The sequence below is a fragment of the Canis aureus genome, chromosome 20, assembly GCF_053574225.1.
Source record: "Canis aureus isolate CA01 chromosome 20, VMU_Caureus_v.1.0, whole genome shotgun sequence".
NCBI lineage: Eukaryota > Metazoa > Chordata > Mammalia > Carnivora > Canidae > Canis > Canis aureus.
The window spans coordinates 34,988,930-35,565,645 of record NC_135630.1 but is presented as its reverse complement, the minus strand read 5'-3'; the positions used below and the strand labels follow the sequence as shown (position 1 = coordinate 35,565,645).

The 576,716-nt window shown below is 43.4% G+C and overlaps 5 protein-coding genes, 5 long non-coding RNA genes, 1 other non-coding gene and 3 pseudogenes across 34 annotated transcripts; 8 read left to right on the top strand and 6 right to left on the bottom strand.

Moving 5' to 3' along the window:
- Nucleotides 1-20,289: 20,289 nt before the first annotated feature.
- Nucleotides 20,290-22,111, bottom strand: LOC144291674 (uncharacterized). Of its 2 annotated transcripts, none has more exons than XR_013359061.1 (3): nucleotides 21,978-22,111; nucleotides 21,027-21,133; nucleotides 20,290-20,598 (listed from the first exon to the last, which is right to left on the bottom strand). It is a non-coding gene; the product is annotated as an uncharacterized LOC144291674 (long non-coding RNA). The 2 variants fall into 2 exon arrangements; XR_013359060.1 differs by lacking the exon at nucleotides 21,978-22,111 and adding an exon at nucleotides 21,500-21,511.
- Nucleotides 21,467-24,138, top strand: LOC144291673 (uncharacterized). The gene is made up of 2 exons (XR_013359059.1): nucleotides 21,467-21,788; nucleotides 23,467-24,138. It is a non-coding gene; the product is annotated as an uncharacterized LOC144291673 (long non-coding RNA).
- Nucleotides 24,139-24,206: 68 nt separating this feature from the next.
- TFCP2L1 (transcription factor CP2 like 1) lies at nucleotides 24,207-84,373 on the bottom strand. 2 transcript variants are annotated; one of them, XM_077861353.1, is made up of 16 exons: nucleotides 84,221-84,373; nucleotides 83,729-83,758; nucleotides 80,762-80,913; nucleotides 52,775-52,851; nucleotides 52,125-52,230; nucleotides 51,336-51,442; nucleotides 50,073-50,225; nucleotides 48,880-48,990; nucleotides 45,861-45,952; nucleotides 44,134-44,182; nucleotides 43,949-44,042; nucleotides 41,648-41,738; nucleotides 40,493-40,593; nucleotides 37,038-37,180; nucleotides 33,024-33,075; nucleotides 24,207-32,074 (listed from the first exon to the last, which is right to left on the bottom strand). In XM_077861353.1, exons 1-16 carry the CDS (start codon nucleotides 84,280-84,282, stop codon nucleotides 32,028-32,030), a joined length of 1,467 nt encoding a protein of 488 aa, XP_077717479.1. In that variant the 5' UTR covers nucleotides 84,283-84,373; the 3' UTR covers nucleotides 24,207-32,027. The 2 variants fall into 2 exon arrangements, with proteins under 2 accessions (XP_077717479.1, XP_077717480.1); XM_077861354.1 differs by lacking the exon at nucleotides 83,729-83,758.
- A 38,882-nt stretch (nucleotides 84,374-123,255) lies between these two features.
- CLASP1 (cytoplasmic linker associated protein 1) lies at nucleotides 123,256-389,553 on the bottom strand. 12 transcript variants are annotated; one of them, XM_077861340.1, is made up of 43 exons: nucleotides 389,417-389,553; nucleotides 357,507-357,986; nucleotides 299,792-299,870; nucleotides 298,302-298,405; nucleotides 296,830-296,921; nucleotides 294,935-295,010; nucleotides 290,117-290,214; nucleotides 275,079-275,146; nucleotides 244,241-244,393; nucleotides 241,109-241,182; nucleotides 239,861-239,953; nucleotides 238,813-238,958; nucleotides 237,590-237,725; nucleotides 236,492-236,562; nucleotides 233,173-233,232; nucleotides 227,092-227,169; nucleotides 225,143-225,310; nucleotides 224,568-224,617; nucleotides 223,545-223,715; nucleotides 221,647-221,694; nucleotides 221,154-221,177; nucleotides 209,217-209,321; nucleotides 206,878-206,904; nucleotides 204,744-204,911; nucleotides 198,914-199,021; nucleotides 191,014-191,117; nucleotides 189,017-189,040; nucleotides 187,360-187,604; nucleotides 185,454-185,517; nucleotides 183,808-183,899; nucleotides 182,761-182,916; nucleotides 178,667-178,745; nucleotides 177,499-177,642; nucleotides 169,043-169,186; nucleotides 168,149-168,255; nucleotides 164,174-164,290; nucleotides 159,208-159,358; nucleotides 155,383-155,629; nucleotides 153,742-153,932; nucleotides 151,902-152,030; nucleotides 137,352-137,558; nucleotides 135,637-135,753; nucleotides 123,256-126,406 (listed from the first exon to the last, which is right to left on the bottom strand). In XM_077861340.1, exons 2-43 carry the CDS (start codon nucleotides 357,699-357,701, stop codon nucleotides 126,320-126,322), a joined length of 4,797 nt encoding a protein of 1,598 aa, XP_077717466.1. In that variant the 5' UTR covers nucleotides 357,702-357,986; nucleotides 389,417-389,553; the 3' UTR covers nucleotides 123,256-126,319. The 12 variants fall into 12 exon arrangements, with proteins under 12 accessions (XP_077717466.1, XP_077717471.1, XP_077717467.1 ...); XM_077861345.1 differs by lacking the exons at nucleotides 164,174-164,290; nucleotides 183,808-183,899; nucleotides 198,914-199,021; nucleotides 221,647-221,694 and having other exon boundaries at nucleotides 182,761-182,924; XM_077861341.1 differs by lacking the exons at nucleotides 164,174-164,290; nucleotides 183,808-183,899; nucleotides 221,154-221,177; nucleotides 221,647-221,694 and having other exon boundaries at nucleotides 182,761-182,924.
- LOC144291670 (uncharacterized) lies at nucleotides 298,543-318,959 on the top strand. Its single transcript, XR_013359058.1, has 3 exons — nucleotides 298,543-298,698; nucleotides 308,980-309,202; nucleotides 318,470-318,959. It is a non-coding gene; the product is annotated as an uncharacterized LOC144291670 (long non-coding RNA).
- LOC144292007 (U4atac minor spliceosomal RNA) lies at nucleotides 300,447-300,571 on the top strand. The gene has a single exon (XR_013359554.1). It is a non-coding gene; the product is annotated as a U4atac minor spliceosomal RNA (small nuclear RNA).
- A 120-nt stretch (nucleotides 389,554-389,673) lies between the features above and the next one.
- Nucleotides 389,674-436,813, top strand: LOC144291669 (uncharacterized). 8 transcript variants are annotated; one of them, XR_013359052.1, is made up of 4 exons: nucleotides 389,674-390,401; nucleotides 430,795-431,029; nucleotides 434,082-434,218; nucleotides 436,094-436,808. XR_013359052.1 is itself a non-coding variant. In XM_077861352.1 (2 exons), exons 1-2 carry the CDS (start codon nucleotides 390,048-390,050, stop codon nucleotides 433,997-433,999), a joined length of 378 nt encoding a protein of 125 aa, XP_077717478.1. In that variant the 5' UTR covers nucleotides 389,674-390,047; the 3' UTR covers nucleotides 434,000-434,076. The 8 variants fall into 8 exon arrangements, 1 of the variants encoding a protein (XP_077717478.1); XR_013359056.1 differs by lacking the exons at nucleotides 434,082-434,218; nucleotides 436,094-436,808 and adding exons at nucleotides 431,185-431,329; nucleotides 433,976-434,076 and having other exon boundaries at nucleotides 430,864-431,029; XR_013359050.1 differs by lacking the exons at nucleotides 434,082-434,218; nucleotides 436,094-436,808 and adding exons at nucleotides 431,185-431,329; nucleotides 433,976-434,076.
- Nucleotides 405,265-405,364, top strand: LOC144292044 (U6 spliceosomal RNA; annotated as a pseudogene).
- Nucleotides 436,814-450,609: 13,796 nt separating the features above from the next.
- LOC144291871 (large ribosomal subunit protein eL24 pseudogene) lies at nucleotides 450,610-453,539 on the bottom strand (annotated as a pseudogene). Its single transcript, XR_013359434.1, has 2 exons — nucleotides 451,829-453,539; nucleotides 450,610-451,061 (listed from the first exon to the last, which is right to left on the bottom strand). The product of XR_013359434.1 is annotated as a large ribosomal subunit protein eL24 pseudogene (transcript).
- A 137-nt stretch (nucleotides 453,540-453,676) lies between these two features.
- On the bottom strand, nucleotides 453,677-466,569 carry NIFK (nucleolar protein interacting with the FHA domain of MKI67). The gene is made up of 7 exons (XM_077861339.1): nucleotides 466,387-466,569; nucleotides 465,755-465,892; nucleotides 460,379-460,487; nucleotides 458,143-458,354; nucleotides 456,926-456,988; nucleotides 456,022-456,099; nucleotides 453,677-454,448 (listed from the first exon to the last, which is right to left on the bottom strand). The coding sequence occupies exons 1-7, from the start codon at nucleotides 466,489-466,491 to the stop codon at nucleotides 454,260-454,262; spliced, it is 894 nt and encodes a 297-aa protein (XP_077717465.1). The 5' UTR covers nucleotides 466,492-466,569; the 3' UTR covers nucleotides 453,677-454,259.
- A 56-nt stretch (nucleotides 466,570-466,625) lies between these two features.
- LOC144291665 (uncharacterized) lies at nucleotides 466,626-468,364 on the top strand. Its single transcript, XR_013359046.1, has 2 exons — nucleotides 466,626-467,068; nucleotides 467,239-468,364. It is a non-coding gene; the product is annotated as an uncharacterized LOC144291665 (long non-coding RNA).
- Nucleotides 468,365-475,896: 7,532 nt separating this feature from the next.
- Nucleotides 475,897-485,029, top strand: TSN (translin). Its single transcript, XM_077861338.1, has 6 exons — nucleotides 475,897-476,098; nucleotides 477,288-477,381; nucleotides 478,328-478,424; nucleotides 480,375-480,490; nucleotides 481,361-481,440; nucleotides 482,849-485,029. The coding sequence occupies exons 1-6, from the start codon at nucleotides 476,033-476,035 to the stop codon at nucleotides 483,080-483,082; spliced, it is 687 nt and encodes a 228-aa protein (XP_077717464.1). The 5' UTR covers nucleotides 475,897-476,032; the 3' UTR covers nucleotides 483,083-485,029.
- A 41,897-nt stretch (nucleotides 485,030-526,926) lies between these two features.
- Nucleotides 526,927-533,124, bottom strand: LOC144291662 (small EDRK-rich factor 1 pseudogene; annotated as a pseudogene).
- Nucleotides 533,125-533,729: 605 nt separating this feature from the next.
- Nucleotides 533,730-536,822, top strand: LOC144291663 (uncharacterized). 3 transcript variants are annotated; one of them, XR_013359043.1, is made up of 3 exons: nucleotides 533,730-533,939; nucleotides 534,238-534,362; nucleotides 536,631-536,822. It is a non-coding gene; the product is annotated as an uncharacterized LOC144291663 (long non-coding RNA). The 3 variants fall into 3 exon arrangements; XR_013359044.1 differs by having other exon boundaries at nucleotides 535,088-536,822; XR_013359045.1 differs by having other exon boundaries at nucleotides 534,202-534,362.
- Nucleotides 536,823-576,716: the final 39,894 nt, after the last annotated feature.

The following is a 576,716-nucleotide window of genomic DNA, read 5'->3' as shown; positions in this document are numbered from 1 at the left end:
CCGGCCCATGACCAGGGATAGGTACTAATCTTTCTAGGTTCCCAGTTTCTTCTTCTATGAAAAGAAATAATTGGCTTACTCACCTCATACAGTTATTGTGAGACAAAATCAGATTATACATGTAACACACCTACTACAGGCTCCTACAGGTGATATGTATCGTAGGACACAGCCGACATTGGTTTTACCCTCACTCTGAGGCAAATGGAAGGCCAGAGATGTTAAGTAACTTGCCAAGGACATACAGCTAGAAGGTGGCCATGCCCATGCTTCCAACATTTCTCTCTCCATCTTGTCCACAGGACACCATGAGTGATTTTACAAGTCTTAGTATGGTTCACATATGCCTGGTCTCTTCCATTTCCTTGCTCACCAATATTTAAAGCCTGTCCTGAGAAAGACACGCCGACAAGGAAATTAAGGAGTGTCAGAGAACTTTCCTTCCTGGTTATTCGTCCTTTTTCTTCACCTAGCCTAGGAGACCTGGATGTCAGAACAGAAGAATGACCAGAAACAAGATGGGGTCATAAATACGGAGCAAGTGAGGACAGCAAATAAATGGATAGGTGAATAAATGAAGAATTCATCTGAACACTGCAAAGTTGTCCAAAGTCCAGACCCTTGATGATGTGGGCTGTGGCCTGGCATCATGACAGCTCTCATTGCTAGGGATATCCTAGGGAATTTTGTCCTCTGCTCCTTAGGCAGTTTGCTATTCCTGTGACACATGGGGACGTTTCCAGTGTTAGAAACCATAACCAGCCGTAAAACATTTTGAAAGTCCAATCCACAACCCTCTCTGCTGTATGTAAACATGCCAGGAAGGAATATGACTGCCTCGGGACCCTGGCTATAAAAGGTAGGGCTACACCCAGCCTCCTCCCCGAACGCCCGCCCCAGCGCCTGTGAAGGCCCCTGGCTCTGTCATGCACTGAGACTTTATGGGAATGACTCAGATTCCCATCCCTTGCCGAGAACCATCATTGCTGAAAGATTTAAGTCCTCACACTTGATTGAACCCAACTGTGCCAAACTGCAAGTAGTTAATCGACCTACCTGCTACTGGAGAAATCCAAACCAGTGAGTTCCTTCGGCTTTTTTGCCCCCAGTCAGGGTGTGGAAATCTAAAGATAGGAAACAATCATCTCTGTAGTAAGTAACTCAGCTCCCAAGGCTTCCCCACTCCAGCCCGGCCTCTCCCCACACTGCTCTGGTCACACTTGACACTCCAGAGACCTGCTAGCTATGGGTGCCCCAAGGTGCCACACAGCTGGACCACCCTGGGCTCCACCAGGTGTCTCTCCCTACACTCTGCCTCATTTCTTAAAGATTTAGCTCATATTTTCTTTACTTCTGTGAGTGTTTGAAAATGTCCATTAAAAAGTTGGGTTTGGGGGCATCTGGGTGGCTCAGCTGGTTAAGCGTCTGACTCTTGATTTTGGCTTACGTCATGACCTCAGGGTCATGGGATGGAGCCCCAAGTTGGGTTTCATGCTCAGTGGGGAACCTGCTTAAGATTCTCTCTCTCTCCCTCTCCTTCTGCCTCCCCCAACTTGTGTGCTCGCTCTATCTTAAAAAAAAAAAAAGTTGGTTTTCCAAAAAAATTCAGTTCAAGCATCACCTCTTCCAGGAAGTGTTCCCTGTCTTCTCTGGCCAATTTAGATGTCATGACCCTCCCTTGAGATTCCACTGCATCCAGAGTTGTTCTCTATCAAAACAGCACAAAACAGTGGTTAAAGCTGTTCCACTGTTTATTTGCTACATGACCTTGGGCAGGTCCGTAAGCCCCAGATTCTGCTTCTATAAAATCAGGTTGATAGGGCAGCCTGGGTGGCTCAGTGGTTTAACGCCGCCTTCAGCCCAGGTCGTGATCCTGGAGACCCGGGATCAAGTCCCATGTCGGGCTCCCTGCATGGAGCCTGCTTCTCCCTCTGCCTGTGTCTCTGCCTCTCTCTCAATCCTCTCTGTGTGTTCTCATGAATAAATAAATAAAATCTTAAAAAAAAAAATCTTTCTCAAAAAAAAAAAAATCCGGTTGATAAAATGCATACCTCCTAAGAGTTTTACAACAATTAGATAACACATTTAGAGCACTTAGTGTAATACCTGGTATAAAGAATGTGCTGAGCAAATAATAATATGCATTTAAAAATTATTATCTTAACACAGGTGATTCTGTAATGAGACTAAATACCCATCTGTCTCCCCACTGGACTGTGGGCTCAATTTTATTTCCAACTCTTAGCAGAGGCACACAAGGGAACTGGATTTTTCTAGCGTTTACATCTTCCGAAGCCCATCTGATGTCACATGCTCTTTCTGAAAAGTCCAAGCAGCATGAAGCCTATGAAACCTGCAGAACTAGAGTCTAATTAGCAAGTACTTACCAAGTAACTGCTATGTGCTGGACAATGTGAGGGATTAAAAAAAATTATAAAACACAGAGTCTTATTCCTCAAGGAACTCATGTTTTGTTTTAGGAGAGGAAGTGCTTGCCTGTGGAAACATCAATCTAAAAATAAGATTTAAATAACAAAGGTGGTAAAGAGAAATACAGAAATAATTAGTGGGTGTCCTGCCTCTGTTCACCATTGCTCCTCACAGCTGGGTTCCCAATTCCCATAAACCTCACCCCTGACCCCTTTGCCCTTTTCCCTGCATGAGGAACTCATCTGTGAGCAGCCTAAGGTCCATTTCTCCCTCCATCTGGGTAGGGGTCAAGCCTACTCCGAGACTCTGGGGAGTATGTATCTTTATGCCTGTTTTATAGGTGAGAAACGAAAGACTCATGGGAATTAAGTAACTACTCAGAGCCCCAAATTTCATTAAGTGGCAGAACTTGGATCTTATTCCCTCCCCAACACCTGCCCCAGGAGGCTTTGGGTGGGAGATACACCAAAGTGGAAGACAACCTTCCTGTCTCCTGAGGGGTATAGTCCAAAAGAGGGGAAAACTTTTTGCTTGCCTGGAACACTTGGTATCATGCAAGGGAAAATGTGTGTGTGTTGAGTGCAAACAGAGCTCTGCCTGGTGGGGATCCCAGAGTCAACAGAAAGATGGGAGAACCAGGCTCAAGAAATGGCAGGAGCCAAGGGAGGCCGGGAGCAAAAAGTTTTGCTAAGCCATGGCCCTGGGTCCTCTGGGTGAGGTCTACCCCCACCATGGCAGGATCCTAGAACCACTGCTTCCACCTCTGGACACTGCTGTGGGGAATGGAGCCCAGCTCTCTATCTGCGTGATGCTACCACTTAAGATTCTGAGCCCTGGGTGGGAGCGTCCTTTGGGTCAAGCCTGGGCCCATCTGCCCAGGACTGGGGTGAGGGAATGCCTGCCCCTCCTGCTTCTGCAGGGAGTGGATTATCTCCTGCCAATACTCATGCAACAGGGGCCTTCCTGTCAGCTAAGGAGGGGGTAAATATTTGGGACAGTGTCCTCTTAGCCCAATAACAAATACCCCCTGCAGGGTTTAAGAGCTAAAAGAGCATGGTTTGGGGTCTAGAGGACTCGACTAGGAGCGCGTCCACAATGAGGGCTGGAAAAGCTCCAGAGGGCTTCATGGAAGAAGTGTGTCTTGATGTTGGCCTCTCAGCCAGAGAAGATAAGGCCCCTCTTCTGTCCGTGGAGCTCGGCCTGACCTGGCCACCGCCTTGCAGGTGCTCCTGGGAGACCAACCAGAGCCTGTGTCTCTACATCACTGTGTCACCCCCACAGCCCCCAGCGCCCTGCCGAGAGCTAGGCGTGCGCATCCTGCAGCTCTCCAGGTTATCTTGCTGCCTCGCTTTACTGGCTCCACTCTACACATGGGGAAGCTGAAGCCGAGAGACAGCCTGCCCTGCACGGGGGCGGCCGGTGCGGAAGCCCAGGCCCATCGGACCTGAGGCCGCACTCCCTACCCCTGCCCCTGCCCCTGCCCTAGGCCTGAAGCCTCCCAGCAGCCTGGAGCAGCAGCAGGAGCAGCAGCAGGAACACTTGGCTTTTCAGTCCCGCTGGATTCTGTTCCAGGAATTTTTGTATCCCTCACGCCACCCCTAGGAGACCGCGTGGGCCACTCTAATCACACTCTTGAGCAGTCGAGGAACCCAAGGCCAAGGTCAGCCAGCTTTCAAGGACTGGGGTTTGGGTAGGTCTGGGGCCGGCGCTCCACCAAGAGCCAGCCTGGCAGCTGCCGGGCCTCCGGGCCTCCGCTGGGGGAGGCCGGGGGCGGAGGCCGCCGGGCCAGACCCCATTAAGCAGCGTCCCTCCGTCCCTCCGCGCGGTGTAAGCCCGCACCTAGCCATTCCCCGGGGTGCAGTGGTCGAAAGTGCAGGCAGGACACGGGTCGGGATGAACAATGCGAATTGATTACTCTGGCAAGTGCAGCTGGCACTCTCCGAGGCGGTTTGGTCTGGGGTTTGGGGTGGTTTTTCTTGGATGCTGAGCCCGGTTATTCATCATTCTTGCTCCACCTGGGCCCCTGGCCTGCCCCGGTGGGAATGGCTCCACGGCGCAGGACATGTGCCGCTGCACGTCCCCTCTCCTCCTGGGAGTGACTGGTGTTACTGCGGGGGCTGGGCTGAGGTTGGCCTGATGGCCCTCCGAAGACTAGCACCGGGGCCTGGGCACCCCGAGCTGGAACATCCCAGCCCTGGAGATGGGGAGGTGGGAAGGGGTATCCTATTTTACATTGGAGCGGGCATACCTGAGAACATTCTAGAGAGGGCTGTGTCCATCCTCTGTTGCCTGCCACCTACATGTCACGCCACACACACAGACTCTACATATACACACAGGGCCAGGCCACCCCTGTCACCACTGTGATCACTTCAGTGCCTGGGGAGTCAGGAGATCTCAAGCAAGTCCTGCTTCGGCCCCTACTGTGCAACCCTTCACACCCCTCTCTAGGACTTGGTGTCCCCAACTGTCCGGTGAGGAGACTGGACACATTGACCAATTTTGCATCCTTTGCATCAACTTTGCAGAGGACCCTCTGGACCTCACCCGCCTTCTGCTCCAGTCACCTGTATACACCTGCAGGGACCAGCTCTGTGTTCTTGCCCACCCACACGCCTTGCCTGGGGGCCACACCATCACAACCTGAAAGGGTGGAACGCAGGAGCATGTGCGTAAATTCTCCTTCTCTCTCTCCGCAGGGATGAGGTCGTGAGCTGCTCAGAGCTAGGCCCCGGAACCTGCTCTCAACCACAAGTGGCTTCCATTCTCCGTCCCTTCCGCTTCATGCCCCTGTCCCTCATGCCATCTCCCTGACACTCTGCTTGGACAGGTCAAGACAGTGGGTTTGAGAATGTCTTAGGCCTCTATTCTGCGATCTGGGCAGGCTGTTCTTCCAGGAAAAACTGCCAATGCCTGGCCCTTCCTCCTCTCGAAACTGGTTTGCATGCTTGTCTCCTTTACTCACTGGGTAGCCGATTCTCACCAACCCTTCATTCCTTTTTCTGTAAAATGGGCTGAGCCCTTATAGAATTTCTCCAAGGATCGAATGTAACAATGCTCATAACGCACTCTGCACGATGCCTGGCGTCCCGTAGGTGCTCAGTAAATGAAACACAAGCAAACAGAAACAACCCTAGGCTTGAACAGAGCCCAGAGAGGCACAAGTGTGGCTGCAAGCAGGGTCCCTGAGAAGTTTCCAGCTGTCCCTCAGGAGGCGGTGACCCACTGGCTGGCTGTGAGGGCAGAGGGACCCACGTCCACCCAGATCTCACACCCACCCCAGCCTCGTCGCCCTCCTCCGCAAACCCCCAGAGCCAGTGTTTGCAGGCTGGATACTGCACACCCTGGGTAGAGAGCCCGGAATCGGGGCCAAGATTCCGGCAGGCGCTCAAGATCAACAAACTTCGGGTTTCCTGGTTGAGGTCATGCACGTACAACATGTTCCTTCTTTCCCGAGGAGGGGAGCAGCCCCAGCACCCAGATGTCATGCTTCTCTGTCATTCCGACCCCCTTGCACCTCCAAGCCCTCAGTTTCCCCTCCGCTGCCCAGCTGGCTGAGAGACAGTCCTGAGCTCCAGAGCTCGAAGACCAGCTCCGGGGACAACTGTCTGCTGGCCTCCACTCCGTGCCCTGAACCAGCTGCGGATCCTGGGGGCGGGGGGGGGAGGTGTCCACACAGCACCCACTCACGTCCAGCCACTGGAGGCGAAGCGAGAGGCTGGCAGCAAAGAAGCACGGGGAGCGCCAGCCCATCCAGAGCAGACCAGCACACACGACCAGGTAGTCACACGCCCAGGAGGTCACCCAACACAACCGTCTCGAGCCCACAAGGATCCCCGACTCAGCTACAAATTTAGCGCTGTCTGTCCATGTGCCCCCCACAATCTCCCCACCCTCCAGGCTCTCCCCCGCCCCCGTCACCCCCTGGCCTGCCCAGCCCTTGTCAGGGCCGCGGAGCTGGCACTGCTGTCCACCACGTGCCCGGTGGCACCCTCCTCTTTTGCAACCGCTCCACAGGAATGCTGACCACAAGCTTGCCCACCCTCCACAAGTCTCTGGGACGGTGGTGGTTCCAGAGCACAATTCACATCAGGGTGATCCTTTGCTCAAAATCCTCCCATGGCTCCTGAGACTTTCACGGTAAAGTCCTCCAAGACCTCTCATCTTCCCACAGCTTAGCCTCCTCCCCTACCTGGCCTTGCCTGTGCTCGCTCTGTACCATGCTCTCTGGCCATGGGCCTCAGCACATCCTGTTTCTTCTCATCAGGATGCTCTTCTCTTCCTCTTTGACAAAGGATCCCCTACTATCTTTCGAGACTGGGCCTTCTTCTTTAGGAAACCTTCCTAGATGCCTCCAGGCTGGGCTGGGTATCTTCCTCTGGGCCCCCCAGAACTTGGGCTCTTTACTGCCCTTCTATCCCCATACCTGCTCGCTGTTCTGATTCCCCTTATTGTCTGACTTCTCTGAAGACAACCTCAATGTCTTCTTCATCTTTTGCAGGCTCAGCAAAGTTCCAGAATATAGTAGACCTCAAAAAATGTTTATGAGGGGTGCCTGAGTGGCTCAGCGGTTGAGTGTCTTTGGCTCGGGTCACGATCCTGGTGTCCTGGGATCAAGTCCCACATTGGGCTCTGCCTGTGTCTCTGCCTTTCTGTGTCTCATGAATAAATAAAATCTTTTAAAAAAATGTTTATGAGATGGATGGATGGATGAATAGATGGATATATGGATAGATGAAGGATGAATACCTATAAAGCAGCAAAAGATCCAAAATGTCCTTACATCCTCCACTGTCAATAAAACCGTGGAAAATAATTCGATTAAACTGACTTGAAAAGTTGCCACTAGGGGCACCTGGGTGGCTCAGTGGTTAAGGGTCTGCCTTTGGTCAGGGCGTGATCCTAGGGTCTGGGGATCGAGTCCCACATTGGGCTCCCCATAGGGAGCCTGCTTCTCCTTCTGTGTCTCTGCCTCTCTCATGAAGAAATAAAATCTTAAAAAAAGAAAAAGAAAAATTTGCACCCAAGTGAGTGTTTTGCCCTTGGGATACAGACTTCATTTCCAGTGTCCATCCAGTCAGCGTTTACTGCAAGCCTCCTGGGGACCCAAAGGAGGAAGAAGACGCAGCAAGTAGAAGGCCAGGGCACTGCCCACAGGAAGCTGGCACCATCACTAGACCCATCTGGGAGTAAGCCCAGGGGCCTGTCCACCCCCTACTGAATGGGGGCACCAGGTACGGGGAGGGGTTTGGAGGGGCCCAGGGGGGGCCCAGAGAGGGTGACCCCAGGCTTGCTCCACAATGAGCACTCAAGCTCTGCAAAACTCGGAACCCAACCTCCACATCTCTTGAGATAGACAAAAACATGACCCAAAAACACCCTCGAGCTCTGGCCCTGCTAATAACCTCAATTTAGGCTTCACCCTTCTCTGGGAGGCAAATGTGGCCCTAATCCAAACTTGGATCAAACCCTACCTGGGTCAGGTGGGAATCCAGACCTCAATCTTTACTCACACGGAAGGTTCCAGCAGCCCTTGTGCAACAAGTAACCAAATCGAACTCGGATACCCTCGGGGAGAAAGACTCTGGCAAAAGCAAAGTGAATTCGGAGAGCAGCTGCACTGTGGAAAGCCCACCTGCCCCCCTGGCCACAGCCTGGGGCCCTGTGCCAGGGACTCGGGTCTCTGGGGTGAGAGACACGGCCTTCAGCAGAGGGCCCCCCGGACCTGGGGTCAGTTGAGGTGTCCGGGAGCTGCAGAGAACAATCAGACTCTGTCCTCTGGATCAGGCCCCGAACTGGACCCTCAGGGGTGAAGCACTCCCAGACCGTGCCCTCGGGAGCCCAGCTCCTGTTGGGAAGGTGGCGTTTATTCCTTCCTTCATTCCACATCTGTCGCACATCTTCTGTAGTCCACAAGCTCACGAGGTAAGTGTCCCACAGTCCAGGGGTCTGGGGGCCACTCCAGGTGCACCTCTGAGAACAGAGTCACATGTGGAAACGCCCGGGCTGCCGCGTGGCGTGGGCGCTGCTGGCCTTCGCCTCTGTGTCACCCCCTTTCTGAGTGGCGGTGAGAGAGACGTTTCTTCTTTAGATGGAACAGGTGGGAAGATACCTGGCTTCAAATACTTTGAGAGCCTTTCCCTTCCTCCTGGTTGACTCATGGCGCGAGGTGGCTGCTGCCGCTCAAGCCTCACAGCCACATTCCAGTCAGAAAGGATAAGGAAGGGCCAAGGAGCCAAAGGACCCTTCCAGGCAAAACCTTGCCCTTCCCGAGGGACGTTCACCAGCTGCTGCTGCCCGGAACCACGTCACGTGTACACCCCGAGCCCCAGGGGAGACTGGACCAGCGGTTTTGTTTTCATAAAGGGCAGCAAGGAGAAGTGGTGGAGCCCGGAGGCTGGGCAGACACCCAGCACCCAGCACCCAGCACCCAGCACCCAGCACCCAGCACCCAGCACCGTCTGCGGTAGGCGGGCGGGCCGGCGGCACAGCTGGCCGCTCTGGGAGCTCGTCGCGGCCTGGGCTCCCCTCCCTGATCTCTGCCGTCCAGCCCACAGTTGCCCCCTCACAGGCCTCTGCCCCCAGATGCCCCTCCCCGGTGCAGCGCAGGCGGCGGCCCCCTCCGTCCCTCAGAGCTGGTCCTGGGGCTCTCCAGAGGTGGCCTTCCAGTCCAGATGCTTGGTCTCTCGGTCTGCAGGGCCCCCGCCCCTGCTGGGCCTTGGCCCCGCCAGGCCCTCCTCCTCCACGAAGCCTCCCGGGTAGCTCCTGTCCCAAACTCATCCTCGGGCCCCTCACGCTCCCCCCCGCCCCCCCGCCAGTCTCCAGGTGTCAGGTGTCATCCGCACTAACTGGCTAGCGTTTCCTTCAACGTCCCCACAGGAACACTCCTGGGACCAGCCCCTGGTGCTGTCCCCACACAGCCTGTGTCCTCACCTCAGGGTGATGGCAAAAAGCCCAGGTCTTCAGCTCTCTCTCTCCCTCCCTCGCCACGAGAGAGGCCCCTGTCACAGCAGATTGCCACTGTGTCCTCAACACGCCCCTCAGAAGCCCCCAGCCGGCGCCCCCTGCCCACCGACCGGCATCCCCGGCCCAAGGCCAGTCTAGTTCCTTGCGGCCTGGCCTCTCCCCCAGCTGGAGCTGATCCCACTTCCTCTCTCTCCAAGCAGATGTCTGACTTCCCTGGGAGGACGGCCTCTGATTCGGATTCTCAGATGGGAGCGGCGGTCCCCAACATTCTCCATGACCCACTGGTGGCTGTGAGTTGCCAGTCGGGGGAGAGTACATTTGGCAACTGTCAGATAACACAAGGCGAGTTTCTTCACTGCAGACCTTCTCAGAGCCTTAACGTGCTGTGGTGTGGGGTGACCCTGGGATGGGAAGATCCCATGTGCACCGTTCCCCACACTCATTTTAAACACTAAGGACCATGCTTGCTTCAGCAGCACATATACTAAACACTAAAGACCTCTGTGGACTACGGTTTGGAGAACTCCTTCATTCTCTCATCCATCCACCTGGTGTGTCCTTGGCCTGCTGGGCCCTGGGATGGGCAGCAAACACATGGGCAGCAGGTGTGGCCCTGCCCTCGCAGGGTTTGCATTCCAATGGGGACAGATCTAATTGCACTCCTTTCATTCACCCACTCCATGCCCACTGGATACCCCTCAGTCCTGAGTGCCAAACCCTGGAGTGGAAACGGATCAGCCGGGATGCAAACCCTCGGAGTCCTGTAGTTGGCTGATCTAAGAGACTGTCCCTGGGGTGAGGCGTAGGAGGCACGGTATTTTTGCAAAGGAGGTTTCAAGTCTTTTCCTCTCATCCAAGCCACCCCTGCATCCTTCCCCTTCCATTACTGAGTAAATCCACCCTCACACCCTATGTGAGCCCCTCCAGCAGGTGCTGATGGAACCCCACTAGTCGGGGGACTGCATAGCAGAGATCTCGTGTCCGGCCCAGGGCCCCAACCACAGGGGCGAGGGACTATTTGCCCACAGCATTCTGGGTAGCCTGGTAGTGATTCCTGCTGTGTAGCTCTCAAGCCTGGCCCTCCACACTCTGGGGAGCCCCCAAATCCCTATAACCAGGATTTTGGTGCTTATAACAAGACCCTGCTGCAGGCTGGGCTCCTGGAGGCAGATTCTGGTTGGGCGATTAGCACACAGGACATTTATTAGGGAGCGCTCTGGGGAGCAGTATGGGCCGAAGGAGGGGGCACTGGAGCTGAGCGGTGAGGGAAGTGGAGGGCAGGGAGCGGCTTCCCCGCTGTGGGAAAAGCTGCTCCTGGCAGAGGAGGTTCCCTGCAGTGGCCAGAGGCCTCAGCGAGCTCAGGGAAGCCCAAGTGGCTCACTGTGGCTGCTCCAGAGGGAGGGGGAGGATAGAGGAGGCTGGACAGTGGATCGGGGCTGCGCATAGACAGCTGGAGGGTCAGCTGAGGTGAGGCTGGCCTTACACCACCCCTAGACTGGGGGTGACTGTACACCCTCCCATGTTTACACAGCATTCACATGTTCGGGCTGCTCTGAACAGTTCCCCTGTATTAGCTCATGAAACCTCCACAGCACTGCTCAGAGGCAAGGCCTGTTACCACCCCCATTTTGCAGATGAGAAAACCGAGACACAGAGAGGCCAAGTCAATCATCCAAGGTCACAGGGCTAGGAAGCAGCACCAGGCTGTCTGGCCCCAGAGCACATGCTCTTCACCTCCACACCGCTCATCACAGAAGCATCTTTGAGTGGCTGGGGCCAGAGCTCTGTCCTCTGACCTCCTTGATGCTGCCTGAATCCCAGGCAAGCACCTCCCCGCTGCCAGCCAGGTGGAGACGCCACTGGCCTGGCCCTCTAAACCTAAGCCCTCAAAACACCAAACCCTCAAAGGCAGCTTGTCTTCCAGGGACAGTGTAGCTGATGCCAAGCCCCAGGGGATGGGCCGCAGGCCAGGGACATGGTTTGGCTCCAGAACATCATAGAGCAATTTGCAACACCTTCAAACCTCCTCAAGCAGCCAAGAGAGGCAGGTGATGTGCAATCTGCAGAAGGGTGGCCGGTGTCAGGTTACCGTGGGTGGCACAGAAAGGGCCTGGTGGGAGCGAGGCCTGCAGCCGCCGACCCCTCCTGCCAGCACACCCACATTCCCCCAGCGTGCAGTGCATTGCCTGGGACCCCTACAGCCAGGTGCCCAGGGCCTCTGCCATCCTTCGTCGAGCTCCTGCAGGACCACACCTCGGTCCCCTGGCCACAGCTTCCCACACTCCCCTCCTCTGCCTCAGCCCCATAGGCAGGAGGCTTCTTGGCCTGATGGGAGCAGGTGCTGGGGAGGGGAGGCTGGCGGCCACCTGGCCTGCTGTTAGCACCCATCCACTTCTGCACTGCGGCCTCATTGGCAGGGGCACCTGCCTCTGAGCAGATGCTACAGGTCATGCCTGTGGATGATGTAAAGGTCTCCTGCAAGACAGCTGGTCCTCCCCAGGGCACCTGTTGCGTGCCAGGCACTACCTCAGGGGTTTCTCTCCCTCCTGGCTTCCACAGGCGGCTACTCAACCCCTCCACGTACCCGGCAGGAGTGCCCAGGTGAATCAGAGGTGGGCCTGCCCTCGGGGCTCCCCCTGGCAAGCTGGAGCCACCTTACCAATGGGGAAGACAGGTGTGTGGGAGCCGTGGGGCCTCGAACTCCAAGAGACCCACAGGGCCCCCGGGGACCAGCCGGGCCTGCCTGGAGCCTGCTTTGTGCAGAACAGTCCCCACTGCTACCACAACCTACGAGGTGTGGACTGCCATTCCTGCTCTCAAGACATACAGCTGAGGCCCAGCGAGGCCGAGCAACGTGCCCAGGCTACACAGCGGCCACGCTGGGATCCGAACCTGCGTCGAATAACACCAAGTGCGCGGGCCCAGCCAGGGGACCGGGCAGGCCGAGAGGGGACGGTGCCGGTGGCCAGAAGGGAGGCGACACGGAAGGAAGGCCGTGTGTGTGTGTGTGTGTGTGTGTGTGTGTGTGTGTGTGTGAGCAGAGTGGTGACTCACCGGGAGACGTTGTCCCGGTGACAAAACAGACTGCGCTGTGCCAGACGCACACTTTCACTCACTTTTCCCCTTTCCTTCCTGCCCTTCCACTCCCTGATCCCTGAGCTCCTAGAGTACATTCTGTTCTTTTGAACTTCCTACTAACAGGGCAAACTGAGCCCTCTCCAGGGGACTGAGGGCCTCGGGCGACAGGGATCATCAGCTCCAGGCCCGGCCTCCCCGCAGGACAGGGACGGCTGGAGTAGCGTGGAGCCCGGATCCGCCCGGCGGCCCGGCTTTCCCGGCAGCTTCAACCTACCCTTAGTCTCGTCCCGGGGCCTGCGCGATGGAGCCCTCCCTGGGCTGCCGCCCTGCGGTCCCCCCCCCCCCCCCCCCCCCCGCCAGGTGCTCGACTCCTACACATGCCACCCGGCTCCGCGTCCCCGCCTTGATCTCTGTACTGTGGGCAGGTCCAAGAACGTGATGGCCTTTAGGAAGGCTGAAGTACTTAGAGGCCAAGGGACATCACATCTGCAACAGGATTGCACTGAAACATTTCAGAAAAAATTTATTGAGAGAGTAGATGATCGACAGATTAGATAGATCGATAGACCATAGGCAGGTGGTAAATAGATGGGGGAAGGGAGACTGGGAAAATACGAACATTTTAAGGAATCTGAGGGAAGGATATTGAAAATGCCATGTATCAATTTTGCATCTTTTCTGTAAGCTTAAAATTGTTGCTTTAAAAATGCAGAAAATTGGGGCATCTGTGTGGCTCTGTGGTTGAGCATCTGCCTTCGGCTCAGGGTGTGCTCCCAGGGTTGGGATCGAGTCCCCACTTTGGGCCCCCCATGGGGAGTCTGCTTCTGTCTCTGCCTATGTCTCTGCCTCCCTCTCTGTGTCTCTCATAAATAGATAAAATCTTTTTTTTATGCAGAAAATAAGTAAAAAACACACTAACCTTATCCTCATCTCCATAAAACAGCCCCAACTCTGGAGGGTGGGTACAGGGACCCCTTCCCGGCCCCCACCCAGACCCAGTTCTTCCACTGTCTCTTCGTGTTCCCTGTCACATGCCACCGTGATGGTCTGTTTCCCACTTCAGACGGCAAGTGCCTGGGGGACAGGGGCGGTGATGAACTCACATCTGTGACCCACCTGATGTGTGTGCGCGTGCCCGGCTCTAGGCTTAGGGCTCTGAAAATACTGGAGCAAGATGGGACGTGCCCATCTTCGGGAGCTCCTAGTTGTGCAGGGCACGGGGAGGAGAGTGCGAGCCACATTGCTGCTCGCCCTGGCTAGGGCCACTGTCCTGGGCCACCGGGCCACTCGTCCTCTGCCACCTGACCCATTGTTAGCTGACTCCCATGAGCTCAATGTCTCTCCAGGAAAGCTGGAAGGGTACAAGAAAGAATCTGAGAGGTCAGGCAGCTGAGGGCCAGGACCTGAGGGTGGGAGGTCAGGCAGGGCCATCAGGGTCTCTGTAAATGGTGTCACAGAAGCAAGGGGGAGTATGTGATGCACTTGGAGGGCTCAGACTTGTCACCCGGTCACTCGGTCCTTGCTCGCTCTTCATAGAGCACCTGCCTGTGTGAGCTCTGCTCCAAGTAAAGGCGATAATGGCAGTGAGTGGAACACAGCTCATCCCCCATGGATCCTCCCCCGTCCCACGTCCTGCTGCAGGGGACAGTAGCCCCACACAACTACAGGGGTCTCTAATGTATCTATCCCTCTTTGGTATGATAAGGCAAGAGTGAGGGATGCTGTGGGGAAGGGGGTGTCCCTGCATGAAGTGATGGAGCCGCTGGGCCACCTGCAGGGGGCACCATTCCCATGGGCCCAGCCTGTGTACAGCAGAGCTGGGCAGATCCTGGAAGGAAGATCTTCCAAGCTGGGAACAGCAAGTGCAAAGGCCCTGAGGCCAAACAGCATTCCAGAAACAGCCCAAGAAGGTCAGTGAGGCTGGTAGTAGAAGGGGAGGATGCTGATGTTAGAGAGCCCATGAGCCTCTTGAGTGATCAGACTTAGAGTTTTAGAAGGATCATTCTGGCTGCTTCGTGGAAGACAGACCACAGTCCGGGGCAGGGCCAGGGAGACCCGTCAGGAGGTGACTGCAGCATCCCAGGGCAGGATGATGCTGTTGGTCAGGGCCACACAGAACCTCTAGACCGCCGAGAGCCATTCTCATTCCTGCAGGATTTGTTGCAGTGTTTGGGGTTTGGGGGTTGATGGTTTTCCATCTTTATCTCCCACTAGTCCAGGAGTCCCTTGAGCCAGGGCTGATGTGTCACTTTGCCCGGGCCCCCAGTGCCAAGCACGCTCCTGCCCAAGTCTGCTACGTGGATGTCCTTAAAGCCATGTCCTCCAGCAAAGCAGCACTTGCATGGGGCAGTTTCCAGCGGAGCCCAGCTCTGTCTGTCTGACCTCGGGCTATAACAGCGTTTCCTTGGCTCTGCTCTGGACCCCTTGCTGAGCCCTGGACCCCAGCGGTCAGCCTGGAAGGGTCTCACCCCAGAGGCTCTCGTTCACCGGGAGCACGCTTGAATGCCTGTGGATGAGGCATGGAGGCAGGTGCATGGTGAGGCAGGATGCAGCTTCCTGACAGGCTACAGGCCTGCAGCCCATCCCAGAGCAAGATGGGAGCGTGAGGGAGATAGGGAGCCGGCTAGGAGGGTGGGAGTGCAGTACCAACAGTCTCCTTGATAACTTACCTTTTCCTCCTCTACTTTCCCATCTGGAAAATGGGTATAATAACCCTTACATTAAAAAGCCATCACAAGAGTGACGTACAGAGCCTAGCACCTAGAAGGGGTTTGGCTGGGGATATAGAGGTCTGGCTGCCTCCCTATGTGGAGGCAGCTCTGCAATGTGGGCCAGCTGGAGCTGCCCGAGCTGCCCATGGAGGACCCCAGTGAGACTACATACAGCTCAGCTTCTCTCCTCCCTTCCTCTCCCGGGGCTGACCTCAAGAACATTCCTGTTAAATGTCTTACATACAAATCACTGCCCCAGAATCTGCTTCCCAGGGAACCCAGACCCTCCAAAATCCAAAATCTGAATTCATATAAGGGAAAAAGAATTTTTTTTCTTTTGAAGGTGGAGGTGAGCTTTGCTATGTTACAAAAGGATCCTTTACTCCCCCAAAGAACTACCTTAACCCATCATAAGCTTCCCTTAAATACTGAGTCTTGTTGGCGCATTGAACCAGCACTTGATTGACCGGCATTCCATTTGAGCTCAGCAATGTGGCTACGGTTGGAAGTGAGAGGTATCCAGATTAATCTGCAGAACCAGAGGCATGGAACGGAGCGTGGGGGATTGCTCTAGCCAGCTGGTCAGCTGCCTTCACTCACTGAGGCTTCTGGGCCTCAGGCTCCATTATTGAGAGAGACCCACGAGTCGTTCTCCTGCCGTGTCCAGGCCCTGGGTTGGTGCAAGAGCATCTGGAACGTGGAGCTGAATAAGACAGGTCCCTGTGCTCCAGGGGCTCTCTGCACAGTGGGAGGACAGGGCAGGCCCCAGGGGGCCGTGGGAGCTGGAGGAGGGGCGTCTGACCCCACCTGGGTTTGGGGGAGGTCAGGAGGCCTCCCTGCGGCCAGCGAGGGGACTGGAGATGTTAAGCAAGAGAGCAGCACGGTCAGGTGGGGGTTCGGACCCTTTCTAAGCCTGCGGACAGGAGCGGCGGTCCTGAGCAAGGACGCCGCGCAGCTGGGCCCTCTCCATGCAAACATGCTGCCACCGCTTTTGCGAAGGCGTCACAAAGAATCCAAGCAACCGGCCCTGGGAGGTAGGTGCGATCCTCTTTATTCTATGGACTCGGAAGCCGAGGCCTGCCGGAAAAGTCAGGGCCAGATCTGGATCCTGTCTGTGTCCTCCGGACTCCCCGCCGCCTCAGAGCCAGGGGGTCCACTGACAACCTTATGAACCCTTCATGCTCTGCAAGCTTTGCCATTTCAGCCAACCCTGCAGGCTCAGAAAGGGCATCTCTTTGTAAGCAAAGGCACCAGTGTTAGAAAGACAGACAGACAGAAGGCAACATGCCCCAGACGAGGCTGGCACACCAGCAACTGTGGGCAGCAGGTGGCTATGGCATGTGGGGTGGGAACCTTGAGTCTCTCAGGCTTCCCCCAGGTGACCTCCTTTCCCTACTAGGCTGCCCTGCCAAGACCAAGGCACCTTTTTAAAAAATACTTTTATTTTTTCTTAAGTAGGCTCCACACCCAACATGGGGCTGGAACTCACACCCCCAGTGTCTAGAGTCACATGCTCCACCACCTATGCCAGCCAGGCATCCCCAAGGCACCTCCTAATTTTGATGCTAGGCCACCCTGAAAATGGCTATGTCCTGGTTCCCTGACCTAACCATGACCGCCAAACCTGTCCTGGCCGCAATGCTCCTTTGAAGTCAACATGTCAAAAACCCTGGCCAGGTTGAAATCAATTTTAAAATACAGAGAACAGGGCTGCCTGGGTGGCTCAGTGCAGTATGCATCTGCCTTTGGCTCAGGTCATGATCCTGGGGTCCTGGGATCGAGGCCCAACTCGGGCTCCCTGCTCAGCGGCAAGTCTGCTTCTCTCTCTCCCTCTACTCCTCCCCCCCTGCTCATGTTCTCTCTCTCTCTCAAATAAATAAATAAAATCTTTAAAAATAAGTAATAAATAAATAGAACAAAATGCAGAGAACAGTAGAGGGGGGCCTGGTGGCACAGTCAATTGCGCGTCTGACTCTTGGTCCTGTGTCACTGCTGGACCCCACCAGGTCTTCCGTGCCAGAGACAGAGGGAACCGCAGCAAGCCCGGAGTCGCGGCCCGCCTCACAGTGGGCCCTGTGTGCCACCGCCCTGCCCCGCCACCCCGGGGCCAGCCTCTGTTTTGTACACAAACACCCAGGATGGGACATTGGAAACCTGTAGGCTGATTTCACCTTTCCAATAACAATGCCCTTTTTTTCTTAAAGGCACCGCAGAAACCTCTCAGGGTTGGAGAGGCACGGAGAGGCCGGACGGGGGGCCTGGAGGAGATGGGGTTCCTCTCAGCCCCTGCGTCTCCCTGACTGCCTCCACCGCATCCAACAGAGGGCCTGGCACACGGCACCAGGGGCTCAGAAGGACTGTTGGATAAGAAAAAAAAAAAAAAAAAAAAGAATGAATGATGAATGAATGAATGTTGATGCAGCCTACTTTGGCCTTTATATTTTTTTTTTAAGCCTGTTTCTCTGCTAAGGCAGAATCAAATAGTGGTTGAGCACAGACTTGAATCAAAATACCTGAGTTCAAAGTCTTTCCTGGGCAAGTCACTGCGCCCCCCGCCCCCGACCTCAATCTCTTCCTTCCTGCAACAGCATCGATGAGGCCCCGGAGCAGGGCTGTGGGCCCATTGCTATTACAGACGCCAAACAGGGCCCGACACCGCACTGCTGGCAATTTCTTTTTTCATTCATTCTGGGGTTTTAATTTGCTTATTTATTAAATGCCGTGGTGGCAGAGGATGCCAGACCTATGGCTAGACTACACTTCCCGACCACCCTGTGACAAGGCTGGCTGGGGCCGCGGGGCCTTGATCTGCCGCTGTCACGCGAGGGGAAGCTGCTGGGCACTGGCAGCCTGGTCCCTAAAACCTCTCCCTCCACTCTCTAGGGTGTCTTCCCTCCTCTGCCTGGAGTGAAGGGTCAAGGGAAGCCTCTGAGGCCCTAGAACATGGCAAGACCACCAGATGGAAGGCACGCGGGTCCCCAGATGACCATGTAGGACGCAGCCTGGTGAGCCAGAGCCACCTGACACACAAAGAAGAAATAAGCCTTTATTGTGTTGAGCCACTCAGGTTTAGGGGTTGTTTTCACAGCATCTAGCGTTACTTACCTAACAATATGGCCATAATATGAGACTCTTTTAATTAGTTCTTCTTGGATATTTCCAACTTGATTTGTTTCCTAACAGCTATTACCATAGTGGTGCTGTTTTATATTCTTGGCAGTCTTCTTTTTAATGTTATCTTTTGGATACTTTACAGACAGTTCAATTAGTCAATTAGTTTACAGACCAACCCATTCTTTGAACTCTTAAGTCACTAGCAGCCAAAAAAAAGACAAAAAAAGAAAAAAGGCACTCAAGACTTTGACACATGGTTCCACCCGGGCACTAATGACTCCTTTCCTACAGTCAGATTAATTTCAGAACAACAACAAAAAAAAAGGACACCTGGGTGGCTCTGGTTGAGCGTCTGCCTTCGGCTCAGGGTGTGAGTGACTGGGGTCCTGGGATCGAGTCCCATGTCGGGCTCCCTGTATGGAGCCTGCTTCTCCCTCTGCCTGTGTCTCTGCCTCTCTCTGTGTGTCTCTCATGAATAAATAAAATCTTAAAAAAAAAAAAAAAAACCTTTTCAGAACATAGAGGCTGGTCTCATAAGGGCACTGGGGACATCAGGCCATGGGGAGATGGAAGCTTCCCAAATGGACAATTTGGTCAAAGGCCAAAAGACCAAGATGAAGCCTTCAGAACCCCTGGCAGAGCTTCAGACCAGCAAGTGGGAGTTGGGCCCTCCACTCCCTTGGCTACAACACATCTGGGGGGCTCTTACAGCCCAAAGGAAAGAGCAAAATTCTCCCTGAAGCTCATCTCTGGCAAGCTAGCAGCAGTGCTTTTCCCGAGTGACAGGCATGCTGAGCCCAAAGGCTCCTAATGCAGATTTTCAGCCTGACTCGAACACCCTCCAGTCCTGCCAGCTTAGGTGAACACGGAAACGATTTCGCGAGCACATCAGCGATGTAGGATCTAGGAGGTCAGCAGGTGTCCTCCCTGAAGCTCAGGGCTCAGCAGAAGGCACTCTGGGGAGCTGTGGGTGCAGAGTGAATTCTGGAGATCAGGAGCCTGTGGCAGGGAAGGGCTGCAAACGCAGGGATCTGGGGACAGGCCTCTTTTCTGGGGGCACACATTCCAGATACCAGCAGCAGAGTGACCGAGGGACATGCAGTTGTGGGGAAGATGCCCAGGCAGTGATCATGAGGGGGTCTGGGAGCCAGGGTCCTCTAGCTGGGGCCAGGCTCTGAGCTGAAGACTTGCTAGAGTCAGCCCCCTTGCTGAGCAACACCCCACCCGCCACCTTCGCTGCCCCCCGGGGAGGCAGGTGGGAGGTGGAGACTCTGATGTAGGAGGTGGTCCTGGCTCACCCCATCACATGGCCCCAAGGACAAAACTAGGACACAGTGGAGACAAGGAAGGGATGCCCATGGTACCACCCTGTCCCAAAGGCGCACTCCCGCCACTCCTGAACATATGGAGAATTGGAGGAGGGACATCCCACAACCAACCTAGACCATCCTGGATTCCCCCTCCGAGCTCAGGGCAGCACCCAGGCTAGGATGCCTCCCTCCCTAGCTCACCACCTCCCCCAGAGCCACCTGGCACGGTCCTCTGGGTCCACGGCAGTCCCAGGAAGTGACAGACCCAGGTCAGAAGCCCACTCTGCCCCATGAGTGTCCTTGAGTCAACTACCCAGCCTCTCTGAGCCTCAGTTTCCCCAAGGGCAATGCAGAGGCTTTTTTTTTTTTTTAAGATTTTATTATTTATTCATGAGAGACACACAGAGAGAGAGGCAGACACAGGCAGAGGGAGAAGCAGGCTCCATGCAGGGAGCCCAACGTGGGACTCGATCCCAGGACCCAGGGTCACGCCCTGAGCCGAAAGCAGATGCTCAACCACTGAGCCACCCAGGGGCCCCCACAATGTGGAGACTTTAACACCTGCCTCCTAAGGGGGTGTGAGCACCGGGTGAGATCATGAAACGTCAAGGAGGAAAGAGTCTTCCTCCACCCCCTTCCATCCAGTGCTTGGGGTGGGGGAATGAAATGGATAGAAGACAGTAAGAGAAAGATATTTATTCTCATATGTACACAGTTGCGCACACAAATACGTGAGTGAAAGAGGCAGTCAGAACTGGGGGCTCACGTACCATCTTTCCGGGAGGGGGGGAGTGTAGGGGAGAGGCTGGGAGCACATCTCCCTCTTAGGAAAGAGAAATGGGCCCGTAGGAGAACAGATGGCACGCATGTGGGAGCTCATCTCTTATTCCAGTCAAGGCTTCTCAGCTTCTCGTGGCTGAGAGGAGTCAGTCTCCTCTGGTTGCAAAACCCCCAGGGAGATTTATGGCAGTTGAATTCTTTGGGAGGCTCTGCTTTGGGGCAGATAAGGAGAGTTCATAAAGAACACACACCAAGTAAAAATCCCAAACCTCTTCACAGCGGTATATTCTGGTTCCTTTCAGCAGCCTGTAAGACCCTTGGCACTCGGCAGATACCCAACTGGAGGGCCCCTGTCAGGCCCTGTCCATGCCAACACGGCCAGGGGCTCTTTGCCCCACATTTGGTACTTTGCCCAATTCCCTACTCTCCCATCCAAACTCACCTGTCCCAGTCCCCTGCCACCATACCGTGTCCTCAGTGTGCTAAGCTAATACACTAATCTGCAGTCTGGTTAAGAAGACACACCAGCTGGCTCCCTGCCTGGTACGGGCCCCTCTCGTGGGGGCCTCCGGTCCCTCTCCCTCGCTGGCCAATCAGCACCACACTGATTTACTCACATTTACTCACATTTACTCACATTTACTCACTCAACAAACACTGCTGGAGAGGCTTCTCCCTGCCAGGCCCTGGGCTGGACTTCTGAGTGGCATTGGTGGAGCAAACCAATCTCTGTCCCCGAGAGTTCTGCTCAGTGAGAGAAGCAGACAGACAGACAGACAGACAGTTGAGCCTCTGCACAGGAGCCCACGAGAGCTCAAGGGAAGAGTGGGGCTGGCGAGCGCTGTGACTTGGGAGCCAGGAAAGAGCCGAGTCCCCAGAGGAATGGAGGAAGTGGGGAGGGAGGGTGGGAACGAAGGAAGGATGGGGGGGAAGGAGGGAGGGGGAGAGGAGGGGAGGAAAGAAGGATGGGGGAGAGAGGGAAAGAGGGAGAGGGGGTGGGGAGGGAGGGAGGAAGGAAAGGCGGACAGGCAAGTGGAAGCCGGCTGGTTTCCCTCCGTCCACGTTTCCCCAGTGGACGAGTCTGAAGCCCAGGCCCCAGCCCAGCCTCACCACTGATCAGAGAGCCCAACAGCTGCCTCTTGCCCGATAAGCTCTTTCCAGATAACCCCTTTCCCTTATAATTGAGTTTAAATATTGATCCACCCAATCAAGGCAGGTTAATATTCAACCGAGCAGAGCTCTGCAGGCCTCCTGGCCCCCAGGATCCGGTCCCTGGAAGGCAGGTGCCCCGGGCGACTAGGCCGGCTCGGGCCGGAGGGCCTCGGTCTCCGGGCGGGCCCCGAGCGCCCCGCAAGGCCGCCTCCACGCGTGTGCCCGCGGCGCAGCAGCCCAGGACCAGGTGAGGACGGAGGACGCGGCGCTGGGGGAGCTGAAGCGACCCGGGAAAGGACAGAGGGAGAGCCCGTCCTGCTCGTCCGCGCTCGCCCGGAGCACACGGCGCACCTCCCCGGGATTCTGCGTCAGGCCCTCGGCTCCTGCAAGCGGGGTGCTCGGGAGTCGTCTCCCAGGGCCCGCCCTTCCCACTCACTCGGTCAATCTCCAGCCTGCGGGACAGAGGCCCGGACACTGGGTGCCCCCCACCCAGCGCGGGCGCTGTCGGTCTCCCGTGGGGACTGCCACAGTCGGGGACGTGGGGACAGCTGTGGCCCAGGACTTCCTGGACGCGGGTGGGGGGGCAGGGGTGGTGGCGCTGGAGGTGGCTGCCCCCCGGAGGCCCCGCTGCCTCCCCTGGAGGCCCAGTCACTGGGTTTCAGAACTGGAGTCCGCTTCCCTTACAGCGAGGATGGGAGGAGAGTCCCACAGGTGGCCCCACACCCCAGGTTCTGGGGGACATCAGGGGACTGTAACATTCCGTAGTCCCCGCCACCGCCACCCCCACCCTTAGCTCACACCCACGTCTGCATCTTGGATGACTCATTTCCCGTCTTGGATGCTTCTACAAGCAAGCGAGCTCCTCTGGCCAGTAAATAGCACCCACTGGGAACCAGTTAGAAATACATTCTCAAGTCCCAACTCAAACCTGCTGAGTTGGAAGCGGCCGTGAGACCCAGCAGTGTGTTAAAGAAGCCTCCTGGGTGATTCTGATGCCCTCTGAGGGCCACAACACCCCACCGTGCTGTGCTGCCTAAAAATGGGGCATCGAGGAGAAATCATCCTGGGAGCTTCATGCCCACAGCAGGGCCAGCGGAGTGTGCGGGAAGCAGACGGGCTTCCAGTGTGGCTCTGCTCCAGCCCGGGGAAGGCAGCTGGGCCGCAGGCCGGGCCTGAGCACATAATGTAGCTGGTCCCCGTCTACCTACTCCGAGCCCCCACATTGTCACTCTCCTTTGGATCCTGGAAAACACCAAGCCATTTCCCACTTCAGAGCAACCCCCTTCCCCCCACCCCCAGAAAGCCGCTCCTGAGCTTTGTGGGGAACCTCCTCCTGTGACCAGGCTCATGCTCACTGCTTCACATGCAGTCTCAAGGCAGGTGACATTCCCAGTTCACAGACGGAGAAGACAGGTTCGGGGAGGTCAAGGAGCTTGCTCTACATGAGGTGGTTCCAGGATTCCAGCGCTCACCAGGCACATCCCACGCACAGGCCAGAAGGGAGGAGAAGGGGTCTTTACTGGAGTGTGGTGGGGAGGGGAGCCATGACCCCTGGGCCTGGGAGGGCAGGGAGAGCACAGGCAGCAGGCACACGGGAGCCGCAGCCCTGGGTGGGCAGCACAGACGTTCCATTGCAACGGAGAGCTGGAGGCAGGTGAGCTTGGAAGAGGGGTGTGGTCTGGGGAGACAGGTGTCTGAGCAGGTAGGGGCTGGGAGAGAGCAGAGAAGCTGGTGGGTGGCTCCAGAGATTGCACCCTCGGTCCCTGAAGGTGACAAGGGGATATGTGCATATGTGCCCACCCCGGCGTCCAGCATAGCTCACCCAGCTTCAGGGACTCAGGGCCTGTGGCAAGGGTGGCTACTAGCGAAAGGAGAAAGTTAGTGTCAGCAGAGCGTGGAAGAATTTGAACCCTCATTTGCTGCAGGTGGGACCAGTGTGACCAGGTGACCCAGCAGCTCCACCTCTGCTGTATACCCCAAAGCCAGGGCAAAGGCCCCAGTGGACATCTGCTCACCCGTGTTCACAGCAGCACTATTCACAACGGCCAAAAGGTGGAAGCACCCCAAGCGCCGCAGAGGATGACGGATAAACAAAACGTGGTGTCTACATACAACGGAGTATTATCCAGCCTGAGAGAGGAGGGGCAGCCTGTCACATGCTGCGACGCGGAGGAGCCTGGAGGACACTATGTGGAGTGAAATAAGCCAGTCACAAAGGACAGATCCTGCGTGACTCTACTCATATGCGGTGCCCAGAACAGTCATATCCTAGAGACAGAGAACTGCAGTTATAGGAGCTGGGTGCCGAGGGGGGGGATGGGTGGAGTTTCGGTTGATGAAGATGAAAGAGGCCTTGGAGATGGTGAGGATGGTTGCACAATATGAGTGTCCTTGATGCCACTGGACGATGGTGGGGGCACCTGGGTGGCTCAGGGGTTGAGCAGACACTTGGCCTTTGGCTCAGGTCGTGATCCCCGGGTCCTGGGATCGAGTCCCGCATCAGGTTCCCCACGCAGAGCCTGCTTCTCCCTCTGCCCGTGTCTCTCTGCCTCTGTCTGTGTGTCTCATGAATAAATAAATAAAATCTTAAAAAAATAGTTATGATGGTAAATTTCATGGTATTATGTATTTTACAATTTTTAAAAAGAGGCCTGAGCCACGGGGGTTTCTTACAAATGAGTTTTATTTGCATTCTGACCCAAGCACAGATCCCACATACAGATTTCTCATCTGCACAATGGTACAGTAACAAGTGCAAAATATGCTTTATTTCAGGTACAAAAACAATGTGGCAGTATGACAACTTCCCTCTTGATGCCCACCTCCCATGGCCCACCCGTCACACCCTCCTGACCCATCCAGGGCCCATACCACCCAGTAGTAGACTCCCACCACCTTTTGAGTCACCCAATCTAGAGAAAGCTGGGGAAGTTACAATTTAGGAAAGAATCACATTACATACATGAACATTAGAGGACACAGAAAACCAAGCTTTTACCTTACCCAGCAGGGGGAGGGCTGGGGGGAGAGGCACACAAAACAATCCCCTACTCTCTCTCTCTCACTCTTTTTTTAAAGATGTATTTATTTGAGAGAGAACACGTGAGCTGGGAAAGAGGATGAGAGAAGAGGGTGAAGCAGACTCCCCACTGAGCATGGAGACTGACACAAACTGGGTCCCAGGACCCTGAGATCATGACCTGAGCCAAAATAGAGTCACCAGCTTCACCAGCTTCGCCTTCACCAGGCGGCCCTCCCCTTCTCTGGTCTTTAACAATCAAGTCCCACAAATGTTTTCCCACCGGGGTGCACCAGGCCCAGGGATGGAACCTCAGGATGAAAGCTAGCACGGCACAGGGAGCTTACCCCCCAAGTCTGGTATGCGAGAGTGTGGGGTGGATGCCCTGCCACAGCGACCTCACGGCACAGAGGGAGGGAAAGGGGCAACAGCAAAAGCGCTGAGCTCAAAGCCCGACCTGGGAGAGGCCAGCCCGCAGCATCCGCCGTGGCTGCTGCTGGTGGTGGTGTTACTAATGGAAGCTTGGGTGCAGCATCCCGCCACCTGCACCTGGAGGGGAGAAGCGGGGTGCCCACAAAGCCCACACCACCCCAGGAGGAAGGTGGACCTCGTCATGCAGGACTCAGCCCCAAAGGCCGGCAGTTGGCCTTATTTCCGCTTCTCCCAAGGGCAGAACCGGAAGCCCAGGCCCAGAGAACCCTTACTTGGGGCCAGGCAGGGGCCCCTCTCTATCACCAAATGAGGCCAGCACAAGCGGTTCCCTCTGTGTGAGGAAGAGCCCAGCAGAACGTGGAGGGGGAAGCTTGTGGGACCCCAGAGAAGCCATGACGTCCAGAAGGACCAGGAGGAGGTGAAGGTTGGGCTGTGACCTCCAGGAGAGGAAAGTTCCAGTGACCTAAGTTAGAAGGCCAGGGCCCACCAGCTTGGCGGCCTGGTAACACCCACACAGAACCCTTCCCCGCACATGGCCCTCGGACACCGCCCCTGGCACCTGGCCCGCGCTGGGGTCCAGGCCAGCCTGGTCTCCGGGAGCAGGTCAGCCCCGGGAAGAGGAAGGAAAGCCCACAGAGCAGCCAGGGTGGAGAGACCACAGGCAGGGGAGGCTCCAGGCTGCTCGGCTCAACACTTCTCTTGCTTCAAAGCTCAGAACTAAAATTATTTGAGTTCTTATTTAATGGGATTTCCACTGGGGACAGAAAACAGCCCAAAGCTTTATCTTGGTGGTTGGCAAAGCTTTTCTGGAAAGAGCTAGATAGTACATATTTTCAGCTTTGAGGGCAATGAGGCAAATCAATATGATGTCAGAAAAAAACAAGTTTCCACAACTTTTTTTTTTTTGATAGAATTCAAAATATATCAACTGAATACTTTTTTCTTTCTTTCTTTCTTTCTTTTTTTGTAATACAGGTCTACTAATGAGAAAAATGGAACTGGGACAGGGGATGTGGGGTAATATTTCACTTGGGTTCAGAGATCATGCTCCCTGTCATCAAACCCCACACAACCTGGCAGAGGGCTGGATCTGGCCCAAGGTTTGCCAACCCCCACGAGTGCAGGTGTGTGTTGACGGTGGTGGGAGCCGGGAGACAGGGCCTGGGGTTAATTATACTGTTCTCTCCTTGATGAAGCTTTGAAAACTTCTTTTGATAAAAAGCCTTTCCACTCCTTGCTAGTTCCCTGCAGCCCACCCGCCGGGGTTCCTCAAGATGAAGGGCACGAAGACAGGCTCACACACGATGCTCCTGTGGAGGGGGAATAGTTTGGCTGCTCGGGGGTAAGGGCTGGTCACTCCAAGATTGGGCACTGACCCCATCTCTCCATCTCATCCCATGAGCTACCCTGCACAGAGCAGCAAACCCACTTCTCAGAGCCACTGTTTGGGAACATTGCTCCTAGAAGGCCCCTACAAGCAAGTGGGGGATGGCAGGTCCAGCCCTGGGCCATCGGCACAGGGAACCACCAGAGCCACCACTTGGAACTACTGGCTATTCCCTGCAGGAGTAAGGGGGAGGACACCGGGGAGGTCTGGTGAGCTCAGGAGGCTCCAAAGAGCTCCCAGGGTGCCCTAGGGTGGCCTGACCAGCACTTTACTGCCCCCCAGATCCCAGAGCCCAGCCCCCACAGAGCAAAGCAAAGGGTGTACAATCATTTCTTAATAGCCAGGCTGACTGATGGTCTCACACACAGAGCAAGTATCTCGAGGAGAGAAAGAGCATGTAAGGCAGCTGTGTGGAAGACTGACTCCATGGGCCCTGTTTCTGGGGTTCTTGTCAGATGTCAGCTGCTAACACTGCTTCTCCCGCCTCAGAAGAGGTGGTCTTAGGGTGTGAATTACACCACCCCCCAAACTAGGGCAACTTTACCCAGACCAGTTTCATCAACAGGGCCTGAACGAGTGTCACACAAGATCTAAAAAGAAGAGCATTAATCACCACATCTGGCTGAGCTGTCCTGCCAGATAGAGGAGGACAGAAAGGGGCCCACGTGCACCCATAAACACAAGCACCCACCTGTAATGCAGACACGGAACTGGCAACGTGGAGTCTGGGCTCTGGCGGCCAGGCAACACCTGGTGGCCACTCTAAGGGTGCTGGGCTAGACACACTTCCTGAGACATGACCCCAGTGCCAGGCCTCAGGTTGGGGTGCACCTCATGGGGTGCCCACCAGCCTGAGCAGGGGCATTTGTGGTGTTACATACAACTAAGACCCAAGCATCTATGCCTCACCTGCCGCTGTAGGACTCCATGGAGGGAAAAGTGAGAAAGCCCCACCGCCCCTCACATTCACCTCCTGGCTGAGCAAAGGTCTGGGGGCCCTGGCTCCTGCCCCCCTCCTTCCACTGCCTCCTGCACCTCGGTCAATGCCACGTTTGGCACCCCCCCCTTCCACTTTCTGAGAACCTCTGGGCTTGCTCCCTTTGCTCCACTGACACCAGCAAGAGAAGTTTTCCATTTTTCTCATCAGCTCGTTAATGATTTTCAAGCTTAAGTTACTCAGGCCAGGCCCCGAAGCCACTCTGGACTCGGAAACTTGTGACCCACAGCTCAGCCAGCTCTAGTCTGCTCCCGGGGGAAGCCCCCTTGAGGTTAACAGTTCTCCCCAAGGGGCCCGAGGCTGCCCGGGCAGGAGGTCAGCGGGGAAGTTGGCTGGCCTTTGCTTGAGACCCTAAGCCCTGACTTCCAACTCCCTACCCCATCCTGCTCTTCTCATCCATCCCTTCCCCCAGCAAATCCTATTGTCCCCTCATTCAAAAGCCTCTGTGTCTTCATTGTAAGGTGCAACCTGGCAAACTGATAAGGTTTATCACAACCTTGCCGGCAGAAAAAGAAACATGATGGCCTGAGAATAAGGAGCTCAGCTTGAGGCTTATGGTTCACAAGACGGTAGCCTGAGCACATGAGGAGACCGTCTTTCTCTCTGCGGATCACACCTTTAAAAACAGCTGCTGCCAAAGAGAAACCACAGCCTAGATCCCATGGGGGTGGAGGCTGCAGTTCTGGGAAGGGTTGCCCCAGCCCCCAGCCCCAAACTCTGGTCTCAGCACTCATGGGAAAGACAGTGGACAGGAGTGGGAAGTGCTCTGGCTTTTCTGTCCTTCTACATGAAAAAGATAAAATCTACAGCCAGCTTTTCTGACTCCTGTTCAATAAGGACAAGCTGCTGAAACAAAGCAGCTAAAACATTTTGGTATCAAATTATAATGTGTACTTATTTTCTACTTCGTAAACTACAATACTCATCTAGAACCATTAGGAGAATGTGAAAGAGGCAGTTGGCTGGCTCAGCCAGTAGAGCTTGTGACTCCTCGTCTCAGGATTGTGAGTTCAAGCCCCAAGTTGGGGAGAGACATTACTTAAAAACAATTTTTTTTTAAAAAAGAAACTATTAAAACAAACAAACAAAAACAGACAGCAGTGCAGGTTCCAGAAAATCGAAGACCCCACTAACTGTGAACTTAAGGTAATAGGTCTTTATTAGACCCTCATTTGGAATTAAGAAATAAAAATATTACCCCACTAAATTTTTATAATTAAAATCGAGCCTGTCATCACTTGGCCCGGGGGAGTCACTTAGGTCTAGTGACTGACTGACAAAACACCCTGAAGGCTGGTAGTTAGGAGACCAAAGGTCTAGTCCTGACCGTGTGTGACCCTGGGCAAATGATTCCATTTCCTTGAGACTAAGTTTCCTCAAAAAAGGAAATGACTGGTCCTGACTTCCCCTAGGACTAATGTGTGGAGTGAGACCATGCACCAAGAAAGGCTGCAGAACAGCAGAGCATGACATGACCCAGTACTTGTGAGAAGGTTAAGGCAGAGATGGTAGGAGGAGTATAAAAATGGTGGAGATGGACATAGGCTGGGCTTTAAAAAGAACAAGAAAGAGGAATAAGAAGGAAGACGAAGGAAGAAGAAAGAAGAAGAGGAGGAAGAGGAAGAAGAGGAAGGAGACGCAGAAGCAGAAGAAAAGTTTTCCCAGTGACAGCCCCATGTCTCAGAAAAAAAGATCCAGTAGGAATCAGGGGCCTTTTAGCCAGGGTCAAATGGGCACCCACATGCAAAAGAACGAGGTTGGACCTCCACCTCATACCATATACAAAAGTTAACCTGAAATGAATCAAAGGCCACTGGAGAGCTAAAGCTGTAAAAATTCTTAGAAGGAAACAGAAGCATAAGTCTTGACCTTGGATTACACGATGGTTTTTGAGATATGACACGAAAAGCACAAGCAACAAAAGCATGTATCTTAGGTGTAATCAAAATTAAAAACTTTTGTGCGCCAAAGGATGTCTTAACAAAGTGAAGACAATCCACAGAATGGGAGAAAATTTTTACAGATCATGTATCTGATAAAGCACTGACATCTAGAATATACAAAGAACTCATGCAACTCAGTAATAAAAAAAGACAAATGACCCAAACATAAATGGGCAAAGGATCTAAATAGGTTATTTCTCCAAAGAAGACATACGAATAGCCAATAAGCACATGAAAAAATGCTCAACATCATTAGCTATCAGGGAAATGCAAATCAAAACCACAAGGAGATACGACTTCACATCCACTAGTATATTCTAATAAAAAAGACAGAGAATTAGCAAGTGTTGGTGAAGATATGAGGAAACTGGAGCCCTTGTGCACAACTGGTGGGAATGCCTTGGAAAAGTATGGCAGTTCCTCAAAAAGTTAAACACAGAGTTCCATATGACCCAGGAATTCCACTCCTAGGTATACACCCAAAAGAAATGAAAACATATGTGTATGTAAAAACTTGTACAACTATGTTCATAGCAGCATCAGTCATACTAGCCAAGAAGTAGAAACAACTCATACGTCAATCAACTGGTGAGTGGTTAAACAAAATATGGTACGTATAGCCATAGAATGAAACATTATTCGGCTATAAAAAGAATTGAAGTGTGGACACATGTTCAACATGGAAGACCCTAGAAAACATTACGCTAGTAAAAAAACAAAGCCAGCAACAAAAGGCCACTGTGATTCCATTTACGTGATAGGTCCAGAATAGGTAAATCAATATGGAGGGACGCCTGGGTGGCTTAGTGGTTGAGCATCTGCCTTTGGCTCAGGGCATGGTCCCAGGGTCCCGGGATTGAGTCCCACATTGGGCTCCACTAGAGGAGGTTGCCTCTCCCTCGGCCTGTGTCTCTGCCTTTCTCTCTGTATCTCTCATGAATAAGTAAATAAAATCTTAAAAAAAAAAAATCAGTATGGAAAAGAGGATCATGGTTGCCTAAGACAAGCTAGTTGTGAGGAGAGAGGGAAGATGATCACTAAAAGGAGTAGGGTTTCTTTTTGGGGGTGGGGGGAAGGAAAATGTTCTCAAACTGAATGTGCTGATTCTGTGAATTCACTAAAAACCACAGAGTAGTATACTATAGATGGGTACACTGAATGCTATGTGAATTTTACCTCAATAAAGCTATTACCTGCTCCCCCACCCTCCCCCAAGACAGAAAAGGAATCAGGAGGCTGCTTTACTCCGGAGAAACACCACACCTGTTGTCCCAACATCATCATTACGAAAGCACCCTTTTTGCCCTCTGAAGTGATTTATATGATAAATATCTATCACTGCCCTATCACTACGTGGTATCGGGCAGGTGGCTCTGCCCCTCTCGGCTTTCAGTTTCATCTGTAAAACAAGGTCTACCCAGTTCTGATCATCTTTGACCCTAACACTATATTCCCCAAAAGCTCCACTTTAGAAGTTGTAAAATCCTGCTCAGCTGATCATACAGCTTCCCAGTGCTTTCGAAGATAAACCTAAGTTAGCTAAGAGTATATAGATCACTGGGTCCCAGGAAACAGACACAAGACAAAGACAAATACCTGAGTTTACCCGTACTCAAGTTTCCCCATAGTCAAGCCAAGAGAGGCGATCCAACCATCCCAGTGCAAGCAAAATGCCCTAACACTCCCTCTATAAAATGAAAAAAGATAAACATTTAAATGGGGACCCTCACAGTAGAGACAAAGTTTGGCAGTGTTAATCAAGGTCTTCTCTAAATGAGACTTAGTTGGTTAAGTCCACGCACAAGAGCCCGCTACCATGACTGTCAAGGTCATCTGACTGCACAGTGGGATGCTCATTTCTTAGTCCTCCTTACCCATGATTGCTGAGGAAATAAAATCATATAAAAGGAGCTCAAGAAAAAAAAATCATTTTGTTCTCATCCCTTGTACACTTGTGAGAATGTACCAGAAAATAGTTACTCCATCCTCTCCCTCTCCCTCTCCCTCCCAAGGGCGTAGACCTAGGTATGTGTGGCAGGTCCTACACATGCGTTGTGGTGTCTACATGACCAACGCAGAGACAGGTGAGCCCATCTCTGGGCATTATGGCAACAGGTCCTTAGAAATAAGAGTCAAGGTGGAAGAAGCAGAAGGCACAGAATAAACCCCATTCCCATCGATCCATCCAAGAACCAGAAAGACCCTCATGAGGGCCGCTGAGAAGGAAAACCAACGTGAAGGTAGAATGGTGGCAAGTTACCCAGTCAACAGTCCTGGTCACGGAGCTGGTCACCAGAGAAGATGAAGGCTGACGGGAGGCAGGGCTTTCCCTGGAGGCAGGGGAGTAGTCAGAAGGATACAGTGGCACCAAGATACCCAGTGAACCAGCCTCCAACAAGGGACCGAGGGGTTTCAGAGAAGATGCCCCTGCCATTTGCCTCTTTAGGATAGCAGGCAAAGAACAAGGAACCGCTCAAAAGCTGGAGGTCAAGAGGAAGGAGAGAGGAGCCATTGGCTTTCTGCGTGCCAGAGACCGCATCCACAGGTTCCCGCCGGTTACTGGTCCATGGCTTCCACAGACTGGGCCAAGTCCCTCCCAGTCACAGCTTGCCAGGTGAGGCCGAAGCTTACGGAGGTGCAGGTTCTACATCCAAAGGAATCCACGGGGCTGGGAGTGGGAGGCTCTGGCTTACACACTCTACTTCTGCTCAGAGGCCACACTTCAGGATGATGTGGTAGCCATCGTTGCTCTCGGCTGCCAAGGGAGACAAGGGCATTTTACAGGAAGAAAGGCCCGACGCCATAACCTTGGGGTGTTAGGGAGCGCATGGCCTTAGAGTACCAGCGGAAGCCCTGCCACCGGTACTGGCTCCAAATACAACTGCGGAGAGCGCTAACAAACACAGGTATTTCAGCACATGCCTTCACATGCCTTCTGCCTTATTGAGTTTCTTTTTGGCAATGGGCCTTTCTACCGTAGCCCCAGGCCCAAGAACTAAAGGCTCTATAATATCCAAGAAGGCTTTGGAACCACACTGACTGAGGTTCTCAGGGTATTACGGTCCCCAGCTCTCTGAAGGCAGTTACTGGCTAGATCCAGAACAAGGAGGACAGGAATGACCCTGCCATCGTTCAGGGTCTCTGACCCAATCATACAGGGTTTTCATTCTGATATACCCCATACATTCACCTGCCCTGGCCCTAAGGAAGGCTACAGCTAGTCTTTCCTTTCTCCTGGCACATGAGTTCCTTCTGAGACCTGTCCTCAGGTGGAAGCTTCATGTCCCGCCCCTCGCCCCATATCCCTGACACCCCACTAGGCCTGCAGGCTCAGCTGTTCTATTCCACACTTGCTCCTCCTGGAGACCTTCATTGTAGAAAAACCCAAACGCATCTTACGTCTACTCAAGCACCGAGTTACGTCTACTCAAGCACCAGGAAAATCACATTGCCTGGCCAGGGTTTCCCTTTCAGAACTGACGTTGGAGCAGATCTCAATAGTCCTCACATTTCCAGGACAACGTTTCACCTTTTCCCCAGAGGATGTCCTCAGATAACGTTCTCTCAAGGGACCCACCGTGCAGGCAGGGAGGCCGGCCCCACTCACCAGTTTGGGTGTCTCCTCACTCTACTACCCAGGGATGGGGCAGGAGGCACAGCCAACATACTTTAATTAAACAAGATAAAAAGGAGGGGGGCTTTACCTTTTAAGGTACTGAGGATAAAACAAGACTCATCTTGGAAATTCTGCACCATCTGAAAGGCAAAAGAGAGACCACGTCCCTTTGACAATGAGTTCATAATATGGAAAGCCTTGACGACACAGATCCCAGCCACTGTGTTTGTACAGATGCAGGAAAAGGGTTACACTTAACACTCACTAAGGAAACACAAAACAAGATAAATATATGAACTGATTATAGTTGTAAGTAACAAAAACTGAACATAAACGACAGAAAGGAGCCAGGAAGGGAAGCAAAATGTTAATATTTACCACGGGACTCCATGTTTCCTTTCGTTTTCATTTTTCCTACTTTACTGGGTCCTCCTATCCCTATAATGGACACATTACAGGAGCATGTATGTGTATAACGGCAACAAATTAAAAACTGAAGTGCTTTGAAAAAGGAAAAAAAAAACATCTTGGGAGTTAGCGGCCTCTGCATATCAGAGTCCTACGAGGACCAATATAAACAGAGCGCCACTCCCTCCATCTACCAAGTGGCAGGAATGGAAGGATTACCCAGCCGCCTCTCTGCAGTTTTCATTTTGATGAACTACCGGGTGACTTTATACAAGTCGACCTTTTCCCTTCTGGTCTCCATGCCCCATCTATAAAATGGGGCTGCTTCCGTGACAAAAGAACAGAACCAGGATACAGAATGTTAGGAATTGGCACCAGAACATCAGGAATCGGCACCCACGGCTAGTGGAGTGTTAATCTATACAACCACTTTACAAAACTGTCCACAGGACCCACTACATTACTCCTCCAGCCCAGTGTTCTAGATAAACCCCTGCAAGTGCCTAACTCAAAGCACACCTAAGAATGTTTACAGCAACACTGTTAGGAATGGTACCTGGAGAGGCGCCTGGCTGGCTCAGTGTGAAGAGCATGCGACTCTTGATCTTGGGGCTAAGTCTGAGCCCATCAGGTACAGAGATTACTTACATAAAAACTTGAAAAAAAAATAGTAACTGGAAACAGCCCCATGTCAATCAGTAATAATAGGAGCATGAATAAACTGTGACCTAATTCAGCATGCCAGTGGCCTCCGGCAGCATTTCAACATGTGTGACTCTCAAAAATATAAAGGGAAATGGAAGTCACAGAAAAACATGCTATTATTCCACCTTCATGAAATTTTAAATTAGGCAAAATTAAACGATATATTGAGGAGGAAAAGGGTACAATGAATACAACATTCAGAGCAGCAGGTGGAGGTGGTGTGGAAAAGGAAATTAGGGCACAAAGAGGCTCCTAACATAATACTTCATTAACCTGAGCGAAAAAATTGGGTACTTACCTCTTCCTTAAACTGTAAAAATAAGTTTTATAATTCTCCTTGCACACACATGCCATATTTCACAATATAAATGGAAAGAGTATTTCAAAAATACTTAAAGACATACCCACAACACACACGCTAGCTACCACAAAGCAAAACTCCTTTGCAAATTAAAAAAATGCAATCCACATTTATTGCCGCCTCTGGATTACTGCCCCAAATCCTGCCAATCTATGTACCTGAGGACCCCTGCCCCTCCCTGCCAGGCCTAATGATGCGTGAAGTACATTTATTCTATACTGCTGGCCTGCTCCCTCCTGGACTCTTGGCAGCCCAGCCACTTGGGCATGCAAAGCCCTACATGGAGCCCACACGGGCTTAATCAGTAACTCTCTTGTTTAATTAAGTGCCCTTGCACCTCAGGGGCCGGCTTTGCGGCTGGCCAGGCTGCCTCCACCGCTCCGGGCAATTAAGAACCAAAGGTTTCCAATTGATTCAGGGTTAAGAGGCAAGGAGACTTCGGAGAATAAGAATCGCCTACTTAGCTGAGGTAGCATTTCGGTTCTGTTCTCTGCTTCACTTGCTTAACTGCCCACTCTGGAGGGCCCAGGGCAAGCCGGGGAAGGGACTTCCTGCAGGGACCCGTGACATTGCAAGGGTTCCGCACATTCTTGGCTTTCATCTTCACAAAAGAAATTCATGCCCAAGTGCAAACTGACAACTTTCCTGTGCCATGCAGCAGCCCATTGTGCCGGTGTCTTAACCTCCCTGGCTATTCCCAAGGCAGTGCTTAGGTCAAGAACTCTGGGCATCATTTTGTCTGTGAGGTGGGGGTTGGAAAAACAGCTGTCTGAGATCTCAATGCAAGGACACAGAAGAAATTCTGAACTGGTGACAAAAACTAACAAGTGGCAGATGAAATGTACAGCTGGAACTCTGATGTGTTTTGAGAATCCACACCTACACAGTGCTCAGGCACACGACGGATGCCAGCAAGCGTCCTCTGACAAAATCACATCAAAGCTAATATACACTCCTCCAGGAAAAGAGTAAGGAAGAGAAGTGCCTTTCACATTTGCCTTCAGCTGTTTTATACTTCTTGACTTACACTAACTGAATTACTGAATTTTTTAAAGATTTTTTTTATTTTTTATTTTTAGGTAATCTCTGCACCCAACATGGGGCTCGAACTCACAACCCCAAGATCAAGAGTCTCATGCTCCACCGACTGAACCAGTCAAGCACCTGGTGAATTACTTTTTAATTCAAGAAGAAGGAAACCACCACCGCTTTGCCAACTTTTAGGACCAAACTCCCATGAAATGGGGGACTTCCATTTAAGGGGCTCGGGCAATTGTAATGACAAGTGGCAATAGGATTATCACCAATAATGACAATATATGAAAATACAGAGACTGTTAGAAGCCTTACGTTTTATACACTGTCAAATTTAAAGATCTCTACAACACTTGCTCCCAAAAGTCAAAAGCACCTAGCACCGTCAGTTACCACCATCACACCGTTATCTGGTGTCTCTCGGTGCCTGAGGCTGTTTTCTCTTTTCTCATTTTATCCTAACTACAACCTGTTCAGTGGGTTAATTATCCATTTTATAGATGCGGAAACTGAGGTTCAAAAGGGTTAAGTAAATCTGCCCAGGGTCACTCTACCCCTAGGAGCAAGGTCTGGGTGGGGACACATGTGATTCCAGAGCCACATCTTCTCTACTTCCCTAGACGCCATTCATGTCCCACTTCATCTACGGTCCTCTATACAGATGCTCTCAGAGTTCCCACAATGGGCTTGCTGGGGTCTCCTGGGGGCTCAGGGGGCCACCCCTGTTCCCATCAGCCCAGCTGTTTTCCTGAGGCCTCATTTCAGGGGAGGTGGACTAGCCTGGCAGCTAGAGGCATGGGCTCTGGGCTCCCCCAGGGCTCCCCCCTACCTCCACCCCTTACGAGGTGTGCAACCTGGGGCAATTACTCAGCCTCTCTGCATCTCAGTTTCCTATCTGTGAAATGAGATTTCACCCAGTTCAGAGTGAGGCTGTCAGGATTACAAGAGTCACTACATGTGCATTTAGGACAGGAAGCAGTGGATAAATGCTGCCACTCCTGGCTATTATCAGCAAGAGGAAGATTCCAGGATAAAAGAAGCTTAAGAGACTCTGCTCTACAATGAGCAGGAATGCCTAAACGCAGCTGCAAACCCTCCCTACCAGGAGTGGGATCGGATCACTCTGCCCTCTGCCATTGGCTGCTGGTGTCCTGCACAGGTCTGTGCAGGCAAGGGCAGACCCAGGAAGGCTGTGGTACCTTCAGTGGTCAGCAGAGGAGGGCTCTGTCCTCCCATGTGACCTGTGTCCTCTCCATCATCCAGTCCATGGTCCATTCCACTGCCCCGGGACCTGCAACCTTACACCCTGAGGGCAGGGGTGTAGTTTGCGCCATGGTTCCTACATGGCGCCTGGCCGGGGATGGGGTATGGAGTATGGAGTGGATACTAGACAGCCTCTCAGAGCCTCAGAACTCTCTCCACCTGCACTCAAGGGCAGCCAAGAGCATGTGGCACACAGCTGAAACCCGTTTGCCATCTTGGGGCATAAGTCCTCCTCCCCAAGCCCCAGAGGGGGCATTTCTGGCACCTGTTGCCGTGCCTCCCTACAGCCCGGAGCCCGGGGCCAGGAGCAAGGGTGGGGACAGCGCTCACCTCGTTGCTCACCACCACGTGGATTCCTGTGGGGCCCTGCCGGTAGACTCGGTGGATGTGCTGCGGGGAGATGCTGTACAGGCTGGCGATCTTCTCAACCAGCTCCAAGGTGGTCAGCTCTTCCAAAAAGATGGCATGGTACACTGGAGGGCAAGGGACAGGGCCTTCTGTAGAACACACTCCTGCTCCTAAGGAGCCTGCCTACCCCTCATACCCAACTCCCAAATCAGTCACTCTGCTGTAAGGATGCTCGTGCCCAGACTCATTCGATGGGATCTGGCTGTAACTGGCACAAAGCCTCTGCAGAGCCCAACCACAGGGGCAAAGCAGCCAGGCTATGGTTCTTCATTCCTGTACCAGTCTCTCTTGGGGGAATCTTACATAAAATCGGGAATTCTTGCATCCACCCCACACCCAATGACACCCGTGGAGGAGTGGAAGCTGGAGGAAGAACTGCTGGCAGAGCTCTGTATTTCTTTTCTAATAAGCTTCTAGTGATTCTGATGTGTGGCCAGACGCACACCCTTGCAGGAGAGAGGAGAGACTCTGCATCCTTTCCGTGGCTTAGTGGGGACGCTGGATGGCTCCTGGGGGCAAAGCGCAGGATTTAAGGATAACTGCTACTTCTTTTTAAATTTATTTAAAATAAATTAACACATAGTATATTATTAGTGTCAGAAGTAGAGTTCAATGATTGATCAGTTGTAGTAACACCCAGTGCTCATTACATCACATGTCCTCCTTAATGCCCATCACCCCATCCCCCCAACCCCTCCCTTCCAGCAACTCTCAGTTTAACTGTTTCCTAGAGTTCAGAGTCTCTTATGGTTTGTCTCCTTCTCTGATTTTGTCTTATTTTATTTTTCTCTCTTCCCCTACATTCATCAGCTCTGTTTCTTAAATTCCACATGAGTTAAATCACATAATTCTTTCTGATTGACTTATTTCACCCAGCATAATAACCCTCTGCTCCATCCACATCATTGCAAATGGCAAGATTTCATTCTTTTTGATGGCTGAGTAATATTCCAGAGTGTGTGCATGTGTGTTTACAAAACACATCATCTTTATCCATTCCTCTGTTGATGAACATCTGGACTCTTTCCATAGTTTGGCTATTATGGACATCGCTGCTATAAACACTGGGGTGCAGGTGCCCCTTTGAATCACTATGTTTGTATCCTTCGGATAAATACCTAATAGTACAATTGCGGGTCGTAGGGTAGCTCTATTTTTAACTTTCTGAGGAAACCCCATACTGTTTTTCAGAATAGCTGCCCCAGCTTGCATTCCCACCAACAGTGTAGGGAGGGTTCCCTTCTCTGCAAGGGGTAACTGCTACTTGATGGCACATGTGTCTCATCCTTGCTCTTCTCTGCAGCACAAATACTCCTCCGCTCCAGTACTGTGACCACAAAGGGCAGAGGGGCGCTGGGAGCATCGCCCGCCTGGTGGAAGATAACAGTGACCCCAAGGATGGAAATGCTTCCTTACAGGAAACCCAAACTAGCTGGGTAGGAGTCAGCTCTGTGGGCACCCCAGGGAGGAGGATTACTCGACCCTTGGGGGGCCCCAAATCCCTCAAAGGCAAAGCATCTGGATTAAACTAGAAATTCCCAAACTCCTACCTCAACTGAGGAACCTTCGGTTGCAGTGGCTGATGAGAGGCCCCGTACTTCAGAAGCACACATGCATGCACACGCGCACTTCCCAACACAGACTCCCTCCCAAAAGGGTTGGCAGAGGCCATCGCCTTCCAGCCACGCGGCCAACCCGCCATCCCACGACTTCAGGCAGGCTGGCCCGCTGTCAGATACTGGGCAGAGGACGTGGCCACTGCACCCTGCCCCTCCCATAGGAACCCCCCGTTAGAACACCAGGGCTCTTTTCCAAGATCCCTTTCTATGACAGATTCAAATGAACTTTTGTGTCTTTTAATGTTTCAGAGCCACTTCCACTTCTGAGTTCACTCCTCCAACAAATCAGGCCAGCCCAAAAGACCTACACAACTTGCAGGCAGCGCATTTCGTCGTACCCTTCTGTCACCAGCCCTTCCCGCCCCCAGCTCAAAGTGGGTGCTGCCAGGAATGCGTGGAGCAGCTGAAGGCTCAGACACTCCTCTGAACCCCTCCCTGGCCACCTCTCCTCCAGGATCATGTGGGTGGCAGTTTGGGGGAACGCGAGGCTCCAGAGGAGGCAGTCCCAGGCTCCAGTCCCAACTCAGCCACACTAGAACCAAGACCAAGACCTGTCCTGGGACCTCGGGGTGTGTGCAGGGGCAGCACCAGCGTTGCAGCGTGAATCACATGCTGTGCATGGACAGCTCCTGCTCTAAGCAGGTGCCGTGCACGAGGCTGTCCTTTCTGCATGATCAGGAAACCCTGGGGTTCAGGATGTGTCCTTCACAGGTTAACAGCTGAGAAGCAGGGGGAGGACCTAGACATTCTCCAGGAATGTACAGGGGCCAGACACGAGGGCTCAGAAGCCAGCAACTAGGGTCTAAAAGTTTGGGTCTCGGCTCTGCCACGTACAACACTGTCCCCTGGGGGCAGTTACCCAGCCTGCGCCTCAGTGTACCCTACAGTGAAACAACACTGCCAGCGGTCCCTGCCAGGAGAAGCGAGTGGGTGAGCACGCAGGAAGCCCTGGGGATGGCGACCTGGCGAGCCCCTATCTCCTCTGGCGGGAGCTGCAGAAGCACGCGGGGCACTCCCTCACTCTCTGCAGACACGGAGCACGGGCTCTGCGGCCTGAGGTGGGCAGTGGTCAGACCCTCGGCACTCACAGCCAAAAGCAAGGCACTTCGCTTTACATGCCTTGTCTCGCCAAAACCTCATCCCCCTGGGCAGAGCATTGTTCTCTGTATTTTGTACGTGCAGAAGCTGATGTACAGGCCCCAGAGCCCTGCCTGAGGCCACATGGCCAACAGGTGCACAGCCTGCACTGGTGTTCAGGCTCAGTTGACCTCAAGGCTTGTGTCCTCTCACCAAAATGTCTCCAAACTACCAACCCAAAAGAGTCACGTGCCCTAGGTGCCCTGGCCCCTGCAGCTCTACTCCTTAGCCCCCGTGCAGCCGCCACACCAAACGGGAAAGCCTTGTCCAGCTCATGGAAAACCCCAGGAACTATGGCCATGGGGCGGCACTTGTCACCAGCCTGGGAGTCAGAAGGCCAGACTCTTGGTTCTCCCGTGAGTGGCTAAGCAGCTGTGGGGAACACATCCTCTCTCTGGGCCTGCTCCCCAGGGAGGAAACAAGGAAGCTGGATCATGTGTTCTGGCAGAGAGTTTCCACCTTAAACATTTCAATCCCAGGAGAAAGTTGACCAAAACTCATTCTGCATGAATGGAGGTGGATCAGTGGAAATGTCCTCAGCAAGAGAACTCGTGTTGGTGCTAGGTCTTCCTGTTACCTGGCCACCCAATAACCAGCCCTGGGCTGCTCCCCACAACTCACCACACAGACTGCTGTCCCCACCATCCCGCTTCTGCTGCAGGGGTGCTCTGTTCTGCTCCAGCTCCTGACAGACGTAAATGGTCATCTTTGGCCTCACATTCCTGGCAGGAGGAGAAGAAATAAATAGGTATTGTTTTTGTGTGTGTGTGGGGGGGGGGGGCACAAGGGAATGGGACAAAGCTCTGTTGTTCCAGAATGTTCCAAAACACAGGGTGGAACTAGCACAGTGAAGGAATCAGAAGAAAAGAGGCCACAGGGATGCACAAGGCCTTTCGCTGGGCTTCTATGGCTTCTTGCAGTCTTGCCCAGAGACAGAGGGATGACAACCCCTCCAGGTCCTGCAAGCTGCCATGACGGCGCTCTGCTCAGAACTCACATCTCAAGACATAGGTGTTTTTCAGGGTGGTAACAAGAGCAAACACTTTCTCTAGCTTACTCTGCCCCGGAAACTGTTTCCAGAACTTCACATGCCTACATCATCTCATCCTCACACCACCTACGGAGACTGGAACCATGGCCCTCATTTTATAGAGAAGGGAACCGAGGCTCACAGAGGTTAGGCGCTTTCGTCTAGTGTAAAAATCCTAAGAGGCAGACCCAAGAGTCACACCCAGGCTCTCTCTTTCACTCTAGAACTGTGCTGTCCATCTGTGAAAGGTAAATGAGATTTGCAGCTCACTTGGCCAGTCAAACCAACCTGAGATCAAGGGCTCCACAGCCACACGTGGCCGGGGCTGCTGGACTGCACAGCATGGCCCCAAACACATCCACCACAGCAGGAAGCCCCCTCAGACCTGGCCCTGCTCTCCAGTCTGCCTGGAGAACCGAGAACTGCCACACAGTCCCACACCTTCCTCTGGGAGGAGAGAGATGGAAACCTAGGACCATGCAAGCAGCTGAGGAGAGGCTGAGGGGCTGGGATCCAGGGCCAAGGATCCTGCCAAACCAAGAAGGGGGAGGGGCTCCCGGCAGGGTGAACTGTGGCGGGCTCAGCCCCGCCCACCCGCATGGCCCTGGTCCCCTCTCACAGGGCCTCCGCTTGCACCTGCTCCCAGAGGAGCCCTGACCCCACCAGCCGGCCCATACAGCAGCATCGAAGAGGCTGCGTCGGGGCTTCCTGCCATACCCGGCCTCCAGCTGGAAACTGACACCCACCGGCCTTTGATGGCATTGAAGAGCCGGATCCCATCTGCAGGGCCACAGATCTGGACCAAATCGTCTCGAGACATCTTCAGCAAGTCAGCACCTAGGCAAGTAAATGGGGCCACCCATTAGTGGGACACACGGTTCCATCCTCAGGCACCTGCAGATGTTGCACTGTGTGGGCAGGGGACAGGGATGCGTCCGCCTCATCCTCAGAGGGCACCGGACGGTCCACGGAGAGAACAAAAAGCTAAACATCAGAAAATCACAGCCCAAGAGATGAATAGTATCCTCAAAGCTCAGGAGAACAGACAGGCATTTACAAAAGCCAACAGCCCCTCACCACCTCCGCCTGCCTGTCCCTCCCCCTGCTGTTCACTGGCACTAACAAGTGCATGTAACCTAGCCCAGGACGCCAGTTACACATGCACCTGCTACATGCAGAAGAGCACGACCCACAGGCTGCAGCCACGGTGAAGGCACCCATACTCCCCACACACAGAACAAGGGGCAGAGCAACCCCCCCCGCCACACACAGGCCCCTCATGCCGGCCACTCCCCCTCCCCTCTGGGGAACCACTGTCCTGACTCCTCACATGTCTCCATATTGCTTGCTTCTTTGACATTTACATAAGTGGAATGGAATAGGATACGCTTTCCTATGTTTGGCTCCCTCCCTCCAAGTTGTTTCAGGGCTCACTCATGCTGGCTGTGGTCAGAGATCATTCGTGCCCGTTATTAGACATTATTCATTGCATGAATATACCACAGTCACGTGTCTACTCCGCCAATGGGCACTAGAGTTGCTCCCAGAGTGATTATGAACAAAGGCCTATGAACATCCTTGTCCGTGGATGCAGTCCTTTCCACAAAGCCTAAGGAATCCCCCAGAACCTTGTGCCCATATGGACTCTCCAAGGGATAAGTATGAGATGAGCCTTCTGCTGAAACTCACCAGCAGCCACATGGCCAGGAGTGAAAATATCCAACCCCTTTTTCCCGCCATAGTTAAGACACAGTTTCAGTGGGATGCCTGGGTGGCTCAGTCGGTTAAGCAGCTGCCTTCAGCTCAGGTCACGATCCCAGGGTCCTGATATCGAACCCCATGTCAGGCTCCCTGCTCCACAGGGAGTCTGCTTCTCCCTCTGCCTCTCCTCCTTACTCTCTAAATTTAAATTTAAAAAAGATACACTTTCAGGCATAATTTTGTAAGCACAGGGGCTCCCCCTAAGTAACAAGCAAAAGCCAAAATCCCTCCACTGTTCTCTCAGGCCCCCAGGACCTCTGTGACTTCACCTCCTTTTCCAGTCCACCTGGCCTCGCTCACCTGGGTGCTCTGCTCTGTGGCCACACCAGGCAGGCCCCACCTTGTGGCCTTTGCACATAACCCTGCTCGGACATCTCACAGTTCCCCCATCCCTACTTGGCTCACTTCCTCCCCTCAGCCCAGCCTCTGCTTAAGGCCACCTTCTCAGGAAGGCGCACACTGAGCAACCCCCCTAAAAGGGCAGCCTCCCTCCCAGCTCCTCCCTGACCCAAGCCAGGCCCCTCCTCTGAGCCCGCCCGCCACCCAAGGGTCATACTGCATGGAAATGTGTGGTTCACACATCTGTGTGGACTCAAAGCTGCAAACTGCCGGAGGACAGGGTCCCTGTCCGACCCTCCTCCTACTGGCCACCACCAACACAAGTTCTTACAAAAGCTGAGCTGAAAGAAGACCATGTACGGTATTCTTCCCACTGTCACAGATGCCCTAGTTCTGGTCAAAATGTCACTCCCTGTCATCCTGGATTAACTTGACTTGGTCGCAAAGTTCATCGCTCAGTATACCCTTCTACCACACAGCCCTGGTTCCGGGTCTCTGTGTGACAGCCCCACCAGTAAGGGCTTGAAGAACCTTTCAGAGAAGGAAGAACCAGCTTCTCCTTCTCCCCTGTGGCTTCACCACCTTCTCAAAGGTCGTGGCTCCAGAGACAATGTGACCAATGGGCAGCACTGTGGTAGAAGTGCCAGGAAGGCGGAGTATGCCCCGGCCCCCTGGCTAAAGGGCTCCTTCCTGGGCAGTTGAGGGTACCCCCCACAGGACCCAGATGGCCTCCTGAAAGCCATCCTCGACTGGAAACTCCCAGCAGCAGCACTTCATATCTTAGCACTTGGCACAGGGTCAGCAAAGGTGAGTGACCCATACTACACCGGGTCCCCAGGGCAAAACCACGGAACTGCAGGCACTGCGGCAAATCCTGAAAAGCGAGTGGCTTTGTTACGTGTTTTTAAGATCCCTGTGGGTTTGAAAAACAACACAAAGATGCTCACCTGAGAAACTGGCGAACAGCCGACAGAACTGTGAGAACCTGTTTCGGTGGAGCCACTGCTGGGCGTCCTGGATGGAGGCTGATGGGAGCAGGTGCTGCAGGCAGAGAGAGAGGAAGGGTCCTGAAACGACCGCGCCGGGTCTGCCTGGGGATGTGCAGCCAGACAGCCCGGCTGCAGACACTTACATCGTTGCTCAGGGGCAGGGTCTCCACCGGGTGGGTCGGAGAGCTGTTCCTGCAAAGGAAAAGAACAGGCCATCAGACGCGGGGACACCTTCAGGGACGTGGGGACGGGCCCCTCACCCAGCCCGGTGCTCCCCCCGCCCCTCAGGCATGGCACTTGGAAACACAGCAGGGCCTCAAGAATTGCTCAGGTCAGAGAAATGTAGGCGGGACCGTCTGCACAATCCCTCTAAATCTCTGACCAACCCTTCAGGACAGACATGACTCAGTGGCAACACAGCATGACCAATGATCAGCACTCCACTCTGAGCTCAGCATTTGTTTGCACCTGATTCCTTCCCAGGCAGAGCTTCCCCACAGCCTCGGCCCCAGGGGAGGGCAGGCCGCCCCAGGAGCTCCACACGGCCACGTGGGGCCCAGGCAGCAGCAGCCAACACCTCTCTGCGGAGATGGGAGAAGGCTGTGGGCTCCTTGAGGAGGGAACAAGAAGCCTCGGTGTGACATCCATCCATGAGAACATTCTAACAGTTGGAGGCCCACTGACCTCCCTCCAGGGCTCACTCGTGGGGAAGGCACAGACCTGAACACCTGGATTCTCCAATTAAAAGAAAAAATACATTTTTAAATGACCCTCCCCGACAGACAGTGGGGCAGGTACGACATGAATGGACATAGGTGTCTCTGCGTTTAACATGATAACGAGGTAAGTTTTACTCTGCGAGTACCTTACCACAGTGACAATAAAAGCAAGGCCCTCACCGGGCTGACCCTCACACCGTCATCGGTAACAAGATGCACCTCGCCCAGCGCCTGTAAGGCGCCAGGCACCTTGCACACCCACCCCTACCCCCGACCCTGCATGGAATCCTCACTCCTTTGGTAGTGGAGAAAGTGGGGCTGAGGGAGGTTAAGGAACTCACCCCCAGAAAGGTGGGACTTAACACTCAATCTGAATGTGACACCTTGGCTATGCCACCCCACTTCTCAAGGAGGCCCCTCCTCACCTTGTGAAACCAAGTTCATGGACACTCACTCTCATCAGTGGCTTCTCTGTATGCCACGCACGGGCTGTGAGGAGCCCACAGGTTCCACGCCTACCTGCTGGGTCTGCCTGGTGTCTCCCTGCTGCCCGCCAGAACAGGATCAGGACGTACATGGCCACCACAGTGGTGCCGTGAGCCCTTCCTGTGCCACAAAGCTTAGGACAGGTTGGACCGATGCCTGCCAGTCCCCACACTACTGTCACCTTTGAGTCAGTGTGGCCCATCATGCATCTGCAGAGCTGGGTGACCATGTGTGAGGCTGCTCCTTGTTACAAGCCCTGAACCCTAGGGCAGGGAGCATCCTGAGCTGTCCTATGCTACCCAGAGAATGCGCACAGGGACCACAGAAAGAGCCAGGATGGCCCCTCACAGCCACTGGAGCCCCCTAAACAGCTGCCTCCTTAGGCCCCATCTGCCTAGGAGGCCATTCTGCCCTGAAGGGCAACCCGCAGGCCAACCTGCTTCTGCGGGTAGCCGGGGTGGGAAGGTGGGTTCTGGGCTGCTGCCCCAGCAGATGATGTTTACAGAAGCACATCCAAGCACAGAAAGCTGTGCAAATATTTCAAGTGCCACTCCAAAGCCCAAACCGATGCCAGTGCACCAAACAGAGGAAGACACAAAGACCAAGAAAGGAGACTACACCCATCATCACTCCAGGGGCTCTCAAGGGAAAGAAGACAGACATACCCTTCACCAAGGCCAAAGCTATTTGGAGAGCCGTTGTAGCTTGGAGATGGGGCGCTGTTCACCTGGTAGGCCATGTCAGGCCACGGGGAGCACTGTGGAAAGAGCACAGGACAGTAGTGACTCGAGAGCCATGGTGGTCAGGAACAACTCAGGCCACAGAGCTGCAGACCCAGCTCCTATCCCTCCCATGCCAGCATCCATCAAGGCCAGCACGGGAAGCCCCTGACCCCTCAACACTTAGCCCACATCCTCCCAGGGCCCACGTGAGCCAGCGAAGCATGGGTACTAGGGCCATGCCCAAGAAACTGAGCGCAGCAGAGAAGACCTAAAATTCAGTCATTCCCAGAGCAAGCAAAAGCAGGCATGTGTCTCTGTGGGCTTCCTAGGGAAAGAAACATCGTCGGTCATCTGGGTCCCTAAGAAAAGAGAACTAACAAAACAGGCCAACTGCCCAGAGGCAGGTTTTACCAGGTGTAGACAAGTGGTGTAAAAGCAAAGGAGGGAGCACTGGACACAGATAACTTCCAAACAAAAATCATCCGTGAGGTTCAGTAGTGGGGTGCCCGTGTGGCTCAGTGACTTAAGCGTCCAACTTGTGGTTTTGGCTCAGGTCGTGATCTCAGGATCGTGAGATAGAGCCTTGCATCAGGCTCCACGCTCAGCGGGGAGTCTGCTTATCCCTCTCCCTCTGCTTGTTCCTCTGCTCTCTCTCTCTCTCCCCCTAAAATGAATAAATAAATATAAATCTAAAACAAAAATGTTCAGTACTAAAACCTGCACTACTTGAAACATTCCAGGAGCAGCCAGCCCTCTTAGGCATCAGTCGATGCGTGTTTACTATACCTCAGCCGTCCTGCTAGGAGCTAAGGGATACACAAAAAACACGGAGGATGTGATCCTTGACCTCAAGGAACTTCTTGAGCAGAAGCCAAGGATGAACATAGGAGAGAATCGCCCAAAGAAAGCAAAGATGTACAGGTTTTGCCTGTTGGGGAAGCCAGGGGACAAAGTATTCATTTCTCCCCTTCCCTGTGATGACACCTCTTTGGAGAGGGCCAATTTGAAGCATTCCTGAAGATTTACTATCACCCACCGAACCACAGGTTGGTAAATATTTAACTCGGTTGTGCATGTGGGCTGGAATTTCTTGGTGGTAAATCCGGGAGCTGAGGAGGAAGAGCTGACAGTCACCTTACAAGGTCATGGGCCAGGCGGGGGTATTGACCAACTGTACCACGCTCTGACAAGGGCGTAGACAGACGCTGTCTAAAGCACCCCCGGACCTCTCCTCCACCAGGGGGAAGACAGAAGAGAGGCAGGAGCAGAGAGGCTGAGGCTTGGCCTGGAAGGGAAAGGTGTCCGTAGGCAGAGGGCAGTGGGAGCGTGGAGGGCACCCTGGAGGGCCTGCACGCAAGGGGACTGGGGCCTGGGGAAAACTAACTGGTCTGAGCTCTGATTCATAACTGCAGGTCCTCGTACTGCTTTGCTGCTGAGAGTTAGACAGGCTCTTCCTGCACCAGGGCTCTCTGGTCACTATTATCCTGTGTCAGATAAAACACTGGTAACATATCTATGCCGCCGCAAAATTATCTTCCATACTGTATCTTGTTGCAAATACCTTTCTGCATATGGCTTCTCTCTCTCTCTCTCTCTCTCTCTCTCTCTCTCTCACACACACACACACACACACACACACACACACACACCAGCCAGGACCAGCCACTATTCTCTTAGATGCTCTGTGCCCTGGGCCTCACCTTTAACACAGCCTTAACTCTACCACAGCTGAGGCTGGGCCTCCTGCATCTGTGGAGGGCCTTCTGAGCAAGTCAAATTATTCAATGAACACCCACTAGCTGGGCTGATTGCAGAACACACTGGGGAACAGCTGCTTTAAAAATAACAACAGAAGAGCGCCTGGGTGGCTCAGTGGTTGTGTCTGCCTTTGGCTCAAGTCGTGATCCCGGGGTCCTGGGACTGAGTCCCACGTTGGGCTCCCTGCATGGAGCCTGCTTCTCCCTCTGCCGAGGTCTCTGCCTCTCTGTGTCTCTCATAAATAAATAAAATTGTAAAAAAGAAAAAAAAAAAAAACACAACAGACCCCAGTAAGATGTGGCACCAGCAGTGACCAGTGACAGGGGGAAGAAGAGCCTGTGACAGTGAGGGTCTCAGAAGTACGCTGGACACAAGGAGGTTTAGAGCAGGTGCTGTCAGTGTCCAGGTTAGGAGGAGACGCGTTCCAGTCTCTATTCAAACAACAAAGCGGCAAGTAGTCAACACCCCCGACCTGTAAGCCTGCTCTGAGAATGAAGCCTGCAGAGCTTTCTACCATATGCAGAACTTCACATGCACAGGGTCATTCCCTGCACCATGTGTGAAACGGCAAGAGCCCCGAGAGCACCAATGTCCACCAGCAGGCCATCTATCTATACAACGAAGACCACGCCTCTGGGTAAAGAACTAGAAAGCTTTTTATGAACAGATGGAGAACAGACTCCAAGACAGGCTATTAAATAAAGCAATCAAGTTACAGAACAGTATGTCTATGTACACTGTTGGTATAAAAAAAAGTGGGCGTGGGGCAAACATGTATGAATTGGCTTCATCGGCAGAGAAAGCTAGGCCAGATACATGGGGACCCAAGAGATGCCAGCTGCCCTGGGAAGAGACAGCTTGAGGCTAGGACAGTTTGGGGAGAGGCATTTTCTAGTGTATATATACTCTCTTCTACCTTTTGAATTTTGGACCTTTATTTAAAAAAAAAAAATCACCTGATTCTGGAAAGTACAAATGGCAGCACAGAACCGGAAGAGATTTCTGAAACACCTTCCTGGCCCCCTGGCCTTATCATGTGAACACAGCTCCGGACCCAGGAATCTGCCACAATTTTATAGGCACTTTCCAAAGCAGCATTCACCCAAGGTGGGCAATTTCCCAAGAACCTAAACCAAGAGCACGCAGTCATCCTGCTCCGTGAAGAAGGCCCCAGGAGGCGCACCCCAGCACCAGGCCGGCTCACCTCTGTGAGAATGGTGGTCTCGTAGGATGGCTGGTACTTCTCTTTTTCTTGGGCAGTTCTTTTCTCCATCTTTTCCCGGTCGGTCTTCTGTTTCCGGTCAGCTCCCTTTGGCTACAAGTACAGAGCACAGGGGTTCCGATTAGTCCAAAGTGAGCAGAAGCAGCTATCAGAGAAAGAACCAGGACTTAGAGACAGGTCCCAAGATTTGCACTCTCCCCAGGCCCCAGGAGTCCAGGCAGGATCTCCGGACAGGTCGGCATCTCTCTCACCTCCCAGGCGTCAAGCACATGATCCTCCTCCTGGAGCCCCTCCCCTTCCTCACCTGGGAAAGCCGAGGCACTCTGCGGGGCGGGGCGGGGGGGGCGTCATACAGACACTATCCCTCCCTCCTGCTGCCAGTCTGCATCTGAGCCCCAGATATCCACAGGGTGCCACTGGACCCGAGGACCACAGATGTGGTCTGTATATGATGAGGACAGAGGTGCGACCAGGACCAGGCAAAGACATCCGGCCACACAGCTGTGGGTCTGTCCACGGGAAATCAGACCCACGAGACCCTGTAGCAGGCAGCACCTAAGACCACAGGCCACGGTGCCCGCTGCACAGGGGCTCCTCAAACACGGCCACATCCTAATCCCCAGAACCCGAGGCTGTCACTTCACAAGGCAAAGGAAGTAAAGCTGCAGGTGGAATTAGGATTGCTAGCTGTGTGATGTGGAAACAGGAAGATTATCCTGAGTCATCCCAGGGGGTCCAGCACAATCACAGGGTCCATAAAAGTGGACAAGGGAGGGAGGAGAGGAGGCTGGAGCAATGTGACCAGAGAAGAGCCCAGCCACTCTTGCTAGCTCCTAGGACAAGTGGATGTGGCCTGGGGAATGCAGAGGCCTCTAGAAGGCAGCAAAGGGAAGGAGAGGGATCCTCCAGAAAAGAATGCAGCCCTCCTCCTCAACGCTTGACTTTAGTCCAGTGAGACCATCAGACTTCTGACCCCGGGGCCTGAAAGGTAGTAAGTGCATGTGGTTTGACCCCCTCAGGGGTCCAGGTAGAAGCCCCAGGCCAACAGGATGCCGAGCTCCCTGCCGGGCCTCCAGCGGGAATCCCAAAGGTCTATGCACTGCTGTCACCGTCCAGCACAGGCAGGGACCCGTGGGTTCGGCGGCCACAGGTGGAACGTGGCAAGGATGTCCTACCTTAAACACCTTGATCTGGCAGCTGGCCGAGTGCAAGTGTTCTGTGTACTCCCCATTCTCGTTCTGCTTAAATGTATCGATCTGCACTCGGAAAGGCACTCCCTTCTCACCCCCGTGCTTCCTGGGGGTGAACTCCGTGCTGATGCAGTGCACCTGGAAGGGGAAATGTGGGCCAGAGCCAAGGAGAGGAGTGGGGACAGGCCCTGGACTCCCCAAGGGCCCCTCACCAAATGGAGGTTTCCATCCTGCACCATCAGGTCCACAGCTGCCTCGGCCTCCCCACTCCCCACGCACACTCCACCAGGGTGATGGCCTCTCTGTCCCCTCCACCCTCCCCTGTTATAAAGGGCACGGCCTCTCCCCTTTGTCCCTCGACCTCAGAGGCCCTGCCTGACCAGCTACGTCCTCGCCATCGCTCAGGCCCACGGACCCTCACTCCCTCCTCTCCCCTGGCAGATCCCACAGACTGCACAGCAGGGATCCCCGCCTGGTGCCCAATGGCCCTCGTGTCCGAGTTACTCGGGCCAGGCCAGGAGCAGGAGCAGAAAGTTGGAGCCATTTCTATGTTTCTAAGTAAGTACGTGTTACAGAAAAAGGCACTGGGTAACATATTTATTATCAGAATACTATAAATACTCCAATAATATATATTATTGTGCTAATACAATACAATACAAAGTATTATAATAACTTTAAAGTACAGTAAGAATATTATAATCATGTTAAAAAAAAGATCACTAACTTTTACTGAGCAATTACTATGGACCAGGCACTGCAGTAATGACTTTATGTTCATTATCTGATTTGTAAGACAAGTGAAAAAACTAAGAGGTTCAGAAAGGGACATAGAGAGAGAACGAGAGAGTGCGTGTCAGCCCAGAAGCACGGCGGCCCCGCCAGGCTCCTGGACCCATGCCAGGTGCTTGATCATGAAACAATTAATTTAATCATAGAAACTATCATGGAAAAAAAATTTATTACCTATTATATACGCGAGGGCATACTTATTTTGTAACAAGCTTACATATTGTTAAGCAAAACCCACACAGTATTCTACAACATGCCACGTCCTTTCCTAGCTCTGGGGACCAACTAGCTCCACGACTGAGCCACACTCCTGTAGCCTCCTCCCCTTCAACGTACATCCCCGTAACATAGAACAGGAGCCCGTTGGGGCCCTGCAGGTGGACTGTTTTGAGGAACAACATGCATGCAGGCCCCAAAACTCTGGCTTCCCCCAAGAACACCCTCCCTCCCACTTACCTGAATGAATGCAGAGGCTCTCTTTGAAGGGTCCCACAAAAATTCGACTGCATTCAGCTGTGTCGGGCTGGCCCTGGGGTCCAAGATACCAACAGACAGTGGAATATCTGCACACACATACACATACACAAAAGTGCAATTGTCAGCCACTCCCAGAGGCTTAGGGAAGGACTCTCATTACAGGTCCAAATTCCTTAACCACAATTTGAAATGCCGAAAGTTCTGAAAACTAAGTTTTGCATAACTCATTTGGCAGAAAGCCCAACGTGAACTGCCACAAAGCTATTGGGAGTTCTTTGTCCCATTTTGGGTGAACAGACATTTTACCCTGCTGCAGAAATATTAGTGTACTGGATGGCCTGCCAGAGGCATTACCTGGAGCTAGGGATCGACACACCCTGTTGCCATTCTAAAACTTCTAAATTCCAAGACACACCTGGCTCCCAGAGTTACAGGTAAAAGACTATGGATCAGCGCCTAAGACCTCAAAGCTCAATTTCTGTTGCCCATCGCTGTGATGCCCATGCTTCCCTTCGTCACAGATCAGAATCCTTTAGGGCAGGGCCTTCTGCAATGCTTTCCCTGCAATCCCTGATGGCAGAGCTCTGAGTTAGAAATCCCCGAGGGCAGGCTTGGTGCCAGCTCGCACAGCGTTTTACCTGAGGCAAGGGTACACTAAAGTGTCCTAGCGAGGCATGCATCCGACAGCATCCAAGAAGAACCCCAATGTTCTTGGGGTTCCCAATGAACTTGGAGTGCCTTGGGCCCCGCGTGGCCCAGCAGACTCACCAATGTCCAGGATTCGGTCCCCGGGCCGGCTCCACCGCCATCCCTCCAGCTGCTGGTGCTCTGTGTACTGCAGTCGGCGGTCGTGGAAAACCACCCGGATGATGCTCTAGGGAGGAGAAGCCAGTAGGAGACAGCTAAGTGTGGGGCTGACAAGGACCCAAGAGAACTTCCCACCGGGGCAAATCTCCCACCTTTCAAGACTAAGACCTCTCCTGCCAGAGCCTTCCTTCCCAGCTCTCAAGCTCTGCATGCTTCTCCCCCCTAAGAACCCCAATCATAGGACAGTAAGAATGAGGACTATCCCCCTTTTCCAGAATTACTAAGTGCTTTACATACACAGCTAACCTATATATCTTTTTGTGCCAATGAGCCAACTGAAAGCTCAGGAAGATTCAGTAAGTGGCAAAGCCAGGCTCAAACCTGAGTTCATCCAGCCCAGAGCCCACTCCATTAGCCCACGCCCCTCCAGCTGTTAGCACTGCCAGCTTGCCCTCAACTGCCTGGACAACACGCTCCAGGGACCAGGAACCCCTCCCACTCCAGGGCTCTCCCCAAACCTCCGAGGCACTCCTGACCCCCACCACCAGCAAGCCCAGACCCCTCAGACCCCCAAGACCTCCTGGGGAGGGAGGGCGGCCCCACAGCCTTGCCTTGACATATTTTGTGTTCAGATCTTGAAAGTCTCCCAACTTCCGATTCTCCAGCAGTCGGATTTCATAAGATTGGCCTAGGAGGGGGTTAACAGTACATTTTCCATTTCTGATGGGTTTCAAACGTGGAGTTCACCCAGAGGGAGGCCTTCTTGACCTCCTGAGTGACCACCCAAGCCTCACGGCCCCAGGGGACAGAGCAGTCAGTCCATGGCCAACTCAGATGGCTCTCTGGACTGCACACCCCCATTTGTCCCCCAAGCCTGGTTGTGCCTAAGACACCCTAGGTAGCACACCATGTGTCCCCCAAAACACAGCACCTCTACAGTTTTCAAAGAAAGAGAATTCAACAAAATGGAGTTAATGTTAAGAACAGAACTTCATGTTTCTTTAGAAAGGCTGCCCCTGCACCCCCCCTCCCCGGGTCACTTGGATGGAGAACACAGCCACCCACTCAGATCCATGTTACAGTAAATAACTGACCATACCCTTCCCAAGAGCAGGTTAAAGGAACGAGTAAAAGCCTGTTAAACATTGTCTCTAATTGCAGAATGAAAAGCATTTTCCCAACTTAAAAGAATTTCATGTATTTAAGGGGTGTGGGGATTCTATTTGGTGATATATAACCAGCACAAGCTAGTCAAAGAATACGCATGGAGAAAAGACTCATCCTTAGTAACAGGGAGAACCTGAATCTATGAATTACAACCATGAACAACCTGGATGAAACTAAACGCTTTATGAGGAAATAAAATACAGTCTGAATAAATAGGATACGCCATGTTCCTAGACAGGAAGACCACTTACTGAACGATGTCAGTTTTTCCCAAATTAAGTGTTAACCACAGCTCTAAAACGCCCGTACACATTTCACAACTTAATAAAGGATGTTTTACAAATTAAGAGAAAATGATTTAGTGGTGGTATTGGTAAATCTGATTGCCTGCTGGAAATTTTTTTTTAATTTTTAGGTAAGGATAGACTCACAAGAAGTAACAAAAATAGTACAAAGGGGTCCTGAATACTTGTCCCCCAGTGTCGCCAGTGGTGGCATCTGAGGTAAGTATGATACATCATTGAAACCAGGAGCCTAGGGATGCCTGGGTAGCTCAGTGGTTGATTGGAATGGGTTGTGATCCTGAGGTCCGGAATCAAGTCCTGCATTGGGCTTCTCGCAGAGAGCCTGCTTCTCCCTCTATGTCTCTGCCTCTCTTTCTGTCTCTCTCATGAATAAACAAATAAAATCTTAAAAAAAAAAAAAAAAAGAAAGGAAGGAAGGAAGGAAGGAAGGGAAGGAGGGAGGGAGGGAGGGAGGGAGGGACAAACGAATGAACCAGGAGCCTGACCATGGTTCAATGCAATTCAACTAAAAGTCTCACATAGATCTCCCTTGGTTTTGAGGTTTTACTCAACTCATAGCAAACAGCAAAACAAGTTATCACTGGACTAAAGTCAACTATCTTAAGGTTTTATGTGAACATGAATCATACCAGACACTCAATAGAGAAGGATTTTCGGAAACTAAAATTGGGCAAAAGGGAAATCTACCTATACTAAAATCTCCCTCTCTCTCTCTCTCTCTATATATATATGTATATATGTGTGTGTGTGTCTACACACACACACATATATACACATATATACACACACGTGTATTTATATGTATATGTATAGACACATGCATATATATGAATGAAACTTAAATGCAAACAACAAATTAGGAACAGCACAAACCCAGTGGCAAGCAGTTTTAAAATAGCTAAAACAGCCATTAAAAAAAATACTAAGACCCCCTGTGTCAGGTGGAATGCTGCTCCCTCCCAGAGAAGATATATCCAGATCCTCATCTCCAGAACCTATGAATGTTACCTTGTATTTGGAAAAACAGTCTTTGCAGATGCAATTAAATTAAGGATACTGAGATAAAGAGATATTCCTGGATTATCTGGAGGTCCCTAAATCTAATGGCAAGTGTCCTTGTAAGAGACACACAGAGAAGACAAAGAGAAGAGGAGGTAACGTGACCAGCAGAGATTGGAGGAACACAAGCCAAGGGACACCTGGAGCACCCAGAAGCTGGAAGATACAGAGAATGGATTCTCTCCTCAAACTCCAAAAAGGACCACGGCCCTACCAGATTTCCAACTTCTAGCCTCAGGAACTATGGGAAAATAAACTTGTGGTGTTTCATGTTAAGCCAACATGTTTGTAGTAATTTGTTAAAGCAACCACAGAAGCTAATATACTACTCCTTGCAATGAATAATAGAACCAAAGAACATGCAATTAAATCACTCATTCCAAATATCTACCAACAACTACTATGAAATGCCACATGAATCCTAGGGACTTGGAGATGAGCAGAATGGACATAGGGCTGTGTGTCACAGAGCTCGTCCCCATGGCTCCCTCCAGGCCTGGAGATGAGGCTGACCACGCAGAGAAACACCCACTCGGCAAGCGCCCTTCTCAGCTTCAACCAGCCCTTGGGACAGGACCAGCAGACATAGCGATGCACCAAGCCCCCATCCCCCTCAGGACGATGTGCTGGGGGCCCTTCCCATCAGAGGGAGGAGGCACAAACCCCAAACTCTTGTCCTGCCCACTTGCCAGTTCAGGAGATGCAACTCATAGAAGGGTCTTGCTGACCTAACCAACACATCTAGCTTTCTGAAAAAGCCAGATTTTTACATACATTTCCGGGCTCCTGAGCCAACACTCCATTAACAGCAACATAAAATGGAACCTCACACACCCTAACTGGTTTTTCCAGTGTCCTCCACCTTCTCCAAAGAAAAAAACGTAGCCAGCTCTGGCATGAGGCCTGAGGCCCAAGTGGTCATCACCACAGGTTTACAGGCGCCCCAGGGCTCAATTAATACCGACCCTGGGCTCTGCAGGGCAGCCCCAGCTCATGCACACCGGAGGCCCCGCCTGCCCCATCCCAGGCTGAACACAGAGATTGGAATCCACGCTAGCGGGTCCCTAGGCCCGGGGCTACGGCCTCCTCCACCTGCTGCAGAGACCTGACTCATGCGCTTCCCCACCACCTCTCCCATCTCCAGTCCCTGTCCCTTCCTCCCATGCACACCCATTCTGGAGCCCCTCCCTCACATGCCTGCCTCGATGCCAACACCCGGGGCCAGGCCGTCCTCCCCAAGCCCAATCTCACACACAATGCAGTGCCATCAGAATGCCATGGTTCATGGTAACACACACTGAGGAGCAAGGTCACAAAAGTGGAACCGACCCAGGGCACGGGGCACCTCTCTGTTTCATCAGCATCATTTTGGGACGTGGGTGGGAGCCACGGAAAGAGGGCTCTGTGAAGGCACAACGTGTGTCTCCTTTGCTCACCACTGCACTGTGTAACGCACAAGTAGGTACTCAGCAAGTGATTAAATGTGACTTCCTACGCTTTATACTGCTGTTCTCTGCTACAATTATAGGGTTTGCAAAACTAAGACACACTCTTGCCCTCAAAGGTAGGCAGCCTGGGGCATACCATACCACACAGGAGAAGCTCTTATATAAGGCAGAATTTGAAACACCTCCAGAAGAGGCAACAAAGATCCAAAGTTGGGCAACACTCACAGAGAATGGGGAAGGGGGGGGAGGGTGAAAAAAGGTCTGAATCAGGAGATAACATTTAAGATGGACTTTGAAGAGTGTGCAGGATTTCTATAGGGGAGGAGATGAATGAACGAGCAATCCCAAGCAAAACTGGGGCAAGGTGGTAGGAGGGGGAGGCATACCTCTGGGAAACAAGAACTAGCAGCTTCCATTCACTGGGTGCTTACCTAATGGCAAAGTCCTGCTCGGGTATTAACTCACCTGAAGCTCAGCGCAAGTCAACAGTTTGTGACAGGGGCAGCTGAGGACCCTGAGCCCCGCTGAGAAGAGGAGGTAGGGTCGGAGAGGTTACCTGACTTGGGCAAGCATGCACAACTAAGAAGTGGCAGAGCGAGGAGCAGAACCTAAATCTGTTTCCAGAACCTACCACATCCCACCTGGTGGGTGCTATTTGCTGGACAGAGGACATCTGTAGTTCTAAATGATACTCAACTTCCCTCTTCTGGAAGGCATCAGATTCCACCTTGCACACTGACTAAAATTTACCTACAGTGTCTCATGGCATATAAACCATCCCCAACCCAAGTTAAGATGGGTTTTTCTCTTTCTTTCTTCTCTCTAGGATTAGTAATACAGATGATTCCTAGGAAGACCAAATCAACTTGATGGGCAATCCTGGATGTGGCATGTTAGCTCCATTTCCTGATCTGTAAAATATGCTATCTCCCAGGGTGTCTGGGTGGCTTAGTTGGCTAACTGTCTGCCTTTGGCTCAGGTCATGATCCCAGGGTCCTGGGATCAAGCCCCACATCAGGAACCCTGCTCAGCAGGTAATCTGCTTCTCCTTCTCCCTCTACCCCACCCCCACTCATGCACACACGCTCTCTCACTCTCTCTCTCAAATAAATAAATACAATCTTAAAAAAAAATCCTATAAAAATATTCTGCTTCCCAAATTCTAAACAGTGATCTGGGAAGAAAAACAAGTACTACAGGAAATAACAGTAAAGCCTGTTCTAATTTCAGAATTGTAAAATGTGGCAAAAGAAGAAGCTGGCCCTAGAATCAAGCAAATAGGGTACTAAGTAACTATCATTTAATTTCTGTACAGCTATATGCCAGGACATTGCCAAGCCCGTTATGTACACTATCTGATTTAGTCCTCTCAGGAGTCCTATGAGGAAAACTCATTATTACCCCCATTTTATAGATGAAGAAATTAAAATTATGATCCAGAGAGGTTAAGAATCTTGGTGAAGATCAAACCTGGGTCTGTGAGGCTCCAAAGACTGATCACTTAGCCGAACTACTCCATACAGTCTCCAATAGCTTCAAAAGTCCCTTGTGGTTCTAACATTTAAGGAGTCCCTCTATTATATTTCCTCCTGAATGTCTATATTTATCTTATTTTATGACCCTCTCCCACATATTTAAGCCCTCTCCTTCCCTCAAGGCTCAAATCCCTAATCCCCTCTAACCTCAGTTCCCAGAACCAAGATGCACCTTCGAAATCTGATGAACACGTAACCACACTGTGGCATAAGGCCTGATACTTGTTTTCCCATGATAAACTTGTCTCCCTGAAACACATAATCCTACTCCATTTAGAATACTCCGAAGACAAAGGTTATAGCACCTAAAACCATGTCATTTTCAGCATGCAAACAAATAGACTAAAAGAAAAGAATAAAGTACCCAGAAAAAGACTTTTAGATACTTGGAAACTTGATCTATGACAATGAGAGAAAACACAGACTTTCAGAGAGTGTGTGATAACTGGTTATCAAAGATGGAAAAAATACTTCCCTACCTCACACCATACATAATAATTCTAGGGGAAAGAAAACCATAAAATAAAAGCAAAACCTTAGTATTTCTAAAGAAAATAGGAGACTCTTTCATGACTGTGGGGTAGAAAAGGATTTTTTTACGTAGACACAAATACACAAAGGAAAAACTAGGTTCCTTACGTTATACAGGAAAATGATGTTAAAATTTATATTGAGACATTTTTGAAAATGGCAGGGGTGGGGTGCCTGAATGCCTCAGTCGATTGAGCATACAACTCTTGGTTTCAGCTAAGGTCATGATCCCAGAGTCGTGAGATCAAGTCCTGCATCAGGCTCATGCTCAACACAGAGCCTGCTTGTCCCTCTCTCCCTCTGTTCCTCCCCCAACTCGTACGCTCTCTCCCTCAAATAAATAAATAAAATCTTAAAAAAAGAAAATGCCAAGTGTGCTATTAATAATTACACAGTCTGTATAAGTGGGGACTGACCTGGAAAACTGGGCCATAATGATCACCCTATGGAAAGAGAAAATGATCCGCACGTGAAAATATGCTGATCTCTACAAGTATGCAGGATAATGCAAAGTAAGGGTAAGATACCATCTTACATCCATCAGAGGGGCAAAAATTATAGTCTGATAATATCAAGTGTTGATTACCATATAGAGAATGGGTACTCTGGGGCACTGCTGATAGATTATATTGATATAACCATTTTGGAGAAGTCTGGCAAAAAAAAAAAAAAAAAAGGTTTCATTAAGGATGTACAAACCCTTCAGTCAGGCAAATCCTATTCTAGGGGCATATCCTAAAGAAGCACTTGATGTATGTTAGGAAACAGACAAAAATTGCTCACTGTGGCATCATTCATTAAGGGGAAAAATTGTCAACAACCTATATATCCAGCACTAGCAAAAGAGATACATTAATTCTTTCATTTGACTTAGAATGAGTGTCATTCTAACTGCACACAGAACTTAAAATGAGCACTCTAGAGACACACACCAACATAGAGAAATCTTCATAATATTAAGCAAAAAAGGTACATGGTAAGGACGCTTGGCTGGTTCAGTCTGGAGCATGCTACTCTTGATCTCAGGGTTGTAAGCTCAAGCCCCATACTGGATATAGAGATCACTTAAAAATAAATAAATTTTTAAGAAAAGGTTAATGGTGACACATAAGAAACATATATAAAGTTTAAAGACAAAGAAAATGATGGTGTTAGTTTCTAGGGTTAACTATACAAGGAAGTAAAAAAAAAAAATTAAGAATCTGAGTGGAGATTCAAACAAATGCCAACACCAACACAAGTGGTTTTGCTTCTGAGGAGGGAGGAAAGGCAATAGCTGTAGAGAGAGGTAAAATCAGAAGCAAATTTGGCAAGGCTGACACTGTGTTGGGCACATGAGTATTTGTTCTCTTATTCTCTGTAGTATTCAATCAATCTGAAATTAAAACATTTATCTCTCTCTCTCTTACACACACACACACACACACACACACACACACAAAACATGACTGAGTGGAGGAAGAACACTTGGAGCCAGCTGTCATTTGCACTGCACTACAGCTGTGTGTTCTGACTCCCCACTCCCACCTCAGAGGGAGGATCCCTTGGACTCCATTATTCAACAGTCACCATGTACCCCCATGCCACCCACTTTGTGCCAGTGACATACTGGGCGCAGGGCGTTCCAAGACACTAGCAGGGATAGCCTTCACCACACTCATTTACACACCACCCCACAATTTTGGCACTCAAATAAACTGCCTGTAAGTGAGGAGCCTTTTTATTTAATCAACTCACTTTTTAAACTTAGTTTTTAAAAGTGTATAGCAGGGGCACCTGGTTAAGCATCTGCCTCCAGCTCAGGCCACAATCCCGAAATCCAGGGATCAAGCCCTACGTTGGGCTCCCTGCTCAGTGTGGAGTCTCCCTCTCCCTCTGCCTCTCCCCACTGCTCATGCTCCCTCTCTCTCTCTCAAATAAATAAATAAAACCTTAAAAAAAAAAGTGTATACCATACCTGCATACAGAAAATCATAATTGCTTATAAACAGTAACTGAAAAATTATAGAGATACGTACCTACCAGTGCTCTCCTGCATATTCCCAAAACTACCATGGGAAGCTGATTAGCACTCAGGTTTAGAGTCTGGGCTGATAGCTGCACCCACCACTCACTGGTAAATCACTCCATTTGTGAGCATCAGTTTCCACATCTCCAAAATGTGGACAATCCTGGTGCTTGAGGCAGAGGGGCTGTTGGAGGATCGAAGGCACACCAGCAGAGAGTGGTCCACAGATGTTCGGCTGGATCTCAAAACTCCCAGTGGTGAGGACACTGGCACACAGTGGACCACACTGGTGCCTACAGGCCAGTGGTGGTCATTCTACAGCCTCCCCCAAAGCCTTCGGGGCAATTCCCTCCAACATCCCTGGCCACATCCTCTGTGTTGGAGCTGTTAAAGGCGTTCTGAAGGGAAGGAGCCCAAGGGTCAGCATCTGATGATGTAAACTAGCCCTCAGCAGGTGGCCACTAGGCCAACCCAGCCGGGAGCTGCTGAGCCGCCAGGAGAGGCATGAGCCAGAGGAGGGGCGGTCACAAGCTCCACATCCACCTTCCCACCTTGACCAGCAGAACCCTGGTTACCCCGACCCTCCCATCTTGGCACTCCAGCCTTTAGTCCTCAGGGTATAGTGGGGACCCCTCAGCTGAGCTGGGACTCAGTTGGCAGCTGGGCCACATCCCAAAGAATGGTTTGGACCCTGCCAACAGGCCCTGATGCCATTCCCAAAGGTGTAGACTCTTCTCTCTACGCCAACCTTAAGACTGTGCCCAGGCTCCACCCCTCTGCCCTTCCTCACTTCCACCTCACCTCTTGGTAGCAGAAAGGGAGGAAGGAGGGCAAGGATCATATGGCATATAGAAGAAATACTTCTTTTCCAAGGAGGATAGGTTTGGCACTTTACCTTGCACCCAGTCCAGACAAGTACTCAGCAGACCTTGGTTTTCTCCCTCTTCCCTCACAAGCCCTAATATCTAATACCTTCTAACCCAGACATCAGCCAACTCTCTCCCTAAATGGTCAGACAGTGACTATGTTCCGCCTTGTGGGCCATAAAATACCTGTCATAACTACCTGACTCTGTCACTGTAACAAGGAAGCAGCCATAAACATGTGAATGAATGGGTGTGGCTTTGTTCCAATAAAACTTTATTTATAGACATTGAAATCTGAATTTTTATATAACGTTCACCCTTTCCCCTGACCTCTTCCTCCCTCTCAACTTCTTTTGATGCTTTGCAGCTTTGCCCTTGGCTTTCTTGCATGATGCCTAAGTCAGAGCACCTCAACTGGACTGGAAGCTCTGAGGGACAGGCCTGCTACTGAACCAGAGGTTTGTGTACACACACATACCACCCCCTTGTACAGTACTGGCATGTGACAGGCTTGTAATTAATGATAGCAGAATTTGATATTAAATTCCCTAAAGCAAATAACAGAGCTAGAACTAGTCACCAAAGCAAGAAGGACATGATGAAATGCTCAGCCTCCCTAATGGTCAAAGAAATGCCAAGTGGCAATAACGCAATGCCAGTTTCAGCTATCAGTCTGGCAAAAACTTAACTGATTGCTAGCATCCCCAAAGGGCAAAATATGGGGCTGGATGTGGGAGATGTTACATCACAACCTACTAGATATTTTGACAATTACCCATCAATATTGAAGATACACACAGTCTATGATACAAATACCCCATAAAGAAGTTGCTGAATAATATGTACACAGATGATTTTGTACTTTTATTTTAAAATGTTCTACACATCCCCTTATATTTGTGAACCTAATATAATGCATCTAAAATTAGATCCTAATATAATACTAGAGAAGGACCTTCCCCTCTTAAATTATATACATCTTTAGTATTAACTTTGTTAAGACTAGGAATACATTACACATGAATTTGAGAAAAAACACAAAATAAGGAGTAGGGGATGTAACAGATGTCCACAGTGACAACGATTGGTATTTTTTCTTCTAGTGTCAGGCCAGTACCAAAACCCAACCAGACAGGTGGGCATCTGGGGGAAAACAATCTTCATCCAATAAACACAACACCAAACACATGCAGAAGAGGGCAGACATAGGAAGGTCCCTTCAACCCAGCGTCTCTCTGGGAGACACCCCAAGAACCCACAGTATGATAAGACTGTGCACATTTTAGAGGTGAGGATACCAAGGCCCTGAGAGGTACTGATGTGCCCCAGGTGACACTGCAAGTTAATGGCAAAGACTCCGCAGCCTGTGGAGACAGGACAAGAGAAGGGAAGGAGGCTAGGGTCAGGTCAGAGGCACTGAAGTTGAGCTCAGACCCTCTCGTGTCCTTGCAAGTCCTGAACCTCTCTGCATCTCCCCCTCTACATCTGCAAAATATTCTTTTGCAGAATGGTTGTGAGATTAAATGAGGTAATGTACTTCCAGCCTGGCAGGTAGTAAGTACTCAACAAGTACCAGTCACAATTAGCACTTAAAATGAGTATTTTATGCTCTCAGGTACTCACCCCCATCCGTGCACTCACCACTGTACTCAGTGCTGCACAGATGGACTCCTCCGGCCTTCACAACAGCTCCGTACACCAGTGACCCAGCCACCCAAGGCCACTCAAGGTCACAAAGTCAAGAGGCAACCAAACTGGGACTGGTCCTGGGATGACTCGACCAGGGCTACCTGAGTCTCTTCTTGACTGTCTGGGGGAGAGAGGGTGGGGAGCACGGCTCTTGTGACCAGGGTGCTGCCCGGAGCAGGCCCAGCCCTGCTTGCCTCCCCCAGGCCATGCCTACCAGGTGCTCCTGCAGAGCCGCTCTGCCCAGGGAGCAGAACCCAGCACAGGGCCTCCTGCCCAGATCACAGTGTTCCCAAGAACAGAAGGCAATTGCCCAGGCTGGCCAAGATTTAAAGGTTGTTTACTTTCCAACAGTTACTGCTTTGGGTAATTAATGCCACATAAAACATAATGGAGGCCATCATTACCCCAGAGACGGGAGTGCAGGACGCCAACAAGTGCTGCAATAATGGCAGGTGAAGGAAGCATAACAGTGCATGCCCTGTGTCCAGCATGTGGAGTTTGTCTTGTCACCTGCATGTGTGCAATATCATGCAAGGGTGTCGACACAGAGAACCCAACACAAGGCAGGCTTCTGCGGAAAGGCTGTGCCATCAACACACCCAAGCCTTGATCATGATGACCTGTCGCCTGTGTGACCTTGGGCCCGGCACTTAACTTCCTCACAGTCACTTAAGTCAGGGACGAGGCACCAAGCCTGGTACACAATGGATCCCTTACATACATAAAGTAAGTGTGTGTGTGTGTGTGTGTGTGTGTACGAAAGTAAAGGTCTCCATGTCCTAGAAACTTTTTAGAGAAGGGATTATTACCAGGGCTGCAGTAGGGAAAATGCAAGATTCTCATCTTGTCTTCGGCATCTTGGGAGTGCCAAAAATGAGGACAGGCTCAGAGTAAGGACAGAGGTACGTCAAAGCACCAGAGAACCCAATCCAAGGAGCCCCCTCTAGGCACAGTTAGAACAAACTGGGCAAGAACAGAGGAACCACGATGTTGAATTTTAATGCCGAAAATAAATTAAATATCCACAAATCCATACTGATGTAATAAATAAGTGAATGTGTAAATCAGTGGTAAAGAAGAAAAAGCTCCTTCTTACAATAGCATTCCAATTACTCAATGTAATTGAAAAGAGGGAAATAGAAAATCACCATTTAGCAAATGCTACAGTAAAAACTGGTGCAGAAATGATCAACTTGGATCATGGATGCTACACTATCTGGCAGAAGTTGAGGACAATTAAGTTTGAGGATAATTAAGACATCAGCATAGTCTCCAATTATCTCCCCCAAGATATTTATTAACTACAAAGGGAAAAAATATCAACGTTGCAGTAGAGAAACCTAGCAGACACCCCTAACTCATCAAGGTTACCACCACCAGCAATGAAACAAATCAGCATGGTAAGTCCAATATGATGCACTAGTCTGGGCACAATGTCATTTCTGTGACATTCTTGCCAAAAATGTAAAAACATCAATCTCGTTATTTAAAAACATCAGACAAACCAAAATTGAGGGCATTCTACCAAATAACTAAGCAGTGAACACTCTTTCAGTCTGAAGGTCATACAAGACAAGAGAAGACCAAGGGACTGTAGCCAATTGCAGGGGACTAAGGAGACAACAAAATGCCATGTGAGGGACACCTGGGTGGCTCAATCATTTAAGTGACTCTTGATTTGGCTCAGGTGGTGATCTCAGGCTCATGAGATCGAGCCAGTGATGTTGGAACTTGTGCTTAGCAGGGAGTCTGCTTCTCTCCCTCTCCCCTGCCTTCCTCACCCCCATGCTCTCTCAAATTAATAAATAAATCTTAAAAAAAAATGCCAGTGAGATCCTGGCTTGGATCCTGAAGCAGAAGAGGGACTGCAATGGAGACACTGGTAAAATGCAAGTCTTAGTATAGGTAAGAGCATCACCAATGTAAGCACCTGGTTTCAATCATGGTACCATGTTCACGTACGACGTTAATAAAAGGTATATAAGAATCTTGGCACTACTTTTGATACTTTGTACTTCTTAATCCCCTTTGACATTTTAAGTCTAAAATTATTCTCTTCTCCCTCCCCAAAATGCTCCGGATGCCCAAGTTCCACTTATAAATGTGTACAGTAGACCTAGGTGGGACCCAGGAATGGTCTTGCCTTCATAAGCACTGCCAGCTGATTCTAAACCAGGGGCCTCTGAGCCCCGGGACATTTGCTAAGCAATTTTTTAAACTGTCTGATATGCTCTCAGTACTGAGAATGGTATCTCTTTTTCCTATTCGGTTACTGTTGGTGCATAAGAAATTCACTAATTTTTGTATGTTGAGCTTATACCCAGCCACACTGCCAAACTGAATCGTTATCTATTCAAATGAACAATATGTAACTGCAGATTGTAAACCCATTTTGATTTAACTAGTAAATTTGACAGTAAGGTATATTAAATGGTAACTGCATAATGGTTCAACTTAATACAAGGTTCTTACAGGTCAATATGCTTTAAAAGGGCAAAAGAAAAATGAGCAATGGATATAAACAGCCAGTTTTTCGTATAAGAAATGTAAAGGTAAACATTAAAAAAAGATGTTCAATTACACTCATAACACTTATTAGAAATTAGGTAAATACAAATTAAAATAAGGAGCTTGGGGTGCCTAGGTGGCTCAGCTGGTAAACGTCGAACTCTTGATCTCAGGGTCAGGAGTTCAAGCCCCATGTTAAGCTTCATGCTGGGCTTGGTGCTTAGTTAGAAAAATTAAAAATAAAAATAAAATAAAAAATAAGGAGCCCACTTTCCATGTGTACATTAGAAAGGTTTAAAAGGCCGACAACGTAGAGCTCAGGCATGGATGTGGAGAAATATGTACCCTCCTACTTAAATTACTAGGACAAAGGACAGTAAAGAGTAGAAAAACCAAATCTCTAAGATAAGGTCAGAACTGTGACTCACTGGAGTACCTCCCCTCTGAGCCCTGCCCTGCACCACATCCTGGGCTGAGGTGTTCATGTGACCTTTATTGGCCAAGATTTTGGAAGTAGGAGCCAGACTTCCTGGTCATTCACATCCCAACCCCTGACATCTGGCCCTGGGCAGCCCCATTTTCTGTCTCAGCCTCTTGATAAGATGAAGGACTTTGTAGTTCCTGTCCATGCAGCCCCAAGACAACCTAAGCCTCTTCTTTCCCCTCACCCTTAGGCCTTCCAGAAGAGCAGGCATCTAGGGCCAATCTCCAGGAACTGGTCTATCTCAGCCTCTGCTTAGAGGGTGGAGAAAGGGAGAGGGTGGGAGTAGCCATGCTTACAGAAGGCCCAACTCTTGGGCCACATCCCAGCCAGGAGACATGGGATCTGGACAGGCCAATTGTTTCCTCCCTGGGAATGCTAAACCAGAGGCAGGGAATGAGAGCACCAGCCCCTCTAGGAGCTGGGCTGAGGATCTATGCTCTCAGGAGCTCTTGGTGGTCTTACCACCTTCCCTCTGCCTATGGAAGCTGGGACAGGCAGAGATAGCATAAGGCAGGTTCCCAGAGAGTAACAGAGAAGACAGTAGGATAATTCTCATGGTGTTCAAGCCTATGGCTTCAGTTTGCTCCTATGGCCCTGCTGCAGCCATGCCTTGAGGTTCCCTGCTCTGTGTGATGCCAGGAGACAGCCAACAGCGGCCACCAGAAGAAGAGGCCTCCACCCTCCTATCCTTATACCATCAAAAAGATGGACAATAACAAACGCTGGATGGGAAGAAACTGGAATCCTCCTGCTAGCAATGCAATAGGTGCAACTGCTCTGGCAAACAGTCTGGCCGTTCCTCAAAAAATTAAAAGGAAAAAAACAAATTAAAAGGAGTCCCCATATGACCCAGAAATTCTACTACTAAATATATTCACAAGAGAAATGAAAATACAGGTCCACACAAAAACTTGTACACAAATATTCATAGCAGCATATTCATAATACGACAAGAGGCAGAAACAACCCAAATGGCCGACTAACTAAAGAATGGATAAATAAAATGAGGCCCAAACAATGGAGTATTATTCAGCAATAAAAAAGAATGAAGTTCTGATTCATGCTACAACACAGTTGGCCCTTGAAAACATTACGTGAGGGGCACCTGGCTGGCTCACTGGTTGAGCATCTGTCTTTGGCTCAGGATGTGATCCCGGATCCTGGGATCGAGTCTCCCATCAGATTCCCCACAAGGGGCCTGCTTCTCCCTCTGCCTATGTCCCTGTCCCTCTCTCTCTCTGTGTCTCTCATGAGTAAATAAATAAAATCTTAAAAAAAAAAAAAAAAAAAAGATAAGATTATGCTAGGGGCACCTGGCTGGCTCAGTCAGTGAAGCCTGTGACTCTTGATCTCCGGGTCGTGAGTTTGGGCCCCACAGTGGGTGTAGAGAGGACTTAAATATATAAAATCTTTAAAAAACAAAATATTATGCTAAGTGAAGGAAGTCAGTCACAAAAGACCACCATTTGTACAATGCCACTTACATGAAATATCCTGAACAGGCAACTTTTTAGAGAAAGCAGAGAGTGGTTGCCCAAGGCTGGGGGTTGCCTAGGGTTGTGGTGCAGGGCAGTCTTCATTCAATGAAGACTGCTTCATTCGCTCCCTGCTTGTTAATAGGTGTAGAACTTCTTTTAAGAGGAACAAAGTGTTCTGAAATTAGTGGTGGTAGTGGTGTAATATGTTTAGTTGAACATATTAAAAAAAAACATGGATTGTGTACTTTAAATGGGTGGATTATATGGTATGTGAATTGCATCCCAATAAAACTGTGTAAAAACAGAGACCAGATTGAAGTACGGCTCTGTGACATGGTACAAGTCACACAGCCTCTCTGGGCCTCAGTTTAGTCACCTATAATATGGGGGGGAATAGGGTGGGAAGGGTATAGTCTAGATCAGCACTTTTCAAACTTTAATATGTTCGTAAATCACTTGTTAACTCATTGAGATACAGGTTCTAATTTTGTCCTGCAGCAGACCCAAGATTCTTCATTTCTAGCAAGATTCCAGATGATGCTGGTTCATGGACCACGTTTTCAGTAGCAAGGCAGAGATGAGATCCTAGGCCTATCCAGCCCTACTCCTTTAGAAGTCTACTTTTGCCCACCTCTGTGAATTCCCAGGGTATGTGTCATCCTTCCCATTCAAGATTCACAGGATCCTCTGACCACCCACATGGAAGCTTCTGTGCCATGAACACCAGCTAGAGTGGCAGAGAAAGATCAAGAACCTCCCAAGTTTGCTTAAGCACAGAGCCCTCAGCTGGGCATAGGTGAGGTCTTCAAGCTACAAAGAGCGAAGAGTGGGGCAGGGTTCACATTTGCCTTCCAAGGTCCAGTCCTCTGTTTCTGGAAAGGAGGAGGTAGAGAACACCAATGCCCTCAACACAGTGGCTAACAAACCTTTGCACGCCTAAGCATCAATCACTGGGGGTACTTAGTGAAAAGACATTCCTGCCCTACCCAGCTCTATCACAGCAGGAACCACAAATTCCAAGAGACTCTGATGCTAATGGTCCAAGGACCAAATAACCGTGGACCATCAACTCCTGGGAGAAGACAGGCTTGAACTCCCAGAGAATGTCAAGAACACACTACACATGCTGACAAGTTGATTCCTCCCTCCAGACTTCAGTTTCCCCATCAGTAAGAGGGGGTTGGATAAGATATCCCTCAAGGCACCCAAAGGACATTCCTGTATAAGACAAGGTGATTGGCAAAGTAGAAGGTAGAAAGAAAGGCCTGCTGGCCATCTCTGGCCTCCAACCAAAATAACACCAACCCACCTAAGCAATGTGCCTCTTTGCTAGAGAGCTCAGCAAGAAGAGTATCCCATAGGGACCTGTTGGAGGGACATAGAGTCCTAAGAAAAATGAGGTGGGAACACCAGTTTCTAACTAACACCGAGAAGCATTTTTCCATCTCCTGGTGAGCTCTATAGATTCAAGCTGTCAAGCTCAGGGCCTGGGAGCTGAGAGTTCCGGGCTCATACCTGGCCCTGCCCTTAGCAGGAGGATGGCCCAGAAACATTCCATCTTTACTTGGCTTCCTTCCTTCTCTGGTGAAATGAAGGGATTGGAACAATCAGAGTGGCTCCTTTAAAACAAAACAAATGCAAAACACCTCCCTCATTCAGAGCAGAGACTCTATATACATTCTTCTAAGTCGAAATTCTAACCATACATAGTTGTGTGGCCTCTGAAACTGAAACCTGATTCAGGAGCCACTTTACAAAACATAAAGTGCGTCTTTCTACCTGACCTACCCTTCCTTTAAAAAAAAAAAATTTATTTATTTATTCATGAGAGACGCAGAGAGAGGAACAGAGACACAGGCAGTGGGAGAAGCAGGATCCCTGTGGGGCTCCCGATGTGGCACTCAATCCCAGGACCCCAACCTGAGCCAAAGGCAGACACTCAACCACTGGTAGCCACCCAATCGTCCCCTGACCTACCTTCCTGCTCCCTCCCCCTTCCAAACAGCCAAGGGGAAACAGCCAAACTTGGTACCAGAGGGAATTAACATTTACTGAGACCCAGTGATATGCCTGGCATTTAAATATGATTATCTTCCTACAATGGTACCATGCAAATGATAACCTTTCCCACTTTTGCAGTGGCCAGAGCAAAATTTATTAAATCTGGTACCTTGTCCCTCAGCCTCACCGATGATCTGTCCTGTTCATCAGGCACTTGTTTGGTTTAGGGGTAGCCCACAAGCTACTGGTCAGGGGCAGGGTACAGTGTTCTTGGGGCCAGGGAGAACTTGCTCATCACCACATAAATGTCCCTGGCTGCTGACCATGTGGCAGCCGTGCAACGCCCTGATGAGGCTGCCTTAATTATAGGCACAAGGATCAAGCCTATCTGGGTATCTCCTGGAAATTTTGGTATGCGCAGCTTTAATTGCTTTTGCAGTAAAAAGCCAAGGTACGATGCAGGAAAACAAGCTAGCCAAAAGATGTTCTGCCCAAGTTAAAGAATCTGTCAAGTAGGTGAGCAGATGAATGGCATTACAGTGGGAACACAACGCGGGGACTCAATCCCAGGACCCCAGGATCACGCCCTGAGCTGAAGGCAGACACTCAACTACTGAGCCACCAGGCGTCCCTGCTAGGGATTCTCTCTCACCCTCCCCTCTGCCCATCTCCTTCCCCTATCCCTACCCCCCATCGTCATGCACTTGCTCTGTCTCAAATAAATAAATAAATCTTAAAAAAAAAAAAAAAAAAGAGGGGCACATCATCCAAACTTTGGCTCCTGCGGGATGATGGTCAAAAACCTGGAGAAATCTACAGTGGATCAGGTCCTGTGAGGAAACTGCTCAGTGTGCTGGTAGTTGTGCAGACTGAGAGGAAGCTCAGTCATGGAAGATAAGTGGCTGAATTCAGGGTGGAAAAGTAGCTTTTTCCAAGTAGCTCCTTTGTCCACTTGCAGCCCAGAGCAGCACCCAAGCTCATGTATTAAATTACTATAAATTAACTTTGTTTCTGATGCTTTAGCATCTGGGGCCTCAACGACCCCAGAGGCTGCCCTCCAACGCTAGATTATCAATGACTAGCCTTCGTGTGTGCCATTCATAAGCAAACCAACCAATCCAGAGATCGTGCCCCCAACCACTTCCTCCCAGGGCTTCTGCTCTCAGGCCACTATTCCCCTGCATGAACCACTCCAGGGCCACGTACCAGAGTAGGGTCGGCCCCTAGGCCCCAGGACCACTCCTGAGCCTGTTTGCTCAGCCCTCGCCCATTCCTTCCCCTGGACACCATAAGGCTCCTGTCCAGGTTTTCCCCTCAATCTCTCTGCCTCCTGACCGGCTCCGGTGCTTCCCCACATAGCCGCCCCTGGTGGGGTGTGCCCTCTTCCTCTTGAGAACAGTGACCAACACGCTATCTTTCAATGGTAATTGTCTGCTTATCTGGTGGCCTCACAATGCCTGAAAAACAAGAAAACCTACATTTTAAATAGATCTGCACAGTCCCTGCATCATCAGACCCCCTTGGGAGCTGGAGGGGTTGGCTGTGAGGGAGGGACACAGGGGCAGATCAGATGCAGATTCACAGGAGCCATCTTCTAAACATCTGCAAGCACAGCGGGACATCTGAGGTGTCTTCTCTCTTTAAATTCATTCTGACTGAGGCCTATTTCATGTAAAGTGTTACTGAACTGATGCTGCACTGTTCTCATTTCTAAAACAGTGCTTCCAGAATATAGATGGTATTAACATAATTCTCTCCTTAAGATTTTATTCATTTATTTGAGAGAGAGACAGAGAGAAAAGAGAGAGGGAAAAGAGTGGGGGGGGGGGCGTGCACAGAGGGAGAAGTAGACTCCCTGATGAGCAGAGAGCCCAATATGGGGCTCCAAACCAGGACCCTGGGATCATGACCAGAGCCCAACGCAGACGCTTAACCGACTGAGCCACCCAGGTGCCCCTAAGTATATTCTTTTTTTGTTTCCTAAGTATATTCTTATTAATATACCAATCCCAGTAAGTTGGATGCTCTGGAATTAGATTGTGTGTTATATGTTAACTTAATTAATTGGTCCACTCAAGTTTTATATAACTAGGAGACCTCTGAAGCATTAAAAACCATTTCTATATGCTGTGAGCTGAGATATACAATCTGTACAACTAACCTCATGTTCATTTCTAAATGTTCGTTGGTTTTAAAAACAAAGCAACAACAAAAACCAACATCCACACCCCCAGCTAACTTATTAGTATTTTATTAGTTTATTAATTCATAGATTAATCATGGGGAACTGACATCTGAGAAAACATTTCTTCCTTATTTTGTCTTTCTCTTTTTAACCTTTGCAACAAAGTTTATAAAATTCTTTGCTGAGAAAACATTTCTAAATTTTATGCACCCAAAATAAAGTATCCCTGCACAGCAAAAACAAATAAAAAACAGCAATAAATATTTCATTTAATTCTCAAAACCACACCCGAAGTGGGTGTTAGTCTTCCACAGAAAACACTGGCTGACAACAGGTTCAGTAAGCTGGGATATAGAGTAGAGAGAGCCAGAATCCGAACCTGGGTGTATCTAAATCAAAGATTCCTGGCTTTTTATCTGTCACCCAGTTTCTAAGAAAGGATAATTAATAGTGTCATCCAAACTGGTGTTGCCAAGAAGGGGAGACTTTTTTAAATTTAACACATGCTGGATATCTTTCATGGATAAACACAAGGATCTGCCCCATGCTTTTTCTGGCTGCATAGTGTTCTCCTATATGAATGTTCCATATTCAATCAGTTACTGTGGGACAATTATGATCTCTGCCCTAAAAGTAATAGAGGTGGATTCCTCCTTCATTTCTTACACACCAAAATGAATGCCAAAGTGCCAAAGACTTGGGAAAAAATATTTTTTAGAAACAGGTGTATAAATTAAAATCCTGAAGTAGAGAAGGCCTCTCCTATATGGGACCTGAAGTGACACACAAAAAGAATCAAGGCAAAATCCAAAAGTCTGATCCCATAAATATTTATGAAAACCTATACTGTGTAAGAGAAAAAGAACAAGCAAACAAATGAAAAAGGAATGAAATAAATGAAAACAGGGAAAAATAGTTTAAGATTTATTTATCTAGGGGGTGCCTGGGTGGCTCAGTCCATTTGTTTAAGCATCTGCCTTTGGCTCAAATCATGATCACAGATCCTGGAATCGAGCCCCATAAGTCAGGATCCCCACTCAGCAGAAAGTCTGCTTCTCCCTCCCCTCCCCTTCTCATGCACACACACACACACTCTCTCTCTCTCTCTAATGATTAAATAAAATCTTTTAAAAAAAGATTTATTTGAGAGGCCATGTGTGCACACAGGGGGAGGGGCAAAGGAAGAGGAAGAGAGAGAACCTCAAGCAGACTCTCTGCTGAGTGCAAAGCCCTACAAGGGGCTGGATCCTAGAACCCTGAGATCATGACCTGAGCTGAAATCAAGAGCTGGCTGCTTCTTACTGAACCACCAAGGCGTCCTTGGAAAAATATTTCTAACACATTATCCCAAATATGAAAAGAGCCTATACAACTAAATAAGGATAAAAATCCCACTCGAAAAGTGGGTATGGGCACCTGGGTGGCTCAGTGGTTGAGCATCTACCTTTGGCTTCAGGGCGTGATCCTGGGATTGAGTCCCACATTGGGGTCCCCATAGGGAGCCTGCTTCTCCCTCTGCCTATGTCTCTGCCTCTCTGTGTCTCTCATGAAGAAAGAAAAGAAAAAGAAAAAGAAAAAGAAAAAGAAAAAGAAAAAGAAAAAGAAAAAGAAAAAGAAAAAAAGAAAAGAAAAGTAAAGAAAAGAAAGGTATATCACATGAAAAGCAAACAGAATATTAATAACCAAATAACATAAAAATTATATATATTCAGGGGCGTCTGGCTGGCTCAGTTGGTGGAGCAAGCAACTCTTGATCTTGGGGTTGTCAGTCTGAGCCCCATATTGGGTACAGAGATTACTTAAAAATAAAATCTTTTAAAAATATATGCATACATATATTCAATATCATCAGTGCAATAAAAATTATGAGAATACCTTATACTTTCCCCACTACTTTAAGGTTCTTAAGGTTAAAAGGTTTTGGCAAAGGTATAGAAAAACAGACATCATTCATTCATTCAAATAAGTCATGTGGGCAGCCCAGGTGGCTCAGCGGTTTAGCAGCGCCTCAGCCCAGGGTGTGATCCTGGGGACTCAGGATCTAGTCCCAGGTCAGGCTCCCTGCATGGAGCCTGTTTCTCCCTCTGCCTGTGTCTCTGCCTCTCTCTCTGTGTCTCTCATGAATAAATAAATAAAATCTTAAAAAATTAAAAATTAAAAAAACAAAGAAGTCATGTATGCCAGGCACTGAGCTGGGAATAGCAGAGAACAAAGTCTCTGCTTCAAGGACTTTATATTTCAGGTGTAGTAGAGAGAAGAAAGAGAAGAAAAGGCAGGAGGAAATAAATTATTTGATACTTATTTTTTGTAGAATTACAAATAAGTACACCTTCATCACAGGGCAACATGGTAATACCTATCAAAATGTTGTACTGGCAATTGTATTTCTCAGTATTTATCCCGCAGATATTCTCACTCTTGCTTAAGCCTAAGGTATGTGCACATGCAAGCTCACTGCAGTGCTGGGTATAATTCTGATAAGGAAAAAAAGAAAAAGACAAAGAGAAGAAAGGAGGAAACAAGCCTGATGTTCCTCAACAGAACAAATTATGGGACATCCACACAATGGATCATAATGTAACAAGTAAGGATCAACTTTTGTTTTTTTTATTTTTGTAATGTACCCACATGGAAAGACTGAATATTTTTGTTTGAGGGGAAAAGAGAGCAAATGGCTGAAAATAAGAATACGATCCCATTTCTCTTGAAAAGAAAGGGGCAGGGAGCACCTGGGTGGCTCAGTTGATTAAGCACCTGACTTCTGATTTCAGCTCAGATCACGATCTCAGTCATGAGATAGAGGCTGATGCAAGGCTCTGGGCTGAGCTTGGAGCCTGCTTAATATTCTCTCTCCCAGGTGCCTGGGTGGCTCAGTTGGTTAAGTGGCTGCCTTAGGATCAGGTCATGATCCCAGGGTCCTGGGATGGAGCCCTGAGTTGGGGGGGGGGGGGGTCCCTGCTCAGCAGGGAGTCGGCTTCTCCCTCTTCCTCTGCCCCTTCCCCACCCCCCACCCGCACCGAGTCACTCATATGGGCATGCGCACCCTAAAAAAAGGGGGGGGAGGCACACATTTCTATTAAGTATGTATGCATGTATGTCTATATAATTAGACAGATGTAGGTTAATGTAGGAGTAAGAAAAATCTGTAAAAGTAGTTGCCAGACACTTGGGACTCACTTAATTCTCAAGGCAACACACCAATGAAACCATCCCGAATCTGAGGCTTCTGGAGTTTAAGTGACTTCCCTAGAGTAGAAGCTGGTAAAAAGGCAGCTGTTATTCTGTTCTGGTCTAGGAGCAGGAAGACAGGACTTCCCCACCCTCAGTTCTTATCTCTCTGGCCATTCCCTCAGGTCACCGTGGGTGGAGAGCAGGGGGGGTGGGGAGGAGGGCAACGGATTATGGTTTTGTTTTTTTTTTAATTTTTATTTATTTATGATAGTCACACAGAGAGAGAGAGAGAGAGAGAGAGAGAGGCAGAGACACAGGCAGAGGGAGAAGCAGGCTCCATGCACCAGGAGCCCGATGTGGGATTCGATCCTGGGTCTCCAGGATCGCGCCCTGGGCCAAAGGCAGGCGCTAAACCGCTGCGCCACCCAGGAATCCCGGATTATGGTTTTCTGTTCAAGGAGGCATTGTCTACCCCTCCATTCCTTCAGTGGTCTCCCTGACTATCCTCAGAGCTGCACTGGGAGTAACAGGTGGCAGGCACCGCTCCCAGAAACGCCCAGCCAGCCGAGAATACTGCCTCCTCATTATTACATCACACCACTCAACCACTCCCCAGGCTTGCCTAATTGCATGACACAGGAAAGTGGATTTCGCCTCTCTCAGCCTATCTGTAAAATGGGAATACCTTTTGAGAAAAGTATTCAAAGGGGTAGCAGAAAGTATTCGTAAATTCTACAGTGCAGAACAAAGGATCTCACTAAAGGCAGAGGTCCTTGCGCAAAGTTTTACTTCGCTCAGGATTCAAGCAAAGTAATCCTCAATAAAACAGCCCACCTCATTTAGGGAGGGGTCGGGTGACTTTTGTAATCAAAGTTAAAGATAGCATTTTAACAGCCTGTGTAGGAAATGTCTCCTCCAGGTTATGTCTATTATCTGGTTGTACAGTAAATGAAGAATAGAAATGTCCAGCAGGCCTTCTTGGCTTTAATCTGTCCACAGCTTGGACACCTTGTAGTTCTAAGAGATGCAGGTTATAGTTCTAGCACCAACCTTGTATTAATCTTTGAATTAGGAAAAGGATCAAAACAGTAAAAAAAAAAAAAAAAAAAACCTGAAAGTCCCAATTTGATAAACCTCGTTAACCTCCAAAATAGAATTGGGGTAAGAGTAGGGCAAAAAATAATAATAACATGAAGGTAAACAAGAATACCCTTTATTATTAATAATGGCCAATATGTGAGTGCTTTCTATGTGCCAGAACCATTTTCAGTGCTCTACAGGCATTAACTTATTTTATCCACATGGTAGCATTTACTTTACAGAAATGTTATTTCCTCTATCTTACAAATGAGGAATGGAAGGTAAGAGGGTAAGGACTTGCCCAGGTGGCTGCCCAACAGTTCAGCCTCCTTAAGGCAGCTGGAGAACTTGGCAATCTGGTCTACCACTCCAGCCATAGCATTCACACTTTCCTTTGTATTCCCCAAACCTTAGTCATCCTAAACCACTCAGGGTTCTTCGGACAGGCAGTGTGCTTAACTGCAGCCCCATCCCACCCCTACACACACACACACACACACACACACACACACACACACTTCATTCTTGCCTTTGTTGGTGGCTTTTCTTTCTTCTCACTAAACCACCCTCTCCTTCCAAAGGACAGGAAGTTTCATTCCATGAATAAATGAAAAAGTAAGATTCCTGTAAGAATCCATTACTATATTTAAGATCCAAGTTCTTTGGAAGGAAATACTAAAAGGTACCTCTGTAACAAGCCATTCTTGCAAAGCTAAAGCTGTTCCTTAAGCTCCAAGCCAAAATTCCCCACACTGATTGCCTGGGGTTTTCTTTCCTCTCTTTTCCCTGAATCCTCCTCCCCCACTACACCCCTTCCTTCTGGCTCCAGCCTTCAAGAAAGATCCGGCCACTGACAAAAACGTTGATCTGGACTTTGCAGACCTCCATGTAATAGCTGTCCACCTATTCCTTAGGACTCCATGTCAGAGGAAGAGGACATACTTTGTTTTACAAATAATATTCACCATATATAAAATTAGCCATTGGTGATAAGACACCCATATGTAACACACTGGCTTGACACTGCTCTGAGAAATGAATATCCAATGGTTTAAATGTCTTTCAGACACAGCATCCCCCACCCCCACCCCATGTTTTCAGAGAACTTTAAAAACACCATTACAAGGAAAAAGATATGGCGTGGCCTCATAGAAATAGTACAACAGACATCATAGAAATGTAATAAACATCAAATACTATTAGCTAACTCTTCAATTAATCAAAAAGGTTTTAATAGATGTGTCAAAACTATTGTTTTTAACTGAATCAATGACCATTTGTCATATGACAGAGAAGTAGAGACTACTTTAAATAAGACATGTTGGACACCTGGGTGGCTCAGTAGCTGAGCATCTGCCTTCGGCTCAGGGCGTGATCCCAGGGTCCTGGGATCAAGTCCCACATCAGGCTCCCTGTGGGGAGCCTGCTTCTCCCTCTGCTTCTCTCTGTGTCTCTCATGAATATATAAATAAAATCTTTTTTAAAAAATAATAAATAAGAGATGCTGAAAAAGATATTCAGTTCAGCATTATTAATAACAGCAACAAAAAGGGAGGAAAAAAATAAAATGAAAAAATAAGTCATGCCCACTGTTCAATTTTCTGAATATCTATAGAACACCTACTTCAGTGTCAAGGCACTACGCTTAATGCTGGGGATACAATGTTTAAAGAAAAACAGACATGGCTCTGCCCTCATAGAGTTTCCACTCTATTACGGGAGACAGACATTACAATAATTACATTGCGTATTTTCTTCCAGCATTTATGCCATTATACTCTCCTAAATAACAAAAATAGTGAGATAATATGCAGACATTTTAAATGACAGTAAAGAGGCTCTAATAATGACAGAAAACGTTACTACAAGAATAGTATTTAATAAAACCAAGAAACAGTTTCATGAAGTATATAATCTCATCAATGTAAAAGGAAAGATATACAAAAGAGATTTAATGATAATAAAATCCATCTATAATAATATATGATAGAATAGCTAAGAAAAATGATGAAAAGAACTTTTACACTCAAATAGGGAAACCATTTCCAAGCCACAATGAGTAGCTCAATGTGAACTGGAGCAAGAACCAATGAATATCAGGGCAACAGGACAAATACCTGTATTTCTGGACTAATGCTCTAGAATACAGCTTAAATGTTTCAAAGCCACATTTTAATCCAGTGAGAGAAAGATCAGCTAGGCAATAACCAGTAAGTTAACTACTTAGAAAAATACATAAAGTTAGACCTTTAAAACATCAAAAATTCCAAATGCAATGTGACAGTATAAATCTCACTGGTAAAGCTAATATATATATATATATATATATATATATATATATATATATATTAATAATAATTCAAAATATCACTAAATACTTAATTATTTAGTTCCCAAAAAATATTCCAAATGCATTGCAAGGTTGAAATTTAGAAACCATGAAATGAAATTTAGTGATCTCTATGTGATTTCAGGGTGAGCAGGCATTCTTAGAATCGAAGAAAAACTATTTCAAAAGACCGAGTTTACAATAAACATTTCAAATATATTCTCTCTCTCTCTCACACACACACACACACACACACAAAGACATAGATCCCACAGCATAAATACAGGTATCACACAATAAATATAGGTAAATGGCCAGCAACCAACATGGAAAAATGTTTGCAACAGATAGCAACTTAAAGATTGACAGTCTTCACATATGGTGTGCTCTTATAATCAATAAGATATAAGCATCCCAATAGAAAAATGTGTGAAGAACATGAACATAACTGATGGAGAAATTTAAAAGATCAAGAAACCTATTTTACAATATACAACCGCATGGCTATATACATGCTAGCTTATCATAACCACAATGACAAAAGTGCTGCTTTAAGTTCTAAGTTTCACTACTCAGATGAAGAGCCACAATGTCCACTATCAGAAAAGAAACAGTAAACTGTGCCCTGCTGGCTAGAGTATAAGCTGGGGCATTCTGCTGAGAAGGCAATTTGGCAAAAATGCATAGGAAGCCTTATGGTAACTCTCCATCCAATAATCCTACTTCAAAGGTAATTTATTATGTTTTTTAAACATCTCACACAAAGACAACAATTCAAAGCTAGGTGTCCATCCCATGAAACTGGTTAAAGCCATAGCCCTATTAACATGTGATACTATGTAACCATTACAAAAATTTAAGTTCTCAAAGCTTCTCGATGAAATACGAAAAGCTCATATTTCTAATAAATGAACGGGATCACAATTTTAAAAGACACATACACAAATATATGTGGAAATCGGGTTAGCAGTGGTCTTCAGGTGAAATCAGAAGAGATTTTCCTTTTCACTTTCTTCCTCATACGTGTCTAAATCATCCGAATTTTCTATAATGAGCATGTGCTATTTTAATAACCAGGAAAATGCAATTCAAAAAATATCTAAAGTAAATACACCAAACTGACACAGGATGGTAACGACCACAAGGCAACTCTTTTCCCCTCTGTTTTAACTTTTCTATACTGATCAAAGGAGACATGAAAAAGCCTAGTATGCCGATTGCCAAACGTGGTGCAAAGCTGGCTGACTGCAGGGGGCAGTGGTGGAGGGGAGGAGGAGGCGAGGCAGGCGGGAGGGCAGGGGCACCCCGGGGCCCCACACATCATTCACTCCTCAGCACCGCAGGACGGGGCAGGACGGACGGGGCGGGAACAAGACCAGCCTTGGGGCTCCGTGCTCTGTGCACGTCAGCCCGTTTCTTCAGGCTACCTTTAGGCAAAGAAGCAGAGGCCCAGGGAGGAAAGCAGAGCTACAGGGGTTGGAAGCACTTGATATTGTCTGAAAGAGAAAGAAAAACGGCCAGAGCCACGCCACAGACTAGCGCAGAGGCACGGAGGTATTCCTCCCACAGGCCACATCACCCGCTGTCAGGGCCTGAGTCGGGCGCCCCCTAACCCTGGCTTCGGCCCGGCACCCAGCTGAGCCACAAGAGCTCCCCTCGGAGAGCATCATGCCCTTCCACTGGGCCATGTCAACCAGGGGGTACGGGGCGGCTTCCATCCGCAGGTGGACGTAGGGCCACTGCTAACTCTGAGCCGGTGCCCCAGCCCAGAAGCTGGCAAGCCGGCAGAGGACGGCCTGATGATCAGGCTGGATTTCCACCCTCCGTGGGCTCTCCAAATTAAGGCCTCTCGGGTTCTACAGAAAGGAGGCAGCCCACGTAAGGCGAACTGCCACCACGTTGCAGCTCCCCCGCAATTCAGTGCAGCCCTACAGAAACCACCGTGCTCCCCCTGCCGCTCTGCTCTGCCCGTTTAAAAACACAGGGTCAATTAATCCCCTTGATGCCAGGGTGTCTACGAGGTGACCCAGGAAGGAAGTGCAATAAACACTTACACATGATCATACAGAAACCACGAAAACGCCATCAGTTAGGACACTGATCCACGTGTCCTGATAAAGGGAATCAGCAACCCAACAGCCATTATCATACCAGGCACTTTAAACAGCTGCATTCTTTTAAATGTCACAAAATTACACTTCTCAGTTTACGCAGGGAAACACCAACAGCCAGGCACAGAAAGGAAAGGCAGCTCCAAGTCGGTGTGAGGGAGTGCTAGCGTGGAGATGCAAAGTGCAAGGCCCTCCGCCCCACCCTGTGCCACAGCTCAGGGCTCAGGACAGGGTGGGCGGGCCTGTCGCCAGCGCCAGCGCCACCCCCATCCGGGGCTCCTGTCAGGCGCATGTGGAGCCCAGCCCCGGTGCTGCGTGGGGATGGGGACAGCAGACCTAGTATACATGAGGAGCCCCATCTCCGTCCAGGAAAGGCCGCCGGTCACGGTCACGGTCACGGTCACTAGTCACTCTAACCACGGCCAAGCACCGAGCCTCCGCCCCGTGGGGGGCCTGCACCAGAAACACGACCTCCGACCTCCGCTACCCACGGCCGGTGTGGGTAACCCGCTTTCCAGATGAAGATGCGGAGGCTCGGGGAGGGCACAGGGCAAGGAAGTGGACAGAACAGTCTGGGTCCCCGCCAACCCCACGGTGACCAGGTAAGGCGGCCCCGCTGCGGCCCCCGCGCTCCGGCCACTACCTTGGTTGAGATAGGTCAGAGTCTCCTCGTGCAGCTTCACGGCCGGGGACGTGGCGGCACACAACACGTACTGCAGCGGCGGCAGGCGGGCCTCGTTCTCGGGGGACAGCTGGGGCTCCTCTTGCTTGAAGATGGGCAGGGCGAGCACATCACTGCAACACAGGGGGGGGCGGTCAGGAGCAGAGCCCCGGGGAGCCCGCGGGCAGAGACAGAGCCAAGACGGGGACAGGGACCCTGACTCGCGGGGGGCCTCCAGGGCAACGCCGCATAGCACGCGACCTCACCTCCCAGTCACCCCCATACGCCCAGATGCTGATTTCAAACGGAGTCAACCAATCCTCCACGATTCTATCTTTCACTCAACGGCCCTCCAGAGAGTAAATCAAAGGAGGTAAAAATGCAAAGTTATCTAATATCTACAAATTACAGAGAAGAGAAATCTTCTCTGTGACAAGGGGACTGGCAGCAGGGGAGTGAACTTTAAATGTCACCTGGTTTCCAGCCCCAAGAGACTGCTCATTATGGGGTCTTGCTCTCAGCAGAAGAACCTGACCAAAACTTTTTCATTTTTTAAGTAAACCCTTCTTTCTATTCCTTGGTGGATTCTCAAACCAATTCAACCCTGTCCTCAGGCTCCGTAAACTATGCAAATGAAACTACATTTCACTCATCCAGGCCGAGACCACCCCAATCATCCAAAAGGGCCAGATGGCCCATAATCCTTATTTTAAGGATCATACTAAGATCTCCTAAATGCAAAAGGAGGAGAGAAGAAAACTTTGGTGTTTTTTGTTTTTTTTTTAAGACTTCGGTTTTAATTCCGTTTTCTTATCCAAATGCAAAATAATCAAGATGCTCAGGGATTCGTTTCCTCCACCTCTGAACAAAACTCGCTTCCACCTCCAAAAACAATCAGCCTCATATCAGCCTAGGACTGGTCTCTAGATGTACTTTAAAAATGCCCTTACAAGGGAAAAAGAAATTCTTGAGAACATAAAGCGCCTGTGAGCAGGAGAGGTTCATTTAAGAACTCTGAATCCTAAGCAGCGTAGAGGCAGGTGCCCCAAAAATGCTAGTGCCCTTATCTTGATAATTTCCTCCCTGAAGATCCCAGGTTATGAGTCAGATCCACCGACCCCACTTCAGTGTATAAACAGCAGTCACTGGTACAATCTGTTCCTCATACAACACAATAAACGAGTAGTCTAAAACACAAACCAGGAACACACCCCAGTAATCCCAAACAATTCTTAGACGTTAAAGTCTGGTGGTATGGAGCACACCTGGAAACTCTCCTGTGTGGGGGCCTCCCTGGCCACTGTCCCCAGCCCAAAGACAAGAGGCACAGTGCTCTCTTGGTCCCCCCCCCCCCGCCCCACACCCACACCTCACCTTCCTTTCACCACACCAACCCACACTCCCAGCCCAAATGGTTATCTAGGAACACAGGAGAAGCAGGCAGGTCTGCTCACCTGGGGATTGCATAATTCCATGTTTGCCCAGACTGTGTTAAGTTAATAATCCATGGGCTGCCTTTAAATTAAAATAAGAATGAAAGAAAGAGAGAGAAAAAGCAGGGGTGGTAAAAACCATCACTCAGCAGTAACTTGTGTCAAGCCTGGCATCCTTATTTGCCAAGAATAAAAGTCACAAGAACATCAAACAGAAAGGGGGAAGAAAGGAGTATAGGTTACTACCCTGGTAAGGTCAGACAGCTTGCAGAGGTTCTGTAGCATAAGGAGATGATGGAAAAGAAAATATAAAAACCAAGGAAAAGGAGAAGACTCTCACTCTGGAGTTGGGGGAGCCAGTAGCATATTCACTGACCCTCCACTTTGGCCTTCACTGAGGTCAGCTTCTAAAAGGGTGAAACCCCCAGCTTTCAAGATGTGAAAAAGAAAAGAAAAAAAAATGTTTTTTTTAAAATAGCGTGGACTAAATGCTTCCTTATCCATGGTCCCTAAATGACCCCAGAAACCAATCTGGCTTTATGGCACCTTTCACCTCAATTTCCTCCCCACATCCCAAAACAATACCAAAATCCTAAAAAACTGTACCTGAGGAATTCCATAGACCAATTTCCATTTCAGAAGCAGGAGCACCTCCCATACAAGGAGTAAATTATCCCCTAATGGGATGACATTTTAAGTATCCAGGAAGTTTTAAAAACCCTCACATTCCACTCAAGGTCACCTTCAAACTCATTTTTAAGATAGGGCAACATATTTAACAGCCACAAGCTAAAATTTAGGCAAAACCCCAACCATAACCCCTCACACAGTACAATCTAAATGGACTCCAAAAAATAAAAAATAAATAAATAAATAAATGGGCTCCACTGTAGCATTTCACACAGGTAAGTGGGTAAATTTTCTGCAGAGACTAACATCTGCCCGGTGGACTTCTGACATCTCCCAGAGCAACGTCCCTCTGGTGACATTTCCATGGTCTGCAGGGAGGGCTACCGTGAGACTTCCTTGCAACACCTCCTACTACTCAGGCCCATGAATAAAAAACAGAAGCCACACCGGTTAAACCCAATCATTTCTTTGCTTCAGGCACGGTGATGTCTTCAGAGGATCAGTGGACACGCAGCGATCAGAAGCCGGGATTTCCAGATAACGCGCTGCTAAATCCGAGTGGGAACCTGGGGGGGGGGGGGGGGGCTCGGGCCGGCTCAGCTTCAGGGTTATCAGGGCCAGCGAGCCCCTCCGCCCCACGATTCACTTTCTCTGAGCCCATACAAATGCCCTTTGGGTTAAATTAGGCACATTTCATCAACTGTGACTGGGATGGAAGTACAGACAGGCTAGAGCTGGTTCGGGCGGGTTCGGTGAAGGACAGGACCGCCCGTTAGCGCCCGGCCGGCTGCGGGACAGGGAGAAGCTCCTCCAGCAGCCGAAGCTAACGGGGCTCCCGCTTCCTCGGGGGGACGGGAATGAACTTTGAAAAACAAGCAGGACTTACTTTTCCCTTTGAAGAGCACTAGTCAAGTCCCTGCAGAGGAAGAAAGAGTCCATCAAGGGAGTCAACGTGCGCGCCCCAGGGTCCACGCCAGACCCCCGGAGGGCCGGGTGGGGGCCGCGCGTCCTCTCCGCGCCCCGCCCGCCCCGCCCCCGCTCTCCCCTCGCCCGAGGCCGCCCAAGGGCGCGGGGTCGGGGCCGCGGGCCAGACCCCCCCGCCCCCGCCCACGCAGGCGGACGGACGGACGGACGGACGCCGAGGCTGCGGCCAGCAGGTGCGCGCTCTCCGTCCGTCCGTCCGTCAATCCCGGGGCGGGACCCTGCGCGACGTCGCTCCCGGGCCCCGAGAGCCGCTCGCCAGGAGCCGGGGGGGGGCGGGGGCGCTGGGGCCGGGGTCCTGCGGCCTCCGCCCGGCCCGGGAGCCCCGACGGCGCCCCGCCCGCCCGCCCGGCCGGCGCAGCCTCACCGCAGCCCTCCTCACCGCAGCCCTCCTCACCGCAGGTAGCTGCCGGAGCTGTGCTGGTTGTAGTGCTCGGGCTGCGTGTGCCAGAACAGCATGGCTGCAGCTCCCCGCCCGCACCGCGCCCGCACCGCACCGCGCCCGCGACCCAGCGGCAGGCGCGCTACCCTCCCGCCCGCCGCCCGCCGCCCGCCGCCCGCCGCGCTCCGAGCCCCGCGCCCCGCGCCCCGCGCCTTTATGGACGGCTCCGGGGCGGGGGCGGGGGCGGGGCCACGGCCGGGACCGCCCCAGAGCGCGGCGCGGCGGGGCCTCCGGGGGCGCGCACCTGGCCGAGCCGCGCGGGTGCGCCCTTCCCGGGAGCGAGCGCGCCTCGGGGCCGCGGGGCCGCGGGGCTGCGGGGCGGGCGGCGGGCGGCGGACCCGGCCCGGCCCGACCCCCTCCCTCCCCCGAGGGCGGGCCCGGGTGACCCTCGGCGCCTCCCCGACGGCCTCCGGCGCCCGGTCCGCGGCCCCGGGCGTGCACGTTAGGGACCCCGGGCCGGACGCTCTCCGCCCCTCTTACTTTGCTCTCGTTTTTCTCATCGCACTTTACACTCTCGGAAATCACAGTACTTTTTAGTTGTGTTTATTGATGGTCTTTTCCCCCAGAATGTAAGCTGCAACAGGGCAAGGCCTGGACTCTCAACTCACCGTGTTTTCCCACTGCCTAGAAAAGTGCTTGGGACCTAGTAAACGCTCCGTAAATATTCGCTGAATAAATATGAAAAAAAAAAAAAAGAATGCATCGAGTGGGTAATCCGAGAAGGCTTCCTGGAGGAGGCGACATTGAGCCGACGCTTTACAGACTGGGAGGAAGCATCTCTGAACATCTGGAGGGAAAGTGGCCCCAGCGATTGCCAAGGCAGACCGACTTAGCATGGCTGGGGCTGGGTGACCGAGGAGATCCAGGAAATAAGGCGAGAGAGGCGGGCAGGGCAGAGCACAGAGGGCCTGGCAGGCCCCGGCTCCTAGCTGGGATTTCTAAGTGCGCTTTAAGGAGAGGAGTCGAATATGTGATTTACCTTTTGGAAAGATCAGTCTGCAAGAAGTGTAGACAGTGGGTTGCGGTCAGTAGGGAGACAGCGGAGGCCATCGAGCCAGGACTCACCCCCAGCACATGGCACAGCGCCTGGCACAGAAGGGCTAGCTGTTCTGTCTCTGAGTGTCGATGGAATGGAATGAAGACCCATGAAGATCCAGTCCTGAAACTCCCAGCTCCCCCAAGCATGGATGTGGGTAAGACCCCCCTCACACTGCGCTCACAGCAACTCTTCCTCCAGCACAGGCCTCAGCTGGCGAGGCACTTCCTCTTGGCACTCTCAGGAACTACTACCTCCCCACTGCTCCTCTATCCCATGAGGGAAACAAAAGTGTGTCATTCCGATCCCGCTGCTGCGAGGATGAGGACGGACTTTCTGTGTGAGCCACAGGGAGTGCTGTAAGCAGGTAGCTCTCAGCCATCAACCGGGTCAGGGACAGCCTTCGCTGTGAGAGCCTCTTCGCCCAAGGCCACACCCAGGTAGGGACGTCCACATCCAAATGGCTATTGAGACAGGAGAGTGAAAGTCTGGCCATCTCTGCGGATTGGCTATTTCAGCCCCAGGACTCCCTCGAGGGGCCAAACATGCTGTGGGTTCCTCCCATGGGACCTCCCTCGGTCCACTCTGGCTTCCTTCCTATGCCTTACACAGGTGTTAATCTCAGGGAAACATCCTAATAAACATCCTGAACACTGAGCTCTGTCTCAGAGCCCATGACCAGCACCGCATCGAAACGGGAGACTCTCGGGGGCAGTGCGCAAAGAGCACACCCTTCACTGGACAAATACCCCAGAGCACCTGCCCTGTGCCAAGCATGGCACAGGGTGTGGGCTTGTGCTCCAACTGGGAAGGCTGGTAGGAAAGCAGCAGTAGAGGCTGCTCTGGGGGTACGAGGGAGGCTTGCAGAGCTCTGGAAAGACAATGATGTCTCCTGATGGATGGGTAAGTGGAAGTTAGGCCAATCTGTGAAGCGGGGGGGTTGGAGGAGGGTCTCCAGCTGAGCACACATGCAAAAGCCCAGAGGAGGGGCACCGGACATGGGAAACAGATTACAGTGGCCTAGACCTGGGTTTTCCACCTGATGCTGTCAGGATCTGTGACCCTGGGTGGAGTAAACTGACTGCCTGCTGCTTCTCCCGTCAGGAGGGCCCTGTGACTTGCTTTGACCATAGGATGTGGTGGAAATGATGCTGGCCCTGTTCCAGGCTGGCCCCTATGAGGCCAGGCAGCTTCTGCCTCTGCTTTTCCCCACTGTGTAGAGTGGGGACCAAAGCCCTGCCAGCAACCAACCATTCTGGCCTCTAGCAGAAGCCATCTCAGATTTGGCAATGGATCTGCTCCAGCAGACGCCACATAGAACAAGTGTGAGCCCTGCCACCGAGCCCTACCCAAACTGCAGACTTGAGAGCCCATGCTCTTTGGCCACCATCAATTCCTATCCAAAAGGCCCTGCATTCCTTTCTTGGAACAAGGTTGGGCAAACGTGCTGGGATCCAGATGTATATCTGCTCCTGAGTGCGCCCAGGGCCCCACAGAGTCCTCAAAGGACAACACCCTCTTGGCAGCTGGGGTTCCAGCTGCCCTTGGAGGAGGTCACCATGAAGGATCTGGGCCTGATGCCAGAAAGGATGGTTTTGACAAATGAATAGGAGTTTAAGGATGGCCAAGGTAGTGGGGTGAGGGGCAGGTATGCTAGCCAGAGGGAAAAGCTGTGTAATTATGTTTATCCCAGTATTGTTTATAATAGTAAAAACTGGACATAAGCTAAATGTCCATCACTAAGAGGCAACATACATCATCTGTGGCCTGTTGACATGAAATACTCTACAAACTTGAAAATGAATTAGAGCTCCATGGATGGCGCTCACAAACATAAGGTAGGGCAAAGAGAAGCAAGAGGTAGGTTACATATTGTATAATACGCTTTATTGGGTTTAGAAACATGCAGAATAACAGTCGCTCTTGTACAGGAGTCTACCTACATGGCTAGGAAGTAGTGGCTAGGAAGTAATAAACACAATTCTCAGAGCAGGGCTTACCCTGGGGAGGAGGGCTCATGTAGAGGCTCGCCCAGGAGCCTTCAACTGTAGACCATTACTATAAGTAGCCATTAGAACCTTCTTTATATATGCTGGCAATCTGAAATATTTCATTACTAGATCTATTTTATTCTTTCAAAGGTCTTATTTATTTGAGAAAGAGAGAGCATGAGCAGGGGGAGGGATAGAAGGAGAGGGAGCAGCAGACTCCCTGCTGAGCAGGGAGCCCAAAGTGGGGCTCAGTCCCAGGACCCTGAGATCATGACCTGAGCCGAAGGCAGACATTCAACCGACAGAGCCATCCAGGCGCCCCTCATTAATAGATTTATTTTTGAGTATATGCAAAGGCCAGAAGCATCGGCAGCCCAAGGTGTGGCATAGGAAAGAAAAGGATTGTATTTGCCCAGCACCAGAAATCATGAGTTTCACATGCTTTGCCTGTGGGAGGTAGGGCACAGGTATTGATGCCCCCAGGTATTTGCAGGGAGCAAGTGGCTCGCATCTGCCCAGACTCCATGACCTTTTCCCGGATGGCCTGTGCCCCGTGTCCTGATGTCAGCCCCTCAGAGAGGAGAGCCTGCTTGTTTGGGGGGGAGTGTGGGAAGGAGGCATCCACGCCCGCTGTCCACATCCCGGGAGGGCAGGGTTAGTGGTTAGTTAACCATGTCGGATGATAAAAAGCCATTGCTTTTCCTGACTTGGGCTCCCTGAAAGGGAGAAGAACTGAGATGTCCGCTGTTATTTTGGGAATATCTACTCTGGGTGGGATGCTTTCCCCAGTAGCCCTGGGAGGGAGAGGCTGTGTGCCCTTTTGCAGATGGGGAAGGAGAGCCTCAATAGAGCAAGAGAGCAGCCAGAGTGTGTAAGGTCACAGGTGGAAGGAAAAGACCAGAGGGCCAAGAGGAGGTACGGATTGCGGTGCCTGCCTATCCACCCCTCCCTAGGGGGACACCTCATCTGCCCCTTGGCAATTCTTCTGGCAGGTTCCCCTGGGTAGGCTGCCTCTGCAGAGCTCATGAGCAGAGGTTTCCTCTCGGGGAGAGCCTCTCCCATGGGTGCCGTTATGCCCACAGGCTTGGTAGATAGTGTGTGGCCAAAACACAGAGCGTGCAGCTCTCACTGCTGTGCACATAGCCCAACGGGAAAATTGGATGGGCCCGGGGCTGGCAGGAGGGAGGCCTCCTAGCCCTGGTCTTTGGGCTGTTGGGCCCTCAGACTCTGACTCCTGCTGAGAGGCAGCGCCCTAGGCAGGGGGTGCAGGGGATAGGGAGGAAGCTCCCACCTGCTGAGCGCTGGCTCTGCACAGGTGTAAATTTAATTCGTTTGATCCCTACTGCATCTCTGCCAGGAGGGGAAACAGGCACCAAAGGCGGCAGTGACTTGCCTAAGGCAAGGTGCCTAAGATTCAAGGTTTGAACCCAGGCCATCTGACTCTGGACCTCTGCACTCAGTCCTCTTTTTGGCACAGCCCCTTGACCCTCAGCTTAGGCCAGGATATGGGAGAGACAGCTGTGCCCAACTCAGGCCACGCCCAACCTGCACCCAACAGCTGGGGAAGGCTAGGGTGTCAGAGGCCCTCAGGAGCTGACGGCCCTACTGGGAAGACACAGTCTTCCTTGAGTCTGTGCCCCCGTCAGGCTCTGGAATCTCCCAGGCAGGGGCCGTGTCCTCTTCCAAAATGTATGCCCTGCCTGACATGGGGTCATCACAGAGGGGCTACTGGATTAATCTGATTGACATAAACTACCATGAGACACCCTGGTGGATGCTTCAAATAGGAAACTCACTAGTATAGTCTATTACATAATTAACTAATCTTCTAGGAATAACATAGAAATGTGCCCAAAATTCAAAGGGTGGTATTCAGAAAGGACAATCTCTTCCCTACCCCCGCCCCCCAATTCTCCCCTCATTCACCTTTTCAGGGTGAGCAGGTTCCATGGGCTCTTCCCAAATATGTGTGTCCACAGATTATGGGAGGCACACTCGGCATTTCGAGCTATCTAGAGATTTTAGAGCTAGGCAACCCAGACAGGCTTCCTGGAGGTGGGGGGGGGGGGGACAAGAGGAGGGGCAATTTGAGCTGGGCCCGCCCCTCCCCCCCCAAGGGAGGTAGGATTTCTGCAGTGAAAGAACAGAAGGGATTCTCCAGGCATGAGGAACAGTGTGTGCAAAGGTCCAGAGGGAGCAAACAGTGTGCTTCCCTAGGGTACAATAATGGGGGCAGCCCCCTGGAGTAAGAAAGGGCCAAGTGACAGTAAGCCTCAGTGACCTCTGACTTCTGGGGAGGGGACTGGTTATGTCACCTTAGGCAAGTCATTTAACTTCTCTGTTGTTGAGTGCATGATGGATGTTTGCTGAGGAGTGCTCTTGGGATCAGCACTGTCGGGGAGTGAGTGAGGGTAGAGGAGTGAATTAAGCTGTGAGGTCTTAGTGGATCCTATGGAAGCTCTGGGGCTGGGATTGTCCTCAGAATGGTCCAAAATTTGAGCAAAGGATATACCCACACTCAGCAATGACAGGCACAGGCTGCCCCCAGGGACATGACCTTAAGCAAAGTGACTCAGCTGGAGGCAAGTCCTGGAGAGGGACCCAGTCAATGGTAAGAATGGCCAGTGGGGGCCTGAGTGCCTCAGCCGGTGGGGACCTCAGCTGGGCACAGCACCCACCAGGCTCTCCGAGCTGAGTCTCATTCGTGAAATGAAGATGATGACACCTGCATCTCTCAGCTGTTGGGAGGACTAAGGGGAGACAATGTCTAAAAAAATCTTCCTCCAGGATTCAAATAGTCAAGTTGATACATTTCCTCGTGAGAGGTTTGGTTTTATTAAAGCAAGGCGCATCCCCACCACTAACATTTATCATTCACCAAACAGCCCAGAAAGGGTGGATATATTCTAATAACCAGTGTACATCCAGCCCTTAGTATGTCCCAAGAGTTGTACGGGAGCATTAGGTTTATGAGCTAGCCTGGTTCTCACAAGTGGCCTTAGGAGGCAGCTTCTATGCCCATTTTACAGATGAGGCTATGGAGATCTGAAAGGTTAGGCAACCTTCACAGGAGCACATGGCTAACAAGTGGAGGAGCTGGGATTTGAGCCCCAGTCCCTCTCACTCCAAAGATTCTGCTACTGCCTTCTACTGACTCTTCCCGCTCTATTTAGATTCTCTCATCAGTCTTTTGGGCAGTCAAGTATCCTCATTCTGATGAGAACTGCCCTACGCCCCACACAGCCAAGTGTCCTGGGCAGAGACAGCCACACGCACTTTGGCACAGTGCCTTCTGTCCAGGGGCCAGACAAGGGCCCTGTTACCTGCTTTAAGCCTCCTTCCACAAACTTCCCCAGTTACAAGCGCCGGCCTCTGCAGGGAGGCCTGATTTGGCACCTCTTCCCCAGGGGGCTGCTACTCTAGAGAAATGGGGAAAGCAGGGGCACCTGGGTGGCTCAGTGGTTGAGTGTCTGTCTTTGGATCAGGTCGTGATCCTAGAGTTCTGGGATCAAGTCCCACCTCAGGGTCCCCACAGAGCCTGCTTCTCCCTCTGCCTAGGTCTCTGCCTCTCTCCTTGTGTCTCTCATGAATAAATAAATACAATCTTAAAAAAAATAAAATAAAATAGCCCACCCAAAATATCTTTTCTTTCCTTCTTTGTTAACGAAACCCTGATTTTGTTGGGTCTTAGCAATTTGTGCCGGGCTAACAACTACATTTCCCAGGCTCCTTCAAAGAGAGGGCTAACCACATGACTAGGTTCTGGCCAATGAGATGTAAGATGAAGTTGGTGGGCGGAGGTTTTGGAGAAATTCCGCAGAAGGTGAGCTGGCTTCAGGGTGTCCCGCAAGGTCATGTCTCTCCCGTAGGTTGGGTTGGTATGGGTCAACTCTTCAAAGCTAGAGTTTCATTTATTATTGTTAATTGTGGTCATAGGGCACCTATTCAAGAGGAATGTCTTCAAAACTAACCACACCTCAAAACGCGTGTTTGGAATTACCCTAAGACAACAAAGATAGGGAACCTTAGGTCACTTGCTGTCTATTGAAAACCCCCATAGCTGGCGAAGAATGATCTTTTGGCTCTATACGAATGTTTAGGCTTAGTGCCTTGTGTCTGAACCACAGTCAGCTGCGGAAGGAGTCACTTGGCACAAATTGGCAAAGTGCTTCTGTAGATAATGTCAGTGCAGGAAATATGGGACAGGCTAGAATCTGAGTTTATTGCCTTGCCTTTTTTCTAGGTACATTATTAATTACCCAACCACAGATTTGAGTTTTATTTTGTAGTTGCAGGATTTGTCATTGAATGATAATTAACATCCTCAACTAAGTGAGGTGATGGATGTGTTAATTATATTTGGGTAATCATTCCACAGTGTATATGTATATCGAATTATCACTTTGTACTCTTTAAACATATACAATTATGTTTGTCAATTATTCCTCAATAACGTTGAGGGGAAAATTAATGTCTGTCTTTTGGAAAAAACCCATATTTAAATTTGACAAATACTAATTTTCCACCTAGTTTGTTCTACATCTCTTTGGTACCTCCAGAAGTTGATTTTGTTTTCCTAATGGACCTATTTCTTAGTGCTCCAAATTGAAATAATACTACTTGATGAAGTTTTAAATTGTTATTATAAGGTTTTGCAGATTAAGTGTTCTTCCACATTTGTTTCAGTGTGCCACCACCGATTCCACGCTGGATATAGCATTTTTCCACAGTATATTCTGTTGAACTTAGTAGTGAAATCTGAATATCATCTTTCCCACCTAAGAGTGACTCAGTGCTCATATAAGTAAATTTTTATAGTAAAGAACAAGAGGAGGGAGAGCTTAACCTTTTGCCCTTGCCTTTTCCTCCTCCCTATTGCCTTGAATGCAGATATGAAGGCTGGAGCTCAAGCTGCCATCTTGTGAAGGCTATATGCCCATTTTAACATTGTCTTAACAAAAATACAAAAGCAGCCCACCTCCCTAAAAACCTCATGAAGACACCATTTCAGCTCTGGATTGCTCATCAAATCTTCACTGACATTAATTGACCCTCATCTGATACCTCAGAGTGGGGGCTGCAAGGTACAGAATCTAAAGTTTTGGAATTGGCTGAAAGGAAATGGTCAAGTTTGGGGCTAGAAGGTACAGATGTGAGAGGCCAGGAGGCCGGAAACTTGTTACCTTTGGTTATATGATAGTGAAATATTTGGTCAGATTGTTGCCTTTGATGCTTTGGAAACTGGCCTCTGTGCCAACCAAGGCAGTAGGTCAGGGCACATGGTTGGAAAGGGAACAGAATATTCACATAGGCTGGCTCAGCTCATTCGAATCCAACAAGAATGAGAAACCCAGGCAAGAGCCAGCTGATCAGTGCTGAAGGAACTACCACTCTGCCTACAGCCTGAATTCTAAATTGATCAGGGGTCCTGTAATCTGGAACCTTACAGAGTTGAATTCAGTTGCTCCTGTTCCACATGCTGTGAAATGAATGTGAAGGGACTTTAGCAGAGGGCAAGAAAATTCACCTTCAGGCTTTTTCAGTTTCCTTCCAGTGAAACCGGGTAGATTTCTGCCAGAGGACAAGGGAAAATCCACCAGGAAAATCAGACTAGGAGGGAGCCTTCCCACCTCAATTTGTTTTAAATGACCTCAAGGCATGGGCAGAGGGGGCTGGGCCAGGGAGAGGGGCCAAAGGGGAAGGGCTGATCAAGTGCAGAGCTCAGCAGTTACAGGACCCAAAATTTTCAGATGTTTTTTAAAAAGGGTCATTGATGGGGCAGCCCTGGTGGCTCAGCGGTTTAGCACCGTCTTCAGCCCAGGGTGTGATCCTGGAGTTCTGGGATCGAATCCCACGAGTCCCACGTTGAGCTCCCTGCATGGAGCCTGCTTCTCCCTCTTCCTGTGTCTCTGCCCCTCTTTCTCTCTCTGTGTCTCTTGTGAATAAATAAATAAAATCTTTAAATAAAAATAAAAAGAGTCATTGAAGCAAGTATAATTATGGGACTTAGTGACCAGAATATCTTAAGAAATCCCATAAATCAGGGTGCCGAGGTGGCTCACTCAGTTAAGCATCTGACTTTGGCTCAGGTCATGATCCTAGGATCTGGAATCAAGTCCCCCATCAGGCTTCCTACTCCCTCTTCCTCTGCCTTGCAAGAGTCACCAAAGGGAAGTGGGGTTTGTTTTAGTTGATTTTTTTTTTTTTTAGATATTTTATTTTATTTTAGACAGTACACACAAGCTGGGGAGGGGCTGAGGAAGAGGGAGAGAGAGAATCTTAAGCAATCTCCACACAGAGCACATAGACCAATGTAGGGCTCAATCTCACAACCCTGAGATCATGACCTGAGCTGAAACCAAGAGTCAGATGCTTAACTGACTTGGATACCCAGGCACTCCTGTTTTAGTTTTTAAATGTCTGTGATATTATATGCACTCTCTTATGTATGACATATTTCACACTAAAAACAAAACTAAAGGCCATAGGGAGGTAAGTTGCTGGATTAAGGTTACTCACACATAGATTTGACCAGAGGAATAATAGCCTCCAAGTAGAGTAAGTTACTATATTACCAAAAATTAGATAATGAAAGTCTCACCACAGGCTCTGGCCCTGAACTCATGTCAACAGCAAGCAGGCTGCTAGACCCCTAATTATGGTTTCTGGGAAGGACATCTCCTCAACGCCCACACCAGCTATGAGAATGGAGGATAATAGATCCTGAAGATCACGGAAGTCAGAACCAGGATGGCCAGGTAGGCCAGGTAGGCTGACCAAGGCACTCACTCCATTGCCCAGACAGCAAGTCTTCAGGATCTGACCATGTGATTATACTGTGTTCCTCACAGTCTCTTTTTTGAATGAGTTTTTGCTGTGGACACCTCATTCTTCCTCTACATTCATTACATGTTTAGCACATTTAGGACAGATGACTTGTCTTTCAGTTTCTAGGTCCCTGAAAAGCTACATCTGCCCCTGTTGAAGAAGACACCATCCAGGGCACCTGGACTTTGAGGTGGATGCAGTCATTGCATGAGACATAGGGCAAGGTAAATGTGTTCTATGAAGAGGAAGAGAGTGCGATGGGTGGTAGGTGGCCCAAGGAGGAGATTAGAGTGAAGACTGTTAGTTGCTCACCCATATAAACATCCCCTTTCTTCCTTAATAATCAAACCCTAATTCTATTGGGGGAACAATGCACTTTGTCATGCTTGAGGATAGAAGCTATTAGACACCAAAATGTCTATGTTTCCTCAAAATTTATATGTGGAAGCCCTAACCTCTGGTGTGGCTGCATTTGGAATAAGGAAGTAACTAAAGTTAAATGAGGTCTTAAGAGTGACTAGGGTTAGTGTCTTATAAGAAGACACTGGAGGGCACTTTATAAGTATAGAGAGACATAAAAAAGGCCATGGCATCTGCAAACCAGGAATAGAGCTCTCACTAGAAACTGAACTCTGGGGACACTTGGGTGGCTCAGTGGTTGAGTGTCTGCCTTCAGCTCAGGGTGTGATCCAGTCCGGGGAGCCTGCTTCTCCATCTATGTCTCTGCCTCTCTCTGTGTCTCTCATGAATAAATAAATAAAATCTTAAAAAAAAAAAGAAAGAAAGAAACTGAACTCTGCTAGAAACTTGATCTTAGACTTTTCAGTCTCCAGAACTGTGAGAAAATAAATTTCTGTTGTTTAAACCTCTCAGTCTAGGTATGTTATTATGACAGCCCAAGCTGACTAATACAGAAGCCATGTGCTAATGATGGTAGAAAGAAAAGATTAAAAAATTGAAGAACTGTAAGATGAATCAAGGAGCCAAGAAATAGATAATCCAGGGACACCTGGGTGGCTCAGTGGTTGAACCTCTGCCTTCAGCTCAGGGAATGATCCCAGAGTCCCAGGATTGGGTCCCACATTGGGCTACTCGCAGGAAGCCTGCATCTTCCTCCTCTGCCTCTCTCTCTGTGTCTCTCATGAATAAATAAAATCTTTTAAAAAAGAAATAGGTAATCCAATAATGATAAATGGAGACTCCAACCCCACTTTCAATAATAGAAAAAACTAGGCAAGTAGAAGGTGGGAACAGCACTGTAAACCAACTAGACCCAAGAGACATCTATCAAACACTCCACCTGACCACAGCAGAATACATATTTTCTTTTCTTTTTTTTTAAGATTTTTATTTATTTATTCATGAGAGACACAGACTGAGAGAGAAGGCAGAGACACAGGCAGAGGGAGAAGCAGGCCCCATGCAGGGAGCCTGATGCAGGACTGGATCCCAGGTCTCCAGGATCACACTCTGGGCCCAAGGTGGCGCTAAACCGCTGAGCCACCCAGGCTGCCCAGAATACATGTTTTCTCAATCACACATGGAACATTCTCTGGTTAAACCACATGCTAGGCCATTGAACAAGCCTGGAATTAAATTAAAAGCAGGAAATATGGGAAATTCACCAAAATATAGAGATTAAACAGCATATGCATAAGTGGGTCAAATGAAGAAAGGGTCAAAGAAGAAGTCACAAAGGAAATTAGAAAAGACTTCGAAATGAATGAAAATGAAAGTTCAACAAATCAAAACTTATGGATGCAAGGGACCAGCAAGATGGTAGACAAGGAGTCTCCAGGCCCTTATTCTCCATTGAAATGTTAAATAAGCAACTAGGTACTGGATAACCTAATTTTATAGGGGCTCTTGAAATCAGTCAAGATCTATAGCAAACAAGTGAATGCCCAACCAAGAAAAACCATGTTCAAAACAGTAGAAGGGGTGCCTGGCTGACTCAGTCAGTAGAGCATGCAACTCTTAATCTCAGCATCATGAGTTCAAGCCCCATATTGGGTGCAAAGCCTAGTTAAAATGAAAAACAAAAGCAAAAACAAAAACAAGCAAAAATAAAATAGGAAATTTTATGGTGTTTTTACTTGTCTTTCTTCCAACTACTCCCTGGCATAGCATATGTTGGGAAAAGTGGTAGCCTGGTCCCCAGTTCCCTCTGTACGACAGAACAAAATCATCAAAATTTGCAATGTTCTAACCTCTCCTGGGGCTGCCTAAGGGATTGGTCTCTGTGTCATCTAATATGGAGCTCAGATGACCAAAAACAGCACAGCTTGGAACTCAGGCTGGAGGAACCAAAGAAAGCAGCTGGAATATTCATGAAAACTGTTAGGCAACCATAGAGCTGCAGACCCTTGAGATAAAAGATTATTGATTGAGGAATTACAATAAAACAGCTAAGGGCCTAAGAGAAAGCCAAGCAGAATTCTTAGGGAAATTAAGATATTCAAAAGCAGTCATGAGTATGGAGGGATTGGAAAAAACACCACACAGGCCAGGGAAAACACATACCCATAAAAGGCTTAAGCCTTCACGCCAGGTTGATTAGTGAAGACCTTCCCTTGCTCAGAATCAGTCTGCAAAGACTGAGAGAAGATAAAGAAAGATAAAGAAGATAAGAGAGACTTTTTTTTCAAATGCCTGATTTTTTTTTTTTTTAAGATTTAAAAAATGTATTTAGCTGTTAGAGAGAGGAAGCACAAGCAGGGGGAGCAGCAAGCAGGAGAGGGAGAAGCAGACTCCCCACTGAGCAGGGAGCCCAACAAGGGGCTCCATTCCAGGACCCTGGGAATATGACCTGAGCCAAAGGCAGATGATTAACCAACTGAGCCACCCAGGTGCCCCATCGAATGCTCAATTTTCAACAATATATCACGAGACACACCAAGGAACAGGAAAAATATGGTCCATTCAAAGGAATAAGATAAATCTCCCGAAACTGTCCATGAAAAACCACAGGCTGTGGACTTGCTATACAAAAACTTTAAAACAATTGTCTTAAGTATGCCCCAAGAGCAGAAGGAAAACACAGATAGAGAACTAAAGGAAAGCAGGAAAATGATTCCTGAACAAAATGAAAATTTTGACAAGATACATACCATTAAAAAAACAGGGATCCCTGGGTGGCGCAGTGGTTTAGCGCCTGCTTTTGGCCCAGGGCGCAATCCTGGAGACCCGGGATCGAATCCCACGTCGGGATCCCGGTGCATGGAGCCTGCTTCTCCCTCTGCCTATGTCTCTGCTTCTCTCTCTCTCTCTCTGTGTGACTATCATAAAAAAAAAATTCTAGGGCTAAACATATAATAATGAATTTTAAAAAATTACTAGAGGTGTGTGGTATAATGAAGTCTATATTTGGTCATTCAGATGACCAAATATATTTTTCCCAGATAGATTTGGTCTTCATCCACAGTTCCTGAAAATGTTGCAGAGCCATAAAGGTGACATGAATGTCTTATTACTAATGAAGGTGACTTTTGGACCCCACCCAAGGGCAGGGGCTGATTGCCAGGAGGACTAATCATGAGATTAAAAAGTTGGGATTCTCACTCCTGACCCCTGACCTGTGTGGGGAGGGGAAAGGGGCTTAAGGTTGAATCAGCCAATGGCCAATGACACTCAGTCATGACTATCTAATGCCTCCATAAAAACCCAAGAGAAGTCAGCTCAGAGAGCTTCCAGATTGGTGAAAACATGGATATTGAAAGAGTGGTGTACCTGGAGAAAGCCTGGAAACTCTGTGCCCTTTACCCATACCTCACCCCATACATCTCATCTGGCTGTTGTTTCATATCCTTCATCATATCCCTTAATAAACTGGTAAATATAAATAAGTCTTTCTCTGAGTTCTGTGACCCACTCTAACAAATTAAAAGAACCCGAAGAGGAGGTTGTTGGAGCCTCCAATCTATAATCAGTCACCTCAGGTAATAGCCTGGAGCTTATGACTAGTGTCTAAAGTTGGAGGTGGAGGGAACTCTTTAAAAAAAAAAGTTTATTTATTTAAAAGAAAGAGAGAGATCAAGCAGAAGGAGGGGCAGAGGGAGAGGGAGACAAGCAGACCCCACACTGAACGGGAAGCCTAATGACACAGGGTTTGATCCCAGGACCCTGAGATTGTGACATGAGCTGAAATCAAGAGTTAGGGATCCCTGGGTGGCGCAGCGGTTTTGCGCCTGCCTTTGGCCCAGGGCGCGATCCTGGAGACCCAGGATCAAATCCCACGTCAGGCTCCTGGTGCATGGAGCCTGCTTCTCCCTCTGCCTGTGTCTCTGCCTCTCTCTCTCTCACTGTGTGCCTATCATAAATAAATAAAAATTAAAAAAAAATTTTAAAAAATTGAAATCAAGAGTTAGACACTTAACTAACTGAGCCACCTTGGTGCCCTGGTGGGCAGTCTTGTAGGCCTGAGCTCTTATCTGTGGAATTTGGTACTATCTCTGGGTAGCTTCTGTCAGAATTGAGTTGAATTCTTGGATACCTCATGTCCAAGAAAAGCTCATGTCCCAGAATTGTTTGGTGTTGGGGTGGGGAAGGATATACTTCCCCACATTGGAATTGGGTGTAGGCCAAAAAGATTTCGCCTCAGTGTAAGGGGTTCAATAACAGACTTCAACAGGCAGAGGAAAGAATCATCAGACTAGAAAACAAATCATTTGAAATTGTCAAGTGTACAGAGCAGCAAAGAAAAAAGTGAACAGAGCTAAAAGACTTATGTGGACATCATCTAGAAGATTCATATACACATCATGGGAACCCAGGAAGAGGAAAAAGAAAAGGGGACAGAGAGATCATTTGAAGGAATAATAGCCCAAAACTTCCCAAATTTGAAGAAAGATATTTATATAAAAATTCAAGCTCAAAAAAAAAACAACAACAACAAAAAAAAATTCAAGCTCAGCAAGCTCCAACTAAGATGAGCTTAAAGAAACCCATACTGAGACACATCAAAATCAGACTGTCAATGACAGAGAGGGAACCTTTAAACCAGCAAGAATAAATCAACTCATTATGTAAAAGGGAACCTCAATAAGACTATCAACAGATTTTCCAGTAGAAATCTTGCAGACTGAAAAGAAGTAGGATGGTATATTTAAATGGTTAGAAGACAACAAAACAAAACAAAAAACCCAAACCCTATCAATGGAGAATTCTATATCCAGCAAAACTGTCCTACAAAAAAAATGAGAGAAATTAAGACAGTTCCAGATAAACAAAAGGTGATACTAGACCTGCTCTGCAGAAGTGCTAAAGGGAATCCTTCCAAATGAATTGAAAGGATGCCAGACAGTAATTTGAAACTACATGAAAATATAAAGTTCTCTAATAAAGGTAAATATATGGACACATATAAAAACCAGTAGTACTATAATTTTGGTGACAAAAGCATTAAAATCATCATAAATCTATGTTAATGGATACACAATATTTGAAGATGTGATTTGTGTTATAAAGTAGAAGGTAGTCGACCTGCAAAAGAGAAAAGATTTTGTATTCAACTGAAGCAAAGTTGTATGAGTTTAAAATAAATTGGTATAACTTTATGGGTGCATAGGTAGCTCAGTTGGTTGGGCATCCTACTCTTGATTTTAGCCTGGGTCATGATCTCAGGGTCATGAGTTCGAGCCTGAGTCTGGCCCTGCGCTCAGCATGGTGTCTGCTTGGGGTTCTCTCTTTCTCTCTCTCCTTCCCTATGCCCCTCCTGCTGCTCATGTACTCTCTTTCTCTCTAGATAAATAAAAGCTTTAAAAAAAATCATTATAATTCAAGATGCTATATGCAATCTCCATGGTAACCACAAAGAAAACAGCAATAGAGTATACACAAAAATAAATGAGAAGGGAATCAACTATATCACTACAAAGATGAAAAAGAAGGTAGTAATGGAGCAAATGATAGACAAAAAAACCAGAACACATACAGAAAACGAATCATGAAATAGCAATAGTAAGTTCTTTCCTATGATTAATTACTTTAAATGTAAATGGTTTAAACTTGCCAATCAAAAGACATTGGCAAAATGGTTTAAAAACAACAGTTTCAGCTATAAGTTGAATAATGTCTAAGGATCTAATGAATAATATGGTAACTATAGTTGATAACACTGTGCTGCATGATTTTTTTTAATAAAATAATTTTTATTGGTGTTCAATTTACCAACATACAGAATAACACCCAGTGCTCATCCCGTCAAGTATCCCCCTCAGTGCCCGTCACCCACTCACCCCCACCCCCCGCCCTCCTCCCCTTCCACCACTCCTAGTTCGTTTCCCAGAGTTAGGAGTCTTCATGTTCTGTCTCCCTTTCCGATATTTCCCACTTATTTTTTCTCCTTTCGCCTTTATTCCCTTTCACTATTATTTATATTCCCCAAATGAATGAGAACATACACTGTTTGTCCTTCTCCGATTGACTTACTTCACTCAGCATAATACCCTCCAGTTCCATCCACGTTGAAGCAAATGGTGGGTATTTGTCGTTTCTAATGGCTGAGTAATATTCCATTGTATACATAGACCACATCTTCTTTATCCATTCATCTTTCGTTGGACACCGAGGCTCCTTCCACAGTTTGGCTATAGTGGCCATTGCTGCTAGAAACATCAGGGTGCAGGTGTCCCGGCGTTTCATTGCATCTGTATCTTTGGGGTAAATCCCCAATAGTGCAATTGCTGGGTCATAGGGCAGGTCTATTTTTAACTCTTTGAGGAACCTCCACACAGTTTTCCAGAGTGGCTGCACCAGTTCACATTCCCACCAACAGTGTAAGAGGGTTCCCTTTTCTCCGCATCCTCTCCAACATTTGTTGTTTCCTGCCTTGTTAATTTTCCCCATTCTCACTGGTGTGAGGTGGGATCTCATTGTGGTTTTGATTTGTATTTCCCTGATGGCAAGTGATGCCGAGCATTTTCTCATGTGCGTGTTGGCCATGTCTATGTCTTCCTCTGTGAGATTTCTGTTCATGTCTTTTGCCCATTTCATGATTGGATTGTTTGTTTCTTTGGTGTTGAGTTTAATAAGTTCTTTATAGATCTTGGAAACTAGCCCTTTATCTGATACGTCATTTGCAAATATCTTCTCCCATTCTGTAGGTTGTCTTTGAGTTTTGTTGACTGTATCCTTTGCTGTGCAAAAGCTTCTTATCTTGATGAAGTCCCAATAGTTCATTTTTGCTTTTGTTTCTTTTGCCTTCGTGGATGTATCTTGCAAGAAGTTACTGTGGCTGAGTTCAAAAAGGGTGTTGCCTGTGTTCTCCTCTAGGATTTTGATGGAATCTTGTCTCACATTTAGATCTTTCATCCATTTTGAGTTTATCTTTGTGTATGGTGCAAGAGAGTGGTCGAGTTTCATTCTTCTGCATGTGGATGTCCAATTTTCCCAGCACCATTTATTGAAGAGACTGTCTTTCTTCCAATGGATAGTCTTTCCTCCTTTATCGAATATTAGTTGACCATAAAGCTCAGGGTCCACTTCTGGGTTCTCTATTCTGTTCCATTGATCTATGTGTCTGTTTTTGTGCCAGTACCACACTGTCTTGATGACCACAGCTTTGTAGTACAACCTGAAATCTGGCATTGTGATGCCCCCAGATATGGTTTTCTTTTTTAAAATTCCCCTGGCTATTTGGGGTATTTTCTGATTCCACACAAATCATAAAATAATTTGTTCTAACTCTCTGAAGAAGGTCCATGGTATTTTGATAGGGATTGCATTAAACGTGTATATTGCCCTGGGTAACATTGACATTTTCACAATATTAATTCTGCCAATCCATGAGCATGGAATATTTTTCCATCTCTTTGTGTCTTCCTCAATTTCTTTCAGAAGTGCTCTATAGTTTTTAGGGTATAGATCCTTTACCTCTTTGGTGAGGTTTATTCCTAGGTATCTTATGCTTTTGACTGCAATTGTAAATGGGATTGACTCCTTAATTTCTCTTTCTTCAGTCTCATTGTTAGTGTATAGAAATGCCATTGATTTCTGGGCATTGATTTTGTATCCTGCCATGCTACCAGATTGCTGTACGAGTTCTAGCAATCTTGGGGTGGAGGCTTTTGGGTTTTCCATGTAGAGTATCATGTCATCGGCGAAGAGAGAGAGTTTGACTTCTTCTTTGCCAATTTGAATGCCTTTAATGTCTTTTTGTTGTCCGATTGCTGAGGCTAGGACTTCCAGTACTATGTTGAACAGCAGTGGTGAGAGTGGACATCCCTGTCTTGTTCCTGATCTTAGGGGAAAGGCTCCCGGTGCTTCCCCATTGAGAATGATATTTGCTGTGGGCTTTTCGTAGATGGCTTTTAAGATGTCGAGGAAAGTTCCCTCTATCCCTACACTCTGAAGAGTTTTGATCAGGAATGGATGCTGTATTTTGTCAAATGCTTTCTCTGCATCTAATGAGAGGATCATATGGTTCTTGTTTTTTCTCTTGCTGATATGATGAATCACATTGATTGTTTTACGAGTGTTGAACCAGCCTTGTGTCCCGGGGTGTGCTGCATAATTTAAATTTGCTAAGAGAGTAGAACTTAAATATTCTCCCACACACAACACATAAATTTGTGAGGCAATGGATATGTTAATTACCTAGATTCAGACGATGCTTTTCACAGTGTTTATGTATAGCAGATCACCATGATGAATACTTTATCTTACAATTATATTTGTCAGTTATTCCTTAATAAAGCTGAGAAACAAACAAGATCTAACCATATGCTGTCTACAGGATACAGGATACTTACCCTAAATTTAAGGACATATACAGGTTGAAAGTGAAAAGATAGAAGTGCCTGCCTGGCTCAGTTGGAAGAGCATGTGACTCTTGATCTCAGGGTCATGAGTGTGAGCTCCATATTGGATGTAGAGATTACTAAAAATAAATTTAAAAAGAAAGGGAAAGATAGAAAAAGATACTCCTTGAAAACAGTAACCAAAAGAGCAAAGTGGCTATACTAATGTTAGATAAAATACACTAAATCAAAAAAGGTTACAAGAGACAAAGAAAGACATTATATATTAATAAAGTACAAAGCAAGATAGAACACTTGTAAATACATATGTACCAAGCATTAAAGATCCTAAACACATGAAGGAAACATTGACAGAACTGAAGGCAGAAATAGCTCTAAAATAGTAGTAGGCCACCAAAATTCCACTTTCAATAATAGATAGAGCAGCCAGACAGAAGATAAACAATAAATAAGGGGTTTTAGATAACACCTTAGACTAATTGAACCTATAGACATATACAGAACATCCATTCAAACACACAATACACAATTTTCTTAAATGCACAGAGAATATTCTCCAGTAGGGACAATATGTCAGGCCACAAAACAAGTCTTAAAAATGTAAAAGACTGAAATCATATGAAGCATTGTCTGAATAGGTGTTTTTCATAAAAAGACATACAAATGGTCAAGAGGTATATAAGGAGGTGCTCAACATCACTAATCATCAGAGAAATGCAACTCAAACCACAATGAGATATTATCCAGGCCTGTTAGAATGGCTGTGTTAAAAAAGACAAGAAATAAGTGTTAGCAAGGATGTAGAGAAAAGAGAACCCTTATGCACTGTTGGTGGGAATGAAAATTGGTGCAGCCATTATAAAAAACAGCATGGAGTTTGTTCAAAAATTTTTTTTTCCAAAAATTTTTAAAAATGGAATTACTATATCATTCTGGGCATTTATTTGAAGGAAATGAAATCACTATTTTTAAAAGGTACCTTCACTCCCTTGTGCACTGTAGCATTATTTACAATAGCTAAGACGTGGAAACAACCTGAGTGTCTGTTCGTGGATGAATGGATAAAGAAAGTGTGATGTATATACATTTATGCAACGGAATGTTATTCAGTCATTAAAAAAGAAAGAAATCCTGACATTTGTGACAATAAGAATGGAACTTGAGGGCATTATGTTAAGTGAAATAAATCACTCAGAAAAAGACAGTGTGATAACACTTATATATAAAATCTAAAAATGAAAACAAAAAACAAAACCTCCAAACAAAAAAACTGAACTCACAAAAAAATCCCATAAACCTGAACTCATAGCAGATTGGTGGTTGCCAGAGATTGAGACTTGGAGGAAAGTGGCTGAAATGGGTGAAGGTAGTCAAAAGGTATAATCTTCTGGTTTTAAGATAAATAAATCCTGGAGATATAATATGCATAATTGGGACTATAATAAAAAAAATAAGGCTATCCCACATTCCTGGTGAAAGACTAATATCACCATCAAAGACATCAGAGATACACAGTGGTAATCAAAGCCTATCATAGTTTCATGTGGTTCACATATCTATCCTGTAGACAAGAGAGCTGATTCACAGGGATTGGAAAGCTCAATAATGTGGTGAATTTCGACCACCTTATTAGGAGCGGAAGAGCATGTGACTCTTGATCTTGGGGTAGTAAGTTTGAGCCCCATGTTGGGTGTAAAGATTACTTAAAAATTGTTTTTAAATCTTAAAAAAAGGGGGGGTGGTGAATTTAAATACAGATCTTTCATGTGTCTTTTCTTTACTGGTACAAATTATCATAGATCCTGGTGCTTTGTATTCAGTTATTGATATGGCAAAGAAATGGGGAATGCCAGTTTTCTTTTAAATCAATGTATGATTTGCATATCATAAAACTCACCCATTTAGAGTATAAAATTCAGTAATTTTTACTCTATTCTCAAAGTTGTGCAATTAGTTTTTCTAATTTCAGAATATTTTTGCAAGCCTACAAGGATCCAGAAGGAGCTTACTTGTACCTGACAAGGATTTTTTTTTTTTTTTTTTGACAAGGATTTAGACATTTAGCACCATGCCTCAAAACCTTCCTGTTCTGGATTCAGTGGTATTCAATGTGTCTGTGGCAATTTTAGAACAAAGCCATACTCTCTTCTGCAAGTAAGTATTTTCTTGAGAACAGCTTTGGCTCTGCTTGCGAGTGAATATCTATAGGGCACCAAATGCTGAAGGGGAGGTTGTCTGACAATTCTGGTGTCAAATGGATCAGATCAGGCTTATGCAAGTCCTGGAAGCACAAGCAAGCTGCCTGAGCAGGCGGCTTCCCCACTCAGCGTGCTTGCTCCTAGCATACCTCCTTCCTCAACCTACCCTATGACCAGTTGACTGGGGAGGAAAGCATTGCTTGAAGCCTGGTGTTCAGATGGCTCTGAACGGCAAGTTCCCACCAGCTTTGTGCATACACCCTACTTAGTGGTGCACGGAAGGACAGTGGAGATGGGAAGTCCTCCAAAGTGGACTCCAGGCAACACACCATTGTGGGATCCTCTTTGCCCAGAGGAAAGAGGATGTGAGATGAGACTGTCTTCTGATTTATGTGTAATAGCTAAAGTCACTGGTCAGGAATTTGGAAGTAACAAAATTAAAAAAACTGATAACGAGGAGGTTAGAGAAAGAGGTAGAATGGGTCCTGAATATGGAGATATTTGTGTCTCGTGAATGGTCCCCACAAAGGTCACCTTTTGCAGGGGAAATTTTCAATAATCAATCTCTTTCCCCGACCAGTAGCCTCTCATTGACAAAGTGGAACAGTGGCAGGATGGAGGTTATATATTGGCTCAACGGCATGAATTGACCACAAAACCAATTTGGCTACTTAAAACTACCAAGAGCACTCAATATGGCACCATATTGAAGGGGGAGACCAGTCTGCCACCTGGTGGAGATTGACTGCATTGGACCTCCTTCATCATGGGGTGGCAGTGATTTTTAATCTTTGGGGTAGACGTTAATTCTGCAAGTGAATTTTCCTGTCCTAGCTGCCATGTTTTCGCTGGGAGCACCATCTATGGACTTAATGGAGGCGAGGCCTCCAACTCTCAACATCGCTATTGATTAAGAAATTTATTTTAAAAAGTCAAAGAGACGTATTTTATAGCATAAAGAAAAGCTAAAATACCCATGGGACTCGCAGGTTTTACCAAGTACCTGATCACTCAGAAGTAGCTGGTCTTTTAGAACAACAGAATGGCCAAAGACTGCAACAGCACCAGATAAGAGACAACGACTCACAGAACTGGATTTCTATTCTACACAACACATTATATGTCCTAATCAATACGTGGCCCTGTTTTTTCCTCTTAGGCAGAATATTTGGGTTCTGGGATTGAAGGGCTAATCACGTCCCTCACTATACAACTAATGACCAACTCACAAGACGTTTTCTTAAAGATTTATTTATTATTTTATTTTATTTTTAAAAATATTTATTTATTCATGAGAGACAGAGAGAGAGAGAGATGATAGATATAGATAGATAGATAGATAGATAGATAGATGATAGATAGATAGATAGATAGATAGATAGATAGATAGATAGATGATAGGTAGGCAGAGACAGGCAGAGGGAGAAGCAGGCTCCATGCAGGGAGCCTGACGTGGGACTTGATCCCTGGTCTCCAGGATCACACCCCGGGCCAAAAGTGGCACTAAACCACTGAGCCACCCGGACTGCCCTTTATTTATTATTTCAAAGAGAGAGCATGCCAGGGGAAGGGGCATAGGGAGAGGGAGAGAGAGAGAGAGAATCCCAAGCAAACTCCCTGCTGAGCACAGAGCCTGATGTGGGGCTCGATCTTACCACCCTGAGATCACCACCTGAGCCAAAATCAAGAGTTGGACACTCATCTGACTGAGCCACTTGGGTGCCCCAAGACATTTGTTTGTATATCCCTACAATTTGGGGCTCTATTATTTGAGTAGCCTAGGTTACTCAAGGCAATTCTTCACTAGAAGAATTTAGTTAATTTAAATTAAGTTAGACTTTGAGACCCTTACTTGGTCCATTTGGGGCTCCAGTGAACAAATAAGAATACAGGGAGTTATCACGTTAACTAGTGTGACTGACCCTAATTTTCAAAAGGAGATATCATTACTGCTACACGATGAGGGGCAGGAAATCCTCAGGGGCTGTTCCTAACATGGATATGTCTAATGGTAAAATTAATGGAAGACAAAAGTCATCCAACATAAACAGAATCACTAAGAGCTCAGATCCCTCAGGATTAGTTTTGAGTCTCCTCATTAAGTAAAGAACCTTTAAGGGTGAGAATAAGATTAAGATGTGGTGTGTGGCAGAGTGTCTGCTTTGGAGTCAGACGTGAGGGAAGGAGAGAAGGTTATCACTCCTCTCTGTATTCCCCACATTGTCCTTGCCTTCCTCCCTCTCCTCACGCCAGGCTGGATGGAGTTCCCTCCTCTGGGCTCCCATAGCCCCGGGCACCTCTGGCCTTATATCCCTAATGCCGAGGACAAGCCCATGTTTTCTCATCTCAGAGGACAGGAGGTTTTGACCTACTTCTGGTGCCTGGTGCCTGCATAACAAATTGCTCCAAAATTTACCAGATTAAAATAATAAACATTTAGGGTGTTTATTACCCCACCCCAACCTGGGTGGCTCAGCGTCTTCCTTTGGCTTGGGTCATGATCCTGGGGTCCTGGGATCGAGTCCCACATCAAGCCCTCCACGGGGAGCCTGTTTCTCCCTCTGCCTGCCTCTACTGTTCTTTTTGTCTCTCAGGAATAAATAAATAGAATCTTAAAAAAATAAAAAACCATTAAAAAATCTCACACACACATGTCTGCGTGGTTCTGGCTCAGAATCTCTCATGATGCTGCAGTCAGCTTGTCGGCGCAGCTCTGGACACATGAAGGCTTGACCCGGGCTGGAGATGATGCTTCCACGGTGACTCATTCAGGTGGCTGTTAGTGGGACACCTCAGGTCCTCACCACATGGCCTCTCCACAGGGTTATCTGAGCGTCTTTTCAAGATGGTGGGTGGCTCCCCCAGAATGAGTGACCCAAGAGAAAGCGAGGAGGAAGCCTTAGTGCTTTTTGTGACCTGGCCTCAGAAATCACACACAATCATTTTCCCTTTATTCACTAGAAGTGAGTCACTAAGTCCAGTCCATATACAAGGGAAGAGGAATTAGGTTCCATCTCTTAAGGGGAGGAATATCAAATACCAAATATTTTAAAACCACAACTTAGGGATGAGACCAAATATATTTGTGTTTCTTTATTTCTTTCTTTTTTTAAAGATTAACATATTTGAAAGAGCAGGAGTGTGGGTGAACATGACCTAATTACATGAGTCCTTTATTTTTTATTTATTTATTACTTTTTAAAAGATTTTATTTATTTATTCATGAGAGACATAAAGAGATAGAGGCAGAGACATAGATAGAGGAAGAAGCAGGCTCCCAGCAAGGAGCCTGATGTGGGACTTGATCCTGGACCCCAGGATGACACCCTGAACCAAAGGCAGACACTCAACTGCTGAACCACCCAAATATGAGCCCTTTATTTATTTTTATTTATTTTATTTTATTTATAGATTTTATTTATTTATTTATTTATTTATTTATTTATTTATTTATTTATTTATGAGAAAGAGAGAGAGAGAGAGATTGAGAGACAGGCAGAGGGAGAGGCAGAGACACAGGCAGAGGGAGAAGCAGGCTCCATGCAGGGAGCCTGACATGGGACTTGATCCTGGGTCTCCAGTATCAGGCCCTGGGCTGAAGGCAGCGCTAAACCGCTGAGCCACCCAGGCTGCCCCAAATATGAGCCCTTTAAATCTGTGTCTACAAGTCAGAGGAAGAGAAAATCAGAGAGATTTGAAGCTGCAGCAGATGTGCTTTCCTGTTGGCCTTGGGTAAGCAAACTACTGTGTTGTTGGAGAGCTCTACAGGGCAGGACATGTGGCAGGAAAGGGCAGCCCCCAGGGCCGAGAGCAGGGATGTTAGTCCGACAACCACAAGGACGTGAACTCTGCCAACAGTTATGTGAGCGTGGAATAGGACCTGGTTCCAGAAAGGAGTGCGGCCCAGCTGACACCTTGACTTCAGCCTTATTAGACCTTGAGCAGAGGACTCAGACAACCTAAGACTGGACTCCTGATCATGGCAACTGAAATCATACATCTGTGTTGTTCTGAGCTGCTTGTCCATGGTACTTTGTTATGCAGCACTAGAGAGCTATTACAGTAAGCATGATAACATTTTAATATATTTACTTCCTATATGAACATACACAAAATAAACTTGGGTTCATATAATGCATACTCTTTTGCAAATGGCTTTTGTCATTTAATATGACATAAGCATTTTCCTGTATCATTAGATATTTATCTAGAACTGAACTCCACTAACCACACATAGAGTATGGACAGTCTATATTACATTCTTGTATATGCATCTGTATACACTCACCTGTGATTTTGTTGGGGGATGGTCTTGGAAGTAGTATTGGTTTTTATTTTATAAGATTTTATTTATCTATTTGAGAAAGAGAGAGAGAGCATGAGCAGGGGGAGGGGCAGAGGGAGAGGGAGAAGAGGACCCCCCACTGAGCAGGGAGCCCTGGGGCTTGACCCTAGGATCATGACCTGGGCTAAAGGCAGATGCTTAATCAACTGAGCCACCCAAGTTCCCTTAGAGGTTGAATTCTTAAGTCACAAGGTTTGCAATTCAAGATTTTTCATTCATCAAGCTGAATTGCCCCTCAGAAATGCTGTACCAGTTTACACTCCCATAAGCAGGGTGTAAGGGTGCCCCCTTACACACTCACTCACTCATAGCCCTTCCCACTGGCTACTATTTTGATAGTTTAGGGGTTTTTTTTAAAGACAACTATTGTGTGTGTTTATGTCTCATGTGTGTTTATCTCGTGTGTGTGTGTGTGTGTGTGTGTGCAATGGGATATGTCTGGATTCTACAGTGAGGTTAACCCCTTCAAAAAGGAGGATTTGCCATTAGGAACTAGAATGTCATTCTCTTTTTGTGGGAACATGGAAATTATTTCACCCAATAGAGGAAAATGTCCTTTTCCTCTCCTTAATAAAATCATAAACTCTTTGAAGGTAAAATTCATACTTTTGTTCCTTTTGATTCTTTTTGGGAATGAATTCGGGACTGAATTCCCTTAATAAAGTTGTGGTGTGTTGATGATAAGGAAAATGTCCTGTGTGTGTGTGTTGAAGTGTCTCCTTGTGGTTTTAATTCGTTTTCCCTGATTAATAATGAGACTGAGCACCTTTTCTTAGCTCCCATTTGGATATTTAGTTTTGTAATCCACTAACCTATGACCTACTTGTCTTCTAGTGTTTTTATTGTTTTACAAGGTTTTTCTCATATATTTTGATATTAAGCCCTTTGGTGGCTAAATATTTTGTGAATATATTTTCCCATTCTCTGACTTTTTCACTGTTTTTTTAAAGATTTTATTCTTAAATGATCTCTACACCCAGTATGGGGCTCAAACCCACAACCCTGCGATCAAGAGTCACACATGCTCTACCTACTGAGTCAGCCAGGTGCTCCACTTTTTCAGTTTTAGTGATTCTTTTTTTTTTTTAAGATTTTATTTATTTATTCATGAGAGACAGAGAGAGAGACAGAGAGAGAGAGGCAGAGACACAGGCAGAGAGAGAAGCAGGCTCCATGCAGGGAGCCTGACATGGGACTTGATCCCGGGTCTCCAGGATCCCACCCTGGGCCGAAGGTGGCGCTAAACCACTGAGCCACCAAAGCTGCCCTTAGTGATTCTTTTGATGAGTAAAAATTATTTTTGAATCAATTTATCAGTCCATTTCTTTATGACAAGTTCCCTTTGTGTCTTATTTAAGAAATCTTAAGATCATGAAGATATTCTCAATGATCTTCTCAAGATATATTGTTTTGCCTTTCATGTTTAAGCCTAACCCCCCTAGAATTCATTTTTGTGTATGGTGTGAGGTAGGGGTCAAGTATCTCTTCTTTTTCTCCACATGTAATTCTGGTGGACCCAGTCCATTTATTGAAAATACTTCCTTTTCCCACTGCTTTGCAATGCCACTTTTGCCAAGGATTAAACGTCCACCTATGCATGGGTCTATTTCTGGGGTCTTTATTTGTTCCCTTCATATTTTTCTATTATTGCAGGATACCACACTACCTTAATTATTGTGATCATTCTAAAAATTCTTGACTTATGGTAGAACAAATTCTCCTACCTTTTTCTCTCAAGTCTCTTGGCTATTTTTGTCTCTTTGCATTTCCACATAGAATTTGAAATCAGCTTTTCAAGATACATAAAAACACTTGGAAATTTTGTTAGAATTTCATTAAATATTAGATTATTTGGGGGAGAATTGACAACTTTATAATGCTATGTCTTTCAATGAATGTATCTCTCCATTTAGTTAGATTTTCATTTTCTCTCAAGAATGTTCTTATTATTTTCTTCAAAGAAGTCTTGTTCATTTTTTTGTTAGATTTGTTTCTAGGTAGGAGCACTTGGGTGGCTCAGTGGTTGAGCATCTGCCTTTGACTCAGGTCATGATCCCAGGGTCCTGGGATGGAGTCCTGCATCAGGCTCCCCATGGGGAAACTGCTTCTCCCCCTCTATGTCTCTGCCTCCTTCTCTGTGTCTCTCATGAATAAATAAATAAAAATGATTTTTTTCTAGGTACTAAAGTTTTTCATTCTGTTGTAAATAGTATCTATATAATATTTTCATTTTCTATTTGTTGTTCACATATAGAGTGGTTTATTTCTACTGAGTTTTGTCCAGTAACTTTGCTGAACTTATTAATTCAAATCATTTATCTGTAAAGTCTTTGGATTTCCTATTTACATAGTCATTTCATCCACAAATTGTGACAGTTTTATTTTTTCCCTTCCCATCTTCATGACTTTAATCTCTTTTTTCTTGACTTTCTACATTTAGATCTTTTCAGGGGCTGCAGCACAGCATTCAACAGAGGTAGCAATAATATGCATCCTTGCTTTGTACCAGATCTCAAAGAGAAAGCTGTCAGCATCTCATCATTAAGTATGATATTTGTCCTATGTTTTTACAGGCAAACTTGATCTGATTAAGAAAGTTTCCTTCTATTCTGAGTTTTCTAAAAGTATGTTTAACCTCATGAATGGATGTTGAGTTTTGTCAAATCCTGTTTCTATATCTACTAAAACAATCATAAGCTTTCCTCATACTCTGCTCATGTGATGAATTTCATTAATTGATTTTCTAATATTAAACCAGCCTTGGGGTAAACAGTGCTTGAAGATTCGGTTTGGTAATATTTTGTCTGGGAGTTTTGTGTCTATGTTAATGAGTAAGATTGGCCTGTAACTTTCCTTTCTCATAATGTCTTATCAGGTTTGGTATCAAGGTTATGCTGACCTGATCAGGTAATGTTCCCTCTCATTCTATTTTCTGGAAGGGTTTGTGTGCAATTGGCACTTCTTTCTTCCTATGTGTTTGGTAAAATGCACCAATGCAGCCCTCTGGCCTTTTCTTTGTGTGAAGTTTTAAAGTCATGTATTCAATTTCTTTAATAGTTATTAAGACTATTCATTTCTTTTTTGCTGTGTCAGTTTTGGACTATTGTATTTTTCTACAATTTGTCTATTTTGTCTACATTTTAGCAGAATATTGTTATTGTTACATTGTATAGACTCACCTGGTTTATTTACTTTTATATTTAGGAGTGAAATACCGTTTTTAATGCATCCACATAGACTATTTAATTCCAGAATATTTTAATTATCCCAAAAAGAAACTTTCTGTCCACTAGCAGCCTTTCCTTCCTCTGGCCTTGGCAACTACTAGTCTATTTTCTGACTCTACAGATTTGCCTCTTTGGACATTTCATATAAATGGAATCGCAGAGTATGTAGCCTTTGTAAGTGCTTTCTCTCACTTAGCATATTTTCAAGTTCCATCCATGTTGTAGTATGTAGCCATACATTGTTCATTTTCATGGCCAAATAATAGTTCATTGTATGGATATACTACCTTTTGTTGATCTGTTCATCAACTGATGGACATTTGTGCTTCCACTTTGGTGCTGTTATGGATAATGTTGCTATAAACAGTCTTAAAAGTTATTGTGTGGACATATATTCCCTTGGGTAAGTATCTAGGTTTGAACTTTCTAGGTCATATGGTAACTCTATATCTAACTTGCCAGACTGTTTTCCAACGTGATTGTACCATTTTATAGTCCCACCAACAACATATGAAGGTTCCAGTTTATCCACATCTTTGCCAAATTTGTAATTGTCTGCCTCTTTGACTCTAGCTTTTCTAGTGAGTGTGAAGTGATATCTCATTGTGGTTTTGATTTGCATTCCTTTAATGACTATGGATGATCATACTTCATATTTTAATTTTTTTCCTGGAAAGGTCTATTCAGATCCTTTATTTTAAAATCTGGTCGTCTTTTATTGTTGACTTTTAAGGGTTCTTTATATATTCTGGATATAAGTTCCTTATCAGATACATGATTTGCAAGTGGTTTGTTTTCATTCTGCAGGTGTTTTTTTCTCTTTCTTGATGTTGATGCTTTTTTGTTTTTCAAGATTTATTTATCTTAGAGAGAGAGAAAGAGAGAGAAAGAGCATGAGCACAGAAAGGGGCAGGAGAGGGAAAAACTTTCTCACTGAGCTCAGAGCTCCATCTGGCACTTCATGTAAAGACCCTGAAATTGTAATCTGAGCTGAAACCAAGAGTCAGTTGCTCAACCAACTGCACCAACCAGAGGCCCCCCCTTTTTTTTTTTTTTTTTTAAGTAGGCTCCATGCCCAGCATGGGGTCCACTGCAGAGCTTGAACTCACCACCCTGAGATCAAGACCTGAGCTGAGATCAAGAGGCTCAGACTTAACTGACTGAGCAACCCAGACACCCCCTTGATGATGTTTTTTGAAGCATAAAAAAAAAAAAAAAAAAAAACACTTTTCAAGTTTTTCATTTTGGTGAAGTCCAATTTGTCTACTTTTTCTTTTGTTGCTTGTACTTTTGGTGTCATATTGCCTAATACACGGTTGCAAAGATTTGACGTGTTTTCTTCTAAGAGTTTTAAAGTTTTAGCCTACATTAAATTTTATTTCTAATTAATTTTTGTATATGATAATAGGTAGAGATCTAAATGTAGTCTTTTCTTTTGCATGTGTTTTCCAGTTGTTCCTGATTATCTTTTTGACATCTATAGGATCTCTGACGATGCTTCTTTTTTCATTCCTGATATTGATAATTTGTGACTTTTTAAAATCTCAGTTAATCTTCCCAAGTATTTATTGATTTGGGGACTTTGTTAATTGTATTAGTCTTTCCAAATAATTAGCTTGGTGCTTATTGATCTTCCCTATTACATGTTTTTTATTTAATTCCTTTCTGGATTATATTATTTACCTTCTTCTACTTTGTACTTATCTTGCTATTGTCTTTCTAATTTCTTGAGATAAATGGTTAAATTATAAGTGTTCAGCTTTTCCTTTTAACTAATGTATGCATCCAAGGCTAAAATTTTCCTCTAAACTTGACTTTAGCTGCACTCCGTAAATTTTGATATGTGATATTCTCATTATCATCCAGTTAAAATATTTTCTAATTCCCATTGTAATTTCTTCCTTGTCCATTGGATTATTTGGAAGAGTATTTTTAAATATAATACTTGTGTGGTATATCTTTTTTCAACTTGTTATCAACTTACCTATATACTTATGTTTAGATGTACCTCTTGGAAACAGTATATAGCTGAGTGTTTTTAAAACCAGTCTAATTATTTCCCCCATTTTATTGGTGTATTCTGTCCATTTGTATCTAATGCAATTGGTAAGATGTTGGCTTAAATCTAACATGTTGCTATGTGCCTTCTATTTGTTCCATCAGCAATATTTCCTTTTTAAAACCTTCTTTGGGATTATTTTTTATTTTACAGTTTCACCCTTTTATGAGTTTGAAAGTTAAACCTCATTTTGCTTTAATTTTATTTTTAGGTTTTCTCTACAGTTTCAAAATGCATCATTGGCTTTTCAAATCCTAATGTTGATCAGTACTTCTATTCTCTTCCTTAGAACACTTGAACCTCAGTTGGGTACCTTTTTACTTACAAACATTGTTATAATTTAACTTCTATATACATTTAAAATTCCACAGGACAGTACTATTGTCATTTTACATAGGCAGAATCATTTAGATTTGCCTTCATAATTATCATTTCAATTGATCTTCCTTTCTGCAACAACTACCTGTTATCTGGGATCATTTCTTTTTGCCTGGAGAAGCCCATTTAATACTTATTTTTATTTTTATGTTTTTACATTTTTTTTGTTTTTACATTTTTTATTAATGTTTTATTTTTTTAAGTAGCCTCCATGTCCAACGTGGGGCTTGAAATCACGACCCTGAGACTGAGAGTCTCCTGCTTTACCAATTGAGCCAGCCAGGTACCCCCATTTAATACTTTTTAAATTCAGGTCTATTTATGAAAAATATTACTGTTTTTGTTTGTCTGATACTTATTTATTTATTTATTTATTTATTATTTATTTATTTATTTATTTATTTATTATTTCACCTTCTGTCTGACAGGATTTTTTGTTGGTATAGAATTCTATTATCTTCTATTTTCAATTATTTCTGCTGAGAGTAAGCTCATCACTGCTTCTTTGAAAGTGCTTTTTGGCTTTTTTCTGGCTGCCTTCATGATTTTCTCTTTGGCTTGTTTTTGAGGAGTTTCATATGATGTACCTACATTTGAGTACTTTCTTTACCCTTATTGGCAGGAGGGACTAGAGGGAAGTAATGAATTGCTTTGAGCACAAAATTTAAGGATGGATTCAATCTCAGGGTCATGCAAGTGCACCTTTATCCCAGTCTTGCTTACTTCACTGATTTTTTCATTTGCAGTTTGATATCTTTAGTCTTCTTTTTTTTTTTTAACAATTTTACTCTTAAGAAGTCTCTATACCCAATCCGGGTTTTGAACCTACAACCCTGAGATCAAGGGTCACATACTCCACTGACTGAGCCAGCCAGGTGCCCCATTTTGAAAAGTCCTTGGCCATTATCTTCTAGTGATTTTGAAAAGTCCTTGGCCAATATCTTTTAACATATCACCTCTAATGCATTCTCTTTTCCTCCACTCTGGAATTTCCACTGCATAGATTTTGTATCTTCTTACGGCTTTTTTTTTTTTTTTTTTAAGATTTTATTTATTTATTCATGAGAGACAGAGAGAGGCAGAGACACAGGCAGAGGGAGAAGCAGGCTTCCTGCAGGGAGCCCAACACAGGACTCAATCCTGGGACTCTGGGATCATGCCCTGAGCTGAAGGCAGACGCTCAACTGCTGAACCACCCAGGCATCCCTCTTCTTATGGTTTCTATGCTTCTTACCATTGCTTTTGTATTTTCCATCCTTTTGTGTCTCTGTGTTTCATTCCTAATATTGTCTTCTGGACTGCCTTCCAGGTCCCTGATCATCTTTTCAGCTATGTCTAATCAGCCATTAAATTTACCTCCTGAGTTCTTAATTATAGTTAGTTGTATTTTTCAGTTCTAAAAGTTTTTCTTTTAATTCAACCATATCCTTTATTTTTTTTTAAAGATTTTATTTATTTATTCATAAGAGACATAGTGAGAGAGGCAGAGACACAGGCAGAGGGAGAAGCAGGCTCCATGCAAGGAGCCTGATGTGGAACTTGATCTCAGGACCCCAGGATCATGCCCTGGTCTGAAGGCAGGCGCTTAACTGCTGAACCACCCAGGGATCCCCTCAACCATACCCTTAAAAAATATGACATGGTGAATTTTAAAAGTTTCCAATCCTTGGGGTGTTTGGGTGGTGCAATTGGTTAAGTGTCCAACTCAGTTTCAGCTCAAGTCATGATCTCAGGATCATAGGATTGAGCCCCATGTCAGGCTTCATGCTCAGTGGGGAGATTACTTCAGATTCTCTCTCCCTCTCCTCTGTCCCTTCCACTCATGCTCTCTCTCTCTCTAAAACAAATAAATAATAAATAAAACAAATAAATCTAAATCAATCTTTAAAAAAGCTTCCAGTCCTCTGCAGATTTTTGAGCATACACTCTTACGTACTGGATAGTATTCCTTCAGGAGACTAAGCCATGATTTATCTAGCTGTTTTGTCTTCAGTTGGATGTTTTGGGTTGTCTGTATTTCTGTTGCTTGGGGTTATTCATTACAAATGATAGAATCCCCTTCAGTGAGTTTCAGCATGAAGGGATTTCTTATAGAGAGTTTGGTAATGGACATTGTCTTTGAGAGAGCTAGAAAACCAGGTGGGATAATACTTAGCCAGGAACAACAGCAGACAAGGAGATTCCTTTCCAGATAATGGGACAAACTTTCATGGTCCACCTACTATTTGGTACCTATGATACTACAGACAAGCTAGAACCTGCACCTGAGCTGTCCCCCAAGAACTAAATGTCACCACCTTTGTGTACATCCTCAACAAAAGTTGCTTTCCACCATGTGAGGCACATTCCTTGACAGAACCTAGCCACACATGGAACCCAGTACCAACGGAATTGGCTCAGCAGGAGGGGAAAGCATGCTAGAAAGACTGGGAAAGGTGTGAAACCAGCCAATCCTCCTCAGTCTCGACATCTCTGCTTTGCACCCTATGTTTTCAAGAGCAGCCATGTTCTTGAGCACTTCCTTCTGGGTGTGTCTTTCTGGGGCTCTCTTTCCCATCCTTTGGAGGACGTCTCACACCCAGTATAAGGGACCTCAGATATGACTGAAAAAGCAGGATCCTCTGTAATCAATACCAATGTGGATACCGTCAGAACCATTTTCCCTTTGGGCCTTTATTAGGAAGCAAAATGAGGTGAGAGAGGAGTGAGAAGAGCAGGAAAAAAGAACCAAAAGAGACAAAGTCCTTTTAAGGTTTAGGGGCCCAAGGGGCTATGGGAAACTGATACTGGAAAGAAGGAGATCTTCTATCTCCCTCTCCATTGCCATGTACAGAAAAGGTTGTTCTAGAGTTGTCCTATACTCGGGTGTCCCCTCAGACACAGGGCTGTTAGGACACTGGATGGAATATGATATTCCCTGAATGGTGGCCACGAATGTATTCTCAGGGGTCGGTGACTGCCCTACGAAAACTAAATATTTGAGAATTTCTAGGTCTATCATAATCAAAAGAAATAGGAGACATCTAAATCACCTTATAGCTTAGTATTCTCACAATTATTCTGTTTTTAGATAATGAAATATTTGATTATACAAATATATATGTGTATATATATATATATATATATATATATATAGCATACATGTTAGTAATGAGCTATAAAAATAAAATGAACACCTATGAGCCTACCACCCAAATTATGAGCCAGAACATCATCAGCATCATTTACTTAGCTGCCCGCTTCTCCTTGTCTTGTTATCCTGTGTTAAAGCAAAATACACAATGGAGACCAAGCTTGAAAATACCCTGGGCAGACACAATTGTGTAAGCCACGTAGGCAAAACTAGACCTAGCTCATTTCATGAAGGAGCATAAGTGCAAAACCGTGTTATCCTTGTAAGTGTCTCTGATAATCATAAAAGGACACTTAAGCCCATGCAATGGTATGCAATAATCAGTTTGAACCAATCCTTTGTCATCTAGAAACCCCATCATGATTGCCAATCATTGTCAAGGTCAAACAAGTTCCTCATGTTCACTTTGCTAAACTCTCACTAAATATTATTTTACTCTTTTTTTTTTTTTAAAGATTTTATTTATTTATTCATGAGAGACATAGAAAGAGGCAGAGACACAGCAGAGAGAGAAGCAGGCTCCCTGCAGGGAGCCTGATGCAGAAGTTGATCTCAGGACCCCGGGATCACGATTGGAACCAAAGGCAGATGCTCAACTGCTGAGCCACCCAGGTGCCCCACTGAGCTGGTTTTAATTGTTGCTCTCCTGGATTGTTGACACGTGCCTCCCCCAACCAACCAACCATTCTCCCCCAATTTTTTTCAGATCTACTTACCTGGTAAAGTTTAACCACAACCTATGTCTCTCTAAAAGACAAATGGTTATTTAGTTTTGGTTATTTTCACCTTTAAAAACTTTAAAAAGTGGTAAGGTACTCTACACATTCTTCTGGGGCTTTCTTTCACCTTGAAGTGGTGTTCCTAAGATTTATCCATGTAAATAAACTGTAGCTGTAGTGTTTTCATTTGCCCTTCAGTGTCAGACCCCATCATGTGACAAAAGCCTTTACAAAATCTTTGTCCTCCCTCCTGGAAAGACCAGTTTGAGCTGTGTCTTGTCTTGCTATTAGGAATCAGGCTACCTCCAACACTCACATTCGTCTCTACAACTATCATGTCTAGGTTTTTCTAGGGCATGCCTCATGAGCGGGATGGATGGGTGGAAGGTACATGAATGTTCAACTTTACAAGAAAATGCCAAACTTTTCCAGAATGGTCAGACTGCTTCTCTTCATTTTCTGGCTAGTAGAAGTTGAAAGACTCGCCAGAGTTTGCAAAGATGAAAAATGAAGGAAACCAGCATCAGGACCCAGAACTGACCCCTAAGGCCAAGCTCACTCCTTCACTTAACTGGTTTCATTGACCACCGGACAAAAAGTAGTGGCCAATACAACCTGCTGGGCTGGGGCCAGGGCACTTTTAATTTTTAAGTGACTTGCAGTTATACCACGAGGTAGACACCACTGGCACTCTGCCCATTCAGAGAAGCAGCAGAGAGGAAGAGTTTATGCCCTTGACCCCAGGGACACGAGCTAGGACTGGGACCCAGGCAGCGTAGCAGCAGCAGCTGTGTTCTTATGTGTCATGGAAGGGCCTGTGAAGTCCTAGAAAGAGCTCTAGGTCATTGGGCACGCCCTTGCAATCACATGCTACTCAAGGAACTGCAAACTAGTCATTCATTCATTCATTCATTCATTCATTCATTCATTCATTCATTCATTCCTCATCATGAACCAGCACATGGGCTGTATTTGGAATACAGATGTAAATGAGACAGGCCCAGTTCCTTCCCACAGGTATGGGTGAAGCAGACAAATAACCATACTAACAGATATAAACATCAGGTAAGAGAAGTAAAGGGACTAACTTAGATTCTTCTCCAAAGAAGTAATGACCTGGCATTTAAGCTGAGACATAAGGTACCTGTTAAAGTTACCCAAGGGAAGTGTGTGTATAAGTGTATGTTGCTTGTGTGTGTGTGTGTGTGCATGCAGGGGTGGTGGGCCTTATAGGCCACATTCAGGATTTTCCAATGTTATCCGTGTGTGTTTGTGTGTGCGAGTGTGTAGCTACTGCAAGGTCTGAAAGCAAAATAACACATCAAATGAACGTTCTTAAGAATACCAAGTGAGGGGGCCCCTGGGTGGCTTAGCGGTTAAGCATCTGTCTTTGGCCCAGGGTGTGATCCCGGGGTCCCGGGATCGAGTCCCACGTCAGGCTCCCTGCACGGAGCCTGCCTCTCTCTCTGCGTCTCTCATAAATAAATAAAATCTTTAAAAAATAAAAAGGAAAAAAAATAGCAAGCGGTGTAGCTTTAGGAGGGAGGACAGAAGGCAGGAGGGGAGGGGAGGAGAGGATGGAGCAGCCCCTCTGTGGCTGTGCAGGGGGAGAAGAGGCGGTGGTCCCCGGGAGGGGAAGGAGGTGGGAGCTTCAAGACCCACTGTGGACATGGGGCTCGCTGTACCTGGGAGCTGGGGCAGGATGAGGGAAGGGCCTGGCGTCAGCATCCGTGTAGGCGGAAGCCACCGAAACGGAGAGCAGCAGGTTTGGGAGACCAGCTGGAAAGTCCGACCGTACTCCTCCACCCGCCCTCAGGACACGGCAGGCGTGGGCGGGGCGGGGGGCGGCAGGTGGAGGAGTACCCCGGGGAGAGGCCGCCTGAGACGCTGTGGGGGCTCAGGGGCAGCGGGGCCCCCACCCCCCCAACCCTTCACTCCTCTGCTCCTTTTACAGATTAAGAAATTGAGGTCATCCTAGGCTGGAGTCATTTGGGTCAAGTTCCAGACCCTGAAACACCCGAGTTGGGTTCAAGATCCAGACTTCCAGACTTCCTGCTCCCAGGTGGGCCCCTTCCCCCTCCCAGGCCCGGGGAGCAGCGCGGGGGTGGGGGGGTGGGGGGGTGTAGGCACAGTGCAGACGCCGCAGGCCGCAGACGGGGAGGTGGGAGGCCAGAGGGGGGGTGCTGATGGGTGCTGGAGCTGGGACACCTGGTGCCCCCAAGCCTCGAAGGCAAAGGTGGCCAGGGCGGCCAGCAGGCCGGGGACAGAGGCAGGGGTCCCCCAGCTGCTGGGATCGTGCCTGCAGAGGGGCCCAGCGCCCCAGTCCACCCCCGGCCCCGCACTGGCAGCAGGCCCCCGCCTGAGGAGGGCACTGGTGTGGAAGCATTTTAATGTTTTTTAAATACATAATCTGGGACTAGATGCCCGTTCACATGACCTTTGTCCGTTCTTGCCTGGAGCCACTGAAGTAGGAGTTAATAAATACTGGAGGGAGCCGAGAGGCCAGGGGGTGCGGGCGAAGGCTCTGCGGGGACAGCTGTCCCCTGAGCTGGGGGAGCTTTGGTCTGGCGGTGGGGGGGGTTGTTTGCCCCGGACACTCCTGGCTCCCCCGCGCTAACAGCACCCCGCGCCCCTCCCAAAGTCCTAGGCAAGAGGCTAAGCTGGACAGTCACCTCATTACCTGTAAGGCCGGCGACGGCCCGGCCAGCACGCCGAAGCCCCGTGCTGTTCGCCGCCATCCCGGACCAGCAGCAGCAGCATCACCTGGGAGCTTGTTAGAGATGCACGTCTCGGGCCTCCCCCTGCCCCCGCCCCGTAACCCTCCCAGAACCCGCTTCTCTGGGGTGGCGCCCAGCAGGCTCCTCACAAGCCCCCTGGGGGACTCCAGGAAAACCGTGGTCAGGGTGGGAGGCAAGGGAGGCTGGGAAGACACCTGCTAGACAAGGGCAGGGCCTGGAGTCTTGCCCTGACATTTGTCACCATCTCGTTGAGGCTTTTCCTCCTGACTCAGTCCCCCTGTCCTGGCCATTGAGCATGACAGCACGTCCCTTATCTGCATCACGAACTGGTGGAAAAACCAGGACGATGCTACGTGGGAGAATTCTCCCAAGTTGAAACGCCAGACTAGTAGTGTTCCTGCTGCGTGTCTGCTCCACGTCCCACACCCTCGCTAGTGACCTGAGGAGGTCAAGGGCACATGCGGTGTTCAAATCAGGTTTCCATCTCGGGAGCCTTGGATGGGATCAGGGAATCCCGGACCCTTCCATGATTGAGTATAAAACTCAGTGAGTGCAAAGGTGCGTGCTGCGGGACAGAAGAGCCGTCAGGCCCCGGCAGCCACGAGCGTGGACCCCAGTGGGCCTGGAACCCGCCGCCCCCAGCCATGGCCCGTGAGCCTCCCACAGATGGCAGCCGGCGAGAGGCCGGGCAGTGGCGCGGGGTCAGAGACCGGACCCGGAGAGCTGCCCCCTGCCTCGCCGGACCGTCTGTCCCCCTGGGGGTTTTCCACATTCGCCATCGAACGGTGGCGCGTGCAGGCAGCTGGCGGGTGGCCTCACCCGCCCCGATCTCCCTCTGCGCCCCTACCCCACGCTGTACCGGCAGCTCCCCTGACCTCATCGCCACGAAGCCGCACGGTCCCACCCGGAGGCAGTTCTCGTTCCACCTTAAAAATGGATCCACTGGGGGGCAGCCCCGGTGGCTCAGCGGTTTAGCACCTGCCTGGGATCGAGTCCCTCGTCGGGTTCACTGCATGGAGCCTGCTTCTCCCGCTCCTTCTGCCTGTGTCGCTGCCTCTCTCTGTGTCTCTCATGAATAAATAAATTAAAAAAAAAATGGAACCACTGGGGCGGCGGAGCGGAGACTGGCCTGTGTGGGTGGGTGGGTGGGGGGCTCAGAGTCATGGGTGGTGGTACTTGAGGGGCGTCATGGGACACAATGGGAAACTCCCCATCTTTTTTTTAGTAGAAAGCTTCAAATAAGTGGATCGGTGCCCTTGGGTGCCCTGCACGCGTTCCTCCCAAGCCCATGGGCCCCCTCCTTCCCAGCCCTTCCCCGAGGCCCAGACCTGCCCCCACCCGAGCCAATGTCTGAGGTCCCGGAAGCTGGCATTGCCCGTCTCAGCCAAGCCCACCTGGGGTCTTTCTGCTCAATCCTTCCACTCCACAAGGTGGCAGCTCCCGAACACACCAGGGCAGGTGGGACGTTCTTCCCAGAGACTGACTTGTTGGCACCGAGGAGAAAGCTCCCGTGATGGAGCCTCAGGGAGACGGGATAAGCCGTCTACAGGGAGGAAATAGACTGCTCCGACGCAAGAAACTGAATTAAGTTTCATTTATTCTAGGGCAAACTCAAAAGGGTTTTTTTTTTGTTGTTTTCTTTTTTAGCAAATCCTAGCACATTATTAACAAAAAAAAAAATCTGTACATTTGCCATGATACACTTGAAAGTGAAACAAATAAGATATAAATACAGATATGGATGTAACATGAAAAGCCCCCAAAAAACAAAAACAAAACCCAAAAACCCAACCTGGGGGTATGGGGACCATGCGTGTGAACACAGTGCTGACAAAACTATTTTGGTGGCTGATAGTTTTCAGAGCGTTTTTTTCTCATTTCCAAACATCATTGTTAGCAAAGTCCTGGTGGGATTCTACAAAGTCCTTATTTGCTGTTAACGTGTAGTATTATGCTTGATAAATAAAGGGCGGCAGGGAAAGAAAAGGACTGATGAGACCAGAATCAGCTGCATCACCTGCACAGGGGAGGGTAAGCCAGTGGGAGCCACAGGGAGGCAGTCCCGGGCTGCCCAGTAAGGCGCACGCAGCCTGCATACTCCAAGGAGCTGCGTGCCCACCCTGGGCCTTAGCCCGCCGGCCTGTGCCACAGCCAGAGAAGCAGGAGCCAGGCACACGGGCCCCAGCGGGAGGGCCGCGTGGGTCCCTTGGGGGTCCTGGATGGGCGGGTGAAGAGGGAGGCAAACAAAGTTTTGCAGTTTTGGGGTTTTGCTCTTTTGTGGTGTTTCGGCTCAATGGGAGGCCTGCAGGGAGGCGGCGGCAAGGCGAGGCAGCGGCTGCTGTCCGGATTCGGAGGGCGGCAGCGGCGTTGGGTGCGGCTCCCTCCCCGTGAGGTGGTGGTGGCATGCGAGTCTCCCCGGTGAGGGCAGCGGTTTTGATTGAGGCCAAGAGACCTGTCAGTGATTGTATCTCTCTCTAGGTCGGGAGGTTGAAGGTTGGGGGAGTGACATTCAAGGCTAGCCCTTTGTGAGTACTATGAGGACATTCAGCAATGTTCGAGATTCTTCCCAACTGCAGGCAGTGGGGGGACCGTGAGGCCACGGAGTCCGAGAGGTCAAGGAGAAAGGTCTTTCCAAACGGGTCAGGTTTTGTAAAAGAACTCATAAATAACCTAGCCAGAGTGCACGTTTCTACAACAGAGGAGGAATCAAAAGGTGCCCTGACTCACTTGTTGAGTGTAAAAATGAAATCTCATTAGTGAAATATTAACAAACGGTATTTATCAATGAAAGTAAGGCCTGGTCCTGCTATGTTCTGAGCCAAAAATAAGTCAATAATATTCAACCACTTAAAATGCACCCCTGAAGTTCCTTTGACAGCAGCAGTGGGGTACTTCCCTCCATGTGCAAGATACCCCGATACACACACACACACACACACACACACACACTCACTCTCTCAGTGAAGGCACCCTAGCTTCACTGTTCCTGAACCTTCAATTTCAGTGCCTAGTTCCAAATAAAGTATCGAAACTAAATTCCGAAGGAAACTGAGCGATGCGCGCTAGTGTTACAACTTCCAATACACGCTGGAGGCTGGAGGCAGAGGGCTCCACGGAGGTCAGCGGACGCCGTCCCAGCCTCTGCCGCTGTGCTGCGGGCTGCAGAGATTCTGCATCAGGACAGCAAAGACCTTCTTAAAAAATACCACCAGGAGAGGCATTTCCCTGAGGGAAAAACCAGTTCCAGGGAGAGAGAGGATAGAAGGCTTTGTGATGGCATCAAGGATTTCCATTTGGCTTTAAGAATTTTGTTCAAAATGTATTTAACCAGATTCCAAATCTATAGTTCCTTTTACTGGAACAATCAAACCCTTGAGAAAAATTTTTGAGAAGGGTAGTTTCTCTGGTACTTTCTCATTGGAGAAAAGGAAACAGATTTTAAAACTGGATTCCAGGTCCTGCTTCTCTGCAATTTGCCGGCTGCCAAATTACTTTTATCTTAAAGACTATTTCAACCAATGAGCCAGGAAGTACTTCTGTCCATACAATTAAAAAAAAAAAAAAAAAAAAAAGACTCTGATACCTGGTCTCTCTGGACTTTTCTTTGATCTTAATCCCAAATGAAACCGAGAAGTCAAGACCAGGATGGCAGAGCTGCCACTGACCAGACTGACTAAGAACACTCCAGAATGGAGCAGCTTAGGCAGAGGCTGGGGGTGGGAGAAAGACAGATGGTGCTAAATCTGAAAATCCAAACCACCAAGCGCTGGGGGGTGGCAGAGGCCCTGTCTGCATAGTGTCTGCCCAAGATCTGACTAGTGCAACACGCGCGCGTGAACACACACACATACACACACACCTCCTCTCGTACCTTCCATGCTTCATTAAGGGCCATGTTAGGCACCCATGAGTGGACGCTACAGATTTACCTTGATTTTTTGTGTTTGGGTTTAAATGAAAGAATTCTTTCAACTGGAAGCTGCAGGTGGGGCCAGCACGAGCGGAGCGTTCGGAGGGGTGGGGAGCCCGTCCTGGAAGGAGCCTGCAGAGGGTGCCCCGGGCCTCCAGTCTACATAGTGTACAAGCAAAATCCCATGCGGCTGTTACAAAACCATCTCCAGGCTTTTCTCTTCTTGCCAAGACTTGACTCCTGTTCTTAGTAGGTCTCACGATACAACTGAAAGACGGATGATCCTTTCCTGGCATCATAAGCCAAATCCAGGAGGAAGTAAGCGAAGACGAGAGAGAAGCACAAATTAACAGACCGTCCTCAAATGTGATGAACTAAGAGAAAATGCTACTTTCTACCAAGTATTGGCTAGAGAGCTCTGATTTTTTAAAACTGCACCCCACACACATGGTTTTATGGTCTCAGCAGGCTGTACAAAGACGTGTTTAAGTATGGCTCTTTTCTTTTTCCATTCGTTTTGTATGAAGACTGCAATACAGGCCTTGCTTCCTTTACATTCAATACCAGTAAGATTCTACACAAAAGCTGGAAGGGACCAAAATACTGATTGTAATAAATATTTGCGGGCCTCCTTGTACTGACTGGGCAGCCGATGAGGGGGAAGGTGGGGGAAGGTCTCTGAGAGGCACCACCGATTGCTTCTAGGGCTACACGAAGAGACTCTGGCGCGCCATTAGCTGTGTGTGGACACATCAGAGGAGGAGCTACTGTTGCTGTTCGTGGTTTGGGCCCTCTTTATATATAAGTTTAGTAGCTTCATCTGCAAAGAGAAGACACAAACACATTAGCAAGAGGAAAGCAATCAGAAAGTAGACAAAAAAAAAACAAGCCCAGGTGACAGTAAGAAAACAGCACATCCCTTAGTTGAGAAATTCATTATACGAAGATTTTCTGAGGGCCTACTACTCGTGCAGCATACACCTGCCAGGGCCAGGGCCACAGCGGCGGGAGGAGGTCAGAGTCTAGAGGAGACGAGTGGCACCAGGTTCTCATGAACAGAATGAAAAGTGTTACTATAAATGGGTGAGCCACAAGGGCTCCCGGGAAGGAGGTATGTGACGGGCAGAGGCACATCTTTGAGGGGCGACTGTGGCCAGTGGCTCCATGAAGCTGGTGGGGAGCAGGGTGCAGGCCCATGCTCCACAGGCATCAGGTAAAGCTGAGCAAGGCTACCAGGTCAAGCCTTCTGAGCTTCACATCTTTGCTGAAGCTGCTCCTTCTGCGTGGCACACCTCTCTCCACCCCCATTTCAGCCGCCTAAAGCCTGCCGCAGTGTGCTCATCTGGACACACGCATTCCTTTCTCTTGCCTCCTGTGGCATGGGTGGGCACCTCACTGCACCTCAGCTTGTGCTGCTTTATGCTGTAGTTAGCAGTGCCCCCGTGTGCTCCTTCCAGCACGATGAGCCCTCCTTGAGGCCAACACCATGTCACGGAATCACATCACCTCGGACAGGCACGGTGCTTCACAAGGAAAGGGGTTTTCCTTTTTTTTTTTTAAAGATTTATTTATTTATTTATGATAGAGAGGAGAGAGAGAGAGAGAGGCAGAGACACAGGAGGAGGGAGAAGCAGGCTCCATGCCGGGAGCCCGACGCGGGACTCGATCCCGGGACTCCAGGATCACGCCCTTGGGCCAAAGGCAGGCGCTAAACCGCTGAGCCACCCAGGGATCCCTGAAAGGGGCTTTCCTATCCGAGATCTCATCTGTTTTCAGCATAAGCCCCCAGGACCCTCCGAATACATAAAAAAGTGCATAATGTGGTAGGTTTTCAAATGCTTCTTGAATGCTACCACGTTAGTATGTCATGTGGACAATCTACCTAATCCTATTAAGAAAAAGAAGCAAGTGTTTGTAGAAGTGGAACACCCATAAGAATCCCACATAACACACGACTTACACGATTGAGGGGATCACAACGTATTTCCTATCCACAGCTCTTTGCCTGCCTTGCTCTGAACAGGCCATGAGGCTGCGACAAATATAAGCCAGCCTGGGGGGAGGAGAGGTGGCATCCAGGGGCACCCAGGAAGAGAGGCTCGGTGTGGTGCATGAGAAATGGGGCCCCTCAACGACAACGGGAAGCAGAACAGCAACTGTATGGGGTTCCCAGGAGAGACTAAGTCTCCCTGACATATTACTCAAAGGTGTATGTAGAGAAAGAACTAAACCACTGTGTTGTGTGTTTTCCCACAAAGGGAGTCAGCAGTAAGCATCTGAGGCTCACTGGTTCTGCTCCACAGTCCAGGGCAGCGATCTCCTCATGTGAGTACCTGTACTGCTGCCTTGGTCTTTTTTAACTGAGTGGAGTATGGCTCAGTTTGCTTTTCCTTCCTCATTGTTTAAAATCTTAAACCTTTTATTTTATTTAAAAATCTTTATTTTTTTTATTTGGAGAGAGAGAGAGAGAGCACGTGCACGAGTGGGGAAGGGGCAGAGAGAGAGAGGGGGAGAGAGTGAAAATCTCAAGCCGACTCCCTGCTGAGGAGAGAGCCAGACCCAGCACTTGAACCTGTGACCCTGAGATCATGACCTGAGCTGACACCAAAAACTGGATGCTCAACCGACTGAGCCACAGAGGTGCCTCTGAGGGGAGTGCCATTATTTTACATGGGGATTCTAATGTTCTAAGGGTAAACCAGGTTCAAGGGAAACCCTATTCATCAGACAAAGTGCCAGCCTGAGGCATACCAGATCCGGCAGTTCTAGAACCAACTCCACCATGAACTAGTTGTGTGACTTCAGGCAAAACCCTTTATCAGCCTCAAACTCCCCTCCTGCAAAATGAAGAAGAGTAAGAACATGTCCACATACCTCCAGTAGCTCCTTAATCAGAAAACAAGTCCTCCGAACACCCCTCTCCCGTTCCTCCCCGAGCTATTCCCGAAATGCCCTCCTGCAGTCTACTCCTGCCTCTCCCTCTGCAGCTCAGCCCCATGCTGCCAAGCACCACAGTTTATTTTTTACTTCCAATGAAGATGGTGAGACTCCAGTCAAAAGACAGAACTTGGGAGGATGAGTTAGGAAAACATGGCCCCACTCTAGGCTGTCTATAAGAGACTCACTTTAGGGAAGATACAATGAGGCTGAAAGTGAAAGGCTGGAAAAAGACACCTCATGTGAACCATAATGGAGAGCACAGGAGTGGCTGGGTAAAATACACTTTAAATCAAAAAACTATAGGAGACCAAGAAAGTCCTTCTATATTCATAAATGGTCAATATACCAAGAAGATACAAGTACAGACATTTAAGCATATAGTATCGCGCCAGCAGAATATAAAAAGAAAACACCTCCTGCCTCCTCCAGGAGGCCTTTGCCTTTCTTCCTGCTCCACCGGGCCTGTGACCCAGCCCCTGGGTCAGCTACATGCTGGTCACTCCTGGGCTGCTCTGCCGGTGGTTCCTCTGTGTCAGTCCTGTCCCCAGATGCATTTTATGCTACCCTGCGGCAGGACAAGATTTTGCTTTTCCCACATGCCTTAGTGGTATAGTGAAGAGAGCAGCTCCCTAACCCATACTTGTTGAATCAGCATTTGTAAAGAAGAAAAAAATGTTCTAGAAGCCAAGACAGTTCTATTTCTGTGAAAGGCTGGTTAAAGAGGAGTTACTAAACACTGTTGTACTTATTTGAAGCCAAAACCACTGAAGTATCTGCTAGCAAAGTCCAGAAAATAAGTGCAAGTATAAGAAAAAGATGTTCATAGAGTTAATGACACATATGTATTCTGTAGCTCACAAGGAGCTTTCGTGGATTCTCATATTTGAGCCTCATAAAGATCCTTTGAGGGAGGCAGCACATGTTCTCCTATCTTATAAATGAAATCGCTGGCATTCACTTGCTCTGTAAATTGGTATAAACTCAAATTACAGACTGTTACAAACTTAGGATGTCAGATGTAATCCCCAGAGCAACCACTAAAAAAACAGCTAAAGAATATACACAGAAGGAAATGGAAATGGCTCAGTACACAAAGAAAGCCTAAAAGAAGGCAGTAATGCAGAAAAATAAGGACAGACACAGCTCTATGGCCTATAGAAAACATATGCTCAAGTGACAGAAGTCTCTCCACCTCAGTAGTTACTTCCAATGAAGATGGTGAGACTTCAGTCAAAAGACAGAACTTGGGAGGATGGGTTAGGAAAACATGGCCCCACTCTAGGCTGTCTATAAGAGACTCACTTTAGGGAAGATACAATGAGGCTGAAAGTGAAAGGCTGGAAAAAGACACCTCGTGTGAACCATAATGGAGAGCATAGGAGTGGCTGGGTAAAATACACTTTAAATCAAAAAACTACAGGAGACCAAGAAAGTCCTTCTATACTCATAAGTGGTCAATATACCAAGAAGATACAAGTACAGACATTTAAGCATATAGTATCACACCAGCAGAATATAAGGAGAAAATGCTGATAGAATTGAAGGGAGATGGTTTTACAGTAAGAGCTGGAGACTTCAAGATTCAGTTCTTAATAATGGAGAGAGTAACCAGAAAGAAGACAAGGAAATCAAAGACTTGCATGCTACAATGAACCAACTAGATCTAACAGACACATCCAGAACATGCTACCCAGCAACAGGATACAGGTTCTTCTCAAGCACACACAGTCCATGCTCCAGAACGGGCTGTGTGTTAGGTCACAAAGATAGTCTCAACAGATTTACAAAGAGAGATCCCACACAAAGTGTCTTCTCTGACCACAACTGGACGAAGTGCGAAGTCCGTAAGACAAAGAAGACTGAAGAATTCCTGCATTTGTGGAAACCAACCAACACCCTGGTAAACAGCCAACGAGTTGAAGAAATCACCAGGAAAATCAAAAGACAGCTTGAAGCAAATGAAAACAAAATACAATGTACCCACACTTACAGGACGTGGTACACCTGGCCAAGGAAGGAAATGTGTAGCGCAAATGCTTAGGTTAAAACAGAAGGAAGAGCCCATAGCAATCACCTAACTTTACATCTTAAGGAACTAGATAGAGAAGAATAAATTAAACTCAGAAGGAAGGAAATAATAAGGATTAGGACGGAGATAGAGGAAACAGAAAAACAACTGAGAAAAAAATCAATGAAACCAAAAGTTGGTTCTTGGAAAAGAGCAACAAAATCGACACCTAAGAAAAAAGAAGATTCAATTACTAAAATCAGAAACAAATGTGGGGACATTACTAACTCTAAATAAAAAAGATTGTGAGAGAACACTATGAATAAACGTCCAGCAACTAATTAGATAACCCAGATGAAATGGACATATTTCTAGAGAACTTCAAACCTATCAATGCTGAATCATGAACAGAAAATGTGAACAGACCTGGAACTAATAAAGAGACTGAATCAGTAATCAAAAATCTCAAAATCTCATAGGTGGTGGTGGCCCCGTGGCAGACACAGAGATGATCTTTGTGAAGACCAGGTTGGGCAAGACTATCATTCTCAAGGTTGAGCCCAGTGACACCACCAAGTATGTCAAAGCTAAAATCCAAGACAAAGGAGGGCATCTTGCCCCACCAGCCTCAGATTTTTATGGGTAAACAGCTGGAGGGTGGCCGCATTCTCTCAGACTACAATATCCAGAAAGATGTAACCCTATACTTGGAGCTTTACCCATGGGGTGGCAACATGGAGCCTTCTCTCCCCAAGCTGGCCCAGAATACAACTGCGACAAGACTATCTGCTGCAAGTATTCTGCTCACCTGTACCCCTGCTTCACCTGCTGCAAGAAGTGTGCCACACCAACAACCTGCACCCCAAGAAGGTCAAATAAGGCCCCTCCACCGGCTCTTCCTTTGCCTGCAGGGCCATCTCTTGCCAGGACCCCGAGGCCCTGGGGCCTCACTAACGTTTCCCTTTCATTGACTGGAGCAATAAAACAAAAACACAAACACAACAATAAAAACTTCTTAAAAAGAAAAGCCCTAGACCAGATGGATTCACTGATAAATCCTACCAAACATTTAGCAAACACCAATCCTTCTTAAACCTTTCCATGAAATCGAAGATTAAGGAACATTTTCAAACTCATGCTGTGAGATCAGCATTGTCCTGATACCAGAGCCAGATGAAGAACAGAAAACTAACTACAAATCAATCTTTCTTATGAACACCGATGTAAAAATTCTCAAGAAGAGCCTCGCAAACTTAATGCAACAGTGTATTATTATTTTTTTATTTTTTAAAAAGATTTTATTTATTTATTCATGAGCAACACAGAGAGTGAGAGAGAGAGAGAGAGAGGCAGAAGCAGGCTCCATGCAGGGAGCCCAATGCAGGACTCAATCCCGGGTGTCCAGGATCATGCCCTGGGCTGAAGGCAGCTAAACCGCTAAGCCACCCGGGCTGCCTTCAACAGCATATTAAAAACAGTATACACCATGGCCAAGTGGGAACTGTTCCTGAAATTCACCGATAGCTCACCATATGAAAACCAATCGACATAATATACCACATTAACAGAATGAAGGGAAAAAAAAAAAAAAGAACCACATGATCATTTCAACTGATATGACAAAATTCAACACCCTTTCACATAACAAAATTACTCAACAAACTAGGAATAGAAGGAAACTGCCTCAACATATCAAAATCTACATATGGAGAGCCTACAGTGAACATTATGGTCAATAGTGAAAGACTGAAAGCATTTCTTTGAAGATCAGAAACAAGAAAAGGAGGCCGACGTTGCCCACTTCTTTTCAATACAGTATTAGAAGTTCCAGCCAGAGCAATTAGACGAGAAAAAAATAAAAGGTCTCCACACTAGAAAGAAGCAAAACTGTCTCTATTCATAGATGGTGAAAGATCTTATATGTAGAAAATCTTATGAGTGGATAAAGAAGCTGTGGTCTATGTATATAATGGAATATTACTCAGCTATTAGAAATGACAAATACCCACCATTTGCTTCAACGTGGATGGAACTGGAGGGTATTATGCTGAGTGAAGTAAGTCAGTTTGAGAAGGACAAACATATGTTCTCATTCATGTGGGGAATACAAATAATAGTGAAAGGGAATATAAGGGAAGGGAGAAGAAATGTGTGGGAAATATCAGAAAGGGAGACATAACGTAAAGACTGCTAACTCTGGGAAACGAACTAGGGGTGGTAGAAGGGGAGGAGGGTGGGGGGTGGGAGTGATTGGGTGACGGGCACTGGGGGTTATTCTGTATGTTGGTAAATTGAACACCAATTAAAAAAAAAAAAAAAAAAAAAGGAAACAGCACTGTCCAGCCAGTACAACAAGCCCTATCAATTATGGGGTGATAGATGTCCCAGTTGGCCCTAATCTCTGTAAGCAAAATCTTGTGGGTAAAAGGATCAATTCATCTGACCATGATTCAAAAGCATTACTACCTCTTTGAACCCTGTATGGTAATAAAAATTTCAGTTCAAGAATTAAAAAAAAAAAAAAAGAAAAAAGAAAATCTTAATGATTCCTCCAAAAAACCGTGCTAAGACTGATAGATTCAGTGAAGTAATAGGATATAAAATCATTAGTTAATGGAGAAAGGGTAGTCTTTTAAAAAATGGTGCCATAGAAACTGGATGTCCATATGCAGAGAAATGAGATTAGAAGCATTACCTAATGCCATACAAAAATTAAGTCAAAATAGACCAGAGACCTGCATGTAGAAGTTAAATTATAAAACTCATAGAAGAAAACATAGGGCAAAAGCTTCACAACACTGGATGTGGCACTGATTTCTTGGATATGGCACCAAGATCACTGGCAACAAAAACAACAGAGCAACTGGACTTCATAATTTAAAAATTTTACGAATCAAAAGACAAGGATTAGTATCCAAAATGTACAGAGAACTTCTAAAACTCAACAATTAAAAAAAAATTCAAAAATGGACAAAGGACTTGAGTAGACATTTCTCCAAAGATACGTAAGTGGCCAACAAACATATGGCTGCCAGGCCCTGGGAAGGCTACCATCAAAAAAAAAAAAAAAAAAAAAAGAGAGAAAAGAATAAATGGTCAGTGGTATGTAGAGAAACTGGAGCCCTTAGGTGCTATTCTTGGGACTGTAAAAGGGCACAGCCACCGTGGTAAAGTTATTATAGGATTCGGTAATTCTAGCCCTGCACAGATACCCAAAGAATTGAAAGTCAGGTCTCAAAGACACATTTGTACACGCATATATACAGCACTACTCACAACAGCTACCAGCTGGCAAGAACTCAAGGGTCTGTTACAGAAAAATGGGGTAAGCAAGCTGTTGTGTGTACATATATTGGAATATTTTTCAGGCTCAAAAAGGAACAACATTCTGGCACATGCTACCACACGGATGGACCTCAAGGACTTATTCTAAGGGAAATAAGCCAGTCACAAAAAGACAAATGATTCCACTTTTATGAGGCACCTGAGTAGTCAAATTCATAGAGACTGAAATAGAATGGTGGTGGCCAGGGGCCAGGAGGAGGCAGTAACAAGGAGCTGTGGAAGAGTGATCTGATACGCCTGGTTACACAGAGAAACAGGAATTCTTTTTGTTTCTAGTCTAGAAAACTGAGGCAGACTTACCACTATGTCTATCAGCAACCAATTTTTTGTTGTGGAAATGCATATAAGAATCTACAAAGTTTATATTAACACACCAGAGCTATCACATCTAATGCCTGCAGGATGAATCGGGCTAGCAAAGCAGAACAGTGTGAGGGCCAGCCTCCCTAAGCCCTGTTAGTGGACTCAAGCTGTAACTGGCTCTGGGACAGGTTTGAGAAAACACCTGTATCTTCTCAGTGCATGATTAGAGTGGTCAACAAGGTGATGGGACAGCTGCCTTACACAGGAAAGTGAAAACTTCCAGACAAAACTGGGGTCTGATATTATTTGGGGATGAATTTTAAAAATCAAATTCTCTTTGTGAATACTGTCTTCTAGTCCCTCACGGCTGGTATTTTTCAGATCATGGCTAGGGTAGGGATCAGTGAGGAGCCTTTTTATAGGAGGAAAGGAAAGGAGAAAGTGGCAAATGGAATCAAGGAAGCTCATTTATGCGCACCTGCCTCACTCACACCTTCTGACCTAGCTGCGTATTTCTGCCTGCAGGAAGAGTCAAGTGTCTCTCTTCTTCTGGGTCAGCAATTCTCCAGCAGGAGTGGTGATTCTGTCCCTACCAGGTCATGTGGCCACATGGAGACTTCATGAGGACTACCACAACTGCCGGCTGGGGTGCTACGGGAATCTACAGCTGGCAGGCAGGAGTGCTGCTCATCTTCCTGCAATGCCCAGGACAGCCCCAATAACAAAGTGGCCCGAGATGTCAGTAGTGCTGAGGGGTAAGTCCTGTTTGGAAAGAGGCAGGCAAGCTGTCTGTGCCAGAACTCCGGGGAAGCAAGGCTCTGGCTGTGATGCTCACCAGCTAAGCAAAAGAAACAGCCCTGTTTGGAATGAACTCCATGTTGACATACTTTCCTCCCGTGCAGTCCCTGGAGCAGCCTTGCCACAAGGCCGGAGGCCGAGGCCGGCAAGGCCCAGGAGTCAAGCTGCTACTCCTGCCCTTGCCTCTCCTGCCAGAGTTCGGGGTACCATCTGCTCTCACCTGGCAGGCTCTTCAGATTTTCAGTTTATTTTTAAACCAATAAGCACTCTAGACATTCTCATCTGCAATGAGCCAAAAGGTCTTGTGTTCCACATCCTGCCCCTGATTGTAGAAAACTCTGAAAGAACATGAGAGGCAACAGAGTGAGGGAAGAGCCTGGTTGCTGGAGCAAGAGCTCTGTGTGCCCTTGGGCAATTAAATGCAGGATAACTGTCCTCATCCCACAGAGATGTTGTCGTGAATGAATGCACCAACACATGTGAAGCGCAGACAACAGTATCCAGGACTTGGCAAGCAGACGGCGAGAGCCTGCTGTCATGACTGTTGACGCCCACAAGGGACCCAGGCTGTATGGTGGCCAGAGCTGCAAACAAGCAGGTTCATGACGGCTGGCAGAGCCCAGGTGTGCCCTCGGCCCATGTAACACTATACATACCTTGCTCCCCGTGAGCTGGGCAAGGTGAGGTTTCAGCTCTTCTCCAATTACGGAATAAATTGCCACTAAGCAAAACACGCTGGCCTTACGCACACTACTTTCGGTGTTGTCATAACCCTACAAAGTCAGAGGGGACACAAAAAGGAAATGAGATCAAAGATCCGCTTGACAGGCAATGTCTCATCAACATTTCCACAAATACCCTCATAGTTCAACCTTGGACTCGCTGTTGCTAATATAATAACCACGACACACATGAGATTTGCCATGGAACCCAGAGAGAGCTCTCGCCCCACAGAGGTCAAAACTTAATAGAGTCGAGAGTGAGCTGGTTCCTGGGGTTGGAAGCAGAGGTTGACAAGTGGCACCGTGGTCTGCTGGTGCTGCTTAACATGAGCTGCCACAGCAGCACCACCCAAAAACCATGCCAGAGAGAATGGGAAAGGAAAGCAAGGAGGAAACATAGCTTGCTTCTTTCACATTTCTCCCAATGGGTAATGTAAATCCTTTTTTCCCCCTAAATTTCATTTATTTTTTTGAAAGAGAGAGAGCACAAGCACAAGCAGGGTAGGGAGGAGTGGAGGGAGAGGGAGAAGCAGGCTCCCTGCTGAGCAGGGGTCCAGCCCCGACCAAGGGGCTCGATCCCAGGACCTGAGATCATGACCTGAGCTGAAGGCAGACACTTAACGGACTGAGCCACCCAGGCCCCCTCTCCACCTCCTGGTTAAAGCAAATCTTGTGTGAAAATCCCTTTTAAGAAATAAGAACTGCATCCCTCGCTCAGGTGGGCAGAACCTCTGTGCCACCCAAAGATGGCTGGGGACGTCCATCCTCTACAACTGGGCCTCGATCTACCGTCAGCCTGGCCTCTGACTCACACTCAAATGGGGACTACCTGCTGTTCTCCAAGCAGGCCTGAGGAATTTTCTGTCTATATGTAAATTCCCAACCCGAGTGTTCGGCAAGCAACAGCATTTATTAAATCATGAAGCTGATTTCTCTCTACCTTCCGCACTGAAATCGCACTCTCCCTCTAGGGTCTGACTCTAAACCAGCTCTTCTGTGAGCCCTTCTCTCTCTGCCACCCCAGCCTGGACATCACCCCTCGCGCCTGATCTCAGAAACCTCCACACGCACCTACAGTAAGCCGGCACCTGGTGCCACCATCTAGAGCCACCTGCATAGCTGTACTGTGTCCCACGCATGCTCAAACACCCTCGGGGCGGTGCCGCAGCACTGCAGGACATCTTTTCTCTTCCAGAGTCTAACTCAATGCCTCACACTTAGAAGGCTTTCGGTAAGTGTTTGCTAGATAGGAGAGTAAGGACCATTATCTGATCCATGGCCCACGTTGCCCAGGGCTGCGGCCCACGGATGTACAATAGGGTTTTGCTAAAGAAATGAACAACAACAAAGATAACCAAAATATATTTATAGTAAAACAACTCCTAGAGCCACAGTTCTAATCTGCCAGGAAGATCTTTCAGCTACATTCAGGGGAGGGTGCATTAGAAAACAAGAGATGTGCAAGGCGTCCAAGCCACACAGCTGCACAGCCTCTAAAGCACAGGTCAGCGCCTGCCTTTTCCTCCCTACCCCTTGAGTGAAGGAGGAGCGCACAGCCCCCATGTCCCCGGGGGGCTGGGGGGCAGTGCCTGCTCCGGACCTCACAGCCCCGAGCAGACAGGAGCCGGCCAGCCACCGGGAGGGCCCACCTGTAGCAAGCCCGGGATGATGTCGGCAAGGAGCTGCAGCAAGGACTCCTTGGCGATCCTCTCGACGACTTTGGTCTGCATCTTGATGGCAGCGAGGTTGATGGGGTAGTCGGCGGTCTGGATGATGGGGCAGAGGACTTTAATGCACTGCTCTGGGTGGATGGAGCTGGCCAGTGTGGACGCCGCCTCCTCGGCAGCTCTCACCACCTGAAACATCAGGTCCCCCACATGAGTGAGCTCCCAAAGACCAAGTCACACCATTGCCTAACTTTGGGAAGCCAAGCGACAGATTTCACCTGGTGCCTCGTGCTAACGTGGTACAAGATATAGGGGGTGGGGGGCGTGCAAAGGCAGGCATGGGGATCCTGCTAGAAACCCTGGAGAGGTGGTTCTCCAACTGTCCCCCACCCCCACCCCACTGCCCTCCCTGGCAGCAGCATTCCTGAGAACATGCCAGAAATGCAAATTCTCTGGCCCCAACCAGGACTGGATGAATCAGAAACTGGGGGAGGGGTCAGGTGGGTGGTTAATTTTTTTTTTAATTAACTTATTTTAGAGAGAAAGAGCCCGCAAACAGGGGGAGGGGCAGAAGGAGGGGGGGGGGGAGAGGGGGAGGGAGGGAGAGAGAGAGAGAGAGAGAGAGAGAGAGGAGAGAATCTCAAGCAGATTCCCTGCTGAGCGCTGAGCTGGGCTCCATTGATGCAGGAGGGATCAATCCCATGAGCCTGAGATCGTGATCTGAGTTGAAACCAAGAGTTGGACGCCAGGTGCCCCCCAGCAATAAGCACTTGGGAGTCCCCCATATGGAAAATTTTGAGAGTCTCTGCCCTTTCTCTACAAGATTAGGGCCTAAAAATATAGATGCTTTCCAACAGTCCACAGGACAAACACAAAACAATTCAAAAGAAACCTGGAAGAAAAATCGGAATGGCTTCAATATTTAGGATTCTGTGGAGGTGCCTAAATGTAAGGAGTTGGGGAAGCACCGAAAGAACTCTCTGGGTTTTCCTGAGGAGATTCTTAAGGTAACTTGCTTTTCCAGGAATCTGTGCCTGTACCACATTGCCTTGCACTTTGAAAGAAGTGGGTGAAATGGAGACTTGGCCAAAGGAGCGGCCTCTGACCTCTGAAGAGATCATGATGCACTAGCATACAGTGAGCACTTGTACTGGAGGCCACCAGAAGGGCCACATGAACTCCCTGTAATAAAGACAGAAGCTAAATGCAAAACCCAGCAAGAACAAAGACTGCAGGCTCTGAGCTCAGAGAGCTGGTACCTGATCCCAGCCACGCCACTCCCCAGTACTAAACCTCAACTCCCCATCTGTAAAATGGGGATACTTGACAAATATCATTTAATACACAGTATCAAAATGTACTAGGTTTTCAGAAGAGGAAGTCACTTCTGTTAATGGCACAGAGATACATATATATATGGTAAAGAAAACACCAAGCTGCAAACGTGTGCATTTCCTTATGAAATGTAATGAAAATCTAGTACTTTTCTCCTACTGCTGGCCCTGGACTGGTCATTCCACCCAGATTCTTCTCTGCTTTGTGTTCTATTTGAAACAAGTCAGCTGTCCTTAATTCAGCAACAAGATCAAGGTTTTCAGCTCAATACTTTAATCACCCCAGTGTTCTTGTGATTGAAGCCAAGACTGACCAACATGAAACAGCAGACTGACCATCTGGAAGGCATCTTCTAGACCTGGGCAAGAGTGCGCTAAGACGCCGGTGCCTACAAGCCATGGAGGAGAGGACACACGCTCTGCGTGAGGTCACTATAGGGCCCTGACTGAGGCACTGCCCCCCAGAGCCCCAGCATCTCTCTCTAGGAGGGGCAGGGGCAGATCTCAGGGCGCCACACTCCTGGCTTTGGTAAAAGACACAGATCAGCCTTGTGTTCAGCTGGGGCTATGCTGCCTTCTGAACAGGACTCGCTTCCTGGAGTGTGCCTCATCGTTCTGTGCATCTGCTCTGCTCTCAGAACAGTAAAAGGAAATCCAGCTTCTGACACAATCCTCTTCCAACAAAAGGGGGTTGAATTCATCTCATTTAAAAATAGCTATATTTAACAAGCCAACAAAAAGAGATAAAATGGAATCCTCACAATGGAGCAGTAGATAACTTGGATTGACATATATTTTCCTTGTCTTTATTATGATGGTGAGAAATCTCACAGAGGAAGACACAGACATGGCCAACAGGCACATGAGAAAATGCTCCGCATCACTGGCCATCAGGGAAATACAAATCAAAACCACAATGAGATACCACCTCACACCAGTGAGAATGGGGAAAATTAACAAGGCAGGAAACCACAAATGTTGGCGAGGATGCGGAGAAAAGGGAACCCTCTTGCACTGTTGCTGGGAATGTGAAATGGTGCAGCCACTCTGGAAAACTGTGTGGAGGTTCCTCAAAGAGTTAAAAATAGACCTACCCTACGACCCAGCAATTGCACTGCTGGGCATTTACCCCAAAGATACAGATGCAGTGAAACGCCGGGACACCTGCACCCCGATGTTTCTAGCAGCAATGGCCACGATAGCCAAACTGTGGAAGGAGCCTTGGTGCCCATTGAAAGATGAATGGATAAAGAAGATGTGGTTTATGTATACAATGGAATATTACTCAGCCATTAGAAACGACAAATACCCACCATTTGCTTCGACGTGGATGGAACTGAAGGGTATTATGCTGAGTGAAATAAGTCAATCGGAGAAGGACAAACATTATATGGTCTCATTCATTTGGGGAATATAAAACATAGTGAAAGGGAATAAAGGCGAAAGGAGAAAAAATAAGTGGGAAATATCAGAAAGGGAGACAGAACATGAAGACTCCTAACTCTGGGAAACGAACTAGGGGTGGTGGAAGCAGAGGAAGGTGGGGGGTGGGGGTGACTGGGTGGCGGGCACTGAGGGGGGCACTTGAGGGGATGAGCACTGGGTGTTATTCTGTACATTGGCAAATTGAACACCAATAAAAAATAAATTTATTAAAAAATATTTAAAAAGATAAAAATAGGTATATTTAAGACTGATTATGCTGCATCAACAGTGGAGCTCATGTCCCAATACCTGGCATTTACCACTATGAAAAACCTGGAAGGAAATGCATGAAATGTCCGCTCACTATCTCAGGGTGGTAAGATTATAGGGAATTTTATTTTCTTCTTCGTATTTTTTATATTGAAAAATGGCAATGAGCATCATAGTAACATTCATAGCAAGGAGAATGTGTTTGTAAAAATCTACTTCAGGTGTTTTTTTGAGATCAGGAAAAGTTAACAGTTCACAGGGGAGCGGGGAGGATGGGGTGCTGCATTCTAAGACCAGACAGCCTTTGTCTTCCAGAAGTGATTCTGAGCTCTGGCATGGAGTCACACTCCCTGGGTGTTTGCGGAGCCTGGTGACTCTATACGGGATATCGTTATGATCTTTATAATAACTATTCCTATTTCTGTTTATCTCCTGTTTCTGTAAGCTCTCTTCTGCTCAACTAGAAAAATCACTGTAGCTAACCATTTGCCCTCCTTAACCAGCAGAAAGATCTTTTTCCTCAACTCCTAGAATTTTTTCTCTATTCCTGGTACCAAATGTATGATGCTTTGCATTCTTGCCAACATTTTTATGTGTCCCCTTCTTCCCAAACAGGCTACAAAGACCTAGTAGACAGGGGCTGGGGCATGTCCTTTGTACCCCAAAGTACACAGTAGTAAGTAGTAAATGTACACACAAAGTACATTTATCAGGTGTTCAACACTTACCGATGACTGAATTGCATTATGTCTGTCAATATGTTCCTATTCAAAGAAGCCCCACCTTCTCGAATTCTCAAAGTGTTCTTTCTTGTTAAAGCCCTTTTGAACATTCCCTGGGAGGGGCTGCTATCTCCTTAAGGCACTGACCAAAGTCTAGGGTCTCGTTCAAAAAGCTCACACTCCCATCACCTGGCCAGCACGCTCATGGACACAACACATACACTGTGGGGGCAAAGACTGGGATTATGTATTAATCCTTTCAGGAGTCAAAACAGGGACAACGAACAGCACATTCAAGGGTGAATACTGTGTACATGTGAGAAGACAGCTGTCGAGAACATCCATGATTTACCTGTGTTTATTATATATGTGAAAGGTCAGGCTTGGGTAAAAGAATTTATTCTCAATAAGCCCATAACAGCGATTCTTCTTTTTTTGTGTGTGTGATTTTTCTTTCTTACAACAATTCCCCCTGCCTTCTGTCTTGTGCTCTGTGTGTCAGGGACCAAGCTCAGACCTCAGGCCACAAGAATGAGGATGACGGTGGGCCCTGGAGTCCCCGCCTCAAGGTGCTGGGCAGGGTGGGCCACTCTGTGCAGAGGGGCAGCATGAGGTTACAAAGCCCCAGGGGGCTGTGGACCAGGCAACAAAAGCAAACAGGGACCGGAGGGTGGGGAGCAGCAGCTCTCTACCTGTAGAGCATCCTGCAGTTGGCCAGTAGATGAAAGGAAGTTGGTGAGGGACGTGACGCAAAACGAATGTCTGGGGAAGGCTTCCTGGGTGTTCTGCAGGGATGCCTTCTGGTTCAAGGGCCCTTGGTCATGCAGAGCCAGCCCACCATGCCTCTGCCTCCTTCGCAGTAGGCAAGTGGTCTGGGTTAGCCAGGCAGTGAGCTCAGCCTCCCCAGGTACCTCAATACAAGCAAGCAGACTGCCCTGTCAGCAGGCATGCACTCAGTCACACTGAGTTCATCGCCCTCCACTTTACATATATAGGACAATGAGACGATTTAAAGACAGCCCACTGTGATTTTATTCTTGCCAAATCAATCTCCTCAATCAATCTCAAAAGGCACAGCTTTTTCCACACAGGTGGCCCTGGTGTGCACACATGACCTTTAACCTTTCAGCCCAAGAAGGGCAACCCCAGAGTTGCATGGGCACATTCTCAGTCTCTGAGCACCATGTGGCAGACAAACCTGAGTTCATTCCTCTGGCAAGATGCTCAATCGGTCTGAGCCTCAATTTTTAAAAAATTCTAAAATGGGGATTTAAAAAATGACAACTCTGACCAAATACTGGAGTAAAAGAGACAACCTACCACTGCCTGCAGCTAAGGGGCCCCCAAGGGCAGAGTGGAGGATCCAGGGGCTCTGAGGCCACCAAGAGAGCTGAGCTCTGACCAGAGGACCCCTCCGACCTGGCCTAGCACCCACATCAAGTGGGTGGGACATTGCCAAGACTCTCTAAAAAGCTAACCCAAAACAAGGCCCAAGTCTGTCAAGACGGCATGCAAGGCCAGCAAGGCTTGGCTCCTGCCTGCCCATTTAGTGGGGTTTATGCCCTCCCTGTGCCCTGGTCAAGCTGAGGGCTCACCCTGCACATGCCCTGCAGGCCACTTTTCAGAGCCCTGGACTAGCCCTCTCCACTCCTCCTCACTGTTGCTCACTTGTGCTCTTCACCTGGCTGGCCCAGGTCACCCTTCAGGACTCATTGGCTGTAGTATGGCTCTGGGAAGCCTCGAGTGCACACCTTCATCACTGCACTCAAACACCCAGCTGGAGTGGTCTCTCCCAGTACACTCTAAGCCCCCTGAAGGCGAGATCTTATCTCAGTCATACTTTCACCCTCTGCGCCCAGTGTCATGTCCAATACACACGAGGTGCTCAGTGAATGTTTGTCAAATGAATTCCCCCACAGTGTATGTATTTTTAAAAATGCTCATGACTGGCAAAGTCACCTCTGGGGCATGCCTCACTGATTTGCATTTACATGTTCCAACCGAAGAGCTAGCCCAGAAAATGAGGAGGAAGCAAGATATCTATAAATGACCAACTTGAGCCTTGGGCAAAATCAACTGTGGAAGGCCTAGAGGGTTCCATTCCAGGTGTCACGCCTGAAAGGCAACAGCTCTGTCCTTTGGAAAAGAGACTCTGGTTCAGGTTCACTTTTTCTAGTAATCAACTGTTTGAAGAGGGGGCAGTGTATTTCTTAGAAGACTACCACCATGCCACGAATTACCTTAAGATAAAGTGCTTCTCTTCCTCCTCAGCACACGCACATCCCTCTGGTTGCTCTATGTCCATGGTGTACTAGGCACGTGGCTGAGTTCCGCACCGCTAAGCAGACAGTGGAAGTGTTGGGGGGTGGGGGGGCTGTCCATCTCTTTTCTAAGCTGTTCTCACAGGGAGACCATGCTCTCACAGGGAAACCCATGCCCTTCTGCTGTGTGAAACCACTGTTTGTAAGTACCCTAACATACTGCTCAGGAAGTGTGGTACTGAGTGAGGAAACTTGTATCTTAATTTTCAAACGTGGGTAAAAAAATAGCAGGGTCAGGAAACGCTGGGTGACTACACAGAGAGAGCCAAGGCAAAAAACACTGATGCACAGGAATCCATGCTGAAGATCCTGCTGGGAGCTGGGCAGCAGCTCAGTGGGTGCAAAGACAGGCTTGGAAACAGCCTGGGATTCAAGGGTCACAGTGCCACTTAACAGTCCTGGCGGGACCAACCCAATATGCCCCCCACCCCCCCGACCCTCACGGTGAGAACTCCATCTCATCGTTAAGGTGTCCTTCTCCTCCCCTCCTGCCTCTCTGTGCTCTCTTGTCATTCAGCTGAAAGGGAGCTACCTACAGTCAGATGCTAGGCCCAGACTTTCACATCTGCTGGGCTGAAACCCAAACCCAAGGCAAACTTCCTCTTATAAAACTCCACCAATTCCCCATGTCACCCACGTGAAGCATTTAATCGAATGTACCTAATGTAAAAAGGTTTACAAAAAAATATCTGAAAATAAAAATCCAGAAGGTGTACTTCAAGATGGCAGGTTTGAGGCCTTCTCTCTTCCTGAGGTTACAGAAAGTTTCCCAGGACAGATATCATTTTTGGCAAGCTGCCTCAATCACGGTGAACTTTAGGTTTTGCCTCTGTGTTCTGTGTAACATAAGAAGCAAAGATTATAAATGTAAGCAAACAGACAGCAAAAGTAAACATGGGCACTAGAAAGAAAAAAAAAAAAAGGAGAACAATACTTTTTAGTAGACAAGGTGGCCAGAAGTGGTAAGGATTTTAAAAAGGGGGATGGGGCATATTTATGACAAAACAGCATCAAGCAGGTTATAATCCACCTTGAAGTGATCAAAACTGTTCCAAGTCTGATTTTGCTACAGTCTGATTAGGAACATAAGGATTCTTTCTTTTCAAAGTTAGTGAAATAATAGTAGCTAGCTAGAAAAAGCATAATCTCCTCAACTAACTTTTAAAAAAAATGAGATCATTACTCAGAATATTAATGAATGTTTGCTTAAAGATAAGGTTTCTTCTAGAGCACAGAACCTGTCAAAAATTTGGATTTTGTGTTTTAAGTTCGCAAAGTTTGATTTGGCTCTGTCACAGACATGCCATAAAAATTGGTTCAATTAAAAAAGAAATTTTTTAATGCATAAAAAAAAAAAAAAAGAAAAAACAACAAGCAAATGTTCCTAAACAATGACAATCAAAGGAGTCTTCCGGGTGGGGCATACATAGTTTTGTGCTGTAATCCTGTGGAAGCTAAGAAAAAGCATGATGCCACCTTCTGGGGAAAAGCTGGAAAGACCTTATACAAATGGGATCCACACAGAGTTTTGGGATCCACCAGGATCCTGGTGGGAGTCGGCCACAGGTGAGGGATTGGCACTGCTATAAATGCCAGGGTTACGGTAGAGTGCCAGCATGGGCCGGGACCTGCCTGTGGGTCCTCACTTAGCTAGGCTCAGTACCATAACAGAGGGAGGAAAGAAAAAAAGCTCCAGGTTCAACATCCATAGGCCTGAGTTTTGGACCTGGTTCTATCATCAGCTAGTGAGACAGTCTGGGGAGAAATTTCTTCTACCTTCTAAGCCTCAGGTTCCCTCATCAGAAACATTAGGGGAAGAATGTAAACCAAGAATTTTCTTATCTTGGGTTATATATAGTCTTATTTCCCACCCCTACTTGACACATGCTGTCCCTTGAAAAAAAAAAAAACCACACACGAAAAATTTCAGGAGGCCAAGTCTGAATGAAATGATGTCTAGCAAGAGGACCATCACATCCCTGCCTGGAAGGCAGACTCAGAGCAACACACACTCTCTCAAATGCATTAAGGCAGTTAAGGGGGAGACTCCTGTCCTACCCCAAGGGGCAGAATTAGGACCAAGAGGAGAAAGTGCTGAGGAGTCAGAAGGGTCCAGAGCCTAGGAGGGTACCACAGATACAGGACTGGCCAGTCTCTCAGGAGGGATGGAAGAGACCACCTAAATCTCAGATGGGAACCTGGGCAGCACACAGAAGCCTCCTCCACTGCATCTCCAATGTCCATCTCTCAAATCTCATGGTGTTTTCCTACCTGAAGGGGACAAGTGACAGCTACTCTAGTGTAGACCTGGATAGATTTGGCCATGCAGCAGCCCCAAGACTAAAGTTGTGCTTTCCACTGGGTTAAGTTTGCTCACCCAAATTTATTTTATTTTAAAAAAGATTTTATTTATTTATTCATGAGATACACACATAGAGGCAGAGACGCAGGAAGAGGGAGAAGCAGGCTCCATGCAGGGAGCCCAACGTGGGACTCAATCTTGGGTCTCTGGGATCACCCCCTGAGCCAAAGGTAGACGCTCAACCACCGAGTCACCCAGGAGTCCCACTCATTTAAATTTAAATAGCCTTCTTAGACGTATTTAGGAAAGTGCAGTTGTATCTGCTTTGTGTATAATGTAAAAAGCTTGCCAACAATTCTGTCAGCATCTGCCTACTTTCTTCAGTGGAAAAAGAGAGAAAGGATAGTCCCTTCGGTTTTTTAGCAATGAGCCCTGCAGGGCAGGACGCATCCCTGCTACCCTGGTTGACCCAGTGTACGTGTGTTCTAGAGACCCAAACGCACCTGGGGCTTGCCCACAGTCACGTACCCAGTAAAAGGCAGGAGGAGGATGAGAACCCAGGACTTCAAAGTCTCAACTCAACACTCTGATGTTGAACAATGGCCCTCTTGCCTGTTTCTGAGTAGGCGGACTTTCCTGAAGCTACAGGAGCTAAAGGGCAGGAGTCACGTCCGCCTCCTAGGAGGGCCAGTCCACCAGAGGGGAGCAGCTGCTCCCTCACCCTGAATAACACTGCAACGGCAGCTGGCGCTGCCATTCAGAACCAGACCCTCTGCTTGGCACCTCACAACAACTCTTCGAGGTAGAACACGGTATCTCTGCTTGACGTTCAGAACACGACGGCAGTCTGGGTCTCAGGGAGTCAACCCAGGCATGTCTTTGAAGCCCATGCTCCTTCCTCCTGGCTGTGCTGCCCAGCTCACTGTTAGAATCATCTCCCTAACTACTCCTTGCAGCCAATCTCGGGTTCTAACTACCTCAGGCAGTTTTCCTGGACTCTTCCAGCCCACTTCAAACTCCTAGGGCTTCTCACTCTGAACCATGTTTGCTTTAACCTCAACTAAACCATGAGCTCCTTGAAGACTGGAGCCCTGCCCCCTGCCCCCCACCTCCTGCCTCCAATAATAAAACATTTACCAGAGTTTGTGCTATTAGTGTCAGACTGTTGGCTTGGCAACTATTAACCTTTCCATGATTATATAGGTTTCTGGTTTTGCCTTTCTGTTAAAAAGCAAAAACTTGCAAAGGAAATAGGGTTTCTAGCCACATCCTGAGACTGAGTCAGGGAAAAGGTGCATATTTAGAACCTACAAGGGTTAAGATTTGTTACTCAATAGCAACTTTTAGTACTTTGAGGCTAGATGAGACCCAGATAATCATCTAATCCACTCCCTGCACTAACAGATAAGAAAAACCAAGGTCTGGAGAGGTGAAGTAATTTCTCCAGGTCCACATAATGCATTGTTCTGCAGAGCCAACTGACACACGGCTGCTGCCCCCAGAGAGGCTTCTAAGGACCATTCCAGAGTGTAGAGGATCTGGTTAAGTCGTGGTCAGATAGTGACTTTATTTTTTTTTTTCAATTTTTATTTATTTATGATAGTCACAGAGAGAGAGAGAGAGAGAGAGGCAAAGACATAGGCCGAGGGAGAGGCAGGCTCCATGCACCGGGAACCCGACGTGGGATTCAATCCCGGGTCTCCAGGATCGCGCCCTGGGCCAAAGGCAGGCGCCAAACCGCTGTGCCACCCAGGGATCCCAGATAGTGACTTTAATTGGTAGAATCTGAAAGAGAATTATCAGCTCGCTAAAATAAAATGTCTTCCCTCTGACACACTACTGCTCTTCTCTTGCCATATCTGTCAAAAGACTACATGAGACCCACCACACCAGCAGGGTAAAGCGGAAGCAAGAACTCTAGTTCCTCAAATGTTTTATTTTAAAAATTAATTCCTTGAAATCCTAAAACATACAATTAACTAGAAATGATTTAAAAAGAGAACCCTAAAAGACAAAACATTGTTTTATATTTTATCTAAGAATCCAACTTCCCCAAGGAAATCAAAACACCCGAGGCTGGGCTGTGATGCCCGGCACACCCAAGTCTTTGTGCATGGCAGGAAATGTTTGGTGACCCAGTGCAGGACATATTGTGATGCTAATATTTTCTTCTTTAATTGATAAATATAACCCAATATTCACTAATGTGGACAAGTTCAAGAAAAACTAAGCCTAGAGATCAAAAAGTTTCAATTAGAGAATATCTTCAAGATATAGAGTTGGTGCTTCTTTCCAGTTTAAATAAACATTTACCAAGCACTTTCAAATCTGGGTCTCTATGTAAGACATAATTCCTGGGAACAATAGCTGTTCTTACATCACATGTGTATAAAATGATTCATAATTAGTGTGCCAATTGTTTACCAAGAAAGAGGTGCTTCAGAAGAAGATAAGGATGTCTAAAACCAGTTTCATGTGGCGATACTCATGCGGCATCCGACACTTTCCAAACCGTCATGCCTTTGGGTTTTATGACAGTCATGTTTTACAGGGTCATATACAGATGATGAGACCCAACAACGCAGCTGGACAGGACACAAGCTGGTCTAAACACCAGGTTTCCTGCCTCAGGAGTCATACCCCATGCTGACCCCAGAAGCCATTCATACCATCAATTCTCTTATCAAATCCCTCTTCATCGATGAAGGAGATATTCAGCACCAGCCTGAATAGACTGCAAATTCTAAGATGAGAAGAGTTAAAATCAATGAAGTTTTTTTTTTTTGAAGTTTTCCTTCAAAACAGAAAATGAGCTTCAGATTTCTGAAAGTCCCTACCAATAATGAGCACTTTAAGATGTTTGCCATGACCTAACCCTACTGAAAAACCACAGTGACTTTGTTAATGAGTCACTGAAACTCAGTAGCAAAATTTATTTACTAAAAAGATAAAAAACAAGGAGTGAGATAATGAAGGAGATGTACTTATTCAAGTAAGGAACAGGAAAACGTGTCTAAACTGACTCACACCAACTTCCTAAATAGAAACTCTGAAGTGGTGTCTAATTCCCCCATGGTGCTTTACTGGGTCTGCACAGCTGAAGATGGGTGAGGTCTGAGTGAGGCCTAGCACGGTATATTTTCAACATGTAACAGAAATGTTTTGCATGGACTGTTCCTCTTAAAAGATCCTGAGAAACCAGACTTTTGCTCAAAGGATGGGAATACAAGCCATCTTATCGTTAGCCCTGCCCTGCTCATCTTCCTTAAGAACTTTTCTCACTGCTGCAGTCCCGGAACAATTGTAAGGTGTCTTGTGGCATGGCTGCCACCAATGCGGGTGCGGGAGGTCATCTGGTGCTGAGGTCTCAGAGTGGTTTGTGTCAGCCTGCTGAGTCTCATGTCCTTCATGTCCTGCGAAAACCTGGGTTCTGTCTGTGAATACAAAACCCCCTAGCTTCCTATGAGATGGAAGTTCCAGGAGCGCTCCAAAGAATGAACATACTTGGGAAATACTAATTAGCTGGGAGGGCAGACTCCGCCTCTGTAGGACCAGTACCGGTCACTGGGAGTTTCTGGCCAAGGGACAGAATGAGGCTTCACAAGGAGAACGCCAAGGGCACCAAGTCAAGGTGAGCGTGAAGGTACGCAAAGCAGGGGAGGCCTGCCAGTAGGCACTCCTTTATTTGGAACACAGTGTTTTCCCTACCTGCTTTATCAGGCAATCAGTGACAGCAGCGTGGAGACCCAGGTTACTCCAATTCCATGACAAGTGAACACTGCTAGGTTTACTTTAAGCAATAGGCACGTCCCTTAGGCAACTGAAAGGACTTCACACATAAGAATTTTCTCTCCGAAATTTCTCATTTTACAGGAAGGAAAAAACCCCTAAAACGAGATCCCTCAAGAAAACGGCTAAAAGCAAAGAGATGATTTAATTCTGCTCACTTGTACTTCTTAGGGTCAGAGTGTCAAAGTTTCAGATCAGGATGCTGACTTTAAGCACAGGCATCTTCCAAGGGGATAGGTACTAAGTGCCACACACTTAGTCAAGGGTTTCACCTTGATGCCACATTCTACCTATATCCTCTAACTGAGGAAATAACTGACATCAGATATTTGCAAAAAAAAAAAAAAAAAAAATCAACATTACTTCTTTTTAAGATAGATTTATTTATTTACTTATTTGAGAGAGAGAGAGAGTGCGAGCGAGCATGAGAATGGGAGAGGCAGAGAGAGGAGGAGCCTCTCAAGCAGACTCCATGCTCAACATGGAGCCCAATGAGGGGCTCGATCTCATGACCCTGAGATCATGACCTGAACTGAAACCAAGAGTCGGATGCATAACTGACTGAGCTACCCAGGCACCCCTTACTTCATATTTTGATCATATATTCTCATTAAGGAGACGCTATTATGGTTAAAAAAAAAAAAAAAAAAAGGCCAGCACAGGTCAGGCCAGGTCAGGCCCCTTAAAAGAGACACATGACCTGCTTCACATCTTGGTTCTGCCAATGACTGCTGTGCATCACCTGACAAACCGTGGCATTTGGGGGACCCTCTTTCCTTGCTCAGAAGTAATAGTGTTGACTATATTAGCTCAACTGGTCCTTACATTTTTAAAATGAGTTATTGTAAAGGGAAAGTGATCTGTTCAAACATGAGTGATTTTCACTATCACACAACTAAGCCAGAATTCGGGAGCATACACTATCAGTCTGAACACAAACCTATCACTTATGAAATTGTGTCATGCTAGGACTATCAGGCAGAGATGCCTAGACAGAGCATGAGACCCCGACTCTTGTTATGTATGCAACTGTAGGGCGAATTTCCGGATCAAATCTGTCATTGTTTGGCAGCCATGTAACCACTAAACAGAGAAAAACCATGATCTTAGGGTCCAGATTCTTTTTGTAGACCTGTAAAAACTGTTCTCACTGCAATTCCCTTAATCCATGAATGTGTTCATGAGAGTCACGTGGGAGCGGAGAATGAACTGAACAAGTGGTTATGTCTCACTTTGGGGTCAAATCCACTCAAGTTTTCTAAAGTTCTAAGTACACAGTCCTATCTTCCACAGTGCCTTCTTTTCCGAAGGGTGTTGTACTTAGGAAAGCTCCATCCACTATTCTCCATAGGTTTCTAGACATCAAGGGACTGGTGGGCCATAGGGGCCAGACAATTCAGTAAGCGAGTGGATGAGGATTTGTTGCATATCCCTTCAAGGCCAGTCGTACACATGTGGGGAATAGAAACACGTCCTTCTGGCTCTCCAGGAGGCATCTGAGGTGCCAGGACAGTTTGCTAGCATTTTTCCGGATCTCACAGGCACAATGAGAGGGGAAGAAAGGGAGGAAGACCAATGTGGTGTAGCACCTGTCATTACACACAGCCCAGGAACCCTCCCTGGCTGTTTGACTTATTTGTGATTTATTTACTTACTTTGAGAGAAAGAGAGAACATGAGTGAGAGGGGGAGAGGGAGAAGGAGAGAATCTCAAGCAGAGTCCACACTGAGCATGGAGCCCCACATGGTGCTGGATCCCAGGACCCTGAGATCATGACCTGAGCCAAAACCCAGAGTCAGATGCATAACTAACTGAGCTACCCAGACGTCCCTGGCTGTCTCATTTAATTCTCACAAGAAACTATGACAGTACCAACTTCTATCTTATACACAAGCCCACTGAGGCACAGAAGCTGAAAGAATCTGTCGAAGTTGTAGAACAAGGAAGAGCTGCTCCTGGCACTTGCACATTTGTGTCTCCCAAGCCCACTGCAATCTCCCAACACCAGTCTGGTGGGTGCCAAATGCCACCAGTAAATGGCAGACATCTACAGCCCTCCTTTTGACCATGCAAGAGGAACCACTGATTTGGGAAATCTCTCAGGGACAGGGCAGTGGAACAGGTGAGTTTCTGTACACGTAGAAAGGGAGTTGGGAACCTACCAAGAGGCACCATGCCTGCAACCACACCTGGGGTCAGCCATCATGCTAGCAGTGGGCTCTTTGCCCTGTAGCATGGTCTGGGCCAAGCTCAAAGGGAGCGACTCCCTGTCTTAGGCTGCACAGTGATCCACACTCCTCTCTTCCCACATCTTCACTGCATCCCCAGACCCATCTGCTCAGTATTCCTAGGCCAGAGGCCTGGCTCACCTCCTTATGGGAGTCTTTATGGGCTTCCAGAGTCTTCATAATGGTCAGCTCGGCGTAGTTTTTAAATCTTGCTGGCTGGTTTCTCAGAATTTCCCGTAAAACTCTCAGTGCTAGTGCTCGGATGGAATGCTGGAGTGTAAGAGGAAAGGAAGACATTAGCAAGCAACACCCAGTGCTTCACTGAACTTACTAGCCGGCAGCATCCGGCAGGGCCAAGCACCCAGCCCCGAGCTTCCCTGGCACTTTGCTGGCACCTCAACACAGATCACATTGTTTACAAGGCACAGGCTGAGGCGGATACCTCCATGAGGCAGGCGCTGTGCTGATGCCGACATTCCCAGGACCCAGCACCTGAGAGGGACCTGATGAAGGTTTCTGGACTGAGCCAAGTGAGGACCAAATGAGACCAAATGAAGATGATGCATCTAAGTTCATTATCAATCTCCTGGGGAATGTCCAGATTTCCTGAGGCTTAAATATGCAAATTACCCTTTTGTAAAAGTTACAAAAAGGCAAAAAGCATGTAACCATTTCATCCATATGACCTTTAAGACCTTTAAGACTGCGGACAGAGAGAGCACTGCAGACCTGTCCTTACTCTTGACCTTCTGTGTGCTGAGATACCAAGGGAAGGGAATGTGTACACGCCTTGAGCTGTCTGAGGCCCGAGACTCACCATTTGGAGGAAAGCCACTGCAAACAGACTCCTAATCTCAATAAAAGAAAATGAGGTTTACACCAAACAGAGCCAAAAAGTACATCCTGCTTCTTCGTCACTCATCTGTACAGTTCACACACTAACACACCATCTACCTGCCCTCTACACGACATCACTTTATCACCCAACAAAGCCTGACCAGGCAGATATGCTTCGGCAGCCAATACTTTGTTGTAAGGGAAGTTAATACAGCTTTTTTGTCACTGTATTTCTTGTGTACTCACCCCTACACCAAACCATTAACCTGAAGCATCAGAAAGAAATCAGAGTCATCATGACACACCCCAACCCTCCAGCACCTGTCTTCCATCAACATGACCCCAAGGTGATCTTTACCGTGGGCTGTGTTGAGATTCCTCCAAATCCACCTGGTCCTGCCCCTGAACTCTTCACCACGCTGGCTTCATTGCTACCTCTGCCAGCTGACACAAAGCCCGGGGCAGAGATAGACTTTTACATCTAGAGTTGAATATAGACAATTCCCAACATATGTTGCTGTCTCTGTATAAGTGATGAGCGCTCAGATGGGAGAAGGCAGGGCTCTGACCAGGTTAGTCCTCCTTTCAGAGTCATCTTGCACAGTGCCATGTGTGGATTACAGACCAGGCACGGCACAAATGCCTCATGGGCCACGTTTAAATGTCACGGTGCAAAGAGAGTTTTTTATTTTGAAAATAATAGAAGATATCTAACACTTGTTGCTTGACCAATGACGATGACTGGCACTGCTCATATATGCAGGGCTGAATCTACACAGAATTTCATGGAGGCAGCATCCAATAGGGTCTTTTAAAAAATGAACTTCCCTCTTTCTTAGTCACACATGAAACAGAAAAAAAGCTCACTGTGAAAAACCACTCCATGCTAACAAAGTTGCAAGAAATTTGGGTTCAACAAAGTAACCTAAAGCAGGAACAGGTTTTCTACCAGGTCCTATCTGGTTACAGAAAACACTTGCATATAGTAAGCCGAGAATGGGGCCTCTCTCTGACAAATGTTTTGATGTCAACAGTAGGCACAATACAGAAGATAAAGTCGAAGCCAAACACAAGGAGAGCAGGACTCAATAACCTGTCCCATGGGAAGGGGGAATGTCAAGATGAGGAAGGGGCGGGGCCTCACATCTTTATCCCCGAGCGTCTCCAGCAGCAGGAGCAGAATGGTCTTAAAATGTTCCTCCCAGACGCCCAGGCTGTCTTCCCGGGTGATCTTGAGCAGCTCCAGCAGGGCGCCTTTCCGTTCCTCTACCCGCTCGTTGTGGTTGGACAGCTCTTTCAGGAGGTCGGCCACCAAGTCAGAATGGTCAATGGGCACTGAAGAGACAGCGAAACAAGTCCCATCACCAGACATGTACCCCGGGGAACACCTGGCCTTGGTGATGCTCAACTCCCCTCCATCGCTCTCTGCTCTCCCGAGGCAGCCTCTCCTCCATCACTGCTGCCATGCTCTCCACTCTGCTTGGTACCACTTCACTCTTTACACCCTCTTTACACCGCCTCACCAAATATAGAAAGAGATGTGAGAACAGGTATCAAGTACCAATACCAACATTTTTACCCTTCCTTTCCATCTTTTGCCCCCCCTCTTATTTCAGAAAAACAGAAGGAATCATCTAAAAGTCCTTCCCTGGGTCCTGTCAGGACATGTGTCTTCTGAGGCCAGGGACTGTGTCTCATTTGCCTCCTTGTCCCCAGGAAGCTATAACACTTCATGGCACACAGTGAATGCTAACTCTTGAGAGTTCTAATTTAGGGTTCTGATTTAATCCTCCATTCAGAATTGAAAAATAAAACAAAAGGCTTGGGAACAAAGTGCATATATATAACTTTTTAAAAAATGGCTATTAAATGAACATGACAATCAGGTGAAAAGGAAAGAATTAAGTTCCTGATAAAAATACCATCTTACCAATGCACTTTACTCACTTGTTACTCAACAATGGACACTGGTCTTAACACAAGTGTCAGAAAACAAAATAAGACAGCAGACTAGTTCTGTTCCATATCAAGTATGTTATATTTGGGTAAGTCATTTAAGCTTTCTGAACCTTTAGTTTCTTAACCTGTGAAATGGGAAGAATTCCCTCTATCCCATTAGATCTATATGTAAAACACTGAGTTGGGCAGCAAGCAGATGGAAATACAGGAGCTCAGTATACACTAGATCCCCTGTCTCTGAACCTCAGGACAGAAGTCAGCCTAAAGCAGCTCCAGGAAGATCTGGTGAAAATGCTGGTGTGAGAAAGGAGGCTCTCAGTGGTGCTATAGGATCACATTCCCATAGTTCCTACAGGGAGAGTGCATAGTGGGGCCTCTATGAACGCGGAGCCTGAATGCTGAGCCTGTGCTGGGCTGTCTTGTGCCTTTGCTGCCAGAAAGGAGTATCTAACTACTACTCGCCTTGTGCTTCTGACCTCCACTCAGACCCTGGCTCCCTGGGGAAGCCTTCCCTCCTGGGTACAGCTGACCTGCCTTCACCACACAGTGTCACAACTCCAAGTTTAGGTCAGCTGTGTGACTCCTGTTTCACGACTGCCTCTGTGAGTGGTCTGTAAGCTTCCAGAGGGCAGACACTGTTCCTTCCATGGCTTAGCACATGGTAGGAGCTCAATGAAATAGTTGCTGAACAAGCAGCTAACCAGAACAGATCAAACAAATCATTTAGGTTTGCCCTGTCCACCCCAAGCTGCTCTGACAAGAGGAGAAAGCCTCAAAGAAAGTACTTTCAGATGGAGAGGAATCAAGTAAAAAAAAAATGGCGAACCATCTCGAAGCTGCTCCATGTCATCATCAAACACGGCCTCCTTCAGGGCTGTCTTGTCATAGGTGTTGATGGTGTCGGAGTAGGGATAGGGATTATAGTCTCGCACTCGCGGCCCCGGGAAGGCACGTGGAGGCTGGGTGTTGAGGAGGGATGTCTTGTTATCCAGAGCCGTTCTGCCTCCTTCCACCACATCACTGCCTCCCCGACCCTCAGTGGCAGGCGAGGCAACTCCACCATCGCGGGACACCTGGAGCACAGCACGTGGTCAGTTCCTCTTTAGGACTTTTACCAAACTCTTCCTTTACATTTTCAGAAGCATCAGGAGAACCAGATCTCTCACTTGAAATCTGGCCACCAACAAAGGGACAGTTAAGAGGGCTTCAATCTGCAAACACCTAATGCATAAACTACCTTAACAGGAACCGAATATGCTTATGTTTTCATCTCTTCATTCATTAAATTACACATACGTCTGACTGTGTACTTGGTGATGACTTTTATGCACACATTTCTCCCGGAATTTCATGTGCCAGCACTGCTGCCCATCACTTTCTTCACGAGCAGCAGGGTTTTCTCAGTGATGCCCTGATACATCACCAATGCTAGATGCTCTCTGGATTCTCACCACAAGATCTAAAAGCAGCTCAACCATTTGTGAGCTCCTGTTACATATCCCCCCAAAAGTGGTGAGCCAAATAATGCTTACTAATCTCTAGCAGTGGGGAGCTCAGTATCTGAGAGGCACATCCTCCCCCGGACACCCATGACTCTTGTTTAGGCTTTGTTGGTATTTTCTGAAATTCTTTTCTTCCTCATATATTCTGAGACTCGTCCTCAATGAATTCACCCCCTGGTGTCCTTGTATCCTTGTAGCATGTTCCTGACTCCCCACTCCTGAGGAGTGCCGCCTGTCTGTCTGGTTACCTTTGCAGGGAGGTACTATAACCAAGCAAGCATGGGCTGACTGCTGGGAACAAAGCAAAGCCTTCACTTCTCCTCGCCCCCAACACTGACTATGTAACAATGGTGGAGCCATATCCAGGCAGCCGGGCCACACTGGTGATTCTGGTGGCATGTTTTTCACTTGTGCTGCTGACAAGATACATCTCTTTCATCTTGTTTGTATGCATTTTTAAAAATTGTGGCCAAAAAAAAAAAAAAAAAAAGGCCAGTTTAAAATTATGGCTAATCATATGTAAATCATTTTAATCATTTAATTTATAGGTACAAAGACGGTGACATTAAAAACAGTCATGGTATTTTGTAATATTATATGTTGGGCAAACCTTTTCATTTTCCCCAACCAAAATTTATACCCATTAAATAGTAATTCCTCGCCCTTCCTGGCCCTGGTAACCTCTACGGGTATCTGTTCAAGTCCCTTCTTTCAGTTCTTTTAGACATACATCTAGTGGAACTGCTGGGATACATTAGGTATTAAGTAATGCCAAAAAAGATTTTATGCTATTAAGATCTAAAAAGGATATGTAATATATGGGTAGACATGAACAAAATAAGACTTCAGGCTTTTCTCTCTATAGGAAGATGATTCATGGATGATTTAAATTTTTTCTCTTTGGAACTCTTTTCTCAAAGTAAAATAGATATTATTGTAATGAAATAAATTAGAAAAAGAGAAAGGTTTTAAAAAACTTGAGACATTTAAAAAATAAAGCTAAACTATCCTAATTCTAATCACTTTTAACCAAAACAAAACAAAACAAAAATCTTACTTTTTAAACTTGTGTATTATCCCAGTCCTTATCTTCATGCAGATTTTGCAGAGTGGGGATCACAGAGCACATACTCTCATATATTTTGCTTTCCTCGCAGTATAAAGGTCCCATATAAATATTTCCATTTGTATCCTAATAAGATTTACTCAACTATTCCCGTTTTTTAAAAAATGTTCCTGATTTTTGTTGTTATTATTATTTATAGATAATGCTGAAATAAGCTACACTGTAAATAATAACTTTCTTTCTTTTTGCTGAGTTTGTTATTTAGTATAGATTGTCAAATGTTAGATTACTGGATAAAGGATATGGAACTTAAAATGACTTAGGCTGAGGAGAGCCTGGGAGGCTCAGTCAGTTAAGTGTCTGATTCTTGGTTTTGGCTCAGGTCATGATCTCAGGGTTGTGAGATCAAGCCCCGTCTTAGGCTCCAAGCTGAGTGTGGAGCATGCTGAAGATTTCTCTCTCCCTCTGCCTCTGCCCCTTCACCCCCCTACCTCCCACCCCCAAGCTCTCTATATCTCTTTAAAAAAAATCACTTATGGTAAATATAATTTAATAAGCTCCAAAGCAATTATATCAAGTTCCTGCTTTTGGAAACCATCTTCCTGGTGGATCTGACATTCATCCTTACAGATGTCTGTCTTAATAGCCTGGTCACTTACCAAGCCAAAGAGACATACTAGCCAAAGGGACATAACTTTCACACTTAATGCATTTTTATATCCACTCTAGCTTCTTTGCTAACACTTTGGTAATCAGCAGCTAAAATGCTGAGTTTCGAAGATGCTCAACAATTCAATTTCCACTTCATCATATTTAATGCAGATAGAAAATAACAATGAATGTTCAATGGAACCCTTTCACTCCACACCTGACTGGTCCCTCTCTTTGGCTATTCCTAAAAGTCTCCCTTAAGTTCTCTCACCATACTATACTATCCTGGTCTCCCACACAATAACCTGTAGCTTTTCGCCCAACTCCTTAGCGTTGATGCTTCTTTGGATTTTGTCTGTACCCTTTTTACTTGGTTGATTTTACTCACTTTTTAGTTTTCATCAAGCAACTAGTCAACGCCTCTCAAATCTCTATCCCCTACCCGAATGGCCAGCCTAAACTCCAGACTGGTATCTGCAAAGACCTCTGGGATATGTATGCTCAGATATTCCATGGGTCCTCCGAGTCACACATATTCACAACTCAATTCATCATGTTCCAAATGGACTAATAGACATTTTTTCTCTCCTTCTGGGATATTATCTCACTGAACTGCCCCAGCACTTGAGTCCTAGTCAGAGACATCTGACTCTAATATTTCAGATCATGTCCTACCTACCCCTACTTCCTCCAGACTCATTCTCCATCTCACAGGGACAACAATCTTTCTAAAATATAAGTGTGACCATGCCACTTCCCTGGTTACAGATCCCTCAGAGACTCTCTGGTGACCCCATAGGAAAGCGAAGACACTGGTAGAAAGTCCCCTGGGTGTGAGTGCCCTTCCTGAGCCAACCTCTGCAGCTCCTTCCCCAAACCTCACCACCACCACAACACACTCGCCCTCTCCACTGCAGCCCCCACCAGAGGGAAATCCTGTCATGCCCACAGCACCTCTGTTTTCTCATAGCTGCCCCCCGCCATCTGTCCAGACAAACTCCCTTGGACCCTTTGCTTCAAGTAACTCCAAGGGTGTGACCATCTCTCCTGCTGACCCTTCTCGAGCACCAAGACTGGCCCAGAGTGTCTCTTCAGTACTGAAGCCTGACCACCCTCTGCCTCTGCGTGAGACGAGCACTACCAGAAAGCCATGTGGGTGTCCAACTCAGGCCTGTTATTTCTATCACATCTCAGAAGCAAAACTATATGTCCACGGTAAACAAAAACCAGACGGGAGAGGAGGTAGTTGACGTTTTTCACAAAGACAGCTGAGGGTTACTCAAAATTTTATGAAGTTGCTTTGGGCCTCTTAAAATAATGCTATTCTAACTACCAGATAAAAGTAACAATGAAGTTCAGTATTCACAGTGGTCAGTCTTCAGATTTATCACTTAATTGAAATACAGTTCTCTGCTAGCCTGGGGATACTTACAGTATCACAGTCCTTCTTGCCATCTCTTTTAATTGGCTCGTTCAGATCCTCTTGACTTCGAAAACTAAACTTTTCAATGGCTTCTGTAACTCCACGCAGAGAACTATAAATTTCTTCAGAGTTCAGGTTCTCTGTATCATACTCCAGCATGCTAAAGATCAAAAACAGTGTATTTCTTAAATTAAAGCATATGAATAAACTTGAAATATGGGTGTAAAAGACTTCCAATAGTTTATGAAGTAAGGGGTAATTACAGTTTGGTATCTTTAGGTGATTTGTAATGAAAAGGAGACACCTTTTGTTAGAGCGCCACCACTGGACAATGATGTGTTCTTTGTCAAACCAGGCCCCAAACACATTACATTGGCACTCAGAAAGAACCAGTGGGGAACAGCAATCAATAACCACGATAATGCAACAACTCAAAGGGTGACAACTGGTGACAATGCACGAGGTAATGAAAGTGGAAAAATAACTCTCATATCTTGAAGATGGAAACAAGAAGTCTGGTTGTTACTGGTCTCAAATGTACAAACAGATTAAGAGGAATGGGCATTTCAAACTAAAGCTAGTATTACAAGCAAGTTTCAGAGAAGCAAAGCAAATGACCTCACAAGACGGGGTTATGCTTATCAGTATCAGAAACTTATGAAATAAAACCCTGCATTCAAAAAATGATTCCAAGTCAGATCCACCCTACTGGAGTGCTCCTGACAGTTTCTTGTGCCATCTAGCCCAGGGTCTTGCTGTGAATACCAACTCTTTCAAGATGCTTAAGTTTATGTGTTTTATAAAAAAAGCAGATCTTATACAGATGAGTCACATTCCTAGAGGGATGTCTAAAAGTATTTCAGAAAGCAAGAAATATTTGTCCCTCACAGAAAAGTGATGTCAACTATCGTTCCTTTCATTGAATGTGCAGAATAAAACATGAAACAAAGCAAAAATCCCAAAGAGCCCTTGGGTGTAACGCAGTGTGTCAACAAGCAGCCTTTAGAGATCTGAAAAGTGCCCTCAAATGGGTCCTGAGAACAAAACCCACCATCCCTCACAAAGAATATCAAAGAAAAGCACAGGATAAAGGATAGCAAAAAGAAAGCCAAATAAGAAGTGATAATCAACCAAGGGCAAGTCAAAAAACCTGTGTTAGTTTAAGTGTCACTTGATTCAAGAAAATATCAAGAGATCAGATGAGTCGGTCTAAGTGAACTTACAGAAAGTCTTGAGCTATGCTGAGGATGGCTAGGGCATACTCAAAGAATTCTTGCCTGTATATAAGTAAGCATTTGACAACATTATTAAAGACTAAAGAAAAGCACTTGTGTGATCTTCAAGAAAAGTAACTGAACATAGACACTTGCCAGCAGGAACCTTTCCTCCAGGCACCACAATCAATCCTGTACATTCTCATGAAAGGTTAAGTTTCCTGTAACTTAAAAATATATTTACAGGACGCCTGGGTAGCTCAGCAGTTGAGCATCTGCCTTCGGCTCATGGTGTGATCCCAGGGTCTGGGATTGAGTCTCACATCGCACTCCTTGTAGGGAGCCTACTTCTCCCTCTGCCTATGTCTCCGCCTCTCTCTCCGAGTCTCTCATGAATGAATAAATAAAATCTTTAAAAATATATATGTATATATATATACGTACATATACGCATACATATATATTTACTATGTCTGCTCCCTTTTTCTTTCCTTCCTTCCTTCCTTCCTTCCTTCCTTCCTTCCTTCCTTCCTTCCTTCCTTCCTTCCTTCCTTTCCTTCCTTTCAGGATTGGGCAGATGAGTAAGACAGGATTTGAAAATCCAGGAAGTGGATTTTCTCACTTGGAAATAGCCAGACCTCTAATGCCTCTAGTTTGCAATGATCCAAGTGTTTTCTAAGACTGGACAGGTTCTACTGGGGCACAGCATCTGAACTCAACCTTCACAGATGGGATTTACCTAAAATCGCAGAACTTGCTCAGATAGAACCCATTCTTCTTTTCTGATGAATGAAAGAAAATTCATACTCCACTTGTACTTGGAGAGTTCACAAAAATACACGCCAATTCAGACTGGCGCTGGCATCAAACACAAAAAATGTGAATGAACACGTTTACAGCTAAAATTGCACGTATATACTGACAGGAGGCGGAATAAAAAACTTGAATAGAATTCAAGATTTCAACCCCTGTTGAGTTCATAAGGTTATCTATGAGGCAACATCCCATTAAAGTGAAGAAAGCATGACTGAAGAGCACAGGGACTCCCAGCCCCTCCTTCATAGAACACCACAATACCAGCTTATGTGGGAACAAAGGCATTTATACATCTGGCCAGTACACTATTTTTTATATATAAAAACTGAGTATGACTCAAACAAAAAATATGCATACGAGATGTAAAAAGATGCCTTAAGATACTTTTAATCACAACAACCAAAAATAATAGCATAGCCCATGCAAAAGGAAAAAAAAACTGAAAGAATGACAGATGGACAAGAGGAAGTCTGGCGGAACGTTCAGCTTTTTAAGGGATGTCACAATATTATTTTCCATATGTCGCTTCAGATAACATTAGCTTTCACATAATTCATCTCATTATTCATAACCTAAATGGTCTTAAAATATTTCACTTGAGTTCACAGGACTTTAACATTACTGTATACAGCCTCTTTTCAAAGTAATAAAGGATCCTAGAAGTTAATGTTCCTCCTTCTTACTTTCAATTAATAATCAGGAGTACACATGCATGACCAAGTACAATCTGTGGTGACATTTCTTTTAGACTCACTAGCCTCATTGAGGTCTGAAGTATATCCTTGGTATGAAGCTAAAACTGTGAGCTCCAGGTGAGAGACAGTATTGTTTTTCTCCAACAGGAAACAGATAATGCTACTTTCTTTGCTAGTTCATGTTTTGGCATTTGTTTTTGTTTTTTTCCCCCCAAATCAATGCCTATGAGCCTTCATTCTGTAGGGGAAACAAGGAAATTCTCATGAAAGCCATCATTGGGGAATCACAGACGCCGTGCTCCTGGCCAGCAGAACATAAGGGAGCATAGCAAGAAGGATGAAGTGGCTTCACCTATCAGAAGAGGCTTGCTTAGATACAACCTGGACTGTTACCTGCCCCCACATTCTGTCTTGTTTTAGCTCAGAGACATAATCCTTTAGGTTAAAGGCCAGCTCCTGGTCTTCTGTAAACACTCTGATTAGACCCCAGAAAGGTTTCCTTAGAATTCTTTAGATTAGGGAGAGTTGCTCAATTGGTCAATATTCATGGACCCAAGGTCAGGCCATGTCATCCAATACTGAGGCAGAACAGAGATCTGACTTGCCCTGTTGTAAAGGATCCATATTGTGGTCAGGGAGATGTGTGAGGTCAGGTCTCCAAGAATGGAGACTGGAGACAGGAAGTTTGCCTTCTGAGATTTTCCCCTTTGTCATTTTGTTAGAGAAAACACACCAGGAATGGAATTAGGATATAATCATTCCTTGTTACACAATACAGTTTTGGCAGAAAGCAAAGAGACAAAGATTTCCTCTTATTTGTAGGGAACAGATGGGTTTTTCTACATGTAAAAGTCTCTTATCAATGCTCTCTCCCTCTGATTGTCAACAGAACTTATGGGTACTTATTAGCCTTAGCTGTGTTACTGTGCATGCGCTAAAGATAATTCTGGAAATGAGGTGTCCTCTGGAAGGAGTCTTGATGGCTGGATGGGAAGAATGGCTGGGGTGAAGCTTAGTGTCTATTAGGGCACACAGGTCATTGTCCTGGAACACAGTTAATAAATGGGACTTCTACTTTGATGCATGGCTAACCTTTAAAAAAAAAAAAAAAGTTTAAGTATGGTGACATGCTTTATTAACATTGACGACAGCAGCTGTCACACTGCTGCTGTGTCCTTGCCCTAATCTTGTGTATCTAGAAACATCTAGTCATTATAGGATTCTCTGTACACTTGGGAAGTTACTTTCTCAGATATAAGAGTTTCAAAGGAAAGATGTTAAAACATTTAGCTGACTTGTTTATTATGTACAGCTTCAATGAGTCAAGAATACAAAAACAGGAATGTAAATCCGTGCAAAAGCTATCTTTGAGGCATTCAGAAGTAACAGACCTTCTTCTGTTTTGTTTCTATCATATCCTATCAGAGAGTACAAACTCATCTTACACAGCCCAGAGGCAGCTGGACTGCCTCATGCTCTGCTGGTGAAATTACAGGCTTCTAGGGAAGGGGTCCTCTGATCTTTGGACCTTTAAAATAACCACCTAAGGGACCAAATAGGTATCCATAGAAATCTGTAGATCCCACTTGGTCCCACTGATTTACCACCTGTCTTCAATCTGAACAAAGGCCCACCCCTTCTTCTAGACTCCTTAACTTTTTCACCTTCCACCAGGGGCTAGTGAGAGAATACTGACTACTCTCTGGCCTAGAGTCAGGGCATATCAATGAAATGCAGCAGTGAACACACTTCTTGGGGCTTCCCTTCAGGATCTGTGTCCTCGGACTCTCACCAAATTGCAGTAATGTTATGCAAGAAATTAGTCCACATTGTCAACAGCAGCACTGAGCACTACAGGTATGGTTGGGAAAGAGCAGGACTCATTTGCTTCTGAGCAGGAATGACCTGTCCTCCTGAGAAGAATAACGAAGAAAACTGTGCCCCTCTTGTCTGCCTTGACTTCATGGCATTGCCCCAGCACCTTTGAGGGGGCTCAGCCCTGCCTCGGCCAAAAGGCTCACTATGGTAGGTGCTGCTAGATTTGGTCAGTTGATGAAATGGTCTCTGTCCCTGTGACACAGCAGGAGCCACACTCGTGCAGGTCGACAGAGATCATGCATCTGCTCACACTTCTCACCAAGGCTCTACTCCTGTTCGTCTAAGCCAAAGGCTTTCCGAAAGACCTGAGACGACCCTGGAAATGCAATAATATTGTGACACCTCAGACAAGGTTAACAGGTAGTTTGTTACCTGGGAGAGTAAGAGCGCCTGAGAGTCTTGTGGGAGGGAGCGGTGGGGATGGAGTTGGGCTGAGAAAAGGGAGGTGGGTGCTTCGAGAGGCCATCGGCACTCCAACCCCACAACCGACTGCAGTGATCAGAAGATCAGAAGACGAGAGTCAGAGAGAGACAAAACAAGGCAACAGGAAGGGGAGCGGGGGAGGGAACTGGGAATCACTACATCCTCAGCGTCTTCCAGTCTCCTCTTTCCTTGACCAAGCTCTGTCAAAGTTAACTGGAGCAAAATTTATTCTTCACCATACAGAGAAAATGAACAGTTTTTTACAATTTAGCCTGCAATAAGGCTGCTTATTTTCTTTCCCTTCTTGGTCATGTGTTACATTTTTTAAATCATGAGATCATGAGATTCCAAGTGTAAAAGTGTATATGTGCGTGTGTGTGCACACTGGGAAGAACATTATGAACACTTACATACAAATATGTTCAGTTTCAGATAATGCAATCAATTATTCTATAAAGAACCAAAGAAGGAATTTTGGGCCTTAATTCAAACGGGACCCAAGGGACTACAGGAGGAAGACTAGAGAACATGCCTTTCTGACCAGAGCACTCAAGCAGTGGACAGTGTGCTCCCTGAGGCCGGGACCCAATCAGATGGAGTTCAGAGGCTGCAACCAGTAATTTCCTTCTGGAAAAGTAAAAGTACCACTAGAGGGCCAGAGCACCAGGTCTCAAAAACACCTGAACTCCTCTGTTCACATCACCTAATTTTAGAATTAAAATGCATCTGAGAACACAGGGATATCTCTTCACCTTGTAAATGTCACCCAGTGGCCTGGGTGTGCAGAGGCCCGGACCAACAGTTCTAATAGCTGCTGCAGTTCAGAGGAGCCACAGGCACTGGGAGAGGTGTGAGCTGACCTGGCAGGAAATGTGACCTGGGGCCCAAAGTGGAGTCATAGCATCAGAGACCACATTCCCAGAAGCAGGACTGCCTGAGGCTGGCTATCATCATGGTCCTAAGAGCTAACCTCTGCCAAAGACAGCTGTGGCCTCATTTTGTAAGGTAAACAAGTGTGGAGATGAGAGGTCAGCATGGCATAGGCATACAAGGGCCCAAAGACCTTCTCTGAGTCCCACACTGAGTCCGGGTGGAGGTACAAGAGAACTCTGGTGACCATCTGGGCTGGAGCTCTGCTAACAGGGAGAGCATAAAACAGATGTACCACCATCTCCACTACTTTTGGGAGGCTGGGTCTCCCAATTAATCCCCACTTTGCTTCCACAGAAATCTTGATCCTAAATGCAGTGGATGTAAAATCCACCTAAAATTACCCTTTATTGCGAGAGGTCATCTAATTAGGATCACTCTGCTCTATAACAGGTTTGCCAAGAATGTACAGCAGAGAGGGATGGGGACTGCTGTCTACTTTGTGATCTCAAAGGGAATCGATGTGAAGTGATATCTGAAGCCCCTTGCAACTGTTTTTTCGCTTTTACTTTTTAATTTAAATTCAGTTAATTAACAAATAGTGTATTATTAATTTCAGAGATAGAACTCAGTGATTCATCAGTTGCATATAACACCCTGGGCTCATTATATCAGGTACCCTCCTTAATGCCCATCACCCAGTTACCCCATCTTCCCACCATACTCCATCCAACGACCCTCAGTTTGTTACCTGTGATTTAGAGTCTCTTATGGTTTGTCTCCCTTTCTGATTTCATCGTTTTTTAAAGATGATTCAAAAGAATGGTAGCTCACAGAAAACAGATGCTTCAAGAACAGTGTTCTTGAAAAACATCTGCAATCACACGTGATAATGTGTCTACTGCCGCCTCAGGAATGGGGTAACCCTAAGTCCATTTTCCTATTTAATGCAAAAGTTCTTAGCTTTCATAATTTTCCTGGTGAAATATTTCTAGTTGTATAATGATGGTAGGCCATTTTTCCTACTTCTGGACAGTTTTAGTTGTGAGAAAAATCACATCTACTGAGTTCAAGTTGTTGGCTAAGGCCATATGGCTCGGTATTCCCTGACTGAGGCCACATTAGTTTTAAAAAATGAAGAGACCATGCAATTAAATAATTCCCTAAAGCAGAATTTGTTGCCAAGAAAATATTTAGGTCATACTTGGCCTTAATCTTGAAAATGATATTAATATTAAAAACAAACGTTTTCATATTTTCCACTGACCAGCAACCTTGACAGTAAAAATTAAGACCAGGCCAAATAAAAATAAATGGTGACTTGGAAAAATAAATTTTTTAATAATCTGGGGATCCATGAAGATTAATACTGAACCAATTTTTAGCTCTGATGGATTACACTAGCAGCCCCCACCAATCTTTTACTTAGACCAGTAGCACATAAGATAATAAAGTACTTGAGTTTTACCTTTTGCTTATTACTACCTAAGGGATATGCCACCCTAATAGTAAAAAAACTAAAGATAAGAAGTATGAACTGTGTATTATGGAAGAGCAGATTTCCCAACTAATGGTGTAGAAGTATTACTTCTAAACAAAAGCAACCATTAACAGAGAATTCAAGTTTTCTATAAAATACCATCCCCCATTCCAAGAAAGAGAACTCTGATTTCACTGTTATCACTGGACTCTGTTCATTTAAGACAAGTCATATACTTTAGATACAGATATTAATATGAAAAAAAAATAGTTGGTTGAGCCTCAGTCACACCTGGGGAAAGTCAGACACGTTTTCCTTCACTTCTGATATCAACTAATTAATTCTGACAGCCTGCTAAAATCATGACAACACACACCGAACTTGGGATACATGACATCATTCTTCATTCTACCTAAATACAGTACCAGGGGGATTTAGGGGGATTAGAAATAAGGCAATATCAACAGTGGGATACTATAAGTATACAAAATATTTTGTTTCACCAAGAGAAAAATACAAATTTGATATATTCCAAATATTTATATGACAACTTGAAGAATTAAAGAGAATTTTATTGGTAGGGATGGAAGATTTGGGGAGACTCTTGATCACTTAAAAATCTAAAATAAATTTAAAGGCACTCACATAAAAAAAAAAATAAAGGCACTCACATTTTGAAATTTTCCTACCTTTAAAGGGAAAATGGCATTACTTGTGGTATTTTCTTATCATCTTGGTACCAACAACCCTTAAGACACAGCTCCTTGATTCTTGGGGCCAGGGATCGCAAAGATCTGGACTTCTTATAGACAAAACCAGCATGTATGATCCTCACAGGTCCGAGTACTGTGAAATCTGGCCTCTAGGGCCACTCTATGTGAGGCCAAGGCAGTCTCCCAACACCTGCCAGTAGTCACTAAAGCCACCATACAGAGACTTCCAAAGGCTTTGGGGCAAATAGAGAAGTCTAGAGCTCCTGAGGCAAAGTCTTTTTCTTATTTTAAGTTGCTATCTCAGACTCTGTAAGATCAATGTTTGCATGGTCCCAATAAAAGTCTGAATATTCTGATCCAATTTTAGTTTTCAGGTTCTTAATACCTCTCCAGAGCAGTAGTCTGCTTCAAATATGAGTCCATGATGACAGCAACTATACTTGGAATGGCTCCTTGGCTGGAACACTACCCCGGGCTATGTGTAGACTAACTGTAAGGGATTTACTTAGATGACAATTACCTTCAGGTGCTCCTGGAGCTGAAAGAATAGGTGATGAATTCCTAAATGGTTTTATGTGAAATAGTACTAAATGTAAATTTAGTTTTAAAATCATTAAGTTACTAGGGAGTGCTTAGAGCCAAAAGAATCTCCAAGAACATTCAGTGCAAATTGGCCATTTCACCACAGAAGTCAAGCACTTTGCCCAAAATTGTACAGTTAAGATTTGAGTGAGAATTAGAGCTCATGGTCTCCTGATACCCATCTATTTTTTGGTATTAAGCTTGGTCTAAAAACTTAGAAATAGGCTGGATAGACACTGGGGTGCTTTAGTTTCTTCACTTTTCTTGAAATGGCATTACCTGGGAGATAGGCCCCCATGGGAACAGTTGGTGGGTGAGGTCAAGGGGCTGGTCCTGCTACTGGTGTGTCGGGAGGGAGTCCGGCCAATTGTATTGCTCGGAGAGCCCTGGGGTGAAAGCAGAATGAGCATCATTATTCAAGTGCTTAACAAAGGTTATAGTGTCCCCTTTCCCTTAGCTCCCCCCGCCCCCAAGATTTATTAATTTATTTTAGAGAGTGAGAGCAAGAGCACAAGCAGGAGGGGCAGAGGAAGAGGGAAACAATCTCAAGTAGACTCAACGATGAGCACCGAGCCTGATGTAGGGCTCAATCTCATGATTGTGAGATCGAGATCTGAGCCAAAACCCAGTCAAACGCTCAACTGACTGTGCCATCCAGGTGCCCCCCACCCCCCACCTTTAGCTTTTTAACCCACATGTGAATAAAAGGGCAAAATTTGCACAATCAGGGTGACTTTTTTTTTTTTTTTTAAAGAATCATTAAGGCCAATTTAAAGTATATATACACCCAAAATAGATAACTGTCACATAGGGATTCCTGAGGTTGAATGGTTGATATCAGAGATGACTAGAATAACACAAATTGGGCACTTTCACTTCCATCTTTATTAGTATGAAAAAATTAAGTAACTCAATGAATAAAGGACCAAGTGAACAAGTAAACATTTAACTGGTTGAAAAATCTCACTTAAGAAAAAGGCCATATTTAAATACTAGGTTCACTCATTCATTGGGAATGTGGCAGGATCAGACATGGCCCCATTCTCCAGATGCCCACAACCTACAGAAAGAGAACAAGAGAAAGCTGGACATTCTATTAGAGCACATCTAGAGAGCAGGGATTCACAGAGATCATAATAGGTACAGAGGTACCAACTTTGACCACGCACTCACCACACTGGTGTTGCTAGCATTCTTGAGGTGGTTATGCAGGAGTTTGGTGGCACCATCCTGGAATGTTTTTGGCAAGGCACCAAGTAACATGGTAAATTCAGGAGTGTTCAATTCAAACAGAGAGATGAGCACAATTTGTGCTGCCTGGAAAAAGAACACTTGATTAATTGATATAACGGAAAATAGCGTATTTTGGTCAAAACTTCCATTAAAATTGTTTTACAAAAATGTTTTTTGCATGAGTAAAGTAAATTAAAAAACAGAGAGGACGTCTTTGTCATAAAAAACACAAGGAAATAAGATCATCAATTTTAAGTAGCCTGACTTTAATCTGAATCTACAAAATATGCCCCAGTTTCATCTTCGAGCCCTGGCCTTGGATTTCCATAACATGCTCGTAATAGACCATTACTCTTATGTTGTTCAGTACTAGGTACAAAGCTGATAAATCCGTAAATGAAACAATCCAAGAAGGTGAAAAGGCTGAGATGGTCCACTCTACTAAGTCAGAACTGGACAAGGCTCCCAGTGCATCCTGGAGAGAGTAAGGCTCTATGTGAGCTGCCAGTAGGTTATTTGAACTACCACTTTTCCTCAAGCCTACTCCGAGTGACTGGGAAATTCTAGAAAAAGAGTTTAAATACATCTGAAAAACTCCTGTTAGGCCTATGAACTGAGAGACAGACCGTGGGAAGCCAATCAGCCTTCCATGGTACAAAAACATATTTTTCTGTTTTGGCAAATGCTCTACTTTTCTTTATTAATTGAGACAATAAATTGCAGGACTGCTGGCAGCAAGGTGGGAAAGCAGTTAGCTGAAGCAACAGTGGCCCAACGAGACTCAGCAAGTTTATGTGCTTTCTAAGGCACTAAGTAGTAGCAGGCAGTCTGAGCTTAAAAAATGATGCCTGAGAGATTATTTCCAAGGGTTCTGATTTAGAAAAACTATGCCAAGAGAAAACTTTAGTAAATAATGGCATTTCTTACACATTTCTGAAGGTCAGAAGAAAGCAAAACACATTATGAGCGTCTTCCGACTGAAAGGATACATTTATCTGTCCAAAACACTTTAATTTTAGGATTGCAGTGATTATTCTGGATATTCTCCCCCATGGTATAGGGAATTACAAAAAATGTATTTGCTGAGAAATGCTTTGGAAATAAACACCACAAAATATTTCAGTGCTTTCACAGTGTTAAAATCAATTCTGGATCCAGTTAAGGCAGAATTATTATTTGTGTCCGGAGAAGGAAAAAAAAAGAAAATTCAGAGACCCAGATATTTAACCAAAAATAAAAATTAATTATGAAACTTAAAATATCAGTAGAATATTTTTTACAGCAACATAAACTACTTTTTAGACATATCGAAAGCATTTATTAAGCACAGCATTGGGCAAAAGTATCTTACTTTTCCCCTTGACCTCCAAATACAGTCCTTAGTAACCTTTCCAACCAAACTAAATCCCAAGGGGCCAGTGTGTGCTTTCATGACACAGCAAAACACACTTTACTGATTGTATTAAAATATACATCTTTACATTTCATTCTTGAAACATTCTTAATAAACAGTTATCTGAAGGAATCTATTTCACCACTGAGGTAATATATATTAACAGGATCTGTGCATTTGTATAGAAGCAAATCCAAAACTCATGCAAAGTAACCTGTGCATTTAAAAAACCATTTTATTAGATGTTAGAAAAAAATGCATGCAGAAAAAAATTATACTTCAAAGAGACAGAAACAGACGTGAGTTTTAGCAGGGAGGAAAAAAGTCGTCAATTTAAAATTGTAGGAAAAGTTTAGGGACTTATTTTTTGATTGGCAACGGCATTTGAAAATTAGAAAATTTATCAGTATATTTTTGAATCGTATATTTTTATGTGAAATGTGCTACTGTCTCTACTTAAAAAAAAAAAAACACATTTCTTTCTAAAATGACTAACTTAAGGGTTTTTCATGAAGCCAATTATAAAATCAGTGGGATCTTCTAGGAACAAGAAGGCTGCAAGATTGTAAGTCTAGAAATTGTGCTAATTCATGGCTATTAATGACTCTTAATCACATGGGAAAAGAAAGTGCAGCAGACTTTCACTTCTGGTCCACTAGAGAAATCAAACAGAAAGACGGGGAATTTTGAAAATATAGCTCATTGGAAAGATGGTACATTTACAGTGACTTATACATATAAACAAATATAATTTATTTTTACATTTTCCAAAATATAAATGATTTTATACAATCTTCAAAAGTCACCCTGTGGCTTAAAGCTGTTTTCAAAGTAAAACCCTTTCTGATGATGTTCAAGCTCCAGAAATGAATAGGAAGTAGGACTTAAATATGTTCTTTTAAAAATGTTTTACGCCACAGTTTTAAAAAGAGATAAGGCGGTTATGGTCCTAAAATATTTTGCCTACAACCCTCTTAGTGAGACGTCAGCATACTAGAATCCAAGCAAGGAAGAAAACTGGGTTTTATTTATTATTACTATCAATACACTCTCTTTAAAGTTAGTAATTCCAAACACGGGGTTGAGTTGGAGAGATCTGTTGAAAAAAGCCTGGAGCTCATGTGCAATAATGAATCCAAGAGTGGAGTACGCCACTGTTCCTGTCCCATCACTGAACGCTTCTTGCCTTTCACAAGAGGTGGGGCCAATCAGTGGCCAGACAAAACACTCAAGGTTGCTGCTTTTTCTAATGGACAACTCTAGGGTCACTGAGTTTCAAGAACAAATAGCAACTTACAAGGAAATCCCCACTCACGCCCCCTATAGGGGAATTTGGTAGGTGAGGGTAAAAGGTCCTTCGAATCTCAATGCCACAGCATGGAAAGAATTGAGACAGGAGATCAATAAAGCTTTGACAAATGCATTGGTATGGTATTAATTGGGGAAAATTTAAAGTTGGGGAGGAAAAGAAGTTTTCTAATGTATTAAATGATTACTGCTCCCTCTGGATGGTCATTAAAATTGCTTTAGAAAATCACCAAAGAAAGGGTATCTGAAAACACTCAGATTATTTCGTATTTAGTATCCTTCACTCATCTGCTAAACTATGGTAGAGGTCTGCACTCAACACAGCTATGTCTTTGGGCAGGGTGTTAATCATAAAACATGTCAAAATACAAACATTTACACGCACACACGCTCACATAGTATTATATGAATTTTAGGTTTCTTCAAAATCTTTTCAGTGTCTTGACATGGGTATCAGTATTAATAATCTAAAATGCAAACAGTGAAGTATCTTTTTTCAAATTAGTACTTAGTTTAATATCTACCTGTTTACAATTTTCTTCCAAGTTTCCTTCTCCAGGCCCAGAGCAGGTGGAAGCTGACCTAGTGGGGAAATCCTCACCTACTCGACTACGCTGAAGCGGGGACTGACAAACAGGAAAGGCGGTAGGATTTAATGAGAGAAGAAGCAAGTGCTTAAACCAGGGTTATTTGTAAGCTGTGGAAGTATTTGGCTTCTTTTACAAAATCACCTTAGGTATATATATACTCTAACAGCTAAGAATAGGAAGCATAACAATAGTAAGTACCAGTTTCAAACCTCTATCATTTGCTAGGTGCATAATAACCATAATCCTTGCTAGCAGTAGTAGCATTCTTGCCTTACTCGATGAAAAGGTCAAAAAGGTCAACTCATTTCAGTCACCATTAAGCTGAGCCTCAAATCCTGTTTGATGGGAAAACCCTAGGCTAGGCCACACTGCCTACCTACAATCAGACTTGAAAGTTTTTCAATGAGAGGGGCACCTGGATGGTTCAGTTGGTTAAGTGACAGACTCTTGGTTTCAGCTTAGGTCACGATCTTAGGGTTGTGACTTGAGCCCCGTGTTGGGCTCTGTGCTGGGCAAAGAGCCTGCTTAAGATTCTCTCTCTCTTTCCCCCTCTCTCAAAATAAATAAATAAATATTTTTCAGCTAGAAATTTCAACTTTTGAAGGCTTCTAACCTCTTCTTGCTTCAGGCAACATCATCTTTATACTCTCTAGGTTTCTTTGCCATGCTTTCATTTACTGCATTTCTCAAAACAACGTGTGGGGGGCTGAATCTGCTATCTCATCTGACAATGTAGGTGCTAAATGTCAGAGAATCAATGTATGATAAACACACCCAAAGGGATTCTGAATCCTGAAATACAAACACACCATTAAAAATTCAACTGCATCACTACATTCCCTTTGGTTGATGGGAGAAAAAATACCTTTCTAATGCTGGAAAAAGCAGGTTCTCCATTTGTTTCACAAACAGCAGCAGCAAAACCAAAACAACCCTTAAAGAATAAGAGCAAGGGCTCTGATGTATATATTTTTTAAAGATTTTATTTATTTATTCATGAGAGACACAGGGAGAGAGGCATAAACATAGGGCGAGGGAGAAGCAGGCTCTCTGCGGGGAGGCCGGTTTGGGACTCGATCCCAGGACTCCAGGATCACACCCTGAGCCAAAGGCAAGACAAGACGCTCAACCACTGAGCCATCCAGGTGCCCCAGTGGCTGCAATGTAAATGAAGTAATATTTATCTATGTTTTTTCCTACTGCAATTAGTCCTTCCAATGAAGCCTGAGGCAGGGATTATCATTCTCATTTTATAAAGAACAAACAAGAATTTAAGGTGCTAGAAGTTAAGGTGCCAGCTGCCAGCTCACACCATTACCAAATGGCAGAAGCAAAAGTCAAACGAAAGTCAAATCTAGAATCCATTTCCTATTGCTAATATATTATCTTTTTTTTTTTAAGACTTCTTTATTTAAGAGAGAGAGGGCACGTGCACACATGTGCAGTCTTGTGTATGAACTGCGTGGGGGCAGAAGGAGACTCTCAAGCAGACTCTGTGCTGAGCGTGGAGCCCAATGTGGGGCTCTATCTTATAATCCTTTTTTTTTTTTTTTAAATTTTTATTTATTTATGATAGTCACACAGAGAGAGAGAGAGAGAGGCAGAGACACAGGCAGAGGGAGAAGCAGGCTCCATGCACCAGGAGCCTGACGTGGGATTCGATCCTGGGTCTCCAGGATCGCGCCCTGGGCCCAAGGCAGGCGCCAAACCGCTGCGCCACCCAGGGATCCCTATCTTATAATCCTGACATCACAACTTGAACTGAAATCAAGAGTCAGACACTTAACGTACTGAGCCATCCAGGCACCCCACATTATATTATCTTAACACAAACACAGTGCCTTCAGAAAGGTATAATTTGGCCAACATGACTATTCAGGGCTCCCATACCTAAAACACGAACACAGTGACTTTGGGAATAAAGTGGGCCAGTGAAGGTCTGGGTGGGGGTTCTCCTGCTAGTCCCCCCTCAGTCTCAGCCTAAGCATATTCCACTGCTGACTGGCTTGTGTTCTGGTTTTGGCTATGCCTCTTCCCTCCTCTTCAAAACTTCTTAAATATCTAAACACTCCAACATGAAACACCCCAAAATGCTGAGATGAAAAGGGAACAACATAAATATTAAAAATGTTAACAAATGTAGCATTCTGTCAGTTTAAAGTGCTTTTCCAAGTAAGATTCTATAGAATGAATTACACTGCCAATTTCCCAGGTATTGTCTGCAGAAAATTAATATTCTTAGATAGATTAAGGTTTTTCACCTAATTTGGGAAGTTTGGGAAAATATTTTCCCAAATATTCTCCTGCTGGCTTTGAGAAAGCAAACTGCCATGTTGTGGAGAGGGCCATGTGGCAGGGGGTGGTGGGTAGCGTCTCTGAGCTGAGAACACCCCCTGCCGACAGCAAGAAAACAGGCATCTCAGCCCTACTTCTGTAAGGAACAGAATTGGGCTGAGAACCCATGAGCCACAAGAGACCAGATCTCAGGTGAGACCAAAAACCCAGACTTCTTGATTTCAGTTTGTTAAGACCCGAGGCAAAGGACCCAGAGACAGTGTGCCAGATTCCTGAATCACAGAAGTGACAATCTAATAAATTTTTGTAGTTTCAAGCTGCCAAGTTTGTGGTGATTTGGTATGCAACAGAAAACTAATACAGATGTCAAAACAGGGGATTCCAACATTATGGCTTTGAAAATGATGGCTTCGGTGTGCTACTTAAAATGAGATCATTTCTCTTTGGACATTTATCATTCGTTAATTAATTCGAAATATTTATTAAATGCCTACTTTGTTTCAACAGGTGTTGTGCTAGGTGTTGAATATACAGGGTGGGTGGAAACAGGGAGGTGGGGACCACACAGGGGAGCAGCAAGTCCAGCCCTCATCCTGAAGACACTGAAGAGAAGATGTAGGCTGGGACCAAGAGAATTAGTGGCAACCAGGTCAACACAACATTAGCAGGCTGTATGCCTTGAAGTTCAAACCCAGGGTAACGGTCTAAAGCAATGGGTCTCAACTCTGTGCATTAAACATCAGCCAAGAGCAGAGGGAATGAGACCCAAAACACTGTCCATACTTTATACCAATTAGGTCAAATTACCTGGGGCAGAGCCCAGGAATTGAGGTTGATTTTAATGGCAGCCAGGACTGAGAACTACTGCTGTAATAAAGCTTTCCAACTTTTCTGAAGATCAGGCTTACTGTCCCAGAACTTAGGTTTGAACTAGTATCTTAATCATATTTGACTTATGCTATTATTAAAATAAGTTGAGTGTATTGGAGCCCAAGGCTAAATAACTCAAGGAAAAAAGTTACTATAACATCCTGTTTAGAATAGTTAGGAAAATAAATTCTAGTTCAAATTTCTAATGTGCATGTCCAGAGAAAGTGGACATTATGATGAAAGTGTGCTGTTCCCCTGCAGGCCCTAATCACAGCTACCTGGAAGTCGAAAATATGTTTCAGCCCTACAGGAGGGTATATTTAAGTAACATTCAATTTCAAAAGGAACACACATAGACACACATATACTTAAGTGTTATGACTAAAGACAGAAAGCTATCCTGAAGGCTTTTGTATTTATTGGCCAATCTTGTGACTTCGAAAATTACAACAGAAATACTGGTTTGTGACTCACATACCAACCAAATCATTCAACCATCCCCTATCGTTCCTCCTTAATCCAACCCTGGCTTAATGGCTAAATTAAAGGCTGCCAGTGAAATGCTCTTTTGATAGTAATTTTGAATGAATACTTGAATAAGATTGGTCCTTGTTCTTTTGACCTTGGACAATTTAGTTTATTACTATACAGTGGACACAGGACTTACATGACCTGCAACCCTTTCAAAGAAACCTTTTAGAGAATTATTCTGCTGTCTTTGAACTCCATTAGAGGAAGAGCTAAGTGTTCATCTGCATTTGTAAATACATACTCCTGCCAACTGCTCCTGGAATTCTTCTTTCCTTTTTTCCTGCCTGGACTCAAGTGGTCCACATTATCAACTCTGCTTAAGGCCAAAGGAGTCCACTGGTCAGGCTAAACACAGAAGGAGTATGGCACAGAAGGAAAAAAACGCAAGGCTCGTGATTATACACCAATAACCAGAATCAAGTACTTTTAGTCTGAAAGCAGAACTGAGAAAGCTGGCTTTTAAAGAGTGCTTTATAAGGGCTACTCAAGTTTATATATTAAGTAAAAGAATAATGGCCACGGGTGAAACTCAAGAACAGAAAGACACAGACAGGTAAGAGAGAAAGAGAAACAAACACAGTAACTTATACTTGTTGCCTGTTTACAACTTTTCAGGAATTGACAAAGTGTTTTACATGTAATAATTAATCTCTGTAATGATCCTGAGGCAGACTACTACCTAGTAAGAGAAATGGTACCCTGTGTACTATTATATGTCCCTGGGTACTAGTATATTACTTTGTTATATGCCTCTCAATGTTACCACTTCTGAAGAAAGTAGCCAATACTTCTCTTCGGTTGACTGAAAAACAACAACAACAACAACAACAACAACAAAGCATCACCTTGGTGTCCAGGTGGCTCTAAATCTGAATTCTTCCTCCCCATCCATTCACCCCCCCACGTCAAAGAAAGTATGTTCCAAATGTGGTCTATGATCCAAAACGGTTTGTTCTTTTTAATTTCAGGAATTCCTATCTTAGCAAACTTTGCTCCACATTTTGCTAGGAGGCACTATGTGGCCATGTAGCCTCAGATCTTCAATTCTGTCCTCAAAGTCCACATCATGAAACTGATACATGAAAAATCAATGGCCTTAAGAGACACTAAGCTAGCTACCAGTGCTTTCACACATTTGAAAAGAACAAAACAGGTGCCTAAGAAAATCATGAACCCCTCATACATGATTTCTGATTTTCATTTTGATGTCAGAAGACTGGGACTAGATGGAACCAGAGAGAAGGTAAGGGGCAAGAGCAAAGACTTGATTTTTACAGAAAAGGAGCGATAAAGGATCCTGTGAAGGTGTATGGGGTGGTTTGCAAGTTTCTAAGTAAATTTCTTTTCCTCATACGTGCCTGAGAACAGTCTGTGTTTAAAAAGCTGCACTCGAGTTCTCTTGGACATACCTTTCTCACGTCTGAACTCTTTGGTTCTGTCGTCCAGGTTATAATTCTAGATACAGCAAGCCTCGTCTCACTAGAGTTTACAAAGTCTGTTGGATCCATCTGCCGAGCGAGGGACTCAATGTACTTCAGGATTGCAACTTTGACCTGAAAGATCCAATAATTATAAACAATAAGTACATTTTACAGATCTTTGAATAGAATTTTGAGCTGAATTCTGATCAGAAAAAAGTAATAATATTGAGGGAACACCCCCTCTCCCCTGGATTCATGTTTCCACATGGAGTGGTATCTGCCAGGGACAAAAGCATGAAATAAATGACTGATAGGTAAGTTTGGGAACAGGGTGAGTGGCATATAGCTCAACTCTCTTCAGTTTTAGACTGAAGGTATGCTCTGTTCCTCATGTATGCGCAGGACAACTGCAGGGCATGAGCCCCCATGGGCAGGCTGCAGGATTTCCAGCTCTGCCACTGACCAGAAGTATTTAGTTTTGTTTTTTCATACATCCTCAGTCATGTCCTGCATGGTAGCATTTTCAGCGATCAAGCTAATACTCTACCCCAACTACTCCATGGATGCTTCAATTAGCTTTGACCTTTGGAGAAGGGGATTATTATTTACTGGGCCTACACTAAAATCCCAACAAAAGTTAATGATTAAAGAACACATGATGTACATGACCAAATTCAAATTAACACACATCCTTCCTCAAATTCATTCTTGTTATAGTTATGATTTTCCAAAGTATGTAATTAACAATTAATTTTCATGTGTTAAAATGTTAATATTGAAATCATAACATTCCAATAAGATACCTTATCTCACCACATCAGAACTTTCTAGTTTAAATAGTAATAATACCCAAATGTGGGTGAGGATGTGGAACTGGTGCTTCCATTATATTGCTAGTGGGAATATCATGAATGGATGTGGTACAACCATTTTAGCCATTTAAAATAAAGTTAAGTATACAACTACCCAATAAACCAGCAACTTTTCTCCTATGTACTCAACCAAGGGAAATGGAAACATGTTACCAAATAGTTGTACAAGGATGTTCACAGCAGATTTATTCATAACAGCCAAATAAGAGTCATGAACAAAAAAAGTATATTTTAAGCAAATTCAACTTCTAGAGGTTGAACTGTAATGACAAATAGGTACCAACCTTGAGGTTAGGAGTTTGAGTTTGATCCACAATAAATCTCATCAAAATGTTAAATTGTTGATCAAATGGAAAGGAGTCCCTAGGTTTAAGAGAAGAAGAAAAAGTGCTCATTTTGAAAGAAAGATTTATTGCAAAAAGTAATGTAAAACCATATCAGTAACAAAAATACGCCATTGTGGATGAATCAAATGGATATAAAAGCAAGCCTGACCTTAGTTGACAAAGTTTACTAATTGTACTTTTCATTTTATATAAATACTAGAGTGATACACATTATGTAGAAAATTCAGAAAAAGGGAAATCTTGCCAAAAGTCCCCGAACAGACACTATACTTACTTTGAGTTATGCTATTTTAAAAATGAAGACCAAGCAATTGACTAAGAAATTTTCTACCTGCCTTCTAGGGACCTAGCTCATCTTCTAACTACCTTTTTGAATACTGCTTCATGAGAAGCACTTCCAATCCCCAAATCTGAATTTACATTCTGACTGGGCTGCTTAGCACTGACCCTGCTAAACCTAACCACACTGTCCTCCTTGGTCCCACTATGGACCTGCCACAGGTCCTCTCAAGTGCCTGTGGGAGACCCAGCAAGGAACTCCTCATCCGGCTACAACACACATGCAGAAGCCAGGACCCTCAGAACTTCTGGCCTGTTCCTGATCTCATTTCTTGTAGCTGCTTCACATATTTGATATAATCAAGTAACCCCAAGGGCTCCTGGCTAGCTAAAGTCTGTGCTCTCTCCCCTTAAAGTACTGCAATTAACTACTATTAGTTTAAAAGTACAGAATGGTGTCCATGTAGGAAAATGCAGACACATCTTCCACACTAACGGGAAAGACAGAGCAAAGCACTGGGGCTGAATGCACTATATTCTTCAGACTGACTCACACTGCATATTAATTAAAGAAAAGGTCGACAAACCACACACAAAAGGCCTCTCTTTTCTTCTGCAGCAAGGGAAGAACGGAGAATCCACTTAGGTATAAACTGGTGTGTTTAATCTGGAAATATGCCCATGGTTAGGCATGGCCACAATCAGGCATGAAGCAGGAACCCCTCTCGGCCAGCATGGAGACCCCACCCCACCACCCCATACTCACTGACTGATCCTATATATGCTTAAAAAGCTAGACATCTCAGCTCCTGAGGAAACAGGAATGATGAATGTGTTCTAGAGACTTAGACTGAATCTACCCAGAAGAGGATTCTTAAAGGGAAGAAGCATCCAGAAAAATAACAAGAGGATTTTCCTTCATCACCAAAGTTTAGGAGTAGACTCTTAACATTCTTGCCATCACTAAAACTATGAATGGTTTTTGCCATTCATGGATTCACCTATAGTAAGGAAGCGACCTTTAGGCCTTTAGTCTGGTTCACAAAATGTTTTATCTGCCTTTCAGAATGTCATTAAAAACAACAACAATACCTCAAATATGTTGCCTTAATCCGCATTTCTGACCTTCCTTGAAAAGTCTGGTACCACGGGACCCACCTGTAACATGCTCGGTGGCAGCTCTCCAGCCTATGCATCATCATCCCTCCTGTCTACCCTCACTCAGTTATTATCAGCTCGGTAAGCCTCACCTCTTTAATCCCCAGCTGAAGCTTTACAAATCCACTGATACACTGGTATGGAGGTATGTTCCCTGACTCCACTAAACATACTCAACGAAAGCAGGAGTGGCATTCCAAAGACTTATTATATAGTATATTACACTGAGCTCACTGAAAATCAAAAGGAACTTATCTAGGTAATAAAATTCCACAGCGGCACAAATGAATGTGAATCTAAAGGGTCAGGGACCAAAAGAAAACAGGTGGCATCAGAGTACAGAGGAAATGTACATTTTGCAGAGACATCTATCAGACACATGCATGGGGGATGACAGCAGGATGGTGTATGCTACTGTTTGTAGAGGGAACCAGAGAGGAAGAAAAAATGCAAATACTATCCACATCCTCCTACAGGAGAGGAAGATGCACACCCACAGGCCAGCCGGCAGTCAGAGGAACAGACAACGGGGCAACAACCAGCGGTCCTGGTTCCAGACCCCAGCCTGCTACTAAAACAAAGTGTGACCTGGGCAAGTCAAGTCAAGTCAGTTTCCTCGTTCATAAAATGAGGAAGGGTCCTTCCCTTTTGGCAATTCTGATATGCAGTAATTGTCCAGTGAGTAATAACTGGGTCATATAAACATTACTGTATGGATGGCAATCATCAGCCCTGGAATTGTTTGTTTATTCTTTTAAAAATTCCTTGATCTGACAACACAACCCTCTATCTTCCACCAAATCACAATGAAGACATAGCCAAGTGTCTTCTGAGGTCATGTAAGTTCTAATACTTGTATGCTGAGGACCTACAGCTACAGAGGTAGTAGATTACAAGTCTCAACAATGATAGCGCATAGTTTTTCACACACCTCTGAGTCTTTCTGAGCAGATTTTTACTTTCTTCCTTAACAACCAAAGGGTTAGGGATCCCTGGGTGGCGCAGCAGTTTGGTGCCTGCCTTTGGCCCAGGGCGCGATCCTGGAGACCCGGGATCGAATCCCACATCGGGCTCCCGGTGCATGGAGCCTGCTTCTCCCTCTGCCTGTGTCGCTGCCCCTCTCTCTCTCTCTGTGACTATCATGAATAAATAAATAAAATCTTAAAAAAAAAAAAAAAACCAAAGGGTTACAAATGCTATGTTAGCAATTTCCGAGCCAATGAATGCTAACAGAGATTGTACCTGGACAAAAGGTACATCATACCTAACTATAACTAGACAAGTTTCTAGTGTGACTTATAAGAAGTTGAAGTATTAAAAATTCTGAAGTCTTCAAGAGGATGTAAATACTCAAATGTCTTTTATAGAGAAGAGAATCAATTTACAGGCTTTATATTTGCTTTTATATTTGTCTTGAGTGTTCACGAAAATAATACCAGCTCAAGGAGGGTATGAGTATTTAATCTCATGGAATACAGGGACATTTCAACAAGTATGCTAACAAGAGAATGTGGAAAATGTGTAACAGAGTACTTATTCAAGCAGATGACAAACCCATGGGCAACAAAATAGCAAAAATCCACCTATGAGTGGGTTTTTTTTTTTTTTTTTTTTTTGGTAACATCAACATGGGCTAGGCCATGTAAACAGACATTTTCCCGAAGACAGCCAAATGGCCAACAAATACATAAAATGTTCAACATTACTATTAGGCAAAATGCAAATCAAAATTGCAATCACCTCATACCTCCTAGCTATTATCAAAAAGTCAAGAAGTTGGTGAAGATGTAGAGAAAAGGGAACCCCTCTGCACTGTGGGTAGGAATATAAATTGGTACAGACACTACAGAAAATAGTAAATGTTCCTCAAAAAATTGATAATAGAAACATCATATAATTCAGTAATTCCACTTCTGGGTATGTATCCAAAGGGGATGAAACCACTATCTCGAAGAGCTATCTGACCTCATGTTCACTGTAGCATTATTCACAATAGCCAAGATATAAAACAATCTAAGTGTCTGTCAACAGATGAGTGGATAAAGAAAAACAACAGAATGTTATTGGGTTATAAAAAAGAAGAAAATGCTGTCATTTGTGACACTGTGGATGGGCCCTGAGGGCATTACGCAAAGTGAAATAAGCCAGACAGAGAAAGACAAATACTGCATGACCTAGGTATACATGGAATCTCCTGCGATTACCTCACTCCCAAAAGCCAAATCCATAAAAGCAGAGTAGAATGGTGATTGCCAGGGGGTATGGGTTAGGGAAAATGGGAAGATGTTCGTCAAAGGTTATAAGCTTCCAGTTACAACATGAATAAGCTCTGGGGATCTAAAGTACAGAATGGTGATTACAGTTAACAATACTGTATTATTATGCACTTGAAATTGCTAAGAGAATAGATCTTAAATGTTCTTGCCACCACCACAACAAAAGAATGGTAAAGGTGAAGGATGTGTTAACTGTGTAATCATTTAGCAATATACAAATATATCAAATCATCACATTATACACCTCGAACTGACATTATATGTCAGTTATATCTCAAAAGCTGGGGGGGAAAATGATCTGTCCTCTAAAAAACTCACCTCGTGACATCTAGAGCCTTCTGAACTTTTGCTTGCACAGATCCAAGTAAATCTGCTCCCATTTTCTTAAGTAATTGTGTGAGAAGAACAAAAAGCCAGTCTTGTAAGTCATCCTTGTGAATTATTATAAAATCCACTAGAGTCTCCAAAAACATACTGAAAACCTAGGCACAAATGAAAATCAAACATTTCACATATGTAATTAATCATTTCCCCCAAAGTCTCTATTAAAAATGTACTGGTCATATTAGAGAAGACAAATATATTTTAAAAAATAGATAAAGGAAAAAGGATCGGAACTTACTCTCTGTTGTGAATTCCACGGCAAACCAGGCCATGCAACAAAACAAATTCCATGTTAGTCCACAGTGAATTAATACCATTTTCATGCAGTTTTTAAAAAGACCTGAAAGCCTTTAGATTGCTACTCTGATACTTTCCCCTCCCTCAATATGCCTTCAAAACTCAGTACCGAGAGAAATTAACTTTGCTGAAAGATGTTAGTTTAATCCTGGGGGCTTTTCTTCCTTCCTTCCTTCCTCTTTAAAAAAAAAAAAGAAAAAACTTAACAATCATAATTCCATACTACTACTGTCCATTATCTAGAATTCAGCAAGTAATGTTACATGATGAGGAAAAAAATCTTGTGCATTGTAGATTTCGATGTATGCCAATTCAGATATTGTAAAGTAATATGATATAAAAACATATTATAAAAGTCACCGTCTTTACAAAAAATTACAGCTTAGAATAAAATATACGGTCCACATAATTCTCATGCTGCTGTGCGATCATTAATGCTGTATAAGCTGAGATAAGGGTCCACAGTGGGTGATCCCTGAACTGATTTCAGAGAGATAAGTAGCACTGTGTCCCCTATTTGGCTAATGCATTGTCCTCTACTGGGACAACCCAGCCATTATACACCTACTCAGTTCTAGCACAGCAAACTATAAACCACCAGGGGTCTCCCGTGAGACAGCTCAGAAAATGAGCCCCCAGCTGTGGGATTCCTGCTTAGCTCAAAGGCAGCTAGCAAATATTAACTAAACTGAGACCTCCAAACTCACTGTACAAGAGCCTTCTGATGGAAACAAATTTCCTTCTTTATCCTCACATTCTGGTTCTGAATCAGCAATCTAGAGGTGACAGGTAACAGAAATTTCATCAATGCCCCATACCACCTAATGTCCCCTGTGCTCTAACTTTTATGAATCTTATGCTTGAAATCTTTCTGCCTTTATTTATTTATTTATTTTTTTTGTGGTGGAAGTAGGCTCCACACCCAGCATGGAGCCCAACACAGGGCCCAAACCCATGACCCTGTGATCAAGACCTGAGCCGAAATCAAGAGTCGGACACTCAACTGACTGAACCCACCCAGGCGCCCCAATTTTCCTCCATTTAATTCTATCTTTGATATCTGTGTGACCCTAGAAAACAACCTTTCTTGGACTCTACTTATGTTGTTAATATTAACCTTGCTGTGAGGTTCATCACAGGAATTTTAAGACATGCTTCAAGATCGGTATCGGTATACAGAACTACTGTCTCCCACGACCCCCGCCAGAAAAAAGAGAATCCCCCGCATTCATTCTCCTAGGTTCCTGGAGCACATCAAAGAACAGGGGTCATGTGTTGTTTTCGGTGTCCCTAACCCAGAGCTAAGGACTCACTCACTCACGCAGTGAGTGTTGAAATGAGTGGATGGAGGATGTCTGACCACTCAGATGAGAAAGGGCAGAAAAAGCAAGGAAGGTCACAATGGACTTTCCAGCCAGGACAGGTCTCCTTTTCCCCATAAGACTTATATTTTTACTAGGAAAACTATGGTTTGAAATAGTGAAATCCTGCATGTCAAGAATGTGAGATTTGCTCATGCTGACTTAAGGTTCTACTAATTTCTGCACTTCTGTTTCTGTCCTTTATCCATTCTTTATACTTCCCCAATAAAATCATTGCCCCATTTTCTTTCTCTAAGAGCATCTAACTAGGATTTCTCCCAAATTAATGGTATTTGTTTCAAATCCAGACTCTAAGCAAGCTACTATAAAGGGTCTCTCTCTCAGCACAACTCCTAGAAAGGGCCTGGTCATAATTAGGGATGTTCTCTCCCCCACCCCCCGCAGCAAGGGATCTCATTAGGCTCAGTGCTCTCCTTGGACCCCCGAGAATGTGGAACCATCCACCAGGTTCTTGGGGACAGCAAAATTCTATGTGGAGAAATGGCTTAACCTGGATTTTCAATAAATCCATTACATAAATGTTTCTACTTTTCTATCTTGTCCTATATAGACAAATTCTACATGGGGTACAAAAAAATAATTATATATTTGATTATTTTCTTCGCTACTGTTAAGCATAAGGTACCTCACTGTAATATGATGTTTTATTCTAGCACTTAGCCCAGTTTGGCTAATAGGAGGTATCCAGAAGTATTTGAATAAGACTATATCTGATTCTTTCCATTAACTCTTCAAACAAACTTTATTTAGCTCCAAGTTTTATGGACATTTGAAATTCCCCAAAAGTTGTTTTTAAAAGATGTAATATAAACTACTGTAGAAACTGGTGTTAAATCTGTAAGGTCTAAAATGTGCTATGGGGAATTATGTCTCACTCTTAAGTAGTGTATTATACAGCTCACATGGGCATGCAGAGGGGGCATCGGCAGGCACGATTCCTAGACTTACCTTGCTGTGAGGGTCAGCAAACATTCGGGTGAAGATCTCACACAACCTTTTCAATTCTACTCGACTAGAAGGAATAAAACAGAAATAAACTTAGAATTTAATGAGTCAACACTGAGATTAGTGACAGCTTTTTAAAAAAACAATCTCCATATAACAAAGCTTTTTTCACAAATGAATCCTTTTTTTAATTCATGATAAAATTAAGTAGAAATATAAAATCATGACAGTTTGGCTCTCAACCTAAAATGAGGCAACTGAATCTCAGAGCATGATTACCGAAGTTCACCCACTGGGAGTGGCAAAGCCTCAAGCTAAATAAATTCTGCTCATCTCCTTGAAGATCTGTTTTCCACCTGCCACAGATGAAAGGCAATGGGATAAAGTGAAGGAAAAGCATGTGCTTTGGGGTCAGACAGACCTGGATTCTAATCTCAGTTTTACTACAAAGTACTTGGATGTCTTTAGATTTGTATCAAACAAACGGCTGCAGGCAGTTAAAGGAGGGACACCTCCTTCCTACGAATGCTGAAACCAAGCAAACATTCATTTCCTGTTAGTGCCCTTTTGCTTTTTCTGACCCTAATCTATACTACTGAGTCCCATTTTCCCTTCAAGGCTCGAATGAGCATCATCTCCTCTTCTCCAAATCACCCCTAAGTAATCCCCCTTCATACAATTGAGATAGTTGGTTCAATGATCCTTTAACTTTATTAAGAATGTGATCTAGTTCGACCAATGTCAATCAATAGATTTCTAAAGATTATTCAACGGATACTTGGTGAACACTAAAAATCAAGAAACTAGGATCACCCAAATGGAGCAGACTCTTGAAGACTAGTCATCTCAACAAACAATCCTCAATTAAAAAAATAAAATAAAATCCTTATTTTGTTTTTGACAGCTCACTAGAGCATCAGAGGCTATCTGCATTTCAGAAGGCATATGACAAAACTCAAGACCTCTCGGGGGGAACAGGACGCAACAAGTACAGATACAGGAGGGTGGAGTCAGACAGGCTGGACAGGCATGCTTACCGCACAGGGATTCACTAGTCAATGTTCATTTAGCTGTGCGGAGCCTGTCTGTGACCAGACACTTGTCCACTCGCAAAATTTATCTTAGAAAACTTATCCAAAGAGTACAGTAGCTGTATTTCAGCTATTTCTTTACTTAGGTATTTACCTAACTTGACCAATTTTTCACTTTTTAACATCTCTTGTAATTTTGAGATTCATCTTATAATCAAAGACATATTAGTGCTGCCAGCCATGGTTTAATAAGTAGCATTTCTTCTTGGATATAATATAATGTGTCAATGATGCCTCAGATTTGATGAAATATGGTATAAACACTATACTTTTTTGGAATATGTTAATAGATGCTCATTTTAGAAGATTTATGAAATAGAGAAACAAAGAAAAAAACAAAATAATCAACTCTAGTAATAATACTGTTACTACTTTAAAGTACTCCATTTTAGTATCTCATTACTATACATAAGCTATATGTATGCATTATTACAAAATTTTAGGCTGAGATTGCTATGAAAATTTTACCCACAATTCCAAAGCATTTATAATGAACCATACCAATCTGCAGAGTAGTTTTAATTTTTTATCTAACTTGCAAACTGTACCAAGATTTCTCAAATAACACCTACCAGATAAATGTAAACTATAAGGGAACCAAATGTTTTAGGAACTTAATAAATTATAGAGTATCTCCCAGATACTTCAAGGTCTCTGGAAAGCAAAGACCAGATCTTAGTCATCTTAGCACCCACAGCACCTGCCCCTCTGCCTGGAACTCTGTTAACTCCATGAGTGACGGGGAATCCAACTAAGCTGCTGCTGAGTATCATATGAGACTCAAAACTTGGCTCACAACCTTGGCCTCTTGTCCTCACCTCAGTGTTCTTTGGCTCTTCAGTAGGTTCTGCAGGCCTAGAAGCCCTTCTTTCCTTTCTGACCAGTTGGAACTGGCACAGTGGTTGAGAACTTCTGCCACGTCCTCTGTCTGCCGCAGATAATGGGGAATGCCACCATTCCTAGAGCCATAGGAGCGCTCAGAGCAGACACTCGAGGCATCACTGTTGGCGTCGTCATCAGAATACATCCCATACGGCTCGTACCTCCTCCTCACAGGCTTCTTCTGTCAGGTTCAACGAGGGTGGGGTGATGGAGGAAGACATGCGAAGGTGAAATGACCATGAGTCACACCACACAAAATCGACCACAGAGCTAAAGGTGAAAGATCCACATGCACGCACGCACGCACGCACATGCACACACCATACTTTCCTGTGCTTACAGATTAGGGAAATAAAAACAGAAAAGCAGACATTGAGTCAGGAATAGTAAGTAACAGGCAGAGCAATCCATAGCAGAGAAGAAAGAGTATGGTCTCTAGTACGGTGTGTGGATGAAAGAGTATGGACTCTAGTGAGGTGTAAGGCAGACTTGGGTAGTAGTCCTGCCACCTACCTGGCTGAGGAACTTCAGAAAGCCTCCTTACTTTCCTGTTTCACTTTCCCCATCTTTGAAATGCTAACAGTGCTACCTCTCACATGCTGGTTACCAGGATATAATGTACACAGAAGTACACATTAACTAACCTGGCCCAGCTCCTGCCACACTGCAGGTATGTGCATCCACCAGCCCCTTCCTAATCAAAAGCAATCTATCTTGAACAGGGTCTGTGGGAAAATTTGTTTGAAAATTCATGCTTCCTTAAGAAAGTCTGAAACTGAAATGTCAGGGACAGACTAGCCCATGTAAAAGGACTCTCAAATTATCTGAACACAAACAGGCTTCCTGTAGACCCTTCACTCGTTTCTCTTACCCTGAATACGAAAGTATAAGTTAAACTTATAAATAATTCAACAGTAGCGATTAAACTGATAAAATACAATTTTCCCTAAAAGAAAAAACTTTTTAAAAAACCCACTTACAAAAAACAAAAACAAAAACAAAAAACCCGCTTACTTGGCTGAAACCATACAAATGTAATTTTTTGTCTTTTTTTTCTTTCACAAATGTAATTTTCTAATAATATATGGCTTGTCCATCCACCGAAACTTGCTCAGGACAGTTCTGCCTTATGCCTCTTGTCCCAGCAGAGTTAGAGTAGCACTCCCTTTTACTTTTACAAGTATCCTTGTTAGGATGGTAAATCGTAGGATCATTATATATATATATACATACACACACACACATACACACACACATATATATGAACTAGATTCATAAAATAAGAAAAATGTTGAATATATCCATTCATGAAATAGTAATGACACAGGAATAGACACAAACTGGGTTAATAAATAAAACACTGATAGAAGGAGCAGAACTTGACATTAAAAAAACAAAAAACAAGTGCTAAAACAGAGAGAGGGGACTGATGCCATTACTAATAACAGCTTCACTAGACTTGACTAAACCATAATACAGACCAGAATTTCTACATTATACTACATGCGTTGTTGCTTTCACTAGCTCCTACAGGAAATATACTCGCAACAGAAAAAAAATGAAGTTGTAAAACAAAAGTTAAAGCACTGGTACCTTGCTCCTGGAGTCTCCTAACAGCTGTAGGCAGGAAAATATTGAAGGATGGGGAAAAAGCATAGAGAATTATGTCAGAAGCGTATGTGGGGACTGTTCTTGCAACAAAAGTGTACAGCAAAAACATATCTTAGCAAATCAAAAATATAGGTTAGCAAGCGATTCATATCAAGCGAATAATAACGAAGAACGCTTTCACAATGGCATTTCCTAGCCCTTCCTACACCTCCTAGAAATGCCTTCAGGTACATGCTATGCTTCTTGCTACACTAAAAACTCTTCCTACACCACTGAGATAGGGCTCTAAAGTTGCTGTTAACACTCCTGTCTGTTTCTATGCTCAATTCTCTCTGCCCCTGAGGCTTCTTCCCTGGGAAGCAAACACTGTGTACCATTCCTGTGCTCTCTCTTCTGCAGCAGGTCACTCGGGGAGACCAAGCAGTTTGAACAAAGAGTAATATGGGCAGCCTGAGTGGACTGAAGGCTAGAGATCAGAGAAAAACCCAAGTCAAGGAAAGCCCAAGCTCAAGCTCTCAAGTCCGACTCTGCCTCCTAGAACTTTGTGCACAGTCCCTTGGGCAGTTCTTTAAAGAATGAGGGAACTCCCCCACCTTAACTGCAAGTCCCATTTAACTCAGAGCTTTTTGCACATCCATCATTTCCTACCCCTCTGACCTAATAGGGTCTCTGAATAAATAAGTGACAGATTCTCAGTGCTGCAGCTTGGAAGGAAAAATAGCTTCACAGAGTTCTGTTCCAGCTCATGACTCTGAAGTCAAAGCCATGGTTAGAGCAATTATCCTGAACTCCAGCACCTGCCAGGAAAAAAAAAAGCCCTTCTTCACAGAGGCTGATGAATAGAGCTGGCCAGGCAGCCCCCGCTTACAGGAAAAGCATCAGGAGAGTGGCAAACTGCTTGCTCACAGTTGCCTGTCAAAGAAATCTGACTGAGCAAGAATAAATGAGGGCAACACAGGAAGGGAGGAAAGTGAGAATCTCTGTTAGCCATAGACTATAACATTTTGATTAGATGAAAGACATGTCTGGGTCTGAAAGCAGGATGTTATAATACTTTTTTCCTCGGAGAGACAACAATATATCTTAAAACAGCACAAGCAAGGCCAGAGATCAGACAGTTCTAAAGAGGCTCTATTTTAAATGCTGAGCACATCAACAAGAATATGCTAGAGGCAGTGTCACTACCAGCTGAAATGCATCTTTAAAAAGCAATTTGACCACAAGCTGCTTCTACCTGGGGTGGGGTTTGCTATAACCACAAATTGAGGGACCTCTAATTATACATATATATATATATATGTGTGTGTGTGTGTGTGTGTGTATGTATATACACACACACACATATATATACACACACACACATAAAGTATACTACATTATAGTGATGCAAAAACACATTCCAACAGTGCTTTATATCTTCAGGCTTTATCGGCATTAAAATTTGGAAAGTTTCCTTAAATAATGACTTAATGGCTCATTTTTAAAGACAAAAAACAAAGGTAAAATCGTATGGAACTACTAGTGTGGTCATGAATTCAATGTGAGATTTTCAAACCACAAACTCTGTTACCTAGTATTATGATGGTATGTTTAGGCTATGCCATCAGAACCTATAAAGCAATAGAAGCCAGAGAATGAAAAAAGGAAATGCTGAAAAAAATAAGTAAAACAAACATGAAGAAAAAAAAAAAAAGCCCAATGACATCAGAGAGGTCCAATGTCATCAAAACTTCCTTGATACTGAGGAGCACAGAAGAAACACTTGATGCTAGTGTTTTTTGTAAGGACAATTTTCACTTCTGTATAGGGATAAAAGTTTAAAGGGAAAGTGATAATAATATAAGTGTACCCAGTATTTACACAATTTTACAGAGTGCTAAAGATGATTTAGTACCCTGATTTGGAGGTGATTTCTGTTAGGACAAAGAAAACTGTGGATGAGTAAGTCAAAGAGCCTCTGCACACGCTGTGACTCTTACCAAAGCATCAGCAACGGCAGCTTCAAGGTCTGTACTCGTGCTCAAAACTCGCATGGCGTTCACAGAGCCAGGTATTCTTCCTGCCTGGCCAAGCCCAAACCGGTCTATTTAAAAAGAACAAAACCAAAAGATATGTCACTTTAATTCAAATGTTCTCAATTCTTTGCAAGGGCTCCTGCCTCTTCCCACCTACTGGACAGAGGCACTGGAAAGTCTTTAGCCAATTTTAATTACCCCCCCCCCCCCCACTTCAGTTCTAACTAGACTTGTTTACCAGCAGCGGAGGTTAAGATGTTCCATATTTAATACTATCGTGCTACAAAGCATCCTAACAACTAAAACAGTTCTTTAATGATTCTTATTTTTGAAAAGTGTTGAGACATGGGGAAAAGGGGAACTTATTATAGAAGTGAGCTGGGCTGTGAGTGGAGTCTTTTAATCTATTTAGTGTTCCCTCTAGAGGCGGGGAGGGGGGAGGGGGGCACTGATGTTTGGTCAAACTAATTAGAAAGCTGCATGGTTTCACAAGAGTTCTAATGCAATGTGTAATAAAAAAGTTAAAATTTGCAACAAACATATTTGATGGATGTCTGCAAATCTTCTTTAGCCTCACTACTGTTTAACTGTCATGAACTGGGCTCAACTAATTTTTAGTATGTGTTCATGATTCCTGTGACACCAAAGGGTATTTAAAAATCAGTTTATTAAAATTCTTCAATGCTCATTACAAAAAAACCAGCATCTTCACTGTGAAACATTAACCATTCAGGTAACGTTAGTATACATTTTTCCTTAGTCTCTCAAAGGCTTTTCAAAGGATAGTCTATACATGTAAACAAAATTGGATATGATCCAGAGATTTTAAAGCAGATTTCAGTAGTTCAATTACTTTAAGCCTGTTACAGATCATGGATAATGAAGACTAGCTTTTTAAAAGGCCCATTACGTCAAAAGGGCAGTCTTCCTTAAGAAGAGCTGAGGTTAAAGCTGTAACAGGAGAAAGTTCATATAAATTACACTTTCTAAGTGTATCACACTATTTACTGGCAGAAGTTTCTTATTTAAAATGCTAATACATAAAAAAAAAAAGAAAAAAGGAAAAAAAACCTTTGAAGAAGAATGTTAAGATAAAAATGCTTTCTTTTTTTGAACAAATAAGACCCTGTTTGGACAAAAAAAAAAAAACAAAAACCCACAACCTTCTCTATTAGCCATATTCTCATAGTGAAACGTTTAGAATAAAAGGAAAGCTAAATCTGGTTTACAGGAATTGATCTTTCTTATAAAGTGATATATTTTAAGCTCTGGACATATAACAAGAGTTCGTAGAAAACAAGAACTGTAAAAGTGAGGTGTCACTTAGCTTTTTTAAAATGTCAGTTTAAAAAAAAAAATCACACCTTCCAGCGCCATCGAGGGGAAAAAATTTAAACACTGCTAACCAAAACGCTATACAGTCATGAATTTTTATAAGGAAACAAAAATTGTATGTTATACTATCCCCTTTTTTAATGCACTTGTTGGTCACACTCTATGTTGTCTTAGCTGCTATGTTTAAAAGATGATATGCCATATAAACTAAGAGACCAAAAACAATTCTATCTAGATCTTCATATATATATATATACATATATATATATACACACACATATATATAATCAGTTGAAATACAAAACAAGTGTAAATTTGAGATTTATTGTGCATATGATTTTAAACATAATCTTTGTGCAAGTCTTTTTTTCCATTAAAAAAGGGTAGATAGTAAGGGATTTATGAGTAACAAAATGAAAGTAATTCAGTTATAAGCCATTTAAAAATTACCCAGCATAAACTTAAATAAAACAGAATCTAAAAAAAATTTTTAAAAAAAAGTATATCTCATGCCAGCAATTCTTGCTCCAGGGATAATACTGATTTTTTTTTAAGACACAAAAATTAAAATTTTAAGAACAATGCAGTAATTCTGTGCTTCCCAGATGCATACAGCTCCGCCGTACACAGTGACTGCAGGATCACTTGATATATATCATAGATCACTTGAATTTCTAATCTGAAGGGGAAATGTTTGTCTGGATCTGAGCAAAGTTACAAGCCTTTTGTTCTCCCCAGACCAAAATCTGTTCTACACTTGCTGCTCTGCTCTGATGTTATCACAAAGCTCCATTTCCCAAGAGATGGATACGTGTGACTGTGCCCTCAGTCTGGTCCCTGACTTCAGGGGATTGGACTCATCAGAGTGTACATAACAAAAAATATAGCTCACTTCGCTTAGAGCAAGAATAGAGAAAATAACTCAATGAATTGGCAAGAGCTGTCCCCATCAACAGTCTGTGTAATGTTTTACTCAGGTGAGAGAACTGTAGTCCTTAGGGACTGTTAGCATATAAAAATGATGTCCGTTAAATCCAGCAAACTAATGCATTTCCGTATGCATATTAATTTTTACCCCAATGGCTACCTGGGGGATTTTTGGTATTTTTGGATTTTTGGTTAAAGCGGGCTGAGATGGGACATTTGGGGACCACAGGCTGCAAAGACTACCTTCCACCTGACCTGATTATCTGAATCGTGACCTTGTATTTTTGCGAAGTTTTAGGACGATATTTATCCATATGAAATTATGCACACTAGGCTTTGGAACATTTAGTAACTAAACAGTTCCTCCAAATAACGAGAATCTGACACTAATAATTAACGTCAGTAATCAACACTTTTTGGAAGCAAAGCCTCTGGAAATGAAAGACTCTGCTGGGTGAAATCCATCCCCTCTTTCCCCTCAAGGACTTTTCAGGATATCTATTTTGGGTGGCTGTTCTCCTGAGGGAGGGTATAAATGGAGGGGAAGAAGCCCTTCCCCGTGTTTTTGTTTTGTTTGCACACAAACATGAACACTGGAGAAATGGTGTTGTCAAACAGGCTATAAAGCATCTACGGCCTATTAACAGAACCATAAACATTCAACAACTTAAAAAAATAAAAGCACGCTGGGGAAAACAAATGGGAAGTGCATACATGCCAGGTGCTAGCCGACACTGATGAAAACAAATGCTAAAATGAGTGTGAAACTGGACCATATGAAGAAGCCAAGTCATGCAGTTAGCACTTGTTCACCTGACTGCCCAACAGATTCAGCAGTGGAGAGGGCACTAGTGGACCTGGAATGACGTCGAGAGGCTGCAGGTAAAAGGAACGGCAACACCCACAGGATTAACACAGAAGTACCCGAGACAGAAAACGCCACAGTCTGAAGGAAACGCAGGGACTGCTCCCAACGAGGCCATGTGTTCTCATGAAAGGAAATGATGCTGGAAATGAATGGAGAGCAAGTGCCAGTCCTCAAACTCTATGGCAGCCTGCTGGCTCTCACACGGCTAGCACACACACAGGCATGACAAAGGCACGCTTTGCGGTGTTCCTTAGGCAACCGCCTAAACTCAGACTCCAGGTTTATATTCACGCCACGAAGCCTCAATGAGCCGTTATGGGAATACACAACATGAGGACGTCAGGAGTCACAGAGCACCGTCCAGATATTGAGTGGGAACAGCAGTAGAATGGATTATTTACTCAGCTCACGAGATGCCTCATCAGTACGTGATGCATACGCAATCATGCACCAAAAACAAAAGCAGAGAAGTTCATCATGTTATTTGAACAGAAACAGAATGAAATCACGAGAAAGGGGCTCAACAAATGAAATCCTGTGTTCCCCCCAATTTTTGCTCTGCTGTTGCACAAATATCCTAATTATCAATAAACTTATAAACTACTAGAAATTTAGCCGTAACAGGTTTTTAGAGGCTTCCTTGGCGAGGCATTTGCGGTACTCTGTTATGAGAGCACAGACTCCTAATGCGGGGCGGAGGTGGGGGGGTGGGGCGTGGGCAAAATCCTGGTTTGATTACAATCACCTGGAGGACCTCAGGCCAAGTGCTACATCTCTCCGTGTCTCAGTTTACTTATCTGGAAATGGTGCTAAAAATGGTACGTACCTCTTGGGAGTGGAGAGAACTGCAAGAGGTCATACACAGAGCACGTAAAGCAGTGCCAGGCACTGAATAAATGGTGGGAGCAACAGTCATAGTGCTGCGGGTGCTGGCAGTGGCAGTGATGGTTACCAGTAAATTCCAATTTACATTTCTAATTATTAGCAAATTAAATATTACTTTATTAGCAAATATTCATAATAAGCATATTAATTCATCAATCTGAGGAATTATATGCTAAACTCTGTCCTCATAATTACTTTCAGAAATAACCATAAAATAGACTTGGTTTAAAAATGTGAATTTATAGAATGGAATGCCATGCAATATATGGCTCTTCTTTACCTCAGGGAAAAAAACCCAAAAGATAGTATGCTTATATCCATTGAAAAGAACATGGTGGTCATACCAGAGAAAATTCACAAGGTTTAACAAAGTAATACCAAGCAGTGCTACTTCTCACCCATGCTATTAGAGTGCAGTACCCTGTACACGAAAATACTTTCATTTTGGCTTCAAATACCCGAACCTCAAACTCATCAGTATAATTTTTTTTCAAGATTTTTGTTTTTTAAGTAGTCTCTACACCCAACATAGGGCCCAAACTCATGACCCCGAGATTAAGAGTTGTGTGCTCTACTGACCGAGTGAGCCAGGTGCTCCAGAACTGTATTTTTTCAAGTTCATGTTACTTTATGAAAATGCACATACCCGGGATATAAGTGGTATCAAATAGCAAACATTACCTGGTTGACAAGGACAAATTTTTACTGACTTGCAAAAGGAAAATTTCTAAGTGGCAAAAATAAATTGGCAATTTCTAAAACAGATATAAAATAATCACTTTCCTTAAATATGTTGGCAAAACACTTTTTAAGACTGGAGCATACCATTTACTGTACAACACATCAGTACCATATTCTTAAAGTTTAAACTGAAAACAGCTTTTAAGCAATACCTGATGGTTCCTTATAAAGTCGGTCCTTTGGTTCTGTTTCAACAAACTATTCTACAGTAAATCTGTCATGTAATGAGTCCTTGGTCACATTCTCAAGTGAGCATTCATCAATGGAATCCAAGGTGGACCCTCTTACGTCGAAGCCTGATTTACAGCAGAGCCCTTACTTTTACTTAGAAGTTGTCACTTTAACCACATATGTATTCATACCATGAAAATGGTCCAAAATAACTTTGTAACAAAAATGCAAACATAAAATCAATACACAATTACCAAAATGTAGTTATTTTCACACACACACACACCCCCCATTTCAAACTGAAGCCTGGCTATTTAAATTGATCCGAAGGGGCACTTACACAAAATCTCAGTAAGTTATAGAGAGGGTGGGAAACCATTATTAAAGTGAATGAGAAGGAGGAGGAAACTTCACACTGTCTGATGGGCAGTGAGTTCGTTCCCCTAGGGACCACCTCCAGGGACTCAACTATGAATTCCTCAGTCCTAACACCAAACCCAGAAGTCATAATTGAGAAAAATTGCTGGATACTTTCTCTGTGCTTAAGCCTAGAGAGAAAGCACTTAATACATTTCAGACGAACAAATGAAAGATGCTGGATTATCAGAACTTTCAAATGAAGCAGGGGAGCAGCCAAGCTTTGAAGTCAGACTGGGTTCAAAACCTAGCTCCATCATTAAGCTGTGTGACCTTGAGAAAGTGGCTTACTCTCCCTAAATCTCTGTTCTGTCATCTGTAAAAAAGGGATGACAGTACTACCTGTCCCAAAGGGTTAATTGGAGCCATGAGGGGCTGTACCTGCTCAGAATGGTGCCAATATGCACAATCACTGCTCTTGTTCTCACTGGATAAAAGTTTTATGGACAGATTTAACTCAAGAAGGAAAAGGGGGCATGGCATAAAAATTCAGCTGAGATGTTAACTATGGCCCTGACCACAACAGAAGATGTGTGCCAATGATGGTTTGTTAGGAAGGTGAAATATCCGCATCCACATCTTCTGCCCTGGTAGGAGCAACTGTACATTTCACCACTCTGTGTTGTCACCAAGACACTTACGCAGATCCATTTTGCCCAAGAAAGTGAGAACCAGACCAGATCACTCAAGAACTCAGGGTTCAATGAAGAGCTCAAGAATTCAGCACACCTTGCCTGGTCCACTGACCACATGCTGGATTACAAAGGCTGCTTCCATGGACAATAACAAAAACGCCAGTACATACATGAAATAAAAACACGGAACTGCCTAAGAAGACCAAATAACCAATAGAAGAATTGGATCGTTCATTTATATAAAAGGTTATTTAGAAGGCCAAATAGTCAGCAAGGATGCAGAGATATACAGCCTTAACTTAAAAGGAAAAATCACCAGTTCATTCAGAAAAAAAATTATCATTGCCACCTTTGATTGTTGAGAATTGTGTTCTGATGCTTCAGATTGCTGTGGAATAGCTGATGTGTACGAGGTAAGTCACCTTGTTTGGGATCTCACACTCATCAGGCAGACTATCTCACAAAGGTGTCTTCTAACTAAGTCAAGGGACTCACCTGACATGGCTTTAACTGCATAAAGGACAGCAGGTTATAAGGAAGTATATCTGGATTTTAATTATTGATACTGATGGGATAAAAGGATGTTAGGAAGAAGTATATGACATTAGGAGCAGAGAGAGGCAAATATTAAGACTGTGTGCTTCTGATCTATCATCCACTTTCTGGAGTGACACTTTTATACTTGAGAGACCATAATTAGAGTTGAAATAACAGACTGTTGCAGTCCACAATTTCATATAACAACTTCAGGTCTAGGCCTAACATTCTGAAATGATTTCTACCTGCAATGCTGATCAAAAAGAAAATACACAGCTTTATAGCAATTAATATGGCAAAGAACCAAAACACAATTACTGGAGAATACAAAGCATTTTTTGGTGAAAGTGTGTGTTCTTTCTAGGGGTCTCTGGGGATTAATAATTTGCACTAGGTAAGAGGTATATGTTCATTTTAGACTACTGAAGCTAAAAAGAAAAGGCAAATATGATACTCTATAAGGAAACATGTTTCTCTTTTTGTCAGTTTTTCTTGAATCCTAAAAACTGTGAAAATACAAATTCTGTTTGTAAGAGATACTGAGGATGGCAGATGAGCAGCCCTGAATGGCACCTGGCTGGTGACCTGAGATACATTACTAATACCACCATATGGTGACCAAATACTGTAAATCTCTGCCCTGGAGGGCATCAGGTCACAGCCTTTGAATAGCCTATTGAACCCAGGAAGAATGAAAATACCTGATCAGTTAAAAACATACATTGTAAAATTGTGCGTTTTGCTGTACACCTAAGCAGTCTATCAAAAAAGTACTCTGGGTTTAAGAGAAAGTGTTGAAATGACTCACTTAACAAAAGCATGGCTAAATACCTTTGTCCATGCAGCATTTTAATGTTATCACCCCTCAACTGAGCACATTTCATTTCGTAGATGTTATCATGATTTTATTTTCCATCTTTGAACTGAATCACATAGGGCCTGACCTTGGGTACAGTTAAAAACAAATTGTCAAAATTTAATGACAAAAGATAAACTTTGGATTCGCTCTACTTTTTAGGAAGCAGTGCACTTTGGCTGAGTGACCCCATATGTTTGAAGTGACCACGCAGATGGGCCTGCCTGCTGGCAAGTGGTCACAAATGGCAACGGTACAGAGTGAAGTGGTGTTTTTTTCCTCCTATATATAAAAAATTGGAAATGGCCAAACTTTAAGCATGCAGAGGGGGGACAACAGAGGGTAACTAGGGAAGAGGAAAAGAAAGAAGAGAGGATCACGAGGACAGTAGAGGAGGGAGAGCAGGTCCATTCCACCTGGCAGTGTGTGGGCCAAGCATGTGGAGCAGGGCAAGGAACTCTGCTCCGAGAGCCAGCGCCTACATGTACTCACCGAGTGGAGGAAAGCCCCGAGCGGGGCTCGTATCGCGGCTGCTCTCACAGCTGGTATTACGGCTGCATCCCTGACTCATGCTGGGTCGAGGGATACGGCTGCTCCGTGCTAGTGTGCAGCATGAGGGGTTTCAGAGAAGGTGAAGAAGTTTAATGAAGACAGAAAAACTCACAAAACGTCAGTCACATTCCGTTAACGTAATCATGACATTGTCCGCGCTGGGGGTTCATCGCAATGGCTGAGTCCCTGCTGAGGCCTCACTGGCTGGCGTGCTGACAACAGGAGAGGGTCTGCATAAAAACTCGATTATGCTCAAGGTTTCGGAAAGCTGTGGGTTTTTGTATGGAGGTGAAATAACACCTAAATGTAAGAAATGCAAAGAAAGCTTTCCAAAGAGCAAACTAGCATCAGGAAATCCAAGATCAAAAAGCCTATTAGAAAATGATCAGGTTTTTATGGCTTTAGCAAACTTCAACAAGATGATAAAAGACTAAAGCCATTTTCACATACCCTGCATTATTAGAAAGATAATTTATTTTGGATTAAAAACACAGAATAAAGGCTCTAGTCACTGAAATCCATGAACTTACCTAATTAAAAGGAAGAGGGTTCACTTCTCTCAGCCTGGGCTTCTTTACCAAGAGAAGTCCTAAGGACTGACAGCTGTAGAACCTGCCCACTTCAAGTAAGTATCTAGATGCTTCAAACATATCTTAATTATCTAAACCAACATAGAGAGTTGGGATTGCTATCCCTTTATTTACTAGTCCCAACATTTCATTCCTGCTTTTTCTGTGGGAATCCAAACAGATCTGCCCATGGTCCCTACGAGTATCTTTACTTATACAGCCTTACACATGGGTCTATGGTATGTGGGCTGACAATCCCAGTATTCATGTTAAAAAGATCCTCCGCTGACCTGAGAACAGCCAATTGCCTATGATTATCCATGGGTAATTTTAATTACATTCACATTACAAAACACTGAGAAGACAAGGTCACATGAATAGCTTAAGGACTAACATAACTTGACCATAAAGCTCAGAAAAGACCTTGATGCTTTTGTTTTTTAACTTAGTTTGGAGAAACAAAGACACACTACTGGCAAAATACTCAGAAATGACTCTGCAGACTGAATGTGTGTAGCCATCTCCATAATAGCTGGTGAGATAATAAATACGTCCATCTTGAGTGGATCTACTAATTCTGGACTGGAAAGAAATGTCTTTCTTGAACATTTGGGGAAAAATAAAAATGATTCACTGATGTAAAACCAGCCATGTTTGCTCTATTGCAATGAGCAGAGCCTATTATTTTAGAGCCAAGGTGGATTTACAGCATGACCAAACTGTATCAGGAATGCCTTACAAACTAGAATCATGAAATTCCCTGGAAGTGAGAAACCAAACTAACTTCTTCCTCCTGTAGTCTCTGTTCAGTGCTGGTGTTGCATCAGACCCCACGGCTATGTAAGAGATGTCCAAATGCTTAGGTCTGCGGTGGCAAGCAAGAAAAAAACCAAGCACAGGAATGCAATCTGAGCAAATCTGTCAAAACAGGGCTTGTGTTGTAATTCCTAAATTCACCTTCATTTTGCCAAGGGACAAGGAGGCATTGGGTTTTCCTCTGAAGTAGCAATGACTGTTTAATCCATAATTTTTGATAATAATACTAAATGGCTCCTATGAGGAGGGCAAAAGCACAGGAGCTAAATTTAAAAACCCTTAAAAAAAAAAAAACTAGGGAGCATCCACTGACACCGATATATGAGAAGCTGTCTAGAATCTATGAAGCAACAGGCTCGTCCCTAGAGGATTAATACCACATCAAATTCGTGAAAGGACTTCTCCGGTTCTGTGCTAACTCACCGGTTTCAGCCACTGTGCCTCTCCTTACCTCAGGCTCCCCTTAGGAAGTCTAGAAGCAAGAGTCCCATCATTTAAATGAGAAAGGTGCTGTGAGATAAGGTACACACATGAGTACCTCTGAGTTCCTGGCTGAAAGGTGTACATGAAAATCTTATTCCACCACCTACTCCGAACAATCGGAAACAAAGACAGCCGGATAAGTGTTTCACACATGCACATGCTTAAGTTAGGCATTTTCTTATAGTTCTTGCCTGATCACTTCTGTTACCCTGCTTCCACTCCCTTGCTTTAATAATACACATGCTACAACAATGGGAAATCTCTGCTGTCTCTCGCTGAGCCTGCTTTGTGAAGACAAGAGCATGAAAAGGGATAAGCAGACATGGTCTGAAACAACAATATGTGTAATTCTTAACAAGGTTTCCCTTCCTTAGTATTTCAGCCAGAGAAAGTTTATTTACCCTGTTTGTGCCGACTGGCTTCCTTAACACAGGCTAGCAACATATACAGAAAGAATTCTGGTTACGAGTTTGTAATCATTTGCCCACAGCTGCCCCACACCACATCAAAGGGCATCTAGGGGTCACAGCAGAAGGTCAAATGCTGGATAATTTAAAACACGAGAGGAGGAATGCCTACTTCTAATATCACTTCCAAAGACCACTCTACAAAGAGGATTTTAAATATGTATATCAATAAAAGATTTTTATAAAGACTAATTAATTAGATGGTCAAACCTGAAAAACAATATCAAATAAACCTCTTTGTGGAGTGCCAAAACCAATTGTTCTCTATGAGAGTATGTAAAGTGAAGGCATAACAGAAGAGGAAGAGGCATGAAGGCTTGCTTGCTGCTTGAACTTTATGAAAGCAGTATTCTTCGGTGGTTCTGAGGTCCTGTGCTTACAGGAAAGGCTGAGGAGCCTTGAAAAATCCATCTGACCGGCTTTCAAAAGTACACTCTACTTTTAGAGTGTTCTGGGGGCTAATCTTGACTTTTGCCTTGTAAGGAAGGGATGGGTCCTACCAGAACTCACATTGAAAGCAGAAATACAAGAGAAATAAGGAGCACTAACATGAAATGTCTCTCCGTCTGGGGATTTTCATGTTGCGGTCTTGTACGCAATAGTCTAATTTAACAGGTGACACTGATTACTATTAAGTTTTGCTTCCTTCAAAATATTTTTAATCAGAAAATCTGAAAACAAAAAACAAAAAAAAAAAAAAAAAAGAAAATCTGAAAACATTTTAAATGCACATCCACAGAATATAAGCTGCCAAAAACTTTTATAGCATTTTCAAGAGATGAGTGGAAGAAGGAAACTAAAGGCAAACTTCTGAAATATAATTGCTACAGATATTAGCTACTTCTAGGACTTTATTATTCATCAATAACAGAATTAAACCCCAAGATGCAATAATTTACGATCTATTCTGTTTGGTTCAACAGTTTATGAAGGAATAAACTGCCAAGAAAAAAAATAGTAGTAGGATGTTTGTCTCTTGGTTATACAATAGGAATTATATCCTGTTTTGCTTAAGAAAACATAAATGCTAAATAAGACCTTTGGTGTCATTTTTATCACATATGAGGCATAGCTGAACCAAACATAATTTGTAGGTCATCTGTAGAATTAATTCTTAGTGCAAATTCCAAGCCTAGTTTAGCGATGATTAAAACTATTAATTGGTTTGGGATAAAACAAAATATTCTTAGAAGATGCTTAATATTTTTGAATATTTATATTTAAAGTTGCTATACAATGAACCAAATGCTTATAGACATACAGGTATACAAGCCAGTATCAACGAAATGATCACAACCACGGACGATCTACTGCTAAAGATGCTATATACCTGACACCCTATAAAATGGAATCTTTCAGCAGTACTACAGGAAAAAGTAGAAAGATGTACTTGATTCATTTATCTATCTTCATACTGTATTTTCACCATGTGCAGAAATTTAAACAAACACCTTCTTTAATCAGATTCGTATGAATGACCTCAAAGCTTTACACATAACTAATCCCCTTAATGAGCATCAAGGAAATAACTTTTTCCAAAATATTTTTCAAATAAGAACTCTCTGAAAGAGAATAGGTTCCTATTTCGTTCTTACTGATGGATAATGTTTCATAGTACCTTTTAAAGGCTTATTAAATGCTGTCTTTTCAACTATCCACAACACAAACTTCCTAGTTAAAACCATGGAATACCAGGTCCTAGAGTTATGTGTGGCAACCTGGGATGGTTTCTTTTCTAATACCAAGAAAAGGTAAAAATAGCATTTTTAATAATATAATATGTTAAATCCCCCCAAAAGAAAGAATTTTTAAAAGTATGAAACTAATCTGGGTTGCCAAGAGACATCCTATACATTTAATTGACTACCAAAAAGGGCAGCCCAAACCTCATGATGAAATCAAACTCATTTTCCAAATAAAACTAGATCCAAACATACATCTGTTACAGCCTCAAATATAAAATTTAGACATTCTAGTCATGATACCTTCCCGCGTGCATCCACAGGATTTGTAATTACTAGATCCAAGTAACTTGTCAGCTCAGGGACCACACTATATAATATCAACAGAAGTTTGGGATCATGTAGAATTAACAAAACCACTGCTTGATTACATTTCTCACTTGCTTTTGAAATGTTAGTTAAACCAACTATTAACCAATCCACTTCTTAACTATGTGCCCCTGCCTTCTCGTAGCTCAGGTGGCCAGAAGTACACTCCCAGTCCCTCTGTCCTTCTCCCACCTCACCCTGACAAACTTCCTTTGCTGCAAACAAATAAATTACCTGTGGGTCCCATAGCGCATTATGTTCCCTCCCATCTGACTGCTTCTGCACATGTTCCTCTCTGCCCTGGAATACCTATCTCCTCTTCTCCTTACCCTGCCTAACCCTACTTACACATCATCAAAAATGGACCTATTCTGGGAAGGCTGTCCTAGCAGGAAATCTGGGAGGACTGGGGCACACGACGGCCCTAAGACACTCCTTTTCTATGGTCCCAGAGCAGCATGTCACAGTATCTGTCATCCTGTCTTAATTTCTACCCCTAAGACCACAAACTCTTTGAAAATCAGAAGCTACATATGTTTTATCTTCTGGTGCTATGGTTTAACAAAAATGGAAATAGTCAAGTGGAAGTTGCTGATGAGATAAATAAATGAGAAAGATAAGCCAACAGGACTGAAGAATATAGTAGTACTCTAATGTCAAGTTAATAGATTTATACCCTCGGAAAACAATAAAAATTTAAGAGATTTCTCATAATATATTACAAAAGACATCTTTTATGTTAAACAGATTATAGATATGAATAGGATAAGATGCTGAGAGTAATTTATATAATTCTACAGACTGTCACAAAGAAACTAAATATTACAATACAAAAATATTATATATTTGGTTTTAATTTGTTCTTAAGTTTTCACATTTGAGCAACACTATGTCAAAAGTAACTATACATGTTATTTAACCTTAAGTTCCACCAATTAGGTTAGAGAAGATAAAATCAAAATAAACTTGGGACTCTACAAATAGCTTTTGAAAACATATGTATATTAATGGCTACTTAGTGCTAATCCATGAAAGAAAGATGAAAAGCAACACTGCTCCTAATTATGAAGAAAACAATCCTGCCCACTTCCTCAATTCTAACGTTTTGTGAAATGGCTCTAAAACACAAAAGCCCACAGTGATGTAATTCCTTCCTGACAATCTGAATGGTGAGGCCCATATAGTTTTCAGTTGTAATTCAAACCTGAATATGCCATAGTCTGTAAAATGCACAAATCAGAATGTCTTTTTTTTAACACAGGCAAAGTGACATCCTCAGTTCAAAAACAGATCTCTATTTCCAATATTAGACAAAATCATTACATTATAATAAAAATTATGACCAAGTTAGGAATGATGTTTCGAGGTCTTTGAGAATCCTTACCTAATCCTATTCGGTTTGGACTTGTTTCTCGGCTACATCCCTGACTCCTGGGAATCTTGCTTCGTTTTTCTGAAGAGGGGGTCACAGGTGGGCCTCTTGACGAACCCCCAGCAAGGCCTCCATAACCACTTCCCAACAGTTTCCCTGGGGAACTTGACCGGCTGCCAGCTAAAAATGAAACAAAACAAAACTGAAGAATAGCTATAAATCAGGGAAGAAACTATAATAATTTCAGAAGTCAGTAAGTACATTAATTTGGATCAAACACTAAGAATTTTATATAAAAATGGCTTTTTGGTGGTGGTAGTACTAATTCTTTTTAATGGAGCATAAAGGAACATCAAGTATCATAAAAGAATGTTTATACAAAGAAGAATTATAGGCGGAGTTCTACAAAACTAACAGTAAAATTTCTGATTCAAAAGAGTGAGCTGAGTATAAACAGCTCCCTATTCCGCAGCAAATTTCTACAAATAATCACAAAGGTGCTTGTTTACTGTTTTGTTTGTTCTATAAGAGTTGATATGTGAAGAATTTTAAGTATAACTATTGGAAGAAAAGAATTATAACAGAAATTTCTTAAACAATAGTGGAAGAAAACAGATCCAAGAACACAAATGGAAGAAAAGGAGGCAAGAAGATAACTAGAAACATGGTAAATAAAAAAATCACACACAAAAAAATGGTAGAAATAAACTCAAACATATCACTATTCGTACTAAGTGTGGCCAGATTAATCTATTAAAAGAAAGAAATTCTTGGATTGATTTAAAAATAGAAAATGAGGGATCCCTGGGTGGCGCAGCGGTTTAGCGCCTGCCTTTGGCCCAGGGCGCGATCCTGGAGACCCGGGATCGAATCCCATATCGGGCTCCTGGTGCATGGAGCCTGCTTCTCCCTCTGCCTATGTCTCTGCGCCTCTCTCTCTCTCTCTCTGTGTGACTATCATAAATAAATAAAAATTAAAAAAAAAAAGAAAATGATATTTAACTGCTGTTGTTCATTAAGAAACAAACAACACACCTAACACAAAACAACAAAACAGAACGAGACGTTAAAAAAGGACAAGGGATATTTCATATTGATAAAAAAATAACTATTAAGGCATAATAATCATGAACCTTTATGCTCCAAGTAACACAGCTTTGAAATATAAAACATAAAATTGATAAAGATACAGGGATAAACTGAGAAGGCCATAATTATTAGTGTCTCTCTAAGGAAAATAACAACTAATGAAACTAATAACTAATACACCTCTCTGAAATGGACAGAGTGGTCAAAATTATACAGATATGTAATAAACACATGTCCCACATACACACACATGTACAACAAACAGAAGATATTCTTTTCACCTTTCTACACATACTACAAAAACTGTGTACTAAGTTTCAAAGGAAATCTCAGAAATCTACAAAAGTAGAAATTACGTAAGACCACATGCCCTGAGATGTACACAAGAGAATCAGAAATTTAAAATAAATAACAGAGTTAGTGATTTTTATAAATGAGTAAGTGGTTGGATAGTTATATAACCATTTCTCATGAGACAGCATTCTTTCTTAAAACAGCAAAATTTTAAAGATTGCATCAACACACTAAAATGGCAGTCATTTACTTAGTACACTCTCCTTAAGTAGAGAAGGCAATAAAATTCTCAAACATAAAATCCATGTTATTGTGTACCAGAATAGCATGACCCAGAGATAAAAAGCCTTTTAAATAACATGTAACCTTGAAACACACACCCCCACACACCCCTCCATCATTCAAATGAATCACTAAGGTAACTACTCACAAAAATTAGAACTTGATAATGACAGCTACAATTTAAAGTGAAATTCATTATCAAAATCACTGGTACACATCACCATGAAGAACCTGTCTCAGGATTTATTAATCTTGCCCATTAACTTTGGGCACCCAAAATGGACTATTCAGCTATGTAAAAGGAGAAAAGAAATTCATTCTAAACTCTAGAATTTGAAAATGCAGAAAAAATGCAGAAAGATGAACTAAGCTCATAATAAACATAGAAATTAATATTGTGCAAGGAACATGGGACAGGGAGTGAAGGAGAACGCAAAAAAAAAAAAAAAAAAAAAAAAAGGCAAGAAGAGAAATGGCTTACCACCAGCAGGATTAGCAGATCTGGATCCTTGATTATGAGAGCAGACCAAAGGACAGGCAAAAAGTGGATTAAAAGACAATAGCACAATACAGAAGGTCAGCATGCAACACAACACAAATGTCTTTGTTCACAAACACATTAGCAAAAATAGCTTTTTCTTCTGGGTCTTTTTCCTCTTAGTTTACTTTTGTACCTATGTTTACTGTAGTCATTATCATACTCTATCAGCATTTATTTTAGGTCTGTTCATGGAACACTCAGAAACCTATGTGCCAGCACAGTGCCAGGCAGAGGAGATGCAGAGAAGACCAGTGTGTTGGCCTCCGGGAGCACGTCTACTCTTCAGTGCTGAGCAAGCTTAGAGAAGTGACTAGATCCTATTCGTTTATGGATTCCTACCACTGTGACTGGTACTTAACACATAGGAAGTGCTCAATAAACATCACGCATCCAAAGAAACTGCTACTAACTAGTTTCATCTGAATATCCTATGCCAAATCCTCAAATATTTAAATGCTAATCTTAACATATTTAAATCCTCAATATTTAAAATATGCATTTTTAAAATATGCCTAACAATAGATTTAGGGCCCTAAATCTAATGTTAATGAAATCTATTCGCTATTTTTTTTTTCTATTCACTATTATACCAGGACTTTGAATGCTACTGTATCTACATTTGTAAAACATATAAAGATGCTCATGTTTACCTCCTATAACAATTTTTTTAAATACTAAATTTATATGCATAAGTTTGAGGTCTAGTCTTGATTATTTGCTGGGTTGTCCCTTCCTGTGAGTGGAATTTGGTAAGGTAAAGCTGAAGACTTTTAAAGTGGAGTGCTAAGATAGGGTAGAGTATTTCTACAAGACTAAAGAATTACAGCTCTATCCTTGCCCTCACCCCCACTACAGAAGCAATGTAGTCTTCACTACCTCCTAAGCAGAAGAGCCAGGCCACAGGCAGGAACCCCTGCAGAGGCCAATGCCAATAAACAGACATAAAGTAATGTAAAGTACTGTTTAACCCTTACTCTCCAAGAAAGGAACTAACACTGCATGGCTAAAGAACTAGACATTTTTTTATTAAACTCAATTTTAACATACAAACCTCTATTTTGAATCTTGAACAGCATTTGTCAAGAAAAATTTCTCTGCGAGAAGACCTGATTTATATTTATGAGGTCATGACCAGAGCATTTTATCCATCTGTGACTCCAGGCATCACTAGGGTTCAACAGAATAACCAGAGCTAGGATACTGTTCTCAAGGTCTACAGGTGCACAACGCATGTTATGTTGTGTACACCTGGGTGATACACCAGAAGCATGTGCTTCTGCATCAGACTAGCTTGTTAGCAATGTATGACCGATGTTATACTTTCTTTTCAGAAAGGATATTACATTTGTTTAACATGAGGCCTAGAGTTACCAGAGGGGCATAGGAGAGTATCTGAATTCACAAGGAGCTGAGAAAGGCATTCTAAATACTAACCAGAACCTAAGGTCTGGCCACAGACTGAGTGCTCTCTACACAAGCCAGATAGCTCCTGGGAACCACAGAGGAGGTAGACACCTATGGGCTGGGGAGTGCTGTGCTGGGACCGAGTGCAACTCCCAGGAAAGGAGAGCCTTCCTCCCCCACGCTCACCTTGCCCGGGAGAACTGGGACACCCAGCTCCACTCTACATGCATACAGAAGGAGCAGGAGACTCAAAGTCAAGTGTGGCTGGGAAGTGAGACACTGGGGTGGTTCCTAAGAGTGATCTGAATACATTCCTTCCATCTATGGCTGCTTTCATGGCTGATGCTAAATAAGCCAAGTGACTCAACATGTACAGACAAGCAGTAATGGAAGCGAGAGCAGCTGGGCAAAGCAGAAGCCCACACTGGCAGGTGGAGAAGAGCAGGCTGCAGATGTTAGAACACAGGGTTAATGGGGAGAGCTTTTAATGGATTTGCTCATTACCACTGAACAAGAACTCCACATTAAAATAATCCCCAGGTACTGCTCTTAAATTACATCAGAGGGACTCCTTATCAACAGTAAAATGGGTCACAGCCTAGGTATATCTCAATTTGAGATGCTTGAGGAAAGGGAGAGAAACCACATCTTAATGTTTAATGTGTAATAATACAAAATTTAAATCACCTGGAAGGGAGACCAAAGTATCCATTTTGTAAGCGTACCCAACAAACATCAAGACTACTCACGGCAGCTTGGAGCCACACAAATGCGGTTTTCCCCTGAAGTAATGAAAATAACTATAAATTTTTCAACTGTAGAATGGGCTGTTGAACAAAACTGAGATAACAAAGAGTAAAAAATATACTTCTTACGCTGGGACTGTGAAACCACTTTGGCGCGACTGCGGCCTCGATTGTCCGGGGTGGTAGCGACGTTGGTGGCACTACCGGAGCTCTGACGTCTTGTGCGGATCCGACCTGGAAGATGCAGCAAAAATGGTGTTTCCATCACGTTTTCAGTCAGTGAGACCTACTCAAGAAAACAACCCAGATCACACCCAAGTGGCACTGACTGGGCCACCTGCAGGGGCACAGGTCTTCCTCGTGTGCAGTCCTGACCCATTTCCCTGTGTACAACACACATGCGCATTCTATCTGCACACACAAGTTCTACAGATATGTAGCAACTCCTGAGAATGAGTCATGAACCTAGAAGGTGCTTCTGTTACAAGTATTATAGCATATCATATTTGCAGATAAGGAGGTGATATCCATTTGAAGATTTTTTTCCACAATTTAATGTTTTTCACATTAAATTCTTTTTTACTACCTACAAATCTGTCATTTCCAAAAGCAGAAAAATATTAGCAGTCATCTTAAGAAAAATACTACAGAAATAAGAGTAAATGCAAACAAAACAAAACAAAACAAAACCACCAAAAAACCATAACTCAGCAATCAAAAGCTATAGCACCCTGGAGAATGTTTTGATATATAGCATTAAACCTCTATTTTAAAACATTTTAAGATTATTTATTTATTTGAGAGAGAGAGTGAGTGCACAAGCAGGTGGAGGGGCAGAGAGAAAGAAGCGGACTCTGCTGTGGAGGCAGGCTGATGCAGGGCTCAATCCTAGGACCCTGGGATCATGACCTGAGCTGAAAGCCGACCTTAACCAACTGAGCTACCAAGGCACCCCTAAACTTCTAGTTTAAAGCATGTGTGACAACAAGTTTCTAGACTGCAAAAGATGAAGACAGAATCTATATTACAGAGTAGCTAGAGAAGCAACGACCAAAAAAAAAAAAAAAGCAATTATCACAGGCATTTATGAGAAGAATTTGCCATTTGCCATTCTAAGTAAAGCAATCCTGTTCAACTCCTGCTACTAAATCATGAAACCTTAAAAACAAAAGTGAACTCAGAAATGCAAAGTCAGTGATGATTGGAGATTAAAACTTTTTAAAATTCAGGACTTCTTTGGTTTCAGTAGGGGCACAAAATGCCTCTCCTGCCATAAGTCAATCAGAACAGCAACTTGATCGGGAAAACACAAACCAATGGAACTTGCATTGGCATCTTACATTGCTCAAAACCACTTCTACTTCATCATTTAAGAAAGCTTACAGAAAAGTAATACAGAAAAACAAATCCTAAGACTTGAAAAGGGCTCAAGAAAAAGAGGTAAGGAGCAATAAAAGCACTGCAGTAAGAAAAAAATTAAAATTAGAATCAATGACTTTTAGTAGCAGTTTAAGCAAAGACCCACAAATTCTAGAATCTGTACTAAAGCTATATGGTATCATACTAGGAGCTGAACACGTGTGAATTTGTAATTCTCATAAGAACATTTTATTTCCATTTTACAGATGAGGAAACAAGGAAACGGGGATTAATTAATTTGTCCAAGGTCACACCACTGGTTTAGCTACCTGTGCTTGTCTGGCTAGCTGGCTGACATATGAATAAGGACATTTTACTTTCCTAAGGAAGTTAAATCAAGGCAGTCACTGAGTCAGTGAACATGAAAAACCAACTGAATCTCACTTCCTATTTTAAATTCACTGTATGTAGGACACAAAAGGATACTTTATATGTCCCTGTATCCCCTACTTTCTCCCAACATTTGGTAACCTGGTCCTAAACCCGGCATTCATCATCCCCTTTTGCATTTCTTGAAACTTTTAATATAGCTAGGTGTATAACCAAGAAACAGATGGCATGGTTTTAGATATTTTAAATGCTTTTAATTGTATTAAAGGGTATATATTTTTCCAAAACTTACTGTTTTGCTCAACATTTTATTTGTGAGGTCACTTATGGAATTGATTTTTCTGTAGGAGGTAGAGACCCACTTTATTTTTTCCATATGACTAATCAGCATCCAAGTACATTTTCTTAACCCCTTACTGATCTAAAAGCCGCCTTTTGTCATTTACCAAGTACTTAAATACATGTGTGGGCTTGTTTCTCAACTGTCTGGTCTGTCTCATTCAGTGGTCCACGTGTCCATACCAGTGTAACATCACAATGTTGTGAATAGCTTACAAAAACTTATTTGCTAATTGGTAGAGTAAACCAACCTGGTTTTCCCCCAAGGCCTTTGTTCTCTTCAATATGCATCCAAAGATACAATTTTAAAACAACCTGCTGAAATCTTAACTGCATTATGTGGAATGCAGAGTTAATTTCGAGGGCGGGGGGGCGGGGTAAGACAGATTTATGATCTTGATCTTTCATTTTCTTCAATGTCTTATAATAAAGCTTTATAATTTTGTCTAAAAGTCTTACTTTAAAAAAAGTCTTAAATTTTACAGATTTATTCAAAGGTGCCTTTTCTTTATGACACAAAATACATTAAATTGTATTTTCTAATTTCTAGACAAATGTGAATGTAATCTTTATATTTTGATCTTGATTCTGGGAATCTTGCTAAACTTTTGGTAATTTTACTAATTTGTATGTAGATTATCTGGGGTCATCTAAATATACTATCTACAAACAAGACCATTTTTTTCCCTTCAAACTCTACTCTTTCATTTCTCTGTCTTTATCTCACTGTCTTAGACATGTAGTCCACACTTACATGGGTAGGCTTTGTTGCTTTGAGCCATATATTTTTTTTAATCAGGGAATTTCACAAAGTATGATATTTCAGTAGGCTATGAAAACCCCTTTGTATTCCTAATTGCCAAAATAATTGAATTTTTTTATGCTTTCTCTACATCTTCTTAGGTAAGAGGATTCTTCTCTTAAATGTGCTGATCCATCAGGAAGTTTCTAAGCTGAAGTTTCTAAGCTATTAGACCCAAGATAAACTCTCACAATGTACATACTCATACACAATATGTCTTGACTGTACCCTTCTCTCGTTTAGTGCTAAGGCTACATCAGCTGCATTAATGTGGGAAGTATTCTCACCTACTTGGAGTTTATGAAAGACTGGGATTATCCAATGCCTCATACAATTTCTATTTCTTAATCCTGTTTTGTTAATGTTTAATGCCTACTTCATTAACTTGTACTCTTATCTTTATTATTTCCTTCCAACTCTCCTTTGGGTTTATTCTGTTCTTTCTCTAACTTTTGGAAACAACCTCCTGAATGCTTCTCTTCTAATACAAACTTAAGGCTATGAATTTTCCTCTAAGCACTGTTTTTGCTTCATTCCATAAAGGATTGATATGTAGCTCAACATAAAGTGTTGCTTTAGAAAAATACATTACTAGATCTTACTTGTTAATGTTTTGCTTTGGGAAAATAATTTGGATCTGTACTTCACACTTTATACCAAGAAAAGCAGCAAATGAACCTAAGATTAAAAAGTAAAACATGAAATCATACAAGTTTTAAAATAAAACACAGGAGAAATCCCTTGTAACTTGTAGTGGGAAAGTCCATTCTGGTTGTGATTAAAATGAAAAGCCATTAGAAGACTGATAGATCTGATTACTTAATTTTTTTAAATAAAATCTCAGCATGACAAGAAGAAAACTATGAGCAAGTTAAAGAAAATGACAAATTGGGAAAAATTATTTGCAATTCATATCACAAAGGGCTAATTTCTACAACATATAAAAGGTTTCTAGGAATCAGTAAGTCCACCAAACAGCAGTGTGCTGGTAAATGTTTAACAATGGGCAGTGGGGAAGGGTTCCTGCAGATTTGTGTTTTCTAATTTCCCTGGTGTAAATATTCTCACTATGGCCAATTTCAGGCTACTGACATGAAATCAACTAGATTACATAAAGTCTGAAAATCTAACAACTGGCTGTCATGAAATAGTTCAAGACAGCCCCAGCACACCACTAGCACAATGCAATAAAGAATGGACAAGAGCTAGGAAAAGGTAGTTAACAGAAAATAGAAATGGTTCTTGAGTGTATGAAATATTATTCAGCCTCAGTCAATAAGAAAAAAAGCTAAGAATGTGCTAACATTCTCACGTAGGGAAAGAGGAGGCACTCTTATTCATTGCTGCTGAGAGTGGAAATTAGTACAGCCCTTATAGAAAGCTGTTTGGCAAGGTCTACCACAATTACAAATGCACACACTTTTTATTCCACCAATTCCACTTTAGGTAGTTTATTCTACTAATATACTTGCACCCATGCAAAGTGACATATATTAGAGATTATTCATGATAGCAATGCTTATAATAGCAAAACTCTGGAAATAATTCCAAGGTCTATCAAATATGGGACTGGCTGGTTAGTTTCCACGTAGCGGAATGCAGTACAATGGTAATCAAGAATAAGGACATCCTCTAAGCTAATATGGAAAGATCTTATGATACATTAAGTGAAAATAATCAAGATGTAGTGTATAAATATGCTATCTTTTATGTTTTCAGAAGGGGAGAAAATACTTTTAAATTGCTCCTATATGCCAAGAAACTCTTGATAGAAATAAAACTAAAAGTTGTAAGACTGAAGACAAAGGGAAAGAAGTGATAGCTAGGCAAATGAAAAGATGGGAGGGAAACTACTAATTGTGTACCTCCTTCTATTTTCTGAGTTTTGAACTACATGAACGTATTCCCTATTTAGAAGTATATATATATATATACACACACACACACAAAATATATATATTTTCAAACATCCAAACACATAAAAGTTTATTAATCTTCTCATGAAAAATCTGCACAATCACCACAGATAAAATCCCTGCAGAATTCTTACTACTAGTGTTGCCCAATCTTCAGCTCACTTCTTTTTTGCCAGTACCAACACTGGTTTTTGCAGTCCTTGACTTTCTTCATTCTGTTGTGTTCCTTTTCTACTTTCTTTATGCCTTTTTCTTCTCATATAGGCCATGTCTTGCAAGTCTATGTTTGGGTTCATTTTTTTTTTTTTTTTTTTGCATAATCCAAGGAATCATAAATACTGCCAAAGCCCACTGTCATGCCACCACCAAAATGGGTTCTAAATCCAAATACAAAGATGACATCTGGTGTGGTCTTGTACATTTTGTCTAGTTTTCCCCAAATTTCTGTCTTAGGTACTGTTGCCTTTCTGAGATAAAGAATATCAATGACCCTCTGTTTCCGCTGAAATAGTCAGTTGGTCATGAACTTCTCAATCTGGATAGTTACTGTGTCATTCATGATAGTGCTGAGCTTCAAGCAACTTTATATTGCTTGAAGGAAAAGAGCTACTTTATATTTTTATTTTTTTAAGATTTTTATTTATTTATTCATGAGTTGGGGGGGCCGGGGGGCAGAGGCTTAGAGAAGCAGGCTCTTCACAAGGAGCCGGATGTGACACTCCATTCCAGGACCTGAGGATCCCAACCTGAGCTGAAGTCAGATGCTCAACCACTGAGTGACCTCGACTTCTCTACTAATTTTTATTATATAGCAATCCTCTTTATCTCTAAGGTTTTGGCTTAATTTTTGCCTGTTATTAATAGGTCTTCCACAGCTTTCCTTTACTATGTATTTCTTATCCTTTTGTCTTTTACTCTATCTGCAGATTTTTATTTTAATTTGTCCCTTTAAATATCACATAGCTGGATCTTTAAAAACAATCAAGTCTAATAATCTTTCTATTTTAACTGGAAAGTGTAGTTCATATAAGCTTATTCTTACCATCTTAATCACACTTATTTGTCTTTTAGCCTCTGTTGCTTCCTTGTCTTAATTTTTTAAGGCTATGCTTAACTGTGTTTTAAGATAATGGTCTCATTAATTAAAGTAACATATTAAAAACACAACTTCAATTAGATCATACTTTTGGGGAGATGGGAGTTTTAAAATCTTTTTTATTAAAGATTTTATTTATTTATTTGACAGAGAGAGAGAGAGAGAGAAAGAACCCAAGCAGGGGGAGGGAGGGTGAGAGAGGGAAAGGCAGGTTCCCCGCTGAGCAGGGAGCCAGATGTGGAGGCTCAATCCCAGGATCCTGGGATCATGACCCGGGCCGAAGGCAGACACTTAACCAACTGAGCTACCCAGGCACCCCAAAATCACTGTCTTTTTAAGTTAAACTTTTAATTTTGAGATAATTGTAGATTCTACTGCAGCTGTAAGATGGAACACAGAGGGAGTCCTTGTGCTCTTTACCCAGATTCCCTCCCATCTTCTAAACCTGCAGTGCAAAATCAGAAGCAAGACATGGATGTTAATAGGCTCCATCCATCTTATCCAGATTTCCCCAATTTTATTTGGATGTAAACTCTGGCTTTCCTTCATGGGTAGTCTCTTTGCCCCTCTCGCTGCTTCTAATACCTTCTTTTTCAATCTGTGGTGTTCTACTATTTTACCATTTGTCCTTCTGTCTTGCTTGGGACTTGCTGGGTTATTTGAGTCTGTGGTCTAGTACCTTTCATCAATTCTGGAGACTTTTCAGCCATCACCTCTTCAAATACTGTCCATGCCCCATTCTCTCTTCATTAAATGTCTTCACTATTTTCCATGTAACTTTCTTTGTCTTTCACAACTCTACTCTTCTACACACACTGTACTCTAGACAGTACTTTCCTGTCTTGAATTCATGAATTCTCTCTTTAGCTACAACAATTCTGTTGCTTAAATTACACAGTGAGTTGTTAATTTTAATCATCTATTATATTTTCATTTCTAAAAGATCCATTTGTTCTTTAAAATCGACTTGGTCATTCTTTATAGTCTCTTACTCCTTCGCTTGTCTTTGCAAATTTATTTCTTTAAACATTAAGAAAATGAAAGGATTCCTTTTCTTGGAACTTTATAGGAATTCTTTAAGATGCAGATTGAAGTGGTATTCTTCCAATGAGGATTTATGTTTGTTTCTGCTAGTGTCCTTAGACACAAGTGATCCACAAGCCACTTTAATATGATTTATCTATTCAGGTGTTTTATCTGTTGGGTTCTCAGACGAAAAGTGTCAATTCTGATTCAAAAACTGCATGAAGATGCAATTTATGACTGCAAATTCTCAGGGAAGATTGCTTACCCCCTTTACCCAGTATCAAGATTAAGAAATGGGTAAAATTTCCTCTCATCCTCTTCAGTTTAGTGAAGTTAACTTCCTTTTTATCAGTGATGATCAGGTCCTGGGTGGGCTCCACTTTACTCGTCCTCCATGTCCCACATATCCGTCACAGGGAATGCTCAACATCTCTGACATTCATCCAAAAACCTCAAGGTAAAAACCAGCTTTTAAACCCTCACTTACTAGGGTTCTTGTTTCTGCTTAGATCTGGAGATGTGTGGGTTCACTGTTTTCATCCTAGATCAGTGATATGTTTCTCAATGAGGAGGATCATTCAGACTGCTGAATTCTACATGTTGCTAAAAATGCAAGTTTCTCACTTCTCTTAGACATTTAACTGCAATTATATATTTCATGTTACATAAAAGATCCTTAAGTCTTGAAGGATTAAAATGTTTGTATTCTTTTCGCCTGCCACTTCTCCCTCATTATAGAGGTAATTATGGCTTATGAGCTCACATGTGGTATGTTTTAATCTCTGGGAATCTTGGACCCGATTTGGGTGTACTCCTCTGCAGAAGTTCACTGCTCCTGTCCAGCACCCTTGGAGGCTACAAACACATACCACTTGAATTCATCAGGCTGGAGTTCCCAGACGCTACAGACAATGAGAACTGAAACCATAACTTACGCCAGAAGTGCACTCAGTTACAAATAAGGGGAGGCTGGTTTTTTCCTCTAGATAGGAGAAAGTCAAGAGATACCATATTAACCTGAAGATAAAGAGGTTTTTGTTCCTTGTCCCCTTTACAATGCTGGCTCAATGTCAATCTTACCTCTCACCTGGGAAGAGCATAAGGGCTTGTTTCTTGTCGCCACGGGGATCCCCATGAATCGCTAAGACCTCAGGGCACCCTTAAAATCAATTTTGGGGAGTTAAAAGGGCCTCTGTTGTGTTGTACTCAGATAAAGATTTCTTATATAAGGAGAAGGTTGGTTGGTTGGTTTTCAGTTTGTTAATTTAGTGGTATTACTCTGAGTGCCTATTTACGTTCTAAAGAGATGATATAAAATACTCCACGGTCTTTAAGAAAAACAAAATATATTCAATAAATGGAACAAAGAATAAAAATATTCTTAGTTCTACAATATGACTGTTATTAACTGACATTCATACTGTGTTATGACAGAAGATGAAATGCAGACATGAAAGAAAAAAGCATAAGTAAGAGAAAGAGAAATAGAAATAAGCAGTATCAGAGAACTATCCAACAGAAAAAAAATAATTCTGGAGATGGACAAGAATGGACCTACCCAAAGAAGGGGCTACACCCAGAAGCAAACAAAGAATTGGAAGAGAGCAGCCTTTGACTTTCATAGAATAAAGGCAGAACAACCAATATTGAGTAGCTTTTTAAAAGAGCTGCTGAAGAATATCTTTCAAACACAATGCCATTCTTTCAGAAGAGCCCTCAAAATGGGAAATGAAACCTGTGCAGCCAGTTTAACTTGCAGCCATGGTTTTCCTACATTTGGTCCAAGGTAATTTAAGAAATCACTTATCAGACAGCCTCATATCACTAGAGTTTCTGTCCCCCTTATGCTTCAAAATTTCAGGCAATTCTTAATTTAGAGGTTATAAAAATTAAAAGTTCTTGTAGATAAATCACCACTCATCACACTGGGCCTTTTGGCATATATATTTGCTTTATAAACTCATGGCTTCGGGGCACAACTAAAGCAAACTCTACTCATACGCAGCATTTTTGATAAAATCAAAATTTGGGAAGTTGACCACTTATAAATTATGTTACCTGCAAGTACCATTCCCCCAAAGGAACAACTTTTCTTGTGTTTTTTAAAGACAAAACTGAAAGAACCTTAGTACTTTTACTCCAACATACAGACACATATATTTTCACTGTGTAAAAAAGCTAATCACTTAAAATTCAGAGTTCTTGGATAAATATTCAATAATACCAAATATTTTATTTCCCAATAAAACTGAACTAAAATAAAATCTAATTTCCTTTTCCTGAAGAGCAGACAAGACTACATGGTTTTTAATTTGTAATCTTAAAAATCATGAAAAGTTAAGGCAGGGTTTTTTTTTCCTACATTCAGTCCAAGTCCATTAAGCCTTTGACTTAATAACGTATGATCATTTATTCTCTGAAATGATCAGTAAGTCGTCAGCTCCCACGGGTCATTCAAGCCCAGGAACCCTGCATTTAAAATTATGTGTTCCAAGAAAGAATCTGAATGAGGCATTTCCTAAACCATAGTAGCTCTTAAAAACACACACACACAAAAACAAAAAGACAAAAAAACAAAACAACCCCCCCCCCACACACACACCAAACCCAACCATTAGATGAGAGTGCATTCATTTGTCACAGCTGCAGCATCTCATCATAGACCTTCCCACAAGCAGCAGAATCAATTATATAAATGCTTCCTTCAAAAATTCCCCAAATTAATCAAAGATAACCTGGAAATAAACTTGTTTCCAAAGGATGAGTTTCTGTTGGTTCTTCACAAAAAGTATTTTCTGACTAGTTGTAAATGTGAGAAAGGCTACTTGATGGGTATGATAAAGAAACTCCCAAAGGAGATGTATTTTCTCCATTCCTACACTAGGCCAGAATTCAAATGCATTGTCTGAATTTTTACTTTAGAGCATCCAACTATTGATTCCAAGTCTTATCTTTGTCTCCTACTGATGAAAGCACCTGCCTCTTCTTGTCTCAGGAGCTAGACAGGAAAAGTATTTCATAGGCTTATTAACAAATTTTTAAAAGGCCCAAAAGGTTTACAAAAATTCAAACTGGAAACTCAGGACAAGCCCGACATTTACTCCAGGTTGTGATACTTTCTGCCTTTACCTAAGAACCGTGTGCAGAGTTTCTGAGCACCACCGCTGGGTTTCACTGCTTCACAGCCAGGGTCTCCTAGATGTAAAAGAGTATATGGTCCCCCAGGACCATGTCCTTTCCCTCTTGTGGGCACTCAAGGCCTGATAGTCTGACGTCCAGTCCTCAAGAGCCTGCACAGCCCTGGGACACAGAGAACAAGGCACACCAGCTCCCCTCACTAAGGCTGGCTTCCATTGGATTCTGAACCCTATACAACGAAGGGCCCCAACTCATTCTCCCACTTTCCCTACTGGAAGAATCAGAAAGAGACTCCTCTTGGTCTTGGGCACAATAACTGAGTAGGCAATTCTCTGACCTTGCTCTGCATCAGGAAAAAGAAAACTAATAAAAAGAAAAAAAAGTGAAAAATTCCTAGCGCTGGGTAGAACAGCAGGCTGATTTCAAGTCTGTCACACAGATATATGACACGAGAGCATCTGAAAAAAAAAAAAAAAACACAATGTCCCTTGGAACATCTTCATTTCCCATTCCATCTACATTTTGGAATTCTGCTCTCTACTCCTCTTCCATGTAAGCTGAGCAAATATGTATGATGGTTTCTTTGGGAAGGAGAAACATACAATTACTTATTATCAGCTAGAAATGCAAAAAATCACACCCAGCCCCAGGAGTCTGCTGCTCTCATGAAGGAGGTCCTCATCGTGACATAGGCTTCTTGTCCATTTTTCATTTGGGCAACTTTTCACTTCTCACACTTGTCCAACCGGAAGAACCACCTGTGGGGCTTGTTGAAAATTCAGATTCTATTGCTCCATCCTAACCCAGGGCTCTGCTCCTTTAGCAAGCTGTAGGTAATTCTTATGATGAGGTTCACTTTGAAGAACACTGACCTTGGGACTATGCTCTTTGCTAAAAAAAAATTCTATTCCTAATTTTTCCTTTATGAGTCCCCAAGGAAGTTGTATATTGATTAAAAGTACTGTGAACTGCACATATAGATAGAACCAGTCCACTTTGCAGGCTAGCCTTTTAGAATGGCCAAATAACGTATGAAAGTAAACTAGTAGCTCCTAATTGTTAATCATTAGGCTGAGGGTTGGTGAGTCTAAGCCACTATCTTAAGAAGATGAGGTTCCCTAAGTTTCAATTATTTGAGGCATTATCCTACTTTACAGCTATAGACTGTGCAAAGGGCTGGTCTCATCTAGCATGTGCTCATCAAAGACCTGTACAGACTGAAATGGTTAGGTCAAAATGTCAAAAATATAATGCAAAATCAGGAAGAACTACTGGAGAATGGCATCAAAAGAAACCAAAGTGGACCAGGAGGCGTGGGTTTCTTTCACCAGGCTAGATCCTGCATGTAGCGCAGAACAAGGCACATGGAAGGCATTTAATACATGGCTGGTGAGTGCAAGAATGGTCAACGAATGAATGGGGTATATCCCCGTGATACAAACAGAAATGACATTGCATGATTCAGCAGCATCTTAGGAAAGAGAAAAGTGTCGTTTAACATTTCTATAAATTACCTGGTAGAAAACCGTTACCAGCCTCTCATCTAAATAATGAATTGATTTTTCAAAACAGGAAATGGCAAATCCTGAGAAGCCCACAGAAGCACAAAAAGTAAAGAGAAAAAAAGAGAAGGGAACGAGGACTCCGGAGGGGATGCCGCAGGAGTACTAAAATCTGAGACAAGCAGCTCAGGGGACAGTAGCACACAATGTCTTGGCAATGCTCCTCCCCAGGTAGACTGGGCACCGGAAACCTCGTATAGCACACGTGAACGTGAGTGACAAATTCACCAGAACCACAACAGAACAAGGAAGGAGAGGGGAGCTCAGATAGAGGGGAAGCCAAAGAGCCGGGGAAACAGAATGAAGAAGAGTGGAGGGAACATGCAACGTGTCATGCAGGGACCTTGGTGGGGACGACTGGGTGCCAGGCAACACTCAGTGAGCACAGAGGACGAGTAAAGGCGAGACACACCTCAATCACAGAAACAAACCGCTTACCCTCTGCTTTAGTGGAAGTACCATCTTTAAGCAAATTAAAAAACAAGGGAAGGGATAACAGGGAACAGTTAGTAACAGTAAAAAAATTAAAAAGCAGAATGTTATTAGCTACTAAAAAAGCAAAAGTACAATTTAAAATAAAATTAAAAAAGAAGTTCAACAGCAAAGCAGATTCTGAAGCGAATAAGTGTGCCTTGTATTAAAATTGGCCTAGTGTCATGTCACTTTTGGAAAACAGAATGAAACATGACAACCCAGGGTAGGGCCTCCGTTGGTACACTGTTGATTTTTGTTTTAGCCAACCCTCATCCTCTTCAGAGTTTCGTTTTCTTAGAACCAAGTACCAGCAGCGTACAGGAGGAGAAACCAGAAGCTAAAGTACTGAAGAATCACCCGAAGAACAGAGGCAAATAGGAAGCTAAGAGAAGCTAGCTCTAGCAATGACGCCTATCCCAACTACATGGTGCGCAGCAGAAGCTGTACAGCGGGGTACCTGCGTCAAGGCCTACGGACTCCGTATCTTCCCTCACGTGTCTGGATTCTAGAAGTTCGGAAAAGGATCATCAGCTTTAATGCTACACTTCTGCACAGATGTAATGTGCCCAACCTAAGCAGTAATTGTAACAACCTCTCAGTAGGATTACGTTAAATTTCCAGGGTTTTTTGTTGTATCGTGGTTTGGGACATGAGGCAAGTAGGGGTAGATGCTCTCTCAGGAAATGCTGAGAGAATGGGAATATTCCAGTCCTGTCACCTCAAGAACTAATGCCGGGCTGAAATTTATCTTCAGTGTTTTAAGAGGTCAATTCTGTATCATCAGACCAAAAGACCTGAGTGCTTTTCCTAGCACTGAGGGAAATCTACATGGTCCATATTAAAATATCCCAAATATGCACAGAAAAACAAAGACTACTACCGAGTCCTCTAAAAAATGGTTTTTACTCAAGCTTTCAAGCAATGAAACAAATACTGATCACAAACACTCAAGGTGGGTCAAATGTATTGAAACATGGGTACATACTTAAAACTGACCTAAAATGAACAGAGCTACTACTCCACCCTGGGACAGAGTCATTCTGACTTCCCCCTTACTGGATGACTACATACCAACCTAACGTTATAAACGTTCCAGTGTGATGTTACAGTAGTAAAATGGAAGAAAGGGGGAACACTTATTGGGTTTCTTTCCAATCAAAAGGTACCTGTGTTTGAGGTATTTCCCTAGAGAAAACAAGGCTGACTTAACAAACATTCCAGAATACATGCCTCTCATCTTGTAATGTTCCTGGCACGATCCATTTTTTCACCTTATAGGATAAGAGTTTACAAAAGACTTTTATATCATTTCATTTATCCCCTGCATGTGTCTGAGCTGGGTGTCATTTATCACAACTAATTAGGTAGAGAAACAGCTTCAGGGACTGCATGGCCCAGTCAGGGTCATCAAGCTAATCAACGGCAGACCAGTAATCTCCTGGTGATCTCTCATTGGGCTTCCACGCTCAGAACATTAGTTTCAGAAATGACTTTGGAATTGCTTTGTAAACCACATAAGCAATCCAGTCTCAATGTTCCGCGAAGTTTAAATTATATGTATTCAATTTCCATAAAATCCAAAATAAAACAAATCCAGCAAAGTCCCCAGAGTTTGGCTTGAACGACTTTGCTCTAACAAAAATAAGATGAAATAAGTAAGATCAGCCTTACATACAGGTTGTTCAGCTGTCTGCTGAAAAACTGAGAAACTGACCAACCATTCTGGCAGATAGGACTTCTTTTAAAAATAATTTTAAAAAATTCTTTGGGCTACTATGTAAGTACACTCTCCTTCCATGGTACCCATGGAAGACCAACACTATTCTGTGGAATATGGTTATGCTGGCCAGTATATCCGCCACATTTCTCGAGATGTCCCTTATTGGGGACCCTCCATCCTGCACCTTGGCCACCCCAATAATATTTTCAAATTGTGAAAACCTAACTACCAATGACTCTTTGGTGATTCCCTCACTAAACCCTTTGACCCTGCCCCCACGGATGTCACAAGGGGGGAAAGCCAGCTTTGGCAATATGGGAGGTAGCATAGGTGCTGGTTGGGTTGCCATGAAGGGGGAAGTGAAGTAGAAGGATATGACACATCATGTGAGCATCCAGGTACTTACTTGTCACTAAAAAGGATGATGCTCCAGAGAAAGGGAACACTTAACAAAGGGTGTGTGGCTGGTAATCAGCAGTAAATGCACTGAGCTATTTATACATAAATATAAGCCCTGTAACAGTGAGAATTTCCTCAATGATTGTGTTTTAGAATTTGCTAAATAAATCTGAGCAGGGCTAAGAATAATCTTGAACACCAGGACTGGGGGGAAAGGTGGTAGGGAGTCTGGTTACCTAAGGATGCATATGACCCCGGAGGCAAGGCTGCTGCAGAGCTGAAAGGCGTAGTGCCCGAGGCTGAGGACACCTTGGACTTGGCACTGGCTGCTGCGTTCACATCAATATCACTTCGAGACCGCTGGAGGGATCCAGTCGTTGACACGGATTTGGTACTAACTGTAGAAGCTTGAGAAGTAAAGGTGGAAACATCAGCAGGGACTATGCTAGAATTGTATACATACATTGTTAAAACTTGTTTTGCTTTTCTTATCAAGTTGTTTTTCTTTTTCTTTTTTTATTAAAAAGTAGGCTCCATGCCCAGCATGGAGCCCAACACAGGGTTTAAATACACATCCCTGAGACTGAGACTTGAGCCAAGATCAAGTTAGGATACTTAACCATCTAGGTGCTCCTCCTTATTAGGTTTTAACAAAGGTTGGCATGCATAAGCAAGGACATGCTGAAGACAAAGATTAGCCAATGCTGAAGTGACCACAACCAGACATACCCATTCCACTGTTTTCCTGTAATCAAAGACTATAAATGCCAAAGAAATGGTCCCTCTTTCCGATGAATGTGAGAAGTTAGGTAATGAAAAAGTGCACAGATCTGTCCAGTTTCTACATAATGTGGCCTAAGCATGTGCCCTGACTCTGATGCCTTCTGCTCCCAGGGAGCATTCTACTGTCTGATCTCTGACTGAGAGCATCCTCAGAGCATCACCAGTTGTCCTCATTCTCTTATCTAGTGACCAGAGCCAAGGAGAGGCACTATTTGAGTAGAAAGGTCCCAGGGCTCCACTTCTGCCTGCCTAAGGCACCCTGGTTGTGTGTTCCTCATTGCCCTTGGCCCCTGGGGCAGTGGAGTTCTGCCACTGGGCACAGCTGCAGCACCCAGAGCAGCATGTTCTGCAAACCTGAGGGGGGGGGGGGGGGGCTGAAAGTAGGTCAACAGCTTCTAGCAACTTAGCAGCCCCTGGGAGCAGCACAGAAACAGAGGCCTCCCCAAGACTGCCTTCACCACAGCAGCCAGTCTTACCTCTAGAGGTGGTACTTCCAGTAGGACTTCTTTTGGCAGAGAGTGGCCGGCTGAAAATAAAAGTATTGTGTTTATTATAATCAAACATGCACTTCATCTGCATTCACACCAGTACAGTCTACAAGAGGAAACTAGGATGATGATGAACTTATTTCAGAGTTTTCAGAATGTATCCGGTAACTAAGACCACAATCTTACAAATCCTTGATTCCAGACTAAGCTTTAGGATTATGTATTGGCCTATCTTCCAAATGTACAAAGAAGAAGTCATAACTCAAGGCAGAAGTTAGAAATCAAGAGTGAAGACAATACATTTATGTCCAAGTTCCTAACACCTTCCCCCTCTCCAGACCTGTCTCTAAGTCAACTTACTTTCTCAGAAACCGAGGCCATCTATTCCTTACCATTCCCCCCTGTATCTCACCTAGCAGCAGGTGAGATCTGCCCCCATCTGAAGTAAGAAGGGATTAAAACAGGCCCATAAACCAAAAAAAACCAGCTGGGATTGTGTTCTCATATAGCAAACTCCCAACATAAAATCTCACACAAATGAAAATCACAGCTGAAGTGCTTACTTCAGACTCTCCTGAGAACTCGAGGATGAGCGGTCAGACTGCGGCAGCGACACAATGCTGTCCGAGTTCTTTAGGTGGGACTGTAGGGCTTTCTGGTAGGATGACTCGAGGGTGTGGTACAAGTGCTCTGCTTCTCTGCTGAAGTGACTGTGAAAACCCCAGTAGCACCTAGGGGAGACACAAAGCTTGTCGTATAGCCAGGACTGCACGGGGGGCTCACAGAGCTCTGCGGCCCACCACAGAACAGTCAAGGACTGCAACCCTCAGCTTACTGCCACTAGGAACAGGACAGGGTAAGGGAGAGAGGGTCTAAGGAGGCCTGGGAGAGATCCTCAGCACACAACTTTCTGGCTTTTCTGACACTGGGCAAGCTACCAGACATCTCTGTATCCCAGTCTCACTTATAAAATGGAAATGAGGGACGCCTGGGTGGCTCAGCAACTGAACATCTGCCTTTGGCTCAGGGTGTGATCCAAGAGCTCTGGGATCAGAGCTCCCTGCATGGAGCCTGCTTCTTCCTCTGCCTGAGTCTCTGCCTCTCTCTCTCTCTGTGTCTCTCATAAATAAATAAAAACAAAATCTTTTAAAAATAATTAATTAATTAATTAATTAATTAATTAAAAAAATGGAAATGAAAGGGCTGAACTTACGAGACTGGGGAGCCTTCGGGACGAGGGAGCTAAAACACCTAAAAGTAGACTCAGAACATGGAAGGGGACTCATCAGTGGCAGCTTTTATAAAAGCGATTTGACACTCATCGATTTGAAGTATTTACAGTTGCCTTAGATAACATATACAACAGAGGCACAAAGAGGTTCCGAGCTACTTGAAACCTGTTTGCAGCACGACTAAAGAACCAGAAAAAATGGGGAAGCAGGAGAATACATATAAGGATAAAAACAGCTTAAGCACATGACTAACGAATCCATTCCTAAGAGTTGTGAGCAACTATCAGCTATGTCACTTATTTTGGTAGGAACTACCCAAGCTGGGACTGTGGTAACCACTTCAGTGCTTCGATGAGGTCCTCTGAAAACCTCAGAAACCAGGGGAATAGAATTTAACCGAGATCGCAGTCCAAGAGCAACAGGGACTTGATCAGAAGGTATCAGTGCAGCTAAGTAAAACAGGAATAGTCCAGGTGAGTAGGAAGAGAGGCTACTTGTGTCAAGTAGAAGAGCTGGTCGCTATGAAAGCACTACCAGGAAAAACCACTACAAGTGCCAAATTCATAGCGCTTATCTACACGTTGCCCAAGACAGAATAAGTCTCAGCATCTTTGACTCCTGGTATTTACAGTCACGATGACAAAATTATTCTTCAGGAGGCATGGAATGCATGGTCACAGCTATGTGACTGGAGCATGAGCAGCCCTAACGGCAAAACTGCCACAAACGTGGGGTGGCACCTGCAAGTTACCACTGTGGTAATTGCCAGCAGCACATCAACTCATCTGCCCCTCACCACATTCACACTTCTTCACACCTAAAGCTGGCACCGATGTCATCACATGGGAAGGATCCCTGGGACTGTGATTTTTCACAGGGAATCAAACCTTTGGATTATGACCTGGCTTTTAACAAAGCCTAATGAGTAAGAAAATGCACTGAGTGTACATACAAGCGCTTTTCTGATTCATGTAATAATTTCTCATAAATTTAAAAATGAACATTCTGCTGTAGACTTTAGTCCTATTTACATTCAAATGCTATCAATCAGTTCTTTAGGCCTGGGCACCTGAACAATCTTCTCAGCAGAAAAATAAAGAAATCTCAACAGAAAAATAAAGAAATAACAAGACCTGGCCTTTTGAGGTCATGTTTTCAAAGTCACAATTAATGAAACATGTTCGTATAACTTAATGAGTTTTTAATAAGGCAATCTAAACAACATGCCTGAAATTTAAAAACAGTGCATGAAAAACAAGTGGTGTACAATAAACACTTACTTTCTGGCTTCTATCCTTGCTTCGGAATCTGCATCATGTATTCCCTTCTTTATTGTTTCGGCTAATACTGATATATGTCTAGGAATTCAGAAAAGAAAGCAGTAACAATCATTATTAACATGTGGTGTTTTCTGCGGATGAAAACAGGTGTGAGAACTTCAAAATAGCATCATGGAATCCAGAGCCTTTGTGTCCAGTGAGTCAACCAACACACAGCTGAGAAATCAGAGCACTCCCTTATACCCCCTGTGCTATTCTCCTAACTTCTACCTCGGTCCTGACCCACCCCCTACCCTCCATCAGCTACCCCCACCTAAGTACCCTGAGTTTTTAAAATAATGGCTGATTCTTCTCACATCATCCTTATTTAGTTCAACCTTTTAGGAACCCAAAAAACAAGACCCTACTTTTTCCATGGCTAGCACTAGTTTCTATGAAAATTATGAGGTAATAATCATCAGAATACTGAAACAGCTACCTGAATCACATTTCTGTAATTAAACATAATGTTTTTATTCAAGTTCCACTATGTAACGTGAACAAATTTATAAAATCGTGTCACAATTTTATCAACAGGTATGTATTCTCTTTAGTTATGTTCTGCCCTAGCTGAGAAGAAATTATTAAAAGTATCTCTTTGAATACTTAACAGATTTTTAAGAAAAGAAATAAGGATGCAATGAGTCTCCCAGAACAGAGTAGTCACTAATTTTATGGCCCCTTCAGTCTTTGCCTCATTCCTTCCTGTTTAGCAAGTACCTGCCAAGTGGTAGATGGGATGCTGAACAAAGAAAGGAATGAATGAATACACACAAGGCGACATCTCAGTTCTTCACACACGTATCTTCACGTTAAATCTCCCACTCCATTTTACACCTCTAAATTCCAAAACTATCACAAATAGAGAGGGTACAATATCCGAGACGAAAGAATGCATGACTCTCTTCTAGATTCAAGGTTTTGCAGATGAAATTTTACCCTGAGAGGCAGAGCTTTGTGTCCTCTCCAACCCCTGCAGTATGAACAGGACTCCCAGAAGCACTTCATTAGAATTCTACTAATAAAATGATTAGGATGCTGTGAAGTTCCTCACAATACGTAACAATAAAAACTGGGTGGCACAACAGGATCATCTATTCTCTCCAAATTTAACTCACAAATAACAAGCATCTCAAATTCAAAGGAACTAAAAATGGCAACGAATGAATATCAAAATTAATAGATGTGCTTTTGCAAGCATGCTGCCATAATCCTACCTTTTATCATGATGATGTGAAACATACCAACACCAACCTGAATAAAAAGAAAAATGCTAACTTTCTGATACAGGGGGATCAAAAAGAAAACTCTGAGATGAGCAAAACTCCTCGAAGGATCTAAGAGTTAATCCCGGCCTACCAAGAGCAACTTGAAACCTTTTCCTAGTTGGAACTGACAGGGATGTCAGGCAGTACAATGAGCCTAACTCTGGGAAATGAACAAAGGGTTGAAGAAGGGGAGGAGGGTGTGGAGGGATGGGGTAACTGGGTGACAGGCACTGAGGAGGGCACTTGATGGGATGAGTACTGGGTATTATACTATATGTTGGTAAATCGAACTTCAATTTAAAAAAGGAGAGTCAAGGGGAGTTCATTGTGGTGTACTTCCAGGACAGGTGGCAGAGGAAGAGGACCCTAAACTCACCCCCTCCCACAGGTATAACTAGGTATCACCCACATCAGTGTAAATAGCCGAGAACACCACTTGAAGATTGGCAGACTGGACTCTGCACAGCTAAGTCTAGAGAGGAGGCCACAATGAAGAAGGAAGGAAGGGCACAGATGTGGTCAGGAGCTAGATGAGCCCATGAGCTTTCTACAAAAGGGAGGACATTGGGAACACACAGAGGGGAGAGGACCAAACCTTCATACCAAGCACCTCAGCACAGGGAACCCACATGAAAACCAGAGGGGCGTAATTTCATGATTTCTTAGAATCAGTGGGACTTTAACACCTGGAACTTTAAAACTGAATCCCCACCCTTAGAGAACACAACAAACAGCCCCCGGGAGATACAGCAATAAAGCAGCACTTCCAAAAACACCTGTGGTATACACGAAGGAGCTTTCTTCACTGATTTCAGAGCATGAGTAGAAGGGGCAGGAATCCTGGAGAGACTTCTCCAGGAACAAAGGAGCTGGTGGATACCATCTCCCTGCCCAGACACACAGACACCTACAGAAACAAGTTCAGTGCCAATACTTTCCATCTAGCTTGCTAACAGTATGCCTGGCTTCTCCTGTGGACACATCTCCTCCAGCCAGGCCCTGGTTCCAGGTCTCCCCCCCGAGCAGATCCACATAAAACATTGCTAACAAGTTTTGATATAGTCCCAATAGTTGAACGCCACCTACGGCAGCGTTCTCCTGGGTCCTGCCCCATCCAACACATCCTTGGCTGAAGCCCATCCAAAGCAGTGCCACAAGCTTGGCAGGGTGCAAGCAGCCGTGATAGGGATTGGCACATCTGCAAACTGACTCCTGCCCTGAGGAGAGCAGAAGACAACCACACACCAGTCAGACTCTTGGTTCCAGCAGTGGGCTGGAGTCAGAGAGCCACTCTAACTGTAGGCATCACCCACCAATAAAAGCTTCTCAGGGAACAAAACAAGGGAAGTGCCCAGCAGTCTGGTACTACTGCATCTCTGTCAAATTCCTAGTCTGATGTGACACATGCCCAGGTCAGTCCCAACTGGCCCACTAAAAATACAAGAATCGAATGCTGCCCACAACATGCAGAGAGCCACTGCAGATGACTGGACTGAAAGAAAAAGTGGCTCAGCCACAACAGCAGGGTATATGCAACATGCAGAGATACCCCTGAAGCACCAGGTTCTGGTGAACAGGGGACACTGCACTACAGGGAACTATAGGACCTCTTTTTCATAAGGCCACTGCTTTCAAGAGCAGAAGACATAGCTGACTTTTCCTAACATACAGAAATAAACATAGAGTTAGACAAAATGAGGAGAAAGAGGAGTATTTCCCCAGTGCAAGATCAGGTCAAAATCATAGCAAGAGACCTAAGCAAAATGGAGATAAGTAATATGCCTGATAGAGAATTTAAAATAATGACCATAAAGATACTCACTGGACTTAGAAAGCAAAAAAGAACCAATCAGAGATGAAGAACTCAGTAAGTGAAATTAAAAATACAATAGACGGAATAAACAGACTAGAGGAAGCACAAGATTGGCTCAGCAACTGGAAAAGAATAGTGGGAAGCAATTAGGCTGAATAGGAGAGAGGAAAAAAAATAATAAAAAATGAAAACAGACTTATGGAACTCAGCAACATCATCAAGCGTGGTAAACATTTGCATTATAGGGAATCCCAGAAGAGACAAGAGATAAGGGGCCAAAAAATTCATTTGAAGAACTAACAGCTGAAAAATTCTCAAATCTGGCGAAGAAAACAGAAATCCAGATCCAGGAGGCACTGAGAGCCCCCAACAAAAACAACACAAGGACATGCACACCAAGACACAGTAATTAAAATAGCAAAACACAGTGATAAAAGAGAGAATTTTAAAAATAGCAAGAGAAAAACAAAACTACTAGAATAAATGGATTTGATAAGGTCACAGGATATAAAATTAATATACAGAAATCTATTACATTCCTATACACTAATAATGAAGCAGCAGAAAGAGAAATAAAGTAAATAATCCCATTTACAACTGCATCAAAAAGAATAAAATACCTAGGAATAAACTTAACTAAGGAAGTGAAAGACCTATACTCTGAAAACTATTTAACAATGATGAAAGAAATTGAAAATGACAGAAGCAAATGGAAAGGTATTCCACGCTCATGGATTAGAACAAATATTGTTAAAATGTCTATACTACCCAAAGCAATCTCCAGACTTAATGCAATCCCTATCAAAATACCAACAGCATTCTTCACAGGACTAGAACAAATAATCTTAAAATTTGTATAGAATCATAAAAGTCCCCAAGTAGGCAAAGTAATCTTGAAAAAGAAGAACAAAACTAGAGATATCACAATTCCAGATTTCAAGATATACTATAAAGCTGTAATATTCAAAGCAGCATGGTATCAACACTAAAATAATCACATGAATCAATGGAACAGAACAGAGAGCCCAGAAATAATTCCATGATCACATGGTGAATTAATCTTTGACAAAAGAAGCAAGAACATGCAATGGGAAAAAGACAGTCTCTTTAACAAATGGCGCTGGGAAAACTGGTCAGCTACATGCCAAAGAATGAAACTGGACTACTTTCTTACACTGTACACAAAAATAAACTCAAAACGGATTAAGAAGTGGGGTGCCTGGGTGACTTAAGTGTTCAACTCTTGATTTTTGGCTCAGGTCAAGACCTCAGGGTTGTGTGATCAAGCCCCAAGTCAGGATCCACATGGAATATGGAGCCTACTTAAGATTCTTTCTCTCCCCCATCTCCCACTCTCTAAAAAAAGAAAAAAAAAATGGACTTAGGATCTAAACAGGAGACCTGAAACCATAAAAATGGTAGTGGAGCACAGGCAGTAATTTCTCTGACACTGGCAATAACCACATATTTCTAGATGTCTCTTGAGGCAAGGGAAACAAAAGCAAAAATCAACTATTGGGGCTATATCAAAATACAAAGCTTCTGCACAGCAAAGGAAACTGTCAAAAAACTAAAAGACAATCTACTGAATGGAAGACAATATTTACAAACGACATATTCAATAAAAGCTTAGTATTTAAAATATATAAAGTCCTAATATAGCTCAATACCCCCAAAAATAAATAATTCAATTAAAAAAATGGACAGAAGATATGAATAGACATTTCTCCAATGAAGACATCTAGATGGCCAAGAGGCACATGAAAAGAAACTCAACATCACTCATCATCAGGGAAATGCAAATCAAAACCACAATGAGGTACCACCTCACACCTGTCAGAATGGCTAAAATCAAAAACCAAGAAATAACAGGTGTTGGTGAGGATGTGGAGAAATAGGAACCCTCTTGCACTGTTAGTGAGAATGCAAACGGGGGCAGCCACTGTGGAAAACAGTATGGAGGTTCCTCAAAAAGTTAAAAAAAGGGATCCCTGGGTGGTGCAGCGGTTTAGCGCCTGCCTTTGGCCCAGGGCGCGATCCTGGAGACCCGGGATCGAATCCCACGTCAGGCTCCCGGTGCATGGAGCCTGCTTCTCCCTCTGCCTGTGTCTCTGCCTCTCTCTCTCTCTCTGTGACTATCATAAATAAATAAAAATTAAAAAAAAAAAAGTTAAAAAAAGAAATATAATATGATCCAATAATTCCACTACTGGGTATTTACCCAAAAATTATAAAAATACTAATTCAAAAAGATATATGCATCCCTATATTTATTGCTGCATTACTTAATATAGCCAAATTATGAAAGGAATGCAAGTGTCCATCAACAGATGAATGGATAAAGATGATGTGATATATAAACATAATGGAATATTTTGCAATAACATGGATGGATCTAGAGAGGAGTATAACGCTAAGTGAAATTAGTCACAGAAAGATAAATACCATATGATTTCACTCGTATGTGGAATTTAAGAAACAAAACAAAGAAAAAGACAAACTAAAAAACAGACTCTTAACTAGATAGAAAAAACTAATGGTTACTAGAGGGAAGGTGAGGGAGATGGGTGAAATAAGTGAAGGCGGTTAAGAATTCACTTATGATGAGCACTGACTAATGTACAGAATTACTGAATCATTATGTTGTATAGCTGACACTAATATAACATGGTATGTTACTTATAACGGAATTTTTTAAAATTTCAAAAAAAAGTTAATTGTGGCTTTGTAGTCGGCATGCTGCACGTGTCCGTTATCTCTAGGCACACTAAAACTGTAATCGATGAAATTCACTAAAAGTTTCTGCCAATATTATGTGCCTCGAAACAGTATAAATAATAGACACAGTCCTACAAATGCTTAAGATTCTTTCGATCCTTTTTAGGAGGTTGGACCACTTGTCAAGGCATTAAATGTCAAGATTCAATTCAGTGGGAAAAACCCTGCAAATCAAATGCTTACCGTTCCAGTGAATGTGTCTGCCACTCTTGTAAAAGTAAATCTAAAAATTCAAAACAGCGCCTAAAAAATGTAAAGAAAGAAATATGTTAACTCATTTTTATGTTAGTGAAAATAAAAGCTTTTTTTCTTCCCACGCTACTTTTCAGAACTGGTAAGTTTGTTCTAATCATGAAGATGCAAAAAATGGAAATTAAGATAGAATCAGCATTAACTGAAAACCCAACCAAGTAAAAGTAAGTATCTATGGTGATCGGAAATAATAATTACAGACACATAGGAGACAAGATACAAAAGTCTCCCTCAAATCAGAAACTGAAGCCTCCTGGCAACATTACTGAAATGGCCTATCACTGTCATTTGTTTTTATACCACCTCAGATAATACGTTAATAAAGGAGGTACATGAGCAAAAAAGATCAGCATACGTTATTACAGAACCAGGGAATTAGTCTTTGCACTAATTTCACAGATTGCCTTATGAAAAACAGTTTAAAAATGGCCTAAAAAAGGGCTTTCCAAATTTTCCTAAGAAGGGCTCAGGTAGTGCTTAAAATAGATTTTTCTCTAACTACTCATCTATTTTCCTCTCTTTAATCTTTCAACATCCTTTCTTGTTGGGACTTTTCACTTTTGTCATCTTTCTTGGTCTGATTTGTGCACCAAAATAATTCTGGTCTCATCTCTTTTGGATAACATCACCACTTTGGGTTCTACCTCTCTAGAACTTTTCTGAAGTCCAGGGTATTTATCTTTTTGGGAGTAAACCTTAATAGTCTTAGGAACTGATTCAAGGAAACAAATCAGAGGGTAATTTTTCTCTAGTGACCAGACTTTCATTCCCATGATCCTCCCAATTCAAAATCTCATAATCCATAATTAATTACTCAATAAATCTTTAATAAACCCTAACCCGACCCTGGATGCTACAGATAACAATAGTAGCCAAGACATAAACCAGCAAGCGAGACAAGGAACAGTTCCCACGTGCCAGGAATACAAGGGGGCTCTTCTTAGAAGCACACAGGAGCTATTCAACCCAGGCCTACGGCTGGCAACCTATGTGCATGTGTACGTATGTGCTGAGTGTTGGCTGTGAAGCATACTTTCCCTCACTGACCGCACACTGACTCACGCCCACATGGTCTCTTCTCTGTCACTCTCCCTACCCAAGCTCTAACCCAGGCCATGTTTATTCTATTTCTTCCCTGTTCCTCATGGCATTTCCTGGGCTGATTTTCTTGTCTCTTTTTCTTTTTTAATTTATATCTCTTAGTGAATAAAGTTATCTTTGGTGCTAATTTTGGTCTTAAGTCTCTGTTAGAACAATCTATTTAGTCAAAAATATGACCTGTAAGTTAGGTTTTATTTTCCACTTTTTAGACTAACATACAAAGAAAGAAGCAGTATCAATGTTGGCATTGTTTAACACATCAGTATTTAAACACATCAGGTTAGAACTTGTCTCTTTTCTTTACCTACTCCTATTCATCACTCAAAATGCAACTCAATTTTTCAATTTGTCTATGAAGCATTGTAGGAATATATTAGCTGCCTGTAATCACTACTCTCTGAATTCCTAAGTCCCCAACACCAGTGTTGTAACTCACTCTTACCCTGCTTTGCATTATCGTTTTTAATCTCCCCATCTAAACGAGAAACTTCTCAGAGGCAGGGAGACTGTACAGTCCATTTCTTACAAATTTTACAAAGCAGAGCTAGGTACAGGCTGAGTGCATCACAGAAAGTGCACTGCCTGGGTTACACTGACCTCTTTAGTTCTCTTTACCTTTCTCAAGGCAGAGGGACTGGATGTCCCTATTACTTCTTCCAGCACTTTTAAGACACATGGTTCTGACTGACGCACACACTCTAATGTAAGAACAGCAATCCTAGCGTGTGACTGAGAGAGCAGTGAAGGGGATGACGTTTCTATTGTCACAGTGAATGGGCTACATGAAGTGCCAAACCACTTTACCCCAATGACTGAGCCCATGGAACAACTCTGCCCCAGGAATAACGAGAATACTCATAGGTAGACTATTAGTCAATGGGAAGAGGTAATGCTTCACCCTGCAGTTTACTGGGTTCTGAAATTCACTAACATCCTCTCCCCTGCTGAATTCACTCTCTGAACTCTAGAAGGCAAAGCTGAACTGTGGGTAAAGGGTAGATTGCATTCCTCAGAGAAATACAGGAGGCCACGCAGTTAGAGATTAAACTTCTTCAGTGGAAGATGTCAATTCCTTCCTTCTTGGCTTCATAAAGGTAGATGATTCCCCTTTCCTCCTTTAGGACTTCCACACAGCTGTTGACAAGATGGATAGGCGGCCACCTTAGGCCTGTAGCAGGCACCCCTACCCATGGAAATGTGGCAAGACCTATGTGGTATCCCAGGGAAGGAGGGAAATCATGGGCAGTGAATTTAAGCCAGGATCCAAGCCTAGAGTGAAGGGCTCTTTCACTGGACTAGGATCAGACAATGAACTCCAGGAATGTAGTCAAGAGGCTGCTGCTCAGGCTGGCCATTAATTTACCCTATGAAACTCCTACTATGGTCCACTGAAAGGCTTCAACAGAGTCCATAAACCCCCTTAAAATCTACACAAAACTATTCTGCACATTTACATTTTCTTGGCAAGAGATGCCACAGGTTTTATTATACTCTCAAGAGTCAAGAACCACAGATTCCAGCTAGAAGAAGCCTTATTTGTCGCTTGTGATCTAGGGCAGCTCATCTGGACCCAAAACCAGCCACGGATCTGGAACAAAGACCTAGCTAACTAACCAGGTGGTATCTCCTGGATACATCTCCCACAATTGTGCAGCAAAAGCACATATTGGACAGGATTCAAAATCAATCCCAGAAATCACTGTCAGAAGAGGGAACAACATATACCTCCTTCTACCTACAGTAATATTAAATAGATGTAATCAATTTTTATAATGTTCTTTTTCTTGCATGCAGTTACCACTTTCATTCAGAGAAGGAGTACACCAATGATTTAGGTTAGAGGGACTATCTGGAAAAAAATGTATACTCCCTTCCATTAACTCACATACATACATATGCACATTCTCTCTCTCTCTCTCCTTTTCTCTCTTGTTCTCTCTCTCACACACACACATACAATTAATAGAGGTTGTCCAAATTTATTTTCCAGACTATTTAGATCAAGGTCCTTCAAACCAAAGACCTTTATTGCAGTAATTTAAAATAATTCTAACATTTCAAACATGAATTTGTTTCCATGGACGCAAATTCTGGAATTTATTTTGATTTTTAACAATTTAAAAACAACGAGGAAACTTTAAAAATTTACCTTCTAACTGCAACAGACTTAGAGGTACAGTTGCTTGTTATGACAGGTATTAGCCTAGGGATGTGTGTGTGCTGCAGAGAACAACAAAAACAGAGGTGAACACTTGAAAATACAAAAATAAAATAAAACTAAGACAACCACATTTCCTCATTAAGCCACCTAAAGCACATATGTATTTAGATTAGAACTTCACAGAGCTTAAAAAGGAAAAAGAATTTCATTGGATATTGCCAAAGGCCATGACAAATTTACAGAGCCTCAACAGACCACCCAATGATATATAAATAAATCTAACAAACCATTGGTGGGAAGTCTAAACTATCTGGCAATGGGGATCTAATTGAGTTCAAAAGGGATCTGAAGACCAACGTTTTTATACTGTTTCAATGGGAATGTCCAACAATGGCTTTGGATTTAATATTTCAAGTAGGCGGTGCAAATAGTAGGGGCTAAAAATAATACAACTAAGTGACCCACAATAACCAGGAATATTCTGAAAAGATTTTAGCATCATCAAGTCCCAGTCTCAAGGGTTGCCTCTGGGGAAAAGAGATTCGCAGGTGAGAAGAAGGTGATGTGGAGAACATTCATTTTTAGCTTTTGTGCATTATTAGGTTTTATTGAAAACTTGTCTATAAATTACTTGGATAGTTATTTAAATAAATCAGTGTTTAGAACACCGAAAAGAACCTTTTGTTTATGGGCTTAAACACAATTAACTAAATAAAAACTTAAGGTGAATAACAAAGCCACAAGCACAAATAGCTAAAATGGAATGACTGGGAATTAAGGAGTAATATCTGGAGACAAAAAGAACTAGGTAGAAACCCAGAAGCAGATGCAGATGTTCAAATATTTAAAGCCAATGATGAGTAAATGATCAACTCATCAGTAGGCATACACCATATCCATAATTCACATCACAAAATGTAAAAGGCTCATATAGGATATAATTAAGGAGGGGGGAAGCTGATTTGTATCTACAATATGATTCTAACTATATGAAATCATGCTAATGAAAAATGCCTCCAATGTCGCTTATCAACCACCAACGTTTGCCACTTGCTTATTCTATGTATGGCCCCAAAATATACTTACCCGAATGATTAACCTAACAGCTACAACACCAGAAGTGGCCATAATTTTGGCACTATTTGGAATTAAATTAAAGATGGTTGGCATAATGGCTTCAGCTCCATGGTCAAACTTATTTCCCAGAACTGATGACAGATGCCTACAATAAGAAAGGAAAACTGCACTGTACCTGTATTTCTTGCAAACAGTGAAGCATATAAACCTCAACATTGCAGGGCTTTTGATTAAAGTTATCTAGAGATAAAGGTAACAGTCTAAGATACTTTAAAAATACTTCCAATGTGCACAGAGTGGACTTGGCAAATAGCCATTGGCCCACAAGTTTGGTTCTTTTATTTTTTAAATAAATCATTTCCAACTAATGAGTCTGAAAATAGCAAAAGACAAACTGATCATACACAAAATATAAATGAGAAAGCTCCCTCACCCTTTCCCTCCTTTTGCTCCATTAAAAAACCTTTAACACATTAATATACATGCTTCCATATCTGACACTTTCAACAGCTGCAGTTTCTCCTTCCTATTGCTGCTTTGATATTCTGACACACTTTCAAACAGAGAAGTTCCAGCTTCAAACACTGATAACAGGTTTAGCTAGTGTAAAATTATAGCCTTTGACTTTAACTTTATAGCTACAGTACTCTTCTGGAAACAAACAAAAATTCTGATCATTATGATATATCCAGGCAGCAAAACTCAATGAAAAAGCTGAGAAACAAAAATTTGCAAAATTTCTTTTTTCTGTATTATTAGTAACAACTGCTTCAAGTTTAAAATAAAGGCTTCAGGGCAGCCCAGGTGGCTCAGCAGTTTAGCGCCGCCTTCAGCCCAGGGCCTGATCCTGGAGATCCAGGATGGAGTCCCACGTCGGGCTCCCTGCATGGAGCCTGCTTCTCCCTCTGCCTGTGTCTCTGCCTCCCTCTCTCTCTCTCTCTCTCTCTGTGTCTCTAATGAATAAATAAATAAAATCTTTTAAAAATAAATAAATAAAGGCTTCAGAGCTAAGTCACTGAATAAAATTGAAAATCTGTCGCTTTTACATCAGTGGGCAGGAAATACTGTAATACTATAAAAGTACCAACAAACATATAAATGGAATTGGTCCTGGACACTAGTCAGAAGGTACATGAAAGAGACTTGCTGGGCATATTCAATGAACCATCTCTGAAGCACTGCAATGAGGCTATTTTAGGATGTGTGAGAATGTGAAGCATGGCAGTCCTTACCCCAGCGTGATACAAGCCTCCCGCACTACCTGAGACCGCAGGTCCTTAGCAGATAATTTAAAGGCTCCATCCAAAAGACGCAAATGTTGAAAGAAGTTATCATACTCAGCAGCACCAGCCAAAAGTAAAGATCTAATCTTTTTAAGCTGACGGGACAAAAAAAATTAAGAGATACACAAAACAATTTTTAAAACCATAAATATAAAAACAACAGAAGCTATCAAACAAGAGAACATCAAAGTTAATTGACATAAAAGGTTTTCCCAAAAGAATTCAGCCAATTCAGCATCAGCTACCATACTTACAAAGAACAGATTATTTTAAAATACAGTATCTTACAATTCTACAACCAATTCCAACTGCCATTTGTTTAATGAATCAAAGAAAGGAGCAATATATATATAGTATATATATAGTATATAGTATCCTCCACTGTATCCTTACTAAAAGACTAGTCTGAGTTTAAATGGAATATAGCAGTAATTTTATCACTTCACTTCCTGCCAGCTGACCAATGGAAAATAGCTTTCCTCAGATAAGACACACTCTCATTTTAATGTTCACCCCACTTTTCATTAATCCACTTTTTAAAATAGAAGAGACAGAACTTTCTAGCATATGATATGAAGAAAGAAAGGAAGAGAGGGACACACACTGAGAAAAGTCAATTCAGGGGCGCCTGGGTGGCTCAGTCACATAAGCATATATATGTCTTCAGGTTAGGTCATGATCCCAGGGTCCTAAGACTGAGCCTCACATTGGTTTCCCCACTCTGCTGGGAGAGCCTGCTTCTCCCTCTGCCTCTGCTGCTCCCCCATGCTTGTGCATGTTCTCCCTCCCCCCCACCCCCATCAAATAAACAAATAAAATCTTTAAAAAAGAAGTATGGTACTCTACTAAAAAGGTTAAGTATAAATACAGTAATTTATATATAAAATACTACTTATAATTCATCAGAGCTATACTCCAATTGCATAATTTAGAACATTTAAATAAATCTAATGAAAATATAATCACATAAAGTCAACACATGAAGTCAACAGCTTACAGCATTTACTCTTTGCTCCCAATCATGCTTGTCATCAGATAATATTTCCCTAATCTTGTTTATGGATTCCTCAAGGTCTCGGCTGGAATAAATCTGTAAGCAAAGTTAATTTATAACCAATGTAAGGAATTTTATAGAATAAACAAAGAGTAGTTTTTAATCAAAGTCAAGAGCATTAAGTATACTTTAAAAGAAATTATTTCATTTTTCAGAAGGACCTACAAGATAACATCTAAGCAGATTTGTCTTAGAATGAGCTTCCTTCCCATTATGAATATATACTCCCTAGATTTCATACCAAATATGGATAACCCTGCTTCAAACACAGCTTTACTATAAACTTCACAGATGATTTCATGTACAGAAGAGAAGGAAGCCAGCGGGGGAACGGTCAGTGATGCACAAGTCATTTATTACTCTTAGTATTATTTGTAACACATTATATACATAACTTGAACACTCTCTTCCAATCTCCTTTCTCATTTATGCATACACCTGACTAATAAGATAGATAGGGGAATAATCAAGAATGATGCAAGCTGGGAAGGTCAAGGATTTAAGGATGAACCTGAGCCTATGATGCCGGTTACATGATTTATACACATACGGCAACCAAGCAGCAGGTGGCAAGTGATCGCACAGAAATTAATTAGTGCTGTAGGAATCCAGAGCACCACATTCAGTGCAGGCTGAGGAAAGGTGTCATTAGCCCCCAGGTAACAACAGATGACACTGAGGCACAAAAGCAGTTAAAATGTGTGTACCCCAATCTTACGAGCAATGTCTGCTTCATCTGTTAGGGACTTAAGTGAAGCATCACAACAACATAGGCTTGGACTTTTATTAATCTGTTCTTTATAGCTTTGCAGACACCCAGTTCCTTGAAATTTACAAATAATCCTAAAAAAGGCAAGTCCCTAAATAAGCATGATTCTTTGTTCTCACACCTAAATCTAATCATTGCTTTCTCTCATTTACCTGACTTAACCCACAAATTTATTATTAGAGCAACAAGCAACTTCTCTCCAGTTCGTACTCAAAGATCACTTTGGGTCTTGACTTTCGCTCTTCATTTCAGCTATAAAAGGCACCAATGTTTTCTAGTCTGCAACAGCAGATCTCTTGTAGTCTCTGAGAGTTAAAAATCGCCTCATCTAGGAAGGGACTTTACATATCATCTATTTGAAAACTGAAAATTGAAGAGTATGTCTTAGCTGTTTTTAATCAAACTCAAATATCCTCACTCACCTGCACTACAGGTACATCATCAAATGCTTTAATAAAGTCCTCCTCATCAACAGCACCCGCTCCTTCTTTTGCAGCTATAAAAAAAGATTGATTTTTTTAAATGTGAACAATGTACACAGGGGTAGTCTGAATATAAACAATCATCATTACATCTTAGAAGATTTGTATCTATTTTTCTAAAGGCTTAATGAAAATTTAGTGTTGTGGAACTGATAAAACATTACTAGCTTTTAATATCAAGGTGAAATGTAGTAATTCTATGATACTATATACATTAGTGTAGTCATTTAAAGGGGCCGACTACTTGTTAAGGAAGACTTTTAACCTTTATAAGATATAGATAGTTTATATTATAGTCATGTCTGAATCTTTTGAAAGGTTCCTAATAAACAGATATATAACAAAATTTAATCCTTCAGGGCATAAATTAGGCTATGTTATTGTTAGGCAGCTAGCATAACAAATTTGTGAAATATTCAAGTAAATTCTAAAGAATTTAACAGTTTCATTTCAACTTTGTATTAATCTCAAAACATTTCCATTTCCCTGAATGCATAACTCAATTTTTCACATACGCATCAGTAGCAATTTTACCTCAAAGATGTTGTAAGATGCTCTATATACTTAGAAGTTGACTGCTATCATTTGAGAGAGTTTTTTCTTTTGCTAATATATGAACTCTACTTCACACATGAAAATCATGTGACTTATCAGACTTTTTTTTTTTTTTTAAATTTTCTCCAAAATAAAAGTTTCAAAATTGGAATCTAAGGTCATCTTGTAAGCCTCATTAAGGATTTTCACTGATTAGTTTGAATGCTTTTCTAGAGTTACCTTGCAGACAAGTTATTTTGTGTCTGAGGTCCCCATGGATGATTCCATGATTCTGGGAGCAAGAAATGTATGCCCTTAACTTTTGATGAAGATTCCTCACACTGAGTTCACAAGCTAACTGCAGAGACATGACAGTAATGCCATACTGTGATGTAATGCTCAATGTCTATTTTGGTGTAAAGACTGGATCCTCCCAAGCAGACAGGTCCTGAGCAACGCCCTAGACAAGTGTCACACCACGTACCCACGTACTAAAGGGGACTCGGAGACCAACATGGTCTGCAAGCCCCAGAATCAGACAAGGAGGAGTCAATAAGCCAATTCATGACCATGTTGTTTAAAAAAAAGATTTTTGGAAAAAAAGGTTAGGGCAAGGCTGAGCTCTCTATAAAACCTAGAGATAGGACTTTTGGAAGGGGTATGAGTAAGGGACAGGAAGGGGAAAAAAATAGTCTGATGATGTAGAAATCTTCTAAGCCTTGTTTGTGGAACTGATGCCTTCCAAGGATAGATTTTCTTAATGAAAGATTAGAAAGATTTTTCAGTCATAGAGAGGAAAGAAGTACTGATACATGCTACAACACAGATAAAAGCATTATGCTTAGTGAAAGAAGCCAGACACAAAAGATCACATGTTACATGACTCCATTTCTATGAAATATCTAGGATGGGCAAAAGCACAGAAGCACAATGCAGACTGCTGCCAGGGGCTGGGGGAAGGAAGACACGGGGAGCAACTGTCTAAAGGATCCGGGGCTTTCTTTTGGGAGCAGAGAAGCTCTTCTGAACTAGACAGAGGTGGTGGTTGCACAACACTGTGAATATACTAAATGCAACTGGACTAATACCTTCAAAATAGTTAACTTGATGCTTTGTGGATTTACACTCAAAGACAACCTTTTTTAATACATCGAAAAATAAAAAAGATAGAAAGGGCCAAGAATACCAACAAACACACAGCTTTTCCTTCTGCCATCCATGCTGTAAACATCCCTGTCAACCATAAACACAGCTATTTTAACATGGACAGAGAAGCTGGGTGCAAAGGTACTGCAGGGGCATCGAGTTGACCGAGGCCAAAACCCCAACATTCTAAGGCCAGCACAGAAGGCCAGAAAGACCATCAGGAGACAGCATTTTTTTTTTAATTTTTATTTATTTATGATAGTCACAGAGAGAGAGAGAGGCAGAGACACAGGCAGAGGGAGAAGCGGGCTCCATACACTGGGAGCCTGATGTGGGATTCAACCCCGGGTCTCTGGGATCAAGCCCTGGGCCAAAGGCAGGCGCCAAACCGCTGCGCCACCCAGGGATCCCAGGAGACAGCATTTTAATGTCAATCCTTTCCCCAGTTTTAACTTTGTTCATCCAGCCAACTTCAAAAGCCCAATGCTAACAATAAGAACAGTTCTAAAAACAATTGTCTAAAGACAATTTGAAGTAAAAAGAAATTTGCATGTTGATTTCAAATGTGACAGGAAAATGCAAGTTATATATAATAAGGACTCAAATTGTCTAAATTAGAGGATGGCAGAGGAAGGACTTAGAGGAAGACATCTTTGTAAATCAATGTTCAAAAAGCTTTGGGGAGCTAATCCCTACTGTTTTCTTATTACTTAGGTCAACATTCACACAGGTCTCACAAGGAATAATGCTATTTGTAGGAACAAAATACATTTTAAAGACAGAAGGGGGATCCCTGGGTGGCGCAGCGGTTTGACGCCTGCCTTTGGCCCAGGGCGCGATCCTGGAGACCCGGGATCGAATCCCACGTCTGGCTCCCAGTGCATGGAGCCTGCTTCTCCCTCTGCCTATGTCTCTCCCTCTCTCTGTGTGTGACTATCATAAATAAATAAAAATTAAAAAAAAAAAAAAAAAAGGACAGAAGGTACACCATCTGACTTTTGGAGAGTCTCAGTGTCAGTAAACAAAGAAGGTTAAAAAAAAAAAAAGGCCCCATGGTAATTTCAGGCATGGCTGGAGCCCCATAACGGAATAAAGCCATAAGGGCACACTCCTGCTCTGTCCCCAAGCTCTGCTCGCCTCTGCCCTGGCCATATTCTCCCATGGACTCCCCCAACCCCCGTACCAAACATGGCAACACAACAGCTCAAATTTCTACTGTCAGCTATTAGCATGAATAGCACAGTACTAATTTAAAGAACAGCAAGCAAAAAACATATTGCAAACAGGATCACTCCACTCCTGAAGGACACAGAAGACCAACATGCACATGCACATCTGGTTTTAAAAGCTGGCAAAGCCGATCCCACAGCACCCCACGGAGGTTGATCTTACCTGAAGACTTGGATCCAAGGGTGGATGATCCAAGCCGGCGGGTGGTCCCCATTCCAACGTTTCTCCGTGAGCTGGGTGGAGCTTTGGATGATGTAGAACTAGCAGAGGAAGGTCTATTACCATCCACAGAATCTTCATCATCAAAATTTTTATCTGAAGCGAAAGTAGAGAAATCAGTATCAATGTTTAAAAAAAGGGGGAGTACTTTTCCACCTGAATGTAAAACAACAAAGTAGTCATAGAGAGGTGAATGATGTGCCTACTCTTGAGACTTGAGGTGCCAGGTCAGGGTCTAGAAAGGTCTTAGGTAAATCCAAAATGCAGATACAAACATCATGTTTGCTCTCACATATCTAGAATGCTCTCCTGCTCTAATTTTGGAAAAAAGAGAAGACACAAAGAAGAAAACAATCTCTTATAAAAGCACCACCTAAGAACAGTTACTTTAACATTTTGGCATTATTTCTGACCATCCTTCCATGCATTTTTAAATAACAGTTGACATAAGACTACCTATCATTTGGTACTTTGCTTATTTCAAATATGTGCATTTTTCCATGTGCTTTCCAATATACTTCATAAACACCATTTTAATGGTTGCACAGTACTCTGCAATGAGAAAATGCCACAACTGAAACAACTATTGTTAGGCCCTTGAGGTCATTCTAATAGGTCACCATTAGAAATAACATTGCAACAAACACCTTCCTATTCGCGTCTTTATTTAAATCTCTAACAATTTTAAGAAAGAAAAACAAAACAAAACAAAACAAAACAAAACAAACCACCACCACCCTGGAAGCAATACCTACTGGGTCAAATAGTATAAAAGATTTTAGTATCTACTGCCAAACTTATTTTCAGAAAAGTAAAGTTCTTTTTTTCTGTAAGTTCAAAGAAGTACCCATGTTGTCACACACCTGCCAACACTAAGTATTATCATTTTTAAATGTCAATCAATTTGACAGATGAAAAAAATGCTTCCTCTTCAATGTCTCGTTTCTCTTTTAGTGGGATCGAGCATGTTTCTTCAGTTCATTAACTTCTAAACTTTCTAAGCATCAGTGGATCCAATGAATAGTCCAAGGAAAACTGAAATACTCATTTAAAATTTAAAAGAAAAAAGAGGTGCTCCTGGGTGGTTCAGTTGATTAAATGTCTGCCTTCGGCTGGGGGTCATGATCCCAGGGTCCTAGGATCAAACCCTGAGTTGGACTCCCTGCTCCCCACCCCTATCATCACCCCCGGGGTTGTGTTTACTCACTCTGTCAAATAAATAAATAAATAAATAAATAAATAAATAAATAAATAAGAAAAACAATTAAAAATTTTTTTAATCTTTGGGTTTTTAAAAATCAACATATTTAGAAACAACATTTGGATGACACAAAGTTAAAGCTATCATGGTGCACTATATAGAGTGCCATGGCCTTACACAGTATCTGCGAGTCATTCAAGAGGCTAAACAAAGGACCTAAGGGTTATTGAAAAAAGAAAAAGCAAGCAAGCAAGCAAACATCTGTAGCTGTTTCTGAATAAAGATGCTAGATCTGTAGCTGTTTCTGAATAAAGATGCTAGATCTCTACCAATACATCTGAAGTAAAATAACTGTTGACCAGAAAACTGTATAAACAGCAGCCTATTTCCTTGATTTGGTTGCTTCTTGGCTCAGCTATCAACAGCCAAGTCTCCTATCTACTCAGGAACCTCCCAACTACCAACAATCCACTTCAAACTACATGATGTTTTTAATTCAACACCGGTGGGGGGGGGGGGTATGACCCATCCTTCTACATGCATATCCTTATGTAAATTAGCTTCCTCCAACGTGTCTTTATATTTTCCAGATCGCCTTTTCAAGCAATCCTCTTTTACAGACACTTTTTTCAGTCCACACATCAACTCTGCGCTGATCCAGAAGTTCAGTGGTCTCCTGGCACAGACTTCCTATGTGGATTCAAAAGGTGACTCTTGAACTGCAAATACATTAACGAGGCTCTTCCCAAGAGTAACACTGCATCTCATATTAAGGATAGGAACAACCCCAATGAAAGGTCACCCGGTGAGCACTAGCAGATGATTAGCAGTGGGCATTAGCAGAGACAAGTGAGCATTAGCAGAGACAAGGACTGCTCTCAGCCCACCTGCCCTCAGGGGAGTGCTAATCATCATTCTTGTCAGAACAGTAACAGTACCAGTCTGTGGGAAAGGTGCAGAATGAAAAGGACAAGTGAGGACACTACTATGCTTCACTCAGAAATTTATGTAAAGTCTGTTTAGTTTTTCTAACATGAGCAGGCACGGCATGGAGAACTGCATTCACTTAGTGAAAATTATTTTCAATGGGCCAATGTCACCAGATTTCCTGAGGTTTCTACCGCAACAAGGATGATGAGTATCCAGGACCAGCCAGACACTACCACTGTCAGCAAACAGCTAGAAACCAGAGTCTGTAAAACAACTATCTCAGATGAGACAACAGACAGTGCAGAACTGTGAGCCATGAGAGGGAGAAATAGGGTGAGTTATAGTCACCCAGCTTCCTCCCTGGACACAATTTCCAGGTTGCCAAATACTGGGAAGGGGACCCCAAAATGAACCTTGGAAGCCTTGCTAAGTGGAAAAAATGAAGATCAGACTTCAAGGGGACAGAGGGCGCTGGAAGGTACAGGCAGAGTGCTGGGAAAGAAGATGCTGCACAAAAAGGGAAAGAGATCTCTAGAAATGAACTGAGTTCTAGGCCATGCATGCAGGAGTGAAATTCCACACCCAAGGCAGGGGGAAAAATGACCAGGAGGCTACAGGCTGAAGAAATCCCAATGTGTGCACAAAGTAGGAGTGTGTTCATGCACCAGAGCAGAATGCCCTTGGAGACTCACCCCAGGCATTCAGTGAGACCCTCAGAGGGCAGGCCTTAATGGAAGGGCTGAGCCATTTTATGCAGGGAAGGTTATAGTAAACCTGCCATTAAAAACAGACCTCTAGGGTATTAGAATAGACCTGCAAGTAACTAAAGGCTCTGCCAAGCAAAGCATAACATAACAAAACAAAAGACAGACACTTGACAATGTAACTAACATTTCCAACACACACTTAATCCAGATAAGTAAGTGGAATAGAGAGACTCAGAGACCTGTAGGACAGTATCAGAAAGAAAAGAAGATATCACTTACAAAAGAAAATGACAAGCTTCATCAGAAACCATATGTGTCAGAAGACAATGGAACAGCATCTTGAAAACATTGACGGGAACATATTAACCTAGAATTCTATATCCACTAAAAATATCTTCTAAAAATAACAGTTAAATAAAAACATATTCAGACAAACCAAAAAAGAATTCTTCACCAGGAGACCTGCACTCCCAAGAAATGTGCAAGGAAAATATTCCTGCAAAAGGAAAATGATACCAAGTGGAAACTTGGATTTACATAACAAAATGAACAGCACTAGAGATAGTAAATAGATGGATAAAGATAAGACTTTCTCATCAGATTATAATTTTATAACTTACTGTTTAAGGCAAAAATAAAACCCTCGACATTTAGTTTTCATTCTTTTTAGAGTCTCAGGTCACAGGCAGATGACCTGGAAGCCAGGCAAAGGACCCTGGTCGGCGTATGGACATGGTATTTAGAATACATGCTGTAGTATGAGATGCCACACAAAAACTGGGGAAGCATGAAAAAAATGGAAGCAGTTCAGATTCTGCCCTAAAGAAGGTTATATTTTGTAAAAGTTAATTTTAACTTGGATAAGCGTACTCAAGATGTCATATAATAGTGTACTCCCTGAGAAGGGAGGAGAGTCTTGCCACAAATTTCTGTATGAAAATGCCTTCCGAGGAAGGGGAGGGGAGAAAAGGAACACTGGGCAGCCAGTGTTAAGTTTTTTGTTTTTTGTTTTTTGTTTTTTTTTTTAAAGATTTTATTTATGGGGCACATGGGTGGCTCAGCGGTTGAGCCGCAGGTAGCCTGCTTCTCCCTCTCCCTGTCTCTGCCTCTGTGTATCTCTCATGATTAAATAAAATCTTAAAAAAAAAAAAGATTTTATTTATTTATTTGACACAGAGAGAGCACAAGCAAGGGGGCAGCAGGCAGAGGGAGAGGGAAAAGCAGGCCCCCCGCTGAGCAGGGAGTCCAATGTGGGGCTCAATCCCAGAACCCCAAAATCATGACCTGAGCTGACTGCAGATGCTTAACTGACTGAGCCACCCAGGCACCCCTACTGTTAGATTTTTCTTAAAAAATAAACTTTAAGGGCACCGAGGTGGCATAGTGGATTATGCATCTGCTTTTGACTAATGTCATGACCCCAGGATTCTGGGATTGAGCCCCGCAGTGGGCTCTCTGCTCAGTAAAGACTCTGCTTCTCCCTCGACCCCTCCCCACCCGTTCGTGCTCTCTCTCTCACTCGGTTCTCTCAAATAAATAAATAAAATATTTTTTAAAAATAAAAAATAAAAATGAAAAAAAATAAATAAAAAATAAAAATAAATAAAAATGAGCTCTAAGAGTCTTTTCATTTACACCCCTTGGAAACAAATCTAGCGGGTTTACTTAATGTTTTTTTCTAACCAGATTAGAAGCAACTAAATATAGGAAAGGGGTATGAGGTGTGTAGGAGTAAAGCACAGTGATATTAATGACAAGTGACAGTTGAAAGCCTGATAGCTAAACAGAAAGTAAAAGCAAACATACATATAGAAAAACCCCCAGGGATGCCTGGGTGGCTCAGTGGTTGAGCATCTGCCTTTGGCTCAGGGCGTGATCCCAGGTCCTGGGATCGAGTCCCACATCGGGCTCCCTGCAGGGAGCCTGCTTCTCCTCTGCCTGTGTCTCTGCCTCTCTCTGTGTATCTCTCATGAATAAATAAATAAAATATTTTTAAAAAGAAAAGAAAAACCCCCAAACCCAAATTGCTCTGAATGCCAGTGCTTGTACAGAGGTCGAGTCACAGTTATATAGTCCAATAGGCACAACAGCAGATGTTCCCAACCACAAGCCTGTGCCATCAAGATTCAATTATTTTCGGGGCACCTAGCTGGCTCAGTCAAGCGTCTGCCTTTGGCTCAGGTCGTGATCCCAGGATCCTGAGATTGAGCCCGGCATCAGGCTTCCTGCTCAGCAGGGAGTCTGTTTCTCCCTCTCTCTACTCCCCTTCCCCACTCATGCTTACTCTATCTTTCTCTCAAATAAATTAATAGAATCCTTTTCAAAAAAGAGATTCAATTATTTTCGTGTGACCTCTTTATTAACAAAGAACGTTAATTCAAGGCACGTGGGTGGCTCAGTTGGTTGAGCATCCAACTCTTAGTTTTGGCTCAGGTCATGCTTTCAGGGTTGTGAAATCAAGCCCTGAGTCGGGCTCCTCACTCAGTGCAGAGTCTGCTTGGGATTCTCTCTCCCTCTCCATTCTTCCCTCCACCTCTGTTAGCACATGCATGGGCACACAAGCACATGCTCTCTCTACCTCTCAAATAAATTTTTAAAAATAAGAAAGTAATTCATATGTTCTATTGGAATTAGAAATCCAGGGAGGAAGAGAAAAGAACGTATTTGTTTTTCAGATTAGCAGTTGGACACACTGCTTTATTTTTATTTTTATTTTCACACTGCTTTACAATTAGAGACACTTTACCTGAAAAGGTGTTTGCAGGATAAAAGCTAAATGAGCCTACTGAAAACTGACACAAAGTAAGTTTGTTCTGTGTTTACCAGCTTTTAAACATGCAGAAATTGAAATCAAATTAAAAAGGTTAGCCTTCTGAAAAGTATCCCAATTTCAATCAACTGGGAAATTCTCTTACACAGAACATATTATTCTTTAACTGGACAGAAAAGCTGCCTTTACACCTGGCTGTGGTTAGAGTGGCTCCACTCTGGACGTAGCCCCAAAGGAGGAGCCTCTAAGCTTCCAACACATTTCTGTCTTTCTCAACTAAGTAATCCATACCGTACTTTACTCGTCATTGAAATCCTATTTTCGGGCAGCCCTGGTGGCGCAGCGGTTTAGCGCCGCCTGCAGCCCGGGGTGTGATCCTGAAGACCCGGGATCGAGTCGCACGTCAGGCTCCCTGCATGGAGCCTGCTTCTTCTCCCTCTGCCTGTGTCTCTGCCCCTCTCCCTCTCTCTCTCTCTCTGAATAAATAAATAAATCTTTAAAAAAAAAAAAAAAGAAAGAAAGAAATCCTATTTTCTTTAGGGTTTTCAGCTAAGTAGACAAGTCTTAGGATATAGCCTCTTTTTTCCTAGACCTTTAAGAGAAAAACATGTGAAAATGAGTATTTTTAGGTATGCTTGCTTATGCTAGAACATCAATTTAAAATTTTTCACACTGTAGGACAACATATGTTACACAGAAAATGGTCGTAACGAAAGATACCTGAGCCTAAAGGAGTAAGTGATTCTATCTGCAGCCACCACTGCAAAGACCGTCATCTGAGAGTCACTACTTTCATTTGACTGTCTTGGGTAGAAACCTGGGCCTTCAGGTCTCAGCCTTTTAATCCTTTAAATCACCTGGGCTCCCTTCCTCTTTTTACAGTACTGGAACAAGACATTTTTAAATGATTCATCAAGTTTCTACAGAGCGACACTGTGATCTTCATCCAACCCTCTATTCACCTCATTCCTGGCAACCCAGTTAGTAGGCCCAGTGGAGTGAAAGCAACAAAACAGAAAGCTGAAAAGGGCTACAGGTACAAAAGAGATTTTAAAACACAGAAGAGACAGGACTCTTTGAAGAAACAAAAGGCCAGAGAACAAACAGTAACACGGTCAACCATGGACCCAAAAGCAAACCAGCAGAATTCTAAACAAGTCTCCAAACGTGTCTTGCACAAGTCTTGAACTGTGGACAAGGTGCTAGGTGGAGGCTAGAGAGAGAACATGGCCAGCCCGGAGGACAGAAGCAGTACGTCAGCCTCACCTGCCTCAGGCTCTGAAATCCCTGGGCGAGCCCCAACAGGGCCCCAATTGCCTCAGAAGTGAACTCTAGCCAAGCTGGATGGGGAAAGATATAACGTAACAAGCCACAGACAGATTCTATAGGTCAAACGCGATCAGAGGAGTGCTGGGGTGGCTCAGTCGGTTACCTGACTCCTGATTTCAGCTCAGGTGGTGATCTCATGGGTTGTGAGATGGAGCCCCACATTGGACTTGGTGCTCAGCAGAGGGTCTGCTCGAACATTCTCTCTCTTTGGCCCTCCCCTAACTCACACACATGTGTGTGCACACTCTGTCTCTCAAATAAATAAATCTTTAAAAAACAATGATCAGAAAGACCATTTTTATATATCACCATAACTACAGGTTTAGATCCAGGGTGATAGAGAAACAGAATAGTCTAAAGACAAGGCTTCAAGTTCAGTGTCTGGAACCTAGAATTACAAGCTTTGGATTACCCTGTCCATTTAGAAAATGTATACACTCATCCATGAGGAGAAACAAAATGTCACCAAAACTAAGAAATGCCTATTCTGTTGTCCATCTGCCACAAAGACAAGAACCTAAACCACAAAGCTTTTCCTATTTTCTCCTAAGGCAGGCTTTGACTAGTGGAAGCCCAATAGGGAGGAAATGTCTCATTTTCTAGAGCAAAGACAACTAACTCTCTGTTTCACTGCATTAGGGTCACTTTGTGGAAGCTGATATTCCTGATAGCATTACAAATTCACCCACTCCCTGGTTACGAAAAGGGAGTAAGAAATGGGACAGCTTAGTAACTAGAATATAATTAGCATTCCCCAAAGAGGCTGCAGAGAGACCTGATAACAAGCTCAAAGGCTTACTGCTTTTATAAATATCCCCAAATTTCTTCTTTCTTTGAATGTTCACAGAGCCAAGGCTTCGCTCTCTGCAGTCTTGCCTGATGTGCCCAACATATTCCTATGTTATTCTGAAAACACTAGTCTAGTGCTGGCTGCCCCTCCAAGTTCTTGCCCAGCTCCATCCAGAAAGAGCCAACCATGCCCATGCTAGACCCTGTGATTGGTTTTCTGCAGATTTCATCAAGTCTTCCTGATAACTCTACCTTTAAAGGTACCTTTCTTTAAAGGTAAAGAAACTTAACACATCCAGGTATAATGGGCCCAAAGTCATGAGGCTAAGTAGAGGCAAACTAGAAGGTGGAAGAAGCCAAGATTCAAGTTCATGTCTGTCCAATTCAAGATCCTCTGATCTGAGTCACGATAATTAAAAAAGAGCAATCCATATAAACTTGCCACTTACCTTGTGCTGAGCACTGTGCTAAGTGCTTTCTGTGCATTATCTTATTTATTTCTTATAACAAATGTTTGCTTACCTAAGAAAACTATTTACTTAAAATAATTTCTTAAACACAGAATTATTAATATCTCCTACAAACATGGACTTAAAACCAACAAAATACTAAGCAAACCAAATCCAGCAACATATACAAATAATTATCATTATGGCCAAGTGGGATTTATCCCAGGAATGTAATGTTGATTATAAGATCAATTAATCGAATACATTGTATCAGTGGACTAAAAGACAAAACAACATGCTCAATGGATGCAGCAAAGTATTTGATAGTGACCAAAACAAAACCCTTTCGTGCTAAAAACACAACAGAGATTAGAGGGAACTCACAAAAAACCCTCTATTAACATCATACCCAATGGTGAAAGACTAGATGCTTTACCCCTCAGACAAGATGCCTGCTCTTGCCACTTTTACTCAATACTGTACTACAGATTCTATCCAGGGCAATTAATAAAGGAAGAAAAAAAAATCAACATTAGATAGGAAGAACTGAAACTTTCTCTATTCATAGATGACATAATCTTATATGTAGAAAGTTCTACAGAATTCATTAAAAAACTATTAGAATTAATAAATAAGCTCAGCAAGGTAACAAGATACATGACCAATACAGAAAAATCAATTGTATTTCTATACATCAGCAATGAATGATCCAAAAATGAAATTAACAATTCAACTGGCAACAGCATTAAGGTAACACATACGCTGCTAACTATGTAACATTGTTAAGAGAAATTAAAGACCAAATAAATGAAGATATTCCATGTTCATGGATCAGAAGACCTATTAAGAAACGCTTTTGGGACACCTGGCTGGCTCAGCAGTTAAGCGTCTGCCTTCGGCTCAGGTTGTAATCCCAGAGACCCGGGATCGAGTCCCACGTCGGGCTCCCTGCATGGAGCCTGCTTTTCCCTCTGCCTAGGTCTCTGCCTCTCTCTCTCTCCTCTCTTTCTCTTTCTCTATCTCTCTCTCTCCATGTCTCTCATGAATAAATAAATAAAATCTTTAAAAAAAAAAAAAAACTTGTCAGAGCATGAGGGACATAATAAGCTTTGACCTGGTTGGAAATGTTGGAATATTTCAAAGTATAAAATGGAAATGGCATAAGGGAAGCTACAGAAGTGCTCAGGAGTACCACTCCTGCCCCTTTGGTACCAGTAATCCACTCTCTACCACAGAAAAGGCGAACCTGAAACATCATCAAGCTTTATAGTGAGGAGTCCTTTCCACTCCTTCAGCCAAGAACCTGCTGCCAGAAAGCTAAGCTGGCATTTAAGACTATCTCAGTCACAACACCCCTAGTATAGATAAAGCAAAAAGAGACAAGATGAAGAGGCAAAAATTCGTTTAGTTTTAGCTAATCCTTTACAAAGGGAGCTAAAGGGGAAAACTGGGAGAGAAGATAGGCAAAGACAGCACCACTAGAAACTGGAGAGGGAAACAGAATGTAAAGAGGTTGTGAGGCAAACCTCAACCGATACCTGTTTCTTAAAGGCCCTGGTGGGAACGAAGCATTCACAATGGGTGAGAAGTGACAAGTGCCTTCTGCTGGTGCAGATCAAGGCTCATTCCTTCTTTCAGACAGAAAGGGTTCTCTCTGGTTTATGAGCAGATAGGTAACAATGAGGAGGCTCAGGAGAGATGTCGGTATGTGGACAACAGAGAGGCCCAAGGATTACTTTGTGGGAGAGGAAAGGCATAGCTGGCAGTGAGCCCAGCCAAAGGCGGGGCCACCAGTCACAGGCCTGTGCTTTCATTAAGACTAACCTCAAGGTTTAGAAAGAAAATGGATTCTGTTTTCCTATCTGTGAAAAACAAGGGGTAACAGTGCCTACCTTTGGCAAGCATCTGAAAGCATCAGGTGTTGCCTGTACCACATCAACCCCCTTCTTGCAATGACAGCAAAGAGCAAGTCTTGGGTGGTCACCTGTACCTGCCCCTCTTAGAGTGACCTCACCTCTGCCTCAGGGAATGGCCAGAACCCAGGCCTGGCCAAAGCTTCAGGGCTCCACCCAGGCCACAATAATTAATTCTGGAGCCTCTCTCTTCCGGACTGGGGCTGTGTAGATGCAAGCCCAGAAGCTGGAGCCAACAAAATGGAGGCACCTGGCAAAGTGTGAAGGAAACCAGAAGGAAGCAGAGCAAGAGGTGGAGAGAGAGCAGGGAGAGGGAGATCAAGCCTGTGCCCCAGAGATCACAGTGAGGCTTCCTCAACACCCAGTCATCACATGAGCCAGCTGATTTCCCTTTTCACTCACACATTGTAGTGGGGTTTGTGTCACCTGTGCTTGCAACCCAGAGAATCTCTGTGCTAGATTAAAGGATCTCATACAGACTACATAATATATGTAAAGACAGAAAACCACAGGCCTGTACAAATGGCAACTACACTGTCATTGTGTTATGCTGTGAGTACAAAAAGCTAACCCTTCAAAAATATGTGGATGGAGCTGAAGAACTGAGAATAATGATTTTTTTAAATTATGTATTTATTTAAGTAATCTCTACACCGAGTGTGGGGGCTTGAACTCACAACCCTTGAGATCAATAGTCGCATGTTCTTCCAACTAAGCCAGTCAGGCACCCCAGAAGTAGATTTTTTAAAAATATTTATTTATTTACTTATTTGAAAGGGGGTGGGGCAGCACACATGCATGAGTGAGGGAAGGGGCTGAAGCAGAGGGAGAGGGAGAGAGAATCTCAAGCAGACTCTCCACTGAGTGTGAAGCTTGACGCAGGGCTCAACCTCATAACCCGTGAGATCACAACCCAAGCGGAAACCAAGAGTCAGATGCCTAACCACCTGAGCACCCAGGCTCCCCTCTAGGAGTAGATGTTTTCTAAAATGCTCTTAAGAGGCATACAACAATTCAGGTTATACAGCAGAAAAAATTGTATGGGCATTTTTGAGAAAAGGAAGGCCTAGCAAATCACCTTCCCTAGAGCTAGCTTCAAAAGCAAAGGATCCAGCTGCCCCCCTGTCAAGATGCCTTGGGGATGGTCTCAACAACAGTTTTCTCAAGGTCACAGGAAAGAAATTTGGCATTTAGGAAGGAAGAAAAAAAGCTAAACTAGAAATATGCTTCTGATAAGGGGTATCAATTATTTAAAAAAAAAAAAAAAAACCACCTCTCTGTAACTTAGAAGTTTAAGTCCAGGGCACAGGGTCAGCTGAGAGGTAGTTTGGTCTCAAAGTAATCCCTTTGTCACTTCTAGAATAAAACTGGATGGATGCCCAGAAGCATCAGCCTCCTCTCACTGGAGGCTACAGGAGAGGACGCCTCTTCTGAAAACAGAGAACACAGCATGTGCATTCTCCTTCCTTTACCCCTTCCAACATTTATTTATCAAGCATGACTGTGTGCCAGGTACTCTGCTGCGAGTGGAGATGCAGACAGAAAAGCCATGGTTCTCACTCTGGAGCTCACAGTCCAGCACAGGGAACAGACATACACAACCAACAGCTGTTATGATTCAGTGTGATGTTTTGCTAAAGGCATACACAGAATATTCAAAAGAATACAGAATAAGAGTAAATAGAACAGGGCCAAATAAACTGAGAGGATCCACTGTGCCCGCCTACAAATGCTTCAATATGACTCACTCTACTATTGTGTCCAGCACTGAGGGACTTAGCAGTGACTGGGGATGAGAGATGTTTCAAACGTTCAAGCATCTGACATAATTCAGTCACACCTTGGACTACCATGCTGCGTGAATATACAGTGAGAAAGAACAAATTTCAAAGACGATTCCTGAGGAGATGGAAGATGGACAAGGAATTTCTGACAGGAAAAATGAACCAACTAGCCAGATGCCTTCTGTGCACACCAGGTCTCAGAAGCCCCACTACTCTGGGACTGCCTCTACCTTGGGTACCAAGGGGCAGAGGCAAAGGCCCCCAAGTCATGCTCAGCAGCTAGGGCTATTCAAGTTAATATCTCTTGACCAATCTGTAAGCCCATTTTATACAAAAACCCTGTTAACACTATACCTTCCCCCAGAGGAAAGAATCCTACAGCAATACAGCCATAATCATGTACAGGTCAATCTTGAGGAAGAGTATCTCCCAACCAACCTCAGAAAGACTATAAATTTGCCCTTGGAACCAAACCAAAAGGAAGGGAACACAAAGAAACCGCTAATATTCTGAGCATCAAAGACATCCCCAGAGGGGGAATGAGGGAAGGTGGGAATAAACTATCCTTACTGCCTTAAACTCTGGAAAGATTCAGGGTAAGACAAAAGCAGAAAGAACCTTCCCCAAAAGACCTTCTCCTGCTTCTTTTGCCTGCTAGATGGCAGGGCTGGGACCATCCTGTTGCCCCCTCTATTAGTCACCTAAGCCAAAGTTCAGCAGCTGGAGGAAGAGAAGGAAGGAAGGAAAGGCTTAAAGTAATTGGCCATACATATAACTTTCTTCTAGATGTCAAAGGTGTTCTGGGATCAAAGTCCTCATGCCTTTCTGTATCCTGCTTTAGCCTCCTGCACAGTACCTGACAGAAAGTGAATTTAATCAATTCACTACTGACTCATCTACTCTTTGGCCATGAGATTTTAGCCACTTCTTAGGCTTTTCTCCTCAGAAACAAGATTATCAAAGTCTACACTGAAACCTATGAAACAGATCAGTCAAGCTCAGGAGAGTTCAAAAAGAGATTCTAAGGAAAAATTAACCACCGTAGTGAAGAAATCATTAAAGTCTTGTTTTAAGAAAGAGATCTTTCCTAGTAAATATCTCTGAGTAAATGCATCAAGATTCGAGTCTGTTGTATTTTCTCCAACTATTACTGTTTGTTTGTTTAGTTCAATGTTCATTCAAATCTGAGTGACTCCAGTGTTATAATTTGAAAAATCATAAGTCATACTAGTTGATTTTCTATTTCATAAAAAATAGGGCTTTAGGATAACTATAAAACACAGACTTCAAACAAATTTACTGCTAATGTGGTAGTGTCTTTTACTGAACCTGCTCCAACAGCTACCTGGAGTTCCCACTGCCGTAATTATTTATATAATTACAAAGCAAAAAGTAATATAAATCAAGAATAACTTGTTTCAAAATTTCAAAGTAGTTAGCTTTCTAAAATTCTTTAACTACATTAGGGTACCATTAATTGTAAATAGCGCTCAAGTTTGTTGCTGTTATTTGTCTAGAGAATGATCCAGATTGAGTATGTGCCAGCTAAGAGCTTGTAAGACATTCTGATGCATGGCCACGAGTAGAGGCCATGCAACTGCACACTACAAACAGTAAGCAAGCAAAAGTAAGCTTCAGGGAGGTTATCAGAAGCATGGAGGTTCCGAGCAAATGTCTTTTTAAGGGGAGAAAGTACAGGTAAACAGTTGTATGACATAAAGGTACAGGACATCCTCAAAGAGATTTTTGTTAATTATAGGCATATTACTGAAGTTACTTGTCTGGTAACTTTTTTCACACTGATCAACTGCTTGTTTTCCAGCTCTAAGAGTAAAGTCAATTGAGTGTGCCACACTCACATGCCCACTATCTCGGCCAACCACGAAGGTCCGCTCACCATTACCTTTGCAATGGCTTCCCACAGCACTCCTAATATAAAAATCATATTGCCCAATTTATGCCAGAGATGACCAGTATTTCACACCTAATTTGTGAGCACTGACATCCTATCCTCCCCTCTGTCTGCCTGTCAAAGTCAGCCTTGTTGGGCACGAACACGATCTTGCAGGGCACTTCTGGGCAAACCAGGTAATAAGGCAAGGGTCCTGGACCCCCGTCACAGACTTCTTCCATTAGGTAATGAGCTCCTTACCTGCAGGGCAGGAGGCTGGGAAAGGGAAACTTACATGAGGAAAGAGTGGGGCACAGGGAAGAAAAGAGGCAGGAAGGAAAGGAAAGAAACCAGAAATGGAAAGGAGACAAGAGATTGTCTTTCTGAAGCTCTAAGTTCAGGAGCAAAGCATTAATTCACTTAGAGAAAAAAACAGCTAAGGTGATTAATGGAAGGAACAGCAGGCTAGTTGCTGCCTGTCTTGGATAACTACCTCCTTCCTTTGTCTATTCATTCAATAAATGCATGAGGATCCACTAGCTTTCAGGCACTTTGCTAGGGCCTGGGAGTACAGTAAGAATGCATGCTAACTGCCCACAGGTAACTTCCAGTTCCAAGAGTGAACGTCTGCTAACACAGATCTGTGAAAGGGGGATGCAGGTGAAGAACAGTGTCCTGGAACAGAGGAAGGAAAAATCTCACAGGGGGCAGTGACAAAGTTTGGACAGGGTGGTTCAGGAAAGGCCAAATTATTCTGTAGCACTATCACTCATCCACGAAGGGGAGGAGGATTACTCAGGCCTCTCTGTCATGGACTGGGAATTTAGTAGGAGGAGAGAAAGGGTAAGAGGGAGGGTCCAATTTACCATGAACAATGAGGCAAAAGAATGTCTTTGATTAAAGCACCAGGGTAGATGTCACTCTTTCACATCAGGAAAAGAGGTCCTCCCAGGAGGTTATTCTTCCTCTTTGAAAAGGTGCCACAAATTCCTGACACTTGGGTCCAGGCTCAAGGCCACAGGGCAGCATATGCAGAAAGCTAACCCACAGCTTCTTGTGGCCTGACCTGCTTATCACTGGCTACAGTGTGAAGCACCATTTTCATTCCTGTAGAAATAAACCCAAGTAAACCGAAGATGCTAAAAATGGATTTTAAAAGAAAAAAAAAAAGCTTTCAATGGTGGTTTTTTCCCAATTTCACTTTTTAAAAAAACCAAATGTATACACCTATTCAACCTTATTAACCCTGGCTCTCAGAAGAATCCATGAAACCCATTCTAACAAAATTACAAGAACTGTGCATCTGCCTTGCTTGATCAATCCTCTTAATTTCAAACGTCAGTGGGTACACGTATCTTCAAAGACTAAGCACTGGGCCAGATGGGACACCGTATACATAAGTAGTCTCATGGAGGGGCGCCTGGGTGGCTCAGTGGTTGAGCATCTGCCTTCAGCTCAGGTCATCCCGGGATCGAGTCCCACATCGGGCTCCCTGCATGGAGCCTGCTTCTCCCTCTGCCTGTGTCTCTGCCTCTCTCTCTGTGTCTCTCATGAATAAATAAATAAAATCTTTAAAAAAAAAAGAAAAAGTAGTCTCATGGAGTGTGGTCAGGCTATAGAGTTACATCAGCTCCCAGGTTGGGGGGAACCTGGGAGCAGCCTCTGTGTGCTTGCACATCATGAGGGACCAACCCATGGTCAGTGAAAGCCTCCTGACCTCAGAGCTGGACTCATTCGTGCTGAATAAAGGTTCTGGCCATTTCTAGCACTGGGGGGAAATCAACTATATAGTGTACAGTTTCCCAAAGGAAATGAAACAATAATTGGAGCTCAGTCTCCCACATGGGACTCTAACCTTGCGAGGAAGCATGGAGTGTGGTGAGACACACAGACTCCAAAAATCCTGGGAACATTTCTTAGTTTAGACAAGTTATTGCACTTCTCTGAGCCTGTTTCTCATCTGTATAATGAGGATTATTCATAGAACTTTTGTGTATTCAGGAGATGTTTTTAAAACGCTCATCTTGTGCGAGGCCCTGAGCTGGAGCCTGACAACTCAGAACAAAACAGAGTCTCATCCCTACTCTCAGAGCTGACAGCCAGGCAGCATGGTGAGCCTTTGGAAAACAAACTCCCAGAAGCTACAGAGGTCCAGAGAAGGTATTCCTGGGCAAGCCAGTGCGTCCTGAAGAATGATGCCTGCAAACCCAGAGGATAAGTGGGGTGTGATGAGTCAAGTACATTCCAATGGGAACAATTTATCTGAAGACCATGAACCAAGAAGGCTGGCAGCTGAGCTGTAAAGACTGGCGCCCCAATGCACATTGGTACATGGCTTTGTCTACCAGGAACTGGTCATTGCTAATAATAATAACTGTAATGATAACCTCAAACTCTTGTGTAGTAATAAGTTAGAGAAAAGTAGGGCATTTAAACTGTGATTTATTTCTGGGGCACTTGGACAGCACAGTTGGATGATCAGGTCATGATCTCAGGGTTGTGGAATCGAGCCCCAGGACAGGCTCCACACTCACCATGCAGTGTGCCTGAGACTCTCTACCCCTCTTCCTCTGCCCCTCCTTCCTCGATACACACTCTCTCAAATAAATAAAATCTTTAAAATAAATACTTATGTCTCACAAAAGTACTCAAAAGGTCGTGCAGATGCTTAGTTTAAGTGAACATCCTCAGACTTAAATTTTTACTATCTCTTAGGAAAGGAAGAAGTTTTAGCAACTCTAAGGGCTGTGAATAGTCTGTATGTTGGTGATGAAAGCTAAAAGGGAACTTCTATGAGTCAACAACTAGTATTTCAACACCTTAATTTCTGAATGTCACAGTGACAAAATTCACAATGTATCCTTTCACTGATTAAATATTCTTTTTCATTTTGACCACAGTACTTACATTTGCCTATGTAATAAATGTCAGATTTCAGATACACCTTGCACTCTTATGAAAACGTCATTTTAATGATCACTGTGCCAATCATGACCCAATTCTTTATGACCATATGAAAGCACAAAAGTGAGTCAGGTGGAAAAATTCACAGCCAAATTTGGAAAAGTTTCCCACCTCAATGTGACTGCCCCAAGAGCTATCGGCCTCTTGTGCAACAACCCTTCAAATCAACCATTCTCTGCTCTAATACTTCATTCTCAAGAACCCCACAGAGGCAAATAATCATCCTTCTGCATAAGAAAGCAGAGAAATAAGATGACAGTTGAGAATAAACACCTACATTCTAATCTTACTCTAAATACCAGCCCCATGTCTACTCCAAGATACAAACCCACTAGAATCAAACCCACATGCAAATCAAAATTCTAAGTTGAAATGCCCAAAACTATAATCATCTCCCTACACTCAAGACCTGCCACGCTCCAAGTCTCCTCCTTCCACTGGTCTTACCACCACCCATCCAAGCCAAAACTTTCATAATTCTGAAAGCCAAACTTTCAGAATAACACAAAACACATAATTCTTCTCAGCTTTTCCTACATCCTTACCATCTCCCGAGGTGTCCTCCCTGCCCACCACCCAAATAATCACCAAGTATGATCAGGGCTGCTTCCAACCGTCTCTCACTACACTCCTCTGGTCCCATTGAGGTCGTCCCAATTCAGGTCTCTCTCATCTCTTAGGTGGATTTCTGTTACTGATATAGTCCTCTATAACTGGTTCTCTTTGCCTCCAATTTTAATTCTTAATAAATAACATTAGGTGTTTTAAACACATAGCACATTAAAAATACAATAAAAGCAATAATTCCACTGCCCAGATAAATTAGGTAACCTTTTTCAGAGAACAAAACTAATACACACATGAGTATGGTTAAATACTTCAACGATCACCAGAAAAAAGCAAAATAAGAACAAAAAACTTTCTCTTCCAATCTCCTTACTCATTTCTGTTTTTTTTGTTTGTTTGTTTTTAATTGGGACTGTGTCAGAGTTGCAGAAAAGAGAAGTCCCAATACCCGCCCACTCAATCTCCCTATTATTAACACCTAATGTCAGTGTATTTATTATTACTAATGAATCGATATGGATACATTATGATTAACTCAAGTCCATAGTTTATTACAAGTTCCTTACTTTTTCGTTACTGTCCTTTATCTATTCCAGGATCCCACCCAGGATGTCACACTACATTTAGTCATCACGTGTCCCTAGGTGCACATGATGACAGTTTCTCCAACCTCCCTTGTTTTACATCACCTTGACAATTTTGAGCAGCATTGGTTCCGCAGCTTATAGCATATGCTTCCATTTGGGTTTCCCTGAGGTTTCTGTCATATTTAGACAGAGCTTACAAGTTTTAGGGAGGAAGGCCACAGAGGTAAAATGCCATTCCTATTCACATTGTATCAAACAAAGTACATGCTCTCAACAAGCTTGCTAATGTTGACTCTGATGACCTGGCCGAGGTGGTGCTTGCCAGATTTCTCCACTGAAAAGTTCTTCTCCCTCTTGTCCATGCTGTTCTCTCTGGAAGGATGGGAACCTGGGCTTTCCACCTCTACGGTGAAGTAGCTACACAAATTGATTTGGAACAATTCTACAGAGATTTGTTTCTTCTCCCTCCACTTACATATTTATTGAATCATTCGTTTTTATCAGTATGGACTCATTGATATTTATTTTATACTGTCAGTTATAATCCAATATCATCTTATTTTATTGCTCAGTGTTCTAGTTGTGGCCACTGGAAATCTCTCAGTTGATTCCTGGATCCTTTTGTCACAACCCAAGCATCTAAAATGATGCTTTGCTTCTGGAGCACTCTTACTTTCTGGCATGACAACATGCAACGGGCTTATTCTGTATAGAGTCCCTGTGCCTGGTCCTAGAATCAGCCATTTCCTGAAAAGCTCTACTAAACCATAATCTGGGGGCACTGGGGGGGCAGTTTCTTTTTAAGGGACATTATACATCTGATACTTCATCTTGTTTTTAAGAGAGTTTCCGTATCTATGCAAAAAGGTCAACCGTATCATTTTAAACATAGGTCCAATATCTACCTCCCATCATATCCTCAGATGCTGCCACAGTGGACTGTGTCCCTCTATTACGTAGGAGAGTATTCATGGGCGAGGTCCTGCATCAAATTATTTGCGCCCACCATTTCACTTTCTCCTCCCAGTGGTGCAGGAACCGTCAACCTCAACTCACACAGGAGGATATGGAGGCTGGCAGACAGGGAGCCTACCCCAGGTCACAGTGTTCATTCAGATGAGGGGTCCCAAAGTCCACAATGCTTACTCATTCCTGCCCCAAAGTCACTTGTGCACCCACACTCCAGTCACCCAGACCAGTAATCCCCAAAAACACTTCAAGGACTGGGGATACTTTTTGATGATTCACACTAGTCTGCACCAAAGAACTACAAGGGAAAACTTGCAAACTCCTCATACGCCTACTTTTTTCACTTAAAGTACTATCCTTTATTCTAAATTACATCTTATTTTCTTTATTGGTGTTAATGTCCTGGTTTTATGAGACACTAGAGATAAAAAAGAGTTGGTTTAAATCCTGTTGTTATATTTGGTAAGATTAAAATTGGCCACCCTGTATTAGTCTCTCTGCATACAATCCAATTCTTACAATTTAACGGAGTGGTCAGTGGCCTATAATCAAAATCTTGGTTTCTCAGCTTGGCATATGAGACCCTTGTCCATCTTCTCCTGCAGTTTCCCCTCCAGCAATGCCAAAGTGCTTCTTTTTTTTTTTAAAGATTTTGTTTATTTATTCATGAGAGACAGAGAGAGAGGGAGAGAGAGAGGCAGAGACACAGGCAGAGGGAGAAGCAGGCTCCATGCAGGGAGCCCGACGTGGGACTCGATCCCAGGTCTCCAGGATCATGCCCTGGGCTGAAGATGGCACTAAACCACTGAGCCACCCGGGCTGCCCCCAAAGTGCTTTTAGAAACAAAATCATCATGTTCACAGTATAATTTCATCTCCCAGAATTATCTCCCTCATCCTCTCGCAGGGCAAACAACTGACTAGGAACATCACATTTCTGAGGCATTTAAAACTTGTAATGCCTGTCCTTAATGTCTCCTTGAATGTTTTCATTTTTAAATTATTCCCTAAGACAATTACTGAACGTAGCACATTTTGAGATGCAAAGGAAAAAAAAAAAGCCAACGGTTTATCCTAACGGCAGGGAGGAAACACTGAGCTTGCCAGGAGGAGGACTAGTCTAAGAAGGCAAAATCCCAGTGCCCTGCTCTCTGCCTCGCCACCTTGCCAATTATAGCAAACCTGAAACCTGATGTGTCCATGTGGGAAAGCTACCCTGCCTGTTACTCCTTAAGCAGCTGCTGTGAAAATCATAGAAACAACTAAAAAACCTTCAGTAAAGTGCTCTGAAAATACTAAAATACTCGCTATACCACTGTGGTAAAATGGCTGGTATTTTATTTTGCAGATTGTTAATGAGCCCTTTATTCATCATGGAAGATTCAAACAAACCACTGCTCCAAGAAGCAGCTTGTAATGTTCGTTTCCTACTGTATTTGCAGTTCCCTAGGGTAAAAGTTACCAATGCTTCCGAGGCTGCATTTCAGGTAACAGTGACTAAGGAGGTAGGCAACTTGAAAGGAATTACCAAGCGAAAGGACAGTCTATTTTAAACTCCAATCCACAGGCTTTCTCCATGGCCTTTAACATGACACAGTCAACTCTTGAATTATTTTGTCCTGTTTAAAAAAAAAAAAATCCAAAGTACAGCAACAGAAGACAAATGCCACTTAGAAGAAACACACTTTCAAATCCTCCAGTGAAGGGATCGGAAGAAGGTCACTTCAGAACATGAATTATTTAACTCCCACAGTGGCTAACCTGAATACAGAGTACTGTAATGAAGTATGAAATCAAAAGGAACACCAGCACTGTATACTTCAAATTCTCAATTTAAAAATATAACAAACAGAAATGCAGCTTCTTACAACATGACCATTTGCACCAAATTTAACCAAAGTTAGCTTAAGATAGATACATACATACACTTGTCAATCCTCTACAAAATAAACACAGAACAAATGAGCTGGATATGTGCCAGTTTCCTCACAGCTGAGGCAGATAAACACTTGTTATCATGCACAATTTTACTCTATGTAATACCTGTTTCAGTTGAAGAGTTTGGAAATATCCTTTAGAGAGACAACAAATTAAAAGCCAGCCAAGAAGACCATCCCACAGAAGGAAAGGCAGCCATACAGGTTGTTTGTATCACATCAATTGCACTTTCTTCAAACACAAACCTGTTCCTGTGGAGTTCTCTCAAAATCATTTCGGTGCTACCAAAACCTGGGTAAAACCTCCGTGCAAAGACTGGAGATTTGAGCAAAACAATTCCTGTTTTGTAGTCTTTCAGTTCCATTTCTGCATTTTTAAAATGCCAGTCTTTACAGGGAAGGAAAAACCTTAAACAGTGATTCTTCAGACAGAAGCAGCATCCCCGCACTGATACGGGTTATATGCTTTTTCTCTATCCACTGTTGAAAAATCTTAGGAAATTTCTGGCCAGCAGATTCCTTTCAAGACAGCTTATATTCAGTAACAAATGGTCTTGTAATCACAAATAATTGATTTTCATAACCTACACACTGCGAATACCAGGGTGGCAGACAAAAATGTAAAGCATGAAACACAGCTAATCTGGCTTCTTGTGCCTACTTCCTCTTTCTTCCTAGAACTTGAAGGTCAACACTAATGTTAATACATCTGTACATTTTACAGTTTTTCTCCCTGCCCACATGGAAATATTCATAGCAATTCTTTTCCTAAGCTTCATCCACAATTTTTAGTTTTCAAAGCAACTATAAAATATCCTAAATGTGTTATTTCCTAGCAAATCGGCAATAATTACAAATGCATTTCAAAATGTATTAGAAAGCCTACCTTTCCCAGTAGTCATGATTGTCAGGGATCTTGGTACAATACAAACACTGCTCTGAAAGCTATACCTACTCACAGCAACTTAAGCATCAGCCAACTCCCCACCCACAGGACTTCTTCAGTGTGATCTGCACCAATGGCAACTGCCACCCTCTTCCAAAATAAAAGCCTGGACTATATATATATATGTGTGTATATACACTAAAGAGGGACATATATATATATATGCAATTATTTTAAAAGAGGGACTGTGTGGGAGGTGAACCTTCTCCATCTGACTTTACTCATGTAAAAGAGCCTTCTTTAAAATTGGTATTAAAAAACTGTTTTTTAAACAACTGCCTGATTTTTCTCCTGCAAAAAACAGGGAAGAACATTACTAACATAAACCTTAATTAAGAATAATGTCAAAAAGCAACCTTACTTCCACACAGAAGATGAAGCTGTCCGTTGTAGCTTAAGCTACTTAAACTGGTATCAGAAACAGTCTCTTCTAGGCTATTTTAGGTGATCTTGTCCTTATGAAAGCACAGCGTACTTGCTAGCCTTATAACATTATTCCTAGATCTGTGACTATGGAAACACTTTCCTAAGATACTGAACCAGAACCCCAAACCTTATAATACACAGAGTCTAATAAACAAGCAGGCGAGAGGATGGGAGCCAATTACCAGCACCTGATCCATTTATTCACAATCACTCATTTTAGGCTACACAACATAACAACGGCTTGGCTTCTTAACAAAGAAGACACTCAATTCACCTTTAAATGAATGTTTTGTCCTAGTTACGCTGGGCAACAATTCAAATCTTACCTAATAATTCAACATTGGTCTAGTCGCTTTCAGATTTGCACAGGTACTTTTCATCTCCAACAACTTAGAAATGATAGCTAACATTTTTCAAATTACACATTTTTTTTAGTAGAGAAACATAAGGCAGGATGCATTTGGCAGCAAAATGATGCTCTAGATATATGCGTAAGAGTCAATAATTTTATGATTATCTGTTATCTAGTTTATAGTTTTGTCAGCAATCAGTATTTTGTCTTTTTCATTAGCTACAGGTTTATTATGGAACTTTCAGAGATTTAACCAATATAATACTTTCATTCTTTCCTCATAAACATGTTAGCTTTGCTCAAGAAACTCAAAAGCATGCACATTTTTAACCAAATTAATGTCCCTGGGCCTCACTTCAATCAAATCTAATTAAAGATCATTAAGTGGACGCAGATAAAGGACACTGACTAGTCTATAATTACTGGCTCTTTCATGCTGAAAATCCAATTCTCCTGTGAGCATAAGCACATCTGCATGATTAAGAAAAAGACTTACATAGAAAATAATTTGCTTTTTGAAACCCATGGAAGGCAAAACTGTAATTTTTGCTTCAAGGGGTTTGCTAATTATATGCAGATGGAAAAAAAGAAAAACATCTATAAAACAACATATTTTTAACTCCCATATTCTTGCCATTCAAAGCTGAAAGGCCTCTGGGTAACCTAGCAACAAAAAAGAATCCTACAAAGATGAAGTGTTCTATTACAGATAGGACTCTCCTCTCCAATTGCTACTCAGAGCTGCTTTCCCATTACTGTTTTAGTCACAATTCTGCTTTAAAAAAAAATTAAGTCCATGGGTTTTACATAAACATACTCAATTATACAACTTAGAACAACCTAATTTTGAACATGTTAATAGAACCCACAATGAAACCCTTCTCTTCCCTCCGAGTACTGCTATTACATTAAATTTCTTTGAACTTAGCTCAAATAGAGTTTTTCTTATTCAAAAGAGGGTTACTGTTTACAAGTAACAACAAAAAAAATGACAAATTTCATAAAAATTAAAAACTTTTAAATACCAAAAAACTATAAAAGACAACCCAGAGAACAGAGAAAAATATTTACAAATCCTATATCCAATAAGAGTCTTATATCCAGAATATATAAAGAGTTCTTATAGCTCAACAGCAAAAAGACAAACACCAATTTAAAAATGGGCAGGAGGATCCCTGGGTGGCTCAGCAGTTTAGCACCTGCTTTAGGCTCAGGGCATGATCCTGGAGTCCCGGGATTGAGTCCCACATCGAGCTTCCTGCATGGAGCCTGCTTCTCCCTCTGCCTGTGTCTCTGCCTCTCTCTCATTCTGTCTCTTTCTGGGTCTCTATGAATAAATAAATAAAATCTTTAAAAATAATAAAAATAAAAATAAAAATAAAATAAAATAAAAATGGGCTTTTGGGCAGCCATCAGACAAGAAAAAGAAATAAAAGACATCCAAAATGGTAAGGAAAAGGTAAGCTGTCACTTTTTGCAGACATGATACTACAGATAGAAAACTCTAAAGACTATCCCCCAAAAAACTATTAGAACTTATAAATGAATGCAGTAAAGTTTGCAGGACACAAAATTTGTATACAAAAATCTGTGGCACTTCTAAATACCAAAAACACAGTAGAAAACGAAATTGAGAAAACCGTTCAATTTACAATTGCACCGAAAAGAAAAAAATACCTAGGAATGCACTTATGAAGGTGAGGACCTGTACTCTGAAAACTGTAAAACCCTGATAATAAAAACCAAAGATGATACAAACAAATGAAAATATACCATGCTCCTGGATTAGAAGAATTAATATTGTTAAGGTATCCATATTACCCAAAGAAATCTATAGATTCAATGCAACCCCTGTCAAAATACCAATAGCATTTTTCACAAAATTAGATTAATCCTAAAATTTGTATGGAGCAACTAAAGACTCTAAACAGCCAAAGCAATCAGGAAAAATCAGAACAAAGCTGGAGGTATCACAATTCCAGATTTCAAGATATACTACAAAGATATGATAGTCAACACAGTACAGTACCAGCACAAAAAGTGACCTATAGATCAATGGAACAGAATAGAGAGCCTAGAAATAAACCAATGTTTATATAGTTAATTAACCTATGACAAAGGAAGCAAAAAAAAAGAAGCAAAAAAAAAAAAAAAACAAAGGAAGCAAAACTGTAATTCGGAAAAGACTGTCTTTTCAATAAACAGTGTTGTTCTTGAAACTAATATTACACTGTATGTTCACTAACTGGAATTTAAATAAAAACTTGAAACTACAAAATAAACAAATGGTGTTGGGAAAACAGGACAGCTACATGCAAAAGAATAAAACTGAACCACTTTCTTACACTATACACAAAAATAAACTCAAAATGGATTAAGGACCTAAATGTGAGACCTGAAAACTATAAAACTCATAGAAGAAAACACCGGCAGTAATTTTTAGACATCAACCTTAGCAACATTTTTATAGATTATGTCTCCTCAGGAAAGAGAAACAAAAGCAAAAATAAACTATCAGGACTACATCAAATAGAAAACTTTCACACAACAAAGGAAACCACTGACAAAACAAAAAAGCAATCTACTGAATTGGAAAAGATATATGCAAATGCTTTATCCAATACAGAGTTAATATCCAACATATATAGAGAACTTATACAACCAAATACCAAAACCACCTAAACAACCTAATTAAAATATGGATAGTGAACCTGAACAGGCATTTTCCCAAAGATATATAGATGGTCAAGAGACACATGAGAAGGTGGCTCGACATCACAAATCATCAGGGAAACACGTATCAAAACTATAATTATATATTACCTTACACCTGTCATCATATAGCTACAATCAAAAAGATAAGAAATAACAAGTGCTGGCAAGGATGCAGAGAAAAAGGAACCCTTGTGTACTATTGATGGGAATGTAAAACTTGTGCAGCCACTGTGGAAAATATGAAGGCTCCTCAAAAAAATTAGAAATACCATATGATCCTGGCAATTCTACTACTATTCACTGAAACAAAACAAAAACACTAATTCAAAAAGATACATGCACCCCTATGTTTATTGTAGCATTATTTATAATAGCCAAGATATGTGGGATCCCTGGGTGGCGCAGCGGTTTAGCGCCTGCCTTTGGCCCAGGGCGCGATCCTGGAGACTTGGGATCGAGTCCCACGTCGGGCTCCCGGTGCATAGAGCCTGCTTCTCCCTCTGCCTGTGTCTCTGCCTCTCTCTCTCTCTCTCTCTGTGTGACTATCATAAATAAATTAAAAACATTTTTAAAAAATATATAATAGCCAAGATATGAAAGCAACCCAAGTGTCCATCGACAGATGAATATATAAAGAAGATGGGGAGGGGTGTATGTGTTTCTGTGTATCCTCATACACACAACAGAATAATACTCAGCCATAAAAAAGAATGAGATCTTGCCATCTGTAACAACATAAATGAACTTTAAGGGTATTATGCTAAGTGAAACAAGTCAGACAGAAAGACAGATACTATATGATTTTACTTACATGTGGAATCTAAAAAAAAATCAAACAAATGAATGAACACAGAAACAAAAAGAAACAGACTCATAAATACAGAAGACAAACTGATGGTTACCAGAGGAGCAGGGTGGGAAAATGGCCAAAATGGGTGACGGGGAATGGAAGGTACAGGCCCCCAGTAATGGAATGAGTAAGTCACAGGGATGAAAGGTACAGCATAAGGAGTATAGTCTATAATACTATAAAAAGCACTGTATGGTGACAGATGGTGGCTATACTTGTGTTGAGTATAGCATTAATATATGGAGTTGTGAAATTACTATGCTGTGGACCTGAAACTAGTGTATCGCTGCATCAACCATACTTCAATTAAAAAAAAATAAAAATATGAACAACCCTTAATAAAAAGGACAAAGGACTTCAATAGAGATTTTTCCAAAGATGTACAAATGGTCAACAGGCACATGAAAAAATGGTCAGCATCATTAGGGAAACACACAAATCAAAACCATAATGACAACACTTCACACCCTCTAGACGCCTATAATCAAAGAGACAGACAATAACAAGTATTGGCTTAAATATGAATAAATTATGATTCTCATACGTTGATGATGAGAATGTAAAATGGTGCAGCTACTTGGAAAATAATGTGCCAGTTAGGCAAAAATGTTAAAAGCACAGAGTTACCACATGAGCCAACTATTGCACTGCAAGGTATATACATAAGAGAAATGAAAACATCTCACATAAAAACTTTCAGGCAAATAAATATTCATGGTAGCATTGTTCACAACAGTCAAAAAGTAAAAACAACCCAAATGTCGGGGATCCCTGGGTGGCGCAGCGGTTTGGCGCCTGCCTTTGGCCCAGGGCGCGATCCTGGAGACCCGGGATCGAATCCCACGTCGGGCTCCCGGTGCATGGAGCCTGCTTCTCCCTCTGCCTGTGTCTCTGCCTCTCTCTCTCTCTGTGACTATCATGAATAAATAAATAAAATCTTTAAAAAAAAAAAAAAAAAAAAACAACCCAAATGTCCATCAACTGGTGAATGGATAAACATAAGGTGGTATATCTATACAACAGTGAAATATTATTCAGCCATAAAAAGGAATGAAGTACTGATACATGCTATCCCCATGAGTGAATCCAGAAAACAATATTAAGTAAAAGAAGCAATACATAAAAAGCCATATGTTGTATGACTGCATTTATATAAAATGTCCTGAATAGGCAAATCCCTCGAGACAGAAAGTAGGTTGTGAGGGACTGGGAGGAGAAGGAATTAAGGAGTGTGAATGGTCATAGGTATTCTTGGGGGTGATAAAAATATTCTGAAATTAGATAATTGCACAATTTTGTGAATACACACACACACACACACACAAACAGAATTATATACTTTTAAAAAGTAAATTTTTGGTATAGGTTTATCTCAATATTTAAAATATGCTGATGAGGGGGATCCCTGGGTGGCTCAGTGGTTTAGTGCCTGCCTTCGGCCCAGGGTGTGATCCTGGAGTCCCAGGATCAAGTCCCACATCAGGCTCCCTGCATGGAGACTGCTTCCCCCTCTGCCTGTGTCTCTGCCTCCCTCTCTCTCTCTCTCATTTATTTATGAATAAATAAATAAATAAAATCTTTAAAAAATAAAATATGCTGATGATTTCCCCCCAAAATAATCCAACACTCACTTCTAATAAAAACTTACATAAATAGGAATAGATGAGAACTACGTCTCATCTTGCCAAAGAACACCTACAAAAAAGCTACAATTAACATCACACTTTGTTATAAAAGACCTAAGACTGGGAACCAGGTAAGGATGTCTACTTTCACCACTTGTACTTTACATAGAGGAGGAAATTCTAGCCAGTACAATAAGGCAAGGGAAAAAAATACAAAGTATACAAATCTGAAAGAGATAAAACTACTCCTATTTGCAGATGACTTATCTATGCAGATAATACCACGGTATCTATAAAAACTCTAAGAACAGGAAAAATTCAGAATGGTCACAGTCTACCTATATAAGCAGCACACTAGAGACAGCAGAGGGTAGAGAGTTGAGAAGTAGAGCAATCAATGGTGCAGAGGAGTTCAAAAACTGGTTATACTAGGAGTCAGTGGACCAAAAAAACAAAAATTAGAGGAGGGATTTATTATGTTCCAACTGTGGTTTCTCTATGCTATCCAAATGACTCAAGCAAAGAAGGAAATCAGGTGGTTTGCTTCTGACAGTTACTGAACATCTTACAAGTCTCTCAAAGTTACCATCAAGAGACCAAACTTATTCAGGTTAAGAATTCTAAAATCTTTATATATATCCCTTTAGGTGATTCTGTTTTGGTTCTAATAATTAAAAACTCATACTACTTATAGATAGTAGTATAGAAAGTTGAAGTTTTAAGGCCTCCAACAAGTCTTAAGATTTCCTTACCATCTGCTATTTACACAGACGCCTAAAAAAACAATCTATCTTCCTTCCCAATCCTATCCCTTTACCATGTACATATATGGAGATACAGGGGCAATATTTACACAGGGAGGTGTAGAATAAAATGCTGCTGCAACACACCCAATGCCACAGGATTTTAGTAGCCTTGATTAAATCATGTGTCATGTTCATTAAAACTCAAGAGAATATACATGCGCTCTCCTGGGCAAGGCCTCCAGCATAGGTGTGGATCTTCTCCTCAGTGCCAGCATTATAATGAGATTCTGTTTCAGTTATAATTTATAACATGGACTATAAAGCACAAACTCAAGTTTTCAGCCAACACCACTACCTCTTTACCCAGAACTTTAAAGCATTTATCTAGCAACTGACTAGCTGGGTAGCTCTGCCCATGCACACCATCAACACCACTCATCACTGGAGCATAACTCCATGGCCAGAGTTCTGGTCCTACCTCTATCATTGATACCCTATTAAAGCACATATAAAAGAATATATACAAGCACAGGGTGCCTGCCTGGCTCAGTCACTAGAGTATGTGACTCGATGTCAGGGTTGTAAGTTCAAGTCCCATGTTGGGTACAGAGATTGCTTAAAAATAAAATATTTAAAAAACAAAAAAGTAGGGGGCAATGTACAGAAATTATGCCATGATAAAATTATATATAAATTATACAGTTACAGAAAAATGAATTGTAAGTAAATATGAAAAAATGAACACTGATTAATTGGTGATAGCAGAATTATAGTTAAGTATTTTTTTAGCCTTTTAATATTGTTATGTTTTTATAAACATATGAAAGAGAAATAAGAGGGATTAATAAAGCATGTTTAGAACTCCTTAAGCATTTTTTAAGAAACATACTATGCAAAGACAAATTCAGTAATACTGAAAATGGTAGGTACAGAGCAGAGCAGGACTTAAAAGACCTGGATCTTGTTCCTGGTTCAACCCTTATGTACTAGAAGTGACTTTCCCCAAAGTGACCGACTTTTTTTTTTTACAACCTCAAGATATTCAAACTTTGACAGCTATGCTGTGATCTAAGATCCCTAGCAATTCAGAAATTGCTATGATGCAATGAATGAGGTATCCCAAAGTTAAAAATGTTGTTGGTGGCAACTGCTTTGCAAGGACTTCACTCATACACACTCATACACAAAATTCACTTGTCTTCTCTTCCTCTTCTGGAATCAGAAGAAATATCCACTTGTCCTCAAACATCATCACAATGTGTAGTAAAAGGAATATAAGTACCAGAAACCTGAAGTCACAATTCAAGTCTCAATTATTATTCTGCTTGTTTATTCAACAATATTTACTGCATACCTGTACCACATACCAGGGACCTTTTGAGGCATCAGGATAAAAGAAGGAACACTGAACAGAATGAAGGCACAGAGTTCCCTTAGAACATTGTTTGTGCTATACCAGCTGGCCTGGGTAATGAAGTGTGTCTATAGCCGAGATGTGGATAGAATGAGAAGGGCCATAGAGATACCCAGGAGACAAAGGTTTCAAGCAGAAAAAGAGTCATAAGCACAAAGGCCCTGAAGCAGGAGAAACTTGGAATGTTCAAAATTAGCAAGGTGATCAATAGGACTGGAGCGCAAAGAACTTTGGGGAAGAGCATCAGGTGACATCAGAATGGTGGTCAGCATCGGCTCATGTGCAGGCCTGGTGGGCCATGATGAACCACTAAACTGCAGTCTCTATGTGACAAAAAACTTCTGGAGGATTCTGAGCAGAATATTAACAGCACATTACATTCTAAAAGGATTCGTCTAGGGGGTACCTAGCTGGCTCAGATGACAGAACATGCGACTCAATCCCAGGGTCATGAGTTCAAGTTCCACGGTGGGCGTAGAGACTACTTAAAAAAAAAATTTAATTAAAAATAATAAAAATATAGGGATTACTCTGATTGCTGTGACAAACAGCCTGTAGGTGTTTGGGGAGACTAACAGCAAGGACACTGGTCAGGAGGCCACTGCAAGAGCACAGATAAAAGACCACAAGGACTTGCACTAGGAGAAGAGCCAAAGCAGCAGCTACAGTCAGAATCCCCAGGATTCCGGACATACTTTTAAAAGAAAGCCAACAAGATTAGCTCATGAATTCAATGTGGGGTACAAAAGAAAGCCAATGACAACCCCACAGTTTTTGGCCTGGGAAAGTGGGTAAATGAAGTTAAATCTTTGGACCTAGAAACTGTTCAAGATATCAAATTCAGCTGTTCAGAAAGAGCATAAGTTATTACTGACCTAAAACTGAAGAAGCAAAAATAGAACGACTGCTTTTTCTACTCACCGTTTGCTGATTGTATCATGTTTCCAGATTTTTGGACTTCATCAAATTTTGTAAAAATTACATTCAACCTGTATGAAAAAAAATACATGTATATATAGAAACAGTTAACTATCACATATACAATTATATTAAAACACTAATGTGAAGTTGAGTCACACTCTAAAAAGAAAAAAAAATCAATGATACAAACCCACCTAATAACAAAAACAATAACTACATTAATAACATTAAAACACCCAACAATAATCGGGCACTTATTATAGATCAAGCACTGACTTATGGCTCTCTCTGAAAGACCTCAATTAATCCTTATGACAGCCATATAAGAGATTATGGTCTTCTCCATTTTACAGATGAGAAAATCAAGACCAAGTAACTTACTTAGGGTAACAGAGTGACTTAGGGTGGAGATGGCAGCCCTGAGAGTAAGAATCCAGAGCACGTGCTCTCAGACATTATATTAAATGTACTGACAGCTCTAGACAACATGTATACATTATGAAAAGCATGTTTCTCCTATTTCTAAGCACAGACTATTGATTGCTTAGAATAAAGATTTTCAAAATGTATTGACACTACAATATAAAGGCTCTCTGTGACTTATGCTTAATTCAAAAATGCTATAATTTCTCTAGAAACACTAGACTAATTTGATATCTAGAAACACTGTGACTAGATAATCGTTAACTGAAAAAAACCTACATGACATTTCCTATTAATGGATCAATGTCACCTTGACAATTAAATTGAAATAAAACTTCTTAACCAGTCAAAATTCCATCCTAGTGACACCCATAAATGAGCGAGAAGTTGGGGGTAGGTTGAGGCAGAGGGGTGCTAATTTGCCTAGTGGAAGAATTCAAGAATAAACCAGGCTTTCTCAAGCAAAACACAGATACATTGGAATAAGTGTAAAGGCTGAAAGTACAAAGCAATGTACTTCTGCATTCAAACATAAGTTTGTCCCATTTCAGGGACTGGACAAGAAATTTTACCACTTGCTTACAAACTCTCCTGTCATACAAGCTCTAATCAGTTCAAACATGTTGTTTTTTCTGCAAAACTAGAATGGACTCTCCTTCAGGACAGGGATGGGAACTAGATACTTTTTGGTGTTCCATAAGCACCAAACACTGTCATGCAGGAGCGTGACATCACTGCATGAATCCTGTTCCTGCCCTCACTATGGAAACTAGGTTTCTACTGGCCTTCATTCATTCATAGTTCATTCACTGAGTCCAGCCCTGAGCTGGCCAGATGGTGAGTGTGTGAAGTTCTTAACTTCTAAAGCTCCTATTTCATTCTTTTCTACTTAGAATGTCACATTCTAAGTAATGGGGGAGCCAAAGTACACATCAGCAAAGAGCAGTAAAATGAAGGGGATGAAGGAGACTGACATACTGCCTTTCCCCCCCTTCTCGTTCCATGCCAGATATCAATCTTTTTTGCACATCTTTCCATGTAAGCCCAGATGTAGCCTCAAACTCCTCAAAGCCGCTCCAGGCAGCTACTACCAGTCAAAAGTTGGCAACGAATTACAAAAATCTTGTCATCTCAGGACCAGATAGGAATAAAACTCACTTTCAAATCCAAAGGTTACTAAAGATCTGGAAAAATGCCTTAGAATCAATTTCTTAGGATGTTTCCATCACCTTCCCTTTTATAAGCACCAAAGATCTCCAGTGCCTTACAAAGCACATAAGTAATATCACTACACAGGTTGCCAGGGCATGCCCTGACCAACTTACCACTTTATTGTGTCACAACTACACCCTCTGACGTGAGCATGCCTGCCAGTTTGCAAGTTAGCGACAAGGTATACCTCTAGCCTGGTTCCTAAAATTACTGTGAGGGGCAAATATTTCATCTGTTGTTGGTAGAGTAGTCACCATTATCAATGGTCACTGTGGAAGAATCTGCAAATGCTCTCTCTGTGGTAATGTCTACTCAATAGGGCCACATTATCCACAATTAGCAGGCTCAAACAACTTGGTATGAGAACGTTCAAAAGATTACTATTTTTGGTACCTGTACTTTAATTCAGAATTCCCTAAGGCAGGCATGCCTTTCCCTCTAGTTATACTCCTGTCTCTCTAGTTGCCTCATTTTCTACTCAGCAATGTCTATACAGGGGCTCTTTACAAGAGATCAGTAAACCTGGCTTCAGGACAGTCTAGTCACCAACAAGGTATTCCTAAGGAATGGCTTTTGTCTGCTAGCTCTGAATACAGCAATACAAAATGCCTCTTTGGAGCCAACAAATCTACACAAACCTAAAAAGGTGAGTTTTATACATTCGAAGACACTGAACGTATAACTAACTCTCTGAAGCTACCAATTTTTCTTTCATGTTTGTAAATCTCTGGATGCCAAATTTAAATGTGACAAATAACTAACACCATTTTCCCTTGTTTTTTCTAAATTCAAAATTTATATTCAACTCTTCAATCCAATTGGTGTTTATTTTATTGTAAGATTTAGATCTAATTATTTCTCCTAGAAATAGGGGCTCCTGGGTGGCTCAGCTGGTTGGGTGTCCGCCTCTTGATTTCAGTTCAGATCATGATCTCAGGATCATTGAAATCGAGCCCCATGTTGGGCTCTGCGCTAGGAGTGGAGCCTGCTCAAGATTCTCTCTCCCCTTCTCCATATGCTCCCCTAACCCTGGATCATTCTCACTCCCTCCCTCTCTCCAAAAAATATAAGTTAATTAAATAAGTAATTAAAAATTGTTTTAAATTTTTTAAATTAAAATAATTTCCCTAAATGCAAATACTAGTATGCTCACAATCAACAAACTACCCATATACTCAGAGCTTTTAATTGGCTTTTTAGTCTACTACTTTTAAATATGAGCAGACAACCAAGCATTCAAAGATACATGAGCAAAGCTTTTTCAAGTGAAAGAGACCAAGGTGGACAAACACATACTCCAAAACCACAACACAGAGGAAGGAAGAGGCAATGGGAAGTTTTTAAAATATGTCATTATTACTTCCAAGAGGATAAAGAAAATACTGCAATTATAAAAGCTAACAGGTAAGGAGCCCTTCAAAATGACAGAATACAGACCTCTGAAAATCTGCTCCTCTAAAGAAGCAAAGAAAAACACTGTCAAAATCAAGTTTTTCACACTCTGGAAATTAAACAAAGGCTTGCAACAATCCAAGGAGCACTCTGCAAGAAAAATGACTGAATCTTGGTAAGGACAAGCTTTTCACTGTTTTGCTAGGTCTTATTTCCATCTTCAACTCACCTGCTAAAAATCAACAGCATCACAATCATGATAGTTTGAAAACCAGCAGTTTTGAGGCCACTGGAAGAAGCTGAACAAGTTTGGAGTGCCATAAAAATCCCCATTCTAAAAGAACTGTAATTCTTTCTCCTGTCTGGCATACCCTAGAACACCCATTCATAGGGTTTTATTTTACCTGATTCATAGCGCTCTCAGTGGAAGAGACTCTTTTCCTTGAAGCCACGATCAAAAAGAATCAGCAACAACTGTTTAACAATGGGAGTTGCCCGAGATGATAAAACTGGAGCAAAGACACCAACCAAAAAACTTACAAAGAAAAGTGGAGAATGAGATGTTCACAGGGAACTCCGAAAAAAATCTGACATATTCCTGGGAATCTGGAAGGCTATGTATATGTGCAAGACTATAAGAAAGCCTGAGGAAAGATCTAACACGACACTAAGGTCTCATGTCTGGCTGACCTTGAGCTCTGCCCAAGCAGGCAGTAAAGGGGAAGGTAGAGATGTACAAACTGCCTGCCAGAACCCTGAAAACATCCCCCAACATACACAGATATGTTGTATATATGTTGCAGCAAAGGCTAAAGATTTATCGGTTGGAGGCATTCAAGGAAATCTCTAATCCTTAGCTGAATACTAAGCTAACCAAGCAGAAACGTCAGTAGCCACACACATTAAAAAAAAAAAAAAAAAAAAATACAGATCCCATGGAATTAGTTCAGAAAAATCACTTAAGTAAGGAACAACAAAAACAACAAACACCACCACCAAAATCTGGAGAGACCAAATGTGGTTTCCAAAGTTGTCACAATAGATTATTGTAAATGACCAGTTTCAACCAAAAATTGCACAAATAAAGAAACAAGAAAATACAGCCCATGCAAGAAAAAAAAAATTAGTCAACATAAACTATCCTTAAAGGAAGCCCAAACATTGAATTTACTAGATGGATACTTGAAATCAACTATCATAAATATGTTGAAAAGAACTAAAGGAAATTATTTCTAAAGAACTAAAGTATAAGAACAATGTCTCACCAAAGAGAGAGTGTCAATGAAGAAACAGAAAACATAAGAATCACAAAGAAATTCTAGAAATGAAAAGTACAAAAACCAAAATAAAAAATTCATTAGATGGGTAGCTGGCTGGCTCAGTTGGCATAGCATGCAATCCTTGATCTCTGGGCTGTGGTTTCGAGTCCCATGTGGGGTCTAGACATTACATTAAAAAATAAAATCGGGCAGCCCCTGTGGTGTGATCCTGGAGACCCGGGATCGAGTCCCACATCAGGCTTCCTGTATGGAGCCTGCTTCTCCCTCTGTCTGTGTCTCTGCCCTTCTCTCTCTGTCTCTAAGAATAAATAAAATCTTTAAAATAATAATAAATAAAAACTTAAAAAAATGTACAGGGTAGTTCAACAACAAATTTTTACTGGGGGAAGAAAAAAAACTGCAAACTTGAAGATGCATCAGTTGACAATACCCTGAGAAACAAACAAACAGAAAAAAAAAAAACGGGAAAAAAAAGAACAGAGCCTAAGAGGTCATGTTATTATAATACCAACATACCAACATACATATAGTGGGAATACCAGAAGGAGAGGAGAAAGAATACAGGACAGACTATATGGAGAAAAAAGGCCAAAAAACTCACAGATCTAATATAAAATTTTAATCTACATGTTCAAGAAACTCAACAAACTCCAAATAGGATAAACTTGAAGAGATCCTAACCTAGAGACAAGAGGAACAAACTGCTGGAAGAAAAGACAAAGAGAAAATCTTGAAAGCAAAAACAATCAAGTCAGGAAATAACAATTGTTGGTGAGGATGCGGAGAAAAGAGAACCTTACATTGTTGGTGGGAATGCAACCTGGTACAGGTGCTCTGGAAAACAGCATGGAGGTTCCTGAAGAAGTTGAAAAACAGAGCTACGCTATGACCCAGCAATTGTACTACTAGTTATTTACCTCAAAATTACAAATGTAGTGATCCAAAGGGGCACCTGCACCCCAATGTTTATAGCAGCAATGTCCACAAGAGCCAAACTATGGAAAGAGCCAGGATGTCCATCAACAGATGAATGGATAAAGATGTGTTATATATATACAATAGAATATTACTCAGCTATTAGAAAGGGTGACATCTTATCATTTACATGGACATGGATGGAATTGGAGGGTATTATGCTGAGTGAAGTAAGCCAACTAGAGAAAAACAATTATCACCTGTTTTCATTCAAATAAAGAATATGAATCACATGGGGGAACCATAGGGGAAAGTGGAATGGGAAGTAATCAGTGAGGGAGTCAAATTATGACAGACACTTTAACTATGGGAAAGAAACAGGTTGCTGGAGGGGAAGTGGTTAAGAAGATGGGGTAATTGGGTGACAGGCACTAATGAGGGCACCTGATGTGATGAGTACTCAGTATTAAATGCAACTGAGGAAGTACTGAACTCCATATCTGAAACTAGCAGTGTACTGTATGTTAGTTAATTGAATTTCAATTTTTTAAAAAGTGGGACGCCTGGGTGGCTCAGCAGTTGAGCATCTGTCTTTGGCTCAGGGTGTGACCCTGGAGTCCCTGGATCAAGTTCCACATCAGGCTCCCTGCATGGAGCCTGCTTCTCCTTCTGCCTATATCTCTGCCTCTCTCTCTCTCCATGTCTCTCGTGAATAAATAAAATCTCAAAGTAAATAAATTAAAAAAAAACTTTAAAAAGTAAGCAACAATAGAAATGCCACTCATTTTGTACAAAGAATCATCAACAAGATAAATAACTTCTCATTATAAAAAAAACAACAGTGGAGACCAAGTACAGTGGGATGACATATTCAAAATTTTGAAATGTGGTATATGTTAATATTTGGAAAATAAACAAACACATATGTACATAAAATAAAACAAAAATCTCAACCAAGATTTCTACAACCAACAAAATTATCCTTCAAAAATGAAGCAGAGAATCGTATCTGGACCAAAGATATTTCAGTCTTTACATGAAGTTATACTATCAATATAATGAATTGTAGACTCTTGGCAGGAAAAAATGAAGGAGAATTTAAGACATTCCTGTATTAAAAAAAAGAAAAAAAGACAAGTCTTTCAGTTAAAAATGAAAGAAGACCATACATCAGCCCAAATCTACATGATGCTATATAAAAAACATCAGTAAAAGTAACTACAAAGGTAAACATAAAACCCAGGTAAATTATAACAGATAGTATAATTGTATTTTTTGTTGTTAACTCTTTTCTTGTCCTACATGACTTGAAACTACATAAAGCAATAATTATAAAACTGTGTGTGTTGGTGGGCTGAAATATACAAAGATGTATAGATAAAGAAAGCTGAAGAAAGGAGGGGAGGAAATAGAACTATATAAGAGTAAAGTTTTTAATACTGAAATTAATTAAGGGTAATAATTCTAACTAGACTTCTATAATAAGATGTCAACTGAAATCCCCAGAGCAAACACTAGGAAAATAATTCCAAAAGAGAATAGTAAAATAAACAAAGTTAAAATGGTACACAAGAAAATATAGATTTCATACAAAATGAAGTATTAAAGGAAGAAGAAACAAAGAAGTCATGATATACAGAACACAAATAGCAAAGTAGCAGAAATAAAGTCCACCTTATTAGTAGGTACTACATTAAATATAAATGAATTAAACACTCCAATGAAAAGGCAAAGATTGTCAGAATGAATAAAGAAACAACACCCAACTATATGCTACCTACAAGAGACTCACTTTAAATGCAAAAACACAGAGATAGAAAGTAAAAAGACAGAAAAATACATTCCATGCAAACAGTGCTTGGAAGCAGTCTGGAGTGACTATACTATTATTAGGCAGTACTGACTTTAGGACAAAAAATGCTACCAGGGACAAAGAAGGACATTTTACAATGACAAAAGGGTCAACATCTCAGGAATACATCATAATGATGATATGTACACAAAAACAGAGCCCCAAAACTTATAAGCAAAAAACAAGAGAACTGGAGAAATAAATAATTCAGCAGTATTAATTAGAGATTCAATCACACATTTCAATAACTAACAACAGAATACAGATACTTCCGAAGTACACATGGAACATTCTCCAGGACACAGCATATGGCTAGGCCATAAAATAAGCCTAAAACAAATTTCAAAGAACTAAAATCATAGAACACAGAAGTTATGACCTGTGATCATAATAGGATAAAATTAGAAATCAATGACAAATAGAAATAAGAAAGTAACAAACAATGTAAGAATTTAACAAAACACTCCTAATAACAAAGAAAGTCAATGATAAAAACAAGTGGAAAATATAAAAAGTTCTCTGAGATAAAAATGAACATACAATATACATAACATGGGATGCAGCTTCAGTAGTACTTATAAAGTAGTACTTATATCATACCATAAAAAATTTATAGGCATAAATGCCTACATTAAGATAGAAGATTATCAAATCAATAACTTAAGTTCTGACTTAAAAGACAGGGAAATCAAACCAACAAAATGAAAAAGCAGAAATATATGAAAGAGGAAGCAGAAAAACAATAAATAAAATCAACAAGCCAAAATTTAGCTCTTTGGGGGGTGGGAGGGTGGAGGAAGAATCAACAAATTTAGCAAACCCTTAATTTGACCAGAAAAAAAAAGAGAGAGACAGAAGATTTGAATTACTCAACAAATGAAAGAAGGCACATTTACTACTACCCTTACAAAAATAAAAAGAATTACAAAAAACACTATAAAGTGTGTGTCAAAAAGTAGGTAACTTAGAGAAAGTGGATAAATTCCTAGACAGAAACTACCAAAAATGATTAAAAAAGAAACAAAATCTGAATAGACCAATAACCAAGCAAAGAGGTTGGATTAGTAATCAAAACATATCCCTAAAGCAAAAGCCCAGGCCCACATGGCTTCACACAGAATAAATTCTAACAAATGTTTAAAGAAGAATTAGCACCAATCATTCACAAAATCCTATGAAATACAGATGAGAATGGAGGAAACTGAGAAGGAGGAAGCAAAGAGGAGAGAAAGAAGGAACTCTGGACTTTCTAGCCAGTCTTTCTATACATCGAAAAATGCTTCAAAAAATAAAACCATTAATTAAAGAAAAAGATACCCTTTAAAACTAGAAAAAGAGGGTTGGGAACACTTACCAATTCATTCTATGAGGGTAGTATAATAAATAACACCACCAAAACCAAGAAAAAGAATCACAATAAAAGACAAGTATAGACCAATTTTCTTTATATATCCAGCAGCATATAAAAAGAGTTATATACCATGACCAAGTAGAATTTATCCCAGGAATGCAAGATTGATTTAATATCTGAAATCAATTAATGTAATACAATATATCAATAGAATAAAAATCAAAGTCACATAATCCTCTCAATAGATGGCAGAAAAAGTATTTAACAAAATTCAACATCCTTTCATGATAAAAAAAAAAAACACCCAAAAAACTAGGAATAGAATCTCTTCAACCTCACACAGTCATATACAAAAAACCCACAACTAACAATGTTGAAAGACTGAAAGCTTTACTCCCAAAATCAGGAATAGGATGATGGCCATTGCCTCTCACCACTCCTATTCAATGTTATACTAGAAGTTCTAGCCCGGGCTTTTAGGCAAGAAAGAAGAATAAAAAGCATCCACATTGGAAAGGAAAAAGTAAACTAATTCTATTAACAAAGGACATATTTTGTACACCTGAGAAATCCATAGCAAAACAATCTAGGGACTTCAGCAAGTTTGCCAAGTTTAACATCAATATTTTAAAAATCAATTGTATTTCTGGACATTAGCAATAAACCACCTACAACAGAAACTAAGGGGAAAAAATCTGCTTTTAATAGCATCAAAAGAATAAAATGCATAGGAATAAATTTAATGAAGAAGTCCAAGACTTGGGGCACCTGGATGGCTCAGTAGTTGAGCCTCTGCCTTTGGCTCAGGTCATGATCCCGGCATTCTGGGATCAAGTCCCACATCAGGCTCCCCACAGGAAGCCTGCTTCTTCTGCCTATGTCTCTGCCTCTCTCTGTGTGTCTCTCAAGAATAAATAAATAAAATCATTAGAAAAAAAAAAAGTATCAGACTTGTTCACTGGAAACTCCTAAGCAATTGTTTAAAGTCAATAAAGACTTTTTTTAAAAAATACTTTTTATTTTTTAAAGATTGATTATTTATTTATTTATTTATTTATTTATTTTTTTATTTATTTATGGGCAGAGACACAGGCAGAGGGAAGAGCAGGCTCCATGCAGGGAGCCCCACGTGGGACTCGATCCCAGGCCTCCAGGATCACACCCTGGGCTGCAGGCAGTGCTAAACCGCTGCACCACAGGGGCTCCCCTAAAGTCAATAAAGACTTTAAATATGAAAAGACATCCCATGTTCATGGATTGAAAATCCTAATATTTTTAAGATGCAATATTCCCCAAACTCAATATAAACTAACTTCCTATCAAAGTTCCAACTGCCCTTTTCCAGAAATTGACAAATGCACCCTAAAATTCGTATGGAATGCAAGGCATCCAGAACAGCCAAAACCATTTTGAAAAGAAGAACAAACTTGGATTTCAAATTTTACTACAAATCTCTACTTAGTGAGATAGTAGAGATACTGATAGTAGGACAGGCTTATAGATCAGGAGAAGAAGTCTGAGAATACAAAAAAGAAATCCTTACATTAATGGTCAAATGATTTTCAACAAAAGTACATAAAATTTCTAAAAACTACAATAAGATACCCATTAGGATGCCTACTACCAAAAAATAAAACAAAACAATACAAAAACACAAAATAACAACTGTTGGCACTCCTGGTAGGAATGCAAAATAGTACAACAGCTACAGAAAGCAGTATGGTGTGGTTCCTCAAAAAATTAAACATAACAGTGTATGATCCAGCAAAACCACTTCTGAAATCTACCCAAAAGAATTGAATGTAGGGAATATAAGAGAGATCTATATATCCATTTTCACAGCAACATTATTCACATAGCCAAAAAGTGGAAGCAAGTGTCCATCAACCGAGGAATGGATAAACAAAATATGATATATACAGTGGAATTTTATTCAGCAATACAAAAGAATGACTCATGGTATAACATGGTTGAATTTTGAAAATTCTGTGGTAACTGAAAGAAGGCAATCAAGAAAAAGTTACATTCTGGGTGCCTGGGTGGCTCAGTTGGTTAAGCATCTGCCTTTGGGTCAGGTCATGATCCCAGGTCCTGGGATTGAGTCCCCCCACAGTGGGGAGTCTGCTTCTCCCTCTCCCTGCCAATGCCCCTGCTTGTGCTCTGTCAAATGAAAAGGAAAAGGAAAAGGAAAAGGAAAAGGAAAAGGAAAAGGAAAAGGAAAAGGAAAAGGAAAGAAAGGGGAAGGGGAGGGGAGGAGAGGGAAGGAGGGAGGGAGGAAGCTACATTTTATGTGATTTGCATGAAATGTCCCAAAACAGTCAAATCCATAAAATATAAAGTGGACTAGTCATTCCCAGGGGCTAAATAGAAGAAAGGAAGAAGAGAACGACTACTGATGGATACAGGGATTCTTTTCAAATTTCTAAAACTTGATAACAATGATAGCTACACAACTTTCTAAATATACTAAAAACAACTCTTCACTTTAAAGGGGATATGGTAAATTATAAAAATATGATACACATAAAAATTATTGTATAGGAATATTTCAAAAAGACTCTTATTTTAAAAACAGAAACAATGGTATAAAAGGGACCATACCATTAGAACAAAAAAGGAAAAAAAAATTTTAAGATTTATTTATTCATGAGAGACAGAGAGAGAGAGGTAAGAGACATAGGCAGAGAGAGAAGCAGGTTCCCTGCGGGAACGTGATGCAGGACTCGATCCTAGGACCCCAGGATCATGCCCTGAGCCAAGACAGATGCTCAGCCATTGAGCCACCCAGGTGTTCCCAAAAAAGAAAAAATTTTAAATCAAACACCCAATAGAATGGTTGGAAGATAAATTTGAGAAAATCTCCCCAGAAGACAGAACAAAAATATAAAGATAGAAATAGGAAAGAAAAAATAAAATCAGAGGGACCAGTCCAAGTAGTCAGAACTATTATACTTATTAATATAAGCAGTATGTAGATATAAAACTTATACTTATGTACTAGTTTTATTTATGAACTACTTATATTTATAAACATAATAGTTATATTCTTAAGGAAACTTGCCCAGAAGATATGAGGTTCCAGATGGAAAAGCCCTCCAAGTGCACCACACAAAAAATGAAAATAGTCTCATATAAGACTCATCATCATAAAGTTTCAAACAAACTTTGGGGACAAAGAAAATCAAAAGTTATCCACAGAGGTTGAAGAATCAGAATGGCTTTGCAATTCTCAGCAGAAACACTAAAAGCTAGAACACAATGGGGTGCTGGCTTTGACATTCTAAATGAGGAGAACCTGGGTGGCTCAGTCAGTTAAGCAACTGATTTCAATTCGGTCATGATCTCAGGGTCCAGGGATCGAGCCCAGCATGTTAGGCTCCCCTGCTGTCTGCTTGTCCCTCTGCCCCTCTCCCAACTCTCCCTCTCTCAAATAAATAAGATCTTTAAAAAATAAATAAAATAAAATAAAATAAATAAAATAAAATAAAATAAAATAAAATAAAATAAAATAAAATATTTTAGCCAGCAGATAGACAAGACTCAAATAATAACCAGATGCACGGCCCAAAAGCAAAATTCCAGCTCCTCCAAAGTGAAAGAACAAGTCTCTTTCCAACTGTGAAATGGAAAAAGGAACTGCACCTCAAAGCACATTATTGATCTTAACTTTTATATCACTTAGCTGATATTATATCAAGGCATTTTTTCATCACATCTTTCTTACAAATATAATTAATCTTCTCAAATACGGCACTCACTCAATGGACAAACTCTTAAGGGGACAACATTTTTATTTTTGATGAAATCCAAGTTTCAGGAAGCACCATGCATATCCTGCAATACTTTATTAGTCCTGTGGAATCTTGTTCAGCTAAAAATGTATGATCTCATGCAACAGCAAAATAGATACATATAAGAATGACATAACAGAAGTCTAGAATGTTCAAGTATTCCCACCAGCCATTTGGAGCCACAAATACCAGACAATAAATTTTCCAAACAACAGCAGAACTTTTGAAAGTCTCATTCCATTTGCACATGTCCCTGGCAAAATCAAAATAAAGGTGGCAGCTAGGGCCTCTGACCCTCCCAGTGCTAGGTAAGTGTCTTGTAATAAATACAAAGAAATAGGAAGTTTTGGCTTCTTTCACCAGAGTAATGCCTTTGAAGTACCAACAGCCTCCTTCTCCAAGCACCCTGTCTACCACAGGTATTGTTGGTTTGTTTTTTTTTTTTTTTTTAAGATTTTATGTATTTATTAATGAGAGACACAGAGAGAGAGAGAGAGGCAGAGGTGCAGGCAGAGGGAGAAGCAGGCTCCATGCAGGGAGCCCAATGCGGGACTCCATCCCAGGTCTCCAGGATCATGTCCTGGGCTGAAGGTGGCGCTAAACCGCTGAGCCACCGGGCTGCCCTGTCTACCACAGTTTACACTGACAGCAGTGAAGGATGTTGGCCCATTTCCCTAGATGACCCTCTCCGTGTAGTCTGCAAATTTTAGGAAGGATTTTAGGCCACATGAGATATCAGAGGCCTTCATATCAGAGGCCTTCATTCCCATTCACAGAGGCCCAAACTCTTCGATAGTTTCTTTTCAATACTTAAAAAACAAAAAACAGGAGAGTGATGGGAGTCTGGATGAGAAAGTGCTAGCCCTAGCTCTGGCTGGCATTAAGTGCCCCTGGAGCCTTACCCAAATTACCCTCTGTGTTGGGGTCTCCAAGCCCACACCTGGGTTTAACTGAGGAGGACTGAGAGCTTGGCATACATTCACACTCACAGCTATCACTATCATACTTTAAGGCACTCTGAGAAACCAGCAAAGGGAGAAGGTACATGGAGTAAAGTCTGCAGGAAACCAAGCGCAAGCTTCCTAGAGCCTCTCCCAGTGGAGTGGAGTCACAGAACATGCTTTACATCCCCAGCAACTGGAGCTCTGCTGTGGCTGGTCATGCAGACATCTCCTGGGGTAGCACTTGACAAAATGCCAGACTCCCAGAAGGAAATCAGGTGCTCAGCATGACACCCACTGCTGGGATACAGGGAGCCACTCTTGCCCACTCTTCAGGAATGGTGGGAAGCCCCCCAAATCAAAGCTTCCAGCCACCAGCCCAGAGCAAGCCTTGCAAGCCAGCCTCCCCAAGGATAGCAGTCTCTGTGCACTCACCTCTCTAGATCTCAGTGTCACCTTATCACCTCCCAGACCTATAGGCTTGCCACAGCAGCTTTCAGACAGGATGCGTTAGTCCCACCATGAGATGGTCTGCTCATGGCCTAGAGCCACTGTGAGCTATGCAGTCCACTGAGGCCACCCCTGGAGTAGGATAGGTCTTCCCAGTGATGATGCTGACGTCATGAGTAAACAGCCCTTTCCCTCCAGCCCTGCTCTCCCTGCTCACCTGGGCCCTCCAATTTTCCCTAGCACACCGTGTAATGCTTTTGTCTTTAAGTTCATCTTTCTCCTAAGTATTCTCCCATAAACTCAGAGACCAAAAAGCTGAGGTTCATAAAACGTGGGAACAAAATAAATCTATAAAATAAATCTATTTTCACAGATTATCTGTTATAAAAAAACATGAAAATACTTTTATTCCCATCTAATTATGTTGCACGCAGCTCAGGGGCACCGTGAGAGCAACCCTGGGGTCAGATAGGACTCTCAGCAACACAAGAGTATAGCCCCACTTGACTGTGCATAGAACCCCTACTTTAGGGTAAGGGGCTCTCTTTCATCATATACCATTAAGGGACATTAAGACAGAGGATTCCTGTATATGCCAACCCACATCCTAATACTCTATAAACTCTTACAAAATGGGATAGAGAAAATTAAAAGGAAAGTCAGAACAGGGCTTCCCTCTGAGCCCTGACTCGTGCTATGTGCTCTCCCAAGTCACTTCATATCTCTGGGCTCTGCTATCTCCAGGGACACAGTGACAGGCTCACTCTAGCTGCTCCAGAAGCCCAGGCCATGTCCAGCTTCCCAGGACTTGCACATTACTCTCTCCCTTAAAGGAACAGGGCAAGCACAAACAGTTTACAATTTCTCCGCTGTAGTTAAAATTAAAGATGTCCAGTTCATTATTTTTTTTAAATGTTAACTACAACAGAGACATCTGTGGACTCATGTGGTCTTGGATCTGCTGAGATGCTGATACCCTTACCACTGGCCTGTACATATTGAGACTAACAGAAAACTACCATTTCCAAGATGCTTTCCAGAACTATTTCTTTATTTATCCAGACACATTGTGGAAGGGCTTCATTAATGCAAACAAATATATTCTAGGCGCCTACTATACTAGGCATTGTGTGCAACCAAGATATAGAAATATATGAACCAAAAGAAGGCTGAATTTTTCAAAGTTGACTTTAAATATGCTTCTAAAATCAAAACACGACATGAGATGTGGCTAGATGTCTGAGTGACAGTACTTCTTTTGAGGAAGTAGAATGGGAGGGGCCCCCAACATATTATCTGGACAAGATCTCCAACCACCAATCCTCTAACCACATATTCTTTGAATATAATCACAACAAATTAAGCAAGACGTTAACTGAAAAAAGAAGAGGGGAAGAAGAGCAGAAGAAAGGAAAAAAAGTCTGAACTCACCGGGATTGTGGCAATCCTTTTTTACTGAGATCTGCCCTCACACGTTCTCCTACATGTCTGTAAATTTCCACTAAGCTGTTTATTGCTGCATCTCGAACCTAGATGTAAAAGAAGAGATCTTACAGCTGCTCTGTGTCAATCCACAGCACTTCCTGCTGGGACACAACAGGCTATACACCACCCCAAGTTTATTACCAATCTATCAATGCAATTGTGATACAATCCCTTATAGACGTTTGACTAGACAGAGCCATGTTGTTGGTACAATTCCAAAGAATATTTGGGTCCCATCCCTGTAAACATGTTGAAGTTCACATCCCTTAGCTCTTTCAATTCTTTCATTTGATGTCAGGAATCGGATAATCTTCCCAAAATGGAAAATACTACAAATAAATGAATTATACTAAAAACAAAACACCATATAAAAAGCAGTGTAGATTTAATTCAGTAAAACAAATACTTGGCAACAAAACTGGGTAGTAAAGGCCATAATTCATAGAGCCCTGTACACAAGAGCTAAAAGGAGATGGGGGTGGGGTAGGGCAAAAATCCATAAATTCTACATTTAATACAGAACAGGATGTAGTAAACATCATACAAGTGTATAAAGTGTTCGCACAGTTTAGGGAATGGAGCAAGAAGACTGGACGATAACAAGGAACATTTTCTTGAAGAAGGAACCACTTAAACTGTGCTTAGGGGACAGCATTTTACCAGGTAAAGATGGAACGAGACAGGTTCCAAACAAGGGACAGCCTGTGTGCAAAGGCATGAAAGCAGAGATGCATGGCATGTACTTCAGGAAGAGCAAGTAAGTAGCTGGCCCAACACAAATATGAACAAAGTTAAGAAAGCAGCAATAAATAAGGCTTAAGAAACAGAAGAGACTGAAAACAAACAAAAACAGGGTAATTTGAATTGGATTGTACATCAAATATTATCACTGTTATCAAGATTAAATTTCTTGGATGTGAAAATAGCATGTGGTTATATAAGAACATATCCTTGTTACTGAGAGACATGCACTTAAGTATCTCAGAGCAAAAATATCATGGTTCAGAAAAAAAGAGTGTATTTCTGTGAGTGTGTATACATACAGGGAGAGATAAAACAAATGCTAACTGGTAAATACAGATGTTAATACTAGTCCTACAATTTTTCTTTAGATTTAAAATTTTGCAAATAAAAACATGGGGGTGGGGCACTTTTAGCATACCCTGGAACCCAGGCCAGCCTGTGATGGGTGGGGAGGAGGGGAGATGTAGGCTTACTCCAGTAGGCAAAGACAGGGGAGCAACATAATTTTGTATTTGGTCTCAAGCAATGAAACCAAAATAACAGAGAACAAAAGACAGAGGCAGGAAGTAGGGATACAAACAATTTACAATTCTCAACACTGCAGGCTACTCTTGACCTAAGAGCATTATAGGACAGGTAACTCCATTGATCATTTTTCCCCTGATGGTGGTAAAGGGCAAACTGTCATGTTACAGACTGAATGTTTACATCCCCTGCCCCTCATACGTTGAAGTCCTAACCCCCAGCATTATTGTACCTAGAAGGTAATTAAGGTTAAATGAAGTCATAAGAATAGGGCCCTAATACAATAGGACTGGTGTCTTTGTAAGAAAAGACACCTATGAGCTAGCTGCATTCTCCACATGTGTACAGTGGGGTCATGTGAGCACAAAGTGAGGGAACCGTCTGCACCCTTCCAGAACCAGATGATGCTGGCACCCTGATCTCAAACTACCAGGCTTCAGAACTGTGAGAAATAATAGCTTTCTTATGTAGGCCACCCGCAGTATTTTGTTAAGGCGGCCCAAGCCAACTAATACAGATTTTCAGTTTATTTGGGAAAAGAAGTACCTTCTGATGTTAGGCACCATTTTTATATGGAAACGTGTATATACTACCCAAGTTGTTAATGCCACCGTGTCTTGAAGAGCAGTACTAAGTGCATCACTTGGCTCACTTTCAAGTGATATTTGCTCAGAGCCCCTCACCTTAATAAGCAAGCAACAACCTGTCCTACACAGAAAGTCTAGACTGTTAGGAGTTTAAGACATCTAGTGGAATAACGACCTGCCTTAGAGTCAAAGTAGACCTGAGCACCCACCTGGCCTTTTAGGAACTGTGTAACCCTGAATAAAAGACATCAACTATTTTAGCCTCAATTTTCTCTGTGAGCTGACGAAGGCTGCAGGCTGCTTTGAGGACTAGAAAAAAAAAATAACTCATTCAACAAATAATTCATTCAACAAATATCTGAGTGCTTACGAGATGCCAAACCAAAGTGCCTACATGGCCCAAGCAGGGGACATGATACATGAGTGGAGCCAGGTGGGTATACAATGACAAATGGCTCTGGCAGGGGACCCTGCTGCCAGAGAGAAGAGGGAAAATGGGAGGGTCGGGCAAACAGGCCACCATCACCCAGCCTTGGAAGAATACAGGTACGGCTCTGCCACAGCTTCCAATCTTTCGAGAGAAATCAAATACAGATCTCCCAAATATAAGAATACCAAAACTCCAAAATGTGAAACTAAAATATTGTGTGGACTCCAGTCTGCAGGCTTAATCAGATTTCAGGACAGCAGTTTGGGGGCCTCTAGGCTGTGTGTTTAAAACACTCAACATGATGGCTAATGGAAGTCGTATATCCAAATCTTCCAAACCACTATCTTCAGCCTTCAAAATCCTCATTCCTCAGGCTTACAAAAGGTATGGGGTCAGACAACATTTGAGGGTCAAGTCAGGAAATAGAGCAGAATGCATTTTCTTCAGTATTACGAAGTAACACATTCCTATTGAGAAGGGAAGTTCTGTAAAAGCCACTCAGACTGAAGGCACAACATAGTGCTCACTTCTAATACAACCACATGGGCCCTACACTGCTTCTGCCCACCCTCAGGCTCACCATAAAAAAGGAACCCCAACATTTCAGGCCACTGGGACTACAAAAGAGCCCCAATACATTAAGCCCTGCCCAGCAGGCCCGAGCTGAATGCTTTACAGAATCTGAGGTCTTCAGACCTATGATCTCCTTCACAAGACCACTGTTTACTGGGATACAGAGGAGGCTAGCCACCTGCTGGGGCCCACAGTAGGAAAGATGGATGAAAAGATTAAAATAGAGGCAAGAGCACAGGCACATGCAACATATATACACACCCCAAGAAGAGGAATAGTTAATTGCATCAGTAGCAGAGAAGCTGGTGGTAAAGTTTCCTGACAGGAGGGTTCTAGGAGATGCGGACTGTGCATGTGTGTGCATGTACGTGTGCAAATAAACATTCCTAAGGCAGCTGCAAATCAACAGATGACTGTCCAAGTGCAGAGTTTGGAGTATTTCGGCTCTGTCTGTGACAGACTGCCAAAAGCTGCCAACTGAACACCAACCTCATTTTGCCCCAATTGCTCCGTGTCCCAGAGGCCCACCATGCGGATTCATGTCACCCATGTGGCCAGTGACCGCCTGAGTTACGAACAGGGAACTTCAGCTAGCCAGGCTGCCTCTTCTGCTTAAAGATACCATGGGATGGCAGCAATCACCACAAAGTGTAACTTCAATAAAGGATTCCCCCCCCGCATAGAAAACAAAAAAAACAAAAACAAAGCCAAATTGGGAGAAAACACATAATAACCCATTTGATAACTTAGAATTTTTTTAAGTTTCTTTTTAAATTAATACAAACATAAAGTATGATTCAATAAATTAAAACATTTGGAAATTTTACTTCCATGGTCACTGAAGACTGGTTAAACGAGTGGGTGGCAAGGGGAAAGCAGGTGCAAGCAAGAGAGACCCAGAGAACCCACGGGCAGAGCACAGAAGAGGGGATAGGGACGGGAAAGGCAGGAGCAGAGACAAGGTAAGCAAGGGCAAAGCCGAGGAAGTAGGAAGGACAAGAGCTGACAGGGCCCAGAGCCACAGGGACCCAAGAGCCAGGGAAGGTGGAAGGGCAAGCTGGCACAACCTCTCGGGGCACATTAGCAATCATTGGGCAAGGTTTAAAATCAGATGCCCTCTTACCAAGTACATTTCTCTGGTAAGTTACTGTTCTGATTTTCAGCCCCTTTATCTAATGAGGTATTCTCATTATGAGTTCATAGGAGCTCATTAATATAACAAAAATGACTCTCAGGAATAAACAGAACTGAATCCATGGGAGAATTGGCACTTCTGAAGCCCAGGCTTGGAAAGTTCCGTGACCTGCATGGTGACGGTCCAAGGATTACCAGCTCCTCTACTCCTACACTAAAGAAGTGGTGCTTTGGTGTCTGGTCTCTGAATTTACATAAGATCTACATAAAATACCATCCACACTTCATTAGGGTTTGAGGAATTTCATGTGCCAGTGTTAAATACACCAGTGTGGCCACCACCCAAACAAAATACTGGAAGCTGCCATCTCCTCAGAATAGGTCCCTTAGGTCCCTTCCAATCAATCCTCCTACCCCAAGAGGTAATCCCTAACTGACTTCAATCAGCATTGATCACTCTTCCCCAGGGCCACCCACTTTGGGCTGCAGAGTGAGTGACCAGAGGGGCAGGATCTTGGAAGCTGGTCTGGATGACATTACTTAATAGGTTAGTGAGGCCTCAGCCACATAGAGAACAGAACAGAGTGACCACCACACTCCCCAATGGTATCTTATAAATGCTAAAAGGCATTAATGCGAATTATCTGGAACAATAATCAGTGTTAGAAACATGAATAAAGTCCCACCCACCTATCAGGTATACATAGAACACCAGAATGCGTTTTAATGGTCTATAACCAATATCATTCTTTCTCATTAAAATACACTCACCTGGCTGTTTGGATCTCCAAGTAAGTTACATATATGTGGCACAATCTTGCTTAGTGTTAAAGTATGCGCTCCAGAGCTGAAAACAGAAGGAGTGTTTTACTGCTGGTGAGAACCAAGAAAAGAAACACTGCCTCCCTCCCTCTCAACCCCCCCTCCTCCCCGGGCCTAATCACCCCTCACACCTCAGCTCTTCTTTCTTCCCATCTTCTGCCCATCTGGTTCCAAACCTCACCACAAAGTTTGGCCTTTGCACAGAGTTTAAAACCTTTCATGCCGCCCACAGTAGTGTGCTCTCCCTAGCACTCGACGCTTGCCCCATTCTGGCTCCTAACTTACAATGCCAAGCCAAGGCCCCAGCCTCTCCCACAGTCTTGCCTGCCTCACACATGGCTGCCCCTGCATTATTATTCTGTCAAACAGCCATTCCTATTTTGCCCAACTCTGTGCTCTCAACTAAACTGCGAGTCCCTTGAGGGCCCTCCTCCCTTAACTCCCCTCCTGTGCACAGCTGATGGTCAGTGAACAGCTGTTCAGGGGAAGGACCCTGACACAGTAGCCGCAGAGAGTTCCAGCTAACCCTGCCCTGCTGGACAGCACCGAAGTCGCTGACCACTATTCACTGTCATAAACACTACCACACAGAGCCCTTGTAAACACAACTCCCTCTGGTAATCTGATGGCTTCCTTAGGATACATTCTCAGAAGTGAAAGCACTGTGATCAAAAACTAGAAACAGGGATCCTTGGATGGCTCAGCGGTTTGGCGCCTGCCTTTGGCCCAGGGCGCGATCCTGGGGTTCTGGGATCGAGTCCCGCATCGGGCTCCCTGCATGGAGCCTGCTTCTCCCTCCTCCTGTGTCTCTGCCTCTCTCTCTCTCTCTCTCTCTCTCTCTCCATGTCTATCACAAATAAATAAATAAATCTTTAAAAAAAAACTAGAAACATTTTTTAAAAGATGCAAATGTAGGCAATTTAATGGTGCTGCAAAGGCTAACGTATCACTGGAAAATCTACAAGGTGACATAAACATTATTATCCCAATGATGTTTTTGAACTTTACAGGCTGAGCTAAATATGCACTACAAGTTAACAGTGATTTTGCGAAGGCGGTAGAAATGTACCGAATCATGATCTTCCTCCTGATATAAATTTTCTGACATATACAATATCGCTTTTATAATCAGAAAAGGCGACTTGTAACTTCAATTTTTAAAAAGCCTTTCCTATAAATAAGCATGTGACAAAATATTCAACATCAATAGTCATTGGGAAATTATAAATTAAGACCACAATGAGATATTCACTACGCACCAATCAAAATGGCTAAAAAACAGAACAAGGATATGAAAAAACCCAGTCGTCCATTCACTAATGGTGAGAATGTAAAAACAGTACAGACGACTCTGGAAAACAATTAAGCAGTTTCTTTAAAATCAAACCCACCAGCAATGGGTCCATGCCCAAGAAAAACACAGGAATAAATGATCCCATCTATATAACATTCTTGAAATAACAAAATCATAGAGATGGTGAACAGACCAGTGGTGGCGGGGGATGACTGGCATGAGGGAGCCTGGCCTGTGCCTCACCAGTGGTGATGGTTCCCTGGAGCTACATGTGAGACAGAACTGGGCAGAACTGCATACACAATGTGTGTGTGTGTCACCAGAGGAATCTATATAAGCCCTGGGCATTGCATCAGTATTGATTTCCTGGCACTGGCATTGCACTACAGACATGTAAGATGTTAAGAGTAAAGGATCATGGGGCAGGAGTACATAGCACTTCCCAGGACATTTCTCTGCAACTTCCTGAAATCCATAGTTACTTCAAAACACAAAATTAAAAATAAAAATGCTCAGCTAAAGGAAACCCTCAGGCCCCACCCAGACTTACGCATTGAGTGTGGCAACAAGGCAGAGGCATGTGCCTTCCCGAGTCCGGAAATTCTTGTGCTTGAAGCCTCCCAGCATTCGGTCCCACACGTACTGTAGATGACAAAGGACAGGTGAGGAGAGGAGGAGGCTTTCATTTCAATATAAGGCTGATGGAAGAGGGACTGCAACAGGTGCCAAGTCAGCCCCAACTTCAATCAATCCATTCCAGCCCCTCAAGGGCATACTGAAACATAGGTAACTTGTATTTCTGTATCAAGTTAGAGTTTTTCCAAACACATTCCTTTATATAACTGCATTTAATTATCCCAACAGCTCTGAAAGAAAGGTGTAATTGTCCCCATTTCATGGATGAGGAAAGTAAGGCCAAGAGAGGTTTGGGTGACTTGCCAAAGAGCACATACTCCTACTGCTCTCCTGGTCAGAAACAGCTGTCCCCAGCCTATCCACAAGTCACACATCTGCTCATCTTTTAAGACATTCTAGGTTTTACCTTCCCTGGATGGCTTTTTCTAATAACCTCTACCACCCTACCCCACCTCCTATACATTGTACAGTTGAAGCCTAGAAGGCCAGGTTGCGTCCCTCTGTTCATCTGTCCCAGCAGCCCCAGCTCACTAGCAGATAGGAATGAGGGCCAGGTCTCCTGACTCCCCAGACACCATGACCACCTCACCTCTTTTCAGAGAAAATGAGTCACCTACACAAATGAGCTCAAGAATCTAATGCATTCAATCAAACACTCAATACCCATGTTAAGCCCGCTATTTTAGTCAACACCCTTTGCTATTTATTACTTTTTATAACATCCTGGGGGTGGGGGGGTAGCAGAGACAGATGAAATGTTACGGAGATTTTCATGTGAAACACATCAGCTTTAAAAAATTAAATCTTGGGACATCTGGGTGGCTCAGCCAGTTAAGGCATTCTACTCTAGATTTTTTTTTTAAGATTTTTTTAAAACTTATTCATGAGAGACACACAGAGAGAGAAAGAGAGAGAGAGAAAGAGACACAGGCAGAGGGAGAAGCAGGCTCCATGCAGGGAGTCTGATGCGGGACTCAATCCCGGGTCTCCAGGATCATGCCCCAGGCTGAAGGCAGTGCTAAACTGCTGAGCCACTGGGCTCTACTCTTGCTCTTGACTCAGGGTCATGAGTTCAAGCCCCCAGTAAGTGTGGAGACTGCTTAAGGTTCTCTCTCTCCTTGACCCTCTGCCCTCCTGCTTGCACACGCTCTCTAAATTAAAAACATATATAAATAAATAGGTAAATAATCAAAGTAAATAAAAACAAAAGTAGTGAAATCTTTCTACTTTACTTAAATTTCAGAGAGAGAGAGCGTGCACATGTATGAGCTAGGGTGGGGGGAGGAAAGGGAGAGAGAATCTCAAGCAGATTCCCCGATTAGTGCACAGCCCAATGCAGGCCAGACAACGGATGCCAGCAAGCCATGGAGCCCCTCCCTGCCCTACCTGCGGATTAGCAGCTTGATCCATGATCTTCAGCAGCAGAGTTTGGTCTTGCTCTCGCACAGAGTCTTTAGCATCTCCCAGTCTGTCTATTAAACTTGGCAGCACTGAAAATCAAAATGTAAATTGATCAAATGAAAGCCTATTTTGGGGGGTCTGCAGTCACCAACTGGCATTTCAATTACTGGGACGACTAAATGATGTACACCATTCTAGAACCACCATTCCTCACAGTTCTATTCTCCTCACTAAAATCTATGGGAGCTGCTATAAGAATCTGCAAAATCCTTTGTGGGGATATACTACTTGTCTTCTTCCTTAACCGACTAGAGATCCAGCCAGCTCGCAGGACATTTTTAAGCTGGTGAAATATTAAAATGGATGTCAGTGGAAGACATTGGTAAGAAGGAGTCAATGCAAAAGGAAATTTAGTTAAGAGAGGGATACTGCATATTTGCCGATAGAACAGGCACTTATGACTCCATCTCTTTTTCATCTATGCTGTCTGTAATTTTAGAGTATACATGCATGTGTATTAAATGGAGTCTAGCCCCCCACCTAGTGTGGACCATCGGCTGAGGCTCCAAGATCATTGATGTACCGGAAATTAGCTTATTTTTCTGCTTCTTCTAAGTGTATACATACCTTTCCTTTCCAAGAGATATCATGAACAATTCAGCTAACTTATGAGGAAAATGGAATGCTATTAAAATACCAAATTTCTAAAAGTAAGGGAGGTTTTTATTTACAGATGGACAGTTAGTGCCAGAATGGGAAAAGAGTTCTTGACCTTATCCACAAGAGCACGCTGATTAGGAAGGTAACAGAAAATAACAAGTACAAACAACCAAAACTGAGTTCTGTTAAGGAAGGCCAAACAGAGCTGATTGGTGCTTGTATTATCATTATGAAATCCCAGAGGTCAGGAATTTAGAAGGGACTAAATCATATATAAAACGAAACCTGCTTACTTATTTCATTTTGCTAACATATCGTTTTCCCTCCAAAATAGAGAGCGGTCATTTAACATGCATACTTAACATTTATGTTCAAAGTGAAAAAGATAATGCCTCAGATAATGAACTGGAAAAAACTCAGCTGCATCAGATATGCAGGCCTTCTCGAGTGGGAAAGCAAAGCCTCTCAGAACGGGCACACATGATTTTGTGGGCACTAAAATGTAGCACCTATCCAGGTAAGAAAAAAGAGTCAGCAGTAGTACTGCGGGGAGAAGAGCAGCGCTGGAAGAAGCCAGCAGGAAGGCATGGGAAAAACCAACGCTGTGAACCTAGCGGCAGGTGCCCTGGAGCCAGGGGAGGGGCTCTGCGGTGACCCCAGGGCGGGAGGAGGGGCGGTGCTGCAGCCCCAGCAGGGGCAGGATGGCGGAGGCCGTGCGGGCTGCCTGGGACACAGCCGTGGGGTATCGGGAGGCTGAGTGAAGGCGGGGCTGGACGGTGGAGCGCGGCGGGGCCCCCCACCTGCCCGCAGCTCACCTGTGCCGATCTGCGCCTTGAACCGATCCTGCAGCCGGGTGACCAGCGCGGACAGGATGTCCATGCCGAGCAGAACCACCTGCAAGGGGAGACACCGGGAAGCCATGAGCCGCCGGCCTGGGGGCCCCCGCCCCGGCCCAGCAGCTCCCAGGACGCCCCCCCATTCCGGGTCGGACGCGGTCGGACGGGTCACTGGGGAGCCAAGCCCACTGCAGAGTAGACTGGCCGTGAAGGCGGCTGCTCCGGTACGCAAGGGGCTGTGCCCAGCTTCAAGAGAAAACGGTCGGTGACAGGAAACGGGAAGGAAAAAAAACAAAAAAGAACAAAAAACCCCGCCACGAAGGGACCCGTCCGAGGCGCCAGCGGACGGCGGGGACAGCCGAGCCGCGGCCCCGCCCCCAGCGGCCCCGCCCCCCGGCGAGTACGGCGTATGCAAATTACCCGCGGCTGGCGCGTGGCCTTCTGGGTAAAACCAAGCAGCCTATTCGCCACCTTCGAAAGCCCCAGGAAACAAGAAGTTGCTGGTTTGCTTCGGAAGCCGCCTTCGTTGTAGGTATACCCGCTGCCGCGGCTAGGCCGGGAGTCGCGAATCAGTCACCCCAACCCTACCCGGTGTTGGCGCTTCCTGCTAGCAGCGCACGCACGCCTGCCGCCAACCATCCTTTTCTTGGGGTTGCGCTACTGTCCAATGAACGCTTAGTGAGGGCAGTACTGCTGACGCCTGACAACACGCCCGCATCGGCTAAAGCTCTGCTTTATCTCGGTGCAATTTTTGGAAAAAAGAAAAACCTCTTTTCCACGACTTTGAAGTGTAACGATAGTTTAAGTACTCGGGAGAGGCTGCTCGTGTCGCTACGGCTCGTCGCCAGGGGGCGCTGCAGGCTCAACGTTCCCTCCCAAACAGGATAGTCAGTTACTTCTTCTAAACCTTAAACTTGTAACTTAAGAAAAACTCAGCGGCTGTAGTGAATCCCGTTGGTTTCCTCCGATTACTCAGAAATCTGATCTACCCGCTTTTGAAAGGCCGTAAAACTCTCGGGTATACGTGGACAGAAGCAAGAGAGCTTGACTCGTAAAATCCACTTCTGTGCTTCAGTATGTGGTTAGTAGAAGCGCTGAGCTACCTTAAAAAAGATACTCGTCCCTACAAACCCGTTCTCAGTAGAAACTTACGCAACTTTACTGAAAATGGTGCAAAACTGCACGTGGAGTAGTCCCGTATCCTCCAGAACAAATAAATGAACAAGACTGAGGCAATGATGATAATGCAAGGGATGTCGTCATGAGTCCTTTCAAATGTCTGCCCCTGCGTTTTGCATCTTGGAAATACAAAGACTGCAGGCGTTCCTATTCAGCTCGGAATCCACTTCTTCAAAATTACCCGATAAAATAATTAATAAGTAAATAAATAAGGGGCACCTGGGGGGCTCAGTGGTTGAGCATCTGCCTTTGGCTCAGGTCATGATCCCGGGGTCCTGGGATGGAGTTCCCTGTGAGGAGCCTGCTTCTCCCTCTGCCTGTATCTCTGCCTCTTTCTCTGTGTTTCCCATGAATAAATAAATAAAATCTTAAAAAAAAAAAAAAAAAACGCCCAATAATCAGGGCATGAGCTGTCCTTGCAAGGCACTGGCACCTAGAAGATACCAGGAAATAATTCTAAAAAGTTTTTATAAAGAGAACATTGGTTTGTAAAGTTTTTAAAGATATGTAATGGTACAAAACATTTAAAATAGTAGCTTTACTTATCAGCTGAAGAGGATTTAGGCATCACACTGACTTCCTTCCAAAGAGTACAGTATGGAAGTAAAGAATAATTTTATGGTGGAGAAACCTAACATCGCCTCAACCTTAACAAGGGTCAATATCAACAGTCACAAATCATGCTGACAGCACATATGCTTGCTGTGGTGTGATTAAAATGATACTTTACGGGACACCTGGGTGGCTCAGCAGTTAAGTGTATCTGCCTTCATGCTCAGGGTGTGATCCTGGAGTCCCGGGATCTAGTCCCAAGTTGGGCTCCCTGCATGGAGCCTGCTTCTCCCTCTGCCTGTGTCTCTGCCTCTCTCTCTCTCTGCCTCTGTGTGTGTGTGTGTGTGTGTGTGTGTGTCTCTAATGAATAAAATCTTTTTTTAAAAAATGACACTTTACATCAGTGATGTCCTTCTCAAAACCCGTAAGCCAAATCTAATCACGAGAAAAACATCAAATTCCCATAGAGGGACATCCTACAAAATACTGACCAGTACTGTCAAGGTCACCTAAAACATGGAAGTCCAAGATACTGTCATAACCTAGAGGTGCCTAGGGACACATGATGACTAAATGTAATGTGGCAGCCTGAGTGGGATCCTGGAAGAGATAAAAGCAGGAAAAATGTGAGGAATTCTGAATAAACTATGGACTTGAGTGAATAGTGATGCATCAATATTTATTAATTATAACAACTACACCATACTAATGTCAGATATTAATAGGGAGACGGGGTGTGGGGTGCTACATGGGGCTCTCTATACTACCCTCATAGTTTTTCTGTGAATCCAAAACCATCCTAAACATTAAACCTTGTATTTTAAAAACAGAGGCCATCCATTTAATTGGAATTGGCTTTTCCCTGATGAAACGCTAAACATGAGTATGGCTGTGTCACTGGTTGGAGGTGGAAGTGTTACTTATTACAGTTACTTATTACAAAATACTAAAAATGCTGTCTTCAGGTTCTCACCACATCCCTTCCTAACTCATTCCCCCTAAAGTAGAAGAGGGCTGTTATTACACCTTCATTTTGAATGAATTCAAAATTCTATCAGATATCAGAGCCCTTTTTGGTTAAACCACCTGTGAAATTTGAGGGAACATACAGACTTTCATCTTTTCCAGGATGGAAGTTTACTTGGTAGGTTTGACCAGATCTGGCATAGCTAAATCCTAGAGAGTAAATTTCAAAAAGGTTTGCCAAGGGACACCTGGGTGGCTCAGCGGTTTAGCGCCACCCTCAGCTCAGGGCGTGATCCTGGGATCCCGGGATCAAGTCCCACGTCAGGCTCCCTGCATGGAGCCTGCTTCTCCCTCTGACTGTGTCTCTGCCTCTCTCTGTCTTTCGTGAATAAATAAATAAAATCTTTCAAAACAACAAAACTAAATTTAAAAAGCCTTGCCCAGACAGACTGGGGAGTCCAGAGACTCCCCAAGAAGCCTAGGTTGGCAGATGCAGCTAAGGCCCAGTGAAATAGGACAGGAGAGAAGAGAAGAGAGTCCCAGGCACCGTCACAGCAGAATCAACTACTACTTTGGAAGGAAGCAAAGGGGTTCATTTATAGTTGTCCAGTTCACCCTGAGTCACAGCCCCAGTGGGCAAGGAAGGGCATCATCACCCACAAACGTTTATCTTCACAGCTCAGGCCCTGCTCCTGTTTCCATTTCCTTACTGAAGAAAGAGATACATGGATAAAGTCATTGCCCAGAAGACCATAATTTGTGGCTATGAAGCCTCTGTGTGCCTCAATTTCCTACCTATAAAATGGAGACAACAGTAACAGCTACCTCAGGCATCACTATCTGTATGTGAAGTGCTTGACATGGTGCTTGGTGCATGGTGAGGGCTAGACTACACACCTGGTGGCAGTTATCACCAGCTCACAGTCACTGCCATAAGCAATAGTTACCGATCGGTGGTCCAGCAGAGGCCTGGGATTCCTGATGACAAGAGACTCAGCTGGCACAGAAGACTTCCAAGAAAGAGTCACACTACGTGAGGCTAAATTTGAAAAAACTAGCCTCGCACCAAAGGGAAGGACAACCTCTAAGCAGAGGGCAGTGTGCATGCAAAGATGTGAGGCAGCTGCCACGAAGGGGAAAGCTGGAGGGGAGGGCAGGCAGGGTGGGGAAGTTGCAGGGGAGGAAGCTCCCGAAGGGCCTCAGACATGTCTGGAAGACAGTGAGCAGCCTCTGAAGGGCTATACCAGTAAAGAGGGAGTGCCAGGGAGCTGCAGTTTTATAGACAGGACAGGGTGAGCAGCATGAGGAAGGTGGTCTGGGAGAGACAGGGCAGGGGCGGGGAGGGGACCGGGCTCACACCCAGCACTTAAGGCCTTTAGTTTTCACTAAGCCATTAAGTCTGCATTACCTTTAAGTGCCTCCTTCAATATTCTTTTTCGTTTTCTGAGTTTATACTGGTTTCCACAGCAGAACCCCTCAAATGAAAGAAATGCTGTGCCTTGTATTTCTTCAAAATTTCCATAATATATATAGCATAACAGTGAATTCATGGTAAATGGTCAGTAAACCCCTACTATACTAAACAAAAACAAGCTACTTTAATTAGTAATGAATTCATTTGATGGAGGAGTTCTCAAGGTCTGACACAATTCCTTTATCCTATAACTTAAAAAAAAAAATGCTTTGAAAAGGAGTTTGTAATTGCTAAGTAACTCAGACTAACTCTTATGCTGAAAACTCCTAAATTATAAAAGAATATCTGCTTGGAAACATCAGAGGACAAGGAAGGCAAAGAAAAGATACCAGGTCATGAAACATAAGTAAACTAAAATCCAGAGGGATAAGCACGCAGCAAATGGTTGACTTTTGCCCTCATGCCATTTAAACACTGGGAAAGGACAACTGAGACACTGAGAATTGTTTTCAGTGATCATGTGGATCTAGGAAAACAAAGGTTGGATGCCAGAGCCCTCAAAGGTTGGTAGCCTGGATAGCACCCTACCACTTGAAATCCAAATGGCTATACCTTAGGAGAGTGAATTGAAAGTAAAACAGCCTTCCGATGGACCACAGACCAGCTTCCAGGAATCTGATTGGTCAAAATATATATATATATATAAAATATATATATATATATATATATATTAATCCCGGACATTACACGATCTTAGATTAGTGGGGCCCTAAAGCCCCTGGCAGATGAAAATCCCAATCACTTCCAGATGGAGAGATCATCCTAATCCAGCCCTCAATTTACTTCTATAAACAACTTTCAGATGTAATGTCCAAAACATAACCAAAGATAACCGATAACCAGACACACTCAACAACTATAAATGAAAACTAGCAGAAACACATGAACTACGCACATGAAAATAATAAGAAAGAGAATTTAAAATAATAATTCTGGGTTGCCTGGCTGGCTTAGTCAGTAGTGTATGTGACTCTTGATCTCAGGGTCATGAGTTCAAGTCCTATGGATACAAGAGTTACTCTAAAAATATATAATAATTCTTACTATGTGTAAGAAGATAAAACACATGATTAAAATTTGGGAGACAGAAAGTACTTCTAAAAAAGTGACATCAATTTTTAAAAGCACCAAATACTACAATATCCAAAATTCAGTCCTCAATGGATAGGCTTAAAAGCACACTGGGGATCCCTGGGTGGCGCAGCAGTTTAGCGCCTGCCTTTGGCCCAGGGCGCGATCCTGGAGACCTGGGATCGAATCCCACATCGGGCTCCCGGTGCATGGAGCCTGCTTCTCCCTCTGCCTATGTCTTTGCCTCTCTCTCTCTCTCTCTCTGTGTGACCATCATAAATAAATAAAAATTTAAAAAAAAAAAAGCACACTGGATGCTAAGTCTGCAGACAAAAAAAAAAAAAGGATTTCAAAAAGGGAAGTCAGCAACAGCAGGTAAAAAGCAATAGTTGATACCCATTTGGATTACTATAATAACAAAAATGGAAGGGAGGGAGGAAATAACAAGTGGTGGGGAGGACATGGAGAAATTAGAATATCTGGTACACCACTGGTAGAAATATAAAGCAGTGCAGTCACTGTGAAAAATGATATGATGGCTACTCAAAGAACAAAACACAAAATTAACAAATGATCCAGCAATTCCACTTCTGGGTATATACCCAAAAGGAGTGAAAGCAGGGTTCCAACAGATAACTTGTACTCTTATGTTCCTAGCAGCAATATTAAAAGCGGAAAGAGCCAAATTTTGACACAAGTGTGAAATCAAGCATCATACTTAATGAGCTACTGGAAACAAAAATTAAATGTATAAAACTTACAAAGAAGCAAAACTGTCATTATAAATGGAAAATGTAACTACAAGTAGAAAAATCTGGAAGATCTACAAATACAAAATTTAAAACTGAGGGGCACCTGGGTGGCTCAGTTAAGCATCTGCCTTCAGTTCAGGTCATGATCTCGGGGTCCTGGGATAGAGACTCACATCAGGATCCCCACTCAGCAGGGAGTCTGCTTCTCCCTCTGTGCCCATGTTCTCTCTCTCAAATAAATAAAATATTTTTTAAAAAACGAGCTAAGTCAATATACAAGAGAAATCAATTACATTTCCGTACAAGAAGCCAAAAAGGAAAATGTTTAAGTTTTCATATTCGACTGCACAAAAATAAATGCCTAGGAATAAATCTAGCCAAAATAAATATATACCCAAAAAGTTATGGAACAATTAAAAAAAATTAAAGAGAACTAAAATAAATGAAAAGGTAAACTACAGGTTGATATACTCACTACTATGAAATTTTCATTTTTCTCAAATTGATCTACATTCAGTAAGATTTCAATCAAAATCTCACCTAAAATATATTTTTAAAAACTTCTCAAGTTGATTACAAAATCTGTGTGGAAATGTCAATGGCAAGAGTGACAAAAACTTGCTCCCACTGTATATCAACATTTATTATAAAATGGCAATACTTAAGGTAATATGCTATCAGGTCAAGAAAAAAATATATCAACAGAACAGAATAAACAGACTCACATATATATGGGCACTTAACTTATGACAATGGGGCATAGTGAGAACAGGGCCACTGAATATATGGAATAAAAAAAGAAACTAACTGCTATCTCATACCATACACAAAAATGAATTCCTGGTAACAATATAAGTGTGGAAACATAAAATAATAAAGCTTTTAGAAAATGACCTAAGAAAATAGTAGGGCACAACAAACACAAACCCTAGAGGGAAAGACTGATTGAAGTCTATCAAACTGAAATTAAGAACTTTGGCATACCAAACACTGTAGGAAAGTGAAAACAAGTCACACAGGAAAAAGTTATTTATGAAACAAATAAGCAACAAAAGGCCTGATTCTAGAATATATACATATATCAATCTTGTACAAACTAACCAATAGGCAATCCAGAACAAAAATGGGCAAAATATCTGAAAAGACACTTCATAAAAGACAGCAATGGTCAGAAGTACACAAAAAGTTGCCCAGTTTCCATTAGTCAGCAGAGAAATGCAAATTGAAAGTATAAGGAGACATTACTACTTACTTCCCAGAATGGCTAAGTTAAAGACTGACAAGACCAAGTATCAACAAGAACATGGAAACTCTCATACATTCTGGTAGGAATGTGAACTGGTACAACCAACACTTAAGAAAACACCTTGGGGGGATCCCTGGGTGGCTCAATGGTTTAGCGCCTGCCTTCAGCCCAGGGCATGATCCTGGAGACCTGGGATCGAGTCCCACATCAGGCTCCCTGCATGGAGCCTGCTTCTCCCTCGGCCTGTGTCTCTGCCCCTCTCTCTGTGTGTCTCTCATGAATAAATAAATAAAATCTTTAAAAAAGAAAAAAAAAAACCTAAACGCCCTAAAGTGAAGCGTTCAGGGTTGTTTCCACTAGAAAGGAAAGAGAAAGGAAAGAAAGAAAGAAAGAAAGAAAGAAAGAAAGAAAGAAAGAAAGGAAGGAAGGAAGGAAGGAAGGAAGGAAGGAAGGAAGGAAGGAAGGAAGGAAGGAAGGAAGGAAGGAAGGAAGGAAGGAAACACCTTGGTATTATCCACCAAATTTGTAGCAATTCCACCACTAGAAATACGCCGAAATAGATATACATGTACATATATTACAGGTGAAGTATACAAAATTTCTCAGGGCAGCACTATTTATAATAGTCTAAAACTAGAAATCCATGAGGCCCCTACTGCAGAATGTAGGACTTGTAGTTTTCATACTAAAGAATACAATAAATAAAAACAAATGAATCATAAGCATACTCAATTACACAGATAAATCTCATAACAAGTGAAAAGGCCAGACACAAAGTATCTATATATTTTTATGAAATTCAAAAACAAGCAAACATGAACTATGATTTTAAAGTGCATTTTTGTGTAATAAAACTAAAAAGGGAAGCAAGAAAGTGATTATATAAAAGTCAGGAAGAGTGTCTGCTTTGGGATATGTTCTCCTTCTTTTCCAGAGTACCAATTAAACTGCGTTAGCTTTCTCACAACTCAGAAACTGTGTCTTTGTGTTTCATGCACTTTCTTTCTACATATAGTTCACAATTTTTTTGAAGTTTAAAAACTAAAAAAGCTGTAGTGTTTCTGGACTCCTTGACCTATAAGTCTGTGGCAAGTGGCTAGGCTTTGTCTCTGCCTCATGTACTTTCCAAACCACCAGTGAAAATACCAAAATAGAAGCCACTACAATTCTCCTTCTGGACAGTGTAACATCTGCTCATTCCTTCCCCCCAAAAAACATAGGAGACAAGTTAGGTAGGAAGACCACTGCAGGGATACCTATACCTGGGTGGCTCAGTCAGTTAAGCATGAGCCTTCAGCTCAGGTAATAATCTCCGGTCCTGGGACTGAGCCCCGCATCAGACTCCCTGCTCAGTGGGGAGTCTGCTTCTCCTTCTCCCTCTGCTTCCCAAAAAAAAAAGGAAGACCACTGCATTTCTTAAGCTTCAGAAGATTGGACTGGCTTGAGTAAATATAATATTTTGCACTCATATTGTACTTTGCTGTTTTTTTTTTAAGATTTTATTTATTTATTCATGAGAGACGCAGAGAGAGAGAGAGGCAGAGACACAGGCCGAGGGAGAAGCAGGCTCCATGCAGGGAGCCTGATGTGGGACTCGATCCCAGGTCTCCAGGATCACACCCCGTGCTGAAGGCGGCGCTAAACCACTGGGCAACTGGGGCTGCCTTACTTTGCTGTTTTTAAGGCACTCTGGGGTGAATCTGAATAATCTCACAACAACCTGAAATATGGACTGTACTATCCTGAATTTGCAAATGAGGAAAATAAAGCCCAAAGAGGTAAAAAGACTTACCAGAAGTCATGAAGTTGGGATAGTGACGGAACTGAAAATAAACCCAAGCCCCCTGATCTTATCAAGACCATCTGAGTAGAGCAAAATCACAATATCCAAAACCCCATGCTTATCATTTTTCTTATCTCTCTCTAGCTGGCTTACATATGACCTCGAGCAAGACACAGCACTTCTCTGCCTGTAATACCAGATAACCTCCCAGGTCGGCCTCAGCTGTACACTTCTCTGATGTCCTGATAGTGCCCAGAACAGGAGAAAGTTGCAGGGCTTTGTCACATAGATCTGGGATCGAATACCACTCTACCACCCCTACTGGCCAGCTGGGCTACTCCATCTCCAGGCTCCACAAGCTTCATCGGTAAGATCAGAACAATTGTACCTTACAGAATATACATGAGGGTTAAGAGTTTTAACACACACCTGTAATGCAGTAGGCATTCAGTAAGTGCCTCTTCCCTTCTTTATGAGGCACTTAAGAAGAAAAGAACTTAAGAAAAAAAAGAAAGCCTGGCCTCACAGAGGAGGACCATAGAACAAAGAAGAAAGTAAGGATACCCCAAATCTGTCACTCTACAAGAACTCTATTAACATTTTGATGATTGTCCCAAAAGACATCTCTGCATACGCACATTTCCATGTAATTTCACATAAACAAGTGAGAGAGAGATAGAGGCAGATAGATGTAGAGATTTTGTTGCTTAATATGCCATGGAAGTCTTCCCAAACTAACAGTAAAGGACCTATACCTCCATCTGCAGTAGCTGTCTGATACCCTGTTGTATCATAAATACTGATCCACTTTCCCAAAGTAATGCTGGCATTCAGGTCTGTTTAGAATTTTTTACTATCTCAGACAATTCCTTGATGGGTACTCCCTTCCACACGTGTACATGGTTATCTCCTGAGGACAAATTCTGAAAAGGACAACTGCTCGGTCAAAGGGAACACACACTGTACACTTGATGAGGTCTATTTTTAACATAATGCACTAGATGCCCTGTGGGGCTACAGGCTGCTGACTTCTACAAATCTGCTGGTTATTTTAAAAGACTCTATATCGCAACCTTATTAAATAAGGAGGAAATTAATTAGCACTCTATGCTGCATTCACTTTTAATTCCAAGAATAAGAGCACAATACAAATACAAAAAAAAAGGGTATGAGAAAGTCAGTGACTTTGCATATTCACATGTAGAATGGGGAGAATTATTCATCCAAACTGATTGTCCTTCAAAGTAGTCATGTGAGGGAGTCCCTGTGACCCTCATCCCAGTGATAATGCTACCAGATTCCTCTAGAATGGGCTCCAGAGCTGTAAGTCTGTTAAAATATCAGTCATTAATAGTAGACTAATGGGACTAATCAAGTTATCAGCTTGTTACCTGTCATTGCCCACATATAAGGATTTTACCAATGGTAAAGGAACTTCCATCACTTTATTTTTATGTATAAGCATCAATAGGCCAGGTGAGGCTAGAAGGCCCAGTCTGAATAGAGAGAGAGGCAGTTAGTAAAAACAGATCTAGTCTCATATAACTTTGAGCAGTGACAGAAACATTCTGTCTGCGCCATCCAATGCAGCAGCCACTAGCCACATGTGGCTACTGAGCAATCGAAACATGAGTGTGAATGAGAAACAGAGCTCTAAATTTTACTTAAAACATGAAGTTACCTAACTTTACATAGCCACAGGAGGCCCACAGCTACCATGCTGGACAGCACAGCTCCACACCAATGGTTGCGAGCCTGAGCTGGTAAAAACCCAGGTCAGGGGATCCCTGGGTGGCTCAGCGGTTTAGCGCCTGCCTTTGGCCCAGGGCGTGATCCTGGAGTCCCGGGATCGAGTCCCACGTCAGGCTCCCGGCATGGAGCCTGCTTCTCCCTCCTCCTGTGTCTCTGCCTCTTTCTCTCTCTCTCTATCATAAATCAATCAATCAATCAATCAATCAATCCCAGGTCAGTGTGTGAGAGGGGCAGGGGAACACCTCCCAAAGCTCTGCTCACGTGACACCATGTTAGAGATAAGGTAGGCCAGATTTTCTGGTTATCTGGTATTACAGGCAGATCTCCAGATTTTCAACACTGGCAACTTCCTAAATGAATTCTAAGGGACCGGTAACAAACAAAGAAAACATGCTGGGGGTCAAATCCAGCCAAAGACCCCTAAATCTGCAACTTCTCTCTTCCAGATACATCTCATAAATGTAAGATCAGGCACCAAAACATTCAGTTGTCTAAGGGATGAAGCAAAGATTCCAGCTGCCCCTGAGCTGAGCAACGCCAATCAGCCAGCAAGGCTCACAGCTCTGGCCCCTGCCCCACACTCTCCCAAGAGTCTCCCTATGCTACTCCTCCAAGGCCCCAGTCCTGATCCTTCCAGTAGAATTTTTTAGCTAGCCCAGTCTAGGAGATCTTCCAGTCTCCTGAGTCCACGCAGGCCAAGACCTGCATCTCTCTCCAGCTCCTTTACATGCATCTCTCCAAAACGACTACTAACTACTCAAAGCAGGATGGTTCCTCATACATGAGGCTTTCTCATTCCCACCCACTTCCCAAGAGATAGCAAAGGCATGGGGGGCAAGTGGGCCAGGAGGCACAGGGAGAATCAACTGCTACCTTGCATACAGTCTCTTTATTATATTATTTAATCCTCACAACAATATCCTGAGCCAAATACCACACCTATAAATATCCCTACTTTACAGATGAGGAAACAGGCAACTGGGCAAAGTCATTCAGCTATTACGTGGCTCAAGTAATATCCATTAATCAATCAGTCTTACAAAAGGGCAAACCAAGAATGCTAAGATTGTAATGACAAAGTCTGCGACTCGTATGTGCATGCCTACCCCAGAGAACCATCTGCCCACTGCCTACTGGTACTGGCAAAAAGTGGGCATTGTTCCCAGCAGCCAAAAAGTGGTGGCAAACCAAATATCCATCAACTGGTGAACAGATAAAGCACAGTACATCCATACAACTAAATACCATTCAACAGGGACGCCTGGGTGGCTCACTGGTTGAGCGTCTGACTTTGGCTCTGGGCGTGATCCTGGAGTCCCGGCATCGAGTCCCACGTCAGGCTCCCTACATGGAGCCTGCTTCTCCCTCTGCCTGTGTCTCTGCCTCTTTCTCTTTGTGTCTCTCATGAATAAATAAATAACCTTTAAAAAAAATAAATAAATATATAAATGCCATTCAACAATAAAGAGGAACAAAGGACTGATACACGCTACAATACAGATGAACAAAGAGGCTACATACAAGAAATCAGACACAAAAGAGGACATATTGTATGATTTTGTTTATACGAAATGTCCAGAAAAGGCAAATCTACAGGCACAGAAAATAGACAAATAATTGCCTACAGCTAGGGGTGGGAATGGGACTGACTGCAGCTGGGGATTGGGGGTCTTTTGAGAGCAATGGGGAAATGTACAATTTTGTAAATTTACTAAAAATAACTGATACATGAAACAGATGAATTTTATGATACATAAATTATACCTCTATAATTCTGTTTTTTATTTTTTTTAAAGATTTTATTTATTCATGATAGACAGAGAGAGAGAGAGAGAGAGAGAGGCAGAGACACAAGCAGAGAGAGAAGCAGGCTCCATGCAGGGAGCCCGATGCGGGACTCGATCCCGGGACCCCAGGATTACGCCCCAGGCCAAAGGGCAGGCGTCAAACCACTGAGCCACCCAGGGATCCCCTATAAATCTGTTATTTAAAAAAATCAGTTTGGGGCACCTGGTGGCACAGTTGGTTAAGTGTCCTACTCTTGGTTTCGGCTCAGGTCGTGATCTTAGGGTCATGGGATCAAGCCCCATGTCAGGCTCCACACTCACAATAGAGTTGGCTTGAGTCTCCCTAAGTTTTCTCTCTCCTTCCGCCAACCGCTCCCCAGCTCCCCACCCACACCAATATGCCATGGAAGTCGGCTTAAGTCTCTCTAAAGACTCTCTAAAATAAATAAATAAATAAATCTTTTTTAAAAAATCAGTTACTGGGCTTAAAAGAACTGATCCTTCTGGTGACTGGATCATGAAGAACTGATGACATCTGCCAAAGGCAAGTACTGGTTATTCATCGATCCAGAAACACTGGATAGATGTTGCAGAAGGAAAAGCAAGGCCACAGGTCAGGTCAGAGCTTGTGCAGAGCAAAAGTCCTTCCCAATTCTCCTGAGAACTCTGAAGAGGTCATGGTGCACACCAGGCTCAACAGTTCTGCTTGCGGCCCGCTAACCACCCATGGTTTTCCTGAATGGGCTATGCTCTTTCCTTACATGTGTCCCTGCCTGAAACATTCTACTTTCCCTCTCTGTACACTCTTCTCTTCTTTCAGGGCTCTCTTCAAGCACCATGAATTCCAATGCCCTCCCATTTATATCCACTAGCCCAAAACAGAAAGCTGTGTTTCCAGCATCCCCACCATACACAGTTCTTCTAGCTGTCAGACTCAAGGGACCTCTGGTTTTTAAACCATTTATCTGCCTAGTGCCTAGAGTCTAGACTTTAAGTTTCTGTAAGGCAGGCTCTGCATCTTCTCCATCTCTGTATCATCAGTGTCAACCATAATGCTAGCAAATCTGGGGAGGTGAGGGTGGATAGAAAGTTGTTGGATATGACAGTAATAATAGTGCAAATTGTTATTTAGTTCATGTTTGAACTAAGCATTGCATTAACAATCCAAAATACAGTAACTGGCATTAAGACCCTCTCACTTCCTCCTACTTTTATCCTTGTTTCCATCCTGTCCTCATTCCATCTATTCTCACCACACAACCAGAGGTACTTTTAAATATTTTTTTTCTTTGTTTATTTTAGAGAAAGAGAGAGAGAGCAGGGGAAGGGCAGAGGGGAGGGAGAGAGAAAGAATCTCAAGCAGACTCTATGCTGAGCATGAACTCTGACATGGGGCTCGATCTCATAATCCTACGATTATGACCTGAGCTGAAACCAAGAGTCAGACAGACAATTATGACTAACCCACCCAGATGCCCCAACCAGAAGGTCCTTTTAAGGGTACTCATATCATGCCACTCCTATGCTCCAAAGCCTTCAATGGCTCCCACATCGGGTAAGAGAGGGTCTTTACAATGGCCTACAAGCCCTCACAGCCTGACCTCCTATTCCCTCACTAGCTTATGGCTGCCCCTCTCCCTTCAGGGGCCTCCTGGCTATTTGTCAAATGTCCCCTCTTTGTACCTAAGTTTCTCTCCCTAGAATGCTTTCCCCCAAGATATCCACTTTGTCTGCCCAGCATTTCATTCCAACATTTGCTGAACAGCTATCTGTTGGTCAGGTCCATTGCAACCGGCCTACTGAATACTATGGGCGAGTACCACGTGTGTCCTTCCACTTTGCTTTATTTTTCTCCAAAGCATTTATCACTCTCTAGTACTCTATAAAATTCACTCAGTTAACTTGCTTATGGATTCTTTCTTCCAAGTAGAACATCTAATTATTCATTACTAGTGTCCAGAACCTTGTTTGTTTTTTTAAAATGCCGGCAACTTCTGTGAATGCTGAGGCTTACCCTAGGTTCCACGAGAGCAGGTGGTAGAACTTATTCCTTCCTGGTTAGTAGTGCAGGTGCTAAATTCTGCTGGGGTCCATCTCAATTGATACTTTAAAGCAGAGACCTCTACTTTGATTACACATCCTTATTAGAGTACTTCATATGCATATTTCTTTATAATCTATAAATCTGCTGTTATGCAGATATACAGTAAAATTATAAAGTACACGAAAAATTCAATACTTTTGAAAAACAGAATTGAAAATCAATTTAACAGGGGCTCTAGCATGTTCTTACTGTGGCCCAATGACCTGCCTGGGTCCCATCAAGAAGCCCACTTATCTAAAAGTAAAGCAGTATCCACTGTGAAGTTGTACCTTGCTTTGACTGGAAAGGAGAGAACACCACAACAGAAAGAAATCCTCCAGGGTTCCACTTCCTAGGAAACACCTCACTGTCAATCAGGAGAAAAGTGATTTAAAAAAAAACATATTCCCAAGTCTCGCAGATTCCAAACTATGATGAATTTCAGAGCTAGCCAAATTCTGGCACACTCTGCGCAGATATTTTATAAGAATGATCTTGCAAACCAAAGCTTTCAACATGGCTTGGGTACCTTAATAACATTTTATGAAAAAATCAATCTACTGGACTGCATAATCAACAAAACTACTGCAAAGTACAGATGGCCATTCTTTGTCTGAACTCAAGGAGAAAGCGTTACTTAAAGTTACCATGATGGAGGCAACAAGGTATGGACCACAGCTGGTGAGATGTGCAAACCACACAAACCAGCAGAATGAGCAGTCTTCAGAAACCCAGTACTCGGGGCCCAAGGGGCGAGAAGATCCAAAAAAAACAAAAAAAAACAAAAAAAAACAAAAAAAAAACAGAGAATAGTCTTTAGAGTCAGACAAAACTGGGGTTCAGACTGTGGCACCACTATTTTTACTAGCTTGGGGACTCTAATAAAGTCAACATCTCAAAGTTCATATATGAATCTACAAAATGGGATACTAATATCCCCTTCTGCAGGTGACTGGGAGGACTACTGAAGCAATCTATTTAAATTATCAAGCACAGTGAGCCACAAACAGTAAACATGGCCCTAATATGTTAAGCTTTGGGACTTTTTTTTTTTTTTTTTTACTTTTTTTATTTATGATAGTCATACAGAGAGAGAGAGAGAGAGAGGCAGAGACATAGGCAGAGGGAGAAGCAGGCTCCATGCACCGGGAGCCCGACGTGGGATTCGATCCTGGGTCTCCAGGATCGCGCCCTGGGCCAAAGGCAGGCGCCAAACCGCTGCGCCACCCAGGGATCCCAGCTTTGGGACTTTATGAGGTATCAAAATAGAAATATCCTTGGGGCACTGGGTGGCTCAGTTAGTTGAACATCTGCCTCTTGGTTAGGCTCAGGGTTGTGAGACTGAGCCCCACATCAGGATCCATGCTCAGCATGTAGTCTGCTTGTCCCTCTCCAACTACTCCTCCCCTCTGGGCTTGTGCATGTTCTCTCTCCCTCTCTCTCTCTGATAGATAGGGAGGGAGGGAGGGAGGGAGGGAGGGAGGGAGGGAGGGAGGGAGACAGACAGACAAAAATCTTTTTTTATAAAGAAAATAAAAATATCCTGTAGGCAGATGTCTGCTAGCTGAAGCCCAGGAGAAAAGGAAGTCTGAGGTGCAAATATTGGTCTAAGAACCATAAGTATGAATGAGATTCCCCGGTGAGAACATGCAACAACAGATCAAAAACATCCTATTAGAAACCGATAGCAGTACAGCCAACTGGAAGCACCAGAACATTCCCACAGTCAAATAGGATGGGAATATAGGAATATTCTGATTAGCATTCTGACAAGCCTTAGCAATACAGTAAGAAAAAAGAATAAAAAGAACTAAAAAATAAAAGACATTATCACCAACACTTGCAAATAATAGTCTACTAAGAAAATACAAAACTATCAACTGAAAATTAGAAGTGACAACAGAATAAGTTGGCCAAATATCATACTTATATAGAAAAATATTTTTTTTCATTATGTCTATCAGAACCAGGAAGAAAGTCTAAGGGGAAGAAAATCAAATTTACAACTCCAACAAAAACATATAGTAATTAGGATTGAGCCATAAGACCTATGTGAAGAAACTATAAAAATTTTACTAATGGGCATAAAGAAAGCACAAATAAAGGAAGAGAAATGTCTTATTCTTAAAGGAAAAAAAATAATAATAAACACAAGTAGGGGCACCTGGGTGGCTCAGTGGTTGAGCATCTGCCTTCAGCTCAGGTAGTGATCATGGGATCCTGGGATCGAGTCCCAGGGAGCCTACTTTTCCCTCTGCCCATGTCTCTGCCTCTCTCTTTGTGTCTCTCATGAATAAATAAATAAAATCTTTAAAAAAAAAAAAAAGAATAAACACAAGTAAAAGAGAAACAACAAACTGGGCAAAAGCTATTTGTAAAATATATAGGGAAGGAACACATTCATGACTTTAAAAAAAACCCTACAATAATTTTTTAAAATAAATATTTATTTTTAAATGGACAATTCATTCTATATAACACCAATAATCATACAAAGTTGCTCAATCTCACTTATATTCAAAGAACTGCAAAACACAATAATGGTACACCATTTATAACCTATCGGACTGAGACATTTTAAAAGATTAATAATGGCCTATGTGTTTGGAGGGTTCAGAATAACAGACACTAGCATAAGGAGCTTGCAACCCTAGGAAGTGTAACTGATACAGGATCTGGACAATTGATAGCTATCAAATTTTTAATATGTATAAAGTCTGACCCAACAAATTCATCTAGTAATCTATTTCAGAAACATTAACACAAGTATGCTAAGCAATACAGTTGCATGCAACCATTGATCTCTACAGCATTATTTTGTAGAAGAAAAACATTAAAAATAATTCTGGGACCCCCTCCTGGCTCAGTCAATGGAGAATGTGACTCTTGACCTCACAGTCATGAGTTTGAGCCCCATGTTGGGCATAGATCTTACTTAAAAGTAGTAACAATAATAATATTCATCAACAGGTGATTGGGTGAATTAGTTATATGTACATGTGTGCTATCTGAATAATTAAAAGCAGTAACAAATAGGGGCACCTAGGTAGCTCAGTCAGTTGAGCATTCACCTTCTGCTCAAGTCATAATCCTGGGGTCCTGGGATCAGACTCCCTGGCTCAGTGGGGAGTCAGCGTCAGCTTCTCCTTCTCCCTCCCCCCCTTCTCCTTGCTTGTGTGCTCTCTCTCTCAAATAAATAAAATCTTTTAAAATTTTTTTAAATTTTAAAAATTAACAAATACAGTAGCAATGAATAATCCATAAATGAAGTTAGAAAACCACTCCATTTACAACAGCACCAAAAAGAAGAAAATGCTTAGGAATAAGTTTAGCAAGAAAAAAGTGCAAGACTTGCACACTGAAAACTACAAAATACTTCTGAAAGGAATTCAAGAAGACCTAAATAAACGGAAAGATATCCTCTGTTCGTGGAGAAGACAATACCACTAAGGTGGCAATATTCCCTAAATTGATCTACAAAGTCAATGCATTTGCTATCAACATTCCAGCTGCCTTTTTCTGCAAAAATTAACAAGCCACAGTATGGAGTTTAAAAAAGAAAAGCAAACTGCAGCACAGTATGTATATCACGTGACCCTGTTTGTTTTTTGTATTTTTTTAAGATTTTATGTATTTATTCATGAGAGAGACAGAGAGAGGGGGGCAGAGACACAGGCAGAGGGAGAAGCAGGCTCCATGCAGGGAGCCCCATGTGGGACTCGATCCCAGGACTCCAAGGATCACGCCCTGGGCTGAAGGCAGGCGCCAAACCGCTGAGCCACCCGGGGATCCCCCTTATTTGTTTTTTTTTTAAAACTTACATGCAATGTTTGTGTACAAGTAACTTTGCATTATCGGGAACAGACTTTTTTTTACCCCTGCACCTCACACATGTCTGTATTATGAAACTTTTACAACAAGCACATATAATTTCATAGTGTTAAGAAAATCATGATAAAAAAGCTTTTTAATATTTTAAGTTTTAAACAAATCAATTTAAATTCTCTGACAGGCTGCCTGCCAGAAAGGAATGGAAGATGGCCTTTGGTCCAGGTTTAGTCTACACAGCTGAGAAGGAATCTATATCCCCGAACACCCTTCTGCCCCAAGTTTATTCCATGTCTGGCAGGAGACTATGACTTTCAGGAACACGCATCCTAAGAGCAGCCAGTGACTGACAACCACTGAAGCTACAAGAGGGGTGCGTGTGGATTCATTGTACATTCTACTTTCATGCAGCTTTGAATTTTTCAAAATACAAAGTGAAAGAAAAATACAGGTACCTAGTCTTTGATCTTCAGGGTCCGGCCCTCCTTAACTAGTTAGGGATCTGGAATAAGACTCATGACCAATGTTCTGGGAAGAAAAAATCACTCACTGTATTGTATCCTAAGGGCCTCCTGTCCCTTACCCTAAATGCTACAATGCGTTAGGACAGTATCTTGAAGTGCTGTGATCTTCTACAACCACTATCAAAGGAAAACCCCGATAAAATAAAACAATACAAGTATTTGGTTTTTTTTTTGTTTTTTTTTTTTTAATTTTTATTTATTTATGATAGTCACAGAGAGAGAGAGAGGCAGAGACACAGGCAGAGGAAGAAGCAGGCTCCATGCACCGGGAGCCCGATGTGGGATTCGATCCCAGGTCTCCAGGATCGCGCCCTGGGCCAAAGGCAGGCGCCAAACCGCTGCGCCACCCAGGGATCCCAACAATACAAGTATTTGGAGTTGAGAGGAGGGCAGGCAAGTCCAGCCTTCTGAAATACTGGGCTGTCTAAATAAAGGATAAGGCTACAGGTATTTAAAGGGTTTTTAAAAACAAGTTATAATTGGTATGTTGACTATTCTCTCCTGTGGCAAACCATCAGCTTCTTCCCATGACCAGCATACCTACAAGGGTCATTACAAGTCTGCCGGCACCAGGATGCTAAAATCAGAGGTAAAAGGAATCAGCAACTCACAGGAAGAGGCTCAAGGTTTCATTTACGATAGGGCTTAGTGTCAGACAAGGTGTTCTTGTGTTCTGTGGTTTCTCTAGGGACAAAACTTTTTCCTCTGACTGCAGCAATAATGTGTTCCTATGGTTTCTTTACTCTGAACCCTAGCAAAAGAGCCTGACAAGCCAATCGCCTTTTGTCTCCCTGGAGCAAAGCCCAGTGCTGGACAAAGCACAGAAACCCAGCAGACAGTCTACCTGCAGGACTGAGCATATTCTAAATACACATTTGCTGACAGGGAGTTCTTCCCAGGGCCAGGGAGGGGGAGATGAGTCAGGGCCAAGCATGCAGCACACAGCTTTGGAGAAAGCACTCAGTATATCTGGTTCCCCTCCCTTGCCCTGTGTTCTGCCTTTCATTGAGCTCTCTAGTCACCCAGCAAAGAATAAATAACTCCAAAGCCAGAAGACAACTGCAATGCTCCAACACCAAGGGAGCCCTTTTTTTTCTCTCCACAAAAAAACACAACTGGTTACATTATGGAACAGCTCTACCCAACACTTTCAAATAAATGCAATTTGGAAACTTCAGCTTTGGAGCTATCCCAAAGTCTTCAATTATTTATGAGGAGATCAAACACAGAAATACAATAGGCAGGTTCTGTTTAAGCTGGGCTTTTGTCCTCTGGGCTTTTGTTACTGCTCAATTTTTTTAAGTTCTATCTTTCAGCGATGCAGCTGGATACAGGAAAGCCTCCCTGCCTTTGTCTGACTCTGTTTTCTTCCATCAGGAAAGGGAGTCACCAGCCCCTTCTGGTCTCTATAGCTTCATCTGTACAATGACTGTGTGATGGTTTGCTGGAAATGCCTACATCACAGCACAAAAAAGGAGGCAGGTAAAAGCAATGTGATTTTATCAAAGAGAGCACATAACAGTTTGAAGAAGAGGCGGGAAAAGTCTGCAGAAACCTCTCTTGTGGGTTAAGCCCCTCCTCTTCTGATCCAGAAGTTCATTCATGCTGTCAAACACACAATGCACGGTGGCCTTGCCAAAAATTAAAAACATTACACATGCCTACACACTTAATGAATTCACTTATGAAAAATAAACCAACTTGTTCCAGACCAGAAAGCTTAAAGGCAGGATGGAGAAATCAAAATAAATTTGTTGTTCTAATCCCTTCTAACTTCCAGCACCTTGGAAAACAAAAAAAGCCCCTCAAATCGGGAATAAATTCTCAGCTCCAAGGAAGCAAGCTTTTTCTGTACTACTTCCTACTCAATCTAATTCTGATTTCTAACCTCAGAAGTACACAAGACTACATTTGATAGAATAAGAGAAAGAGTGAGGGATGAAAATACAAGTTCATGACGGAGTCATTTCAAATGAGGGATTCACTGGCCAGTCAAGGATAAGTGCTAGAAAACAGAAGAGAAAAGCTAACATTAATCCATTCCTCCAGACATGCTCCAACAGGACTGCCACCACCATGCTCTACCTGACACCCTGTCACTTTCTCTCTCTAGCCTACCACTGGATGATCTCCTATCATGAACCGAAAAGTGCTGTGGCTTCTGTAATTAGGGCTTCTCCCTAACTCAACACCGCTGAAGAGGAATTACCAAAGGTTTTGGTCAGAAAAGGCCTCGGACATGATCCTGTGTGTAATGTTTCCATCTCAGTGACAGCATTGTTGCCCAAACTCGGACCCAAGTCTGAGTGGCTCTAATGGCCAGTTCTTTCAATGGCATAGTTTTCTTCCCCGGGGGTAGAGAAAAGTAGGAATCAGAGCTCAAAGACACGCCAGGTGAAGACAGGAAACCAAGCATACATTTTGCCAACCTTTCTTCCTGATGACCCATGAAAATGATAGTATAGAAGCACAGAGAATTCTCTCCAAAATAACATGGACAATTGGGGTGGGGGGGGGGATAACTCAACTGGCCATGTAAATGGTATCGTTCCATTCTAGAAGAGGGGGAGCCACACCCTAGATTGCTCCAGGGGAGCTGTAGCAGGGATGAAAAGCTCACCCACTAGATCTTAAATAGGCTCAGGGCTTCTGTGAGGAGCCGTGAGGCACGAAGGGACGTTGAGACACAAAGGATGTTGAGACAAGTAGGGGAACGCAGGTAGACAAGGGGCTGCCAAAGCAAGAGTAGGGAAGGTGTGTAAACAGATAAGGCAGGCAGGAAAGGAGCATCTAGAACCAGGCCAGGCTGGGCCCCCTTTGCAAATTAGGGTCAATTCTGTGATAATCCTCTGGCAAGTGCTTACATGTTTGCCTGGTAAGGTAAGGGAACCAAATAATTTATCATCTTCACTGGGGAATTTTGAGGTTCAAAGACAGTGCTGCTTGGATCCCTTGGTGGCTCAGCGGTTTAGCGCTTACCTTCAGCCCAGGGCGTGATCCTAGAGTCCTGGGATTGAGTCCAGCATCAGGCTCACTGCATGGAGCCTGCTTCTCCCTCTGCCTGTGTCTCTGCCTCCCTCTCTCTCTCTCTCTCTCTCTCTCTCTCTCATGAATAAATAAATAAAATCTTTTTAAAAAACAAACAGAGTGCTGCTAGAAATTATACCAGGACAACAGGCATAAATTGGGACATCCCAAGCAAAAAGGACACACAGTCTCTGTAGGCAGGAGTCCCTCAGGGTCAGGAACCATGTCTTACTCTGCTCTGTATTCGCAAGACCAAACAGGCTCTCAGTAAATGACGACTGCACAACCAATATGACTACTTTCTTCAATTCTAAATTTGCCAAAAGCAACTTGCCTATTGTTGCTACCAGGCCTCCTTGCTGCAAACTCCAGAGGAGGCCCTGCCATGCCCTACATAGCAGGTGCGCTCCTCTAAAAGGAGAGACACGTTGTTTTTATTATTCAAGTATGGTCAACATACAAGGTTATATTAATTTCAGGCATCCACCATAGTGACTTGACAATTGTATACATTACTCAATGCTCATCTGTCACGATACCTTATTGCAACAGTACTGACTCTTTTCTGTGGCTCATTTATTTTATAACTGGAAGTTTATACCTATTAATCCCCTTTACATGTTTTGCCCAACCTCCCACCCACCTCCAGCAACACCAGAGTGGTACAGTCTGCTCTCTGTACTTTAGAGTCTGTTTTTACAGACTGTTTTATCTTGAAGAGTCCACATATAAGTGAAATCATAAGGGCATTTGCCTTTCTTTGCCTGACTTACTTCACTTTTTTTTTTGTAAGATTTATTTCAGAGAGAGCACACAAGGGGGAGGAGGAGAGAGGGAGAGGGAGAAGCAGACTCTCCACTGAGCACTGAGCCAGACAGACAGACACTTGACAGACGCTTAACCAACTGAGCCACCCAGACGACCTTTCACTTATTTTAATTAAAAAAGCAAAGGAAAAAAAAAAGAAAAAAGAAATAAAAAAGCAAAAAAACTCTCTACATCATCTTTGAAATGAACCTCCTCCATATCCACAGCCAACCAAAACTTTGCCCTAACACTACTTGCCCACTGAACTCACTGTGACCTTCCACATTCATCCTGTTTGAGGCCGGGAAAGGCTGTCAGAGTCCCAGGAGCCGCAGTGACAGCTGATGCCCCATGCCCAAGGCCCAGAGCCTTTTTTCAGCAGTGTCACTCCACCTTTGGCCACTCTCTGACTTAGTAACTCCAAACAAAGGTCATCAGTTGTGATCTGCATGCTCGGGTTGAAGTGTTTATGGCAGTATAGAGAGTCACAACACACACAATAAAGGAGGAAGATTCTAAAACGTGTTCTAAGTCTTTTCTTTCCCTTTTTGGGTTGGTTTGCTATAAGTCGTCCACCGGGAAGGTTAAATAGGAGCCCTGGAATCAGATATTTTTCTAAGGAGAAAACATTGAGAAAAACAAGTGAAGATTTTTGCAGGGGGGTTTCAAGGAATGCCAGAAACAAGCTTTTGGGAAGAGTTTGCATGGGGCTCCAGGCCTGCACTTCTCTTGGAGATTGACAGCTGTGAGTCCTATTAATGGATCTTAGCACTCGTCTTAGATTTCACTGGTTTAATCCAAGCTACCAAATAATTGAGACCAGCCCATAAACTATTCAGGTGCCCCTGAAGCAATTGTTTCAAAGTACTCCTGCAATGGGGGGCTAGGGAGTCAGGGGTGCAAGATGAGAAATGGAGAGGGAACCACTGGAACTTCTGGCCAGGTCTTGAAAAGCCTTGCATTTCTTGGGTGGCACTATCAGATCAACATGCTAAAGGTGTAATATGAATTCTCATTTTTATAAATCCTCAAATAATTTATTGAACAACCCGATTACACTGCAGTGTAACACTGTCCAGACTCCATTATACTTTGTGTTTAAAAAAACTAGTATCATAAATGTAAATATTTCACGGAAATGATCTGAGCATCTTTCTTTTCCTGAAAGGCTGTGTTTCCAAGTAAGACTACAACAGCTAAAAGAGAATTATTGTTTAGCAGCATAATGCCTCTGTCTGCAAACAGGACTTCCTTAGGTCAGGGAGATTCAAAGTCCCAAAAACAGTAGACACTGTAAAGAAAATGAAATCATTTTAGTGAGGATTTTACTCAGCCCTATTGTCTGCTCAGACGGCATTTAATGGTTCACATTATTCCCCAATATCCCCCTCACATTCTAACAATCCACTCCCAACCTCACTACCTCTCATCACACTGGACTATCTTCTGGTAACCTCCTATTTATCCCAAGTCAGCTCAGACGCCATCACAATTTTCTAATTTTCCAAAGAACAGTCTAGGAATCTGTTCAAAAATCTTCAGTGCTTTGGGGAGTCTGGGTGGCTCAGTCAGTTAAGCCTTTGGCTCAGGTCATGATCCCAGGGTTCTAGGATGGAGCCCCATATGGGGCTCCCTTCTCAGCAGGGAGGAGTCTGCTTGTCCCTCTCCCTCTGCCCCTTCCCCCTTTTCCTGCACGCTCTCCTCTGTCAAATAAATAAATAAAATCTTTGAATGAATGAATGAATGAATGAATGAAAAAGAAAGAAAGATAGATCTTCAGTGATTCCTCAGAGTCTGTTAAAAAATGTTTTACTGCCCTGGCATGGCATCCACACTCTCTAAGGTCTGGCCCCAATCTATCTTTCTAGAAAGCACAGTTTAGGTGAAGGGGTTTGGGTTCTGAACCCAGATGGCCCAGTTTCAGACACCAGCCCTACCATTCATCTTCACTTACTAAAGAGGAATTACAGCAGAAACTAATAAAGATGGTCATGAGAATTAAATGCTGATCTGCTTAAAAGAGCTCAGCACAATGCCAGATACATGGAGCTGTTCAGTAAACGTGAGCTATTCTCATTATTCCCAGCCTCCCCCATTCACTGAACAAATATTTGAGTACTACCGTAGGCTAGGCCATGTGCTAAGTGCCAGGCTTACAGAGAGAACCAAACACAATCGTGCCCTCCTGGAGCTTTTCCATGGATGGATGGAGCAGGGCAGTGCCCACAATCCTACTAGACCAGCCCAGTGAGAGTGGGATCTTCCCACTCTTCCCCAAGCTCTACCCACCACCGCTTTGCTCAGACACTGTTTCCCCTTTCAATGTGCACTTCTCCCTGCCAAACCCTGCCCATCTTTTAAGATTCAGGCCTCCCAGGTCACTCCTTCTGGGAAACCTCTGTCTGTCTCCTCCCACAGAAAGGAAACATGCAGTCAAGCATTGTTTGCAACAGGTCAGTTACAACATAGAATACAAGGTCCTTGTATACAAACCACATCCACTCTGTTATAATCCTGTCTGGAGGCAGAAAATCCTTTTTCTCTCCTCCAACTGGCACTTCTCAAAAAAAAAAAAAAAACTGGGAAATGAGCAAAGAAATCTCTAATTTAATTATCTATAGTCATCTGTGATCAAGTCAGGGAACCTAAAGAGAAATGTGGACAGTAAAAAGGTATTAGGAAAGACGAGAAATATTTTCCGAGGCCCACAACACCCAGAGTTCAAGGATTATGACTAAGAGTTACAATGCCTCCTTCTTCCCATGACTACCTTTGTTTTCTTAGATGGGGTTGGTAAACTGGAAAAGTTTCCATGAACTGATGTACTTCTAAGACTTGCCTGCTTTCACACCAGGGTAACAAAAAAAAAAAAAAGAGAGAGAGAGGAAGACTAAGGCCTTCCTTTTCTTTGTAGTAAATGCTCGCTGAAAGCCGAGAGGGAGAAAGGCCCAGTACAGAACAGAAGGATTTATACACCTGTCCAGTGGACTTCAGACTGATGTGGAACATGCTCTCAGGCTCATGGCCAACTGGCAACAGGAGAGAGATGGCTCATAAAGCACAGCCTGAATCTGTTCAAGTACAGTCTCTGCCCAATAGGCTCAGAAAGTCCCAGCTTCCCTCCCTCATGGGACCCTGAGGGCAACTGTGACCAATGTAACAGAGCGGGGTTGTCCTGGCCTTCAGAGCCTCTGGACCCTCATGCTGGGACAGTACAATCAAATACCAAATGACCCGTAGAAAACTCCAAGTGCCTTTGACTTCAGATAAGGAACATGCTGTGTTCTAGACAGGTGGGATAACACAAGAAAGAAACATTTGTTTAATAATCATAACACACAGTTAGGGAAGGCTTCCCAGCACCAAGCAAGTTAACAGGCTCACAGGAGAATGAAAGGATGAGCCTACCTGGAGAGAGGATATTCTAGTTAGCTGAAGCTGATTGCAATTATCTGAACTTCCCATGTAGTTCATGGGAAGCTCACAAAATGTACTAGACATGTATATTACAGAGAATATTCTGGGATTTAGCCTTTCATGGTGTCTCAGGTTCATCATTAAAATGCAGTCGTTGTGACAAAGCCCAAGAATTTCTTCCCAGGATCCTACAAGGCTCAACAACAAATCAGAGGAAGCCTTCTGAAACTGTCAGGTCCCTGGCTGTCTCCTCCTACCTCCACTTGCTGCTGAGACACTGGAGGCAAAACCTTCTCTGCAAGTTTGCTTGAGGAGGTGGCAGATTTTGGAGGCGCAGAGCTGATAAAGCAATCTCTAGCAGTCCTGAGATGGTGTCATGTATCCTTAGGGGACTGGTTTCTGGGCCTTCCAGAGATACAACTGTCCAACCTCTCATTATGTTCATTTACTCAATAAATAATTGAGTGGCCACCACATCCCAATTACTGTTTTAGGAAATGGAGATTCTATAGTTAAACAAAACAGGTAAGGGCTCTGCCATCAGGAAACACACAGTGCAGGGGTTGGGGGAACTTTAGCTAGGGTTAAAGTAATGGCTGAGGATGGAAACTACTTAGGGAAGTCTAGAGAAGGCTGAATGACAAGATATAGGTCACAACACAAAGATCTGGGGGAAAGCGGACCTGCCATCAGAAAGGCCTTAAAAGCATGCTCTAAAGACAGAGAGGCCAGGGTGGCTGGAGCAGCAAAATATAAGGCAGCAGGACGGGAGTAAGAAGGCTAAGAGACCAAGAGGGCCAGGCCATGGGTACAGGATCATTTACACTATGAGGTCAAGTTTCAGTTTTATTCTAAGTATAATGGGAAGGCACAGGAGACAGGCTTAGAAATCTGAATTACGATTTTAAAAGATTACTCACAATGTTGTATACACTGGAGGCTCACTATAGCCAATCTTGGGGTTTTTTGTTGTTGGTTTTTTTTTTTTTGTTTTTTTTTTTTTGGCCAATCTTGTTTTGAAATCTGAAACTGTGTTGACATGACAATACTGTATAGTACTTAAGAATGCAGATTCCGGATCCAAACTGTGACACTTACTGTGTAACTTTGGGCAAATTATTCCTTCTGTATGCCCCAGTTTCCTTATATGCAAAATGGAGACATATATGAATAGCTAATAATTATTGTTTTTCAGTTTTAGGGGCAAAGGCAAAACAAAACAAAACAAAACATAAAAGGTATCAAGTGTGTAAAGTCACTAATAATGGAAGCACTGATGCCCAAGCCACCTCTAGCCTATGTCTCTATATGTTCTCTCTGAAAGAGGAAATGGATGGCATAGTCTTGTTCACAAAGTGAAAAGTGTCCCTCTTTTTCATTTTTGGAAGCTGCTACTATGATGGGGGAAGGAGTATGCGCAAAATATAAACTAGAGTTTAACATACCATGCTAAGACGTTGTTTCTTAAAGATAAAGACAATCTTCCCTTGGCTAGGAAAGGTTTTCCTTCTCTGCATGAAAAATAGCTCTGTTGCTAGTTATTCATGTTGAGCATTTGAGCAACATGATAGAGTCCCACATGCCTGACTGTTCATTTTCTAACAGCTGCAGACAGAATCTAATGAACTCTTAATGATCCAAGAGGCTTCCAGCCTGCCAGGCATCCTCTGTCACAGAGCATACATAGTTTTGAGTATAATCACAAAGCCCAGCTTCCCCCTTCCAAGGAGGGGTGGGGTGAGTATTTCACTGTCTTTTATAACGTCAAAACTATACTTCATATTTCTAGATTTCCTTCACTGGAATCTTACATGATATGACACTCATGATTTTTTTATTTGGAATTTTCTGAGAAACAAATCACAATTTAAAATCAAGTCCTTAAATTACTACAAAGGTTAGGATGGATGCCAAGGCATTCATCCAACTAACTCATTTTCCGAATTTATTGGATAGGAAGGAAACAAGGAATATTCCTGGCTGATTCCCAGGTGTCTGTTCCCACTGCCTACACCCCCCCGCCCCCACTTTATCCTCCTAAGAGACAAAAGTCACCCATGGGATTTGGGAGGCCCATCAGAATCCTCCTGCCTTATAGGAAGCATTTCTACAAATTCATCCCAAAGTTAGCCCCTCTCATTAAACTATACTATATTAGGATACAGCCATAAGACAGGAAGTTGTCACAGTGGTATGTATTCAATGACAAGGCAGATTAAACAGAAAATACAAACAAAAAAGAAAAAGCCATCTCAAATACAGGAACTACATATTACACAGCTGAATATTATTAAATAAGCCATTATTATCTGCTGGGTCCTACTGTGCAAACAAGGCAATCGGAGACACCCCTTGACAGATAAAAATGTGGCCCTCACCTGCAAAAATATCGACAATATGGTTGAAACAAGTAGGCGAATGGACACAATATGTGGCAAAACATTGGTAAAAGTGATGTGTGGTCTAAGTGCTATGGAAGTACCAGCATTCATAGAAATATTCTCAACTGGGGAAAATCAGCATAGGCTTTATAGAGGTCGCAGCATTTAACCCAAGCCTTCAACCACGTAAAGGAGCTCGACAAGGACAAGAACAGGCAATCCACATAAAGCAAACAGAATGGAGGCAGGGGGGATAGCGTGGACACGGTATGGAGGCGAACAGGGTGGAAGAAAAGCAAAGAACGGTATGTCAGGGACAAAAATATTACAAGGCTTTGAACATCATGCTTTCTTCTGCAGGCAGCAGAGAACTCCAGGCTTCTGAACAAGTAGGGACACAACAGCTGTGTGTTTTAGAAAGCGTGCTTGGCCCAGACAGGGAAACCAGTTGGAAAGCTCCTTCAACAGGCTAGGGAAGGGAAAAGTGTGTCTGATTCCTGTGTTAGAGAGAGACTACAAAAAAAGAAAATAAAAGGTTAGGAGGATACTTGGATAAAATAACCCCTGACATTTTCTTTATGCTTTTCTGCTATTTTCAAGCAAACACATATTCTTAAGTAGTGGGAAATACAGAAGAATTACTTCAGAAGGAACACTGCTATAATGTATTGACAACTGGATTGTGTGTTGAGGGAGGGGACATTAGAGACATAAGGTGTTAAGAATTAGTCCGAGACCAGGGCGTCTGGGAGGCTCAGTGGGTTAAGCATCTGCCTTTGGTTCAGGTCATAATCCCAGCATCCTGGACCAAGCCCTGAGTCAGGCTCCCTGCTTAGCAGGGAGGTCTGCTTCTCCCTCTGCCTCTCCCTTGGCCCCTCTCTGCCACCAGCCACCCCCACCTCGTAGGCATGAGCATGAGCACTCTCTCTCTCTCAAAAATCATTTAAAAAGAGGGGGAGGGGGCGCCTGGGTGGCTCAGTCAGTTAAGCATCAGCCTTTGGCTCAGGTCACGATCCCGGAGTCCTGGGATCAAGCCCCACATCGGGCTCCCTCCTCTGTGGGGAGTCTGCTTCTCCCTCTGCCCCTCTCCCTGCTTATTCTCTGTTTACCTCAAATGAATAAATAAAATCTTAAAAAAAAAAAAAAAAAGAATCAGACCTCCACTGATGATGTCTAGTTATGCCTCCAACCCAAACAGAAACAGGAGGAAAGAAAGCAATGCTATAAGGTCTGTCCACCATCTTCTTCTAATTAATTAAAACAGGAAAAGGGAATGCTAAAAATACTAAATCTAGTTCAGGTTCCACTAACCCAGGGCTAGACTAAAGTACTCTGTGGTGCTCAAGAAAACATGGTTTTCCAACCAAAGCACCAACATACAAGGGCAGTGTAAACAAAGTGAAAATGGGATATTGGTTATTAGTTTCAAGTATGTGTTAAGTCATTTTTAAAGTGTGCTTGATATGCAAGAATGTATATGCATTAGTTGTCTACTCTTTAAAGCATCTGTTATATAATATTGTACTATTTGGCCCAAAATTTTCATGGTCTATATTACCACATTCACCAGAATTAAAAGGAAAGATATATTTCTTCTTAATCTATAAATTAATTCTCATGTTAAGGGTGATTTTTATTCCTACTACCCTATCATCACAAATCTGAAATGCTGGATTAAGAAATTTTCAGTTTGTGGGGCACCTGAGTGGCTCAGTCAGTTAAGCGTCTGCCTTGGGCTCAGATCATGATCCTGGGGTCCTGGGATCAAGCCCTGTGTCAGAATCCCTGCTCAGTGAGGAGCCTGCTTCTCTTTCTCTCTCTCCTACCCCCCACCTTCCCCACCTAGTACATGCTATCTCGCTCAGTCTCAAATAAATAAATAAAACATATTTTTTAAACAAAGAAATTTTTCAGTTTGTAAGCAAAAGATACATATAAATGAGTACAAATAAAACTAGATAAATCTAAGTCAGTTGTTGGGTTGTATCGATGTCAACATCCTGGTTATACTACACTACAGTCTAGCAATATATAACAATTTTTTGGAAACTAGACATTTGCACACGGGATCTCTATTATTTCTTACATGAGTCTGTAATTATCTCAATTTTTAAAACAGGAATCCTTTTAAGGAGAAAAACCAACGGGTATCTCTGTCCTGTGAAACCCTATTTATTTTGGCCACACAATAGACTAACAACAAAAAAAAAAAAAGTTTTAGAGCTAAATGCTTACAGGTAAAAGCACAGAAACATGTCAAACTCTAAATCTCAAGTGATTACAAAGTAAAAGGAAGAAACTAAGAGGAAAATAGCGAATAACAATCCCTCTGTCCACTGCTTCACAGAGAGTAGGTATCATTCCATACTGTCCCATTCCTGCTCTCCATTTCACAAACAGGTAAGCCAAGGCTCAGAGGTAAAGCCATCTGTTCCCATCTACACACCAGGGGAGAGCTGAGCAAAGTCATGTGTTCACAACTCAGCATAAAATTGTCAAAAGGAAAAGTCTTATTTCCCACTTCAAGAGGAGAGGGGAAAGAGGAGGAAAGAGAAAGTGAAATGTTCAAATGCACCCAAACTGCTATTATTCATGCTGTATCTCAGCAGTATTAAGATGAGCAAGCCAAGGTTCATGACCTATTGAGCAACTTCATGTTCTGAGCTACGGAGAAGAAGAAGACACAGTTAAAACCCTGCCCAACACCAGAAGGTGCAAATTCCCACCTCCAACAGAAAAGCGACCCATGCTACCTGAGAGCATAACATAAGCCAAGGCAAACACCTGAGGCCCTAACGGGCAGGTCTCTATAATGGCAAGGTATTATGCAATCTAGCTTTTACTTCCCTTATTCTCATTTGACTATCAAAAAAATCACATGGAATACTATGGTAAAGTTAGGATTTTTTTCTTCACTCATTAGACAAATTTTAATGAACAAAAAGTATGTGCTGAGGTGTTACAGGTAAAATTACAAAAAAAAATGAAAACACCTTTTGAGACAGACATGAATCACATCATCACAATTAAAACTAAGCCTGGTAAATGCTAGGAGGGAAAGCTCTGAAGGCATTTAAAACTAGGTTCTAGACTGCAGGTCAAGAGGTAAGATTCGATAAGAAACCAAACCTGAGGAACATAATGTAAGTAACCAGAACTTCAGCTCTGAAATGGAAAAGAGAGAAAGAACGAGAACTGTCAAACATAATTAGCTCTAAAACACAAATAAAACTTTGACTATCCCATGCAAGAGCAAAAGAGGGGTAACAAGAAAAAGGACAGTGCAACTGTGCTAAGCCACATACTACACCCACTTTTCTTAACCAAAATGCATGACCCAAGGTTTAGTTTGCCTCGTCTATTGAAAATCTATCTACCAAACCTATAGTCTAGGCATGGTCAAATCCCCATCATTACTTTTATTTGTATTGCTCAAGGGTACAGGGAAGAAGGCCATAGGAAGACTGGACTCCAAAGTGCATCAAAAAGTCAACTCAAAGGAAGTCATTAACAATTCTTGGAAAACCACTGGGGAAACTCAAACAGTTGTTAAGACAGAGAAAAAGAGTCCTTCCTAGAGGCCCAGAGAGCACTTCTCAACTGAGGGGTTTTTTTTTTGTTTTATGGTGGGGAGGGGAGCAGAATGCAAAACCTCCAGCAGGGACAGAGTTATTTGAACCCCAAACAAAATAAAGTTCCTGCCCTTCAGCAGCTCATAATCTAGTGGGGAGCCCACATGCGAACAGGTAGCTTCAGTATAGTATGAAACCAGAGGGCAGCCTGGGTGGCTCAGTGGTTTGGTGCCGCCTTCGGCCCAGGGCGTGATCCTGGAGACCTGGGATCAAGTTCCACGTCGGGCTCCCTGCATGGAGCCTGCTTCTCCCTCTGCCTGTGTCTCTGCCTCTGCCTCTCTCTCTCGTGTGTCTATCATGAATAAATAAATAAAATCTTAAAAAAAAAAAAAAAAAAAAAGAAACCAGATAAAATGCTTCCTGTTTTCAAGGCTGACAAGATGTCCCAAGTTCATCTTGGACAATTCCTGCCTAGACATGGAATTAGCCATTTTCTCTAAGGTCCCCCAATTCCTTTTACTGGAAACCTTCCCTTCAGAATTGGCCCTGTGCCCTCTGAATATAACCTGAAAGGGATCCTACCTGCCAAGTAGGGGATGTCAAGAAGATGCGCAAATGTAAAACAAACAAGTATGTTTAAATTCACTAGTTATGTTAATACTAAATAGAAACTCTTTGGTCACCTTTGGAGGCTGGTAGGCACCAACTCATGCTCTGAAAACTGATGAGTCAAAGTTCTTCATAGAACAATTACAGCTAATAAGTAATAGAATTAAAGGAAATGAAAGTATTAGAAAACTGTCCCATTGCTATCTAATAAAATAACCTAGGTAGTAATCATCAATTGGTACTAAAACCTTTAAGTGAAACATCTCATAACAGAAGGATCAATGAGGACACCTGAACACACTGCCATCAATCTGAGCATCACCAAAAAGTGGAACAAACAGATGATTTACTAATATGATGCAGATAGATGAACATACCATGGGAGAAGGATTAGTTACAAAAAGAAAAACTGAAGCTAACAGAGCCTCTAGGATCAGACTGAACTACCAGCTTTCCAGAAACACAATAACATGCTAGATAACACAATGACATAAGAAATGCAATCATTTAAATCCAGAAAAGGGGAGATTCTAGAGGACAAATAATACAGTTCCATCAACAAATAAACTATATGAAAAAAAAATAGTTGGTTAGGCAGAAACTCTTTATCAATCTTAACAGAAACTTAAATGTAACACATTTGGATACAGCTTTAAACAAATCATATGTAAAAAGTATTTTTGAAATAACTGAGGATAACTAAACATAGAGTAGTTATTAGATGATATTAAGGAATTTGGGGTAATTTTGTTGGGGGAGATAATAGCATTGTGGATTTTTTTTCTAAGTCTTTATTCTAGATACATACTGAAATCTTTACAGGTAAAATTATATGACATGTGGGGCATGCTTTAAAATACTCTAGGGGTAAAAAAGTGGATGGAGAACAGATGAATAATGTTAGAATGGTAATATGTTGTTCAAATTGGATGATGGGTACAAGGGGACTCGCTGTTTTATTCTCTTTACTTTCATGTGTATTTGAAAAAGTTCCATGTAAAAGGTTAGAAACTTAAAGACAACCCTTGATATGGATAATCATCACAATATTGCTTAAATGGTGAAAATTTGCAAACAATCACTATATTGTAGACCTGAAACCAATACTACACCTAGTATGTTAACTAACTAGAACATTTTTAAAAGATATTATTTATTTATTTGATAGAGAATACAGGCACGGGGGCGGGGGCGGGGGGCAGCAACAGAGGGTAGAAGTAGACTTCCTACTGAGCAGGAAGCCTAACTCTGGGCTCAGGACTTGATCTCAAGACCCAGGATGACCACCGGAGCCAAAGGCTTCAACTGAGGCACCTTAGGCACCCCACTAACTAGAATTTAAATAAAAACTTAAAAATTTTTTTGCAAACAGCCTAAATCTTAATTAGGAGCAAATTAGGTAAATCACAACACACACAAAAAGGAGTAGCATAAGGCCATACTTTAATGACAAAAAAATACTCTACTGAAAGAGGATTCCAACTACCCTCATTGTGACCTCAAACTTTCCTTTTTTTTTTTTTTTTTTTTTTTTAACCTCAAACTTTCTAACGTTAATTCTTTCCAGCTTATATCTGAACTCAGGCAAAGACCCTGAGGGCAAAGCACTCCCTGATGTGAACCGAAACTATGCCCTCAAGCCATAGCGACTGCCTTAAGCCAGCAAGACCCCCATGGCTGACCCCAAGACCATGAGTGAGACCTGACCTGTAATGCCCACCTGCATGTGCTCACAGACCTTTTCCCAGTTTCCTTAAATAATCCTGCAAGTATTTTAAGCACTTTGGAAACAGTCTTTGAGACACTAGTCCGCTGTCTACCTGGTGCTGGCCTCTCTGCAATCAATCCCTTTCTTGTTTCACCAACACTCGTCCCTCTGCCTTTAGATTTTGTCATCAGTGAGTGACCAAACCTGGTCTGTTTGGGACCTCCCAGACACAGGTGCTTTTCCACCCCTGCGCCCAGACGACACTCCTAATTTTTTACTTCAAGCAAAACAAAGTAACAACCAACCAAGAGGTAGGCTGTAAAGCAGCATGTATACTATTAACTATAATGTGACCTATGCACAGGGAACTGCCTGGAAGGATGCTCATCAAGGTGTGGGCATCTCTAGGTGGTAATATATCAGGCAAGTTATTTTTCTCACTGTTCTTTGGGAGCTTCTTATGAAGGCATTCACTCATATAATTTTAATTTCTCAGGGGGGAGGGAGTGATGAATGTTTGCTTTTAGTTCCCCAGATTTAAAATGGGGTTGAAAATATGGTTCTTATGGTAATCAAATGGCATAAAATATTTAAAGTAATTATCAAAAGACCCAGCTATAATCAGACATTCAAAATACATTAGAGCTCTTTTTTCTTTTTTTTTTTTTTTTTTTTTTCATTTAAAAATCATAACATGGGGTGCCTGGGTGGTTCAGTCGGTTAAGCATCTGACTCTCTTGGTTTTAGCTCAGGTCATGATCTCGGGGTCATGGGATTGAGCCCTGGGTCGAGCTCTATGCTCAGTGGAAAGTCTGTTTGGGATTCTCTCTCTCTCTCTCTCTCTCTCCTCAGCCCTGCTCAAGTTCCTGCACACGTGTGAGCTTGCTCTCTAAAATAATTAATTAAAAATCCTTTTTAAATATCTTAAGAAAGCAATTGCTCTTTTTTTTTTTAAGATTTATTTATTTGACAAAGAGACAGAGATAGCCACAGAGAGCACAAGGCAGGGAGGAGAGAGAGAAGCAATATTAGCAGTCCCCACTGAGCAGGAAGCCCAAGGCAGGGCTCGATCCCAGGATCCCAAGACCATGACCTGAGCCAAAGGCAGACACCTAAGCAACTAAGCCACCCAGACACCCCAAAGCAACTGTTTCTTAAAACAAACAAACAAAAATCCCTCACTCTTGTGAGCTTTTATAAAACCCATGTACTTCCCTTCTCTGTCTCTGTGTAGCTATTTGTTGACACCTAACACATTGGTTTCATTTTGAAGTTTAAAACAATTCAGTCTACCTACTATATCCCAACAATGTTCCTTTTCAAACAGATCTTTTTTAAGTAAACTATTATCCATGTCCTTAGATTGTCTTTTCATAATAACATTTTAGAGGTGACTGATCTTTTTAATCACAGAGGTTTTTTTTACTCTCATGACAAATGCATGTGAAAATTCAACATTCTTCCAGGATTTGGCATCTCTGTAATTAGATATTAAGAGGACTGAAGAGGTTGGTGGAATGTGTATGGGACTTCTTCACATATGGAATCCATTCTCCTCTTCTCCTTTTTAAAAAATTAAGATACCATACACACACCATGGAAATCATCCTTGTTAACTGAAGTGTCCAATTCAGTATTTTCCAGTACATGCAAGACTGTGCGTCTGTCACTGCTACCTAATTCCAGAACATCTTCATCACCCCACAAAGAATGCCACTGCCCATTAGCAGTCACTCCCCTAGCTCCTCCTCCTCTCTCCTCAGTCCCTGACAGCCACTAATGCAATTATAATTCTTACTAAGGCTGTTTTGTTAAGTCAAAGGGATAGGAAGATGCAATACATTCCTTCATAAATCAAAAGATCTCTATTCTACGAGGTTTGCAATTTATTAAGAACATGCTTCAACTCCACATGTACCATCATTATGCATCAGGGAAGATAAATAAGCATTTTCCTCTTGAATTAATCCTCTTTCTATTATAAAGCAGAAATCAAATCAAACAGCCAGATTTGGCTTACTCCGACTGCACTGCTAATCAAGTCTGAACATTTGGCCACGCCATATTTCACAATCTCCTATCTCAAAATTGAGGCAAAAACAAAACAAAAAAAAATCTAGCAATTACCACAAAAAGATAAACTAAATGTAAAAAAAAAAAAAAAATAAGCAGTAAGTCATTAAGATAAGCTAAATTTATACCGATGTTTGCGCACTTAGCTGGCAAAACTTCTCAAAACAGTTCACGTATTAAACGCTGCAACAGATTTTCTACAGATTTTTATACCTTTTTAGAGCATCTATAAGCACATTTATGGAGAAATGTGGGGCTGGAGCAGTTGAATATGCCTAGTGGATTCTTGATCCCAACTGCAGTATTGCTTGGGTATCATGTTTTGTTTTGTTTGTTTTGTTTTTGGTAGGCTCAATCCCCAGTGTGGAACCCAACACAGGGCTTGAACTCACGACCCTGAGATCAAGACCTGAGCTGAGATCAAGAGCCAGTCACCCAAGATACTGAGCCACCCAGGCTCCTCTGGTATCATGTATTTTAAATAGGAAAAGTTACTTTTAATGCTACCTTAATTCTAAGAGAAAAATGAAGGAAAGTTACAAAGGCATTGCTTTTTGCAACAAATCCAAGTTCTGTTTAATTCTTCATGTGACAATATAAGTAATCTCATTCCTGTAATATTCTGACAAGTACCTTTTCAAAAGCAGCCCTGGAAGAAAAGTTTTAAATTTCTGTTTAGAAAAATAGTATGTGCCTACCATGAGAAATTTAGAAAATAGAAGAACATAGAAAGAAAACCTATCTATAATTTCATCACATAAATGAATAATACCATTAACATTTTCATAGCTCTTTCCAGATCATTTTTTCTATACATTTGTACATAGCTGAGATCTTGAGTATGTATCAATTCTGCACTTGCCTTTTTCACTTTACATTTTTCCACCAGCAGTTCCCTTTGTCACTGAAAACCCTTTATACTTGATGCAAAGTACACTATCTCCTGGGTAAATGTGCAGAAATATTTACACATGTGTATCTTATATTCTCCTAATGCTGGGTGTTTGAGATTTTCCCAGTTTGAAAGCCTCTATTTCTAATTTCAAGTGATGTTTTTTTAATCAACGCGCACACATTTCTTTCATGGACACACATCACATGCACAGAGGCCACACATTTTGGCTCCAAAGGACTTGGTTATTTTCAAGCAATTATGATGCAGAGTCACTGCCAAAAGCCACATTCCTGTCTGAGAAAAAAAATATCATCCATATCATTAGGACTCTAGAACGAACAAACAATGGGGCATAAACTCTCTAAACCATTTAGAAATGAAAGGCCATGCCCTCAATCAGTTAAAAAGCATTCTCTCCTACTCTAAACTTGCAATCAGACCCATCCCCTGACCTCTGATACCAAGAATGTGAGAAAGGAAGATTTGGTTTGTTTGCCTGTGTGTCACTTTGGCAATAGCTATCGTACGTAGCTGACCTTGAATTTCCGCTTTAGACTCTTTTCTCAGGCTGACCAGCATCTCATAAAGGTGACTTCAGAGCAAAGGATCCACTTCAGAGGAAGGCTGCTACAGCTCCAGTACAGTCAGCCAAGCCTTCAGGACAGCAGGCGGGATGTAAAGCAGAATCAAAGACTTACAGGGCCCATTTGCAATTACTTACGCAGCCAATAAATACAAGTAGAAACCTCAATTCTTTGTCTGAGTCCAAGAATGTATTACTTTTTAAAATTAATATAAAATAAGCTTAGTCGAAAACTTTCAGAGTCCAAATCAAATATTAAAACAAAACCAGCCAAAAAGGAATATGAATTTGATCCTGAATATCTCTCATTTAAAAAATAAGATTGCTTATTGACTTTACCTTATCTGCTGCTCCACTATATCCAGCTATTTCCTTCTACTCTCCGGTACTATTAAATAGTGCCCAGAATCATTTCTCTCCCTTCCCTAAAAGCCCTTTCGTTCTTAGTAAGAAATAAATGTTTTCTTTCTTGATTCTAAGGTAATCGACCTTGTTCTGGCTATTAGAATTGATTGCTAGTCCACCTAAAATCTTTATTTTGTGTTCTTTTTTATCCACCCGTGGATACCACGCCAGTTCCCATGCACTATGATAAAAGATGCTGTTCTTCCAAGCATCTGCTAAATGTTTTAATTCCTTCCACTGAAATTTTAAACTCACTACCCACTACTATTAGTTCAGCAGGAAATCCAAGTCTTTTTATTTTTCCTACCATATTTGCTAAAGAATGTGATCACAGAGCAAAGTTAAACCCATCAGCCATAGGCTGATGAGTGAGCCTAAAAGCCTTGAGGTGTTTTACAGATTTCCATTCAAACTGCAGTCAAAAGCGGACTATGTATGTGCTTAAAGGATATTACTTCACCTTGAGGAGTCTCAGAGGTAACTAACTTCTGGAAAGTGGGGTAAGATTTAATGCAGATAAAAACCTACTATTACTTCTAACACACAGCAGGAGATCAAATATCTGGCGACAATCTTTATGACATTCAACAGTTCCTTTTTCATAACCTCTACCAGCATTTATTCCTTTTGTCAAAATACGCAAAGCAAACAACTTGGAATTCACTTTTGACTTCACTAAAGCAAAATCACCTTCCTTTTTCCCTCACTGCCCACCAAGTGCCCACTGGGCTGGTATCGTCTCATCCAAACCCTTTCCTATTCTGGCTGTTATATATACTCTTTTGTTCTTCACTATGATCAGTTTGATCAGTTTCATACTCATTTGAGGGCAATTTCTTCCAACACTGGCAACTCTTAAGGGGTTCCAAGGCTCACTGACACAGGGCTAATCAAACTGCATGCACAATGACTTGAAACTTCTCCCTCACCACAGCCTGGGAGAGAACCAACCACCTGAACACACACTCTAACCTGTGGTTGCTCTCGGAGGGAGGTGGATAAATGACTCCAAGGTGAATTTGATAGGCCCCACTAGAGATGACTGCTTGTTTCCAAAATAGTTTTTAAAAACAAAGAAAGAAAAGGTAGGGTTTATACCCCCACAATCCATTTTAGTACACATTTGAACGCAAGGAGAGACATGGGCCAGTGATCTTTCACCCACTACCCTGAAAAGACACGCAGCCAATGCTCCCTCAACTATGATCTTCTAGAATGAAGCTGCACTGCAACCCTAATGATTCCTTTGTGGCCTCTCCTTCTGCCACAGTCTGGTTGTTCTGGTACAAGTTAAACCAGTAACGGGTAACCGAAGGCAGGCAGTAACATCACTGGATCAACCACAAAGAAATGAAGAAAGAATATCACATTGGATGCTATAAAATAATCATAAAGCTAACAAGTCTGCAGCATTATGTGTCAAGCACTGTCTGTGCATAAATTCCTTCACCCTCATAGGAACCTTATGAGATCAACATTGTCCCCATTTCACAGTTGAAAAACTGAGACCTAGGAAGGTTAAGTAACTTACAGCATCATACAGCTAGTGGAGGAGTTCTAACCCAAGCAGTCTGTCCCCAGATTCTAGGCTCTTAACTTTTCCATATAAATTGTCTATTATTTTACAGAGCTGGAGCCACTTCCCTTAAGAAAAGACAGCAATGAAGAGTGTCCATAGGAATTGATGAGAGGAAGCTCCAACATTATCAAAGGCTTCTGAACTCTGCAGCTTGGGAGCATTTGCCAGCAAGTTACAAAAAAACAATGCCTGGAATAGCGAGAGGTAGGCTATGATTTGATATGTAGGTAGGATATGAGAGCAAGTGCCAAAGTTTCTAGAACACAGCTCCACAGAGACTAAGCACATTAGCTCTCCTTTGTCAGTGTTCCCATTTCCAGAAGGGCATCCCCTGCCGTAACAGAGTCTACCTAGTTTTGGAGATGGCAAAAGAAACAGATCAATTTTCCCTAAAGAAAGGGATCAAGATCTCATTCTATAAAAATAAATCCTCCCACCAAGGCACTGGAGGTTTCTCTTAAGAGCAGAGAAAAACATGAGTTCAAAATGGCTTCCTGTTCTGCCCCCTGACCACTCCTCCTTTATCAAGGGTAACACTCTTGGGCAGACAGTAAACAGATGCGTATCTAATATGAATAAAGCTGACTTGCATAAAGAATTATACTACAGTATTCTTAAAAAAGAAAAAAGTTTAATGCCTGTTACATATATTTTTAAAAATCTCCAACAATGAAACACTTTAGTAAGTACATACTCCCTTATAATGCTTTCCCCTCCCCCTTGAAAATAATAATAGTTTGGCACATGTCATACCAGATTTTTCCTTAGAATTCTAGCACCAAAATGGCCAGTGTTTTTATGGCATAATACCATCCATTCTGTATTTTAAAAACATGAAATCTGAATTATTTCCATATTAAAGTACGTATAGAGTTGAATTATTTCTGTATTAAAGTACGTATAGAGTTAAAGCATAAATGTTAAAGCAGTGTATAATTCTCTGTGCACATCAATATATAAATGATGCGCATATATAAGGTTTTCTTGAACGAAGCAGGCTTAATAAGCATTGGGGGGAAGCCCACTTTTGTCAGCCATCCTGTGCGTGTGCGCACGTTTCCACTGCGCACATATCCACCTGTGCTTTGGGGCCCTGTGCACCTAAATCCTCCTCATTCATTTTACATGAAGAGCTACAGAGGGAAGCAACAGAGTGGCAAACACAGTCAGCCATGGATGGTCCCTTGGGGCTGGGCTGGTAGCATACAGCACAGTTAGTCCCCAGGCAGTACCTACCATGAAGAGCACTGGCTTTCGCCCACCTGCTCTGAACAGACTTCTCCCCCAAAGTGGCATCACTAAACAAGAAGGCTAATTCTGGCTAAAATAAGCTATCCTATGGGAGAAAAGATCTGGCCCTAAGAGCACAGATCTGGAACCTAAAAGAAAAGAGGGGAGCACAAGCTCTAGCCCCCGAGAACAGGAAAGTGGTCCAGATTCAGGCAAGGGCTGGATATTAGGCCTGGAGCTTTCTCATCCTGTTTCCTAATCCACTTACCAGATCCTCCTCTTAATATCTGCAGCGTCTTTCCTTTCCTTCTAAATTTAAAATGACTTAGAAGCTCTGACAGAAGTAAACACCCCAAACTGATTCTCAGGAAAATATAAGTGATGAACAGACATGAGGCTCAACTTCACTCACTCTAGGTCCCCATTTCCTTAGTCATTACAAGGTACCCCAACGAGGGTCTTAACCAGGATAGGCAGGTGGGAAGTGCACATGTGAAATGTTAGAGTAGCGGGATCCCTGGGTGGCGCAGCGGTTTAGCGCCTGCCTTTGGCCCAGGGCGCGATCGTGGAGACCCAGAATCAAATCCCATGTCGGGCTCCCGGTGCATGGAGCCTGCTTCTCCCTCTGCCTATGTCTCTGCCTCTCTCTCTCTCTATCTCTGTGTGACTATCATAAATAAATAAAAATTAAAAAAAAAAGAAAAGAAATGTTAGAGCAGCATATAATTATGTACATTACACATAAATGATACAGGCTGCAGATTTTAAAAACATAGAAAAAATGGCATTATACCTATAACAACACTGGAATTTCAGTGCTGTGATTCCAAAAACCATAACAACAATCACTCACAAAGGGTAAGTGCTCAATTTAAAGGGGATGGGACAGATCGAAAAGCTCTTACTTGAAGACACAGGTGAAAGCCCGAATAACACAGGGTCATGAGAGAGGGAAGTGGCAAAGGGAGATACATACACAGAGAGAACGATGCCAAGTGCTGCAGAGCACTGCACATTCAGGCTGCTCCTGCCTGACCACAGGAAGCAGAAGGCTCAATGGCATGCATAAATCCACACAAATGGTAAAAAGAGTTGTGATACAAACTGGGGCCTCTGAGGGGCACCTGGGTGGCTCAGCTGGTTAAGCATCCAATTCTTGATCTTGGCTCAGGTCATAATCTCTGGTCCTGATCTCAGGTCATGAGAGCAAGCCCTTCATCGGGCTCCATGCTGAGTGTGGAATCTGCTTAAGATTCTCTCTCTTCAACAACAACAACAACAAAAAGATTCTCTCCCTCTCCCACTGACCCTCCCCAACCCCAATCGGGGCTGGCATACTCACATTCTTTCTCAAAAACAAAACAATACAAAAAACAAGTGACATCTGACCCCAGTGTTTGAGCCGCCAGAAGAGCCCTGCAGCCTCTCCAGCAATCTAAAATACAAGCTTCTGACAAAATTCTTAATTCCCCCCAGTGGTCACACCCAGGCCACCTGCACCAAGCCAAGCTTCATTCTTTTAAGGCAACATGTCCTTACTCCATCCCTTGACATGAAGTTTTCAAATTGGGGCCCACTCATTTTCTTACACTGCCACAACTCCCTAGCCGTGATGAGTGGGTCAAAGGTTTTGGGGATTTGTCTAGGGGTTTGTGGTTGTAATCTAAGCTGGGGAAAGAGACTTTCTTTTGGTGGTGAAGCTGCAAGATGTGGGCTGGGCCTACAGTAGATATGATTGTGACACAAAAGAGAAGCCATCAGCCAGAGAGAAGCAAAGACTTCCCTAATCCCTGGCCAGTGATCTGCCCCAATAATGCCCTTTCCAGCTTAAGCTGGTTTGAACTCAATTCCTGTCCATTACAAAGTCCATCTGACTCCCTTCCCAAGATCAGAAAGTTTAATATCAGTCCTTTTCTTCACAGAGCTATTTAAAAAAATAATTCCTTAGAATCATATGGAATCACACACCTATCCCTCACTGAGCAACAAAAACAAAATTACTATCTACTTGGCATTACTTAGCATCTTCCAGCCTACCCCAGTTAAGATGAGCTGACATTTAGGTTACAGGAGGTGTGAAAGCACTTGGGAAAAGGAAAGGAACATTCCAAATAAATGGATTAGATGGGTTTTTTTCTCTCACAACTTTCTTGGGAGATAAATCAATATTATTCTTATTCTATCTAGAAAAGAAATAAACTACTGGGAATAAAACGACAGTTATGAAGACCCAATTTCTTTAATCCAACAAAGTGGACTTTGTCGAAGTGTCAGGACTTCCTCCTCATAACTATGGACATCTTCTTCTCTGTGCATATTTAATATGCCCCAGACAACCTTTTTTCATCAATCTTTTAAAAGGGAAATGAGATTAACAAAAATAAAATTATTTACTTTGCATCCTCTTAAGATTTGCTATCTGAAAGGTTAAAAACAGAAGAAATACTATCCAGTGCTGCTCTAGCTACACAGAGGTACCTTTTGCCCATGCAAAAGGAAGACTATCCAAAGAAATGGTAATATCCAGGGGTGGTACAGACACACTCATGCACCATTGCTGGGCAGGCAACCTGGACCACTTTGACCCAGCAATTCAGTCCAAACGGCTTTCAGAACTTTCAACACACACACAGACACACACACACACACACACACCAAGGGCATGAATATACATATGCTGAAGGATGCTCAGTATCATGATGCTTATAACAAAAAAACTAGAAACTGTGTAGGTATTAGCAAGCAACCAACTATGGATAAGGAAATGATGGCTAACCATTCATAGAAGAGAATAATACACGAAATCATATTAACTCATAAGTGATCTGATTTACTTATTTGAAAAAATGATCATGACCTACATTTAATCAAAAGAAAGCTCATAAAATAGCATGTGTAGAATAAATCAAAGAAACTAGACACAAAACACACTCACACAAAGAACACATGTAGTTCTGATCAGTCTTATGTACATATTCCCTTTTTTTCTACCAATATAAACAATAAAATAGTTATGGCATAAGACTAGGAGTGTTTTTCAATTTTTTCATAATTTTACGCTCAAAAGTTTCATTAGTAGGTTCTTGTTTGTACAACAGGCACGTACCACTTTTACTATAAGAAAAACAATTTTTTTTTAAATTGACATTTGCAAAATTACTTCAATTAAGCAGCCTCAAGAGAAGTATCTGAAAAAGGATGTTCCCAAGACACATACATAAATCACAAAGCATATAAGACTTAGGCCCCTCTGCCAAAGTAGAAGTCAAAGACAAAAATTCTCCTAAATGTTCCTCCAACTTATTTGAGTTTTTTCCTTAAAATATCTTCTCCAATTTAAAAACAAACATGAATCATGCAGGAAAAGAACTTACCTTTTTTCACAAGGTTATCCACAGTCAATAAACAATAAATTGTATCCTGAAGCCTAAAATCTTGAAGACTTCTCAAATTCATCCCAGTCCTTCGTACATTCAAACTAATAGCAAAAACCCCCAACCTGTCCTCCTCCCTAATATGGTTACTCCACTTTGCTTCTCCCCGCTCCCTCGGTAATAGTCCATGCCCCCTAAATTACACAGACTCCTAACTCCTAAAGGCAATGGTCCTTCAATGGCTTCCATTGCCCAAGGTCCTACTACCCCACCAGGCTCCTCTACATGGGATCTTGCTCAGCCTCACTAGAGTAGGACCAGCTTATCTCAGAACATGACCTCCATTAGGGTCATCTGCAATGTGCTTCTTTGCAGCCCAGCTGAGCCATCTCTCTTCCCTCAAACAAGAGTCCGAAGGGATGCCTGGCTGGCACAGTCGGTACAGCATGCGACTCTTGATCTCAGGGATCAACACATATTAAAAATATACTTATTAAATATGTATATATATATATACATAAATACATTTTTAAAAGAGTCTTAGGGGCCATTCTCCCACAAAGCCTCTAAGGAAGATTAAACAGAGAGATTCCTACCAACCACCAAACATGGCAGGCACAAAGCACTTCCTCTATAACCCCATGAGTTCCCCTGAGTCCAAAGCTCAAGCTGGTGAATTCTATCCACTGGAATAGTGCACCAGAATAATACAGTACTGTCTTCTGTTTCATCCATTTTCTATGCTCTGCTTTTTTCCCCCTCCTGCAAAGTGTCCTTTAATATCCTACTAAATCCAGGAAGACATCTTGCTATTATCTGCCTTTCTGTATTCCTTGCACAATCATTATAAAAACTTAAGGCTGACCATCTCTCCATTTCTCCATCTCTCCACTGCTGCTAGCCTCAACCAAACTGCATCACATCGTGCATGTTCTGTGTTTACAAATTAAGTTACCTTAAACACTTTATGAACATAAATGTACCTAAAGAAGACTAATTTGAAACATTTTCTTCTCTCTTCATAGTAGTTCCTTTTGGGGATAACTATCAAATTAGATGCTAATTCCTGAGACATAGGATATACATTTCAAAAAGATTTGGAGTCAACTAATAAAGAAGAAATGACAGAATCAGAAAATCACCCTTTGGCAGCCAACATAGTAATAATTATTTTAGGCAAAAATTACCAGTGGATGCTAAAACTGGTAGGTGAAAGTTTGGTGGAAAACTGGGTATTTACATAGTCTCAAAGTTATCTCCCCACAAGACAGCTATTCATTACAAAAGTTGAAAAAAAACTAGCAACCTTCTGAAGCTACCTGGCAAAGACCTCTTTTACCAGGTAAGAGAAAGATACCATGTGTCTCCTGAGAGGATGCACAGAGTACACTTGCATGATATTCCTACCTAAAATGTGCAGCCTCAGTCTAATTGTGAGAAATATTAAGCACGTTCAAATTGAAGGGCTTTACAAAATAAATGCCCTGTGCTCTCCAAAAGTATTAAGAGAGACAAGGAAAGATTGACGATGAGCTGCCCTGGATTTAAGAAACTAGACAAATGAGAACCAAATGCAACGGGGATTCTGGATTAGACTGTAGACCAGAAAACTGTTTTTGCTCTTACTATAAAGGACATTAGGAGGTCAAGAGGTGAAATGTGAATAAGACTCATAGATTAGACATATCTGTATTCTACAGATCCTAATACTGACTTAAATAACTGTGCTAAGCTTACATAGCAAATGCCCTTGTTTTTAGGAAATACACACAAGGGATCCCTGGGTGGCGCAGCGGTTTGGTGCCTGCCTTTGGCCCAGGGCGCGATCCTGGAGACCCGGGATCGAATCCCACGTCGGGCTCCCGGTGCATGGAGCCTGCTTCTCCCTCTGCCTGTGTGTCTGCCTCTCTCTCTCTCTGTGTGTGTGACTATCATAAATAAATAAAAATTTACATATAAAAAAAGGAAATACACACAAGTATTTATGAGCAACAGAGCACTACGTCTACAACTTACACTTCCAATAATCTACAACTAATGATAATACACAGAGAGAAGGACAAAACAAATGTGGTGAAGTGTTAACGCTGGGATCTGGGTGAAACGTATATGCAAATTATTTGCACGGTTTTTTGAAACTTACCAATAGGTCTGAATATTAAGTTTAAAAAGTATATTATGGGGTGCACCTGGGGGACACAGCTGGTTATCTGCCCAACTCTTGGCTTCTGCTCAGGTTGTGAACTAAGGGTCATGGGACTGAGCCCCGTGCTGGGCTCCACGCTCCACAACAAGTCCACTTAAGGCTCTCTCCCTCTGCCTTTCTGCCTGCTCACACGTGCTCTCTTTCTCTCTCAAATAAATAAATCTTTTTTTTTTCTTAAAGTATATATGGTCATGAGTCTATGAGGATCAAAGTACTGTTTTATTGATCTTCAATATTTGGGGTTCTTCATTAAGGTAGAAAATGAGTTGCTTATCAGTCACTCAGGACGTAGTTATCTAGAGCAATCACTGTTAACTCTAGAGTGAATCCTGACACTCTTTTCTTTATGCTCCAATAAAGAAATTATTAATATTGCTGCAACATTATCATTTTAAGTAGCACTGCACATTGATTCAGATGTGGGCTCTAAGATCAGACTCTTCAGATGAAAACCTTGCCTCTTACAACTTTCTAGTTAAGTAACTTGAGGCAAGTCTTTTCACTTTTCTTACTTAGGCAGTTTCCCAGACTGTAGAATGACTTATCATGTAGTTCCTATGTCACAATTTAATGAGGCAACAAATGCAAAGCATAACAGCTTCCGGCAAAAAATGAGCACTTAGTAACTGTTAGCTCTTAGTATTAGTAAACATTACCTATGGTGGCCTCATTGTCTGCTCCACCTTCTCACCCTAGCTATTTCCTTTTCTGTTTTGACACTCAATTTTGGATTTCTTCTATTGTATGTACCCTTATTTAGATTTTAGCTTTCTAAAACAAAGTAAAGTATTAAAAATAAAAAGAAGTGAAGCCCCCCCCCCCCCCATAAGCGGGGATCCTCAACCAATGGATTGGTTTTACGGGTAGGGTTTTGTGATGTGGGTTTTTTTTTTTTTTTTTAAGATTTTATTTATTTGGCAGACAGAGCACAAGCACAGGGAACTGCAAAGGGAGAGGGAGAAGCAGGCTCCCCAATGAGCAGGGAGCCCAACGTGGGGCTCAATCCCACGACCCTGGGATCATGACCTGAGCCAAAGGAAAGCACTTAACCCACTAAGCCGCCCAGGTCCCCCCCAGGTAGGCTTTAAAATCTCCCTTAGAATTCTAGGCCAGAGGCTGCTCTGTTCTCTGCCATCACCAGTGCAGCAGCTCAAGGATCTGTATCCTACTACAAAAGATCCAGGGCCTCTGTTCCAGGAACAGGCCAACAAGACCTACAGGAAGGGATGCCACCCCAGCCCCATGGAAAAGTTAACTTTTCTATTTTGCTACCAATAAATAGCTCCACAGTATCTTCCTTTCACTGACCACATGCTACATGCTGGCACCTTCTGTACACTGGCTCACCGAATGTGCATAATGCTGTGTAGTAGATATCACCAGACACCCATTCTACAGATGTGAAGAGTTACCTGCTCAAAAGTCGAAGTGGCAGAGCTAGAATGAGAATCCAGACTGTTCATACTCAAATCTGAATTATTTCCAATATACTATGATGCTCTTGCATATACGTTAACACATATTTAGGAAAAAATGTCAGTAATTACAAACATCAAGTATATCATTTTTACTTAACGATCCACAGAAATTTTCTTGAAATAACTTTTCCTGAGGTGCTTTTGCTTTTGTTTAGTACTTAAAACAGAAACAGCTATCTTCTTAAAATATAGCCAGAGAGGATTAAAAGTACACTTATTTTAATAAGCACTGAGTAATACATCGAACTGTTGAATGACTACATTGTACACCTGAAACTAATATAAACTAATATAACACTATATACATAGTTTACACTATGTAAACTACACTGGAATTAAAATAAAATAATAAATAATGCATAAATGAATAAATGATAGCCAGAAGCGTGGTAGGGCGCAGGGATGGGCAAAATGGGTGAAGAGGAGTGGCGGTACAGGCTGCTAGTTAAGGAAAGAATAAATCATGGAAATAAAAGGCATTCATGGGGGTGGAATCCCTGGGTGGCTCAGCGGTTTGGCACCTGCCTTTGGCCCAGGGCACGATCCTGGAGTCCCCGGCATGGAGCCTGCTTCTCCCTCTACTTGTGTCTCTGCCTCTCTTTCTCTCTCTCTGTGTCTATCTAAATAAATAATCTTAAAAAAAAAAAAAAAGGCATTCATGGGGAATATAGTCCACGATACTATAATACTGTTGCATGGGGACAGAAGGAAGCTACACTTGTGCTGAGCACAGCATAAGGTATAGAGAAGGTGAATCACCATATTGTGCACCTGAAATGAATGTAGCATTGTGTGCCGACTATACTCAAACTTAAAAAAAATTTTTTTTAATAAATAAATGTTTCATAAAATGTAAATGCTACAATCAATCAATCAAAAAAATATACCCAGAGAAATGCAGCTCTAGCAACCACTGGACAACATTGCAGGGGAAAAAAATCCGGGAAAAATGAACAGCCTCTGAAAGGAGGCATGGCTTGATGGCAGGCCTGAGGAGACTGCCAGAAAAAGAAACAGAAGTCATCACTTCATCTGAATCCAATAATCTTTCCTGGCTCTCCTCTCAAGGACACAAGGTGGGCAATAAAAAACCTCAATGAAAGCCAAGGTTGTGGTGATAGAGGCCAGGGGAATGACAGGAACCTGCCTTACCTGTCACACCTCCCCTCCTGCCCATAAAGGGCACCTGAGCTGGGGCAGAGGGAAACACTGGTCTGAAAAGAAGCTTACGGAAAGACTAAATCTTTTATGGCCTCCAGGAGATGGTGCTGCCCAGAGAGGGAGAATAAGAAAGGAAGAGAGGCTTCTCTGAACCCTTAGGAACTCATTCCTTTTGATTCTGCATGGCCCTATGTAATTCTACCTCTCTATCTCAGCTTCTTCAACTAAGCAAACACTAACATTTTTTTTTCTTCTCCATGCTACATTTATAGATGCTCCTATGATGCAATTTATCAGTTAATGATATCCTATCCTACACTCTGCACTGTCCTCTCATCTGCCTTACCTGCCTTCCCCCACTCCCGCCCAGTTAGACTATAAAGACCATTAGGGCAGAGACAAAGAAACCCTAAATTAACAGAGAACCTGCAAATTTCAAATAAAGAAGCAGCATGGCATGAGCCTTGAGACCAGAGTGCACCAGGATGAAGATCACACACCCAGATGTAGACAGACCTAGACTGCCCAGGCACTGGTAGTCGCAGTCAGGGCAGGGACTAGGCCCGATGGTCCTGACTAGACACCCAGTCCCCAATGCGGTATCTGGCACATCGTAAGTGCTTCATTACCTTCCCTGTTGCATAAGCACCTGGGGCCAAGTCCCAGAAACCTTAGTTACTAGCACTGTCACCTTGAACAAGGTACTTGACTTACTTGAGCATCAGTCTCCTCATTTGTAGAATGAAATAAAACTACCTTGTATGGTAATCAGGAGGTAAAAATGAACGTATATTTAGCATATTTCTGGTACACAGTAAGTGTCCCATAACCATGGGGTGTCATTATTATTCTACAATGCTAAATACAGGTCCACAATCACTTATCCAAAACTCTGGCAGCCAGATGTGTTCTGGAATACAAAATTTTTCAGGTGTGGGGCACCTGGGTAGCTCAGTGGTTGAGCGTCTGCCTTCAGCTCAGGGCATGATCCCAAGGTCCTGAAATCAAGTCCCACATTGGGTTCCCTGCATGGAGCCTGCTTCTCCCTCTGTATATCTGCCTCTATCTCTCTCTATCTCATGAATAAATAAAATCTTTAAAAAATTTTTTTTCTCAGGTTTACAAAGGTAAAGTAGTACACACAGTTACCTATACAGGATAGGAAACATAGGTAGGTAATAGAATCTATGGAGAGAGGGGGGTGGAAATATATATATATACATGTATATACACGTATACATACATATACATATACTTATACATATAGAGAGAGAGAGAAAACAAAATCTGGGGCAGCAACCCACAATCAAACATACGAATACTTTTGCAGTAAAACATGCCCTGCACAGGTAAGTATAGACTACAAGTGGTTTCAGAAACATCAGTTCACTTTGGGTCAAATGACAAATGAAAAATAGGACAGTTAAGAGTTTCAGAGATTCTGAAACTGTGTAGAAAGGACTATGGGACTATATTCACAAAAAAGGCCCTGGTCCCCACTGAGCTCACTGGCTGCACAGGTGCTTGCACCGCAAGGTATGTGGGGCTGCATGTCACTGCACTGCCTGGCTGAACAGAAGCAAATCATTAACCAGGGAAGCTGCACAGCATCAGTCTCTCCCCACCCCCTCACACTGCAGGAGCCCCGGGGCCTCTCTGGGTCAGATCACTCTTTCCTTTTATCCCTTCTTATCTAGAGAAGGGGCTGCGATGGGGAGTGGGGGGCGTGGGGAATGGGACACAACAGTGGATGGAGGTACATATAAAACTCTACTCCACCATCACTCTCATTCTTCAAGTTTTAATAAAGAAAGAGATTAGATCAAGAAAGGCAGCCATGTTCAAAATCTGGGGGCTTACTTTTTTTTAAAGATTTTGTTTACTTATTCATGAGAGACAGAGAGAGAGAGGCAGAGACATAGGCAGAGGGAGAAGCAGACTCCCTGCAGGAAGCCTGATATAGGCTTTTTTTTTTTTTTTTGATCTTACGTTCTTTTATTATATATATTATATATGTAAATGTTTTATGTACAATAATTGGTTCTATCAAATAATCATACCAAGGCCTTCTACTGGTAATCTTCCTCAAGATAGATTCAGGTGAGATTAGGTATTTGCGCACTTTGTGGATTAACCACATTTGAGACTTCGTGATTGATTTCAGTTTTGAGGCCATGCACACAATTCAAAATATACACAAACTGGATTAAGGCGATAAAGTGGGCTGAAAGAAAGCACAGGACTTGGAACGAATAAACTGTATTTTGCTTGCATTGGAGCCACCATGTGACCAGCAAATGCTTTGTGCGTTTCAGAGCTGTTTTACTGTAGTGTGAGGGGCTTCTGAACGCCTACAGTGACCGCGTGGCGGGTGTCAGACACTGCTGGACACTTCATTTAGCACTCATTTCTTCTCTGCCTCTTCTTTCTTAGGTTCTTGTTTCAGTTTGTAATCAGCCAGGGTAGCCTTGATTGCATCTTCGGCCAGCATGGAGCAGTGCAGTTTCACGGGCGGGGGCGGGGGGGGGGGGGGGGAGGCAGAGCTCCTTGGCGATGTCCGTGTTCTTGATGGTCAAGGCTTCTTCCTCCACCATCTTGCCTTTTACCCATTCAGTGGCTAAAGAGCTGGAGGCAATTGCAGACCCACAGCCAAATGTTTTAAACCTGGCATCCATTTTTTTTTTTTAATTTAGGTTTGTTTTATTTAAGTTTAATGTTAATCCCATGCTGTGTTTCAGTAAGAACAATACAGATCCCAGGACCCTGGGATCACGCCCTGAGTTGAAGGCAGATGCTCAACCACAGAGCCACCAAGGTGCCCCCAGGGGTTTACTTTTTTAATGTGTGAGTAATCTAGAAACTTCACACTCAAGAAGTTCACACTTGAACTTCACACTTCCAGTCTCCTTTGGTGTCTCCCACAGTCACTGGAACAACAAAGGACACGGTTTCCGGGCTGAACAGCACAGTGCGGCCCTCTGGCTTTCTGATGTATGAGGGCCTTATTTGAATAATCAATTCCTCAATCCCCAAGATGACTATCCAAGGAAGCCCAAAGCCAACTCACAGCAGACGATCAAGAACAGGTTAATAGAACACAAACTGATCCTAATATGAGTCTGAATGAGAGAGGGCTAAAAAAGGCAAGATTTCTCAAAATTCAGATAAAGTGCTCCAAAAACAAACCACACTCTATTTAGCCTACACCAATGCTCTCCCCATCTCAAAAGTCACATGCAAATTATAAGCCTTACTCTTCTACCAGATGAATCATGAATGATTCCCCTACTAGAGGAAAAGTATTTACAGGGGCGCCTTCATGGCTCAGTTTGTTAAGCAACCAACTCTTAATTTTGGCTCAGGTCACCATCTCAGGGTTGTGGGATCAAGCCTTGTGTTGGGTGCCACACTGGGTACAGAGCCTACTTTTTTTTTTTTTAAGATTCTATTTATTTATTCATGAGAGACACAGAGAGAGAAGCAGAGATGCAGGCAGAGAGAGAAGCAAGCTCTATGCAGGGAGCCCGACGTGGGACTTGATCCTGGGTCTCCAGGATCATGCCCCGGGCTGAAAGCAGACGCTCAATGGCTGAGCCACCCAGGCATCCCCGCCTGCTTAAGATTCTCTCTCTCTCCCTCTGCTCCTCCCCACCACATTCTAAAGAAAGAAAAAAGAAAGGAGAGGAGAGGGGAGGAGGGGAGGGGAGGAGAGAGAAGAGGAGAGAGGAGAGGAGAGGAGAGGAGAGGAGAGGAGAGGAGAGGAGAGGAGAGGAGAGGAGAGGAGGGGAGAGGAGAGGAGAAAAAAGGCAAAGAAAGAGAGAGAAAGTACTTACACATAGTAGGTGCTTCTACTTCCAGTAGGGGCTGGAAACTATAGTCCATGAACCCAAGTGGTCCTCCATTTGTTTCTATAAATTAAGGTTTTTTTGGAACACAGCCATACTCATTCATTTGTATGTTCCCTGTGGCTGCTTTTGCACCAAAATGGCCCAAACTAGTTAAATTGCAAGAAATCCATACGGCCCACTGAGGCTTAAATATTTACTATATGGCAGACTCTATTTTTTTTTTAAGATTTTATTTATTTATTCATGAGACACAGAGAGAGAGGCAGAGACACAGGCAGAGGAAGAAGCAGGCTCCCTATGGGAAACCCAATGTGAGACTCGATCCCAAGACTCTGGGATCATGCCCTGAGACAAAGGTAGATGCTCAACCACTGAGCTACCCAGGCGTCCCTAAGGAGCAAAGGCTAGGAAATCAGGGGGACCCATATTGAAGCCCCAGTTTCATAATCACTGGTAGGAATTACCTCATAATTCCGGGTGATGTCAGTTACCTCATACATGAAATCATGGTACCACCACCTTCCTTGCAGGGGCATTGCAAAGATTAAATAAGCTAAGACAGGCAATATCCCAAACACATAGTAACTAAGCAATAAAGGGTAGCTGCTAAACTGCAATTAATGCCAAATACAAATTCATTTACCAAGGCAAGAAATAATCAAATGTTTAATGATTCAAGCTCCAGCCAACCATTTTTTAAATAAGAGACTGTGTTGACATTCATCTACATTCTCTGTGAAGGATACCCAAGTCCTACTACTTTGAAAGCCTAAAATTGTTTCCCTTCTCTCCTTCATTGTAGTCCTCAAAAAAAAAAAAAAAAATCAAGAAGCCAAGCTGCAAAGTTTTGTATAAAGTGAATCCTTTCAATTCATAATATATAAAACATGTCAAATAAAACCTAAAACGCACATTGGGCTCAATGAGAAATCCTGATCTATGATTAAAAGGGGGAGAAAGGGCCTAAAAGGTAAGTTTCCAGATTTTGGTAAAGCAACCCACTACTTGCCGAACAGTCTTAAGCTCCTGAGTTCACTCATGGAATTAATATTCACTGAGCACCTTCTATGTTCCAGGCTCCGGGTTCCAGGTATGCAGAGGGCCTGGTGTCACCACACTCAGAGAGCTGAGGGGGTGCTCAGTACCGTGTAACATTAGAACCATCTCACATGGCCCAGACCACAAAGTCATCAGTATGAAGTTGTGTAAGAGATTAGGGCTTGAAGCCTCCCAAGAGGTTATCTGGTCAAACACTTGCACTCCACAGACAGGTAAAGAGACCTGTCCGTGATCATATGCAACTTGGTAGCTAATCCTGTCTTCCTGACTTCTCTTTACACCAACCTGTCTTCCTTAGAGATGACATCTCGAAGGGTCAAGTCTTAATCGTTCACACTTTTGTGACCCTGAAAACGCTGTTCTGAAAAAAACTACCCAATCTTCAAACCTGGGATTCCGCCAGACAGTGTTATGTTCTTCTGGCTTCCCCCTGAATTCTGTGGGTCTCTGCGATTGCTCCCACTATATCATAACCCTTGGCTTGCTAATAAGTGCTCTCTCTCACCACTCCCCTGGACTAGGAGCTCCTTGAAGACAGGAACCAGTCTTGATAACAACTATTAATATTTGAGTGCTTGTTACCAGGCAGGTGTGGGACAACTTGATATGCTATTTCATTAACTTTTTGTTGTTTAGATATGCACTTTTTAATATAAATTCAATTAGTTAACACATAGTGTATTATTAGTTTCAGAGGTAGAGTTCAGTGATTCATCAGTTGTAATAACACCCAGAGCTCATTACATCACATGTCCTCCTTAATGCTCATCAGTTACCCCATCCCTCCATTCTCCTCCTCTCCAGCAACCCTCAGTTTGCTTCCTAGAGTTAAGAGTCTCTTATGGTTCATCTCCCTCTCTGATTTCATCTTGTTTTATTTTTCCCTCTCTTCTCCTATGTTCCTGTTTTGTTTCTTAAACTCCACATATGAGTGAAATCCCAACAACTGTCTTTCTCTGACTGACTTATTTGACTTAGCATAATACCCTCTAGTTCCATCCACGTCATTCACTGCAAATGGCAAGACTTCAAATTTTTTGATGGCTGAGTAGTATTCCATTGTATATTCCACATCTTTATCCATTCATCTGTCAATGGATGTCTGGGCTCTTTCCATAGTTTGGGTATTATGGACATTGCTGCTATAAACATCAGGGTGCAGGGGCCCCTTCGGATCACTACATTTGTATCTTTGGGGTAAATAACTAAGTAGTGCAATTGCTGGGTTGTAGGGTAGCTCTATTTTTAACTTCTTGAGGAAACTCCATACTGTTTTCCAGAGTGGCTACACCAGCATACATTCCCACCAACATACACTGTCTCGTTTACTGCTCATCATAACTCAGTTATCCCAAAACTGTAAATGAGGGAAATGAAGCCCAAAGCTGAAGCCGAGAAAGGTTAAGAGAGCTCACACAGTATAGCAGACTTCATGGGTTACTTATGTAATATCCCTATTACCTGAGTCCCATCCCTAACTTCCTCTCTCAACCCATAAGATATAACACGTGAGTTTTACATATTAACATAAGTATGGTATTATTCAGATGTCTGATGTTGCACAGTTGGTATATTATGGTCAGAGCAGAGCTCTTTGTTTCATTAACTGCCCTTAATGGATTGGACACTTAGGGGGTGCTTGTTCACTCATGGAACAAGTATTTGTTGAGCAGGAGTCTAATAGTACTCAAATATCCCCCCTCTTTCACATGGCCATATGCTTCACTCAAAGGAGGTTGGACTCAAGATTAGGAGGTCAAGCATGATGGTAGAAAACAATCATGGACACCCATCTATTTTCCAGTGATGCTGGGATGGCCATGCAAAGCAATTCTGGACAATCTGATGTAAAAAGGTCTGCTGGGGAGCTTCTGAGAAAGGTTTCCCTCCAAGTAAAAGACAGAAGCAGACAGTCTTCCTCTCTGGACATTGCCTTAGCTACTGTAGACTTCTTAAACTCTTAAAGACAATTACTCAATCTCCTTATAGCAGTTTTAAGCCAATGAGTCAGTCTTCAGTTACTCTCATCCAAAAGCATTGCACTGTGAATACAGAGTGGTGGAACTGTGATTCCATCACAGACAGGGTGACTTTATAGCCCTCACCAATAGAACAACTAGATCCTCTACCACCTCTCATGTCTGTAACACTTCCATCATCCAGCACCAAGGCCAAGCACATAAGCAGCACTTGTAACCCTCAGCTAAATCAATAAATTGATGAATGAAACAGAAATTAAGCTTGACTTTCAAAGACAGGATAAATTTTATATGCAATTTTAAGTAAAATATCAGGGTCCTAGGTAACACCCTTAAAACCTGCTGACTCTTAGATAAGACCAAGGTTTAATGCATTTGGAAAACAAGAGTCTATACCACAGCAAACAAAGAAATCTAAATGTACCAGTTTCCAAGTCCGAACTTACCTCAGCTGAGCCAATGAAAAAAGCACAAGAGATTCTGTTTTCTGTGAGCCCCTTTCCCAATGTCTATATTACTTATTAGAAGACATGCCAATGCCCAATTTTCCATCCCCATCTTGACCCAAAAAACCACCCTCTTGGCAAACAAAGAGAGAGAGGAGGGGGACAGGTAGAGAAAATGATACCTCTTCAGTACAAGTCCAGTCTAGCTTTTAGTCATGAAAGCTCAATCTTTGAATGGTAAAATGGTCAACCTTCACAACTCATTTGGGTCTTGGGACCCCTCCTTGCACCCCCTACCCACCAAAGGCACATGCCCACCTTGATCTTTAGAACCTGAAGGATATCCTCCAGGCCATTACACATAGGTCACAGAAGAGACCTAGGCAACTCATACTATCTCTGGCCAGGTACCTAGTCTGACTTCAAAACAGTGATCTGAAGGTAAAATGCTCCACATGTTATTGCCAATTCCATCCCTGACAGGAAATCAGCAAAGATATTTGCTATTCATGAAGGGCCACTCACCAACATCTCCTGACTCCATTCAGTGCAAGATAACACTCACTTTAACTTCAAGGCTGCAAATGATTGTAAACTTTCCAACATAAAAGCCTCTCTTTATCTGTTCACTTGGTCTTCTCTCAAAGTGCTAAAGCATAAGGATTTTTTGATCTCCAACAAGAATTAAAGAAAATCCTACTTGCTCCAGAATGAAATGTCCAAAAGTCTCAACCCGAGTGAGCAATCAGCAATCATGTTGATTGCTCCCGAGTTTTGTTTTGTTTTTTTCATAAGGACCAATTCTGACCCACCGAGGCAGCCCAGCTACCTATTCAAGTGCCTTCTAAAACACAGCTTACCTTGTAATTGCTAGAGTTCACCCAAGAGGTAGCAAGCCCATCCACAAGTTTATCTAACATGGTCTGGTCATGTTCAAGGTCAGCAGACTTCTGTTTGTCTGAGAAATAGTCTATAAGTTCTTGGCCAACCTGCAGTCGTTTCCCCACATCCTTCTGCAACACCTGTGCCAGGCAGGACTCCATGCGAGGCTCCATGGTGGAATTCAAATCCAGATCCAGCAGAAGCTAGAGGGCAGTCAGGGTGACACCCTCCCAGGAAACGTACCCAGGAGGCTGCCTCTTTGTTTGCTGAAAGTTACCAAGAGCCTGTGTTTCAAAGATGCAATCCGGGGAATGGCAACAATGCACCATGTGTGTCTGAAGAGCAGCTGGTAGGATATTAAAAGTCCAATTTAAATAACTAGTAGGAGATAAAGGAGTGAGTAGCTGAGTGAGGTTCTACTATTGGGTCTGAAATTCTTCATAATTCAGCAGTCCATTCTGAAAAGGGAAAGAGAAGAACAAATCAGCACAGATAACATAATATCCAAATGTTATGAAACATTAAATCAAAGACAAAGCAGTCCATGCTGCAAAATCATTTATAATCACAAGTGGAGTGAGAAGCATGAACACTTGGCAACCATATCAGAATAACATAATTATTATTTTTATCAGGAAGAACATGGATGCCCAAAGCAAAGAGCCAATGGGCTACACAGTTGGTAGGTTGATGTTTTTCACAAATTTCCAGCTTGTAAATGAGCCAGTCACAAAAACAATCTTCTGCTTCAGTTAGCATATTTATTTGTAGCTTAAATTTTGCTTCCCACCAAAAACCTAACACCACTCTGCGTGTGAATGACTGAAGGTACTGTTGCTTATTGAGTTTTCTTTAAAAAAAAAAAAAAAAAAAAAAAAAGGCAGTACTGAAAATGGGGCGGGCTCCACAGAAACACCACTGACCAAAGTGGCTGGCCTGGGAGCCTGAACCGAAGACAGCACCTCCATCAAACTTCAGGAGCTTTACAACAGAGTGAAGAGTCGTAGTCGTCCCTGCCTCCTCCTCCTTCCAACAAACAGAAGGGAGCGGTGGGAGGGGGAAATGGGAACAGGCTCACATTCTGATCACTTATGGACAGTATTCTTAGCTGATGACAGCCTGGTGTTTTGTAAGGCAAAATACATGATATGGGAAAGCTGTGCCAAAACTGTTTTCATTAGACAAACTGAACAATCTGAACAGTTAATCTATAGCTGCTGGAACAACTGTACACATCTACTTCTTACATCCAATTTCTTCTCTTGATTCCCTTCACTCCAACCTAAGCAGACCCAGAGAAAACCTGTCTAAAGATGCAGCACCTACCAGACACTGTACTAAATAGAACTGCTCCTCACACCAACGGTCAGTCCGAGCTCTCAGGGGTTCTAGCAGCAAATATGAACCTTATACACCAAGTAAAATGACAAGTCTGTGCAGAGTAATTCTTCCCCTTTCTAACATCACCTCATCCATCCCTACTCTCAGGATAAAGAGCACTGTATGCTTCCCAAGTTCCAGAATCAGAGACTTCTGACACCAACAGGAATCATTTAAGTCGAGTTATTCAATGAGGAAGGCCCATTTTCAAAGGTCCTGACACACTATTACCTATCTTCTACATGCATGGGGCTGGGGACAGGACAGCATTCCAGAAGACTATCTCACATGGCAGAGGAGATAGCTGCTTTCCAGTCACTTCCACACCCTGGCCTGGAACTGGTCCCTCCTTTATAAGAAGGATCTTCAAACATATAAAAGCAGCTATTACCCTTCATTTCAATTTGGAATCTGAACAAAATATTCCCAGTTTCTTAATCAGCTCCTATGTTGGTCTCAAAGAAGCATCAGTGATATAGGAAGGTTGGAGAAACAAACTAACAGAACCTTTTCTTTCTTGGCCCAATATTAGCCCAAGAAGCAAATCAAATACGGGTGGGCTTGAGGATTAAAAATGGAAGAAAAGAAGCACAAATTCTTTGCTTCTTTTCCCCTACCAAGGTGGAGCCTTAGTCCCCTCCCACAGTGACCTGAGGTTGGCCCTGTGACCTGCTTTGGCCAGTGGCAAATCAGCAACTGCAAAAGGAAGCAGGAGACTTGATAGACAAGCACAAGAATTCGCCGTATGGAATACTGCCCTGGGCCTGCCACATGGTGAGGAAGCTCCTGGAACCTCCTGGAACCAAAGAGGTCATGCAGAAGAGAACCAACATGCCCCAACTGACAGCCAGAAGTATGAGTTCATTAGGGACACTCAGCCATGTCAGTCATCATCTGACTGCCACTACACAAATAAGTCTAAGGAGACAAGCAAAAAAACTACTCAGCCAAACAGCGGAATAAGGAGAAATAATATTCCATTGTTGTTTTAAGCCACTGAGTTTGTGGTGGTTTGTTATACATTGGCTGATAAGGGATGCACTCCACCTTCCCCTAAACATCTGTCTTTCATTCCCAGTGAAAAGAATCTCCTATCCTTTAACCCTTCAAGGGACCTAAATTCAACAGATCCTAACCAACGATGATAATCACACAATATTTGAGCATCTACTTGATGTGTCAAGTTCCGTGCTAGATGATTTATACACTATCTTTAATTCTCCAACCAACTGTATAAAGCATTGAAATTCCTATTTTACAGATGGAGAAACTGAGGATACTGATTTTCCATGGCCACATAGCCAATTAGTCGCCTCTCCCAACATTCCAACCCTTATGGCTATAAGCCTGGCCTTCTGCTCTCACCCAGAGAAAAGAGGTCAGACTTCATGCTCAGCTAGGAGGCAACAGACAAGAAAACAGTCTCCAATGCTGGGAGAGGAATTATCCTGTTCATTCAAGTCTCTACTGTAATTTTTAAAATATGTATTATGGGGCAGCCCCGGTTGCACAGTGGTTTGGCGCCGCCTGCAGCCTGGGGTGTGATCCTGGAGACCCGGGATCGAGTCCCACGTCGGGCTCCCTGCGTGGAGCCTGCTTCTCCCTCTGCCTGTGTCTCTGCCTCTCTCTCTGTGTGTCTATGAATGGATAAATAAAATCTTTTAAAAAATAAGAATAAAAAAACTAAAATATGTATTATTAAAAAGCTCCCCCCCTCCAGTTAGAACTAAGATTTCTAACAAAAGTATATGCTTCTTGGGATCCCTCGGTGGCGCAGCAGTTTAGCGCCTGCCTTTGGCCCAGGGCGTGATCCTGGAGACCCAGGATCGAATCCCACGTCAGGCTCCCGGTGCATGGAGCCTGCTTCTCCCTCTGCCTATGTCTCTGCCTCTCTCTTCTCTCTCTCTCTATCATAAATAAATAAAATTAAAAAAAAAAAAAAAAAGTATATGCTTCTTGAAGGTAAGTATGCAATAAAGGCTTAACATACTCAAAAGTAGGTCACAAATTCCTATGTACGGATTCCAGAGAATGAAAGACACTGGAAGCCCCAAGGCATTAAGCAGACTGAATTCTCTCTTTTCTCCTTAAATTCAAAAAATAAAAAGTAACTGATAATCCTCCCTTCTATTTATTTTTACTAAACTGGATTTTTGGGGTACCTTTTTTCCTATGCTCTGGAGCATTTTCTCCATCTCTGCTTTCAAAGGCATTCAGGGAGTATCAATCACATGGTCCCAATTCAAGAGGTACCAAAGTGCAAAATCTCCCTCCCACTCCTGCCCCCCAGCTGCCCAGTTTCCCTGCCTAAAAGAAAATAATGTCCCTAGCTTCCTGTGTATCCTTTCAGAGATATTTTTAGCGACCCAAGTAAATAAATGTGTCCTTCTCCCTGTATCCCCCAGGAATTTCCTAAACCAACAAGAATACAAGTAAAATTTCATATAGCAACAGAATTATAAAAACATTATATTAAAAAATGCAGAAAATAGAATATAAACAAACAGGAGGAGGAGGTAAAAATCTCTTTCTTGCAGCCACATCCTGTCCAGTCTCTCTACCAGGAAAGAGTGCAACAAGGAAACAGGTCTAAAGTTAACCTGGAACCCACGGTCCCAGAGGTTACCTGTAGCTGGACCAAATAAAAACCAGGTCTGGTATGCATAAGGCATAACTGGAAGGTACTGGGACACAAGCGTAAACAGGACTTGGCCCTTGCCCAGAGACAGCTTATGAAACCAGCACAGTTATCTATTCACAATCCAACCATCAGTTCTGAAATCATCATTCCGGAGAGTGGCATCATACAGGTGACAGCACTATTAATATTAGAAATTACTCAGGGGGCCCCTGGATGGCTCAGCTGGTTAGGCATCCAACTCTTGATTTCAGCTCAGGTCATGATTTCAGGGTTGTGAGATCGAGCCCCGCATCAGGTTCCATGTTCAGTGGGGAGTTGGCTTGGGATTCGCTCTCTCCCTTTCCCTCAGCACTTCCCCTTCCCTCTTTCTCTAAAGAAAAATAAATTACTTGAAATGTTGGACTGAATTAGTCACGGGGATGAAAGCTACAGCATAGGGAATACAATCAACAGCATGGTATGCAGAGAGATGGGAGCTATACTTGTGGTGAGCATAGCATAATGTATAGACTGGTGGAATCACTATGTTGTAAATCTGAAACTAATGCAACATCGTGTATCAACTGTACTTCAATAAGAAGAAAAAAAATTACTCAGAATGTAACACTACTTCTAAGTTTTTAAAAAAGTTCTGCTTATATACGTATTCCAAAATAAGAGAAATAAAAAAATGATATAAAAGGTAGGTACCTTAGAATAGCCAAGTACCTTTCCTCCTCTTAATTTATCAGTCTAAGTGTTCTCCTTTAGCAAGATCTCACCATGAAAGCCATGGAGTCAACTAGATGTTATTGTATCAGGCCCTAGAAAAAAGGAACACATTCCAGGTATTTCTACAAAAAACGCCCCAAACTCCTCTAAAACTTCTCCTCCCCAACTGCAAAGGGCCCTTCCACTCCCCAACATTACCACTGTTCTCTGCCTCCAGTAGAGTAGTTAGGGTCCAAGCTCCACAACCTTTTCCTGCTACATCATTTGGTCTATGCTTCTGGGGGAAAAACAGTTAAGAGGTCAAACAAAAGTCCTATAGTCATTCTCCTTACAGTACCCAGGAAAGCAGAAATAAACACAGCAACGTTTACCAGAACAATAGACCAACTCTGCTAGGGACCAACAGGAAGAAGTTAAAAAATACCAGCTTCAACAAGAATGAAGAAACACACAATTAGAGAGCCTGAGGTAATGAAAAGAGCAACAAAGTCAAGAATCCCAGCCTCCAGTCTTGACCGTCACTTCCTGAGCGGCACTGGGGAGAATACTGCTTCTATATTCATTAAATAAGATGATGAATGGAAAGGGTTTGTTTGCACAGGGCACTTATTTAAAAATCAGATCAGCTCCTGGGACACGTGGGTGGCTCAGTCGGTTAAGTGTCTGCCTCTGGCTCAGGTCATGATCCTGGGGTCCTGGGATGGAGCCCGGCATCAGGCTCCCTGCTGAGGCAGGGGGAAGGGAGTCCGCTTCTACCTCTCACTCTGCCCCTCACCCCTGCTTATGCTCTCTCTCAAGTAAATAAAATCTTAAAAAAAAAAAAAAAAAATTAGCTCCTGGCAGCCCCGGTGGCTTAGCGGTTTAGCACTGCCTTCCGCCCAGGGCATGATCCTGGAGACCAGGGATCGAGTCCCACGTCTGGCTCCCTGCATGGAGCCTGCTTCTCCCTCTGCCTGTTTCTCTCTCTTTCTCTCTCTCTCTCTCCCTTTCTCTCTCTGTGTCTCTAATAAATAAAAAAATAAAAAAAAATTAGCTCCTATCTTTATTCTCTTAATTCTCATAATTATTATTGGCACTCAGGTGTACAACTACAGAGTTTATTAACAATGGAGGATGGGGGAAGGGTGGGAGAGAACAAAATTAACTATAAACTCTGCTTTGGAGACTTCTCCATAAAAGAAGTTACAAGTAGAACCATTTTTACCTAGTGGTTCAAAACAGGTTAATATTTCTCATAAATCTGTGGCTTGGCTGGGCCCAGCTGGAAGGTTCTTCTACAACTCTCTTCTGGGATCATTCATGCCACTGTCATCACCTGCCAGATTCACTCGGGTTCAAGAGTGAATGGCATCACTCACCTGTCTAACACACTGACTGATGCTGGCCACTGGCTGGACCTCTTGCCCTATATGATCTCTAACCATTGAGTAACCTAGCCTTCAGCTCACTGCATGGCGGTTAGAGCATTCCAAGGTAGGAAAGGAGGAAGGTGCCAGGCCTCTCAAGGCCTAGAATCTGGAACTTGCAAATCACTTCTGCTACCTTCTGCGGATCAAAGCAAGTCATGAAGCCAGCCCAGATTAAGTGTGAGGAAATAGACTCTACCAATTAATAGGAGGAGTTGCAAAATGTTGTGGCCATGTTTTTCAATCTAACTAACACATAAGCATTCAATGGATACTCTGCAGAATGGATAAATGGCTAAATAGATGAGATGAATATATTTGTATTCTTTTTATCCATTCCCAGGCTAGTCTCAATTACTTTTATTGATTCATCGAATATCACAACTCACTACAGAAAATACAACAGAAATAACTATAATCAATGGCTTGACTTGAAAATGCTTCCAACTTACTTGGAGAGAATAAAATACACAAAAAGTTTGTCACAAACACAGGGTGCACTTTAGATTTCACAGGTGGAATATTGCACCAAGTAAGGGGTATGAATAAGAACTGTGGTAATTCAAAGAAAGGATGGTGGAAGAAGTGTGCTAAGGTTAGACAGTGATATACCTGTGACATAGGTGGGCATCATTATTCCCATTTCAAAGATAAAGGAATGAAGCTCAGAAAGACTCAAAAAACAAAAAACAAAAACCTGCCCAGAGTTTCAAAGCTAATTGAAAATCAAAGCTGCCTAGCCTTAAGTAAGGTCTGTATTCTTAACATTATACTGCAATACTCTACGACCACCACATTGGAAATCCAAAGTATGAGAACTTAATCAATGAAAATGGTAAACAGCCAAAGCATGTGGGGCGTAAGTAGAGGATTAGGAAACAAGAAATCCTATCACAAAGTAAAGAACTTAGGAAGCTTTAATAATATAATATTCCATATCATAGTACCAAGAAGGACAATTTAAACCAGCAGCACAACAAAATGAATAACCACATCGAAAATCTCCCTGGAAAAAAAAAAAAAAGAAAATCTCCCTGGAAAATATGTAGAAAGCAGTCATAATACTTTAAAAGTCAACTTCGGAAGCCAGAAATTAGCAGAATTTATTCACATTAAGTCAAAAAGCAGTGTGCTTCTCTCAGTAAGACAACCGTTTTCACACTGTAATTGATTTTTACAATATGGTCTGATACACCCTCTGCCTTGCCCTGCCAGCAATAACTCTGTTCTCCCTCTACCTGTGCCTTCTGTTCTCTCCTTCTCTTGCCCCCTTCAGCCCACCCACTTCAGAACCAATACATTATCTCAGTGAACATTTACTCTGCGCGTGTGACATGACCAGCAGGTACCGTGCTAACAACCGGAAATCACAGAACGTAAGGCTTGGTGAGGGCCCTTGAGGAAGAGCCCACTGCCTGGAAGATGCCAACAGCTGCAACACTATCAGGAGAGTCCTAAGCAGGATGTTTTTAAGAAGGTGCTGCAGGTGGCAGAGAAAGGAGACAAAACACTGCCTCAGGAAAGAAACCCCAGTGGGAATTTCAGGGCTGGGGCAGAGGAGCTCACACCCTGCAGTTCCAGCGCTCACTCTCCCGGCCAGCCCCTGAGCCAGCCCCTGCTTTGTTCATTGGCCTGCAGTCACTGGCTCAAGGCCTGGGCCTCCAGCCTCCCAGTCTTCCTTCTTCCCTGCCTCAGCACCCTTCAGTGGCCTCTCTCTTCAGCCATCTTGGCCCTGTAACCTTCCAGGTGTCTGCTCTCAGGTATCAGCAGCCACTCCTCATCTCTCAACTCCCTGATGTTCTGCAATCCCACTTTCCAACCACAACTGCCCATCTTTCCAGCTCTTGTGCTCAAGCACATGGCCCCAGTCTTCTCAATTCCATAAAACACCTTCCCAATTTGACCTTCCTTTTAGTCTAGATTTGATTCCACGAGGGTGTTAAGACCTTGAAACCACCATCAACTTTCTCTCCCAGTGATAGTTGCCTAGTAAGTCCGAACCTTGGAAGAACCTGACACACTTCATCAGGTGCCTCCTCGTGCCTGCAGCAAACAGTCCATCATGCTGAAGGGAACACACACCTATGTCCAACAGTTTCTCTGTACACAGATTAATCCCTAACTTCACAAGGTATCCCAAGCCAGCATCCCAACTCGTGTTCTCTAGTAAGTTTGATCCACACTTCTCTCCAAAATGCCTTTCCCATCTTCTCCCCCAGGGCCCATGTACCCTGCCCTGCAGCCTGCACTCTTCTCCCTCCTAGGACATCCTGTTCACCCAGCAGCCCCTCCAATTGGAATTCACCTGCAACCACTTACTGGAACTGCTCAACGGGATCACAGATGAATTCCATGCTGGCAAATCCAAGCAAAGCTTTTCTGTACTTCGCTAACTCCATCTCTCCACAGCATAGCAAAGCTGGCCACTCCATTCTTCCTGAAAAATTTCCCATTTTCATGAAAACAAATGATCATGCCCTCCTGCTACTTTTCTGGCTGCACTTACTGGAGATTCTCTAATCATCTATCTGCTCTGCTTCCAGAGCTGCTGAGGGGCTCAACCTGATGCCTCTGACCTTCTAAAACACTCACCCTCTATTCCCATGAATTTAAAAACTGCCTAAACTGCTGATTTCAAATCAGTAACTCCAGGGAATCTTGTGGTATGCACTGGCCCCACTCTTGTTCTTCCTTTTAACTTCAACACTGTCCATATGCCATGTGGCCTGGCTGTAGGCCTCAGGGCTTCAGCCTAAAGGTCACCTCCTCAAAAGTCCTTGGAGACCATTACAGAAAGGCCCCCCATCACTGCAGCCTGTTCCCTTCCTTCAAAACACCCGTGATTAAGTTGTAATTCTTTCATATGTTTGTTTACCTATTTGCTGTCTGCCTTTCTATAGTACTGTCAGTCTTAGGAAGGTGGGGATCTTGTCTGTTCACCTAATGCCTATAACCATGCCTGTCACACACAAGACACTTGAGAAATGCTTGTTAAATGAATGAAGTTATATTTGAGCTGAAGAATCAAAAGTCACTGGCAATCATTAATTGAGTTCATTTTCTTCTTGGGCAGTAGTAGTAATTGGGGGCTGCAGGGGGAGAAGGTAGGAAGAATGTAAAAAACATTCAGATAGGGATGCCTGGGTGGCTCAGTCAGTTAAGCATCTGCCTTTGGCTCAGGTCATGATCCCAGGGGTCCTGGGATCCAGCCCCACATTGGGCTCCCTGCTCTGCGAGGAGTCTGCTTCTCCCTCTCCCTCTGTCTGCTGCTCCCCCTGCTTATGGTCTCTCTTTGTGTCAAATGAATAAATAAAATCTTAAAAAAAAAAAAATCCCAGGTGAAAAGAATGTGCAGATACGTATGGACAAAGCACAAACTCAAGAGACTGGCTTGTCAGGAAAACCAGCAATTTGGAAAGGCCAGAGCACTGGCTCCCAACCTGTAAACACTAACCCCACCTCTGAGATGAAAGCATACAGTTATTACAAGAATGCCTGAGCATTCTTCCAAACACACACCGAACATTATCCATGAACTAAGTCTTCATGTCCACAATTTTTCAAACTCATTACATACAGTTATGAGTTTTTAAATGCAAAGATAATGTAAAAAGTAATTCAAAAATCTTACTTTTAGTTTGATCATTTTTCTCCATTAACAAATACTAGAAATTCCACTTATATAGAGCTTTGTGGTGCTAGACACTAAAAAGAGTTCTTAACCTCAAAAAGTCTGGAAATAACCAGTCAGACATAGAATAGAAAGACTGGACACAATATCTAACAGTCATCTTCCAGCCCCAAAGTCAAAAGACCTTCATTCAGGGAGTTCCACACAAGTCATCTATGAACAGCATAATCAGGAGACTTTACCTAGGAAAGATCATTAAAATCTGGAATTATTCAAGTGACCACAAGACCATAAGATTCTGTGGTGGGGGAAAAAAAAACAGAGTCAATCTTTTTCTCTTTCTCTATCTCAATCATCACCCCAGTATGAACAATAATTTTACTACAGTGAAGTCAGGACAAAAAGCAGCTATAACGTATAATGCAAATGCTCAGAAAGGAATAAAAAGGTTCACAATATTACATTAAAAGGGCAAGACAAGGGCAGCCGGGGTGGCTCAGTGGTTTAGCGCCTCCTTCAGCCCAGGGCCTGATCCTGGAGACCCGGGATCAAGTCCCACATCAGGTTCCCTGCATGGAGCCTGCTTCTCCCTCTGCCTGTGTCTCTGCCTCTCTCTCTCTCTCTCTCTCTGTGTGTGTCTCATGAATAAATAAACACAATCTTTAAAAAAAAAATGTTTATTATCTCAAAAAAAAAAAAAAAAAAAAAAACCACTCACATCCTTAGCAGTCACTCCCCAAATCCCTCTCCTAAACCAATGGAAACCAATAATCTACTTTCTGACTGAATGGATTTGCCCATTCTGGACATTTCAAGTAAGTGGAGTCATAAAATATGTGGCCTTTTGTGTCTGGCTCCTTTCAGTCAGCACACTATTTTCAAGGTTTATTCATGTTATAGCATGTATCAGTACTACAGTCCTTTTTATTGCTAAGCAATACTCCGTTGTACAGATATACCACGTTTGTTCATAAACATACCTGTTGACAGTTATTTGGATAGTTTCTCCTTTTTGGCTATTATAAAGAATGCCGCTATGAACATTCCTGAACAAGTTTTGTGTGGATATGGCTTTAATTTTCTTTGATGCACAAATAGGTTTTAACTAGAATATAGACATGGTAGCTATATTTAACTTACCTCTTGGAAGAACTGCCAAACTATTCTCCAAAATGGCTATACCATTTTACATTCCCATAAGCAATACGTAAGGGGGCTCCAATTTCACTACATCTTCAACAACACTTATTGTCTATTTATTACAGCCATCTTAGTGGGGGTGTGGAATGGCATCTCATTGTGGTTTTGATCTGCATTTCCCTAATGACTAAGGATATTGAGCTTCTCTTCATGGGCGTGGCCACTTGAACATCTTTGGAGAAATGTTTAATCAAATTCTCTGCTTTTTTAATTGGGTTGGCTTTTTACTGTTTTTTTTTTATAAATTTATTTTTTATTGGTGTTCATTTTTTTTGTCCTTTTACTGTTGACTGTAAACGTTTTTATATGTTCTTGATAAAAGTCCTTTATTAGATACATGATTTCAAAGTATTTTCTCTCATTCTGTGGAGTGTGCTTTCACTTTCTTGATGGTGTCATTTGAAACATAAAGTTCTCAGTTTTGATGATGAAGTCCATTTTTTTTCTTTTGTTCCTTGTGTTTTAGACATCATACCAAAGAAATCATTGCCTGTTTTACAATGAAAAAGAAAATATTGCCTATTCCAAGGTCATTAAGATTTACACCTGTATTCTACTAAGAGTTTTATAGTTTCAGATCTTACATTTAGATCCAGGATTAATTCTGAATTCATTTACATATACAAATGAGGAAAGAGTCCAAATTAATTCTTTTGCATGTGGATATCCATTTTTCCTGGCACCATCTGTTGAAAAGACCATTCTTTCAAGGGTACCTGGGTGGCTCAGTTGGTTGAGCGGTGGATTCTTAGTTTTGGCTCATGTTAGGATTTCATGGTTCTTGAGACTGAGTCCTGTGTGGGGCTCCACACTCAGCGGGAGTCTGCTTAAGGATCCTCTCTCTGCCCCTCCCCCATGTGCACACACCTTCTCTCTCATAAATAAATCTTTAAAAAACAGAGAGAGAGAGAAAGAAAAGAAAAAGAAAGAAAGAAAGAAAGAAAGAAGAAAGAAAAGAAAAGAAAAAAGAAAAGAAAAGAAAAGAAAAGAAAAGAAAAGAAAAGAAAAGAAAAGAAAGAAAAGAAAAAAGGTAGGTTCATTCTTTCCCCAGCTATCTTAACATCTTTGTTGAAAATCATTTCATTATAAGTTTAAGGTTTCACTTCTGAACTTACATTCTAGTCCACTGATGTATAAGTCTATTCTTGTTATCAATACTAGACTCTTGTTTCTGTTTTTGGTTTTGTTTTGTTTTTTAAAGATTTTATTTATTTATTCATGAGGCACACAGAGGGAGAGGCAGAGACATATGCAGAGAGAGAAGCAGGCTTCCTGCAAGGGAGCCTGATGCAGGACTCGACCCCAGGACCCCGGGATCACTCCCTGAGCTGAAGGCAGATACTCAACCACTGAGCCACCCAGGCATCCCAATACTAGACTCTTGTGATTAACTATAGCTTTGTAGTAAGTTATGAAAAGTCCTCCAACTTTGTTCTTTTCTTTTTTCAAAAGATTTTATTTATTTATTCATGAGAGACACAGAGAGACAAAGACACAGACAGAGAGAAGTGGGCTCCCCACAGGGAGTCCGATGCGGGATCCCCAGACCCGGGATCATGCCCCTAGCCAAAGGAGACACTCAACCGCTGGGCCACCCAGGCGCCCCCAACTTTGTTCTTTTTCAAGACTTTTTTGGCAATAGGGGTCGCTTGTATTTCCATATGAATTTTAAGAGCAGCCTGTCGGGGGATCCCTGGGTGGCTCAGCGGTTTGGCGCCTGCCTTTGGCCCAGGGCGCGATCCTGGAGTCCCGGGATCAAGTCCCACGTCAGGCTCCCCGCATGGAGCCTGCTTCTCTCTCCTCCTGTGTCTCTGCCTCTCTCTCTCTCTCTCTCTATGTCTATCATAAATAAATAAATCTTTAAAAAAAAAAAAAAAAAAAAGAGCAGCCTGTCAATTCCAACAAAATAGCCAGCTAGGATTCTAAGTGAGTATACCAAAACTGTAGATCAATCTGGGAAGTATTGCCATCTTTCACAATATTAGGTAATCTGAATCTGACTCATGAATATACAATGCCTTTCCATTTACTGAGATCCTTAATTTCTTTCAATGATGCTTTATGGTTTTCAGAGTGTAAGTTTTACAATTTTTTGTTAACTTTATTCTATTTTATTCTGTTTTTATAATTCTTTTTGTAGCTATTGTGAATGGAACTGTTTTCTTAGTTTCATTTTTAGACTGTTCATTGCAAGTGCATAGGAATATAACTGACTGTTGTTTTTTTTTTTTAAGATTTTATTTATTTATTCACGAGAGACACAAAGGGAGGTGGGCAGAGACATAGGCAGAGGGAGAAGCAGGCTCCATGCAGGGAGCCTGACATGGGACTAGATCCCAGGTCTCCGGGATCACACCCTGGGCTGAAGGCAGTGCTAAACCGCTGAGCCACCTGGGCTGCCCCTGACTGTTGTTTATTGATCTTACATCCTATAATCCTGCTAAACTCCTTCATCAGTTCTAATAGGATGTTCTACATACAAGATCATGTCACCTGCAAAAATGATTTTACTTCCTTTCCAATTTGGATGCATTTTCTCTCTTTTTCTTGACTAATTGCTCTGGTTAGAACCTTCACTACAATGTTGAATAGAAGGGGCATAAAAGGACATCCTTGTCTTGTTCCTGATCTCGGGGAGAATGCATTGTGTCTTTTATCACTAACCTGGACATCAGCTGTGGGCATTTGGCCTTTATCACATTAAGGAAGTTCCCTTCTATTTCCAGTTTGTTGAGAGTTTTTACCTGAAAAAATTGTTGGATTTTGTCAAATGCTTTTCCTTCAGCTACTGAGATGATAATACGGTTTTTTTTATCCTTTATTCTATTAAATGGTATATTACATTGACTTTCTGATATTAGTACCTTGTATTTATGATATAAATCCTACTTGGTCATACCATATAATCCTTCTGATACACTGCCGGATTCAGTTTGCTAGGAATCTGTTGATTTTTTACATCCATATCAATAAAAGATTCTGATCTGGAATTTTCTTGTGATGTCTTTGTAAAGCTTTTGTAACACAGTAATAACATGCTCGAAGCATTCCATCCTCCTCTTTATTTTGAAACAGTCTGTGAAGAACCTGCATTTGGTGCATATGGAAGAATCACCAAGTGTGAAGTCATCTGAACCTGGGCTCCTTTTTGTGAGATGTTTTTGTTCTCACCTTCTTCACACTTATTATTGATATTATCAGGTTGTCTGTTTTTCTTGAGCCACTTGCAATAGAGCCTCTCTAGAAATGCCTAATTTCATCTAAGTTATTTAATTTGTCGGCATGTAATTGCTCCTAGTATTCCCTTATAATCTTTTTTATTTCTGTAAGGACAGTAGTGATGTCCTCTCTCTCATTTGATTTTATTAATTTTATTAGTCTCTGTTTCTCTTGGTCAGTCTAGCTTAAGGTTTGTCAATCTGTTTATCTTTTCAATTTTTTTCAACTTTTTTTTTGTTTATCTTTTTCAATTCAATTGAATTTTCAAAATCAATTTTCAATTTTCTGTTGATTTTCACTGCTATTTTTCTCTATCATTTATTCCTAATCTAGTCTTTATTTTTTTCTTCTGCTTGTTTTTGGTTTAGTATGTTCCCTTAGTAGTTTAAGTTGAAGTTTAGATTATTAATTTAAGATACTTCTCCTTTAACGTATTTGAAGCTACAAATTTTCCTCCTGAGCACTGCTTTCATTGCATTCCCTAAATCATCGTATGTTGTTTTATTTTTGGCATGGAGTACAGCAGGTGCTCAATAAACATTTATTGTTGAGCAAAGAATGAATTTTGTTTTTTTTAAATTGTGATAAGTTGTACATAGGATTGACCATTTTTACCATTTTTAACTGTACAGTACAGTGCTATTAAGTACATTTTATAATTTTCTTTGCATTTTCCTCTTTTACTCACTGATGATTTAGGACTATGTTATTTAATTTCCACATATTTGTGAATTTCCCAATTTATCTCTTATTTATATCTAACTTCATTGTATTGTGACCAGAGAGAGAACATAATTTGTATGATTTTCATCCTTTTAAAATTTATTGAGTCTTATTTTATGGCATAACATATGATCTATCCTGGCAAATGTGCCACATACACTTGACAACAATGTATATTCTATTGTTACAGAGTGCACGCATTATTCTACATGTCTGTCTCTTAATGATTTAAGAATCTGTTTGCACATAAACCAAGTTTAAGAAAAAAATTCTCTATTATCTAAATCTTAAATTTTTCATGGTACTCCCTACTTTTCATACTGCTTACATATCTCATATTCACATATTTTAAAAATCAGGTCTCCCCTTTAAAAATAAAAATCTCAGTTCTGTTACCATATTAAAAGCTGGTTTCTAAGAGCAAAACCTACGAAAAAGGTAAGCTAAAAAGATACTTGCATGGGATTTTTTTAAGAGGTTTCTGAAACATGAAATCCCCACACTTAGGTGAATAAGAAGAGAGGGAAGCATTTGATATGTCATTTGATAGCATGACAGCTGACATGGCCATCCCAAATTTCCCAAGGGAGCAGGGTTACACTCAGTTGAAAAAAAGAAAACCCTATTAAGTACTGGTTATTCAATGTGAAGACAGAAGGTATAAGAAGGCTTGGGGTAGAGGAACAGGGAGAGTTACTATTACTGCATAAAGTCAAACTATAAAGAAGTAATGTAGCCGTAGTTAAAATTTGGCTTTTGTTTCAGCACTATAGAATAAGCAAGGCAACTTCACATTTGAAACAGCACTTTCTAATTCACTAAGTAATTATACAAATGCTACTTTCCTTTATCCACCCCCAAAACCTCTCTATATGACTGTTACTCTCCTCCTATTTTACAGAAGAGTTAACAAATTCAGAAGCAAAGTAACTTCCAGGATCACCCAGCACACATGAAACAATCAGGATTTGAACCTGAACTCCAAATCCAGGGCTATTTCCATTAAGTCACAGCTATTGCTTCTTACCAATACAGATGGGTCTCTGCGTACTTTAGAGACCTATATATATATTTATAATTTAGGAAGGAGATTCACAAAGGAAGGATACATCCACCATACTTAATGTCACCAAAATAAGAGAAGAGCCTGAATCGAGAGAAGCAACTAGAACCTGGCACAGTACCACGTACTAAGCAAGTACTCCATCATGAACAAATGAAGAAGAATCATATGCATCCCCACAAGTAACTCTAGGCAAGTAATCAGCAATCTTTAGTTCTGAGGGTTTAGGATTTCCTGCAGATGCTGATGGCAAACCAAAGGCATCATCATTAAAAAGAAAAAGAGAAAAAAGAATGCATAACCACTGGGGGACACTAGGTAAAGGATAAACAGAAACTGTACTATTTCTGCAACTTCTTGTGAATCTATAAGTATCCCAAAATGTAAAGAAGACAAAAGTGAAAAGTTACACATGATATGGACAAGTGCTTGGCGCTAATTTCCTAAATTCACTAAATACCTACTGTGCCAGACAATCTGCCCAGCACTGCCTTCAAGGCAAGCTCCAAGTTCACTAGGGAAAGAAAGACAAGAGAACAATCTATTTTAACACAGTATATCAAGGTGCTTTCTTATAAGACTACTTTTCTGATGACTCCCTAGTTAACAGGGGAAAAGGAAATACTGCAACAATGAAACAAATATAGGGCACCATTGAGCAAAGGTCTGTCTTATTTGTATGCTGGCATGAAAACACATGCTTTGCTTACTCTCACCCTCCCAATCATTTCCTTTGCTTCCATTCTTGGCTCCAACAAGATTTATACTGAAGACACAGAATCTGACCAACTGGGAAATCCCACAGAGTCACAGAGCCTTCAATAATAAGGAGTCGTGTGGTCGAAGAAGATAGAGAACTGAACTGAAGGCTTTAGAGATTCATTTATTCATTGACAAATCAGATGGTATTAGGTTTAGCTTCAAATCTTTCTAATGCAATAAAGTGAAGCAGCAAAAAAAGAGAATTTGGAATAACAGCCAGGCGATGACAAAGACTACTGAAAAGTTTTCCATACAGCTTCCTACCCGCCCCAATGAAACCATACTTCAAGCATTACAGACTTTAAGACTGTACTTTATTAAGCTTACACATAAAGCTAGAGGAAATTCTCTATATTTCTCAGATCTATTATAACAGAACACTGCTATTACTAAAATGACACTTGTACATTCATATTTTATGGCCTTAGGAAAAAAAAATTCCACAAGAAAAACACAAAAAGAGATCTGTGCCTTAACCATGTTAGTATATATTGAATCATACCCACAGACACTCAGTTTCCAAACTGAGTTGTTACTGCCTCTGTATTTTTCCAGCATGATTTATTCCTATCCATCACTAACACCACTTTCTTTAAAATATCAAAAGACATGGGGCGCCTGGGTGGCTCAGTCAGTCAAGCATCTGCTTTGGAGAAGCAGTCAAGGCCTGCTTCTCCCTCTCCCTCTGCCTGCTGCTCTGCCGATTGTGTTCTCTCTCTGTTAAATAAATATCTTTTTTAAAAAATAGAATACTTAAAAATAAAGTATCAAAAGACATAACCCTCACTCTAGTCCTCCATTTAAACAAAAAGATCAGTTGAGAATGTAACTGGATATAATCAAACATGCTTTAATACACTGACAAGAATAAAATTCATAACTATCTAGGACAATTTGGAAACATCTATTGATAACCTATAAATAAATGTCTTGATCCCACAAGTACAAATCTAAGAATCTATGTAAGGAATTAATCCACCAAGTACACTGAAATGTATATATAAAGTTGTTCACTGTGGCTGTCTGTGCATGAAATTTTTTTTTACTTTTTTAAAAAGATTTTAAGTAATCTCTACCCCCAACGTGCAGCCGAACTCACAACCCTAAGATCAAGAGCTGCATGGTCCACCAACTGAGCCAGCCACGCTCCCCCATGGAGAACTTTTTCAATGAAAATAACCCTAAATGTATAAGAACAAGGAATTGGGAAAGAAATTACCATACATCCAAACAACATACCATGCAGTCACTCACTCTATAGTAAAGATACGTTTCTCATGGCCTGAAAAAATATTTATGGTGAGTTTGCTGAAAAAAAGCAAGCTAGAAGGGTACCTAGCATGCTCAGTTGGTAGAACATGCAACTCTAAATCTCAGGATCCTAAATTCAAGCTCTATGTTGGATACAGAGTTTACTCAAAAATAAATAAATAAATAAATACATACATACATTTTCAAACTAGAAAACAGCATGTTTATGATGTCATAGGTTTATAAAATACAAAGTAGTCATATCCTGCATGCACAAAAAAATACGGACAGAAACAATATGCCAAAACGTTACTATATTTTCTAAAGTGAAAATGTACACTATTTAAATAATTTTAAAAATACATGTTAAAAACAATCGTACTAAAAAAAAAACAATCGTACTAAAAAAATAATACTAACAAAACAATGCTGCAACCTATATATACATATAAAGGCTTATGTATGCATAGAATATCTAGAAGACCATCTAAAAAACCAGAAACACTGGCTGCCTCTGGAAATGGATGTGAAAGAATGTGGAGAAAAGGTGGAAGAAGAGTGACATTTCACTCTCTAGCCTTTGTACCTTTTAAGTTTTTTTGACCATGTATATTATCTAGTCAAAGGAAATATAAATTTTAAAACATTAAAGTACGATAATATTCTTTCTAGTTAAACCTAATATATACAGAAATTTGTTTGTAAAGTCAAATTTAATTGTAATCATAAAACCATACACATCACCAAGAATTAAAAACTACAGGGTGGCCTGGCTGGCTCAGTGGGTGAGCATGTGACTCTTCATCTTGGGGTCATGAGCTCAAGCCCTGCATAGAGCTTTAAAAAAACTGAAAACTATAAAAAGAGTCAGTTATTCAGCAAATTGTCCATCTCTAGTCCTCCTCTCTAGAAGGCAACCTTGGTAACATATAAGGAAACAAAGCTTATTTCTGAACCTCATATCCAGCCATGGAATCTTTGCAAAGTCAAAAACAGAAAAACAAACAAGTAATGAGAAGAAAACAAGTGCTTGATTCGTTTTTTATCACTGAAGCATAGCCACATTTTAACTGAAAAATGACATGACAAAACAGTTATATACTTTTATAAAATTATATTTTTAAGTATATTAACTACAGGATTCTCATACTGCAGGCTGGGTTTTATTAAAACCTCTAAGATGGGAGCACCTGGGTGGCTCAATCAGTTAAGCCTCTGATTCTTGATTCCAACTCAGGTTGTAATCTTAGGGTCACGGGATCAAACCCTGTGTCCAGCTCCATGCTCAGCAGTCTGCTTGTCCCTCTCCCTCTGCTTCTCCCCCTGCTCACTCTCTCTAATAAATAATTTTTTAAAAAAAAGAAAAGAGAAAAAAACAACTTCTAATATGTATGATCTGGCAATATCTCTCAAATTTTTAAAGGTACATAACTTTCAACCCAAAATGTCAACTTAATGGGAATTTATTCATTCATGTCAAAATAAATTACTATAGAATTATTCTTTCTAGCATTATTTATAAAAGCAAGAGACCAGAAAAAACTAAATGTTAGTTTAGTTTAGTTAGTTTAGTTTAACATAGAGCTAGGTAAATTATGGTATGCCATACAGTGGCATACTATTCAGCCACACTCTTCATTTAAAAAAATAATGAGGGGGATCCCTGGGTGGCGCAGCGGTTTGGCGCCTGCCTTTGGCCCAGGGCGCGATCCTGGAGACCCGGGATCGAATCCCACGTCGGGCTCCCGGTGCATGGAGCCTGCTTCTCCCTCTGCCTGTGTCTCTGCCTCTCTCTCTCTCCCTCTCTCTCTCTCTCTGTGACTATCATAAATAAATAAATAAATAAATAAATAAATAAATAAATAAATAAATAAATAAATAAATAAATAATGAGGGGTGCATGTGTGGCTCAGTCACTTGAGTATCTGACTCTTGATCTCAGCTCAAGTTCTCAGGGTTGTGAGTTCGAGCCCCATACTGGGCTCCACACTGGGCATGGTGTCTACTGAAAAAGAAAAAAAGAGGGACGCCTGGGTGGCTCAGAGGTTGGGCATCTATCTGCCTTTGGCTCAGGGTATGATCCTGGAGCCCCAGGATGAAGTCCTGCATTGGGCTCCCTGCATGGAGCCTGCTTCTCCCTCTGCCTATGTCTCTGCCTCTCTCTCTCTCTCTCTCTCTCTCTCTGTTTCTCATGAATAAAGAAAATCTTTAAAAAATCATAATAATAATAATAATTCTATCAAGACCTTAGGGCTCTCCGCAAGATGCTAGTTTCAAACAGCCTTCTCTCAGCAATGGTGCTTTCTTGGCTTTTGTCTGTGGCCACTTCACAAAATGAGACCATGGTATTAATATGGCCAAGAGTCAGGCTCTTTACCCCACGGTCACAAGCTAGGTCCCCAGCCAACATAGCTCTCTCACAAACAGAAAGCAAAAAACAAGACTCCAGAGTACCCAATCAGGGGTGCATACCTGGTTCAGGGTCTTACATTCTTCAGGTCAAAACAGGGTAAGACACATCCCTTTCCCTACCCTTAGATTAGGAGCCCTTCCCTTTTCAGTTTTCCCACAGTAGCACACTTAACTCAGAAATCCTGTCTCCTTGCTTGTGTGACTGCCCTCTTAGCAGTGGAGCTCTTTGGAAACAGGGCGGAGAGCCTTTCTCTCTGTCCTGTGGCACAATAGTTAAGTGTGCTGAGTGAAGATTCTGATCAAGGCTTACAGTTTCTGCATTCTTTACTAAATACCCAGGATACACCTTAGAATAACTCCCTTTATTAAATGGCAGCAGTTTTTATGAAGGCTCTGTGTTTTTAGGTCCATTTCTCAACAACATTTACCTATACCCTTTCTGCATCCCCTCCATTCACCTTACCCCATCCCAAAAGAGGTCTAGCAATCAAGTGATTATAAGATGTTCTTTACCTTCCCCAGCTGATATCCTTTCATGATTCTGCAAAATCATTAATATACAGTTAGGCTAAATATTGTTCCTTTGTCCAAACAAATGTTCCTTTAGCAATTTCAGAAATCTCCAAGTTCTAAAAAGCATGAGAGATTGGAAAGCTTTTCCCATCATGTTCTCTTTAAAAATGCAGTCACAGGGCAGCGCAGGTGGCTCAGCAGTTTAGCGCCGCCTTTGGCCCAGGGCCTGATCCTGGAGACCTGGGATCGAGTCCCATGTCATGCTCCCTGTATGGGGCCTGCTTCTCCCTCTGCCTGTGTCTCTGCCTCTCTATCTCTCATGAATAAATAAATAAAATATTTAAACAATAAAAATTAAATAAATAAATAAAATAAAACTGCAGTCACAGGCCATAGGAAATCTCCTTGGCATGCCGATCACTACCAATAGGTAAACAAAATCAGGATCAGGCTAAACTACCATAACCATGAGCCCAAATCAGCAGCAAGAGATGCTGAGAGCCTTCCTTTTTAAAGAACCAACCCCCGCCCCACCCCCCCAGCATGGGATCCCCTGTCTGAAGGGTGATGTATTAAATGACAAAAACACTTCTTGAATCAAATTTTTTGCATATAGATATAGCTATATACTACCTCTGGTCTTATTTATGAAGAAGTTGGGTCTATCTTTTTGTACACAGATATATGGCTATACATTCAGATACATACCAGGCCAACTTCTCCATAAAGAGGGCTAGAGGTAATGAAAGAAAACAGTCTGCATCACTTCTTTCTACTCTCCCTGGTATAAACCATTATTCTGACTAAGGGAGTTCAAGCTCTTGAATCCCTTCATTAGTTGACAATTATCCTGAAAGCATGTCAAATACAGGATTTGCTCTGACCTCTCTGATGTTATGTTGCTTAAAACTAGAAAATAAAAGATTAAATTATTTCCTTTTCTGTTTTCACTATTAATAAGGAATTGCTAAAATAAACAGTGGAAAATAACCACTGTGAGATAACCAGTATCTCATATGATGAAAGCGTTTATATATTGACATACTAAGAAATACCTACTTAAAGAGTCAAAACCTAGTGGAAAACAGAACACCAAAGGCCAACCTTCAAACTGGGGCTTCCCTTCACTGACATGTGGATGATAGATTACAAAATGGGACTCCTAAGGGGGCTCTGATCACTTAGGACAATTAATATTAGACCCTACTGAACACTAAGGAGTTTGACATGAAGAAATCTGACAATACAGACCTAGAGAGAAAGATCAGATATGCCTTCACTAACTTCTGACATTTCTAGGCAAAAGAATTTTTTAATGATACTTAATATTTTTGTTAGAAAAGTAACATACACTAATAATGCACAAACTCCAAATAATTTTTAAGGTAACAGCATTTCTGTATCACTCAGTGGCATATATATTTTGCTTTGGGTATTTGATTTCACTGCCTACCCTCTTTCATCCTTACCCACCCCGCCTCCCGTTTTCTTCCTTCAAAACAGGATAGGTGGATATTTTGTGTGTTACAGCTTTGCTGACATATGAGAGACATTTAATAAATGAGTTTCCTCTCTTCCTTTTAATTTTATCTACTTTTTTTTTTTTTAATGTATATAGTTACTTTTAAGTGGTTTGTGTTTCAGAATAGATTGTGAGGACTTTCAGGGTAGGGTGTATATTTCTTTGTTTCCCCATTTCCAAACCTCTTTTGTCCCTGAACCGAAGGCAGATGTTCAATCACTGAGCCATCCAGGCATCCCTGGTTAAGAGTTTAATATTCAAAATATATAAGAACCCCTAAAAAGAAATCAACAACAAAAAGACAACAATGCAATCTAATAATGAGCAAAGGATTTGAATACATAGTTCTCCAAAAAAGGTAACACCTTAGTCATGATGGAAAAACAAATCAAAAACACAGTGAGATATTATTTCACACCTATTAGAATGGCTATAATTTTAAAAATAAAATAATGGAAAATAGCAAATGTTCACAAAGATATAGAGAAACTGAAACCCTTGTATATTGCCACTGGGGATGCAAACGGTACAGCCACTCTGGGAAAGTTCGAGTCCTCAAAAAGCCAAACAAAGAAATACCACACAACCAGTCTTTCTAGTCCTTTGGTATATACCCAAAAGAACTGAGAAGAGATTCAAACAGAAGTTTTTAAACCAATATACATTGCAGCATTATTCACAATAGTCAAAAAGTGGAAATAACCCAAGCTCTAGCAATAGATTGAGATAAACAGAATGTAATATATACATACAATGGAGTATTATTCACTAATTAAAAGATTAACATTCTGATACATCCTATGACATGAATGAATCTTGAACACATTATGCAAAATGAATAAATCATAGAAGGACAGATATTATATGATTCCAGTTACGTGAAATATCTAGAAAAGGCAAATTTGTAGTGACTGAAATAGATTATAAATTACCAGGGACTGAGGGAGAGGGAGGAAGGGGATTTATGGCTTAACGGTTATTGGGTTTCTGTTTGGAGTAATGGAAAAGATTTGGAAGCTGACTCTAATGATGGTTGCACAACAGTGTGAATGTAATTAATGCCACTGACTGATAGTCTTAAAAATGGCTAAAATGGCCTATTTCATGTTATATATGGTCTAATCACAATAAAAAATAAAAAGAAAAAAAGGTTACATTATGTCTGTAGTGATCAGGATTGTCCAAGGATAAATTTCAAATCAGGGACTCAAATCTAAAAGAGACTGTAGGTCATCTTATCTATAACCTTCATGGAAACCCTAGTGGGAAGCTTACGTCCTATATCCTTCCTGACTAGTAAGGAGGCATCTCTAGATGCCACCAGATGCTGAGAGCAGACTTTCTCCCAAGACAGCCCACTGACCTTTAATGAATGAGGAATAACCTGTGCTGGAAAAACAGAAATAAATGGAAAGGAAGCTAAAGAAACTGGGAGCCAAACTCTGCCACTTTGCAGCTGTTTGTGCACAAAGAATTCAACTTTTCAAAACCTCAGCTTCCTCTCATTAGAAAATGAAAATCTCATCTGCCTTTAAGTGTTGCTCTCAGAATTGGCAAAAGCATACCTAGAAAAGGTTGGGTGTTCAATCCGTGGAGGTCATTGACATTATGACACTGGGTTTACCTACCTACTACCCCTGAGCCAACCAAAGGCTGAGGAGGACATGGTTTGGGTCTGGAGAGCTCTATGACTTACCAGAACTAAAATAAAACAAAGCGATCAGCACCATGAGCAGACTTGAGACAAGGAGATGTTTTAATGCAGTTCAACTACTCTTAGAAAGACTGGTTTATTGTTCCTAGAATGAACCAGGCTACTCTACATTAGGAAAGGCACTGCTACACAATCATTCCCTCTATACAACAGGCCTCTGTTAGTATGTCTGAGCAACCGTTCATAACAGTCTGCCTCTACCCACAGGAAAGACACACTTCTGGAAAGAAACCGAGCAGAAAATGAGCTTGAAGATAGTCCTGAGGCAGCTCACAAACTTTGTTGCTTCAGAATCACTTGGGAAATCTCTTTAAAAAGCAGATGCCTCACCCCCATCACCAGATATTCTGATTACTAAATATTTAGGCAGGGCCCTGGAGTACAAAAAAAACATTTGAAGGTAGAAGATGAAAATGTAATTAAGATTACATTCTGATGTTGACAAACTATTCTGTTCCACAAAGCAAAGGCTGCATTTTCCTCCACATCTGGAAATGCAAGCACTTTAGCAATGCAGGGCAGGAGTGAAAACCAAGGAAGTAAGATTATCTGCATGTAATGCCCAATATAAATTGCATACAGTTGGTTCATATAAAAGTCCATCATTACTGCTTATTCTGTCTTAAAATAAATGAAAAATAAAAATAACATACCATTCTACATCTTTCAGAGTAACAAGAAATACACTTAAAATAAATTACCTGAAGTTGGTAAAATTTCTGTGGAACTATTACATTCTTAGGGTCTGGGAAAATTATTAACGGTTACAACTTTTTGGTCAGCAATCAGGCAATGTGTGTATCAAAAGTCACCCAATACTCACTTCAAATTTATCCTAAAGAAACAACACAAGAGAAGCAAACTATATGCAAAAAGATAGTCACGGTTGTAATATATGTAATTTAAAAGGGGGTGAGGGGGGTACCCGGGTGGCTCAGTGATTGAGCAACTGCCTTTGACTCAGGTCATGATCCTGGGGTCCTGGGATCAAGTCTCACAATGGGCTCCCAGCGGGGAGCCTGCTTCTCCCTCTGCCTATGTCTCTCTGCCTCTCTCTCTGTGTCTCTCATGAATAAATAAATAAAATCTTTAAAAAGCAGGAAGGTGGGGGCCTCCTGTCTGGCTCGGTCAGAAGAGCATGAGACTCTCGATCTTACGGTCATAAGTTCAAGCCTCACTGAGTGTAGAGATTACTCAAATAAGTAAACTTAAAAAAAAAAAAGGATACTTACATATCAAGGATCCCAGTTTTCCAAAATTTGCCATATAAATTCAAATATGACAAAGCTACTAAAAAATCTAAATGACGCATATGTCATCACATGGGAAGTAATCGCAAAACATGCAAGACCTAGTATTACTTACTAAAAAGTACATACGGGGCAGCCTGTGTGGCTCAGCGGTATAGTGCCGCCTTCAGCCCAAGGTGTGACCCTGGAGACCCAGGCTTCCGCTTGGAGTCTGCTTCTTCCTCTGCCTGTATCTCTTGCCTCTCTCTCTCTCTCTGTATGTGTCTCTTGTGAATAAATAAAATCTTTAAAAAAATTTTTTTTAAATTAAAAAATAAAATAAAAAGTACATACGGACAGCTTCAAAGGATGATACATTGAGAAATAATAACTTCTGTTAGGATGGTTTGATGTGGCTTTACCCCCTCTGGTCTCTCAAGTTACTGTGCTATTGCCATGTAATTGTAATAAGATTATATATAAATTTAAAGGATTTTGCTTGGAATGTTAACCTGGAAAACACTTATAGAAACAAGCAGAAAATGGATTCAACCATACTGAACAAACATAAACTCACCCAAATATTCCATGGTAACAAGACAGTCCCAAGGCCAGTTTTGGATTTTTTTCACAAAAAGATCCATCTTCCCAGATACATATAACTATTAAACCTTGAATTTACATTTTTTTTGTAAAAGTATAAACACACTAAAAGATAGGAGGAAATCTGGTGTGGCAGCTATTCATATGGCAAAAAGATCAGGTTTCATGAACCGTAACTTCAATAATACAACAAAATTATGTAGCTAAGAACCACTGACAGGAAAAGAACATTTAAGTTGAAAAACAGAAGGTCCCACTCTCGTCCTAGCTCTGAGACTGGGATTTAACTTGCAGGTCTTAGTTTCTCATTTGTAAATTGATAGGATAATGATGCTATCTAACCTATCTACCTCTCAGGACTTTGAAAGGAGCAAGGAAGATTATGAATGTAAAAGTACTTTGAAAATCGAGGGTTTTATCCCCCTTAAATCTGGCTACTAATGTCAATAGCCAAACTGTGGAAGGAGCCTCGGTGTCCATCAACATGAATGGATAAAGATGTGGTCTACATATACAATGGAATATTCCTCAGCCATTAGAAACGACAAATACCCACCATTTGCTTCGACGTGGATGGAACCGGAGAGTATTATGCTGTGTGAAGTAAGTCCATTGGAGAAGGACAAACATTATACGGTATCATTCATTTGGGGAATATAAAAAATAACGAAAGAGAATAAAGGAGAAAGGAGAGAAAATGAGTGGGAAATATCAGTGAGGGTGACAGAACATGAGAGACTCCTAACTCTGGGAAACGAACAAGGGGTAGTGGAAAGGGAGGTGGGTGAGGAGATGGGGTGACTGGGTGACAGGCACTGAGGGGGGCACTTGTCGGGATGAGCACTGGGTGTTATGCTATATGTTGGCAAACTGAACTCCAATTTAAAAAATACCAAAAAATAAGTAAATAAATCTGGCTATTATGTATTATTATGAAGACACAAACCTGTAGCTACCAAAAATGAGAACAACTGTTTAGAAGGATACATTTTCAAACTGATAAGTGGGTATGCCTCCCAGGGCCCTGAGATCTGGGGCTAAGCCCTTCCCTTTACCTGCATTATTTGAATCCTTCAGGAGAATCTATTCATCTATTACTTGGTAATTTTTTTAATTTGTAAAAAGCAAATACAATCACTAACAAAATCAACATAGAGTGCAGGGTTCTCGGACTTTAGAGGTTTTTTTTGTTTGTTTGTTTGTTTGTTTTTAAGAATCACCTGGGGATTGTTAAAACTGTGGCTATCCCAGTCTCACAGACTTAAGTGACCAAAATCTCTATATGGACTGGAATAAATAAATTCAGACCATTTGGATTTTAAAAAGCTCCTCGGGGTGCCTGGGTGACTCAGATAATTAAGTGTTTGCCTTCAGTTCGAGAGTTGTGATCCCAGGGTCCTGGGTTGGGGAGCCCCACATCCAGCTCCTTGCTCAGTGGAGAGCCCACTTCTAATCTCCCTCTGCTTGTGCGCTCTGTCAAATAAATAAAATCTCAAAAAAAAAAAAAAAAAAAAAGAGCCTCAAGTGATTCAGGTGAGTTGATTATTGCTTCTTATGCTACATTTTAATTAATACTAACTCTGACCACAAATACATAGTAGGAATCCCATGTACACCTACTTACTACATATGCCAGTGATGACTCTCAACCCTTGACATGTATTATCTCATTTAATCCTTACAACCCTGTAAGTAGGTACTACTGTTAACAATGCCCTCTCCTCACCCTTGTTTTATAGATGAAATTATTAAAATAAAAAGAGAGGACTTAACAGGCCCATGGCACAAAGTCACAGTGCTAGTAAGTGGCAGAGCCAGAACATACAACAAAGTTTGAAAACACTTGATACAGTTTCTTAACCTAAGACAACAGCTGTATACTCTTGTCAGGTCACAGAAATTACTGTTTCATTTCAGATATTGCATTTAAAAAAAACACTAACAAAAGAGAGTTGCCTGAAGAAAGCAGCAGAGGGAAATCTGATTAAACCGCAAGGGGACAGGGCACCTGGCTGGCTCCATCGGTAGAGCATGGGACTCTTGATCTAGGGGTTATAAATTCAAGCCCCATGGTGGGTGTAGGGATTACTTTAAAAAAATAAAATCTCAGGGTTCCTGAGTCACACAGTCGGTTAAGTATCAAATTCTTGGTGTCATCTCAGGTGCTGATATCAGCACAGAGCTGGCTTGTGATTCTCTCTCCCTCTCCTCCTCTCCCCCTCCATGCATGCAAGTCTGTGCTCCCGAGCTCTCTCTCTCTCAAATAAATACATACATCTTTTAAAGTAAAATCTTTAAAAAAAAAAAAAATGAGGGGACAAAGGATCTAGGGCTGTTTACATATTTCCAGCATAACTGGCATCACTTTGTAACATGTTATCCCCCTATTAGACTGTGAGCCCTTCAAGTATGAGGACCGTGCAGTTTTTTCAACTGTACCTTTATGGTACCTGGTTTAATAAATTAATTCATCAATAAATGAATCTACAGAAGGCTTGATGACTGTCCTACGAAATGAAAGGCTATTATGTGAAGAAACAGACTTAATTCATGTTGCTTCAGCAAGTACAACCAAGAATAGGTAACGGGAGCAGCAGATTTTGGTACAGTCCAAACTAGCTTTCCAGTAACCAAGACCTATATAATAACAGAAAAGTACCTCTGCAACGTGAGGCTGATAATCAGAATAGAGTAGACAAAAGGTAGGAGAGTGGTCCATGGAGCCCTAAGAGGTCTTCCAAAGCTCAAATTCTTCTATTCTAATTTATGATATTTTTGCTCAATCTTTCACATTTCGTACATTTACTGTGACTAGTTACACAAATCCTGGTACAGAAGATACCACAGTGTTGTATAAACTCCCAGTGTCCTCAAGGATTCTAGAGGAGAATAAAAGCACAGGCATCAACCTTTCAGGGAGGGAGATAATGGATACAACAGTAATCAACAAGGAATGAGTTTTCCAGGCATGAATCAAAAGGGAAGTCAACACAGGGATTAGGAAAGAAAGCCATCAGGGTGCCTGGGTGGCTCAGTGGTTGAGCATCTGCCTTCAGCTCAGGTCTTGATCCCAGGTCCTGAGATCAAGTCCTACACTGGTTCCCCACAGGAAGCCTGCTTCTCCCTCTGCCTATGTCTCTGCCTCTCTCTGTCTCTCTCATGAATAAATAAAAATCTTAAAAAAAAAAAAAAAAAAAGGAAAAATGCACCATCATTTGAATACCCTGGAGCCATATTTTTAGAGATGCATGGGGGTAGGTAGATTGGGACTGCCATAACAATCTCTGGGGAAAAAGCAGGCAGTAATGGTCTGAGCATAAAGGAGGCAGGAAACCCTAGGGTGATGAAGACCCACCAGAAATAAAGACTAAACTCTGGCTTAAAAAGAGAAGAACTTTGGAGGTCATTTAGTCAAACAGGTTGCCCTGCTTGCACTGGATAAAGAAAGGTTTGTTTACTTTCTTAAATTACATTTTACAAACCAAATATTCTATCATCAATGACTTGTCCTCTGCTTAGTTTTGAGTTTTTTTTGTTTTTTGTTTTTTGTTTTTTAACTGATAGATCCTTCTCTTATTTTCTAGGAAACCTTTTAGATGATTGTTTTTCCCGCAGTTATCAAAACTGGCAGTTTTAATACTCTTAGTCTAATATTATAATTTCTCAAATGGCTGTAATATTTACTAAGAATACTAAATTAAAAGTCTTGTCGTCTAAAATCTTATGATTTTGTAAATAGAAGATTGTTAAGAAGAAATGGAATCTCAAAAATAAATTTAAGTCCCAGATCCCTCACTCAACTTATAAATTGTGGGACTGAGCCCACCTAAGAAAACAGAATTAACAAACTGCTGAAGCAAAAAAAAATCTAAATCCAAAACCAATGAACATTAACACACATGAACAATAAACTTAATGTTCTTTGGCCAATCATTTCTCAACATCCCTGTCAAACTATTTTAAGGATCTGAAATCTTGCTCTATAAAAAGTAAGTTCCCATCATCGGAACTACACTTAAGAGATTCTATCGGAGTGGTTACTGAAGCGTAAACACCAAGCTTCAGTTTTTTTCTTTCCTTTCAGTATAAAAAAAAAATGCTTACCTCATTTAGATAAAGTTGAGTCTCTGGCCCAAATCCTGACATACCAGGAGATCTAGGTTTTCAGTTCTAACCCTAATTTAAGGTGTAAGGTTAGCGTAGGCCTTTTTCCATATTTACCACTTAGATCGTAACATGGGGATATAATATTTGACAGCTCCACCACTGATGGTCACTTCAAAGGATTTCTCAGTTTGGTTAACCTCTCAGTAGGGAGGACATAAAGCTAGGGCTGAAAACACGGCAAAAATTAGAACTTTAAAAGCAAAAATAGTGCTGCTGCACGCATGTTAGCTAACAAGCCAGGAATTACAGAAACAGATTTGAGTAACAATTACTAAGAAAGGTGCAGTTACATGATTTCACAAAAATGAATAAGAAAACAACTCACAAAAATTTAAATCTTTCTTAGCAAATGGAGAAGATAAATAATATGCACTAATTCTGGGACATTGTGGTTTTTGTTTTTATCAATAATGTCTCTGCATCAATGTTACTATTCTCCCACTCCCTTTATGAGCAAAAGGAGCCCACTGTCCAGGATCCCTCATGCCAAGGGCTCAGTGAGTGTCACAAATAATAACAGTAATAAAAGCAACAATCTCCAAAGCTAGAATTTATGCGGGACTGTGGCACCAGAACAGGGGACAAGGCACATGGCAGCATGCAACTATTTCTCGCTTCTGACTCTTCTGCATCACCGCCTCCCAAAGGACTGGAGAACCCAAAAGCTCTGGCTGCCACATCTACAAATCAAAGTCTCCCGATTAAAGAACTCACAGGTTCCATGAACGGTCAGGATCTAACGAACGAACCCCCACAAGAGAGAAATTCATCCGGATGCAACAAAACATGCTTCAAAAGGCTCCGCCTAAGTTTTTGTTGTTGTTGTTGTTTTTAATCTTAGGAATCAACACAACTATCTTAATGACATTATGTAATAAGTTAAGACTCTGGAAAACCCCATACTCATCCGAGCGGCTCGGAACAGGGAAAGCAAAATTCGATTAGCTCCATTGTACCCGACCCGGCTAACGTGCAAGACCACACACTCGTCCCCGTCAGAGCGGCTCTGCCGATACCGAAGAACAACAAAGGCAAGTTGAGGAGGCTGCACAAGGCTTAACTCAGCACTCGTCGGGGTCCCCGTCCCCGCTCGGGGAGGCAGCTCTGCGCGGGCCCGGGGGCCGAGGGACCCTGCGCATCCCGCCGGCCCCGGCCCCGGCCCGGCCCGGCTCGGCTCGGCCCGGCCCGGCTCGGCGCCGCTCGCGCAGCTTTTGTCTGGCCCGGCTGCGCGCCCCGGCCGCCCGCTCCCCGGCACCCCTTCCCTCCGGAGCCTTCTCCACACCCATCACTCGCCGAGGACTGGCGGTGCGCTTCTCCCTCGCCCCCTCCCCTCGAAATCCCGGGCTCTGTTCAGACGCGGCCGGCCGCTCGGCTGGCTCCTTCCACGGCGCGCGGAGGACCCGGGTCAGGAAGGGGCCCAGGGTGGGGTCCGCGCGAGGACGGGGGACGGGGGACGGGGACCGGGGCACACAAAGCCGCGCCGACCCCGCGGCCACCCCCTCCGCCCCCTGCGGAGCAGCCTGGGGTCGGCGAGCGACCCGCAGGCCGGATCAACAACCCTCCCACCGCGCTCCCCGCCCGGCCCCCACCCGAGGGCCGCCCCCTCCCCCCAAAGTGCCCCCGAGAGCCGATGACAGCGCCGGACCTCGCCCCCACCAGACCCGGCGCCCCCGCCGCAGGCGATGGCGCAGGGGCCTCGGAGGGCTCGGGCCAAAGACCCTCGCCCTAACCCGGTACTTACCGCCGTATTATTCGCTACTGTTGCCGCTGCAGACCAGACAGCCGCCGCCTTCTCCTCCACCCCAATGAGGTTAAGCGCCTGGTGCGGGGATTAAAAAAAAAAAAAAAAAAAAAAAAAAAAGAAGCCGAGAGCGCCTGCGCAGTGCGGTCTCCCTTTTACCGCCACCAACCCGGCTGGACCATAGAGAGCGCAAACCAAGACCAGAGAGGCGGCTGCTCTCTATGGTGACGCCCCGCGCAGGCGCAGGCGCAGGCGCAGGCGCGGGCCCGGCCGCCCTGGGCTTCGGGAGCTGCAAAGCCCGGGAGCTCTTTCCCCCTCCGAGAACGTTAATTGACCCCGGTAGGGACCCGTAGGGTAAAGGTTCTTTAAGGGAAGTGTGAGCCGGGGGCCTCTGGGGCCTCTGGGAAGTTGCGGCAAAATTCAGGCTAGGCCACGAGGCTCGGATGTGAGAGCCGCGGAGACCGAGAACCACAAAGCAGGGAGCGCAAAGAATAGAGTTGAGAGGGAGTCGGGAAAGCCCGGATAAAAGCCGTCCGGCCGGGACTTCCTGCGGTCGGGGTCTAATGCCTGCCGGAAACGGACTTCCCCTTCTGGGTTACGCGCGTCCCGCCCCCACCACGGGGCGACCGAGATGAAGGGAATTGTGCCCTGCGGCTTTCCGTACCGCGGCTGGCGTCCGTCCCCGCTTCCCTGCTCCGCCCGGCGCCGGCGCCTGAGCCGGAAGCACAACTCGGAACGGTGCGCGGCGCTCCCGGGAGCGGAGCCGTCGGCGCGGAGGCCTCGGAGGCTCCCCGGGAGGCCGGCCGCAGCCCCTCTTCGCGGAGCGCCCCCGCAAGTAACGCTCGTTCTGTCTTCCCTCTCGCATTACTTTCGGATGACACGTGAGAGCGTGTTTCGGAGGGTAGAAAAGTGTGCGAGTAATAGGGCCGCCTTTGAGGACCCGACGGACCCGCACTTTTGCCGTGTCAAGCCCCTGTGTTCGCAGGTAATTCGACACTGAGAGTTTGTGCCTGGAATTACACGCTGCGTCGACGAAATCCGTCTCCGGGAGTGAGTCGCCCTCCCTCACGCTCGATGCCCCGCGCACTGAGTTTTCCCGGGCAGCTCGTGAACGCCGAGCTCCGCGGTGGCGGAGGGTGTTCGCGTGAGGAGAGGCGCGAGAACGGCGAGGTGACGCCCCTGCTGCGCGGGGCTCCGCGGCTGTGCTCGCTGAGGCCCCCGGTCTGAAGGCGTAGGCGGGGCGTGGGTCTAGGCGAGGCCACCGGCTTGGGCGGAAGCGCCGACAACCTGAAAATGAAGAGTGAGGATGAAAGCATCCCGGAGGAGAAGCTCCTTAGGACCGAGGCTGGGGGGGGGGGGGGGATACGGGGGCAGCGTAGAAAGGAAGGTCTGAAAAACAGGATGGGAATTTTTTTTTTTTTTTTTTTTTTTTACTTAATATGGTAACATACACATAACACAATTGACGGTTTTAACCACTCGTAACTGCATAGGTCAGTAGAGTTAAGCGCAGGGACATTGCTGTGCAGCCGTCTCTGGAACGCTTCATCTTCTAAAGCTGCAGTTCTGGACCTGTTAACTCATTCCCCACTACCCCCAAGCCCTGGCAACCACCATTCTGCTTATGTTTCTGAACTTGACAACTCGGGTACCTCCTATAAGGGGGATCATAACAGCGTCTGTCTCTGTGACTGGCGAATCTCACTCAGCATAAGGTCCTGGAGATTCTTCAATGTCACATGTGTCAGAATTGTCTTCCTTTTTAAGGCTGAATTATATTCCATTGCGTTTATATACCGGGATAGATAGTTGGGTTACTTACATCTTTTTTTTTTTTAATAGGTTTTATTTATTTATTCATGAGAGACACAGAGAGAGAGGCAGAGGGAGAAGCAGGCTCCATGCAGGGAGCCCGATGTGGGACTCGATCCCGGGTCCCCAGGATCACGCCCTGGGCTGAAGGCGGCGCTAAACCGCTGAGCCACCCGGGCTGCCCACTTACACCTTTTAACTGTGGTGAATAATGCTACTGTGAACATGGGTGTACAAACATCCCTGGGACTGCTTTCAATAGAATGAGGAGGACTTAGAAGACATGTAGAGGGACACCCGGGTGGCTCAGCTGTTGAGCGTCTGCCTTCGGCCCAGGGCTGATCCTGGAATCCGGGATCGAGTCCCCCATCAGGCTCCCCTCATGGAGCCTGCTTCTCCCTCTGCCTGTGTCTCTGCCTCTTTCTCTCTCTCTCTGTGTGTCTCTCATGAATAAATAAGTAAAATCTTAAAATTAAAAAAAAAAAGGAAAAGAAAAGAAAACTAGTAGAGAAAGCTATACTTTTCAAGTCCTGGACTGGGGATAATAATATGGTAAAAGAACTGTTTTAGGAAGTGACCTGGCACTGGAAGCCCAATACATATTTATACAGAGTATTTATCGAGGCTTTAAGATGTCCTAGGCATTGTACTACTGCTTTATGTAAAGTATTGATATGTCATTGAATCCATCAAAATAAACATGAGCCAATTATTATTCACATTTACCAGTGAGAAAAATCAAGGTTCTGGGTTACAGATGGGCTACAGGAGACTCACCAAGCACACATACAGATAAATCATTAGGAAACAAAATTCCCATGGGAGCCAGACACCCATGGGCCCTGACTACTTACCAATTGAAGGATAAAGATTTTGAAAGAAAACAATTTAAATGTTCAGAGTGAGTCTTCACAAGAGAAAGAACTGGCTGACATCAAGCGCTTTCACAGTCAAATTACTGGTCTTATAACGGCTTAACACAGCAAAATGGCATGATCTGCAGGTCCCTAAAAGGACTCTGTGGTTTCATTCGAGGTATGTTCATTACCTTTAAAAAATCTAAAATGCAGACAGCCAGGGTGGCCCAGCGGTTTAGTGCCGCCTTCAGCCCAGGGCCTGATCCTAAAGACCCGGGATCGAGTCCTATGTCTGGCTCCCTGCATGGAGCCTGCTTCTCCCTCTGCCCGTGTCTCTGCCTCTCTCTCTCTCTCTCTCTCTCTCTCTCAGTCTCATGAATAAATAAACACAGTCTTCTTTAAAAAAATCTAAAATGCCAAGTAAGTGTATCTTTGTATGTACTAGAGAAAGTAATAAGACACATTTCCTATTCAACATTTCATCTTCATTTTACATTCTCAAAAACCCTATAGGACCATTCAAAACAATGATACATTTGGCAGGGGAGGAAACAAATGGCCAGAAAGGAAAAATGATTAGCGCAATGTCACATGACTTACTGGTACCAAGACCCTAATTGAAATCTGAACCTGTAGAATTCCCACTCTCTGCTTTGGTCTCCCTTACAAAGATAGATACCATAGTCTTGAGTGGACAGTGTTTCTATTCAATCAGTCTCATCTTCCTCAGGGATACATGCCCAAACTCTTATGAAGCTAGCACCAATTAACCAGTAAAGCAGAGAATATAAGTACATTTTAAGTAGCATTCATACACTTAGATATATTGTGTACAAACTGTGTGCCAAACACTTAGCAAAGCAGATACCCATATTCTCATAGGAGATAGAAAATAAAATTGTAAATATAAACTATGTCAGGTAGGATAAGTATTTATGGGGAAAAAATGAAACAGTAAAGGAGAAAGAAGTGCTGAGGATAGGGAAAGAGGTTTCTTTTTAAATAGGACTGGTGGCAGGGAGGGCCCACTGAGAAAGTACAGATCCGGAGGAGTTGAAGAAGGGAGAAATGTCCATCTTGGGAGAAGAGCCATCCAGGTAGAAAAAACGGCAAGTGCAGAAATCATTCTGAGGGAGGAGGATGTCTACTATATTCTAAGCACAGAAAGAAGGCCAGAATGACAGAGGCAGAGTGTGGCAGGGGAAAAGTAGGAAATGAGGTCAGAGGTAACAGGATGCCAAATTGTGTAGGGATTTACAGGGCATTGTAAGAATTTTGGTTTTTACTGAGAGGGGAAGCCATTGGAAGATTTTGAGCAGAGAAGTAAAGTTACTTTATTTTTAAAGAACTACTTTAGCTTCTGTTTTGAGAATAGACTGTTTAGGGAGTAAGGGACTTTTGAGAATAGATTGTAGGGAAGTAAGAGGGACCGTTTAGGAAGCTCTTGCAATTCTGCAAGTGAGACAGTGGTGGCTAGGGAAAAGTGCAAGCAGTGGAATGGTGAGGTGTCTGGATATATTCAGACAGGATGGTACACGGGGTTTAATAAATTGATTGACATAGGATGTAAGCAAAAGGGTAGTTAAGGGGATTCCCAATATTTTTGACTGAACAGTTTAAAGAATGGAGTTGCCATTTATTGAATGGCAGAATCCGGAAGGAGCAGATTGGGAATGGGAAGCAATAAATTCAGCTATGGAGATGTTAAGTTTGAAATACCTATTAAAGGTCACCCGGGTGGCTTAGTCTGTTAAGTGTCCAACTCTTGAGCTTAGCTCAGGCCTTAATCTCAGGGCCATCAGTTCAAACCCAATGTTGGGCTCCATGCTGGATATGGAGTCTATTTTAAAACCAACATTGAAAAAAAAAATAAAATAAAATAAAACCAACATTGAAATGACTATTAGCACATAGAAATACCAAGACAGTTAGATATTTGGAATCTGGAGTTCAGAAGAAAGGTCTAGGATGGATATGTAAATTTGGGAGACACAAGCACAAAAGAGTATTAAAAGCCATGAGATCATCTAGATAGTAAGTGTAGACAAAAATTTGACAAATTTAAATAAAGACTGAGCCCTGGAGCACTCTAGCCTGTAAAGACTGAGATGATAATGAAACCAGTAAAGGAGACAGAAAGGTCAGCCACTGAAATAAAGGGAAACCAGGAAGAGCAACCAAGTCAATTGCTAATGGGCTTTAATTGACTATTGCCATAACATTGGGGTGGTGAGGATGGAAGCCTGATTGGAATGGGTTCAAAAGAGAGTGGTAGGAACAGAATTGGAAAGAGGAAGGATAGATAATTGGACACAGGAAGTAGGGGTTGAAAAGTAGAGTGAAACTTCAAGGGATAGGTAGGGTCAAGAGAATAATTTTTAAATTACTTGTATTTTAGGATTTTTTAAAAGGTAAGATTCTCCCTTAAATATAACCTGAATACCATCATCATACCTCAAAACTTAACAACACCTAGTATCATGGTCTACCCAAACCTCACATTTCCTTAATTGTCTCATAATTCTTTTGCTACCAGGTTTACTGAGATTCATATACTATACAATTCATCCATTTAAAGTATGGAATTCAACAGTCTAATACAAAGAGTTATACAATCATCACTAACAATTCTTTTTTTTTTTAAGATTGATTTATTTATTTTAGAGAAAGCATCAGCAGGAGGGGCAAGGGAAAGGGAGAGAGAATCTGAAGCAGACTCCATGCTGAGCACAGAGCCTGACACAAGGCTCAGTCTCACAACCCAGAGATCAAGACCTGAGTCTGAAACCAAGAGTTGGATGCTTAACTGGCTATGCCACCCCAGCACCCCTACAGTCCATTGTAGAACAGCTTCATCAGCCCAAAAAGAAACCCTATACCTATCAGTACTCACTACCCATTTTTCCCCAACCTATCAGCCCTATGCAACAATCAATTTATTTTTTTGTCACTATGAATTTTCCCTTTCTGGACATTTCATATAAATGGAGTCATGTAATATATATGTTTGACTGGCTTCCTTCACTTACCATGTTTTCAGGGTTCATCTATATTATAGCATGTGGCAGTACAGTACTTCATTCCTTTTTATTGTCAAAACATATGTATGTGCCACAATTTTTTTATCCACACATTTGTTATCCACACATTACTTGATGGACATTGGGTTGTTCGGACTACTTTTTGGCCGTTGTAGATAATGCTGCAATGAACATCTATTACAAGACTTCACTGTGGAAATATGTTTTCAGTTTTCTTAAATATCTTCTTAGGTTTGGAATTGCTGAATCATATAATAACTGTATGTTTAATCTTTTCAGGAATGGCCAGGCTCTTTCCATAGTGAAGCTGCCATTTTATATTCCTACAAACAGGATATGAAGGTTCTAGTGGAGACATCCTCACCAACACTTGTTAATATCTGTCTTTTTTATTATACCTATTCTTCTGGGGGTATAGTGCTATTTCACTGTGGTTTTGATTTGCATTTCCCTGATGACTAATGACGTCAGTCATCTTTTTGTCGCATATTGGCCATCTTGTATAGCTCATCTGAGAACTGCCTATTCTGATGCTTTGCCTACTTTTTAAATTATGTTGTCCTTTTTATTATTGAGCTGTAAAGTTCTTTATATATTCCAGATTTAAGTCCCTCAGCAGATACATGATTTGCAAATATTTACTCATATTCAGTGGGTTGTCTTTTCATTTTCCTGATGATATCCTCCAAAGCACAAGGTTGTCATTTTAGTGTCCAATTTATCTTCTTTTTCTTTTGTTGCTGTATTTTCGGTATCTTATCTAGGAAACCATTGTGTAATCCTACGTTTTCTTAGAGTCTTACCCTTTTGGCTCCTACATATAGATCTTTGATCTATTTTCATTTTTATTTATGGTTTAAGGTAGGGGTCCAACTTCATTCTTTTACATATAGCTTTCCAGTTGTCCCACCACCGTTTGTTGAAAAGCCTATTCTTTCTCCTTTGCATTGTCTTGGCATCCTTGTCCAAAACCAATTGACTATAAGTATATGGATTTATTTTTGGACTCTAAATCTATTCCACCAATGTATATGTGTATTTTTATGCCAGTACAAACTGTTTCAATTACTGTAGCTTTTTAGTTTGTAAAATTGGGCAATATGAGTCCTTCGATTTTTTTTTTTTTCTCTCCAGTTGTTTTCGCTATTTGGGATTCCTTGAATTTCCATATAAATTTTCTAATCATTTTGTCCATTTCTGAAAGAAAAAATGCAGTTGTGATTTAGATAGGAATTTACTGAATCTGGAAATAAATTTGAAGAGTATTGCCATCTTAGTAATATTAAGTCTTTTGATTCATAATCATGGAATGTTTTTCCATTCATTTAGATCATCTTTAGTTGGGGCACCTGGGTGGCTCAGTGGTTTAACATCTGCCTTGGCTCAGGTCATGATCCCAGAGTCCTGGGATCAAGTCCCACATCCGGCTCCCCACAGGGAGCCTGCTTCTCTCCCTGCGTGTGTCTCTGCCTCTCTCTCTGTGTCTCTATCTCTCATGAATAAATATAGTCTTTAAAAAAAATAGATCATCTTTAGTTGCTTTCAACAATGTTTTGTAGTTTTCCTAGTATAAGAATTGTTCATTTCATTTTCAGATTATTCATTGCAAGTATATAGGAATACAATTAATTTTTGCATATTGACCTTGAATCCTGTAACCTTCCTAAACTCATTGATTATTTTTGTAGTGGATTCCTGAGCATTTTCTGGAAACAAAATTATGTCATTTGCAAATAGATACTGTTTTTGCTTCTTTCTTTCCAGTCTGTATCACTTTTATTACATTTTCTTGACTGATTTTTTCCAGCTAGAACCTCTAATACAATGTTGAAGTGTTAAGAGTGGACTTCCTTGTCTTTTTCCTGATCGTAAGCATTCAGTCTTTTATCATTAAATATGACATTAGCTGTGAGGTTTTTATATATAGCCTTTATCAGATAGAGCATGTTTTCTTTTATTCTTCTTAGTTTATTGAGTATTTTATCATTATTAAAGGCTTTGGGATTTTGTCAAATCCATTTTCCGTGTCTGTTTTGATGCTCGTGTGACTTGTCCTTTATTCTGTTAATATAGTATATTACATTTATTGATTTTCAGATGTGAAACCAACTTTCCATTCCTGGGATAAATCCCACTTGATAATAGTGTTATGATCCTTCTTATATGTTGCCGAATTTTGATTTGCTAGCATATTAAAGACTTTTACATCTATACTCATAAGGGATACTAGTCTTTAATTTTCTTGTGATATCTTTGTTTTTGATGTCATAGTAATAGGGACATACAGAATGAGTTGGGAAATATGCTCTCCTCTTCTGTTTCAGTTTTTTGGTTCTTTGTGTGTTTTTTGGAAGAGTTTAGAAAGTATTGACAAATATTGTTTTCTTAAATGTTTTGTAGAATTCACCAGTGAAGCCTTCTGGGCTGTGGCTTTTCTTTGTGCGTATTTTTGTTTTATTTTGCTTTTTTGTTCTTTTATTGCTAATCTCTTGTTATAGATCTGTTCAGATTTTCTATTTCTTCTTGAGTCAATTTCAGTACTTTCTGTCTTTCTAGGAGTGTATCCATTTCACCTAAGTTATCTAATTTGTTGGCATTCAGTTGTTTATACTATTCCCTTATGATCCTTTTTATTTCTATAAGCTTAGTATTAATGAACCTGTCTTACAATTTTTTTTTTTACAGTTTGTGCAAATCAGGATCCAAAAGCCAATACATTGCATTTGAGTTATTTCTTTATCTCTTAGGTCTCTTTATGTTTTTTAAGGTTTTATTTTATTTATTCATGAGAGACACACAGAGAGAAGCAGAGACACAAGCAGGGGAGAAGCAAGCTTTGTGTGGAGAGCCTGATGCAGGACTCAATCCCAGGACCCCGGGATCACAACCTGGCTCAACCACTGAGACACAAAGGCACCCCTTCTAGGTCTCCTTAGATTCCAACCCCCCCCCCCTCCATCTCACATTTCCTTGATATCTATTAACTGCAGAAACCTAGTTATTTACCGTATATATTTCCCACATTCTAGGTTTTTCTGACTATATTGCTGGGAGTCTCTAACATATTCTCTACCCCCTAGATACTCTATGCCTTATTCTGATTCAAGTTTGAGTTTTGGCAGAACTACTCCATATATCCATCAGGAGGCACATAATTTCTAATTGTCTCTCTTTGTGAAATGATCAGTAATTAATTACCATTGCCTAGATTTGTTCCAATTGAATAGTTCAATTGAAGGCAGAGTAAATAAAGCAGAGTAAGTAGGAGTACTCGTCAATCCAGAGTATGTGGGATCTTAGCTAAACATCTTTACCAAATTATCTTTTGTCTTTGGGCCTCAATGTTCTTATCTTACGAACAAGTGCATAAACTATAAACGACTTCTAAGGCTTCTTGCTATTCTAATATACTGACTAAATACTTAAGGAATGAACTTAATCTCTAGCAGATACAATTTGGATGCGTTGGGGGATTCCTAGGTGGCTCAGCGGTTTAGCACCTGCCTTTGGCCCAGGGCATGGTCCTCGAGTCCTGGGATTGAGTCCCACATCAGGCTCCCTGCATGGAGCCTGCTTCTCCCTCTGCCTGTGTCTCTGCCTTCTCTCTCAACTCTCAATCTCTCTCTCTCTCTCTCTCTGTCTCTCATGAATAAATGGGTGAAATCTTAAAAAAAAAAAAAATTGGATGGGTTAAAAAGGATCTGCTAGGGGCATCTGGGTGGCTCATTTAATTAAGTGTCCAGCTCTTGATTTCAGCCCAGCTCATAATCTCAGGGTTGTGAGATCAAGCCCTGAGTCGGGCTCCATGCTCAAGCGGGGAATCTGCTGGAGGTTCTCACACACTCACCCTGTGCTCCCCCCCCCCCAAAGTAAATAAATAAATATTTTAAAAATAATAATAGAAGGATCAGCTAACATGGTATTATTCTTCCCATCTCAGACCATTTAGGTTCATTTCAAAGCCACAGTTTGTCAATGATTAAATTCAATCATATATATATAACAAAGTCAGTTAAAATCATTGTAAAAGCAGGGAGATTATGCCAAAAGCCTTGGTTCCTGGATTCTGGTTCTGGCTGTGCCTGCACTCAGCTGGTCACATTCTCTCTCAAGGTCCTATCCACAAATAAAAGATGTTAGTGTTCACTAAAGGCATACAGGCTTTATAATTTTATGCCTTTTGTTGATTTTTCCCCACAGCTTTTGAGAATGATATTTTTATTTAATTTTTTTTTTTTTTTTTTTTTTTATGATAGTCACAGAGAGAGAGAGAGAGAGGCAGAGACACTGGCAGAGGGAGAAGCAGGCTCCATGCACCGGGAGCCCGACGTGGGATTCGATCCCGAGTCTCCAGGATCACGCCCTGGGCCAAAGGCAGGCGCCAAACCGCTGCGCCAATTTTTATTAATATCGTCAGCCCTAGGGGATCCCTGGGTGGCGCAGCGGTTTGGTGCCTGCCTTTGGCCCGGGGCGCGATCCTGGAGACCCGGGATCGAATCCCACGTCGGGCTCCCTGCATGGAGCCTGCTTCTCCCTCTGCCTGTGTCTCTGCCTCTCTCTCTCTCTCTCTCTCTCTCTCTCTGTGTGACTATCATAAATAAATAAAAATTAAAATATATATATATATATCGTCAGCCCTACCTTTTTTTAATCTGTTTTCTGATTATATTCTACTTATCAGCGGATTGATGGTGCCTGCCCTAGGTATCAGCTCATGTATAAAATGCATCTTTGGTATAGAAAACTCAAAGTAAATGCATCAAAATATTAGTGAATGATTATCTGTTGGTAGTAAAATTGTTGGTCATTTAAAAAACTTACATCTGTATTCTTCATCTTATTGTATCAACATATATTTTTGTAATTGTTTAAAAGTCATTCTTGGGCAGCCCGGGTAGCTCAGCGGTTTAGCACTGCCTCCAACCCAGGGCCTGATTCTGGAGACCCGGGATCAAGTCCCTTGTCAGACTACCTGCATGGAGCCTGCTTCTCCCTCTGCCTATGTCTCTGCCTCTCTCTCTCTGTCTCTCATGAATAAAGAGATAAAATCGTTAAAAAAAAAGTAATTCTTAAAATATTTAATAGCATATTTTTGACAGCATGCCCTAATGAACAAATCACCAAATTCCAGGTAAGAAGTTTATTTTTCTTCCTATGATTCCATTAGGCAGTATCTCTCACTCTAGGTTAACTTAAATACTTTAGTAATAGGTACTTATATTTAATTAGATGGCTTTACTTAATCTTCAGTAATCTCAGGGAAAAAATATTTTATGCCTACAGAAATTAAAATTCATGAAGAGCAGCAGCAATGCATATTGTCATCATCTGTCATAGCATATATGGAATCTGAATTTGCATTACTTGGGGAACAGGTAGTCTCTTTACTAGAGAAGTGTTGTGTATTTACAGAAATATTTGAGCAGAGACAGGGTGTGTCTTTTGTATGTGATGAAAACAGGAGATCAGAAACTAGTTTGCTAAATTGTGTTTATAACCACTCCCTCTCTTAGTACTTGACTTACCTAGTAAGTATCACCCACTGAAGGAGACAGTACAAGTGTCTGGCTAACCTCTCATGAGTTTCCTAACCTGGCAAGGTGTTTAATGAAGAGGATAGGTATAGTTTCCAATACTGTCACAACTAGTGAAATTGACGTTAGAAAAACCCATTTCTTAGTAACAGGCAGTATGAAAGTCAGTATTTTACCATCAGAAGCATGACAAATCTGGGTGGTTCTATGAGCAGCTCTGTTGCAGAACAAATGATTAAAGATCCCTTTAAACATCACCTGTTGCCTAATGTGTCATAATCCAGATCTGTTCAGGCTTTTTGAAGACAATTCCTTACACTTAGTAAGAACAAAGGGCAATGCCAAAAAGTAAGTAACCTGACAGTTTGGGGATTTCAGCTGCCATCGGTGAGGTCTCCTGAGCAACTGGTCCATGCCAGTTCTCAGACGGACTCCTGTACCAATGACCTGATCAACCCATCCAAATGCAAAGAACCATTTAGAGACTTTTTTGAATGTGAAATGCTTGTATTTTTACATTATCTAATAGCTTCTCCTTTGGTGGAACTTGACCTGCCCCTGGATAGACATAGCTGAAAAGATACAGTTTATATACTCAAGGAAGTCAGTTTAGTAAGGAAAATAAATTGTTAGACTATATAGTTCCTACAGTGATGGAACATAAAAAGGGTTACTTAGCAGGTGTGGGTGGGTCAAGAAAAGCTGAGGAGGAATGAAGGGAATGTTCTTGAGCTAAACCAAACAAAACATTGAAACTCACCATTATGACATTCAGACTCCCAGAACTGGAATGGTGTTTTAGGTAATTCCCATTTGGACAAGGTTTATTTTTTTCTAATAATTTCAAGCAACTCAAAATCTTTGCATTTTAACTAGTTCGCTTAGAGTTTCACAGATAATATTTCCCAAAATGGACCTATTCTGACACGTGGACCATCACGCATACTCACACACATACATACTTCATGGTCATTTGGCAAAGTGAGAAGAGAGTTCATTAGGTAGGTCAGAATGTGTAAATGAAACTGCCCTACTATGTCTGTTTTAACAAAGTAACAGATCTCTGCCTGTATTTCCTCACATGTATTAAGGATGAGATAATTCCAACCATCTATTGTAAATTGTAGGGTATGCCTGATTGTCATGCATGGGAATCTGTGCTCTTCCAGAATTGCACAATTGTGTTTCTTCTATTTTTGTTTTTGCCACATTAATTATATCATGTAGTACTTGAAATAGAGTTGGAGTCTGTCACTCTGCCAGCTTGCAGTTTAAAAGTTAAATGATGCATTAAGAAATCAGCAAGTGTTAAAATTATTTATAAGATTTATGTTTGCCATATTTTATAGCTGGTGTTATTTATTTAGAATTTCCTGTTCCTGGATGAAATTCTCTTGCCTTCTGCTGTTTGCAACAACTCACGTTCTATTTCTCCTTTTCAATAATCTCCTTACATTCATGCCATATTTTCCAGTTTTCCTTATTGCTTCAGCTAATTTCTAAGTAAATCATGGCATACACAATATGAGTTGTTCACAGTCACTAAACTCTTATCCTCAAATGTATTTTGATTTTCTCAATTCCCAAAATTTGCCTTTGCTTGTGCATGATTTAGCTATATGACACACACACACACACACACACACACACACCCGCTATGAATTTCTCTTTCTCTCGTGCACTTGGCACACTGCATTTCTCTGCATCATCTACCACACTGCCCTGGCATTCTGAGTCATCTGGAATTAAGCACCCTCCCTACTATTAACTGTGTAATATTTAAATTCCACTTACCAGTCTTCTTTTGAATTCAAACACCACGTAAATTAAACTGACTAAAGTTGCTTTTAACCTGTAATTCCTGATTGCAACAGGTAGTTGCCGACTCTTGAAACTAACAGGTTTGACTAGAAGCGGACAGTTCTTACTCCCACAGAACTTAATATTTTACATTTATATAAATTCAGAAGGTAAGATCCTACCTTTCTTGTCCATGAGGACTCTTTGCTCATTGATAACACAATATCTTAATTTAAACAAAAAGTATTTGCACCGTACTTCAGAAAATAAATTCGATTCCTCAGTGTCAAGCAAGAGGAAAGTAGGAAAATTTTACTACAGACTACCAACCACTTCAAGGGATTTACCAGACAATTGCTGGTATAAATTACAAAGACAATGCTAATCTATAACTATATGAAATGCCAGGACATTTGCCTGGCAAATGGCAAGTGGGGTAAATTTGACTCTGCATCTTCAACTTGGGCATATGAAAAATATAGCATCCCTAAAAGTTGTCCAAGGATTTGAGATCACCAGGATTTATCCAACCAGCTTGATGGAAATGATGGAGGAGAATTTCAGAGCCAAGAAATGTTTTGACAAACCTCAAAATCTACCTCAGAATCTTGGAAAGTTGGATGGAGAATGTATCTTAGAGATCATTCATCCACCACTCTTGTTTGTGAGAAAACTGAAGTCCACAACTGTCCAGGGATTCACCCAAGGTCTTGCGCTCCTGCTTAGTGACAGATTCAGAACCAAACCTCGATAATCCTAGCACCATTTCAGTAGTCTTAAAAAGCTAGCTGGCAAGTAAATTTGAACCCTCTAACAGAAGATAGCCTATATCCAGCTCCTGATGCCCCTTTCTCTGAAAATGAGGCAAACGGTTGGGACATTTTTTTTTTTTTAATTTTTATTTATTTATGATAGTCACAGAGAGAGAGAGAGGCAGAGACACAGGCAGAGGGAGAAGCAGGCTCCATGCACCGGGAGCCCGATGTGGGATTCGATCCCGGGTCTCCAGGATCGCGCCCTGGGCCAAAGGCAGGCGCTAAACCGCTGTGCCACCCAGGGATCCCGGTTGGGACATTTTTAAAAGAAAACACTGATTATAAAATGGGAAGAAATTCTTGTACAGACTGGCTAATTGGAAGCAAGTCTTTGGCTTCCCCAAGACAAAGGAGAATCTTTAGTCATGAAGTTAAAAACTGATGGTGTCACCAGAGCTGACAACCTTTTTTAGAAGCAGCATGCTGAAATTAGAACTGAAGAGAAGACTTTACAGAAGCTTGAATTTAGAGCTATCTCACAATACTTGGAGTTAGTTTGTATTTTTTGTTTGCATTTAACAAAGGATCAGGCATGCAACAAAGAAACAGGAATTCCTCGTGTTGCCCGGCCAGATCCCATTTCCACCGCTCTGTTCTGAATTTGGCACTTATATTTTCATACCGGTTTTGTGTGTTTCATATATGTAAATGTATCCATAAGTAATATTTGGTATTGTTTTCATATTTTAAGTTTTATATAAGTGCCATAATATTGTATATATCTTTCTGCAACTAATCCCCTCCTTTCTTAATATTATGTTTTTGAGATACATCTTATAGGTAAAAAGGGTAGCTGGAGTGTTAATTTGTTTTTAAGTACTCTATGGTATTCATAACTATATGAATGTTTTGACGCTTATCTAATCTCCTATAAATGGACATCTAGTGAGTTTCCAGAGATTTGTTTTGTTTGCTGGAATTTTTTTAACTTGCTATATAAACATTTTTATAAAACCTTCTACTTGTGGGTTGTATGCTTGAGTTTCTCTAGTGACATTTATGAGGTCTTAACATATGTATATCTTCAACTTAACAAAAACATCTCAGAAATAACCAGCAGAATAGGAGAGTGTGCATACTAGCACTATGTATTTAAGAGTCTAAAATGGCATTTCTTTATGGTGTTAATTTGTTTTCCTGATTTCTCACGGAACTGAGTGTCTTCCCATGTGTTCACTGGCAGTTTGGAGCTCCCTTCCTGCCTGGGTCACTTTTTAGATGAACAGTTTACCTTTTTATTACTGATTTTTAGAAATTCTGTAGTCAGAACATGAATCTTTCATAGCTATTTGCAGCCAGTATCTTGTCCCTATCTGGAATACTATTTTTTACTTTTTTATTATGATGTCTTATATGATCAGTTTTATCAACCTTTTTCTTTTTGATGTGTGCTTATTGTTTCTTCTAAAAAATATGTCCCCACTCCAAGGTCATAAAGATATTCTCTTGTAGTTCCCTCTGATATTTTTAGGTTTGGTGTTTTTACAACCGTTAGGCATTTTTTTATATACACATAAAATTTACTTTTGTGTGCGGTGTGAGGTAGGAAACTAATTTTATTTTTTTCCAAATTGACAATCAGTTGTTTTGAAACCTTTTATTGAAAATGCCACCCTTTCCCAAAGGGTGGGACATATACTTTGGATTTTCTTTTGGTTCTGTCATGTTGTTCTTTTATTCCTGTGCCTTAATGCACATCTTAATTACTATACCTTGATAGTAGTAAATTACAGTATTTGGAAAGTAAGCCCCTACCTACTGAGTAAACACAATGGGAGCTAGCTATATTTGAGCTATCTCTCTTGAGCTGCCCCCCCCCAAAAAAAAGGGGGATGCATACTGCAAGGAAAAAAATGCAGGAAGAAACTATGGGATGTGCCATTGGGCAGTGAGTGGCAAAGTTGGAGCCCTGGAACTGGAGATTGATATCCTGTACCAAGGGAACTGCGCTCTGTGGAGATCTGTGGGGCCCTCCTAAGAGCTCATACGGTGCTTGCTTCAGCAGCACCTATACTAAAATTGGAATGAAACAGAGAAGATTAGCTTGGCTCCTGTGTAAGGGTGACATTCAAAGAGCTCACACATGTGCCCCGTAAGAGATCCAGACTTTGGATACCTGCCCACAGAAGGCCTTGTGGGCAGTGTTACTAAGTAAAACAACAGCAATCACAGAGGATTCCAGTTGCTCCCAATGAAGTAAAATATTTGCTCTGAAAATGAAGTAAAAAAAAAAAAAAAAATACAACTTATCAAGAATAAAGTACTTAGGAATAGATTTAACAAAAGGAGTAGATGACTTACATATTGAATATTGTTGAAGGAAATTAAAGAAAACATAAATAAATAGACCAGAAACCTTAATATTGTTAAAATACTCTCCAGGAGCACCTAGGTGACTCAGTCGGTTGAGCAGCTGGCTGGCTCTTGGTTTTGGCTCAGACCATGATCTTGGGGTCCTGGGATCAAACCCCACTTTGGGCTCCCTGCTCAGTGGGGAGTCTGGCTTAAAGGATTCTTGCTCTTCCTCTGCCCCTCCCCACCACTCATCTCCTTTTCTATCTCTCTTTCAAATAAATAAACAAATCTTTAAAAAAAAAAAGATTCCCTCAAAAATGATCCACAGATTCAATGCAATATCTATAAAAAATCTCAACTATCTTCTGCAGAAACAAGACACACTGATCCTAAAATTCCTATGGGAATGCAAAGGACCAAGAGAAGCCAAAACAATCGGGAAAAAAGAACAAAGTTGAAGGACTCACACTTCCTGATTTTTGGAACTTAATAGGAAGTTATCAAATAGTAAACTTACTACAAAGCTGATAAAAATAGTGTGGTACTGGCTAAGGATAGACCATTGGAATACAATTAAGCATCAAGAACTAGACCCATGCATCATGCATCTGTGTTCAGTTGATTTTCAATGAGGTCCCAAGATAATTTAATAAGGAAGGAATAATCTTTTCAACAAATAATTCTGGGACAACTGGATAGCTAAATATAAAAGGATGAAGTTGAATCATTTCTCCATACCATATGTAAGAAATGGATGCATGGGTGGCTCAGTCAGTTAAGCATATGCCTTAAGCTCAGGTCATGATCCCAGGGTTCTGGGATCAAGCCCCATGTCAGACTCTGCTCATGATCTCTCTCTCTCTCTCTCTCTCTCTCTCTCAAATAAGTAAATAAATAAAATCTTTTTTAAAATCATGTAAATCTAAAGCTGATCTTTAAAAAATAAGACTAGGTCAAAGACTTACATGTAAGATCTAAGCTGTAAAACTCTACAAAGAAAACGTAAGAATAAATCTTAAATGTCCTTGTCCTCATATTAGGCAATGGTTTCTTAGATATGACACCAAAAACAAACAACATTAAAAAAAAAGATAAATTGAATTAAATTAAAATTTTAGACTTTCACACTTCATAGGACAATAGGGGAAAAAAAAAACACAAGAAATGGAAGAAAATATTTGCAAATCATACATCTGATGAATGTCTAATATCCAGAATATTTAAAGAACTCTTATAAGGGGATCCCTGGGTGGCTCAGCGGTTTAGCGCCTGCCTTTGGCCCAGGGCGCCATCCTGGGGTCCCAGGATTGAGTACCACGTCGGGCTCCCAGCATGGAGCCTGCTTCTCCCTCCTTCTGTGTCTCTGCCTCTCTCTCTCTCTCTGTGTCTATCATAAATAAATAAATAAATAAATAAATAAATAAATAAATAAATAAATAAATAAATCTTTAAAAAACTCAATAATAAAAAAGCAAGTAACCTAATTTAAAAACGAGAGAAGGATCTGAATAGACATTTCTCCAAAGAAATATGCAAATGGCCAATGAGCCCATGAAAAAGATAATAGCCATTAGGGAAATGCAAATCAAAATCATATTGAGATACTACACACATCCACTAGAATGTCTATAGTTTCAAAACAACAGAAAATACCAACTGTTGGTGAGGATGTGGAGAACTGGAACCCTCATAAGATGCTCCTGTGTATGTAAAAGGTACAATTGATTTGAATAAGTTTGGCAGTTTCTCAAAAAGTTGAAGATAGAGTTAAAATATGATCCAGCAATTCTGCTTCTAGGTAAATACCCAAGAGACACATTGGGTATACATATTAGATAGAAGCATTATATTTACACAAAATCTTGTACACCCAGGTTCATAGCAGTGTTATTCATAGTAGCTAGGAATTGAAACAACCCACATGTCCATCAGCTAATGCAAATAAAATGTGATTTATCAATATAATAATTACTGAACCATAGATAGTAAACCTTGAAAACATTATGCTAAGTGAAAGAAATAAAAGGCCAAATATTGTATGATTTTGTTTATATGTAATGTCCAGAATAAGCAAATCCAAAGAGACAGAAAGTAAATTAGTGGTTGCCTAGGGCTGGGGTAGAGGAGGGGATGGGTGCTGGGAGTCATAGAGGAGTGACTGCTGATGGGGACCACCTTTCTTTTGGGGGTGATGAAAATGTTCTGGAGGTAATGGTGATGGTTACAACCTTGTGAATATACAAAAAAAATACTGAATTGCACACTTAAAATGGAGAGTTAATGATATGTGAATTATACCACACTAAAGAAATCACCTTAGGGTGTCTGGGTGGCTCAGTCAGTTAAACATCCCACTCTTGATTTTGGCTCAGGTCATATGATCTCAGGGTCCTGAGATTAAGCCTTGTATCGGGCTCCCTGCTGGGCATGGAGTCTGCTTAAAGTTCTCTCTCCTTCCTCTGTCTCTCCCCAGCCCTGTGCGCCACCACTGATGCACATGCTCTCTAAAATGTTAAATAAAATTAAAAAAATAATAATCACCTCAAAAAAAAAGCAAAGGCCATTTGCCTTTTTTCACCATCTATTTTTCATCTCCAATACCCAAGGAGCTAGAACCTAAAAGTGGGACAAGTAGGCAGGAGTCAAGCAGACCATGCCCACACTGTCCCAGTAGTCTATGAAGTGGAAGGAAGATTGCTTTGAATTAGATATGAAAAATAAAGATTGTTTCACTGACTATAAGTGATGGAAATATAATGATAGGTGCCTTGAATGCCACTTAGGCATGAGAAGGGAAGGTTTGTCAAAGTATAGTTGAAGGCAGGGACATGACACAAGAAATAAAATCACTTAATGTTAGGGCTCCTGGGTGGCTCAGTCGGTTAAGTGTCTGCCTTCGGTTAAGGTCGTGATCCTGGGATCCTGGGATCAAGCCCCACATTGGGCTCCCGCTCATCAGGAAGCCTGCATCTCCCTCTGCCTCCCGCTCCCCTGCTTGTGTGCTCTGTCATATAAATAATCTTTTCATACTTAATGTAATTGATATGTGAAACTTCTCAATAATCTGATTACATTATAAATATATGTAAAATACCTTGTGTACATGCAACATTAAATAAAAGTTATGACTGTTGTTCTTGTTTGGAGAAGATAGAATTAGTGCACCAAAAGAATGAGGGTCAAAACAGCAAGCCACACCCAGATATTGACCTCCTGCTATCATTCCTTACAAAAAGGAACCAGGGACTGACTGATTCCAGGTTGGGAACTGAGAATGTACAAGGCACATCTAAGAATACTTTTTTTGAAGAAAACTAGAGTCTTCAAAGACAGGGTTGTATCAGGGGGACTCAGGAGCAAACTGAAGGGGGCTCCCACTGGCCAAAGTATAGAGATGACTTCCACTAACCCATTATTTTTAAAATGTGAATTATGGAGAAAGAATTAAGCATTTACCCCACTTTTCAAGTTAGAAATGTATCTCAGAGTAACCAAACATTCCCAAGTGATAAAGGAAAGCTCTTCTTTCGAGAAGGATGCCTGCTAATAAATATAGAACAAATGATTAAAGTCTTAAGTTTTGTCAGCTTTTATGAAATAGTTGATTCAGACAATTAGCAGATACAAAACCATTAGTTGGAAGTCTGATGGAAAAAGAAAAACTGAAAAAACTTTAAGTATTTGCATGGTGTCATACACATAATTGTTCAACGGACACTATTACCACCTTTGCACACAAATCACTCAGTAAATAGGGGCAATAACCACACATTTTGTATCACCCGGTGTGGTGTTATATGTAGCATCACCTACGAAACAGTTCTTGTCAAATACTTATAATCAGTCCAATCAAGATTTAGATATAACTTCCAATTTACAGGAAATTTGGCAGAAGAAGACCAAAAAATATTAGCAAGAGGAAACAATCAGATGAATCTAGAAATTGAGACATTCAATAAGATGTCCTGACCTCTTCAACAAGTCATAGTCATGGGGAAAACTTAGAGGCAGAGAGACTTTTAGATTGATAGAGACTCAAGAATCCTAACAAAAGTAATATATGTCCCTTATTGAATCTTTTTTTTTTATTTTTTTTAAATTTTTATTTATTTATGATAGTCACACACAGAGAGAGAGAGGCAGACACAGGCAGAGGGAGAAGCAGGCTCCATGCACCGGGAGCCCGATGTGGGATTCGATCCCTGGGCCAAAGGCAGGCGCTAAACCGCTGCGCCACCCAGGGTTCCCTCCCTTATTGAATCTTGATTTAAAAAAAGACAACTGTAGGTGTGCCCAGCTAGCTCAATTAGAAGAGCATACAACTCTTGATCTCAGGGTCATGAGTTTGAGCCCCATGTTGGGTGTAGAGATTACTTAAATAGACTTTAAAAAAACAACTGTAAAAAAAAAACTGTAAAAGCCACTTGGGGAATATTACAGTAGTCTGAATGCAGACTGAGCAATATATTTTTAAAATTCTTCTTGGGGGGCAGCCCCGTGTGGCTCAGCGGTTTAGCACTGCCTCCAGCCCAGGGCGTGATCCTGGAGACCTGGGATCAAGTCCCACGTCAGGCTCCTGGCATGGAGCCTGCTTTTCCCTCTGCCTGTGTCTCTGCCCCTCTCTCTGTGTCTCTCATGAATAAATAAATAAAATCTTTTTAAAAAATAAAATAAAAAAAAATAAAATAAATAAAATAAAATAAAATAAAATAAAATAAAATAAAATAAAATAAAATAAAATAAAATAAAATAAATAAAATTCTTCTTGGGGCAGCCCGGGTGGCTCAACGGTTTAGTGCCTCTGCCTTTGGCTCAGGGCGTGATCCTGGAGACCCGGAATCGAGTCCCATGTCGGGCTCCCTGCATGGAGCCTGCTTCTCCCTCTGCCTGTGTCTCTGCCTCTCACTCTCTCTCCCTCTCATGAATAAATAAAATCTTTAAAAAAATTCTTCTTAAACTTGTTAAGTGGAACAATGTTATTGCTATATAGGAAAAGATCTTTATTTTTTGGAGATACTTGCTAGGCTATTTGAAGAAATTATGGCTGGGCAACCCTGGTGGCTCAGCGGTTTAGCGCTGCCTTCAGCCCAGGGTGTGATCCTGGAGACCTGGGATCGAGTCCCACGCCGGGGTCCCTGCATGGAGCCTGTTTCTCCCTCTGCCTGTGTCTCTGCCTCTCTCTCACTCTCTCTCCCTCTCATGAATAAATAAATAAAATCTTAAAAAAAAAATTTGGTTACTGTGCTTGTACAAATAATACATTAAGAAGTAGAAAAGTAGGGCAGCCCAGGTGTCTCAGCGGTTTAGTGCTGCCTTCAGCCCAGGGCGTGATCCTGGAAACCTGGGATCCAGTCCCACGTCAGGCTCCCTGCATGGAGCCTGCTTCTCCCTCTGCCTGTGTCTCTGCCTCTCTCTCTCTCTCTGTATCTCTCATGAATAAGTAAATAAAATATTTTTTTGTATAAAAAGTAGAAAAGTATAACTGTGTTAGGAAGCAAAACATCACTACTTATTTCATTGACTTAACTTTTTATGTGTTCTGTTGAAGCTGAGTTACTATACTGTTATTTTTAGAACTCATTTTATTTTTATAACCATATAAAAGTAGTTTTAAGATTCAAATAATGCAGAAAGACAAGCCCCTGGTCTAACCCTCTATCATTTAGGAATTTGTAGAAAACAATACAGTCAAGAGCAAAAATGAGAAAATTAATAAAACCAAAATTGGTTCTCCCAAAAGAATAAAACTATGGTCAAGATATTTTTTAAAAAGACACAAAAAGGAAGAAGTAAATAAAAACAAAATTAAAAAAGAGAAATAACTGAAGATAAAAATGAGATTTAACAAAACCACAATGAGATCCCACCTCACACCAGTGAGAATGGTGAAAATTAACAAGACCGGAAACCACAAATGTTGGAGAAGATGTGGAGAAGGGGGAGCCCTCTTGCACTGTTGGTGGGAATGTGAACTGGTGCAGCCGCTCTGGAAAACTGTGCAGAGGTTCCTCAAAGAGTTAAAAATAAACCTGCCCTATGACCCAGCAATTGCACTGCTGCGGATTTACCCCAAAGATACAGATGCAATGAAACGCAGGGACACCTGCACCCCGATGTTTCTAGCAGCAATGTCCACAATAGCCAAACTGTGGAAGGAGCCTTGGAGTCCATCGAAAGATGGATGGATAAAGAAGATGTGGTTTATGTATACAATGGAATATTACTCAGCCATTAGAAACGACAAATACCCACCGTTTGCTTTGACATGGATGGAACTGGAGGGTACTATGCTGAGTGAAGTAAGTCCATCGGAGAAGGACAAACATTATATGGACTCATTCATTTGGAGAATATAAAAATAATGAAGGGGAATAAAGGGGAAAGGAGAGAAAATGAGTGGGAAATATCAGTGAGGGTAATGGAACATGAGAGATTTCTAACCTGGGAAACGAACAAAGGGTAGTGGAAGAGGAGGTAGGAGGCCGGATGGGGTGACTGGGTGACGGGCACCGGGGGGGCACTTGACAGGATGAGCACTGGGTGATATAGCATATCACATATCATGATATGTGTTCATATCACATATTGTTCATATCACATATTGAACTGATATAGCAGTTCAATTTGCCAATTGAACTCCAATAAAAAAATAATAATAAAATAAAATCATTATTAAAAAAATAAGATTTAAATTCTAAAATAATTTTATAACAAGTATACACCAATATTTTAAAACCCACAAAAAGTGGATAAGTTTCTAGAAAAATAAAAAGTTCTAATGTTGATGAAAGTAGAAGAGAAAATTAGAATAGTCCAATAGGCATTAAGAAAATGAAATTGCGGTATCCCTGGGTGGCGCAGCGGTTTGGCGCCTGCCTTTGACCCAGGGCATGATCCTGGAGACCCCGAATCGAATCCCACATCGGGCTCCCGGTGCATGGAGCCTGCTTCTCCCTCTGCCTGTGTCTCTGCCTCTCTCTCTCTCTCTCTGTGTGTGTGTGTGTGTGTGTGTGTGTGTGTGACTATCATAAATAAATAAAAAATAAAAAAAAAGAAATTGCAATTAAACAAAACTTCTTCCAAAAAAGTGTGGGCCCAGACAGTTTTACAGATGATTTTATACTTAACTTTCAAGAGATAAATAACTCTTACATACTGTTTGTTTCAGGAAATAGAAAATGAACAAAGCTTGCCGTGTTCATTTTATGAGTCTATTGTAACTCTGAATTCAAAAATTGAATAAAGCAGTACCTGGGTGGCTTATTTGACTGAGTATTTGGCTCTTGATATTACCTCAGGTCTTGATCTCAGGGTCATAAGCTCAAGCCCCATGTGGGCTCCAGCTCAGTGTGGAGCCTACTTAAGATCAAAAAAAAAAAAAAAAAAGAACAAATTCTAAATAAGGACATTCTAAAAAATGTCAGTTAGATTAATGTCATATATGAACATATATTTGAATATCCAATATAAAATATTACCAAGCTGAATTCAATAGTGAATTTTTAAAAATAATGACTCAATGGAGAAACTTTAGAAGAATTTCTTTTAAGATTGACGAAAAATAAGCTGTCTACTACCTTGGCTACTCTTAAAATTATACTAGAGGGGCCACCTGAGTGGCTCAGTGGTTGAGTGTCTGCCTTTGGCGCAGATCATGATCCCAAGGGTCCTGAGATCGAGTGCCGCATCAGACTCCCCGCAGGGAGCCTGCCTCTCCCTCTGCCTGTGTCTTTGCCTCTCTCTGTCTCTCATGAATAAATAATAAGTAAAATCTTTAAAAAATAAAATAAAATTTTAAAATATTTATATTACAGAGGTGCCTGGGTGGCTCAGTCATTTGAGCATCTGACTCTTGATTTTGGCCCAGGTCATGATCTTGGGGTTATGGGATCGATCCCTACATTGGGCTCCACGCTCAGCAGAGTGTTTGCTTGAGATTCTCTCTCTCCATCTCCCTCTGCCTGTCCCCCCTGTGTTCTCTTCCCCCTCTCAAATAAATAAATCTTTTTAAAAATAATAATAAATTGCTAGACATGATGGACAGTGCTCTAAGAAAATGAAAACAAATAAGCAATATAAGCATTAGAAATAAAGAGATAAGCTATTATTTTGTGAAAAACAATATGATCAACATAGAAAAATCAACAATTAACAAACTATTGGAACAGAATAGATATATTATATTTTATTCAACCAGTCTCCTCTTAAGGGGAATTTGAACTGATCTTATGCTATTACAAATCATGCCATAATGTATAATCCTGTGCATAGGTCCCTATTTGTGGAGGTAAGTCTTCAGAGTAAATGCTTGGAAGTGGTATTGCTAAATCAAGAGGTAAAGGCATATGAAATTTTGTCAACCAAATTCACTCCAAATGGTTGCATCATTTTGTACCCCCATTAACAATGTATAAAAGTACCTGTTTCTTACAAACTGTGGTGTCAAATATTTGGATTTTTGTCCATCTGATAAGTGAAAAGTGGCATTGACATTTTACTGTACTTCTCATTTACATTTTGTTAATAAGATTGAACATCTTTTTCTACATTTAAGGCTGTTTGTCTTTCCTTGTCTATGCTGCTTACCCATCTTTCTATAGAGTTTTTGCTCATCAGTTTTTTAAAAGCTTTGTTTCTTATAGTTAAAAAAAAAGAACAACCTGAATGTCTACAATTTGGGGATGGGTTAATCAAATTATCCTATAGCCATACAATGGAATATTATACAGCTATAAAGATCGAAGTTGATTACATGTGCTTCTCCTCCTAGGAGCACCTAGGTGGCTCAATGATTGAGCATCTGCCTTTGGCTTAGGTCATGATCCTGGGGTCCTGGGATCAAAGCCTGCATCAGGCTCCTTCTAGGGAGCCTGCTTCTCCCTCTGCATATGTCTCTATGTCTGCCTCTCTCTGTGTCTCTCATGAATAAATAAATAAAATCTTTAAAAAAAATCTCCTCACTACACTATTAAATAAAAAAGCAAATACTGTGATCCCATCTATAAAGCAATAAGGCCATATATAAAACCACACATGAGAAAGGGACGCCTGGGTGGATCAGTGGTTGAGCATCTGCCTTCAGCTCAGGTCATGACCCAGAGTCCTAGGATCGAGTCCCGCATCAGGCTTTTCTCAGGAAGCCTGCTTCTCCCTCTGCCTGTGTCTCTGCCTCTCTCTCTCTGTGTCTCATGAATAAATAAATAAAATCTTTCAAAAAAAAAGAAAAAAGCAGAAACTAGGGATAGTCCTGACACCCTGTTTTATCAAATCTTCCAGGTGATTTTGATGTGTACTCAAGTCTGAAAAATCACTGTCCTAAATCAGTGTTACTAAATATGGCTCTCATACCAGCAGCATCAGCATTACCAGGGAAGTTGCTGGAAAGGCAGATTCATGAGCCTCAAGACTGAACTAATCAGAATCTCTGGGTGAGGTCCAGGAATATGATTTAAGAAGCTCTCCAGGTGATTCTGATGCACACACAAGTCTGAGAATCACTGCTCTAAATTTCTCTTAAGGTTCGGCTCTTTTTTTTAAGTGAAAAATTAGTTTTAAGAGAAAAAAATAATTCCATGCTTATAAGTTTCATTGAACAGACTAAGCCTCACTTGATCTTTTCTCACCTTATAAGTAACACCAGTACATTTAAACAGTAGATTTCCAACTTCTTTGACTGGGACTTGTTATGAAATGCATTTTATATCCTAATCGAATGCACAAGTACATGCACATACACACTGCATATATATTCAAAGGCACAGTATTTTTGAAACAAAGTTTCTTACTGTGTTAAATGTTCTCTGATATTTTTCTATTATAATTTTTTTCTTTTAAAAACGATCATGATGCAGGTTGGCTAATAGGATAGGAATCAAGCTCGAGCCAGCAGGAAGTGAGAGCAGACTTTATTGAAAATGTAGAGTGTGTAAATATAGACAGAGTGTCCAAGAGACTGGCAAAAGAAAAAAGAGTGAGTCTTGTCTTTGCTTGGAGGGTCAGGGTTTTTAGTAAGGATTGTGGCTCAGTTCATGTGATGTGTCTTCTCAGGCATCCAAGATCAAAGGCAAGTGTTTAGGTGTCCCCCATGTCACTAATGCCCTGGAGCCAGGGGTCTCAGCAAATCAGTGGTCTTGGAAAACGTTCATGACAACCCCACCTAGCCATTCCTTAGATGTTATCTATTGAGCTGGAAGACTCCAAAGAAATCATTAACTCTGGGGCACCTAGGAGGCTCAGTTGGTTAAGTGTCTGACTCCTGATCTGAGCTCAGGTCTTGATCTCAGGATCTTGAATTCAAGCCCCACATTGACCTCCATGCTGAGCATAGAGCCTACATTAAAGGGCAAAAAATCATTAATTCCTTGACCTTTACAAGGAGAACATACTATAAGATGTATATAAGGTGGGAGTGGGGGTCCTAGCAAGAATAGAAGCATGAAAAAGAGTAAAAAATGGGGTCTCTTCAGTTTCCCCATTTCCCCCCCCCGCCCCCCCTTTTTTTTTTTTAAAGATTTTACTTTTAAGTAATCTTTACACCCAACATAGGGCTCTAACTTATGGCCCTGAGATCAAGAGTCACATGCTCCACCAAATGAGCCAGCTGGGCACCCCTCCATCTCAATCCACTAAATTAATTTTACAACGCATCAGTAGGTTGAAACAATGTTTGAAAAATACTGATTTACACAAGTTCTTTTGGGAGAAAGCAAAGCTGTAAGGAGGGTAAATTTCAGAGGTGAAAATAGTTATCAGAGAGAAATGTGGATACTGATCTGTAGTAGAACTTTAAGAAGCCCATAGAACTAACCAATAAAAAGGGGAGGGTGGGGCAGCCCGGGTGGCTCAGCGGTTCCGCACCGCCTTCAGCCCAGGGCCTGATCCTGGCGTCTTGGGGTCTAGTCCCATGTCAGGCTCCCTGCATCGAGCCTGGTTCTCCCTCTGCCTGTGTCTGCCCCTCTCTCTGTCTCCCTCATGAATAAATACATAAAATCTTAAAAAAAAAAAATACAGATGAAACAAAGTGATAAAGGTTAGAATTAAAGGCACAAAGAGGCACCAAGCAGTTACAAACAAAGCAAAATTAGTAAAAATTAAGGTAGAGCCTATCAACCTAGATAGAGAATATTATGTAATTATAAAAGGCACAATAAAAGAAGATGATATAATAGTTATAAACCTGTATGCACTAAACAACTTAGGAGCTGAATACATTTTAAAAACTAAAAATAAGACTAATATATAAAAATTCATGAACCATGTAAAGAAAGTAGATAATATTTATACACAATTTAATAGAGAAATGTCCTTCATATAGGAAAATTTTTGTCCATGGAGCACTTAAAAAATTGATCATGTCTTTTGCAAAAAAAGAGTTACAAATTTGAAAAGTAGCAGCCTTGTTTATTTACTTATTTACCATAAGTTGCCTAGCCACTTCCCCATAAGCACTTACCCTCAGAAGCCCCAACCCCCCCCCCCTTTTTTTTTAAATATTTTATTCATTCATTCATGAAAGACACAGAGAGAGGCAGAGACACAGGCAGAGGGAGAAGCAGGCTCCATGCAGGGAGCCTGACATGGGACTCAATCCCCGGTCTCCAGGACCATGCCCTGGGCTGAAGGCGGCGCTAAACCACTGAGCCACCCGGGCCACCCTGTAACTGCCCTCTTGAGTCACATTTCCTTGTCAACTTTTGTGTGTAGGTATGTCATTAAATCTGGTTTTCCTCCTGTTTTTTTTTTTTTTTAGGTTTTATTTATTTATTTATTTATTTATTTATTTATGAGAGACACAGAGAGAGAGAGAGGCAGAGACACAGGCAGAGGGAGAAGCAGGCTCCACTCAGGGAGCCCGATGTGGGACTCGATCCCGAGACTCCAGGATCACACCCTGGGCCAAAGGCAGGCGCTAAACCGCTGAACCACCCAGGGATCCCCTGGTTTTCCTCCTGTTAATCGATCTCTTATCAGTTTGATTTACTGGTCCCACCTAATAAAACCAAGAGGAGGAGTTTTTACCCCTCCTCTACAATGTATAACTCTGAAATTATAAATTATCTTGTAGGTAATATGAAAGGAGAATACCATATACCAAAACCTGTAGGATGCATCAAAAGTAGAGCTGAAAAAAATAAACAAGTTTAAGTAATTTCATTGCTAAAGAAAGATCACATAGAAAATAGCTATCAGGGATCCCTGGGTGGCGCAGCGATTTGGCGCCTGCCTTTGACCCAGGGCGCGATCCTGGAGACCCGGAATCGAATCCCACATCGGGCTCCCGGCGCATGGAGCCTGCTTCTCCCTCTGCCTGTGTCTCTGCCTCTCTCTCTCTCTCTCTCTCTGTAACTATCATAAATAAATAAAAATTAAAAAAAAAAAAGAAAATAGCTATCATATTAAGGAATTTTTTTAAAAAGGAGAAAAGGATTAATAATAGGTTGAGACTAATAGAATGGAAAACCAAAGGAGGAAGAGGAGGAGGAGGAAAGCAATGCTTGATAAATCCAAACTAGGGGATCCCTGGGTGGCTCCGCGGTTTGGCGCCTGCCTTTGGCCTCAGGGCGTGATCCTGGAGTCCCAGATCTAGTCCCAGATCGAGTCCCACATCAGGCTCCCTGCATGGAGCCTGCTTCTCCCTCTGCCTGTGTCTCTGCCTCTTTCTCTCTCTCATGAATAAATAAATAAAATCTTAAAAAAAAAAAAAATCCAAACTAAAACTTTGAAAAGAGCAGTAAAACAGGTTAACTTTTTTATGAGCCCAATTAAAAAAAAAAAAAAAAGAGTGATGTGGGAAACAGGCAGAAGGAAATATAGATAAAATATAGATAAAATGGCCTTATAACCTGCAGCCCATTGACAAATACTTGAGATAGGCAGATTATAACATTCCCCCCCCCCCCACGATCCTGTGAGTCTTTAGCATATGAAAGTCCTTCCCTGGGATGCCTGGGTGGCTCAGTGGTTTAGTGCCTGCCTTTGGCCCAGGGCATGATCCTGGGGTCCCAGGATCAAGTCCCACATCAGGCTCCCTGCGGGGAGCCTGCTCCTCCCTCTGCCTCTGCCTCTCTCTCTCTCTCTCTCTCTCTCTCTCTCTCTCACTCTCTCTGTGTGTCTGTCATGAATAAATAAATAAAATCTTTAAAAAAAAAAAAAAGAAAGAAAGTCCTTCCCTTATCTTTATTTCCCTCAACCCCAAGGTATATAGTCAGTTGCTCCTCACAGTCCTGGGGCAGCAGCAACTTCTGCCCACAGTTCCTGCCCCTGTGCTTTAATAAAATCACCTTTTTGCACCAAAGACGTCTCAATCTTTCATGGCCAACGGCATCAGACCTCACTAACATTTCAAAACTACATCAAGAGCGCATGTAAAAATAAGCAAGAATAGGAAAGAGGAAGGAGACATAACCACAGAGGCTGTGTGGCTGGAGTGGAGCAAATTAGAGAAAAAGATTTCAGGGATGGGGTCACAAAGGTAAGTGGGGGTCACACCACCTGGGGCCTTTTATACACCGCCGTGGGGCGAGGGGGTGGTGGGAACCAACCCCAGAATGGTGTGAAGTCCTTGAAGCTAAGTGTTGTGTGAATTGTGTCCCCCCTATGTTGAAGCTATGTTGAAGTCCTAATTCCTAGTACCTATGAGTGTGACCTTATATGGAGATAGAGTTTTTTTCAGATGTAATTAAGTTAAGATGAAGTCATCCTGGATTAGGATGGGCCCTGATCCAAAGACTAGTGTCCTCTTTTTTTTCTTTTCTTTTTTTTTTTAATTCATAGAGACACAAAGAGGAGAGAGAGGCAGAGACACAGGCAGAGGGAGAAGCAGGCTCCACGCAGAGAGCCTGATGTGGGACTCGATCCAGAGTCTCCAGGATCACACCCCGGGCTGCAGGCGGCGCTAAACCGCTGCGCCACCGGGGCTGCCCGACTAGTGTCCTCTTAAGAGGAAAGAATTTTGGAAAAGAACAAGACACAAAGATGGGATCAGAGATGGAAGTTAAGCTGCTATAAACCAAGAAATGCTTGGGTCTCTTATTTTTTTTTAAAGATTTATTTATTTATGATAGACATGGAGAGAGAAGAAGCAGGCTCCACGCACTGGGAGCCCGACGTGGGATTCGATCCCGGGTCTCCAGGATCAGCGCCCTGGGCCAAAGGCAGGCGCCAAACCGCTGCGCCACCCAGGGATTCCCCCATGCCTGGGTCTCTTAGAGGCTGGAAGAGCCAAAGGAAGCTCTCCTACAGTCTTCAGAGAGAGCATGGTCCTGCTGACACCTTGATCTTGGACATCCAGCCTGCAGAGCTGTGAGAGAATGAAAATCCACCTAGTCTGTGGAACGTTCTGACAACAGCCCTAGGAAGTGAAGGCAAATGTGGATATATGCAAAAGAAAAGGAGGAAGAGGGTTGTATTCAGGAAATTAGTAATGGTTACCTCAGAGGAGTGGTTACCTCAAAGGGCATTAGGTTGGGTGTAGATTATCAGCTTTACCTTTATATTTGTGCATAAAGATTCCTTAATGAATACCTCATGTTTATTCATCTTAAAATTTTATGCGACGCTTTTCAAATTAGGGTAGTAACACATTCTTAACTGTAACAAGTGAAATAATTCAAAATAAATATTGGAATTTCAGATAATCAATGAAAAAATTTTAATGTATGTCCCGTACAATATTTGGGGCATATTTACACTAAAAGAGTAATGTCATCTCAAATTCACATTTGCCTGGGCAGCCTGTAGTTAGTCTGGCATGCTCCTCCACGAGATTGCCACATAGCTTGCTGTTACCTCATGCAGGTGTTTGCTCAACAGTCACCTTCTCATGAATGCCTTTTCCAACCATTTCATTTCAAATCACAGCCCACCTCCCACCTCCACTTCTCCCCAGATCCCTTTCAGCTCGACCACCAGCTTAAAACATAGTTTCCTGTTTATTTGCTCAGAATCTGTCTCCCTTAGTACAGAATATAATCTCATGAAGGCAGGGATTTTGATGGTATGTTCACCGCCTACATAAATCCCAGATGCCTACAATACTGGCCCATAGCAGCCTCTCAATAAATCCATACTGAGCAAATGCAAGCATAAATGCATTAGTGAGGCTCTGCTAGCTTTCTCCAGTGCCATGAGAGCAGGTGGTTTTTAGCAGTTCCTGGGAACAGACAAGAAAAGAGCCCGCAGCCTCTGCCCTCTGGTCGAGCTGGCAGTATCAAATATTTTCATTTATTCATCTAACGTACTTTGAGCACCCATTATCTGCCAGCGCAGTTTGTTGCCAGAGATGTTGACTAAATAATTTCACAGGGTCCTGTGGTTTGGAGGAGGAGATAGATATCAACACACACTAGGTGGATGGTTAATCACAGTGATCTCTCTATGGAGGGAAAGAGCAAGGACAGCATAATCTGGTCTGGTGGTCAGGGAGGACTTCTCAGATGAGCGGAGCTGGAGCTGAGATCTGAAGGCTGAGCCTGAGTTAACAAGAGCAGAAGTATGTAAACCAAGGCATGTAGTGGAGCAAAATTTTCCATCCCAAAATGTGTGTCTTTGGCATGTGGGTTACTTTAGGCTGAGTCTTTAAAAAACTAAACAGAAGAGAAATAGAAGGCCCCGGGAGCATGCAGGTGGCACAGTTGGTTAAGCGTCTAATTCTTGGTTTTGGCTCAGGTTGTGATCTCAGGGTCATGAGATGGAACCCTCTGTCGGGCTCAGTGCTCACCATGGAGTCTGCTTAAGATTCTCTCCCTCTCCCTCTGCCTCTCCTGTTGCTGCACTCGCGCACTTTCTCTCTCTCTCTCTCTCCCAAATAAATAAATAAATAAATATTAAAGCAAAAAAACAAAAAACAAAAAACACAGAAGCCTCAAGAGGAACATTTGACGTTCCTCTTAAATGTTTGAAAGAATTTTTATTTTTTTTTTAAAGATGGCTTTTTTTTTAAAAGATTTTATTTATTTATTCATGAGAGACACACACAGAGAGAGAGGCAGAGACACAGGCAAAGGGAGAAGCAGGCTCCATGCAGGGAGCCCGACGTGTGACTCGATCCTGGGGCCCCAGGATCATGCCCTGGGCCAAAGGCAGGTGCTAAACCTGAGCCACCGGGGCTGCCCTTGAAAGAATTTAGATAGAAGACTTGCTCAGGAGAAGAGCCATCACCATAGATAACTACATAATATGAACTAGTGGTGGTGACAGGGAGGAAACAACAATGCCTGTTTGATCAAAGTCCTCTCTATGCACCAGCAAACATTTGTTTACCAAACACTATTTTCATTCTTCCTGTAAATGATTTCCCTTCCCTTTAAGGCCCTGGACCCTTACCCCATCTCCTTAGTCCAAAATGACACATGTACTTCATTTTGCCTGACTGTCTTTGGAATATCTTATGTTGATGTGGGTTCCCCATACATACATAATTAAATTTTATTTTCTTCTGCTAATCTGTCTCATGTCAATTTAATTCTTAGACTTGCAAAAACCTTGAGTAATAAGGGAAAAGTTCTCCTCCCCAGCAGTTGGTGTAGCCTGCAGGATGAACTTCCGTAGCCGGACACTGTTCACTTTGAGGTGCTGGGGCTGAGAGATACTGGGGCATCCGATAAAAGCTGGCAGACGATGAGATTTCTTACCACATAAGCCTCACAAATCTCTGTCTGTGGGATCTGATGGAAATGAAAAAGATGGTCTTCCCCAACCACCAGAACCCTTTCTGAATTTAGAGTTGCAGGGAAAAAAATATTTGTAGACTAATTCCTTGGGAACAGCAACTTTGGGAAATACTTGTTATGAGTATTCTTGTTTTGTATTGATCCTTTTCCTCCCAGAGACGATCATTGTTTTCGTTTGTCTCTGTCTTTTGTCTCATTTGTCATAATGCATGGAGAACAAGAGGTCTGATTAGGTTTTCCTTTCATGCTGGTCTATGTCGAAAGAGTGTGGCTCTATGACGAGTGAGAATATTCTCTGGACTCTGCCAACCAGACAATGCATGTAGTGGCGTGCATCTGGCAGACAGCCAAAGAGGCTGTGGATCCAACAGCCATCAATTTAAACACACTTCACTCTCTTTGTCCAACCACACCAGCTCTGAGGGGAATCATCACAGGGGTCCTGGTCCATAAGGGGCCTTTGTCATCTCAACCTTCATCATGAATGTGGGTCACACCCCATTTGCAGCTAAATTTTTTTAGGCTAAGTTTGGGAGTGAACTTTCTGGATCCTGTGAGGGCTGTATTTTTTTTTCTTTTTTTTGGCACATTATGTCTCCTTTTCCTCCAAAAAGGGTCACCGTTTTTGTCTCTGTCTGTTATACTGTTTGTCATAAAAAGCAAGGTGATGGGACAGAATGCAGGCACAGGTCCTCCTACCCTCCTCTCAGAGCCAGCATTCTACACCAGCAAGTTCACAATTCTCACCAGGCCAGCGTCTGTTTCGTCAAACTATGCTGCGTGCTAATGTGAACGTGAGGCAAAGACAGTTGCTAAGGGACTTCTTGCAAGCCAAAGCTACAAAATTGGTGGATATGGGTTAGGCATTGAAGACCCGTTAGGGTGCTCACCTCCCTAACCCAGAGTCTCCCATATTAGGATAAATTGGTCATGGAATGGGTTAGATTGACACTAGGTCAACCAACCAACCTCAAGAAAATTTCTTTGCAATAAGATACTCTGGAAAAAAAAAAGCATCCCACAATACCCAACCACACAACACATTTCCTCTTAGATATTAGTTTGGCTCCAAGAGACCCATGTCTTAGCTAAAGCTGTTAATGTGCATATACGAAAAATCAGATGTGGTCACTAATTTGGCAGGTCAAAATGTGGGATGCACCCCATTTGTGGGTAGATCTTTCTTGGCTGGTTTTGGAAGTGCACTCCCTGGATCTTGTGAGGGCTGTGTATTATGCACCGTCTCGTGGGTTTCCTCACCACAGCAGCTCTTGTATGGATAATCTTCATGCCAGTTGCTGTGTGGCCACTCAGAAAAAACATCAGAGACATTCAGACTCCAAACCAGGGAAATCTAACAGATTGCCACTGCCTACTTTCACCCCATAAAGATGCTCAAGCTGAACATCTAAAAATCTTTTCTTTCTTTAGGATTTATTTTCTTATTTGAGAGAGCAGGGAGTACAGGGGAGAGGGAGAGAGAATCCCAAGCAGACTCCACAATGAGCCTGGAACCCAAAATGGGGCTCGATCTCAAAACCCCAAGATCATGACCTGAGTTGTAACCAAGAGCAGGACACTTAACTGTGCCACCCAAGCATCCCTAAAAATCTTTTTGATTGGTTACCTTCAGAACTCAGAAAGTGGGTTTATAATTTGTTGCTGTCATTAACCATTGTTTTTCTCTTATTTTCATAGAAATGCCTCTTATTTAATACCTGGTTACTTGAACCACAGGCCTAACTTTGTGATTACACTTGCATCACCATCTCCTGAAATAAGTTTAACTGAACTGACCTATTGTCAGGACTAAGAGACTGTTTCTATGGGAGGAAACAATCTACCAACTCAGCTTCTGGACTGTGGGACCTCTCAGACAAATTTCAGCGGCTAGATTATAGGGAAGCAATATTTGCCACCCCAAAATTGTGTGTCTTTGGCCTGTGTATTATTTTAGACCAATTATTTAAAAAGAGAGAGAGATGGGGCAGTCCGGGTGGCTCAGCGGTTTAGCATCGCCTTCAGCCCAGGGCCTGATCCTGGGGTCCTCGGATCGGGTCCCGCATGGAGCTCCCTGCATGGAGCCTGCTTCTCCCTCTGCCTGTGTCTCTGCCTCTCTCTCTCAATCTCTGTGTCTCAAATAAATAAATAAATAAATAAATAAATAAATAAATAAAATATTTTTTTTAAAAAGAGAGAGAGAGAAAGAGAGAGAGAGAGAGAGAGGAACGCCTGTGTGGTTCAGTGGTTGAGCATCTGCCTTTGCCTCAGGTCGTGATCCCGGAGTCCTAGGATCGAGTCCATCGGGGTCCCTGCAGGGAGCCTGCTTTTCCCTCTGCCTGTGTCTCTGTCTCTCTCTCTGTGTCTCTCACAAATAAATAAATAAAATATTTTCAAGAAATTAAAAATTAAAAAAACAAAAAAGAAGAAGGCCTTCCCTTAAATGCCTAAAAGAATTTTTTTTTTTCCTAAAAGAATTTAGATAGAGGACCTACTTCAGGAAAACTGCTATCTTTTTGGATAACAGTATCACATGAACTAGGGGTGGTAGGCAGGGAGGAACCTAGCAGAGCCTGTTTGATCAAAGTCCATTTTTTTGTGTCATTGTTTCTAAATGTGCCCAGCAAACATCTGTTTACCAAATATTTACTCTTTCCATTCATCCTGCAAATGGACTTTCCTTCCCCTCAAAGCCCCAGGCCCCTTTCCCTTTCTCCTTAGTCCAGAATGACACATATACCTCTTCTTGCCTGACCATCTTTGGAATCTCTGTTTATGTAGACTCCCTGTACATATATAATAAAATTCTACTTTCTCCTGCTAATCTGCCTTATATCAATGTAATTCATAGGACAGCCATTATCTTGAAGGGTAGAGGAAAATAGAGGACAGCACTCCAAGGAGGAAGTACAGTTAATTGAGTGCCCTGAGATGGCACAGGAGGGGAAGGAAGGCTGGCACAGCATCAGCACTTACTGGAGAGCATGTGGCTCGAGCTGTGCCTGGGAAGGGACTGGCTCCAGGGGCCCCCTAATTGAGATGATGACCCCTAGCATCTTCCCAAGTACAACTCCCCCCACTCCACCACATCCCCACCCCATTCTCATCCACAAGGGTGTGGACTGCCATCACCCCCCAGGGACAGCCACCTTGATCTCTGTCCTCTTTAACTAACCAAGAAGTTATGAAGTGACTGGTAGGGGCCCTCCTATCCCTGTGCCTCACTCATTCTCTGAGGCAGTGTGGAGTTGGGGGCAAACAAGGGCCCAGGAGGCAAAGTTGAGGCAGAGCCATTGCCCTCTTTATTATTTTTTTTTAAGATTTTATTTATTTATTCATGAAAGACACAGAGGGGCAGAGACACAGACAGAGGGAGAAACAGGCTCCATGCAGGGAGCCCGATGCGGGACTCAATCCCAGGACCCCAGGATCACACCTTGAGCCTAAGGGAGACGCTCAACCACTGAGACACCCAGGGGTCTTCACTGCCCTCTTTAAATCAGTTTCTTCAACAGTAAAATAATAAAGAATTGCACAAGCTGAGCTCAGTTTAATTCCATTTCTAAAAAAAATCTCTGATCTGAAAATATGGTACAACTAGCTTATTTTTTCCTTAAAAAGTAGGTTTACTGTTGTTTTTCCAATTGTAGAGTAATACTGAATAATAGATAATGTGTAAAATATAGAAAAATAGAGAGGAAAAAACCAAAATCTTTTCTGTTCCCCTTCATTCAAAGATTAGTAGTTTGGGGGCACCTGGCTGGCTCAGTCAGAAGACCATGAGACTCTTGCTCTCTGGGTTGCAAGTTCAAGCGTCACTTTGGTTGTAGAGATTACCCCCCCAAAAAAACAGATAAACTTAAAAAAAATGTTTTAAGATAACTAGTATGAAAATGTTAGTGTGTTTTTCCCATTTCTCAGTATTAGATTACTTTTGTCTTGATAGCCATCAGCAAACTATATATTAAATATTGGGTTTATCTGTTTTCACTTACTTCAAAAACAATCACTTGGTCATATTGTAATAAACTTTTCACAAATAGTATTCATGAACTTATTCCCTTAATGTCGGGCATTTAGATGACATTATTACCATTTCTGACATTGCTGATAATGCTGTAACTGGTATTTTGGTGCAGAAAGTTTTCTTACATTTAGAATTCTTTCCTTACTTTAAAGTCCCATAAGTAAAATTACTAGATCAAAAAGTATAAGCATTTTCAACTTCTTAATATTATTGAAAAATTACTTTCCAAAAGCATTTTGCCAGTGTACACACCCAATAGCAGTATATGACTCCCTGTCTCACTGGCAATTTTCTTCTTGAAAATATCTGTAATTTTTTTAAAAAGATTTTATTTATTTATTTGAGAGAGAGAGATAGGGAGTGCAAGAATGAGAGGGAGAGAGAGAGAGTGGGAGAAGCAGACTCCTTGATGAGCAGGGAACCCAACACCAGGACCCTGGGATCATGACCCAAGCTGAAGGCAGATGCTTTAACCAACTGAGCCCCCTGGGCACCCTGAAAATATCTGCAGTTTATTGAGAGGGGGTGGAAGGATGCATTTCATCATTTTTCTGATTTGTGTCTCTTTGACCTTTGGTGTAAACATTTTCCATCTTTGGCCTAAATTCTGAATCCAAAACTTCAGTGTTCTAAGTTCTAAATCTAACTCGAATTGCCTTCCAATTTAATTTTCACTTGGAATATTTTCACAATGATTTATGGGGTTTGGATAATGCTCAGTTATAAAATAGTGCTTGTTTTCAGAAATCTGGAAAAATACAGAAGTATTCAGAAGAACATAAAGATCAGCCATAGTCCCAGAAATGCAGAAATAAACACTCCTAACATTTTGCCATATGTATTTAAATTCTTTAAAGGAAAAAATCTAAAAACAATAAAAAATAAAAATAAAGGAAAAAAAATCTTCCTTCTTTTTTGCTTTCTTGAATTTGATGCTGACACTTGGGGGCTGTGGGCTCCACTGAAGGCTTCTAGCACTGGGAGACACTTGCCAAGACTTGTTTGGATCCCCCAAATATTCACTGTGCTTCTCCCTGCCCCGCCCCCCATTTCCCTTTCTAGATATGGCAGCTGCAACAGCAGAATTTATCTCTGCTTCCTATCAGAAACATCACGAAAAGTTAATGACAGGACCAAAATAGGCATAAATCCAAAAGACAAAGAAACTGGGAAAGGAAATGATGATCAGAGATGCCCACAAAATTTAGGAAGGCAAAGAGCAAGAGACAAAGGAGAGCCAGCATCCTTCCATGGAGAAAGCGGGAATCTGAACCCCAGGGGAGGGGGATTAGTAGCTGGGAGAGTCTGAGCAGCCGGCTCAGGACTAGGAGGCACCAGACAAGGGGAGGCCATGATGACCTGAATGAACATTCTGGCACTGGGGTCCTGGGGCCCAGCAACTAAGTGAACTCAATGTCCCATCCTCTGGCAAAGCCTCCCAGGGCCTCACAGGCAGAGTTGGAGGAGATAGTTGGGAAAGAGGAGGGTGAAAGCAGAGGTGGACCTTGTGGGGTGCAGCTTCTGGGCAGACCTCAGCATGTGACCTGATTCCAGGGACCCTCAATATCTGTGGAAGCTCCTGGGGACAGTACCCAGGATGCGGCGTGGCTGAGACACTCACGCCTCCTCCCTCTTCCCTGCGGCAAGAACTGGCCCTCCTCATCCAAAGCCACCCACTTCCCTTCCTTCAGATGTATTGAAAGGAGGACATTTGAGCATAAGGATACCAGGGTCCAGTTGTCCTGGTGGGTGAGAGTCACAATCCCTGGTACCTAACAGCCAGCTCTGCTCCCGTGGAGGGGGACCCGCATTTATTAAACACTAACGGGGCGCTCCTTACACGATTTGGTCACCTCAGCAAGTCTGTGAGGAAGAACCATGATTCTTCCAGGCTCTGAGGAGAGAAACGTGAGAAGCTAAGGGACGCCCCACAGGCCGGTCGTGGTGCCCAGGCCTCTGTGCGGGTCACCCAAGCACACTGGAGAATAAAGCAGCTTCTTTGCCTGCCGGGGGCTGACTTACCTCAGGAGAGATGGGAGAGCAACCGACCAAGTGCTCCGGAGCCGGGTCAGAACAGGGTCAGTGCTGTAGAAGCACAAGGAAGGATGGCGGGAAGGATCCAGACACCAGTCTGACGAAGGGGGCATCGAGGTCGACCCCGGTGAGGAGAAGGTCTCTTCAGGCCTCTTGGAGACAAAGCAGCCTGAGTGTCAGGGACACACGCTGTAGTGGTCAGCTGGGACCAGCCGTGGGCTCCTGGAAGGCCACAGGCAGCGACAGACAGGGCTTGCCTTAGGGACAGCCCCTCTGGCAGTGTGTGCAGGACAGCTTCCAGAAGGCAGAGTCTGGGCGGGGGGCGCAGACAGGAGGGGAAGTAGAAGATGGCTACCGAGGGGCCAGGAGACACGGCTTTACTGTCCACTCTTCTGTGATGTGTGTTTATGCATTAATTTCCCCTCCAAAAACCCTTTTGGAAAATGGACCAATGAGTGGATTGTTTATTTATTTATTTATTTATTTATTTATTTATTTATTTATTTATTTATTTTAAAGATTTCTTTTATTATTTATTCATGAGACACACGGAGAGAGAGGCAGAGACACATGAGAGGGAGAAGCAGGCTCCATGCAGGGAGCCCGACGTGGGGCTCGATCCCAGGACCCCAGTCACTCACACCCTGAGCCGAAGGCAGACGCTCAACCTCTGAGCCACCCAGGTGCCCAAATGGATTGTTTAAATTTGGTCAATACATACAATGGAATATTAGCCTTAAATAGTAGTCAGAAGGAAATTCTGACGTGAGTTGTAACGTGAGTGAACCCTGAGGACATTATGCCGGACCCAAGAAGACAGATGCTATTGGATGCCACTTACATGAGGCACGGAGAGTAGCCAGCCTTGTGGAGACCGACAGTAGAAGGATGTTGCCAGGGATGGAGGGGAGGGGGGATGGAGGGTTGTTGTTTAGTGGGAATGGGGTTTTAATTTGGGAAGATGGAAGAGGTCTGGAGATAGCTGCCCAGCACTGGGAATGCACTTAGCGCCGCTGAATTCCACACTTAGAGATGGTTGGTTGAGGTGGCCAATTTTATGTCTATTTTACCACAACAGAGAAAAAAAAAAAAAAAAAACAGACCAGTGAAAGACATAGAAGAATACTGCTCTGTCTCTGGGTTGGAGTGTCTGAGAGCGTGGAGGCCGTGAACAGAGACAGGCTGGGGAAGACGGGGTGCAGGGGTGCGGGGAAATGACGTCAGCTCTTGGTGGCCACGTGGCGGGTGCCTTCTGTGCACTGCATCTGGGAGGTGCGTTGCCCTCAGCATCTCTAAGCCTCACAGGGCAGGTGCGCCTGTTTCAGACTCGTCACAGGGGAGCTCACAGGCTTGGGACCGGGGGTGTGGGGGACCCCAGGCCCATCCATCTCACTGCACCATGCCCCAGGCTGGGCTTGGGATGCCAGTGCACCATCTCTGGCCGGCTGCCGGGTGAGGTGGAGCTCGGAAGGGGACAGTCAGAGGGCCACTGTCCTGAATGGAGATCCTGGTAGAGCCACAGGCCTGGCCGAGTGGGAGGCAAGCCCTGGAGGAAGTCCTGCACTTATGACGCTGCCCCTACCATGGGGGCTGCTGTGACGAGAGCTCCTCCCGCAGAAGCGTCTACCCCCAGTGTCCCCGGGTTAAGACCTGGGCCTTTAGTCCCTGCCGGGCAGCTGACTCTGAGGCCTCCACCAACCATGAGGAGAGGAAGCAGCTCAAAGTGACCTCATTCTAAATCAGGCCGGCTCCATGGGTCCCCGTGAACACTCAGGAGCACACTTGGCAGTGAGGAGCCAGCCAGGAGGAGAGGGACACCCTGCAGTCCACCGAGACAGCAGGAGCATCTCCCCAGAAGCCGAGCGGCCAGCCACCCTGGGCTCTCTCAGGAAGGTGCAAGGCCAGACAAGGCCTCCTCGTGGATTTGGTTTTTGGGTAAGGGGGAGATTCTGGGGGTGCTGTGCAAACTCCCAAGCCAGGTAAGGAAAAAAAATTGTACAGGTTTCAAGGAGAGGCCACTTCCTACCTATAAATAATAGAAGCATCCAGAAGAGCCTTCTGCCAATTGATCTGGAGACTGGGAAGAGGTCCCATAGTTATTAATAACCCCTGTGTTCTGGGAACTGATTTCATGTACCAGACAAAGGGATTAAAAAGTTGCTGTTGAAGGCAAAGTGCTTTTAGCCAGAGCTCCACTTTCTGTTCTCCCAATAAATGCACATTTTTGTCTTTGGGAACACTCGGAGTTGATTGGCCCCTTGACACCTCTGGTGAGCTAGGAGCTGTGCAGTTGATTGGCACACTTTTATGACCGCTCCAACTTCCCAGGGGACTTTCTGTGGCCACCCCTATCTCAGTCTGCCCTGAGAGTGGGGGTGAAAACAGTGCCTGCGTGTTTTGGGACACGGCTGAGGACGGAGCCACTCAGGGCCCCAGCAGTGGTCCTGTTGGAATCCCGGGAGATGGAACCTTTGTTGATCAATCCTTGTGCAGGTAGCTGTGGACAGAGTTGCTGTGACGTTGGCTACATGGCTGCCCTTTCGCGTCCCTGGGTCTATGCAGGAGGAGGCTACAGATGAATAGGTTGGGACCTGAGAGCGTGTCGAAGAAACAGTCTCCTATGGAAACACTCTTTGGAAATGACAGTCAGCAACCTTGACTCACTAAACTTTGAGCGACTTGAGGGGAGGCTCTGTGCACCCAGATGAGACACAAGATCAACCAATTTGTAAGTTAAGATTGAATTAATTGAGTGATGTTGTAACAGAATTATTTCAAAAGATAACTAACTACTATTTACTCCCTCGCTGTGAGGATTTGCTTCACCCTCCAAGCCAAGGAGACAAGAATGACCCCTAGTCTTGTCCATGACCCCCTCCACAGGTGGGGTCCTCAGCCCTCAAAGCAGGGACCAGAGCACATCTTTGGCCAGACACGGTTTCCTTCCGGCTCCGTGACTCCCTCACTGCTCAGCCCTGGTCAAGTCCATGTTTCCTCTGGGCGCTCAGTGTGCTCAATGTATTCAGAGGTAAATTCTTCACTACCCCCTTCCTGCAACCCTCTGTCTCCTGATGAAAAACTAGGCCAGAGGTTTGCTCACTCTCTCAGAGCTTCCCACCTGGATGACTACAAAAGCCACCCACCTGGCTCTTTGTCTCTTTCAACACCATTTCCTTGCTGCAGGAAGACTGATTTTTTTAAAAAGATTTTATTTATTTATTTGAGAGAGAGCAAGAGAAAGAACACAAATTGGGGGAGGGGCAGAGGCAGAGAGAGAATCATTTTTTAAAAATATTTTATTTATTTATTTTTAAGATTTTATTTATTTATTTAAGAGAGAGTGCACAAGCATGGGGAGAGGTGGAGGGAAAGGGAGAAGCAGACTCTGCTGAGCAGGGAGTCAGACATGGGGCTCCATCCCAGGACCCCAGAATCATGACCTGAGCCAAAGGCAGCCGCTTAACCAACTGAGCCACTCAGCTGCCCCTAGATTTTATTTATTTATTCATGAGAGACACAGAGAGAGAGAGATGCAGAGACACAGGCAGAGGGGGAAGCAGGCTCCCCACAGGGAGCCAGACGGGGGACTTGATCCCGGGTCTTCAGGATCAGCCCCTGGGCCAAAGGCAGCGCGAGCTACCAGGGCTGCCCCTTTTTTTTTTTAATCACTCTTTGGGGCACCTGGGTGGTTCAGTCCGCTAAGTGTCTGCCTTTGCTCAGGTCGTGATCCCAGGGTCCTGGAATGAAGCCCCACATCAGGCTCCTGGCTCAGTGGGGAGTCTGCTTCTCCCTCTCCCTCTGCCCCTTCCCACCTCTTGTGCTCACTCTCTCTCTCTCTACTCTGTCAAATAAGTAAATAAAATCTAAAAAAGTTTTTAAAATAAAACACAATTTGAAGTGGCTAAAATCAAAAAGACTAATGTTACCAAGTGTTGACACAGCTGTGGAGGGACTGGAACCCTCACATACTTTGGCTGCTAATACAAAATGGGCTCTCTGGAAAAAGAGTTCGGTAATTTCTTTTTCTTTTTTTTAAGTAATCTCTATATCCAACGTAGACCTTGAACTCAGGACCCTGAGATCAAGAGTCACGTGCTCTACTGACAGAGCCAGCCAGGTGCCCCTTGGCAGCTCTTTCTTATAAACATGCACTTCCCAAAAAGAAAAAAAAATAAAATAAACATGCACTTCCCATATGACCTAGCAGCCCCACTTCTGGGTATTGACTGAAGATAAATGGAAACTTGTTCACACAAAGACTTCTACTTGCTTTTCAGAAAAGTTTTATCTGTAATACACAAATATTGGAAACAACCCAAACGTCCATCAACTAGTGAGCAAATTATAGGAATCAGACAAAGGAATACTAATTAGCAATTTAAAAGCATGAACTAGGGGTACCTGGGTAGCTCAGTAAGTTAAGCATCTGCCTTCTGTTCAGGTCATGATCCTAGGGCCCTGGGATCGAGTTCTGAACCCCACACTGGGTCTGCATCTCCCTCTCCCTCTGCCCCTCCCCCCAGGCTCATGCTCTCTTGCTCTCTTCAATCAATCAATCAATCAAAACATGAAATATTTCTGGACACATCAAAATAGATGAATCCTAAAAGCATAATACAGAGAAGTATTTTTAAAGAAGATTTTATTTATTTGAGAGAAAGAGTGAGCATGCATGTGAGCATGGGGAAGGTGAGGGGCAGAGGGAGAAGCAGGCTCCCTGCTGAGCAGTGGAGACTGTCACACGGGGCTGGATCCCAGGACTCTGGGATCATGACCAGAGCCAAAGGCATATAATTAACCGACCGAGCCACCCAGGTGCCCCTCAAAAGCATGATACAAAAGAAAGAAGAAGCTAGATACAGAGGACTACATATGTATGATTCCATTTATATGAAATTATAAAAAAAGGCAAAACTATTGTTCCAGGAAGCTGATTAGTGGTTGTTCAGGGCAGGAGGCAGGGCGATTGACTACAAAGGGCACAAAAGAATTTTCTGGGTGATGATGAATTTATAATTGTATACATTTGTCAAAATTCAAATAAATCTAATTTTAAAAATAATGGCATCTAATAAAGACAACAACCTCTTCCCTCCCCAGTCTGCACAATGATGAAAGAATGGTAGAGGGTCACACAATATGGAGGCTCAAGATAAGCTATGTTGGGGACACCTGGGTGGCTCAGTGGTTGGGCATCTGCCTTTGGCTCAGGGCATGATCCAGGAGTCTGGGATCAAGTCCCGCATCGGGCTCCTTGTGGGGAGCCTGCTTCTCCCTCTGCCTGTGTCTCTGCCTGTCTCTCTGTGTCTCTCATGAATAGATAAAGTCTTAAAAAAAAAAAAAGATAAGCTATGTTAGGTATCAAGTTCTGTCAGCGAGGGGCTGTGTTGGCTGTGCTGTGGAAGAGGTGGCCCTGTGCAATATTCTTCGAAGGCCGTGGTTCTCAATCTTTGGTAGGAATCGAGACAGCCTGGGCAATGGGGCAAAAATGCAAAGGCCCAAGTCCTACCCTACTGCAGTGAGCTTGGGCCTCTGGGTTCCTTATTAGGCTCACCCGCTCCCAGAATGCCCTGAACGCTTTTCTGATCTCTGGCATTGGGTTAAGTCCACCTGTTACATGTCCATACCGTTCTTGCTTTTCATAACACATATTTCTTTTACAATTGCTTCTTAGGCATCCATCTTCTATGCTGGATAGCAAGCTCTGTGAGGGCTGGGACCTGATCACCAATGCTTGGAATGTGCCTGACACCCTGTTAATATATCTCTTCTTTGACCAGGGTCTTGAGGGAATGCCTGGGGGGTTCAGGGAGGCTGAAATCAAGACTGTAGCCCAGTGAGTAAGAGCTGAATCAGTCCTGTCCTTGCAAAACCAGAGAAGCTACACATTTGGACTAGTCTTCCTGGTAACAGACAGGTGTGTAATGGGTTTCCTTAGTAAACTAAGCTTTACAATAAATCCAGGTGTGGGGTTTGCCCTCCCAAGAGTCCACTTTTTGTGGACAAATTAAAGCTACAATGAGAGATTTCTCAACAGCCACAAGAAAGGCTAAAATTAAAGAGCCCGACCATGCCAAGTATTGGCAAGGATGGGGAGCAACTGAGAATCATACAATGCTGTTGAAAATACGAAACTGCTTTAGAAACAGTCTGAGGTTCCTACAGAGTTTTTTTTTTAAGATTTTATTCATTTATTCATTAGAGACAGAGAGAGAGAGAGAGAGAGAGAGAGGTAGATACACAGGCAGAGGGAGAAGCAGGCTCCATGCAAGGAGCCTGACATGGGACTTGATCCCAGGACTCCAGGGTCATGCTCTGGGCTGGAAGCAGGCGCCAAACCTCTGAGCCACTCGGGGATCCCATCCTACAGAGTTAAAATACATTGATCATATGCCCAGAGATCCCATGTGGGTATGTACCCAAATGAAATGAAAACAGGTTCGTTCAAAGCCTTGTACCTGAATGTTTAGACAGCTTTATTTTTTATTTATCTTTTTTCTGAGACTTTTTTAAAAAACTGAAGTATAGTTGACACACAATGTTACTTTAGTTTCAAGTGTACAACATCTAGTGATTCGGTAGGTCTAAAATTACGCCGTGCTCACCACAAGTAAAGCTGCCATATGTCACCATAAAATGCTATTATTTATTTTTTAAAGAGTTTTAAATTTTTTATTTATTTGAGAGAGAGAACATGAATGAGGGGAAGGAGAGGGAGAAAATCTGAAGCAGACTCCCCACTGAGCAGGGATCCCGAAGCAGGGCTCGATCCCAGGACCCTAAGGTCATGATGTGAGCCGAGGGCAGACACTTAACTGACTGAGCCACCCAGGTGCCCCTATGCAATGCTATTATAATGCCACTGATTATATTCCCTGTACTGTGCCTTTTATTCCTGTGACATATTCATTCCCTAACTGGAAGCCTCTGGCTCCCACTCCCCTGCACTCATTTTGCCCATTTCTCCACCCCCTCCCCTCTGGCAACCATCAGTTGGTTCTCTGTATTTATGGATCTGTTTCTAGAGCAGCTTTATTAACAACAAACTGGAAACAATCCAAATGCCCATGAGCTAGTAAAGGGACAAACCGTCTTCATTCACGCAGCAGGATACTACCCAGAATAAAAAGGACAACCTACTGGTACATGGATGAGCCTGACTGCATTAGGTTCTGTGAAGAAAGCAGACACAAATGAGTGTGTGCTGCATGATTCCACTTAAATAAGATTTAGGATTTTTAAATTTTATTTTTTATTTTTTATTATTTTAAAAATTTTTTATTTATTCATGAGAGACACAGAAAGAGAGAGGCAGGGACACAAGCAGAGGGAGAAGTAGGCTCCATGCAGTGAGCCTGATGTGGGACTTGATCCCGGAACTCCAGGATCATGCCCCTGGCTGAAGGCAGGCACGCTTAACTGCTGAGCCACCCAGGCATCCCGAGGATTTTTTTTTAAGATTTTTAAATTTATTTAAGAGACACAGAGAGAGAGAAGGAGTGGGAGGATAGGGAGAGGGAGAGAATATCAGGCAGACTCCCTGCTAAGCAAGGAGCCCAGGATGGGCTTTGATCCCAAGACCCATGAGATCATGACCTGAGCCAAAACCAAGAGTTGGATGCTTAAGCCACCCAGGTGCCCCTCCATTCCTATAAAATTATAGCACAGGCAAACTGTGGGGACAGAGATGAGATCAGTGGTTGCTAGGAGCCAGGGGAAGGGGGAGAAGTTGGCAGCAAAGGGACATGAGGGAACTTTTAGGGTGATGAAAATAACCTTTTTTTTTTTTAAGATTTTATTTATTCATGACAGACACACACAGAGAGAGAGGCAGAGAAACAGGCAGAGGGAGAAGCAGGCTCCATGCAGGGAGCCCGACGTGGGACTCGACCCCAGGTCTCCAAGATCCCGGAGCCCTGGGCTGAAGGCGGTGCTAAACCGCTGAGCCACTGAGGCTGCTCGTGATGAAAATATTCTGTATCTCCATTGTGGTAGTGTGTGCATTTGTCCAAATTCTTTCAACTGTACACTTAAAATTTTAAAATAAAATAAATGTTACTGTACGTAAATTATATCTCAATAAAGCTGAATTTTTAAGCTGATTTTTTTAAATCTCTTTGATTTTTATTTCATTATACATATACATTTTTAGTAAGCTTTTATATCCAACATGAGGCTTGAACTCACAACCCTGAGATCAACAGTTGTATGTGCTACCAAATGAGCCAGCCAGGTGCCCCAAAGCTGATTTTTTTTAAATGAGGGACAGTTGGGGTGCCCAGGTGGCTCAGTTGGTTGAGCGTCTGACTCCTGATTTTGGCTCAGGTCATTGTCTAAGAGTCCTGAGATCAAGCCCCATGTTGGGCTCCACGCTCAGTGGGGAGTCTGCTTGTGATTTTTCCCTCCTCTCCCTCTGCCCCCCTCTGCTCACACACTCGCATGTGCTCTCTCTCAAATAAATAAATAAATCTAAATAATAATAATTTTAAAAAGAACAGTAAGGGCTTTTTGAATAGCAAAAAAGGGAAAATAGGTTTAAAGTTTTGTTCCTGGGACGCCTGGGTGGCTCAGCGTTTTAGCGCCGCCTTAAGCCCAGGGCCTGATCCTGGGGACCCGGGATCAAGTCCCACGTTGGGCTCCCTGCATGGAGCCTGCTTCTCCCTCTGCCTGTGTCTCTGCCTCTCTCTCTCTCTCTCTCTCTCTCTGTGTGTGTGTGTGTCTCTCATGAATAAATAAATAAAATATTTTTAAAAATAAAATAAAAATAAAGTTTTGTTCTTGAGCCAGATTCAAAATTTGCCATTCTTTCATTCATGCGGTTGAAGGTGGCAGAAAGTGGACAGAACATAAGATTTGTCCAGCAGACTCAGGGAGTGCTCTCACACCTGTATACAAGCTTTGTGATCATAAAGCAGTTACTTAGCCTGAGACGAAATTTGCTGGTCTGTATGATACTTTGACATTAGAAAAAAAAACCATGAAGCTCATTTTCACACTCTTATGTTTATAGATCCATACGTGAGGTAAGTATGTTGAAAGCTTCCCAGCATCTAGAATGTAGTTTAAATAGTGTCAACACACCCAGCAACAGTTGCCATAAATAAAGGGACATGAAAGCCAGTTTTGCTTCTAAGGAACATGTGGGGAAGGGGCTTCAATGCACTGGAAAGCAGAAAAGGCATTTTCATCCTCTCTGAAAACATGGCTGTTGGAAGGAAAAACAAAAACTTTGCCCACTGAGCCACGTGTTGCCTGCTTAGAGCGTGCACCTGCTGAATGAGTGTGAGTTCATTATAACATCAGAGAAAGCCCCTGCTTCCTGCCACATGGAGCATCTGGGAGGAACAATTAATTGCAACCCCACACACCCTGCACAAGTGACTTTTATGGCCTCCCCCCACCCCAGGCTGTTAAAATGAAGGGTCAGCACCCCTGCTGGTTAGTGGGAAATTCTTCACTGACACATACCTGCTCAGTGATTTGTTGGCCATAGTTTCCAACTAGCAGGCAGCTGTGGGTAACGCTTCAGCAGGAAAAGAGGGGCTGAATTATGCAAGACATGTTTACAATGTAAATGGGGGGGCACACCCCCCACCCCGGCCACACTGGGGGTGGCACGAGTATGGATGGGCTTCCTTGCGTTTTACTAGCAAAACAGGTGTCAACCACCCCCCGGAGAGCCCTGTTGGCTTGCTCAGACTGTGGGGAGCGCTGTTGGAAGCAGCAACACCTGCTGACAGGAGGACACACACGGTGAGGTTTGTATTTCCTGAGTTCATGGAGATGAGAGGAATGTTCTGCAGCCCACGGCAGCCCCTGCCCCGCCAACCCCTCGCGGCCCTGGCCAGGCAGGGACCAGGAGCGGCTCGGGAGGCCCACCCTGCCTCCGCACTGCTCGTGGGCCTCCTCTGCACTGTACCTTCCCGTGCCGTGTGCTACGGTAAGACTTCACTCTCTTACACCTGCAACTGTTTCAAATCTGCAAGTTAGGAAAAAAAATCTGGAGCGCCTGGGTGGCTCAGTCAGTTGGGCATCCGCCTTCGGCTCAAGTCATGATCCCAGGGTCCCGGGATTGAGGCCTGCACCCATCTTCCTGCTCAACAGGGAGTCTGCTTCTCCCTCTCCCCACACCCACCCCCCAAGCTTGTGCTCTCTCTCACTTTTTTAAATAAAATCTTAAAAAAAAAAAAAATCTGTTGCGGGCAGTCCGGGTGGCTCCACGGTTTGGCGCCACCTTCAGTCCAGGGTGTGATCCCGGGATCGAGTCCCACGGCAGGCTCCCAGCCTGCTTCTCTCTCTGCCTGTGTCTCTGCCTCTCTCTCTCTCTCTCTCTGTCTCTCATGAATAAATAAATAACTAAAATCGTTTTAAAACATTTAAAAATCTGTTGCTTCTATTAGCACCATTCGGGGTGCCGGGGGAAAGGAAGTTATTGGCTCAGCTTACTGAAAAGTCTAGGGGATGTTGAGCTTGGCTGGATCAAGGGATTTGAATAAGTGTCCTTCTGTCTCTTGGCTCAGCTGTCTTTTGGGTTGGCTATATTCTCAGGCTGGAGCTCCCTGTGGTGACAAAGGGGCCACCAGCAGCTCTAGGGAAGTATGCTGGGAATTCAGAGGCCATGCGGAAAAAGTGCCTGTTCTCAATCGCTCCAGCAAGTGTCTTAGGGAGAGCCCTCAGCATGCCTGCCCCTGGGCCCCAGGTCTTGCAGTCCCCTCAGGACCTCAGGCTGGAGTCACTCCATTTTTTTAAAAAAAAGATTTTATTTACTTATTCATGAGAGACAAAGAGAGAGGCAGAGAAACAGGCAGAGGGAGAAGCAGGCTCCCTGTGGGGAGCCCGATGCGGGACTCAATCCCAGGACCCCGGGATCAGAACCTGAGCCAAAGGCAGATGCTCAACCACTGAGCCACCCAGGTGTCCCAGGAGTTACTCCATTCAAATCACATGGGTTGACAGTGGGGAGAGCTGGTTAACTCCAGGAAAATTGTGGAAATTTTGGTGCACATGGGAACGATGCTGGGGAATACAACGGGCATCTGCCACAGTCCTGTATCTGTGTCATAATAACTTCTCATCACGTTGGCCTTCGGTGTTCTGAATCCTGGGTCTTCCCCACCATCCTGGGTGGCCTCAGATAGTCTCCTCCTTTCCTCTTCTTCTTCCCAGCCAGCTGATTGGGCATCTCTCACACTTCCCCTGGGGTTAGGCACCCAGAGAGGGACTATTCAGTCACTGGGCCCTTCCTGGGCATCTGCTCTGTGCTGTTGATCACTGAGCGTGGAGGAGGAGTAAGGGTGGGCAAGGAGCTGAATAAGTCCTAGCACGACAGACAGACAAGTAAGCTGCCATCACAGTGGGGTGTGGCCCTCAGTTTCTCACACCTCGTCGTGCTCCCAGTATTTGAACCTCGGAATAGCTCCCTGGATGTTAGACACGGATCTGTGACCAGGAGACCTGGGTGGTGGAGGGTGTGGTCATGGGGTGAGGGGGGGCCCCAGGGTGCTCAGGCCTGAGTGGTCTCAGAGCCCTCCCTCACAGGGCAGGCGGGCGTGGGTGGGAACTTCTTTTCCAGTGAGGATTTCTGTCAGAGTCAAATGAAATCTAGAAGTTAGGGCAAGAAGGACCTCAGAGGGGACCCTCAGTGCTCAGTCGGTTAAGCATCTGCCTTTGACTTGGGCCGTGATCCTGGGATCCTGGAATCTAGTTCTGCATTGGGCTCCCTTCTCAGTGGAGAGTCTCCTTCTCCCTCTGCCTCTCCCCGTTTGTGCTCTCTTTCTCAAATAAATAAAAATCTTAAAAAAAAAAAAAAAGGGGACCTCAGAGATTCTTTTCTTGATCCAAATGCCTTGGCTCAAAGAGGAGGAAGGGGCTGGACCATGGCAACCAGCGAGTTCCTGCATGGCCAGAGGAGGACCCAGATCCCTGACCACCCCCTCAGGTCTCCTGTCCCCTCCACCGCCAGGGCCCTGGCTTGATGTACTGCACGTCAACTGCATTTCCTGGGAAGGAAACAAATTAATCAAGTGAGAAAAGAAATAAGAGTCAATGCCTTTAGTTTACAGAGTACCATTTCCAAATAAGAAAGATGAATTGCTGAGAAATACTTCCATCGTACAAACACAGGAAATAAGAACATAATAAGTAGCTAATATTGTTTGGGAAACAAATGGTGTGCTGAGAGCAACGATGGGAAATAGAAGCAGGGAACCGTGGGCACATGAAGGGGCACCCACTGCTGCACAGGGGCCGGCGTGGATGGTTTGCATGCGGCTGGGGCATAGATCATTGAATCTGAGACACCTGTGGATTGTAAGACACTCCATCACTTTATGTACTAAGAAAGAGAACATTCTTGGGGCGCCTGGGTGGCTCAGTTGGTTAGCAGCTGCCTTCAGCCCGAGTCATGATCTCAGGGTCCTGGGATTGAGCCCTGCGTGGGCTCCCTGTTCTTTGGGGATCCTGCTTCTCCTCCTGCCTCTTCCCTCCCCCTGCTTGTGCTCTTTCTCTCTGTCAAATAAATAAATAAAATCTTAATAAAAAAAAAAAAGAGAACACTCTGATTAAACTGTGATATACCTTGATAATATCTGTGGTCCAGTTCATAGCACATACATAGGACTCCCTCCCCAAGAAGTAAGAATAGGGCCAAGGATGGATGGAGGATGGTTGCGGGCAGGCCCCGGACTCGGATAGGAGGAATCACAGATGTTACACAAGGTTGGACGCTGAACATCATAGGAGAAGTTTGAGACAGGCTAAAACTCAACAACAAATTTATGGTCTTCTCCGAGCCTGGGTCCTTGTCACCTTGTTCTCTCTCTTCGGATCCTCTTTCTTGACCTTTCCATGAATGTCTCAAATATAGAAATTATTGATTAGAGGAATGATGCCTTCAGACCTATCAGCAGCACAAAAATCTGAGGAGGAAAATAAAAAGAACATGGTATAGGATAGTGTCCGATTTTTGTAAAGCAGAGCAAAAGATGAAGAAGGAACTAATTTGTAATTTCCAGAAGTTTTAGTGCTGGAAACATCTTCTTCTAAAAAGGAATAAAAATGTAATGAAGAAAAAGATGGAGCTAGGCTAAACTGGGTTTGAATCTTGACTCCAGTCTTAAAGCCAGACTCTTTTACTCTTTAAGCGGAGTTACGTACTGTCCCAGGACACACAAGCATCGAGAACAGCTGGAGGGCTTCACGCTTCCCACCTTGGCTCCGTCATATGGGAGGTGTCACGTTACCTCTGGTGAGGAGGCCGCTTTAGCCTGCTTGGCCTCTTCCTTTATTATTTAATTGTTTAATTCCAAATATAATAGCTCGCATAAACTAAAAGGATAATTATAGAATCTCAGGCCTGGAAATGAGCTTAGATATCCTTTTCCAAGGTCACTGCCACACTGCTAAAGCCAATGGTCCATCCCAGGCTCCATCTTACTTGACCTGTCCAGCAGCACTGGGACCCAGACGGTCACTCTGTCTCCCTAGTAACACTTTTCTCTTGACATCAAGGACCCCTTGGCCCAGGTTTCCTTCCACTTATTTCTCCTTCTTTTGCTGGCTTCTGCTTGCTGCCCTGACCCCTAAACATTGGAATGTTCCAGAGCACTTGCTCCCGTGAAAGCCCATTTAGCCTCAGGGATGTAGCCAGCCTTTCTCTCTCCAGCTCAGAACTTTCCTCTGAACTTCAGACTTGAATCTCCACCTGGATGTCTAACAGGCACCTCCAACTCATGGCTCAGATGCAACTCCTGCGCTCCACCTTTTCTTCAAGCATCTTCTTCCCACAGTTAATGCCTCTCTGTTCTTCCTGTTGCCAAACCTGAATCCTTTCTTTTCTTTTAAAAAATAAAAACAAACAAAAAAACCCCCAAAAAACTTATTGAGGCACCTGGGTGGCTCAGTGGTTGAGTGTCTGCCTTCAGCTCAGGTCGTGATCCTGGAGTCCAGGATTGAGTCCTGCATCATCCCCACGGGGAGCCTACCTCTGTCTGTGTGTCTTTCATGAATGAATAAAATCTTTATTTATTTATTTAGAGAGCTTGAGCAGGAGGAGGGGGAGAGGGAGAGGAAGGGAGGGAATCTCCAGCAGACTCTGTGCTGAGCACAGAGCCCAATGCAGGGCTCAATCCCACTACCCTGAGATCACAACCTGACTGAAACCAAGAGTCGGACACTCAACTGACTGAGCCACCCAGGCACTCAAACCTGACTCCTTTCTATTTCTCTCACATCCAAATCAAAATTATCAGATCTTTTGGGCCACTTTGAATACATATCCAGAATGTGGGCACTTCTTTGCTGCTACCACCCTGGTCCAACCAACGTGATGTAAATCCACCAGCACTCCCCATCTCACTCATAGACAAAGGTTTGCAATGGCCTCCCTGGTCCTGCTGCATCTGGCATCTCTTTACTTTCCCTCCTTGCTAAAGACTTCATCTCCTGTCGCTTCCCTTTGCCATCTCTGCTCCAGCTACATTGATCTTGCGGATTCTGGAATAAACACGCTTGCTCTCACCCCAGCCTTTGCACTTGCACTTTGTTCCCTCTGCCTGAAAAGCTTTTCCTTTAAGATCTGCAGGGCTCACTCTCTCCCCTCCTTAAGTGGTCGCTGCCCAGACGCCACCTTCAAAGCGAGGCCTTCCTGACCACCCACTTAAAATGACCCCTTTTTTGTCCCTACAAGTCCCTGTCCCCTTTTCTTGATTTTTCTCTACAGCACTTACCATTTCCTGCCATAGTATGTATTTCTTTTACTCCTTTGAGAATTGCTTGTCTTGGGATGCTTGGGTGGCTTAGCAGTTAGTGTCTGTCTTCGGCTCAGGACGTGATCCTGGAATCCCGGGATCAAGTCCCACATCAGGCTCCCTGCATGGAGCCTGCTTCTCCCTCTGCCTGTGTCCCTGCCTCTCTCTCTGTGTCTCTCATGAATAAATAAATAAAATCTTAAAAAAAAAAAAAAGAGAGAGAGAGAGAGACAGAGAATTGCTTACTAGAACTAGTAAGACTAGAATTGTCTTACTAGAACATCTCCAGGGATTTTTGTTCACTACTAATCCCCGGTGCCGGACACATAGCAGGTATGAACATGTATGGTTTTTTTTTTTTTTTAATTTTTTTAATTTATTTATGATAGTCACAGAGAGAGAGAGAGGCGCAGAGACACAGGCAGAGGGAGAAGCAGGCTCCATGCACCGGGATCCCGATGTGGGATTCGATCCCGGGTCTCCAGGATCGCGCCCTGGGCCAAAGGCAGGCGCCAAACCGCTGCGCCACCCAGGGATCCCAACATGTATGGTTCTTAAAAAAAAATTTTTTTTTAAGATTTTATTTATTTGAGAGAGAGAGAGACCACAAGCGGTGGGGGGGGGGGGGGGCGGGGGTAGTTAGAGGGGCAGAGGGAAAGGGAGAAGCAGACTCCCTGCAGGGAGCCTAACTTGGGACTCAATCCCAGGACGTTGGGATCACGACCTGGGCTGAAGGCAGATGCTTAACCAACTGAGCCACCCGGGATCTCCTGACTTTTTGTAGTTGTTTATATATTATCTCTTCAGGTAATCAAATTGAAGAAATAAGAGGAAAAGGTTACCAGAAGATCATAAACAATGAGCCAGGTGAGCAATCTGTGCCTTTATAGGGCTGCTTCTACCTTAACATCAAATCAGATGACAGGCAAAGTACAAATCTGCAAGGTAAGAAACAGATACACAATTTGCATTTACTAAACTCAACATTTTTTAATTTCTTTCTTTTTTTTATACCAGGGATGCGCTGGCAGTGATAACGTTTTTTCAAACGCTAATTAGAAAAAAAACGCCACGGTGTTTATCATCTAGCTAAGTGTTAAAGCAGAAATAGAAGAAATTGCACATTCCTTCAGAAGAAAAAAATTGCCTGTGATTATCTTGTACCACTGCCAAAAACATCCGAATAGTTTCTCTTGTAGATGGACAACTTCGCTGTTTCCTTGGTTCTTCTGCAAAAGGCCGGCTTCCCCCCAGACCAGCATCAGGGCACTTCCCTCTGGAATACTCGAATCACAGAAGAAGCTGTGAATGAAGCTGCTGGACAAGAGCAGCGTCACTCACGGCACATTTGCTACGGAAACTATGTTTGGCAAGTATCAAATGTCTGAATTTCTTTTCCTGGGCATCAGGGAGTTGACAGGATTTATTTATAACGGGAGGTTCTAAAATTGGTCCCTTATCAACACAGAGAGTAGTAGCTTCCACAATAGGCTGCAAATTCATTTCCTTCTGTTAACACCACCAGAAGCAGAGCAGGCCCCAGAGGTCCGTGGAAAGCAATTTAATCATAAAACAGACTGGCCCCTGGGACGGGAGCAAATGGTAGATACGCCCGAGAGACAGACGGTCCCTGATCAGTGGGGCTGCACCTCCTGACCCAACAGAAGCCCCGACGCTCCACAGAGTTTTGGTGTTTTGGTTTTGTTTTGAAGAGGAAAAAGGTTAGAAGTATATCACCTGGGTATAACTTGAAAAATATTTCAAAAAAAAAAATTTCCAAATGCCGAGATTTACTGATTAAAAGAGAAAAATGCCCCGTATTCTAGGCCCGGTGTTTACTTTGTGCTTATAACGCAGGCCTCATGAACAAAAAATAAAACCTACAGTGGGGCATCTGGGTGGCTCAGTTGGTTAAGCGTCCAGCTTTTGATTTCAGCTCAGATCGTGATCTCAGGGTCCTGGGATCGAGCCCCGTGTCAGGCTCCACGCTTAGCATGGATTCTCTCTCAGATAGATAAATTAAATTAAACCTAAATGAGCACAGAGAATACAAAATAGGAAACAATCCACATGCCATGGACTAAAGATTGTGTTTGAGAGTAAAGTAAAGCTCTCACTGGTGAATCACTGGCCTCTGCTTCTGAAACCAATCATACATTATACGTTAACTAAATTTAAATAAAAGTTTCTAAAAAAAAGCAAAAAAAAAAAAAAAAAAGCAAAGGTCTCTTGCATGAAATTTCCTTTTTCAATAGAGCCATCTGATTCTCATATCCACTGCAAACAGCAAATTAATAAAACTATACTGGGCAGCCCCGGTGGCACAGCGGTTTAGCGCCGCCTTCAGCCCAGGGCCTGATCCTGGAGATCCTGGATCGAGTCCCACTTCGGGCTCCCTGTATGGAGCCTGCTTCTCCCTCTGCCTGTGTCTCTGCCTCTCTCTCTAGCTGTGTCTCTATGAATAAATTAAAAAAAAAAAAACTTTTAAAAAAAGATTAATAAAACTATACCCACAAATTACCCTAAGCTATGCTTATAGCTTCATGAGTCATAATGTATGCAATTCATAAACTAAAAGCTTTCATGCATCACGTCAGCAGTCTATTGTGTTGTTAGTGAGGTGAAATCCTCTGGTAAATATATTTTTCAACGATAGCAATGGTTCAAAGGACATTATTAACACCCAGTTGACCAAGAGTCATTTGATAGTGGCAGTTTGTCTTCTCTAATTGTCTAGAAATTGGTGGCGGTGTGGCGGCGGTGATGTGTGCATGTGTGTAAAAGGATGCTTCTCAGGAAGGTCTTTTAAAAAAATATGCCAACATTAGGGTATAAATCCCTTTAATTATCTTGCATTCTTGTCAGTCGCTTTAAGTGAAAGGAGTGGAGCATGGACTCTGAGTGTTTGGGACCTACTGCCACCTACTGTCACGGTGCTTTCAATGCCCGCCAATTTGCCTCCTGTGCCTGCCCCAGCACCCCATTTCTTTCTCCGCTTCAAAAAGCCAGCAGGCCTCGTAGGTTCAGGACTTTTGCACCTTTCCCTTTATCCACTGCCACCTACAACCTGGCATTCTTGCTCCGCCCGTGGGAGAGGAACCTGAAGGTCTTGAGTCGGCCTTATTCATTTGCTCACCATATACAATCTGTGGGCTTCAGTTTTCCCCTCTGTTAGACTGAAAAGACCCACTTCATTAGGGTTGTTTTTCTTTAAATAAGTTACTATTTATTTATTTATTTATTTATTTATTCATGAGAGACAGAGAGAGAGGTGCAGAGACACAGGCAGAGGGAGAAGCAGGCCCCATGCAGGGAGCCTGACATGGGACTCGATCCCAGGTCTCCAAGATCAGGCCCTGGGCTGAAGGTGGCGCTAAACCGCTGAGCCACCGGGGCTGCCCTATTTATTTATTTTTAAAATATTTATTTATTTATTCATGAGAGACACAGCAGAGACAGAGGGAGAGGGAGAAGCAGGCTCCCTGTGGGAGAGCGCCATATGGGACTCCATCCTGGGACCCTGGGATCACGCCCTGAGCTGGAGGCAGTCGCTCAACCACTGACCCAGCCACTCAGGTGCCCCTATTTAAAATTCTTACAACGATACCTGCTCTGACGCATGGAAATACTGAGTAAATGTTAAGTATTATCACATACCTCACATTATGTTGAAAATAGACCATTTTACTTTCCCTTTTACAGTCAGAAGGCATAAGTTGGGGGGCCTGGGACAATTTGAGCTATTGTGTTGACAGGTCTGTTCTGGATAAAAAAGTTCTTTGAAAATATTTTCACCCAGTGTATCCTTTGTCTTCTCATTCTTTTAATAGTATATTAACTAAAAGAGTGAATTCCAAATTTTAATTAAGTTCAATTTATCAATTTTTTTATTTTATAGATCAGGCTTCTGGAGTCATGTCTAAGAGCCCTGTGCCTAACACCAGGTCATAAAGATTTTGTCCTATGTTTTCTTTCTTCTCCTTCTTCTTCTTCTTCTTCTTCTTCTTCTTCTTCTTCTTCTTCTTCTTCTTCTTCTTCTTCTTCTTCTTTTTTGTTAAGATTTTTGTTTATTTATTCATGAGAGACACACAGAGAGAGGCAGAGACATAGGCAGAGGGAGAAGCAGGCTCCATGCAGCGGGGAGCCCGACGTGGGACTCGATCCCAGGACCCCAGGATCACACCCTGAGCCAAAGGCAGACGCTCAACCATGAAGCTACCCAGGCGTCCCCATCCTATGTTTTCTTCTAAAAATCATTTAGTTACATTTAGGTTTATGATCCATTTTGAATTAATTTTTGCAGAAAGTGTGAAATTAGTGTTTCCTAACATCCAAGTCATTTGTAAATGTTCATCATTTGTTAACATTGATCTGGAATGAGATTTTCTGTATTTCATTTTTTAAAAAAAAATTTTATTTTTTAGTATTCTCTATACTCAACATGGGGCTTGAACTCATAACCCCAAGATCAAGAGTCGCATGCACCACTAACTAAGCCAGCCGGGAGTCCCCATACTTCACTTTCTGAAACGTCTTTGCACAAAGATAGACACTGTCAAGTGCTGATATCAATCCCCAAACATGATTTTGAGGGTATTCCTCCCTTGGACGGCATTTGTAGAATTCTTTTAGCTTCTCATCTTGTTATTTCCCTTTAGCATGTCCTTTGTTACACTTCAGTTAATCACCTGTAGTTAAGACAGTTAGAAGTTGGGGGCCCTGGGTGGCTCAGTAGTTGAGCATCTGCCTTTGGCTCACGGCGTGATCCCGGGGTCCTGGGATCAAGTCCCAGTACCGAGTCCTACATCAGGCTTCCTGCAGGGAGCCTGCTTTTCCCTCTGCCTCTCTCTCTGTGTTTCTCATGAATAAATAAATAAATGATATATTTTTTAAAAAAAGATTTTATTTATTCATGAGAGGGAGGGAGAGAGAGAGAGAGAGAGGCAGAGAGAGAAGCAGGCTCCATGCAGGAAGCCTGACATGGGACTCGATCCCGGGTCTCCAGAATCAGGCCCTGGGCTGAAGGCGGCGCTAAACCGCTGAGCCACCTGGGCTGCCCAATAAAACATATTTAAAAAAAACACAGAAGTTTGCGATCCCACAGTTAAATGGATTTTGAAATATGGACATTAAAAAAAAAAAAGAAAGAAAGAAAGAAGGAAAGAAAGAAAGAAAGAAAGAAAGAAAGAAAAAAAGAAAGAAAGAAAGAAAAAGAAAGAAAGAAAGAAAGAAAGAAAAAGAAAAAGAAAAAGAAATACAGACATCTCCTTTCCACTTTATTGGAGGTCTGAAGAACACTGCTGGAATTGTAGTTTGAGGTTGGAAAATAGATCTACTGCAAATTTGTGTGGGTACGGAGATTGCACTTCTTTTATGAACTTTTGGCAGCACAGCAGGTATCAGTGTGATGTTTCCTGCATTCAAATGTTAATCGTCAAAATGACATAAGTGCCATCTAAGTTTCAAACACAAGTGGTGCTTTGACTTGGAATTCTAAGTTTAATTTATTGACTTAAATTCATCAAGTCTGCAGTCAAAGCTATTCAATGTTCAGTAATGGTTGAGGGAGGTTTTTTTTTTCATTTAGAAATTTGCAGCTTTGGCCCTGAATTCAGAAAGTCTCAATAAAACTTTATCACTAGTACATCGTCCAACTGCTGTGTGGTAAGACGAGTCAGGATATTTAGCTTCTCTTTCTGTCAAAAATTACATGGATGGTTAAGACCACAAGAATAAATGAAGGACGTCAGGTACCCTATTGGTTCAGTAATGCACGATGGGTTCACATATTTTCTGATAAATTCCTGTTGATGAATAATCCAGTGAACAGGCTTTAAACACCTTATTATTTCGCAAACTGTAAATCTGCAAATATTCATTTGTTAACATTGATCTGGAACGAGATTTACAAATGCAGTTTGTTCAATGAAGCCTGTTTCTGTTGCACACATAGTTTTCCACCACATCTTGTGGTTGTGGCACATCTTGGAAGATTCCACTTCAGGTTGTATTAATTTTTTCTCAACTTTGAAAATATTTTTGTGGGGCTCCTGAGTGGCTCAGTCAGTTAAGCATCTGCCTTCGGCTCAGGTCATGATCCTGGGAGTCCTGGGATCAAGCGCCTCATCAGGCTTCCTGCTCAGCGGGGGTGGGGGTGGGGTGGTGGTGTGTCTGCTCCCTCTGCCCCTCATCCCGCTCATGCTCTCTTTTTTGCTCTCTCAAATAAGTAAGATCTTTAACAAAAAATTTTTTGTTAATAGTTGCTCCACACTGACTACTCATAGAGTCTAATTCTTTAGTCATTTCTAGGGTGACAAACCATTCCAATTAGCCTGGGACCAGGGAGGTTCTTGCCACATGGGACCTCCATATTAAACCAGAAATGTTCTGGACAAACTGGGATGAATTGGTCACTCTAGTACTTCAAACTTGGCATTGACTTCTTGAATAATCAATTGAGCAGTTATCAGCAACATCGGTTAAGTCTTCAGGAGCTAAGGAAAATTTTATTCAAAATCATCTGCCTTACACCAATAAAAAATAAATAAAAATAAATAAATAAAAATAAAAATCAAACATTGGCCATAAATTGAACACCAATAAAAAATAAATAAAATAAATAAATAAATAAAAATAAACATTGGCCACAAATTGAACACCAATAAAAAAATAAATTAAAAAACAAAATCATCTGCCTTGTTTTTGACTACACGATGTTGCTCCTTTAACTCTTCACGCAACTATTCTCACTGAAAGGCCAATAATATGTATGTATTTAAGTAAACTCTATGTTCAACGTGGGGCTCGGACTTACAACGCCAAGATCAAGAGTCGCGTGTGCCATGGACTAAGCCAGCCAGGTGCCCCAAAAGGCCAATAGTTTTAAAAAGCTTATTTTGGGGACGCCTGAGTGGCTCAGCAGTTGAGCATCTGCCTTTGGCTCAGGGCGTGATCCTGGTCTGGGGATCGAGTCCTGCATCAGGCTCCCTGCAAGGAGCCTGCTTCTCCTCTGCCTGTGTCCCTGCTTCTGAGTGTCTCATGAATAAATAAAATCTTAAAAAAATAAAAAGCTTATTTTAGGGTGCCTGGGTGGCTCAGTCGTTTGAGTATCTGACTCTAGATTTTGGCTCAGGCCATGATCTCAGGGTTGTGAGATTGAGCCTGTCGAGTTTCATGCTGAGTGTGGATCCTGCTTAAGATCATCTCTCGCCCTCTACCTCTGCTACCCCCACATCTTGCTCACACACTCTAAAAATAAAAAGTCTATTTTATCTGGACACATTTCCTCAGCTGCTGCAAACAGAATTTAATTACCTCATCATTGGTAAAGGGCTTTCCTTGCTTGGGTAACAAATAAGTCACTTGGGAACTTTAGTTATTATCTCATTCTTATTTTTTTGGACAAGAAATTACATCCTGAGATACTCCATCCAAAATATTCTGACACTTTCGGCTGTTGCTGTCCTGTGAGCTGAGGATGTTATAATGAATGCTTAATCTGCTAATGTCAACACACACTATATTCTTTAAAATAGTTTATTTAAAAATCTGATGTGTCAACTCAGTGTTTTCCACCAACTCAGGGAGCAGAGACCTTCACAGGCTTCACAATCTTCTGTTGAGGTGCTGCCTTCGTAGGAGCCTCCGCAGCACCACCGCCGTCTTTTTAGATGCCTGCTTAGCTTCTTTTTGCTTCCTTGGCAGTCCTGATGGCTGCTTCTCCTTGAGCCTTCCTAACTTCAGATTTCAGATTCCTCCTGTGATGGTCCTCTGGAATTTGCACAGCGGTTCTTTTCTTTTGAATTTCTTCAGACTGTCCTTTTTTGTGTTTTCTTCTGTAGAGGGCAGCCTAGTTTATCTGCTGGTGATTCCTCTTGGAAAGCAATACCAACTCATATTTTGCATTAAGAACTCGGAAAGCCTCCCCCTTGGTCCTGGCACAGTGCCTCCCACATCCGGGGTGTATCTCGTACTCACTAAAACTGCATAGCTTGACTTTTGTGGCTGCGGCAGCTGGGAAGAAGGAAAGATGTAGAGAAAAGGGCACAGCTGGAGCATCACTGCAAAACACAGTGCTGTGCTAATTTGATAACAATATAATCTGAGGGATCCCTGGGTGGCTCAGCGGTTTAGTGCCTGCCTTCGGCCCAGGACATGATCCTGGAGACTCAGGATCAAGTCCCGCATCGGGCTCCCTGCATGGAGCCTGCTTCTCCCTCTGCCTGTGTCTTTGCCTCTCTCTGTGTCTCTCATGAATAAATAAATCTTTAAAAAAAAACCACCATAATCTGCACTCCACTGTGATCCTCAGTATGACATCTGAAGTCCACTTTTGGATATGAACTGCTAATAAAAATACATAAAAATTTGTGGCACCCCCGAAACATATAGCACTCAAAAGTACTTCGATCTGGGACTGCATCACTACAATTCGTGGTGCAGTCCTGGGCAGTGCTAAATAGAGGACCACATAGGGTCTCTATTGTGCTGAACTCCTGTAGCACAAAACCGGCCATATACAACATATAAATGTGACTGTGTTCCAATAAACCTTTATTTAGGAACACTAAGCTTTGCATTTCATGTAATTTTCATTTGCTCTGAACTTTGATTTTTTTTCCCTTGAAAACGTAAAATCACAACAGCCAGGGCCAGAGGTGGTCCACAGAATGGCCCATGACATAGTTCGGTTTGGGCTGCAGGATTATTTCTGCCTACTAAAGTGAAAAAAAAATTATGTACAATATACACACACTTCTGGACTAAAGGATAGTAGCCACCTGCATCACAGTCACAGCATGGGGACAGCTTCCCTGAGTCAGTTCTGGAACAAGAGCCTTTGTGGCAGGACACTGAGAATTTGGAATTCCCATCAACATAGTCAATCTGAATTTCCAGTTCATGCCATTCATCAGCAGGGTTCCAGTTTCCAGTCACAGTGACCAGTCGCCTTGGACATGGTTGCACTATATTCCAAATACTCCTGGCAACAGAAAACCTCATTTCACACTGGTTTGCTCATTTGCCGCTCTATCTATGGCAGATATACAGCCTGAAATGATCTGACTCTAGTTGAGCCTTCTGTGATCAATTCCTTTTTTCCTTTAGCTCTTTGCTGATTATATACAATAGCAACACATACTTTTGCTTCCATATACTCAAATGTTTATCTTCTCATTTAAAAAAAATCAATTTTTACAGTCACAGTCCTAATAGATTATACTTTTGAATTGTACTTTTTATTATTTTTTAAAGATTTTACTCTTGAGAGACATACGAAGAGAGGGGGAGAGACACACACAGGCAGAGAGAGAAGCAGGTGCCCAGCAGGGAGCCTGATGTGGGACACGATCCCAGGACCAAGATCACGCTCTGAGCCAGAGGCATGCCCAACTGATGAGCCACCTAGGCATCCCTGTACCCTCTTTTTACCTTATTTGCTCCATATTACAAAATTTTATATTTTACTGGCAGAGACTTTTCACTCAATTCATCTGATTTTCACTAGAAAATCTGAAAATAATCACACCACCTTGATGAATTTTCTTAAAGATCCTAATCTAGTCCATAGAAGATTCTCTTTATAAAAATCACAGAATTTCAGCTCTTCTTACAAATAACCATGGCCATGACACGCTAAAGACGGAATCAGCCTCCCTCCCAACTCCAAGTTTAATTTACACATTAAGTGATGACAAATGTACCATGCCTAAGTGAGGTGGATGGGTAGCTGGCTGGGAAGAGGGAAATACTCATCTTGCTATATAAACATGTGAGTGTGAGCGCAAGTGCCCTTTGGGGAGATAAATGTGAGGCTGCAATGACATGCTTCCCTGGTGCTTTACCAGAAGGGGAAACCAGAGGGACATCCAGATCCACAATGTTGAGAAATGGTTCAAAAAGGGGAAGTTGTTATTCATTCAACAAATACATACTGGACATATTCTATGTCAGGTATCATTCCAGAGGTAAAATCTGCTCTTCATATATACTTGAAATAAGTTCTCATTTGCATTTTATATCAGAGCGCCTAGCCTAGTACCTAATTATTAAAGATTTAACAAATACCCGAAAGAAAAAGTTTAGTGGCAATGGGCATTTTAAATAAATCTAGATTAGCGGAACAGAAACACATTTTAAGGATATTTAAAATACTTGAGAAAGCAAAAACCTATACTCCAAGACACTCAAGTCCTTAAAATGGAGTATTACTGAGCCATAAAAAAGAACAAAATCTTTTGCCATTTGCAACACGGATGGAACTAGAGTATTATGCTAAGCAAAGTCAGTCAGAGAAAGACAAATATCACACAATTTCACTAATATGTGGAATTTAAGAAACAAAAGAGCAAAAAAAACAAAAAAACAAAAAACGGGGGCAAACCAAGAAATACTCTTAACAATAGGGAATCAACCAATGATTATTGGAGGGGAAGGGGGGGGGATGGAGGGATGGGAGAAACAGGTGATAAGGATTAAGCAGTGCACTTGCTGTGATGAACACCCAGGTAATGTACAGAAGTGCAGAATCACTATATTGTACACCTGAAACTATATATAACACTGTATGTGAACTACACTGGAATTTAAAACTTAAAAAACAAAAAGATACTCGACTTCCACCTGCATACAAATTGTAGAAAAAGTTTATTTTCTGGTCACGGATTCTTCAAATACAATTCCGTATCTATGATACAGGCACAAAAATATCGTTATTAAATCTTGCTATCCCACCAAAAATAAACGTGGTAAAAGTGATCATATACATATACTTGGACTGCCCTCTCACTCTCCAGGTATTAGAACTTCAATTCCAACCATACAACACTGAACTGCCCTTATGGTTTAAAGGTGCACGCCTAACAGAGAACCATGTGGTCAAACAAGATTTTATTTTATTTGATGGTAACAACAAAAACTGCAGTAAAATGATGACTTTTCTATTCAGGCAAGTTAACTAAAGATAGCTGAAATCTGCAAAGAAATCTAGAGACCAGGACAAAGAGGCAGCATGAGCCCAGCTACTGTAAACTATGCATCTGTGCATTTCAGCAACGGCAGGTAAGCCAGCAGACCGCTTTCCGTACGGACTTGAACTGACAGTTTTTCCTCCAAGAATCTTGTCAATGGTTGCATTCCACTGCTAGTTAAATACAAAGAATCAGCCCTCACAATAAAATCACATCTTCCAGAAGAAATATACATTTAGAATCACTGATTGCTTTTTCTTTGTCTTTTTTTCCTTGAACGTGTAGGTGTTTGAGTCTCTTGTGTTTCTTCTTTTACACCAGGTACGGGCTGTTTAAAAACTATTTCATTATCTTCATCATCAACATTTATTTTAGCTGCTTCAGATTTTCGTTTCTCCAAAAATGCTGGTGTACAAACTGGTGTGGAGCCCTGGATTCAACGAGTAACAAGTGAGAATACAGAAACATAGGAAGGTATTAGGAATGAGTTTAACCTTCCCACCCCCCTTATCACCTGCCCTATACTTTAGGAAGTTAGTATGGAAGTTTACAATGAACTAGAATATAACATGCCCCATTATAGGGTATTAGGTTAAAAACTGTCTTACATTTATAAAGACAGCGGCCTCATTTCCCCCTACTGACATAGTTACTTTGCTAAAATTAGTTACAATGCAGTAAATTCACAATAACTTTTGCTAACCTCACTATATTTGCTAAGTCATCAGTAAGGACTTACCAAAACAAACACAAGGTTAAACCTGATATTTTAATAAAGTGAAAGCGGCACAAACTTGCTTTTCCTTTTTTTTTTTTTTTTAATACGGGTACCTGGGTGGCTCACTTAGTTAAGTCCCTGCCTTTAGCTCAGGTTATGACCCTGGGGCTCTGTGATGGAGCCCCACTTGGGGCTCCCCGCTTGGTGGCGGCGGGGGTGGGGTGGGGTGCGTGCTGTCCAATGTTTGTGTTCACTCTCTGTCTCTCATATCTGTGTCTCCCTCTTTTATTCTTTTTTCTTTCTTTTTTTTTTTTTTAAAGAGGTGCATCCTAAGTATCTAGGGTTGAAAAGTTAGCACAAGACCGCAGATGTGGGTCTCAGGTTAGGAGTGACAATCAAATCCACAACATACTGTGGCTCACTCAGCACCTCATTTATTTTTTACTTTTTATTTTATTTTTTTTATTTTTTAAAGATTTATTTATTTATAATAGACACAGAGAGAGAGAGAGAGAGAGAGAGAGAGAGAGGCAGAGACACACAGGCAGAGGGAGAAGCAGGCTCCATGCCGGGAGTCCGATGCGGGACTCGATCCCGGGACTCCAGGATCGTGCCCTGGGCCAAAGGCAGGCGCCAAACCCCTGAGCCACCCAGGGATCCCGTTTCTTTTTTTTAAATGAACTTTTTTTTTTTTTTAAAGATTATTTATTCATTCATTTATTCACAGAGAGACAGAGACAGAGACAGAGAGAGAGAGAGAGAGAGGCGCCGAGACACAGGCAGGGGGAGAAGCAGGCATCATACAGAGAGCCTGATGTGGGACTCGATCCAGGGTCTCCAGGATCATGCCCTGGGCTGCAGGCGGCGCTAAACCGCTGCACCACCGGGGCTGCCCTGTGTCTCCCTCTTTTAAGCAAATAAAATCTTAGAAGAATTATTTACTAATTTATTTTAAAAGTAATCTCTAGGGACGCCTGGGTGGCTCTGCAGTTGAGCATCTGCCTTTGGCTTGGGTCGGGATCAAGTCCTGCATCGGGCTTCCTGCATGAAGCCTGCTTCTCCTTCTGCCTGTGTCTCTGCCTCTCTCTGTGTCTCATGAATAAATAAATAAAATCTAAAAAAAAAAAAAAAAGGAATCTGTATACCCAACATGGGGCCTGAACTTATGACTCTGAGATTAAGAGTCCCACATTCTACCAACTGAGCCAGCCAGGTGCCCCAGCTTTTCCTCTTTCAAATCATTTCCGTAATACCTCATTTCCCAGCATACTATAGACTGTTTTACCTGGCTATCCACGGTCTTCTCAGGAGTGGTAGTAGTACGTGAACTCTTCTTCTTCTTCTTCTTCTTTTTCGGTAAGACCTTCAATAAATTTTAAGAGAGAAACTTCATCAATCTGCCTATTTATCAGCAATAAATAAATCTTGAATCTATTTTCCCATTTATCTTTCCCTAATATCTGGCATGTAGGGGATGCCTGGGTGGCTCAGCAGTTAGGCGTCTGTCTTTGGTCCAGGATGTGATCCTGGAGTCCCAGGATTGGGTCCCATGTCGGGCTCCTTCCATGGAGCCTGTTTCTTTCTCTGCCTGTGTCTCTGCCCCCCTCTGTCTCTCTCATGAATAAACAAAACCTTAAAACAAACAAACAAACAAACAAAAAAAACCCCTACACCTGTATCCCAATGTTTATAGCAACAACATCCACAATAGCCAAAGTGTGGAAGGAGCCTCGGTGTCCATCAGAAAGATGAATGGATAAAGAATGGTCTATATATACAATGGAATATTAGTCATTAGAAACGAATACCCATCGTTTGCTTCAATGTGGATGGAACTGGAGGGTATTATGCTGAGTGAAGTAAGTCAATCGGAGAAGGACAAACATTATACGGTTTCATTCATATGGGGAATATAAAAAGTAGTGAAAGGGATTAAAGGGGAAAGGAAAGAAAATGAGTGGGAAAAATCACAGAATGACAAAACATGAGAGACTCCTAACTCTGGGAAATGAACAAGGAATAGTGGAAGGGGAGGTGGGCAGGGGGATGGGGTGACTGGGTGATGGGCACTGAGGGGGGCACCTGACAGGATGAGCACTGGGTGATACACTGTATGTTGGCAAATTGAACTCTAATAAAAAAACATACAAAAATAAATCTGGCATGTAGTATGATAATTAAAATTTTACCTGGCTATCTGTAGGCTTCTCAAGACCAGTGTCTGAAGCATTTTTTTCCTTTTTATGTAAAATCTAAACAAAGAAATGAACTGGTAGTCTCACATATTTATATTTTTAAATTACCATTAGATCCTTACACGTTATCAGTAAATCTTCTCCAAATAACACAGCATTTTAACTTAAAAAGCAAAACCACAACCTTAAGGGCAAAACTGTAAGAGGGGCCTAACTAAGGAATGGGCTCAGGCTATGAAGGCTGAATGGGGCCCAAATTCAGAATTAGATAATGAAGCAGGGCTGCTTCCACACAAAGCAGCAAATGGGCAAGCATAGAGGCATTTCTGGCATGCCTGTTTTCCAGCTTCATTGTCCCAGTTCCCACGTGGTTCCCATGGGTCCCTGGAACAGTGACACATGCTCTTTTCACACGTACAGATTTGAGCAAAAAACCAACTACTAGGAACTGGGCCCAGGGAGGGTAGCTAAATTTCCAGTTGCTAGATAAGGTTAAAAGATCTAATAAACTCAGAAATAGATGCCATCTCCCACCAACTAAGTAGTTTTTTGGAAATAAGCTGAGAGGGCCTATAGAAGACTCAAAATCAATCTCAAGACTTAGTCAAGGAAGAAAAAGGTCTTCACCTATATTGGCCACACCTTAATGACCTATACTCTTGCTTTGCAGTAAAAACCACACAGCTCTCCTCCACTAATGACGAGGAGGAAAGACTCCACAAGGTCTCCTTATTCAACAAGCAAGGAACTAAGAACTGGATAAAACTCTGTGCTAACTCATTTTCATGCAAGTCGTCTTGTTATATATTTCAAATCATGAGAATTTTGCAAATGAGCTAACCCCTTTCAATGGTTTCCTTTTCTGCATAATGGAGTTAACAGGATCTTGTTCTAACAAATTTTTATTTATTCATTTGGAAGAGCTTGAGTAGGGAGAGGGGAGGAGAGGAAGAGAGCAGACTCCCCACTGGGCAGGGAGTTTGCTTCTCCATCTCCCTCCTGCCCTCCCAACTTGTGCTCTCTCAAAGAAGATCTTTAGGGAAAAAAAAGAACCCATAATGCAATGTTTCAAAATTAAGGCAAAGCCTAGCATGGGATAAACACCGGGCTAGACAATTTATGCATAAAACCATAAATATGTTACAACTAATGAGGCACAAAACCCACCCCCAAGAAAAAAATACAAAAACATTTCGTGAAGGAATATTTACCAGTGAAGGAAAATCATAATCAATTCCCTTTTTAGCTAATTTCTTCCTGAGTAATTTTTCCTTCTTTTTAAAACGTTCTTCCATCTGTAGCTTTTGAAGAAGTGTCCGATTTTGATTATACCGTTTCACTGCTGGATATGATGGCTTTTTAAATGGAATATACCACTCTCTAAAAAGTTCTTCATGTACTTTTTCAGGCGGTATAAAATGACCTATAGTTCAAAGAAAGAAAAAATTTTCAACCAACTGGAAGGAAGATTTTAAGGTTTTCACCACTGTCATTCCCCTCATATCATAATCAAGAGGACATGTCTCCCATTTACAGGGAAAAGACTGAAACAACAAAATGGGAATCTAAAAGAAAGGCTTACAGCCAACAATTATCATTAAGTATCTATTTATTAAATGCCAAGAACTGTTCTAGGAGCTAGAAACAGGTTAGCGAACAAGATGAGTCCTATAAAAGAAATGTCTTGGTGGCGGCAAGTCTCTGGGATTCCTGAAGCTACCAGGATCTCAGGCTGTGTGACCTGCTGTAGCAGAAGGAATTACTTCCCAGCTAATCTCCTCTGCATACCTCTCTAGAACTAAGCCAGCTTACTGCTTATCTCCAGCTCTCTTCTTAGCGGCACTTTTAAGCTATGGAAGCTTAAACCAACTACTAGGAACTGGGCCCATATGCAAGGCAGGCCAAAACCCTTGGCATCAACCCTCAAACAATGACGGATGGGGAGTTGGTAGGTAAATTCCCTATTTCCCTTACCTGTCAATTCGGAATAATTCTGTCTCCCGTGTTACCTGGCAGGATGGAGCCCAGCTGCCTAAGAAGTAATGTGCTTGCTAATCCACCCTCAATGCTTCTGTCTCACTTCTCTACTCCCTATCAGTATTTTCCTGGGCTCACCTCAAAAATATGTCACTTCTGTTAAAAAAAAAAAAAAAAAAAAAAAAAAGAAAAAAGAAAAAGACAATGTGGCTAACCTCCTATCAGAGTTCAGGATCTTTTCTGTGGTTTTTCAAAGTCAGAAACAGCACAGCACCGATCCTACCCATGTGGACCCTTGACACATTTTAGGTCACCTATTTAGTCCATTTCCTCTTGGGAAGAGCCATGCTTTCTATGTGTGAAATGAACCCATGACCTCAATGAGGCTACTGGGATTCTCTGTCACAGCAACAGGAACCGAGAGAGAGATGATACTTGGGCAGCTCGTCAGCTACATGAACTGACGTGTGTGGCTTGGGCACGTGGTATGGTCAAACACTCCACAAATGGCACAGAGAAGGCAAACTTAACTGCCTCCAGAGGCACCCAATTGCAGATAGGGATGCTTTGGGAATGCAAAGTGAGCAGCTCCACTTTCTGCAGGATAGACTAATTTGGTGTTGTTTCTCTACTCCTTATGGCTTCGCCTGTGGAAGAGCTGCAGCCAATATCATTTAGATGGATTCTCAAATGTGATTTCTTGCTTTTAATGTTATCCTTTTTTTTTAAAAAAAAGATTTTACTTATTTGAGAGAGAGATGAGTGTGCATGCACGCATGGGAACATGGACGGAGGTGAGGAGTATAGACAGAAGCAGACTCCCCACTGAGCGGGGAGCCAGATGTGGGGCTTGATCTCAGGACCCTGGGATCATGACCTGAGCTAAAGGCAGATGCTTAACTGACTGAGCCACCCAGGTGCCCCATCTTTATAATGTTATCTTATCTAGAACCTATTAATGGCTTCCCACTACCCCCAGGATATATTCTAAACTTCCAGATTTTTAAGGCCTTTAATAACCTGACCTCTTGCTATTCTCCTCACATTCCTTCACAACCAAATAAGTACTGTTAGTTACCTCCCGCTATGCATATCCTATCTCACCAAGCCAGGGATGGTAATTCCCTTCCCCCGGCTCATTCCTATCTCATCTTCAGATTTCAACTTAAATGTTGCTTCTTTAAGGAAGCCTTCCATATCCCATTAGTGATGAGTTGGCTGCTCTTCCAATGTAGTACCTTGTCCCAATTCCATCTTAGAATAAAAACAGCTCTTACTCTAGAAGATTTTAAAATTCTAACTAGAATCTGTCTAGAAAATGCACTCGTATCTTTGCACTTAAATACTTAGGAGAATCATCCCAGAGATGAAGTGGGACAGCCAAGCAGGTAAGCAATCTGTCATTCACAGCACAGCCATGAACCAGCAGCAGGCGTCCACTTAGTCCCATGGTAAGAGAAGAGCACTTACACTGTAAAAGCCTTTCACCAAAAAGGTAGTTGTTCATTGTGTCAGCAACTATCTTGGCAACATCTTCAGATGCGAACTCCACAAAGGCATAGCCTTTACTATTTCCAGTCTGCAATGGAAAACCCACCACAAACAGTTGATTAAATTTTAACAGATCATCAAAGTTCTAAAATGCCATTAATTTAGCCCTATTGTCTATTAACAGTCCACCTTTAATTCTAACTTCAATGCACAGTGCAGGGACTGTAACAGGAATAGGTAAGATCTGGCATCCATGGCTGGCTGAATCAGAAAAGCATACAACTCTTGATCTCAGGGTTGTGAGTCTGAGCCCCACACCGGGTGTAGAGATTACGTAAAAATAAAATATATTTGAAAATAAAATACATTAAAAAAAAAAAGAAAGAAAAACAAAAGGATCCAAAATGTCTGAACATGCTGCTGAAGTATCCCTGGAATTTTGATTACATGATTAATACATTACTACTGCAGCTGGAATTTACTACACAAGGAAATCTGGTAGAGCCCACAGTCCTTTATACATTACCAATTTCATTGAAAGCCACCTTATTCATGTATTAACAATGCCCAGCAGATAGTGCAATGCTTTGCAAAGAATGCAGGTAGTCCTAGTCTCACTTTATACATAAGAACTGGTAGTAGAACAACTCTCCTCCTTTACAGTTCCAATTATTAGTAACAAAAGCAGTACTGCACAATTTTGCATTAAACATATCTTTGGATATGGATCAAAACTGGTGATGCAATTATGGAAATAGGAAAGCACTCAATGACCAGGAGGCACATTTCTAGCACTAGTGGTGCCATGAACTAGCACATTGTTTAGCTATCTGCAAAAAGAGGATTTTGGCAAAAATTTTTATGTCCCCAAATCCTTTAAAATTCCATCTTTAATAGGGAGGGGAAAATGGTGGAGTTGAAGAGACAGGCTGTGAAATCCAATTACTGTATCACATGATATAAACCTTCTGAAAAGAGATGTGAAAATACGTATCAAGTGACTAAAACAAAGAAAACAAAACAAAACCCAAAAAAGCCAGGGGCTCCTGGCTGGCTCAGTTGATAGCGCATAGGACTCTTGATCTTAGGGTTGTAAGCTTGAGCCCCATGTTGGATTTAGAGATTACGATAAATAATAAATAAAAATGAAGAGCCAAACACTTTTAAGTATTTTACCTAGTAATCCCAGAACGTTGAAGTATTGAGCAAACAGTCAAAATTGGGGTGAGTCAGGAAGGTGGCAACTTTATCATGCAACAATGCTGGAAATGGCAAATTTTAGTGCATCTCTTTAAGAAGCAAACTTCCTATAAGACAACTGACTTTTTTTTGAAATCTTCAAAAAAGCCAGTATCAAGAAAAGAAAGAACAAGCAAAAAAGGGCAAGAGGATTGTTCTAGATATGCTGGAGAGCTAGAACCAAATACAATACATGAACCTTAACTGGATTCCAGAATGGGTAGGGAAAAAAAATAGCTAAAGACATTTTGGGACTACTGGGGATGTATGCAGATGGGAGAAGTACATTATACACTATTATATACTGTGGTTATGGAGAAAAATGTCTTATTCTTAAATTTACAATGAAGTGTTAAAGTATTACGACTATCACTTTCTTCAAAAGCCTCAGCAAGGGCAGCCTTGGTGGCTCAGTAGTTTAGCGCCGCCTTTGGTCCAGGGTGTGATCCTGGAAACCTGGGATCGAGTCCTAGGTTGGGCTTGCTGCATGGAGCCTGCTTCTCACTCTGCCTGTGTCTCTGGCCTCTCTCTCTCTCTCATGAATAAATAAATAAAACCTTAAAAAACAAAAAACAAAAAACAGAAGCCTCAGCAAAACAAAAAAATATATTCTTGAGGACAAACAGAGATGAAACTAGATGTTAACAGGTGAATCCAGGCAATAGGATGTTCATCACACTATTCTATCTGCCCTAAATATTTTCAAAACATTAAACTGGGGAAAACAATAACTATATTGCAAACTAGGAAAACATTTACAAAATATTTTTAAAATTTATTTTTAATTAAAAATTTTTAAAGATTTCGTTTATTCATTCATGAAAGACATACAGGGAGCCCGATGCGGAACTTCTCCGAACTCCGGGATCACATCCCAAGCCGAAGGCAAATGCCCAATCACTGAGCCACCCAGGAATCTCTCATTACAAAATAATGTCCCAGAAAATGGAGAAAAAAGTTCTCAGGAAAGACAAGAAGAAAGGGCAAAACAAACAAACAGGCAATTCACAGAAGATCGCGTTCTAATGGCCAACACACACATAATGTGATACTAAATGTCACAGAATAAGGTAGGTACAAAAACCACAACGATTCTATACTCAGTGGCTCTGAGAATCTTCCTAAAGCAGTTTTCAAACCCAAAACGCAACCTTTTAGAAAGCAACAAAACTGGGATGCCTGGGTGGCTCAGCAGTTTAGTGCCTGCCTTAGGTGTGATTCCTGGAGTCCTGGAATCGAGTCCCACGTTGGGCTCACTGCATGGAGTCTGCTTCTCCCTCTATGTCTCTGCCTCTCTCTCTGTATCTCATGAATAAATAAATAAAATCTTAAGAAGCATCAAAATCAATTTAGTAAGACAGAAGAAGAAGAAAAAAACCTGAAAAGTACTGCCTTATATGATTTATTTCAATTATGTTTACACACATGTATGTCTGTGTAGGCTTGTACTATAAAACTTATTTCTTATAATGGGTCCAAAATCTGAAAAATACTGTTTTAGAAAAATATGCCTATACCAGCATAAAGAATATTCCTAGCAGTTTCACCTGCAACAGAAAAATTGTAAAAAAAACAAACAAACAAAAAACCAAAACCAAAACCCTAACATTCAATAAAAAGGGGGATACTTTAATATATTCAAGCAAAAGAGATCCCTGGGTGGCTCAGCAGTTTAGCCCTTGCCTTTGGCCCAGGGCATGATCCTGGAGTCCCATGATCGAGTCCCACATCAGGCTCCCTGCATGGAGCCTGCTATTCCCTGTCTGTGTCTCTCATGAAAAAATAAAATCTTAAAAAAAATATATATATATATATATTCAAGCAAAAGAACACAGCGATAACAAATGTACTCGAATTATGCAAACACAGTCCAGAATATTGTTAATGAAAAAATCGAGGGATCCCTGGGTGGCGCAGTGGTTTGGCGCCTGCCTTTGGCCCAGGGCGCGATCCTGGACACCCGGGATCGAATCCCACATCGGGCTCCCGGTGCATGGAGCCTGCTTCTCCCTCTGCCTGTGTCTCTGCCTCTCTCTCTCTCTCTCTGTGTGACTATCATAAATTAAAAAAAAAAAAAAAAAAAAAAAAATCGAGTTAAAGAATGATAAAATATAGACTTAAATATACAATATATATTCCTTCATGAATGTGAAGTAAAAAAAAAAAAAACAGTAACAAAAATCACTGGATTCATGAATTCTCTGGACATGGGGAAAAAGAGGATTGGGGAAGGGTACAAAAGTGACTTCAATCCTACTTACGAAACAAGTATGAAATCAAGTTGACATTTTATAAAAATGGTGGATTACCAAATAGCCATTAAATACTCCAGCGTACTTGTTTAAAATACCTCACCCACATGTTATGCAATCATTATAAATAGGCAAATGGAAAAACAAGGGGGAGGAACACAGACAAAATCTTATTTTGCTTGGATAAGAGATACTAGGGCATTTTAAATTTAAGTTACTCATTATCATTATTTTTTAAGATTTTAATTATTTATTTGAGAGAGGGTGAGAGCACAAGCAGAGGGTGAGGGGGAGGGAGAGAGAGAGAGAGAGAGAGAGAGAGAGAGAGGGAGAAGCAGGCTCCCTGTTAAGCAGGGAGCCTGACTCTGGCCAATCTCAGGACTCTGGGATCATGACCCTAGCTGAAGGCAGACGCCTAACTGACTGAGCCACCTGCCCCTTAAAATCACAACATATTATCTGTGATTTTATGACAACTAACAGATGATGGATGTGTACCCTACCCTTCAGATACCAAATCAAATACAAAATTTAACTTTGAGGGGCAGCCCCAGGGGCGCAGCGGTGTAGTGCTGCCTGCAGCCTGGGGCATGATCCTGGAGACCCGGGATCGAGTCCCTCATTGGGCTCCCTGCATGGAGCCTGCTTCTCCCTCTGCCTGTGTCTCTGCCTCTCTCTCTCTGTGTATCTCTATGAATAAATTAAAACAAAATTAACTTTGATAAAATTTGGAAAAACAATATAAAGAAAAAAAAGCTTCCAAGAGTGAGAGGTCTATGATTACAAAACAGGATGCGAGCAAGGAAGAGAATAAAGTGGCCACTCCTCTACTTCAGTAACAAACCTACAAGCTTTTTCTTTAGTAGGAGTTAGGTTCAGTGTAACAATAACATTTAGCAAAGGTTTACTGTTTAAGGTTTTGTTCTAAGAAATCTGCATTTGTTACCTTTGTTTATTCCTTTCACCTAGGAGGTGGATGGTATTTTATTCATATTTTACAGAATAGAAAACTGAAACATGGGAAAATTACATAATTTGTCCAGGACCACACAATTAGTGATCTGTACAGCCAGGGCTCAAACCTAGGTGGTCTGGCTTCGATGTCCTTATTCTTAAGAACTCACTATACTACAAGATGTTCATACCTGCCCTTCAAACTGAAGCTTGTGTGCACCCGGCTTAGTAGCCACAGAATAAGGATGATTCATTTATTAGGATTATCAATTTAATTTGAGAATTTGGTGCAATTTTAAAAGGAAAAGAAACATTCACAGTAATATGGATTTTGCTCTTTTCATTTTCAGGTTCTAAATCTTACGTGAAAAAAAAAAATAAATCTTACGTGTCCCACTCCCCCTTTTTTTTAAAGGTCTTATTTATTCATTCATGAGAGAGAGAGAGAGAGAGGCAGAGACACAGGCAGAGGGAGAAGCAGGCTCCATGCACCGGGAGCCCAACGTGGGATTCGATCCCAGGTCTCCAGGATCGTGCCCTGGGCTAAAGGCAGGTGCCAAACTGCTGCGCCACCCAGGGATCCCCTACAAGCATATTTTATTTTATTTTTTATTTTTTTTTTTTAATTTTTATTTATTTATGATAGTCACAGAGAGAGAGAGAGAGAGGCAGAGACACAGGCAGAGGGAGAAGCAGGCTCCATGCACCGGGAGCCTGATGTGGGATTCGATCCCGGGTCTCCAGGATCGCGCCCCGGGCCAAAGGCAGGCGCCAAACCGCTGCGCCCCCGGGCTGCCCCCTACCTCCCTTTCTGAAATAAGCTGTGCTCAACGATGATATAGGACCACCCTCCGTAAATGGTAAACACTTACATACTCGTAAGAAATAAGACAATCTAATTCGATCTTACCCTTTTACTTCTGGACAGCCTGAATCTTGTAACAGTGCCAAACTGGGAGAAATAGGCCCGGATCTGGGTTTCATAAAGTGCTGGAGGTAAGTGGCCCACGTAGATCACGCCGGGGGTCAGTTTTTCTTTCTCCTTTTGCTGGGGACACACAGACCAGACAAACGCAACTTTTTAAAAGTCACCTTGCGACACGATGTGCAAAACCCCTACTTCTCAGTGCAAAATCCTGCCCGCACCTCCGCGTGCACAGGAGTCCGATGTCGGCGTCGGCGTCGGCGTCCCGCGGGCGGGCTCTGTGCGGGCCGGGCCGCCGCCCCCGCCGCCCCCGCCGCCGCGAGGCCCCCCCGGAGTCCCCCCCCGGCCGCCGCCGCCGCCGCCGCCGCCCCCCGCACCGCCCCCCGGGCCCTACCGTCCAGGGCCGCCGCTCCGGACTTTCCTAGGCGCGTACTTTATGCTCAAGGACAAGGCAGGTGCGACTTGCCGCCACGGCCCCGTCAGTCCGGGGAACTCGGCCAACCCCGCCTCCGGAGGTCTCAACCCCGCAGCCGGGCCGGGCCGCCTCCGCTCCGGAACCCCCCGGCCGGCGGTCGGCTCCCGGGGCACGGCGGCCTCCCAGCTCGGGGGCTGCTCACCTGGGCCGCTCGCCGGCAGGCCTGCGTCACCTCCTTCCGAAACTTGGCCTCCTCCTGCGGGTTCAGCGACAGGAACGGCTTGGCAGGGCCCGCAAGCGCCGCCATGGCGACCGGACACCCGGCCCGAGCGCTCCACGCGGCGCCGCCGGAACCCGCGGCCCTCGGCGCCTCCGAGGCGGAAGCGGAGGCGGCGGACGTGCGCGGCAGGCGCGGGGGCGGGGCCCGGGCGGGGCGGGGCGGGGCGGGGCGGGCTCGGGCGCCCCCTGCTGGCCTGGCGCCGCGTGGCGCCCCCCGCAGGCCTGCCACCTCTGACCCGGCGGGCGGCGGCTGGCCTGCTACCTTCGGCCGGTTTCAAGGAGAGGCTCGAAAATATATAAGCCCCAAACAACATCCGCGCCCTTGAGGTATTGCTGATCATTCTCTAATTATTTTTTATTTTCTTCCTTCCACGCAGGCACTCTTTAAAGCCCATGCTGTGTCCTCGAGGGCGTTGCTGTCGTTAGGAGGCTGAGAGACTGGGATGGAGGTGCCGGAGGCTGCTGGGGCGCCGGTGCAGGGAGACAGCCCCGTGCGGGAGAGGCACGCTGGTGACCAGCGAGGGCCTCCCGGCATGGGACGTACTGGAGTAGAGGCCTGGAGGCCGCAGGCGCCGCGTGGGAACACCCGGAAGCTCAGGGTGCAGGTAGGGGGGACCCTCGCGCAGGGTCCTCAGAGCTGCGCGGAGAGAACCAGCGGGGGGGGGGGGGGGGGGGGGGGGTCCACGGCTCGTACCTGAAGGCTTAAAGCTTGGGTTTTATTGTAAACGCAAGCAGACGCGACGGTTCTATTTCAAGATTTTTTTCTTTTTTAAAGATTTTATTTATTCAGGAGAGACACAGAGAGAGAGACGCAGACACAGGCAGAGGGAGAAGCAGGCTCCATGCGGGGAGCCCGACGTGGGACTCGATCCCGGGACTCCAGGATCACGGCCTGGGCCGGAGGCAGACGCTTAACTGCTGAGCCACCCAGGGATCCCAGATGTGAGGGTTTTAAGCAAAGCCCTGGCTGTTAATGACTTTTAAATACTGTCCCTGGCCTAACCCCCTGAACTCAAGAAAACTCCTAGGAACTTCTGCCCGTCAATCTTACTTTTTGAAAATGAACTGAGGAATTGCTGTAACAGGAAAAGAAACATTTGAGGATAATGCCTGCACAGATGAATCAGAAAGTGCCTCAGCCTCACAATAATGGTAAAATCTCACCCTGAATATTCACGCCAAGGCCTAATAAAAGGGGCCTGCTTCTCCTTGTTCAGGCAATCAAGGCTTTGGAAGTCATTCCTTGCACTCTCCTTGTTTGTACAAGTAAAGTGGCCCTGGGAGGCAACCACCTCGTACAGTTTCTGTCTATGGTTCACCGAGAAGTGGCCTTGCTTTGGTTGGTAATAATAGTACTCCAGTTAGGGTGGAGGGTGAATGGCAGATGGTAGAATGAAAACTGCAGCGGCACTCGGGTGCTCGGTGGTTGAGCGTCTGCCTTTGGCTCAGGTCATGATCCTGGGGTCCTGGGATCGAGTCCCACGTCGGGCTCCCCGCAGGGAGCCTGCTTCTCCCTCTGCCTGTGTCTCTGCCTCTCTCTGTATTTCTCATAAATAAGTAAATAAAATCTTCAAAAGAGAAAGAAAACTGCAGGCCCCAAATTCAGTCACTTATGTTAAGGCCTCATGGCAGTAAACCAAGACTTAGCACTTCACCCTCCACCCCAGCGTAAACTTTGACCTGCCAAACTGGAGGTATTTATGATCGATCCCTTCCATTCCCCTTAGGAAGGGTGACAGGACCTAAAACAACACATTCTTTGCTAATAATTCCCTTCCCCCTCCCTCTCTGCCTTTAAAAACCTTTCCTTTTCTGTAGCACTATGGAGGTCCTTTCCATTTGCTTGGGAGGCTGCCCTATTCATGCATCGTTTAATAAAGCCAATTAGATCTTCAAATTTACTTGGCTGTATTTTGTTTGTTTTTAAAGATTTTATTTTTAAGTAATCTACACTCAGCATGGGGCTTGAATTTACAACCCCAAGATTAAGAGTTGTGTGCTTTACCAACTGAGCCAGCCAGTTACCCCATATTTTGTTTTTTACACAGAGAAAGAAGGGACAGAAGGCTATCACAGTAGTCCAAACAGAGCTGGTCTGGGGGATAGTGGTGGCAGGTATTTTTATCAGTGGGGGCTGAGTTTGGCTGGTGCCCAGGTGTACATGTGGGAATGGTGGACAGTAAGTCTGTAATGGTAGAAACACAGAATCTGAGGCCCTGTCTGGGCCCTACGAATCAGAATCTGCTTTGTAACAAAACCGCTGGCCAATACACATGCTCTGTAGATCACACTTGGAGGAACAGGAGTAGAGATTTGGAGATTGATCACTGTACTGGGTTGCGTTGTGTCCCCTGCAAGGTAAGTATAAGTCTTTCCCCCCCATACATGTGATGGAAACAGAGCCCTTGCAGGTATTATCAGGTTAAGATGAGGTCATGCTGTATAAGATGGGCCCTGATCCAATACCTAGTGTCTCCATAAAAAGAGAAAAATTTGGACACACACACACACACACACACACACACACACATGCAGAAATGCCACTTGATGACAGAGGCAGAGGCTAGAGTGATGTGGTTGAAAGCTAAGGAAGACCAAGGCTTGCTGGCAACCACCAGAAGCTAGGAAGGGGTGAAAAAGGATTCTCTCCTATGGCCTTCACAGAGACAACGGCCCCATAAACGTCTTGAATTTGATTTTGTAAAGTCTCTAGAACTGTGAGAAAATAGATTTCCATTGTGTTAAACCACCCAGTTTGTGGCTGTTGTGTAATGGCAGCCCTAGGAAGCAAATACGGTTAACGTGATTAGTAGTCTGAAATGGTTTCTGAGGAAATCACGGGGCTGCGGGGCCTGTCTTGGCAGGGGCTGGAGGAGCTCTTGGGCCTCCACAGGGTAGCAGGCCCCCCAGACCATAGAAGTCAGAGACAAGGGCACCTGGGTGGCTCTGTGGTTGAGCATCTAGATGCTTTTCGCTCAGGTGATCCCGGGGACCCAGGAATGAGTCCTGCATTGTGCTCCCTGTGAAGAGCTTACTTCTCCCTCTGCCTGTGTCTCTGCCTCTCTGTGTCTCTCATGAATAAACAAATAAAATCTTTAAAAAAAAAAAAAAAAGAGAGAGAGAGAAGGCAGAGACAGAGTCTCAGCCCCCAGATTCTCACTGTGGCCCAGCCCAGACCTGCTTTTGTTTCTTTCCCTTCTGAGAAAGTGTCAGCCACTCTCAGTTAACGGTTCCTGCTGATGTTCGCTCTGGCCCTGCTGGGTAACATCTCATTTTGCTGTGTCTCTGCTGCCCGGGGCCTAAGAGTCACCTGAGTGGGTGGACCCAGGGGTCTGGGGGAAATCCTCAGCTTCCTCATCCAAAACAGGAGTTTGGGTGACAGGATGGTTTTGGTCTCCTGGGGGGAGTCTGCACCCTCTTGTGCAGCAGGGACACTAATGATCAGGCTAGCAGCTGGCCTGCCTCCTGCCCAGGTGGCAGGCTAGGGCTACACGTGTTTGTCCATCCGCCCTTCCTTCTTTTTTCTTCCCTCCCTCCTTTCCTTCTTTGTTTTTATCATGCAGAGCAGGGGAAGCCACTGACACTTTGGGTGGGGCGGTTCTTCCCTGAGCTGTACTGTCCTGTACATGCTGCTTTGGCACCTGACCCCCAGCACTCAAAGCCAGGGAGCACCCCTAGTCGTTTTAACAACCACAATGCCTCCAGGCACTTCTACACATCCCTCGGTGGGCTGCTGAGTGTGTGCTCACTGGGTATTTTTTCTTTCCTTTGCCCCCACTGACCTCCCATGCCACCTTTCCATGGAATGGAATGGTGGTGTGTCATTCTCATGATGCCCCTGTCCCCATCTATGGGCCGGAGCCAGGCATGTGGAGAGCTGGTGGTTGGGATACGAGGTGCAGCAGGTGGCAGAGCTGGGCAAGCAGCTGGGCGAGTCAGCTTGTGCTGAACATCCAGGGAGCTAAGCCTTAGGAGGAAACTTTTTTTTTTTTTAAGATTTTATTTATTTATTTGACACAGGGCATGGGCAGGGAGAGAGGGAGAGAGAGTGAGAGAGAGAGAGAAGAGAGAAAGAGCACAAGCAGGGGAAGAGGGAGAGAGGCAAGCAGGTTCCCTGTTGAGCAGGGAGCCCAATGCAGGGCTCAATCCCAGGACCCTGAGATCATGACTTGAGCCGAAGGCAGATGCTTGACTAACTGAGCCACCCAGGTGCCCCTGGGAGGAGAGGGTTTGTGGGAGCTGCTGAGGGCTGCAGGAGAAGCGACAGGCGGGAACCAGGAGGGAGCACCAGCAGCACGTGTCTGCTCAGCCCTTTTTGGGCTCTGTCCTATTTGTACCCACAGGATTTTATAAGAGATGACAGTGACAACATGGAGAGGCCAGTGTCATTGATATAATTTATTGCTTACATTTCCAACGAGGACAGGGCACACCATGCCCTGCAGAGGATCACATGGGGAAGCACCAGGTTTAGCCAGGAGGCAGATGCAGGACTGAGGGAAAGCCTGAGCCAGAGCCTTTATTGGAGTTTCTGCAGAAAGGTGAGGCAGAGCAGGGGAACTAGCTTAGGACTCCACAGCTTGAATAATCCTAATGGGCTTTAGGCTGGTACCTGGCCATGGCATGATTTAGGGTCAAGGAAATCTTGACAGAGCCTGTGAGCCCAAGGGCCATCTCCTATTTTCCCTCTTTCTCTGATTCCCTAAACCTTTTCTCCTGCTCTTGGACTGCAGGCAACGACACCCAACCAATCTTCAGTTTCTACCCCTTTCTGTCCTTGCAGGAATGTGTCACCCCTTACATAGTTTTCCATGCTATAAGAGGAGGTGTAATTTCACCCTGAAATTAGCCTAGAATGTTTGCAGTGTTAATACTCACGTTGGGAAGAGTGCAGCCAAGTTGGCTCTTTCAGCTCTAGTGGCCAGGGGAGTGGAAATTAGTTTAATCCCACTGGATAGTGATTTGGCAAAATATATCATGAACCTTAAAAATAGGATCTATTAAAAATTATTTTAAATCTTGATAAGGGCTTACAAAGACATTTATCACAATGCTATTTATAACAAAGAATTGGAACCAAACAAAACAGCCTTTGATAAGAGACTGACTGGGTTAATGACTATGGCATGTTCATTCCACAAATAAAATCACATGAACAATGTCTACATTTTAGGGCTGCCTGGGTGGCTCAGTCGGTGAAACATCTGTCTCTTGATTTCAGCTCAGGTCATGATCTCAGTGTCTTGAGACGGAGCCCTGCACTGGGCTCTGCACTGGCCATGGAGCCTAAGAGTCTCCCTCTGCCCCACCCTACCAAAAAAGACACTTATACATTAAAACAGAGTTTGATTGTTAGAACTATCCTGCAGGGAAATTGGGTAGAATTGATTCATTCACCCAGTGAATGGGTGTTGAATGTCTGTTGTCTGTTGACATGTCTGTCCTGTCATGTCTGTTGAATGACTGGCACCAGGGAAAAGTTCTCAGTTGGGTGATGGGTAATTCAGCCCCCCTTAGGAGCATACTCTGCTTTTACTATGTAGAAATAAAGAAGATGGAAACAATTTTCTAATAGAAAGAACATTTCTGGGGATCCCTGGGTGGCGCAGCTGTTTGGCGCCTGCCTTTGGCCCAGGGCGCGATCCTGGAGACCCGGGATCGAATCCCACGTCGGGCTCCCGGTGCATGGAGCCTGCTTCTCCCTCTGCTTGTGTCTCTGCCTCTCTCTCCCTCTCTCTCTGTGACTATCATAAATAAATAAAAATTAAAAAAAATTAGAAAGAACATTTCTGTAACGTAAATATATAAAGCGCTATCTGGAGAGCTATCTTAGATTTTACAATGTTTCAATTTGAGCTGCCGGTGGATGGGTGAAATATGGGAAGGGGATTAAGAGGTACAAACTTAACAGTTACAATAAAATAAGTTATGGGGATGTGAAGTACATCATAGGGGACATAGTCAACAATATTGCAATAACTACGTATGGTGGCTGATGATAATTATTTTTTAAAAGATTTTATTTATTTATTCACGAGAGACAGAGAGAGAGAGGCACAGACACAGGCAGAGGGAGAAGCAGGCTCCATGCAGGGAGCCTGCTATGGGACTCGATCCCGGAACCCCAGGATCAGGCCCTGGGCTGCAGGCGGCGCTAAACCGCTGAGCCACCCGGGCTGCCTGGCTGATGATAATTAGACTTATTGTGGCAATTGTATTATAATGTATATAAATGCTGACTCACTATTATGTACAAACACCTGAAGCTAATACTATAAGCCAACTACAGTTCAATTAAAAAAATCTTAGGGGATCCCTGGGTGGCTCAGAGGTTTGGCACCTGACTTTGGCCCAGGGCGCGATCCTGGAGACCCAGGATTGAGTCCCACATCGGGCTCCCTGCATGGAGCCTGCCTCTCTTTCTCTGTCTCTCATGAATAAATAAATAAAAAATCTTAAAAAAAAAAAAAAAAGAGCTTACAGGGGTACCTGGGTGGCTCAGTCAGTTAAGTGCTTAATTCTTGGTTTTGGCTCAGGTCATGATCTTGTGGGTGGCGAGACTCAGTCTGGACTTGGGCTCCGTACTCAGCACAGTCTGCTGGGGGATTCTCTCCTATTCCTTTCTCCTTAGCCCCTCACCTCACTCACACTTGCATGCTCTCTCATAAAAATAAATAAATAAATAAATAAATAAATAAATAAATAAATAAATAATCTTAGAAATTACCCCAGTTTTGGAAGCCCTACCACTGTGGTCTATGGTCTAACAGGAAGAACCTGACCATGTGGATGCTACTTTAGGAACCTAGTAGGAGGAAGAAAGACTTTCTTTCCCTCCCAACTTCTTACTTTCCTCTACAAGAACATTCCTTTCGTTTGTTCTGTAGACTTGTCTATAGTTTTGCCACAGGTTGTTCATCTTGGATTGCAATTCTCTGCTATTCCCGAACAAATCCATCTTTTGCTGGTAAAACAACTGGCAGTTTTAGTTTTCTTTTTTTTCTTTTAAGATTTCATTTATTTATTCATGAGAGACACACACACACAGAGAGGCAGAGACACAGGCAGAGGGAGAAGCAGCCTTCATGCCAGGAGCCCGACCCGGAACTCGATCCTGGCACGCCAGGATCACGCCCTGGGCCAAAGGCAGGAGCTAAACTGCTGAGCTACCCAGGGATTCCCTGGCAGTTTTTTTTTTCCCTGGCAGTTTTAGTTTTAAGGTTCACATTATATTCCTAAAAGCACTGAAAGCAGGAACTTGAAGAGATATTTGCACAGCTATGTTCATAGCAGCATCATATGCAATAGCCAAGAAGGAGGAAACAACTCAAATTTCCATTGAGGCACAAATGGATAAACAAAATGTGTTTATTTACATAAAACAGTATTATTCATCCTTAAAAAGGAATAAGATTTGACACACGGTACAACATAGATGAACTTTGAAGTCCTTATTGGAAGTGCCTTAAGCCAGTTATAAAAAAACAAATATCATACGATTCCCCTTCTATGATGCACCTAGAAGATTCAAAATTGTAAGAGACAGAAAGTAGTCGTTTGCACACATTTATAATTCTCTGAACTTTTAGAGACAAGTGTTACTAATTCTAGCATGAAAGATGGTAAAAGACACTTTTAGAGGATGCTTAAAACCACTTCAATTTTTAGAAAAAAGTGATTTGGCAGACTCTATTTATTTTTTAAAATATTTTATTTATTTATGATAGACATAGGGAGAGAGAGAGGCAAAGACACAGGCAGAGGGAGAGACAGGCTCCATGCACCGGGAGCCCGGCGTGGGACTCGATTCCGGGGTCCCAGGATCGCGCCCTGGGCCAAAGGCAGGTGCTAAACTGCTGAGCCACCCAGGGATCCCTGGCAGACTCTTTATAAGGTAACGCTAATATCCACTTTGCAGAAGTATAATGAAGATACAGTGTCCTTCCCCTAAAGTTTTAGAATAACCTCCCACACATAGCAAACAAATATTATCTAGTTGAAATAAGTAATCATTTTGGTTCTTTTGGAGAGTGCATCCTACCGTGGAATTGTATACAATTTCTAGACACGAGAGACTCCGTTTCCAGAAAAGCTCCATTTTCCTTCCTTCAACCAATGGCTAGTGAACTCTTGAACTGGAAAGAGAGGACCAGTCCAGGGGGGCTCCTGGGTGACCGGTTCAGCCACTGGCTCTTGAGTTCCGCTGAGGTCACGGTCTCCAGGTCCTGGGATCTCAGAGTTGGCTTGAGGGTTCCTCGCCCTCTCCCTCTCCCTCTGCCCCCGCCCCCGTGCTCACTCCTGGGCTCGCGCTCGCTCTCTAAGATCTTATTTATTTATGAGCGACACAGAGAGAGGCAGAGACACAGACGGAGGGCGGGGAAGCGGGCTCCGTGCAGGGACTCGGGGTCTCCGGGACCACTCCCAGGGCGGAAGGCGGCCCTCAACCTCACTCTCTCTCAAATACATGAATATTAAAAAAAAATAAAAAAGAAAAAGAAAAAGACTGGTCCAGAAGCAATTGTTCCACAAGCAACTGCTTGTAAAATCAAGCCGATTCGATTCCAGGAGCAGGGCTAGGGCTCCCGGTCGTGGGCCTCGGGGGGCGGGGCGGCCACGGCGACCAGCGTGCGCCCACGAGGCCCGGCCTGCGGCCCGTCGGTACAACACCAACAACTCTGCCTTTTCCCGAAGTCCTGTGGGCCCGCGGCCCCCGACCCCCTTTCTTTCACTGCGCAGTAAATAACCTTCCCTGGTTAATTGCTGAGCCTGCGCTCACCGACTTGCAGTTCGCGCTCAGCCGGACTTGCCTCTCGTGGGGTCTGTTTCCAGGTGGACACGACGCACGCAGACATTCCTGTTTGCGGGTAGATGATGGAAAACTCTGCAAGGACAAGAAATCCTCCGGGGCAACTGGAATAGGAGGTGCTGGTTGCGAGGAAGGGAAGCTTCCCGCCCAACAGTTAGAGAATTCACGCAACTCACACGAGTCAGACACACACAACACGCGGGACATTTTCGCCCGCGACCCATCCCCCACCCCACGGTCCCAGGCACCCTTGCTTCCCGTGTGCTTTTTGCAAACACGAACGCGCTGTTTTCCCGGTTTCCGCACGGAAACGGCAATCTCCGCCCGTCTTCCCGCACCTGGCTGTGCACGCGCTCCCTCCCCGCCGCCTCGGCTCCGAACAAACACGGAAGCCGGAGCCGCGCTCCCCCGCCCCGCCGCCAACCGGCCCCGCCCCTGCGGGCTCCCCACGGCGCGGGCTGTCTGCGGCGATGCCTGTCCGCAAAGGCCTCGCGGAAGCCCCGCCCACTCCCTTCCGCCCCTCCCCCCGGGCGCGCGCCGCGGCTTCCGGGCCGGGGGTGGGGGCGGCACATCAGGCAGCTCGGCGGACGGCCCGGCGTCCTGCGCGCCGCGGACCTCAGAGGACCCCAGCGACGTCCGTAGCGCAGGGCCCGGGGGACGCGGCGGCGGCGGCGGGTGTTGCGACTGACGGCGCTGGCGGTCTCTGGAGCGCGCTTGGGCGGCCGCGCTCGCCGCACTGGCTGATCGTTGTGCAGCCGGCGCCATGTCTGTGAGCGAGATCTTCGTGGAGCTGCAGGGCTTTTTGGCTGCGGAGCAGGACATCCGAGAGGCGAGCCCCCTCTCCTCCCCTCCCCTCCCCTCCCCTCCCCTCCTCTCCCCGCTTGCTGGGCCGCCTCGCTCGGCCCTCCTCGTCGCCCTGCCCCGGGCGGGGGGAAGCCTCGGGGGTGGGTCGCTCCCCTGGTTCGGCTCAGGGCACGTTCCTCCTCCACGCGCCCTCCCGCCGCCTCGTCTTGATTCCCTGCGCTCCGGGCTCGGCTCCGACCCATCGGCAACCTCGTTTGAGCGTCAGTCTCCGTCTTCGGCGCTTGTCTGTGGAAGGTTCCGTCGGTGCTGGGGGCGCACGACAGCACGCGCGCGTTTCACGTGTTTGTTGTTGTGGCTTCAAAGCACACGTGGCCTTTTCTCCTTAAGGCTCTCCTGTGGCTTCTTTTCCCACTTCGACTAGTGGTCCGGGCCCCTTGGCCCACAGGTGTCCCCCAACCCCGCGCCCCTTCTCGCTCTCGCCATCTTCCGTTGTGTATCGTGTTCAGTTTACTTTGCTTTCGTTCCTCCAGTTCCGCAGGTAGTTTCTTGTGTCGGGACTTTTGCACGTACGGTCTGCTTTCCTGGAATTCGCACCTTCGCTTTCTTTTCCTGGTTACTTCCTCTTCCTGTCTTTGATGTCCCAGTCCGAACGATCCTTTCCCTGTCGTGTTTCCTAGCAGCGCACTCACCTTAAATCCCGCCCCCCCCCCCCCGCCCCGGTCCGTATGTTTTTAAACGCGTCTCCCCAGTGAGGCTCTCAACTGCGAGAAGGAAAGGGCTGTCGGGTTGGGTGCCCCGTATTTACGTTTGCACGTGTGTCTGCTCGGTGACTGTTTGCAAAATGATTGAAAAATACCCGGTGTTTGTATGGCCGTGCACTCTTCTTTCTACAAATCACCTTCAGGCGCTTTCTCTCTTTGAATAGCGTCCCAGTGGGATGTTTGGGGTGGGTGGCGGTGATCCTTTGAGGTTACGTGAGAAATCTCAGGCTTTAATAACCTCCTGAAGGTCTCACAGAGGAAGGAAGTGGCAGAGTCAGGATTCAAACCTGGATGTTATCTGCACCAGTTCAGTCCTTGTAAAGATTGTCAGAGTTCTGAATGTGGGTGAAGATGCCATGGATATTTAACCTGTGCTGCCTAGTATATTTGGTTTGAGGTTGTGATAATCATTATGTGGAGTTTATCTGTTACTTTGATTTTTAATTTCTCTAGGAAATCCGAAAAGTTGTACAGAGTTTAGAACAAACAGCTCGAGAGATCTTAACTCTACTGCAAGGGGTCCATCAGGGTGCTGGTTTTCAGGACAGTAAGTTCTTTTGATTCTGGAGGGTTTTTAAAATCCAATTTACCGGTCTCTCATTTAAATAGTTAATTTCCGTTCAGAAGACATTTCAAGTCTGTGTCATTTTATTAAGAAAAATGTCCCTCATGTTATACGGTGAATAAAAATGGGAGAAGCAGGTGAGTTAGGTTTTTATAGGTTTATAGATTTCTGTGTGTTATGGTTGATCTTCCACTTTAACGTGGTGACATGACAATGTGATTATAATGTGGTAATTGTAGTAGTTTTGTAGCTCTCTTGTGTATCTTTTATTTGGCTCTCTTGCTTTTAAGCCCAATCTTTCATTCATTGAATATGGTTTAATATGCATTTGCAGATAAGAAATGGCCAGTGCAATGTGTTTATAGTTAGCCACGTGAATGGAGATCAGATACAAGTTCAAACACGGAGCCTTCATTGTAAGATGTAGTCAGCACAACTGAAAGAGCTAAAATATATCTTCAGTGAAAGTTATTATGTAACTTACAAGTGTGAGAGGCAAGTCATTTTTCTCAGTGGTATGCAGTTGGTCAGTCAGATGGAGAATACTGGATACAACTTTTTGAAAAAATATGGGGAGCTCAAAGCTGTCCAATTTTAGGCATCCTTTAAGAACTGACTAGGAATAGCAGCAGGTACATGGCCCTTTAAGGATGACATTTAGGATAGATTACTGACTGGTCTGCTGAAGTATTCCGTTTCAGCAAATTTTTGTCTAGATTTCAGTGTTAGTAAATCAGTCGGGAAACTAGAGATGAAATATTGGGAGCCAGCTGAAAAGTAGAGATGCATACCCTGCATTTGGTCATGAGATTTTTTTTTTTTTTAAGTTGATTTATTTCCAGTAGACTGCATAGGTTATTAAGGAAGAACTGTATTTGAAATTTGATAACTCTTTCATTACTATGTTTGATTATCTTTTTGTGCTCAGTTCCAAAGAGGTGTTTGAAGGCTCGAGAACATTTTGGTACAGTAAAAACACATCTAACATCTTTGAAGACCAAGTTCCCTGCTGAACAGTATTACAGGTTTGTAAGAAAAATAGCATTATTTCGTGACTTTTTTTTTTTTAAAGATTTTATTTATTTACTCATGAGACACACACACACACACACACACACACACACACACACACACAGGCAGAGGGAGAAGCAGGCTCCATGCAGGGAGCCTGATGTGGGACTTGATTCCGGGACTCCAGGATCATGCCCTGGGCTGAAGGCAGGCACCAAACCACTGAGCCACCCAGGGATCCCATGTTGTAACATTTTAAATAAAAATGCAGACCTTTGTATGTGCTGAATGATTGCTTAGAACTAGGTAAAAATTCATCTATGTAGAAAAACCAAAAAGAATCAGACTATTAATAGTGATGGTACTTTAATAGCGACAAAATTGGTGGATTTTATTTTTTTCCTTCCTTTGAGAATTTTCCTAAGGAACATGTAGAATTTTTACCATGAAAAAGGAATGAAAACGAAAATAGTCATTGTATGACAATCAACTAAAGAATCTCTCTTTAGTGTGTTTAAATTACTTGTGAAATTGGATGAACCATATTTATGCTGTTAAGTTATGGGATTCGGTAGCACTATATAAATGAATTGAATATTACCTCAGAGTTTGAATTTTACTGCCAAGTAGCATATTTAGTTAATATTTTATGCTGTGTCTTGTTGAATCTGTAGCACCATTAATTTTAAGAGTTACCATTTTATGTACCACTAGGGAAGAAAATTTGTTGCCAATCGTAATTATGAAGTTTATAGATTGTAAAATACATCCTAATTTCATAGACGTTAAACTGGAAAAAGCTGCATTTGGGTATTGACGTAATACGGTGAATAAGAAACTAGAGTCTTTACTTGTGTTTGTTTTCCTACTGAAAAAGACGTTCTGTTAAGACATGTGTGGGCAAAAAATAGGACACATATGTAGAAAGTGGATAATATAACTTTACAAGATAATTTAAGGCAGGGGTTGGCAAACTACCTGTGGCCCACCGCCTTTGGAAGATAAGAACTGCTTATATTTTAAAGGGTTGTTAAAAAAAGAAAGCCAAAAACACCCCAATAAGAATATGTGACAGAGACTGAATGTGGTTCAGTAAGCCTGAAATATTACCATCTGACCCTTCACAGAAAAAGTTTGCTGACCCCTGCTGTAAGGTAATAATGAATGTATAGAGACACTGAACAATAGAATTGACAGGATCTTGAGAGATCATGTAGTTTGGAGGTCATTCTGAGGCTGACCTCTGGGTGATTTGGCCCTTAGAAGGTTTTGTTTGACTCAAATTGCATTGCAAAAGTTTTTTGAATTTGCCATATTTGAAATTCAGGAGGCATAGCATAATGAGAGCATTTGGGGGTGTAAAATTTCCGATTCCTTTTTTGCGGCTTCTAGCTCAGTTTAATTGCAGTATCCTGAAAGTTTAAGTCTATCAGCTTAGTGATCGTAAATGGTAGTTTTTTATTACATGTGTGAATTAGGATTTTCTTGATACGCTACACTCAAGTCAAAATGTGAGAGTAAGTTAGGTGTTGAGGCTGATACACAGTTGCTGTTCTGATCAAACTGTACTTGCCAATTTTAATTTTTCTCAGAGCAGTATCATTGTTCTTAGTGATTAAACTTCTAAAATACAGTCGTTCTTGTCATCTATAAACTTACATTGTAAATATTTTTATATTCATTAAAGTTGGGTCATGGCTCTCATTTATCGAACTTCTCATAAGTAGTTGTTACAAAACTCATAGCTTGTAAAACTTGTAAAACTTGAGCTTGTAAAACTCATACTGAATCCATCTGATATATTTAAGTGTTATATTGTTCTTACATGATTTACACGTTGGTGTTTTACATAGATTTGATTTGAAAAAGCTTCTTATTTCTAAAATGTTTGCTACTGTACTAAACTTATCTTTTTTAAGGCCCCCTGATCCCTCAACCTAAACGAGCTTATTATATCCATGCAGATTTCATGAGCACTGGAGGTTTGTGTTGCAGCGTTTGGTCTTCTTGGCAGCATTTGTTGTGTACTTGGAATCAGAAACACTAGTGACTCGAGAAGCGGTTACAGAAATTCTTGGCAGTAAGTGTCTTCATTAGCATGGATCTGCAGAATCAGGCATGGTAGCTTAATATTTGGTTGAGGGGGAACTATTGTTTGCTTGAACTTTCTGTTAAAACAAATGAGAACTAAATGGAAAACTAATGACTTGGAAACATAAAAAGTAAACACATGGAGTGGCTTTTTGTACACGAGTGTTTCTTTAAGTTTGTGAAATTTAGTTTTAAAAAAATCCTAGCCTATGGAAAATTGAAAGAATAGTACAGTGAATACCTGTTTACACAACACTTAGATTTTCTACTTAACATTTTGCTGTGTTTTTCAGTCTTCTCACTTTATGTGTGAACCATTTGAAAGCCACTTGTAATATTATGGCTCCTCCTTTATTTTTTTTTATTTTATTTTTTTTTAATATTTTTAATTTATTTATGATAGTCACACAGAGAGATAGAGAAGCAGAGACATAGACAGAGGGAGAAGCAGGCTCCATGCACCGGGAGCCCGACGTGGGATTCGATCCCGGGTCTCCAGGATCACGCCCCGGGCCAAAGGCAGGCGCTAAACCGCTGCGCCATCCAGGGATCCCATGGCTCCTCCTTTAAATGCTGCCGCATGTTTTGTCCAAAAACAAAGATGTTCTCTGATACAGCTAGATAATATTCTTGTTGGTATTATTCTTTGAAGAGAAGAATGAAAGGAAAAATTGCTGTCTAAAGAGCTCAGAAATCCACAATGCGGCCTAGTTGCCAGAAGTATGAACATTCAAAAGACAATTGTAAAAGATTATTTTTCTTCTTTTCTTGGGAGAAATTATGTATGTAGTATTTTATATTTGTAGGACCTGTTTCTGTTCACATGATGACCTTATTTTTACTTTGGTATATTTTTTAGTTGAGCCAGATCGGGAGAAAGGATTTCATCTGGATGTAGAAGATTATCTCTCAGGAGTTCTAATTCTTGCCAGTGAATTGGTAAGAAGCTTAGTGATTTGCCATTTGCTTTTTTAAATTTTTTTAGTTTTTTTTAAATTTTCTTTTTAAGTAGGCTCCATGCCTGATGTGGGTCTTGAACTCACAACTCCAAGGCCAAGAGTCATATGCTCCACTGACTGAGCCAGCCAGGTGCCCCTACCATTTGCTTTTTTGATCTTCCCACTTCGCTGTCAGTTTTTAAAATAGGTACAAAAATGCAGGAAATATTTTCTAAGCTATCAACCACCAATTTGTCATTGTACCTTGTGTGTGTTACGTTTTGCTAGTCATCTGAGAAAGGCCAATTCAAACAATGAGCTAGCTGTGCATATTTAACTAATGTGTGAATTTCTATTTATTTATATTATTATTACTATTTTTTTAAAAGATTTTATTTATTGATTCATGAGAGAGACAGAGAGAGAGAGAGGCAGAGACACAGGCAGAGGGAGAAGCAGGCTCCATGCAGGGAGCCCGACGTGGGACTCGATCCCGGGTCTCTAGGATCAGGTCCTGGGCCGAAGGTGGTGCTAAACCACTGAGCAACCCAGGCTGTCCTATTTATATTATTATTTTTAAATATTCTATTCATTTGAGAGAGACAGCGAGGGAGAGCACAAGTGGCGGGGAGAGGGGCAAAGTAAGAGGGAGAAGTAGACTCCCTGCTGAGCAGGGAGCTTACAGCTGGGCTCAGATTATGACTAAGCTGAAGGCAGATGCTTAACTGACTTAGCCACCCAGGCACCCCTGATTTGTGAATTTTAAAACATGGTAATACTTCTTCCTTTCAAAGTTTTGGCAGAATGTATATATTCCTAGTAATGTGTAAATACATACATTGTTTTGGAGAACTATTTAATTTTATAGCCACATATTATTTTTGCCTATATTCTCTTAATGTCTCTTCGGAGAGATTCTCCTATGAAAATTATTTATTTATTTATTCACTTCTTAAAAAAAATTTTATTTATTTATTTATGATAGACATAGAGAGAGAGGCAGAGACAGGAGGAGGGAGAAGCAGGCTCCATGCCGGGAGCCCGATGCGGTACTTGATCCCGGGACTCCAGGATTGCGCCCTGGACCAAAGGCAGGCGCTGAACTGCTCAGCCACCCAGGGATCCCCCAAAAATAATTTTAAAGAACAAAAAAAGGCTGTTATAAAGGTGTCCATTGGAGCCTTTGTTCCTATCGATGAAAACTTGTACCCAGAGAAAACTCCAAAAGTAAGGGGATGGTTTCTTGAGTTATGAAATAATTTTGTAATACCAAACAATTGTCAGAACATAATTAAGGAAGATGGTGTAGAAAAGTTGCATGGCTTTGAGGGTGTTTTAGTTGTGATTGGGAGGAAGACATGCTAAAGAGCCCTGTTGTAACATATCCCTTTCTGCCTTCCCTCGTGTAGTCGAGGCTGTCTGTTAACAGTGTGACTGCTGGAGACTACTCTCGGCCCCTCCACATCTCCACCTTCATCAATGAGCTCGATTCTGGCTTCCGCCTTCTCAACCTGAAAAACGACTCGCTGAGGAAGCGCTATGATGGCTTGAAGTACGACGTGAAGAAAGTGGAGGAGGTGGTCTATGATCTCTCCATCCGGGGCTTCAATAAGGAGACCGCGGCGGCTTGTGCAGAGAAATAGGCGGCTCTCCTTGTGCCTGGCCCTGCTGACCTTAGTGGTTGCCGGTGAGGGTGAGCCCTGTGCACCTCATGGTAGTTAGGATTGCCCCGTCGCTAAACACCGCGCTTTATTTTCTTAACCAGTGTGTGGTGTAAGTATCAAAATTGAACCACTTTTTTGGGGGTAAAAAAAAAATAGCCTTTACAAGGACAGATTTTTCTTTGTTGTTCAGTGAATTTGCTCTGTAATTCAGTGTATTTCAGTTCTGTCAAAAAGTGTAAATGTCAAGCTCTCGGTAAAGTCCTTTTCTTGCTTACCCTGATGCTGTTGATGTACTGATGGAGAAGTTTATCGTCTTGTGTTTCTTCCAGAAGTGATCCTTGGTGTTTTCTGTATCCAAATTAGCCATCCATTCCCAGGTGTAGCCTGGATACAGTATAGAAATAGGTAATTAAAAAGGATGGTTGCCAAGCAAAGGACAACTTATTTTATATTTTCCTTCCTTATTTTAAGCCTCGTGAGTAAATCAGATGTTGAAATTTTTTGCAAGGGAGTTAAAGCCCCAGGGTTTCTCTCACTGCCATCAAAATATAAAAGATGAAATTGCAAAGTCAAGTTCAACAGATTATTTTGGGACGTTTTTGTATCAGGGGATTGAGTAACATCTTATCATTTAGCTCTATTTACCAGGTGGGGAGTAGGGCTTAGTGTTTTACAACACCTCTGTTTTCTGATGTTGCCTTAACATTCTGCTCTTGCAGCAATTTAGAAATCGTTTTCACACACATCGTGAACTAACACTTCATATAATATATTTTTAAGGTATGAAACCTTTTTCCTAGCAGCCAGCTAGACCGTCTGGCCTGAGACTATAAAGCCACCCAGTCAAGTTAATTAGCAATACCCTGACTGGTATGTTCTGAGAGAAAAATGCTGTGCTTTGTCTGAGGGGAAAAAAGAGAAAACCTTGGATTAAAAAAAGATCAGCTGATTTGGTAATGTTTTTTAGAGTAAGCAATTTCAGGTTGTTGGCAGCTATCCCAACAGTCAGGTTTTAGATTTACAGTTTTGGGCAAGTCACATAAACCTTGTTGGCACCCTCCTCCCCCACCTTGTTTTCAGGTAGTGCTAAGAATACTTGCCAGGTAATTTTCGCTATTGAATTGAAACGATTTAAAATGGTGACTTAACCCACAGTGTTTTGGAGCTCACTGAAAGGACGGTGCTAGTGTTTTCAGAATAATAGGAAGTATTTAGAAGTATCATCCTCTCATGCCTGATGCCAGTTTAGGCTTTCTGTTTGTGCATTAGAATATTTGGCATTGCTGTCAGAGCCATGATTAGGCCAAGTTAAAAGACTGATCAGATTTTCCATCCTGAGGAAAAAAGTAGAAATGAAGCATAAATTCCTATGCATTTTTGGGTTTTAGAACAATTTTCTTGACCACTCTTTCTGCAGAAGAATTTATAGAAAGAAGAAAGGGGTTTTGGGTGTTGGAAGTGTGTAGGGCAGTCATCTAAAATGAGCAGTTACAGCACTGCCTGGGTTGAGCATAAAAGGCTTTTAAACTTATGATCAAACATTTGCAGTAAGCTTGGTAATGGTTTCTTCTATGTAGAGAATAAATTCTAAAGGTGTTTTGAGGCTGAAGAACAGGGGTGATGAGCACATACTGCTGTGTAATAGTTAAAATGATCAAAAGACACCAACCACTCAGTTAAATTAAAAGTATTGTAATTGAGCATATTGAAAAGCCTCAGCTCTGGTTTTAGTACACCAGAATTGTTCTTTTCAATTTTAGAAAATTGAGCAGCTTAGAGAAAGTAGAGATGAATTAGTGGATGTTTTCTTTATAAATTTATTTATAAGAAGAGAACCCATAAGTACTTCATAAGATATGCCCTGTCTTAAACTTGAATAATAATATTGGTAACGCTTAAGAGAATTTAATAAAGAACGAAAGCTTCTTTGGCAGTGTTTCGAGTCCTTTACTTAAACAAGTGGCTAAAGAGATGAGGTGGATCTGCAGGATGCCATTTGGCATAGCTTATAACATGTACTCAGAAATCGTGGCTTTCTTGGTTCTTGGTCTGGACTGAACTGTGCTCTTCAGGTGGAGCATCACTGTATTCCTGGCACCAGTCACTGTAATAAACATTAAACAAAAATGCTCCTCCCCTTCAAACAAAAGTAACATTTAAGAGGTGAAATTAATGGGAGTGGTGATTTCAATGAACCGGGGGTGAGGGCAAGAAGAGGAGAGGAGGGAGTTTAGCTTAACTGTCAGGTTTCTGATCTGGAAGACTAAGTTGAGTTAACGTGCTGTTAGTCCAGGTAGGGGGTGCAAGAGGACTGTTAGATGTGTTGGGTTTATGATGCTTGTAGAGCATGAGATGGAGCTGGCCAGTAGGACTTTGGGCATGAGGGAAGCCTGGAGCCAGCGTGGGATAGCTTGGGTAGGGTTACCGTGTGTGTGGTAGATGGGTCAGGAGAGAGTGGGTAAGATCACCCTGGAGAGCATATAGAATGAGAAGACGAACAAGGTGAGGACAAAACCCTGGTTCACGGGGGGGGGTGGGGGGGAGGGTAGTGTGTTAGGCAGAGGAAGAGACCATGAGGGTTAAGGAGAAAGGGTTAGAGACTGCCAGAGAGCAAGGAGAGTGACTTATCATGGAAGCCAGGGGAATTAAGAGGGTCTAGAAGGCTTTTGGGGGGTAAGACCTTTAAAATACATATTTTCACAGCCTGAGAGCCTGTGACTTTGTCAGGGGAGCCTTGGTTATCCTGAGCTAGCACCCCTCAAAACTGCTAGGCATACTACAGAGTTTATTTCTCACTCACACTGTATCTGTTACAGGTTGTCCTCATCTAGCTGACAGAGGAGCCACCAACTGGACCATTGATAGTGGGAGAGAGAATCGGTTGTGGAGGGTCTTACACAAACACATATTCTGGTTTCCCCATGACCTGTTACTTCCTCTCATAGTTAGAACTAGATACGTTGCCCTTTTAAACACTGAGGGGGCCAGGAAGTAAAATCCCACCTTGCAGGATGGGAGTCAGCAGATGGAGGGTCAGACAAACTAAATGTTGAAAGTCGTGGGCAACGTGTAGCCGTTTGGGTTAAATGAATATAGTGGTATTTTTGGTCACAAAAACTTTGCTGGGCTTGGGAGGGAGAAGAGCTGTCCCAGAGCTGCTCTTACCTGTTGGATGACAAGAAGAGGGTGGAGCCATCCTAATTGTCTTCTCTGCTGTTGAAGGTTGTTTCCTGTTTGAAAGAGATTTACCTGGTGTGTGTGCATTTGTGTTGGTTTGTGTATGAGTGTTTTTGTGTGTGTGTGTGTGTGTGTGTGTGTGTGTGTATGAGTGTTTTAAGCCAACATTGAGTGAACTTTTAATAAATGTTCCAAGCTCTGGGCTACACATTTTATCCAGACCATCTGATTTCATCCCCATATAACTGAGGTAGCTACCACTGTTGTCCTCATTTTAGATGGGGAGCACCCTTAGAGAGGGCAATCCACTTGCCTTGGAGTTCATAGCTATGAAGTGGAGGAGCCGTGGTTTGAACACTTCTGCCTCTGCATCCACATACACCATTTCTCCATTGATGCTTTTGGTGGCCTCACTATATATAGCCTGATGAGGCAAAACCCAATCCACCGATAGTTATGAACACAGTGTTTGTATAGCTTTGGGTTAGATGCAGTTTGTGTTAAAAATTAGCATAAAAAATGAGTGGAGGGTGGGGTGGGGAATCCCTGGGTGGCTCAGTGGTTTAGCGCCTGCTTTCAGACCAGGGTGTGATCCTGGGATCGAGTCCCATGTTAGGCTCCCTGCATGGAGCCTGCATCTCCCTCTGCCTGTGTCTCTGCCTCTCCCTCTCTCTGTCTCTGTGTCTCTCATGAATAAATAAAATCTTTCTTTAAAAAAAGTGAGTGGGAAACTAGGTCTCCCTCACGATGTTTAGGGTCTAGTTGCAGGAGAGAGGTAGTGAGAAGGATACAAATGGGTAAGAGGTACATTCAACTACTATTTGAGCAACTACTGTAATTTTTTGGAATTTTTAACATCTTCATTGAAGTACACTTTACAGATAAAGACTTAAATCAAGTGATTTGTACAGTAGTGCCACAATCATCATCTATCAGTTTTAGAAAATTTTTTTTTTAATTTTTTTTTTTTTTTTTTTTTTTATGGTAGTCACAGAGAGAGAGAGAGAGAGAGAGGGGCAGAGACACAGGCAGAGGGAGAAGCAGGCCCCATGCACCGGGATCCTGACGTGGGATTCGATCCCGGGTCTCCAGGATCGTGCCCTGGGCCAAAGGCAGGCGCCAAACTGCTGCGCCACCCAGGGATCCCTAGAAAATTTTTTATCTTCTAGAAGTTCCCAGCCCTAATCTGTTTCCATAAATTTGCCTTTTCAGGTTATTTCATATAATGAAATCTATAACATGTGGTCTTTTGTGTCTTATCACTTAGCGTAATGTTTTCAAGGTTCATCTATGCCACAGCATGTGCTGGTAGTTTGTTCCTTCTTATTCCTAAGTAGTATTCCTTTGTATGGGTATTCCATATTTCACTATTTATCTAATGAGGAAGATCTAATTTCATAATGTTGCTATGAACATCCTCGTGCAAGTCTGTATGAGTAGGTTTTTCCATTTCTTTTGTATAGATACCTAGGAGTCTATGGTAAAAGTGATTTTTTTTTTTTTAAGATTTTATTTATTTGAGAGAGTGAATGAGAGAGAATGAGAGCATGTTTCTGGGAGAAACAGACTCTGAGATTATGACCCTGAGATAATGATCTGAGCTGAAGGCAGACACTTTACTGAGTCACCTAGGTATCCCCAAATGGTGATTTTATGTTTAGGTTTTGAAGAGACCATCCACTTGTTTTCCCTTTAGCAATCTGAATTCCTTACCACGAGTTAAAATTGAGGTTAGTAACAGACAAGATGTTATAATAACAACGTCATTGCTAAATAATTTGTGAACAGTTGCTATAGGAATTTGGGTATAATGTAAACCGGTTCATGAGAGAGGTAGGATTTAGATATGTATGGAACTAGGAGGAGATCATTTTTGGGGGGCAGAATTGAAACCAAAGCAGAAATGGTACAAGCACACCTTGGAAATGTGGATTTAGTTCCAGACCACTGCAGTAAAGCGAATATCGCAATAAAGCAAGTCAAATGAATTTTTCCCTCGTGCCTATATAATGTTTATGCTATGCTGTAGTCTGTTAAGCCTGCAATAGTATTATGTCTAAAAAATTACATATTTTAATTAAAAAATACTTTATTGCTAAAAATGTTATCATCTGAGCTTTTGGTGAGTTTCAGTCATTGACCATAGATCACTGTAACAAATATGAAAAAGTTTGAAGTATTGTGAGAATTAGCAAAATGTGGCAGACACGAAGTGAGCAATTGGTGATGGAAAAATGGGGCCAACAGACTTGCTGGACACAGGGTTGCCACGAACCTTCAGTTTATAAAAAAACGCTGTATCTGTGTAGTCCAATAAGATGAGGTATGCCTGTGTTAATTTAGTAGGGATGGAGATGTTACACAGTTGATTGCAGGAGACAGTCTGGTTGGACTGTTAGGTTTAGAAAATCTGAATTGTGGGGATCCCTGGGTGGCGCAGCTGTTTAGCACCTGCCTTTGGCCCAGGGCGCGATCCTGGAGACCCGGGATCGAATCCCATGTCGGGCTCCCGGCATGGAGCCTGCTTCTCCCTCTGCCTGTGTCTCTGCCTCTCTCTCTGTGTGTGTGTGTGACTATCATAAAAAAAAAAAAAAAAAAAAAAAAAAATCTGAATTGAGAGGTTAAGGAGCTTGGACTTTGATAGGCATTGGGGGACTGTGTGTGTGTGTGTGTGTGTGTTTAAGCAGGGAGAGAGGAGCTTTGGAGTTGGACAGCTGCAGTTTTGTATCCTGGCTGTCATATTACCAATAGAGAGACCAAAGGTCAGCTTGGGTGGCTGATAGTGGGCCTGACTAGATGGCAGGTGCAGTGCATTGTAAAGGAAGGAGTCAACTTGAGGTTGGGGGGACCGAGGATGTTGTGGACTGAATGTGTGTGTCCCTTCACATTTATACAATGTAAGCCTAATCCCTAATTGGATGGTATTGGAGGTGGGGCCTTTGGGAGGCAATTAGGTCAGGAGGGTGAAGCCCTCAGGAGAATGGGATTAATGCCTGAATGAAAAGGACTCAGAGCCTCCTGGTCCTTCCACCATGTGACGACAGAGCCAAGAGATGTGGTCTGTGAGCCAGGAAGTGGGCCCTTACTAGACACTGAATCAGCTGATGCCTTGATTGCAGATCTGTTGTTTAACTCACCTGGTCAGTGGTGGTTTTGTTAGAGAAGCCTGAATGGACTAAGACAAGGGAAGAGCAATTGAGAATTAAGAGACGCCTGAGTTGAAAAAAATACATGTAGGAAAGTGGGAGCTAGCTTCAGTGGGAAGAGGAGAAGGTCAGTTTGGCAAGTGTTGAGTTTAGTGTGATTAGGAGATATTGTACAGGTGGCTGTACTTTTTGGAATAGAATTTGGGGCCCTAAGTGGAGCTGAGGGAGTCCTTGGGATTGGATAGAGTGGATCTCTGGCTGTGATTGCAGAGGAGCTTCTGGAAGTAGGGAGAAGGTTTGGGGGAGAAGTGGAGAGGTCTGGACAATAATCAGCCTAGTGAGCACCTGGAGGTGGCTGAAGACAATGAAGAGAAGATAGAAGGGGAGCTAGAGGCTCTTCTCATTCTCTCGAGGTCAGATCTGTCCCAAACAGGAGCTGGGGCCAGTAGAAAAGTGATCTGTGTACACTGCTCTCTCTCACTGCCATAGAAATCCTTTATTTACCGCAAAGAATTAAAGGCTTTTGACTGAAGGAAAATAAATCTATGAAAATACATAGTAGCTCCAGATAAGAAAGTTGGGCTTGTTACTTTGTGATTTTGATTTTTTCCCCTTATTTACCCTGTTTCTTAAATCAGTTATGATCATCTGGTGTCATTTAATATTAATTAACATTACCCACAGCCATCTGCTCTGGCTGGAGTTCTGCATTCATCCATTTCAGCTGTGTGTTTCAGCGACAGAATGCTGGCCTTGCTAGCTGGATGTACCAGCTGGACCTGCCAGCGAGACCAGTTCAGAAGTCAGGAGGGGACTTCAGCTTCCTCTGCCATGTCCCTGCTGTCAAACCTTCCACTGATGAACTTTCTGCTCACCCTGGCAATTGAGGTGAAGCCAGAGCATTTTTCTTAGTTGGGAGGTGCAGAGGGCAGAATGTTTGTTTTTGCTTTCTGGGGGGAAGACTGCGAGATCGTTTGTTTGGAGAGCAGAGTTGGTGGGTTGGCCCTTCTGCCTTAATAAGACATTGTTTAATTGGACCCAGAACTGACACAGCTAAGAGAAAGACCCATAATCAGTGTTTTTTTTAAAGACCAATATCAGTAAACTTTCAGGCGGCTTTGTACCCAGAAGTTAATTTTTAAATCCCCAAGAGAAAGAACAAAGGATCAGAGGATGGCTCTAGGGTCCCTTCTTCATACGTGGCTGGCAGAGCTTGGCCTCTGCCGGCAGTCTTTCAGGGACTAGTCTTGGCGGGGGGTGGGCATTAGTAGGGAAAAACATAAGTCCAATAGGGTTGTGTGGCTCAGTGAGGCTTTGCATGCCTAACTACCATCCCACCTGTCAGAGGACAAGGACATAACTTCATTTTTTTTTTTTTTAGAAAGGGAAGTGGGGGAGGGAGAGAGGACGAGAGAATATTAAGCAGGCTCCATGCCCAGTGTGGAGCCCTATGCAGGATTCAATCTCACAACCCTGAGATCATGAGCTGATCATGAGCTGAGATCAAGAGTTGGATACTTCCTTTGTTTGTCTAACAAAACTGACCAAACATGTACCTGGGTGGTTGGGCTGTGACCTGCTTTGGGTCACCAAAGAACTCTAACCTTTCCTTAGACTGAAAACAGTCTGGAAATAAATATTTCCAAAATACCCTCACTGAGGAAAAACAAAAGGCAATAGGATTGGCACAGGCATATTTTGAGCTGATTGCTGAAGAACTTTGACTTTGATTTTCTTGTATTTTACACACATTGGAAGGAAAGAATAGGTGATACTGCCTAGTGTTCAAAGATACGATAGGAGTTGTGAGGACACTTTGGGGAATATGTAAATGTGCATACCATTGTTTTATGGCCCATTTACATGGGTAAATGTATATCTTACAAGAGAAAAAAGTCATCTTCTGCTTTTTCTCTTTGTAGACCTCCGTTACTTTTATGATTACAAAAGAATTATATAAGCATTGTAGTAAATTGAGAAAAAAAAATCTTCAAGATGCACATATATTTTTTGGATTGGTGTTTATCCTAGATAATACTACTGACTTTAAAAACTTTCTTTTGAGGTATTTGTGGATTCTGCTGCTAACTTTTGATCAGAAGTATGATCATTTAGCTAATGGCTGTGTGAATGTCCGTTCGTTGCCTCAAGCTCCTTTGGCTATCGTCTCTCCAGATGGCTATCGTCTCCCCAGGCTCCGTGGAGCGGCTCAGGTTCCATGGTCAAGCTTCTGTCCTTCAGCTGCACCTTTTACATTACTGGCATCAAAACAAATATACTACAATTGGATTTTATAACTTTATAATTGGATCTTATAATTTCCTATGAAGTTAGAAAAGGATTTTTGTCACCTTCTGCTTTGTCAGAGTATTTTTTTTTTTTTTATAAATTTTTATTTATTTATGATAGTCACACACAGAGAGAGAGAGAGAGAGGCAGAGACACAGGCAGAGGGAGAAGCAGGCTCCATGCACTGGGAGCCCGACGTGGGATTCGATCCCGGGTCTCCAGGATCGCACCCTGGGCCAAAGGCAGGCGCCAAACCGCTGCGCCACCCAGGGATCCCCTTGTCAGAGTATTTTTACATTTATCACAACCTCTGACTTTTGAAGCTGTCCTGACACATTCTCCTGCAACAACTTGGGAGGCCCGGACAAGTGAAAGAGGAATTTCACTTTTTTCTTCCTTAACCTGTCTTCTCTCGGCCACCAACTACCCAGGCTGATCTGCTTGGGCTCTATCCTTGTATTCTGATCACCATTTTGTGCTGCTTTGGAAAGCAACCTGGCAGTTCCTCAAAAAATTAAACCTAGAGGTACCATATGACTCAGCAGTTCCATTAGTAGATATATACTTGAGATTCGAAAACTCTCTAAACGAGTCTGTACAAAGGCTACACTAGTATTCGTAGCAGCATTATTCATAATAGCCTAAGAGTGGAGACCATCTAAATATCCATCAACTAGTGAATGGATAACAAAATGTGGTAGGTCCCTGCCATGGAGTGTTACTTGGCAATAAGGAGGAGTGATGTATAAGTATGTGCCACAGCATAGATGAACCACGAGAACATGCCAAGTTAAAAAGCCGGTTACAAGAGACCACATGCTGTATGACACCACTTACATGGGAAGTCCAGACTAGGGAAGCCTACAGTGACAAAGTAGATTAGTGGTTGCCATGATGGGGAGGGGAGAACGGGAAGTGACTGCTAATGGGTATCAAGTTCTTTCTGGGGAGATGGACATGTTCTGGAAGCAGATAGTGGTGATGGTTGTATAACCTGTGAATATACTAAATAGTGAACTATGCTCGTTAAAAGGATGAGTTTTGTAGTAGGCAAATTACATCTTAATAAAAAGCTGGAACTGATCTCGCCATTTATCTTCGCAAATTAATGCTTGTGGTTTTTGTTGGTGGCATTGTGCAGGCAACACCAAATGCTGGGTGCTGCGGGGCTCTCACAGGAAATTATTTAGTCTGCTCAGTAACGTTTGTGTTGGCCATTTATAGAGGAAGAAACTGAAGTTTGGAGCACAGGGGTGCCAGCTTGCCATCCTCCAGCCCATCTGTGGTTCCCACCCAGCTCAGCCCATCTGGCCCCAAGCCCTTCTCATATGTTCCACCTTTGGGCCACTGAGGCCCAACACATGGGAGCCGACTTCAGCTCTTCTCTGTCTCTCCACCTGCTCCTGAGAGGAATGTTTTTCCTTCGTGCCTTTTTCTCTTTTAGTCTACACCACGTCCCTAGATCTAAATGCCATCACTGGTTGCCAGGCCTGTTCAAGACCCCATTAGTCTATCTTCCAAACTGCCATTCCTCTGATCTACCCAGTACCCTGCTGCCACAACGTTGTGAAGTCTGATTCTTCAAGTCTCATCACTTGCCTGCTCTCAAACAATGGCTGCCTGCGCCCCAGTGGATTGAGGGCTCACACCTTGGGCTGGCATCTGTGGCTTTGGGCAGTAGTGCTCTCTGCTTGCTTGCCTGCTCCTCCCTCCACATTCTGGAACAGTACTCACTGCTTCTGGGGCATAGCCATGGCAGGTCGGAGTTCATAGAAGCTCTGCTGACCACTCAGGAGAGAAGCATAGTGTGACAACTCAAAGGGGCAACATTCAGAGGCCTGTAGGGTTCCTCAGCCTTTGTGGGTAACAGAAGAGCAGTGATTTTCAACTGGGGGCAGTTTTGTCCTCTAGGGGACTTGTGCAATGTCTGGAAACTTTTTTTTTAAATTAACACAGCTTGGGGAAAGAAGGGCTACTGGCACCCAGTGGGTAAAAGCCAGGGATGCTGCTAAACCGCTTGTCTTGCACAGGACAGCCCACAGCAAAGAATTATCAAGTCCTAAATATCAGTAGCGCCAAGGTTGAGAAACTAATGAGCTAATAAGCAAGTAATATTACTCTTTTTTTTTTTTTTAAAGATTGTTATTTATTTATTCATGAGAGAGACACACAAACGAGAGAGGCAGAGGGAGAAGCAGGCCCCATTCAGGGAGCCTGACATGGGACTGGATCCTGGGTTTCCAGGATCAGGCCCTGGGCCGAAGGCAACACTAAACCGCTGAGCCACCTGGGCGGCCCAAGTAATTTTATTCTTGAAATGCGGTAAAGAAGGAATGCCTGGATGGCTCAATGGTTGAGCGTCTGCCTTTGGCTCAGGGCGTGATCCTGGGTCTGGGGATCCCACATCAGGCTCCCTATGAGAAGCCTGCTTTTCTCCCTCTGCCTGTGTGTCTGCCTTTGTCTCTCATGAATAAAATCTTTAAAAAAATGCAGTAAAGAATAAATGAAAATACTAAGTGATTTCAGCTGTGTAATAAAGATTCTTACATATTGGCAAATGCAACACAGGAAGGCCATGTGGAGATGTGGGGCCAGATGGTGAGAGTTTGGTCACCAGCTAAGCACATGATGCTCGCTTCCAGGCCCCTCCCCCAGTGCATGGTGTCTCACACTTTATCATAGCTTGTATGACATTGAGTTAACAGTTGTGTGTACTTGCTCATTTACTTGTCTGCATTCTGTACTAGATCTGAGTTCTTTTGGGGCAGGCTTTCAGTCTTGCTTATCATTGAATGCCAGGCTCTTGCACTAGGACCTGACATGTAAAAAAGCTCAACAGACATTTTGAGATTGAATGGAATAGATGAAGTATGTAATTTATATTTTATCTCAGCAAAGGGAAAAAGTGTTACCCTTTGCGGTCTATGGAGAATAGATAAAACAGAATGCTAACCCCTTAGACGTCCAAAACCTTTCTATAAGCCTCTCTGGAAGCAAAGAGAATAGAGTATCACAGCAGTCTGGCATCTTGCCTCTCTTCTCTGAGCCTTGTGTATCATGCTGCAGTAACCGTGGGCTGTTACCTCTGTAGGGAGATGGGTAGGAAGGGCTGCAGAGGAGACCCTAGGGAAGAGCTGAAGGATCCGGTACCTTCAGGAAACTGGTAGATTCAGATCAGGGGATGTGGCCATTTCAGTGTCTAGATTGGCGTCAACCATGGCCTCACGTTGGAGACATTGGGAAAGATGTACTGTATGTTACTGGGGAGAGTCTCAGAGACAAGAAATGGGGTGAGGATCAATGTTCAACTCTCTGCTTTTATATACATATAAGCATATGTATATATTTATGTATATGTATATATATCAGGCTTTTTATATATACTGGACAGCTTGGAGCTAGCTGTCTTTGTTCCCTCACTTGATTGGGGAACTGATGGGAAAGATCCAAATAAATTCTGTAATGCAAAGATTATTGATGTGTTTGGCACATTGGGGTGGCTTTCTTCCTGAAATATCCTGCAGATTGTACCTCTGATCCTTATGATTAGTTAGAAAACTTTACCTGCAAGAATTATAAACCATTTAAAAAAGGTTTATTGAAAAGACGTGGAACAGTCTGCAGAAGCTATTCAAAGTCTTTGGACTGCACTTTTCTTTTACTTGTGGTTAAAAGGTATGTAACATAATTTACTGTTTTAACTATTTTTAAGTGTACAGTTCTGTGGGATTAAATACAGTTACATTGTTGTACAACCATAACCATCATCTATTTCCAGAATCTTCCTCAGCTGAAACTGTATACCTCTTAACTCCCCCATTCTCCCTCCCCCTAGCTTCAGGCACCCACTGTTCTACTTAATGTCTTTATGAATTTGACTGCTCTAGGTCCCTCATATGAGTGAAGTCATAAAACAAACAATGATTATTGGCTTATCTATTGTTTTTGGAAAACTCCTTTCTCTTCCCAACATTAAAAAGCAGTAGAGGGTCACTAGTAAGTTTAAAAAATATAGGAGCCTGTAAAAAATAAAAATCTTATTTCAGTCACCCAGAAGGAACCATTGTTAAAATTTTAGTTTGTAGTTTTCCGATTTTGTTGTACATAAATTTTGTTCTACATTGTAAATAGTCATATTGGAACTCCATACAAAGTTTCCAATTTTCCATTGTTAAATAATAGTGTTATGAACATCGTGGTGTACAATCTTTGATTGCATCTCTGAGATTATTTTCTGAGGATAGAGTTCTAGATCATATTTTTGGGCTAAGATTATAAATAGTTTTAAGACTCTGGATAACATAATTTCAAATTGTTTTCCAGAAATGCTGTCCCACTGTATGTGAAAATGGCTGTCTTGCCACATTGTCAGTACTATAGCTTATTTTTTGTTTAAAAATTTTGCCTACTTTTACCAATTTATCTTGTTACCATTTTATCTTTTTTTAATACCAACATCTAAAAATACCTACTGTTAATCTTTGTGTGGTTCTAAATTTTACAGAAAATAGCATCATACTCTACATTCTGTTTTATAAATTGCTTCTTTGAAAATTTAGAAACATTGTGACTCTTGGTTTCAGTATATTTTCTTTGTATTAACTCTTATTATTTAAATATTTTCATTAGTTCAAAAAATTATCAGTAGTACTGCTCTTATAAAAATCCAAAAATTCATGAGTATGAAAATTAAAATAATTATTCTTTAATAACATTTTAAATGCAAACATAAATATATAAGCATATTTGTTAATTTCAGCAACATCTGTTCATAGAATATATTTTATTTGCAATTTGCTTTTTTGTATCAATATTTTATCAGTGACATGTCTGGACATGAAGATTTGTTGCATTCTTTTTTTTTTTAAGATTTATTTAATTTAATTTAATTTTTTTTTTTAAAGATTTATTTTAGAAATAGTGTGAGCACATGGCAGAGGGAGAAGGAGAGAGGGAATCCTCAAACAGACTCCACAATGAGCAGGGAGCCTGACACAGCCTTGATCCCAGGACTGTGAGATCATGACCTGAGCAGAATACAAAGTCAGCTGCTTAACTGAGCCACCCAGGCGCCCCCTCCCCCCACTTTTTAAAATTGCATGGTTGTTCATAGTGTGGTTATGCAATTTAATCTTTATCCCTTTCATAGGTATTAAGGTGTTTTAGGTTTTTTGTTACAAATGATGCTCTAATGATATTTTAGAAAAACCCATAGGAGGCACCTGGCTAGCACAGTGGGTGGAACATGCAGCTTTTGATCTCGGGGTTGTGAGTTCAAGCCTGATATTGGGTGTAGAGATTACTTAAAAGTGAAATCTTAAAAAAAAAAAGAAAAATCATGGGATGGATGAATACTTTAATGCTATTGTTAAACATTTTGGTTATTTTCCTTTCTTGCTTTTTTAATTTAAAAAGTTTTTTTTTTTTTTTTAATTTAAATTCAGTTTGACAAGATATAGTATAACACCCAGTGCTGGGGATCCGTGGGTGACTCAGCGGCTTAGCCCCTGCCTTCAGCCCAGGGCCTGATCCTGGAGTCACGGGATCGAGTCCCACGTCGGGCTCCCGGTGCATGGGGCCTGCTTCTCCCTCTGCCTCTGTCTCTGCCTCTCTCTCTCTCACTCTCTCTCTCATGAATAAATAAATAAAAATCTAAAAAACAAACAAACAAACAAAACACCCAGTGCTCATCCCATCAAGTGCCCTCCTCAGTGCTCATCACCCAGTTATTCAATTACCCCATCCTCCTCCCCTTCCATGACCCTTTGTTTGTTTCCCAGAGCTGGGAGTTTCTCATGGTTTGTCTCCCTCTCTAATTTTCCCCACTCAGTTCCCTTCCTTTTCCCCTTATAATCCCTTTCACTATTTCTTATATTCCACGTATAAGTGAAACCATGTGATGACTGTCCTTCTCCAATTGACTTAACTTCACTCAGCATAATACCCTCCAGTTTCATCCACGTTGAAGTAAATGGACAAATGGTATTTGTCGCTTCTAATGGCTGAGTAATATTCCATTGTATATACAGACCACATCTTTATCCATTCATCTGTTGAAGGACGTCGTGGCTCCTTCCACAGTTTGGCTCTTGTGGACATTGCTACTATGAACATTGGGGTGCACGTCTCCTGGCGTTTCACTACACCTGTATCTTTGGGGTATATATATAGTAGCGCAATTGCTGGGTTGTAGCGTGACTATTTTTAACTTCTTGAGGAACATCCACACTGTTGTCCCTTTCTTGCCTTTTTTTTTTTTTTTTTTTAAGATTTTATTTATTTATTCATGAGAGACACAGAGGCAGAGAGAGGAGCAGGCTTCATGCAGGGAGCTCCACATGAGACCTGATCTCAGGTCTCCAGGATCAGGCCCTGGGGCTGAAGGTGGCGCTAAACCACTGAGCCACCCTGGCTGCCCCCTTTCTTGCTTTAAAAAAAAAAAAAAAAAAAAATTATGTAATCTCACTGTCACTTACCGTGCATGCATTCTCAGATTCACACACTGTTTTAGTTAAATGATTAAAATTTTAAGATTTAGTGTGTGTATTTAGCAGAGATTAGATTTTTCTTAACATGGATATTAAATTTAACACAGCGGAGTATTACAGATGAATTACTACACATGATGCAGATATCAAGACAGAATGCTTCCAGCTCTCCAGAAAGCTCTCGTGTCCCCTCCCGTCCAGACCCTCCCCCCTAAAGGCAACTGGGGTTCTGATTTCATCACTGCAGATTTGTTCTGTCAAACTTTGTATATGTGGGCTCAAACAATATTTATCTTGTGTCTGGCTTCTTTTGGTCATTAGGTCTTAAGGACTTCACCTATGATGTTGTGTGGGGCAGCATTCCTCTCCCTTTTTTCTTCTCTATTATGTTGTTCACAGCATGAATAAACTAAACTGATTTTAAAATCTACTCACCTTGTGGTGGGCATTTGAGTTTCCAGTTTTGGTTACTATGAACAAAGCTACTGTGTATATATTTTGAGGGGTCTAGGAGAGGAGTTTCTGCATCATAGATGGCAAAAAGGCCAGTTGGACTTGAGTGGATGCTGTTTTATGAAGTGGTTGTACGATTTGACTATGCCCCTGATGGCACCTTAGAGTCCCAGGAGCTCCACATCCTCACTGTCTCTTGTTGCTGGTGGCTTTTTACTTTAAAACATCCTGGTGGGTGTGTGTCATGGTATCTTATTGGTCTGCCCCCCCCCCCCCCGCCATTTTTTCCCATTAACCTGATATGTAGTAACATTGAACACCTTTTCATACATTTATTGGCTATTTGGGTACCCTCTTTTGTAAAGGTGTGCCAGTCTTTTTTTCTTTTAAGATTTTATTTATTTATTCATGAGAGACACAGAGAGACTGGCAGAGACATAGGCAGAAGGAGAAGCAAGCTCCATGCAGAGAGCCCAACACAGGACTTGATCCTGGGTCCCCAGGATCATGCCCTGGGCTGAAGGCGGCGCTAAACCGCTGAGACACCCGGGCTGCCCTGTTCTTTGTATATTTTTGAAATGAGTCTTTTCAGAGATAATTGTGTCACAAATCTCTAATTTGTGACTTGTCTTTTCACTTTCTTAAAGGTAGTTCTTTTTTAAAATATAAATTCAGTTTAATTAACATATAGCATATTATTAGTTTCAGAGGTATTTTAGGGATTCATCAGTTGCATATAACAGCCAGTGCTTATTCCATCAAGTGCCTTACTTAATGCCCATCACCCAGTTGCCCCATCCCCCCTCCCCTCCAGTGACCCTCATTTTGTTTCCTTTTTTTCTTTTTGTTAAATATTTTATTTATTCATGAGAGACAGAGAGAGGCAGAGACACAGGCAGAGGGAGAAGCAAGCTCCATGCAGGGAGCCCGACGTGGGACTCGATCCTGGGACTCTGGGATCACTCTCTGAGCCAAAGGCAGACACTCAACCACTGAGCCACCCAGGCATCCCCCTTATTTTGTTTCCTGTAGTTAAGAGTCTTTTATGGTTTGTCTCCCCCCCCCTCTCTTTTTAAAGATTTTATTCATTTATTTATGAGAGACAGGGAGAGGCAGAGGGGAAATCAGGCTCCCTGCGGGGAGCCCAATGTGGGACTCAATCCTAGAACTCCAGGATCACAACCTGAGCTAAAGGCAGACACCCAACCACTTGAGCCACCCAGGTGTCCCTCCCTCTCTGTTTTTGTCTTATTTTTCCTTCTCTTCCCTCATGTTCATCTATTTTATTTTGTTTCTTAAATTCCACATATGAATGAAATCATGTATTTGTCTTCCCTGAGCGACTTATTTCACTAACCATAATACCCTCCAGTTCCATCCATGTCATTGCAAATGGCAAGATTTCATTCTTTTTGATGGCTGAGTAATATTCCATTGTATATATGTATATACCACATCTTTATCCATTCATCTGTTGGTGGACTTCTGGACTCTTTCCATATTTTGGCTATTGTGGACATTGCTGCTATAAACATTGGGGTGCAGATACTCCTTTGAATCACTATGTTTGTATCCTTTGGATAAGTACATAATAGTTCAATTGCTGGGTTGTAGGGTAGCTCTGTTTTTAACTTTTTGAGGAACCTCCATACTGTCTTCCAGAGTGGCTGCCCCAGCTTGCATTATCACCAACAGTGTAAGAGGATTCCCTTCTTAATGGTGACTCTCAGCAGACATTCTTAATTTTACTATAATCAGAGCTGTCTTTCCTTTTGTGGTTAATACCTTTTGTTCCCTGTTTATTTTTTATTTTTAAAGATTTTATTTATTTATGCATGAGAGATAGAGAGAGAGAGGGGTAGAGACATAGGTAGAGGGAGAAGCAGGCTCCATGCAGGGAGCTAGACGTGCATCTTAATCCGAGGACTCTGGGATCATGCCCTGAGCCGAAGGCGAATGTTCAGCCGCTGAGCCACCCAGGTGTCCCTTGTTACCTGTTTAAAATGTATTTGAGATTCATGAAAGATTCACTGTTTCTTTTTTTCTAGAAGCTTTATTTTGCTTTTCACTATAGGTGAATTCTAGAATTAATTTTGCTGTGTATGGTGTGAGGTAGGGTTAATTAAATTGTGAGTGGGAGAGTGAATCTGGCTGGTTGCTGGTCAGCTGGCAGAATGGCTGCCCTTGGGCCAGGTGTCCATCATGGTCCTAATTAACCATGGAGGTGTTGAGGGAGGGGCAGGTCATCTCAGAGAACTATAAAATATTAGGAAAATCAACCACAGATTCCTTGAGTGCAGGGACTCTTGTGTGGACCCAGGAAACTCTTGTCTATAGACTTGTTCCAGAGATACTGCTTCCTGTGGGTCACAAGCTTTCTTTCTTTTTTTTTTTTTTTTTTTTTTTTGGTCACAAGCTTTCTATATCAGCATGGCTCCTGTGCTGGCCTTAGGGAGGTCTCCTTCCTCAGCACTGCACTGTTCCCTGGGGATAGGCCAGATCTTGGGGTGGCCCTTGGTCTGCTGCATAGACTGCTGTGAGGACGTGTCCATGGAGGAGGAGCACCTGATGCCACCCTCTGGCCCTCCATGTTCCTGCGCTGTGGCCTCCCAGAGGCCTGTTGTTGGCTCATGAGTCTGGTATTTAGCAGAATCTAAAAGCACCACGGTAGAGGTTGCGCCCCAAAATATAGTCTGTACAGGAACTGGACTGCTTGATTCTTTTCCTTTAATTATTGTTTTTCAGCATAGTGAACTGGTGGCCTAGCACCTTTCAAAATACCAGTTAGAATACCTTCTTAAAAAACCCAGACCTTTATTGAGGTGTAATTTAAATAAAATAGAAGTCACACATTTTAAGCATACAATTTCAATGAGTTTTGAATTGAATCATGTAACCACCACCACTATCAAGATGTAGAACATTTCTACCAGCCCTAAAAATTCCTTTGTGTCTCTATGTAGTTGGGTCTTTCCCCCAACTGCAGCCCCTGGCAGCTGCTGGTCCGCTTTGTCACTCTAGTCCTACCTTTTACACAATTTCATATAAATGGAGTTGTATATATACCATGTATGTATGTAGCTTTTGTGTTGGCTTCTTTCACTGAGCATGATGCCCTTGAAATTCATCCATGTTTTGTGTGTATTAGTTGTTTGCTCCTTTTGATTACCGAGTGGATTCCATTATATGGGTGTGCCGTAGTTTATCCATTCACCAGGGGATTAATATTTAGATTGTTTCTAGTTTTTGGATATTATGATTAGGGCTGCTGTAAACATTACCACGCAGGTCTTTTTGTGGATGTACTTTTATTTCTCTTGGGTAAATATCTGGGAATGGAATTGCTGAGTGACATAGAAGTGTATGCTTAACTGTTGATGGATATCTGGGTTTTTCAGCCTTTGCTATTACAAATACCATTGTAATTAACAGTTCTGTGCAAAGATCTTTTTTTTTATGTTTGTTGGTGTTTCTTTGGGATAGAAGTAGGATATCTGGTGCAAAGGGCAAATGCATATGTAATTTTCCTAGATGTTGCCAAAATCCCTTTCACAGGGATTGTGCCATTTTGCATTCCTATCAGCAATGTAAGAGAATTTGTTTCTCCATAGCTTTATCATCACTGAGTTTTGTGAAGTTCATAGTTTTTTTTTTAGTTTTTTTAAAATTTTTAAAAAATTTTTTAAAAATTTATTTATTTTTGATAGTTACAGAGAGAGAGAGAGAGAGAGAGAGGCAGAGACACAGGCAGAGGGAGAAGCAGGCTCCATGCACTGGGAGCCCGACGTGGGATTTGATCCCGGGTCTCCAGGATCGCGCCCCGGACCAAAGGCAGGCGCCAAACCGCTGCGCCACCCAGGGATCCCAGTTCATAGGTTTTTGTTTTGATAAGGGACAATTGGTATCTCTGTGTGGTTTTAATTTACATTTCCCTTATTATGAGCCTCGTTGAGCATCATTTCATATATTTAAGAGACTTTTACACTTTAAGAAATTAATTACTATGAGTCAGCCTTGAATACTCTTTCCCTGGCCCCTTACCCCCATCACAGAAATCCTTCCCTTCTCTTCACCCTGCCTGCTACTACTTAATTCAACCTGTGGTGATCACTTTTCTAATCTCTTCTCCATACAGCCACTTTGTTTCAAATGCTCCATTGCCCTTGGGATAAAAGCATTGCCTAGACTATAAAGTCACATGCAAGCTGGCCTCTGCCTCTCTCTCCAGCTTCATTGGTGGCCGCTGTTCCCTTGTTTACTGAGCATCACAGTGGCTGTTCAGTTCCTAGACTGTGCTCATGTTTTGCATACTTTGGAGGCTTTGTGTTTGCTCTTCTGTGTGTAAGGCCATTCCTGACTTTCTCATATTCATCCTCCAGTCTCAGGGAAATGGCCCTTCCTCACAGAGAACTTCTAGGCCCTTCCATTGTAAATTAGGCTTAATCGTTGTCTTTTTTTTTTTTTTTTTAAGAAATGGAGGTGGGGTAGAGGGAGAGAGAATATATTTTTTTTTGAGAATATTTTTTATTAAGATTTTTTTTATTTGAAAGAGTGTACGTGCATGAGTGGGGGAGGGGCAGCAGGAGGGAGAGAGAATCTCAAGCAGACTCCCTGCTGAGTGTGGAGCCGACTTGGGGCTTGACCCGAGATCATGATCTGAGCTGAAATTAAGAGTCCAAGGCTTAACAGACTGAGCCACCCAGGTGCCCAGAAAATATGCATTTCGAACAAGTTCCCAGGGATTGCTGCTGTTGGTCTGGGGACCACACTTTGAGAACCACTGCCTTGGGTGTTTTAGTATGTGTGTGGGTTCTTTATTGATAGGAATGAAGATGCCACTCAGTAAATAAAAGCTTGCAGGTACTGAGCACTGAGGAGGTGCTTGGGCAGTGCTGGGTATTTCTAGGTAAAAGGAGAGACCGGCAGACCAAGGCAGACTATGACAAGTCCAGTTCCTAAGTGAGACGGTGTGGCTGCCCATGGCCGGCCCCTGGGTGCTCCCCCTGCGGAGGGCTGCATGAGGGCCAAATGCTCCAAAGGGCCGGGGTCAGGCGGCTGTCCTGTGCTGCACAGCTTAGCACACGGCCTAACTGTGCCCTTCATGATCTTGCCATATGATCTTGGGAAATGCAGCCGCTTTTTTTTTTTTTTTTTAAATATTATTTATTGTTGGAGACACACAGAGAGAGAGAGAGAGGCAGAGACACAGGCAGAGGGAGAAGCAGGCCTCATGCACCGGGAGCCCGATATGGGACTTGATCCCGGGTCTCCAGGACCACGCCCTGGGCCAAAGGCAGGCACCAAACTGCTGAGCCATCCAGGGATCCCTGCAGCCGCTTTTCATACAAGGACTCTTCTCGGTTTATAACTGTCTTTTTTTTTTTTTTTTTTTTAAGAGAGGGAAAGAGAGAGTGGGAGCAAAGGGGTAGAAGGAGAGGGAAAGAGAATCTTAAGCAGACTCCATGTCCAGTGCAGAGCCTGATGGCTCCATTTCATGACCCTGAGGTCACAGCCTGAGGTGAAAATAAGAGTTGGACACTCAACTGACTGGGCCACGCAGGTCCCCCCCCCCCCTTACCCTTGTACTTTTTAGTCACTTGCATTTTCCTCTCAGAGGAGCCATCACAGTTGGTGTGATCCTGTGTCTATAGTTTACCTCCACAGGGGACTGTGTCTGTTTTGTTCGCATAGTAGAGGTCAGTAAGTGCTTATTGAATGAATGAATGGTATACAGGTGTGAAGAGCTACTTGAAACAGTACATAGGGGACTGCTTCCATACACTCTGGAGGAAAGGAAGGGAAAATAGAGAAATTGGATGAAAAATCCAGAGGTCACGATTTAGAAGCAATCGTCCACTTTTGCCAAACATAAAGCCGCCCACAGAGGAGACCTCACAACAGAACTAAGGTTTTTCACATTTGTAGCTAACATTTGCTCCTTGGCTTTGCTCCACTTCCCACTCCCCCTCCACCCTTTCTAATCACTGGGTGGTTAACACCAGCCTCAGCAAAACTGACCACCAAGCCCCAAGCCCCCGTTGCCATGGGAACCTCTCTTTGTTACAGTTCATTCATTCGTTCATGTGCCGAATGAAGTTTGGCTTCACAGTATTTCAGCCTGTGGTCACGGTTAAATTTCCCATCGGGATAATGCTGATTACTTTTTGGTTGCTTTTCCTTCATTACTAATTGCTTCTGTGATGATGAGCAGTGAAAAAAGTAGACTATAAAAAGTGTAAGTGCAGGAAGGTAGGAACTTTGGTGTGTCTATGCCTGCATTGTCACTGAACCCCAGTGCTCCCCCCAGAGGCAGGCCTGGGGGCTGAGGAGCAATTTAGGGAAGGGCCCTGGAGGGGCTGGGGGGTGAAGGGGCCTGGAGGCAACCACAGCACTCCGGCTCTGTCTCTCGATGGCTATCACCATGAGGACATGTCGGCCCAGAGCTGCTACAGCTCCTGAGTTTTGGGAGCAGTTGCTGAGTTTCAAATACTGGCACCTAATTCAGATTAAAATGCTATGCCAGCCAACACTGTGGGACTGACGGACAGCACCTGTGTGGGCCACCAGCCCCAACCTGTAGGTCAGCAGGACCAGGTCCTTCCTGATGCCTCCTTTTTACAGAGTGCCCTGTACAGGGTGCTTCATCCCCAGGAACCACACCTCAGCTGCTCTGGGCCTTTATGAAGATGGGATGTGGCCTTTGAGGGGCCAATGGGCTTCCAGCTTGAAAAGAGGACTGAACATGGACTCAGCTTCTTGGGAATATGAAGGCCTCAGGCCAGATCTGGGAGGCACTGGTGTGGGACAAGGACAATGATGATGACACTTCTATGCATAAGTAAAATAAGACTCATTTTTTAAGGTGCTAATCACAAGGAGGGCGCCGAGAAATAGAAGCTTCATAGATATGTTTCAGAAGACTTGGGGAGAAAAGAGGCTTGGGTTATATTACACTCCTTGTAGCAAAACATTAGCTGGTTTCCAAATCCAAGATTTCTTTCTCCTGCGGGTCTCTGCTGAGCTCTCTGTAGCCAGTTCTCTCTCCTCCTCTACCCCCCACCCTGAGCCTCCTCAAATTCCGTGTGGGCTGGCTGACTCAGCCCCTTCCCTGTGCTTTGGATCTCATTCAGCAAAGCTAACACCTGGCCACTAGCGAAGGAGAGGTCATCCTTGGCTTCCTCTGGGTGTTGGGTTGGGGCGGGGCTTGTGGTCTCCCTTTACCTTCTCACAGCTGCCCCTGGTACATATGTGCCTCCCTGAGTGGGTCTGTTTTGCCTCTGAGGGGTACTGGGGAGAGGACAGACACAGGTTCGCTGTTGGTGGTTTATCAGTCAGAGTTCTTGCTTGGAAGCATCAGGAGCAGACTCTAGCTACCCTAAGCAGAAAAGATTGTTTCTTGGAAGGCCACTGAGTAACACAGGATTGACTGCAAAGCCAGAGAAACAGGCTTGGAAGATGTGCAAGAACCAAAGGGAGATGGGCAGCAAAAATTTCTCCAAGTTCACCATGTGTCAAGAGTCTGGGTGGGAAGCAAATTTGGATGTTGCATAGCCAGGAGAGAACAAACATCCTGTATACATTTTTGCCTTTATATAGGACCCTCACCTTTTGCTGTGGATTATAAATTGGTGTAATTTGGAAAGCAGTGTATTGCATGCCTTAAAAATAAAAATGTACAATATGTTTCATCTAATTATTCTTTTCCTAGGATTATAATCTAAAGAAATAAGCCTAAATATTGAAAATTCCTTAATTACAAAGATGTTCATTGCAGTGCCAAATAGATTGTGATACATCCATGTAATGGAAAGTTATGAAGCTTATAAGATTTAACAACAAGATAGAAAAATCACTTGTGTGGGGCACCTGGGTGGCTCAGTCAGTTAAACGTCCAACTCTTGATTTCTGCTCAGGTCATGATCTTGGGACTGTGATATTGAGCCCTGCATTGGGCTCTGTGCTCAGTGGAGAGTGTGCTTGAGATTCTTTCCGTCACCATCTCCCTCTGCCACTGCCCCTCCCCCTACTCACATGCACACTCTTTCTCTAAATAATATTAAAAAAAAACCCATTTGTGATATAATGTTGCATGAAAAAACAGGATATGCAGTTATATATACTCTGTGAAAGCCTCCTTAATGTAGCAGGTGTTTTCCAGATGCCATTAAGCCTTTGGAGGCAGCTGGGAAGGTGGCCACCTGCAGCTCCTTCCTGCCTTCTCCTCACCTTGCTCCCACCAGTAGCCCCATACAGGTCCCTGCCACTGGTCATGGAGGGATACTTGTCTTAGAAACTGCCGTCTTCTCTGTTAATCTTTGAGAGCTATGGTTTGAACACGTGACCCACCGACCCATGTCTACTTAGCACTTGACCACCTCTTTCCCAAACTGAAGCTTTCTCCTTCTCTATTTTTTTTCCTTTGCCTGGTTGTCTTTGTTGGAGTAAGAACTAGTGGAGCAGATGCTCTTGGGGTGATAGAGGGTGTGTGTCACCTGCAGTGTCTGGGTTGCTTGTCTGGATTCTTAGGCTCCATCTCTATCTCGAAAGGGCAAGCCCCCCTGGGAGCCACAGTGGATGGGCAATGCCCACCTTCTGTCACCATCCCTGAAGTCAGCTAGCAGCTGTCTGCTCCTTCCATTGGCTGTCTAGGCTAGCAGCAGCAGAAGCCCCCAGAGATTACCAATCCTCTTTTTGGTGAGAGGGAGGAGAAGGTAGGCTTTCCTTGCATATGTGAAAGTACAGAATATAGGCAAGAGAGAAGGCTGGAGGAGAACCCCGAGGTGTTCACAGTACTGTACTTAGATAATGAGGTTATAGGTGCTCCTCCTCTTGTTTTCCTGCACTTTCCAGTTTTTCTATAATGAGCATTTATTGCTTTTATAATTGAAGAGAAGAAAGAACAAGGCCACAGAGAGGTTTGTTAATTAACCCAAGTTGCACTTGCTGTAGATTCACAGATAGGAAGTCGGGGATCAGGGCAAGGGTTGTCTCCCTCCACCCACAGCATGGGGAGCAGAGAGTCTTAGCATTGATTCTTACTGATCTCCTTGCTCATCCTCCTTGGAAGAGAAATATGGGGGAGGTCACTGTGGCTGCATGTGTTCTGCCCACACTCAATATGTCAAGAAGAGTTTTGAGCTCTGTGTCTCTTGCTGGTAGTCAGGGCTGACTGTTTCATTGTTAGCTACCGTGCACAGGATTGGCTATGTACCTCTCAGGGCCCTGTGTCTAAACACTGTCCAGAATTTCAAGATGCTGGCAAAAGAACTTTAAACCCAGCAGGGCCCTTGTAGGCTCTGGGCCCTGAGTGACCACACAGGTCCCACAGCTGTGCAGCTGGCCCTGCTTGTGGACACTTCCACTAGACACATGGGAGCCATGCCCAGGGAAGGGATGCAGAGTGACAGATGGAAGGCTTGGGCTTGCATGGTGAGCCAGAGAGTCGAGAGATCAGAGAGATCACTCGCTGCCAAGTCTCTGTGGCTAGTGTGGAATCCAGAGTAGGTCCATCTGAATTGTTCAGGAGTTAGGAGCCTCATGTTCTAGTCTTTTCCCTGTGTGCAAACACCAATAAGTGACTTCTCTTCTGTGGGTCTGTTTCCTCATCTCTGCAATGAGAGAGATGGAGTTGGTGATCTCCAGAGTCACTGGCAGCTCCAAGACAATTGTGATTTGGGCTTTTCAGTTCTTGTGTCGTCCATGTGACAGTGGCTGTGAATGTGTCCACAAGGGACTGAGGGGCGAGAGAGAGCTCTGATGTGGAAGTCACCTTTGGTGAGCTAGCAAGAAAGAGCTCTCCATTTCTTCTCTGGAGGGAAGAGAAGCATTTCTTCTCTGCGTTCCGCAGAATGCAAAGTGATTATTGCCGGGGAAATGTATTGGAGGAAGCAGCCCTTAACATTATTACAAGTGCATAAAATACTTGGTATGTAAGGTGAGTTTTTGTAATACAGCTTTGGCAGAGATTTCCTGCAAGTAACAGTATACTGATTTAAGGGAAGCTGCATCTTTGTGTAGAAGATGTGGGAAAAGAACAGGGTTGGGCGGGGGCCTCTGGGTGGCTCAGTCCATTACACATCTGACTTGGTTTTGGCTCAGGTCATGATCTCAGGGTTGTGAGATGGAACCAGGCTCCATGCTCAGTGGGGACTCCACTTGAGATTCTCTTTCTCCCTGTCCCTCTGCCCTTTCTCCCTGCTTGTGCTCACTCTCTCTCTCAAATCAATCAATCAATCTTAAAAAAAAAAAAAAAAAAAAAAAAACAGAACAGGATGGGGTTTCTACTGGTTCCAGAGGTGGAAGGACCAAAATGAAAATTACTGTTGAGATCCTGCTGTATATTTGTGTCAGTAAAAGACACTCAGAGTCATGCAGTTTGTATTTCATAGTGAGAGTCCAGCTAGTCATGACTCATTCTTATTGTCTGCACTCTTCCAGGTGTTCTAGAGAAGTCCACAGAGTGAGTATGCAGATGGCCAGGGTTATGGGCATGAGACACATTGTACTTACAGGTCAAATTTATTTGATGCTTTGATGACATTTTATGTAAAGATAAAGCGATAAAAAAAAAAAGACCACAAAAAACCCCCCCAAAACAAACCAAACAAACCCTCAAGCAATAGTAACAGGGGAGCACGAGGCTAGTGATTTATGTGAGTAAGTTATGGAATTTTCAGGGACTTTTGGTTTGCTTCATGAATAAATTTATTCAACAACATTTGGAATTTTGTATAAAAGAACTTGCATTTATGATACTTAAAATTTTTTTCTGTTTTCAAAAAGGAAGATTTTTGTTGTTTTTGTTGCACACTTGGCCCAGTATAGGGCACTTTTCAAAGAAGAACTTTCTTATTGTTTGGGTGGGTCATTTATTCCCCCATCATCTTGCATAACTCATGTTTGTTTGGTTCAAAAATCCTGTGCTGAAACCTTTTTTCCTACAGTCTGATGCAATTTCCCTTTTCATTTGTCAGTCTCATGCCCTCCCACAGAAACATCAAGAAAAGATCTTCTTCTTTGACTCTTGATCCAAATGCTTCTCTTTCCTTTATGATGGAAAAATGCAGGCCAACAGAAATTTGAGGAACAAATTCAGCTGAGTCTGTTGGTTCTGACCTCACTGTGGAAGTAAAAGTAGTTTAAAATTTAAGACTTGGTGGCAGAAGGAAGATAGATTTTCACCTTTTAAAAAATGTCTTGAAGTTCAAAGAGTAAATTAAAGCATTTTGAATTGAACGCATGAAGTAGTGGAAGCCACAGACTCACAGCCTCAGAATGGAATTTTATTTTATATTTTTTAAAGATTTTATTTAAGGTTTTTAAGGATTTTAAAGATTTTATTTATTTTATTTATTTATTTGAGAGAGAGTGAAATAGCCAGAGAGAGCAAGAGGGGGCGGGGCAGAGGGAGAAGCCGACTCTCCACTAATCCCAGGACCCTGAGATCATGACCTGACCTGAAGGCAGATGCTTAACTGACTGAGTCACCCAGGTGCCCATCAGAAGGGAATTTTAGAAGGCTCTTCTACCCAGCTGCCTTTGGTCGGATCAGAAAGATCTGACCAGATCTGACAGGATCTCCATTTTCCTATCAAGGCCTATGTAGTCTAGGTGGTAAGAACCTGGTCACCCAGGGAGAAAGTGGGTCTGCTTGTTGAAGGGTATGTAGTTACACAAATGGACAGCCACGCTGTACACATGCCACCTTTCCCATCAAGAGGGGGAGTCTGCTTCCTCTCCCGTTGGACCCGGGTTGGTCCTGTGACCTTGACCAGTGGAGTGTGGTAGGAATGACACAGCGTAACTCCTTGACCCAGACCTTCAGAGGCCTTGTAGCTTCTGCACAGGTCATCTTTTTTTTTAAAATTTTTAAAAAATTTTTATTTATTTATGATAGTCACACACAGAGAGAGAGGCAGAGACACAGGCAGAGGGAGAAGCAGGCTCCATGCACCGGGAGCCCAACGTGGGATTCGATCCCGGGTCTCCAGGATCGCGTCCTGGGCCAAAGGCAGGCACTAAACCACTGCGCCACCCAGGGTTCCCTGCACAGGTCATCTTAAGATCTAGTTCCTATGTCAGGAAGCCAAGTCCAGGCAACCCACAGAATCATGAGAAATAACATTCATTGTGTTAAGACACCAAGTTTTAGGGTCTTTTGTTACATAGCCATAGGTAACTGAGAGCCATATTCTGTTATCATTTGGAAACATTTATGTGTTTTTGGATTAACTTTCTAAGTAATCTTGTCTGACGTTTCTGGCAATTAGAGGAATCTCTTCTAATAGAAATAGTAGTCATAATAATAAACATTATTGTGGCAAAAAGAGTTAAGACTCAACACATGTGGAGTGTGCAATGTGGTAAAAATCACAAAAATAAATGACAACACATTTTTGTCAGCAGTAAACTCCACACAGGTGTTATTTATTTCCTCAGCTCTGAGATAGGTCAAGGAAATGGTCCCCCATTTTTCCTCAGAAAGTGTATACATATTGGATTTGTGTTCACCCTTCCCTGCATTAACCCGGAGCCTCTCATTCCAGCGTTACTGGGACCTATGGGAGTCTAGGTTTCTGCGGTGGCTCCAGATTTTCCCTCTGTCTTTCCTCACCTCTCCATTGTTGGAGGGACTGTGACTGTGACGGGACCTAGTCCTAGATCTCCCTCCTCAGGAGCAGGGAGCGGGACCAGGATGAACCAGAGGTGATGACTGTGGGCTTGTCTGTCCACTTTACTGCTCGGTGAGCAGGATCTCACAGAGGTTAGTTTCTCTGGTTGTCACCCCACTTTCTGATGGTACAGACCTCTACCTCCAGGGACACGAGGTGGTTGGATTCAGCGCTGATTTATTGCCTTTCTCTTACTCTTTATGGGGCCAGTTTTAATGAGCATCCAAGCAGAAACGCCTTTGACTCCTGGGCTGTGAATAACTGTTATTAATAAAAGGGTGAGCAGCTTGCTTCAGCTCCGTTGCATATTTCCATATTAATAATGCCATAAACTCCCCCAGAGCGACAGTGTGGCCCCTCACTAGGCAGGGGCTCTGACCCAGAGCTCTGGGCTGGCTCATGAGCCCTGGAAGGAGAAGCGGCCAGGTCCCTGCGCAGGGAGGCTGGACCCAGGTCCCGACCCTACTCTTGCAGCTCACTCAGCACCCTGCACAGCTCTCCTCTAGGAAGCAAACAGCTGACTCCAAGGGGTGATGGAGGTGGGTCAGGAAGTTCTGTCTGCTTTTAAGTATCTCCCAGATGAGTCTGTCAATTTGTTTCCGATGCCATCACTTAAAGACTCAATTAATTTGAGTTTGCATGTTACATAAACTCATGGAGTCCTATGTTAAAAGGCAAATGCCTTAGGGACACAGTGTATAGACTTCACCAGCGTTCACCGAATACTGTATTGGAAGTTAATGTCACTGATTCACACATGTTTATTGAGCATCTACTGTGTGCCAGGAGCTTGGATTATGGTATGAAGAAAACAGACGAAAATCCCTGCCCTTGTGGAGCTTCTATTTGAGTTGAGGGAAATAAACAATAAGCAAATAAATATGTAAAATACATAGTAGGCTGATGGTGATAAATGCTATGTAAAATATAGAGCAAGGAAGAGAGATGGGGAGTGCACAGCTGGCAGGGAAGTTGGCAGTTGCCTGCAAGCAGATCCTTGGAAGATTCTCTCTTGGGACAGAGGTCACTTGGAGAGGTCAGATTTGGGATTGTCTTTATGTATGGTGGCTACCCTTTATCCAGGTCAGGTACCAGTGGAAAAGAAATTTCAGAAAAAAAAATCATGTCCTTTCTTTCTTTAAAAAATATTTTATTTTTCAGCTCAGGACCTGAGCTGAAACCAAGAGTCAGATGTTCAACTAACTGCACTACCCAGGTGTCCCAGGCCTTTTCCTTTTAAATTTTCAGTAGCCTGGGGCACCTGGTTGGCTCAGTTGGTAGTGCATGCGGCTCAGGGTTGTGAGTATGAGCCGCATGTGGGGTATGGAGATTATTTAAAAATAAAAATCTTTAAAAATAATAAATAAAATTTCAATTGCTCATCTTTGCTGCCGATTATCATTAACTTTCTCTTCTCTTGCTCCCCAAAATCTATTTCTGGCTGCACCCCTCCCTCTCTCATTGCCTTTGAAAGCTCTAAGTACCTCCTCCTTTTTTTTTTTTTAATATTTTATTTATTTATTCACGAGAGACACAGAGACACAGGCAGAGGGAGGAGAGGCAGGCTTCATGCAAGGAGCTGGACGTGGGACTCCAGGGTCACGCCCTGGGCCCAAGGCAGGCGCTAAACTACTGAGCCACCCAGGCATCCCTAAGTACCTCCTCCTGATTATGGGTAGTGGCTTCCTCCTTCCTCTAATGGCTAGATGTTAGCTGATGCCCAGAACAGGGAGTTGGCTTCCTCTCCAAATGATAATCACAGTATTTCCCCAGCAACACAGTACTTTTCCTCCCGGACTTCCAGGCCCACTCTTATAGCAGGAACACTTTCACCACCTTACTGGAGAAGGCACTGCTATTTCTATTGTTTTTGAGGATTTATTTATGTATGGGGGGGCATACATACATTACTTATGTATGGGGGGTGCAGAGGGAGTGGGAGAGACAGACTCCACACTGAGCAGGGAGCTGGATGCAGGGCTCGATCTCACAACCCTGAGATCAAGACCTGAGCCCAAACCAAGAGTCGGATGTTTAACTGACTGGCCCACCCAGGTGCCACAAGGCACTGCTCATCCTTACACCACAGCCATTCTCCTTTTGTTCTTTGGCAATGGAAACCCAATCTCATCAGGAAACAATGAACACAGGAGAAAATGGCTCATTTTCCAAGACTCCTTTGCAGCTAGCGGTTGCTGTAGTGGTTGCTGTGTGACATTCTGGCCAATAAGGTGGGGGTGGAAATCATCTTGCAGTGCTTCTGGGAAAATATTGAAGAGAGTCATGCTCTAATCAGCATAACTTTTGGCCCTTTACCATCTGCTTCTTCCTGCTGGGAGTAAAACTGCAGTGGCCATCTTGTGGCCTTGAGGTGGAAAACCTCATTGGGATGGATGTCAGGAAGACAGAAGAAGCAGGGTCCTTGATCATATTTTTGAGTAGTAGCCCTGAACAACTACTTCTAGATTTCTTGTTACCTGTGACAATAACTCCTTATTTTAAGGTAGGTTTTTGGTGGGTGTTATGGGCTGAATTGTATCTCCTCAAATTCATATGTTGAAATTCTAACTCTCTGAATGTGCCTATATTTGGAGATAGGACCATTAGAGATAAAATTAAGGTTAAGGGTCATATGGGGGCTTAATCCAACCTTAGTGCTGTCCTTATAAGAAGAGGAACTTTGAATGCACAGAGAGGTACCAGGGGCTCTGCACTTAGGAAATATGTATATGAGGGCACACTGAGAAGACAGGCATTTTAAGGCTAAGGAGAGGGGCCTCAGAAGAAACCAAACCTGATGACACCTTCATATTGTACTTCCAGCCTCCAGAACTGTGAGAAAATGCATTTTTCAAAAAGATTTTAATCAATTAATTAATTAATTAATTTAGAGAGCATGAGCAGGGGGAGGAAAAGAGGAGGAGAGAGAGAATCTCAAGCTGACTCCCCATTGAGCCCAGAGCCCAATGTGGGGCTCCATCTCACAACCCTGAGATCATGACCTCAGCTGAAATCAAGAGTCGGGTGCTTAACTGACTGAGCCACTCACGTGCCCCAGAAAATAAATTTTTGTTGTGTACACCACCCTGTCCTTGGTGTTATGGCAGCCCTAGCAAAAAAAACATAGTGACTTTCAGCCAAATGCAGCCCTGACTAGTACACCATGACGTTGGATCTGGCAACCTGGGTCCAGTGGGGTAAGGATGGGCTAAAGAGGCAATAAGGAAAGCTCTCCAATTAGGTGCTAAGTCAAGTATCCACCTGAGAATGGCTCCAGGGTCTTTGGTACCTGGCTCAGATGTCTCATCTCCCTGGTCAGATGCTTTTTATTTCTCCCTTCCCCAGAGCTTGTGGCTGCAATGCACCAGTTCCATTGAATCTTGCTGGCCTTGAGTATTCTCTTCTCAGCCTCTAAGAGTGTCAGAACATTCATTCAGCAACCAATGCCTCATGTTACAGATAGTATTCAATAGACAGTAATTGAATGAATGAATAGGAAGTGACTGTGGGAGCCATTACCAGGTAACATATACACATTTACCATACATTTGTTTATTCATCAATTAAAAATAGAGCTTATTTTTTCTCATTATAAAAAGTAACAATAGCTGGTCTTCAACTCTGTGCTAGACACTGTGGTTTGTGCTTTTGCATTTGTTATGTTTATATTCACAAGAGATCTGCAAGATAGGTATTATATCAATTTTATAGATGAGGAAAATGAGATTTAGAAACCAAAGGAACAAAGATTGGAAATGATGAAACAAATATTTAAATGCAGGTCTGTCTTATTCTGAAGGACATGCCCATTCCACAGTATTCAATATAGTATGTTGAATATATTATGTTGCTGCTCATAAAGTACTACATGTTTATTAGAGTATATGTACATAATTTATATGTACATGTGTGCCATATATATTTTTATATTATATATTGAATACATGTGTATATATATTGATATATAGATGTAGATACAGAGAGACCATATATATATATATAGTTGCTATAGAAAATATAAAAAAATAGAAAAGGGCAAAACTATATATAATCTCTTAATGGCGTTTTAAAAAATTGTGGTGAAATGTACATAACATAAAATTGACCATTTTAAACTCAGGGCATTAAATATATTCAGACTGTAGGACTGTTATAAATTTGGCTTTTGTTCACCTATTACATTACACTATCATTTTCCATTGGCCATGCAAATTTTTTTTAAAAAAATGGTGGTATAATTGACATATAGTATTCCATTACTCATGCATTTAAATAGCCTTTCATGAATCACATCTGCCTTTGTGTCCAACCATTAGTGACTCCAGGTGCATGCATTTTCAGTCTGATGCTGGAGAAATTTGGGGTGAAGGGCCTTTTGGACCTAGTAATACATGCTTATTTTATGAAAGATAAGGTTCTTGTCGGAAATGTTTTCATGTTTGGAAAGGGGGCTTCAGGGACAGTTTCAGCTCTCATAGCTTGCTTTTCTGTGTCTGGGAAAGTCACGTCAAGCTCTAGCTGATCTCTTGGGCTTTAGAGACAATGGTTAGATTTGTCCATGGTAGATTTTATTCACAAGAGTTTCTGGGGTGCTGCCCACAGTGAGAAGAGCAGTCAGAATGGGATACATGCTTCACCGCCCAGTGACAGGGTAGGTCATATGTTGAAATCATGGATTTCAGGAAGGAGGTGAGGTTGCATGAAGGTGGTAGGTCTGTGGAAGGTGGAGCAGTGTGGTAGTGAGACCCTGTGGGAGAGGGTGCCATGCCTAATGGGAATGTAACAAAGGTCTGCTATGTGTGCTCTCTGTAAAACCCTATTGCTGCCCGACAAGAAAATCTATGGGAAATGTTCGTGGGATTGAACCGGTATCTCTTGGACAGTGGTGTTCTCAATCTGGCCACAGCTGCTTGATTGTACACAACTTCAACCTGTAGCAGGCTCTGCACCTCTCAGAAGGTATTTGGTGGTATGACAAGTGACCAAGCCACTAGACTTGATCTGGATCCCCCAGGGGGACTTCCTCAAATATGAAGGGCCATTTTGGGAAGTCTGCACACTAATTTTTACAGGAGTAGAACCCCTTTTTAGTTGAGGTGACTAAGGGAGTTCCCAGTCTAGAAGGTGAGGCTATTTACTCCTCATGGAGTAGTTCTGTCTAGTAATCATCAGGCTGCTTACTGCTGAAAGATAGGTGAAGGGAAGATAAGGGAAGATTACGGTAAGACGGATGATTTGCTCTCATCTGGAATCCTCAGGAGATCTAAACGGCTATGGCCTCTGTCATTTTCCTTGTCTTCCTTTTTTCCTACACTCTGTGAGGATCACTTTTTTGCTGCTTTCAAACTGGTGATGAAACCTTTAGGGGAGAACTAGGGCCTTCTACTGCTTTACATCCTAAAACACAGCTCTTGACCTCAGCCCAATATTTCATTCTTTCTCATTCTCCCATGTGAGTTCTCCCTGCTGTCTCTTAGCTTAATCTGTAGTTCATCTTTTAAGACACAAATGAAATATCTTCTTCTCCAGAAAACCTTTCAATTTCTGGTTTGGATTTTTCACTCAAACCAGGAAAAAAAATTGCTTGACATTGTGTCAGCAGATTTCTGACAAATGTGCAAAGATAATTATATGGGGGAAAGAATAATGTTCTTTTTTTTTTTTTTAAAGATTTTATTTATTTATTCATGACAGACACACAGAGAGGGAGAGAGAGAGAGGCAGAGACATAGGCAGAGGGAGAAGTAGGCTCCATGCAGGGGGCCCGATATGGGACTTGATCCCGGGTCTCCAGGATCCGGCCCTGGGCTGAAGGCGGCACTAAACTGCTAAGCCACCTGGGCTTCTCAAGAATAATGTTTTTAACAGATGATGCAGAGACACCTGGATAGCCACAAGCAAAATAATGAAATTGGATCCTCACACTATATTTGGAATTTAACTCAAAATGGATCAAAAATCTAAATGTAAGAGCTAAAACTATAAAACTGTTAGAAGAAAAACATAGGAGCAAATATTCACAAACTTGAGTTAGGCTGTGGTTTCTTAGATATGATACACAGCCACAAGCAACAGAAGAAAAAATAAACTGGACACCATCAAAATGGAAGACTTTAATGCATCAAAGGACACCATCAAGAAAGCGAAAAGACAACCCACAAAATGGGAAAAAACTGTTTGTAAATCATCCATCTGAAAGAGTCTGGTATCCAGAATATATAAAAAAAGACTTCTTGCCTCTCAATAATAAAGGGATGATCCAATTAAAAATAGGCAAAATATCTGAGTAGACATTCTTCCAAAGGAGATATACTAAAGGCTAATAAGCACATAAAAAGATGCTTAATATCATTAGCTATCAGGGAAATTCAGTTTGAAACCACAATGACATACCACTTCATACCCACTAGGATGGATATAATAAAAAAGACAGATGATAACAAGTGTTGCCAAGGATGTGGAGAAATTGGAACCCTCATTCATTCCTGGTGGGAATGCAAAATAGTACACTATTTTGTAATATAGTCTAGCAGTTTCTCACATGGTTAAACATAGAGTTAGATATCCATCCATCAACTGATGAATGGAGAAACACAATGTAGTATAGTCATACAATGAAATATTGTTCTGTCATGAAAAGGAATGAAGTACTGACTCCTGTTACAACAGGGATGAATTTTGAAAACATTATGCTAAGTGAAAGAAAGCAGCCATAAAAGGCCATATATTGTATGATTCCATTTATATGAAATGTCTAGGATGGGCAAATCAGAAAGTAGAGACAGAAAGTAAATTAGTCATTTCTTGGAGTGGGGTTCGGGGGGATATTTTGGAGGATAACAATTAAGGGGTATGAGATGTCTTTGGGGGTAATGAAAATATTCTAAAATTGGTGAAATGTACAACTCTATGAATACATGAAAAACAATTGAATTTTACACTTTAAATGAACAAATTATATGACATGTGAACTATACTTCAATAAATCTTTAAAAAAGAGAGAAAAAAAAGTCAGTAAAGAGTCTGTGCTTTCCTCTGAAAAGACTGACTTCACTTTGAGGTCCCACAGCCTTTCTTAGAGAGGTCTTTGAGGGTACCTGGGACATGTTAGTGTCTGAATTTGTATATTTAACTGTGTGTGTGGAGGCCCTCTCTCTCCTATAGGATTTTGGCTTCCCTTCTCATGGTGTTCAGGGTGCTCTGCTGTCTGCGTTAGTGTCTTCCTCCCTGCGCTGGCAAGGTGGGCTACTTAGGGATCTTGAGGCTTGAGGAATAACTTGATAGTGGGATCCTAGGGTTTTCATTTTGTCTCTCATGCATCCCAGATGGGGAGTTGGAGAAGCCAGCACCCAGATAGGGAGTTGGAGAAGCCAGCAACCATCCATAGGCATGAATAGAAAAAGCCCTGTGCAAGCCTACTCACTTTAGTCAAAGGACTGAGAAAAGGGTAGAAGACCAGATAACGCCCACCTCATTCCAGACAACACCAAGGGAAAAACTCCTCCAAGTTCCTTTAGCCCTACCCTGTGTTGCTGGTGGGTTTCTGTGCCCACCTGGCAACAGTGAGCTTCCCCTACACCTGGTGGTGAGGAAGTGGTGTGAGTCTGCTGTACTTTTTGCTGGGTTGGTGCCATTGGGGTCCAGCAGGGAACTTCCATTACACTTGCACCTACATGCTGCATCTAAACAGGGTGACTGCCTGCAAAAAAAGAAGATTAAGTAGGATCCAGAGTCTTCTAGGTAATACCTCAAATGTCAGGGTACAGTTAGAATCATTCTTCATACCAAGAACCAGGAAAATTTCACTTGAATGAGAAAAGACAATCAACAGACACCATCACAGAGATGATACAGAATTAGATTTGAAAGCAGCCACTATTAAAATGCTTCAACAAGCAGTTGTAAACATATTTGAAACAAATGAAAAATAGAAAGCCAAAAAAATTAGAAAGTCTCCCAAGGAAATAGATATAAAGAAGAATCAACAAACTTCAGAGCGAAAAATATAATAATTGGAATAAAAAAACCCACCTCATTGGATGTGCCCACTAGCAGAACAAATATGACAGAGGAAAGAATCAGTGAGCTTGAACACAAAACAGTAGAAATTGATCTGAGAAGGAGAGAAAACAGAACAAAAAGAAACAAAAGGAGCCCTAGGGACCTGTGGAACAGTAACAAAATATCTAACATTTGTACCATGGGGGGAGAGGGAAAAAGTGGGGGCTGAAAGAGATTTGGAAAAATAATGATTGAAAATTCTCCAAATTTGGCAAAAGACAGAAACCTACAGATTCTAGAAGTTGAGTGTATTACAGATAGCACAACCCAAGGAAATCTATGCTGACACATCATAAAAAAAAACTAAATACAAAAAGACAAAACCAAAAAATCTTGAAAGCAGCTAGGGAGGTGAGGTATTATCTATAAAAGAGAAAATGATTAGAATGACAGAAAGTTTTTCATGAGAAACCCTGGAGGCCACAAAGAAGAGGCACAGCATTTTTCAAGGGAAAGGGCAACTGGCTCCAAATTTCTTTGGCTCCTGACTTAAATTCACATCATTAGTTCCTTTATTTAAGCATTCCTTTTTAGAGCATTACTCATAAATTGTAGCCTCATCTTCCTAATGGAAATGTTAACCTTTTTTAATTAAAAGTATGTCCAGATAATTTTTAAAAGTTATTATTGTGATTAAATATTTTAATTTTTCTAATTAGTTGTTGCTGAGCTGTGGAAGATCCATTATTTTTTTTTTAAGATTTTATTTATTTATTCATGAGAGACAGAGAGAGAGAGAGAGGGGCAGAGACACAGGCAGTAGGAGAGCAGGCTCCCCGCAGGGAGCCCAATGCAGGACTCGATCCCAGGACCCCAAGATCACGCCGTGGGCCAAAAGCAGACGCTAAACCGCTGAGCCACCCAGGGATCCCAGATCCATTATTTTGAATATTTAGCTTTTATCTTATCGACTTAACTGAATTCTAATTCTAATAGTTTTAGAGCTTATTCTTTTCGAATTTGTAGATAAAGCATCTGCCCAGATTGTGATTCTTCTCTTTGTCATTCTAAAAGTCGCAATTTTGATGTCCATTTCATGTGGTATAGTATTGTCTAAAAAAACATCTGGAAAAAGTATATTTAATAATTGTCATAAGAATTAGTCTTGTTTGGCCTGCAATTTTATCTAGAATGCACTGTTGCCTAAAATGTGTTCCACAGGATTCTGGATTTCCAAGATGTTTTGGGTGATATTTGGTTAAATAAAATAAAGTGTTTTGTTTTTTTATTGCAAAGCTTCTGGGTTTTAGGATGACAGTGCTCACTATACATCTCCAGGAGGTGGATGTAGCAGGCAAAGACCCCCTTCCTGGCCTTCTCCCTTTCAGCTGAGCCTCTTCTGCCTCCATGGTCTAGGGGCACCCTTCTTCGAGGAAGTGCTGCTTTAGAATTTCAGTGTAATGGATGCCGTGAGCAGTTGGGTTGAAATAGTTATTGCTTGTCATGCTAAAGAAGTATCTTCCTGGTCCTGAAATATTTACTTCATTTCCCTTTGCTCATGGGATGGAGTTGGGGGAGGCAAGTGATTAAAATAAAATTATTCTTTTTAGTCTCATATTATCAGACGTGTATTGTAATAAACGTGTATTAACTTTAAAATTAAACAAAAACCCATAAAATGCAAATCTGCCTAGAGAGAGAACATTTTCAGTGTGGGTTTCCTCTGTGAGGAAGGGAAGTGCCACATGAGAGTCTGTGTGTGTGTGGGGGGAGTAGAGAGACTTGGGGGCAGGGATGGGGGTGGTGCAGGGGTAGGGTGGTGGGGGTGGGGCTCTGCTTAGACAGGTCACCCTGAGATCACTGACATCATTCTGCCGCTTGATTGGCTGCTGGCTGGATGTCATCAGGGACTTTTTTCTGCCCATTTCAATTGTAGCCAAATTCACTGTCAGCACATTGAGTGAAAATCTTCTAGGCCAGTTGCTGACATATTTGTAGGATGAAGTCAAATATTCTAATTACTTTTTCTGACATTTAACAAACTCAATTTTCATGTAAAATTATCTCCTAACTCTCTAGAAAGCTGTTTATTTTTCTCCTTAAGGAGACACAAGTTCAACGCTCCTTTTCAAATGAATATAATTTCTTGAAAGCAAAAATTATAGCTTTTAATGGTGTTTTTTCTTCTTGTGATTAAATCCCTTTGATCTTGGGCTATTTGGTGGCAGTATTTGAATATATTTCTTCCCACTGTCCCTCCTTCTCTTCATCTTGCTTTCCTTCTGTTTCTCCTGGAAGAGGAGCTTTAGGATGGGAGTTTCTGTGTTCTGAAATGGCTTTTCTCTTTTCTTTCTTTCTCGTGTTCTTTCTCTTTCTTTTTTAGAGAGAGAGATAGCACATGGAGGGGTTGGCAGAGGAAGAGAGAGAGAGAGGATCTTAAGCAGGCTGCACGCCCAGTGCGGGGCCCAATGCAGGGCTCGATCTCATGACTGAAATCATGACCCTGAGATCATGACTGTGAGATCATGAACTGAGATGATATCAAGAGTCTGACACTCAACTGACTGAGCCACCCAGGCACCCTTGAAATGGCTTTTTCAAAATACCTATTTATTTATTTATTTAAGAGAATATTCTTTTTTAAAAAAGATTATTTATTCATGAGACACACACACACACACACACACACAGAGAGAGAGGCAGAGACACAGGCAGAGGGAGAAGCAGGCTCCATGTAGGGAGCCTGATGTGGGACTTGATCCCGGGTCTCCAGGATCAGGCCCTGGGTGGAAGGCAGGTGCTAAACCGCTGAGCCACCCAGGGAGCCCAAGAATATTCTTTTTTTTTTTTTTTTTTTTAAGATTTTATTTATTCATCTGAGAGAGAGCACATGAGTGAGAGAGAGCAGGAGTAGGGGAGGGGCAGAGGGAGAGGGAGAAGAAGAAGCAGACTCCCCACTGAGCAGGGATCTTGTCTTGGGGCTCAATCCCAAGACCCTGGGATCATGACCTGATCAAAGGCAGATGCTTAACCAAGTGAGCCAATCTGGCACCCCCAAAATGTCTAAAATCACCAAAAGGTAGGATCTAGGAGATCAAAGAAAAGGAATACTAACATTATATAATCATTAAAATGGTTAATGCCAGTTTTTATTAAGCACTTGCTATGCGAGAGGCATTATTCTAAGTTCTTTGCATGTATTTTATTTAAGCCTCACAATATTCCGATGAGCAGGAGTTATCTGTATGTTAGAGTTGGGGAAATAGAGAGGTTAAGTATTTTGTTCAAGATCACACAGCTAGTAAATGACAGAGCTAGAACTTGAATTCATATTTCTCTGCTATCTATTCAAGCCACCTAACCCATTGTGTAAATTAGAAATAATGAGTATTTTGGGGATTCCTGGGTGGCTCAGCCATTGAGCATCTGCCTTTGGCTCAGGGTGTGATCCCAGGTCTGGGGATCAAGCCCCACATTGGGCTCCCTGCAGGGAGTCTGCTTCTCCCTCTGTCTCTGCCTCTCTCTCTGTCTCTCATGAATAAATAAAATCTTTAAAAAAATGAGTGTTTTCAAAGTAAAGAGCCTCCCTTGGGATGGAAGAAAGAATACGAAACTGTTTATGCTCTGGTAGAAAAAGAGAGGGGGGGCTGGGGACAAGGGAAGATTTTTCAGAAGAAACGACCCCATGAATGATCTCCTGTCAGAACTCGAGGGGTATCTCATGTCCCTCATTTTATTGGTGAGGCACTAAGGCCTAGGAAGGGGCCTACTCTTAGTTGGGGAAAGTGTTGGCTCAGAGCATGGATGGGAATCCAGGCCTGGTGGCTTCTGACCCACTAGGCTGCTTTCTAAATAGTATATATTTTAAAGCGCCAAATCATTTTTTTTAGAGTGTTAAAACCATCAGAAATTCCAAGTGATGGGAAGAAATTATGAGAGCCCATTTGTCCTTTTAAAAGATGGGAGAAACTCCCCCACTTGCTATTAAAGCTGAGGACATGATTTGTGATTCTGTTTATGTTTACAGCTCAATTTCCTTTCTGCCATGAGGAAACAGCTGAACCCCAATAAAAGCTGAAGAGCCCAGTTTCTTCTGTAATACAAAGATCATGTTCAGCATTTTGTATTATCCTCTTGGCTGAAGTCAAAACCAACTGACATGTAAATTCTAGGCACTTCCTAACTAAGGACTCCAGACAGGTGCTGCTGTGTTTTGTTTTGTTTTGTTTTTACAGAATCAAACAAAACTTTTCCGTATGTGTGATTTTCCCCACTCCACTTGGGATTTTGTGGTTCCTATGACATCCTGGGCTTCCTTTTGGCATGGGATCCAATCTTAGTTATATCACTTAGTGTGTGTGTGTGCATGGGACTTTTATAAATAACAGCAGCTATTTAGCCAAATGATGTTCTCTAATGTTCCCTGTATATTAACTCATTTATGCTTATAACAACCTTCTTAGGCTGAATGATGGCTCCCCAACGATGTTCACGTACTAATCTCTGGAACCTGTGATTATATTACCTCACATGGCAAAAGAGACTTTGCAGATGTCATGAAGTCAAGGACCTTGCTATGGGGAGATTATCCTGGGTTATCTGGGTGGGCTTGATGTAACCACAAAGGTTCTTTATGAGAGGGAGGCAGGAGGTCAGGGAGAGGAGAAGAGGATACACAACTGGCTTTGAAGATGGAGGAAGGAGCCAGAAGCAGCCTCTAGTAGATCAAAGAGGCAAGGCTTAGATTCTTCCCTGGAGCTTCCAGAAGGAACCAGCCCTGTCGATGCTTTGATCTTAGCCTCATAGGACTCCCTTCGGACTTCTGATATTCAGAACTATAAAAGAAAAAATGAGTGGTCTTAAGCTGGTGCACTTATGGTAATTTGTTATAGAAGCAGTAGGAAACTAATATAGGTAGGTGCTATTATTATCTCTGTTTTATACATTAAGGGACTAAAGCACAAAGAGATTAAGTTCTTTGCATGTATTTTATTTAAACCTCAAGGTCACACAATCAGAAAGCAGCAGAGCTAAGAATCAAACAGCTGTCTCTGTGGTTCCAGAGACTCTGTGTTTGATGATTACACTATTTGACGTGAGGCAAGACACTTTACTTCCATGAGCCTCAGTTTTCTCATCTCTAAAATGGAGCCAATAATCCCTCTATATCTGCTTGTTAGGGAATTAAATGCATGACATTCTAGGTGTGATGATGGTAATGGTGACAATGATGATGGTGCTGCTGCTGTTGATGGTGATGATAGTGATGATGATGATAGTGCTGGTGATGATGGTGATGATGATGGTGATGGTGGTGATGCTAATGATGGTGATGATGATAATGGTGACAGTGATGATGTCACGATGGTGATAATGATGTTGATAATGACAAGAACAGATGCCATTGCGAGGTGCAGGAGGTCAGCATTGTACAAGTTTTGAGAGAGTGACTATGGAGTGGAATGACTGCAAAGCTTCCTAAAAGATGCTTCTGCTGTTGTCTTCTGTTTTTCCTTTGGCTCTGTTCTTAGCAGTCTAATGACTTTTGTTCAAGTTATCACCTTAACAGCTCTCCTCACCATGCCACCCTCTCAACCCCAGCCCCTCCCACAGGATCATGAGCAGCTTACATCTTTACTCCCTTTATACCAATACCAAGAACTAGAGCAGAATCCAAACTGTTGTCAGCCTGGGGAGGCCTTCAGAATATCCCGCTTGCTGTCTAGCAGCTCCTGGTCAAGCTGTCAGTTCAAACTGGAGTCTATGGGGAAATTCTAATGTGAGAATTGAGAAAAGCAATTTTGAGAGGAGAGATCAAAGTAGATACATATGCATAGGTGGAATTTTTTTCCTGGTTATAAAAGGACTGTATATTTATTGTACAAAGTATAGAAATGTATAAAGAATAAAAGTCTCCTGGGGCATCTTGCTGGCTCAGTTGGTAGAGGATTCAACTCTTGATCTCAGGGTTGTGAGTTTGAGCCACTCATTAGCTGTAGAGATTATTTAAAAATAAAATCTTAAAAAAAAAAGGGAGTAAAAGTCTCCCATAGTCTTACCAGTAGAGAGAATCACTGTTAATGTTTTCAGTGTATTTTCCACTAAATTTTTCCACCTGTGTTTATAAATAATGTGGAGAGTTTTGTGTGTCTTCTTTCTTCAGTTAAGAACATATTGTGATCACCTACTCATATCATTAAATCTTGTTCAAAAATGTTATTTTAATTGGTTCTCTAAGATGTTTTTCTATTTATATTCTATTCTTTTTATATCACATATATCTGAATGAAGTCTAAGGATGAAGCTCACTAGTATTTTAAAGATTTCTTACAATTCCTTGTTAAGTATTTGGGTCTATTTCAGAGAGAGCAAGAACCCCATAGGAATGATGGTGTTGTTTCTGGGCAATTGGGGTGGGGAACAGGCTGAGAAAACCGTTCTTCTCTCAGAGGATGTATGTATGTGTATCTGCACTTTGTGGAGAAAAGAGGGGGTGGCTTTTAATACTTAGAAGCCCCCTCCCCCACATATGCCATCCAAGGGACTTTCTTTCTTTCTCTTTCTTTCTTTCTTTCTTTCTTTCTTTCTTTCTTTCTTTCTTTCTTTCTTCTTTCTTTCTTTCTTTCTTTTTAAAGGTTTTTATTCATTTATTTCAGAGAGAGAGAGAGAGAGAACAAAAGCAGGGAGGAGGGGAGAAGCAGGCTCCCTGTGAGTAGGAAACCCATGAATAGGGAGCCTGATGCAGGGCTTGATTCCAGGACTCTGGGATCATGACCTGAGCCAAAGGCAGACACTTAATGACTGAGCCACCCAGATCCCCTTCCAGGGAGATTTCTGATTTTTCCTTAATATTACAGAAGCTCCTCAGTTTTGAGCTGGATAAAGTTGATTCTGAGATGTGGTTTCTTTTTTTGGCCAAATATCTTTCTAATATGGTAAGTGAGGAGCAAGGTTTACAATCTTTCTAATTGGTTTCCTCATTTTTCTACCTGTGAAATTTGAAGTCCTGAATAATAACCCTCCAAGAAGCACTTTTTCCCCAAAGCATGAAAAGGCTCTAGTTTGAATAAGCTCTGAGATAGTCATTCAGGGTCAAATTCAGGCTCCTATTGTACCCTGGATCTTATTTGGTGGTGGCCATTTTCCAAAGATGACTGTCTAATGAACCAGGCCTCCCATTATTCATGCCTTGTCCAGTCCTCTCCTTTTGAATCTGGGCTGGCCCTGTGACTTGCTTTTGACCAATACAGCAGAAGGCTCTGCATGACTTCTGAGTTATAAGAAGTCCTGCAGCTTCTGGGAGAAGCCCTTTCCCAGCTACGACAGCCATGCTGTGTGGAAGCCAAACTAGCCTTTTGGAGGGGCTACATGGAGAGAGGTGTTGGGCCAGCACCCAGCCGTGGAGCCAGACATGTGAGTGAAGACATCATCTTCAATGTCCAGCCCAGGGGAAACTTTGGATGACTCCAATCCAGCCAGCTTCAGGCTGCAACCACCAGATGATCTCAGTTAACCCTTGGGGCATAAGAGGATAACAGCAAATTATTATTTGAAGTCATTAAATTTGGTAGTAGTTTATTGCATAGTAAGAGATAATCTGAATTTTTTAAAAAGATTTTATTTCTTTGAGAAAGAGAGAGAGAGAGAGAGAGCACGAGCAGGGGGAGGAGCAGAGGGAGAAGCAGATTCACCGCTGAGCAAGGAGCCTGACATGAGGCTCCATCCCAGGACCTTGAGATCATGACCTGAGCCAGAGGCCAATGCTTAACCAACTGAGCCATCCAGGCACCCCAGTAATCTGAATTTTTAACTGCAAGGTGTTACATGTATTTCTTGACCTCAGGAAACTAGGAACTCTTTGAAGGCAAGAGCACATCTTGGCATTTTTGGTATTGCTAACTGAAGAATCCTGCAGCATGGCTGACATAAGCCGGGAATGTGCAGCAGTACCTTACCAAAGGCCCTGGAATAACAAAAGAAGCGAATATAGAGAAGTGAATGAAATTTGCTAATCTATCTACAAAATATATTCTCTACTTTTTTTTTTTTAGATTTTATTTATTTATTCATGACAGACAGAGAGAGAGAGAGAGAGAGACGGGCAGAGGGAGAAGCAGGCTCCGTGAAGGGAGCCTGACGTGGGACTCGATTCTGGGTCTCCAGGATCACGACGTGGGCTGAAAGCAGCGCTAAACCACTGGGCCACCTGGGCTGCCCATATTCTCAATTTTCTGTGTATAGTCTGCCAGAGTGCTTCCCTTCCAACTTCTGGCCAGCCTCCATGTGGCAGAAGCTATTTCTTTAAATACTTTTGAAAAGGTAGGTACACTTATTTAAAATAAATTGGTTTATGGGGGCATCTGAGTGGGACACTCGGTTAAGTGTGTGACTCTTGGTTTCGGCTCAGGTCGTGGTCTCAGGGTCAAGAGATAGAGCCCTGCATTAGGCTCAGTGTTCAGTGAAGAGGCTGCTTGAGATTCTCTCTCCCTTTCCCTCTACCCCTCCCTTTCGTGCTCTCTTTCAAATAAATAAACAAATAAATCTTTAAAAAAACTGGTTTAAAGTTGAAATGTAAAAAAAAAAAAAGTTGAAATGTACAAAAGTCTCCCTCTCATTCCTGTCCACGGCCACTCAGATCCCCTTCCCAAAGGCTCCAATGTTATTAGTTTCTTGTGTACTCTCACAAATATTCAATTGCATACATTTCATACCCTGACACACACATGCTCACACCTTTGTATGTTAGCATTACTATGTGCATCTTTTTCATATAACACTGTATCTTGGAGATCTTCTCACATTATTCTCTCTTTTTTTAAAAATTATTTATTTATGAGAAACAGAGAGAGGCAGAGGGAGAAGCAGGCTCCGTGCAGGAAGCCTGATGCGGGACTCAATCCTGGGTCTCCAGGATCATGCCCTGGGCTGAAGGCGCTGCTAAACCGCTGAGCCACCAGAGCTGCCCACATTATTCTCTTTTTTTTAATGGCTACCTAGTATTCTAATGTATTGTCCCACAGCTAATGTTTTTTTCATGGTTAGCGTTTTATTCTTTGAAGAATGGCTTATAGCATCACATTAAGTCAAGCTGGAAGGTGAAGTTTAAAATAATTTCATAAGGATATGCTACAACAGATGTGATGACTGTTCGCTCTACAAAATCTGGATCCTAGAATGTAGGGCACCCAGTTGACAGTAGCGCTTAGGCTTTCCAAAGAGTCATCATTTTTCTCTTGTCTGTGTGGACTTCTTTTGCTTCTGCTACTTTCTGCTTTTGTTGTGTGATCTTAGAGTCCCTCTGCTTTCTCTGAGAGGTAGTCAGGTAACCTCTTTTCTTTTTCTCTTGCTAATTTTCTGGGATTTCTTCATGTGTTTCTGGCCAACAGTTCTCATTGATTTCCAGCGGCCATGCCAACCACTGGATGGAGCCTGGAAGAGCAGGGGTTCACCCACCTGCAGGTCTTGAAGGCTAAGCCTGCGTGGGTCCTATGCTGAACAGTGCCTCTGCTATGTCCTATACCATGGTTCATTTTATATTCTCTTGTTGAGAAGCATTTAGATTATTGTTGATGTTTTGCTATTAAAAACACACCATGAATAACTGTATTCCAATGGCATTTCACACTTGTGTATTTCTCTGAAGGGTATATTCCTGGTAATGACAGTGTTGGGTTTGGCCATCTGAGTTCATGATTCCCATGGGAGGTAGGGTGTTTGCAGGAGAAACCCCACGTGTGCCCAGAGCCAACACCAGCATGCAGGCACATCTGCCACTACAGAGGGATTAGGCTCATAAGGAGTGCACAGCTGTGAGAAGACATGACTTTTGCTCTGATAGCCCAAGACAGGAGGTGCTGGGTGGTGAGAGGCTGTGCAGGGTGCTGCTGGGGAAAGGTGGACTCACTGAACTCTTCTTAAGGGTAAAACTCAGAGTTTCTTTCACATGTAAAAATGATTTTATCTAGGTGTTCGCGAAGATTGAACTACTCACGGCATCTTACTCATCAAGAACTTCCCATTTCCTAGAAGACTAGACCAGGTCCTGGGCCTGCTTCCTGGGCCAGTAACTGTTACTGTAATCTTCTGAAAAATTTAAAACATTGTTTCACTCAGAAATGATCTCCAGGATGGCCTGGCTGGCTCAGTTGGTAGAGTATGCAACAGCTTGATCTCTGGGTCATGAGTTCAAGCCCCATGTTGGGTGTGAAGTCTACTTAAAAAAAGAAAGAAATAAATGATCTCCAACTCAGACTTTTTGCTAAGTGAGACTGGCCTTTTTTCCTAAACTAGCAGTCAAGAAAAAGGCTTTTCAAACATTGAAGGCAAATAGAAGGGATACACAGTCAGTTGCAGGTCCAAGGAATGGCCCAAAGATGGCGCTAGATACAAATGATTCCACCCTACTGAAGGGCCCTGGCGCTTTCAGAGCAGCCTAAAACCTCCTATGCTGCTCCAGCTTCCTGGCCTTTCCCTTAGCTTCTGAAGCACATAATCCTTAGTAGAACACGATGTAAATGAGGAAGCCAAAAATGGGAAAGGAAACAGAAAGAAAGGAAGCCAACAAACAAGATAACACCGAGCAAAGGAATAAAATGATTGCACTAGCCTGTCTGAGGGCTGGCTGGCTGCTTTGCCCAACGAGCTGGCACCAGGGGAGCTCGCTTACCTGCCCCCCAACTCAGTCCAGAAGGTTCTTAATTCAGGGGTCTTGGGCAGAGGAATAGGTAGTGGTGGTCCACGGTTTCATTCTGGATCTCCTAAGGGAGACTTTGCACAGTCTCCCGCCCAGGAGGCATCTTTGCTGGGGTCTTCCCCACACCTTCTGTGGGTCTGCCCAGTAGCTGGCCTTCACATTCTGTCCCTACATCCCCATTTGGCCAGCTGCTTGCTGCCCTCACACTCAGGCCCAGCCTCCTGAAGGGCCTCCAGCCACCAGGCCACGTCTGGCCACTCTCGGGTTATTGCTGACAAGAATCAGAGCTGAGGAGCCCTCCAGGGTGCCGACTTCCACCACTGGCACAAAGGTGATGGCGGTGGGATGGTGGGACGGGATTGTCACGGTGCTGGCACCTCAGAAACGTCTATGGACTAGACCAAATGCCAGTGGGGCTCCAGATGGGGCCCGGGAGTTGCAGAAGGTGATCTGGAGGGCCGCATACATGAGGAGAGGCCAGGGTCAGCCACCTTTCTTTCCACCTGACCACTGGGGCTTGTGGAGAGTCGCAAGGACCTGCACTTCCTGCAGATTTTGACACTAGCTGTCAGGAGCCTCTCTTCAGTTCTCTCTTTGCTTCCTTCCCTTCTTGTCCTCCCTTCCCCTCTCCTGAGTGGGTCTACATGGCCTTGCAGAGGTTGGAAAGACCATCGCTGCTGGGCAGAGTGCAACTTTCCGTCTTCTCCTAAGCATATGTGTCTGGTAGGGTTGCATCTGGACAGGTCTTCTTGTGACCTGTGAGTCCAATGGCTGCCTTTAGGGAGACCTGAGTGGTAGTGGTGGGTGGTAGGGAATGCCTCCTGGCTAAACAGAAATGGCTGAGGGCACAGGCTCAGTCTGAAAATACTGACAGTACTGAAAAATGCCCATGGTAGACGCTGTCTTCTCCCGGTGGGTGTTGCATTGGCCCCAAAGAGAGGGAACACTTACTTCCCCCTAGGCCGGGGGTGCTTATGGAGAGATCTGGGTCTGGATCAAGGCTGGGGGTGGTGGAACTGGCTGGAGTCCCTGTCCACCTCTTTAAGACCGGACCCCTCACCTTGCAAACCACTGGGTCATGTTCACTCTCACCGACTATGGCTCAGGTCTGTGGTGCCGTGTGAGTGATGCCTGATGCAGGGAGAAGGTTTGAGTGACACCCAGGTTATGATATTCTGACACCCAGATGCTCTGTGGAGGTGGAGGGTCAGACTGTTAATAAGACTCAAATCTTCACTTTAGCTAGACATGAAAAGAGGCAAGGAATATGAAAAACAGAGGAGGAAGAGGCAAAGCAATAAAGGAAATGGAAATCTTCAGATGTTTGGTGAGACTACCCCCCAAAACTGGGTGAAGCACTAAGGAAATGAATTGGAGAATGACACAAAGCCTGCCTTTCAAAGACCAGAAGTTTCCTTGCGGCAAAGGAAGAGGCAGAAAGGGCAGTGCTGTCCTATAAAGCAATCCTTTTCTTACTTCTTGCAGACAAGTGGAATATTAACCGAAGGGATGAGAAAACAAACAGTCCAGCTTCCCACGCAGCTTCTCCAGCTGGCCAGCCCTGTTCCTGTAACACTGCAGGGCCGTTCAGGCAGGGGGCAGGTTTGTCAAGAGGCAGGAAAAATGATGGGGCTCTTTGTCCTCTCTCTGACAAAGTGGATGATGGCGGTCACTTACTGTCCACTTAGTAAATGCCAGTTTCTGTGCTTAGTTTTGTACATACGTCTCTTCATTTAGAGGTTTCATCGACTCTGTGGGCTGGGTTCTGCTTATCCCCATTTTACAGATGAGGACATGGAGGTTCCACAGTTCTATAACTTGCTGGAACATTCCACACTGGTGCGTGGCTCTGATTAGAAGCCAGGATTCAGCTGCAGAAGCTCCGCACAATACTGCTCTCATTACGAGTGAGGTGGTGTCTTGTTGCTTATGCCCAAGTCCACAGGTGTCTGGATCCAGAGGAAACCAAGCTCTCAGGTTTTGGGGAAGTAAGTACTGCCTCCATTCCTTGTCCCCACCGCATCCCTTTGGTATTCCTCGCTTCTTTCTGCTGCCATTTGACCTTCCTTGGCCACCATCCAGAGAAGGGGTGAACATTCCATTAAAAAAAATATATTTTATTTACTTACTTGACAGAGGGAGAGAGCGCGCGTGCACAAGGGGGTGGGGGCGCACAGAGGGAGAGGGACACGCAGGCTCCCTGCTGAGCAAGGAGCCCAGTGCGCAGCCCTGATCCCAGCACCCGGGATGGTGACCTGAGCCGAGGCCTGGGGCTTAGCCGACAGAGCCACCCCGGCGCTCCCGAACATTCCATTTTGCTCAGCAAAATTCTCCGGCAAGACGAGGAATAGAAAGTGGAAACTATCAGCCACCTTCGCCTTCTCCGCGGTTGGGGGAGGCTTGGCTTTCCGTGGTCGGCACCGAGGAGCTGGTCATCCTCTGTCCACCCCCTTCTTCTCCGAGAGCCTCCACCCCTCGTCCCACGCGCTGCCGGCTTCGCCACTAACGGGCTCTACCCGGGGCCAGTGCTGCGGGCAGCGGAGGCCGCGGGGGGGCGGGCGGGCGGCAGGTGATGGGGGCGTCAGGGACGGCGTCCAGGGGCCGCGGGGGCCGGCGGCTGTCCCAGGGCCGAGGCTGGTGGAGGCGAGGGGGCGGGAGCACGTCCGTGCACCGGTTCAAAGCCGCAGCCCCGCCTTCCCCATCGTCTAAGCCTGCGAGCAACTGCGTCACCCCCCGGGGCCTCGCTCTGCAGACAGCCCCGCCGGCCGAGGCTGCGGTGGGCTGGCGACTGGCGACGGGAGCCGGGCGCCGCGGGCCGGCCTCGGACAGCTCTGGTGCATTGCCTCAGCCTGAGCTGCATCTAAAGATGGGGGCAGAGGTTGTCGGGTGTCTGAGAGGTCGTGGCCTCAACGGGGCCGTGGCCGCGAGGGGCAGGTGGAGGTTGAAGTTAGGCGGGAAGAGAAACCGGGACTGAGGCCAGCTGGCGGACAGAGGGCATGGGAATAAAAACCTGAGAAGCAAAAGGAGACGAGAGGGAGGGCTGTACCTGCGGGCCGTTCCCTCCAGGAGAGCACCTGCTGGCCGTCCAACCCCGCTGGCAGCAAGGCCCCGCCCCTCCTGGCCCCGCCCCTCCTGGCCCCGCCCCATCAGGCCCCCCCAGGTCCCGCCCCCAGCCCCGCCCCTCCAGGCCCCACCCCTCCTGGCCCCGCCCCACCAGGCCCCCCGCCAGGCCCCCCGCCCCGCCCCTTCTGGCCCCGCCCCACCAGGCCCCCCGCCAGGCCCCCAGCCCCGCCCCTTCTGGCCCCGCCCCACCAGGCCCCCCGCCAGGCCCCCAGCCCCGCCCCTCCTGGCCCCGCCCCATCAGGCCACCCCAGGCCCCGCCCCACCAGGCCCCGCCCCATCAGGCCACCCCGCCAGGCCCCCCCAGCTCCACCCCTTCTGGCCCCGCCCCACCAGGCCCCCCGCCAGGCCCCCCGCCCCGCCCCTTCTGGCCCCGCCCCACCAGGCCCCCCGCCAGGCCCCCAGCCCCGCCCCTCCTGGCCCCGCCCCATCAGGCCACCCCAGGCCCCGCCCCACCAGGCCCCGCCCCATCAGGCCACCCCGCCAGGCCCCCCCCAGCTCCACCCCTTCTGGCCCCGCCCCACCAGGCCCCGCCCCCAGACCCCGCCCCAGCCCCGCCCCTCCTGGCCCCGCCCCGCCAGACCTTGCCCACCGTGGGAGGGGCACCCCGGAGGGCAGGGAGCTGCCTCGGGTGTGGGGGACCTCGTGGCTTTCCTTCTGATGGCCGCTCTCTGAGAACAAACATCCTCTGTCCTTCGACCATCCTCTCCTGTTGTCTCCGTCTCAGATGATGAAACCGTGGTCGCTGGTGCCCAGGCGGTGCGGACAGCGGGTTCCTGCACCTCCATAGGCTCCTAGGTGGGTGCTCTCTCAGGGAGTCCGGGAGAACAGGGGAGGGCGGAGAGGCCCGGGGATAGGGTGAGGAGGTGGGCAGGCAGCCCCAGGGTGGTGACTGGGCATCCGCTGCCCTCTGGTCCAGCAGAGCCCCGTCCTCCTCCTGGCTGACTCCCCCCTGCTCCGAGTCTCATTGGGTTAGATGCAACCGGGCCCTGGCTTCTTGGGTGGGGCAAAGAGCTCTCCTGACCTCCCCTGGGAGGAAAATCTAAATGCTTGGATCTAGGCTCGGATGAAGACCGATTTTCCTTCCTTGACGCAGCCCTGTGGGGAGGCACGGCTGAGGCTGACCGAGCGGCCCGAGTCCAGCGTGCTCTGTCGGAGAAGCCACAGTGTTCCAAAGGACTCCTCCTACAGTGCTCTTCTCCTTTGCCTTTGAGGACCACGGTGAGGGAGTAGGAGCCCAGGAGGGAGTGGGGCAGAATTAGAATGGCATTCCTTTGACCTCCTTTTTTTTTGTGGGCCAGGGCTGTTTGCCTCTCCTGTTCCTAATTCCAGCCAAGCTGTGTGTGTGTGTGTGTGTGTGTGTGTGTGTGGGAAAAGAGGCCTCAAGAGATTTACCTGTGAGGTTGTGAGGTTTGAGGGTGACCTGGGCCAGGTGTCTGTTTCCAATGGCTGGTGCCGACTGCAGGTGCCCCGGAAGCGGGGACATGGAGACCTGTAATGGGGTTCACCGTCCTGAGGAGGGCGAGGCAGCCTTCCACCAGCATCTCTTGGTTCTGGGAGGGCCATGAAAGGACCTAGGAGGTTCCATGCTTCCACCATAAAGTATCTGGAGGTTAGCTAAGAGAGGAGCCTGTAGGCTGCCCTGGGAGAGAAAAGTCCTTCCCCGCAGGATGTACAGGAGCGCACATTCTAGCAGAGGCCCGGGGGAGACATGGCACCCCCTCCCTGAGGGTGGGCTTGCAGTGCCTGGTTGCAGCCCTCCGCCTGAGTGCTGAGATGCAGACTTGAACATATTATCAGTGAGCAAAGCCATATCTATCTGTGATCATATTTACCTGAAATTGCACTGCTGCAGCCAGAACTGGCTGAGAAATGATCAGAAGGGCCAAAGACACATTTATTTGGGAAGACTAAGCTCTCTTCCCTCCTCCACCCTCTTCCCGCAGGGAGCCCTTCTAATACTATGGAGGAGCTGGGTACTCAGAAAGCAGAATTTCTACTGGACGGTATAAAGAAAAAAGCTTCACGATTGCACATGGATGAACTGAGGCTGCCCACTATATACCCATTTTATTTGAGAGTCTTGTCAGGAATCCCTAAAAAGCTAGGGAAGTTTTTATGTGCCCTGTGAGCTGCTTGCTACCCTGGACTGCAATTGGAGAGTCCGGCCATCGTGAGACCAGAACAGGGGCCCGGGATGGGGAAGATGCGCTGGTGCAGATACTGGGGAGTCACCAGGAGGAGGAAAGTGGGGACAAAGTTTTCAAAGAGCTCTGCAAAGCCTTGGAATATTTCCAGGTCTGGATTTCTTCTCAAAGAAGAAAGGAAATGCTGGCTATGTATATGGTAACCTGAGCCAGAGGGAGCATGTTTGGAGGATTGACTGGGGCTCCAGATTGTGCTGGAAAGAGGATGTCAGTTAGTGTGGAAGCCAAGGCCCAGTGGAGCGGGTGTGGTGAGGGATCATGCTGTCTCCTGACTTGGTCAGCCTAGAGGAATCAGGACTCTGGTCTCTCTCTCTGTGTGTCTCTCATGAGTAAATAATTCCTAAAGAGAGAGAGAGACAGAGAGACACACACAGAGAGAGAGAGAGAGAGAGAGAGAGAGAGAGAGATAGGAACTTCACCTAGTGTCCACATGTACCCAGCCAACCCCAGAGCATACTGTCTGGGCAGGCTCCACTCCCATTTTCTTGGAAGCCAAAGGCATAAATGTCTTTTGTGGGCTACACAGTTTACTATGGGAGAATGTGACAGGGCTGTGTTCACTAGTTTCTTTTCTACGGCTTCATATTTAGAGCCCGGCGCTGTGGCCTCAGCCCAAAGCGTTTCCTCTTTGGTGAAGGGAGAATGCCTTTCCCGTCTAGCATGGTTGGCTCTGAGCCTTGCCGCTCTGGTGAGGGTGGAGGATTTGCTAGAAGAGCTTCAGCCAGCCAGGCAGACACGGACGGCTTTTTCCTTCCACCTGGGAGAAGGGTGGGGGTGGCAGGAGAGTCAGAGACAGTCAGGTGCAAGCTGTCACATTGGGGCCTGGTTTCTCCCCTCTGAGCAGAGTCTTGGAGACTCTGGAGATGCTGGGAAACAAGAGAGGCAAGGATTTGGTAGTTTGAGGAAGCACAAAAGCAGAGGGGCTTTACCCTTCTCCCCCAGCATGGACCTACTGGCGGGGCACCCTGCTCCTCTATCAACATGGGGGTTTGCATCAGAGGACAAGCGGTATGGGGTAGGCAGAGGTCCTGAGGGGGCACTTCTGGGTCATGGCACAGCAGTGACCTCAGGTTCCTGTATCCCTCTGGGAGGGGTTGCTGAGCTGGGACGGTGGAAGTGCCTGGGACAGATGAGGTCCTGCATGTCTGTCTGGTCTGCCCTCTGCCTCCTGGGCTGTGGCCCGTTGCTGGCCTTGCAAGAGTTTTTGGGACATCCTCTCACCCTCCATTCTGGACCCCTGATTACGAATTAATGAGAAAATCCCCCCTTCCTGTATCTGCAGCTCAGGCCAGGAATGCAGCCCTTGGCAGAGCTCCCAGAGCGCCCGCAAGGAGGATGCGGGTGTTTTCCGCAACATCAAACTCCAAGAGTCAGGGATGTTCCTTAACAACCTGCTATGGATTGACCGCGAATTTATTTAAGCCCTCCCTGAACCTGTTTATGTTTCATTAAACTCTTTTATTGATCCTCTTAATTTTCTCTTTGCTGATTTACTCTGAGCCTTGACTTCACACGCCTCTCCCTGGCTCTCAGCCTCAAGGGTTTCCAGAGGGTGTCTGCGTGCACAGACCTGGGTCAGGCAGTCAAGCTTGCAGAATTGGCTCCCAGCGGCCCCTTGGCCCCCCTCACGACCCTCCCCTCTCTGCTTCTGTGGAACCCAGAGACTGTGAAGACCTCCCCAACCCTGCTCTCCTGCTTCCATTTGCCTTTGAAATGCTTAACTCCTAACAATGAGTCTTTGTTGGTGTAATTTCAGGCTGCAGTTGGCTAGTGGAAGAGACTTTGGGGGTGGGGTAGGTGTGCAGGGGGGTCTTTAAGCTTCCCTCTGTATGTGGCTGCCAATTTTGCTTTTGGTAGAAATAATGCTTGTTAAAGCCACATTCCATGGCTGGGAGAGGTGGGCAGTTTGCAGAATGACAGCTGGGCCAGCTCGGGAAATTTGCAGATGATCTATGTCAATCCATTTTCCCTTGCTCACCCAAATTGAGTTCTATTTATAACCTGGCCACTGAGAAAAGATAAGGAGGCCTCATTATGTGGGTGTAGCAGAGAGGAAGGAAATGGGTGCCAGCCGCTTACCTCTGCCTGCGTGGTGGATGTTTTTCCCTTGGTGCTCATCAGCTCAGGGCATAGCTTTCCAGTCCTGCTCCTCTGGGTTGTTACTTCTCTCTTATCAATGTATTTCCTCCCAAGTGCCATTTGGGAGTGAGATTTCTAATTACTGTTTTATCTGACTTAATGGGGAAAATTTAAAAATAGTTGATTAGGGATCCCTGGGTGGCGCAGTGGTTTAGCGCCTGCCTTTGGCCCAGGGCGCGATCCTGGAGACCCAGGATCGAATCCCACGTCAGGCTCCCGGTGCATGGAGCCTGCTTCTCCCTCTGCCTGTGTCTCTGCCTCTCTCTCTCTCTCTGTGACTATCATAAATAAATAAAAATTAAAAAAAAATAGTTGATTAAAAATATATTTTTCGTATTAGTTTATCTAGAATTTCTATGACTTTGTGGCAGAAGGATTTTGTATTAGCTTATTTCACCATTTTTCCCAGAACCAGAAATTCTCTGTTTCTACTTTCCTTTTTCTTTTTTCTTTTTAAATGGTGCAACTACTTTTTTTTTTTTTTAAAGATTTATCCATTCATGAGAGACCCAGAGAGAGAGACAGAGACAGAGACACAGGCAGAGGGAGAAGCAGGCTCCATGCAGGGAGCCTGACGTGGGACCTGATCCCTGGGCTGAAGGCAGGCACTAAACCCCTCAGCCACTCAGGAATCTCCTGCTTCTACTTTCCTAAGGAGATTTTATTTTTTTATTTTTTATTTTTTTTTCTAAGGAGATTTTAAATGTATAAAATATTGGTAAGAACATTCTACATATACAGAGTGACACCTGCATTTCCTTTTTTTGTTTTTTTTTCTCCCTTGAAGTTACATAATCCAAATAGAACAACACAAAATCTTGTACAGATAGGTGGACTGATCCTTTGTTAAGGCACTGCTCTTTCTCTCTCTCTGTGCGCCTGGTGCTTCTTGTTGGTCTGGGCAGCCTGGCTGGAGCACCACTCCCAGAGACTCTGATCTCTTTCTCAGGACTGTGAACCCCCTGCAAGTGGGGGTCCCTCTCTTTCTCAGGACTGTGAACCCCCTGCAGTGGTCCCACCTACTGTGTGCAGAGTGAAACACAGAGCTGTGGAAATCTAAGAATTGCAGGTCTGGGGAGTTACTATACCAATCTTCTGGTAGAGGGCCATAAAGTGTCTTGGGGGACACTTTTTCTAATTTGTATCAAGTCCCCATTTGGTATAGTGCTAGGGCTGCTCAAATATTTCTTTAAGGGTGATCTTTATTGATTCCCGTGGAAGTTTGCTCCTTCAGATATATTCTTTAATTTGTTCCTATCCAGTAGTGGCAGCAACAATAACACATTTATTGAACTCCTAATAACTCTTATTAGTAATTGTTAACATTTATTGAGTGCTTACTACACATCAAGCATTGTGCTAGGCTCTTTTTTTTTTTTTAAGATTTTATTTATTTATTCCTGAGAGAGAGAAAGAGAGAGAGAGAGAGAGGCAGAAACATAGGCAGAGGGAAAAGCAGGCTCCTCGCAGGGAGCCTGATATGGGACTCGATCCCAGGACCCTGGGATCACGACCTGAGCTAAAGGCAGACGCTCAACTGCTGAACCACCCAGGCATCCCATAGGTGCTTTTAAAATACAATTTCAGAGGCACCTGGCTGGCTCCGTCAGAGGAGCATGGTACTCTTGATCTCAGGCTTGAAAGTTCAAGCCCCATATTAGGTGTAGAGATTACTTAAAAATAAAATCTTTAAAAAAATACAATTTTTTTTGAACTTACTTCGACCTATGAGGTAATTCCAGGGTGAATCCCGTTCCACCCCTGAGGATGTAAGGCATAGCAGTTGTCACAGGGCACAGATGATGGGGCTGGGACCTGTTTGACTTCATCTCTTCCAGCTCTGCTGGGTTCCTGGGGTTTCGTGATGGAGACTGGATCACAGTCTTTGGGGGACACATTCAAGCCAACTATCCCCATGTAACCAGCCAACGATTGTTGAGAAGGTGGGACCATAGCTCTGTCCAGGCGACACCCCAGCCTGGATCCCTATGGCTGTGTTCGTGCTGACTTGGCCCTTGCTGTCTAGAAGCTCACCAGCTTTTTTGGGAGGTGAGATTCACTCATAAAGCAGGAAAGCAGGATAAGGTATTGGATAACCCACTGTGAGATTTGGTGAAGCAGTTGGAAGATTGCATCTCTGACAAGTTCTCAGGTAATGCTGAATGCTGCTGGGCCGGGACCACAATTTAAGAACCACAGGCCTAGCATTTCATAATCTCTATCCATTATCTGAGGTTCTAAGAAGTCTAATCCTGCCTTTTTGGGGGGATTCTTCATCATTTTCTGACTCTTACTCATAGCAAGTCCTTGCCTTGTGTGATTTAAAACTTTGGATTCTCAAATGATCTTTACTATAAGAATTTTGTTTATGGCAATCCCGTGTGTGATGGGTCAAGGGCATACCTCTCCAAAAAGATTTAAACAGTTTTGTTAAGTAGACTTTTTGTGAGAGTGTGATGTCATACAAAAAGCAAATTTATAAGTATATAGCTTAATAAATCTTCAAAAAATAAACTCTTGATCTGTGTGTAATCACCATATAAATCAAGAAATAGAAGCATTATTAGCTTTCCATAATCTCCTACATAATCTCTTGTAGTCACTACTTCCCAAAGGTGAGTAATATTCTGCCTTCCAACAACACAAATTCATTTTGCTTGGTTTTGAACTTTGGATACATGGACTCATACAGTGTGTACCCTTTGGTGTGTAGTGTTTTCATTCAACATTATCTTGTGGGATTCGTCTATGCCACCGCCTGCAGCAATAGTGTGCATTTTCACTGCTGGGGAGCAGTCCATTGTAGGACTAGATCACAATGAATCTGTTTGCTCTACAGATGGTGGACATGTCATGCTTCTTTTTTGTTCTTGGTTTTGGCTGCCACAAGTAGTACCACTATGTATGTTTTTGTACATATCCTTGTGACACAGATAAAGTACTTTTGCTGGACATACACCTGAGAGTGGCATTGCTGGAGTATGGAGGGGTACATATGTTCAGACTTGGCGGACACTGTCAGCCTTCCAAAGGTGGCTGCATCATTTCACACTCCCACCAATGACTTATAAGAGCTCCATCTGCTCCCTATCCTACCAGAAGGTGGTATTGTCTGTCTTTCTCATTTTAGCCATTCTTAGGGGTGATTGGTGGAATCACACTGTGGTTTTAATTTGTATTTCCCCCAATACTAATGAGTTTAGCAGTTTTTCATGTGTTTATTGGCATTTAACTATCCTCTTTTGTGAAGTAGTTGTTTATGTCTTATGTATTCTAGACATGAATACTTTGAGAGATAACTGCATTACAAATATTTTCTACTCTGTGGTTTACTTTTTTCTCTTTTTAACAGAAATTCTTAATGTAATGTAGTCCAATTTATTAATTTCCCCCTTAATGGTTGTTAGTGTTTTTTGTGTCCTGCTTATAAAATCTTTGCTTACTCCAAAGTCATGAAGACATTTTCTTATATTATTAACTAGAAACGTTGTTTGACCTTTTACAAATAAGATCTACAATACATTTGGAATTGCTTTTTTGGTATGGTGTGAGGTAGGGGTTAAGGATTATTTTGCACTGCTGTGCCATCTTTGCCATAAGTTGTGGCAACAACTGTATTTGTGAAGGTCTATTTCTGGGCTTTCTATTCTTCCCCATTGGTCTATTCTTGTGCCAATATAGCACTGTCTTAAGTGCTATGGCTTTATAAAGGGTCTTGATATCTATAGTGTAATACCTCCAGCTTTGGTCTTCTTTTTCAAAAGTGTTTTTGGCTCTTTGCATTCTATATGATTTTAAAAATTTATTTAAATCCAGTTAGCCAACAGATAGTACATCATTAGTTTCAGATGTAGAGTTCAGTAATTCATCAGTTGCATATGACACCCAGTGCTCATCACATCACATGCCCTCCTTAATTCCTATCACCCAGTTACCCATTCCCCACCCACCTCTCCTCCAGCAACCCTCAGTTTGTTTCCTGTAAAGAGTCTCTCATGGTTTGTCTCCATATGCATTTTAGAATCAGCTTATCAATTTTCAGAAAAACACCTGCTAGGGGTTTGATTAGTATTACATTGAATCAATGAATTCATTTGGAGGGAATGGTCATGTTTATAATACTTGGTTTTCTAATAATATATCCAACTCCAGAGCATTTGCATCTCCTAAGTCCCCTAGGGCATCGTTAGCTAAGAACCAATTTTTGAGTTATTATTATTATATTTTACCTTGGGTGTTCCTGAACCAACTAAAGTTGTATAAATTTGAACCCCACATCTGTGGGAAAGCAAGTTTCTGATTATGAATTCCCAGGGGAAGGGGGGCGCCTGGGTGGCTCAGTGGTTGAACATTTGCCTTTGGCTCAGGTCTGATCCCAGGGTCCTGGGATTGAGTCCCACATCAGGCTGCCCAACGGGGCCTGCTTCTCCCTCTGCCTATGTCTCTGCTTCTCTCTCTATCTCTGTCTCTCTCTCTGTATGTGTGTGTGTGTGTGTGTGTTATGAATAAATAAATACAAACTTAAAAAATTTTGAAAAAGGGTGTTGTTAATTTTGAGTAGTCCTACTATAAGCATAGATATGGTCCCCTTTCACAGTTTGGAATATTCTTTTCCTACTTCTTTGCCTATCAGAACTTTGTCCTTGGTTCTGATCTTGAGGGGCAGAGCATCAGCAGGCAACCTTAACAAACCCTTTCAGATGTGTCCATGTCTGAAGCTACTAGGTCTGGAGGAGCCAAGGACCATTCATGATAAGTTGGCCCACCACTAGCAGACTGCTCACATTGTCCATCCTCCACCATGTCTCATAGCTTACAGCCAGAGATGGCTTTAGTTATAGATGAAACAAGTAGACACTCACATAGCATTGAGGAATTAACTACTAAGTATAAGGAGGTGCAATGCTGGTGATGACTAAGACACATGGGGTCCCTGACCTCATGGAAATATGAACCAATGGAATACACAGAAGTTGGTGAGTCCAGGCACCACTTTGAAATCCCTGCCATAGCATTCATCAGTTATGCTCTGACGCTAGGTCCTGAGGTTATTACTAAACCTTTTGCCTTATTTCTGTTGTCTCCTTCCCAGGGATGTCAGCCCTACAAAGGAGCTCTATACTTCTTATTCAAAATTTCTTGTAATGAGAATAGAGAGAGAGGGGGGATCAATTATTTTAAAAAAATCCCTCAAATATAAATCACTACATCTGTAGATTGTTCACCACCTGAACCTAATTCTCACAGAAAATCTTTCAAACATGTCCTGCCATTTCACCAGTCACTCAAGGGCAAGTCTCACATTCTCTTGAGTCTTCCATAGGCTCTTAGAAGGAGCATTCAACATTCATCATTTGACAGTTGCTGACTTCGTGCCTCAACACTCCAAGTTCTCAGAAAAAACAGCTGCACTTCTCTTCCCAAGGCTATTAACATATGTCCAGATCCTGTCTGCTGCAGGAAGCAGCCTGTTCACTCTCTGTAATAGGGTAGGAAATAGTAAGTGGCAGCCAGCCAGACCTTGCTTTCAATCCAGAGAACCCCACATTTCACATACACCTCTGACACCTCTGGGTGAAGGTGCTGGAGGCTCTAGGAGGATGCTTCTTTTCCCTGGGGTGAGGACATGTGTGCTGTTAGCCATTCACTCCTCAGGAAGAAAGAGTCACTTACATTGGCCCTGGAGGAGAGCTACCCCGAATGAGTAGGAACTCTGGATGCAGCAGAAGCTGGGAGGAGCCACATGCACAGATAAACACACAGACAGACACACACACACACACACAGACACACGAGGCCCAGCTTTGGCATGGATAGGACCATACCCTTCCTGTTTCCCCGTGGAGTCAGGGAGGTACAGTGAGGTGTAGTGATTTCTTCCATTCAGCAAACACCTGAGCACCTGTTCTGTAGCCTGCACTGTGCTCGGTCCTGCAGTCAGGAGACCTGGCCCTGGCCCTCAGAGGGCTCACAGTCTGCGCAGGAGAAGATAGTAAACAAGGAGAAGACTCTCAGAGAGTGGTGGGAAGGGACAATTTTGCCTGAGGGAAGTGGCCAAGAGAGGCTGGGTCTCTGGATGGAGTCCTTAGGCCCTGTGGTGTTCGGCAGACAGGTATAGAGGTAAGCAGGAACAGTGGTCAGGAGGAATCAGTGCCAGCAAAGGTGTGGGGATGTGGGTCGCTCCAGGAACTGTAAGTGGTATTTGTAGCTGGGGAGAGCTTTGGGTATGGTGGATTGAGAGGAAACACAGGGCTGGCGGCACCGGGGCCCCAGAGTTACAGCCACACGAATCAAACTGGATCACTCGGGTCAGGTGGACCTGGAATCCTTGCAGCTTGATTCAGGACTCTTCAGAATCAAGATGAGCTGGCTCATCTGCAGGCCTCTGTCCCTTCTCCTGCTGCCAGCCAGGGCCACTCACTTCTTCCCAATGCTTGGCTGAGAACTATGCCCTGATAGGTTATGCAGAAGGACCCCAGTTGCCCCACGAGAGATGGAGATGAGCCCCTGAAATAATGAGGCTGTTTCTGCTTACAGCGAGCTTTCTGAAGGCTCTGCCACTGCCCAGGGCAGTTACCATCATTACTCAGAGAGCACAGAGCTGCTGGGGACACCTGGATGGCAAGTTTAACCTCTGGCCCCCATGCTGCAATTCCCTGGCAGCTCCCCTAAACAACTGTTTTTCTTAAATGGAGTTGTTTGCAGGTACTCAGGGGGTTTGATGTGCTGGGAGGAGGACCAAGAGGAAGCTGTGGTCCAGGAGTCCCAGTACCTTGGCCTGTCTTGGCCTCAGTGCCTGTCCTTGATATGCACAACTCGGTCAATTTCCCTGACCCAGTGAAGACAGCCAGAGCCGGTGGGCCAGCTCCTCACCTGGCCTATGAACTGCTTGGAAAGCCACAGGTGTGTGGCCATTGAAGAGGTTATCAGTTCTTTTTCCATAGCATCACCTCTGCCCAAGTTTCTATGCCAGTGTCATAGGAATAATGTCTGGAGCAGTGATTCTCAGCCTGGGACGATTTTGTTCTCTAGGGGACATTTGGCAATGTCTGAGGACATCTGTGGTTGTTCCAATTTGTGGGTCAGTGTTAATGGCATCTAGTGAATAGAGGCCAGGAATGCTGATAAATATCCTACAATGCATAGCACAACCCTCAGGCCCTCTCCTGAATTATCTAGTGTAAAATGTTAAAGAGTGCTGAGGTTGAGAGGCCCTGCTTTAAAGCACCTGGGGATTCTTCCTCTGAGGAGGCTTGTTGAAAGTTCTTTCAATGGCCCTCTAGATCATCTCTCTAGCGCTTGTTATTCTTTTTACTTGTAATGGCCCGGCAATCTCAGTTCAACTGGGAAACTCCTATGCATCCTTCAAAACCCCTCTCAAATATCACCTTCTCTAGGAAGGCATCCCTGGCCTCTCAGACCTGACCACGAGAGTAAATTTGTCCCTTCTCTGTCCTACTTCTCTACCTACAAATATTTTTGGATGTTGCTCCTTTTTAGTTGCACAGTGATTCATTTCTATGCCTGTCTCCCCTCTTATCTTTGAAAAGAGGAAAATGCAGGTCCAAGCCCTTGGGAGAACATCCCGGGTTGCTCACCACTTTGAGTAGTCAAAGTTGAGAAAAAAAAAGAAGTTAATGAAGTCTTTCTAAATTGAATTTTAGAAATTCCCATCTCTCTAAACAGAATTTCTTTCCTGGATTTCTAGCTTCTTGCACGGGGCTGGACATAGTAATTATTCAACCAACATTTGTTAAATTGAATTGGTAATGAGGAGAGAGGGTTTTACAAAATGGAAATGGTCAACAACTGGAAAAACCCCTGAAGGGCATTGGGGATTTTTATTATTTCTTAAGGATTTGAAGTTTGGGTCTTTTTGTTTTGATTTTATGACTTTTCCCGGTCAGGTGAAGAACTATAGCTTGGGAAGGGTTGTATAAGTGTGTATGTGTGTGGGTTTGGAAATGGTAAATGGTGCTGAGTGGCCTCTTGGAAATGAATGACTCATTTCTCTTTCTTTATGCCAAACAGGTGCAGAGAAAGTGTTTACCCTGAAGAAATGCGCTATCCTAAATATAGGTTTGCTTAATGAGGAATGAATCTTGCTAAGTAAAGAAGGCTATGTTGTAGGTTCCATAATCCTAAGGCCCCAGCCCTCCTCCACTGGAGGGCTCAGTAGGAATTGTGGGCTTTTGAGGAGGGGAATGGTTTTTATTCTGATTAACTTACTTGCTTTATTTTTATTTTTTAAAAGATTTTATTTATTTATTCATGAGAGACACAGGGGCAGAGACATAGGCAGAGGGAGAAGCAGGTTCCCTGCGGGGAGCCTAATGTGGGACTCCATCCCCGGACCCTGGGATCATGCCCTGAGTCGAACCACTGAGCCACCCAGGTACCCCTTCTTTCCTATTTTAAAGTACGCTCCATGCCCAGTGTGGGGCTTGAACTCGTGACCCTGAGATCAAGAGTTGCATGTCTACCATCTGAACCAGCCAGGTACCACTGATTATTTATTTCTAAGCCATCACTGAAGCAAGCAGTGCTTCAGCAACTATTTCTGTGATGTGAGTTAGCAGAGGGAGCTTGGTAAATAGAATGATGTCAGTACAATGTGTGGGCTTGTACTTGATCTTTCTTGGTAGGTTAAGGGTTGAAGACTCGTGGAGGTGGATGGGGCAAGCTTTCTTACAATGAAAGAGAGCCTCCACCATGAAAGAGAACTTCCATCTCCTCTTCTTTATGAAAATCCCACAGAAGGGCTTCCTTTAGTGCAGATAATGGCTGGTTTGGTGGCTTGAAGAACCTACACTTTCCACAAAGCTAATGAAGCTGTGAGTGCCATGCAAAACTGGAAGACGTTTCCTCATATGTTAAGAAATGGTGGGCCAAACAGCCTATACCCTGGATCAGACTTTTAATTCTGATGCAAATAGTCTTTACTGGGAGCAGATGCTGGCAAGGACCCATTTCTCCAAGGATGAATGAAGCTCAAGCCCCAGGGCTTAAGGGTTCCATGAGCACTGATCCTGCGTGCTCATGCAGCTGGGGATTTAACACCATGGGTATTTTTATTAGGCTCTTATTGTTTTTATTAGTGCTCTGGTTACGACGACTCCTAGGTTTGGAGTGGTCTGTCGTCTCTGAATCCTGTTTTTCTCATAAACTGTGTTTTAAAAAAGCCATTTTAGTGTGCAATTTTGCAGAACCCATGATTGTTTAGGAACGCATTATAGCAGAAGTGCTGGTCTCTGCATAGCTCCCGCATGTTACCCTGGCAGTTCCTTCGCACAGCCCTGAAAGGTGGTGGGGCACCACCCATGGCTGCAGATGAGGGGGTAAGGACACGCGTGTAGGGAAGTCACCCGGGTGCTCAGGTGGCAAGTTGCTGTTGCCACTCCTCAGGCTGGCTCAGATGGGGAGGCTCAGGTGCTGCATTTGGATGACTTTTTAAAAAAATATTTTATTTATTTATTCATGAAAGACACACACACACACACAGAGAGAGAGAGAGAGAGGCAGAGATACAGGCAGAGGGAGAAGCAGGATCCACGCAGGGAGCCCCACGTGGGACTTGATCCCGGGTCTCCAGGATCAGGCCCTGGACTGAAGGCAGGCATCAAACTGTTGAGCCACCCAGGCTGTGCATGGATGACTTAATTCAAGTGAACTCAGCCCCAGGTCAATTCCACCCCAAAGCATTTGGTTGATGCCCTGGTTGGAGCAGAAGGGGCTGGAGAGGCTTGTACCATGAGAGCCAGTTGTTAAATTTTAGGAATTTTGCAAGCAAGCTGTTGTTAAATTGAGCCAGTGTTAAAAATTAAATTATGTAAACGTTAACGACATAAACTATATTTTTAAAAGGTAAACCATACTGAAAAAAACCTCATTGCTTTCTAATTATTTTACTACATTTTGCTATTAGTTCGCTCTTGAGATGATTTCCAACTGTTGTAACTGTTGTGTCATAGAAATCCTGCTAATGGGCTGCTGTGTACCTCTCCCCAGTTTTGTGTTCAGAGACATCACATTGGTACTTTGGTGTGAATGGGAGTACCTATGCCACAGAAATTGGCAAATGTACAAATCAGAGCTTTTTCTTTCCTTTCTGGAGAGCTGGTTTGTAAAGCTTCCAGCACACCACTGGGTATATGCACTGGGTGACACAGAGGGAAGCCCGAGATCTCAGGCCCAGCAGAGTGACCCCTGAGAACAGCCGTTCAGGGCAGTGACAAAGCACCACTCTCAGTAGCTGAAGTTAAAAAAAAGAATGAAGAATGATGTCATGGATATCTTTCTGGAGTGGGTAATACAAGCTCCTGTCTTTTTACATGAGAGATTCCAGGCATAATTCCAAGATTTCTTTTTTTAAAAATTTATTTATTCCATAGAAAGAGAGAGAGAGAGAGAGAGAGAGCGCATAGGCAGGGGGCAGGGGCAGAGGGAGAGAGAGAATCCCAAGCAGACTCCCCACTAAGTGTGGAGCTGGATGTGGGGCTTGATCCCACGACCTGAAGATCATGACCTGAGTGGAAATCAAGTCAGTTACTTACCCAACTGAGCCACCCAGGCTCTCCCAAACCCTTTCTTGATGGTTTGGTGACATCATCAGGAACAGCTGTGGTGTGACGAGTGGTGATCAGTGGGGAATTTCTGAGGCCTGGAGATTGTCTGGGAGGGCACGGCCATGGGGACTCACTGCTGCCTCCCCAGGGCCGAGTACAGTGCCTGACAGGGAGCAGGCACTGAATGAATACAGTTGGCCCTCAATCAACACGGTTTGAACAGCACAGGCCCACTTATATGTGGATTTTATTTGATAAATACAGTACAGTACTGTAAATGTATTTCCTCTTCCTTATGATTTACTTCATAACATTCTCTTTTCTCTACCTTACTTTATTGCAAGAATACAGGATAGAATACATAAACACGTGTTAATCGACTCTGTTATTACTAAAGCTTTTGGTCAACAGTAGGCTTACTAGTAGTTAGGTTTTTGGGGAGTTAAAAGTTATACATGGATTTTTGACTGCTAAGGGAGGGTGGTCAGTGCCCCATCTCCTGCACTGTTCAAGGGCCAATTGTATTTGCTGAAAGAAGGAATTATATATATGGGTCTGTTTGTTGTTTTATTCCCATGTACAATGATTCTGAACCACTATGTGGTCTCTCTCTCTCTCTTTTTTTAAAGATTTTATTTATTTATTTGAGAGAGAGAGTAAGAGTGAAAGAGAGTGAGTGAGAGAGAGGCCACGAGCAGAGGGAAGGGCAGAGGGAGAAGCAGACTGTCCTCTGAACAGGGAGCTCATCCAGTCCACACTGGGCTCAGTCCCAGGACCCCTGGATCATGACCTGATCCCAAGGCACATGCTTAACTGACTGAGACACCCAGGCGCCTATTCTGTGATCTTTGAGGAAGGCCTGGGCTTAAAGTCCAGTAGCTGGGATGGAGAGGGACAAATTTGCAAGCCATGTAGAGAGTGAAATAGCCAGGACTTGGGCAATGGTTTAGATATGGAAAGTGAAAAAGAGGAAGATGTATATTAATTTCATAAGTTTTAATTATAAAAATTTCAAACATAGTAATGAGAACGGTGTAATGACATCCATCACCTAGACTTAACAATCATTAACATTTTACCATATGTGCCTCATTTGCTTTACTGAAGTATTTAAAGCAAATTACAATCATCACAATATTTCAACCCTAAATAATTAAGCATACATCTCCAACAAGTTTTCTAATATCACTTAACACCAGTTCATGGTAAAAATTTCCTAATTATCCCCTAAAAGCATTTTGCAGTTTGTCAAACCAGGATCCAACCAAAGGCTATGCAGTATCCAGGAAATCAGCAAACTTTTTCCATGAAGGGCTAGATAGTAACTACTTTATGCTTTACGGGTCAAGAGACAAAATCTATTGAGGCTGAAGGTTTTTACATTTTATATTAAAAAAAAATCTTAGCTCACAGGTCACATAATATGGGTAGTGGGTCAGCCTTGGTTGCCAAAACCATAATTTGCTGGACCTAGAGTTTCTTCTACAAGATGAAATCAGATCCTTTCTTGACTGTTCCCCTTCCCTGCCTGTCTTCCCCCGTGTTCTGTAACAGGTTGCCCCTGGGAGCATTTCTCAATAATACACTTGTTCACAAATGCTCATTTGTGAGTCTACTTCTGGGGAACCTGACCCACAGTAGTGTCTGATGCTGCAGAATATTGAGACCTGAGCTTGGTGAGGGCAGCCTGTGGGCATGGGGCAAACCCCACCCCCTTCAAGTACCCCAGAGAAATAGGAGCTGTATCACAGGCCCCACGGAGAGCAGATGGAAGGGTCTTGGCTGGCCAGGACCTCTGTAGCATGAGCCAGAAGCACTGTCAGAGAGGAATGTGAAGGGAGGCTCATAGTTGGGGTTCAGCTGGGCGATGGGTGCCTCTCACATGGGGCACCACGCCTCCTAATTGGAGTGGCATTACACTCTGGGAGAGGACCGCAGCCTCCCAGGGCAGTCCTGCAGGGGACACCTGTTTTCCTTCTTTCTCTCACTCAAACCTGAAGAGCAAACATTGGGAAGTAGGGGGTGAGTCAACACCTCCACCCTACCCCTCTGCTTCCCAGCTGCAAGACCTATGAACATGGCCTGTGCTGGAGGGCGGGGAGTTCTTTGAATTGAAAATGAGACTCAAGTTCTAAAATGAATAGGACTGAGCCTTAAAAGCCAGAATGAGATTGCTTTAATTAACTGAAAATGACCACAGAATCCTGGAGTCCAGCTGTGATGTCATTATGGGAGCTGCTCCCCAGCGGGAATGTGGGTGAGGTTGTGAGTGAGCCCAGCAAGTGTCAGGTACCAGGAAAATGGAAGTTTTTTGTTTATACTCTAATGCACTTTGATTCCTCCCTGTGCCAGCTACAAAAGAGTTGGGAAATCTCTCACCATAGCTTCAGAACGCTCTTGTCATGGGGAAAGGATCAGAGCCTTCAAAATAAGGTGCAATTGGCCTGGCAAAGATCAGATCCCATCAAATGAGAGCTTCACCAGGATTGATAGATAAAATGTAGGGTGCTCACTTAGCTCTGAGTATCAGATAAACAATGACAACTTTTTTAGTCTAAGTATGTTCCCTGAAATATTTGAGATACACTAAACATGTATTTACCATTTATCTGACGTTCAAAGGTGACTGGGTATCCTGTTTTTAGTGGTGAATCTGGCAACCGTAAGTTTCACATACTTCCAGAGCATCTGAAAAGGTCCAATTTGTCCCTCAGGTAACTGGTCAGAGGGATGAGGATGGAATTGTATACTGTGCATTGGATGATGGAATAGGACTTTACAGGTTGTATGTTCCAGGATAGAATTAAAGTGACAACGACAAATGCCACTCATTGGGAATTTACTACCTGCCAGGCATGGGACTTGGTGCTCTCACCTCCTGCTAAGAACCCTGAAAGTCATCATATTACCTCTGCTTTACAGCTAAGAAAGCGAAGGCTCAAAGGGTCAGCAACTCATCTCAGGAATGGACAGCTCTGTCTGTCCTCAGAGCCTGGGCTGCCCTTGCCAATATGCGGCCCCCCAAACCCCCGCCCCTGCTGTTGGATCCATGAAGAAGGAGCACCCAGCTCTGTGCTGCTGGCACGTGTTGTGCTTCTGCCCAGGGAAGACATTCAAGGGGGCCCGAGGCACTGTGCACCACCCCCTTTCCCCCATGCCTCCCTTCACCTCAGCAGCATTCCAGACTCCTGTTTCGAGCCAGGCTGTGGGGAAGGCTGGGATCCAGGTGTGAACGTTACATATCTCTGCCCTCCAGAGGCTGACAGCATCTGGGGTGAGGATTGTGGGAGTGAGGAGGGGTGTTGGACAAGTGAACAGATAATACTATGGGAGTGCAGTGGCAGGCACCTAACCCAGCTAGTGTGTGTGTGTGTGTGTGTGTGTGTGTGTGCGCACGTGCACACGCATGCTTACCTGTGTGTGCCTGGGTTCCTGGAGGCCCAGCTTTGAACATGGGGCAGTCCCTCCTCCTGTCCTCTGGGATGGTTATATCTGTTGTGTTCAGACTCCCGTAGGGCCTCAAACTGAGGAGATTACATATTGTGCGAACCCAGGTTGCAGTGTTGCTAGGTATGTGTGGTATGTAGTCATTACCTTATAGTCTGTGCCACTGGTGGAGCTGGTGGTGAGTAGATTCTAAGCAGAAAGAGTGAGGGTCCCCCATTAAAGTCAAGATATAGGTTTTGTGACACAAAATAGACCCCAGCCATTTCCCATGATTTGTGTCCTAAGGCTCTACTTGCCTAAGCACGCTTCTTGCAGAACTTCCTGAGGTGTCAGAATTACAGAGAAATGCAAAAAACCTAAGTATTTACGGATTTTAAGGGAACAAAGGGAGTGTAACAATTCACAGTCTCTACCAGGCCAGGAAATAGCCTAACCACACCAGAGACAAAATAATGAATGGTTAAAAACTCAGGGTTTTCCTCAAAGAGTTAAAAATAGATCTGCCCTAAGACCCAGCCATTGCACTGCTGGGGATTTACCCCAAAGATACAGATGCAGTGAAACGCCAGGACACCTGCACCCCAATGTTTATAGCAGCAATGTCCACAATAGCCGAACTGTGGAAGGAGCCTCGGTGTCCATCAACACATGAATGGATAGAGAAGATGTGGTCTACGTATACAATGGAATATTACTCAGCCATGAGAAATGACGAATACCCACCTTTTGTGTCAACGTGGATGGAACTGGAGGCTATTATGCGAGTGAAATAAGTCCACAGAGAAGGACAAACATTATATGGTCTCATTCATTTGGGGAAAATAAAAAATAGTGAAAGGGTATAAAAGGGAATGGAGAGAAAATGGGAAATATCAGTGAGGGAGACAGAAAATTAGAGACTCCTAATTTTGGGAAATGAACAAGGGGTAGTGGAAAGGGAGGTGGCCAGGGGATTGGGGTGACTGGGTGACGGGCACTGAGGGGGGCACTTGACAGGATGGGCACTGGCTGATATGCTATATGTTGGCAAATTGAACTCCAATAAAAAAAATAAATATGCTAATCAAATTAAAACAAAAACCAAACCAAAACAAAAAAACTCTTGGCGTTGTTTCAAAAGTAAGCAGGACCCTACATTCCTAACCCTGGATAACAAGCCCAAGACCCCGCCTGGTTTGTAGGGGGAGCAAGCCCATAACTCCTTCCCCTTAACTGTTACCTTGACAGCTGCCTCTGCTTCATGATACTGTTAAAGCCTCGCCCCAGGAGGAGCATGAGCTCTGTTAACATTCAAAGCATTCTAAGTACACGTACCCTACTGTCCGCCCACAGTTATATGCCAAGACAAAGCTCCCCTTTCTGAGTATTCATCCTAAACCCTAAATAAAGACTCTGCTCTCCGACCCAGCTTTGGAAGCTATTCCTCTTTATTTCCTTATTTGCTGCAAATAAAGTTTGTGAGAAAACTCCATGTGGTGTATGTAGTCTCTACCTGTAACTTACTAAGGAGCCAACTCACATTGGTTGGGGTACATGGGGACGGCTCCCAGAACCTGGATGTCAGGCCTGGGGATGTGTCTCCCCATTGGCAACCCCCTGAGCTGAATAGGCCAGAGCTTTAGGGTGACAATATTTGGGTTGTAAGAGTCTTGTTAAGCCTCCCCAACCCCTGGTCTTCCAGCAGGTGGGTAGAAGCTCACTTTGGGCAGATGAACGCTTTGGCCTCCCGTAGGGAACTCAGGCAGACCTGATGAAGGAACAGAAGGACAGCTGAGAACAAAGCAGAAGCTGACATACAACAACCTCTCCCCCTTCCACCCCTCGGGTGGGATACGTTTGAGGTTCCTCAGGCATCTTGGCTGCCCTAAAGCTAAGGAAAGGAAAAACAAATAGCTAACTTAGAGATCACGATCCTGAAAGACTGGAGTCTCCCTCAGTTTACAAATGTCTTACTAATTTACAAGAACCAAGCATTTTTATCAATAACCCAGCTTCTAGAAAGAAATGTAGATACAATGAAATGTCCCTATAACCTGCAGCCCACTGACAGATACTTGAAGGGGGCAGAGTGTCACGTTCCTTGGGAAGCTCCCAGCTGTCTTATTGTTAGTGCTTTGCTTAGAGGGAAGAACAACCTCAACTAGGCAAAGGCAAGGCCTCCAAGTACCCTAGGAGTCTTCTTTAGCATGAAAATCCAGGTGGCTCAGTGGGTTAGTGCTGCCTTCAGCCCAGGGCATGATCAGGGAGACCCAGGATCAATTCCCATGTTAGGCTCCCTGCATGGAGCCTGCTTCTCCCCCTGCCTGTGTCTCTGTCTCTCATGGATAAATAAATAAAATCTTTAAAAAGAGAACATATGAAAATCCTATTGAAACTTCCCTTTTCCTTACCTCCCCCAACTTCCAAGTATACAATCAGCCACCCCTCACATTCCTAGTGCAGCAGCTCTTCCTGCCCATGGATCCTGTCCCCAGGCTTTCATAAAACCATCATTTTGCATGAAAGACATCTCAAGAATTCTTTCTTGGCCATCGGCTCTGGACCTCACCCCACCCGACCTCACCTGTATTTTAAAACTACATCAGACATGAGAAGTCTTCTCTGAACGCCCCAGCCTGGTTATCCTCTGCTGACCTCTCCCTTGCTACTCTGAGCTGTGGCATGAAAACATGACAGGTTTGAGTCTCGGGTGCTGGTTATTATCACACCTGGTCTCACACTTAGTCCTGTGTCCCTCCCCATCTGTGGGAACCCAGGAGCTGCTGTCCCTGGTCCTTGCTGCTGCAGGAGTCACTTGGAAAGGCTGGGAGACCCAGAGCTCCAGTAAGGGGGCCCCTTGAGTGCGTGTTTTACCATCAGACGAAGGAAGGAGGATACAGTGGGTGTCAGTGCAAGATGGCACACGGATTTCTCCAAATCGGCCAGTTACCGCCTGCATTTACACCATCAGAAGTTAGAGGGAAGGACAGAGGGATGTTGTGGGGAGAGGAGGTGAGTGAGTGATGGAAGCTCTCGTGAGCACAGGTGCAGAGAAAATGTGTGGCTGGGAAGGCGAGCCTCTCCTCGAAGCTGCCTGAAAAATGATGGCTTCGTTGGCTCCAGTAGGAGTATGCTCGTATGGGTGAGAAATTTAGAGGGGCGGCAGCAAAGGGCAAAGATCAGCGGTCATCCATCAAGCGGGGGAGAGGCAGCAGTGGATCCCCGCCTGCCCGAGCCTCTTTATTAATGATCCAGGAGAGAAGGAGCAACGGTTCCTTCGTTAAAGTCACAAATGACTCTGGGCTCCAAAGCCTTGGGAACCACAGTGGGGAGGGATGACAAATTAATACCCAAATTAGAAGGCTGGATTTATGGCTGGGCAGCAAATAAGGGAGCTTGCCCTGGAAAAAAGAAAACCCAGTAGACACTTAACTGAATCTGAGCCTATTTAGAAGAAAAAAATTCCCCTAGCTGAACGCAGTTCTTTAAAAAGTGTGGTTTTAAGAACTGTTGCTAATTTTTTTTTTCAAAAATGGATTTTTGCCAACAATTGACCAAGCATTATTAACAATGACCTGGGTTCGGAGGCTTTATCAAATTGTAGACTGGCACTAATCTGGTTTCGATGTGAAGAGGCTTTGGAGATTATGGGCCTCAATTCTTCACTGCACACGGGAGGCCCAGAGAGGCCATGAGCCTGGTCTGGTGTAGCAGAGCTTGCAGGGCCAGGCCAGGCTCAGTGCCCCAGCACCAGGCTTCCTCCTCGGCCAGCCACTTCCTTCACTGTAGGCCAGGCCTTGGGATAGTTCCCCGGGGTTATACAGTCGGGTGACCCCATTCCTGACACCACATTTGCTTTATTCTCTCACCAGTTCTGCAATCCTCCAACACCAACCAGGTATCTAACAGTTCGATTCGATTCTGGCACTAACTTCCAGAGTTGGCGCAGACTCCACAGGGTAAGGGCTCAGTCCACTGTCTGCATTTCAGATACCAGTTGCAAGCCCCAGGGACCAGTGTACTTCTGTCTATAATTTGGGGGTTCTTACAACCTCCTTCGTAGGTTTTAGAATTTGCTAGAATGACTCACAGGAAACACTTTAAAAAATTTTATTCATAAGAGACATAGAGAAGCAGAGACACAGGCAGAGGGAGAAGCAGGCTCCCTGCTGGGAAGCCGATGTGGGACTTGATCCCAGGACCCCGGGATCATGACCTGAGCCAAAGGCGGACGTTCAAGCACTGAGCCACCCGGGTGCCCCAGGAAAACACTTTATTTAACACTCACTGGTTTATTATAAAGGAGCAACCCCTCAGGAACAACCATATGGAAGAGGTGTATCAGGCAAGGAGTAGGGGTGCGTGCGGAGCTTCTGTGCCTTCTCCAGGAGCATCACCCTCCGGGCACTTCCATGAGTTTCCCAGTCTGTAAGCTGCTGGACCCCACCGCTTAGGGGATGTTATCTAGTTTTCATGAGGCAAGCACAAGTGATCAAATCATGGGCCGTTGATGACTAAACTCCATCTCCAGCCCCTTCCTCCCCAGAAATTGGGTTGGGACTGGCAGTTCCAGCCCTCTAATCACTGATTGGCTGTTCTGATCAGCAGTCCCATCCTGAAGCTATCTAGCCCCACCATTGTGTCCTGTGACATAACTTTGATTTCTTATTAAGAAATCTTTTCTTTTGTGTTATTTGTTCATTTAAGACAATGGCTCTCAAAAAAAAAAAAAAAAAAAAAGAAAAAGAAAAAAAAAGACAATTGCTCTCAAAAACTTTTGGTTTCAGAACCCTTTTACACTTTAAAAAAAATTGTTGAGGACTCCAAAGAGATTATGTTTCTGTGGATTATATATTTGTGGATATTTACTAAAATTAGAGTTTAAAACCGAGATGTTTAAAAAATATTTATTAATTCATTGAAAAATAGCAACCGTAAACCCATTTGCAAACCTATTTAAGGTGGGGCTTCCTCCAGGACAGCTGGATTCCTACCCCTGCCTATATATTAAATCTGTTGTGAGGTCATGTTCATGCAGCCTCTGGAAAACTTCACTGTGTGCTCATGATGAAATAAATGCGTGTGAGAAGGCAAATAATATTTTAATATTATGCTGAAAAGTGGTTTTGTCCTCACAACCCCTCAGGGGTCTGTGGAACACATTTTCACTAGACTCAGGTTCTTCTGAGATTAAGGTATGTGACTGACCAAAGGGTCTTAACTGAGGGAGGGATGGATCTGCCCGCCTCAGAAATATGACTTGATTTGCTAACAGTTCCTAATGAGATAATTTATGCACAAATGAATAATCCATTGGCTAGAAATGTAGTTGTCACCCAAACACCATCCATTGATTTTATTTATTAGACACTTAAGGAGTCTCGAAACATGCATACACACTCTCAGACACATTCACACACTCACAACCATACACTCACACATACATTCACACACACTCATACATGGGAGAAGCTGATGAAACTGTCAAGGTGGCTATGAATGCAGGTATAACACCTTCTTTTAAACATATTTTTCACTAGGAGCGCCTGCGTGGCTCAGTTGGTCGGGTGTGTGACTCTTGATTTCAGCTCAGGTCATGATCTCAGGGTCGTGAGATGGAGCCCCGAGGCAGGCTTCCACTCTCAGCAGGTCATTTGCTTCTCTGCCTCTCTCTCTTTCCCCCTGCCCTCTCTCTCTCTCTCAAATGAATAAATACATCTTAAAAAAACAACAACAAAAAAACCAAAAATAGTTTTCACTAAGCAAGTGATTCATGCTCATGATAGAAAAATTAGGAAATGCCAGTAGACAAAGGAAAAGATTACTCTTTATCCCACTACTCAGTTTGGTAACATTTTGGGACAGCCTTCTTTATGTTTGTTGTTTTGAGCAAAAGTAGAAACACACTGCACATAATTTTAATAGACTTGCTTTTTAATATTTTACAATATATTGTAAATATCTATCCCTGTAAGTAACATATACTCAATAAAATTATTTTAAAAGGCTGTTTTGTGCGTTCTGTAATATAAATGTATCATAACTTATTTAACAAACCCCTATTATCTACATTTAGTTTGTGTTTTATTTTGCTATAAATATATATCTCTACATCCATTTCCATATCTGTTTTTAAATTTTTTTTAAAGATTTTATTTATTTATGCATGAGGGACACAGAGAGAGAGAGGCAGAGACACAGGCAGAGGGAGAAGCAGACTCCATGCAGGGAGCCCAATGTGGGACTTAATCCCGGTCTCCAGGATCATGCCCTGAGCCGAAGGCAGACGCTCAACTGCCGAGCCACCTAGTCTTCTCTAAACTTTTCTTTTAATGAAAAATTACCAGCAAACATAAAAGTAGAGAGTAGGCTGGTGAGCTCTCACCTACCCATCACCCAATTTCAATTATTATCATTGTCCAATTTTGTTTCAGCTTTACCCTCTAACACCTCTGCTGGATTTAATGCAAATCTAACCTCTCATATCATTATGTAACTAACTCAGGGGGTTCACAGCTTGGGTTGCACCAAATTGAACATACCCAAGGAAGTGGTGGAACCAAAGAACTTTTGATTACTCGTGAAGGAGACAGGGAGATAGCTCTCAAAGCTCTGTCTCCTGTGTCGCAGGAAGCTTCTATGCAGTGTCTTAGGGAGCGGGAGCTCCCACAGGCACTCTTGGTTCAGTTGCATATAGGTGGTATGTCAACATGCTAGTGCATTACATCATAAAATGATGGAAAGCTTCATCTGTAGGAGGAGATCTTAGTATTATAATGAGCTAAAGGTAACTTCAAGTCAGCTCTCGGGGGCTTCTGTGCAAGTCCTCAGCTCCAGTCTGGCTCAAATTGGCTCACCTACAGGGCTCTCAGGCAAGATCTGTCTAGCAAGGGGATGTCAAGTGGAACACCTAGTTGGAAGTCTCCTTGGCTGGAACTGCTGGCTCTGCAAAACAAAACACATTCATCCCTGGCTTTGATCCTTCCCCTCCTCTCTACTGCCAGTAGCTTTCTGCCCTCTTCTATTTGAGTGACTTCCTACTGCATCCTAGCTAACAGGTTCTCCCATAAATACTTGAGATTGTGTCTCTAAGAGATTAGAGCTTTGTTTTAGTAACATGACCACAATTCCATTATTAAGCTATAAAAATTAATAATTTTACTCAAAAGAATTAAGAGTAGGGTCTTGAAAAGATACTTCACAGTTCACAGCAGCACTATTCACAATAGCTCAGAGGTGGAGGTGACTCAAGTATGTTGATGGATGAATAGATAAATAAAATGTGGTATGTACCACCAAAGGTGAAAATTCAACAGAACAAATTTGAAGATCTAATTGGCTTTATTTTTTTCTTGAAAGATTTTATTTATTTATTCAGGCAGAGACACAGGCAGAAGGAGAAACAGGCTCCCTATGGGGACCCCAATGCAGAACTCAATCCCAGGACCTCAGGATCACGATCTGAGCCAAAGGCAGACGCTAAACCACTGAGCCACCCAGGTGTCCCTCTAGCTGACTTCATTGATTCGTGAATTGAGTAGCATCCCATCAAGAAAGTGGAGGGGAGCTGAGAGGAGTGGCACAAAATGGAAGGTCTTTATAAGAAGGAGGGTGGGGCAGGGAGTTATTAACAAAAAGAAAGAAAAGATTGTTTCAGGCCAGAGCACCTTGTTTAGCAGTTGCGGGGGGCAGGGGGATTGGCAGGGTTTTTACCACACAGATGACCTCACCTATGCCAATGAGGAAATTGTAGATTATTAAAAGTTCAAGCTCTGGAATAGGTTGAAACTGTATTTAGGTCTTGGTTTGCTATCATGGGGCGGGGGGGACAAATGACTTTCATTTCATTTTGTGCTTATTTTCACTTTTTTAAATAGTACATACAGTGGAATATATGATATTGGTGACTTAACAATGCGAAGTACGTATTTGGTTTTTGTCTTGTTTCTGGTGGAGTTCCTAAAACCCTTGGAATTTCCTAAGTGATGAGAGTAATAAAAGTGTCTTTTGTCATATTATTGAGTGACTGTGGGATGTACCTAAGTAGGGGCTGGTTGCCTGGAGAACCAAACAACCTTGTGATTGGAAGGTTAGAACTCCCCCAGCTTCCGGGGAGGGGAGAGAGGCTGGAGGTAAAACCAGTCTCCAAAGGCCAATGGTTTAATAATCATGCCTATGTAATGAAGCCTCTGTAAAAACCCAAAAGGACAGGATTGGATAACTTCTGGGCTGGTGCATCCTTGGAGCTGTGGGAGAGTGGAGCGCCTGGAGTGGGCGTGGAAGCTCCGCACACCCTTTCCCACACCTTACCCTATGCATCTCTTCCATCTGGCTGTTCCTGCGTTATATCTTTTTATAGTAACCCAGTAAGCAAAATGTTCCTCTGCGTTTGGAGACTACTCTAGCAAATTAATAGCATCCAAAGGAGGAAGAGATTATGGAAACCTGTGATTTATCGCCAGTAGGTCGGAAGCCCAGGTGATAACTGGACTTGTGATTGGCACGTGAAGTGGGGTAGAGGATGAGGACAGTCTTGCAGGAGTGAGCCCTATAACCTGTGGAATCTGGTAACTATGTCCAGGTTGAAGGTGTCAGAATTGAGTTAAATTGTAGGACACTCAGCTGGCGTCTAGAGTATTGCTTGTGGTTGGTAGGGCAGGAGCTCCTTCTCCCACACATTGGAACTGGGTCCAGGAACCTTAAATAGAATAATATTCCAGTCTTAAAGAGGAAGGAAATTCTGGTCCATACTACAACATGGATGAAACTCGAGGATATTACAATGCTTAGAGGAGGAAGCCAGTCACAAAAAGACAAATACTCTATAATACCACTTACATAAGGTGCTTAGAATAGTCCAGTTCATAGAGTCAAAGAGTAGGATGGTGGTTGCCAGAGGCTGGAGGAATGGGAAGTTAGTCTTTACTGGGGACAGAGTTTCAGTTTTGCAAGATGAAAAGAGTTCTGGAGAAGGATGGTGGTGCTTGTTGCACACGGGTGTGAGTGTGCTTAATGCCATTGAGCTGCATGCTTAATAATGATTAAGACAGCAATTTTATATTATGTATATTTTGCCACAATTAACAATAAAATAATGGGCCCCTGGGTGGCTCAATTGGTCAAGCGTCTGCCTTTGGCTTGATTTGTGATATTGGGGATCGAGCCCCAAGTCAGGTTCCCTGCTCAGCCAGGGGGGTCTGCTTCTCCCTCTCCTTCTGCCCCCACTTGTGTTCTTAATCTCTCAAATAAATAAAAATCTTAAAAAAAATAAAATAAAAATAATAATTAAAAAACAGAAGGCAATCTGAATAAAGTATGGACTTCTGTCAATAAAAAATTAATAACAATTTCTACTCAGATTTGATACTATTCACTATCAAACTTCCAGCTAGAATTCAAACTCTCCCCACTGTCTCACAAATATCTTTTTAGTTCGTGTGTTTGGAGCGTAAGTCAAGCAAGGTCCCCACATTGCATTTGATATCACTAAATCTTTGGGATAAATTCTTGGAAGTGAAATTGCTGGGTCAAAGTACATACATATTTTAAAGGATTTTGCTACATCCTGCAAAATTGCCCTTCATCAATCATGTATCATTAAGCTCCTCAGTTCACTTTTCTTTTAAAAAAAGCAGACTTTCGAAATCATTTCTGGAGTGAGTTCCTCTGAGATGAACATTTGTTCTCAAAGCTCCTCCTCTTCTTGTTGACATCCCTGCACACCTCGGGTGCTTCTTGGCTGTGACTTTTAAGCCTTTGCTGTTGTTATAACTCACACTGGAATGTATGAGAATGTTTCCAGCTCACCTAAATCCCACTGTCTCCCCTTTGCTCCCAAGGCTTTTTCACTGTCAGGCACCCTCCAGCACAAACACACCTGTCCCCTCCCTCTGCCTTCTCTTACATGATGGCAGCTTGGGATCCTCAGAGTGGCTTCTTGGGGCTAACGACCTCTGCAGCCAGGCAGCAGAGTGAGTAAGGGGTGAAGGGTGGGGATTTGGGGCATCACACACATTGAAACAAGGGTTGTAGGAGGAGAAGCAGCTTTGGGGTGACAGTCACCTGTCCAAATAGATATTTTTGCACCCTTAATGCTTCTACCTGTGGCTTTGGCTTTCATAGGTGAGGTCTTCCTAAGATTCTAGCTCTGCAGCCTGTAAAAATGGTTGGGGTGGAGGAGGCACAGGAGAGGGTGAGGAAGGTAACTTTCATCGAGGTTCAGGGATAGCACTTGTCATCTTGTTCAATCCACTCCAAGCCCTGCAAGGTGGACATCACTTTCTGGTGAGGAAACTGAGGCCCAGAGAGTTCGAGCACACTGGCTGGTCCAGTGGATCCAGGCCTGTCCTGAAGCCCTCATGGCAGCCACCCCAAGGGGGTGGCCCCATTTCCAGTCTGCGTGGAGGTGGAGCAGGCACTCTTCAGGGAGAAGAGTGATTACCACTTACTGGGGAGAACAAAACCAGCAAATGACTTAAGTCTATAAACAAAAAAGAAAAGAAAAAAAGTCTAATGCTGATTACAGGCTTACCTCGTTTTATTGCAGTTCGCTTTATTGTGCTTCCCAGACACTGGATTTTTATTCATTTTTATTTTTTACAAATTGAAAGTTTGTGGCAACTCTGTGTTGAGCAAGTTCTGTTGGCACCATTTTTTCCAACAGTATTTGCTTGCTTTGTGTCTTTGTGTCACATTTTGATAATTCAAGCAATATTTCTAACTCTTTCATTATTATATTTGCTATGATGATCTGTGATCAGTGATTATGACACACTGAGAGCTCAGATGATGGTTAGCATTTTTTAGCAATAAAATATTTTTAAATTAAGGTATGTACTTTGTTTTTTTAAGACATAATGCTATTGTGCACTCAATAGACTGTTGTATAGTGTAAGTATGATTTTTATAGGCACTGGGAAACCAAAAAATTCATTTGACTTGCTGTATTGTGATATTCATTTTACTGCAGTGGTCTGGAACGGAACCCGCAATATCTCTGAGGTATGGCTGTATAGAATTCATAAGCCCTTGAACTTTTCCTGAACTTGTCCAATTTTCCATTTAAAAATTCTTTAAGGAAAGAAATTTAAAAAATTCTTAGAATAGGAAAAAAAAAAAAAAAAACCCACTTCAGCAAAACAGGAAAGAAAGACTTTTCTCTCAAGAGCCAGGAGTAGGAGGGAGTGCTTGGTGGGAGGGAGTGCTCCGTGGGAGGAAATATCTCCTGCTTCCTACTTTCTCACTCTGAGCCCAGAGGGGAGACCTGATTCAGGGATTAGGAAGGCAAACAAGAGCCCAAGAAGTGCAGCTGGGGAGGGAGCACAAGCTGGAATAAATCTCTTTTTCATTGGCTAAGTCTCCAGTGATCTAATTATAGCAGGAAGATGTACTGAACTGCAGACCAAAGTTAGAGTGGCAGCGTTGTTACTTTTGGCACTGGGGTCTGCAGAGGACCTGGATGGGATTGGCTCCAGACCCTTTCTATTGCGGGGGGCCTTGCTTGCCTCAGCCACCCCAGGAGCTTTCTTGGCTGAGTGGTGCTTACAAGACTACAATATGTGTCTGTGTCCTTCCTGCACTCGTCAGAGGCTGCAGGCCTCCTTTCTGATCGACAAGGCCTATTTCATTCAGTACAAAAATGAAAATGATCCAGGGGAGGAGAGAGAGCCCAAGGGCTGTGATCTGAGTTCAGGCTGCAAGCATGAAACTGCTTTGGTTTTCAGAGATTGGGGCTGATGTAGAAAAGGATTGGGATCACGAACTCTGAAATTTGAGTTTTCTTCCCCAGAGCTGGGCTGGGCCAGACAAAGAGGATCCTCATGAAGTTTGAAACCTTTGGAATTTAATCTTTTTAAAAAATATTTTATTATTTATTTGACAGAGAGAGAGAGAACAAAAGCAGGGGAGAGGGAGAAGCCGAAGCCGAAGGCAGATGCTTAACCAAGTGAGCCACCCAGGTGCCCCTAAACTGTTGGAATTTCAGGACAGGATCAAAAAACTTCTTTATGGAATTGAGGGAGGGATGCCTGGGTGGCATATTCAGTTAAGTGACTCAGGTCGTGGTCTTGGGGTCTTGAGATTGAGCCCCATGTTGGGAACCACATTCAGCGAGGAGTTTGCTTAAGACTCTCACTCTCTGCCTGCCCCTCCCCACCCGGGCTTTAAAATAATAAATAAATCTTTAAAAAAGATCCTTCTTTACACAATTGGTAAACAATGTATGGATTTGTTATATCTAAAAACATAAATAGCAGATAAACTCATGATTTTGTAGCTCTGTTCTCTGAACTGGGTATAAACAAGCACCGTTAATTTTAGTACTACCTATGTCCAGGTGGGTCTGGTCTATTACTCCAGGTCCCCAAGCCCAGGGGAACCCAGGGGAGGATGAAGTCGGGCTCAGGTAGTAGCCTGTAGTGGGTCAGTGGCAGTGAGCTCAGAGCAGGTAAGCGACACGTTGGTCCTGGGAGGGGCCACTCGTTCTAAATGTTTACTTTCTCCTCTGAGCACTTTTCCCACTGGCCACTGTTGCTTTTAGCAGTGATATAATCCATAGTTTGCTCTGAATCTTGACTGGATCTCTGTTGCAGAGGTTATCACTTGGCAATTCAATTCAATCACTCAGTATATCTAAATCGGGTGCCTTCTGGAAATAGCTAAGTGAGCAAAGAAGACTCAATTTCTTAAGGAGTTTACAGTCCAGTGGGGAAGGTGGATATTATTATTATTATTTTTCAAGATTTTATTTATTTATTTGAGAGAGTGAGTGAGCACAACCCAGGGGAGGGTCAGAGAAGCTGACTTCCCCTAAGCAGGGAGCCCGACTCAGGACTTGATCCCAGGACCTGAGATCATGACCTGAGCCAAAGACAGATGCTTAACCAACTGAGTCACCCAAGTGCCCGGAAAGGTGGACAATAATATAATGATAAGAATTAGGTAAATAATTAGATGATTTGTATGTCCTTCCCGGTAGATTGAGCTTGTCAAAGCCGATGACCACACACGTCTGTCTGTCTGTCCCAGCCCCTGGTATATAGTAGCAGTTGCTAGAAACAATGACCCAAAGGTCCCTTATTCTGTGGTTGGCCTTTTCATTCAGGTTGCAGCCAAAGAAGACATCAGTAGGGAAAGAAGTGGAGACATTTGTTGGCTTAAAGGGGTGGCCGATGTCTTTGAGGGGCTTACAAATAGTTGGGTGGCAGGTATACAAAGAACTCCTTCAGAGAAGAGGCTGGAGCACCTGTGGCACCAGCTGCGGAGCAGAGTTTTGCCTGAGGCTGTCCTTGATAGATTCAGACATCCTGAATCAGCATCAGTTAAGGGCTCCAGTCAACCCCCACTGCCTCCTGCTCTTACTGCTCCATAAACAGCCATAAGCCACAGACAAGAGCCTACAAATCGCAGGAAATTCCAAGGAGACACTGCAAGGACATACTGTCTCTGCTGCATGATGTCTTGAACGTCGGCTAGGAAGACCTGAATGACTGGGGTCTGGAATCGTCTGGAGGCTTCTTCACTTCCAGAAGGTGGTGGGGTGGGGGATGACTTGAATGCAGGCTCAGTTGGAATTATTGCCTGGATCCCCTACTCAGGGACCTCCTTGCAGGTGGGGAGCGCCCCCCTCCCCCCCAACAAAGCGGAAGTCATGTCGTGTCACTTACACCACCCTCTCCTGGTCCATACAGTTGTAAACCTGTTCAGATTCAAAGGGAAGGGATGGGCGCCTGGGTGGCTCAGTCTGTTAAGCATCTGACACTTAATTTCAGCTCAGGTCATGATCTCAGGATCCTGAGATTGAGCACCTCCCTCTCCTTCGGCCCCTCCCCCAGCTTCCTCTCTCTCTTTTCCCCCTCCCTCAAAATAAAAATACATAAATAAAATCTTCAAAGGGAAGGGACATAGGCCCCACCTCTCAATGGGAAAAGTGTCTAAGAATTTTCAGCCATGTTTGAAAGCTCCCACTCCTTCCCCCTCCAACCTTGCTTTTTGATCTCATGCAAACTTTTGAAAAATAATTTACATGCCATAAAACCCATTCATTCTTTAGTACGTTTACTGAGTTGTGCAACCCTTACCGTAATCTGGTTTTAGAACTTTTCCATTCCTTCCAATGAGATCCCTTGTGCCTGTTTACAATGAATCCTTGTTCTCAGCCTCAGGCAACCACTAATCTACTTTCTGTGTGCACAGATTTGCCTTTTCTTCCCACATAAACTTTTGAGGTAAGAGGAAGAGCCCTTGCTCTGCTGTACTAGTCTAGTAACTACCAGCATTGGGCCCTCGGTGCTTCCATCCCATTCCTCAGGATCCCATGATACAGACTCTGCTGAGCCATCAGGAGGGGAGTCTCCATCCGTAAGATGGGGTGTCTCAGAGGCTGGGGGGTTGTGTGAATCAGTCAAGGCCAAAGCTTTGGGTGGGATCTTGCACACAGGCAGCCCCTCAATAAAGGAGGCCCCCTCCAAGTCTTAGCTACTTCCGTACACATTCCCAAGAGTGCTGGAGGCGGGAAGGGAGTCCTGACTTTATAGAGGAGGACAACTGGCACCCGGAAGACTCACAGCTTGAAAATACAGGGGCCAGATAGGAATTCAGCTCCAGCCTTATAAGCGTACGGCCCGCCTCTTCTCGACACACAGGGTCTGGAAATGAAATTTCCCACGGCCTGCCTGGGACACTCAAGTTTGTCAGAGGTTTCCAGATCTGCACCTGGAGAAATTGCACAGAAATGGATTTTTTGGGGATAAAATAAATTCTTTTTTTCTTTTTTCTAGATTTTTATTTATTTATTCATGAGAGACACATAGAGAGAGGCAGAGACACAGGCAGAGGGAGAAGAAGGCTCCCTGCGGGGAGCCTGATGCAAGACTCTATCCCAGGATTCTGGGATCATTATCCAAGCCAAAGGCAGACGCTCAACCACTGAGCCACCCAGGTGCCCCATTAAAATAAATTTTTTTATGAACCTGTTCCGTGAAACAAAGAATCTTCAAACAATTTAGTCACCTGTTGATTGCTTTGTGCTGGAATTCCTAACATAGTCTGGACACTCATGTATGTTGAGACTCCAGCCAAGGGTCAGCAGGGGAAGGTCATTCTCACCTCACTTAATATCAAGGCCTTTCTTTTGTGTTTTTGGCATCAGATGCCCTGAAAAAGGACCAGCCATAAACCAGATCCCACACTCCCCTCCATAGACAGATGTCCTCTCGGAAACCTACTTCCTTCCTTTTTTTCCACACACAACCCTGGTTTGTTGTTAAATCAAAAGACTCCTTTCCCATTTCCCAGTGAGGATGGAGGGAACAAAATGAATGGAGGGAACAGAGAACCCTGCGCCCTCTCATACACACACCACACAGAGATCCATGTGCACACATGCACATTGTGTAGTTTTTTTTAAACTTAAATATAATTAAGCTTTAAGAATTGATTTTACAACTAGCTTTTCCCCCACATAATAATATGTCTTGGATATCTTTCCTGTTGGTACTCCTTTTTTTTTTTTTTAGTACTCACTCTTTTTTTTTTTTTTTAAATTTTTTTTAATTTTTATTTATTTATGATAGTCACACAGAGAGAGAGAGAGGCAGAGACATAGGCAGAGGGAGAAGCAGGCTCCATGCACCGGGAGCCTGATGTGGGATTCGATCCCGGGTCTCCAGGATCGCGCCCTGGGCCAAAGGCAGGCGCCAAACCGCTGCGCCACCCAGGGGTCCCCAGTACTCACTCTTTTTAAGCACTGTTTAGTCATCCATAATATAGGCGCTGATAATTTATGTAACTGGTGTGTTGAACAAGCATGACAAGAGGGATGTAATCAGATGCAACTTCGTTTTATTTTCCACTGTCTCTTACAAGGTTTTCAGTGAGGTTTCTTTCCATGGCTTAGGTTACACTCAGGTGGTCCCACGACTAGTTTGGTCCTTCGTAGGTCACTTGAATCAGTAAAACATAGTCTCTATGCAGAAATGAGAAAGCGTGGCCTGATGTGTTATCTCTAATGCTTTCTGACTCCTGACTCCTCTAGGTTCTGGCATTGGCTATAGGGGGCCACCAGCCTTTAGAGAAGGGAGTGCTTGGGAAGTGACCACTTTCTTCTTTCCTTTTTAATCCCCTCATCCAGGTTACACGGGGGATAGGAGGAGTGGAAAGTTCTACACAGATTGATACTGTCTCAAGATGTCTCTAAACTCACTCACCTGGGATCCTTCTCCACCTGAATAAAAATCCTCTGATGGGCAGAGTGTTGGTTACTCTGGATGCTGCTCTCCTTTGAGTCCCGTTTCCAGCAGACCCCTCCACCTGGAGTGTTAAACACCTGCATCCTTTCATGGGATCTCCAGGCTGGCTTTGTCTCCCAAATGGTCCACATCTGGTTCACATGAAGCCTTTGTGCATCTCTTACCTGCCACATTCTGGGAGCAATGGCCAGCCCAAAGCAGCCACCTCCCTTCAGCTTTAGCTCCTAAACTGCTAACCTGCTTCTCTTGCCCTCTTGATTTCTTGGCCTTGATCAGAATGTGTTTCTCAAACTCTAGGGACACGTATCAGTCTCTCTGAGTGTTTATCCTGAAGCTCCTCCGTCTGGACTAAGTCTAGGGTAATGAGGTGGTACTCTCCTTCCTTGGCATAGGGTCAGCCTCATGAGTTCAGTGACCTACTCCAAAAGTCCCCCTCATAAGATTCTTCTTCCCCTTTATACACCTTCAGTACCTGGGGAGGGGTCTAATGGTCTTGTGATTGGTGTACCTACTTTGACGATTCCTCCAGAATCCTGGTTATGTGAGACCAATTGTCTTTTGGCATCTCAGTCAAAACTCCTGGTTTGATCACATGAGTCCATTTTTCTATTAAGAAACATTTTGGTTGTTTCCTCCTATCTCCAACCCACCTTGCTATATAAACATCACTATTACTGTGAATATCTTTTTTTAAAAAGATATTTATTTACTTATGAGAGACACACAGAGAAAAGCAGAAACATAGATGGAGAAGCAAGCTCCTCGCAGGGTGGCTGATGCAGGACTCAATCCCCGGATCTGGGATCATGCCCTGAGCCAAAGGCAGATGCTCAACTGCTGAGCCATCCAGGCATCCCTGCCATGAATATCCTTAAAAATATCTTGGTGCATAAATGCAGATGTTTCTTTCGACTGAATTATACACTTGGTCATTTGTCTTACCTCAGTGATTTAGGAAGAGCTTAGCAGACATGCATGTGTGCGTATGTATGTGCAGAGTGAGTACATATATAGATAGTTCAGAGAACAGAGGATCTGGAGGGATCTGGAAGCAGGAAATCTCCAAGCAGCAGATGAAACTACAGAGCCACCCCAGCACCTCAGTGTAGGGGCAAACAGCTTCTTACTAGTCATTAGCCTGGTAGGTGGGCAACACTGGACAGCCAGCAGCTAGTTGACACAGGACAGTGAGACAAGACACACTTTAACAAGGCAGTAAAACTTCCAAAAATGATCTCTAGAGGGCTAGTAATGCTACTAGATTTCTGATCTCTGAAATAGGCAATATTTAAAAGAATTTAAAGGCAAAAGATTAAAACGGTAAGTTTTAGCTTTTAGAAAATTTGCTTACATGGATTCACTTATTCCCTGATGATGCAAGTAAACATTATTATAACAACTAATGACATTCAGAGCTACATAGTTATTTATTTACTTTTGGTGCCTCTTAGTTTCTTGTTGACCATGTAATGCAAATAAAACTGGGCATCTTTGGAAGCCATCAATTCTTGGTGTGTCATTGAAAAGAGTCATGCATCTGATAATCAAATAATACTAAACAGGAAAGACTTCATGTATCTCCTATACAATCCAGGCATTCTACTTCTAGATATTTACCAAAAGGAAATGAAAACCTGTTTGCACATAAAGACTTGGACATGAATATTCACAGTAGCTTTATTCACAATAGCTAAAAACTGGAAACAGTCCAAACGTCCATCAGTAGATGAAGGGGTTTACAAAATGTGGTCTCCCCATGTAATGGAAATCCACTCAGCAGTAAATAAGAATGAACTCATGATGCATGCAACAACATGGGTGAATCTCCAAATCATTATGCTGAATGAAAGAAGCCAGACACAAAAGAGTTTATTTTGTAGGAGTCAATTTATATAAAATATAACCTAATTTATAGCGACAAAAAGCAGATCAGTGATTGCTTGGAGATGGAGGGGGGTGGAATACAAAAGGAATCTTCTGAAGGTGATAGAAATGTCTTGCATCTTGATTGTGGTGGTGGTTTCAGGGATGAATATAACTGTCAAAACCCATAGAATTGTACTCTGTAAATGGATGCAGTTTATTGCATGTAAATTATTTCTCAATACACTTGATAAGGAAAAAATAAGTAAAATCTTTACTGAAGTCCCTTAGAGTGAATATCTACCCTTGAAATCTAGTTTAACTCCCTTTTAACTTGATAGGGAAATGAAAGGAGGCATATATAAAATGTGTTAGACAGTGGCTGGTACACAAGTGATCAGAGAATGAGAGATGGGACTACTATTGCCATGAAGATGGGCATGTACGTCCACAAACATGTCTTACGTATACTTGTATTCCAGAATCTCTCAGAGTACGCCTGGCTCATTTTTTTTTCTTCAGTAAATGCTTTTTGATGAATGAAAGAGATTTCAGGTCATATCAACCAATACTTCAATTTACATGTTGGCTGGGGCCTGAGGTCAGAGAGAGGCTGATGTTCTGGTTGAAGAGCAGTATGAATAGCTGAGGGAAGGTGTTGAGGGTACTAGAAAGGCTGCTCTGATTTCTTTTTGTGGAAGTGCATCTGTGCAAGTGCATCCCTGCTCCTGCCACATGGTGTTCAGATTCTGGGGCCCACAGGGTGAACTGGAGTCACCTGAGGGTATTGCCTGCCATGTGCTTCTGTAGTTGCTTGGAGGAAGGATGAGCTTTTTTGTGTGTGTGCTTCTTAGGAAGAGATAATGTGCCTGGGTAGCAACTTCATCTCCCAACCATAAAATATTGATAGTCCTGGTACTGGACAGAGACTAGGAGACACCCCCTGGAAGGTGCTGTTTGCTGGTAGGTGGTGAATGATTGATGAAAGGGAAGTAAAATATTGATGTTCTGAGTCTCACATCAGGCTTCTTCCCACACAAAGGGGCTTGCATCTTGTATTATTAAAGGCAAAAATTTAGAGAATGGGTTACTCTGCCTCTGCTTGGAACATGACAGCTTTGGCCACCTATTACTTGGAAGTAACTCTGGGATATTAGAATTGAATGCCCTTGGAAGCTTGGTAGGTGGATGTTTGGAAGAACAAAAAGGAAGTCCTACTTTCCCTGGATATGAAAAACTTACATTAGCAGATTTGTCAATGTATTCTTCTTAAAAGACTACATTTGTCAAAGTTGTACATGCACATAAATTAAAGAGAAAAAGAGATTAGTAAAACAGCACTCTCTGGGCACCTGTGTGGTTTAGTTGGTTAGGCATCTGACTTCAGCTCAGATCATGACTTTGGGGTCCTGGAACTGAGCCCCACATTACTTGAGTCTGCTCAAGATTCTCCCTCTCCCTCACCCTCTGCCCCTGCCCCCTGCTTGTGCTCGCTCTCTCTTAAGTAAATAAAATCTTAAAGAAAAGAAAAGCAGGGCTTTTCTATGACATTCTGAGCCCCTCCCATTTTACCCTTTGCATATGTAGCATTTACAACCTCTCTTGGCCAATTCTTTTTGTATTATTTCCATATGACCAAATAACATGCTTCATATGCTGTTTCTTAAAAAATTTCGATTATCTATTAACTCTTCCTTGCAGAAGGTATTTGACTCTTTCACCCCACCACTTAAACATATAGACCCTTCTCAAGTCCTCTATCTTACCAATATAATTATATTAGATACAGATGCAATGAAACGCCGGGACACCTGCACCCCGATGTTTCTAGCAGCAATGTCCACAGCAGCCAAACTGTGGAAGGAGCCTCGGTGTCCATCGAAAGATGAATGGATAAAGAAGATGTGGTCTATGTATACAATGGAATATTACTCAGCCATGAGAAATGACAAATACCCACCATTTGCTTCGACGTGGATGGAACTGGAGGGTATTATGCTGAGTGAAATAAGTCAATCAGAGGACAAACATTATATGGTCTCATTCATCTGGGGAGTATAAAAAATAGTGAAAGGGAATAAAGGGGAAAGGAGAAAAAATGAGTGGGAAATATCAGAAAGGGAGACAGAACATGAGAGACTCCTAACTCTGGGAAACCAACTAGGGGTGGTTGAAGGGGAGGTGGGCTGGGGGGGGGTGGTGACTGGGTGACGGGCACTGAGGGGGACACTTGACGGGATGAGCACTGGGTGTTATTCTATATGTTGGCAAATTGAACACCAATAAATAAATTTATAAAAAAATAATTATATTAGAATGCTGGTTACCTTATTATTTAGTATTACCATTTTTATTAACATGTACAGAAATCCGCAGCTGGTCAAGTCATACACTAAGATTATTTTTCCTTTCCTATGTTGCCTTTGTTGGGGAGAAAAAAATTTTCTCTACATTTCCAGATTCTTCTGGCTGGCCTAAGAATTAAATTGATATGAAGTAGACTAACAGAAGAAAAAAACCCAAGATTTAATAATGTGTTCATGGAGGTCCAATAATAAAATTGAGACCCAAGGAAATCACAAAAGGATACAGATTTAATACATTTAGACAAAGAAACGTAAATCTGTGAGGAATTGACAAGATGAGAAAACATATTTCAGAGCATCAATTAATAAGGAATTCTAAAGAGAATTACGTGTTGGGGTAGTAAATGAATAAAAGTAACAAGATTTTTTTGTTTTGTATTGACTTCTTCCCTATATAGGCCCTGAATTCCCTGTCTGACAACAAGGATGCCTCCCTATGTCCTGGTGCAGGGAAGGTACCTTTCAAATAGGGGATTGATTTCCTTCTGTTTGGAGACAAAGAAGGATCAGAATGTTCTTGCCCTGGCTTTTTAAAAAAGTAGCTTTATTTCAAAATAATCAATGTGCCACAGTGGGGCAGACTTCTCTGAGCCCCAATACTTTTATATTCTTTGGGAGTTGAGGATGGTCTTGTTTTTGGTTTGTTTGCCCAGTTTTCTGTTTATCATTTATTCCACCTCAGAACTCTACCAATTACCTAAATTTCTTTTCTCATTTTTCTAAATTTCTTTTTCAAGAAGTTCAGATGCATTAGCCATTCTATCAGTTTTATTTCCTGGAAGGACTGTCTTCTGGGGAATGTCCACCTGCTTCTGTGGGCACTGGTTGCTTGCACCATCACGCACCATCATTCAAGGGATGACCCTCACCTCTTTCCTGTGCTGAGTCCCAAGCCTTTTTTTCTCTATGTGTACTGTCTTAATTTGGTGGAACAAAGCCTCCAATGGTTTCCCAAGAAATGGTACAACGAGATGTGCCTTTGGGGACTTTGCACATGTTTATGATAGCTGAGTACAGAACTTTAAATTGGAAATAGTTTCTTTCATAGTTTTGAAGGCTTTAGTTATTGTCTATCTTTTGAAAAGTTTGAAATCATTTGACTTCTTAAAATCCTATTTTAATGTGAGGTTTTTATTCTAGAAAAGCTTATAGAATCTTCTTTTTGTATCCAGAGATTTGAGTTTCCTAATAAAGGTCTTTGTGGGGGTCTTAGTTCATCCATCCTTCTAGGTACTAGTTGAGGCCTCTTTTAAAACACCATCAACTTTATTGAAGTTTACTTTGCATATAACAAGTGCAAATATTTTAAGCAAACAGCTTCATGAGTTTTGCTAAATGTATAAAAGATGGACTCTTTTCGGGGTATCTGGGTGGCTTAGTTGATTAAGCATCTGACTCTTGATCTTCTAATTTTCTTTTCTCTATCAGGAAAAAGAGTGAGTGTTCTATTTTGTGCGCTCTTCTGGGTTATCTGATTCTAGAAAGCACCTCTACCTTTCACTGTCTTTGAGTTATTTTACAACTCAATAAGTTGTAGAAAAGTGATAGCAATGCAAGTGATCTTTTCCATAGAGATGTAAATAAATTTTGTCTGGTGCAGGTGCAAATTGAATCCTCTCTTTTCCCAAGAAGCCAGTTTTGCATCTATTAACACATTCATTTCAGCTTTCTTGATTGTCCATTTACATCCATTTCAGCCTTCTTGATTGTCCATATGTCTAATATGTCTGTTCTTTGATCTCTCCATTGAACCATTTGCAACATCTTAAGAGTTCCTCATTAATTGATGAGCTAAATAAAATCTTTGATATATGGTCATTATAATAATCTAACATTTTATATCTCTTACTCTCTTATCTTTTTGTTTAATCTGGGATATTTGCTTCACTTTATAATCCAGACATATTGAGTGCCTCATATCTGTTTCCATATATTTTAAAAAATATTTTATTTATTTATTTATTTATTTATTTATTTAACAGAAAGAGAGAAGCATGTGCATGCAGGTTGGGGGAGGGGTAGAGAGAGAGACAGCATCCCAAGCAGACTCTGCTGAGTGCAGAGCCTGACAGAGGACTTGATCTTACAACCCATAAGATCATGATCTGAGCCGAAATCATGAGTCAGACACTTAACCACTGAGCCACCCCTGTTTTCATATTTTTAATTTCCAAGAGTCCTTTTTTTGTTGTTTTCTTTTTTTTTAATAAATTTATTTTTTATTGGTGTTCAATTTACCAACATACAGAATAACACCCAGTGCTCATCCCGTCAAGTGCCCCCCTCAGTGCCCGTCACCCATTCACCCCCACCCCCCGCCCTCCTCCCCTTCCACCACCCTTAGTTCATTTCCCAGAGTTAGGAGTCTTCATGTTCTGTCTCCCTTTCTGATATTTCCCACACATTTCTCCTCCCTTCCCTTATATTCCCTTTCACTATTATTTATATTCTCCAAATGAATGAGAACATATAATGTTTGTCCTTCTCCGATTGACTTACTTCACTCAGCTTTTTGTTGTTTTCTGAACGATAACTTAAAAACGCTCTTATTTCATACATACAATATCTTATTTATTTGAGATACTAATGATAGTTTTGTTTTGATGTCCTTATCTTTTTTTCTTCCAATATGCTTCTCTCTGTTTTGGTGGCTGGCATTCATGTTGGATGCTTTCCTCAGATGTCTGGTAATCCTTCAGTATTCACTCACAATCAGTAGTAGTAAGGCTGTAAGACTGATAGGCAGTTTGGACGCTAGGAGCGGTATTCAGTGTAGGTTGATCTGGCTGGGCTATTCCATTGGGAAACCATCAACGTCAGCATCTTTGGGAGTTTTCCCCAGGGAAGACCTTTCCAGTGCCAGGCTGATAGTATCTGCACATAGCTGACGGTTCTCTGTGAGCCTCAGAATCCTATCTGCAAACGTGCACTTTAGCCATTTATTTTAAAAATAGTTTCCACCTGGGACTATGCCTGGTGCCCCTGGTCCAGAGATTCTGCTGTATTCCCTCTAGAGAATAAGCCTTCAGGTTTCTGCTTGGAGGCGGTGGTGGTGGTGGGGGGGCAGTGCCAGGCTGTGTGGCATCTGGGAGGGCATTTGTTTGTTCGTTTTTTTACAGACTTTATTAATCCTGTTTTTTAGTCCCACTTTCACCCACTTCCAGCAGTATCAGACACCTCCAATTCCTCTATCTTTTAGGAGTTATGCAGGGTAATTTGATGCTTCTGGCTTTACCTACTGCCAGCTAAGGATTCAGTGTTCTTGAACCTTCTAAATCAGTTCCCACTCAACCATCTGTTTTCCACTTTCCAAAATTTTGATGCAGTGATTTCATCCTCTGTCTTCTCTGTCTTCCTGGGTTTTTGTCTTAAAAAATTTTCTTCTTATTATTTTAGAGGAGTTTCAAGTGGAGCAAAAACATATGTTGTTCTCTGTCTTGGCTTGGAATTTTAGTGTATTTTAAATTTCAATATTCATTTCTTCCATTTACCTGAGTGTCAAGAGGCAGTATTATGTTGTGGAAAGGGACAGACACCAGCTGGTGGTAAGTTAGAATTCTCTATTCCGCATTATGAGCTGTATGGTACTGCTAAAGTCGCTCCAGGCTCCTCACCTCAGCATAGTTATTTGTGAAGTAGTCAGTGGGAAGTAATAATATCTACAATTGAGGTTGTGATGTGGGTTAAAGATAACGTATATAATTTGCTTGCTCCTCTAGTTATGTTTTCTTTGACAAATTCTTTCCTCATATTCCTAAGAATATTAGCTTTAGGACCACACTCCTCACAGTGTTGTACTAATATGTTTCATCAAGAACGGGCAACATGTATTTGATGGCTGGTGACGAAATCCTGCAAGGCTCCCTAAACAGATCCGTTTGTAATCTGGTGGCCATCAGTCAGGTAGCTACATATTTGAATGTGGGAAGATTTTGGATTTTGGCTCCAAACTTTCCTGGTACTTCTGCTCAGTACTCCTCGGTGCAACTTTACTTCTGCCCATTTAGACTCTGTAGTCTCCAAAGAAGCTGGCTGCCATATTGTTTTGCCTTTCATTTCCAAAGTGAGTCATGTAGGTAAACTCATCCCTTTTCCAGCAAAGAAAGCTGAAATTATTGAAATTTGTTTGAGGTTTCCATTGTCTTTTCTTTCTTTCCTGATGTCTTTTGGCCAGAAGTCTCCCTCTTCTTGTGGTAGTGGCTCTTTCCTGCCCTCAGAAGAGGTTTCCTAAACCTCTGATCACCCCATGTTCTCTCTGTTCTCAAGGCCCTTCAGAGTTCCATTTAGAGCCCTGATATTCCATTTATTTTGTGAAACTTCTTAAAGTTTGTTTTTTTTTTTCTCCTCTCTCTACTTTCTTACCTTATATCCTGTTTGGGTGAACTCATGAAAAGATTTCTTTTTTTTTTTTTTTATGAAAAGATTTCTATCAGGCACGAGAACAGAAATATCTGAGCCTCCCCTAAATATTTGGCTGAATTTTATCTTATGGGTATTTGTGAATTATCCAGTATCTGTTTGAGTCTGGCTGCCTGGAAGCTCAGAGAGCATTTTGACTTGTCCCAAGCAAGTGTATCAAATCTAACAAATAAACACTTTGGATAATATCATTACCCTTAACTTCATGTTATTTTTCTCATCTTAATTTTTCTCAGCTCTGATTTTCTCACATACTTATTTTCAAAACTTATTTTCTATGCATTTTTTGTTACACTGCAGCAAATATTTGTATAATGTGGTGATATATAAACATACAAATGAA

Coding starts and splice junctions, on each gene's coding strand:
- CLASP1 (XM_077861340.1), bottom strand. CDS start 357,701: ATGGAGCCTCGCATGGAGTCCTGCCTGGCACAGGTGTTGCAGAAGGAT. Junction 199,022..204,743: donor TCCAAACCGAATAGGATTAG/GTAAGGATTCTC, acceptor GCTGCACACTAG/CACGGAGCAGCCGTATCCCT. Junction 187,605..189,016: donor TAGGAGACTCCAGGAGCAAG/GTACCAGTGCTT, acceptor TGAACCTGACAG/AAGAAGCCTGTGAGGAGGAG.
- LOC144291669 (XM_077861352.1), top strand. CDS start 390,048: ATGAAGGGAATTGTGCCCTGCGGCTTTCCGTACCGCGGCTGGCGTCCG. Junction 390,402..433,975: donor TCAAGCCCCTGTGTTCGCAG/GTAATTCGACAC, acceptor ATTGCTTCTTAG/GCATCCATCTTCTATGCTGG.
- NIFK (XM_077861339.1), bottom strand. CDS start 466,491: ATGGCGGCGCTTGCGGGCCCTGCCAAGCCGTTCCTGTCGCTGAACCCG. Junction 460,488..465,754: donor GGCTGTCCAGAAGTAAAAGG/GTAAGATCGAAT, acceptor TTTCCATTGCAG/ACTGGAAATAGTAAAGGCTA. Junction 456,989..458,142: donor ATTATGATTTTCCTTCACTG/GTAAATATTCCT, acceptor TTCTTTGTTTAG/ATTTTACATAAAAAGGAAAA.
- TFCP2L1 (XM_077861353.1), bottom strand. CDS start 84,282: ATGCTGTTCTGGCACACGCAGCCCGAGCACTACAACCAGCACAGCTCC. Junction 48,991..50,072: donor GCCAGATCAAGGTGTTTAAG/GTAGGACATCCT, acceptor CTGTACTTGTAG/CCAAAGGGAGCTGACCGGAA. Junction 44,183..45,860: donor AGCTTTGGCCTTGGTGAAGG/GTATGTCTGTCT, acceptor TTTCCTTTGCAG/GAACAGCTCTCCGACCCACC.
- TSN (XM_077861338.1), top strand. CDS start 476,033: ATGTCTGTGAGCGAGATCTTCGTGGAGCTGCAGGGCTTTTTGGCTGCG. Junction 477,382..478,327: donor GGGTGCTGGTTTTCAGGACA/GTAAGTTCTTTT, acceptor TTTTGTGCTCAG/TTCCAAAGAGGTGTTTGAAG. Junction 478,425..480,374: donor CCTGCTGAACAGTATTACAG/GTTTGTAAGAAA, acceptor ATATCCATGCAG/ATTTCATGAGCACTGGAGGT.